The 576716-nt window shown below is 38.5% G+C and overlaps 6 protein-coding genes and 1 long non-coding RNA gene across 12 annotated transcripts in view; 3 read left to right on the forward strand and 4 right to left on the reverse strand.

Annotated features, from left to right (window-relative positions):
- Window positions 1-92354: 92354 nt before the first annotated feature.
- Window positions 92355-318806, reverse strand: sorl1 (sortilin-related receptor, L(DLR class) A repeats containing). 2 transcript variants are annotated; one of them, XM_051932187.1, is made up of 48 exons: window positions 318315-318806; window positions 279298-279414; window positions 261008-261130; window positions 260327-260488; window positions 259447-259514; window positions 249605-249785; window positions 246449-246547; window positions 245758-245927; window positions 241806-241998; window positions 240368-240485; window positions 232941-233014; window positions 225223-225311; window positions 223513-223691; window positions 220153-220339; window positions 218900-219028; window positions 217488-217573; window positions 214997-215169; window positions 214349-214480; window positions 202314-202405; window positions 199354-199600; window positions 187739-187877; window positions 184923-185096; window positions 184409-184522; window positions 177427-177546; window positions 177198-177317; window positions 176230-176355; window positions 175512-175622; window positions 174643-174774; window positions 162818-162946; window positions 156128-156262; window positions 143771-143923; window positions 143499-143660; window positions 137505-137633; window positions 129996-130116; window positions 129617-129786; window positions 126152-126264; window positions 121504-121611; window positions 121322-121394; window positions 116697-116773; window positions 116520-116610; window positions 115420-115604; window positions 112203-112322; window positions 109882-110046; window positions 109160-109334; window positions 100332-100438; window positions 99933-100125; window positions 98675-98890; window positions 92355-96724 (listed from the first exon to the last, which is right to left on the reverse strand). In XM_051932187.1, the coding sequence occupies exons 1-48, from the start codon at window positions 318606-318608 to the stop codon at window positions 96657-96659; spliced, it is 6639 nt and encodes a 2212-aa protein (XP_051788147.1). In that variant the 5' UTR covers window positions 318609-318806; the 3' UTR covers window positions 92355-96656. The 2 variants fall into 2 exon arrangements, with proteins under 2 accessions (XP_051788147.1, XP_051788146.1); XM_051932186.1 differs by having other exon boundaries at window positions 246449-246550.
- Window positions 318807-355848: 37042 nt separating this feature from the next.
- ufc1 (ubiquitin-fold modifier conjugating enzyme 1) lies at window positions 355849-370222 on the reverse strand. The gene is made up of 6 exons (XM_028810247.2): window positions 370065-370222; window positions 368644-368711; window positions 365784-365847; window positions 363771-363847; window positions 357917-358007; window positions 355849-356405 (listed from the first exon to the last, which is right to left on the reverse strand). Exons 1-6 carry the CDS (start codon window positions 370185-370187, stop codon window positions 356325-356327), a joined length of 504 nt encoding a protein of 167 aa, XP_028666080.1. The 5' UTR covers window positions 370188-370222; the 3' UTR covers window positions 355849-356324.
- Window positions 370223-370549: 327 nt separating this feature from the next.
- si:dkey-71l1.1 (uncharacterized protein LOC569883 homolog) lies at window positions 370550-414210 on the forward strand. Of its 3 annotated transcripts, none has more exons than XM_028810248.2 (10): window positions 370550-370600; window positions 380629-380814; window positions 381590-381657; window positions 392618-392707; window positions 392827-392928; window positions 394855-394960; window positions 395117-395239; window positions 397941-398017; window positions 400247-400349; window positions 410271-414210. In XM_028810248.2, exons 2-10 carry the CDS (start codon window positions 380670-380672, stop codon window positions 410408-410410), a joined length of 954 nt encoding a protein of 317 aa, XP_028666081.1. In that variant the 5' UTR covers window positions 370550-370600; window positions 380629-380669; the 3' UTR covers window positions 410411-414210. The 3 variants fall into 3 exon arrangements, with proteins under 3 accessions (XP_028666081.1, XP_028666083.1, XP_051788149.1); XM_028810250.2 differs by lacking the exon at window positions 370550-370600 and adding an exon at window positions 370631-370783; XM_051932189.1 differs by lacking the exons at window positions 370550-370600; window positions 392618-392707 and adding an exon at window positions 370631-370783.
- A 55684-nt stretch (window positions 414211-469894) lies between these two features.
- Window positions 469895-522879, forward strand: LOC114658168 (uncharacterized). The gene is made up of 7 exons (XM_028810252.2): window positions 469895-470305; window positions 489339-489462; window positions 497427-497599; window positions 498291-498439; window positions 503107-503263; window positions 513088-513224; window positions 521944-522879. Exons 1-7 carry the CDS (start codon window positions 470176-470178, stop codon window positions 522754-522756), a joined length of 1683 nt encoding a protein of 560 aa, XP_028666085.1. The 5' UTR covers window positions 469895-470175; the 3' UTR covers window positions 522757-522879.
- A 4908-nt stretch (window positions 522880-527787) lies between these two features.
- On the reverse strand, window positions 527788-559756 carry bicdl2 (BICD family like cargo adaptor 2). Of its 3 annotated transcripts, none has more exons than XM_028810253.2 (10): window positions 559648-559756; window positions 555306-555862; window positions 551571-551807; window positions 549641-549757; window positions 547816-547962; window positions 543680-543826; window positions 541112-541186; window positions 537440-537522; window positions 534515-534629; window positions 527788-530576 (listed from the first exon to the last, which is right to left on the reverse strand). In XM_028810253.2, the coding sequence occupies exons 2-10, from the start codon at window positions 555585-555587 to the stop codon at window positions 530406-530408; spliced, it is 1374 nt and encodes a 457-aa protein (XP_028666086.1). In that variant the 5' UTR covers window positions 555588-555862; window positions 559648-559756; the 3' UTR covers window positions 527788-530405. The 3 variants fall into 3 exon arrangements, with proteins under 3 accessions (XP_028666086.1, XP_028666087.1, XP_028666088.1); XM_028810254.2 differs by having other exon boundaries at window positions 559575-559750; XM_028810255.2 differs by lacking the exon at window positions 559648-559756 and adding an exon at window positions 559360-559548.
- On the forward strand, window positions 549670-551808 carry LOC127529203 (uncharacterized). Its single transcript, XR_007935892.1, has 2 exons — window positions 549670-550214; window positions 550467-551808. It is a non-coding gene; the product is annotated as an uncharacterized LOC127529203 (long non-coding RNA).
- Window positions 559757-567683: 7927 nt separating the features above from the next.
- Window positions 567684-576716, reverse strand: part of LOC114658172 (apolipoprotein A-IV-like) — a 15645-nt gene continuing 6612 nt past the window's right edge. Inside the window, exons 3-4 of the mRNA XM_028810257.2 lie at window positions 574930-575059; window positions 567684-568844 (exon numbers count right to left, since the gene is read on the reverse strand). Of these exons, the coding sequence (XP_028666090.1) occupies window positions 567950-568844; window positions 574930-575059 (1025 nt within the window). The 3' untranslated portion in view covers window positions 567684-567949. The remainder of the gene's footprint in view (window positions 568845-574929; window positions 575060-576716) is intronic.

Below are 576716 nucleotides of genomic sequence, written 5' to 3' on the forward strand. Positions count from 1 at the left end.
GTAGTTTTTGCATGTTTTGGGAGAGCCCCCCAATCTCAGCTTTTCGGATTTATATTGTTAATTTTCTCTATACAGTCTTTTGCACATCACTTTCCTTTGTAAGTTTTTTTTCCACTGGACTTCTTGTTTATCTCCTTGTCTTATATCCAGTGTAGATTGTTTTGTTTTTGGTCTAGCACAATACCTGGAAAATCATCTATTGCCTCTTACTGGAAAATGTGATGTTTGTGTCTCTTTTACATCCTTTAGGCTTAATTTTTCAACCTTACAATTGTGAAACTCTCAGCAATTGGGATCAATGGAACATCTACTTTATATATTGCAGAATGGTGGGCTGTGGTGGAACTTCTGTGGTACTGGGTGGGCATCACTTTTTCTTTGTCTCTACCTTAATTTTATTCCCATGGGTTCCTGTGCCTAGGTTGTGTGTCCCCTTCAAGATCTTTGCCTTTGTGTTTTTTGTTCTTTCCTCTTTTTTCAGCAGGGGAAAATTTTATAGATGGGACACGATATCATGGGCAGGATGGTTATTGATATTGTTAATTGTTAAAATTGTCAGTCAGGCAGTCATTCATTCTCCAACCCACTGTATCCTAACACAGGGTCACAGGGGGTCTGCTGGACCCAATCCCAGCTAACTCAGGGCGCAAGGCAGGAACAAATCCTTGGGCAAATCACTAGGGACAATTTAGGATCGCAAGTGCACCTATCCTGCATGTCTTTGGACTGTGGGAGGAAACCCACGCAGACACGGGGAGAACATGCAAACTCCACACAGGGAGGACCCGGGAAGCAAACCCAGGTCTCCTTACTGCGAGGCAGCAGCGCTACCACTGCGCCACCGTGCCACTTGTTAAAATTGTTTTGACTGTTTTTTTAATTTTATGACAAACTTGCTGAATGTTAGTTTTACTCATTGGTATTTAAAACTACAGTCACATTGCAGCCATAGTAAGTAAAATAGTGGCAGATATGATGTGAAACAAAAGACATGGTGCTCAAAACCCTTGTAAACAATATTAATTCACAAAACAACAGTAGAAGTCGAACTAACATTTACAACATGGAGAAGGCTGAGCAGTAATTAGCTGAAGACTTTGCTCTTCCTAGAAATGGTGGGGCTGCCAGAGCTTTATTTCTCATAAAACTGTGTACACCTAAGTTGGTGTTTCTTTCCTTCCTCTGTTACTTGCAAAATGTAAGACTTCACCTACTGTACTTTACTTTGCAGTCCAGCATCCATAAGAACAATTATAGAACATTGTATCACAGTACATAATAAACAAAACAGTCAATTTTGCCTTCAAATTAGTGTTGATCAGTAAAATTGTCCTTAGCATCTTTTGCATTGAATATCATGGGTGTGCTGGTGAGCTTGTTTGCAGAATATTTTCCAGGAAATTTGTATTATGACAGGCTTAGGTTAACTTTTTTTCCTAGTGTCCCAAGATACTTTGCAAGGTCAGCGTGACATCACAGAGCTACAGCAGCCAGAACTGGATGAGACATCTCCTCCCAAGTATATAATGCTAATCGTAGTAGTTGGCTAAAAAATTTGTAGAAATACTTTTAAAACAAACACAAATGCAGAGGGAAACTGGAAATGATCGATGTATTTGTGTCGTCCTGTTGTATGGACTTGTAGGAGAAACTGTGGTGTATTACATGAGCCTACTACTTTAATAGTATTACCCAGAGTGCAGTGCAGATGATGCAAACAGGAAACAGTGAAGAATCCACATGTGCGTTATTTATTTAGTAGCAGCAGAAGCATTCTTTTCAATTTGAGAGAGGTGAGAACAAAATAAATTGTAATTCATTTCTGAGTGAGAATGTAATTGGTGTGAACTTTCAACAAGACAAAGTTAGTTTATACTGAGTAAATAAAATTTACTCTTACCAAAAAAAAAGAAAAAGAAAACTGCTATTGAATCTGTGATGGCAAGTCTTAGTGAATGTATGCTTCCAGTCTGTAATAAATTTTACTGTTCTGATATTTAATTCTACTAATTTTATTTCACTGAGGCACAATGGTGCATTGGTTAGCAGAGCTAGTGCACAGCTTAGGTCACATTTTTGGTTGTAAGAATAGTCCAACACAATGGGCAAATGTTCCTCTAGCCATCAGAGACACTTCAAAGACCATCATAATCCACTGGAAACTGGTCTTTTCTCCTTCCCCATTGACATCAATGCATTTTGCTGAGTTTGGTGCGGTATGCAAACATTTCTGAAATTTTACTGGAGTTGAGGTGAAGCAAATTCATCAGGATTCCCTCATCACTACTTAAGATGCAGAAAAATGTGTAAAATGTGTATTTTTTTTCCAAGCCTTAATATAAGTTTTCACACTCCAGGGTTATTGCCTGGCAAATGATCCACTATAAGACCAATGTCTGGGAGTAATTGGTAAGATATTTTTATCTAATAATGGTGGGTTTGATTATGTGGGGCTATGTAAAAAACATTGGTTACACTAAAACTTCTCTTATTGGGAGAGTGAATAGTTACTGGCAAGACTTGGGGGAAAAAATAGAGCAATCCATCTCTTTAATCTCCTGCTAATTAACATTATTGGAAGGATAAAGAAAAAATAAAGGACAAGTAATCTTTCTCATTTATTTTCATGCAAAAACTATAGAGCTTTCTGGGCTTTTAACATTTTCAAATAGTATAATTTTTATGAACACGTAATAATATTAATATCATTACAAGCCTTGCAAATTTAATAAAAAACTAATTATGTCATTAAAGAAATATACTGTATGTGTATGTTAGAAAGTACATTTTATATGGTGGTTTGGTGCTTTATAGCAAGGTGATTAATGTTTTATTTATTTTATGGTGTTTTATTTTAACCATATTATATATTTTTAACTTGCACTATGTAATAATACTGTCAATGTCAACTTTATTTATATAGCACATTTAAAACAACATTGGAATGCTGTGGCCAAAGTGCTTTACAATAACAGAATTAAAGAAAAAACATAGACTTAAAGAAAAGCATACAATTAACATGAATAACATAAATAGAAATAAAATAAATGAACATAAATAAAATAAATAATAAATAGAAGTAATGTTACATAATCACAATGAGGAAACCATCAGTATTACTGAAGGTCACGGAATGCAAGTGAATAGAAATGAGCCTTCAATCTTGTTTTAAACAGTTCAATTGTAGACAACTCCTTTTATATGATGAGGTAAAGAGTTCCACAGGTGAGGGGCAGCAGCTGCAAAAGCCCTTTCCCCCTTGGTTTTACACTTGGTACAAGGGACAACCAGAGACAACTGACCAGGGGCCTCATGTATAACGCCGTGCGTAGAACTCACACTATAACATGGCGTAAGCACAAAAGCGGGATTGTGCGTACGCACAGAAAAATCCAGATGCAGGAATCTGTGCGCACGCATACTTTCACGTTCTTCTACTACATAAATCCCGATTTGCGTGAAAAAGTAACGCACGTGCACGCGCCTTCTGTCCCGCCCCAACTCCTCCCAGAATTTACGCCTCTTTGAATATGCAAATCAATATAAATAGCCTTCTGTGAAAAAGACAATGGGAAAAGCACGGGAGAAAATATAAGAATTTCAGCGAATACCAAGGGGAGGCAAATGAAAAACGTACTATTTTGTTGGTTTAAACAGTGGTATAATCAACAAAAGGAAGCTGATCGAGTGACAGTGTGTCAGAGAAACCTCGAAGGCTCAACTTCACAAAGTCGCACAGTGCCCGAAAATAAAAAAAGAAATCACATATCAAAGTCGCCGTGAAAAAGCGAGTCGTAGCCCACCGTCTGAGTGTCATATGAAAGCTTATTAGGGTACAAACAAAAAAAAGGCACACAGTGGGGAAAAAAGCATGAAATGTCAACTTTAATCTCGAAATTTCCACTTTAATCACGTAGTTTATTTTGCCATTAAAGTAGAACATCTTAAACTTCATCTTAAAATCGTTTAATTTACTAGTTTCTCAAATCCTATTGTAACTAAAGTGGCATGTTAAATGCTTTGTTCTGTATTTGATCTTCTATGTGCTCTATGTGTATGAATCACTACCTGCTTTTTAAACGGGCTTTCGCTTTCTCCGACGGGACACATACTCCATTACATTCTTGATATTACAGCTCTCTGAATAATTAAAATACTGAGATGTATACGTGATATCTTTTTCATGATGATAGGAATGAAAGCATGTTATTAAACATGGGAACACGGTGGCGCAGTGCTTGTTCATGTCTCACGCAAGAGGCCTTGCTGCGCCATGCGCAACCTTCAGTTAAATAATTATCACAGCAGTACTGTCTCTTTCAAACGTACTAACCTCCAATTCCTGTCCTTACTTTTCTTTCTCCAAAAACTCAATCGCCACACAATAAGCTATGTAATAGACGTGAAGCCATCTGTAAGCTTAGAACTTCGATTCTTCAAAACTTTTAAGGAACATTGAAATATCTTAGTAGTACGTGTTTAATTATTATATCCGTCTATCTTTCCAGTGTCGCGTCAGCACCAGCAATAATACAGTGCAAGGCAGGAACAATTACTGAACTAGCTAGCGCTGCGGCACCGTGTCCTCACATGTTTAATTATTAACAATACAGATTATTTAAATGAAGTTAAAGTTTTATCTGTATAATATAATCAACATGTTTTGCTGCATTTCGTCTAAGAAATGAATACCGTCATCACATGTAAATACGCGCTTTATAAAGTGGCGCAGGTTGTGCAATATTATAACTGTAGTGCAAGTTTACAGTGGGGTAATTGTACTTATAAGTCCAAATATTTCTACAAGGAGCACTTGATGGACTGATTTAGTGTGTTTAGAGTTCTTGGGATGAAACTGTTTCTAAACCACGAAGTCCGTACAGGGACTAAAGCGTTTGCTGTGGCTCGGGCAGCATCTGCTTCATGCTGTGTACCGATAATTCTCTTTCCAATCAGCTGCTGCTGTGATTTCCCACTCAGATACAGTAATATAAATACTCTGAGTGGTGCAGTGAGAGTAATGTGGAAAAAGATGATCTGCTGTGGCAGCCCTTAACGGGATCAGCTGAAAGAACATACAGTGAGAGTTACAACGCTAAAGCAGTTATGGTATTTGGAATACTATGGCTATTCCCTGGACCATTATATTGCTACAGGTTAATTACAATCAGATGCATTACACTAATAAACAATATGCAGTTAATTTCAGTGTATTTATAAAGCCCGCGCCAGGAATGTGGATTTAAGAAAGAAAGAGTGATCACACAGGAACAGTTAGCACTGCTTTGACACTGGGTGCCGCCAGTCTGCAAAACCGGGCGGATAAATTGCGTACGCCAAGGAATGAGTTACCGTGGAAATGTGCGTGGCTTTACGCCAAGTTTAGGTTTTATACATCGCGATTTGAGCGTGGAAAGGTTCGTACGCAACATTTCTGTGCGTACGCACCGTTTATACATGAGGCCCCAGAAGATCTAAGCTAGGGTGACCATATTTTGATTTCCAAAAAAGAGGACGATCGGCACGGCCTCCAGACGAATTCAGACAAGCTTCTTGGTGGTTGATGAACATTATTTATTATACTTCAATGGTGCAGAATTAACCTCTGTAATAAAATAAAATGAAATCTGTAAAAACTTATAACAAAATAATAGCTCTCTTAGACTCTTCAAATAAATAATTAAATATTGTTCTAAATATGAACTATTCTGTTCCAGCTTCAACAATATATCTCTTAAATGTAATAAAATAAATAACAGAAGAGTCTCACAAAGACAAAAAAACTTAAACAAAAAGAATCTAGACTTTTCATCTTTAGTTTTCTTCTTCATCCTGCTTCTCTTCTTCATCCTCCTTGTCAAGTCCATCTTTGCGCTTCTGTGCCAGTAGTCCCTTAACTTTAAGGGACATGAAGGTGTTGCTCTTGAGTTGAAGAAGAATTGTATGTATATTGTTTAATATCTTCTTCACTTCCATAATGGACATGTTCTCCTGTTCCATTTCTTGAATGTGGGTGTGGAACACAGACATGAGTGTGTGCATGTGCCAAAGGTAGATTTCAGCAAAATCATTTTCAAAAAAACTCTTGAGTGCTATGGGTGGCTTTTGCTGAGACAGAAAATATGCCTTTAAAGCTGGAAACATCTGTAACATCCTCTCAATGCTTGGGAACAATGACAGCCACCTTGTCTTGCTGTGAGAGAGCATCGTTCTGTAATCAATCTCAACAAAATCACAATACTCCTTCAGGCTCTCAGTGCGCACAGTGTAAATGTGAAAGTACTGGTAGATTTTGAATATGATATTCTCAATGTCAATTTCTATTGTGCCTGCCCCATGGTGTGCACAATTATTCAATATGTGTGCTGGGCAACCCCACACCGATCAGAGTCTTGTTTTGCAGCAAACTCTTCAAATTTGCAAACACATTCTTTCCAGCTTCATCACGTCGGATTCCTCCAAAATTTGTGTTGCAATTGTCTCCAGTAAATACAATGCATTTTTCCGACAGATTGTTTTTTGCCAGGGTTTTTGTGAGATATTTTGCAATGGTTTCTGCTGTCTCATTGGGTGTGTCTTTAACTTCAATCAATTTTGTTTGCACGCCACCCTTCTTCCAGTCAAAATACTGGATTATGACTGGGAATATTTTCACTGCTCCGTGGTTACTCCCGTCTGTGGAAACACCACAGTACTGGATTTCTTTGAGTGCTTCATGAGTGATTTCAACAGAGTGGGGGGGCTATACCACCATTGACGATGGCTTCGGTCTTGGTGCGAGCACTACTAAACTTTTTTGCAATGTCAGAGTCAGGAAATGCCTTTTTAAGCAAAGTACTGGTGCAATCCATGGACCTGTAACTGTTGTGATGTTTCACTGTATGAAAAGCCATTGCACCTTCTGCTGCATTTACATCATCCTCTGTTTTTCCTGGTCTGACAAAAAACTCTCAACTTTGCAGATGAACTAGTCTCACCTCGCACAGCTTTTTTATGTTTCTCGGTGTCCATGTGGGCTTTCAGATCCCCAGCACCTTTATTGGATACCGAGACATATGTACCGGCTTTGCACACGGTGCACTCCGCCTCCCACTTGTCCCGACTGGGACGGTATGTGGGAAATTTTCTTTGTAGTTCATCGGTGAAGCTGCACTTACGCTTCGGCATTTTCCCTGCTATACTGCTCCGCTCTCTGCTCTGATCCCTGTCTGTGTCTGTGTGTTTGCGCGCGCGGCGCAGACCTGCCCACAAGACAGCCTCCCGGTAATTACGTTCGCGCAAAAAAGTAGTACCCTAGTATTGTGTGCAAAACGCCAGTCAATTTACGTACACGCGTAATGGTCCTATGAAAAACTGGACATTTTCGTGAATTTATAAAACCCGCCAGGACGCCCCGGACAGGACGTAAAAAGTGGACATGTCCGGGCAAAAGAGGACGCTTGGTCACCCTAATCTAAGCACTCTGGATGGCTGGTGTAAAACACACAATTCAGACAAATAGGCAGGAGCAAGCCCATGTAAAGATTTAAAAACTAGCAGCAAGATTTTAAAATCAATTCGAAAACTGACAGGCGGCCAGTGTAAAGAAGCTAATATTGGAGAAACAGAGTCTGTGGCTGGAGGCCAGGTCACATGCCCGGGCCGGGATGCCCCTTCTACATATCATGGCAGGCGGCCGGGTCCCATGCCCAGCCGGGATGCCCCTTCTACATATGTTCCGGGGGAGCAGCCATGGACATCTCACTACCTCCCCCGAGACGCTTGGTGGCAGCCTCCCTGACTGACGATGGTGCCTCAGTTTCCCACAGGGTTTCATGGGAGATGGAGTTCTCCACAACGCTGTGGGGATCTGGGTTGGCCGCCAGGGGCTGCTGCACGGATCCCGGAGCCCACAGCCCCGCCCGGAAGTGCAATTAGCCACAGGTGATCAAGCACCTGGAGCACTTCCGGGTGGGCTATAAAAAGGGCCAGCATCCACCACTAATTAGCCAGAATTGGGAGGAAGAGGATGAGGTTGCCTGGGAGGAGTGGTGGTGCCAAGGTGGAGAGAAAAAGTGTTGTTTGTGCTATTTAAGTGCTTGTGGGACTGTGTTGGGCCTGTGGGACACGGGGAAGGCGTGCCCCACGGCTGAAGAGAAATAAAAAGACTTGTGATTTTACACGTGCCTCTGCGTCAGTCTGTGCCGGGTCGGGTGCTATATAGCGCCTTTTACAAGTCATACTTTCTTGCCCCAACCAGAAAGCGAGCGGCAGCATTCTGGACCAACTGTAACCTGTGTATCAGAGATTTGCTAATCCCAGAATACAGCAGTAATCAAGACAAGAAAAGATAAAAGCATGAGTAGCTTTCTCAAGATCCCTAGAAGATAAAAAAAGGCTTGATCTTACCTAATAGACGAAGCTGGAAAAAGCAACTGTTGACTACAGAATTAACTTGTTTCTCAAAAGAGAGGTTACTGTCAAAGATAACACCAAGATTGTGGACTTGAGGTTTGCAAAAGACAGAGAAAGAGCCGAGAAGTCCAAGACCAATTTGGGCTTTAGCTGATGGACCCACTATAAGCACCTCCGTTTTACTTTGATTCAGATCAAGAAAATTATTAGCCATCCAGGATCTTAGTTCAGAAAGACAGTTGTGCAGTTGATTTATTGCAGAGTTGCAGATGGGAATATAAACCTGTGTATCATCAGCATAGCAGTGAAAAGAAATGTTAAATTTCCTAAAAATCGCTCCAATAGGGTGAAGGTATATAGAGAATAAAATAGGACCCAAAATGGATCCCTGAGGAACACCAAATTTAAGAGGAGCAGTAGACGAAAAAGAGGAATTTAAAGTCACTGAAAATTGTCTACCAGTTAGATATGGCCTGAACCAGTTAAGAGCAGCCCTTTTAAGCCCAACGAGATGTTCAAGCCGCAACAGCAATATCTCATGGTCAATAATGTCAAAGGCAGCAGTCAGGCCCAGGAGGACAATGACCGCAGCTCCACCTGAGTCAGTAATAATAGAGATGTCATTGAATACTTTAAGGAGGGCTGTCTCAACACCATGATAACGCCTAAAGCCAGATTGGTAGATCTCAAATAAATACTGTAATAAGCATCATAATTAAGAAGGCAGCAAACTGGATTTTTGCAGGTAAGCCTGCAGACCCAGACAAGATTATTATTAATTGGTGATACCTTTATCTAAGGCGACTTTAAGATACAATTGGAGCACAGGGTGGAGACTGAACTTGCTTATGGTCACACAGAATCAGTACTGGGAGGTCTAAAAGTTTGAGGTTTGAGGTCTAAAGCCACTGCAACACACTGCCAGCAGCATGCTACCAACAGCTATCTCTCTTTTTGCCTAATTTAAAATTAAAAGGATTGAGAAAAATATTATAATGTAATACTGGATTGATGAATATAATAGAATATAATATTTCAATTCGCTGATTGCAAATCAGAATGCACGCACCAAACCCTTTTTTGCTTGGCTGTGTGACTGAGCCCTGCAAAGGGCCCTCTATGTTTGCTTTCTTGCCTTACACCCAGTGCTGCTGGAATAATAATAACGTAGGTATTTTTACTTCAATATGATAAGTATTGTGTTAGGTTACTCATCCATCCATTATCTAACCCGCTATATCCTAACTACAGGGTCACAGGGGTCTGCAGGAGCCAATCCCAGCCAACACAGGGCGCAAGGCAGGAAACAAACCCTGGGCAGGGCGCCAGCCCACCGCAGGGCACACACACCCACACACCAATTTAGAATTGCTAATGCACCTAACCTGCATGTGTCTGGACTGTGGGAAGAAAGCCACGCAGACACGGGGAAAACATGCAAACTCCATGCAGGGAGGACCCGGTAAGCAAACCCGGGTCTCCTTACTGCGAGGCAGCAGCACAACCCACTGCGCCACCGTGCCGCCCTAGGTTACTCATTACTTTAAAAAAGTAATCAGACTGTAACACGTTACTTTTAACATTACCCTACTTGTCTTGATATTGTGTTGCTGAGTTTAGCACTGTACGTTAAGCTCATTAACATAAATTTAGTGATTTCTGAAATATTGAGACAGATTATTTCAGACAGGAGAAGAAATAAAGCAATCGCCCAGAATGTATTTTGTGAATGCTTCTACTCACACCTCCTGAACACAAAACAAATCCATGCACAGGCTGACAGAGGGCAATGGACATGTGCAGTGTGGCACGCGGCTGGGGGTGGTACCCAGCCAGGACGCCCAGGAGGACAGGAGGAGGGCTCATGCCTCCTCCAGACCACGAGGGGGCAACCACCCTGGTTATATTGGGGGCCACGGGTACAGGGCTTGGAAGCTCAACCCTGTAGGGGCCTGTGGTCACCGCCAGGGGGCGTCCCCATGCCTGGAGGACTTGGGACCCCAGCACTTCCGCCACAACAGGAAGTGCTGGGGGGGAAGAAGAAAAGAGACACCCGGAGTGCTTCCGGAGAGACAGCCGGCACTTACGCCACACAGGGATGTGTCAGCGGAAGATTGCCGGGAACCACCTGGAGCACATCCGGGTAACTATAAAAGGGGCCGCCTCCCTTCATTCAGTACTGGAGTCGGGTAGAAGAGGACGAGGTCTGAGAGTGACAGAGAGAGAAGAGAGAAGGAGGCGGCCTGAAGGCATTGTGGACAGAGGCCTGGACTGTTGGGGTGATTGGTGCTGTGGCACTGGGTTGTGCAATCAATTGACTTTGTAAATAGTGTACAGAATAAACGTGTGGTGGACTTTAACATGGTGTCCGTCTGTCTGTGTCCGGGCTATTTCCCACAGCAGGCTAAAAAATCCTTAATGGCAATCCACATAATCAGGTTATTTGGAGAGAAATCTACCTCTGTTCACCCGATTTCTCTAAATGGCACTTTAGAAATCAGTTTCTGTGAATAATCGGGTTATTGAAGCACTGGCTGATGGCGCTTAAATACAACACCAATCTCCTTTTTCCTTTTTTTCCCCATAAACAAATCAACATAACAGTATTTAATGCTGTTGACAAAGGCTTGGAGTCCCCCTGCAACCTCCGAAAATGATTTCCGTGGGCTCAGTTGATTGATTGATTGATGATTAGATCAGTGAGTGACATCAAAACACACTTAAAATGTACTGCATATTCTCTATTATGTCTACTCTTCAAAGTTTGTTTCCTTGTAATTTATTATATATCAAATAATATAAAATGTTGTGACATGCTTGAATATATAATGTGTGAACTCTTGGTTATTTTAAAAAGATCCTGATGAAAGTCTGTTTTCTGAAGAGCACAATGTATAATAAATATAAGAAAAATGTATTACATTTTACAAAGCACAGACTATACAGTCCATCAGGCTAATTGTAATAGCACATCTAATCAGATGATTTTGGAAAAGCTTTTGAAGTTTCATTTGTACTTCAACTACATGAATCAGTAGTTTGTTTCAGATTTCCACAGCCATTTTTATGAAGTAGTGCATCCTGATGCCAAGTGGATCCAAGCCAGAAAATAAGTTGGTATTGAAGACCTGTGTGGTGGCAGCTCTACCTTCAAGTTCAATGTGCAGTGTCATAATATAACAACAGCAAATTGTATTTTTATAGCACATTTTCATACAAACTATGTAACTTAAAGTGCTTTACAAGACGAAATAAAAAGGAAGTTAATATAAAACATAAACAGACAAGATTAAGAATAATATTATACAGTATGTAACAAAGCAAAAGGTAAAGTCAAATGACCAGGAAGACAGGAAAAAAAAACTCCAATTAGGCTGGAGAAAAAAACAAAATCTGCAGGGGTTCCAAGGCCCAAAGATTTCCCAGCCCCCACAGGGTATTTTACCTAACATAGATATTCTAAATCGGTCCTCATGGTTTACAGGCTTCACATGGAAGAATTTGATGATGATGGTCATGTGGACATCAGGGACACCCGCCATTCAATCTGTAAATGCAGGGGGCAGCATGGTGCCATCATCTGGTGGTGGAAGTGGCACAGATCACCACCACAGAAGAACCTGTAAAAAAAGACAGCAGAGAATAGTACATATTGGCAGGGAATTGCAGAACCCAGAGGAAAATAATAATGCAGTGCCCATAAAGACTAATAAGGATACAACTAAAATGTAGCTAAATTAATCTACAGTATTATCCTGGCAAATTTATATTGGTAAAGTATTCCACATTTTAGGTGCATAACAGCAAAAAGGCTGCTTTACTAGTTCTTTTCTGGTTGGATCTGAGGTTATAACTTGGAATATAAGAATACAGACATTCCAAAATATAGGACGGGGCGAGATTATTTAAGGTTCTGTAAACCATTATTTGTATTTTAAAGTCAATTATGAGTGACACAGGTAACCAATGTAACAACTCTAAAACTGGTCAAATGTGCTCTGATTTTCTTTTTCTAGTTAAAATTCTTGCTGCTGCATTCTGCACAAACTGTAACTGATTGGTGTCTTTCTTAGGTCATCCTGTTAGAAGTACATTACAGTAATCTATTCTACTGAAAACAAAAGCGTGAACAAATTTTTCTTCTTGGATCGAGGCCTTGCTGTAGCAGAAAGGCTTGCGCGGTCTAGTGATCCTCAGAGCTATGTTGTCAGGAGCTATATGCTCCTGGTAAGGCTTCCCAAGGCAAACAGGTCTGAGGTGAAGATCCAGACTAACTCGATCCTGAGACCCCATATGGAGTTAAATCAAGGATTGGCGTTTCCCTTGCCCGGGAAAGGGTACCCGGGGCCCCACCCTGGAGCCAGGCCCGGGGGAGGGGCTCGCTGGCGAGCGCCTGGTGGCTGGACCTTCGACCACGGGGCCCAGCCGGGCTCAGCCTGAAGGAGCAACGTGGTTCTGCTCTCTTGTGGGCCCACCACCTGCAAAAGAGGCCATAGGGGTCGGGTGCAATGTGATATGGGTGGTAGCCAAAGGCGGGAACTCTGGCGTTCCAACCCTCGGTTACCGAAACTGTCTTTTGGGACATGGAATGTTACCTCTCTGGCGGGGAAGGAGCCTGAACTGGTGCGAGAGGTTGAGAGGTACCGGTTAGATATAGTCGGACACACCTCTACGCATGGTCTGGGCTCTGGAACCATTCCTCTTGAGAGAGGCTGGACTTTGTTCCACTCTGGAGTTGCTGTGGGTGAGAGGTGTCGGGCAGGGGTGGGCTTGCTTATGGCCCCTGGCTCGAGGCCTGTACGTTGGAGTTCTCCCCGTTGGACGAGGGTGTTGTTTCCCTACGCCTTCGAGTTGGGGGAAGGACTCTGATTGTTGTTTGCTCTTATGCGCCGAACAGCAGTTCAGAGTACCCAGCCTTCTTGGAGTCCCTGGAAGAGGCGCTGCGAGGCGCTGCTGGGAGACTTAAACGCTCATGTTGGCAACGACAGTGAAACCTGGAGAGGTGTGATTGGGAGGAACGGCCTCCCTGATCTAAACTCGAGTGGTGTTCAGTTGTTGGACTTCTGTGCTGGCCATGGATTATCCATAACGAACACCATGTTCGAGCATAAGGGTGTCCATAAGTGCACTTGGCGCCAGGATGCCCAAGGTCGCAGCTCAATGATCGACTTTGTAATCGTGTCATCAGATCTACGACCTTATGTCTTGGGTGAAGAGAGGGGCTGAGCTGTCAACTGATCACCACCTGGTGGTAAGTTGCATCAGATGGCGGGAGAGGCTGCCGGTCAGACCAGGCAGACCCAAACGAATAATGAGGGTCTGCTGGGAACGTCTGGCAGAGGAACCGGTCAGAAAGATCTTTAACTGCCACCTCCGGCAGAACTTCAACCTCATTCCGAGGGAGGCGGAGGACATTGAGTCTGAATGGGCCATGTTCTGAGCCTCCATTGTCGAAGCAGCAAAACGGAGCTGTGGCCGCAAGGTTGTCGGTGCCTCTCGTGACGGCAATCCACGAACCCGGTGGTGGACACCTAAGGTTCGAGAGGCCATAAAGCTGAAGAAAGAGTCCTATTGGGTCTGGTTGACCAGTGGGACTCCAGAGGCAGCTGAGGGGTACCGGCGGGCCAAGCATGTGGTGGCATCGGCTGTTGCAGAGGCAAAAACTCGGGCATGGGAGGAGTTTGGGGAAGCCATGGAGAACGAGTTTCGGTTGGCACCAAGAAGGTTCTGGCAAACCGTCAGGTGCCTCAGGAGGGGAAAGCGGTGCTCCACCAACACTGTGTACAGTGGAGATGGGGCCCTGCTGACTTCAACTGCAGACGTTATTGACCGGTGGAAGGAATACTTCGAGGATCTTCTCAATCCCATCAGTATGTCTTCCTTAGAGGAAGCAGAGCTGGAGGACTCCAAGGGCAGCCTGTCCATAACAGGGGCTGAGGTCGCCGAGGTAGTTAAAAACCTCTGAGGTGGCAGGGCCCCTGGTGTGGACGAGGTTCACCCTGGGTTCCTCAAGGCTCTGGATGTTGTGGGGCTGTCCTGGTTGACACGTCTCTGCAACATCGCATGGACATCGGGGGCAGTGACTCTGGCTTGGCAAACCGGCGTGGTGGTTCCCCTTTTTAAGAAGGGTGACCGGAGGATGTGCTCCAACTATAGGGGGATCACACTCCTCAGCCTCCCCGGTAAGGTCTATTCAGGGGTGCTGGAGAAGAGAGTTCAGACAATTGTCGAATCTCGGATTCAAGAGGAACAATGCGGATTCTGTCCCGGCCGTGGAGCACTGGACCAGCTCTACACCCTGGCCAGGATCCTGGAGGGGACATGGGAGTTTGCCCAACTAGTCCACATGTGTTTTGTGGATTTGGAGTAGGCATTCGACTGTGTCCCTTGAAGCATCCTGTGGCGTGTGCTCCAAGAGTACGGGGTACAAGGCTCGTTGTTACAAGCCATTCAGTCCCTGTACAGGAGGAGCAGGAGCTTGGTCCGCATTTCTGGTAATGAGTTGGACTCGTTTCCTGTTGAGGTTGGACTCCGCCAGGGCTGCCCTTTGTCACCGATTCTGTTCATAAGTTATATGGACAGAATTTCTAGGCACAGCCAAGGAGGAGAGGGGGTCTTGTTTGGTGACCTCAGAATCTCGTCTCTGCTATTTGCGGATGACATGGTTCTGTTGGCTTCATCTGACAGTTACCTCCAGCTCTCACTGGAGCGGTTCGCAGCTGAGTGCGAAGCAGTGGGGATGAGAGTCAGCACCTCCAAATCCAAGGCCATGGTTCTCAGCCGGAAAAGGGTGGAATGCTCTCTCTGGGTTGGGAACACAGTACTGCCTCAAGTGGAGGAGTTCAAGTATCTCGGGGTCTTGTTCACGAGTGAGGGAAGAATGGAGCGGGAGGTTGACAGACGGATCGGTGCGGCATCCACAGTAATGTGGGCTCTGCAACGGTCCGTCGTGGTGAAGAGAGAGCTGAGCCAAAAGGCGAAGCTGTCGATTTACCAGTCGATCTACGTTCCTACCCTCACCTATGGCCACGAGCTTTGGGTAGTGACCAAAAGAGCAAGATCGTGGATACAAGCGGCTGGACTTTCCCCTAGAGATAGGGTGAGGAGTTCAGTTATCCGGGAGAGACTCGGAGTAGAGTCGCTGCTCCTCTGCATTGAGAGGAGTCAGTTGAGGTGGTTCGGGCATCTGGTTAGGATGCCCCCTGGATGCCTCCCTGGGGGGGTGTTCCGGGCATGCTCCACTGGGAGAAGGCCACGGGGCAGACCCAGGACACGCTGGAGGGTTATATCTCTCGGCTGGCCCTGGAACGCCTCGGGGTCCTCCCAGAAGAGCTGGAGGATGTGGCCGAGGAGAGGGAGGTCTGGGCTTCCCAGCTTAGGCTGCTGCCTCCGCGACCCGACCTCGGATAAGCGGTGGATAATGGATGGATGGATGGAACTAATTTTTCAGTGTCTTGTAAAGTTATAAGGGGTCTAACTTTAGCTATATTCCTTAAGTAATAAAATGCAGTCATAGTAATCGGATTAATATGTCATTTAAAGTTTAGGTTAACAATGACATTACTGGTTAATAATAGTAATATTTAACAGACAAGTGAAATTAACTCAAACTTCTGATAGAAGAATTTTCCAGTCTTTCCCTCCGTGAGTTGTCTTAACTTTATGGCTACCTTTGTGAAAAAAAATTATCATTATTATTGAATTGAGCTTGTCAGTGTAAGATTATTTTCAGAATTTCTGTAATAAAGCCTTGCTCTTTTCAAGGCGACTCATATAACTGAACAGAGTTGTGTACTAATCCAGAATGTTCCTACAATGATTGCTCCTAACTGGAAGCTGTGTCCCAATCGCTCCCATACCATTCAAATATCTGTATGTGTTTTTACCATGTTTGGCATATTTTACTTGTTATTATAAAAATTATTCGTTTAATTTCAAAAACACCATAAACAACACTGATATAGTGTGTGCCGATTTAATTGCTATAGTTAAGTATTTTGTTTTATCCACCCCTCTAAATGCACACCCCCGGGGTTATGCATGTCCGTTGACACATTACATGCCAATTTCAACTAGGTTAGATTGTTATAAAATTGATGGGTGTGTAGAAGCACAACTGTAACCATTTTCATTTCAATCAGAACATTAATGTGAAGCCTTCATTCATTTATTAGAGCTATATGTGGTGCTATATTAAAACACCATACCTTTCAAGTCCCTCATTCAAATGTACCATGTACAGACTACTGGTCACAAAGTAAGCACCAATCAGCTATTTTTGCATTACTGAAACAATTCAATAAAAAAAGGTTATAATAATGTGAAAAAGGTGGCAGGATTTTATGCTTTTTGAAGTGTAACTACAGATGGGTCTCTGTTTTTTCTCTCTGCCATTACTTACACTTGAAGCTCCTGATTTTTTGTGTGTGTTCCCTACATGTCAACCCATAACTACTCAAGTACCACTGAAGATTGAGAGCCACTGGTTTAGAGACAGGCTTTAGGTTAAAGCAATAAGTGAACATTGAACATCTAAAATGAAATCACAAGGCAAAAATGAAGGTTGAGAAAACAAAGCTAAAGTACTTTATTATCTAAAGTTCCATTCCCTATTTGATTAAACACTAACCAAAGTTTTTACCCATAAACTTGGATATGTCACACTGATCAGATGATGATGTCATGTCTTGCAACACCGATGATAGCAAAGCTGATTGTGGCAATAAGGATCAAGTGCAAAAAGTCAGCACCCATAACAAAAATCCATACTAAAATGTTGACATGGTCACCATCATAAATAACAGGTGAGAAAGCAACCATAAAAAAATATTAATGTACAACAATGCTTAAAAAATAAACTACAAGAGGAAAGAATTATAACAAAATTTTCGATAATACCTGATTTGATAGAAACTGGATGATGTCTTCAAGTGGTTGCCATTTTGTTTCACAAGTATGTTTAGCAGAATAGAATTTAATTGAATACTGCAGGGGATGATTCTTTTTAAACAAAAGGCTTTATGCAGTATGTCATTAGAATTTTGTAGATTTGGTTTGATTGGGAATATTTAATTGACCCTGCATGTGTGTGCTCAGTGAAGGATCCCACCTCTTCTGTGGCTATGGCTCACCAATCTTCACTACATAGGTAAAATTGTTACCTCACCCACTGGTGTCCAGCCAGGAGAAGGTTTGTGATCACGAGCATAAGGACCATACTCAGAGTCAGATTGTCCTAACAGGGGGGGGTCTGTTAGTGTGTACTGTATTTGTAAATCCTCTTTTAATTACTGCACAAAGAAGTGTGATTTTCAAGTCAAACAGGCTCTGACAGCTACATATTGCCTTATATAGAAAACAATGTTTGTCCAGTTGCTATGTCTCTGTTATTCCAAAAGATGCGGCATCACAAACATTTTCAGTAATAAAATGCAGTGCATTTGTCATCCCCACAGATAGATAGATACTTTATTAATCCCAAGGGGAAATTCACATACTCCAGCAGCAGCATACTAATAAAGAAAATATTAAATTAAAGAGTGATAACAATGCAGGTATACAGACAGACAATAAGTTTGAATAATGTTAACGTTTATCCCCCCGGGTGGAATTGAAAAGTCTCATAGTGTGGGGGAGGAATGATCTCCCCAGTCTGTCAGTGGAGCAAGAAAGTGACAGCAGTCTGTCGCTGAAGCTGCTCCTCTGTCTGGAGATGACACTATTTAGTGGATGCAGTGGATTCTCCATTATTGACAGGAGCCTGCTGAGCGCCCGTCGCTCCGCCACAGATGTCAAACTGTCCAGCTCCATGCCTACAATAGAGCCTGCTTTCCTCACCAGTTTGGTCCAGCGCGTGAGGCGTCCTTCTTAATGCTGCTTCCCCAGCACACCACCACGTAGAAGAGGGCGCTCACCACAACCGTCTGATAGAACATCTGCAGCATCTTATTGCAGATGTTGAAGGACGCCAGTCTTCTAAGGAAGTATAGCTGGCTCTCTCCTTTCTTACACAGAGCATCAGTATTGGAAGTCCAGTCCAATTTATCATCCAGCTGCACTCCCAGGTATTTATAGGTCTGCACCCTCTGCACACAGTCACCTCTGATGATCACGGGGTCCATGAGGGGTCTGGGCCTCCTAAAATCCACCACCAGCTCCTTGGTTTTGCTGGTGTTCAGGTGTAGGTGGTTTGAGTCGCACCATTTAACAAAGTCATTGATTAGGTTCCTATACTCCTCCTCCAGCCCATTCCTGATGCAGCCCACAATAGCAGTGTCGTCAGCGAACTTTTGTACGTGGCAGGACTCCGAGTTGTATTGGAAGTCCGATGTATATAGGCTGAACAGGACCGGAGAAAGTACAGTCCCCTGTGGCACTCCTGTGTTGCTGACCACAATGTCAGATGGCGCATCACAAACATTAACACTGCTTTTACAAGTCCCATACAAAATTAATTGTAAAAGAGACATATCCATTGCATAGTGCACTACAAACATTAAGATGTACATTGATTATTTAGATTTCAACCTGTCATAGATGGGTAGCACAGCTAATTACATTATATAACAACAGCAACATTTATTCCTACGGCACACTTCATACAAAGAGTGAAGCTCAAGTTACAATTACAAAAGTAAATAAATAGTAAAAACAGAAAAGTTTGAAAAGATAAACTAAATTATAGCTTAGTTTAATAATTTTTGAGTCTCTAATGGTAACAATGGCAAAGGTAAGTGTTTTGTGTGACAGATAGATGATACGGTCAAATAGCTTGTATGCCATATGACTGTCTGGACCACCAGGGCACTCTCCAGTCGTATATCTACATACAATGAAATCTGCTGGAAGATTCAGTTCTGCAGGTCTGTTTACAGCAGGAGCTCCCTCATCTTTACTAAATAAAAGTACTTTCAGGGGAGGTGGAGGTAGTACAGCAAACCACCACAGGATACCAGTTAAAGAAAATGCTGGTTAGAAAATGATTAGTGCCTGGAAAATTTTAAATATGAATAATAAGCAGTAACTGTGGTGGGCTGGCGCCCTGCCCGGGGATTTGTTCCTGCCTTACGCCCTTTGTTGGCTGGGATTGGCTCCAGCAGGCCCCCGTGACCCTGTGTTAGGATATAGCGGACTGGACAATGACTGACTGTCTGACTAATAAGCAATAATATTTCTGCATGAAAGGCCAGTGGATGTTGTACAAAATAAGTAATACACTTCCCTGAGTAATTTAATGTATTATTAAAATTTGTATAACAACTCTAAATTTTGTCTTTTTAGGCAGTGCATTTGTGCATTTAGTGCATTTCCCACTGTTCCATCATTTAATTTAATACTTATATAACTCTTTTGCAGTGAATTAGCTTCTTACCAGGTGCTGCTGTTTTTGTTTCTTTTTGGCCTTGCATTGTTCCAGGTTTACCCTTAGGTCTTGTGCAACTTTTACTTTGTTGTTTTAATGATAGGACTTGAAAGGTACCACCCCTTATTCTGTGTTTGCACTTCTGGCTCAAGATTTTCCCAGTCAAGGCTATGCAGCACAAGCCAACAAAGAGGTACAAAAAGTTCAATACCATTTACAGTCACGGTAATTAAAAAAAAAAGAAAAGAAAGAAAGCAGATCAGTATCAGGAATGCATTGAGCAAATGACATTACATTGATAGAAACTGACCTGTATCTTGTCTTCACCCACCACTCAAAAGAACCGCTCGATGATGCTGTAATTTGAAAAAGTCACCAAGTAAAAACTTATGTTAGCTCCTTCCACTTTGTGGAAAAGAAACGAGCAGTATAATCCTCCTATCAGAAAGGACCATAGGTTTTGCATTCATTTCCAAGCCTTGTGCTGTCCAACAGACACTTGGACACACAGTAAATAGTGCTGTTACTGGACGTGCAGTTTGCAGTTCGACAAATGCAGTGTGTGAGTCTGCATATGCCTTCTGTGTTAATGTGGCTTGTCCTTTTTCACTCTAAAGCCGTCCAATTCTAAACTTGAGGTGTTGCTTTCTTGCTTTAGGCAGGTCATAGTCAATACACTTTCCTGGGCAGCAAGAGCTTGTGAGGCTCATCATTTTACTTAATGTTTACTAATGTTTACTAATGCTCACTTTGCTCACCATCCCCCAGTCCTGCACTACGCGCCAGCTACTTCACGTCTCTGCCGCTCACATATGTGGGTTTCACTTTCACCAAACAACAAATCTTTTAATTCTCGCGGATACGCCTCTTTGTTGGGAAGAAACACTACTTTTCTCTGATGGAAACACAAATTAGACGATCTACAAGTCACCAACTAAAGTTTAAATCCGAACAATATATTTGATCTCTTTTCGCTGTTCTGTTATTTCACCGAGTAATAATTGCCATTTGTTTGCACTAATATGATCTTTACTATCATTTTTTTTAAGACTTTTGAATTTTAGTACTTTCATTATCTCTAACCTACTCTGCATGTGTTTCACACCAATGTTTTTGAATTCTTTACTACGTTCTACTTTGTCATCTACTCTGTCTTTTATTTCCGGCCCCAGGCGTGGTTAAATCTCTTGGCACAAAGTCTCATCTCGCGGGACATGAAAGTATCTCTCTGAAAAAGTCACGTCTCGTCCCAAGATTTTTTTATATAATAGAGAGAAATCTATATTGTTGTGTTCTGTTCGATTGTGATGATGTCAGAAGGCATCCTAGTGATCTAATTCCAATCAAGACAGACCAGGCACTAGCATCCCATTGTTTAAATTAATTTTGTGATGCAAACTGTGCGTTTACTTGAATGTCTCATCAGTCATTAACAAAAGAGAGATGGATATTATTATTAGGTAAGTACATGTAAGTGTTAGTGAAGTCTGAACCTATAAAGGAAAACTCCGGTATGGTTCCACCAAAATGATAATGACTGTCAACAGATGCATTTTATGAATATAGCGAAATGTAAAGCTTAAAATATGTGATTTAACAACAAAACACCCATTTAATAAATAGAGAAGAAATCATCTTTAAAAAATCAATACACAATATAAAACAATTTAACAAAATGGAGTTTCTGCTGCCCTCTACTGGCCTTATAAAAGCAAGCGAGATAAGCATATCTGTCTTATGAAATTTCAGTTTGTACAAATGGAGTCCTCAATATAATTAAGACTTTTTATATCGATTTTTTTGGTAAAAATCTGTAGTAGAATTATTTTTTGTATTTATTAATTTGTATTGATTATTCTACCAAAAATGGACAAAAATATAAATGGCTTTACTGGTCACTAGTTTGGAAATCGCAATAAGCAAGGGGTTATTGAATTTAATTACTGAAATTAAAAATAAAATACCAAAAACAAAAAAAACGTATTTGGAATACACTGCACCAAATGAGCCCCTGTATCAAGATCAAGACATGACTGGCCAAACGACCAGGATTGTTTAAATATAAATTTCCATTTACTTCTATTTTGTGCAGCTTTTTTGTGTTTTCATCTATTTGTTGATGATCAATAACAAAAATTCTGAATTAATTACATTAAAATTTTACATTGTAAAAAAATTCTTTATGTACATTTCAAAATAAGCTGAAAGCACTTATATAAATTTACAAATACAAAGCATTAACATAAATGTATATAACTGTTCGACAATAATAAAAAAGCACACTCATCTCCTTAAATAAATGGTAGGGATTTATAAATTGAAGCTAAAATGAAATTAAACATCAGGCTAACACAAGATCAGCTATTCTTCATGGGTGATTTATAACGTGTCTTGAACCTCTCTCCCTCTCATCAAAATGACTGTCTCCCACAAACTGGACAGTCAGACATCTCCTTGTTTTATAAAACCCAACTGAAATAAAAGCTTCCAGATCCCGTGGCTGTAAAGCTCAGGACTGAGACACACTGCAGTAACTGAGGACACATTGTGTATGTGTTTGATTTTTTGTTCCAAACTTTCTTACCCATTCTCTTAGTCGTAAAACATGCACGTTACACTGAACACTAATATGAAGCTACTAACGTCAATAACAGACTGCTGGTTTCTACATGAATAACTTGTAGGCAACTGCCATGAATTGAACATCCATTTGGTAGGATGCTACCGGGAGAAATTCCATCAGTTCATTCAGTCAATGTCTGGTTCACAAAGCTAGATAAGTATTTCAGCCATCATTCTAGGTTTTTCCTAAATATTGAGTTGGGATTAGAACTTATGACTAAAGAGATATAAGGTGTGAGCGTCTGGGTGGGTATCCACCATTACCTGGCACATATTGTGACATGTTTAATGCTACAATGAATAGTACAGGCCATATGAAAAACCAAGGGTTCCTCCATCTCAGCAAGTCGGCCACCACGTACAGCACCATCACATTTATCAAAGCTACTTCACCTCAATATTAATGAATCATGGGTTGACCCAGGCCACAAAGCCCCAACATCTGTCAGTCTCATCTTAGCACCACAAATGATTTCTGAGTTAATTGATTGTCAGTGCTTAAGGTTGATAAAAGGAGCTTCATTCTCGCTAGGTGGCCTCATTGCAATACGAGTATAATTAACTACAACAATTATATTAAGAAAACTGGACAGTGCTGCAGATTGCCTTTTTATTTTGGCAAAAACATGTTATGTGTTATGTATGTACACCTACACCATATGGGAACTGAATTTAGCACCTTGTCAGTCAGTTTATGGTTTCCAGAACAGCAGGCATAATGTAGCTGAAGTTTGGCTGAAATATTCCAAACCTGCCAGCTTCCCTGAGAAATGGTTGATAAAACCAAATGAAAAACCAAAAACATTCTTCACACGGCATTAAAGGTAAATTAAAATAGAGTTTGCACATCATATTCATCACTTTTGAAGTTTTAATATGTTTATCACATCAACATACAATGTAAAAGTGGCAATATGAATAACTGTGCATGTCAATCATCACATGCCAGTTTGGCTTCATTTCCCTACTTTATGAAGGGTGTCATTTACCAGATTCTACAAATGTTGTGTATGGATGGGCTATATACGAGTTCTCCCATAAAGATTTTTTTTTATAAATCATGACTTTTGAGTGGAAAGTTGCACATGCACAAATTTTATCTTTTTCTGCATATTCAAGTTTTATAAACCAAACCCCAGGGCTTCACACGGTTTGAACTACAGAAGCAGGCCTCACAACAGGCAACCAGGCCCAAAACTTTAATGAGGCACAGGCTTTTACAGTTAAGCAATTTTAAAATGCTCAAATTTAAATAAATTCCATTTATATCTCAGTACTTTATTAAATAAGAAAACAGACAAGGCATGAAAAAGGAAGAACAAAATAATAAAGTGTTTGCTCAAATAGGCAACACGAAATAATCAAATCCAGTTGGTAATATAATTGCAAAATCTGAAAACAAAGCAAATATAACCTGAAAAATCCAAAACACTTACAAAATGATCTGCACTCCACAACACTCTGAAGGACCTTAGCTGTCAGCCAGAATAACCAGGCTGAGGGTGGTCCTTCAGAACGATGTCATGGTGGACTCATCTCTTGGGGTTCCACTCACAGAACACAGGGATATAACAATGAAACATACAGTACACTGTATATACAACATATAAACACAAAATAAATAAATAATACAATATTAACAATCATATATGTATTGTATTCAAGCAAGACTAAAACAGTTCAAAAACAGAGTTAACATACAATGACAAACGATAAACAAAAACTTAAAAATAAAAGAAAACATACTTGAGCCTAGGGTCAGACAATGGCTGAAACATAACAAGAACAGACTGTTGAAATCTATGAAAATGTAATAAATTCAATAGCCCCAATGTGACCCACTTCAAAATGACAGAAAAATATGAGCAATTGATAACTCTGCCCTGCTCAGGATGGTCAACTCCTTCCTTCTCCTTCTCTGTATTTTTTTATTTCACTGTCTCCTGTTCTCTGCACTTTTGGTCAAATCATATTCTGTATCTTCCTCTGCCCTACCAACCCTACTGTTCAGAAGGCAAACATTTTCCCATCTCCACTTTGATCATACACATGAATGATTTCTTTCAGTTTAAACAAAACTTAAAATAAATGTATAGCAGAAAGACATGTTGGCGGCATGTGTTCCCCCAACACACTGTATGGCAACATCCCTCTGCTATGGCTCGTTTGGTTAGCCATGCGTTGACGCCCATTAGTGCCACTAGAGGGAGCTGCTGAGGACAGGCTCCAATGTCAGGGTGAAGTTCTGTCTGACCAGATATTGCTTCCTGGTTACAATGCTGATGTACTGGAAGTACTGTGCTGGTCTGGATTAAAAAAAACAATGTTTCATCTTCCCCATGTGAGTCGGGAGTGGAGACAGGCAAAACTAAACTGGGACAAGTGGAAGTTAAAAAGAAATACAAATAAGTAATGAAATAGGAAGAAAGAGAATTGTAAAAAGGCTGTAAGAAAGTATTTTGACTAATAACATTCCCTTTTAACCTGGGACTGTGTATTAATAGTCTGGGGCTTTTAGAATGCCCTGTACAGGTCACTGGGGGTAATTGGAGTGAGCATTTATTGTTAGTGGATTGTATGTTTATTAACAGAGTATATATATAAACCTACCAAACCATTCCACTTTCTGAGCCAGCTTAATCCTCATTGAGGGCTGAAACCTATCCCATCAAGCATAGAGTGCAAGGCAGGAATAATCCCCTGGACAGGGCACTAGCCCATTGCAGTTTGACTGTGTGTTACTTTCATGTTATTTTTGTCACTAGAACTGCCAATAACAATACTTTCTCACTCTTATTTAACAGTATCTCCTTGAACAGTACTTATTAGGGTTAAGTGGGAAGGAGCTGAGTACCTGTATAGTTTGATGTTGGGTGATTTTCTGAACATTATCCATCTCCCTAGTGAGATGTGAAATGTGGCCATTATGCCTGTTAAATTAGCTATTAATTATAGGTATGCATTTCTTTAGGTACTTTTGCAGTTTTAAATAAAGAAGTGTTTAAATAAAGAGATGCAGTATAGCCTGTTTAGCATCCAATGGTTGACTGCATTTCAGCTAGCGCTAGCATTCTGTGGAATCTTGGTTCTGCTTAACCTTATCTCTTTTACATTATTTTTAATGTTATAACAATGACTTCAGCACTCTTGAGGTGTTCTTGCTTTGGTACTGCCATTTTGTACTGCAAATACTTGAGCACCACTATAATGGTTATAGAAGCAACATCTTTGCTCGTCACATGATTTGTAAATTTTATTGTAACCACCCAGCCCTTTAAAAGGTGTCAGCGAACATAACGTTGCTGTTGTTTTGGTGTTGAACTTCGTGCTTTATTTTATTGCACTTGAGTTTTGACAAATGAATTTCCAAATGTTGATGAACAATTTTCTGACATTCTTCTGGTGTTCTGATCATAGCCTGTTCCCTGACTTCTTCCTTGGTAGCTCCCCAATTATTACAGACTTATTATTAATGTTGTCTGTGTCAGAAAGGGTGAGTCCTCATTTTGGATAAGGAATCCCATGTACTGCTCTCAAGAGATCTGCAGTTACCTGAAAGGACCACATAAGCCACTCACTTGCCTGTGGCATTAGTAAACTTTCTACTGTGTTTTTGGCCGCTTTCTGGTTTGGATTCCACAAGAAGTATTGTTTAAGTATTTTCTCAGAACAGTTATTTAGAAATACAGCATTATGATATTCCTGTGATGGTGTTTTACAGTGTCAACATTTAAGTTTTTGAATTATTAATTGTTGTTTTTCTCTGGTAATTTTCTTACAATTCATATAGTTTGTGTGTATATATGTATATATATATATATATATATATATATATATATATATATATATATATATATATATTGTGGTGGATTGCCGGCTTCTTTCTCCGGCCCTCACCCCCAGGCCACCAGGAGGAGCTCTCCCAGCAGCGTGGACATGCCCCGAGTTCCAGCAGGGCCTCATGGACTATGTAGTTTTTATACACAGCCCTGCTGGATACCTTGGGGGCCACCAGGCGTCGCTGTAGGGGGGCTCGTAGGCTCACATGTGCCCTATAACCCGGGAGTACGTCACGGTCATGTGACAGGAAGAAACGACGTGCTCCCGGGTTAAAGAAAAGGACTGTTTACCCTGACCCGGAAGAGAAAAGGAACTGTGGACTGTTGAACGGGAACACCTCCGGGTCAGGGTGTATAAAAGGATGATGGGAAATCCCAGACGTTGAGCTGAGCTGGGAGGTAGGGTGGCAAAGTGTCTGGGCGAGGAGGAGACAGTATTGTTTTTTGAAGAGTTTATTGTATATGAGTGTGGAGTGGAGGGTGCTTGGTGCACGGTATAATAATAAAATAAATATTAGTTATACTTTTACCTGGTGTCTAGAGTGGTAGCTGAGGGTTCAAGAGGTGGACAAAAGCCTTAACTGCTACAATATATATATATATATATATATATATATATATATATATATTATATATATAAAAAAATCCTGGGAAGAGACAAGACGTTTTTCAAGTCCCGCAAGGCGAGACTTTGTCCATGAGATTTTTTAAAGTCACGGCCTCCTCTCAACCATATTCAAACATGCAGACGGTACTCTCCCCTCTCATTTGTATGAATGCTTTTGACAGACACAGTTCCTGCCCCCTCAGCTCTTATCAATTTTAACATTTTCCTCACTTTAGGTTCACAATTAAAGAAGCTGTATTATGTCCAAATCTTATTGAAGAATTTCATTACGTAGGGTTATCAATAGAAAAAATGAGTGCACGGGCAATCCTAGCACCGAGAAACGATGAAGTCAAACAAATTTATGCACAAAATGTCAGTCGGTTACACGGCAAATTGGTTAAATGCGTATCAATAGACTGCTGAAACAGTTGGTGGTGATCGTGCGGAAGATGAAAACATCAACTTACAATATTCCGAAAAATATCTACAACCGTTAACACTATCTGGTCTACATCCGCACAAATTACTGTAGAAAGTAGGATGAATCCAAGAAAGGTAATGTAATACATCTTCAGGGGATAACATTAGACAACAAATGAGATATTGATATGCCATTTGTATTAAAACATTAACACTTTCCTGTTAGAATAGCAGGCAGCATGGTGGTGCAGTGGGTAGCGCTGCTGCCTCGCAGTTGGGTGACCTGGGGACCTGGGTTCGCTTCCCGGGTCCTCCCTGCGTGGAGTTTGCATGTTCTCCCCGTGTCTGCGTGGGTTTCCTCCGGGCGCTCCGGTTTTCCTCCCACAGTCCAAAGACATGCAGGTTAGGTGGATTGACGATTCTAAATTGGCCCTAGTGTGTGCTTGGTGTGTGGGTGTGTTTGTGTGTGTCCTGCGGTGGGTTGGCACCCTGCCCGGGATTGGTTCCTGCCTTGTGCCCTGTGTTGGCTGGGATTGGCTCCAGCAGACTCCCGTGACCCTGTGTTCGGATTCAGCGGGTTGGAAAATGGATGGATGGATGTTAGAATAGCTTTTGCAAAGACAATTAACAAAGCTCAAAGCCAAACATTCAAAAAAGTTGTTTTATTTAATAGAGAGAAAGAAACAAAATTCAATCATGTGCAGTAATACGTTGCGTTGTCACGATGAAAGTCCAAACACAATCAAAATTCAATGCGATATTGACAAAAATTTAATTCAAAAAATTGCTTTTACTGAAGTATTACAGTAAAAGTGTAAGTTTAAAATATGTTAATTTCAAAGCCAAACAGAACGAAGTCGTATTATGCAACAAATAACTCTAACGCAACATGAAACATTATTTACTTTCAAATTATTACGTTTTACTATTTTGCAATATGGTTAATTACTTGCTGTAATGTAAAATAGTTTGTTATTTTCATGGGAATTGTTACATATGCATAATAGAACAATCTGTTTAAATTGTACATCTGCATCCTCATACGTGAGTGGCGGAACCGCAAAGAGGCTAGCGTGTAGCGCAGGCCCGGGGGTTGGAGAGCGAAGCAAGCAGGGGGCAAAGCCTGAGCTGGAGACGCAAACATAATGAATCAGGAGTGTAAGACCTCCAAAAGGCTTTACTGGCCTGCCTGGAAAAGCCTTAGCTCAGTAGGGCTTAAGGACACTGAAACCTTCAAAAGAATCCTAAAAATATATCAAAAATTTCCACAAGTAGGAGGGTCACCATAAACCTCAGCTTGGAAAAGGCCTTGAAATGATCTTTAAAAAAAAGAATTTATTTACAAAAAAAAAAATTATATATATTATATAAGGCTCTGTGGAGCAAAGGAGGCAAAAAGGAGTTGCTACAAAGACAATCCTAAATAAAGTCCCAATATGTAATCCTGAAACAGAATTGTTAGACAAAGTAAGAGAATCATAAACCAGAAAATCCACAAACAAAGCACAATATTCACAATCCCACAGAACAAAAAGATTAACCCTGTCTCTGGTTTGAATATAAAGCCAGAAGGAGAACCCATCAGGTATGTCATCAGGGTGATCCCGCCTCCTGGGGAACCACCCACAAAGAACAAAGAACACATGCAAACTTAAAGAAACTACATCATTAAGCAATAATAAATATAATCAACAGAAATAGTATAAAAATAAGAAAAATTAACAAAATCAATGAAAAAACACAAAAATATACATAAATACACAACAATATTGTCTTCTTAATTTAGGATTTAAGTAATCTATCTTTTTGCTTAGTAGTTAATTCTTCTTTGAGAATACTGAAGTTTTGTTTGTATTAATTATTCATCATTATTTATCTAGCTTACTTCCTTAACTATTGTTAGATTTTTTTAATTAAATATTAATAAACTGATTTTAGCCAGGTTAATTATAACACTGTTAAAATCACATAGCACAGCCCCTGCTCCAAAGTGTTTTCTTTACTATTGTATTGTCACCTCATCCTGTGCAGAAACATAGAAGTGGCATAAAAAGATTGCATTTACTGCTATTTTACAGTATGTCTAAATAGTAAAAACTGCATATCATACTGTACATATGTTATCAAACCTGCTTTTTCAGTTCAGCACTACTGGAGGCTGGAGAGTGTCTGACTGCTCAGGGCTCAAGGCAGGAATCATTTCTCAGTGGGGCACCAGCTCATCTTAGAGCCCACACATGAGTACACCTACATTTGCAAGAGGCAAATTTAAATTAGCCAATTAATCTAACATATTTGTCCTTGACATGTGGGGAGTAAATCCCAGGCAAGACACTAGGAGAATAGGCAAGCACATAGACAATGACCAGAGCAAATAAGCAATTACTAGATATTTCAAATATTACTGATTATTTAACTTCATAGACACAAAAGAAACATCTCCAATGGAACAGCCCGACCGCATATTGTGCAAACTGTGATTTATGTGCACATGAGATGGAAATGTGTCTTTCCCAGTTTATCCTTTTATTTACCAGCCCAAGCAAGGAACCAGCTGCTTTCCTGGCAACCAGCTAGAATTACTGCAACATCAGCATCAGTCACTGCATATTCAGGATGTAAAGAAAAAAGTTGACAGTTAAAAATAAATAATATTATTTGGATTAAAAATCCCAGAACACACTTCCACCTCCATTTCCTTCCTGCTGATGTGTCAGTCAGACTTCTGATGTGTGCCTGACAGCCCAGCTCAGGGGACAATATGTCAAAATAAAGAGCGTAGAAATCACCTGCAAAATTTAAATGAGAGGCTGTAAGGATGTATAAAATGAAAATGAACTGTGAATAAAGTTTCCATAGTTAAGTCAAAACCTATTTATATATAAATAAACTGTTTAAATATTCATTCTTTGCTAATTTTTGATTTAGTGTTTTCTGATCAAAGTTTTATTAATAAAATCAAAATTAAATCAATATACCAGAACAAGAAGTAATCAATATACTGTATGATATAAACCCAGACTGTGCCCCCTTTACTCACCTCTCCCACCTCTGTCCCTTACCTTGCACCACCATGAGGCACAGCAGCAGCACCAACTGATGACACCTGGCAAAGAGAGCCTCTGCTCATAAAGGATTTAACTTTGGAAGCTTCAGAATCCCACCTGCAAATGCAGCCACTGGATACTCCATTAACTCACAATGCAGACAATGGCAGACGAATCTGATTTAAAAGGTAGAAAAGTGAGATGAGGTGCACACAGAGAGTGGGGGCTTGGAAGGTCCAGAAGTACGAGAATATATGGAAAGAGGAATAGGAACTGGTAGCATGAAAGAAGGTGAATAAGACAGTAGAAAACTAAAAACAGGAGGACAAAACCAATACATACGCTTAAGTGATCCCGGGACATCATGGGACAAATGTGACAGAAGGGAGCCAGTATAGGGGGGGGGCGGGGGGGGCTGGGTTTGGGTGACACGATATAAGATATGCATACATTGAGTGATGGATGGAATTACTTGATGGAAATTTCAGCAGAGAAGAGAGGATAAGGTGTGGTCAAGAGACCACTGAGAGATGAGTAACAGGGGTTTATGGGATTCCTTACACAAAGGCAAGTAAAGAATCAAGACATGTATTTTTCCAGAAAGGAGAAAAGAGAGATAAGGTAGGATAAGGGGTGTAAACATGATGCATATAATGTTAGAGTTCATCTGAGCTGAAGGTAGCAGAAAAAAGTGGAAGGAGGAATGTCAAAGCAAGACCCCAATTTTGGAGTGATTGGAGGTCAGAATCACCAAACAGATCTGACACCACACTGCACCCAGGGCAACATAACATGACAATTTATGATCATTAAAGATGGAATGAAATGTTTTGATAATAAACCATTAATCTTTTCAGATGTTGCAATTATTTCATTTTTAAGAATGTAAAAACATTTTAGGTTTAAATTATCATGTAATTTTGCTGTACTTGAATGACAAAAGTGGTGCACAGACTTCCCCATGCTGGGTTGGTTCCTGGCTTAACTTTAAATGGCCCTGGTATGCCTGTTTATACAAGTGTGCCTGTGTTATGACAGGGCTTCAATTGAACTCATTTTTGGTTTTCCGGTAGCAATTTTGTAAGATTACTATGCTCATATTGAGTTTTGAATTATGTAGAATTCAGTGTTTTTATCTAATTTGTTTCTTGTAGTTAAATTATTTTTCCACCTTTTCTCTCATTCATTTTGCGAGTGGTTGCCTCTGCATTGCTATGAAAATGATCTGGTAATTAAGTCATCAACTAAACGGTATAGAATTCACGGTGAACACTTCTCAGCCAAGTTTACAGATGGAAGACAAAAACTTTAGTGAATTATTCTTTTAATAGTGCACCCTGTAAACAAATTTTGACTACAATTTAGGATTGTGATTTTTGGTTTGGTGGCGGAGTGTTTCATTTTCTGGTTAAAATTGTTGCCTGTTTCTTGGTTCATTCTTCTGGTCCTTAATGAAACAATTTCCTGTCTCTGTCATTCAGGCAGAACACTCTAATGTACAGTATGTGCTCCATAAATCATACTGGTTTTAGGGCAGGGATAGGCTCCTTCTTTCTTTGACTTGGACCTGGAACAAGGGGCTGGAGACAGATACATTAAACCTGAGGTTGACCATATAATTAAATTAGATTAGATAAACCTTTATTAATCCCAATAATGCTGAGTAAGAATAAAAATTAAGGTGGACTTCTGTTTAATATTTATGTGAAATGATCCCATGTAGATGAAATGATTTACTGTACAGTCACGGGCTCCCTTATGTTATGTTAAAGGAGATATTATGAAGATGTGATTTTACTTATTGAACTTCTGTGAAAAGTCAAACATTCCAATAAAATAAAAATAAAAGGTAATTCTGTTTGACTTCTCACTACACTGGAGACATATAAATATCTATCTATCTATCTATCTATCTATCTATCTATCTATCTATCTATCTATCTATCTATCTATCTATCTATCTATCTATCTTTGTTTGAGGGAAGACCCAAAAATTCCTGGAATCGGTCAATAGCAGAGGAGCAGGGTGAACTTTGTGAATATGCTGCTAGGTGTTGTATGCCTGCAAGTCTGGTTAAACAGTTCACTAATTGACATTGTACTGGGCTGACCGAATGCGTTTTTCTGCCGTTTATTCTACAATTACTTGGGTGAGTTGTTTTTTTTGTCTCCACCGGGGCATATTTTCAAGAGACAACGATGACTGGATTTTTCGACATTAATGAATTTGTTCATAACGAGTTTGTTACCTGTGAATAGAATGTCAATCAGCAAAATTACAATGAAGTGCTGATCTCTGGGAAAGCATCAAGAAATAAAAATGTCCAGCACCGTTGCATATGCAAAACTGCATTTTGCACCATGACAGCTCACGGGCACTCACCGTGTTATCAGTCTTGATCAAAAATAAATATGGTTGATGTTTTGGACCCCTTGTATTCACCAGCTCTCACTCCCTGTGACATCTTTTTGTTTCTAAAATTACAATCAAGACTAAAGGGGAGAAGATTTGCTACCGTGGAAGAAATATAGGAAAAAACGCCAGAAGCTTTAGACATGGTAAAAAAAGATGACTACAGGCAGAGGTGGGTAGTAATGAGTTACATTTACTCCGTTACATTTACTTGAATAACTTTTTTTAAAAATTGTACTTCTAAGAATAGTTTTACTGCACCATACTTTTTACTTTTACTTGAGTACATTTGTGAAGAAGAAGAAACGCTACTCTTACTCTGCTACATTGGGCAACACTCGAATCGTTACTTTTTTTCCATTATATACGCTAACTTTTTGCCAGAGAGAAGCCGCCAGTGGATCTACTGCATGACTGTTTCACCAATCAGACGTGGCAACAATAATCACAAGACTCCGTTTCACCAATCAGACGTGGCAGCAATAATCACATGGCTCCGTTTCACAAATCAGACGTAGCCATGCAGTCACATGACCACACACATACTGTGGCGGCATAGCAGCACAAGCTCCTCACGGACAGCAGACAGGGAAAGAAAGAATACAAGAAAAATGACAGCCAACTCCTGCTGAAGCTTAACCATCACTTCACTGAGTGAAGAACAAGCACGTTTTAACCAAACATGCACAGACACAGTCAAGGTAAAGTTGTACGTGCACAAGCTGCCTTGTTCTAATGTTATATTCTAGCAGCTGTGCTATTTGGAGGGCAAGTGAATATGCAGTATTATACTGTCAGTGTACAGTATATCTTGTCACTGTAAGTAGTTTGCACTGTTCAAACATACATCTTACCTACTGTAGGTATTGGCTTCAAAAGCTTTGTTGTGAAAAACTGAGATTTGGAACTTTGTGTTATTTGTGCATCTTTATTTTGTAAAGATGTTATTTATTTTTACTCATTTTTTATTTAATTATTTGGAAATAGCAGAATTTGCACATTTATTTTATATTTTTGTCTGTCTTATTACAACATTTCTAAAAAATAAATCATTTATTATGATCAAACAGTTACTCAGTACTTGAGTAGTCTTTTCACCAAATACTTTTTTACTGTTACTTGAGTAATTTTTTGGATGACTACTTTTCATTTCTACTTGAGTAATATTATTTTGAAGTAACGCTAGTCTTACTTGAGTACAATTTTTGGCTACTCTGCCCACCTCTGATTACAGAAAATGTTAACAGGAATGGGACAAGTGTATTTCATTTCAAGGAGAGCATTTTGAAGGTGACTAAAATGGAATTTCCTAACATTTTATAATAAAGTTTTTTTGTTTTAATTCTGGGAATTTTTGGGTTCCCCCCTCATATCTCTTACTCTTCCCATCTACCTAAAACTATCATTTTGCTGTTCATATATCATCAGATGATTGTATTAACCTAAAGGTTTTGTATCTAATCATTAATGACATTGAGATGTTTGAAAATTGTATTTTATACAATGCAGGGTGCTCCAGATGTGGCCTAGAGGTGGCCATACTGCATGCAGTTTCATTATTCAGTTAAAAAGCAGAAACACAGAATGCAGCTCTCCCACAGAATAAAATAAATAGTCTATCAGTTTCTCCTTTCTTTTAAAACTCAAAAACCCTCTAGTGAGCACAGCCATCTAACAAGTAAGGATTCAATACTCAGGGTGAAAAGGAAGGTCATCGAATTCACTGAGGAGCAAATATTGAACCCAGATGGGTCCTTTTTAGTTTTCTTAGACTGAGACTGTCTGAAACACCACATTTATTGGACATGGAGTGATTTTTATCAATAGATGATTGGACAGATCTACCTCCAGCACAGTGCTTACATACAGAGACAACAAGGAAAAAAAGACACAATAATGCGTGGAAGCCGCTAGTGCTCATGTATAACTGCTGCAATGTAATTCTGAGCAGCGCCGGGCACGGCTCTTCATTTCTATTAAAAGTAGCTGGAAGAATCAGTTGAAAACCTGCGTCTAAGGAACAGACTGGAATGTAATTCTAAAATGAAAAACCCTTGAAAGTATCGCCTCTTAAATGCCAGCTTATGAATAGCAAAGAAAGTAAAAAATTCCATCTATTGTTTTCTTTATTTTGCTTCCTGGAGCTTCAACAAGTACCTACGCACATAAGAGCCAGCGGGCTTGTATGGAAAGCTTTTATTAAGGGAAACCAGGAAACTAAATCAGTAAAGTAGTAAAAATGACAGTATCTTCCATTGCTAGGTGGTTGTTAGGGAGGGTGATTGACTCAGTTACTAAAGCATTCTTCAGCTTGTCTGTTCAGAAATTGTATAAGTGATGGTGAGGAGAGGATATCATAAAGACAGTGGTGTGTTTAGTCACTTAATGATGAAAATGGCAGCGCATGTTCAGAGGATCATGCCTTGCTACAGCGCCGCCTATTGTACACATCGCACTTTGACAGTACAGTGTGCTTTATGTTGGCATTCTCACTGCTAATGTCTGTCAGATGACACTCCAGTATCTATTCAGTATCTGCCTCAAGCCATGAAGAGTATCCCAGCTTTATTGAGAAGAAAACAGCCTTAGATAGAAACCCAGAAAATTGGAGGTGGAAACAAGAGCAGTCAGTAAAAAAACACTGTGAGCATGAAGATGACATGGCAGTTGCACTCAGAAATTAGCCAGAGTTGGATTCAAACCTATTCCTATTTTATTGAAATGTAAATATATTTCATTTGTCTAGTAAAATAATCTGCGGTGGGTTGGCACCCTGCCCAGGATTGGTTCCTGCCTTGTGCCCTGTGTTGGCTGGGATTGGCTCCAGCAGACCCCCGTGACCCTGTGTTCGGATTCAGCGGGTTGGAAAATGGATGGATGGATGGATGGATAGTAAAATAATTAGTAATTTGCTGCTTGAGAATCGGAGAAGGAGGTGCGTTACTGCCTCAAGTGGAGGAGTTTAAGTACCTCGGGGTCTTGTTCACAAGTGATGGGAAAAGGGATGGTGAGATTGACAGGCGGATGAGAGGAGGCGAGTGCAGTTACTTGTCACTATACCAACCTGTAGTAATGAAGAAGGAGCTTTTGATTTACCAGTCGAGCTATGTCCCTACCCTCACCTATAGTCGTGAGCTTTGGGTAATGTCCGAAAGAATGAGATTATGGGTACAAGAGGCCAAAATTTGTTTTTTCCACAGGGTGGCTGGGCTCTCCCTTAGAAAGAGAGAAGCAGCAGACATCTGGGAGAGGCTGGGAGTAGAGCCACTGACTCTCTGCATTGAAAGGAGCCAACTGAGGTGGGTCCCCTGGATGTCTCCCTGTGGAGGGGGACCCCCAGGAAGACCCAGAGCTTGCTGGGAGGATTATATTTTCCAGATGGCCTGGGAATGCCTTGGGATCCCACAGTATGAGTTGGCAATTGTGGCTGGGGAAAGGGATGTGTGGGCCTCGCTGCTAAGACTGTTGCACCTGCGACCTGGTTTTGGATAAGCAGTGAATAAATGAATGCTTGAGAATGGCAAATTCATTTCTTTAGATCTGAGGTAAACTTTAGCTTTTCTTCCAAGCCCGATACTAATTAGAGTTGGCGTTTCATTTCACATTACATTTTATGAAAGTGAGCTGACTTCGTTTACTGAAGAAATGAGAATTTATTGTGCAGTTGCTAATAGATGCATAAATTAAGATACAGTGGAACCTCGAGATACGATCACCTCTGTATACGAGAAATTCAAAATACGAGGAAAGTATGAGCGAAAAATTCAGATCTAAATGCGAGCATTGGCTCGCGTAACGAGCCACGAGCCAGGCTGTGGGTATAGCTCGCAGCTTAGTGAGGGGGCGTGGTAGCAGTTGCGAGCCGCGATCTGCGGTGTCTGCGTTTCTCACTTAAGTGCACAGGTGGGAAACTGCCCACATCTATGATTGTTCCTGTGGCTGATGGGCTGCAGCTGCCATGTCCTCCCCGCATATATAGAGAAGCGCGAGGCGGTTAAGGGGGAAAAGAAGTAAAAGAAAAGAGAGGAGAGAGAGCGCGCGCAGAGGCAGGCAGGCAGGCATCAGGAAGTTGGTGCGGGAGAGCGAGCGAGCGCAGGCTCGCGTGTAGCTGAACAGTGAGCTGAACAGGCGAGCCAAACAGCTGAAGCAGGACGGTGTAGAGAAGGTCAGCTGCATTAAGAGTGTCTCGCCTGTTGCAGAGCCCGCAGGTGAGACGCTAACAGAGAAGAAGCACCGGGGATTGTCATCTGTTTTTTAAAGACTGCATCCTTTTGACGTTTTTAACCTCGTGTTAAAGGATTGTTATTCTTGTGTATTTTAAACCTCCACTTCACAACTGTTTTAAGGATTATTTATTTAAAGATTTATTGAATGCTCTACTGCACTTTGGACACCTGTTTTGATTCTTTTAATAATCAGTTATATTATTTACCAGTGTTATTTATTAAAGGTAGACTACAGTATATATAATTTATCAGTGTTATTTGTTAGGAAAATTGATTTTTATGTTAATATATTTGGGGTGCGGAATGGATTAACTGGATTTCCATTATTTTCAATGGGGAAGTTTGTTCTAGATACGAGAAATTCGCTATACAAGCTCAGTGCTGGAACGAATTAAACTCGTATCTAGAGGTTCCACTGTATTAGATTAAGGTTTTTTTATTGTTAATTTTACAGACAATTACAGCTTTAATTTGATATATTTAATAAATATAAAATTTAATTTATTATGCATGCACAACATACTGTTCTGAGATTCTTCAGGTGAGGAAGACAGGAGTTTCGAGGGAGGTTATGTGTGCTCACTGATCAATGGCACTGGTGGGTGGCAACTTGTTACATGTTGATTAGCACATGCAAGTAAGTCCCTGTGAAGCAATGAAACGAGACAGAATGTATACAGGGTACACATCTTAAGTAATCAACCATTGATGTTTAAAGAGAACGCTCAGCCATTTATGTTAATAGATATTCCAAAGGGTGTCATGCTGCTGTTTGAACAATCTGAAGCAAAGCCACATGGTATCCACATACCTCTTTGAATATTTACATTAATTTGCTTAGCAGACACTTTTATCCAAAGCAACTTACAAAAGAGGTCGACCTAATCAAGTTAACATCAGTCTGGGGGACTGTTTGGGAACAAGAGTCACAGGACAAGTTTTATAAAATGGAACTTCACAAGTGAAGAACACAGAACAAATTACAAGTGAGTTACAATTCCTAGGTTACAAAAAACTGACCACTAATACCAGTTAGACAGAAATTCAAGAGAGTCTTCAAAAGCTTCTTAAACACTTTGAGGCAGTCAGCTGTTCAGATTAAGGTTGGCAGCTTGTTCCACAAGCTATGAGCTACACATGAAAAGAGTCTAGATTAAAATTTATTTCAGCACAGAGGTAGCCGCACCAGACACTGAACCTTACAAGTGTCACCATATTGTCACACAAGTGCGTTTGGGAAACAGTTTCTGGGCTCAAATAGATACAGTTACCCGCCAAACCAAGGGTTGACACTGCCATCTAACTCTTTCTCCTCTCTCCCTGCAGAACAACTGAAGAATCCACACAATAATGCCATCACTTCCTGTTCCAACCCTCAAGACCCCACCTCTTCATGACATCACTTCTGATTCCAGAATGCCTTTTACCCATTACATCACTTCCTGCAACCTGCTGTATATATATATATATATATACAACCATACCTCCTCCATTTATCTTTTTGGCAGTTCCATTTTGAGCTCTGTCTGTGAAGACGTCATTTCCTTTTTTCTTTGTGTTATAGTATACAGAGGATTCCCCCAAACCTTTGACGGTGTATATGGCCTTATTTTACAATATATAGAGATGCTGACCATTTCAGTACTCTGTAGGGAAGCATCAAGGATTTGAACTTAATAAGTGAAGTTACAGGGAGCCAATGTGGTGATCTGAAAAGAGGAGAGACATGTATCCCTCACAGCTGGTTTAACACCAGATGTGTACTGCATTTTGAACCATCTGCGGCAGCTTGGTGACACATTCTAGTATATCTTGTCAGCAGTGACAAGACCAAAGCCTGGACCAGGAGTTGTGCTATATACTCTATCAGACATTGTCTGGTCTTGCAGATACTGTATAAAATGAATTTGCAAGACCTAGAGACCAGTGCAACATGATCAGAGGACATCTGGTTATCTACCACCGCCTCAGGTTTGCATACAAACTTATGTAGTAGATGTTAACGATAACGAGGCAAGCTGAATGGAAATGAAGGTTGATCTTGTAATGAATTATTATTATTATTATTATCTTTGCCAGGCTGAGCTTGAGATGGTGCTCCTTCATCCAGGTTGCAATATCAGTGAGACAGTTAGAGCTTCTAGCTGAGACCGTGTGGTCCTCAGGAGGGAACCACAAGTATAACTGCACATCATTGGCATAGCACTGATAATATAAACCATGGAACAGGAAGATAAAGCTTAGTGAGGGGATGTATAGACAGAATAGGAGAGAGCCCATTTAACATTAATATATTAAATGATTTTCTTTGAACATTGCAAGTTGATGAAGACAATACCTTGGAGCAATCTGATTGGTCAGTTTGGCTTTGGTCTGATTGGTTACTTTCACTGTGGTTGCTGTGTCAAAAGTAATGAACAATAGGAAGTGCCAGGCAAGGAAAAATGTAGAAGGACTGCTGAGAGTTGCCTTCAAACAGGGGTAATGATGTTTCTGCAGTTGGTGATGGAGGCCTGTCTACCATTCCTGGTAGTCAAAAAGCAAACCGGAGGCGAGCAACATGCCTTGATATGACAGATTCTGACAAGTAGGCTATACAGAAACATGATCTAGACTAGAAACGCTGGGCAAGACAGGTTCAGAGACATGAGGATACTGAGGAAAGGTATAGGAAGAACACTGGTGATACACGTAAGGTAAGACGTGTCAAATATTAAATATTTTTAAATGTATTCTATTACATCGCTTCAATATATAGTCTGCTATAAAACTGTAAAAACAAAGTGCATGATAATTAATAAGTACAACACCATTATACCCTATGCACACAACAAAGTTGTAATGATACAATAATATAAAGCACAATTTTCCAAGTGCAATTGTGTCTGTTATTACCAGTTATGAGGCCCAGTGGTGCGCCGTGAGAGCTATCCAGGTGTGCTGTGGAAATAACAGTGTAGAGCACTTCGTTCAGAACCTGAGAGTGACCACCTCCTCGGGTGGTCAAGACCTGTCTGAGGAGGACAGGACTACCTGGAGAAGCTGGCAAAAAAGCAGCTTTGTGATCACTTTGTTGCAGACACAACACTAAAAGCACTTCAGACGCGGCTCCAGGCTGCTAAAGTCTGCCCTGGGTGTGTGGTCACCAGTGTACCTCACAGCACTGGTGGATAGTGGCCTCTGAGGCAGAGAAGGGTGGGCAAAAGGGATGAAGCAGCTGGGAGATGCCACGAAAGTGTTGTATCTGCAAATGCTGCTTTTTTACCAACTTCTGAAGTCCTGCCCCTTTGGACAGTTGAACACGTGTATGAGATATAATGAGTTTGTGGTTAGTAAAATAGTGGTGTGCCTTGGGATGTTTTTAGTTACAGTAAGAGTGCCACCACAGAGAAAAGGTTGGGAAACACTGGTTTAGAGTCAAGACCGGCATAATGGCAGGTGGCATTACACACTCCAAAGGCTGCAGGCAAATTAGAGCCCCAGAGATGGACTGAGTCAGTGGCTAAAGATGCTCTAGGTCAACAAGTTGAGGACAGAATGGATGTCTCTAGTCACAATGGCATGGGATGTGCACTAGTGGTCCTCATCACAAATTGAAAGCCATCTGTCCATCTATTTTTTTTTACCTGGTTATCCAAGTCAGGATTAAAGGTGCCACAGCCCATCACAGCAGTAGGGGACACACAGTAGGAAACAACTGTAGACATGTCTGCCAGTCCAGCACAAGCCACATTCAAGCACACATCAACACCAGCTCTGTCTACGTCAGTTCAAGGTCTCACCCCTGTCAGTTATGGGATCAAACTGTATACTGAATATGACAATGTGAAATCTCACTGGGAAGATCCGTGGTTATTAATAATTCTTTTTTCCTTACAGTGATGACATTATTTGCATCTCTTTTGTTTCATCGATTCTTGAACCTTCTTTTTGTTTTACTTACTTACTGGAATCAGGAGTCTCTCCTAGCAGCCTTTAGTGCAAGGCAGCTGCTAATCCTAAATATGATGCTAGCCCACTGCAGTCAACACTCACTTATTCATGGGCTCAATTATGAATACTTAAGAATAACCTTGATGGGGACAAAGGGAGAATATGGAAAATTCCAGACAAACAGTACCCAGTCTGAGACTGAGCCCAAATCCCTGGAGCGGTAAGGCAGCCACATTTCTAACCATTATCCCACCATTCCACCCAGTAAGAATCCTATTGTGAATTTCCCCTTGGAATTAATAAAGTATCTATCTATCTATTAAAATATTTATTTTTGCTAGCAGAAATTCAAACTGGGGGGAACAAGCAGAGCTGCCAATTTTAGCCTGCAGGAGCATCATGTCCTTATTATAGCCTACATTTTACAGCAAAGCTTAAAAGATTCATGCGGCATCTAACATGCGGGTCCTGAGTTGAATTTCAGTGCCTAGTCCACAAAGCCGAACGGTATGTGAGGATTTCAAGGGACGTAAAGACTTCTTACACTGTCACTTTAAGCACTTAAAGCAAAACACCTTAAATGCTCTTTGCAACAGACGGTGGGAAAACGTCCCCCTTGGCTCCCTGCTCCCTCATCAGAGCCTTAGGTTACCATTTTTCATTATGTCATTTTTCAGGTGTCAGCTTGCTGGAAATAGTGCGCAACCAGGAGCCTTGTTGCTAGGAGAGCAACAGCTTGAACCGGTCTGATTGGCTTGGCGCACAAACTCCAGAACCAATGGGGTGTGGGAAGCCAATCGTATCAGTAGAGCAGCTTTCTCTGACATAATTAATGTTTGCCATGTTAAGGAGAAAGTGGGTGGAAGAAGTAAATTTATTGTAAATGTGGAGAGGAGGGATTGCTATTGTCACTCTCAGAATTATGGCCTCTTCAACATGAAGAGCAGATTCAGCAGGTTTCTAAGCGGCAGACTTAAAGGCACCACAGAGTCTTGTTTTATTCAATTTAACGTGCAATGTCAGAATGCCTAGATGTGAGAGAAAATTAAAATATACTTCGCTGATATGGGGAGGGAATTTACAATATTCATTTTACATACCTGTCAGATGTAAAAGAAAATAGTGCGAACAAAAAGGTAGTGCTTCCTGAGCATACAAGTAGATGATTTAAATTGAAATGTGGCAGCAGGGACTGTACCAGAGAGGGGTTAATAAACCCATTGTCCTTGAGGAATATACATTTGAAAAATTAGTTCTGCAAGACACTGAAAAAGATTGTGCCTTTTGGAATTAATATTTTAGGACTGCTGAGATGTCTGCATTAGATGTGAGAAAGAAAAATGCTGTCCGAAATGGGCTGAGCGACCAGCTGTGGGCAGCACTATGAAGCAGATTGTGGAATTTATGTTATCATGTTGGTAGTGTAGAGCCAGGGGGATTTCTGCTAAACTTATGGCCTCCTGGGGTGCAACAAGTTCTGAGGGGATATGAAAGATTTGTATCTGGGGCCCATTCTGCATGCCTTTTAAGAAAGAAAATATTCATATGAGTCATAACCGGAGATGGATGTTGACTCATCATAAGCATGGGGGGGGTTGAGAGAGGGGCAAACAAACTATATGCTCCAACAAAGACAATATGCCAGTCAGGAACAACATTAAAACATCTGCCTAATATTGTGTAGGTCACAAAACAGCTCTGACCCATCACAGCGTGGACTCCATAAGATCTCTGAAGGTGCTTGTGGTATTCGACATCAAGAGGTTAGCAGCAGATCCTTTATGTCCTGTAAGTTGCAAGGTGGGGCCTCCACGAATAAGACATGATTTTCTAGCACATCCCACAGATGCTCGATCAGATTAAGATCTGGGAAATTTGAAGGCCAAATCAACACCTTGACCTGTTTGACATGTTTCTTAAACCATTCCTGAACAGTTTTTTTCAGTATGGTAGGGTGCATTATTCTGCTGAAAGGGGCCACTGCCATCAGGAATTACTGTTGCCGTGAAGACATCTACATGAATGTCAAAACCTGAGGTCTTCCAGCAGAACATTACCCAGAGCATCACACTGCCTCTGCTGTCTTGCTTTCTTCCCATAGTGCACCCTGCTACCATCCATATGATCTAAATCAGGGGTGGGCAAAGTCATTCCTGGAGTGGCTGCAGGTTTTTGTTCCAACCCAATTGCTTAATAAGAAGCACTTATTGGTCAAGTAACACTTTTGCTTCATTTTAATTGTCTCAATTGCTAAGATTTTGAATCCTTATTGCTTATTTTAGTCTTAAACAGTTGTATTTTGGTTTTTAATTGCTCCTTATTAGCAATAAGATACAAATAACAAAAGAAACCAGCATTTCTCCATTTAGTTTGTTTCCATTTACCCCTGTGTGTATTTATCATGCACTGTTGGGTTTAATTAAATACTTGGAATGAAAGTGAAGAGAAAAAAAGTGAAGGACTGAGAATTAGTCATCTGCTTTAGCCTTCAAATCATTTAAGTGATATCCTTAGAAAGGAAAAAAAAATGTAGGATATGAGAATGACCTGACATGGCAGAGTTATAGCACTAGCAAGCCATGAAATTAAATTATTGGCATGGATTGTTTTCTAATTAAGCAACTGGGTTGGAACAAAAACCTGCACCCACTGCGGCCCTCCAGGACTGACTTTGCCCTCCCCCTGATCTAAATAAACACTTAATTTATCAGACTGGGCCACATTTTTCCATTTTCCATGGTCCAGTTCTGATGCTCAGGGGCAGCAGACAGGGGTCAGTATAGGCACTCTGACTGGTCTGCGGATATATAGCCCTAAAAGCAGCAAGCTGCGATGCACTGTGTATTCTGACACATTTCTCTCATGGCCAGCATTACATTTTTCATCAATTTGTGCTGCATTAACTCTTCTGTGGGATCAGACCTGATGGGCTATCCTTCTGTCCCCACGCACATTAATGGGACTTGGGTGCCCATGATCCTGTTGCTGGTTCATCAGTTGTCCCTTCCTTGGACCACTGTATACTAGAATGCCTTTCACTGATTTCAGTTCTTCCTTTCAATACCATCATTCCAGAGATGCACATAAGGAAGTTGGGTCTGCTAAGCTACATCACTTCCCTGTCTCTCTTGTCTTCAGGTTTCTGTGTACAGACCAGATAAGCACTTGCAAACTTCCAACAACATGACCAATTTGAAGTCATCATGTCAACAATTGGCATGTGGCTGGTGTTCCTGGTTGTCTATTATGTTGTTTCTGCCAGATGAATTAATTTTTATTAATTGGAGAATTGGAATGGATATTGATACACATTCATATCAGATCTGAATAGCTTGCAAAATGAATTTGAACAGTCATACAAAAAAATTGGAACCAAAAATTGGAATTAAGACACCTTTAACTGCAGTCTGAACATAGCCTATATAGGCTATAGCAACACATAGACATGGCTTTTTATTTTTATTGGTCTAGGACTGAGGGTTTAGAGTTGTCTTCCCATTACAGTGCACCTATATATATACTAGGGGGCTTTGTCCCCTGCTCACTTCACTCGCCCACCCCAGGGGCCTGCGCTACGTGCCAACCACTTTGCATCTCTGCTGCTCAGGTTGTGAAGGGGGGGCTGAACGCACCCCAAGGAGATGCGATCACTCCTCCGACATCCCCTCTTAAACGGTGAAACAATGGGAAACACATAGTTTTTTATTTACCTCCTCTAGATCGATCAGCTGCTGGCTTGCTGCTGCTGCCCGTGCCGCGTGATCTTCATTTGGCGCAGCGCACTTCTATTATATCACCTATGTCCATATATTCGATCTCTTTCACTTTTACCTTTTCAACAATATCGCATTGAATTTTGATTCCGTGTTTGGAATTACATCGTGACAACGCAACGTATATAACTGTCCATGAGTGAATATCATTTCTTTCTCTCTACAAGAAATGTGTCTGACATAACCATGCAGCACTTTTCCAAATCTCTTTGCTAAGCTCTTATCTCACTGGGCTTCTGGCCCCAGGCGTGGTTACATCGCTTGGCACGAAGACACGCCTCATGGGACGTGAAAGTGTCTCTGAGACGACAATTACATCTCATCTCCTTCCAAGATTTTTTTCTATAATAGATACTAGCGGGCTCCGCTAACCCCTGTGTTTGGTTTACCGGATATACGATACAATTTATTTTCATATAGCCCAAAATCACACAAGAAGTGCCGCAATGGGCTTTAACAGGCCCTGCCTCTTGACAGCCTCCCAGCCTTGACCCTCTAAGAAGACCAGAAAAAACTCCAAAAAAACCCTTGTAGGGAAAAAATGGAAGAAACCTAGGGAAAGGCAGTTCAAAGAGAGACCCCCTTCCAGGTAGGTTGGGCGTGCAGTGGGTGTCAAAAAGAAGGGGTCAATACAATACAGTACAATACATAGAACAGAATAAATCCTCAATACAGTAGAAAAATAAAAATTCTAGAAGTACGGAGTAGAATTTCACATTAGATGATATCACATAATATGATTTGGATTTGTTTTAAGTCCTGGAGACCTCATTCATCAAGCTGCCTCCCCCATTTTGCCATTCCACATCTGAAATAGCGTTAATCCGATGAAAGGACCCCTCATTCCCACGTCCCCATTCATCAGGGATGACTTTACCTTAGGCAGGCAATCTACAATTTAAAGAGATTGTTATTTTCTTGAATTGCTTACATATGCATTATTTTCACTTTTATTTGTAAAAACTTTTGTAAAAACAATACTTCTTTCTTTATTTCCTGCCCCGTGCATGGTTATGTGTTGTGGCTGAACATACGCTAAGGATATGCCTTTGGATCATTTGCTGTCTTTTTGCTGCTTGCTAGCTGCCTCTTCTGCCTGTCGCATGTCGTTGTTTTAAGAGTTCGAAGCACATGATGCTTACCTGCCAAAAGCAATCCAACAACTGCTAGCTTAGAGGTCTGTTGACTTGTTTTAAATGATGGCTGACTGCCTGGTCTCGCGTGACATTGTAAAAGCAATACCTGTCTTTTATTTCTAGCCGCGGGCGTGGTTGAATTCTTTCTTACAGGATGTATAACACTGCTCGCGTTCGGTTGGGGTAGCTGCTGTCACGCTGCCCTTCGATCTTTTTAAAGCCTGTACAGCTGCTGTCCTTTTTGCTACGGCCCTGGGATAATCTCTTGGCACCAAGTCTCATGTTAACGGTCCCCGTGAGACGCACCGTGGCAAGTCTCCTTGGTCTCATGGGTCTTTAAAATGTCTTTCGAGATTATCACGTATCGTAGCCTTGCATTTGCTTTCCATTCCAGGATTTTCTTTTATATACAGGGTACAGAGAGATATGTATATATATAATATATATGTGAACATTCTTGGAGCCCCCTAGTGGATTCATACTCTGCAATACACCTATTTGTGCGCCAGTCTGGAATATGTTTGGTTTTGGTGTAGGCTGGACTTACTAGAAGGTTTCCTACTCAGGCATTAGTTTTTCAGATCGGCCCAGACCCCTGTTACTTGATGTAAACTTTTCCAGGACATTTGAACTCTTAGTGTAACATTGTAGCTTTCCAGTGAATTTGCAGTTGGGAAGTAAATGTTGTGTGCATGGAACAACTAACCAAATGACTACTTCTACTAAACAGAGACAAACCCACATTGGACATCAATAGAATTGGGCTCTGTAGGAGAGCGAAGACTGTATACTGTTCATTGTGTAAGTGCTTTTGTTATTGCATTTTGTTCTTCCACTCTCAGTGCATATGACAAACAGTCTTAACTCATACCATAATATTTGAACACTCATTTAAACCAACTCAAAGGTTGAATAAGAGGAGGCAGGAATCAGTCCTGGATGGCTCAACAGTCACTCACACTCATGCATATCCAAAGTCACACTGGGCCGAGTTACACCTGCCAAATACTGTAACACTCATGACTTTGGATGTGGGAAGAAAATGGAAGTGAAGAAAATGGAAGCACCTGGAGGAAAAGCCATGCAGACATGGGGAGAACATTCAGGCATGACCTTAACTTCTCCCTCTCTCTGATCTCCTTGATTAATTAGCTGCTTTTTGATTTTCCTTCTCTTATTCTGCATACAGAAAACACAAGATTTAAATTTACAGTGCCTATGAAAATGTATTCACCCCCTTGGAAGTTTTCACATTGTGTTTTTATAAGTCTTTTTATATTGATCAATGACAAAAAAAAGCCAGACTAATCCATTGTAATTCCATGTTGAAATAGCAAGAAAATATCAAACTTCAAAAGGGGTGAATACTTTTTATAGGCAACTATATAATAAATTAAGAAATATTTGCATTTTTGGCATAGCTCCTAATTCTCTTTGCCATTTTCCTCTTAATTCACCTTTTCTGCTCCCTTAATTGGGTCCTAATAATGACAATTAACAGCACACAGAGCAGACATGAGAGCTCACAACGCTGAATGCTAAAAGGCCGCAGCTCCCTCAGCGTGCTCATTAGTAAATGACAGTTAAATAACTGGAACACCTGGAAATGTTGAATGAAAATTATGACAGTCATGAAAATCTTATAAACTAAGATAACAAAAAAAAAATGAGATTATCTCCATATAGCATACAGAAAAGCTTTCTACATTCTAACCAAAGTTTAGAAAATGCAGGTTTCTAACATAGAAACTGGGAAAGAACAGCCTGCTTAATAAAGGTAGAGGAGTCCAATTAAAAACAGAAGCTGTTTGGAATGAAAACCTGAAGCCAACATGGGGTCACCCAGGCCTGAACTTGGGAACCACTGCTCTTGATCATAGTGACAAGAACGGAGGAGACATTGGAGGTGGTCTCCAACACAGAGCTTTAAGAGCTAATGTGAGATTTGTTTAGAGGTCATGTTAAAAATGTCAAAACGTGTAGGAATAAATGTGATTGCTTAATAAATGCTTTATCTGTTAATAAATTAGTTGACACTCCTATGTGGCTTCTTAACAGGAAGGGATCTGATCTGTGGTATATTTTCAAGTTCCATTAAGTTGTGGTGTCGTTGTGCTTAAGATATACTGAAATGGCATCAGGCCTATAAAGAAAACAGAGTCCTAAAATATCTCAAAAATAGAGGAGGGAAAACCTTTAAACCCTGGCTAGTTATGAAAGGGCAAATGCTGGATCTTTATGAATAAAATGTTTATTGTCACAAAATGATCTGTGCTACAAAAAAACTCAGAGGAGAACAAAAAGCATAGAAGGAGTCACTTTCATAAATTAGGCAATTCAGAGTCCAACAAGTCCCACTACACACACCCCAGCAATGATCAAAAAACAGAATGGAGGTCAAAACCCACCAAATTAACAATCAAAAAGAAGTAAAAAATCACCAGAGAACTCACCAATGCCAACACATTCAATGAACTACAAAAGACTGCAGATTTCCTCAGTCTTTGTAGGCTTGAGAATATTTCCTTGACAGTGACGGACAGGTGGTGCTACCTGTTGAGGAACTGTCCTTAAAAGACAAGGAACATAATATAAGATATACTGTATAGACACCTAAAAATGATCAACAATACTGATGAAGAATACATGTACATTATACAAATCATAAACATGAACAACAATATTAACATAAAAGAATCATAAATGAACAAAAAAACACATAAAAAATTAATTTACCTAAAGCTAGGGGACACTCCATGACTTGAGTCTCCATGTGTGTTATTAAGTGTTTTTATGTATTTTCTGTAATGTTTATAATTGTGTACTGTCTTTTTAAATGTTCTTTTGTGGGTGGAGACCCAAGAGGCGGTGCCACCATGACATCATCACTCCTGGGCCCTCCCTCTGGCGTATAACTGAGCTGAGAAGGCCTGGGATTGGAGGCCATTTTGTCTTTGACTGGAGTTTCTTTGGTGACTTTTGCTGTTCTTGGTGGATTATCTCGCTTTTGTGACTTCATGTTAGGATTCTGCTTCCTGGACTGTATATTGAAACTGGTTTATTTAAGATTGGCTTTTTGGTTACTCCATTTTGTGCATGTTTTTGCTGTGTGGAGTTTTGCCTTTTGTTTTTCTGTTTTTGTTCAGAAAACTCTTATGACACATACATAGATGTGTTACTCTCTGCAATGGGATTTCCTAATACCTGCTTACAGAGTGACACATTAGTTAGTTTTCAAATGCGTTTGTCAATTTGAAACATAAATCTGTATTGTTAATTAATTAACTGCCATGATTGTATGTAAGTTTACATTACTAAACTGGTCCATTTTCTCTACCTGCACACCAAACAAAACTGTACTCCCATACAGGTCAGGACAAAAAAGTATAGGCCTTTTCCCCCCAAATCAGGCCCGACCCCAAACTCAAGATGCATGTTATGGGCTACATGGGCCCAACACTAGAATATTGAGAAAAATACCCAGAAACGGACAGAGGAAAATAATCAAAAATTTCTAACCCAAAAAAGTAAGAACGGTAATCTTTTAAATAAGTAAAGATTTTTTAACAAAAACAGAGAAACTTTAAAACCAAAACTAAAGTGGTAGATATAAAATAGCAGATTAAAAGAGCTGAGCCTTTTCAGTTTAAGAACAAGGAGATTAAGAGGTGACACAATTGAAATGTTTAAAATTATGAAGGAAATTAGTACAGTGGATCGAGACTGTTATTTTAAAATGAGTTCATCAAGAACACGGGGACACTTGGAATAAGCTACCAAGTAGAGTGGTAAGTAAGGATTTTAGGGCCTTTCAAAAGTAGAACTGACCTTTTTTTTTTAAAAGAATTAAGTGGAGAGGACTAGCAAGCTTTGTTGGGCCAAATAGCCTGTTCTTGTCTAGAATACTCTAATGTACTAATAATGAAAAAAGCTTTTGTCTACAAGAGGCAAACCAAAAGCAAGTCCAGAATCATAAAATGTTTATAAATCAAAGAATGCATTCAATGACACATAAATCCAAATAAAGGCAAGCAGAATCAAAGAATGAACACCACAGGCTGCTGGCCCTTAAGTAGTGTGTGGGGGAGAGGGGTTTGGAGGCGGAGCAGTTCTCCTGCTGCAGTGTCAGGTGGCCCCGCCCCTTGAGTCCATATACTGTATTAAAGGCAAGACATAAGACAAAGGAGACATACTGTATTATAACTTGGAATAATAAGTAAATACATGTAGACAAGAAAGCAAAACTATAATTAATAACAATATTTACAAAACATTTTGAAAACAAACAATATTAAGCATCCAGACATTGATGGTGGTGTATGAAGATGGATGTGTTAATATCTATCTGAAATCTGTTAAAATCGTGACCGTAAGCTGATGGGATTGAATTGCTCAGACATACAACAACAACAACAACATTTATTTATATAGCACATTTTCATACAAAAAGTAGCTCAAAGTGCTTTACATAATGAAGAAAAGAAGAATAAAAGACAAATAAGAAATTAAAATAAGACAACCTTAGTTAACATAAGAAGGAGTAAGGTCCGATGGCCAGAGTGGACAGAAAAAACAAAAAAAACTCCAGAAGGCTGGAGAAAAAAATAAAATCTGTAGGGGTTCCAGGCCACGAGACCGCCCAGTCCCCTTTGGGCATTCTACCTAACATAAATGAAATAGTCCTCTTTGTAGTTAGGGTTCTCACGGAGTCACTTGATGCTGATGGTTATACAGACTTCTGGCTTTTAATCCATCCATCATTGTTGGAACATCATGGTGCTTTGGGTAGATGGTGGTGGCACAAGCCACCACCAATAGGACACCGGAAAAGGAAACAGAAGAGAGAGTAGGGGTTAGTACAGATTTTGAATGGTTATTATAATGAATTGGATATACAGAGTGTCAGGATTAAATTACAGTGAAGTTATGAGAAGGCCATGTTAAAGTAATGTGTTTTCAGTAGTTTTTTAAAGTGCTCCACTGTATTAGCCTGGCGAATTCCTACTGGCAGGCTATTCCAGATTTTAGGTGCATAACAGCAGAAGGCCGCCCCCCCCCCCCCCCCCCCCCCCCCCCCCCCCCCCCCCCCCCCCCCCCCCCCCCCCCCCCCCCCCCCACTTCTTTTAAGTTTTGCTCTTGGAATTCTAAGGAGACACTCAGTTGAGGATCTGAGGTTGCGATTTGGAATATAAGGTGTCAGACATTCCGATATATAAGACGGGGCGAGATTATTTAAAGCTTTAAAACCATAAGCAGAATTTTAAAGTCAATTCTGAATGACACAGGTAACCAGTGTAGTGACATCAAAACTGGAGAAATGTGTTCGGATTTTCTTTTCCTGGTAAGGATTCTAGCAGCTGCATTCTGCACTAACTGCAAACGATTGATGTCTTTTTTGGGTAGTCCTGAGAGGAGTGCATTACAGTAATCTAGTCGACTAAAGACAAACGCATGAACTAATTTCTCTGCATCTTTCGATGATATAAGAGGTCTAACTTTTGCTATGTTCCTTAGGTGAAAAAATGCTGTCCTAGTGATTTTATTAATATGCGATTTAAAATTCAGATTACAATCAACGGTTACCCCTAAGCTTTTTACCTCCGATTTGACTTTTAATCCTAATGCATCCAGTTTATTTCTAATAGCCTCACTGTATCCATTATTGCCAATCACTAAGATTTCGGTTTTTTCTTTATTTAATTTGAGAAAGTTACTATTCATCCATTCTGAGATACAGGTTAGACATTGTGTTAGCGAATCAAGAGATTTTCATCAGGTGCTATTGATACATACAGCTGTGTGTCATCAGCATAGCTGTGGTAGCTCACGTTATGTCCCGAGATAATCTGACCTAATGGAAGCATGTAGATTGAGAAGAGCAGCGGACCCAGGATAGAGCCTTGTGGAACACCATATAGAATATCATGTGTCTTTGAGTTATAATTACCACAACTAACAAAGAATTTTCTCCCTGCCAGGTAGGATTCAAACCAGTTTAAGACACTGCCAGAGAGGCCCACCCATTGACTAAGGCGATTCTTAAGAATATTATGATCAATAGTGTCAAATGCGGCACTCAAATCTAAGAGGATGAGAACAGATAAATGGCCTCTGTCTGCATTTACCCGCAAGTCATTTACTACTTTAACGAGTGCAGTTTCTGTGCTGTGATTTGTTCTAAAACCTGACTGAAATTTATCAAGAATAGCATGTTTATTGAGGTGCTCATTTAACTGCATAATGGCTGCCTTCTCTAGAATTTTACTTAAGAAAGGCAGGTTAGAGATGGGTCTATAATTTTCAAGAGAAGAGGGGTCGAGATTATTTTTCTTAAGTAGGGGTTTAACTACCGCAGTCTTAAGACAGTCTGGGAAGACCCCCGTATCTAATGACGAATTTACTATGTCAAGAACATTATCAATAAGCACACCCGATACTTCTTTGAAAAAATTTGTTGGTATTGGGTCAAGGGCACAGGTGGATGGTTTCATTTGAGAAATTATTTTATGCAAATCAGGTAAATCTATCCTAGTGAAAGACTCTAATTTATTTATTATGGAGTACTGGGGTTTCGGGGGATCCTTAGTGTTGGGGAGATATACTATGTTATTTCTAATATCATTAATTTTTTGATTGAAAAATACAGCGATAGCCTCACAGGTTTTACTGGAAGTACTTAGGAGGCATTCCTTTGAGTTACCTGGGTTTAACAGATGATCAATTGTCGAAAATAAGACTCTGGGATTACTAGCATTGTTATTTATAAGCTTAGAGAAATAGCAGCGCCTCTCAAGACGGACTGTGTTATTGTATTCTGTTATTTTAACTTTTAATATCTCATAGTCAATAGTTAGTTTAGTCTTCCTCCATTTACGCTCAGCTCTACGGCATGTTCTCTTTAAATCAGACACTCTTTGGGTCTTCCAAGGTATAACAATGCTAGAAGATTTTTTAACTGTCTTTTCAGGTGCAACTATGTCAACAGCAGCCCTCACTTTAGTATTAAATCTTTCCACCTTACTATTTACATTCTCCTCGCTATTATAGTTGGCACTATAAACGGACTGATTGGTTAGAATGTTTGTAAGTTTTAAAGTTGCTGATGAGTCAAAGAAGCGTTTTTTAACATAGGGCCTTTTATAAAATTCTGAGAACGGTTTGACAAAGCAGAAAACCGAATATGCGTCACATCCATAAAAATCTTCTGATATGAGCAATTTTATGTATTTTTGAATTTCAGAAGAGTCATTGTTTTAATTGAAATTAAAGGCAAAATACAGCACAAACTGCAGGTCAGCATGAAAGCTGTCATAAGTGATCTGTATTTTAGGCAGCTTGTGAAACTGTAAAGATGTGTGGCTGTGTCGCCATTCCTTTCTAGCTTTTTCTTTGCAAGGTGCTCCATGGATGCCATGCCTGCACTTTAAATCCGTGGTCTCAACACAGCACCTCTCCACACTGCAGACTCCACAGGCAGAACTGGATATTCCAAGTATACTTAATACTGCTTTCTAAAACTACTACACCAACGTCGCTTATACTGTATGTTCAAGCAGAAATAATGCTTGGTGGACTCTATCCCCTTATTTGGCTGGGAGGCCATTATAATGGATGCTCAGGAAGGGAGGTGTGACAGTCCCCCTCCAGCCAGGAGGTGGACATTGAGGGGCATAGTGGCAGCTTTTGCAGCAGGACTTTCATCCCAGCAGCAATGAGTGTGAGTCCATTACCTGGCTGGGAGGCCACCATAATGGATGGATGACCTGGGAGGAGAAGCATCTCGACTGGAATAGGTAGCAGTGCCTTTCCTGGTCAGGAGGCTGGAAGAATTGTGGGGCAGTGGAAGACTGTCTTCCATGAACAGGTCATTCTCCCATACACTATATGGCAGCATCCTTTGTGATGAGGCCCTATATGGACACCCACAGGGCAGCAATGGAGTTGTGGTGGCACAGGACTGCCCTGTTGGGTTCTGTGGGGGCTGCTGTGGAACTACTGTGAAATGATTGCAATGATGCAATGTGGTCCACCTGCCTGGTGAAGTGCTTTCTGGAGACAATGGTTTGGACACCAGATGTACTCCTGGCTTTGGTTTAGAAGATGGCCCTCAACTTTGCCTGGGGAGTCAGGAGAGGAGCTGGACAGCACTTGCCTGGGAAAAGTGGAGGAAAAGAAAAGATAAGAAAAGGAGTGGAATGGAATGCATTGTGCACTACTAAGGGAAAGAAGCCTGTCAGAGGTACTGTGTGAAAATAAAAAGAGCCTTTGTAGTTGTGTCTGGGGTTTGGGCATCAGTGATGCCCACAATGTATATACTGTATATTTTATATATATCTATACACACACAGAGTATATAATATATATTAATACTTGATGGAGCATTGTGTGAAAAATGCTACACAAAAATAAACGGAATTGAATACTTACAAAACAATAAAAGAGGCTTAGGCCTCTTTTGAAAAAAAATTCTGAAAACTGTGAATGCCTTCAAAAATAATGTCATAAGTTGGCTTTATTAATGAATAAATTTCCTTCTTAGAATATGAAGTAAACAGGAAAAAAAAAACAAACAAAACATGAAATCAGTATTTGGTGTGACCGCAGCAGTGCTCTTCAGTCCGCTCTCCTCACGTGATCAGTTGTTCCAAGACTCGTCACAGTTCCACTGCAGGCTTTGGCCGTCTTACTTGCTCCTTTCTCTGTACAGTAAGTAATCCCAGACTGGCTCGATGATATTGACCTCTGAACTCTGTGGTAGCCATACCATTTGCCTCAGAATGAAGTTGGGACTGATCAGTTACCTCTCTGATGGTATTGCATGATGGACGACGATCTTTCCTGCATTTGTCAGCAGTGAGGAGGCCATCAGTTTTAATCAAATCATCAACTCCATTTTAGTGGGAATGCAGCCCCAAACCTGCTGAGAGCCCGCACTGTGCTTTACTGTTGCTTATAAACATTTAACCTGTTAGCCAAAAATTTCAAATTTTGACTCATCAGTCCAGAGAACCTTCAGCCATTTTTCTGCTACCCACTTCTTGTGTTAATGTGCATAGATGTGCTTTTTGGTTTAATTTCCACCTGGCTTTTTGGTTTCAAGTCTTCTGTTATGACTTTTGTGTGACTGCAGAGGGGTGTACCAGGGTGCCAGTGATTCCTGCCAGTTCCGGAGCTGATACGTTTAAGGGGCTTAATGTTGTTCTTGTTTGCTGAACTCCGTTTCCGTGGCCGACCACTGAGTTTCTGGCCCTCAACTTTGCCCATTTGTTTGTGCTTCTGCAGAAGAGCTTGGACAGCACATCTGGAGACTCCTGTTTCTGACTGAGCGAGACCTTGATGATACAAGACAACCACTTTGTGCCTTGTTGCTATGCCCGCTTTTGCTATGGTGTAAGATTTGCAGATTAAACCTCCACATATCCTGCACGCTCACCTTTTTAAATATGGCTGTCTCTTTCCCAGTCTGATTCCTCCTATACAGCTGTTTCTGTTTCAGTTAAACACTTTAGTTCATTTTACACATTAGATTAAATTAAAGTAGATAAACTTTACTAATCCCAAGGGCAATTTTTGATGCATACAGCAGAAGAAATATAAAACCCAAAAGATACAGACTCACCGAACAAATAATACAAATAAATACATAATAAATGTATATTGTGCAGAAATTGCAAAATGAAAAGACAGACTGTCAGCATTTAGTCTGGAATATTGGGAGGAACACTGAATTGCCTGATAGTAGTGGGCAGAAAAGACCCCACGAGGCACTTAGCACACTGTGGTGGAATGAGCCTGCTTGCTCTAAGACAGCACCCCCTGGGAGGGGACGGAGGGGATTTTTCATGATGGCATCCAATTTTGCCACCATCCTCTTTTCCACAACAGCTTCCAGTGTGTCCCAGGTACTCTCTGTGATGGAGCAGGCTTTCTTGATAAGTTTATTCAAGCACTGTGCTTCTTTTGAGCTCAAGCTGCTTCCACAGGAGAAAACCACACTGAACTGATAGAACATTTCCAGCAGCTTGCTGCATACATCAAAAGACTTGAGTCTCCATAGCATGTACACTCTTCTCTGGCCCTTCTTGTCCAGCACCACTGCGTTGTCAGACCAGTCCAAATGACTTTTCTTTTTTATTTTGAAGGCAATCTATTACTGAGTTAGTTTTTTCTCTTTAAGGACATTCAGATATAGTGTTGTATTGCTTTACCTTTTGCGAAATGAATGTTTGGAACTCTATAACACACTCTTTTATATTGACACGATAAAATATCCATCTAAGACAAATATTTTTTGTAAACTCTTTAAAGTGCCTGGAATGCTCTATATACTGTATGCATCCTCTCATTCTGACCTTGTGTTACTGCATGCTTTGCTATTTGAATTGATCCCTGCAGTAACTCAATGCAGTTCCATTTCCCCTGGTTTTTTTTTTTTTTTTTTTTATATTTTGTTTATTAATTTTTATTATAATCATTCCATACAAATAGATCAATTTATAACCAAACAGAATTGAAGACAAATCAAACCCCACCCCTGAGAAGGAGAGCTAAGCCAAAGGAGAATTGCTTAGGGCTTTTTAATAAGGCAACAATAAATAGAAGAAAGGGAGAAATAAATGAATAGGTAAATAAGAGATGGAGAAGGGAATTAAATGCGGTAATAGTTATTTCTCTTAATCTAAAATAATATTGATTAGATCCTGCCAGGTTTTGAAAAAAAATTTGTACAGATCCTCTAACTGAGAGTTTGATTTTTTCCAATTTCAAATAATATAAAACATCGGTTTCCCACTAAGTTATCAGAGGAGAATTAGGATTCTTCCAATTTAACAAAATAAGTCTGCGTGCAACAAGTGTAGTGAATGCAATCACCATTTGCTTGTCCTTCTCCACTTCAAGTCAGTCTGGAAGAACACCGAACAGAGCTGTTAATGGGTTAGGGAGGGATTGTGGCCCCAAGGCCTGTCTGAAAGGTACTTAAAAATTTTGGTCCAAAATGATGTTAGTTTGGTGCAGGCCCAAAACTTGTGACCCAGTGAGGCAGCAGCTTGGTTAAAGCGTTCGCAGGATGGATCTTGTCCTGGAAACATTTTAGACAGTTTTAAGCGAGACAGATGGGCTCGATATATAATTTTTAGTTGAATAATTCTATGCTTTGCGCATATAGAACTCGAGTGAATTCTCTGCTTTGCTACCCTTCCACTCCTTTTCTGATATATTGATTAAGAGATCTTCTTCCCAAAGTCCTCTTGGATCTTTGAAAGGTAGGGACTCTAATAGGATTTCATATAATGCGGAAATGGTGTTTAATATCCTCGAAATTGAGCAGTATTTTTTCCAGCATTGTGGATGAGGTGTGCGAGGGTGGGGGAAAATCGTGCAATTTCTGTTTAACAAAATTTCTAATTGAAGATAGTGAAAGAAATGTAGTAGCTGGAAGGTTGAATTTTGAATGTAATTGTTCATAAAGATCCCCTGTTTTTTAAATCATAAGCAACACTACGTGGTGCATTAAAACATATCATACAGCATGTAGCTTCTAAACTGAGCAACATTTAGCAATACTGTGGAGGAAAGGATGAACGACAAATGAACAGCAAGTCTTTACACCAAAGGCAAAACACAACCTGCTTTTACTCCAAGCCCTGATTCCCAAAGGCACTGCCATATGACAACAAGAACAAACTGTGACATCTAGCTGAATCTGCATGAGATAGCACGCTGCCACATGACAGTGATATTGGAAGCATCAACCTCCAGTGGAAAAGGTGCTGAAGAGTGTCTTGTCATATGACAAAACTGCTGGTCCCTCAAAAAGGAATGATCTCCAAGCTGAGCACAACTATGAAGTTCACACAAAAAACACCTGCATGTACGCCTTTGGGTTACTCACCTGTGAAACCCAAGAATGTTCCTCAGCATCACGTTCTCACAATTAGAGCCAAGTATGATCTCTTAGATACAGTGCCCTCAGAAAATATTCAGGCCCCTTCAGTTTTCTCATATTTTGTTACATTGCAGCCTTATGCTAAAATTGTTTTCATTCATTTTTCTACTCAAACACCACTTAACTCCCCAGAATGACAAAGTGAAAACAGAGTTTTAGAAATTTTTGCAAGGTTATTCCAAATAAAAAACAGAAAAATCACATCGATGAAAGTATTTAGGCCCTTTGCAGTGACTCTTAAAATGTGGCTCAGGTCCACTTCATTTTATTGATCATCATTAGGACATTTCTACACTTTGTTTGGAATCCACCTGTGGTCAATTCAATTGATTGGACAAAATTTGAAAAGGCACACCTGTCTATAGACAGTCCTAGACTGAAGCAAAACCCAAGCCATGATGTTGAAGGAATTTCCTGCAGAGATTAGAGGCAGGATTGTGTCAATGCACAGATCTGGGGTAGGCTACAAAAAATTCCCTCCACATTTTAGGGCTACCAAAGTACAGTGGCCTCTTTAATTCTAAAAGGGAATATGTTTTACAACAACTACAACTCTTCCTAGAGTCAGCTGCATGCGAACAAACTGAGCAATCATGGGAAAGGAGCAATGGGATGAGAGGTGACCAAGAATCTGATTGTCTCTCAGGCTGAGTTCTGTGAGGCAGTGGAAGGAACCTCCAGAAGGACAACCACCATTGCAAAATTCCACTAATCTGTACTTCCGGGCAGAGAATGACACATGAAAGCCCACTTGGAGTTTGCAAAAAGGCGTCTAAAGGACTCTCAGACTATGAGAAACAAGATTCCCTGGTCTGATTAAAACCAAGATTGGGCTGTTTGACCTCAGTTCTAAGCGTCACATCTGGAAGAACACAAGCATTGATCATCCATCCATCATTATCCAACCCGTTATACTCCTAACTACAGGGTCACAGGGGTCCTGCTGGAGCCAATCCCAGCCAACACAGGGTGCAAGGCAGGAAACAAACCCTGGGCAGTGCACCAGCCCCACCGCAGGGCAAGCATCGATCATCATCTGTGTAATACCATCCCAAAAATGAAATATGGTGCTGGCAGTATCATACGATGAGAATGTTTTCAGCATGAGGGACTGGAAGACTAGTTACTATCTGACAGAAAGCACAACAAAGCACAATTAAAGAGAAATCCTTGAATGAAAAACATGCGTTCAGAGAGTGCTCTAGACCTCCAATTGGGCCAAAGGTTCACCTTCCAAGAGGTCAGTGACCCTAACCACAAAGCCAACACACGATTGACTTAGGGGACAACTTTGTGAATGTTCTTGAGTGGCACAGCCACAACCCAGACTTGAACCCAATAGAACATCACTGGAAAGTCATGAAAATTGCTGTCCACTCACAGTCTCCATCCAACCTGACAGAGCTTGAGAGGATCTACAGAGAAGAACGGCAAGAAATCCCCAAATCCAGGCATGTGAAGCGTGTTGTATCCTAACCAAGAAGAGTCCAGGCTTGAATTGCTGCCAGAGCTGCTTCAACAAAGAACTAAGTAAATGGTCTGGATACATGAGTCAATGTGATATTTCAGTTTTTACATTCTTGTATACGAAGTATAGGGAAAGTATTGTAATTGTCCAAAAAGTCAATGTCGAGATTTTGATGAATCTCGACGTTTTAGACTTCCCTGAGTCCATAAATACCATTTTTGGAATTATGACTGTATGTCTGTGTGTGTATGTAAACACGATAAACTTGAGTATGCTTTCACTTAGGTCAACCAAATTTTACATACAAGTATTTGGTACAAAATTTTCGCTAACCAGGAGTGGTACTTTACCTGAACACATACTCGATTTATTATTTATTTATTGCAGCTGCAGAGTTTGATTTATTCAACTTTACTTTTTAAATAATTGTTCAATATTATTAATTTGATTTGATTTTTTTGTTGATGGTTCTTTAACATACATAATATAAAAATATAATCATTGTTTTGCGGTTTACTCTTCAAATATTCATCCGCATATATACAAGAAAGTCTTTGCTTTGTCATTCTGAGATATTCAGTGTTGCTTGATGTGGAGGACAACATGAAGTTAGAGGATTTAGCACAATGTTGCCACAAAACAGAATGTGAAAATATTGAAGAAGTCTGAATACTTTGTGAGCAGACATGACAATTACTGAAAACTCTTTGGACCGAAAATAACATTTTCAACAAATATCAGTCTAAAACTAATCTTTTTGTGCTCCAAACTAATGTTGTGAATACATTTATAATAATAAAAGGAAAAGCCCTCACTGACTGACTGACTGACTCACTGACTCACTCATCACTAATTCTCCAACTTCCCGTGTAGGTGGAAGGCTGAAATTTGGCAGGCTCATTCCTTACAGCTTACTTACAAAAGTTAGGCAGGTTTCATTTCGAAATTCAAAGCGTAATGGTCATAACTGGAACATATTTTTTGTCCATACACTGTAATGGAGGAGGCGGAGTCACGTATCGCGTCATCACGCCTCCTACGTAATCACGTGAACTAAAAACAAGGAAGAGATTTACAGCACGAGTCACACGCGGGAACGAAGGTAAATGACGTTAATTTTTGACTGTCTTTTAATACTGTGTAAGCATACATATTAACACATGTGCAATTAAACGTGTGCATTTACGGGGTGATTTCTCAGGCTTAAAAGCTCACCTTTTATCAAACGCGGGAACAAAGGTAACTGACGTTGTTCACTGTCTTTTAATACTGTGTAACCATACATATTAACACATGTGCATTTAAACGTGTGCATTTACGGGGCTGATTTCTCAGGCTTAAAAGCTCGCCTTTTACTAAAAAGGTAAATGCAAAACTATTTTTCAATCAGTTTATTGAAACACTCCCGTTAAGGATTGCAATAACATATTCGCGAGATAAAACAAGGAAGTAGGGGGAAATGGAGGAACAGCCGCAAACAGCGAAGAGCAAAAAATTAATTAAACAATTGAGAACGGAGCAAGTTAAGCATACAAGCATGTTCATAAGGGAAACAAAGCACGGTGTAAAACGTAAGTTTCAATTAAGTTTATAGAAACGCTCCCGCTGCGGATTGCAATAACATATTCGCGAGATAAAAGTTTAATGAGAAGACACGAGGTATAAACGAACCACACGCCGTGGCGCAACGTTAGGGGCAACAGTTTCAACCATTCTATGATCTGCTTCTCGCAACTGAAAGACGGCACATGGTGGATGTTAGCCGACTTGCTGACCGCAACGTTAGGGGCTTCAACTATGGCGCTGACGCCACATCTCAATGCCAACACTTTGCAGACTGTACTTAAAAGACACGCCCTCCTCACTAGACAGTTAAAAACACCAATCAAACTAACGATGACATCAAGTATTACCCAATCCAAAGTAGGAAAGGAGGCATCTTCATAAAATGCGTGTGGGATGATTTGCATGAGACGCTGCTTTAAAAAAAAAATGATAAAAAAAATACGGGATAAATCCCGTCCAGTATTGATTCAAAACGGGACGCGCAATTTCATTCTCAAACGCGGCACGATTCCGTATTTTAAAGGACGGGTGGCAACCCTACAGTGCCAGGTAACCACCCATACAATCAGATTGTGATTCAGACTAGGAATGCAATGAATGTAATTACCCCGATCTACATACAAGGCGAAAGTCTTGCAACATTCAAAGATGATGGTTTCGGATAAGTACACCATACAACGTAAAAGAGCTTATGAAGCCTTGAACCGAAAAAAGCAAGATCTCAGAGATCGTAAAAAAAAAAATAGGAGGTAATGTCGTTTTACTCGCTGTAGATTTTAGTCAAACATTACCAGTTATTCCACGAGGGAGACCAGCAGATGAACTCAACGCGTGTTTAAAATCCATGCTTCTCCCACGCTCGGTTATATGTCGCGTGTTCTCGGGTAGGTGCACCAAAAAATTTATACATTTAAGCATGTAATGGGCAAACAAAAAATGAGGTATACCCGAAGGCACTGCAGTAGTACTTCATGTAACTTTACTTCTTAAATGTTAATGTTTTACTGTTTAATAATTTATACGCTTCTTATATGTTGTTCAAATTCTTTTATCAAAATACCACTGACAGCGCAATGCACGATAACATGGAGTGAATACACCATACGCATCCGCCCACGGCTGCCCTGCTGTGCGCAGATAGGAGTTGATTCTACAATAAAATAAAATAAACATTAAAACAGTAAAACAATCATCACCCATAAAGCGTGTGTGTGTATATATGTGTATATATATATGTTGATATGTGGATGTGTATATGTATATATCTATATAATAAAAGGCAAAGCCCTCACTGACTGACTGACTGACTGACTGACTGACTCACTCATCACTAATTGTCCAACTTCCCGTGTAGGTGGAAGGCTGAAATTTGGCAGGCTCATTCCTTACAGCTTACTTACAAAAGTTAGGCAGGTTTCATTTCAAATTATACGCGTAATGGTCATAACTGGAACCTCTTTTTTGTCCATATACTGTAATGGAAGGCAGCAAGATGGCCGTAGGAGACTGAGTTGCGTGTCGCGTCATCACGCCTCCCACGTAATCACGTGAACTGACTGTGAACTCAGTACGTAGAAAAGAAGGAGGAGCCCCAAAGAGCGCTGAAGAAAACACTCATTACACAATTGACAAGGCAGCGAAACAATAAGAAGCGAGTGAGTGACGCATACAAGCATCTTCATAAGACACGAGGTATAAAAAAGCACGGTGTAAACCGTAAGTCTAAATTTACTTTATAGAAACGCTCCCGCTGCCGTTTGCAATACCATATTCGCGAGATACAAGTTTAATGAGAAGACACGAGGTATAAAAAAGCACGGTATAAACCTAACCTTAAATTAACTTTAGAAACGCTCCCGCTGCCGTTTGCAATGCCATATTCGCGAGATACAAGTTTAATGAGAAGACACGAGGTATAAACGAGAGTTTGCATCACTTTGTAACAGAGTTAAAATTGCTGTAGCGAGAAACTTTTAACTGCCGGGTCTTAGCTAACATTAAATAAACCCGTGGACATCGCAACATCACACAAGAGAGCGGCTCACGTGAAGTGACTGAACGCAGCAGGAGTGATCACTTCCATGAATCAAACCTGTTCAAAAAACACATTACACAATTGATAAAGTAGGAAAAGAATATGAAACAAAGCACGGTATAAACCGTAACTTCAAATTAAGTTTATAGAAACGCTGCCGTTTGCAATACCATATTCGCCCCTGCGAAGCGCGGTGATTTTGCTATATATATTAAACTATTTCAACCATTGTATGATCTGCTTCTCGCAACTGAAAGAGGGCACCGTGGCAGAAGTTAGCCGACTTGCTCACCAACCACAAGCGTTACCTGGTAGGTAACCACCCATACAATCAGATTGTGAATCAGACTACGAATGCCTGCAATGTAATTACCCCGATCTACATGCTGTCAAATGAACGAACCACACGCCGTAGCACAACGTTAGGGGCTTCGCCTCTACGTCCGAGGATCGATTCCAGTAAGGGAGTGCAGTGACTGTGTACTCCTGATGAGCCCACAATTACGGCGAAACACGTGTCGCATACTATGCATCTTCAAAGCACGGTGTAAACAGTAAGTTTAAATTGAGTTTATAGAAACGCTCCCGCTGCCGTTTGCAATACCATATTAGATGACTTTGTAACAGAGTTAAAATTGCTGGAGCGATAAATTTTTAACTGCCGGGTCATGTCGCGTGTTCTTGGGTAGGTACACCAAAAAATGTATACATTTATGAATGTAATGGGCAAACAAAAAATGTACTATACTCGAAAGCACTACAGTAGTACTCAATGTATCTTTACTTCTTAAATGTTAATGTTTTACTGTTTAATAATTTATACGCTTCTTATATGTTATTCAGATTCTTTTATCAAAATACCAGTAACAGCGCACTGCACGATAACGTGGAGTGAATACACTTGACATGAGCATTCATGTTATTTATCCTCTTTCTCTGTACGTTTACCATTCGTTTGCTCAGAGGTTGATGCGCTTGCTGCTTAATGAGCAGCTCTTCACCCTAGCGTCCCGCTGCTTCTCTTCTTTCGTCGGCATCTTTTCCCGTTAAAACTGATTTTTTTAAAACTTAGTATGTTTTCTTTAATTTTTCAGTTAAGCTGGCACTTAAGTCTTCAATCTGCCTCAAGAATGATTAGCGGAGGTGGTAGACAATGAAAACGTCAGCCGTACGCATCTGCCACGCACGCACTGGTGCGCGCAGCTGTGAGTTCATTCTACAATAAAATAAAATAAAGATAAAAAGAGTAATAACTTGCAGCACCGCTATTCAATTACACTTGCCTAACGCCTCTCCTAAGGGGAAATACTGTGGGATCTGGGCATCCGTCAAAGCAGCAATCACAAGCCCGATTAGAAAGCGGGAAGCTGTGATTTGTCCTCTCCCTCCCATGTAACAATCACAGCCCGTGTTGCAACGCACTATGTATGTATATGTATATATGTGTATGTGTGTATATGTATGTGTATATATATATATATATATATATATATATATATATATATATATGTTCATATGTGTGGGAAAGTGAATAGTTGACGTGACGTAGTATATGTGTACCAAATTTCAAGTCAATAGGTGAAACGGTTTGCGAGCTACAGCTGATTTAAAATCCTGGACAGAACAAACGAATAGCCACGGTAGCGTATTATAGAAGAACATTTTACTGTTTAATAATTTATATTTATATGCAATGTGCTTCTTATATATTACTTCATATTCTCATATGATAATGATGTTAATGTTGTTTATATTGATTTCTATGTTATTGTAAGTGCTCTTTATTTGTGGAAAAATAAATTTGGCAATTAAACTTATTTATACATACATTTCATTTTTTTCTCTTGCACTCAGTGAGCGAATCCACTGGGTAATCAGCTATATATATATATATATATATATGATATATAGATATATATAGATATATAGATAGATATATGTGTATGTATGTAGATATACAAATATATGTATATATATGTATATGTATATATATGTAGATATACAAATATGTATATGTTATATATGTATATATGTGTATATATATGTAGATATACAAATATGTATATGTATATATATGTATATATACAAATATGTATATGTATATATATGTATATATGTGTATATATATGTAGATATACAAATATGTAATGTGTATATATGTGTATGTATGTGTGTATATGTATGTGTGTATATATATGTTGATATATGTATATATATATGTGGATGTGTATATGTATATATATATGTATATATGTTTATGTATATATATGTTTACATAACCTCTTTAACACACTACTTCTCCGCTGCGAAGCGCGGGTATTTTGCTAGTTTATAATAATTGCTGAAACATCATTTGATAATTAAACTTAAAAGAAGCTTTCTGGCTGTTTTTATTTCACCCAAAGTCATGGACTGGGCACTGATGCTTTTCAGTCTTTCAGACGGACTAAATGTGTTCAATAAGTGGATGGATGGATAGATGGTGCTTTTCAAAAGGCTATTTAGATGTGGTCACTATTTGTTGATGACACCACACTATTTAGTCGTGTTATTTAACTATGTTCTGAGTTATTTTGTGTAAGAAAGACAGAAGGTTTGAGGTGTTCCTATTATACTCATAAATCATGGCACCAGAAAGAAGGTGATCAGTGTTGTACTAAAGTATTGGACTTTTCCGTCACACGCCAGACACCTCAACACCACCCAAGTGCCTACTTAAGTGTGTTCATTATGAAGTTCCATCTGTTAGGTTTAGAAGGGCCTCAGGACATGTTGCACTTGAGCAGCTTCCCCTTGCCACTGCATGCTATTGTATCTCCATTTATCAGATAATTAACAGTTTGTTAATGGCCAGCTTGTTTCCTCTGTGGAAAGCACAAATTGTTTGATTATTTGCAGCACTGAATTTAAATTTAATTCTTGAGCCTCCATAAGGTCACAAACATTGAGAATTTCATAAGTTCCAGTTCATTCTGACTTGATCTTATACTGTGGAATTCACAGATAATGCATAGGAATAGTTCTGAGGAAATATGTTATCATTTGTCTTTTTCTGGTATTCAAAAATGAAAAACTTTAAGGAGTGTGATGGATGGCAGGGGTGTGTTTGACATCCTGGCCCTATATAAAAATTTATATGCATACATGGCAGGAGGAGACCAGTGTAGTGGGTGGAAGGGTGGAGATGGCATCCCAACAGTGCATGCTCCTATGACACGGTGGGTAGCAGCATTCCTGGGCCAGGTATGCCCATTCAGTCATATGTCTGCAGGGCATGCTGGGAATTTTCAGTCCCATGGGGCAGCCCTGCTGGGCTCTGTGGGTGGGTAACAGGGGCAGCTGCAGGGGATGCTGTCCCGATTTTCTGGGGGCACCCACCAGACCCTGGGTCCTGGCATAAAGGGGGGGCCTGTCCTCTCCAGGCGTTAGAGTCGGTAGAGGAGCTGGACTAGCCTGGGAGAAGTGGAGAGAACAAGACTTGTATTATAGTTGCGAATGAAGAAAAGAAGAGACTGGTGTAAGGTAGCAGTCAAATAAAAGCCATTTACAGGCCACAGGTGAAGGTAAAGACTGGATGTATGAATTGAGATTACACTCACACAAAGCAAAACAAGCTTTTAAAATGCTCTTTTACTACTAAAATGCTGAAAACAATTTCGATTTGTAAAGAACACTATTTTTTGTTTTAGACATCTGAAACTTTCAACAGTCCTGGATTAAATATTCGTTATTAATCATCCCTCTCATAATTGGTTTTTAACATTAGGCATATGTTGTATGTTAATATAGTTATTAATGTTTGATTAGTAAATTTGAAAACATTAAGGAAGAAAGAGTGAGGCCACCATTTAAAGAAATGAAAGTATTTAACTGCCCAGTTTGTTCCAACTTAGATTTCAGGACTACAAGGCAACGTCTAACCCATTATCATCTACTTTTTCACTTTCCGATGAACTTAATGCCTTCAATACCCTCTTTGATCTTGATAAAAAGCAACCTGCGATTCCAGCACCTTCAGCACCCCATGATTCGTTCTTTTTTGTTTCTATACATGACATGAGATGGACTGTTAATCGAGAAAATGTCCATAAGGCATCTGGTCTAAACAGAATGTCAGGGCATATTTTAAATGCCTGTAGTGGCCAATTAGCTGATGTCTTCATTGGTTTTTTAAATATTTTTCTGAGAGAATCTGTGGTCCCCACCTGCTTCAAAATAACAACAACTATGCCTGTGCCTATGAAAAATAATGTGGACTACCAGGATGACTACAGGCCAATGGCGTTTACTCCAGTTGTGGTGAAATTTGAAAGACCTCCTCCAGTTTGTATATCATCACAACCTGACCATAGAGGATGCCTTATCCCTTGCACTTCAAACTATCATGGCACATCTGGATAATAAAGCTACTGTTTATAGATTACAGCTCAGCACTTAACATTATTGCAACAGTAAAGCGATGACCAAACCCTTCAATTTAAGACTTTGTACCATCCTCTTCAATGGGATTTTGGAGTTCCTAACCAAAAAGATCTCCAGCAGGTGTGGACTGGCAGGATCACCTCCTCCATGTTGACCATCAACACAGGCATGCCACAGCGTGGTTTGCTGAGGACCCTTCTGGAATTCTTTTTCACCTCTGGACAGTGTGGTCAGACAGAGTGCTGACTCCATCTTTAAATCTGCTGATGATGCCACAATCATAAAAATGATCACCAACTATGAAGAGGTGACTTGCAGAGAAGAGGTTAACCTGCTGACAAAGTGGCGGGCCCCAGGACAATAATCTCACCCTTAACACAAAGAGATGGCAGCACACACATCCATCTACATTGGAAGGTATGCAGTTTAGAGGTGTGAACCAGCTTTAGCTTTCTTGAAGTGACCGTTGTTGATGAACTGAAGTGGGTGCAACACATTTTGTCTCTTCTTAAAAAGGCTCATCCAGTGACTTAACTTTCTCAGATCATCTTGAGAACTGCTGACATTTCACTCGTGTACAATAACAACCCTTTACAGGTGCAGAGCAGAGTCCCGATCCTCCTCTGGCTACATAACACCCTGGTACAACATCTGCTTGGCTCTCAGATTATAAAGCCCTGCTGAAGGTGCAAATTTAGCACAGAATATTATCAACACGCAGCTGCCATCTGTTCAGGACATACAAACACTTGCTGCTTTAAAAAAAAAACAGGATAATTAAAGATCATAGCCATCCTGCAAAGTCGCTGTGCTCTCTTCTTCCGTTGTGGCAAAGGCTCAGGACCCACTGGGCTCCGACAACAGGAGAGTCAGAGACAGTTTCTATTGCAGTGGTGTAGGTACTGAAACAGCCAGTTATATTAACAACTATTGTAACATTGAAAAACACATATATTTTATATTTATATACATATGTACATTAACACTGAGTGCATTCCGAAAGTATTCAGACCCCCTTCCATTTTGTTCGTTTGCTTTTTTACATATTGCAATGTTGAAATCATTTAAAATATTTTTTTTCTTTCATCAAGCAACATTCAATATTTGAAAAAATGGCAAAGCAATTGCAGGATTTTAGAATTTTTTGCAAATTTGATTAAATAGACCAAAAAAAAAAAAAACTGTACTTGACACAGATATTCAGATCCTTTACACAGTACTTCATATAAAGCACCTTTTAGCAGTGATTACCCCAGCAGAAGTCTTATCTTGGGTGTGATCCAACAAGCTTCACATACCAGGATTTTGGGATTTCTTGCCATTGTTCTCTGCAGATCCTCACAAGCTCTGTCCAGTTGTATGGAGGCAGTCAGTAAGACAGCTATTATCAAGTCTCTCCAGAAATGTTTGGTTGGATTGAACACTGAAGTCTGGCTGGACAACTCAGGGAAATATCCCAGAATTATACCTAAGTTTTTGCATTTAGGGTCAATTGTCATATTAGAAGGAATACCTTTGGCTCAGGCAGCCCGAGGTCCAGAGAGCTCTGGAGCAAGTTTTCATTAAGGTTATCTCTGTACTTTGATCTGTTCAGCTTTTCCTTCAAGTTCAAATGAACTTCAGATCAAGCTGTTGTGCCAGAAAGAGTAATACTTTTCCCTATGATGTTGCAGAGGACACAACAAAGGTCCTAAATGAGGAAAGCATGGCACAACACAAATACACAAATTCAAGCAGCAAGGAGAAGGAGTGCACTCCATGCAAGAAGATACCCTCTACTTGAACCTGGGGCAACAGCAAAGCAACAACTCCACACAACATGGGACATCATCTTTAAAGACTTGATATGATAAAACTATTTATTTGTGCCAAGATAATTTATAATTCTAAGTAGCAGGTAAACAGCCAGCCTTCTATGTTATATGTTTGTCTGTTAAGTCAGCCTGTGTCCCGTCTTCAATGTCAACATATATATGCAGTTATCATATTTCTATAACCCTTGTGTTTATCAACAAATTGTATTATCCATCCATCCATCCATTTTCCAACCCGCTGAATCCGAACACAGGGTCACGGGGGTCTGCTGGAGCCAATCCCAGCCATCACAGGGCACAAGGCAGGAACCAATCCCGGGCAGGGTGCCAACCCCAACGCAGGACACACACAAACACACCCACACACCCAAGCACACACTAGGGCCAATTTAGAATCGCCAATCCCACCTAACCTGCATGTCTTTGGGAGGAACCGGAGCCGCCCGGAGGAAACCCACGCAGACACAGGTGAGAACATGCAAATGCCACGCAGGGAGGACCCGGGAAGCGAACCCAGGTCTCCTAACTGTGAGGCAGCAGCGCTACCACTGCGCCACCGTGCCGCCCAAATTGTATTATTCATTATTATACTTTGACATAAGAGTAAAGGCCAGAGAGAGACCTCCTCCTACAACAGAGAATGGAAAGGTAAATAAAGTAGGAGCCTTACCGAAATATTTAATCAATTACCATCATGGCTGAAAGCAAAACAGAGAATTAATTAACTAAGTTAAATCTCTCCTCCTATGACTGTCCCTGGGTGGGCAATTAAAAATTAGTCTTTCCTTTCCTACAATGCCAACAGAGTCGAGCACAAGCATTTGAAATGACTGAAAGTTGCAGGCATTTCATTGAACTTGTATTACACATTAGTGTTTGGGAAGATTTTTAGCATAGATATTACCTCTGTTTTGGGTATGTCTTTTAAAATGTTTAAGAAATATTACTAAAATTAGCAGTAGACTATACACAACTGCCAGTAGTACATTGATCGATACATGTTTTACTTCACTTAAATCACAATGTAAGAAAGCTATTCAGTCACAACAAACCTGTTTGCCTTGATTTTAACTACAGTATATGGTAATTTAAAAAATTAAATACTTTACTAATACATGTACCTACATTCTATGGTCAGTTTTTTTAACTTATTGCTACAAATATATTTCACAAGCAAAAGCAATATGTCTCCATCTTTAATGAAGTAGAGAAAGAGAGTGGTTGGGAGCATACACTGAGAAAGCACGTTGCTGCATCCACCATACAACGAAATACCTCAGGACCTGAGCACAGCCGTGCGATGGGAGACACCTCAGCACCACACTGAGGTGTGGAACAGTGTGAGGTTTTTATTTACAGTGGCTGGAGTGCCAATCCTGCCACCAATCCCCATGTTTTCCCTGCAGGTTCGAGGACCTGCTTGCAGGGCTGGATACAGGTCAACGTCGTACCCAGGGTGGAACAATTGCAGGTTAAAGGCCTTGGGCCGAATGGAGTAGAGTCACTTCTGAGATTTACGGGATTCGAACCGGCAACCTTCCAATTACCAAATATAGTTGATGCTGTGCCATGCATATGTTTTCTAACTTGCTTTTTTATTTTATGTAATTCTTTATTTATTTATTCAAACCAAACATGTATAACTAACGTGAAAATGCCTTGTGGCATAATCCGTTTTCCATAGTGATTGCCCAAGCACGTCAGTTCTTGACGCCTCAGCATAACAGGCCTATATATTCACAGATGTAGCCATTTATTTGATAAGGGGAGTACAGAAAAAGGTCATGGTTAGATTTACAAACAAAATTATTAAGTAAATATTTTTTACAGTTAGTGATTTATGTATGACTGGTGATTTTTTAAATTTTCATTGATGGTTGGTTGAATGTGAGACAAGTTAAATCACATTTCTTTATCAAGCTTTTTTAAACTTTAACGTTTTAATATTTTTATGTTCATCATTATTTCTTCTCCTCACATCAAACTTATTCATAACTGTATTTTTTTATTATCACTTTCAAACAATGCAAATCTTTTAGTAAATAAACCTCCAACAGACATCTGTACAGAGAAACCCACAACTTATACTTTGTGGGCATGACATTAATAAAGATACAAGCTAACCATTCAACATTAATAAAACAGACAGGATTCTGCTTCTTAAACACATATTTTGAGACCCATTTGTCTATCCCACTATTAGCTTCATTCTACTAAGAACACTTCTCCTGCACCCTCCAAGTATCATTCTAGTTCAGCGGTTCTCAACCTTTTTGGCTTTGGGACCCATTTTTGTCTATTTTTGTTCAGTGATGACCCTTTATTAGTAAAAATTGTAATGTAAACTAGTCAACATTTTCCCCTGAATGGCAAATATCAACAAATAACAGTAAATACATTTTCAACATTTAAATACCCTGCACATAACAGATGAAATATGCACAAGTACTCATCGAAAAATAACTCAACACACGGGTGGCTTAATGCTGACCTGGGCTTGCCTGATTTGCACAAGTTTGTCAAAATGCAAGTAAAGAGAGTGCAGAGAGGAATATGTTTTAATCTGTTGGTGGCTGATTCATCCAGAATTTCAGAACACCCATCATTTCCACGAGACAAGACTCCATGTGTGTGTGTTTGATGTGCAATGAGACGATGTCAGGAGTGCCAGATGGCTCTTGTACAAACACGCTAGAACGTTTTTTGTGAAGCCTCAAGATTTTCATTTTAAAAAGTCAAACAATTTACTTCTGTAAGTAGCATGCTTCGTTTCCAAATATCTTTGTAGTCTTCTTTCATTTGGTAGCACTACATTGCAGGTAATGAACAACGACCATTGCTCTCCACACTTCACAATAAAAGTAAATCTATACATGAGAAAATCTGGGTTGTACGTTCTTTTAACATTCCTGTTTGGTTCAGGTTTTTGGGATGAACCTTGTAAGGCTGGTACAGAATTGGAAGAGTTTGTGGTAGGTGATACCATTGGGCATTTTGAGGAACTTGTCCATGTTTGTTGGATTTCTTAATGAAGCATGTGGTGCAATGTATACGAGTTGTTATCTGCTCCTAACTGGACACTTGCAGTATGTCAGTCGTTTCAATATGGAGGAGCAAAACACCCCATTTAACTAAGTGCAGAGCTGAAATCTGCAATCAGTAGCCCCCCTAAATCATTAAATCAATGACTGTTTTCTTTTTTTGCTTTTGCTTATTTTTTTTTTTTGTTTGTAAACTTAAGCTGACGATCCGTCTAAGGTGTGCAGCAACCCACAGGTTGAGAAGAATACTCTGTCATTCTTAAATCCTTGACTTACTGCTGCTTTATTCTAGGACTGTTAAACATGCATTGCAGCAAGCAAAAGCTCAATTTCTTTTGCATTAAGGACACTGTACAGATAACTGCCATAATTCTCATTTTTGGTAGTATAATGGCTTTAAAATCTTAATATTTAAGCGCTTTGTTCAATGACTGCAATGTTCATTATAGCTAATTCTGCTGATTCATAATTTTACATACAGTCTTCGTCTTGATTGACCATTAGCGTGAAATGCCTGAAACAATAAGACGGAATAAAAGTTAAACATTGCAGCAATCCAGTAACCTAATTTGAAGATGGTGGTCTAGGACCAGAAAGTGGTTACAAAGAACAGTCAATTTAAATAACAGAGTTTCTGAATGAAGCAAAACAGAACAGAGTAGTAGTCTCGTTCAGTTCTGCTAACGCCAGTATGCTGTGAGCTACGGTATATACAACCCCATCTATTGAACACTTTTGCTGTTCCGGCTGTGAGGGACGGCCTTAGACTTGTACCGCGCCATTCCCCCTTCTCTTTGAAGATTGTCATGGTTTCTGCCACCACCACTACACAAAGCACTGACAATCATGCTGCTTCTTTTCTAGTTCTCTTCAGATGGCATGGCAAGCTAATATACTACTGACATGCTTACCACTGTACCTGCCAAACCCTTAAGTCGAGACCCTGTGCTGCCACCCACAGCACAGTTTTCTGCTCCATGTTTTGCTTCCTTTCCTTCATTTTACTCAGTAATATCATGGCACCCATCTTGAACAGATTGCCTTTTATTGGCTACCTGAAACCTAATTAACTCTGCCCAATGCGTCTTCTGGCTGTTCTTATTTATACATTTCCAGCAGGTCTCTATGGTGCTCTGTCTCTCTCCCATGAGGCCCAACATCTGCTGTGTGGCAGCCAGGCTGAGACACTGCAATATTAAGGTCACCTCTATTAAATTTTTGTTGTACAGTAATGGCAAATGAGACTTAGTTTTTGTATCATATTCCTTGACTGCCGGCTTCTGCCCGCTGCACTCTTGGTGTCCCACAAAGCAAAGTGTCAAATCAGATTATGTGCCACCTGGGGCTTGTGGGGTCTCATGCCAACCCTAGAAATGCCAAAGCAATATCATAACCTAATGTTGTTGATACAACCCAGTGTCATGGTCACAGGAGCAAGGCATAAGGCGTCATTCTGTCACAGGGTCCGCTCACTCACAAAGACACACACACACACACACCTACCCAACACTCACTCACTCGCTCGCTCACAGAGGGCCAACTTTGAATCAGCAGTTAACCCAACACATTGAAGCTGGAGCCATGGGAGCACCTGAGAAGATTCCACAAAGACTTTGGATTTGAACCAAGCATGCAGGATCTGCATGGAAGCAGTTTCAGATAAATGAACAACATGTCTATGAGCAGAAAAAAGGAAACAATTTGGAGTGTCAAAAAAATAAATAAATTAAATAAAAACCTTGGTAAAGCAGAGTAGAGGGAGGCGGAGGGTTCTACAACAATGTAGTATTTGGACAGTGGTGAAGCAACAGCCCAGACAGCATGCTTGTATAAGAATTTCAGCAGATGCCGTTTCCTTGCGCAGGACATGCCACAACTGGAATATTCTGAACTGGCATCACAAGGGTTAGCTGCTTTTCAACTGAGGCCATTCAAGGTGCCTCCACAGCAGAGCTGCTTCATTCCGGCTGACTGATCTTTTGCCAGCTTAATAGAAAAATGAAATGCTTTTGTTAGGAAATAAAATAGAAGCAATTGGTTGCTGTAGATTTTTTTAATTGTCATAAAGAAAGCACACAAAAAAAAAAAAAAATAAAATAAAAAAGACTAAAAAGCAGATGCCAGTCTTTTGTGACATCTGATGGATCTAAGGAGAAAATGCAAAAGCCATTGTCAACGAGAAGAAAGGGTCTGGCAGGTTTTTCAGCCACCCGTGCCTATCAGGGGAACGCTCAATAATTGCTTCTTTAATCTTCTCTTACTGCATGCTTTTGCAGAGAACAACGTTGCTTAATTCACTCTTCAGAGACCGGTTCCCAACTTCCGATTACCCAGACCTGTAATTGAATTTGATATTGAATGAACGGCTCATCAGAAGGAAGCCCCCACACCCCCCCCTCCACCTCCCACCACTATGATTAAGGTGGGCAGTGATTGTCTCATTCAGAAGTGATTTAAGGATTCATTCGACCCTCACTGTGCTGCACTCTGTCTACACAAAACTGAATAAGCATGAGCATTCTTTGCTCTTTAGAGGGTTTTATTTTCATATTCAAATTGTATTTCCTTGCTGAAAGAAGCATCATTTTATTATGCCTCTCCCCACCTAGCACCAGGTGTAGCACTTCAGCATTTTTATCATGTTTTTCTCTCCATGAAGTGGAGAAGAGGTAATGGCCTATCATGAGTTAAATTGCATGTCGGCTGAATTCTTTATTTGATTAAAAAATTCATCTGGAACTAATAACTGTGAGGCCGGCAGAGACTGCACTTTTCCGGAGCGTAAACTCCACGAATTTACTGCAGCTTGCTATACCTGAGGTCTGTGCTGCATGTGCAGGACTCTGAGCGCCATCTTGTGGCCAAGAACAGCACAACTGCCTTGTTCTCTTGAAAAGAGTATTGGAGCGAGTGGCCCTCCACAGCCTTTTTATACATTTAGAGCACAATGGCCCAAAACGTACAAGGTGAACTGGCTGATTTCTCTCTAAAGTCAACATCTACCTTCTGAAATTCAAACATTATATTTATGCATGTTTGCAAATATATCTATACATATACACACACTCACCCCTATACATATTATATAAACAAACACATTATATACAGTATAGCTACCTGCCTAATAGTGTCTAGGTCCACCAAAGCAGCTCTGACCTTTCAAGGCATGGACTCCAGAAGACCTCTGATGTTGTCCTGTGATATCTGGCACCAAGATATTAGTAGCAGATCCTGTAAGTTGTGAGGTGAGGCCTCCATGGATTAGGCCTGTTTTTACAGCACATCCCACATATGCTTTTTCAGTCTGAGGTCAGGGAAATTAGGTGGTCAAGTCAACATTCTGAACTCTTTATGTTCCTCAAACCATTTCTGATATTTTTTGCAGTTTGGCAGGGCACATTATCCTGCTGAAAGAGGCCACGGCCATCAGAGTATACCATTGTCATGGAGCAGTGAACATGGACTGCAATAATCTTTCGGTGGTTGCTATGAGTCAAAGTAACATCCACATGAATGCCGGGACCCCAACAGAACACTGTCTCCACCAGGTCCTCTTCTTCCCCTAGTTCATCATATTGTCATATTCTTCCATTGCTCAAGTGCCCATTGTAAGAGCTTTTCGTGATGGACAGGGGTTAGCACAAACACTTTAACTAGTGTGAGGCAGTGTAGTTCCATACACAGCATACTGCAATGCACTACGCGTTCTGACCTCTTTCTCTCATGGTCAGCATTGTTTTTCAGCAATTTATGCTACAGTAGATCTCCTGTGGGATTGGAGCACACAGGCTAGCCTTTGTTTCCCCACATGCATCAATGAGCCTTAGGTGTCCATGACCCTGTCACTGGTCCACCGGTTGTTCTTCCTTGGATGTAGGTACAAACCACTGACTACATACCAGGAACACCACACAAGACCTGACATATCAGAGATGCTCTGACCCGGTTCTCTAGTCATCACAATTTGGCCCTTGTCAAATCCAGTTAGACTTGCCCAGTTTCCCTTTTTCCAACACATCACCTTCAAGACTGCAACTGTAATGAGATAATCACTTCACCTCTTAGTCACTTTGCCTATTAGCATATATATATGTAGTTTAACACATGATAGGCATAATACATAAAAGTATGAGATTGTAAACAAAGGAGAACGTGGAGGTATTTTGGCTAGACTTCAGCAAACCCCCCACTATCTAACTCTGCTGAGCATTTTTCTCACCAATGTTCAGTCTCTGGTGAACAAACTAGGCAATGACTCCGGATCACTTCACACACACACGTATTACAGACTGCAACATCATGATCTTCACAGAAACGAGGCTGAATCACTGTATCCTGGATAATGCTATTGAGCTGGAGGGGCGCACCATCTTCAGGGCCGACAGAACGTTAGAGAACACTGGCAAGACCAAAGGTGAAGGTCTGTGCATTTATGTGATCAATGCTTTGTGTGCGGAAACTGTTGTAATAGAAAGTCATTGCTCTGCTGATTGGGAATATCTGATGATTAAATGTACACCTTTTTACTTGCCCCAGGAATTCATGTCTATTATCATCACTGCCATGTAGGTACCACCGGATGCCAACGCTAAGCTTGCAATGAAAGAATAGCATGTTGCTGTTAGCAAACAACAAAAAATACATCCAGATGGGGCTTTCATTACTGTGGGAGATTTCAATCATTGCAACTTTAGAACTGTATTCCCCAGGTTTCATCAAAACATGTCCTGTCCCACCCAAGGAGATACAGGGGGTATTTTTCGTACGTGGATTAGTCATTTAGTCGGATGTAATTGTTGACGATTTGGCCTGATCCTGGATCTGTCGGTTTTTCGAAACTCTTGCTGGAAGTGTTGTCATAGCAACACATCCTAATCCTCAAACCTGCTCGGAGCAGGTTTGTTCTACATAAACAAGGATTAGTTTACACACGTGATCAGTGACGGTGCGTGGAAGTCATCCAGTCATGGCTTCACCGTTCATGAATGAGCGACCAATTGATATCGGTGCGCAAATTATAAGAAGAGAATTTCATATAGAGAGGGTTTTGCGCGATCGGCAAAATCCTTTATTGCTCCCGGAGGAAATTCTTTTCGAAAGATACCGCTTTAGCCAGGGGGGAATATTGTACCTCAAAGATTTATTAGCTCCTTATATTCGAAGTCAAACTCAGCGAAGTCGGGCTCTCACAACCACACAGATAGTATGCATTGCTTTGAGGTTTCTTACAAGCGGCACTTTTTTTATATACTGTAGGCGATGTGGAAAATCTAACTAAAAGTGCAGTTTGCCAGGCAATTCGTAAAGTCTGTTTGGCTCTGAAATATTTCCTTTGGGTTTTCATTGTGTTTCCTGGACACCTGCGTGTGCAGACAATAAAAGAGGCGTTTCAGGCCATTGCAGGTAGGTAATACACAGGCTAAAACAACCACAGTTCCATAAAGAATCTCAATCAGCCTAACATTCTCATTACCAGGATTTCCAAATGTGATTGGGGCACATGGGACTGATCAGAGTGGAGTTTGATCAAACATTATTTGGAAAATGTACCTCTCCTCCTGATGAATAATCAGAGACAGTGTCTTCATCAAATATTTGACCTTTGTCAATATCTCGTTGGTCAGACACAGGTTCAAGGGATATGATATTCCCTGCAACTGACCCAACAAAAAAGAGGGCTATCTGGAACCTACCTATGGCACACATGGAGGACAAATATATGCAATGACCATCCTTTACCTGAAATGAAGTGACCACTGCATCCTGCCACTGGTTCTGAGGAGGAGCTTCCCCCTGGAATGCCCTCAGAAACAAGGCGATGGGCATTTTGCTGGAGAGCCAACTCTTCTGCAGGGGTTAGGTCTGGAACGCGTGGACCTCCACCTGTTTTTTGCTTGTCTGCCTTCTTATTAGCTTTAAAATTAATGTTTTTTATATTATATATGATTATTAATGTCAACAATTCTTTAAATAATTATATACCAATATTTACCAGTTTGAAGTATATTCTTGTACTTCACTTTAACCTGTTCCCATGTTCTCCTTGTGCTCACGTTTGATCTGGAATTATGACATATTAAATAATAATTAATCTGACACATAGGAAATGAAACTCTGCATTCAGTAAGTACAATGCACACTACTTAGCGTTTAATTTGTCGGCCACTTTTTGCCAGCCGTCTTTTCTGGTCTGGGCTGCTTTTGCAGTGTTACCCCTTGTGCATATTAAATCTTGACATTCTTCATGTCCTTCGAATAAAAGGTCTTGCGCCGCGTGTGTGAAAAAAAAAATGCGCCCGTTCTTTCGTCATTTTGTTACAGCCTATCAAAGACTTGCTGATCATGTTTTCTAGGCTCAATATATATGGGCTTTTCACTCAGTGCGGGCGCACGCATTCATCTCGTATGATTAGATCCAGCTAGACCAGGGGTGGGCAAATTCATTCCTGGAGGGCCGCAGTGGCTGCGGGTTTTTGTTCCAACCCTGTTGCTTAATTAGAAAATAGTCCTTGCCAATAATTACATTTCATGGCTTGTCAGTGCTTTAACTCTGCTACGTCAATTCATTCTCATATCCTAGATTTTTTTTTTCCATTCTAAGGATATCATCCAAATACTTTGAAGTGTAAACGGATGGGAAATTCTCAGTCCGTCACTTTTTTTCTCTTCTCTTTCCTTCCAAGTATTTAATTAAACCAAATAGTGCACGATAAATACACACAGGTGTAAAGGGTAACAAGCAAAATGGATAACTGCTGGTTTCTTTTGTCATTTGCATCTTATTGCTAATAAGGAGCAATTAAAAACCAAGAATGCAGCTGTTTAAGACTTAAATAAGCAATAAGGGTTCATAATCTTAATGAGGGAGATAACTAAAATGAAGCAGAAGTGTTTCTAGAGCAATAAGTGCTTCTTATTAAGCAATTGGGTTGGAACAAAAACCTGCAGCCACTGCGGCCCTCCAGGAATGAATTTGCCCACCCCTGAGCTAGACTAATCTAATACATAGCTTCGTTTGAAAAACCGACCTATCCCGGATGAGTGTCACCAGCATTAACTTATCCAAGATGAGGCACCTGATCTTGGATGATTTAAGCGACGTACGAAAAATACCCCCAGAATCTTAGATCACTGTATACAAACACTGCTGAAGCCTACTAGGCCTTTCCACTCCCCCACCTTGGGCTATCAGATCACCTCTCCCTGCTCCTCCTCCCCCAAATACACATCTCTTATTAGATGCATGAGACCTTCAGTGAGGACGGTGAAAGTCTGGCCTGAAGAGGCAGACTCTGCTTTAAAACAGAAATTTCAGTACACAGACTTGAGCTTCCTCTCCACCAGTGTCACGCTGGACTTGGAAGTGAACACTGAAAGGTACACCTCTTCAGTCCTAGATTACATCAATACAAGCATTAATGAAATCACAACACACAGACAGATTAAGACCTTCCTTAACCAGAAGCCTTGGATGAATACAGGGGTTAGATTCCTGCTGAAAGCACACAACACTGTTTTCAGATATGGCGACACTAAGAGCAACAGCACTTCCGGGCCAACCTGAAAAGGGGCATCAGGAGAGCCAAACAGAAATACAAGCAAAACTGAGGATAACTTCAAAAACTCTGACCCCAGACATATGTGCCAAGGCATCCAGACCATCATAGAATACAGGAAGGTCCATACAACCTCAACAAGAAGTTATGTCTCCCTTGATCAAACAACTATAAAAGTTTAGCTTGTCTGCAAGACAATAAAACACTTGCAACCAAAACTACCCCTCCCTAGATGACCAGCCCTTTAGACTTACCACCTCCATGGTACAATCTGCACTGAGCAAAATGAATGCACACAGGGCTGCTGGTCCCCGAGGGTATACCTGCATGTGTGCTTAAGGCCTGGCTCTGGGCAACTGTCTGAGGACTTCAGTAACATCTTCAATCTATCTTTGCCCCAGGCTGTCATCCCTGCATGCCTCAAGTCCACAACAATTGTCCCATTGCCTCAACTATCCTCTCCAGTGAGACTGAATGAATACCACCCTGTTGCACTCACCCCTATCACCAACAAGTGCTTTGAGGGACTGGTTCTGGCCCACCTCAAATCCAGCCTACCTCCTACACTAGATCCCTAACAGTTTGCCTATCGTGTCAATAGGTCAATGGAGGATGTCATATCCTAGGCTCTTCACTCTGTCCTGACACATCAGGACAACAACTCCTAAGTCAGGATGTTATTTGTTTGATTTTAGCTCTGCATTTAACACAGTCATCTTCTCCAATCTGGTAAATAACTCAGCAACCTTGGCATCAGCACCTCTCTTTGTAATTTGACAATGGACTTTCTAGTCAAAAGACCCCAGTCTGTAAGGTTAAACAACCAAACCTCCTCTACTCTGATCCTGATTCCTGATTCCACAGGGCTGTGAACTCAGCCAACTCCACTACTCCCTCTTCACCCATGACTGCATCCCTTTATATGGTTTCAACTCCATCATAAAGCTCACAGATGACACTATGGTAAAAGGACTAATTGGGGATAACGACAAGTCATCCTTTTGTTAGCACACCAATAATATATGTATTATATATTTATTGTGAGATACTCCCGGACACCATGTCTTTATAAAAGCACACACGTTTATTGTTCACTAAACACAGTCCCACACAGCACACACTCCTCCTAGCACCAATCACCCCAAATATGGGCCTTTCCTCTCTCCATGGGAGCTTTGTCCTGCTCCCACTCCCGACTCTAGCTCCCTGATTGTAGGGAGGCGGCCCCTTTTATTTCCACCCGGATGTGCTCCAGGTGCCGGATGATGTCCTTCCAGCAGCCCTTCCTGGTGTGGCGGAAGTGCTGCTCTTGCACCCGGAAGCACTCCGGGCGTCCCTGGAAGGATCTTCCTCCATCTTCCTGGGTGTGGCGGAAGTGAATGTTTCCCGGGCTCTCTGAGGCTTGGGGCGCCCCCTGGAGGTGACCACTGACCCCAATGGGCTCCGCCTCCTTGCTCCTCTCCCATGGTCCCCTCAAGATCCAGGGAGGTTGCCCCCTTGTGGCCCGGGGGACGTATAAGCCACCTCCTGGTCCTTCCAGGCTGGGTCTGTCCCCCAGCCTCCTGTGACAATATATATATATATATATATATATATATATATATATACACATACATACATACACATACATACATACACACACACACACACACACACACAGTACCAATAATAAGTATTCATTATCCTGGAAGTTTTCAAATTGTGTAGTTATACAACAATGAGTCACAATGAATTTTATTTAGTATTTTTGATATTGATGATCAGAAAATTTTGTTTAATATCAAAAGTAAAGACAGATCTTAGCAAAGTAGTCTAAATATATTACAAATGTAAAACACAAAAATAAATTATTGCATAAGTAACCCACCCCTCAAGTCAGTAGAAGATTGGGGTGTCCAGTTCCGATCCTGGAGGGCCGCAGTGGCTGCAGGTTTTCATTCTAATCCTTTTCTTAAATAGCAACTAGTTTTTGCTGCTAATTGACTCTTTTGCCTTAATTTAAATTGACTTAGTATTTTAAACTCAGACCACTTAATTATTTCTTCAATTCTTAATTAGCAGCCAAAAAATACTGAGCTACAAACCGAGCTAACACATGACCAGCAACCTGTGTTTATCATACAATACCGGAAAATAAAGAAAGGTGAAGGTCACAGTAAAGTGGATCTGCTCAGCTCCACAAAACATTTTGATAATGTTCTCAGAAAGAGAAAATCAACAGTTTTGGAACTGTCTGCCGGGTCAGGATAAGAGCATCGACAAGTTATGGAAAAAAAAATATTGCGTTTAATTAAACAGAATCGGCTTCTAATTTAGGAACCGGTTAAAGTGAAATCAGATGAAGTTTGTAGGTCTGACTTAGCTGGTCATATGTTGTCTGACTTCACACTTCATTTCTGTTTGGGTACCATTTAATGAGAAAAAAAAGCCTTTCAGATGATTGAAACTTAAAAACACACAGCAATTAAAATAAAGGGAAAAAGAAGTCAGTTAACAATAAAAACTGGTTACTCATGAAGAAAGTGTCAGGAAGGAAAACCTGCAGCCACAGCAGCAATCCAGGATTGGAGTTGGAAATCCCTGTGATATATGCTTTTTTGGCAGCCATGACAGTCTCGAGTCTATCTGCATAGGTCTCTATCTGCTTTGCACATCTGCACACTGATATTTATTCCCATTTTTCTTTGCAAAACTGCTCCAACTCTATACAGTTGCATGGTGATTGTGACGGAACGGCCATTTTCAAGTCTAACTACATTCTCAATTGGACGGAGACATTAACTTTGGTGTATTAAGTCATTTCTGTATAGCTTTGGCTTTATGCTTAGTTTCATCTTGCCAAAAAAAAAAAAAAAATTCCCAAGGTGCAGGTTTCTTGTAGACTGCATCAGATTTTCCTCCAGGTTTTGGGTGTGTTTTCTTTTTCTTCCATTCATTTTACCCTCACACACAGTCCAAGGCCAGCTACAGGGAATTATCCAACAAAATGATGCTGTGCCACAATCATGCTTCATGAGGGGGCTGATTTGTTTTGATAATCTGCAGTGTTCACACAAGGCATTTTAGTCTGATGAAAAAAAATCTTAATTTTTGTTTCACATGACCATAGAACCTTCTTCCATGTGCTTTTTTTGTGTCTTTCTCTTTGCCACCCTCCCATAAGACTCTGATTGGTGAAGCACCCAGAAAACAGTTGTTGTTTCCAATCTCAGCCACTGTTGCTTTTAGTGCCTTTAGAGTTATCAGGGGTCTCTTGGTGGCCTCCCCTCACTAGTTTACTTGGATGACTTGGCCTGCTCTAGATGGATTTACAGCTTGGCCATACTCTTTCCATTTCTTAATGATTGATTTAACTGGACATCAAGGGATATTCAGTAACTTGGATATTTTCTTGTCACAAACCAATGACTTGTGCTTTTCAATGACCTCTTCACAGAGTTGCTTGGAGTATTCTTTTTGTCTTCATTGTGTTAGTCAGTCCATGATACTGACTCACCAGAAGTGGGACCTTCCAAATCAGGCAAATTTATACTATAATCAACTGAAACCACCTGACTGCAGACAGGTGATGTCTATTGAACTAATAACGAGGCGTCTAAAATCACTGGGCCGCACCAGTGATGATTTAGGTGTATCATAATGTCACTGGGCCGCACCAGTGATGATTTAGGTGTATCATAATGTAAATTCTTAATACATCAGCTATTTTATGTTTTATATTTGTAATTAATTTAGATCACTTGGAAGAGCTCTATTTTCATTTTGACATTAAAGATTCTCTTTTGATGATCACTAAATTCCAAAACAATCTACCGCGATTCAATGTTCTGACAGTCAGGTTAACACTAGAATCCCTGAAGCCTACAAAAAAAAAAAAACTCCTAATCCCTGGCCATCTTAAATTCCTTTGCACCTCTCCATTATCGTGTTTTGTTTTCCAAATGTGTCAATTAGCACAAGCAGCCTTCTATCCCATCCCCCCACCGCCGCAGCACAACTTGGACAAAAAGTTTTCCCAGCTCAAGTCTGTTTATCTGTGTGTGAGGTGCCTGGAGTTGTACGGGGTAAATAATAAATTATTTGGAATACATGCATTTCATGTGTGTTCCTTGTCTACAACATATAAAATGTACAGTAGGATGACAGGAAATATGAGGCAAGAAATGTTGAACACATTACTAAAACAAACTTTTTTTCATGCTATAGTATTAATGACAAAATTTTGGCATGAAGTGTATAATGTGTTAAGACTGAAGTCCAAATATCAAATAAACACTTTCACAAAAGGTACACGTAAAACAAAACAAGTTTGCTTTTATTCAAGAATATAACCGAAGAAAAAGAAATCGGATTAGGGTACGATGCTGACACGACTGCTTGGATGATGCAGCGGTAAGAACTGCTGACTCATAATCAAGAGGCTGCCAGTTCGATTCTGTGTGCTTCCTACAATTACCATTTTGAGAAGTGAGGGGCTCTTATTGTTACTATTATAGAATAAAAGCATACATTTGATTTGGCCCTGTAACAAGATGGTGTAAATTTATGGTACTTGTGAAGATTAGCTTTTTTTTTTAATTCAGTTTTATTCTCTCAGTCATGCTCATGCTCCCCTCGATCCGACACTGCTGTTTTCAAATAAAGACATGCTATAACAGAGGTGAACTCAGATGAGGATGAGGGTCCCTACAAGAAATGTCCAGTCGCACATAAGAACAACGCAGCTGCACCAGGTGCAAAGGCAAAAGATGGCACCGTTTGGATGCAGCAACAGGTTGCGCTTCATCCTGCCAGTCAATCTGCCATATGCATGTCATTCAACGAAACAGCAGAGCTTACAGAGCTTGCCAAGGTATTGTGCAAAGTTCTGTTTGTGATGGTCTTTATATAAAAAACATTTATTTTACATATACTGTATAAAAGCCAGATCGAATGTTATTCACCTGTTTACCTTGATTTATTTACTTATCTTCCTAAAGCTTAAAGTCACAAGTAGACTGCAGAGCTTTATAACCTTAGTCTCAGAAAGACTTTCTCCCATAGGACGAACGGAATCGTTTTCCTGAATTTAAGACATTACCAGAGAGGGCCATCCACTGACTAAGGCAATTTATAAGAATATTGTAATCAATGGCATCAAAGCTTGGCTGCACTCAGATCTAGGATGATAACAGATAAACAGCCTCTGCCTGCATTTACCCGCAAGTCATTTACTACTTTAAGTAGCGCAGTTTCTGTTCTGTGGTTTGTTCTAAAACTTGTCAAGAACACAATGTTTATTGAAGTGATCATTTAGCTGTGTAATGACTGCCTTTTCTAGGATTTTACTTAAGAAAGGCAGGTTAGAAATAGGTCTAAAATTTTCAAAAACTGAGGAGTGGAGATTATTTTTTTTGAGCAGGGGTTTAAAATAACAGCAGTCTTAAGACAGTCTGAGAAGACCCCCATATCTAATGATGAATTTACTATGTCAAGAACACTATCAATTAGACACTATAGAGGAACCTCATTTGTGTCCTTGAAACCTAAAATCTCATTCTCTTACTACCCAGAGCTTGTGACCACTTATGAGGGTAGGAATGTAGACAGACCGGTAAATCAACAGTTTGGCTCCTCAACTTACCTTATTATTCATTACCAGGTTCTGGTACAGTATCTGCAAAATATATCCTGCTGAACTGATTGATTGGTCAGACTCACCTCTGCACTTATGTCATTAAAACCTTAAGGTGCTAGAACTCCTTTGCTCATTCTGAACTGTTCCACTACACACCAAAGATTACAACTTGATGAAACCAAGACAGCCTCCAGCTCTGGAGAATATCTGTAGCACAAGCTGCCTCAGGAAAGCCACCAGCACCTGCATGGATTCCACTCACCCATGCCATACTCTGTTTAAACTTCCTCCGTCTGGCAAAAGCTACAGAGCCTTTCAAGCATGGACCTCGAGGCACAGAGACAGTTTCATCCCATGAGCTATAAATGCACTCAATCAGTCCATTCAGTGCTTCCGGTAGAGTATTTTACACTATATGTATATGTTTTCATATTGTATATTTGTATTGTTTTATTGTTCTAATTTTGTCATTTTATGGGATGATTACTGTTTTGTGGAGGAGTTGCACACTGAATCTCATTGTATTATGTACAATGACAATAAAGCAATTCAATTCAATTCAGTCATCATCTGCAAATATCAGAGGTGCAAACCATAGCTTCCTAAGCTGGATATAGTAGATGGCCTGGTCATGAAAATCATAAACAAGATAGGAGACAACAAGATGCATTTATGGCAGGGTCCAGGACCCACTTTGAGCAGACATGACTTAATGCTTAACAGTCAGTAGGCAAACTCAACTCTTGCTATACAAATACAAAAAACATCTGCCAAAACATTCTTTTGGGTTCATAGTCATACATTTTTATAAGTCTACTAAACATGTGTAAACAGAATTGGTTTCCCTGCACAAGAACAGAGTTTTCACACATTTTCATTGCCAGAACAAAAATCACATTGCTCCTCCTGGATCTACGGCATGACTATCAGGCAGAGATTTCATTCCTGTAACCTAATTTAGGCCTTCACTGGGATGATGAGGAATGTGATCCCTTTGTCACTGGAACACATTTTAAAAACAAGGACCATAATACTAGCCTTCCAGTCAAGAGGTTACCATCAAAACACAACATCCTGTACTTTCTACTTAGCATTCAACCCTTTTGGCCTTTCTACCGTGGAGACATTAAATACCTTGGTCAATCTTAGGGCCTTTTCTGCAACCTTGCTTAGTTGTTAGTTTGTTTACACGACATATGGACAATAAACTTTCATGAAAACTAGCATGAGTACAATGAAAAACCAGCAACTTGTGTACAAAATCATCAAATATAGACGTACTAACTATGGTACCTGTCAAAGACAGGTTAATAGAATAATTTAAAAATATTTGCACATTTCCTCTGTATTTGGATGTGTCTGAACATTTCGTCACTGGTGCTCCCTTTCTTGAGCGCATTTCCATTAACCCTACTTTTCAGACTTGTCATTATTTTTGAGTCGCCTTTCTCCTTTCCTGTCTGGCTTTATATTTTCCATTTTTGAAGGCAACTCTCTCAATGTGTGTCTTTATTCCTCCTAATGCATTTCACATCCGTATTTCCCCTTTCATTGCGTCACCAAAGCCACACAGGCCAATCAGATTGCTCTGAGGGACTGGAAACACAGACTGTAGTGTTTTATTATATAGTAAATATACTGTATATACAATACAAATAACACTGCAATAAAAATAACAATAAAACAATCCTCAAACTGCCATAGGTGATACAAATGAGGCAAAAAATTAAATGAACAACACGGAGATGATTTTGTTCAAAGTATAAGCATCTCATAAATGGGCTTACATTAAGACTTTCATTAAAACTCCACAGATACTGACCTCTATTGATTACATACTTCATATTTGCTCCTTGCGCCTTTAAAAAAACTCTCCATAGCTGGTCTAACTGGAAAAACCTCTCTGCAATTGTCATCTGATTGCATTATTTTCCTATGAGGACTGAGTAAAGAGGAATTATTGATAAATGTTTAAAGATAATTATTATCTGTGACTTTATTGAATGTTCTGATTATGTTAGGTAAGGTAACTTATTTCAGTCATTCAAGTAAAAGTGTTTTGTCAATAGAGCTGCATCATCACTGTAAGATGCCTATTAGGATGGCAGATTAGGTGCAGAGCTACCTTTTGAAACTTTTTGTACAGAACGGTGTCGCTCAATGGTGTTATTTAAAAAATCTTTTTTGGAGAAATGTGAAATGCAAATCGAAAAAAAAATTTTGCCAATACAGTTCAGTTGCAAAATGTTTTCTTCTGGAAGCTATTAACTGACTGACAAAGCACTACTACTTGTTTCATATCACATGGGTGAACATACATACTGTAAAACCCAACATGTTTTTGTCAACATTTAAAAGCAATTTGCAGCAGTGTCTAACATAATGAGATCACTTTACTCATATTGCAATAAGAGCACCTAGAAAGAATGAGGCTGCTTTTGCTAACCATGAGCGGTGACATTCCATTATGTGCAAGTCAGCTATGATGACAAGATGTGGCTGATGAACGTCACAGCTTGGTGGCCTGAGTCAACTCGTGATTCATTTATTTTGAGGCAAAGTAGTTTTGACAGACATGATAGTGCTGTACAGAGTGGCTGGCTTGTTGGTATTATGGTAACTGGCTGAAGGGTCCATTTTTCACATGGCCTGTAGTATTCATTGTTAACAGCAATCGTATCATTACGTGTCAGACAGTAGTGGCTACCAGATAAGACATAGGTGTCTTACACCTTTCCCTGAACCCCAGAACACAGACAAGTGGCGCTACAATGCCGTGCATGATCTTGTGCTCTCTTTTGCGGAGAATCCTTGCCTGGCATATTCTTGAACATGTACTGCTTAAAATACCTGTTAACAGATACATTTTTATGGATGTAATTTATTCTTCTTGATTTTTAAATTACCTTGCAAATTACACTGGCTATTTAAAGGTGTTTTATAAAGTACTACTAAAATCAAGAATCCCCAATTGGGTTAACAGAAGAAAGCAAATATATCTGTTTCTTAAACATTGACCCTTTTGTCAAAGCTGGCTAAAATAAAAGTGTCCCATCCGTCATCTACACTATCTGTCTGATAAAAATCAATTTCTCTGTTCTCATGAGTCAATAATATTTTGTGTGTATGATTGGATTCCATAATTGCTGTAACTCCTTGATGGTTTGGAATCTTTGAACTCTACTTCATTGTATTTGCTGGTTTAGTGTGGCTTCACAAACATGTGTAATCCCACAGTAACAAATGGGATGGCTTGTTGAATAACTGAATCCATGGATCACATAAAGCATTTAGAGTTTTGGGGTTCACAGACATCTTTGCAGGTCTCCATACTATTATAGAAAAGACCACGAGTGGCAGTATCTGATAATGTTAGAAAGTTGATTCAAAGTTAATTCATTCAACACTGTAAAACTGCTAAAGATTGCAGTATTGTATTGGCATCAAAGCCTAAAATTATATCTGCCCCATAAAATGGACTTGAATAAACATCTACAATCAAGAAACAGTAAATGTTACTAACACCATCCTCAGTTGTTCTCTTTTTACCATATTTTTGGTATATTTTACCATATACTCGGCCTGTACTAAAAAAAAAAAAAAAAAAATCACATTTCATTTTGGCTTATCACACGACGTGATGGTGTATTTGCTTTTTCAAAAATGTAAGACTTTGCTTTGATAAAAAAAATGTAATGCCATCAGTTCATTTAAGAGTTATTGTCATTTGCACACAGTGCAATGAAATATCAGTCTGCATGCTTCACCAACACAGAGCAGGCTGCCACTGACCTTGTCTGGTTATGCATAATATAACATCACAAAATAGACAGTGGTGAGTAAAACAGTTGAATATTCTTTTAACACACAATTTTGAGAAATTAATACTAAACTTAATTTTGCAACCAATTAAAACACTACAAAGGGTGAAAGGTACATTGCTCTTTAAGATTTTGGCAACACTATCTGTTCTTGTTTTCATAGACTTGAGTGCAGCATTTGACATCATTGATCACAGTATTCTTATAAATCATCTTAGTCAATCGGTGGGTCTCTTCTGGCAACTTCTTAAATTTGTTTCAGTCTTACTTAACAGGTAGAAAATTCTTTTGTTAGTTGTGGTGATTATACTTTGGAGACCAGTCACTATTTTAAATGATGTACCACAAGGATCTATTCTGGGTCCACTATGCTTCTGGATCCACTATGCTTTTCGATTTATATGCTTCCATTAGGACAGGTTTTCTCAAAGCACAAGGTGAGTTGCCACAGCTATGCAGATGACACACAGCTGTATTTATAGATAGAGCCAGATGACATTGATGCTTGTGGCTCTCTGACCCTGTGTCTTACTTGCATTTCTGAATGGATGAGCAGTAACCTTCTGAAGCTAAATAAGGAGAAAACAGAAATCTTAGTTATTGGCATAAATAGATATAGTGAGAGTATTAGGATTAAAGTTGCTGTTAAAGAATTTAGGGGTAACTATTGACTCTGACCTAAATTTTTAATCATACATTAATCAGATTACTTTTTTGACTTAAGGAATACAGCTAAAGTGAGATCTCTTATAAATTTACAAGATGCTGAAAAATGAGTTCATGTTTTTGTTTTCAGTAGAATAGATTACTGTAATGTACAGTGGAACCTCGGTTCACGACCATAATTTGCTCCAAAACTCTGGTCGTAAATCGATTTGGTCGTGAACCGAAGCAATTTCCCCCCATAGGATTGTATGTAAATACAATTAATCCGTTCCAGACCATACGAACTGTATGTAAATATATATTTTAAGTTTTTAAGCACAAATATAGTTAATCAAACCATAGAATGCACAGCGTAATAGTAAACTAAATGCAAAAACATTGAATAACACTGAGAAAACCTTCAACAACAGAGAAAACTAACACTGCAATAATTTGCGCTATAGCGCTACCAACCGCTGGCTAAAAACACTTTTTCTTTTAATGAGTTTTAAGCACAGGGAAAAAAATGAACATTTGAAAAAATCCGTAATTTAATAAACCACCACGAAAAGTAACATTGCAACAATGCGCGCTACGAACTGATCACTGTAAACAGAAGTGAAAACAAAATCAAGCCCAGTGGATTCTTTAACTGCCTTCCTACCTGCGTACTGCGTCCAGCTCTCTCTCTCGTGCTGCCTGTGTGTGCGCACAGCTCTCTCTCTCGCTCTGCCTGTGTGTGTGCGCGGCTCTCTCTCTCGCTGCCTGTGTGTGTGTCGCGCTCTCTCTCTCTTGCTTGCTGCACAGGAAATGTACAGGGAGAGACTAAACATGTACTAAACCGAAAGGGAAACTGGCTTGTTTGTATACCGAGTGTGTGGTCGTGAACCGAGGCAAAAGTTTGGTGAACTTTTTGGTCGTAAACCGATTTGTACGTGTACCGAGACTTCGTGAACCGAGGTTCCACTGTACTCCTAACAGGACTGTGCAGAATGCAGCAGCAAGAATCTTAACTAGAAAAAGAACATCGGAGCACATTGCAACAATTTTAGTGTCGTTACATTGGTTACCCGTGCCACTCAGAATTGACTTTAAAATTATACTAATGGTTTACAGAACCTTAAATAAACTCGCCCCATCCTATATTTTGGAATGTCTGTATTCTTACACTCCAGGTCATAACCTCAGATCTTCAGATGAAGGTCTGCTTATAATTCCAAGAGCTAACCTGAAAAGAACTAGTGAGGCAGCCTTTTGCTGTTATGCACCTAAAATTTGGAATACTTTACCAATAGAAATTCACCAGGCTAATACTGTAGAACAATTTAGAAAATTGCAAAAAAATATATATATATATATTTTAAAATGGATTTTCATGGCTACATTTTAGTTGTATCCCTATTAGTCTATATGGATATTGAATTTTCATTTTCTCCTGGGTTCTGCAATTCAATACTACTCTGTACTATTCTCTGCTGTCTTTTCCGGTTCTTTTGTGGTGGTGACCTACACCACCACCACCTGATCTAGGTACCATGCTGCGTTTATGGATTGAATGGCGGGTGTCTCAGTTAATCTACATCACCATCATCTTCAAATTCTTCCATGTGAAGCCTGTAAACTATGAACTGATTTAGAATATCTATGTTAGGTAAAATACCCAGTGGGGGATGGGCAGTCATTTGGCCTTGAACCCGTGCAGATTTAGTTTTATCTCCAGCCTAACTGAAATTTTTTGTTTTTTTCTATCCTCCTGGCCACCCCACCTTACCTTTTTCTTTGTTACATACTGTATATTATTATTGCCTACTCTTGTTTGTTAACTTCCTTTTTAATTTAATCTTGTAAAGCACTTTGAGCTACATTATTTGCATGAAAGTGTGCTATAAAAATAAAAGTTGTTGTTGAATATACCACTTTTAGATCAATTTATTTTTCGGAAAAGGGTTAAGATGAAAATTAACATGCAGAAAAATTATTTTTTGGAAATTCAATGTTGCCAAACACAACCCACGGTAAAAGTCACATACTCTTGTAGAAAAGCTGTAATCCAATTTTTTATCAAAATTAATCAAGAAGAAAATGTACCAGCAGTCTTAGATGAGATTCCACATTAGCCAGTACAAAATTTTCTGTGTGTGGATGATAGTGTCCTCCACCATCAGTCCCAGCAATCTCCTGCTGCCTGAGGAACTATAGTTCTTACACTAGAGCTGTGTTTTGGGTTCCACCCTCCATTATACAACACCTGTCCTTGATACACCATATAGCCTATATTTTAAGTTGAACAAATGTGAATGCATAAACAATATTTTGTGAAAACTGGGTCAGCTGTTTTTTTGCGTGACTTGTGAACAAAGAGACAAACATTATGATTTTACTTATATATAGTAGATTATTGTAGGATAAGGGTATGTTGCTCATTTTTTCATTTTAATCCGTATGCTGCGTATAAAATACATCCACTGATCGCTATTCTTTTAACTGTTCAAAATTTTACCTCCTATTCATTCTTTGGTCTTTGAAATTCTTTCCAAATATTCATGGTGATACTTGTCTTTCAGGATCTGCAGATCTTCTAGTGCTTGCCAGAAAAGCACACAAATACAGGACTACAAAAGAATGAAACATACTCAAAGAGACAAAACCCAGACCAAGTGAAATTTATTCAGTGAAAAAAAGAAAATAATTACATTCAGTAGCAGGAGAAATCCTTCAATGTTCTGTGCAGCAAGGTGATTATAAGAAATAATTACAATTCTATTTCTCCACACCTGGTTCATTCTAGTAGTGCAAATTTCATTAAACATAAAAAATTTGAAATTGAATATCAAAAGCAAGAAAAAAAAAAACATATTTACATATTTTAAAACAAGTCCTCAGTTAAAACTCCATGTGACCTTTTTAAAACCATAACTGTAGCAAACAGCAAAATGTGTGATATCTTAGGAGATGCAGCATCCTGTTCAAATACCCACTGACATATTTGCACATTTGTAACTGGCTCAAGCACTCTTGGCATAAAAAGTTTGAAAATACAGATATTAATTTAACAAAATAAAGATCAAAGATAACTGACAAATAACTGTTATGCATTATATATTCGAACATTATGTATGCATAACGAATAAATAAGTAAATGGCTACTATCTAAATTTTGTATGGCAATAATGCTGCATTTCTAAAATGACTGATCCTTACAGCATCTTGTTAAAATCCAGCAGAAATGTCGGACTACAGCAAAAGCCACTATCAAGTACTTCAGCATCACTAGTTAAAACATAAAATGTGCTGCCCCCACTTATACATATTTACTTTGGTGATGCTGTCAAGTTTCATCTACAGTTCATGGTAGTAAGAAGTTCAGTGTACCCATTTAGTGGAAAATTCAAACACATTTTTATTTTACATACTTTAAACCCGTATAAAGAAATAAACACACATGCAACTGTTATTCACATTACTTCCTGAAAGAGCAGTAAAATATACCCATTGACAGAATTCACGAATAAGCACAGCTTTACACTTCATTAAATATAAAACACCCAACTAAATGTTATCATACCATTTTCTAACTGAATCATTGTGATACCTATGCACATATTTTGAAGACAACAATTTCTATCTATGGAAAGAAACAGCAACACTCCTAAGTGCAAATGTGAAGCTGTGATATACCTATTGCATCAAGATTAGTAAAATCATAGGTTTTGCCTTCAGAGCAGTCTATTGACCTTTAAAAATATCTTGATGATAAAATCATTTCTCAACCACACCCACAACCCTTGAAAAGGAAGAACAAATTAATGACAGTGAAAATATAGTGAGTATGGAAATCAAAAGCAGCATATTTTACAAAGGAATGAAATGAAATGCTAAAATGTTAGAACTGACCGAGTATCATTTCAGGCAGCAACCCATTAAATGAAGGTCAATCAACATATAGATTTAAGACACAAATTACACTTACACTTCAAAATACCACACTTGCAAACAGCATGAAGAGGCTTCAGAGACTAGTAACAACTAGCATGCATCAGCCTTATGACCAAGAAAGGACCTTAATGCACAACTTAAGCCTCTACCCAACCTGCCAGAGTGTAAAAGAAACACTACTGTAATGCAGTTTCTTTATTTGAGATTTAAAATTGGTGAGAAAATGATAACTGCTTAAATGGCACTCTGCAGAGTAAGATTTTTCCATGATGCAGTATGAAGCTTTTAAAAAGAACTGCTTGTTTGTGTTTGCATTCTATTCAATATACAATATTTAGAAATAAATTTTAACATTAAATAAAACTGATACAGCAGGATATGGAATTAGAACTATAGAATTGATGTATTTGTTGTGTATTTCAAATACATAGCCTTTCAGAAGTGTTATGCAGCTGTTGTTGACTGTTGCCCTCTGTATTAGAATAATCACATTCCGATAGCAGAAGTTTAAAACATGTCACGGTCAGATTCAATCAGCATGTTTCAGACTGGGCAGTACAAATTAGATCATGTTCATATCATTCTGCTTACATTATTGCAGAGCCTGTCCAGTGCATGGTTTCTATGTCAGAAAAGTTTGGCTTTAAAAAAAAAAAAAAAAGGCTAGCTGTCTGTATGTAAACAGCAGACTATTTAAAAAAAAATCCTGCAAAAACAGATGTGTGATAGAGATGTGGTTCATCTTATAATTAAACAGTCCAGTACAGAGTAAACACAGTCACCAGCTTTTTATCTTTGTAAAACTCATAAATTTCTGTTCTACTCACCTAAATATTACTACAGTGCACCAAGACTTATAACAAGCTTAATTTAGATAATGCAGCTTATAATTTTTATTCTGTGATGCTTAGAAATCAAGTCAACAGATGACACTGTACTCATCCACTATTTTGATAACATTTCCCAAAATTCTTTGCTCAAATTATAGCAAAGCTCTGTTCCTGTTCAAATGCACTATGTAAAAAAGTACACTGGAATATGCACAGCAGATTAACATCAGAAACCCAAGGCAGTAGGGGAAAATTGCTATTACCATTACTATTTGAAACTAACATGCCATATATTTAATTAAAAATAAGCCGCTTCATTGTCATTGGCACACATTAAAAAGCAGCTGTTTATCAACTGGTCCCATAGTACATATTTGTTAAAACAGAATTATTCCATCAGTGGTACCTCCCTAAACTATCAAGCTTTTTTTTTCTTTTTTTAAACTTTCACCACTTCATAATTTTAACAAACCATTTAAAAAGATTTAAGTGCATTCTTGTAAGGCAAATATGGCAGACCTAAAACAAGCAGGTTTAAAGCACACAGGAATTGTTTAAGGCCTAAAATTTGATAATCTCCTACAAATAACAAAAAGGATACTCTTTAAAGTGAATGAAGAGACAAAAACTGAACTTTGCTAATGGGCCAAAATGTGAAAAATACAAGCCATACGACAAAAGCTTTACCTGAAAATTGCACATTAAAAAAAAAAAAACAAACAAATCTGGGGGAGGGCAAGAATATACAGCTAGTCAGTTTATTGAATTTCCCAAACTCAATGGCTTCATATGCTATTTAAAAGAGGCAAACAGTAGATATGTAAATACACATTCTACTTAAATTGTACTGAAAAGCCTATTGCTCCTAATATTTTTCTCAGACTGGTAATCTCAGTTACACAAAAGATAAAGTTACATACACAAATGTAAAGACCAAACAAAGGGAAAAACTCCTCATTCACAAAGTGGACGCCAATAAAACTACATAATAAATGAAGATGGAGTCCTGCAAGTGTCTTATACCAAAACACCCAACAATTCTGATTTTACATTTATGTTAAATATGTAACATCTGAATACTCATACAGCAAACAGACACAAGGGATGACAACAAGTGCTCCTCAATCTATCAGTGAGATGCATGAATTAAAGTGGGTTATACTATGCAATTGTAACATTGCTTCCCTTATTAAAAATGGACTTTGTATATTTGAAAACTGTAAAAACAGATGTAAACATTGAATAGTGTGAAAATGCTTTGCTTAATGTGTACTGCTAAGAAGTTCTAAACCAAAGAACAAAACGGCAATACATTTTAAGAGAAATGGGTAAAAGATACAAAAATACAGTGTACAGCAATAATAAAACATGACTAATGATGATATAAATTATGTTGTAAATAACAAAATAAGGATCAGTATATATAAAATTCATTTTAATAACCTGGTTTTAAAACATCAAGCATTTGCAACTGTTCATTCTGCCACTGTATATATGGTAATTTTAAACTTGCACTTAAAATACCGATAACGTGGCAAAAAAAAAAAAGGGCAGACTGTTTCAAACATTCCTTACATCAATTTGTTCATGTCACACTAATGATAAAATGTACAGTGGTAGGTTCCATTAGTATGGAACTTAATAGGTCTATACATTGTCAAGATGGTATTTTTCCTGAAAAATTTTGGATTTTTTTTTTTTTTTTTTTTTGAGTTCTTGCCAAACGAAACTAAACTACGAAAACCAAGAAAAGAATGTTTGTCTGTCTGCAGCCTGTATGCTGTCATGCTCAAGTATCATGTAAATGGCTTTAAATATCTAGACTAACAATAAACCTCTAATTATATTCACACCCCATTTACTTCACAGTATTATTTAATAAAGATCTTTAATTCCACCAATATAAAAAATAAGTTATTGCACATTGGAAAAGTGCATCATATTTTAAAAATATTATTTTTCTTTGTATTTTTTCTGCCCCTCTTTTTTATGTCACACTTCTGGACCCAGAAACAGCCTGTTATGCATTCCTGCATCACAAAGAGGCACCTTTAGGATTTTAAAACATTTTGTTTTTTGAGGGGTTTGGTTTACAGTGCTACACAAAATTACATTATTAACATTGGCACAGTCACAGAAAAGTAATCAGTCCTAAAAATCTGTGATAAAAATAGCAAGAGCATTCAAGCAATCACCATAGGAACATCATCTGAAAAACCACTGATCAATGGAGCATCTTCTTCATCGTCAACTGAAAAAAAAAAAAACAAGTCCAGGTAAATGTTTGACAGACAACAGATTAGTATTTCTTAGACTATGTTATCATTAAATGAAAACTTTAAATGTATAAATTAGAAAGGTACAAATACTGGATGGGCAAAACACTGTGAAATCATTTCAGATGAAAATCAAATAATTTGAATTAATGTCTACACAGTAATACATCATTTAATGAGTTCTCCGAGAAATTGAGCATAAAATGTGATATGACACATGCTCAAATTCACGAATCAGTCAGCAAGAGTGCTGTGGTGGTCATTGTCTGTTGACATATTGTGCATGCCTTAGAATTATTACACCCAAGTACTTAGTTATTTAACATGAACTTTAGTTATATTAATGTTAGCTAGAAAGTAACAAATATAATTTGTCCAGGATGTCATGAAAAAGTAAAGCAGTACCTTCAGAAACTAAAATGAAGACTATAGGGGGTAGAAGTGGGAGGAGAGAAATGGCATGTAGCAGAATCTTTGGTGCTAGTACACAAACATGAAAGATGCCAGTTCAGAGCATGGAAGAGGGAGTGCGTATAGAGAGCAGTTATCTGCAAGTACTTCAGGAATGCTTCTCTGCTGCTAAAGTTCAATAGTCTGGAGGTATGGCTACCAGCAAGTCTCTAAGGATACTGGCTTGGATAGCCTCACAGAGTTGGAGAATGTGAGGCAGATGGTGCTCCTGCTGAACAAGTCAGGTGCAAGGTGGAAGTGGTGGTGTGAACGTTTAAGCAGTAAGAGCATGTGGAGCTGCATGGAAGTAGTGGTCTGTGGCCATCCACAGGGGTGGCAATGTGGAGTAGCCAAGTAAAAAGCCCTGCTAAAACTCCCCCAACTGCATCATTATAATGCATATCTATAACCCACCTATGTTAAAGCTACCTCAGATAATGACTTTTCTTATAATGAAGTAAAATCACAGAATGCACCTGTTTCATTAACTGAGGTATTACTGTATGTATATGTCAAGATAAAAACAAACAGTAAAGCAAATTCAGAAAGTGTATCATTTTCTTTTTTGTACAAGGCATACAACAAAAAAATGCTCAGCAAACCAAATGCATTTTACAATATGTTTTGTTCCTCAAATCTTTGCCTTTCAAATGTTTTTTTTTCTAAAATCAATGGATACATTGTTAAATTAACAACAGAATTCAAATTTTAAACAGATCCTTGTAAATTTATAAAGACACCTAACAGGTTTATTTCAAGTAAATTTATAGATCAAACTTATAGCTGAATCTGCCTGTGTGCAATAAGGGTACTTCACTAGTTTTTCAGGCAACATACACACATTAGTAGGATGCCAACAAGAAAACATAATGACAAAAAAAGGTCAAATAACTTCAGGAATATGGTTACTGAAAAACAACATGGCACAAAAGTAAGTATTAATGTATTATAATGGTATAATTCATAAACTTACCGTGAACTTACTAATACTCATGAACAATGTAAAAATGCTTAGCAGACTTCTCAAGGGCAAAACTAGAAACCAAAATATAACCCAACTAACAGTGAACAACTATAGTCCAATGGGTTGCTCTCTTGTTATATCCATCTCCAATAACCAAGATACAAGAAGATGTGTCAGGAAAGTGACAACTAAAATATTTTAGTCCAAAGCCTAAAAGATAAAGTTCATCAATACTCCCCTCCCCCAGTGTTTCACTATCTCTTAGGCCACATTAAAAATCAAAGGTAATTCTATAAATCCCACTAGCTGTGACAGAAAAACTATGGCCATGTAGCATAACGGGATGAAGCAAAACCTGGGCCAAAGAATAAGGCAAATATAAAAGGAACAGATTTAATACTGTTAACCAATTAGAAAAAAAATCACAGATGCCTAAAACAAATTGCAAAGGTTTAAAAGTTTAAGGAATGAGAGAAGCTGGACTTCTATAAAAATGCCACACATCTCTTACCCAGTTCATCACCTGAAGAGAAAATGGCAGAACCAAGCCTGGAATTATAGTGACTATTGGCAAATGCAGTAAAGCTGTTTTGGAGACGTCTATGACGAACATAGAGAACAACAAATCCAATTCCAACTGCTACAAGAAGCAGAAACAGAACTGGCACCACTATTGCTGCCACATCAGTGGATTTAGCAGTATTTTGGGATGGAAAGGGTGAAGATCCTAGAAGAAATAAAGGAAAATATTTTAAAAAATAATCACTAAACACAGCAGTGATTTCAATTAAAAACTGTGAATCCTTGAAGATGAACTTGCATCTATCTAGTGAAGAAAGAAGGTCACTTTTAAGACACAATATGTCCTTCATATGTAATGGATGCCCTTGAAAAGCTACAGAAAAGCACATTTAGGAAGAAGGATATAGGGTAACCTAGGAGAAAGCTGGCATGCTCCCTCTCATGGCACTAAAGTACAGTTAATTCAGTCAAGCCTGACCCACCATACAGACAGTCATGAAAAGCTAGAAGAAGGGTAAAAGACCTGTTAGCTAACAAAGGGTAGTGCATTGTTCTTAACATAACATATGCAGAGATCACACAGCTTTTGTAGTCATTTTAAGAAAAATGGTGTTTGAGGACACTAGAAGGAGTTTCATGCCCGCTCTGAAAAAGAAGGACTGCTTCTAACCTCTGATGCGACTCTTCGGCTTGGCTGGAAGTGACCATGCAATGAGACTTAAGGTCACCTAAGAGTCAAATGCTTTCAAGTCTAGACTCAAAAGGAGAGTCGGGGAATGGGCTCAACTCGTGTCAGATAGAGTAAATAAAAGGGAAAGAAAGACAGAGATGGAAATGCAGAAGGAAGTAAATCATGAAAATTTCACACAAAGTAGGTCAAGTCGTTTTAGCTAGAAGACCCGGGAGGGGGGTGAACAGCATGTATAGTTAGGCCCAGAGAAAGTACATGCTTTACTCTTTATTTTTTCGCTACTGAGATTTCACCCTTGGATCTTCACTGCTTTATGCATTATTAAATAATAAAGGTAAACTTTTTTTGCTGTTCCCAGACTTAATCTCTTCATGAAGACTGTAATATTAGTCTTCTTTTTATGACAACATATATACACACACAAACACGTATACTAATATATACTATTAAATTATACACAATGTAGATTACTAAATATTACATATTAAAAATGTAGTCTTCTTGTATGAACAAAAACTAGGCGTTTCAAGACAGCTAGTTTCTAAAAGGATCATACCTCTTCCTAAAACATCATAGAGGATGACTGCTGACTCCCCGCAGAGCTGATTATTGTACAGGCAACTTGCTCGTACTGAAAATGTGTAGTTATGGCCCACAGCCAAATTTTTAATCCGAAACATATTTTCAGTAGTGTTTCCAAGAAAGACTGTTAGATTTGTAGCACTGTCATACATGTGTATTTCATAGCCCTACAGGAAAAAATGTAATACATATAATTAAAATAATAATCAGCCTGTTAAAACAGGTATGTACCTAATTATTCAGGTATCTCATGACATGTAATAGTTCAAGCAATATATTTATGATCACATATCAAAATGCTGCCTACTATTTCCAGCTGCCCTTCCTAGCCGACAGTGACAAACAAATTCACATTAACAAGTTATTCACTTACCCTGCTTTCATTAAAATATTGTTCCTTGATGGCTAAACTTTTCCAAACGAGAAAGATATGATCACTCTCAGTTATAATCTTTAGGGCTTCTGGGGCTGCCAGAGGTGCTGAAATTAAGGAAAAGAGGACAAACACTATTTAGTTGTAACAGTATTTTAGGGTTTCATGGTATACTGGTGCTGGAAAAGTACTGAAAAACCCAAAGTTTAAAATAGTATGGTACTAAAATTTCAAGATTTTTGCCACTGAAACTTCAGCTTTCTTCCGACTTACTAGTGTGGATGTGGAAAAACATCCTTTTTGTAAACTACAGGAAATAAAAAACACAAACTTTGACACAACCTAAACTTACAATGATTCTCCAAACTCCCAACATCTACCTCCAGTGCGATTGTTAAGTGCACCAGGGAGGCTGAAGTAAGACAGGGTTTGTCCAAAAACTGGTATTGATACTGAAATAATTTTTGTACTGATCCAACACTACACTATGAAATATCAAGATGAGGCTGTGACTGCTAAAAGTGACATAAACTAGGCCTGGGAAAGTTAATACGTTAATTTTTGTGATTAATGTGGTCTGTTTAATACGTTAAAAAATATTGTCACATCTCGGGCTGGCAACGAAGCAAGCGCCTCTGGCAAATAAGTGTGTACCTAAAGAATTATATATACATCTGGTTCCGTATTTATGTACTACCTTTAAAAATGTTATGAAATATAATTTTCATTTAAAGGTTTAACATTTCATATTATGCGGTTCACAACAATACGCCACATGTCAATACATAGCACTAGTGTTCATCTTCTTGGTTTATACATACTGACATAGGTGCAGGGAGTGTTAGGAAAGAGGGTGGATTTTTAGCAGTCCTGGTGCTAAGCTAGAGAGAAGATGCAAAGGTAAAAATTACACTCTCTTTTTTCATGTTTCTGTAAGGAGACTAAATCAATGTCATATCCCTTAAGTGCTAAATAAGTTATCTTTGAGTGGCACTAAAAACAAAATAAGTCTCAAGTACCTCTGTATTTAACTCACCAGTCTGACAGCCAGCTTGCAGTGCTGACTGCTCAAATATAATGACAAAATTCTATGAAATACGGTAGAAGTGTAATGATTATACCTAACTATGTTTCAAGTTTACAGTATTTTTGGCAATTTATGCAAAGAATGCAACATAGCCATCTAAGTAATACGCTGTGTCAGTTTTTAAACAAGATGAAAGCTACAGAGATCTTTTTTTAACGTGCCAGAAGCAAAGGTGTAGGTAGAGCAGCGTTTTACAACCGTTTTTCTGTAGTGGCGTATCTTTTTTAATTTGACACGTCTTTGGTCTCATATGCTAAGCAAATTTGATAATTAATACATTGACTTTGTTTTCTTATTACCTTCTTTTCAACTTGCCTTTTAGGAAGGCATTCAAATTCAGGTTGTACTTGCTTAAGCAATATTTTGGTAAAAATTCAGACTTAAGATCATTGTTTAAGTTTAAACTATACCATTCATTTTTTAAAATTCCTTTGTGTTTATTTTACATTAAATTTAGGATACAGTGTATTTACTTCATGATTTATGTATTAATTTTATAACTACATGTTTTCGTGCTACACATACCTTTTATCTCATCTCATTAATTTAGCTGTTGGAGAAGTCACTAGCCTAGAGTTTCACACACTTTTTGAAAGCTGAACTATGAGTGATGTATTCATGGTTGACAAGAACAAATAAAATTGATTATGTGTTACTAGTTTAAGTTGTGTGTTCATTACTCTAAACTAGCTGAAGATCACACCACATTTTATAAATAGTCAAGTTTAAAAAATAACCCATCCAACATTGGGCACAATCACACACACACACACTCCCATGTCAATTTTACAAAAAACAAAGATGAGCTCAGTTTCTGTGGGTCATAAAAACATCATGTGAACTGCAGCCTAACCAAGGAAGAAACCATGGCAAATGTATATACCTGCTACATCAGGTACAATTTGTATTAAATCATCTATCCAACCATTTGTTTCACATGCTTGTGCATAATTTAGGAATTTGAGTGGAAACAGACATGTTCTAACAACCAATACTAACTGAGATGCCACATGATGCTGATAAGTTGAAACATAAAATTAAAACACTGAGATGATCATCAGATCACAAAAAATGCAAATTAACAATCTCAAGTTTAGGAGGATAAATCTAAAAATGATAATGGAACAATGCTTTTCAGTTAAAGTCTAGACACAGAAACTAAAGATGATAACACCGCCTGTATATGATTAACACTAGAATTACCAGAGCCAACAAAAAAACTCGTAAATCTGGCCCACCTTAAATCCCTTCGCACATCTCCGTCAGCCTCTTTTGTCTTCTAAATGTGTCGATAAGCCCAAGGAGCAAGCAGCCTGCTATACCATCCCCCCCACCACCTCAGAATGGGCAAGAAGTTCTCCCAGTTCTTGCCTTGATTGATTATAAGGGAGTGAGCTACCCAGAATTGTAAGGAGAAATAATTTGATGTGTGTTTTGTGTTTTTGAGGGAAAGTGTGAACATAACTAAGAGAATAACACTGAAATAAAGCTAACTTTTACAAATGCCATACATTTACAGCTGATCTGACGCTGTTCGTTTTCAAATAATATTGCATTAGTGTGACAATGCTTTCTGATTGGTACTATTCAGGTCATAAAATGATTTCTTCAAAACATCACATATATTTGTCTCTTTCTTTTTTTTCCAGTGCTGCGCTGACATCGGGCACCAGAAGGCGTGAGCTTATTCAGTGCAGCAGGAGCATACAGGTAGCTGGTTGCTTGTGCTATAACAAGCTTGACCTGGCCATGATCAACGCACCCTTACTGTGCAAGGCATGCACGGGGTCCACTGAGAAAAGAAGAATGTTCATGACTCACCTTGCAGAGGAGCTTCATCGCCACTTCTTACAAGAAAAGGTGATGGATAAAGCAAAAGGGGGTGCAACATCGACAAGCTTCTGTTTCAAGACCGCCGCTATCCCTAGCCCCTTCAGTGTAACAGTAACCACAGCACAGAGAGAAGTGTGTACATTGCAACAGGTACACATGTTGTAAATGTAGAAAGGACGGCCCTTGGGTATGTGGGAACTGTTAACATTTGAATCTGATGATTGCCTATAGCGCAGAACTGACCTCTCTTTACTATTCTTTCCTCTGCATGTCCTGGAATACAAAAGAAACAGTACCGTGCACCCAAAAGTGGACACTGGCAAGATCGAAAAAAAAAAAAAGAACGCGGTCACTGATTACAAGAGCAAGAAGGTGTGTGTATGAATATGAATAATATGAATAATGTTACATCAGTGCCACAATGTTTTCCGAAATGTACTATACAGGTCATAAAATGAGTTATTCCAAATATCATATATACATATGTTTCTGTTTTTTGTCAGTGCGGCTTTGACATCATGAACCATAAGGTGCATACTAATTTAGTGTGAGCAGGAACTCTCAATAAAACTGAATAAAAAAAAAATTCAAGTAACAGTGAGATACGAAGAAGGCAGATTCACTAGCGTTTGTGTGTCAGCTTTTATCCCTCCAGATCAGAGAATTTCCAGTTCAATTATCTCAAAACACCACTCGCATCTACAGTTATTCCCAGTTTCAGATCTGGGGTGGGGTGGTGGATGTTGTGTCATGATCACGACTGAGAGAGTAACAGTGAAGAAAAAAAAACGCTAACTTTTACAAGTACTATAAATTTACACCAGCTTTTACAGACACAAATCAAATGTATATTTTTATTGCATAATATTAACAATAAGAGCAGCTCACTACTCAAAACGGTAAATTTTCCAGGGAGCTGGTTTCGAACTCATGACCTCCTGATTAAAAGTCGGCAGTTCTAACCACTACACCACGGAAGCTGTTGTATTGTTGATATTTGGCCATCAGCCTTTACACATTATACAGTTCATGTCTACATTTTGTTATTTATTACTAAAACATGAAAAACGTTTCTGTTTAAACAATGTGTTTACATAGATTATTGTAGACACAAAACACACATCAAATTATTTCTTCTTACAATTCTGGGTAGCTCACTCCTAGATAATCAATCAAGACAGGAACTGGGAGAACTTCTTGCCCGTTCTGAGGCGGTGGGGGGGATGGTATAGCAGGCTGCTTGTTGCTTGGGCTTATTGACACATTTAGAAGACAAAAGAGGCTGACGGAGAGGTGCGAAGGGATTTAAGGTGGACCGGATTTACGACTTTTTCCGTTGGCTCTGGTAATTCTAGTGTTAATAGTCAAAGCCAGTTGTAATATATAATATAGGTAAAGAAAACATAGGGATACCATTTTGAAATTTTCTGGAAAATAGTATAATAAGTAAAATGCAACTTGATTTCAAGAAAAGTTGTGCAATGAGAATAACAAACTGTAATTAACAGAAAGCTTAGAAAAAGACAAGAAGATATTGATTTGCTTCACCAATTTTGACACAGCTTTTAATTGATAGAACCTTCCTAAAATCATGAAAAAGTGTGGACTACTGCAAGAAAAGATGGTTTCTTGTGAAGCTGCATTTGTAATTACTAGTGGTACTTTGAAACTACAGAGAATAATGATGCAATAAATATTAATGAACAAGTGAGATTAACATCCTTCGCGTTAGACCCAAATGTTACTTGCGCTGTGAAAACTGTGCTAAAAGCGTTAGTCCGGAGTGTCATTTAGGCAACTGTACAGATGCGTCTTGCATTAAGTGTTAGAACTGAGAATCACTTGGGCTGTAAAAGTGTTGTCAGTGCTACCATTCTTTTCAGCAGGTTGGAAAATGGATGGATGGATGTTGGAGTGCAGATTTTCACTTATTATGAAATATCTGCACTTTACCAAAAATGAAGACTTTGATGAGAATACCCATCTCGCACCCAAACTGAAGAAAATTTTTGAGATTTACCAGGCCATTGTAACAAAATTTCGGAGCGTTTACACTACGGACTGTGATGTATCGATGAAAGTCTCATGGCTTATAAGGGCAGACTGTCATGGACACAGTACATCACATCAAAAAAAGTAAGATTTGGCATAAAGTTTTACGAACTTTGTGAATCTAAAACAATACATTTGGAATTTGGTTCTGTACATAGGGAAAGGGACAATGTTTGATCCGAAATACAATAAATATGGCATTGCTTTGTCATTGGTGCTGACTTTAATAGATGCTCTGCTCGTTCAAGGATACTGTGTAACCATGGACAATTTTTATACTTCGCCAGAGCTATTTGACATCTGGTTGCAAAGAAAGATTGACTCATATGGAACAGTGCATCCCAACCATCGTGGCATGCCTGAAGACTTTGGCAGAGCTAAAGTACAACAAGGTGCGTTAGTAGCTTGTCAAAAGGGTAAATTGCTTGCACTGAAATTGAAAAACAAGAAAGATGTTTGTCTTCTTAGCACCGTACATAATGCAGCTCCAGTCAATGTACAGACAAAAGGCAACAAGCAGGTTACGAAGCCTTGTGCTGTGGCCATCTACAGTAGCATGATGGGTGGCATAGGTTGTGCGGATCAAGAATTGACTTTCTATCCTGTTATGTGGAGGCAACAAAAGAACTAATACAAAAAGATACTTCATCATCTGGTGGAACAGTGCATTTAGAATGCATCTGTCTTATAGAAACAAAGCTAGCGAAACTGTATCTCATACAAACTTTACATTCCAGCTTGTAGAACAAATAATCGCTGAAGAGAAGCGGTTGACCCAGTACATCGCGGATCAATCCAGAGAGTCTTATTGGTAGACATTTTATTGATTATATAACTCCAACAGAAATAAAACAGAATCCAACTCATACCTATTCAGAGTGCTGTGGAAAAACTGATAAATCTGGAAAGAAAATCCAAAAAGAAACATGCTATTATTGTCCCACTGTGACTTTGGATTGTGTCTTTCACCGTGCTTTAAGATTTACCACACAAAGGACTCATTTTGAGATTATATACGGTTTTGGCATCATTAGTTCTATTATTACTGATTATTTCATATTATTTTTATCATTACTATTATTATTTGCATCATTATTATACGTTTGAGATTTAATAAACGTAGTGCTCCCCTCTACGTTCTCATATACTGAGATAGAGGAAAAGGTCATCAGAACCACTGCCAGTTACGCAATATTTCTCAAATATCATACGTCTTTGTTTCTTATCATAACTAATTGATAATATCGATACACAATAATTTATTTCTATTTATAATCAAACTTTATATTAAAATATTTTCCACTTAGGGATGTCAAAAAAGGTGGTGGAATTTATTCATGATTACATATGCATTACCTAGATTATGTGCAAGTAAAAACAGTTATAGTCACCTAAAAACATAGAAAGTGTTAATATTATATAATATTTGTTTCAATAAATTGCTGTAGGTAAAAGTGCATTTAGCTACATTTAATTATGATAATGAGGGCGGAAATAAAAAAAAAAATATATAAAATTAAATTTATTACCAGAAACACGACGGGAACAAGCAGCTTATTGTTCCCATTATATCTTTATATTTACATGGCATGTTCAATGTTTATACAGTACATTATTGTTAAAAAAGATGATGTATAAATTAAAATAAAATTAACAGTTATTGAAAGAACATGCATTATATCAAATACAGTTTTTAAAATCATGTACACATTTATATTTCCATGATACAAAAAATTTGGATGGTTATTTAAATAAAATACTACTTCTGGTGGACTAATTTTTCTCAAATTTCACATCTCTTTGGTTTTTATCATTATAAATATCTAAACAATATTTGAATAATCTATCTGTAATTATAACTATATTTTACTTGAAAATTTGCAAAAGCGTTCAGTTGGTTGTTGGAAGTGGCCCAAAAATGATTCCTTATTTTTGATATAAAGCAGGTGTACACAATTTCATTGACCCAGGTCAAAGTGCTTTCAAGTTATTGTGTTTACACACAGTCACACAATAATTGAAAAAATGATATTTTCGGGCTCAGGAAGGTCTAAAACGTCAAGATTCATCAATATCTCGAGGTTGATTTTTTTTTCATGATTCCTATACAGTAATCCCTCGCTATATCGCGCTTCGCCTTTCGCGGCTTCACTCCATCGCAGATTTTATATGTAAGCATATTTAAATATATATCGCAGATTTTTTGCTGGTTCGCGGATTTCTGCGGACAATGGGTCTTTGAATTTCTGGTACATGCTTCCTCAGTTGGTTTGCCCAGTTGATTTCATACAAGGGACGCTATTGGCAGATGGCTGAGAAGCTACCCAACTTACTTTTCTCTCTCTCTCTCTCTCTTGTGCTGACTTTCTCTGATCCTGACGTAGGGGATTGAGCAGGGGGGGCTGTTCGCACACCTAGACGATACGGACGCTCGTCTAAAAATACTGAAAGATTATCTTCACGTTGCTACCTTCTGTGCAGCTGCTTCCTGAAGCGACATGCTGCACGGTGCTTCGCATACTTAAAAGCTCGAAGGGCAAGTATTGATTTTTGATTGCTTGTTTTTCTCTGTCTCTCTCTATCTCTCTTTCTCTGCTCCTGACGGAGGGGGTGTGAGCTGCCGCCTTCAACAGCTTTGTGCCGGTGCTTCGCATACTTAAAAGCCGAACAGCCCTATTGATTTGTTTGCTTTTCTCTATCTCTCTGACATTCTCTGCTCCTGACGCACACTCCTTTGAAGAGGAAGATATGTTTGTATTCTTTTAATTGTGAGACGGAACTGTCATCTCTGTCTTGTCATGGAGCACAGTTTAAACTTTTGAAAAAGAGACAAATGTTTGTTTGCAGTGTTTGAATAACATTCCTGTCTCTCTACAACCTCCTGTGTTTCTGCGCAAATCTGTGACCGCAAGCATGACAATATAAAAATAAACCATATAAACATATGGTTTCTACTTCGCGGATTTTCTTATTTCGCGGGTGGCTCTGGAACGCAACCCCCGCGATGGAGGAGGGATTACTGTACTTTCTCTATACTATGTATATGAGAAAGTAAAAACGTGCAATGCTTTTTACATGTTTTTTTTGGAATACAATGCAATAATAAAGAGGTTAACAAAACTTTCACATCTTTAAGCAAATAATGTTTCATTAGTGGATAATGTTATTTGTCAGGGATAAGGACATTTTTAATGTCAAATTTTAATTGAATAATGAAACTGTAATGCATTATTGCATTGACAGACCTGGACCTGTAAGGCAGAAGGGCTAAATCATAATGGCCCATCACTTACATTATAAACGGGATTATTCAATGTGATACATGACTATCGCTGCATATGTTCCTTGTGATTGCTGTTTTACATTAATCACAATTTCCCATATGCATATTAATGCAGTCACAGAAATGCTGTATGAATTGCAAGAACAACAAGATAAAATACAGTAAATGTCAAAACAAAAATCTTTGGAGGTTGAAGAAAGTGTAACAAATGGCAAGTAAAAATGAGTTAAAAATCATATTAGAATTATGGAAAGTAAATCAGCTGTATACTGTATTGCATTACTGAGAATCAGTATTGATGATTTAAGATGTGATTAAAATTAGAGTTACTGTAGCCAATTTTGTTAAAAAAACAAACAAAAACAGCAGAAAGCTCAATGAGTTTTTTTCTCATTTGCAAAATTTCGTATTTCCTTAGGCTTACCAATATATTAATTATTAGTAATTTAGAAGTTCAAACAAAATATTTACAAACTACCCATTAATTTTCCCCTACTAACATTAATGTACACATGCTTCACAGAGTTTGACACTTGCCATTTTGTTCCCCAAACACTGTCTTTGTGACTGTACCTGTGTTTATGATGAGGCTTGCTTCTTTACTCATGTTTGCTAAACGTACTATGATGCTGTAGCGGCCACCAGGTTCAAGTGATTTCAGGAGGTATTCCACTGTGTTACTCTTTGAAGTAACTTTGTAGTTGGCACTTGTCTTTCTGATAGTGTCCTTCACTTGGATTAAATATTTCTGCATATAAAAAAACACAAGCAAGTGAATGCAAACATTTACATCTCATAGCAATTTTTCAGTTACAGAATGAACAACAAGAGCCAGGAGAGTTTAAAAATAGAAGCACAAGGTAGTTCTTTATAATACAATTCAAAATGATCTTTACTAAAAAAAATACAAGCCTGAGTAAAATGAAATGTTAACACCAAAGGCATTGCAGTAAAATAATTAATTTTAAATTTTAAAATTATTTAAAATTTAACCTAAAAATGTACTAAATTAGAAACATTTAAAGTTGGTAAATATAACAAAAGACAATGTACTATAATGCTTGCATTTAACAATGGACTATTTTGAAAATGAAGGCATCGAGTATGGCTGTTAAAGGCAAATATTATGTGAAATGTTGTTTAACACAATAAAATAATGCAACTTTATTGGGTATGTCCAAACAGTTTACTAATGTGGAAAAGATAAAATACACATTAGTACTGGAAATATTTAATGACTTAAAAAATGTCAAACAATTAAAAAAATTACAGTAAATATCTGTTAAACAACTTACCAGATTTTCATTTGGATAATCATATGGAGGCTGCCATTTGAGCATGGCCTGTGTTTTGTAAACCTGCACCTTGTGAAGGTTTCGTGGGGGCAGTCTATTGTCAGGAATCATTTTCACTGCCATATAATCAGAAGGAGGACCCAGGTATGGAGATACTGCACGCACCTGAGAAGTAAATTCAAAATTGAAAACGTATATCAAACCAAAAAAAAAAAAAATTAAGATATGGAAGAAGATGATCCGTTGTGGGAACCCCTAATGGGAGCAGCCAAAAGAAGAAGACGACGACATCATTTCAAGCATATGTACATACAGAAAACACTGTGTATAAAAAAAAAAAAAAAATTGAGAAACTGACATTGATACGCTAACACTATCTTTTTTTAAAGCATCTGACTAGTTAATGGTCAGTGTAAAGTCATAGAAAGCGAAAACTAACTATTGTTACAGTTATATCTGTCTACAGTGATCCCTCGCTATATCGCGCTTCGCCTTTCGCGGCTTCACTCCATTGCGGATTTTATATGTAAGCATATTTAAATATATATCGCGGATTTTTTGCTGGTTCGCGGACGTAGGGGGATTGAGCAGGGGGGCTGTTCGCACACCTAGACGATACGGACGCTCGTCTAAAAATGCTGAAAGATTATCTTCACGTTGCTATCTTTTGTGCAGCTGCTTCCTGAAACGACATGCTGCACGGTGCTTCGCATACTTAAAAGCTCGAAGGGCACGTATTGATTTTTGACTGAAAAACAAACTCTGTCTCTCTCTATCTCTCTCTCTCTCCCTGCTTCTGACGGAGGGGGTGTGAGCTGCCGCCTTCAACAGCTTTGTGCCGCGGTGCTTCGCATACTTAAAAGCCAAACAGCCCTATTGATTTGTTTGCTAGAGATTGTTTTCTCTATCTATGTGACATTCTGTGCTCCTGACACGCACTCCTTTGAAGAGGAAGATATGTTTTGCATTCTTTTAATTGTGAGATGGAACTGTCATCTCTGTCTTGTCATGGAGCACAGTTTAAACTTTTGAAAAAGAGACAAATGTTTGTTTGCAGTGTTTGAATATCGTTCCTGTCTCTCTACAACCTCCTGTGTTTCTGCGCAAATCTGTGACCCAAGCATGACAATATAAAAATAACCATATAAACATATGGTTTCTACTTCGCGGATTTTCTTATTTCGCGGGTGGCTCTGGAACACAACCCCCGCGATGGAGGAGGGATTACTGTATTTGCTTGTCCCCCATGGGAAAACTCTGCTGCCAGTGGACTGATTTCATTGAAAAGTGTTAGTTATTTTTCAAAATTATACGACGAGAAAGTTACCTTTAAGGTGACATTCATCAAAATGAACACACTGTGCAAAGTTTTGAAATAAAAAAAAATCTCCCAACAAAAGCAATAATGAGTTGTCAGAATCGTATATATTAAAACAAGGGGGCTCCGTCCCCTGCTCGCTTCGCTCGCCTACCCCCGGGCGTTGGGTATCCTGAAATACATTAGTCGAGCTTGTTCATTTTGGAGCCGTGCCCGCTTTGCCCGCGGCATTTCAGAGGCGCGTTATAGCCACCTGCGTTCATTGATTTTATCCAGGCGGGCTCGTGTTTGTATATCCGTCAGTCGAGCTTGTTCGTTTTGAACCCGTGCCTGCTTTGCTTCTGCAGTTTCAGACGCACGTTGTAGGCGCCTGCGTTCATTGATCTTATCCAGGTGGGCTCGTGTTTGTATCATTGAGCTGTATTGTGTTTGAATTTGGTGTAAAGCATTCAGCGGTTTGTACAATCCCAAGCAGCACATTATTCCTAACTTCACTCCGCAGTAGTGCCACTCACAATATGGCGGTGACGCCTGCGCCTTTCATACTTTATGGACCCGTGGGGCCTCCGTAGCCTCTTCCGTTTGAATCTGGGCTGCAGCGCAGAGTCCTCATCTTTGTGTGGCTGTGTCGGTAGTCGTTAGCCATGGGCGCGTTGTTGCTTCATTTCTCATTCACGTCAGTTGAGCTCTTTCGTTTTTTGGGCCGTGACTCCTTCGTGCGCGGTGGGATACAACTTCGCGTGCGGTTTATGAGACGCACGCTGTACGCGCCTGTGCAGTACGTGTCATGGTCCCATCGCCGTGTACCTGCGTCCATGCCATCCGGTTTACCATTCTCGGTTAGTAATATGGATGGTAACATTCTGTGTGACCCCAATTACTGATTTACTGTTTCGGATTTACATTGAGAGACAGTAATTAAATCAGTGATTGCAAAGAGGAATGCTTCTCATACAATTGTTAAAAAATGCAAAAAAAATAACTGAAGTTTTAAGATACTTACAAGAAACAGAAACTGTTCATCACTTTCCACGATCACTGTGATGTTGTTGCCTGTTGTTGAGACATTTTGTGGATTTCTATGCAACTCAAAGAAAGATGTTGCAAAAAAAACACCATAGACCTACAAAATAAAATTAACTCTTCACCAAGGGAAAATATGAAAGCCTATGATTTTTCACTATACGGTATAAAACTTTTTAACCTGTACTAGTTACACCACTCCCACAAAGAACTTAAGAAATTACATTAATGAATTAGCTGACAATTAAGTACAAGGAGATACTAAAATGAATAAGAGCTATTTTATAAAAGTAATACAAGAAAACTGGTACCAGAAAGCATTGTTACAGAATGAAAAATACTTTCATATTCTCAGCAATAAGCAACACTTAATTTAATAAGGAAATATTTGCAACACTGTACACATTTTAGGTACTAACACATTACATTAACTTTAGTGAGTAAGCTGCTGTAGCTTTCTCTATTTGGACCAACCAAACAAGGCAAGTATTAAAAACTATAGCAAAATAATTTGATTCGCGTGATTTACAGTACTTCCTATCTGTCAAGATCATACAAATTTTACTAACTAAGGTTCTCTTGGCTATGCTGTCACATGGAAATGACAGGACAGAGTTTTCTTACATTTAGGAAACATTTAAACCAAACACTATCGATATACAAAAAATTTTGTAGCTTGTTATTTTCTCACTTCCTCATAAAGGTGGGAAGCATCTTGGAGAGTTATTGTGAAGTAATATGTTTGCAGTGGAAAATTAATTTTTAATGCTGTTAATGGAGAATGCACAACAGAAAACCTAGAGACTGGCTGTGAGAACATCCAGTAATGATCCAGGGCAATAACCAGTTACTTACAATAAAAGTGAGTTCTATGGCCATCCTGAGGGCATAGTGAATGAACTTTGACTTCATATACATAAAATTAGCATGTACATGGAGTGCTGTAGTCCTTTATGCCATTTAAAACCATCAAGGCTCTGTAATGCCACATGATATCAAGATTAAATCTACCCCCACTAAGGCAACAATTGGATGTCAGAAGCAGGAAATGACGTTCGTTTATAATTACTGTATATACTGCTTTTAAGTTCTCCCACGGATAAGTCGGGGCTTGATTTTACTGTACAATTTCCAGTGTTTTATAATGTCGGTTATATAAGTCAAATGCGGAAAGCTCACGCTATTGGTCCAAGAGATTATGATATGCTAACGACCACCTGAGACCACGGAACACACTGCCTTTTTTTCTATGTATTCTGCCTACGTGACCACACGGTAATACCCGAACTATTCCGAAGCGACATTTGCACTGTTTAGTGTTTTTTGTATCTCACAACCTCATACACCTTTATTGTAAGAGCATCACTTATCTACTACCAAGCGTTCGATCAGAAGAAAATGTGAAGCTGGATTTAAATTAAAAGTCATTAAAGTGGCAAAAGAAATTGGTAACTGCACTGCTGCAACAAAATTCGATGTGTCTGAGAAACTGGTGCGAAATTGGAAGCAAGAAGATGTAAAAAACAAAAAACAATGAAGTATCGCATTTTTGAATGGGCGTATACGTTGGGGTCTGATTTTATAATCGATTTTTCAGGTTTCAAGACCCGACTTATACGCAAGCATATATGGTACTTAGCATTTGGCTGACACCTTTCTCCAAGGTGATATAGCATCAGAGAGATACAACTGGTTACATTTCTTTGTGTTTCTTCCACAAGAAAGTAAAGTGACTTGCTCATGGTCACACAGTATCAGCAGAGGTACTTGAACCCACAACCTCATGATCTGAAGTCCAAAGACTTAACCACTAAACCACAATGTGCACACCTGATTGCATTTCATGCACATGGTGTGCCGTAGTCCTTTATGCCATTTAACACCACCAAAGCTCTGTAATGCCACTGGATATCAAGATTAAATCTTCTCGCACTGAGGCAACAATTTTAATTGCAATTACCAATTATAGATAAGATGCCACAAGTTACCTGTCAGGGTCAGTTTCAAAATGACCATTACTAAGGCAAAGGTGCCATAGTAGTTTTCCATTTTTTCTAACACCAGCTTTATGTGACATGTTTGTAGGCATGCAGCAACAGTGATCTTTTTTTTTTTTGTGCTAAAAAATACTTAATGTAATTTACCAGGATTCAGCGCTCTACAATTGTATGAATGAGTAGTTCAGCATTCTTTTATGTAATTTAGCCAGTCTTCACTGCTAATGTCTAGCTTGTGTAGGACCTTCCCACCTATGCTGCTCACTATATTAGAACTGCACCTCACCCTTCATCTTGATTGTGACCCCAAAAGAAGGCTCTCACTGGAGCTGCTATGCTGCAGCAGACCCAGGACTTTCTGGAGGGACTATATTTCTCTGCTGACGTGGGGACACCTGGGACAGGGAAGTCACCAGGAAAAGTAGTTTGAGAAGATGAGATGCGATTGTGTATTTTAATTTTGCTTCATTGCTTAAGCTTTTTTTTAAATAATAAACTTAACAAATAGTGAAAAGTCTTATGATGGTAGTCTTATGATTAAACTACCATCTTGATTACTCTATCAACATATCATACGCTCTGCAGCAGAACCCCATGATCTATACCTACCTACAACATCTATCACATATATTTGTCCAAAAAAAAGTGTGTGTGTAGAATTCAGTGTTAGGAATAAAAACAGAGAACCAACAAGTGTATTTTCACAAACTTACTATGACTAAGTAAATCAGTTAAATATGTATGATTCATTCAATATTGCCTTTTAATTATTGTTGTATTGAAATATGGATCCTTAAATTTATGATCAAAGACAACTGCATTTTCAATTCACATAAGTTTAGGTATCTCATAGCAATAATTTTGATCATATACTTTAGATGGACAATGAAGCAGTCAAAGGCATTAAAATATTTTCAAATAATGCAAGTAATCAAAGAATCTGGTTTTACTGTTAGATTCACTTAAGAGAAATGTTCTTGTTGCCAGTAGCAGCTTAATCCAGCAATGACTACCACAAGGAAACTACAATGCTCTGAAATCAATTTTATCCAATTTAGTGTTTAGTGCTCCAGACATTACACTAGCAGAATTTGGCACAAAGCAGGAAGCAGCCCTGGATGGGGTATCCGTCCATTTTAGGGCTTACTCTCAAAGGGCCAAATTTTAACCACTGTAATAATTTTCCTATGGAAAACTCACCACTCCTTGCTCTCCATTCCAGGTGCAGTCAACTGCGGTTTGGTTGACAGCTTTAGCTTTGAGCTGTGGAATGCTAGGGAGTCTTCCAGTTGTTACTGCCTGGGAGAACGTGATGGGTGTGTCTCCTCTGTTGGTGTGTGCCCACACAGCAATCTCATAGGACATTCCAGGAGTAAGGTTTGGCACTGTACCAGGGAAATTACAGAGGATGTAGCATGTTACATTTCAATGATCTTTAGGTTATTACATACTGTATAAATTCATGTTCTAATTTTTCCAGGATAGCTTTCTGTTCTGGAAAGATGCAAGTCAATTAAAATATGAACATATTTAAAGAATTGTTAAATTCTTAAACAAAAAAAAAAACGATACAACTATGTACTGAGACTTTGGGTGCTTTAGGATATTAAGACCCTTTTCTTCATTCATTTTAATAACATCAAATTATATTACTTTTTTTAGGCTTTACCCAAATTAAATTTTCAGAATAGTTATTCCATCTATCCATCCATTATCCAACCCGCTATATCCTAACTACAGGGTCACGGGGATAGTTATTCCTTCATCTATCTATCTATCTATCTATATATATATATATATATATATATATATATATATATATATATATATCTATATATCTATATATATATATATATATATATATATATATATATATATATATATATATATATATATATATAAAGTCAATGTATGTGTGTGTATGTATGTATGTTCCAGCATCACTTCCGAATGTGGAGCGATTTTCATGAAACTTGGTATACATGTTTCTCATTGGTCGACCAAAAATAGTGTAGGGTGACATTCTTTAGCAATTTGTATCCTATTTCATTTGTATGTACTACAATGGTGACTGAATACTAAATTGTTTAAGAGCTGGTTACAAGTCTCACATTAAAATTAATTAGCAGATACATATAATAATTAAGGATAGCTACAAAAAAGCTATATTCTCAATTGAGATCAAGGAAAGATCAATACTCTGTGAGAATAAACTATAAAACAAAATAATTTGTGCCATGTTTGACAAGATATGGTTGGTTGGCTTTCAGAGTTTCAAATTATATTCCTTTTTTTCAAACCTCTGTAGGATGCAGTCGCCACACTCTCTGTCCTGTTTTCTCTAACCCATTTGTTGAAGATCCAAGAGACATCAACCACATAGTATGTTACCTGAAACAAAAAAACATATTGATAAGTCAAGGTTAGCCAGATTTAGATAAGCTCAAGCGTAAGAGAAGTCAAACAGTATTTACAACCTGATCTTTGCAATCCAGTCTTAAGCTTAAAGAGGTGTTGGTGACATTTGTGATCAATACTGTGGGTGCATGAAGAGCTAGAACAGAAAAATAAAAGAAAAAAAACAAGCAAGGCTTTACATATGTTATTATGTATCTCAGCATATGATTCTTTACAGCAGTCAATATCAGATCCTGTGGGGCTACAGTGCCTACAGGTTTTCATTCCAGAAGCTTCCTTTAATTAGTAAACAATTATTTCTAATAAAACATGCTTCTTTTTCCATATCTTTAAATGAATTGCTTTTTATGAACCTTCATCTTCACTTTTTTCCTAAACCAGCAGCCAAACAAATAATGAGCAAGTTTACAAATGAACAGCTAACTCAAGGGTCTCAGATTCAGGTCTTGGAGGACCACCATATTCACTCTAGCTGAATTCAAAATTTGAAGCCAAATCTTATTGTTAATTAAAAGCATTATTTAATTATATGGCTTGCTAGTGCTCTCATTCTCCCACATCATACATTTCTAAAACTTTTGATTTTCTTTTATTCCTGAGAGCACCATTTTGTGGGCCATATCAGATGAATACTTCTGAGACTTCCACTTTTTTCTTTTCAAACTTTTTATTGAAACAGATTTTGCATGATTGAGACATAGGTGCAAGTAGGATCAAGTCAGATGGTCATTTTTAAACTTGCATTGTATCTCATAATTGTTTGGCTGATGGTTAAGGAATTTAAAAAGTATTAGAGTTCTGAATCTTTAAAAACCTGGATCCAATATGTCCCACTGTGATACCCCCGCTCTAGAATAAAAGTGACAATTTAACCTATATGTACTCTAAGTTAAGGAAAACCCTAGCATTTTTCAGATTACCTAACATAGAAATATGCTGAATATACTGTAAAACTCAACTCATAACAACTAACATCATTAAATTTTATACACTGTGATTTGGTGTTTTTTCCGTATTAGAGACAAAGTTCAAATATTAAAACCAAGGAAAATATATTCAGAAGACTGTGTTTATAACCCAAAATAAAGTTACTTGTTATCTGTACAAAGAATAAAATTTTAAACGGCTGAAGGCAAAATAAAAAAACTACGCAGCTACTATACCTGCACATCTCGTGTGAATTACTGCTTGTTGACAACATATATTCGCAATTGCCATTTAAATAATGTTGGCTGGTGCCAATGGATTGTGTACATGTAATTTAAAATTCTGTCACACCCAAAAACACATCTCACCAATTACAATGCTGAGGCTCTAAATGGCTGTTAATGATAATAATAATAATACATTTTATTTATTTGTAGGCACCTTTTTAAACACTCAAGGACACAGAACAATACATAAAACACAGATTATAAACAAAGCTAAAATACAAAACTTAAAATCAGTCAGAGCAATTGTAATCAAAGAGAAAAAGCAGTCTTAAACAAATGAGCTTTAAGTTTATATTTGAAAAGTGAAAATGACTCAATATTTCTAAGCTCAGATGGTAGTGAGTTCCAGAGCTGGGAAGCACAGACGAAGGGGACTCAAGTGGATGGAGGAAGAGGTTCTAAGGGTATGGGAGGGAATGGCAACATGGAGGAGGTCAGACAGGTTAGGAGGGGCAAGGTTGTGGATAGCCTTAAAAGTTAACAGAAGAATTTTGAATTGAATACGGAACTTAACTGGAAGCCAATGAAGCTGCTGCAAAACGGGAGTGATATGGTGAATAGAGGGGATTCTAGTAATGATGCGGGCAGTTGAATTCTGGACCAGTTGAAGCTTATAAAAGAGATTTGCAAGAAAAACCAAAGAAAAGGGAATTGCAATAATCCAGACGAGAAGTGACAAGGCTATGAACAAGGATAGCAATGGTGTGGGGAGAGAGGGAGGGGCGAATACGATTAATGTTACACAAGTGGAAATATGCAGACCGTTAGATGTTATTGATGTGGGACTGAAAGGATAAAGTACTGTCAAGGATGACACCCAGACTCTTAACCTGTGGGGAAGGGGAGACAGAGGAATTATCAATAACAAATGAAAAATTATCAGTTTTGGATAATGTTGATTTTGTACCAATGAGGAGAACCTCAGTTTTGTCACTATTTAATTTAAGAAAATTTGAAGAAAAACAGGATTTGAATTCTGCTATGCAATCAGTAAGTGAGGAGGGTGGAAAGAAAACAGTAGGTTTGCTCGTGAGATAGAGCTGGGTGTCATCAGCATAACAGTGGACGTTAATGTTATATTTACAAAAGATATTTCCAAGGGGAAGGAGGTAAATAATGAAAAGGAGGGGCCCCAGGACAAAGCCCTGGGGCACACCTGAAGTAACAGCGGTGGGTTGGGATGTGAAAGTTTTAAGCTGAACAAACGTAGTGTGGCCTGAGAGGAAGGATCTGAACCAATCTAGTGGAGTGTGGGTAATGCCAATCGAAGTTAATCTATTGAGAAGAGTAGTGTGACAAATAGTGTCAAAGGCTGCACTCAGATCAAGGAGGATGAGAATAATAATTAAACCAGAATCAGCTGCCATAAGGAGGTCATTAGTAATTTTTATAAGTGCCGTTTCTGTACTGCGGAGGGGACGAAAACCAGACTGGAATTGTTCATACAGATTATTGAGATAAATAAGAATTAAGTTGAATAGTGTCACAAGAGGCTGGGGGACAGACCCAGCCGGGACACCTGGAAGGACAGGGAGGTGGTTTATATGTACCCCGGGACAAGAGGGGCAACCGCCCTGGATCGGGAGAGGACCAAGGAGGTTCAAGCACGTTGGGGCCCGTGGCCACTGCCAGGGGGCGCCCCGAGCCTCAGAGAGCCCGGAAAACATGCACTTCCGCCATACCTGGGAAGGTGAAGGAAGATCCTTCCAGTGACACCTGGAGTGCTTCCGGGTGCAAGGGCAGCACTTCCGTCACACCAGGAAGTGCTGCCGGAAAAGTGTCATCAGGCACCTGGAGCACATCCGGGTGGGAATAAAAGGGGCCGCCTCCCTACAATCAGGGAGCTAGAGTCGGGAGCGGGAGCAGGACAAATCTTCCGTGAGGAGAGGAAAGGTGGCTCACGGACATTTGGAAGAGAGACCTGTGGAGAGGGTGATTGGTGCTGGGGGTACTGTGTGGGACTGTTGAATATAATAAACGCATGTTTTGTGGAAAGTGCTGGTGTTAGCCTGATGGTGTTCGGACCCGATCTCACAATAGCCACTATCTTTTCAAGAATTTTGGAAATGAAGGATAGATTAGAAATGCGACGAAAATTACTGAAATTAGTCGGATCGGCACCAGGTTTTTTCAGTATTGGTGTTATTGCAGCAGTTTTAAAAGATGAAGGAACAGTACCAGTAGTGAGAAAAGAGTAGATTATAGCAGACATAAGAGGGACAGGAGAGGGGAGACAGGCTTTGACCAGAACTGTAGGGAGGGGGTCCAGTTGACAAGTGGATGGCTTAGACTTACAAACAAGATCTGAGATTTCTGAGAATGTAGGAAGCTGAAAAGAGGAAAATGAGTGAGTTGGTGGGTGAAATTCAAATGAAGTACTGGAGGAATCTGTACCGACAGACTGATGAATCTTCTGGATTTTTTCATTAAAAAAAGGACATAAGGGAATTACAAAAATCAGTTGAGTAAAGGTGAGAAGGTAAAGAATCCGGGGGGTTGTGTAATATTATTAAGCAGTGAAAACAATGACTTGGTGTTGCCTTCATTTGAAGAAATAACCTGAGTATAATAGTTAGATTTAGTTTGGGCAATACAGTCCTTGTAATAAAGTAAATGATTTTAGTACTGTTTCTGTAATGAAGGATGCTGGCACAGATTGACAAAAATAGAGTAGCATAACATATGGTTCGACAACACTGGTACCAAGAAAATGCACAGTTTACTACACATTGACACAGCTACCAAAACTGGTTCTTTTCCTGAAAGCAAAAAATTTGATACTGGTTTACTAGGCTAATGAACACATACATACAGTTCACATTGGCAGACTACAAGAATGCAAAAAGCAGCACCCTGTTTGATAAATCCCTACTTCTGCTGCTTCATGACTCTGCTATAGATCAACACCGTAGTCTGGTGATAGAAGTATGTAAATACATAAATATACTTTTGGTGGTGTAAACTGAGCACCTGATATACTTGCAAATAACTTGTAATGCCAAAAAGAAAATTAACATTTTTGTTTATCAGGTGCATCCTTTCATGGAGAAATAATGTTTTTAAGTAATTTCTTTAGCAGCATAATGTTCCCTGTCATAAGGCCATAAAAGAAATGAAAGGATTACAGGAATATTACAGTTAATTTAATTTATGGGTGTGGGCTTAAGTTAAATTAACAGGGAGGGAACTAATGAACCTACTCAGAGCAGAAACTAGTTAACATACAAAAACTATGGGAACATGCTGAAATCACCATTTACAAGCATCTTTGCTGAGTCTGGGCTGACAAGAGACCAGTGCACCTACTGTAAGGATTAACTCCTGAAGAGGCCATGAAGTTCGCTCTTGACCATTTTTGTTAGTCAACTCTATAATTATAGATATGGACTGGAAAGTGTCCATTCATGAATGTGGAAAAAAGATAAAAGGTACTGATAACAGGGGGACACTGAATTATTTACTATACTCACCAGCATCCTTTTTCATAATGATTGATTTTACTTCACTCCAGTTTCCAACACCACGACTGGTAACAGCTGCCACCTTTAACATACAGCAACAAAGGTTGTTTCACATAGACAGCTATTGGCCACTGGTTGATCTCATATATAGAAGAGCACGCTGCAGTGTGATAACTTCTCCGAATACTTACTCTAACATTATACAATAAGCCAACTTGTAAATTATTTATTTCAGTATGATTAGGAGCTGTACTTCTTTTGGCTGTCCACCCTTTACTTCCATCCTCAGTGTATTCAATCTGAAATAAATATATCAGTGATAGATAATTTTTCTGCAAAATACTCTGACTTCAGTGAACCCACTTGGAAACAAAATGTAAACAATCATTATTTAGTATTTGTGAGCACTCATTTAATATTGCAGATGGGAACAGACGGAAAATGAATAAAATACAAGACTAAACTAATTACAAACTTTAAAAAATTTCAGTTGAAACACAGATTTTAGAAAAATAATTTTTTTAACATGCAGTTTTAGGCAGTGCATGTCAATGCAGTAGCTGATGAGCACACAGACAAGGAAACGCATTCTAGTCTCACAGGAATCTATAGCTACATCAGTGTGTAACAGTGAGTTGGCTGGTGTGGCTAAAATAGCAATACTATTAAAAAAAACTGTAAAATGTCAATTTTATAAATAATAATAAAAAAAAAATCAGATATATGGTAATTATTTTCCTTTGTCATTAATAACAAGGGAAACTTGTGGTCACTTAATTGCTTTGGTAAATGCTTAAAAACTTTTAAAAAAAGTTTTAGTACAGTGGTACCTCGGTATATGTCTGCTTTGGAATAAGTCCAACTTGGTATACGTCCTGTTTGGACGCAAAAAATTTTGCTTGGTATACGACCTTTGTTTGGAATACGACTCGTGTGCTAGAATACCGCGTGTGGTATAGTGGGTCCGCGGCTTCAAAAAAAGGGCCAGGTTTTAACCCATATAGCCATGTTGTTCTCCGTGGGCGCGATTGCACTACCGCGGGGAAGTTAATGAGGTAGTTGGAGTGAGTCGCACCTGCACAGGTGGGCTGTGATCGGGAAGAGTGAGACTGCATTTTTAACCTCGGATTTTATCTGATTTATTTATTGTTGTTTTTATCCCCACAGAACACTTGTTTTTATGGATATTTATTAAATAATTATTTATTGAAACCAGATGCACTGCACTTTTTGTTTGGACACTGATTTTTGTTTTAAATAAAAGCACTTGCCATTCTTGCACTATCCCCTGGCTTCATTTGAGAATTGTCCTAATTTGTCAGCTCATCTTGTTGACATTACCGACGCTGTTGGGTTCAGGGCTCCCCGTAAGGATGTATGGGAGCGTGGAGCGGACCTGCATTGTCACACCGCACGCTACCCTACGCTGCCCACGAGCGTCAGTATGCCAGTTGCTAGCATTCAGTGAACAACCCGCGCTATAACTCTATGTGAATTTTCATGTGATTTTGTGTTTTTTCGCGTAAATTTGAATTGATTGTTGAAAAGTATGAAGGTGGCATGCGTATCCAGGACATGGGTGCTGCATACCGTATGCCGAGAACGACGGTATCTACGATTGTGAAAAACAAAGACGTTATTAAAAAGTAAAGTGAGGTTACATTTTAATTTATTTCATCTAATTGCTTTTGTATTTATGTATTTTAGTATTAAGCAGTGTTTAAATTATTTTATACAACCCCATCAATATATAATATGCCAATAACTATAGGATTTTTTTTCATGGGAACGAATTAATCATTTTCCCTTTATTTCTTACGGGAAAAATTTGTTTGGTATACGTCCTGTTTGGTATTAGTCAAAGGATCTGGAACAGATTAAGGATGTATACCGAGGTGCCACTGTATACAATATTCATAGGTGAACAAGTGTCAAAAAACAAACTAAGCAGACATTCAACACATAAGCAAAAGCTGTAATAAAAACACATATTTTGTGGATTGTCAGGACAGTGAACCATTATTATTTACACTAGCAAAGACTTTTAAGATTTTATTGAGTTTGCGCAGTACTTGATTGACACTTAAAAATTTGTATTCCAAAGCAAGAGTTACTTAAAAGTTGTTGGACCTAACTAGTAACTTTGGGCTTATCCTTACACTCAACATTAAATCTGGAAGCAGACCTCTCAATTAAGTTTGGTCTTACACTCTCTCTCTTTCCCTGGTGATACCCAATGCTAAAGGATCCACATGGGTGTTGGGATATTCCCATTCTCCCAGCTAGGTGATGTACAGTTGGGACTTTGTTCTGGTGGATGGGGGGAATATCTTAATACAACTTCAATTTGCAGAGAGAACACACTGAACAACTATTAGGAGAAATTTTTTTTAGAGACACTTGATTTGGTTCTGAAAGAGTTTCATCTACCGACTGTGAGGTTCTACTGGGAGACTGGATTGTGATTGGGAGGAACAGCCTGCTCGAGCAGAATACAAACAGTTGTTAGTGGATTTCTGTTCATAACAAACATCATGTTCAAATACAAAGATATTCAAAAGTGTACTTGGCACAAAAGTATATTGGGCCAAATACCTTACCTTTGTGGTTATGTCACATGATATTATGCTCTAAAACTCTCAGGTAAAGAAGTACTGAACTATAAACTGATCATTACATGGTGGTCAGCCTACTCAGACAGATTAAGAATAAGATGAACAGATCTGGAAGATCCTAAAGGGTAGTAGGAATGAATAATGGATACCTCTGTTCAACTCTCACCATGAGAACACCTTCACCTACGTCTCAAGAGTGGTTAGCGATGTATAGTTTGAATATATTGCATTGAATACCTTAGTAGTGAAAGGAGTAGGAAGTATTTGTGGCCATTATTCCTCAGCTTTAAAAAGTTGTTTGGTGCCAATCATGCAAGCAATCCTAGTTCTGTTGGAGTAGACCAGTGGTAATAGAAGCTCTCAATTTGAAGAAGGATGTGTTCTGTGTTAGCAGGAGAATCTAGAGATTTGACCAATTTTTACTGACAGGCCAAAACGCTGGAAGCTTGGGCAAAGTTCCTTGTCTGGGTACAGTCTACAATGCCACGAAAAATAACTTTTAGATGGCATTAAAGAGGTTCTGGAACATAATTCGAGCATTCCATGAAGGAGGTGGGACATTACCCAGACTGTTACCAGCAAGGGTATGAAAGCATTGACCTCAGCTGGTTAACTCATCGAGATGTGGAAGAAACACTTTAGGGAGTTCCTAAATTAAGTGCCCTCACTAGAACAGGCATTTTAAGAGACATTGAATAGGGTTTGGGTTCATGTCTGTGGCTAAAGTTGCTATGGCGATTAAAAAGTTCCATTCTGGCAAGGCTGAAGAAGTTAAAAATGCTGAAACTACTTTATTATTGTGAGGGTGTTTTAGCTAAAGCTGTTCATTGTTGTGTGGAAGGCAGGGACAGTAAAAACAATGAGGGTAAAGGGGATGTTCCAGTTACTGAGGAATCACTCTTCTAAGTCTTCCTAGGGAAACCTATACTAGAGTACTAGAATAGACACATCATATAACAACTGAACTTTATATTCAAGAGGAACATTGTGGATTCCATTTCAGCGAAGGAACAGGTGATGAGCTGTTTACCCTAGCAAAGATAAAGGGGTAACATTGTTAGTGGCAAGAAGTTGCTCAGGCCCTGCAAATCTCCACTTCATATCTTTACACACAGAGACCAGGGTCTTACAGTCAGAAAGATAAGCGTATTCAGTTGTGCTAAAGGAGAACTCCTTCAAAGTTTATTTAATGATTACTAAGCAGATCTCTGAGGGTCTCCCTCTCAGCTTCACTTCCCCTTACCCATCTCACAAGTAATTTGCCAGTTCTGTCTATATGTGCTTTGCGGATCTTGGAAAAAACCTATGACCCTACAGCATGCTATGGAATTTACTGCAAAAATAGTGGGTCTGCTACTGTATGCCACTTGGTCACTGCACTTGTGGAGTCAAGAGTTGTGTTTACAGATTTGGCATTAATTCAGAACTATTCAGTGTGGGCAATGGGTTCCAGCAAAGGGAACATCTTGTCTCCTGTTCTGTCATTATCATCCATAAAACAAAGGTTTGTTTCTTACAGTTCAGGGGTTGGCAGCTCCCTCTAGTAGAGCAGTTAAAGCAGCTTGGGGTTTTATTCACAAGTGACAGCATAGGTGACCATGAGATTGATAAATGAATCAGTGCAAAAGCAGCAGGTTCATAAACATTGTACAGGTCTCTGGTGGTGAAGCGGGAACCAACTTCACATAGAATACTGTTAATTTACCGTTTGGTTTACATACCATATTCCCACCTATGATCATGAGAGCTGGTTATTAAAGAGAGATCATGGATACTAATAACCAAATCAAGGTTTTTGTGTGGTGTTGCTAGCTTCACTCTCCAAGACAGGCTGAGGAGCTCAGCAATACACAATGACATTCGAGCAGACACACTTCTTGTGATTGAGAGGAGCCAGTTAATGTGATCTGGGTATGCAGTGAAGATATCCCCAGACACTTCCCACATTAGGTAAGCAAGGCACAGCTAACTTGGGAAGACCAAGTACCAGACCCAAGACAAGCAGGAGATTTTACATCTCTTAATTATCCTGGAAGCATCTACATATTCCCCATGAGAGCCTTAGATATGGAGGTCTGGTCTGACCAGATCAATATGTTGCTACAGCGACCCTCACCAAGAAAAGCATAGTGAAAATGATGATAATTATACTAAAGAGTTTATGAAAAGATGTTAGAGAACCATAGCGCTGTTTGCATGAACAAACCATAATGCCATTACTTACAATATACTCACGGATCAGCCCATGGGGATTTGCAGGGGGCAGCCAGCTACATACAAGGGTGCTGTCCTCATTCTCATGTGTTTTTACCTGGAGATTATATGGTGGGCTTGGCACTGCAAAGTACAATTAGAATTGATTAATCATTTACTGTGTTAATTATTTGTACAATTTAATAAACCACAAAGTCAAAGCAAAATAGTGATAAAGTTATGGAGACATAAGCAAAATAACAACAGCACCAGACAATCTTGCTTTACTTTGGATTTCATTTGGTCTTTTACTTCAAAATAAAGCACATAAGGTTTGTATTTTGAGTTCCTTAATTCATAGACTGCACATATATACAACCTTTACGTATTTCAAATTTAACGGTATGTAACGGTTCTTACAGGCTTGTGTACTCTGCCACTTCATTAACATTGGTAAATTTAAATCATATTTAAATAAATGAGAAAGTTCATGCCGGGATCCAATCACAGAGCTGGCTGTATATCTATAACTTATTATAAAAAATATTGTAGGAGGACCACAGGCATCCAGGTCAGGGAGAAGTATGGGTTATTACCTAGATGGGAGGCCCAAGAGGAACAATGGAAAGATTGGCCGACGGGGGGTAAAGATAACTCTGTGCCCAGCCAGTATAAAATAATAGATGGACCAGCGGAACCTGGAACTTGCTAGTGGTTCCATTCCCCATGTGCTAGGTGGCAGTGGTTCTTGTATGAGAACCCAGTCACGACACCTGCAGGGGTCCTAGGGAAATTGAGTCTGGAAATTCAACCCTGTAGGGGTCCCTTGAGATTGGAATAGGGCGATGTCGGGGGAGGACCACGCTACTTTGTCTATGGCCCAGAAGTGCTTCCTAGAAAGACAGAATAGCAGCAGAAACATTCCTGGGTCCAGCATAAAAGGAAGCCCATTGCCACACATGGATGAGGCAGTCAGAAGGCAACGAGTACAAATCAGTGGAGGTGGAGAAGTTTATTTTATAGTGTAATGTAGACTAGTCGATCAAACACAGGAATCTCTGCAGTCTACTTGTAACTTCACGCTGTAGGAAGATAATAAATCAAGGTAAATAGGTAAATAACATTCAATCTCGCTTTTATATACAAAGTACACTGACGTGCATTCTTTCTCTGCTGTAGAACCCTCATCATCATCATCTGAGTTAACCTCTGTTATAGCACGTCTTTATGTGAAAACAGCATTGTCAGATTGGGGGGAGCATGAATGTGACTGGGAGAATAAAACTAAATTAAAAATGTACCATAAATTTACTTTAAAAAAGTACCATAAATTTACACTGGCTGTTACAGACTCAAATCAAATGTATGTTTTTATTCTATTATAGTAAGAATAAGAGCAGCTCACTTCTCAAAAGGGAGGCATCCATGGTCGAACCGGCAACCTTTTGATTACCAGTCTGCAGTTCTTACTGCTGTGCCACCAATGTGGTCGTATTAAGGGCGTGTCAATGTTGCGCCCTAAAGCAGGTTTTATTTTCTGCAGTTATATTCTTGAATAAAAGCGCACTTGTTTTGTTATACTTGTACCTTTTGTGAAAGTGTCCTTGTCAACAGAATATTTTCATTTAATGTCTTGTTCTGAAATTTGAGTGTTTTAAAGTCAGACTTTTGGACACAGTCTACAACTTGTTTTCAATTTCTTTAATTATTTCTAAACTATGCTTTACCACTGTATACAGTGATCCCTCGCTATATCGCACTTCGTCTTTTGCGGCTTCACTCTATCGCGGATTTTATATGTAAGCATATTTAAATATATATTGCGGATTTTTTGCTGGTTCGCGGATTTCTGCGGACAATGGGTCTTTTAATTTCTGGTACATGCTTCCTCAGTTGGTTTGCCCAGTTGATTTCATACAAGGAACACTATTGGCAGATGGCTGAGAAGCTACCCAACTTACTTTTCTCTCTCTCTCTCTTGCGCTGACTTTCTCTGATCCTGACGTAGGGGGATTGAGCAGGGGGGCTGTTCGCACACCTAGATGATACGGACGCTCGTCTAAAAATGCTGAAAGATTATCTTCATGTTGCTACCTTGGGTGCAGCTGCTTCATGAAGAGACATGCTGCACGGTGCTTCGCATACTTAAAAGCTCGAAGGGCACGTATTGATTTTTGACTGTTTGTTTTTCTCTGTCTCTCTCTCCCTGCTCCTGACGGAGGGGGTGTGAGCTGCCGCCTTCAACAGCTTTGTGCCGCGGTGCTTCGCATACTAAAAAGCCAAACAGCCCTATTGATTTGTTTGCTTTCCTCTGTCTTTATGACAGTCTCTGCTCCTGACACGCACTCCTTTGAAGAGGAAGATATGTTTGCATTCTTTTAATTGTGAGACAGAACTGTCATCTCTGTCTTGTCATGGAGCACAGTTTAAACTTTTGAAAAAGAGACAAATGTTTGTTTGCAGTGTTTGAATAACGTTCCTGTCTCTCTACAACCTCCTGTGTTTCTGCGCAAATCTGTGACCCAAGCATGACAATATAAAAATAACCATATAAACATATGGTTTCTACTTCCCGGATTTTCTTATTTCGCGGGTGGCTCTGGAACGCAACCCCCGCGATGGAGGAGGGATTACTGTACTCTAGACTCTTTAACCCTTAACTAATCTTGCTGGTGTATTTTGTATACCAACCTCAATTATTTTTGTCCAACGTCCTTTTACTTAAACCTACTGTCAGCATCCACCATCTATCCTCAGGTTGACTTACTACAAGTACAATGTTGCAATGGTTTCCATCTAGTGTGCCCCCAGCTGGTTTTATGAGTGGATGCACAGTCGCAAATTCCATATGGTGCATTTGGTACACTGAGTGCGTACTTATGCATGTATGACAATGATGAGATGTTCTTCTTGCAATGACTTAGTCTACAAAGAACATTCAACAACTGAAGTGAAATGTGATACATGTGCAAATCCTGCAGTGGATGAGCACTGGAGAAGTGGATCAGGTTTATTTTCAGGTAGTTCTGGACTGTGTCATACTATTCAGTAACATAGCATTAAATTACATTAAAAACATGTACAATTTAAAACTACTGCAATATTTTATATTAGAACCTCACAGCATGAATAAAAATAGCAGTTTTAACATCGGTGCAAAAAGTACACCACATGAGTACTTGTGAGATGAGAAATGGTGCGAGAAGTTAAGGGGTAAACAAGTAGTATGAAGTGTCACTGGTGTAGGGAGCATTAAACTTCATCCACAGTGTGGTTTTACCTTGACTGAACATAAACTATTAACAGGTATAGAATAATTTCAAATCTGAATAAGAAAGGAAGAGAAGTAGTATTTAAATGAGTGATTGTATTATTAGTTTATAAAATGGTTTACTACAAGAACTAGTTATTAAGAAAGTTCATATTTAAAACGTAAAACGTGAAAAAAAGCACCGGCTTTTCATTTCTGAATTATGGTCTTTCAACACATACTTACATCCTTCAGGTGTGCGAAGAGTTATTATATCATTGGAGGTGTACTGTTTTTGTGGACACTGAACCTGTACCTTGACTTGATAAGTGGTATCAGGCTTCAGTACATTCAGTCTGATACTGGTCTTACTGATATATGTGTCAATACTCTTCCAGACATTTTCTCCTACTTGCCTGGGAAATAACAAAATATTGTAAAAATTAGTCACATATATACACAAATGTATGCTATATACACTTACACACTAATATTATATATATATATATATATATATATATATATATATATATATATATATATATATATATATATATATACACACATATACACACACACACTGGATTAAGGTATTTAAAGTTTTAATAGTATTTGGTTTTCTTACCGATAATAAACCACATAGGTACAAGCAGACATATTTTTGGGTTTTGTCCACATCAGAGTAACATTTCCAGAGAAATCTGCTGTCCACCGCAGGTTCTGTACTTTTAAAACTATAGAGTTACCTGAAGATGAAATGAGATCACCATGTTTACCAGCAACAGATTAAATTAATAAGTGAAAAATTTGTTTGCTTTCACTTCAGTTTCCATGAAACATATTTAAACTTTCAGCTTCATGTTTACTGTCTTCCTGCTAATCTACAGTATGTTTCCTCCAATGTATCCACATTATTATTAGTTTCAGGATGAAGCCCCATTTTATTTACAAGACACACATAAAATGCCAATCAAAACTAAGTAATTCCACCTTTCAACGCAGCAATAATAGGTTTAATTTTTTAATTGTAACTTATATTTTAAACGGAGGCCACTGTATGATGCACAACATTTCTAGGAGACTAATAAAATATTACTATATATTGGGCAAAACACTTAAAAGCAACTCACACAAATGCCCTCTGATAATACAGACTGACTTCAGACCATATGGTTAAATCATTACAAGCTATTATTATTTCTAGCTCAGTATTGCTCACCGCCAAGCTAGTGTACAGTACATTGATCAGTTTAGATTATACCATGCATGTGTTCAAACACAATAATGCAATTTATTTACAAACACAGGGACAAAAAAACTGTACCATGTGTGCTTTATAAAACAGTCCAACAGCAATGACATTCAAAACTCAATAAAGAAAATTTATTCGTATTTGCCTTTCTAAATACTCAAGGACACCGAACAATAGATAAAACACACATTATAAACAAAACTGAAAAATACAAAAATTAAAATCAGTCAGAGCTATTATAATCAAAGAGACAAAGCAATCTTAAACAGATGAGTTTTAAGTTTAGATTTGAAAAGTGAGAATGAATCAATATTTCTAAGCTCGGATGGTTCCAAAGCTGGGGAGCAGAGCAACTGCCACCTATAGTGGTAAGACAGGTAAAGGGGACAGTCAAATGGATGGAGGAAGAGGATCTAAGGGTGTGGGAGGCAATGGCAACATGGGGAAGGTCGGACAGATTAGAAGGGGCAAGGTTGTGGATAGCCTTAAATATTAACAGGAGAAATCTGAAGTCAATACAGAACTTAACCAGAATCCAGTGAAGCTGCTGCAAGACAGGAGTGATACGGTAAATAGAGGGGGTTCTAGTAATGATGCAGGCAGTTGAATTCTGGACCAGTTGAAGCTTATAAAGCGATTTGCGAGAAAGACCAAAGAAAACGGAATTGCAATAATCCAAACGTGAGGTGACAAGGCTATGAACAAGGATAGCAGTTGTATGGGGAGTGAGGGAGGGGAGAATACGATTAATGTTACGCAGGTGGAAATATGCAGACCGGGAGATGTTATTGATGTGGGACTGAAAAGATACAGAGCAATATCAAGGCTGATACCCAGACTTTTAACCTGTGGGACAGGGGAAACAGATGAATTATCAATAACAAATGAAAAATGATCAGTTTTGGATAATGTTGATTTTGTACTAATGAGGAGAACCTCAGTTTTGTCACTATTTAATTTAAGAAAATTTGAGGAAAACCAGGATTTAATTTCTGTTATGCAGTCAATAAGCGAGGAGGGTGGAAAGGAAAAAGAAGGTATGCTAGTGACATAAAGCTGGGCATCATCAGCGTAACAGTGGAAGTTAATGTTATATTTACGAAAGATATTGCCGAGGGGAAGGAAGTAAATAATGAAGAGGAGGGGCTCCAGGACAGAGGTAACAGAGGTAGGTTGGGATGTGAAAGTGACCTGAGTGCGGCCTAAGAGATAAGATCTGAATCAATCTAGTGGAGTGTGAGTAATGCCAATTGAAGATAATCTATTGAGAAGAGTAGCATGACAAATAGTGTCAAATGCCACACTCAGATCAATAAGGATGAGAATAGTGATTAAACCAGAATCAGCTGCCATAAGGAAGTGCCATTTCTGTACTATGGAGGGAGCGAAAATCAGATTGGAACTGTTCATACAGATTATTTTGAGATAAATGAGAATAAAGTTGAATAGCCGGTATTTTTTCAAGAATTTTGGAAATAAAGGGTAGATTAGAAATAGGACGAAAATTACTGAGATTGGTTGGATTGGCACCAGGTTTTTTTCAGTATTGGTGTTATTGCAGCAGTTTTAAAAGATGAAGGAACAGTTCCAGTGGTGAGAGAGGAGTGAATTATAGCAGAAATATAAGGAACCAAAGAAGGGAGGTAGGACTTTAATCAGAAATGGGGGGAGGGGATCCAGTTGACAAGGTGGAAGGCTTAGACTTACAGACGAGATCTGACATTTATGAGAAAGTAGAAAGCTGAAAAGGCAAAAATGTGTGATATTATTGAGCAGTGAAAACAATGACTTGGTGTTACCTTTATTGGAAGAAATTGTGTGAGTATAATAGATTTGGTTTGAGCAATATAGTCCTTGTAATATAATATATGATTTTTATACATCACTTTGTGAACAAAGTTTTTTTTTATATAACCATTCAAGTTGCTGGCCATTAGCTTTCAAAAGCCAAAAGTTCAGGTGTGAACCAGGGAGCAGAAAAAAAACCAAGTTTTTAATGGAGCAATGGAGTTAAGAATACCATAGAGTCCAGTGCTATAGTGCGAGATCAGTTATTCAGGAGTGGATAAATTATGAATGTCCATAAGGGAATCAATGCTAGAGTTAATTAAGTTAATATTCTTAACATTATGGAAAGACATGAGATGGGGAAGCTTAGATAGTTTAACATTGAAAGAAGAAAATGATCAATTATGGGGAGTTCATCTGTAGTACAATCAAGGGGGGGTAACTCCAGAACAACAAATCAAATCCAAGTTATGTCCTTTAGAATGAGTGGGAACATCAGTATGCTGCTGGAATCCAGAACTCTCAATGCAGGATGTAAATCTAGTAAGAGGGACACTGGTATTACTCATATGTATATTAAAATCCCCCAGAAGTATTATGTTTGATGAAACAGTTGTGAGGTGTGTAAGAAAAACAGCAAAGTCATTCAAAAAGTCATTATTTGATTTAGGGGGGGCGGTAAACAGTTGCAATAATAGTAGGAATAGGTCCAGTCAATTGACATACAATAGATGCAAAAGAGCTAAAGGCAGGAACAGACAACGGCAGGACTTTCCACTTCTCGCGATAAATTAACACAAGACCTCCTCCCCTGCGGGAGCCAACAGGTTGACAGATGTAAACAAACCTCGGAGGAGTGGATTTATTAAGTTGGGAAAAGTCATGAGGTTGTTGCCATGTCTCGGTTAGACAGAAAAAGTCAAACTTACGATTAGTGAGGAGATCCTGGATGAGATGCTCCTTGCTCGTAAGTGAGCAGATATTCAAAAAACTGAAGTTGACAATGGCATTATCACATTTGGTAACGGTGTTAACTGATCGAGCTAGGCTGGCTAACACACTGTGGTCAGCCACCCTGCTTATGTTACATGGAGGACATCGAGAGTTGGACCAGATGGAGTTTATTATTTTCGAGGTGTCAGCATGGAGACTCCGGTGGGACACACAGTGGATGTATCTTTTTTGGGGGGGTGTTGGGGGGGAATATGATGTCTAGGTAGAGATACATTGCAATAAGTGGAGGCTTGGACAGGTGGAAGCGCAGTCGGAGGAGCTCAGCAGCAGAGTACTGAAGCAGGCCCATCACAGGTTGGATAGCGAGCAGCAGGAGGGACCAAACAAACAAGAACCAAATAAATATCCTACCAGTCCACATTGTAGTCGAGAACGCAGACAACTCAGACGCCCAGACAACAGAACCAGGTAAGTCTGAAAACAGGGTTAGGCTGAAAATACAGTGATCCCTCGCTATATCGCGCTTCGCCTTTCGCGGCTTCACTCTATCGCGGATTTTATATGTAAGCATATTTAAATATATATCACGGATTTTTTGCTGGTTCGCGGATTTCTGAGGACAATGGGTCTTTTAATTTCTGGTACATGCTTCCTCAGTTGGTTTGCCCAGTTGATTTCATACAAGGGACGCTATTGGCAGATGGCTGAGAAGAAACCCAACTTACTTTCTCTCTCTCTCTCTCTTGCGCTGCCTTTCTCTGATCCTGACGTAGGGAGTGTGAGCAGGGGGGCTGTTCGCACACCTAGACGATACGGACGCTCGTCTAAAAATGCTGAAAGATTATCTTCACGTTGCTACCTTGTGTGCAGCTGCTTAGTGAAGCGACATGCTGCACAGTGCTTCGCATACTTAAAAGCTCGAAGGGCACGTATTGATTTTTGACGTTGTTTTTCTCTGTCTCTCTCTCTCTCTCTCTCCCTGCTCCTGACGGAGGGGGTGTGAGCTGCTGCCTTCAACAGCTTTGTGCCGCGGTGCTTCGCATACTAAAAAGCCAAACAGCCCTATTGATTCGTTTGCTTTCCTCTCTGTTTCCTTTGAAGAGGAAGATATGTTTGCATTCTTTTAATTGTGAGACAGAACTGTCATCTCTGTCTTGTCATGGAGCACAGTTTAAACTTTTGAAAAAGAGACAAATGTTTGTTTGCAGTGTTTGAACAACGTTCCTGTCTCTCTACAACCTCCTGTGTTTCTGCGCAAATCTGTGACCCAAGCATGACAATATAAAAATAACCATATAAACATATGGTTTCTACTTCGCGGATTTTCTTATTTCGCGGGTGGCTCTGGAACGCAACCCCCGCGGCGATGGAGGAGGGATTACTGTAGTCCATACACAGCCACACTGAAGTGTCAACAAAATAACCAGTCAAGCCAGAAATCATCAGTCTAGCTAAAAATTATTGAAAAAAAAATACTTGAAGAATAAGTCTGCCAAAATGAAAACAGTTGCTCAGGCCGTTAGAATGTAAACTAATAGTTAAAATTAAAAAAAAAAAGTTAAAGGCAAGCAGCAGCGACCAGTCCCGCCAGAGTTCATTCAACCAGATGTTTCATAGTCGATGATTAATCAAAAAGACGATTATTTTCAATAATTACAGCAAAATGCCAATGTTCCAAAAATAAAAATGTAAATATGCTACAGAATTAAGGCAATCTTCCTCCATTAAACATGGTTCAGGGATGATGATCCTTGTAACAAAAACAATTTACAGTCCTAAAAATATTTACAAGAAGAAAAAAATAAATGTATATACCAGCAGTTCTCAAACTGGCGTCCGCGGTCCCCTAGAAGTGGTTTCGGTGGGACCATGAGAAATGATTGCATATTTATACTATTTATATTTTTATAATTATTAACCTTTACCATCCGAGGGGAAGTAAGTGACTGAGCTCTGTCGTTACCCCCACCACCTAGACCTGACCACTAATCCGCTGTTCCGTTATTCACTGCCACCTCATTGTTTTCCCACCGTTATCGCTCAGCACAAACCAGCCCTTATTATTTTTATCATAATCAAAAATTATCGATTTTTTTGTAGAATCAAAACACTCACTAACAGTTTTCGTATATTTTAGAAGCAAATAAGAGCGCTAAAGGTGGATACAGATAATCAACAAACAACATATTTTACATTTTTTGTGTTTTTAAGTGGTGAAATTGCCTGCTCAACCCAAATGGTTAAGGCAAAGCAGATGCATCCATCCCATTAAAATTTTAACTTAAATTTAATAACTAAGATGTACGTAATATTTTCTGAATAAATAATTGTTTGTCAAAAAATGTTTTATTCACAGCAGCCTGTACCTATGCAGTGCCGCGCAGTGGGTATGTGGCACCCTTGTGCGAAGTATTTGGTGCCCCCAATTTTCTTGAAATAATATTGACTTTTAAATTTTTAATAAAAGGGTCCGCGAGCCATCAAACAATTTTTAAAGGGACCGCCACGCAAGAAATTCTAAAGAAGTTTGGGAACCACTGGTATATACAGAAAGTAAAAAAAAAAGTATATCAAAAGCCCAAATATATAAATACAGTACCTCCACCAAACAATAACTATGATTTGGGGATATTTTTTATCAAAACAAGAAAGAAAATATATACAGAAAATTAGGTACAAGCCCCAATTAGTTATTGAACTTCAACCTAAGATTCCTTGCCAAAGAACATAACGCAGAAATTACTTAAACTCTCTGTACCTATCTATCCAAAGTAGCAGAAAGCAACAGAGACAGCAGTGCTTAGTCCGTACGACACATACTACGGAAACATAAGATAATAAGCACAACATGTAGTATATATAAAAGCAGGCAACAGAAACATCATAAATGAGTCTTTTTGTGGATTGTGCTATTTTTTCTTCACTTTTATAACATTTTTATTTGAAATGTTACTGTAAGTCTGAAAAACAACTTACATGGACTGTGGACTCAATTGTGTTTTCCATAAGAGTAGTTGTTCATTTCTGGAAACATCAAAGAAAGGCACCTACAGAGTCTATATATAATAACTAGCATGGGCAATGACATTTTTATATTCTGCAGTTCACTGCCAGAGTTGAAGAGAACAAATCAAGTAGTCCTAAGATAGCACATAACTCTGGAAGGACAGTGAAACACAAAAAAAATGTATTGGAAATCTTTCTGGTCTTTTTTACAAACATTCAGGAAACTCCATCTTGCAGGATAAAGTGATGGTAAGATGATAGCATTATTTTGTATGTGTTTATACAAATCCTTATTAAAGTGCAAGTCATTTTTCAAAGTTAAATTGCAGATTAAAATATTTTTATTGTTGTTTGTGAACATTTTAAAATGTTCATGAAAGGCATAAAATAGGTCTGTTGTGCCAGAGATTGCAGGCTATAAGATGTTTGGATATATTGAAACCAGAGTCTGCTCCCTGTCTGAGGCACATCTCCATGCTACTTTGTGATCAGATGCCAAAGTGTAAACATCTATGTGTTGTGTTTTTATTTCTCAAACAAATCATATTTCTGCCTGAACCAGGTTGCTTACCTTAGCCTAAATTTGTGTGGGCATGCAAACACACTCTATGAGGAACAGCCCATGGCAAAGTTTCCAGGAACACCAGCTATACGTGAAGATGGACATCATAAAGACGCATGGTGATAATGACAAGAAACTTGACCTTACCTTTGAAGCTTTCCATTCATTTTCTGAAACCTGTTTTGTTTCCTTACAGAATATCTGTGGTGTCATGGTGTCTGAGGCTGAGCCAATCATATTCATATGGTAAAGAATTAACATCTCTTTTCTATTTAAGAAGGTCTTAATAAGATTGTATGTACAGTTATCCAATTTACCTCCAAAAAGCTGATCAGAAATATGTCTTAGTCATTAACTATTGAACAAAATACCTAGTTTCAGTAAAGCCATTAATTTCAATGAAATTATCCATGGTAATCTTTTTGCCCTGCATCAACAAACACTAAAATTTTGTAAAATCATATAGATCATTATCTTTAATCCTCTACATTGGTTATCCATGCAATGTTAATCCAAGGCTTGCTATATTTACCATTTAAACTTCATAGCAGTAAAGAGCACAGATTTCTTACTTGTGCAGTTCTTCTCATCACTTCCATCTGAGCAGTCAAGAAAACCATCACACTGCTCATCAGGTAATATGCACATTTCTCCATCAGCACACATAGTTTCATTAGCACAAACTAGTGTATTGTGTGTTGCTAGAAAAGAAAAGAAATATATAAAAGTTAAAAGAACATACATTAACAAAAACCCAAAGTATTGAAACAGAAGTCCAATAAAACATACTTATTACCGTTAATGGTTTCTGAATAATTTTACTGTTACTTTTTTTATTTCTTTTGTATTACAGTTTTGTCATTTAAATGTAGTATACATGACCATGTATTTTCCCGATTTGGAAACAAAATTTACTTTACTAAATTGAACATACATTTTTAAAGCATATAACTATTTTATGGGGTCAATCATTAGTGGCTGAAGAATTGGATTTCTGTCACATGACAAAAGGATTCTTGGTTAAATTTTGGAGTTATAATATTTCTAAATCAGCTTTTTAAAAAAGAGTTCCATAAAATAAGTCTATCTTAAGAATAAGCCACAAAATGCAGCCACTGAAGATAGCCAAGCATCATTGGAAATGCAAATGGAATGATGTGTTGTGGTCAGATGAGACCTTATAATTTTGGTTACCCTTTCTTCATGTTTGGCACAAAAAGTGGACTGCACACAAGATGTGTACCTAATACCCACAGCGAAATATGGTGGAATATCATTGATGCTTTGGAGCCATTTTGCCTCAAGTGTTTGAGGAACTCTTGTAGAAGACCAGAATTCTGCTGAAAATCTGTGGACTCATTTAAAGAGCAGTTTTGCATTGAAGGTCCAATTGCAAACTACTGAAATTAAAATAAAGGGTACCCCCACAATGTATTAAAAGGTATGTGCACATACAATAGTTTAAAAAAAAAAGTTCCTTTGCCTATCTTTATAAAAAAAGGACAAAAAGAGGTCTGGCACAATTTGTCTTGACTGTAGCCTTAACATCGGTAAATGGTGCAACAGATATTTTCGCACATTTCAATTAGAATCACTAACTTTAAATTCAATTAGATCTGATAAACTTTATCAATCCCATGGGAAAATTCAAATGCATACAGCACACAAACAAAAAACAAGAATATGGACTCACAGGATAGATAATACATCCAATCAATGAATTAATAAATAATTAAATAAATAAAAATAAATCTTAATGAGTACATCAGATGAAAGCATTGAATTGCCTGATAGCAGTGGGCAGAAAAGACCCCCAGAGGTGCTTTTTAGAATACTGTGGTGGAATAAGCCTGTGGATAAAAAATCCTGGAGGAATTTTTCATGAAGGTATCCAATTCTGCTATCATCCTTTATTCCACAACAGCTTCCCAGGGTGCCCAAAATTTGACCTGAGACGGAGCCAGCTTTCTTGATAACTTTGTTCAGGCATTATGCTTCTTTTGTGCTCAGGTTGCTTCCCCAGGAGACTGCAGCACAAAACACCACACTGGCAACTACGGACTTGGTAGAACATTTCCAGCAGTTTGTTGTACACATCAAAATACTAGGGCTGCAATCATTAGTCGACGTCGACTCCAGTCACAAAGAACCACATTGGTTTTTGTAACTGCAATGCACTACATGAATGTCTGGGGGTCAGTATCAAGACTGTTTGTCAAGACTGCATTCAGTCCTACCAACGAAGAAAGAACGTCTGAGGAGAAGAAGAATGTAGAGGAAAATAAATGTGGTTGCAATGGCAAGTCGGATAGAGGAGGGGGAAGGAGATGGAAAAAAGTGTGGGAGCACTTCGCTGAAAAAGAAAAAAAAAAGTTGAATGCAGATTATGCAAAGCAGAGCTTTCTTTTCACAGTAGCACCACCGCGATGCATAAGCATCTGAAACTCAAGCATCCTGGAGCTATGATGCCGCCGTCTCTTGAGAATTTATGCTGGTGCTGTTAGTTAGATAAGTTCAGGTCAGGAGGGGAGAGAGAGCGTGCACAAGACTGACAAAATAAAAGTGAAAAAAGCTAACTTTTACAAATAACAAATTTACACCCGATCTGTTTGTTTTCAAATAATATTGCATTAGTGCGATGATGTTTTCTGATTGGTACTATTCAGGTCATACAATGATTTCTTCAAAATGTCACATATATTTGTCTCTTTCCTTTTTTTTCACCCAGTGCTGCGCGCTGACACCAGAAGGCGTGAGCTTATTCAGTGCTAGCAGGAGCACGCAGGTGGCCGATTGCTTGTGCTATAACAAGCTTGACCTGGCGGCGATCAAAGCACATGTACTGTGCAAGGCATGTACAGGGTCCACTGAGAAAAGAAGAGCGTTCATGGCTCACCTTGCAGAGGAACATTTTTACCTCTGCATGTGCTGGAGTCCTGTGCAGACAGGGCAAGGTCGGGGGAAAAAAAAACGCGGTCACTGATTATAACTGCAAGAAGGTATGTGAATGAATATGAATAATATGAATAAATGTTGCATCTGTGCCACAATGTTTTCCAAAATGTATTATAAGGTCATAAAATGAATAATTCTAAATATAATATATACCTATGTCTCTGTTTTGTTATCAATGTGGCTTTGACATCATGGGCCATAAGGTGGGTAGGCAGCATAAAGAAGAAGGACGCCTCACACCTGGACAAACTGGTGAGGAAGGCAGGCTCTATTGTAGGCATGGAGCTGGACAGTTTGACATCTGTGGCAGAGTGACGGGCACTGAGCAGGCTCCTGTCAATCATGGAGAATCCACTGCATCCACTAAACAGTGTCATCTCCAGACAGAGGAGCAGCTTCAGCGACAGACTGCTGAAACTGTCCTGCTCCACTGACAGACTGAGGAGATCGTTCCTCCCCCACACTATGCAACTCTTCAATTCCACCCGGGGGGGGTAAACATTAACATTATACAAAAATATTGCCTGTCTGTTATACCTGCATTTTTTTATCACTCTTTAATATTGTTTCTTTATCAGTATGCTGCTGCTGGAGTATATGAATTTCCCCTTGGGATTAATAAAGTATCTATCTATCTATCTATCTATCTATCTATCTATCTATCTATCTATCTATCTATCTATCTATCTATCTATCTATCTAATCTATCTATCTACTAATTCAGCGTAAGCAGGAACACTCAATAAAATTGAATAAAAAAAAAATCAAGTGACAATGAGATACAAATAAGGCAGATTTGCCAGCGTTTGTGTGTCAGCTTTTATCCATCCAGATCAAAGAATTTCCAGTTTGATTGTCTCAAAACACCACTCACATCTACGTTACTCCTAGTTTCAGATAAAAAGTAACAGCATCAGATCCCTGGGGGGGGGGCGGTAGTATGTATCGTGACTGACAGAATAAAAGTGAAGAAAAAAGAAAAAGGTATCTTTTACAAGTACTATACATTTACAGTGGCTGTTACAGACGCAAATCAAATGTATGTGTTTATTGTATAATATTAACAATAAGAGCAACTCACTACTCAAAACGGTAAATATACGAGGCAGTCAGGATCGAACAGGGGGACTCTTGATTATAAGTCAGCAATTCCTACCGCTGCGCCACAGAAGCTACTGTATCATCCTTGAACCTTTTGTGAAAGTGTTTATTTGATCTTTGCACTTCAGGCTTTACAAATTATATAGTTTATGTCTACATTTTGTCATTTATTACTACAATATGAAAAACATTTGTTTTAACAATGTATCTTTTGGTTAAATGCACTTTTTTTGTTTAAAGACTACGTGCACTTTAGTTTGTATTGTTTAATGTATTTCTTTTTTATTGTGATGGTCACACAAATATAAAAACATTTGATTATTTTCAAATTCATATGTTTCACTGGTTGTTACTTTAGTCTGATTATTATTAATTTTAATCGTGTTAATGCAGAGACATCAGGGTGACATTCACAGGTGGACAGACGTAAACAGATGAGGTAAGACATGCACTGGTGCCCAGAATAGGATGTGCAACCACAGGTCGCAGGCTTCAAAATAGTCAGGCATGAAATAATCGTGACTAATCGAAAAAAAAAAAAAATTGAACGATTAGTCAACTACCAAAATAATCATTAGTTGCAGCCCTACAAAATACCCAAGTCTCCTTAACAAGTACAGTCTGTTCTACCCAGTCTTATATAGTACAGTGCCACTTTATTGTCAGATCAGTCCAATTTGTTGTTTATGTAAACCCCCAGGTACTTGTAGCTCTGCACCACTTCCACATCCTCCCCCTGAACTCACTTTGGCTCCTGATATGCGTTCAGATTTATTCACCAGCGACCTTAAATTTCCCATGATAATTGAAGGCAGAAAAGGTCTGTACCTTCTTCTCTTATTGTAAAGTTGGGCATTTGTTGTTCCACCCCCAACATTTACTCTGCTGACAGCCTGGTGATTAGATCCATTGCTCCTACAGAGAAAGGGCGCAGGTCCAGCAAGAAGGACTTGCACTCACTTACACGCAACAGTGTTATTCAATGTTTTTACATTAGTTTACTATTACACTGTGCATTCTATGGTATAATTAACTATTTTTGTGCTTAAAAATCTTTAAAGAAAATATATTTACATACAGTTTGTATGGTCTGGAACGGATTAATTGTATTTACATACAATCCTATGGGGGGAAATTACTTCGGGTCACGACCAAATCGGGTTACGACCAGAGTTTTGGAACGAATTATGGTCGTGAACCGAGGTTCCACTGTAATAGCAAACGGTGACAAAAACAAACACAAGCTGAGTTGTTGATGTTGAAAGTAGTATAATATATTTACTATAAAATAGTATAAAAAATATACAATCTTATATATAAATGTCTACTGCTGTCACTGTCCTGCTCCACTGCCTGACTGAGGAGATCGTTCCTCCCCCAAACTATGCGACTCTTTAATTCCACCCCTCAAACGTTAACATTATTTAAAGTTATTGTCTGTTTTTACCTGCATTTTTATTACTCTTTAATTTAATATTGTTTGTTTTTTTTTTTTTTTTGTATCAGTATGCTGCTGCTGGAGTATGTGAATTTCCCCTTGGGATTATTGAAGTATCTATCTATCTATCTACTCGTGGAAGTGCATGTGTCTGTCTTTCCAGCCCGAAAGTGAGAGGTGGAGTCGAGGTAAAGGCTCCACCTCCGAGTAAACAGAAATAATACACAAGCGAGGCCAGCACATCGGCAAAACGAAACCTCAGAAGAAAAAGTCACTTGCTTCACCACTAATACAGTAATACAGAAGCGAGGCTAGCTCATCAACAAAACAGTATCCCTTTTACTTTTCCTCCCACTGCTAATACACAAGCCAGATGAGCATGTTGGCAAAACAAAACCCCCTAGGAGAGATACCCAGAGTAGTTCCTTTCAATTACCTGACATCTCCTCTACATTTCAATTTTTTTCTGTCGATTTTAATAGTTTCTAGGATCCCAGGCTCTTTACAGCATCGACTTACACAGCTAGTGTTTAAATAAACACCAATTTGTAATACAATGTCAGCCACTTGTGTACTCTTCCTTTGGTTACACTATAATGATCAAATAGTAATCCATATATACATCAGAAAAGCACCTACAAGTCTGCTGGAATTTGTCCAGTATGCTCTTAATTCTGAAATTATGAAGTTAGTCTGTATTCATATAATATAATGTGCCTGTTGGTTACAACTTGGCAAGGAATATGTCATCAAAGGAATTATATGCAGTGCAGCAGCTTGTAAACATTTTAAATTTCTTTTAATATGTTTAAAAATAACATTAAGAAACATGCTCATGGACATTCAGTGTTTCTTGCCCAGTAAATACATAATTTCTACATCTTTTACAAGCTAAAAATTCAATGTACCAACAATGCCTCTAAACGTGTTGTGCAGAGATCAGCTGTAAATGGAATCTATCAATTCACTGTCAGTTACAGACACAGTTTACACTGCACTACTGCAAATTGGCGAAACAAACCCTACCATATATGTAATTTCTTACCACCATGTCTAGGACAAGGATACTTACGGCAGTGAGTTTCATCAGATTTGTCCTGGCAATCAGCATGCCCATCACAGTGTTTCCAATAGGAAATGCATTTATGGTCACGTTCACACTGAAATTGTGATTTTCCACAACTCCCAGCAGGTTTGGTAGTGCTAAACAGAGGGTTTACAGTAGTATTCACACCTAATTGGAGAAATGGAAACATAATTATCAATTTTGGATTTTTTAAAACAATACAACTAATGTATAGCTTGTAAAGCAAACCTAAGCAGAAATCATTATTGCATACCCACCTGTAGGACAGCCTTCTTCATCAGATCCATCAGCACAGTCATTATAACGGTCACATACCCAAGAGTTGATAATGCAAGTGCCTGAATTACACTTAAAGTGGTTTGGAGGGCAAGTTGCGGTGGTGGCTGTGGTTTGAGGGACTTCTTTTGAATCTGTAGAAATAAGAAGCAGATGAAATTATAGTATATTATATTATTATATGCATTTAGTAGTGTATAATGGAGTTCAAAATAACCAACAGAAAAAACTAAATTGGCAGCTTTAGATGAATGTGTTTCAGCATAACATAAATGTGAAAACATTTTCCACTGAAAAGCATACTTACTTTCAGCTTACAGCCAAAATTATGTCAACAGTGGGAAACTGAAAAATATTTCACTCTAATTTAGTACTTTGTCAATGTACAGATGATAATATAATGTGAACTATCACTTTCCTCGCTGAAAGGTTAATTAACTATTAATCTATGAATACTTTGCCTACTGCAGTTTCAAAAATTATACTATGCATCTCATCAGAGCTGTCAGAATGAACATGTTTTAGGACAATTTGTAATTCACCTCTACAGCAAGATACAACTAAATGAAAGAGATTCCTGTGCTTACTAACAAATCAGCTCTTTATTTGAATTTGATCTGAACTGATATGTTTCTTGTATTCTCTTATATTTTACTAACATTCAATGAACTGCTTGATAATTAGATGGCAGTGTTTTTAAGAATCAGTATATTAGGATACAGTATTTTTTATATATACATGGAGGCTTTTTGCCAAGAAGAACGGGCAGCTGTACCACCTGCGAAAATCAAGGGCCTTATTCACAACTATCACAAAAGATTGCATGCCATCATTGATGCTAAAGGGGACAATACACAGTATTAAGACTAAGAGTATGCAAACTTTTGAACAGGGACCATGTCATTATTTTCCTTATTACTGTGTTTTGTTTAATGGTTGTGCTATTCTGTGATGCCTTATAGCTTAAGGCATCGTATAGTTGGATTCCATTAAAAGTAAATGATGGTGATAATAATAATAAGAATACATTTTATTTAATAGGCGCATTTTTAACACTCAAGGTCACTTTACAATGAAATTAAACAACATTAACAAAATAAAAAACAAAGAATAATAAAATCAAAAAGCAATAAGGTACAAAGGTAGTAGCAAACATACAAAGATAACAGGCAGTAACTGTTAATTCATAGTTGGTATGCCAGTTTGAAAAGATAAGTTTTGAGGGCAGTTTTAAAATGTGTTATTGAGTTTAGTTGACAAATATAAGAGGGAAGAGAATTCCAGAGTTGAGGAGTACTGAGAGAATGCACGAGCTCCCATAGAACAGAGCTTGATGTGTGGTACAGAAAGTAGAGCTGCAGATGAGGACCTGAGGGAGCGAGTCTGTAGGAGATCGGTAAGATAAGGAACAGCAAGGTTGTGGAGAGCTTTAAATGTTAAGAGCAGTATTTTGTATTGCGTTTGGTAGTTAAGGTAGTTAAGTTGGGAGGGAATAGGTGTAATATGTTCAGTGGATTTAAAACAGGTTATTATCCTAGCAGCAGAATTTTGAGTAAGTTGTAAGTGATGGATAAGTTTTTGTGCGATGCCAGATAGAATATCGTTACAGTAATCTATATGTGAGGTGACTAGGGCATTAACCAATACTTCAGTACTATGTTGCGTAAGAACAGGACGAAATCTAGAAATGTTTTGGAGATGGAAGAAGGCAGTCTGAGAAACATTACTTATATGGGAAGAAAAATAGAGGGTACTGTCTAGAATGACACCCAGGCTCTTAACCTGGGAAGATATGTTTGTGTTAATATTGTTAATTAAAATAGAAGAATGGTTAACCTTAGCAAGTGTGGATTTAGAACCAATAAGGAGCAAATAAGTTTATCGTGTTGACCTTAAAATTTTGAAGCTAAATACAACCAACCCTAATCAGTTTTCAAGACTTATGAGTAAACATTATTCACAAATCATAATGCATTTATTTCCGAGTTAGTGTCTACAATTTCTTTTCTCCAAAGACACACAATATTCCCAGGATACTGAAAACATTTTCTGATGTCTATTTATGAAAACAATACTTTGCCCAGATACAAAATATGGAGAAAAAAAGCAGTTGAAAATCTTGGTGATCATTTTTCTGTGGAAATAAGCTGTAACAGGTTTACTCTTCTGCTGGAAGACTGCAATACTGATTTTATCCACAAGATGGAGAAGGCAGATAAGAGAAAAAGAAGAATATGGCTTCTGTCCAGGTAATTTTTAAATACTTGTCATTTTGAGGCCACTACAATGTAACATACACATCAAATAAATCATCAAGCAGGAATACAGTGAACATAATTAATTTGAACAGCAGAAATGTCCTGCTGTCTGCTTTGTTAAGATAGGGAAAGACCACCACAAGTAAAAGAGAAATAGATATTTTGCATTTTATTGAACACTGAGAATACAGGTAGTCCCCCAAGTTACAGACATCCGACATACGACTTACGAACGGGGCTGCAGTTGCTCCTTCATCTGTCTGGGGGACGTGACGCAGGCTCCTCAGTAACTGCCGCTCTGTCATCTTTGGCCTGGGGACGCGACAAGCGGTGGCTGGAGGGGTGTGGTTTCACTGTGTAGTGTCCCTCAGGTGGCTCCAGTTGATGAATGGGGCAGTGGGGGCCGCACCCCATTCATTCTCAGTGGGTGGTGACCCGGGGTCCATAGTCACCGGGGCTGCAGTTACCACTTGTGTGCAGGATGGAGGCTTGATGAGGTGGTTCGCTGCCTGCCCGCCACGCCGCTGCAGGTACTGCTCCTGACTAGACGGCAGCTGGATGGGGCTGAGAGGGGCATTTCACTGCCTGCCCACCACACAGCCTTGCAGTGTCCCTCAAATGGCTACCCCGTTCATTCTCAGTGGGCGGCTGGTGATGCTGCAAGCGGTGACCTGGTTGTGGCTGAATGGAGGCCATTGAGGGTGAATGGGACGGCGGGGGGCAGCATTGTAGTGTGCCTCGGGTGGCTGCCTGTTGAATGGGGGCGGTGGTGGGCGATTCATTACCCGCCTTTGGCCGCACCCTGTTCGTTCTCGGTGGGTGGACGCTGCAGGCAGCATACTGTATGCAAGTGGAGGTGACTGTGTGGTGGGAGGATAGTGAACCGCCTCTCGCCGCCCCCATTTATTCTCAATAGCAAGACTGCTTGTACTGTTATGTACATAGCAGGAAGTTGTCTCTCGTCAGTACACCAGACGTGCTGACAAGGGGCGCCTTCCTGTTGTGATAGCGTGTACAGTGCTGTGCAGAAGAGCTCATCTTAACCTTTTGTCTTCACCCTTCAACAATGTCTCTGAAACACAAATCTGATGCAAATGCCGGTGATACAGTAAAGAAGAGAAAAACCATCACCATAGAAAATAGAGGTCAAACTCCATCATTGATTGGCATAGCACTTCGTTACAGTCGGTCAACAATAGCATTTATTAAAATAATGTACCTGTTCCAACTTACGTACAAATTCAACTTAAGAACAAACCTACAGTTAGGTCCATAAATATTTGAACAGAGACAACTTTTTTCTAATCTTGGTTCTGTACATTAGCACAATGAATTTTAAATGAAACAACTCAGATGCAGTTGAAGTGCAGACTTTCAGCTTTAATTCAGTGGGGTGAAGAAAACAATTGCATAAAAATGTGAGGCAACTAAAGCATTTTTTTAACACAATCCCTTCATTTCAGGGGCTCAAAAGTAATTGGACAAATTAAATAACTGGAAATAAAATGTTCATTTCTAATACTTGGTTGAAAACCCTTTGCTGATAATGACAGCTTGAAGTCTTGAACTCATGGACATCACCAGATACTGGGTTTCCTCCTTTTTAATGCTCTGCAAGGCCTTTACTGCAGCAGCTTTCAGTTGCTGTTTGTTTGTGGGCCTTTCTGTTTGAAGTTTAGTCTTCAATTAGTGAAATGCATGCTCAATTGGGTTAAGATCAGGTGACTGACTTGGCCATTCAAGAAGTTTCCACTTCTTTGCTTTAATAAACTCCTGGGTTGCTTTGGCTGTAATTTTTGGGTCATTGTCCATCTGTATCATGAAACGCCGCCCAATCAATTTGACTGCATTTAGCTGGATTTGAGCAGACAGTATGTCTCTGAACACCTCAGAATTCATTCGGCTGCTTCTGTCCTGTGTCACATCATCAATAAACACTAGTGTCCCAGTGCCACTGGCAGCCATACACGCCCAAGCCATCACACCGCCTCCACAGTGTTTTACAGATGATGTGGTATGCTTTGGATAATGAGCTGTTCCACACCTTCTCCATACTTTTTTCTTGCCATCATTCTGGTAGAGGATGATCTTGGTTTCATCTGTCCAAAGAATGTTTTTCCAGAACTGTGCTGGCTTTTTTAGATGTTCTTTAGCAAAGTCCAATCTAGCCTTTCTATTCTTGAGGCTTATGAGTGGCTTGCACCTTGCAGTGCACCCTCTGTATTTACTTTCATGCAGTCTTCTCTTTATGGTAGACTTGGATATCGATACGCCTACCCCCTGGAGAGTGTTGTTCACTTGGTTGGCTGTTGTGAAGGGGTTTCTCTTCACCATGGAAATGATTCTGCGATCATCCACCACTGTTGTCTTCCATGGACGTCCAGGGGCCTCATGTATAACGCCGTGCGTAGAACTCACACTATAAGATGGCGTAAGCACAAAATGCGTTAATGTGCGTACGCACAGAAAAATCCAGATTCAGGAATCTGTGCGTATGCAACCTTTCACGTTCTTCCACTACATAAATCCCGATCAGCGTGAAAAGTAACGCACGTGCACGCGCCTTCTGTCCCGCCCCAACTCCTCCCAGAATTATACCTCTTTGAATATGCAAATCGATATAAATAGCCTTCTGTGAAAAGACAATGGGAAAAGCACGGGGGAAAATATAAGAATTTCAGCGAATACCAAGTGGAGGCAAAGGAAAAACATACTATTTGTTGGTTTAAATAGTGGTATAATCAACAAAAGAAAGTTGATCGAGTGACATAGTGTCGGAGAAACTCGAAAGCTCAAGTTCACAAAGTCGCACAGTGCCCGAAATAAAAAAGAAGTTGTCACATATCAAAGTTGACGTGAAAAGGTGACTCGTAGCGGACCGTCTGAGTGTCGTATGAAAGCTTATTAGGGTACAGAGAAAAAAAATAGGCACACAGTGGGGAAAAAAGCACGAAATGTCAACTTTAATCTCAAAATTTCCACTTTAATCACATAGTTTATTTTGTCATTAAAGTAGAACATCATAAACTTCACCTTAAAATCGTTTATTTTACTAGTTTCTCAAGTAGCACGTTAAATGCTTTGTTCTGTGTTTGATCTTCTATGTGCTCTGTGTGTGTGAATCACTACGTGCTTCCGTTCTTTCTCGTTCTCCGACAGGACACAGAATCCATTACATTCGTGATATTACAGCTCTCTGAATAATTAAAATACTGAGATGTATACGTGATATCTTTTTCATGATGATAGGAATGAAAGCATGTTATTACACATGGGAACACGGTGGCGCAGTGATTGTTCATATCTCATGCAAGAGGCTTGCTGCGCCATGTGCGACCTTCGATGAAATAATTTATTACAGAAGTACTGTCTCTTTCAAACGTACTAACCTCCAATTCCTGTCCTTACTTTTCTTTCTCCAAATACCCAATCGCCACACAATCAGCTCTGTAATAGACGTTAAGCCATCTGTAAGCTTACAACGCCGATTCTTCAAAACTTTTACGGAACATTGAAATATCTTCGTAGTACATATTTAATTATTCTATCCGTCTATCCTTCCAGTGTTGCGTCAGCACCAGCAATAATACAGCGCAAGGCAGGAGCTATCCGTGAACTAGCTAGCGCTGCGGCACCGTGTCCTCACATGTTTAATTATTAACAAATTATTTAAATGAAGTTAATGTTTTATCTGTATACCATAAGCAACATATTTTGCTGCATTTCATCTTAAAAATGATATCGTCATCATACACGCTTTATAAAGTGGCGCAGATTGTGCAATATTATAACTGTAGTGCAAGTTTACAGTGAGGTAATTGTACTTATAAGTACAAACAGTTCTACAAGAAGCACTTGATGGACTGATTGAGGGCGTTTATAGTTCTTGGGATGAAACTGTTTCTGAAACGCGATGTTCGTACAGGAAAGGCTTTGACGCGTTTTGCCGTGGCTGAGGTATTGTGTGCTTGAAACTGTATACTGATAATTCTCTTTCCGATCAGCTGCTGCTGTGATTCCCCACTCAGATACAGTGATATAAATACTCCGAGCGGTGCAGTAAGAGTAATATGGAAAAAGATGATGTGGCAACCCTTAACGGGAGCAGCTGAAAGAAGAAGATGCAGTGAGCGTAACAACGCTAAAGCAGTTATGGTATTTGGAATACTATGGCTATTCCCTGGACCATTATATTGCTACAGGTTAATTATAATCAGATGCATTACACTAATGAACAATATGCAGTTAATTTCAGTGTATTTATAAAGCCGCATCAGGAATGTGGGTCTAAGAAAGAAAGGGTAACCACACAGGAAAAGTAGCACTGCTTTGACGCTGGGTGCCGCCAGTCTGCAAAACCGAGTGGAGAAATTGCGTATGCCAGGGTATGAGGTACTGTGGAAATGTGCGTGGCTTTACACCAAGTTTAGGTTTTATACATAGCGATTTGAACTGTAGATTTTGCCACTCGTAATATTGTTGCAATTTCTCAGATGGGTTTTTTTCTGTTTTCGCAGATTAAGGATGGCTTCTTTCACCTGCATGGACAGCTTCTTTGACCACATGCTGTCTGTTCACAGCAAAATCTTCCACATGCAAGCACCACACCTCAAATCAACTCCAGGCCTTTTATCTGCTTAATTGATAATGACATAACGACGGACTTGCCCACACCTGCCCATGAAATAGCCTTTGAGTCAATTGTCCAATTACCTTTGAGCCCCTGAAATGAAGGGATTGTGTTAAAAAATGCTTTAGTTGCCTCACATTTTTATGCAATCGTTTTGTTCACCCCACTGAATTAAAGCTGAAAGTCTGCACTTCAACTGCATCTGAGTTGTTTCATTTAAAATTCATTGTGGTAATGTAAAGAACCAGATTAGAAAAAACTTGTCTCTGTCCAAATATTTATGGACCTAACTGTATGTCATGAAAAAGCAAAATTACAAAAAATGGCTGTTTTCCTCTTTTTCTAGGTTTGAATTTTTTTTTGCTTTGCACCCTCTCCCAGCATAACCTATTGTCTATGAATGAGGAGTGAATGCTTCAGATTCACCAAAAATTTCAATCTCCGGTTTTCGAGGGATCTCGACATTTTAGGGTCTCCAATACCAAAAACATTGATATCTCAAAGATGGTTGTGTGTCTGTGTATCAGTTTCTTGAGGACGGTCTAGAGCTAAAATGGCTGGATGGAAAAACTCCAAACCTGAAACTTAAGCCTGTTATGAGACAATATGCTGATTAGTTTTTGAGCTAAATTATGCAAGAGAAAGAGGCACTCTAGAGGAACTGTCAAATACTATAATTCTGCAATTAATTATGAATTCTTCTTGTCAATTGCTATCATAATTACCTATTTTATTATCAGAAAGATCAGCATCAGAGCGGTAAATAATTATCAAAATGTTATAGAATAGTTCAGTAACTTGTTTCCTAGGATGCAAAGCCTGCTGATGTTCATGTGTTAATTTTTTCATTTTCATTTAATTATGTTAATATTTTTCTGTTAATTGAAAGTTTGTTTACTTTTTTTAAACAAGAAAAACAATGTGTACAACCTGTAGGGATAACGTAATTCCATTCATTACTTCTTCCCTAATATATATTTACTGTCAACTCTTTTGAGAAAAAGAAAAAAAAGCCACATATGAATTTCATTTTTGTTAGGAAACACCTAAACTAATTACTAGGTATCTGTGTTTGTATTACAGATCAAGACAGATATATGATTTATTTTTTCAGCAGCATTCAGCAGGGACTTTATCACTTTGCTGTAAGGGTGACACATTGCAATTCTGTAATACCTTACATTGACATATATTTACAAAATTAATCTAGGTTATAAAAAAAAAAAAAAAAAAATTGCAGATGTGTTCAGAATCCCTACACCTGCATGAAACCAACGTAATCCATTTAACTATTTATACTGTTATACCAAGGTGAAGCCTGCATAAACAGATGGAAGAAAATATGATAGGTGTTTTTTTTTTTTATAGTTTTTCCTTCAGAGAATCTTTTTCCATATATTCTCAGAGCTCTTTAAACTGTCATATGCCTTTCACTCAAGAATGGCTTCTGCTTAGCCACTGTACAATAAAGGCATCATTGATGGTGTGCTGATAATAATACATTTTATTTATATAGCATTTTTCCCAGACTCAAGGCACTCAAAACAAAATTATACAAATAGTTCATTTGCTGGTAAACACAGGATAAACAAAATATTAAATAGAACAGAATAAAAGAAAGAAAAAACTAGAGTAAAATACTAAAAGAAATGCCTGAACAAATCACATAAATATCACATTTATGATATAACACACATACAAATTATCCTGAGCATCTGGACAGAGGGGTAAACTGAAAGAAGGGGCAGAATGCTAGGTTTAGGGTAAAAGCCTTCTTGAACAGATTTAGTTTTAAGTTGTATTTTAAAATAAAAAATGGAGACAGCTGATCTAATTTATTTTGTGAGGTCATTCCAAAGTCTGGGTGCTGTATATCTTAAGGCCCTGTCACCCACAGAGTGGAGATTAGTGTGGAGCAGAACAAGATTGCCAGAATCAGAGGACTTTAGTGGGTGAACAAGTTGCAAGATCATTTAAAGCTTAGTAGGTTATTAATAGAATTTTATACTCGATCCTGTAAGACACATTGGGCCAGTGAAGGCAAAGAAGGATGGGTATGATGTGCTCTCCGTTGCTGGTTTGTGTAAGGACTCTTGCAGTGGAGTTTTGAATTGACTGGAAATATAATATAATATTTGAAGGGGCACCTGCCAGTAGGGAGTTACAATAATCAATACAGGATGTAATAAAAGCATGGACAAGCTTCTCAGCATTAGAAAAGGAGAGGAAAGAGCAAACACAGTATATGTTATGAAGGTGGAAGTAATAAAGTTTCTTAATGTGGTTTATGTGGGTGGAGTAAGTAAGGTAGAAATCAAAACTGACACCAAGATTCTTTGCATTAGAAGAAGGTCTAATGAGACCATCAGGAGTGACTGAAAAGGAGCTCATTTTCTTAAATTGAGCTTTAGTACCAATTTGCAGGAGTTCAGTTCTGTTGCAGTTTAATTTTAAAGAGTTATGCTCCATCCAGGATATAATCACTGAGGCAAGTTGTGAATCCAGAAAGCTCTAATGAAGTTTCACTTTTAATATTGAAATATTGAGTCGAGTATCATCTGCATAAAAATCATTCCCCAGTCCAAAGCTATGAATAATATGGGCAAGTGGGAGCATGCAGATACAGACAAGCAGTGGGAAGAGGACCGATCCCTGAGGAACTCCTTGTGTGACCAGCACTGAGCTGGACCTGCTGTTGCGAAGACTGATAAACTCTTGCCTATCAGTCAGATGGGACTTAAACCACTGGATGGCAGTGTCAGAGATAGCCAGACAGTAGAATGTCATGTCTGACAGTGTCAAAAGTTGCATTGTGGACAAACAGAATTAATATGCTGCTGATGAGATAGTCATTCTTCCAATAGGTTCTCCAATTTCAGCAGAGGACTACTAAAACACTTCTAGAGTGACCATTGGGTTCTTAGTCATCTAGTTTGGCCAAATGACCAATTCTTGGGAGAGTTCTGGCAGTTCCAAATGTTTGTTATTTTATGATTATTCCTGTCCTTGCCCTGATCTATGCCTGTCATGTGTATTAAAAAGTGGGAGTTTTTTATTTTATTGGTAGTACTAGGGCTAGGGTGTTGTACCATGTTAGCATATTGTAATCTTTTTAGTTAGCCAATAAAAGGTGTCATTTTGCTTGACTTTTCTCTTATTTTATTGGATAAGATTCGTAATATTTCATTTGAGTATTTTATTTAGATAAGAAGTAGCTTTTAAGTGATAATCTATGTGACCAACACTATAGAGCTCATACGGAAAAACTAGCTTTACTTTTAATTTTATGTATTTTAAAAAGAGTTTAGCAAAAAATGCACTTTGGAGTAAGCAAATGCAGGCACATAGCAGTTTAACCACAGACAGGCAGGAAATTACTAATGAATAACTTGTTTTTCAATAAATTTGAAAATGTTTCTGAAAACATGTTCGCACTTCGTTATTATAGGTTATTGAGTGTAGATTGATGGGCAAAAATGGAAAATTCACCCAGTTAAAATGAAATCTACAACACAATAAAGTGTACAGAAAAAGGTCTGAATATTTTCTGAACACACTGTAAACATGAAATCCCTGATTCATTGTTTTTACATAAAGGTTGAAGCATTCTAACATCTCAAACCAATAATCTTTAATAATTCATAAAACAGTGTATCATGAACATATTGGCAGTGATACAGCTAGGCTCAAAGAGCTAATTGTTAAATTTATAACCCTTCTAAAAAGAACAGCACTCTGAGTACCTTTTAAATAAGAGCACAGCATTTGTAATTTTTTTTTTTTAACTTCCTCAAATACAGCAAACCTTTTACTAAACCTACAGAAGGAACAAATAACTATTAATAGATCACACCAAGCCGGACTTGTTCAAAGTATACTTAAAAAAGACGTGTAAGTGTAAGGAATGTTTTGAGTTGGGAGTGTGAAACACAGGTGCATATAATAAGCCATTTGCCCAAGTTACCTCACATCCTAGGCCTGAACCCTGGCTTTGTGTTTACCATGAAATACAAGAAGAAAAAAAAATCTAACCCAGTTGAACTCTTAAATAATTTTACTTGTCAACCACTTTTTCTTCTTTACTAACACTGCAGCATAATGCCCTTGACCGAACTACATTTAAAGATGGTGAGTAAAAAATATGGTCAAAAAAAAAAAAATTAAATCCACTAGGGAACCATTTATAATTTAGGTTTATATGTAAAGTGGCTTGCAAAAGTATTCAATCCACTTAAAAGTCATAATTTTCTGCATGACAAAAGATTTGTATACATATTTATACATTCAGTATTATTAATGTGAAATCTTATGCTATAACAATTTATTTCCAAAGTCAACATAAACAATTTTCTGTAGATATTTAAGTGAATAAGAAAAAATCAGAGTTAGTGTTTGCATAAGTATTAAAGCCCTATACATTAATACGTTGTTAATAACACTTTTGCTGCAATAACAGCCTTAATTCTTTTGAGGCAAGTATGTACTAGTTTTGCACAATGTTCAGGAGTGATTCTTCTAAAGTGTTCTTGGCAGAATTGATAAAGATCCTCTAAGCTGGTGGGATGGCACCTCTGGACAGCAGCTTTCAAATCAGGGCTTTGATTTGGCCATTACAGAACAATCACTTGTCTGTTTCTGAGCCACTCCAGTGTTGCTTTGCCCTTATCCTTAAGGTCATTGTCATGTTGAAGGATGAATCTTCTCCCAAGCCGAAGATTCATAGCAGAATGGAACAAGTTTTCTTGCAATATTGTGCGGTATGTGTGCCCATCTAATGTCCCTTCAACTCTGATAAGATTCACAGTCCCAGAGCATGAAAACCATCCCTATAGCACAATGCTACCATCACCATATTTCATAGGTATGGTATATTTCTTGAGGCATGGGCAGTGTTATTTTTATACCACACATACTTCTTTTTAAGTCTGGCCAAAAAATTCAATCTTGGTTTCATTTGATCGTAAAACCTTCTCCCACTTCTTAACTGGGTCTTTCTCAAGCTTTGTAGCAAATGCCATATGTACTTTTATGTTGACCTTCTTAAGGAATGGCTTCTGTCTTGCTATCTTCCCGCAGAAGCTTGTTTTATGAAGAGGTTTTGAAATTGTGTGCCCATGAACCTGCATTCCAGTTTCAGCCAAATAGCAGTTCAGACTTCTGAGGGTGATGGTTGGATTTTTAGTAGCGTCTCTCACCATTCAACGTCTTGCTCTGATGTTTAGATTTGAGAAAACTACAGAAAATGGTTTATTTTGATTTTGTAAATGTATTGTTACATTATAAAAGTTTAAAAATTAAAAATACTAAATAGATAATTATGTGTATTAATATTTTGTCATGCAGAAAATTATATGACTTTTAAGGGGAATTAATACTTTTGCAAGCCGCTGCATGTTATGTTTACATTTTTTAAATCTTGAATCATGTAATTAACAAGGCAGATAAAATACCTCCACAACTGACTTCATCAGACAAGTCTCCACAATCATTCTCCCCATCACACTTCCACCAGGCTGGGATGCAACGCTTGTTTTGGCATTCAAACTGAAAGTACAATGAGCATGTTGGTGCCTCTGTTGGTGACTCTGCAACAAAACAAAAAAAGAATCAATACTGGTACATAGTGATAAACTATAGTGTCATTTTTCTCTTTAATTAAAATCAGTTAACATATTACAAATAAAAACATACTAAGGACAAAAAATAAAATGTATAAATTAAATGGTCTTTTTAATAAAATGTTACTCTTCCATCTGAAAATTAACTAAGAAGCCTAGAATATATAGTTTGACAAAAACCAGCTTACAGCTTCAACTAATCTGCCAAAATGCATTGACAAAAAGTAGGTGCATCAGAGTTGACTATATTTAAATTCTGAACACTACACCAAATGTAATCTCTGTACTTTCATTTTGTACCCATATAAACAAGTGAACTTGGAGCATGAGCAGTATATTCTAGTTCCATACAAATAAAGATGCATTTTTATGAAAGTGTTTGGAAAATAAAAACTTTCATTTATACAGTGGATTCAAAAGGCATTCAGTACCCTTCACTTTCTCCACACTTTATTATATGCCTGAGGAATATATCAAGTGCCACAATATGAACAATATTTTTAATGTGTTTGAAAATAAAGCTATCGTGATGTATTAATTTAATCCAGCAACATGAACTTGTGACATCAGCAGGGGGGGTTGGAGTTAGCGAGGCAACTTCAGACAAGAGAAATGGAAAGCACCACTTTACTTAATTCTAACGTGTCATTTTATATAGCACTTTAAACAAGTATTGTCACAAAGCAGCTTTAAAAATTTAAAATTAGGTAAAAAAGAACAAATGCTATATATAGCATATAGCATGCCACAGTCAGAAGCACCAGCGTGAGCTGCAGCTGGTTAAACAGCACACACTTTATAACCAGATATAATAGCTTTATAACTAGCTGCCTATCTTATTGATTTTTTTAAAGTGCAGAATACGTTGGTTTTCTATACTGAGATATATTCTAACTAAAGCCTGTCTCTTGCTTAGCAACAATGACTGAAACGGAGGCAGAAATGGGTAGTACTGTCTGCAATGATTTAGTGCCAAGGAAAAAAAAAAAAAAGGTACAAATGTTATGTCCATTGTTTTTGGAAATGGTTTGCCTTCAAGAAGAATAATATAAAACAAAAGACTGTTATATGCAAACTTTGCAAGAGAGGATTAGGAATGAAGGCAGGAAACACATCAAGTCTACTCAAGCATTTGAAAACAAAACACGTTACAAAGTATGAAGAATGTATTATTCTTCGCAAGGTCTCTGCTCAAAACGCAAAAAAGCACGCTTCTGTAAAACATGCCATCATAGACACTCATAAATTTTGAAACAGCTACAGAATGTAAGAAACTTTTTCCACTATACAGGTGCTGGACATAAAATTAGAATATCATGACAATGTTGATTTATTTCAGTAATTCCATTCAAAAAGTGAAACTTGTATATTAGATTCATTCATTACACACAGACTGCGTGGCATGGAGTCGATCAGTCTGTGGCACTGCTCAGGTGTTATGAGAGCCCATGTTGCTCTGATAGTGGCCTTCAGCTCTTCTGAATTGTTGGGTCTGGCGTATTGCATCTTCCTCTTCACAATACCCCATAGATTTTCTATGGGGTTAAGGTCAGGCGAGTTTGCTGGCCAATCAAGAACAGGGATACCATGGTCCTTAAACCAGGTACTGGTAGCTTTGGCACTGTGTGCAGGTGCCAGATCCTGTTGGAAAATGAAATCTGCATCTCCATAAAGTTCGTCAGCAGCAGGAAGCATGAAGTGCTCTAAAACTTCCTGGTAGACGGCTGTGTTGACCTTGGACCTCAGAAAACACAATGGACCAACACCAGAAGATGACATGGCACCCCAAACCATCACTGACTGTGGAAACTTTACACTGGACCTCATGCAACATGGATTCTGTGCCTCTCCTCTCTTCCTCCAGACTCTGGGACCTTGATTTCCAAAGGAAATGCAAAATTTACTTTCATCAGAGAACATAACTTTGGACCACTCAGCAGCAGTCCAAAGGCGAGACGCTTCTGACGCTGTCTCTTGTTCAAGAGTGGCTTGACACAAGGAATGCGACAGCTGAAACCCATGTCTTGCATACGTCTGTGCGTGGTGGTTCTTGAGCATACGTCTGTGCGTGGTGGTTCTTGAAGCACTGACTCCAGCTGCAGTCCACTCTTTGTGAATCTCACCCACATTTTTGAATGGGTTTTGTTTCACAATCCTCTCCAGGGTGCGGTTATCCCTATTGCTTGTACAGTTTTTTCTACCACATCTTGTCCTTCCCTTCGCCTCTCTATTAATGTGCTTGGACACAGAGCTCTGTGAACAGCCAGCCTCTTTAACAATGACATTTTGTGTCTTGCCCTCCTTGTGCAAGGTGTCAATGGTCGTCTTTTGGACAACTGTCAAGTCAGCAGTCTTCCCCATGATTGTGTAGCCTACAGAACTAGACTGAGAGACCAATTAAAGGCTTTTGCAGGTGTTTTGAGTTAATTAGCTGATTAGAGTGTGGCACCAGGTGTCTTCAATATTGAACCTTTTCACAATATTCTAATTTTCCGAGATACTGAATTTGGGACTTTCATTAATTGTCAGTTATAATCATCAAAATTAAAAGAAATAAACATTTGATTAAACATCAGTCTGTGTGTAATGAATGAATCTAATATACAAGTTTCACTTTCTGAATGGAATTACTGAAATAAATCAACTTTGTCATGATATTCTAATTTTATGACCAGCACCTGTATATGATCTGTGGACTAGTCGTACCATGCAACTGTACATGAGCCTATTTTATTGCGAACTGGAAGATGAACAGTGTCTGTCTTGAGACAAGCTATGTGTCAGATGATCATACCAGAGAAAAGATTGCACTGGGGCTCAGAGATATGGTTAAAATGTGGAAATTACACAATGCACAACAAATTTGCATTACCACAGACAATACTCCTAATGTGATTAAAGCCGTTGATTTTTAACAAATGGAACAGACTACAGTGCTTTGGTCACTGGTTCCACCTAGCAATCAGTAAGGGGTTTGTGTGGGTGTGTGTATGTGTGTACATGCGTGCCTGAATGCGTAAAGTCACATGAATGCTTGTTCTTGCCATGGTTTATTTGTTAAGAAAACATAGCTTAAAAATAAAAACTACCGAAGTAGTTTAAGCACCTACTCCTACACTAGCCAAGTACGGTCAGAAAATTGGATTTCTTATGTTAATTTTTATATGCGTTTCTGGTGATAATGTGTATATTTTGCTTATGCCTTTGCTATTATAAAGTAAACCATATAAAATTATTACTGTGCAATTAGATCCAAATAATGAAATATAAGAACTATATAACTGCATGACTTCTTTTTTAAGCAAAACTGGATAGGAGAAACTATTGATGTATATCATTTAACGACATTTGTTCCAAAAATATTGTGATTTGAATTTTGAGCCATATCGCCCAGTCCTACTTTATTATATTATAGATTTAATTTTAAATGGATAAATTCTGTATTTTTGCACATCAATGTAAACTCAATAATCCATAATGATAAAATGCAAACATGTTTTCAGAAAGGTTTACAAATTTAATAAAAATCAAAAACTGAAATCATTCTTATATTATATAAGTATTCATGCCCTCGATCTGTCACTCCAAATTGTGTTCAGGTGTATCCAAGTTTACTTTAATAATCCTTGAAATGTATAGTAAAACCTTGATTACCCATTCTCGATTAACCTTCAGGACAGAAAAAAAAAACATTGCGCACGTCAAGAGTCTACCTATTACTACTGCTGCATAATTTTGGTAGCACGTAGTGTTTTTCCCCCAGCACCGCGTGTCATGCTGCATTTTGAAATCATAGTGTCAGCTTTAATAGTGTTTCTGATCTTTCTCTTTTGTTATAATTAAACTACTATACATTGTTATGGCTGATGAACATATGCATGTGGTGTTGAAATTATATTAAACTTTAATGAAATGGCAAAAGCGCTTCAAAATTTGCTTCAATTTATGGAGCAGGAAGAACAACAGTGAACGATGTAAAACATGATGCCGATTAAAACTGAAAAACGTCAAAAATGGAAACCACTGATGGTAATGTTATTGTATATTAATGTTAATGTTCTTCAGCATGATAATTTTCTTTTTTAAATTCTGTTATGTTTTGTTAATATGTTGTGACGTGCAGGCAGCTTGTGACGCGCTATGTGGGAGCAGAAAGGGAGGAATGCTGTGTGAGTGATAGGATTGGGTGAATGACTTCTGTTCTGTGAAGGGCGGACACACCTCTTAGGAGATGAGCGGCAGGAGAAATTAGGAGAAAAAGGAAGGTGTGGCAAACTGTATTTTGAGTAGGAAGCAGGAGACAATACGCGGAGTGTTAGCGGAATTGAAAAAGACAGAACATGAGTGGCAGGAGACAATTATTGATAGGAAAAGTTTTCTTTTATTGTTCTGGAGATGGGCTCTGTAACCCTGACAATGGAGTATAGGAAAGGGCACCGTTTGTTATGGAATGAAGACCAAGTAAAGCATAGAAAACTCCACTACCTCCAAGTTGTATTTGCTTATTACATTGGTCATTACAATATTATATATATTAATTAATTTTGTTAATAATGTATATGTTGTCAATATAGTTTTTATGTGAATAAATACAACTCTTTGCTAAACTAATCTACTGTATATAATTTTTAAAGTAACTGTTCTATTAGCCGTCTTTTCTCTTATCTGTCATGGCCTAAGTCCCGATCCCCGACAGATAATCAGGGTTTTACTGTACAGTATCTAGATCAACCTGCAGCAAACTGAATTCATTAGACATAGTTTAGAAGGGCACACTCTTGTGCATATGATATCCCACAATTCACAAAGCATGTCAGAACAAAAAACAAGCTATGTAATCTAAGGAAATCAGATTATTCCTACAAGTTAATGCATAATGAACTAGTTGTAGAATATTTGAAAAAAATACACATGGTCAGTGTATTTTTGCTTGATAAGTATTATTTTCTTTATTAAATTTGTGTCAATTTTTTCAAAGTGATACTAATTTCCAATTGGTAAGACATTTTCATTGATTTCAATATCATGTTTTATACGATACCTCACTGCATTTCAGTAAGTAAACATTACATATACAGTATATTTCCTTGCAAAGAGAAAGTGGGAAGTATTTTTTATTGCTAAATCATTATCTGTATAAGCAAGATTTTTTTGCTTTGAAAACTAGCAACATGAGAGAAAAAAAGTGCTCAAAATCCAAATAGTAGGATTCAAAGCAAAGCAGTTCAACTGGGTGTGAAAGTCCATTAGCATGCTGAGGGAGGAGGCACTTTGTAGCCTTGTCAGCAGTCTACCAATGAAAAGGCAAGCCTCCAACAAGAGCAAGAGATGAATTCAGGAAATCTAACCTTGAATCAAATTAAGTAGGTTCAAAAAAACAAGTATCATTAAGCACAGAATTCAGATTACTTCTATAAAATAAACAATGCATTCCAGACCAGTATGATCAAGTGTTTTGCAAAGGTCCCCGACTTGCAAGAGATGTTGCCAGAATCAGCTTTTAAAAGTGTCAGTTTTTTTGTTTAATTACAGACACAATTCTGTGTATTTATATGAGTCTATGAAGATATTTTGATGGCTTTAATCACTACTTTCTGTATTTTACATTGTTAGTTAATTCTACAGTTCTCATAACTGGATTTATTTAGATATATAACTCAGATATTTTTATCACTTTGTTTTTTGAAAATCTTTTTGTTTCTTGCAAACATGATTGTTACTACAGCTTTAACATTTTTCAATGACAGAGCCAGTCTCTCCTTTCTCCTTCTCTGCCTCTGGAAACAGTCATCAGAGTAAGATAGCCTGCATTTCCAAACTCATAAACAACTTTTTCTTTCCTCCCTCAAGTGCTAGACTTTTGAATGACAGAATACCCTTCTCTATATTGCTGTGCATTGACAAACTAATTACTGGCAAAAACATATATATGGTTCAGACAAACAGCCACCTTTGATAATGCATTAATTCTAATGAATATGTTCAAACCTTGAATGTGTTCCCGTATCATTTCTCTTTATTTAAGACTGGAAAATGAAAATCTTTTTCACATCCAGACTTTGTTGTTTTACCTTAAATCCTTATAAAAATTTAATGGTCAAAATATTCTAGCATCTCAGAAACTGCCACACTCCGGGATTTTTCATGCACTACCATCTCCACAGTATACAAAAAAAGAGACAATAAAATATCTAGTGTGCAGCTGTTCTGTAGGCAAAACACACTGCTAATGAGTGAGGCCAAGTTAACAGTTTTCAAGTTAACAGACCAAAATCCATAAGGACTATACAACAAGGAGTGCATCTAATAAATGGCCATTGAGCATATTTGTGCACTTTTATTGATTTAAATTACGATGTGTGTATTTCACATATAAAGTTGCACTCAGGATAGATGGCCCATTACTGGATTAAGTGAATTCATAAACTAGAGATGAAAAAAACATACACTGTATAAAATGGCTAGAGATGTATTATTTTTCCTTAAAGAACACTGTAAAACACTTGTAAACTCATGACTCACCGCAATTTGCTTCATCTGAGTAATCTCCACAGTCATCCATGCCATCACATTTCCATTCCATGCTGATGCACAACCCACTTAAGCACTGAAAACTCTGAGAATCGCATGTCCTAAACTCGGGGGTTGTGGCTGTAGAAAAAGTGTAGAGTGAAAATTTATAAAAAACCAATAGCAATCAGCATTTAAATCTGAAAAAAAAGCCACACATGTCATAAGAAATATAAATATATTTAACAAGTCAAATATAAGTGAATGGAAGAGCATGCTTAACATTTAACAATACCTTCCAATAAACACAATTTCAATGTTAACAGCTTTATATACTGTAATTCCTTATTTTCTTGCATCAGCCATCAAGTGGCAGCATAACCTATGTACTGTTAGAAATCATTTTTAAATGGCATTTTCACCTATTCCCACACAAAGTAGCAACTGTTAGACTTCATATTATTTCATATTAGTACACATTAGAGACCAAATTCCAAATTACCCTTTCTATATATATATATATATATATATATATATATATATATATATATATATACTAATAAAAGGCAAAGCCCTCACTGACTGACTGACTGACTGACTGACTCATCACTAATTCTCCAACTTCCCGTGTAGGTGGAAGGCTGAAATTTGGCAGGCTCATTCCTTACAGCTTACTTACAAAAGTTAGGCAAATTTCATTTCAAAATTCAAAGCGTAACAGTCATAACTGGAACCTCTTTTTTGTCCATATACAGTAATGGACGGCAGCTCGCTGGCCGTGGGAGGCGGGGTTGCGGGGGTTGCGTATCGCGTCATCACGCCTCACACGTAAATCACGTGAACTGACTGAAGGAGAAAGGACGGCCTTATATGGCGTTCGTTTATAAAACAGCAGACAGGCTGTGTAAAGGCAGCTTCACAAAAAAACAGATCCTTAACAAATTGTTATTGGTATATTTTCCCTCAGTTTAAAAAAGGTTTTCTTTTCTTCTTAATAAAAATTTAAAAGCAGAACTTCGCCGCTGCAAAGCGCGCCTGACTTTACTGAAAAGAAACTAAACTTGCAGCTCCACCACTATTCAATGACACTTACCTAACGCCTGACTTTATTGAAAAGAAACTAAACTTGCAGCGCCGCCGCTATTCAATAACACTTGCCTAACGCCTGACTTTATTGAAAAGAAACTAAACTTGCAGTGCTGCTCTTCAATGACGCGCCGCTATTCAATGACACTTGCCTAACATCTGACTTTATCGAAAAGAAACTAAACTTGCAGTGCCGCTATTCAATGATGCGCCGCTATTCAATTACACTTGTCCTCACAGGTGGCGCAGTGGTAGTGCTGCTGCTTTGCAGTAAGGAGACTGTGGAAGATTGTGGGTTCGCTTCCCGGTTCCTCCCTGTGTGGACAGCGCTTTAAGTACTGAGAAAAGCGCTATATAAATGTAATGAATTATTATTATTATTACACTTGCCTTACGCCTGATGAGCCAAGAATTAGGGTGAAACACGTGTCGCGTACTCTTTGCATTATTTGACAGTAAACTATTTTGAACCATTCTATGATCTGCTTCTCACAACTGAAGGCACCATGGCTGATGTTAGCCGACTTGCTGGCCAACCATAAGCGTTACCTGGTAGGTAACCACCCATACAATCAGATTGTGATTCAGACTGCGAATGCCGTGAATGTAATTACCCCGATCTACATACTAGAGAAAACTTCAATGAAGAAGAAACAGTGTGTAAGCATACATATTAACACATGTGCAATTAAACGTGTGCATTTACGGGGTGATTTCTCAGGCTTAAAAGCTCGCCTTTTATTATAAAGGTAAATGCAAACTGTTTTCATTCTGAAGGGCACAAACCACGTTGGATTTCAGCCGTTAAATGCGCAAAAATGTCGGTACACCAGATAAATAAGCGCAACATATTATCAGTTGTATTGTATGCTTACAATACATATAGAAATGTGTTAATCGTTAACTAATAGTATGGGATGGTGTTTTTCGACTCGCGCCTTGATTTAAACAATTCCATGTCTTGGTGGGTTTGCGTAGCTTATTGTCAATATCTTTACACCTGTTTTTAAGACTTATTGACTGAAACGGGCTTTCATGAAAAAAGTTAGGGCTTTGCTACAGGATACACCCTCCACAAGTTAAAGAAGTAAAAATAAAGGTATATATTTCTGTTTTATTTAAACCTTTTAAGCTCGTATGCATAGCCCCATTTGGCTGTTTTAGTTTTTTTTCTTTCTTTCAGTAATATTTAATCTCCTTAAAGAAAAACAACATATGCATTTTACTTTTCTGTATCTCTTTAGTAATATTTTAGTGTAAAAGGATAACCAGTATTTAAACTTTTTATGTTACTTTATAAAGTTATTTTACACAATGTTGAAAAATTAATAAGAAAGCTACATATTTTGGCAGCTGCTGCTTTAATTTTCAATGAAATGAAAAAAGCTCTCCAAGAGAAAACCTCAATGAAGAAGAAACAGTTTGCACTATCTAAAAAGGAGAAACCCTCATTTATAAAGGTTTGCTGCAGATGACTTAACTGAAAATAAATTAATAGTTCCTATGTGTATAATACATATTTATCTATTTGACTTATGCCTTTATTCCAGCAACTTGCAACATCTGAGGTACAATTTGTTACATTACTTTTGTTTTTTGTAGCACAAGCAGGTGAAGTGACTTCCTCAGGGTCACACAGTGGTGTCAGTACCAGGATTTGAACTGACAAGCTCCGGGTTTGCTGAAATATTACTGAAGAAAGAAAAAAAACGAAAACGGGAAAATGGGGCTATGCATACAAATGTCCATCCATCCATTATCCAACCCGCTATATCCTAAATACAGGAGCCAATCCCTGCCAACACAGGGCACAAGGCAGGAAACAAACCCTGGGCAAGGTGCCAGCCCACCGCAGGGTGCACACACCCACACACCAGGGACAATTTAGAATCGCCAATGCACCTAACCTGCATGTCTTTGGACTGTGGGAGGAAACCGGAGTACCCGGAGGAAACCCAGACAGACACGGGGAGAACATTCAAACTCCACGCAGGGAAGCGAACCCGGGTCTCCTAACTGGCACCCTCTAACTGCACCACCATACCACCCACATACAAACTTAAAAGGTTTAAATAAAACAGAAATATATACCTTTATTTTTACTTCCTTAACTTGTGGAGGGTGTATCCTGTAGCAAAGCCCTAACTTTTTTCATGAAAGCCCCTTTCAGTCAATAAGCCTTAAAAACAGGTGTAAAGCTAAACTTGCACCACCGCTATTCAATTACACTTGCCTAACGCCTCTCCTAAGGGGAGATACTGTGAGATCTGGGCATCAGTCAAAGCACCAATCACAGGCCCGATTAGAAAGCGGGAAGCTGTGATTTGTCGTCTCCCTCCCATGTAACAATCACAGTCCGTGTTACAATGCACTATGTATATGTAGATATGTGTATATGTAGATATGTATATGTATAAATATGTTTACATAACCTCTTTAACACACTACTTCTCCGCTGCGAAGCGTGGGTATTTTGCTAGTATATATGATATATATATATATATATATATATATATATATATATATATAGCATATATACTGCATATATAAAATAAAAAGTTAATTCACTCACTCATCAACAAAAACACTATTTCCTGTTTACTTAAAAAGTAAAAAATTTGTCAGTAAGCTTCCACCAACAAACGAAATTTTCATATACAGTGATACCTTGACTTACGAGTGTCCCAACTAACGAGTTTTTTGAGATACGAGCAGTCTTTTGGCCGATTTTTTGCTTTGAGTTGAGAGCTAAAATTTGGGTTAAGAGCCAGCTTCAGATACCCCACCCCACCGCTAGTTCGTGCAGCTCACCACAGTGAACGGCGCAACATCCCGTGTCTCACTCATTCACTTTAAGCAGTTAGCTCGCAGTGGAAGCCTCAGTGTTGTGCTCGCAGTTATTTTGTAAAACTTTTGTTTTTCCAACTATGGGTCCGAAGAAAGTGAGTGCGAAGGACAGTGCAGAGAAGAAGAAGTGGATGATGTGCATTGAATTAAAGGAAGAAGTTATAGAAAAACATGAGCAAGGTGTGCGTGTAGTTGATTTGGCGAAGCAGTACAAGCGTAGCACTTCTACAATCTGCACCATATTGAAGCAGAAGAAGTCAATAAAGGCTAACACACCAGCCAAGGGCGTTAAAATCATTTTTAAACAGCGGACATCTATCCATGAAAATATGGAGAAGCTGCTGATTGTGTGGTTGACGGAAAAGCAGCTCGCAGGAAATACCGTGACGGAGGCTATAATCTGCGAGAAGGCACGAGCGATTTATGCTGATTTGCAGCAGCAGACCCCAGGCACTTCGACAGACTTGGCATCGGGCGAGCCGTTTAAAGCCAGTCGGGGCTGGTTCGAGAATTTTAAAAAGAGGACCGGCATTCACTCCGTTGTCAGGCATGGTTAGGCGGCGAGCGAGGATATGAAGGCAGCTGAGGATTACCTCAAAACTTTTGCAGGAGTAATAGCGGCCGAAGGATACATCCCCCAGCAAGCCTGGACATGGATGAAGGTGACATCAATGAGCTCATCGAGGAGCACTCTGAGGAACTGACAACGGAGGAGCTAAAGAAGCTACAGACACAGCGGCACATGGAGGTTTAGCAGGAAATAACTTCCTCCGCCTCCTCCGCGTCACTTATCTCTACAAGTGAGATAATGGGAATGTGGGAAAAACTTTCAGACTTTATTCAAATGAAACACCCAGAAAAAGTTTAAACTGGGCGTGTGACTGCGCTATTTAATGACACTTGCATGAAGCATTTTAGAAACATTCTGAAAGGGAGGATGAAATGGACATCATTGGACAGGTTTTTTTTCAAAAACCCCTGCAGATGAAAGTGAGGAAGGTGCGGCGAAAAGAGCAAAAATCAGTGAACAGCATTCAGTTCAGCCTTTCTCCACCACCTCCGTAAGCATCTTCAACTCGTCTGATCTCCAAGGTAAATGCTGTACATTATACTGTACTGTACTTAATAAAACCAGTTTATTGCAGTACATTCTATTGTATTGTGTTTTTATACAATATTCATTATTTATAAGTACATTTTTCTTATTTAAAAACATGTAACAAAAAAATTGCAGTGTTTTTTGGGGGTCCGGAACGGATTAATGGCATTTCAATTCATTCAATGGGGAAAATTGATTTGAGATAAGAGCATTTTGATTTACGAGCTCGGTCACAGAACGAATTAAACTTGTATCTCAAGGTATCACTGTATCCATATTTAGGCAGCTGAGAATTAATCAACACAACAGAAAAAATAAATACTGCAAAAACGCCTTGATGGATTTAATTGAAATTTGGTGCCATTAATAGAAAAAAATTAATTTGCTGAAATTTATTGGTCGATATGGATTAATATGATGCTAATACTGTATATAAGCTATTTGCTGCTCTAAACATTAGGCTTTATGCAAGTGAAGAATGCAGCACAGGTGATTGATGGTCCAAGTGAATAGCACCAGTAACTAATAGGGGAGACAGATGAATAAAGATGGCGCAATGTTCTGCATGGAAATAAACATACTTGATCACACTATAAAATGGAAAGGGAAGTTTGGTATACTTCAAGGAAGAAGCAAAGCTGAATGTTTAGCAAGCACCGTGTTTTGCAGTAAGCTATTGGCAATCTTAGATGAGTATTGACTCAAATCTTGGTTATCAGTTCCGCTCTATCAACCTCCTGTTCCAAATTGTGTCACTGAAAACCGATCCCCTACTGAACTCCCACATTCTCATTCTTTCACAGTGGTCTCATACTAGCCATACACTGCAATTTTTACAAATCACGGCCAAATGCCTACTCTCGCTAGACAATATAATCAACAGTCGTAAATGTGCTCACACCATATGAACACATTCAGTCCAATTGTCATGCCACGATGTGCGTGCTCAGAATATAGGTGTACATGGCCCCAACAGAGAGATTTATGGATTCAAAAGAGCATGATAGCCACAGGCTTTTCATAATGTCAACAAAGAAGAAGGGCTGCATTTGTGACTCCATTGTACTTTGTATGTACAATGAAAAGAACCATTGGACATGCGGATGATTGTGGCATAGACAATATGATCTGTGTATTTTACAGAGAGAATTAGAGGCACATAGTCTATGTAATTTACATGTGTGTTTTTTTCAGTTCTACCAGTAAGGGCTTGCTAAGATGCTTTTGTCAGAGATGCACGATATATCAGGAACTGTATTGTTATCGGCCAATGTTCATTAAAAATGACGACAGATGTGTACATTTTAACCAATACAGCCAACTGATATAATTTGGGCTTGTCAACATTGTCAGTTCATTAAAGAATTAAATGTTACTGTCATTGTTCGGTGAGGGAGACATTAAGCTGCAGAAAAACATGCATGTAAGCACAGCCCCTTGTGCTCACAAAAACACGGGGTTTCCTAGTTTTGCTGACAGGAGCACTATGCACATTGTTTAGTCATTGGGCAGATATCGTTAGTAAAGCAGCATGTCAGACATGTGGTCATATTTTTACTGCGAAAAAGGAAGACAACAGAGTTGCTATCTGCTTTACCTGAAAAAATGAGATAATACGAGGAGGCTGCAGAATTAAATCTTTCAATACCACAAATTTAATTACCCATCTGAAGAACCATCATAACGAATTATACACAGAATTTTTAGCAACTAATGCTATCAAAACGAAAGTTAAATCAGATGCTACTGGGCTCACTAGAGGTAGCCTCATACAGCAAAACCTTCAAAATGTTAAGACATTTCCTCAAGACAGCACTGGAGCTAAAAGTATAACTACTAAAATAATGGAAAAGATTGCACTCAATGACAAACCTTTTTCCCTCGCTGAGGACAAGAGACTTGGTCGGCTGCTGCATCATTTAGAACATTGATATATTCTTCCAAGCCAACGATACTTTGCAGATGTCTCACTGCCTGCATTATATGATGTGATTGCGACACATATCCACAAACTTTTAAGAAACAACGTCACCAGCATTAGCTTCACTACAGATGTGTGGAGCTTAGAAGTCAGCCCCATGAGCATGTTGAGTCTAATGGCACACGGGATTGACGAAAGTTTTGAGGCAAAAAGAGTGCTGTTGCATGCTAATGAGTTCTCCGGTTCTCATTCTGGAATTTTCATTGCACAAGCTTTCGATTCCATGTTAACAAAGAGGAACATTTCAAAAAGTAATGTGCAAGTTGTGCTTCATGACAATGCTCACAATATGGCAAAAGCTATACAATAAAGTGGCATTAAAAGTTTGTGAGCCATGCAGCTTAGTTTTCAGCTTGCTGTAAATGAAGGTTTACTGAGCCAGAGAAGCATCTCCGACTATTTTGCCATTGGGAGGCAAATAGTTACTCATTTTAAGCACTCACGGCTCCCTATTTCAAGGCTAAGAGACATACAAACAGACCTTGGTACCCCAACAAGAATGCTTTAGCAGGACGTGCCGACTCGTTGGAACAGCATGCATTATATGCTGAAAAATCTGGTTGATCAGAAGAGCACTCTTGCTGGCACTTGTGGAAAACATGATTACTTGAACCATTCGAGTAACTTACGAAAAACATAAACATGAATTCATCTACAATTGTGAATGTGATTCCATCTGTTGAAGCGCTTAAACATTATGGAGTTCAGATGGTGAAAACCACACTTTTGGAGGCTGTCACAAAACATTTCAGTGGTGCATTCTCCGAGTCACTATACTATCTACTATCCTTGATCCATGATACAAAGATCGATTTTGTGACCAAGATACCAAAAAACAAACACAAGAAGCAATTGAGAAACAACTGGTTCGAGATGTCAGCTGGTGAAGGAGATGCTGAGAACAGCAGCAAACCACAAGAGAAAAAGTTTTTCTCTCAGAGAGATGTTGCTGCTTCATTGTTGGAGACTGAAGAAATTCTTGGAAGAAAATTCATATGCATCTGCAAAATCATATTCAATTGCCGCTGAGTTAAAGTATCATAAAATTATTAACAATAATGATACAAATTAGGATGACCAGACATAAAAAAAAAAAAAAAAAAAGAATTGGATTTCATTTTTTAAAAAAAACCACAAGCCATACACTACAGCTTCCTAATATCCAATCAGTATCATCGTGCATTTGCCAGAAACTCACAGTCTGCACTGTGAGACAGCTTGCTGGGACCATGCATAACTTAAGAGTATGGGGCAAATTGTTCCGCAAACACTAGCTGAGAATAAAAGGAACACGTTAGTGGCATCACCATGCCTTTTTCATCAGGTTTTTGCAATTTATGCTTGTCAGATTGCCTACAAAACTGTTATTGCAGTGGCACAGATTGTGGGTTTTTCTATTTTAGACAGTCAAGTCACTATGGAAAAATATTGGAGGAATTTAATTTAGTGGGTACTTAACAAAAAGGAGGAACATGTTCACATGAGAGGGACAGTGCAGTACGATGGAAGTAACTATGAATCCTTTGAGAGCCCAAGTGCGGTGAAGCAAGGGTGTGTCCTTGCTCTGACACTATTCTGCAATTTTTTCACTGTGCTTCTGCATCACGACTTTGGCTCCATGAGGAAAGGGATCTAACCACACACCAGATGAGATGGCAATGGTTTACTTTGTAAGAGTTAAATTTGAACCCTGCTCTATGTGTGCACCTGGCATGTGTCTGAGTCTCATATCCTTCTAAGCTTATGCTTAAAAGCTGACGCTGTTATTTTTATTCACTATGATAAAATGTGTTAACCTGTTTTGTACCAAGCTGGATTAAATATATTTATATAGGCCATTGCTCTTTTTTCCTTTTTCTTGAGGTTCACACAGCTCCTAAAAATAAAAATGTAAAATATACATTTTTATAAAGTCACATACATCCTAAACAAACAGGACTATCAATCAAGTAGTGCATGTCCTGTTAGCAACTAGGTGTAACCAATCATGTTAAAAGTTTTCTGAATTTGTAATGAACTCCTTTTAAAGAACAGTGACCTAATCAATGAATTGTATAAATATAGCGCAGAGTACATTTTTTCCCTTGTAGCAATGTGACTAGCATGTGGCTAACATGTAATACACTTGTTAACTCTTTAAAGATTCAGATGAAGAATAACGATTGACGCTCTCTCCTGCCTGTGTTTTTTTGCTTAAATCGGGGCATTCCAGTTTTGGGGGGGGGGGGTTTGGGGGTGTGTGCCTGTATGTATTAAATTTTCTTCCACAACTTCACCTTTACAAGACAGGAAAATAACTTGGGTCTCCTTGAAATACTAGGGTTCTGTACCGTGTCAGCGGTTATGGATGTAATGAGAAGTCAAGCAAAATGACTCTTAAAAAGATTACAATATGTAAGCTATCGAGGCAACTCGGGCCCCCTTCTTAAGGCAATACCTCCATAGGAACTTTGGTTATGCCAGAACACGATGAAGCTGGGGATCAAGACATCTGAATCTGGTACACGTGTAGTCAAAAAGGTCTCTGAGTTTGATAATGTCACAGCAAACGCAAAATATTTGATCAGACACTGTAGATGTTTGCTGACAGCAGATATAGACAAGACTGGTAAATGTGGAGGAGTAAGTGGCCATGATCGGCAGTCAAGAGGCAGCCAAAATCAAACTGTAACAACCCATAACTTTAGTGAAAAGCATAGGATCTACTGATACCAGTCCTGTTGTTTAAGTTATTTTTTACTGTTTTTTATAGCTACAGCCCAACTGAATTAAGAGGTGTCTGTCTAGTCCCTGAAGCCCAGTGGCTAATGCTGAAGTAGACACCAATGGAAGTGTCTCATATATTGCCGTCAAGAGACCTACTAGACAGAGAAACTCAGTTAACTTACTACACTACTGTTAATTGCAAGGATCATAACAAGGACTATCTAACAACTGTTCTTAAATCACTTCAATAGCTTCCAATTAAGTTTAAATTCTCCAATTTCACAAAACTTTGTAAATGTATTAGCTCCCCCTTACCATACAGCAGCTGTGCGCAACCTGCGGCCGTACGGCCGCATGCGGCCGTGGGCAAGGACTTTGGCGGCCGTGGACGTGTATATTAAAGTGTACGTAATGGCGGCCGTGCAGGTGTAGGGTCTCTGGACTCCAGCGAGTAAGGGGTCTCAACGCCGCGGAATCTTTGTCGGCCGGGTCGGTATGGTGACGCCGAAAGCCGATTTGCTTACTTGAATATTTAGTTCGGTTGAAATGGGCTGACACCCAGGAGTACATTTGAAGTCACGTGACTAGCGGCTAGCCAATATGGAACTGAGAAGGAAATGGGAGTGTACGCCTGTACGGCCTTGTGGCTAAGTCCATACACTGCCTATCGCCATTAGCAAACGGTCATCATATGTGCGAAGCAGCGTTTTCCAGAATGAAATATCTGAAAAACAAGTACCGAACCCGATTGGTAGACAGCAATCTAGAGTCTGGAATACGGCTAATGGTCTCCAGCGAGTCCCCTGACTTTGCAAGTCTGTCTGCAAACATGCAAGAGCAAGGAAGCCATTAATGGCGATGTTTTCCAAACTTCCTGAAACAATTGCTGTAAAGGTTTTTTGTCCTATATGACGTTTCGTAGACATTTTTTTACATATGTAGACCAGTAAATTGAATATTGTCAGATATATCATACTCTGTTTTAATGTGTAATCTGTAAATTTTTACATAAATCATAAAACATTATTAAGTTTACTTGGACTTACTGGCGGCCGTTATTAAAGTAAAAAGTCTGTAGTGCGGCCGTTATTAAAGTAAAAAGTCTGTAGTGCGGCCGTCAATAGCGGAAAGGTTGCGCATGCCTGCCATACAGCAATCATTAGTGCCTATATTCTACTGAGTACATTACAATCTCAAGACACAGGCCTCTTAATAATGAGAGGATAAACAAAACACTACTGTAGGAGGAAGAGCCTTTATTAATGGGCATCAAAAATCTTCTACAGTCTGGTTACCAGTATTACAGAATGCTATAGTAATATCAGCATTTAAACAAAGGCAGAAAAATCATTATTTTAGCATAGCATACCCTTGTTAGATGTGAGATGGAGGTAATTTCATATTACTCTAAACTGTTATTTAATTAATTATAGTAAAGGGTTCAGTTTGATTTACCATTATTATTTCTCATGTCCATTGAGGCATTCGGTTTAACTTGAAGTGAGTACATTTTCAGGTGTCTTTTATCTCAATGACATTGTCATTGTGTATAAATGAAACTATCCTTTCCCTGAGTGTGGCAGACATAAACATATTGCATTAAGTTTCTCAGTTTGTTACATCACAATGTGTTGCATTTATTGCGCATTTTTCATATTACATTTAAAAAAATTGGACACCATTCTTTGCTTAAATGTGCATTATGTAAGTAAAATGAATTGAACTGAATGTTAGGAATATCTAAAAATCAAGTCAAATAAAAAATTGTTCATTATATAACCATACAGAAGTTAAAAAATTAGAAAACATTTTTATTCCTCCACAGAACATTTTCATTACAATTGTTGCCATTTTAATCAGAGTTTACCTTTAATTTAAACTGTCCAATACAAAAAGAATTTTTTTTTGTCAATATACAGAAAAAAGTTGCTATTAGTTCCACCTAATTTTGCACCCCATTAACAATATTAACAGTATTTAATACTGTATCAGTTATAATATTCATATGTAAGCTGTGTAAAGTTGAGGAAACCAGGCTTAGAAAATATTTAACTTCCCAATTCAATATCACTTCAGTGGCCCAAATGACTAGCAAAAGAGTTGTACAAGGAAACTTACGACAGCCTGCAAAGTTTGGATCCTCATCTGAGCCATCCTCACAATGTTTAACCCCATCGCATACCATTGACTGGAACAAACACCGTCGTCGATTTTTACACACAAAGTCCATATACCTGGTGCATAAGGGATCTAAGAAGAAATGGTAATGATTAGCTTAACGGCAAAATGTACCCAAATTTATGCATAGAGATACAGTATACTGTATTGCAGCATTTGTTCTTACAATGTACTATTGAAGTTTTTTAAATTATTTATGTATGGTTAAATATTTCTGCAACAGTGCTAACATTTGCAGTGTGCCATATGCTGGAATATACACACAATGCATTTTATAGGTACTACAGTTATGTAAAATGATATACATTAGCTATTGCAGTGTAGGCTTGTTAGACCTATGTTATAGCTATTGCACACACATTGCTTATAATCTATCTTTGATAGTCATTCATTCTAATTTATATATTAAGCATATAAAAACAATCTATGTTGAAAATGCACATTTAAATACTTTCTGGTTGCCTTAGATAGGAATAGTTAATTTTACTTCCAGACTTAGAATATGTGGTGTGCTCCATGTACTATAGCATGTCTGAGATAAATGTTCTTCTGTCTAAAAGAACGTGAAATTTATATTCATAGATTAATTTAAGTTTTGCTATAATATCTAAAATGTCAGAGCACTTTACTGTTTTAGCGGAGTCTGGTTACAAAAACAAACTCTAAACAATTTTCTTTTTGTAACTGTTACCTTACTTTAAAGAACTGCTGGAAAGTTGGGAGTTTAGAAGGAAGGTGTGGCAGGTAAACAGGTTCATAAATGAACACAACAAATTAATATGGTACACAATTTCTACATGTATACATACCACAATTAAGCTCATCTTCACCCCCATGACAGTCTTCAATGCCATTACAGTGTTTGTTGGCTGGAATGCATGCCCCACTGTTACACCAGAAACCATTGCATTGCTTACTATCTGTAAAAGTTTAAGCCATTATTATTATTTCAGTACAGTAACATTTAATAAATGCAGAGAATGTGTACTCATGAAGGAAAAGTGGCTCTAAAGAAAACATGATGTAATGGTCTAAAATACTGTAAAATGATGCAACACTCCAAGCAGACTAGTTTTGCAGTGGGTGATGTTTTAGCCAAGAATGGCACCCAATAAGCATAATCCTGTTAAATAAGGGATTGGAAAATGTCTTGCATTAAAGGATGGCTATTCCAAAAGTCTCTATTAAAGTTAGTGAAGCATTGAGCAAACTATGAAATTAGCAAAGATGAGTGTGACCACGTACTGAGGGTACTTTATTCTAAAACTGTGAATTATGTTCTAATAATAATTTTACATTAAAGCAACCTGGTCTTAAATTAACATAAATCAAAACTTTGCTCAGATTTTCCGATTCTAATTGTCTTTGGTATTTTTGTACCTATTACAAGACTTGTATTTTTCTTCTGACACAAAAGCAAACTAACAACATTATCACTATAAAAGGAACCTTTTGCTTGAGCCTCTCTTATCCACAAAACTGGCAATGATATTCTCACTATATATCATTCAAGTAGTAGGTCCTCACCACACTGCTTGGCATCTTCATCCGATCCATCTTGACAGTCATCATCTCCGTCACACACCCAGCGACTGGGGATGCAGTGGCCTGTTTGGCACTGAAAGCTTCTTGAAAGACAAGTGTGATTGCTCACTACAAATATGGGAGAAGAGAATCAGTAAAACACAAAAAAAACCAACAGTGATGACAATTAGAGGTGAAAAGAGGAAAACAAAAAAGTAATAAAACATGCAGAGAGAAGGCCGTTGAAAAGAAAAAATAAAGAAATAAAAAAGCAGGGCAACAGGATTTTGTAAGACTGGTAGAAGAAATATTAAAATACGGGATGTTGGAAGGATAAGGCAAATGAGAGAGGAGAAACAAATGACAGAGAGACAGCAGAACAATGTGAGCTCCTTGAAATGAAAAGAGAAGAATATGATAGAAAATAGTGAAAAGAAAACTGGAGAAAGTACGGAGAAAGAAATGGGGCAAAATAGAGAAAAAAATAAATAAGAATCTATAAAACTGAAAAGAAAAAAATTACTGAGTGGAAAGCAAGACAAACAGCAGCAAGTATTTTCATTTTACCTCAATAAGGATGAGATAAACTATACTAAACTGGCTCATGCAATCTGCAACATTTTTAATTTTTGTAAAGTTGTACCACACCCTGTGTAAACTACTCATGTAGGTGTAACATTAATACACACAACAAGTGAACCATGGTCACATTCCTAGTCAGTTTTTTGATTACTTCAAATTGAAAAGAAAAGTCAGAAATTAAATCCAAAAATGATTTTTGGACATTACATGAATCTGCATGGCATACTAAATCAGGATTAAGTGTGCCTTCAAATACAAAAACAAATATGATAACATTTAAACATAAATGAATCTAGACACTGACACTTCATTAAAGTGTCAATCGGTTTAAACGTTTTCAGATTATAGTAGTACAAAGCAGAAGGACAAAAAAAGATCTTAAATTCAACCTGTGCAGTTGGCTTCATCTGACCAGTCCCTGCAGTCATTGTCTCCATCACAGCGCCAGGTTTTACGAATGCAGATTCCACTGTCACACATGAATTCATCTGCAGCACACGTGTGGCTTGCTGTTTAAAAAATAAAAAAAAAAGATTTTTAAAGATTCTATTTGTGCGTTTGTCTATTTTTTTTGTGAATGGCTGAAGTCAATCAGTACATGGATTTTGGGTTGCTTACCACAGTGTTCTTCATCACTGTTGTCACCACAATCATCTTCATGGTCACACTTAAAAGATAGGGGAATGCAAGATCCAGAAGCCATACAGCGAAACTGCACAGTATCACAACTCGTAGTGGCTGAGAGGGAGTAAGGGGAGCTAAATTATGATTTAGTCAATAAATATTTACATGAGATAGTATATACACTCACTAAAATGATAGCCTCTCTGAAAAAGTCCAAATAATTTACTGAAGAAAACACTAGTAAAAAGACCACAAGTCTAACTTGAAAAATGGAGTTTTACAAGAATTGTGATATTAACCAAGACCGAAAAAAAAATGTGGATGCTAGGAGATGGGTAAAGCTCTCAATTGTTTTACCCGGTAGAATTTTTTGATCACCAGGGTAAGCTATTGCAAAGGGGAATGAAGTTATGGCCATCTTTGTTCACACAATGAAATCCGATACAATATAAGAGCCGATTGAAGGGATTGAACCATTAACAACAACAAAAGGCTAAATGGTTTAAAAACACCCATAAAGAATTTAACCATTTCAACCACCAAACTATAAGATTAATTACTGTAAATTAATTGTTCGCTTGTCTAGTGATGGACTGCTAGCCCTTATAGGAGTGGTTCATAAACTAAGGTTACATTGGTTAGACTCAAAAAACCAGGAACAATGAACACCATGAATGCATTCACCAAATGGATATATGAATGACACAGCATGCTTTATATTCTCGTTTTCCAAATTATCTTAAATTTAACTAGGGTAAAATTGGTGCTTTGTTTGTAATTTAAAGCTACAAAATTACATATAGTAATAATGATATGAAGTCTATAATGTGGTCCTATTAAAAGGAGTGACGTGTCATAGGAGTGACATAAATAGGAGTGAAACCTCAGATATAAATTTCAAAAGAGTGATAACCAGAAAGAATAAATCCAGAGGGAAGAGAGGCTTGCAACTGTTGTCAGGAGACATGGAACCGTCCCTCTCGATGAATACCTTCGTGGAATTGCGCACAATTTGCACTTCAGTTCAAGAAATGTAAACAACTATGAGGTGGAAGATAATTTCAGTGATGGAGAACAAGAATTGTAAACAAGTTTAAAATATATTAACAATTCAGTGGTTCTAGTTTTTTTTAATAAAATCTTAATTTTTATAATTATTGTTTTTTTTTTTAAATAAAATTTTAATCAAAATTTGTCACTCCATCGTTATGTCACTCCAATAAAATGTCACTTCTTTGTTATGTCACTCCTATGAAGTGTCACTCCTTCGATACAGGCCCGTATAATGTGTGAAGACTTTAGTCCAAATATCAAATAAATACTTTCACAAAAGGTACAGTATAACAAAACAAGTGCACTTTAATTTAAGAATATAACCAAAGAAAAAGAAATCATTCAATTTACATATTGCCATCAATGAGTAAAAACCCAAGCATAAATATCAATCGACAGAAAGTCGACGTGTCTGCTTGGCTGGTGCAGAGGTAAGAGGTAATCAAGAGTAGGGCTGGGCAATTTGGCCTAAAATCAAAATCTCGATTAATTGAACATTTTAACTCGATTACGATTAATGAACGATTATTTTATTTATTTATTTATTTTTTGCCCTCATAGTTCACTGACAAGTTTTGTACAGTTAATATGCTCACATATTACAAGTGAGAGATTTTTGAATGAAGGGTGCATTACTTGATTTTAAAATAATTGAAGGAAACACACTAACTTCTATCTGTGATTATTTATTGAACATCAATGTTGAACAACTGAAATTAAAGCACACATTGCCTAAAACGAACAGTCACTTTGTTCTTATAAAAAAAGTAAAAATAAATAACTTGCACTTTTGGAAACAAAATAAATTATTTTCAATGTTTTTCTTATTAAAAGTAGAAAATAAACAGTATCTCTTCTAAATAAAATAACTCTTATATATCCTGTAAATAATATTTTAAACAGTGCATTTCTTGCATCTTCTGTAAACAAATATTTTAATGTTGTAATGAAAATAGAACTCTCTAAACACTGTTGCATGAGGTGATCTTAGCGATCTTGTCATGTCACTATATTAACATGAATTTACTCTAAGTTCTTACTAAGAAACACGAGCATGTTAACCTTTTCAGGTTTCAGGCAGGACCTGAGGCATGTAACAATGTTTCCGCCCGAACTGAAAACCCGCTCTGATGGGGAGCTAGTAGCTGGTATGCAGAGATACTTTTTTGCCACCTTACTTAGAGTGGGAAAGTGTACATGATGCTTCCTCCACCGGTCCAGTGGATTTGCCTCACTATCCAGCATGGGGGACACCAAATAGCTGCTTATCTCTACTTCTAGCGATTGCTGAAGTGACAGAGTGGGTGTAGCTGAACTTGCTGAAGGTGTTGCCTCACTCCCTTTAAAAAAGCTTCCTAATGACCTCTTTTACTTTTATGCCATTATATTTAATTAAGCTGACGTGTACTTACCAATTGCAAGGTGTAGGCGGTGTCCAAAACACTGCTGCCGTAACCATCCATTAAGCGCAGCAGCTTTGACAACATTAGCACCGTTGTCTGTTGTAATGGCTGAAAGTTTTTCTTCCGTGAGGTCAACATTCAGAAAGCATATCTTTCAGACCTTGCGCAATCATATCTGCCATGTGATTGGCTGGAAAATATGCCGTCTCAAGGCATCTCTGGTGCAGCTGCCAATCATCGTCAATGTAGTGCAAAGTAAGGCTCAAGAATGGGTCCATCGTCCTACTTGACCAGAGATCAGATGTGGCTGCAAAGCGTTGAACATTTTTCAGTTCAGCAGCTACATTTTTACAACATGTCTTGTACATGTCTGGCAGCGCAGTTTTAGAAAAATGTGATCGCGATGGCACAGTGTATCTTCTGTCGAGAGTTTTAACGAGGTGTTTAAACCCGCTTCGCTCCACTATAGCCAAGGGAGTCATATCCTTTGCGATGTAATAACAAATAGCGTCAGTTATTTCTTTCCATCTTCTTGAACTCTTCTCATACTGTGTGGCATTTGTGAACGCTTGGTTTATCGACATCTGCTTTGCGGAGGCACTTGTTGCTGGGCGCTTGTCAGTCTCTTTTTGTTTTTTTTTAAGCCATGCACTGTTCATATTCAGTAATGTGATTGTGCTTCAAGTGTTGAAACAAATTGGTGGTGTTGCCTTTGGGCGTCGAAACTGTTTTTCTACAGTGTCTACATCTGACTTCATTTTGTTCGATGTCATCCTTTCTGAAGCCAAAATGTGTCCAAATGAGGGAGACTGCGTTTTTCTTTGGTACAAGCTGCTCTTGTTGCTCAGGTGTGTCAGTGTTTAAGCTCTCCATGCTCGACATGTCGGCGGAATAACGTAACATAACGGAGCGGGGTCACGTGACTCCACACGCGGTAGTGTTTTTAAAGGGAAAGTAATCGAAATAATCGACCTGGAAAAATTTGATCGATTATAGGTTCTGAATGTCGATTTCGATTACTTTTCGATTAATTGCCCAGCCCTAATCAAGAGGTTGCGGGTTTGAGTCCAAGCTCTCTCTATTTTGAGAACTGAGCTGCTGTTATTACTATAAAATAATAAAAGCATACATTTGATTTGAGTCTGCAACACCTGATTTAAATAAGTTAGCTTTTTTTTTTTTTTTTGAATTAAGTTTTATTCTGTCAGTGACATTCACGTGGTTCAATGAACTTGCCTCTCCCTCTCTGAGTTGATGGTGTTTATCTCCATTCTTTTTACAAGAACAGCAATGACCACAGCTGGTGCTGTGGTTGAAGCCTGCTCAAAACTATCTGTTGTACCTGCGATCAAAGATATGATGCCCCATGACTGCTATCAGACTATCATGCAGCATTTGCGCTTTGACAACAAAGACACCCGTGCAAAACTACAGATTTGCTGTGATCTCGGACATATGGCAACGTTTTGTTGAGAACTGTGTTTTAAGTTACAACCCAGGGCAACATATTACTGTTGATGAGAAACTGTTTCCAACCAAGGTCCGTTTTCTTCTCTTGCAATACATCTCAACCAAGCCTGACAAATTTGGCATAAAGTTTTGGTTTGTGGCAGATTTAGAGGGAAAGTACATGTGCAATGCCAAAGCTTATTTAGAAAAAGATCCCAGTCGTCCCACAGGAGAAAGACTTTCTGAGACTGTGGTCATAAAGCTCATGGAGCCGTTTCTGGACAAAGGCAGAACCGTAAGAACAGACAATCACATTGCTTTTGCTGGCTAAGAGACAGCTACACGACAACACAACTCTGCTTGGCCCAATAAATAACTTCTACCTGCAGTTAAAGTCACTTTAATATGCAAGCAATTCTCCATGCTAGTGTTTAGATCTGGCAGTGCCATGCTGAAGATGTATGCACCCAAAAAGAAGACGCCTGTCTACATTCTCAGTGCCATGCACCATAATGTGGAGAACAGCTAAGATCGACAAAAAAAAAACAAAAACATGTTCATATGACAACCCATGTTCAAAGAGCATTTTCAAATAGTGATGTTTTCATGCATGGATGTGTGTGTGCATGTGCGAGACAGACAAAGACAAATTTGATCTCATTCAAGTGGTTACTGGAATATAAAATAAACACTTTGCAAAGCTGTAATGAAACAAGTATGCTTTTATTCAAGAATAAAACTGAATAACAAAAAATTCAGATTTTGAGACTTGAGCTGGGAGAACTTCAGCTGCATCTATGGGTGATGGGATAACAGGCTGCTTGTTGCTTGTGTTGATTGACATACAGTACAGTGGAACCTTGGTTTGCGAGTAACTTGGTTTACGAGTGTTTTGCAAGACAAGCAAAAATTTTTAATACATTTTGACTTGATAAACGAGCGAGGTCTTGCAGTACGAGTAGTATGTATACACTTTGTCTGCTGAGCGTCATGTGATCACAACTGAGCTGATGGTTCTTCTTTCTCTCGCTGCGGGATTGTGGGCAATCGTCTCCTATTTCCCGTCGGAGTCGGCGTGCCTCACTCATATAGTCAACATCCGTACGAGCGTATACGGTTTAATACAGCATTACAATTGTGACTGTGTGTGCGTGCGCGTGTGTGTATGCACGCGCGCACTCGTGTGTGTGTGTGCTCGTGCGCGCGTGTGTGCTGTGACGTGCGAGTCCCCGTCTTGCACCCTAAAACACGAAGCTGAGTCTCAGTACTTTAGCAACACCAGCTTTATTCAGCTTGAAACAGCAACAACGCAGTTATTTATACACAGACACAGCAGTCAGGCAGGGCCCTGCACATTTATAATGTTCCTTGTTCCTTTTATCACCCATCGACAGCAGGCGCTTATAGCATGTCCGCGATCTTTTCGGATTCGCTTTTACGGCGAACTTCTACAGCGCTGGGAGACTGCGATTGCTTTGGGACGCTCTTCCGCGTGTTGTCCCATTGGGTGCAATCCCACAAGAGTTTAGAAACTCACTCACACCAGCCATGATTCTTTTCAAAGGTAAAGCGCAGGTTAATTTGTTTTATGTATTTTTACTTTATATTTTGTATTAATCATTTTTATATGAATAGTTTTGGGTTGTGGAACAAATCATCTGAGTTTCCATTATTTCTTATGGGGAAATTCACTTTGATATACGAGTGCTTTGGACTACGAGCACGTTTCCGGAACGAATTATGCTCGCAAACCGAGGTTCCACTGTATTTGCAAAACAACGATGCTGATGAAGAGGTACAAAGGAATTTAAGGTGGCCTGACATTATGACTTTTTTCGTAGGCTTCAGGGATTCTATTGTTAACTGTGATTCTTTCCTACAGATGCACACTAATAAGATTTATTAATATGTGAGTTTATCAGTAGATGAAATTTAATTGTAAATTTTTCAAAAACCTAAAAATCTTAAAATGACCAGTTCAAACATACAAAAACACATGAATATTTGTACTACTGTGGTACTGTCTGTGAACATAATTGCTCTGCTGGATAGTTCTTAATCTGTGTGGTATGAAGAAGTAAGCAGCTTTGACAGCAAGACATTTTAAATTTTAAAATTTAAAACACTTCAACACCTATGTGAATAAAACCTAGGTTATCTGTTTGTACTATAAAAATGCAGATTTGTTATTTTTACAGTGTAGTATATCTTTGAAATGATGCCTGCTTGCTTTACACACATGAAATATAGTTTTCATAACTAAGTTGGTTTACAATCTAACAAAGCATGACAACAGGACGTTTTGATAACAAAACAAATAATCAAATTTTGGATATTGAGTCATAATTAACACTCAACAATGCTAGTTTAAGTGGACCTTATTATCCCAGAGGGAAATCTGTTTGCAGCTGAAAGGCACAAAAACATTAGGCATTGTTACACAGATTCAATAAAATAAACAACAACGGACAATCAGTATTGGCATATACAGTATACACACACTCAAGATTAGAACAAAGAAGATTCATTACTTTTAACAGTACACAAAGTAATAATGTGGAATTCAGCATTTGGCAGCATCCCTACAAGTAAAATAATTTAAAATGCTTATAGCTCTAGGAATAAAAGATTTTAAATCTGTTGCTCTTTACCCTCGGAAACCTAAATCTGCAGCCTGATGGCAACTGCTGAAATTTAGGAAAAAAGAACAGGGCTACAGTCTGACTGAACTGAGTCGGCTTTCTTTTTAACCTGTTTGTAACATAGTTCAGTGACAAGAGATCTGCTGTTAACCAATAATTTTACTGTTAATTTTCACAATGTTTTTAAGATGGTTTATATTATTAATACTGAGGTTCCAAAACCATCATATAAAATTAAATGTAACAATAGATTTAATAATTACTTATAAAACAAAGTAATTATGATTTCTGTCCACTTTAAAACAATTGAGGTTCATAAGAAAGAAAAGTTGTGCTGCCCCTTCCTACAAATTTACTTACAAGTACTACTGTCAATGAAAACAACTATGAGGCATGAAACGAAACAAAAAAAAAAAAAAAGTTACGTACGACATTCTTGCTCATCGCTCCTGTCTCCACAGTCATCATCACTGTCACACTTCCAGATTGCACTAATGCAGTTCCCATTAGAACAACGGTACTGGTTTGGCTGACAAGTGGTAGCTATGAAGAATTATATAAACATTGTGTTAGTTCACAGGACTATTTAAAATTAGTTTTAACCAGATCATTTGCAAGTTACCACAGTTTAGCATTAACAAACAAGTCTGTATCATTCAATCGAGGCCATGATTTTTTAACATAACTTTAACCAAGGTTTTAATTAAAATTTGATCAGTTACCAACTAGAAACTAATGTATGTACTCTTAATACATACTTATTATAGAAATGTAAGGAAACTGATAATATACATATTTTGAAATATTGCTGTTTTTATAGGACTGGATATGAATTCTGAACTGTTATTACTTCTAAATTTATTCTTGGATTCCTACAATTTTTGTGTATGCTTCAGCCTTGTTTCATTCCAGGAGTCAAACTCTTTTGTCAGTTTGTTCTCACCTTCTCTTATACAGGTGCTGTTTATGAGCTGATATCCCTGGGGACAGTCACACTGCAGCTCTCCTGAAGGCAGGACAGAAGTATGATCATCCGTAGGACAGACACAGCTGTGACCATTATCAGGTTTGGGCAGACAAAGGAGTCGACAGGGTTTGCCTGTGCACCCATTATTGCCTTGAAAACAAGGAAATGAACAAAAGTTTGAAAATGAAAGTTACTCATTTTAAAATTAACAGTCTTGATCCACTGTAATAATTCCCTTCAGAAGTTTAAACACTTCAATCATGGCGCCTCTTAATCTACTTTTGCTTAAACTGAAAAGTATCAACTCTTTAAATCTTTCGTTGATAATTTACCTCATTTAGCCCTGGAATCAACCTAGTCATTCTTCTCTGAACCTTTTCTAGCACTTCTATGTCATTTTTGTAGCCTGGAGATTAAACCTGCACACAGTACTTCAGAAAAGGGCTCCCCAGTTCATTATAAAGCTTGAGCATAACCTCCTTGGACTTGTACTCCACAAATCGTCCTATATAACCTAGCATTCTATTTGCCTTCTTAATGGCTTCTGAACACTGTCGGGAAGTTGATAGCGTTGAGTCCACTATGACTCCTAAATCCTTCTCATTAGGTGTACTCTCGATTTTCATACCTCTCACTGTGTATTCAAACATAACATTTTTGATTCCTATATGTAATAATTCACATTTATTGATAATAAATTTCATCTGCGTCAAATCTACCCAAGCCTGGATGCTGTCCAAGTCCTTCTGTAATGATTTAGGGGATTCAAAATTACCTGCCAATCCAGCTATCTTGGTAACATCTGGAAACCTAACGAGCTTGTTACTTATATTCCTATCTAAATCATTTATATATATTAAAAATAGCAGCAGCCCTAGCACTGACCCCTGCAGAACACCACTTTTAACATCAGCCAATTCTGATAAGGTTCCTTGCACCATCATCCTGTGCTTCCCTGAACTCCAACTTCTTTTAGTTTGATGCCCAACCTCTCATGTGGCACCTTATCAAATGGTTTCTGAAAGTCAAGATAAACAATATCATATGCTCCACTTTGATCATATCCTTTTGTTGCTTCCTCATAGAATTCCAGCATGTTAGTAAAACACGACCTCTCTTCTGAACCCATGCTGACTGTTCAGCAAAACTCCTGTACTTGCCATGTGCTGTTCAATCTTATCCTTAATAATTCCTTACACTAATTTTCATGTGATGCATGTTATGCTTACTGGCCTATAGTTGCTTGGATCTGCCCGGCCACCCTTTTTATATAACGGGATAATATTTGCCTTTTTCCAGTCCTTCGGAATCTCCCCAGTGTGCAGTGACTTCCTAAAAATATGTGTCAAAGGTTTATATACAGTATGTACTCACTAGGCTCCTAAAGAACTTGAGGGCAAATATTATCCGTTCCTGGTTATTTGTTTGATTTCAACCTATTTAATCTGAGCAGTACTTCTCCCTCTGCAATTTCTCTCAGTAGCTCCTTAGTAGTCCCATTTACCGCTGGAAGGTTATCCACTTCATCACTTGTGAAGACCTTACTACTACTTACTGAAAGAACCTCTTAGGGTCGTCTTTCACCTTATCTGCTATATTCCTCTCCAACTGTCTTTTACCCTCCTAATATCCTTTTTAATTGTTGCCCCCTTGTTCTCATGTGCCCTATGATTCACTTTGGAGTCATTACTCTTGTATGCCTTATAAAGCTGTGTTTTTCTTTTGCAGCTTCTTTTTTTAACTCTTTATTAACCCACTGTGGAGTTGTTTTTTTTTTTTTTTTTTAATTTCCTATTAATTCCACATTTAGGTATTTAACTGTCCTACATTATAAGTAAAACATTTTCAAACCTGTCCCACTGCACCTCTGCTGTCCCCACACTTAAAAGCTTATCCCAGCCTATCCTCATTAGACTTGCCACATCTGCTCAAAATTTGCCCTACCAAAGTTACACTTGACAATTTTAGTCGTTACATCTGCACTCTTACAGAACATTGAGAATGGTATTTTATTATGGTCACTTGACCCTAGTGGTTCAATCACCTCTACACCCTCAATTTTATCTTAATTATTACAAAATACTAAATCCAGAAAAGCTGTACCCTGCATTGGTGCTTTAACATACTGTGTTAAAAAACAGTCACTGATTATTTCTAAAAACTCCTGCTCTTGTGCTCCTCAGTTTGCAGCATTACCCAAAATAACGTTCAAATAATTAAAGTCCCCCATGACTATAATATCCCCTCGTAAACTAGCCTTTTTAATAATACTAAAAAGTACATAGTAGTAGTACATATTAGAACAATGTTATTTAAGCCCTCCAATAAAAAGGTAAGTTTGGTATTTTTCAAGTCAAAAATTATTTCTTCACTATAATAGTATATTATTAACATGAAGTTGTCTTCTAAAGTGAGGATTTTTTTTTTTTTTTTTTTTTAAATACCCAGCTTGTACTTATATTTTAGAAGGAGCGATGGAGTCAGGGTCCAAACTTAGAATAAATATTATATATACACACTTTACCATTGCATAAAAAGATTGTCTAGGCAGGTTTTTGAATCCGTTATGTTAATAAAAAAAAAAAAAAAAAAAAACTGTTAACCTTCTTAATCCAGCTCACTGCATCAGTCTATCACAACAGCACTGAGCACAACAAAGTAAGAACCATCCAAGGACTGTTTGTATATCAAAGATCGTATTTACTCATACAGGATCTAACATAAACCAATCATTAAGTACCGTACTGAGACATGGGAGATCATAATTGCCTTTCTGGACTAATTTGTTTTACCTGAAATTTTTCCTTTATAAAATACTTTTAGGTCCATAACCCCCGTTAATCTTCCAACAAGTAGTTCAGTTTCCACAGAACCAGTCTTGGGTGCCTTGAAAATTCCCATCCTTGACCAATCATCCCAATAGATATCATTCTGCAGTGCAACAAACACAAAAGTAATTAAACCTTTTAGAGGAAGAAGTTATTTTTGTTTTGTTTTTAAGGTTGTTACATTGTTTAAGTGCCTTACATAAAAACACAACCAAAATGCATGTATCAAATTCTTTTACAACAAATACTGTTCAGTGCAATCAGTGTCCTCTCTACACTCTGTCTAATGGCATAAATAATAAGGAGCATGCATGGTACTGTGCAGTTGTGGCAGAGAACATGCAGAAAACCAGACAAGGAGTGCAAAAACAAACATGGCATAGGGGAAGTAACATGTAGGAGTTGGGAAAGAAGTGTGGAAACTATACAGAATGGGAGTGAGGCCTTCAAATTAAAAAAAAAAAAAAACACATTCATAAAATATTTCAAGAGACAGAATCTTGCATTAGGATGGGTATCCATTGGTCATCTGCAAAAACATTTGGATATTGGGAGATTTTTAGGATTTCTTATTTTTTCTGGCAAGGGTGGAGTATTTTCCAGGGTTTAGGCAAACACAATATAATAATACAACAACAACAAATTGTTTTTGATAATGTATTTTTGATAATGTATTATATTTCTTTCTCTTCTCTGATACCATCTGACATTTCACTGAATACTCTACTCTGAGGCTAAGGATCTGCGCTGGTATCCCGAAGGTTGCTGGTTCGAATCCCTGTCACTGCCAAAAGAGATCCTACTCTGCTGGGCCCTTGAGCAAGACCCTTAACCTGTAATTGCTCCAGGGGCGCTGTACAATGGCTGACCCTGCGCTCTGACCCCAAGGGGTATGCGAAAACTAACAAATTCCTAATGCAAGAAATTGTATAAGGCGAAATAAAGAACAAAAAAAAACAGAAAGACACATGCATATTTGGCCAAGAACTCATTATTATAGAAAAGTATTACTAGTATTATGAAGGCACTGGGACATCTAAAATAATGTATTATCAAATTTGAGTTAACTCGGATGTATGATGAAAATTTGGCATTATTACTGATTCAAAAAATAAAACGCCACTAAAAGTGCTTGTTTATGAAAGCTATAAAAGAACTACAGAGCTAAGTATGGCTCAGCATCTGAAAACATTGTTTTATTTTGACTGTAATTAACTTTCACGTATTTCTTTTACCATACAATCATCTCTGACCTCAATACAATCCACCCTTTAACATGGATGTTTGATGACCACTGAAAAGTCAAAATCACATCACCCATCTAAAGCAACTTAGAAACTCGCACACAAACCATTAATTGGCATCTTCAAAATGATAGAGAAAAATAATGAGTTCCACAGAAAATACATGTGTCATGCTATGTTCAACAATTCTGCATAAAAGTTCAATTTTAAATAAGAAATGTTTATTGGTGTAATGTATACATTATATTGGGAAGTAACAGCAGAATAAACTGAACTTTATAAATGTTTTTAATATGAATAAAGAGAGAAAGAAATAAAGAAATAAACTGGAAGGTCAGATGGTCATAGTCCTCTTGCTAAACATACAGTAAAAGGTTACTAAATGCTGCCTGTTATGATGTGAAATTTTGCATACAAGTTGATAAACATTTTGAATGTCTTTATTTGTAATTTAGGCAAAGCAGTGAAATATTTGTGTTACATTAGTGAGAAGCATTCATGTTTACCCCTGCCTTTTAGGAATGGGTCTCTTTGAATTTTATGACAGAGTTGGGGATGGGGGGTGGAAGTGCCTTAAACAAGTTTGGCTAATGTTTCTCTGAAGTCTCTCAGTCAACACCCATAGGAAAGTCAGGTTGCCTGTCAAACTTTAGCTTAACAAATGGTTTTGGGGGTGGCAGGTGTGAAGATGTTGTATCCCTGCCATTGGTCTGAAGTATGGCTGTTTGGAACTGGCTTGTATTAGAAGCCTTTAAGTACCATGACATCCCATTGGCTCTAGGGGTTGGGCAGAAAACCTATAAATTTGCTCACTCCCTCACTCTCTCACCAAACTGATGCATGAACTGAAAAGGACAACACAATGAAGAGCACAGCTCGGCAGCCATATTGAGACAGGCATGCAGCCTGTTCTGAAGAAAGCTGACCACCAATGATGCCTTAACTAGAGACATTTTAAGTAACTAACAAGTCTGTATGCCGCCTGAACTACACATCACCATGTATCAGGTTGTATGGTTGCCAATATTCAAATACACTTTGCATATTGTTATTATTTATAAACATTACCAATAATACATTGTTTAAATTGTAACTTAACTCCTGCTCGTCTTTTACTACACCTAATTGCCTGAGGTTATAGATGTAGGATGGAAGGTTATATACTATAAAACCTTATAAACAGTGGTAAGTCTGTGAGATTTGAGGCATTCTGACAGAGGCTACATATTAATAATACCATAGGGGAAAGTTGAGTAATATAATACTCTACCAAAACAATACCACTGCCTTGTAAAGCACTTTGAGCTACTTTTTGTATGAAAATGTGCTATATAAATAAATGTTGTTGTTAAGGTGATGGCTAAGACATGTTCTTTGTTGCAGGATAAAATGCTGTTATTGTAGTATTCATATGAGAAAAAAAAATTAAGTACTATGCCAATGGGATTACAACTACAGAAAAGCTGACTCCAGTTCAAAAATCCACATATACAAAAATTTACATATAAAGGTAAGCTAGAATTTTTTTCACAAATTGTATGCAATGTTACTTGCACCTAATGAATTTTACTTTTTAGGCCACATAGCAATTTTTATTTAGTTCATTTTGATTATTGTACTTTAATCATGTAAAACACAATTTAAAATGTATATAAACATATAAAAATATGTTTAAGAATCTGTGCTTGGGGAAAAACATGTCTAAAGGGCCCTCTGTGGCATCAGCCTTGACAACTCCATGATGAACTTCCACAAGTAGCTAACAGTCACAAGTTAAATAAATAGTACATTATTTTCTAAGACAAATATCCAAATTTTCCTTAATACTTAATTTACAAAGCAGTAGATAAATAAGATAAAAAATTGCTGTGTTAACAACAAAATCAGATCTTTCTATACTATAGCAAAAATACTTGTAAATGGTATCATTATTTATAGGACAACCTAGCACGCAATTCATTTTCTCAGAGTATCTTTGATTTTAAAAGTATAATGGGTGCTGCGGCCACAACCTGCGACTGTTAACACTAGAATTATCAAAGCCTATGAAAAAATTTGTAAACCTGGCCCACGTTATACACATTATACAATTTATGTCTACATTTTGTCATTTATTACTAAAAGATGAAACATGTTTCTGTTTTAACGATGTGTTTACATAGATTGTTGTAGACATGGAACACACATGAAATGCATGTGTTCCAAATGATGATGTATTTTTTACCCTCTAAAACTCCAGCAGTTCACTTCAAGATAATCAAGGCTTGAGTTGGGAGAACTTTGTGCCCTTTCTGCGTTGGTGGGGGGGGGGGGGGGGGGGGCATAGCAGGCTACTTGCTGCTTGTGTTGATCGACACATTTACAAGACAAAAGACACTGACGGAGAGGTGGGAAGGGATTTAAGGTCTGCGATTATGAGTTTTTTCGTAGGCTTTGTTAATTCTAGTGTTAAGAGGTACAAACTGTTTGCCAGAAACTGCAAAGGCAATGCTTTTCAAAAAAAATTCCTCAAGCCTACTACTGGGGTCAGACTTCTCTACAATGGCAAAGCCTTTTTCTCAAATGGCAGTCAATTTGGAAAGAAACTGACTGAGGTTCTTCAATTTAAGTTAAATGTTTTATGTTGAGTTCATTTGTACATATATGGAGGCCATTGCAAGACACTGATGTTAATTTCAGTGAATCATTTCTTAGTTTCAAGCAAACTAGTGATCATTACCATTTTGGAACGTGCAACAAAGACCAAATCACAGCTTTCCAGCAATAGACACCCAGTTAGAAAATCAATTAATGTAATGCTACATAATCAGCATTACTCTGAACAATGTTGTTAGATCACTATGAGTCATTTGTATGTCTGACAGTATAAGACAGATAAGTGAATACCTTACTGCAAACTGGTGAACAACTTTTGTATAGACTGATGAAGAGTGTGTATTATACAGGTGCTGGTCATAAAATTAGAATATCATGACAAAGTTGATTTATTTCAGTAATTCCATTCAAAAAGTGAAACTTGTACAGTAATCCCTCGCTATATCGCGCTTCGACTTTCGCGGCTTCACTCTATCGCGGATTTTATATGTAAGCATATTTAAATATATATTGTGGATTTTTTGCTGGTTCGCGGATTTCTGCGGACAATGGGTCTTTTAATTTCTGGTACACGCTTCCTCAGTTGGTTTGCCCAGTTGATTTCATACAAGGGACGCTATTGGCAGATGGCTGAGAAGCTACCCAACCACAGCGCGTATTATGTATTAAATAAAACTCCTCAAATATATTGTGAGCACGGGGGCTGTTTGCACCCCTAGAGGACACGGCCGCTCCTCAGAAAACGCTGAAAGATTACCTTCACAGTGCTCCCTTCTTTGCTGGGCTTACACGTGGCTGCTTTGCAAGCGACGTGCTTCCCGCATGGTGCTTCGTGTACTTAAAAGATCAAACAGCACGTATTGATTTTTGATTGCTTGCTTTCCTCTCTCTCTCGCTCTGACATTCTCTGATCCTGACGGAGGGGGTGTGAGCAGAGTCGCATACTGGCCTAGAGGATACGGACGCTCCTCTAAAAAATGCTGAAAAATGCTTGCTCCCTTCCTCGCAGCTACTTTGTCCGGCGGTGCTTCGCATACTTAAAAGCCAAACAGCCCTATTGATTTTTGACTGTTTGCTTTTTTTTCTCTCTCTCTCTCTGACGCGCACTCCTTTGAAGAGGAAGATATGTTTGCATTCTTTTAATTGTGAGACGGAACAGTCATCTCTGTCTTGTCATGGAGCACAGTTTAAACTTTTGAAAAAGAGACAAATGTTTGTTTGCAGTGTTTGAATAACGTTCCTGTCTCTCTACAACCTCCTGTGTTTCTGTGCAAATCTGTGACCCAAGCATAACAATATAAAAATAACCATATAAACATATGGTTTCTACTTCGCGGATTTTCACCTTTCGCGGGGGGGTCTGGAACGCAACCCCCGCGATGGAGGAGGGATTACTGTAATTAGATTCATTCATTACACACAGACTGATGTATTTCAAATGTTTATTTCTTTTAATGTTGATGACTATAACTGACAACTAATGAAAGTCCCAAATTCAGTATCTCTGAAAATTAGAATATCAATTAAGACCAATGCAAAAAAAGGATTTTTAGAAATGTTGGCCAACTGAAAGGTATGAACATGAAAAGTATAAGCATGTACAGTACTCAATATTTAGTTGGGGCTCCTTTGGCCTGGATTACTGCAGCAATGCGGCGTGGCATGGAGTCGATCAGTCTGTGGCACTGCTCAGGTGTTATGAGAGCCCATGTTGCTCTGATAGTGGCCTTCAGCTCTTCTGAATTGTTGGGTCTGGCATACTGCATCTTCCTCTTCACAATACCCCATAGATTTTCTACGGGGTTAAGGTCAGGCGAGTTTTCTGGCCAATCAAGAACAGGGATACCATAGTCCTTAAACCAGGTACTGGTAGCTTTGACACTGTGTGCAGGTGTCAGGTCCTGTTGGAAAATGAAATCTGCATCTCCATAAAGTTCGTCAGCAGCAAGAAGCATGAAGTGCTCTAAAACATCCTGGTAGACGGCTGCGTTGACCTTGGACCTCAGAAAACACAATGGACCAACACCAGCAGATGACATGGCACCCCAAACCATCACTGACTGTGGAAACTTTACACTGGACCTCAAGCAATGTGGATTCTGTGCCTCTCCTCTCTTCCTCCAGACTCTGGGACCTTGATTTCCAAAGGAAATGCAAAATTTACTTTCATCAGAGAACATAACTTTGGACCACTCAGCAGCAGTCCAAAGGCGAGACGCTTCTGATGCTGTCTCTTGTTCAAGAGTGGCTTGACACAAGAAATGTGACAGCTGAAACCCATGTCTTGCATACGTCTGTGTGTGGTGGTTCTTGAAGCACTGACTCCAGCTGCAGTCCACTCTTTGTGAATCTCCCCCACATTTTTGAATGGGTTTTGTTTCACAATCCTCTCCAGGGTGCGGTTATCCCTATTGCTTGTACACTTTTTTCTACCACATCTTGTCTTTCCCTTCGCCTCTCTATTAATGTGCTTGGACACAGAGCTCTGTGAACAGCCAGCCTCTTTAGCAAAGACATTTTGTGTCTTGCCCTCCTTGTGCAAGGTGTCAATGGTCGTCTTTTGGACAACTGTCAAGTCAGCAGTCTTCCCCATGATTGTGTAGCCTACAGAACTAGACTGAGAGACCATTTAAAGGCTTTTGCAGGTGTCTTGAGTTAATTAGCTGATTAGAGTGTGGCACCAGGTGTCTTCAATATTGAACCTTTTCACCATATTCTAATTTTCCGAGATACTGAATTTGGGACTTTCATTAGTTGTCAGTTATAATCATCAAAATTAAAAGAAATAAACATTTGATTAAACATCAGTCTGTGTGTAATGAATGGATCTAATATACAAGTTTCACTTTTTGAATGGAATTACTGAAATAAATCAACTTTGTCATGATATTCTAATTTTATGACCAGCACCTGTACATTACTGAATTAGATTCCTCCTATAATATACTAATAGTAAAGTTCCTTTCCTAACAATGCAGAAGATCATCTAGAGGAAAACACATTAATTAATAAACTCTTGAAATACTGTTCATAGTCTCCTCATCACAAGCTAAAGTATTTTTTAGTGTTGATTGGAGATTTCTTAAATTAGGCAGTTTCTTGCTAAAGTCACTGACATGTAAACAGTACAAAAAAGTGAATTGATGGAATTACATATTTAAAGACATAGCTGTATCAAGGGGTGTGAACACTCTGTCAACACTTCTGAAGGTTAAGAAACACTCTGTCAACACTTCTGAAGGTTAAGATATCTAGTAACTTCTATGAATTACAAATTATGAAATTAAAGAAGGATGAAATAAAAATAATCATGCACTAAAGCTTCAAAGAACAGCATTTCTTCATTTTAAATATTTTTTTTATATATATTTAGCAATGAACCCCAGCTGAATTGTTAGCTAATAATTGATGACTAGAGAACAAAACATGGCATTTAGAGATGGAAATGTGTGAGATCTCCTTCTGCCATTGTGTCAAATTATGAATATTAATAACCCAGTAGAAAAACTGAAATTTAGATATTCCACGCCACCCTATACTTTAATTCTTTTCAGTGTCACCTTTTTAAAATGTGCCCTTTTTGCCTTGAAAATAAATAAACTTATTGTTGATTTTAGCTATTTGAAAAAATATTTATTAATACTGTATATATGGGAATACTCTGAAAGGTTTAGAAAGGTATTCATGTTAACAATATTAATTCTTCCAGCTAAACAGAGCTGGAAAGTTGGATCATGTGTTAATATCTTATTTCTTGCTTACCATCATGCAGCAAAATTTGAACTTAAAAAGATCAAATAAGCTTGTGATTGTGGCTCTCAAATATCTAAGTTGTACTGAGACAATCAGTAAAAAGTGCTCTATTGTGATTTGGTGAGCAAATAAGTTGACCGGGAAGGGTATACTTTAACTCCTACTAATTATAAATCCAAAATGTAGCAGAATTAGTATAAGCAACAATCATGAGTAGGGAGCGAGGAATACTTTTTGTTCCATTCCTTCCTTATAATTTTCCTTTATTGCTGGCTGATGCCAGAGAAGGATAACAGAAACTAAATTACTGGCAAGAATATCTTGATAGTTATTGGAGGCCATAATTCAATTTGGGTCTCATTGCCAGTTGCAGAGCAAAGCAGCCCTATATCATTAACACTAGAATTACCAGAGCCAATGAAAAAACTTGTAAATCTGGCCCACCTTAAATCCCGTCGCAACTCTCCGGCAGCATCTTTTGCCTTCTAAATGTGTCAATAAGCCCAAGCAACATGCTATACCATCCCCCTCACCGCCTCAGAACAGGCAAGAAGTTCTCCCAGTTCCTACCTTGATTGATTATCTAGGAGTGAGCTACGCAGAAATGTAAAAGGAAATAATTTGATGTGTGTTTTGTGTCTAAAACAATCTGTGTAAACACATTATTAAAACAGAAGTATTTTTCATGTTTTAGTAATAAATAAAATGTACACATGAACTGTACAATGTGTGAAGGCTGATGGCCGAATATCAAATAAACACTTTCACAAAAGGTGCAAGTACAATACGACAGCTTCCGTGGTGTAGCGGTAAGATCCGCAGACTTATAATCCAGAAGTCATGAGTTCAAATCCAGCTCCCCGGCAAATTTACCGTTTTCAGTAGTGAGCTGCTTTTATTGTTAATGTGTTAGGAGGGGGCGGTTGTATGTATCGTGATAGTGACTGAGAGAATAAAAGTAAAAAAAAAAAAAAAACGCTAACTTTTACAAGTAATATAAATGTACACCGGCTGTTACAGATGCAAACCAAATGTATGTGTTTACTGTATAATATTAACAATGAGAGCAGCTCACTACTGAAAATGGTAAATATAGGAAGCAGTCAGGATCGAACTGGAGACTCTTGAGTGCAAGTCAACAAATGTCATTTATTACTAAAATATGAAAAAAGTTTCTGTTTTAACAATGTGTTTACACAGATTACTGTAGAAATGGAACACACATGAAATGCATGTGTTCCAAATTACAATCTATTATTTCCACTCTAAAACTCCAGCACTTCACTCCCAGATAATCAAGGCATGAGCTGAGAATACTTGCGATGGAATAGCAGGCTGCTTGTCTTTAATCGGCACATTTACAGGACAAAAGACGCTGACGGAGAGGTGTGAAGGGATTTAAGGTGGGCTGGATTTACGAGTTTTTCCGTAGGCTCTGGTAATTCTAGTGTTAATGACCCATAACCAAATTTCAGGGAAGATATCATGTTCTGTTGTTTGTAAAACATTTGTGTTACACATAACATAGTGCAAGTTGCCATTTTACGTTCCAATTTTTGTCCGCATTACCCAATAAATTACTATCGTATGGACTAATTCCACCTATTTCACTTTGTTTATTGCTTTGTTCATCCTTTCAAATAAACCGTGGGTGAGATGCAGCCTAATTTTACTGTGGAGACTTGGTACACCTATTTACCTCAGCTTTCCTAATGTTTCCCCTGGATTGTTTTTTGTCTTTCTCACAATCTTTTCTACACTAGGACAAGGCAAGTAGTTATTATATTATCTTCTTTAACAAAATCATTCTGTTTTAGCAGATACCTATTTATAATCAAAACCTTAACAGTGATAAGTGCAAGACAGGCAGTCTACCATTTTAAAATCGGTTACCTAATTTGAGAAAATTAATCACTATTTGTCCTCTTTGATGGCAGTTTTGTCTTTTCTCATTGAGTAGAATAACTGGTTTTACCTTGAGTGCTACTATGACACAGAAAGTTAACAAATTAACAAACCACCAAAAACCAAATACACAAATAAAGTGTTTCAACATGGCCAGGATAGACACCATACCATCCCCATCACCCTGACCTTTGTAGGCTATAAAATATAGATGAATAGAAAAAATCCTCTTTAGCACTAAAATGTATTTAAATGTTTACCGTATTTTTCGTACCATAAGACGCACTTTTTTTTCCCCAAAAGAAGGTTGGAAATGTCTGTGCGTCTTATGGAGCGAATATTGCGTCACAGACCATGATGTGTATTACCTGACAAAAGTCAACATCCGGGGTAGAGGGCGACAAAACTCACTGATACGTTACAAGCATTCCCTCTGTGCTTGGAGGAATGTTAGACTCATTGACTCGGCATCTAATCTTTGCGTGTGCGTGAGTTGCGAAATTTAAACAAATGTAAACAATGGCAAGATGGCATCGACATCTCACGAGGGAGCGAAGCGAGTGCAGAAAACAAATGTTTTGTGCATTATCACTGAGTCGGACTTTTGTTGAGAGTGATCAGGAGATCGAACAAGAGAGTGAGGAACTGGCATCAGCTGATCGGGACACCAGCCGATGCCGCCCCAGCTGAGCGCATTCGTGCACCTATGGCAAGGTTCGTGTGGGAGCCAAACTAGCTACCAGACTTCACAAGACAGTATGGCTTGCTGTTGGACTCGACAGATTACCAGCCGCTGGACTACTTCAGGCTGTTGTTTCCTGAAGCTGCCTTGCAGCTACTGTCAGATGAGACAAACAGGTATGCAGAGCAATTTTTTGAATTGAGGGCTGTGCTCGCACCGCATTCTCGTTTTTCAAACTGGAAACCCACAACAAAACACGAGATTAAGGGCTTTGTGGCATTACAAATATAGATGGGACTAGGCTGGCGATATAACTTCAGGGAGCATTGGTCCAAACATGCGTGATGATAGGTACGTGCTCCTGCAAAGTGATTGTGAGCAACTGAGCTTCATAAATTCTGACACTAGCGATGAGGAGTTCTTGTAAGTCTCTTACAAGTAAATAAGTCTCTCCTTATTTGTTAATGATAGTGATGATGTTTCTTAATACCGCTGTTGAATTTACATGGTTGAAATATTATTCTGCTATATTTTATTTAACTTATTAGTACACCATTTGGTTCAGAATATTTTTTTTCTTGTTTTCCTCCTCTAAACCTAGGTGCGTCTAATGGTCAGGTGCGTTTTATGGAGCAAAAAATACAGTAATTTTTTTTTTTTTTTTTAAATAATCCAATAATCCAACAAAGATTATAAAAAATCACTAATATAAAAGTATTTATTTTGAAATGCTTATGTAGGTCTATGGAAAAGAGAGTTCAATTTTTTTTTTTTTATTGTGCAACCAGTTGTCCAAAAACATGTTTCACCCCATTAAGAATTCAACTTCTCCTGCAATAAATTTTGAGTGAATTAATTTCTTGATTCTTGTCAAATGTCTGCTTTGAAAGTATCCATGTCCAAATGTAGAAATCTAAAATGATTGCTACAATCCTAGCAAATTTTAATTGGGTCTTTTATTTTCTAGTAACTATGGAGCATATAAAATGAACAAACAAATTTAGGCACAGTCATAATATGCAAACATATTGTATACATCTCACAACACTTCTAAAAATTAGTTACAGTTTTATGTTAATATGATAAAAGACTAAAGAAAGGAAAAAAAATGTTTAAATGATTTATAGCTTGAAATAAACTGGAGGTAGATATTCTGTATGAAGAGATACTGAATGTGACTGAGGATGATGAATGAGTGGATAGTTGTGCACGAAAAACAAAAGTCTGATCAGAAGCCACACATGAAACATTCACGTAAGATGAAAATTGCAATATGAAAAAAAACTCTTGAAAAAACAAGATTCATTAATGCAAAATTAGTATTTTATCAGTTTATACAAAAAAGATATGTTCAAAATATTAACCAATTTTTTTTTTTTTTTTAATTTAGAGCTTTGTACCTTGAATACTGCAATAGCATATGGATGGGGAAGGCCCTCTAACAGCACTATCCTTTGATGGCCGTTAAAGTCAGCACGCTCAATCCGGTCACCAAAAGCCTCAGTCCAATAAATCCAGCTTTCATCAACTGCAATACCATTTGGCCACCTCACTCCTTCACACACAATGCAGGAAATATTTGATCCGTCCATTGTGCTGCGGTAAATTCCTGCAGCTCGATCACCCCAGTCTGTCCAAAACATCATGCTGTTAACAGAAAGTGAGATATTTTATATTAAGGACATAATATTACATGTCAAAGCTAGTGTCATTGACGTGTAACTGTTACCATGATGAAAATATAACACACAAAATTATAGATCTAATGATGAAAATAATGAAAAGAATACTTAACTTTTGACATGAAAACTGAAAACTTGTAAGTTTTACTGTTTTGCAATATTACCTTATCTGCCAAAGCAAACTTTGTTGCTAGTGTATAAAGAAGCTTTTTTGGTACATTGTAATTGTTTAAAGACAAAAGACGTACACAAAGAGTAAATGGAAAAGAATCACAAATGCAGCTAATAATCACTGATGATAAAGAAAATTGCAAAACCTCAGCACTTCCAAAAAATAACACCAAAATTTCACTGTGCTCCTCTCTTTTCTTTTTGGTCACATGTATGTCACTTATCTTCTTTTCTTTACTTAAATAATCTGCTATTATCTCAAAACATTCCTTCACTTACACCTTCCTATGCTACCACTTAATCCCCATCAAGGTAAATAATTGTGTCTTCATACTTTAGGAGCCAAACTAATTCCTGTTTCTTGTTGAAAAGCTGCTGAGCTGGTTACCGTGGACAATTGGCAATCCATCTTCTATAATTTAATTCACTTTAAACTGTCTGTGCCACAGACTAATGGTGCTTCCAGCAATTCAAATGAAACTTGAACTACATTATTTCAGCTGTTTAAATCCTAGTTTGCCACTGTCCCCTCATATAGCTTTCTGTTCAGGGCCGGATTTATATGAAAAGAGGCCCTAGGCTATTCCACTTATGAGGCCCGTTCACCTTCCATTTTTAAGTTTGTAAATTACATGAGAGATAATAAAATTTTGCTAACAATTTGAATGTAGGCCCCTCTTGATCTTGAGGCCCTAGGCTGAAGCCTAGTTAGCCTATAGGAAAATCCAGCCCTGTTTCTGTTACTGACGTACTTTTTCACTTTGCTGGTGCAGTTTGATTGTGGTCCATTTTATGCCTTTTTCTATGGAGGGTGGATAGGATGAGTTGTTATATGTTAATGGCTGTTTTTCTTAAATTTCCTATTGATCTATAACATAAAATCTGAGTTTTATTTAGTAAATTCCAAAAATGGGTAAAGCATTAGTAAATGAGGAGTGTATAAGAAATCTTGGAATAAATAACTAACTGTATATAGCATTGTGGTACAAGTTATTAATTGATTCACTTCATAGTTATAAATTGAAGAGTTTGAAATATCAGAGGCAGTACACCTTTATCTTACATGATTATCCACAACGTGTACAGTGATCCCTCGCTATATCGCGCTTCGCCTTTCGCGGCTTCACTCTATCGCGGATTTTATATGTAAGCATATTTAAATATATATCGCGGATTTTTTGCTGGTTCGCGGATTTCTGAGGACAATGGGTCTTTTAATTTCTGGTACATGCTTCCTCAGTTGGTTTGCCCAGTTGATTTCATACAAGGGACGCTTATTGGCAGATGGCTGAGAAGAAACCCAACTTACTTTCTCTCTCTCTCTCTTGCGCTGCCTTTCTCTGATCCTGACGTAGGGGGTGTGAGCAGGGGGGCTGTTCGCACACCTAGACGATACGGACGCTCGTCTAAAAATGCTGAAAGATTATCTTCACGTTGCTACCTTCTGTGTGCAGCTGCTTCGTGAAGCGACATGCTGCACGGTGCTTCGCATACTTAAAAGCTCAAAGGGCACGTATTGATTTTTGACTTTGTTTTTCTCTGTCTCTCTCTCTCCCTGCTCCTGACGGAGGGGGTGTGAGCTGCTGCCTTCAACAGCTTTGGCTTTTAAGTATGCGAAGCACCACGGCACAAACACCCCTATTGATTTGTTTGCTTTCCTCTCTGTTTCCTTTGAAGAGGAAGATATGTTTGCATTCTTTTAATTGTGAGACAGAACTGTCATCTCTGTCTTGTCATGGAGCACAGTTTAAACTTTTGAAAATGAGACAAATGTTTGTTTGCAGTGTTTGAATAACGTTCCTGTCTCTCTACAACCTCCTGTGTTTCTGCGCAAATCTGTGACCCAAGCATGACAATATAAAAATAACCACATAAACATATGGTTTCTACTTTGCGGATTTCCTTATTTCGCAGGTGGCTCTGGAACGCAACCCCCGCGATGGAGGAGGGATTACTGTATATCTTCTCACATGTCTGTTTCTTGATTGCTAATAATGTGTTTTCTCTTACCGAGATGCTCTAAACGTTTTATATATTTTTCATCAGTTGATAGGCTCAGATCAGCAAGAGATGACTTTGAGACAAAACATTCTTAAAGTCACGTTAAAAAAATCCAATATGAAGAGAACCTATGATGTAACTGTCATGATATCAATCTCCAGTCATTATAAAGACTGAACAATGCTGTGGTCATTGGGGATGTTCTTATGTATTACTGCCATCTCATAGACATAATACCTAAAATGTTTCCAGTTAACAATCCTTAATTTTAATTGATGTTTATTATTAATAATGCTGTTAAGAATATCTTACAATAGTGATAATGACAACTCTAATCTCTCCGATATGTAAGAGGTCACACGATATTAATGCATCATACAAAGACGGTAAAGAGGTTTCAGTACTCTTACAAGAGCACTAGAATAAAAAACAAATACATTTTGGTGTTTTCTTGACTCGCTGTATCAAAGAAAATAAATCACTTTAAGAATATAGCTAACTGGTACCTTTCGATAGGCATTAGAACAAGAGCCCTGGGGTGGTCCAGTACTGAAGAATTTACCACTGTGTGGCGAAAGTCACCATCAGGCGTAGACACCTTTACAAAAAAAACAAAAATAAAAAAAATTATTGCATTGATTAAACCCTATATTTTTTCTTATTTTGTAAGGAATCCATGAATCCATTTAAGGATGGAGAAGATGATATACAATTCCTTAAAGACTCGTTTTCCCTTTCAAATTCTCCTGCTTAAAAACACGACTAAAAATGCATCAAAATACAAGTTTGTTTTAATAACATACACAAATTACTGTATAATTTAAATATACAGTAACAAAGCAATTACAAACAAAAAAAAAATCTGAAAAGTTTACATGCTACAAATTGCCTTGCAACATTACATGAATTAAATACTCTAGTTTGAAGAATTGGGCTTTTTTAACGAAGTAATATTTATGATGCAAAAGCCCAAACTTGAAAAACAAGCAGCTACTGAAATTCACTCCATTTCTACAATCCACTGATTCTACTACAGTGTTGCCAGGTGTCAAAAACAAGGCCTATTCTAGAAGTACTGGGAAATCATAAAAACGTGCGAAAACAGAATAATCAGGAAAGAATTTAAACCGCATACAAATAATGAACATCTGTCCTTAAAACTGTGAGTAAGTACCACTATCCACTGCACCATCTTGCCCAGTATGCAAAGGTAGGCACACCTAAGTGAATTATGTTACAAATCATATAAATGAATAATTAATTTACAAGCACATTACATAATATGAAGGATTCTTCAGAAAATAAACATTAATTTTTAAGACCTGCAATTTTAAGTCAAGCATATATACATTCTTTGACAATTAAAGCATACTTTTTTATGAGGTAAATTTAACAAAACAAAAAAAAAAAAAAAAAAAAAATCAAAAGTATGGTCCACTTGACTTTCTTGTATACTGAAAAAAAGTCATCAGAACCACTTCTAGATGAGTAATATTTCTTAAATATCGTTAAGTCTTTGTTCCTCATCATAACTAATTGATAATATAAATACATAATCATTTAACTGTATTTATAATTAAACTTTATATTAAAATGATATTTTCGCACTTAGGAAGGTCAAAAATGGTGGTGGAATTTTTTCATGATTACATATGCATTACCAAAGTGAAAAGAATTATAGTCACCTAAAAACATAGAAGAAGTATTAGTATTACATTTGTTGCAATAAATTGCTATAGGTAAAACTGCATTTAGCTACATTTAATTATGATAATGATTGCAAAAAAAAAAAATTAATTAATTAAATGTATTTTATTACCAGAAACACAACAGGGACATAGCAGCTTATTGTTTTCATTACATCTTTATATTTACATGGCATGGTCAATGTTTACACGTTATTGTTAAACTGATGATGTATAAATTAAAATAAAATGGTAATAGTTATTGAAAGAATATGTGTTATATTTAATACAGTTTTTAATATTGTGTACACATTTATATTTCCAAGATACAAAAAATTTGGATAGTTGTTTAAAAACAACACTACTTCCGGTTGACTAATTTTTCTCAAATTTCATATCTGTTTGCTTTTTATCATTATAAATATCTATACAAAATTGAAACATCTGTAATTATAACCATAGTTTACTTGAAAATTTGCGAAAGTATTCAGTTAAAGTACCACTTACGGTTTCTGGAAATGGCCCAAAACTTGATAGGATTCCTTATTTTTGAATTAAAACAGGTGTACAAAATCTCATTGCCCTAGGTCAAAGCATTTGCGTTACTGTTTTTACACACTGACAGACAGAATTTAAAAAATGGTATTTCTGGACTGAGGAAGGTCTAAAATGTCAAGATTCATCAAAATCCAGAGGTCGAAGTTTTTCACAATTCCTATACTTTCTGTATACTATGTATACAAGTAATCATATGGACTGTTAGCAATTTACCATGTAAGTTTTTGAAAAGTTTAAATTATAAGTAGAAGATAAACAGGGAATTACTAACAGTTAAGTAATGGAAATGGAGCAAAAAGGAAAGATAGACAGTGACAAGGATCAAGCAGTAGCCACAGCAGTCATGCATGACAAAATGGAAAATCTTCAATTAAAGATTTCCTTATGAAGTTATATTAGCATTAAAACGTATGTGACATTCACATGTTCTCACTATTGATAATTTTCTCCATACATTCTGCTTTTTCTACCAAATCCCAGGTTAGGTTAATGTTAATCTTAAATTAGCCCTGTCAAACTTTAATATGGGTATGAATGTTACTGTGCTCTGTGATGTCTTGCTGCTCTGCACAGGGTTATTTCCTGATTAATGCCTGATATTGCCATAACAATTTTAGGCATTTCACAATGCATTTTTAATTATCTGTCTTGAGCCCCTGAAATGAAGGGATTGTGTTAAAAAAATGCTTTAGTTGCCTCACATTTTTATGTAATCGTTTTGTTCACCCCACGGAATTAAAGCTGAAAGTCTGCACTTCAACTGCATCTGAGTCATTTAAAATTCATTGTGGTAATGTACAGAACCAAAATTAGAAAAAAGTTGTCTGCCCAAATATTTATGGATCTAACTGTAGTTTACTGTCAAATAATGCAAAGAGTACACGACACGTGTTTCGCCCTTATTTGGGTGTACACACTCACTGCACCCCCTTGGGGATCGAACCTTGGACATCAGTGTCCGAAGCAAAGACTCTTTACACTGCGCCATGGCGTGTAGTTCATTTATTTGACAGCCTTGAGATCGGAGTAATTATATTCATAGCATTTGTAGTCTGAATCTCGATCTGACTGTATGGATGGTTACCTACCAGGTAATGGAGCCCAAATAAGGGCGAAACACGTGTCGCATACTCCTTGCATTATTTGACAGTAAACTATGTAACATTCTATGATTTGCTTCTCACAACTGAGAGGGCCCCGTGGCGGATGTTTGCAGACTGGCAGACCAACCACATACTGAACGCTACCTATATATATATATATATATATATATATATATATATATATATATATATATATTACTGTATATATGCTCCTCCTCCTTACAGCTATCTCTAACCTGCTCTGAATGTGCATCACGGGACTTGCCGCCAAAGGTTGTAAGTATGATGTGACTTGTCCATCTCGAGGGAAGTGAAAGTGTCTCTATATTATATATATACACACACACACACACACGCACAGGTGGGATCCTGTTCAAACGAAATTCATTGGACCATGAAACTATTTCGTTATAAAATTCAGGGAAAATATGTATACTATTGTGACTGGGTCGTCAGCAATTTGCCATCACTAATGGCAGTGGCACAAGAACAGCTCTGTAGCTGCTCTGCTGTATCTAGTAAACAGTAAACCAAGGACAAAGCAATTGATTGTCCTCTGCAGGATCAGGATTACCACGTAACATGCTTGCCACACATTGTTAGGAACACTGAACGCTGGGTTTTCACCTGCTTTCCTTGCAGTCTGCTGGTCTGCCATAGCTGTGATTCCGAGCCACTGGTGTTCTTCTAATCTAAATATGGGAGATGAAGCAGGAAGACTGCCCATGCTGCGGCTTCTAACAGCTCTTATTTTGAATGAAGTCTGGAGACTTTACCTGCCCTCTCTAACAAAATACCTGTATTTTCCTTGGAAACTTGGACTCACCTTCCTGTCTCTCATGCAACTCTGTGACCCAAGCTTCACAATGCTTGTATAAAAAAATTGCACTTCTTAAACTGCAAAAAATATTTTATTTGAAAATGAGACTTTAGTTACCGTATTTTTTGCACCATAAGACGCACCTGACCATTAGACGCACCTAGGTTTAGAGGATGAAAACAAGAAAAAAAATATTCTGAACCAAATGGTGCACTAATATGTTTAATAAAATATAGCAGAATAATATTTCAACCATGTAAATTCAACAGCGGTATTAAGAAACATCATCACTGTCATTAACAAATAAGGAGAGACTTTAAGGTTCAAGCACTCTTCTAGTTTTATGGAAACCCCAAGAACTCCTCATCGCTAATGTCAGAATTTATTAAGCTCAGTTGCTCACAATCACTTTGCAGCATCACGTACCTATCATCACGCGACATAACCTGTCCAAAGCCACCAGGGGACAAAGCACGTTTGGACCAATGCTTCCTGAACTTATATTGCCAGTCTAGTCCCATCTATATTTGTAATGCCACAAAGCCCTTCATCTCATGTTTTGTTGTGGGTTTCCAGTTTGAAAAATGAGAATGCGGTGCAAGCACAGCCCTCGATTCAAAAAATTGCTCTGCATACCTGTTTGTCTCGTTTGACAGTAGCTGAAAGGCAGCTTCAGGAAAAAACAGCCTGAAGTAGTCCAGCGGCTGGTAATCTGTGGAGTCCAGAGTCCGACTCAGTGATAATGCGCAAAACAACCTCTGCTTTTTTTTTTTCTGCACTCCCTTCGCTCCCTCATGAGATGTAGATGCCATCTTGCTTTTGTTTACATTTCGCAACTCACGCACACGCAAGGATTAGATGCCGAGTCAATGAGTCTAACATTCCTCCAAGCACAGAGGGAATGCCTGTAACGTAACAGTGAGTTTTGTCGCCCTCTACCCCTGGATGTCTACTTTTGTCAGGTAATACACATCATGGTCTGTGACGCAATATTCGCTCCATAAGACGCACAGACATTTCCAACCTTCTTTTGGGGAAAAAAAAGTGCGTCTTATGGTGCGAAAAATACGGTATAACTTTTTTTTTTACAGAAATACAGGTATGAATATAAAATGAAAATAAGACGTTAGATTTTTTGTATAAATTCATGCAGCTTTTCTGTTTTTTGTTCATCGCAAAGAAAACTTTGAGAAGAGCTATGAAACTCAAACAGTACAGTATCAGCACATGACAACTACCAATGAGGATGATCAGTGGAGCACTGACTCAGAATTTGCCTATACCTGAATAATGTCATACCTAACTTGCTAAGACTGCTTGAGACTACAAATTTTGCAACGGAATATCATTTCTTTAAGTCCAATAAGAAAAAATGTTTGTTATACTGACATTTACATTTTGTTAAAACACAATGCATTAAACATTACGTTGTATGAACATTTGTCTGGGTCAACAAAAAACTATTTCTTATTCTGAAAATGTCATTACTTCGGTATTCGCTATAATGGGATTTTGTCCTGTATATCTTTGGGCTGGGAATCATTTAAAAAAAATTGACTTAAAACGCATAAATGTATGTAATTAATCTTGATTAATCATAACTAACATTAAAACCTGTAATTATAAAATTAATACATAAATCATGAAGTAAATACACACTGAATCACAAATCTGAGGTAGAATCAACACAAAAGAATAAAAAAAAAATTAATGGCATACTATAAACTTAAAAAATGACCATAAATGTGAACTTTTAACGAAATACTACTTGAACAAGTAAAACCTGAATTTGAATGCCTTCCTAAAAGGCAAGTTGAAAAGAATGCAATAAGAAAACTAGGCCAAAGTATTAATTATCAAATTGACACTGGCCACATTAATCACAAAAAGTAACGTGTTAACTTTCCCAGGCCTAATACATACATACATCTATCTATCTATCTATCTATCTATCATACAGTCAAATCAAAAAGTTTGGGAACCCCTCTCAGCCTGCACAATAATTCAGTCTACTTTCAATAAAAAAAGATAACAGTGGCATGTCTTTCATTTCCTAGGAACATCTGAGTACTGGGGTGTTTTTCGAACAAAGATTTTTAGTGAAGCAGAATTTAGTTGTATGAAATTAAATCAAATGTGAAAAACTGGTGTGCAAAAATTTGGACACCCTTGTAATTTTACTAATTTGAATGCATGTAACTGCTCAATACTGATTACTTGCAACACCAAATTGGATGGATTAGCTCGTTAAGCCTTGAACGTCATAGACAGGCGTGTCCAATCATGAGAAAAGGAATTTAAGGTGGTCAACTGCAAGTTGTGCTTCCCTTTGACTCTCTTCTGAAGAGTGACGGCATGGGATCTTCAAAGCAACTCTCAAAAGATCTGAAAACAAAGATTGTTCAGTATCATGGTTTAGGGCAGGGGGTCCCCAACTCCAGTCCTGGAGGGCCCCAGTGGCTGCAGGTTTTCATTCTAACCTTTTTCTTAATTAGTGACCCGTTTTTGCTGCTAATTAACTTCTTTTGAATTATTTTAATTGACTTGTTTTTTAAGATTTGTTTCCCTGAATTTTTTCATCACGCCTCTGAATTGCTTCATTTCTTTACTTAAATGGCACCCAAACAGAAATGAAATGTGAAGTGAGTGAGCCAACAGAAGACCAACTAAGTTGGGCCTAAAACTCCAACCAATTTCACTCCAACCAGTTGCTTAATTAGGCGCCGATTCTTGTTGTTAATTAAACCCATTCTTTAATTCCATGGCTTGTTGCTGCTCTCACTGTGCAATAGCAGACATTTCTGAAATTGCCGATTTTCTGTTTCCTAAGACCACTGGTAAAATGTTTCGTGGACCTGAGCAGATTAGCATTCTTGACCTACACCCTTTTTTTTTTTTTTTCTTCTTCTTCAGATATTGTATGACGGACACAGTTTGCTGGTCATGTTTTGGTTTATTTTGTATCTCATTATTGTTTGGCTGCTAATTAAGGAAAAGAAACATTTAAGGGGGCTTAGTCTTCAAGAGCAAATCGATTAAAAATTAATTCAAATTAAGTTAATTAGCACCAAAAACAGGTCACTAATTAAGAAGAGGGTTAGAATGAAAACATGCAGCCACCGGGGCCCTCCAAGACTGGAGTTGGGGACCCCTGGTTTAGGGGAAGGCTACTAAAAGCTATCTCAGAGGTGTAAACTGTCAGTTTCAACTGTAAGAAATGTAATCAGGAAATGGAAGGCCACAGGCACAGTTGCTGTTAAACCCAGGTCTGGCAGGCCAAGAAAAATACAGGAGCGGCATATGCGTGGGATTGTGAGAATGGTTACAAACAACCCACAGATCACCTCCAAAGACCTGTAAGAACATCTTGCTGCAGATGGTGTATCTGTACATCGTTCTACAATTTGGCGCAATTTGCACCAAGAAAATCTGTATGGCAGGGTAAGGAGAAAGAAGCCCTTTCTGCACTCACGCCACAAACAGAGTCGCTTGTGGTATGCAAATGCTCATTTAGACATGCCAGATTTATTTTGGAACAAAGTGCTTTGGACTGATGGGAGAAAAATTGAGTTATTTGGTCATAACAAAAAGCGCTTTGCATGGCGGAATAATACCGCATTCCAAGAAAAACACCTGCTACCTACTGTCAAATTTGGTGGAGGTTCCACTGCTGTGCAGCTGTGTGGCTAGTTCAGGGACTGGGGCCCTTGTTAAAGTCGAGGGTCAGATGAATTCAACCCAATATCAACAAATTCTTCAGGATAATGTTCAAGCATCAGTCACAAAGTTGAAGTTACGCAGTGGTTAGATATTCCAACAAGACAATGACCCAAAACACAGTTCGAAATCTACAAAGGCATTCATGCAGAGGGAGAAGTACAGTGGGACCTCGGTTCACGTACGTCTCGGAACACGTACAAATCGGTTTACGACCAAAAAGTTCGGCAAACTTTTGCATCTGTTCACGACCACACACTCGGTATACAAACAAGCCAGTTTCCCTTTTGGTTTATGCGCGCCGATGATTTCCGCACGTGTTCGAGAGAGACACACACAGACACACGCGAGAGAGACACACACACGTGCATGCTCGAGAGAGACATTCACGAGAGAGAGGGGGGGGGAGGGAGGGGGGGTGTTGGGCTGGCCGCATAAGGGTTTGTGTTTAAAGAGACAGATTCCAGCATTGTTTTAACCTCGTTGTATTTAATGGAAGACTTTTTTCTATTGGATTTTAACCTCCACTTCACTTCTGTTTACAGCGATCGGTTCATAGCATGCATTGTTGCAATGTTACTATTCTTGGTGGTTTATTAAATTACGGATTTTTCAAATGTTCGTTTTTTTTCCCTGTGTTTAAAACTTATTAAAAAAAAGTGTTTTTAGTGAGCGGTTCGTAGCGCTATAGCGCGAACTCTTGCAGTGTTAGTTTTCTCTGTTGTTCAAGGTTTTCTCAGTGTTATTCAATATTTTTACATTTCGTTTACTATTACGCTGTACATTCCATGGTATGATTAACTATATTTGTGCTTAAAAATCTTTAAAAAAATATATTTACATACAGTTTGTACGTTCTGGAACGGATTAATTGTATTTACAAACAATCCTATGGGGGGAAAATTATTTCGGTTCACGACCAAATTGGGTTACAACCAGAGTTTTGGAACGAATTATGATCGTGAACCGAGGTTCCACTGTATAATGTTCTAGAATGGCCGTAACAGTCCCCTGACTTAAATATTATCGAAAATCTATGGGATGATTTGAAGCAGGCTGTCCATGCTCGGCAGCCATCAAATTTAACTGAACTGGAGAGATTTTGTATGGAAGAATGGTCAAAAATACCTTCATTCAGAATCCAGACACTCATCAAAGGCTATAGGATGCGTCTAGAGGTTGTTATATTTGCAAAAGGATGCTCAACTAAGTATTGATGTAATATCTCTGTCAGGGTGCCCAAATTTATGCACCTGTCTAATTTTGTTATGATGCATATTTTCTGTTAATCCAATAAACTTAATGTCACTGCTGAAATACTACTGTTTCCATAAGGCATGTCATATATTAAAAGGAAGTTGCTACTTTGAAAGCTCAGCCAATGACAAACAAAAATCCAAAGAATTAAGAGGGATTCCCAAACCTTTTCATATGACTGTATATTATTTTTATATTTTATATATATATCATTATATATATATATCACACACACACACACACACACACTGCTCAAAAAAATTAAAGGAACACTTTAATCATATTATAGCATCAAGTCAATGAAACTTCTGGGATATTGATCTGGTCAGTTAAGTATCAGAGGAGAGTTGTTAATCAGTTTCAGTTGCTTTGGTGTTGATGAAATTAATAACAGGTGCACTAGAGGGGCAACAATAAGACGACCCCCAAAACAGGAATGGTTTAACAGGTGGAGGCCACTGACATTTTTCCCTCCACATCTTTTTTGTTTTTTCACTAGTTTTGCATTTGGCTATGGTCAGTGTCACTACTGGCAGCATGAGGCAATACCTGGACTCTACAGAGATTGCACAGGTAGTCCAACTTCTTTAGGATGGCACATCAATATGTGCCATTGCCAGAAGGTTTGCTGTGTCTCCCAGCACAGTCTCAAGGGCATGGAGGAGATTCCAGGAGACAGGCAATTATTCTAGGACAGCTGGACAGGGCCGTAGAAGGTCCTTAACCCATCAGCAGGACCGTTATCTGCTCCTTTGGGCAAGGAGGAACAGGATCAGCACTTCCAGAGTCCTACACAATGACCTCCAGCAGGCCGGCCACTGGTGTGAATGTCTCTGACCAAACAATCTGAAACAGACTTAATGATGTCCTCTAGTGGGCCCTGTGCTCAATGCCCGGCACCGTGGAGCTCAACTGGCATTTACTATAGAATACCAGAATTGGCAGGTCCACCACAGGCGCCCTGTATTTTTCACAGATGAGAGCAGGTTCACCCTGAGCACATGTGACAGACGTGAAAGGGTATGGAGAAACCGTGGAGAACGTTATGCAGCCTGTAACATCGTTCACCGTGACTGGTCTGTGACCGGTCAGTGATGTTCTGGGGAGGCATATCCATGGAGGGACGCACAGACCTCTACAGGCTAGACAATGGCACCTTGACTGCCATTAGGTATCAGGATGAAATCCTTGGACCCATTGTCAGACCGTATATGCTGGTGCAGTGGGTCCTGGGTTCCTCCTGGTGCACAACAATGCCTGGTATCATGTGGCAAGAGTATGCAGGCAGTTCCTGGAGGATGAAGAAAATTGATACTATTGACTGGTCCCACGCTCACCTGACCTAAATCCAATAGAACACCTCAGGGACATTATGTTTCAGTCCATCAGACACCGCCAGGTTGCACCTCAGACTGTCCAGGAGCTCGGTGATGCCCTGGTCCAGATCTGGGAGGAGATCCCCCAGGACACCATCAGTCATATCATTAGGAGGCATGCATACAAGCACATGGGGGCCATACAAACTACTTAGTACAATTATGAGTTGCTGCAATGAAATTTCAGCAAAATGGTCTAGCCTAAAGAATCATTTTTTTAATTTGATTTTCAAGGTGTTTTTGAATTCAACCCTCTGTAGGTTGAAAATGTTCATTTCCATCAAATGATGTGGCATCCTTTCGTTCCTAACACATTACCCAGTCCATATAAACATAGATATCCAGCATGATTTTCTCCATTGAGATCTGATGTGTTTTCAAAGTGTTCGTTTAATTTTTTGAGCAGGTTATATATACAGTATATTATACAAAAATAAGTTTGCGTGCTCTGAATACTTTGTGTGTACGAGTTGTTGGTATTGGCACTTCTGAAAAGACAAGCAAGTAAGAATTTGATTATAGTATATAAATATAATAGTAAACTTGAACTTCAAATGACACATGCATATGGGGACAGTTTTTTTTTTTTGGTATTCCATATAGAAATATTTTTAGTAAAATGTTCTATTTTGTAGGACACAAAACGCCTGCTAAACCTGTCTATCATGACCACAGATGGATTCTGCAAAAATGAATTCAGAATTGACACACCTCAATCAGCTCAAGTTCCGCTGCCTATGTGTTTCACACTGCATCATTATCCTCATCATAAACTGAGAGTCGTTTCTCATTCTTATTCTGTAACGAGCTGGGAATATAATACACCTCTTAAAAATTATATGAAAAGTAAGAACATAAGCTCAAATTGAACAATTAGATAATATCTTGTTCCCAGACCAATTAAATACCTGAGTAATTACATGGAGAGTGTGTTTGTGTAATATTGTGTCTAAAATGAATGCCACTGAGCATATAATAAATAGTGTAAAATGAACATGATTATTGCAAAACTAGAAAATGTCCAAAAGAAAAAAACTGGTTGACACCCTGCACTGGAAAAATTGGAGCAGATGGCAATGGGACAAACTAGAAAGATGTTGCTTTAAAAATTACTAGAATGATTATCTGAGAAAATGATCTGTGATTATTCATTAAAACTTAACATCTTCAATGTCAGGGTTTTAATAACAAACTGAAAAAGAAAAAAATATGCTACAAGAACCATGTTCACTAATGTCAGATATAGTCTCTCTTACATGACATTAATTTAAAATATTAAAGGTCAGATAAGGATAGACTGAACTAAGAATGGGTTGAATAGGTATTTCATTCACTTTCTGGGGCTACTATAGTATGAATATTGTATCATTCAAAAACACAGAATAAAATCGGTAATATTTCCAAAAATTGACTGTCTACTCCTGATCAATACGAAATGTGTGACTTTGCCATTCTTACAGTTGTTAATGTTAATTGACATGGAAATGAACCAGCCACTTAATTTTAGCAAATGGTGCCATTTTCAGCACTCAAGGCAAGACAGAATTTCAAGTGAGACAATGACTATTTGGCCAAAACCAGTCTTCCCACGATTTTGACAACAGTAAGAAAAGCATTACATTTTTAAATCCTTACTGCTTCATATGTGGCTTCTCACTTTTATAGTTTCTTTTTCATGGCTTTCTCTCATCAGTATCTACATGATTTAAGCAGACCTAAAAAATTCTGCGCACCAATGATTTTTCTATTAGACAAAACTAACTGCGATTCAAGGGTTAATGAATTTTTATGCAGCTTCAAAATATCTGACACCATTATACGTGCATTTTATTAATCTTGGAAACTGCTATGTCATTCTAATAAGTATGAATAAGTGAATTTATCTGATATGTGCATCAAAATCCAAAAGAGAAACAGATCTATATTTCTCCCACAGGATGTGAAATCCTGTGAGGTTGTAAAACTACAACACTTCTTTTTCTGTCTGTTATGAAAATATATATATATTTTAAATATTGCTCTTACCTCTATCTTCTGAGCTCCAGCATCAACCCAATACAAGAGATGGCTGATGGGGTCAAAAGCTAGAGCCTCAACATTCTGAAGGTTAGTCTTTATGATGATCTCTTGTCCTAAGCTTCCATTGAAGCACAAGCGCTGTGTACAAAACAGAAAATGTAATATTTGCTTTGGCCACTGTCATCCTATAACAACTAAGTTATAATAATGACAAAAGAAACAAAAAAAAAAAACATTCCCAGTGGTGTTCCAGTGCCACACAATTCCTCCAAAGTCAAAACTTGCTTGTATTTAGGACTTACTAACTCAGGTTACATTTAAAAGTAAGAAAAAAAGGAACAAAATGCTGGTTATACTCTTGAAATGCATGTGACAACCCACTCCTGACTAAAATGGAAGACTTGGTCAGACTGCAAATATTACAAAAGTGATGGTGCTCAAATAAAACTAAAATTTGCCATCATGTTTAATTAATCGTTACTGAGCTAACCTAAACAATTTAATTTCAAAACCACAATGCAATATTTTTCAAGTCTAATTAAAATTATAATGAAATAATACAATCCCTGCCAATGGTTTTAATAGATTTGTTTCCAATTTTGATATCCAAGAACATTCTTAAAATTGACCTAAATTCTAGAGGCTGGTGCTCACCTGTATGACGTCCAGTGCAATATCCGCCCAATATAAACAGTTACGCTCTACATCAAAATCTAATGCAACTGTGCTTCGGAGGCCAGACAAAGGCAATTTTTCGTCAGTACCAGATGAAAGGTCATAGCGATGGATTGTACTCCGCAATGCATACAGGATAAACTCATTGGCTTCTATCAAAATAAAGCACACAGGATTATATATTGTGGAGTTCTCTGAAAAAAAAAATGTTACAATGTACAGTAACAAAAAATAAAACTGACATAAAAAATAGTTGAGACTAACTGAAGTAACAGATAGTTTTTCAGTAGTTATATAAGAAAAAGTCTTGAGCATGTATTATGAAATTACTTCATTCAGTTGGCAAGATACATGTAACACTTAACATAATTTTCTGTGTAAGAAGTATGCAGCTTATGTCCAAAAAAAGTGCTGCTGTTAAGTATTCTCTGAGCACCAAAGAATAAGGGCAAAATAGCCTCCACTTCATTGTTATTAGCTAAGTTCTAGAATTGCTTGCTAAAATAACAAACATCTTCTAATGCAAAACTGGTACATACTGTAGCTTCAAAATCCAATTGTGCAAAGCTATTGGAAAGAAAAAAAAAAAAAAACAAAAAAAAAAAACAACCAAGCAAATCAACAGAATGCCATTATTAAAGTGACCTGTAGATAATACTACCATCTTCTTTAACTAAAATAAGCAAGAGTCACAGCAAATTGTTGTGAGCTTCTTCACAGATGTTATTTTCTGAAAAAGTGTTGCTTAAAATGGGTCTTTTTCAAAGACTTCTGTTAGAGCTAAATATTCCATGTCATCAACAGAATCCCAGATTGCATCAAACAAAAATCTCTTCAGACTACATTAACATAACCTACAAATAAAATAATGTTGCACTATACTTCAAAAATAAATCCAAAAGACACTCCCTAATAGTTCTTGAGACCTAAGAAAAGAAATATTACTAAAACACAGTTCAGCTCATCAGGTCCATATTTTTTGATAATCTCCTAATGTAAAATAAAATACTAGGGGACTGTGCCCCCTGCTTACTTCGCTCGCCAACCCCCGTACGGGCACTACGCGCTAGTCATTTCCCGTATCTGCCGCTTGCGACGAATCGTGCTGTGCTTTTGGATAAACACAAATATCAACTCTGTCTTTGATATCTCCGTCTTTCGAAACTATTATCGCAGACAATTTGTAAAATGTTGGTTTATTATTTGCCAGTAACGGTGCACTGCAATACACTTGACTTGAGCATTCATAGTTTTCATACTCTCTCTACGTTTAGCATTCGTTTGCTCATAGGTTTATACGCTTCCTGAACAGCTCTTCTTTTCTCCACCCTAGCGGCCCACTTTTTCTCTTTTTTCATTGGCATCTTTTTGCGTTAAAACTGATTAAGTCAGTGTTTGTGTTGCAATTACTTAGTACGTTTTTCTGCTGCCAAGAGTTGATTCTACACTAAAATAAAATAAAAATAAAAAGAGGAATAACCTTGGAAGTCAATCATCATCCCAAAAGTGGATAGTAGATGTCACGTAGTATATGTGTACCAAATTTCAGGTCAATAGTTTAAACGGTTGGCGAGCTACAGGTGATTTAAAATCTTGGACAGACAAACAGACAGCCACTGTAGCATATTACATATAAAGATACGAGCGTGATCTTTCGGATTCATATAGAAATCCGAGAAAAGTTCTTTGTCCATGTTTTTCAGATAAATTTAGTGTAAAGAATGATACTTTTGGACGTATGGATTTGTATCTATTATTGGCTGTAGAATTTGATCGTTTAACTCTTTCGATTCTATGTTGCATCGCTTCTCCGTGATCATAAATATAAACCTGACTGAACTGTGGTTTCTTTGAAATTAAACTTGTATTAGCTCTGTCACATCGCATATGTCCACATATTCGATCTCTTTTTGCTGTTCCGTTACTTCACTGAGTAATAATTTCCGTTTGTTAGCGCTGATTTGATCTTTACTATCAGTTTTTTTTAAGACTTTCGAATTTTAATACTTTCATAATCTCTAACTTGCTCTGCATGTGTATCACGTCAACATTTTTGAACCTCTTTACAATGTTCTACTTTGTCTTCTACTCTTTGTCTTTTATTTCCACCCCTGCTTAGACCTGTTAGGTTTTCAATTCATCTCTTGGCACAAAGTCTTGTCTTGCGGGATGTGAAATTATCTCTCTGAAAATGTTTCATCTCGCCCCAAGATTTTTTATATAATAGAGAGATAATGCACAGAAGACAATTAGATTAATGGCTTTATAAAGCATTGCAATAACATCACAGTGACCAATGTATAAGCCTGGACAACACCAGACATGGAAAGCAATAAAAAGACTAAATTTAATGCATATGAGAAGAAACAATGAAAACAATACAACTAACTGAAATCACTTAAATAAACAGTCTCTCTCTCTCTCTCCCCTGCTATTTCAGAAACAAAAGGAGACAAAATGTTTTTTTCACCTCCAACAGGACAAGGCATCACCTCTCCATCAAGACGTGCCTCCACATCTCCACCACTACAGGTGTCACCTGGTATACGTCGGTAGCTGCCAAAAACCAAAAGCTCATTACTATTCACAGTTTGTTTTGCTTTTTTATATAAACTAATACACAACAGGGTAAACATAACTCTCCAAATTACTCCTTTTCCCCCATACAAACCTGCAAAATGTCACTATAATATTTTCTGAGTTCAAAAATGTCAACATCCCAACGATTTATCAAATTTTAAATTAAAAAAAAAAAAAAAAAAGTTTCACTTTGTGTATGCATCAACAATTTATTTGCTACTTTGATTATATTAAAATTAAGTCCACAGTTTGTTCTCCAGGAGCTCCAATTATTCTCTCATATTCCAAAGATGTGTGTTAACTGGTAAATATAAACTGGCTCAAGTGTGAGTGTGTCCAAGTGACACCTGTGATGGAGCAGAGCTCAATCCAGGGTTAGATCCTACCTTGTGGGCAGAGCTGCAAAAATTATCTTGGATGCCCAAAACTGGATTAAGAAAATGAAGGCACTTTGTGTGTTAAATTAACATTTATATCACCTAAATTTAAAGCTTTATTATTCAAATCTCTAAAACAAGAAACATTTTGATCATGTGTCTTTTTCAGAGAAGTGTTCAGACCCCTTCACGTTCTACATATTTATGTTATACTTTTAATTTTAAATGGATAAATGTATTACTGAGCTTTAAAATAATTGCACCTATGATGCGCTGCATCCTAAGAACCCTAACCCTAAATAAATTACCAAACAGTACTTTTTAAAGCCAGTACATATAAATTTTATGACTCAGTACTGAACTTCGGCTTAAATATGCAAATGGACACTTGGTGGGTATAAAAATTGAAAAAATATAAATCTGTACAGTAGTGCATGTTTGTATTGGCAACATTTCATTTCTAAAAGGTTATTGGGAGATAGAGTTCTTTATTTATGGGCCAGAAACATTTTGATCATGTGTCTTTTTCAGAGAAGTGTTCAGACCCCTTCACGTTCTACATATTTATGTTATACTTTTAATTTTAAATGGATAAATGTATTACTGAGCTTTAAAATAATTGCACCTATGATGCGCTGCATCCTAAGAACCCTAACCCTAAATAAATTACCAAACAGTACTTTTTAAAGCCAGTACATATAAATTTTATGACTCAGTACTGAACTTCAGCTTAAATATGCAAATGGACACTTGGTGGGTATAAAAATTGAAAAAATATAAATCTGTACAGTAGTGCATGTTTGTATTGGCAACATTTCATTTCTAAAAGGTTATTGGGAGATAGAGTTCTTTATTTATGGGCCTGTATTTCACACAATTTTTAGTTTTGGTATTAATCAAATTGATAAAGAATACAATACTTTACCCTCTAGTTCTACGGTATGTGGTGCCAGCAGGACAGGTCAAAGGTGGAGAATCAATCTTTCCACTAAACTCTGGATCTGGTATGCATACTTCCAGCGATAAATTGTCACTCAGTTTGAAACCATAATCACTGTAAATAAAACAAAGATAAATCATTGTCCTACTCATAAATTCAATATTGACTGTTTGATTTCACTAGTCTATTATAAACTAATACTTTCTTTTTTCAGCCATTACGCAAAACTAAATTTGTTGGTGTATTCAATCTTGCTATGTGATTTACCTATAATGCAGCTTCTGTTCGTGAACAAATGCAGTCAAGGAACAGCTGAAATGTGCATGTCCAAACTATAGACCATCCCTTTATGTATGAAAGAACAACTGTCTGCTTTGTAATTCTGCATACATTACGTCTGCTGAAGAACTGGGGAGCCTGATATTTAAGTGGCTGTGCACCTGACTGGCTTTCAAGCTTATCAAAATGCTACTCCTAAAAAATGTACAAAATAATTCCATTGTAAAGAGACACAGTGGATACAGAAAGTATTCAGACCCCTTCACGTTCTACATATTTATGTTATACTTTTAATTTTAAATGGATAAATGTATTACTGAGCTTTAAAATAGCAATAAGTTACTATTAGTAAATTATGTATATTAATTGTAGTTATTATCCAATCGGCCTTAGTAATTTTATATAAAACTACTAATTTTAAAACTACCAAGACCAAGGAATTTCATTATTTCACTGAAAACAACAAATTATGATGATTAAAAAAAGACAGCATGTCAATGTGAAACCTTGCACCTTTATAAAAACGCTAGCCCTCCAAGGTGCCATATAAATCCAGTTGTAAAGCATTCCTTGTACACTATGTGCAAAACTGTCTCCACTGAATGAATTAGACAATATATTTGTACTCTCAGTACTGGACTGCATTAAGTACTTAGATGTACTGTACATGATAATAAATTAACAAAAAATGAATGTGTCATAAATACAATTATTTGTAAAGAAAAAGCATAATTTAAAAATTAACAGTGAATCTTTGAGCACTGTCATATCAAGTTTAACATCACATTCTTGCAGTTCTAAAAGATCAATTGTTTTGAATGACACAAGGCAATAAAGTCAGAACAAAAGATTTTCAAATAAAATGGGTGAGACCAAAGAACTGCTGTTTATCTAAACGCAACATACAATTTACAGACAGCTGTTCTATAAATACATTTTTCTAAAATAATAAAAACTACCATTCGTAGTCCTCACGAGTGCAGGAGCAGTTGCTAATGCTGACAGGTCGATCAAAATCTTCTCCATTAAAACAGGTGGCATGTGATATCCTTCGCTTGAAAGTTTCCTTGCGTCCCAGCAAGCACTCATTTCCTCTTTCATCAGAGGGAGACCATAACTTATAATCATTCTCAGAACATGGAACACCTAATAAAGGGAACACCAGTATCAACTACTGTATGTCATTTAAAAAAAAGCAAATGGAAAAAAAAAAATCAATAGTTTCGTAATCTCAAACTACTTATATACTTTTACTGAATTTGTTACTCCTATTGTTATACGAAACCTAAGAAAAGTGACTTGCAGGAAACAAAATCATTTTAATCTTTGTAGTGCCTACTATGGTGTATACTCAAACAAAGTACTGAGTGGAAATATTTACAACATTAAGCTAAAAGTAATTCTATACTCACAGATAAGTCTCCATGCAAACTCCTGAATAAATCCATTATATGGAACTGGCTACTCTCAGACAGTTCTCGGGATGCAATCTATGATTGTCCTTGGATATATCCTTATAACTATCTGTTGTCCTCTTTTTTAACATATTTCTTGTCTATATTTTTAATTTCCTTCATTTTTCATGTTTTCTTTAGGGTGAATTAGCTATTTTGTATTACTTGTATTGTATTACATTAACTTGAACTGAACCCAAATACATAGTAGAAATAAGTTTTGGTATTAAGTAGACCAGGCAGTACCTATGTTTATGCGATTTATTTACAATATATAATACCTAAAACTTCTTTATCCATCTATTTTGAACAATCTTTCCAACTATCAGGGAATCTATAGAGGAAGCAACAGGTACCAACCAGAGATAACCCTTGCCAAACCATCAAAGGGTCACTGGCAATGATGCAGTTAATATAGTTTGTTTGGTAACAGTTTATTCATGTAGTCATTTTTCTGTTTATTTTTACTTTGTGTTTTCTCTACTGTGCAGCACTTCCTTTGAGAACTTTATTTAATAAAAGTGCCTCTACTATTTACTTTTTGTTTCCAGATGTTCTAGGTGCAGAGGGCTACCAAAAGGCCCTCACAAAACAAACTCACATCCAACACTTTCAAGAGCATTTTTGTTGGAGGATAAGGTGAATAATATGACACAAGATGAGTAGCAGTGATGAAAGAATAGCTAAGGGAACATTTTTGTCCTCAAATAAAAAAAAAACCACATGTGCTAACATTACTTGGATTGCTGCCTTATAGATTTTGAAAAAATTCTTCTCTACATGGATGAAGGTTGGCACAGAAGGAATGCTGCTGCCTTGTAACAAGACGACCAGGGTTTACATCCTAGGTACACCCAGGGAGGAGTTGGCATGTTCTGTTTTCCATTTCCTTCTAAAGGTCATCAACATGCAGGTTAGGTTGATTGGTGGTACTGAATAGGTCCTGGTATATGTGTATCTTTGTGTTCAACTTTTGATGGACTGGCACCCTGTCCAGAGATTGTTCCTGCCTTGCTTGTTGGAGTTGACTCTAGCTTCCTCGTGACCCTGCTCAGGATGAAGCAGATTTAGGAAACTGCAAAAACGCTATTACTAAAAACACTGAATAATGATTACCACTAAAATAACAGTATCTCAACTGTTAAGCATGCTAATTATCAGGCTAAGGACATGGATGATTTGTAGTCTTCGAGGGAAAAAAGAATTCCTAATCATACAAAAAAAACAAGAGAAGACGGCCATGTCTTTAGTGTCTATAAGTGGAATACAGAGGTGGAAAAAGTAAAAGAAAAAAAAGAAAATATAATAATAATAATAATAAATATCTTCAAGTAGAAGTATTTAATATTGTTCTTTATCAGTATGCTGCTGCTGGAGTATGTGAATTTCCCCTTGGGATTAATAAAGTATCTATCTATCTATCTATTACAAAAACTTCTACAACCTGGACGGTTTTAAATGTATTATTTTGATTTTTTTATTTATTGAATACCAAAAGACACCATTTGTTTTATGGAATTATTTGAATGCACTGTTTGCACATTTTGGAGCACTTTGATTCTCATTGTTATAATAAACTGCCTTTCTTCTGAACAAAAAGTTATGTTTGTCTGTTCATTCACCCTGGTCCATCCTCAGTCATGACTATTGATGTCTCAGAATTAAGGGTTGTGCACAAGGCTCTGGGTTCCAGGGCATCACACTTTTTTGAATATGACCAATGATATATAATAATCTCTTTTTTTTTTATAAACAGTTTCATTGCTATCACAAAAGAAATAATTTTCCACTGTATATTCTATTGCACAGTACATGCAGCAGAAACAAAGTCACCACAGACAAGATTTAAGGCAGGAACTTCTACAGCGCACACTCAGTTCTCGGCCAATACACAGGACCAATACACATGATGTGATGACATGCACCCATTCATTGAACCAGAGAAAACTGCATGTCATTTAGTAAATGACATGCACATCTAGATCATGGCCTATGACCCCAAAAATATTTGCAGTTTTAGTAGTAGTTTTATTTTAATTGACCACTGTGAACACCAGATTTTTAACATAGCTAATCAAGAGTACTTTGTAGCACCTTGCCTTGAAAAGGTAACAAGGTGAGGTGGGTCATTGGGATCACTGCTAAATAACTGCTTTTACTCTTTATAAAGAGTAAACTATTTGCATTTTAAAATATTTTAAGTACAATTCCCTACATAATTTGCTCAAATACAACTAAGGTAAATGTAATTTGTTACTCTCCACCACTTTTGGAAAACAAGTCAAAAATAAACCCTTCAACATTAAAATGATGCTTCCGCCATAGCTCAGATTAAATGTCTAAACACTCAATTTTTTTTTTTTTTTTTGATTTTGAGATGAACGTATTTTCCCATGACATTAAGTATTTACCACTGTAAACAATGCAATGCATCCTGTTTAGTCAATCAGAACAGTCAGTCATGATCCAACTCGCTATATCCTAACACAGGGTCATGGGGGTCTGCTGGAGACAATCCCAGCCAACACAGGGCACAAGGCAGGAACAAACTCGGACAGGGTGCCAACCCACTGCAGGGCACACACACACACACACACACACACACACACACACACACACACACTAGGGACAATTTAGGATCGCCAATGCACCTAGCCTGCATGTCTTTGGACTGTGGGAGGAAACCAGAGCACCTGGAGGAAACCCACGCAGACACAGGGAGAACATGCAAACTCCACGCAGGGAGGACCCAAGAAGCGCTACCACTGCGCCAACCGTGCTGCCCCATCCTGTTTATTGTTCATTAATATTAAGCTGCAATAAGAGACATAAAACTCTTGTCTATGAAAAGGAAAGCCAACTCACCAAGAACTTCAGAAGTATTGACTTGTAAAATAAGCCAACTATGGCTGCTGTTAGCGTAGGAGCCAAAAATGGTGAACACGGTACTCTTCTCTCCTGGTTCCGTCAGTAAGCCATAGACATAAACTTCTGAATCGATGAACTGAAATGTCTTCCACACTTCACCTTCATTTGTACTATATCTGTTCCATAATTTGAAGAGAGATTTGATGAGTAAACAATACCTTAAAAGGACTGTTGAAAATAAGGGGATGGCTTGCTAATTAGAATTTTAAATGATCCTGTTAAGAGATCACAATGCTCCCCCTTTATTCAACCATGTTCCCTAAGCTGTTTCTTTCCTGCTCCAGTGTCACTGGAAGTTGAAGCTGTTCCTGTCACAAAGGAATAAAACAGGAACCACCTACAAAAGGGATGCCAATGCATCAAAGGGAAAATTACCTTGCACCAGCCCAATTTAGAAATTATAATTAACACCAGAAATGATTCTACTCTGTTGGCCCCTTGAGAAAGGCCCTTAACTTGCAATTGCTTCATTTTGGGTATGACAATAACCTGCATCCAACCCTGCAAGATGGTCCTCCAACTTGCAGAGAAAAAACTTGGAAGATTGGTGACAGGATTGGCACTCCAGTCACCATAAAAGAAACCTCACACTGTGCCAGTGTGGTGTTGAGGTGTCACCCATTGCATGGCTGCACTCTGGTCCCAGTTTGGGTGGTTCATCATGTGGTGGGTGCAGCAACGCGCTGTATCAGTGCATGCTCCCATCTACATCATTAACCCAATGTTAACATCATTTGGCTGTAGAAGGAAAATGGAACATTCACAAAATTCATACAGACAATATTAATAATGACATTTATTACTTTGGAGAAGTATGTAGCTTTATTAAGAATATTTTTATATCCTTCTTAAGAATATTTTTTAATATCTTGATTCATGCACATACATAAGCCTGCAACTATGTTTTCTCCTTGTATACTTTAATGACATTCCTAGTTTAGGTCTTCTAATAATTTTTGTTAAGGACTTAATTTAGAAAGGGGCTGCTTAAATAAAAGAATGTTTCACAAACAAATTTTAATTAATTGCAATCTGATCTATATTAGTGCTAGTGCCACAGCTTAAATGTGAACTCACAGAATAGTATGTATTATTTACCATCTACATTGTTTTAGTAACAAACTTGACAACGAGGACAAAAGGAATTCAAAAGTAACTATTCAGTGATCTATTACAGAGCTATAATCATTATAGTATGTATTTAATTTACTGTTTTGATTATTGTTGATCCTTACAGAATATCAAGATAAGGATGAATGCAAAGTAAAGAAGTGTGTGCTCTTGCTGGCATTGTGGTATAATGAACAATGTAAATGCATTTTAATGTATACTTAAGATAACCCACATAAAGTGTTTAGGAAAATGCACACTTATGTTAAATGTGCAAACCTTAATCAAGCAGACTAGAGCTCAATTTTTACTATGTCATATTGAAATGTTTTGCAATGATCAATTTTGGGAATATTTTGATTTTATTGACCAAACCTGTATTTCTATGCAAAACCTTCCAAATCAGTGATTTTATTAGTCCCTTGTTTATTTGGGAGCTGGGAAAAAAGCATACTACTATTTATTCTCATTTTACTTGCAAAGATCTAAAAGTAGTATTTACGCAGGTTCCATTCCAATGCAAGATGCAAAACTTACTTGAGTTGGTTTGTGGGACCTCCTTGGGCAATGGCCATTAGAATGCCACCATGGTCTGCCCAACTATAGTAGTGTGGTCCAGCCAGTGCCTGTTTATATACAATAAAAATGTCATGCAAGTGTGTAAAAGAAAAAAAGGTCAAAATACTTGCCACATACTAAAAACTGTATATATTATTTCTTAACTCTGTACTCAGTCAATCTGCAACAGTTGCCATCTGAATTTAAGAACTATAACCAGCTCAATAAAAGTCAAAATATACATTTCACAGACTAAGTGAACTCTAAAAAATAAAAAGTAGCACATAAAGTAGCATTCCAAAGACTGCTTAATCTAATTTGAGGTTTGCAGGCAGCTGGAATTTATCTAGACATTTCTCACATAGTAGCTACTGGTCCTTAACAGGGCTGTGAGGGGTACACTTCCATTATACACTGAACAAGTCATAGAACATAAAACAGGAAAAAATGAATTAAAAATTTTTTTAACATAAGACTGTAAACCTAAAGAACATTAAGGAATATCTTCTTCTTCTTCTTTCGGCTGCTCCTGTTAGGGGTTTCCACAGCAGATCATCTTCTTCCATATCTTTCTGTCCTCTGCATCTTGTTCTGTTACATCCATCATCTGCATGTCCCCTCTCACCACATCCATAAGCTTTCTCTTAGGCCTTCCTCTTTTCCTCTTCCCTGGCAGCTCTATCCTTAGCACTCTTCTCCCAATATACTCAGTATCTCTCCTCTGCACATGTCCAAACCAACGCAATCTCGCCTCTCTGATTTGAGCTGACCCTCTAATGTACTCATTTCTAATCCTATCCATCCTCGTCACACCCAGTGCAAATCTTAGCATCCTTAACTCTGCTACCTCCAGTACTCCATCTCCTGCTTTCTCATCAGTGCCACCGTCTCCAACCCATATAACATAGCTGGTCTCACTTCCATCCTGTAGACCTTCCCTTTCACTCTTGCTGATACCTGTCTGTTACAAATTACTCCTGACACTCTTCTCCACCCATTCCACCCTGCCTGCACTCTTTTTCACCTCTCTTCCACAATCCCCTTTACTCTGTACTGCTGATCCCAAGTATTTAATCTCACCCACCTTCACCAACTCTACTCCTCGCATCCTCACCATTTCATTGACCTCTCTCTCATTTACACACATGTACTCTGTCTTGTTCCTACTGACCTTCATTCCTCTCCTCTCTAGACCACATCTCCATCTCTCCAGGGTCTCCTCAACCTGCTCCCTACTATCGCTACAGATCACAATGTCATTAGCATACATCACTAGTCCACTGGGACTCCTGTCTAATCTCATCTGTCAACCTGTCCATCATCATTGCAAATAAAAGGGCTTAGAGCCGATTCCTGATGTAATCCCACCTCCACCTTGAATGCATCCGTCACTCCTACCGCAGACCTTACCACTGTCACACTTCTCTCGTACATATCCTGTACAACTCTTATGGTGAAATAATGTGAACGGCTTCAAGCGGACATATAAATAATCAGATATTTATCTTAAACTGCCAATTCAATGAAAATTACAGATTTTAATGTACTGTAAGCAAATAAATTTAGCTCTAGATAGATAGATAGATAGATAGATAGATAGATAGATACTTTGTGAAATTCCCCTTGGGATTAATAATCTATTATGTTAAGTGACTGGAATGATAACTTCAGATGTTGAAAATTGTACCATTTAGATTTTTCAATTTGCATTTTTAATGTACTCCTGATTTTGATATGAACCATTTTTCTGTCTTAATTATACTTGCAGAAGAAAAAGAACATTAGCGTGGAAGAAAACTATTTTCTTCAAAAGCTTTTGTAATTGAACACAAACAATTCACTATCAAAGTTTGTCAGAGTTCAACTAACAATACAGGTAAAGCACATCACATGACCAGGAAATGATATAATACCTGAAGCATAAAAAAAAATAAACAAGTTCGTTCTGCCTTTTATTTTTTATTGCAGAGTAGTTTCTTTGTCATAAAATGTGCATATATGTAACTCTATTTAAAAGCAGACAGTCCTTTATAACCAAAGAAAAAATTATATAAACATAAATTAAATTCTTATGTACAGCTTGCCAATACATTTTGACTAAAAGCAAAAATGAAAAAAGGGTTTTGCAAAAATATGCCCAGCAACAAATGGGACATTTCATCTGGCAGCTCAAAACTGTTGTGCACCAACCAAATGATATGCAGACCTCCCACTGTGGATGTTAGGGATTACAGTCATTGAACACAAAGCTGTACACAGCAGTCTACAGCATTCCAACGTAAAATATATTTTAGACATTCCATTAAGGGTACAGTAGTACCACTGGTTGGGGCAAAAAACTGGCTTATAAAGTTCTCTGTAGAAACGCGACTACAGAAATGATGAAGCAAGCTAATGAAAATGAGTGATATTGTACATGTGTGTTAAACATTACATATATTTATTTGGCATTTCACCAGGTAATTCCAATGATCAGACTGTCAAGTCAGAGAGTGCACTAAGTCCACAGACAGTGCCATTTATAAATAGCAGACAGGAACAACAGACTGTGTGCAAGTGCAGTTCTGAAGCAGTTCTGAAGCAGTTGTGGCTGGTGAAAAAAAATTTGGGCAGGGGCACAGCTTTTGGGAGGACAAACTGAAGCAGCACTTATCTGTTATATAGTGCCTTTCAAATGTATCCATATAACTATTATACAGCGCCTTTTCTTTCTATCTATCTATCTATCTATCTATCTATCTGGTCATTAGAGAAGCTCTCGTGGTCCTCATCATAGTTTCAATGCACATCTTAGCCTGTCCTGTACCAGACCCATAGGACAAATCCAGGTTAAAATGTATTATACCTTTTCCACTATGCTGCACAACCTGATACCAGTTTTTCCATTTCTACTGTGCTCCAAAACACTGGTCTCTAAATTGCCAAACCCTCTGCCAACATGCCTAGTTCCCCATTCTACCAAAACGCAGCACCCCCTGTCCACACCCCCACCTCCGAAATCTTCCAATAATGTGGACTTTTGTCTATCCTACAACACATCCATAGCACAAGTCCAATCCAAATCTCATTCTGCCTCTGCAAATGGATTCCCCAGTCTTTGGTCATTTCCACTGTATTCCATAAATCCATATCATACAATAACTAGTTCCCTAGTTTTCTTAAGGTTTGCATCCCAGTTTATCAATTACCACACCCACAGAGTCATTCCTATCTTAATGTTATTCTACACTTGCTGCCAGTCTGCACAGTCCTATGCAAGTTTGCCAGGCTTACCCTCACCTGGACACAAATTCACACTATAAGAGCCAAAGACCCCATCTTAAAACATAACTCGGGCCCCCAACCTGCAGTGTACTAAACCCACAGGACAAGTCCAACCTAAATCTTATTCTGCCTTTATGATCAGGATACTTATGTTTCCTTGACCATAAATTTTACCCTCCTTTCCATCAAGCCTGAAAATGTCTCAATTGCTTTCAGATTAAACGGAGTCATTACAGTAAGCCTTCCAAATCAAAAAAAAACATGCAATCAACGGCATGTGTGGAACGATTTTCAATGGTACTCTGATTGAATTGAAATATAGTAAAAAAAAAAAAAAAAAAAAAAAAAGTATTTTAATTACAGCGCACGCATTCACACCCTCACTTACGTTTTGCGTATGCCACTCACATGTAAATGGATACATGTGAAACATGTGGAACATTAAAACTAAACCTCATTATTATATTTTAAATACAGCACATACGTTCACGCACCATGTCCCCCACCTACATTTTGGGCATGCGACTCACATATAAAGGGAAATCATGTGTTCAGTGCAGGCCACGGTATGTTAAAACAAACCTCGTTATTATTAAGTAATATACTGCCCTAAAATGACCCATAAAAGACAAAAACTTGATGTTCGCTCTTTTCAAGACTCTTGGACGAATGAATATGGATTTGTACAACAAAAGGATCATGCTGTGTGTGCATTATGCTGTGAAAGTGTCATGTGTCGTACATCAAGTGTACAAAGACATCATCAAACTAAACATTAGTCCACGTTCAAAAACTCTGATGAGAAAAGTGAAACTATAAAAAGGGTTGTTTCTAGCTTTAAAAAACAAACTACTTATTTTAGTCAAATAATTGGAACCAAAAATAAAGCCACCAAATGTAGTTATAAAAGAAATTGACAAAACATTCTTTTCACATATGATCCTATGTATTTTAAAATATTGAATGAGCAATAATGTAAGATGCAGTTATAATGGGCTTCAAAAGTATATACATTTTTAACCGGAAGTGGTACTTTACCTTATATTCATGCAGCTGCAGAGTTGGATTTATGCAACTTTACTTTTATAACAATTGTTCAATATATTATTAATTTGATTTGATGTTGATGGTTCTTTAATGTACATAATATGAAAATATAATCATTGTCTTGCAGTTTACTCCTAAAATACCCATATCAGAGTATACAAGAAAGTCTAGGGGAGACCACTCCCGATTTTTCTTCAAGGGAACAATTTATGAAAGGGTGTTTCATCAAAGAACTAACCAAATTTTCTTTGATTTCTGAAGTTCCAGTTGAAGTTACCATCTCTTAAGTCACTCGCTCATCTATAGTTATGCAATGTTAAAGGTTGGTGTGAATTGTGAAACATGAATGTCAACATCACATACTGCGTCGACAGCTTTCCAATCACATTCGATTAAAAAATCCTAAAACAATATTAACTTGATGCTGCATCCCTGAAAAACTCTGAAAGCAACCAATTAAACAGCAGCCTCAGGGCACCTACTTGCCAAAAGATTAAGAACATACATAGACTCATTTGTCTGGCAACGTTCTCTCTGGAAATATAGGTATTCACACAGAATTTTTTTTTTTTTTTAAACTTACACAGAAATTAAACAAATACAAGTTGGAACCAACTTTTAATGGATGTTGACATGCACTGACACCAGGCACAGTGTGCAAATAAACACTTATTTCATGATAATTTCAAATTATCTAATTAATTTAAGTGAAGTTTTTTAAATAGTTGGGGGGCAGCGCCACACATTATAAACCACCATTGTTCAGAAGTACAGTGGTACCTTGCGATACGAGTTTAATTCGTTCCGTGACCGAGCTCGTAAGTCAAAATGCTTGTATCTCAAATTAATTTTCCCCATTGAAATTAATTGAAATGAGATTAATTTGTGCCAGCCCCCAAAAAACCACCCCAATTTTTTGTTAAATGTTTTCAACATAAGAAAAATATATTTATAATGAACAAATATTGTATACAAACAAAATAAAACCTAATACATAAAAGAGAATCTCAAGAAATAAACAGATGTTGGCGAAGCCGATTAGCGTATTGTAATGTTTTTTTCTTTCACTTTTGCTTAATTTTCTTCTTCACTAGTTTTAATTTCTTTTTTGCCACGCTTTCCTCACTTTCATTCTCAAGGCATTTCAATAGAAACCTATCCAAGCAGCTTTGTTTAGTCCTCCCCTTTACAATGTTTCTGAAATGAGTTAGGCAAGTGTCATTAAATAGCACCGCTGCACGATCAGTTGCAATTTTTTCAGGGTTTCTTTTCAATAAAGTCAAGCATTAGGCAAGTGTCATTAAATAGAGCCGCTGCGTGATCAGTTGCAATTTTTTCAGGGTTTCTTTTCAATAAAGTCAAGCATTAGGCAAGTGTCATTAAATAGAGCCGCTGCGCGATCAGTTGCAATTTTTTCAGGGTTTCTTTTCAATAAAGTCAAGCATTAGGCAAGTGTCATTAAATAGCGCCGCTGCATGATCAGTTGCAACTTTTTCAGGGTGTTTCTTTTCTTTAAAGTTCGAAACTTCTTCCCACATTGCAAACACTTCCTTTATCTCACTTTATGAGGTAACCTCCTCCGTGATACCAATCTTCTACAGAACCGCATCTGTTGCCGCATCTGTAGTTCCGTCAACTCCTCTGTCGTCAGTTCCTCAGAATGTGCGGCGACAAGCTCTTTGATGGCTTGTATTTCGAATTTTGGCTCGTAACTCAAGGCAAAAAAATCGGCCTAGTGACGGCTCGTATCTCAAAAAACTCGTACGTTGGGGCACTCGTATCTCAAGGTACCACTTCATAATGGATAAGGATACAATCCACCAGGAGTTTTCATAAGTATATGAAAGGGTCTTGCCTGTATTGCCAAAGGGTAACTGCCTAAACAATATTCAACAAAACAGTCAATACATCAGATGATCTACACCTTTGTACAACAATGCTAGGAATGGAAACCTTCTCAGACATCACTTGTTAGGAATTTGCATATTTATTTGATGTCTATATGAGATTTTTCTCTGGGTTTTAAAAGTCTTCACTCTTCTTAGTTATACTTTTAAAAAGTGGAACAATTATTGAGGATCTGAATCCAAGCCTGTTAAGCAGGGATGCAATTTCATCATTTATCTACAGCAATCAGGAACACCTGAATAAACAGAGTAATGAAATGGGGACAAAGATGAGGAATTTAAGTGTGGACAAAAACCACCATGGCAACCAGCCTCCTCTGTCCATTATTTTCCTTGATAACAGACTACATGACATTAGAGAAGCACTGCCTTCACAGAAGGACTTTAAAGACTGCTTGGTTTCTGTCTCTCAGAAACATGACAGACCCCAAAAAGCAATGGTTAACTACAAAGCTACCACCAGAACTGTTCTGAATAAACTGTGCATTAATATTATGACGAATGAACACTAACATCCAGAGGGTTAATTTACTGTTGCTTTTTGTTTAAATAAAGCAATTTTAAAAAATAACTACCACAACATTTAAGCACAGTGTAATTCGCCCCACAAGCCGGTAGCATTCACTACTTTTATGAGGAAATATTCAAGAGACTTGTGCCAGGACACACTGAATGTAATGTTCCAGAGAGTTTGGACCACATCCAGTTTGCATATTATCTGATTCAGTCTGTGGAAGTTGCCATATTCTGTGAACTTCACACTATCATGGCAATGCTCTTCTACACATGGATTCTGGGAAACTTCCGAATGTACCGACTTTCTCCACATTGTTCAAGAACCAATCAATAATGAACTGAAGAGGGAACACATTGTCTTGACTGTCATAACAACTGCTCTCCAGGCATTAGTAAAGCTGTTGGAAGTCTCCATCTACTGTTTATTTACCAACTTCGTTGGGTGCTCAGCAGAGTATGAGACCTGTACATCTCAGAACCATGAATTACCAAGGGACATACAGTATGAAATCCTGCACAATCACTTTTCTCCTCACCTGTTGCAGCAAACAAGACCATTAGCATTCAGATCACATGAATCAGAGATACTTGTTATCCACAGGTCAAAAGGATAAATATACAGTGATGTATTCATTGTCTGTGTTAGGAACTCAAGTTGTATTTAAACTTGAATTTTATCCATAAAATGTCCTTTATTTACACTTTATTTAAAGGACGGAGTTCCATGTGACATGTGTAGAATGGCTGAAATAATGTAATATCTACTTTGACAATCAAAAGAAAAAATGAATCTGGTTGCGTTCCATGACCTCAAAGAAAGTTATTAACAATAGTTACAATTGGAACTTAAACCATACTTCTATAAACTACCACAGAATTGTTTGTTACCAATAAGAGTAGTGTTTCCCATAGAGTGCATGTTCACACAGATAATAATACATCCTTCATTCATTGTCAACACACCTCTCTCCAGCGAGCACCACCATTGCTTGAAATGTACACATTTGGCTTGCTTCCCAGATTTCTTCCAACAGAGCCTATAAAAACCAAGGAAAAGATGTAGAACTACAGTTAACAAACCACCATAAGTGATCTGCAGTGAGTAAGTGATCTGCAATTATACTGTACACTGAAGATAAAATATTAGCAACAGCAGATACATTTTAGGAAAAAAAGAAACAAAAAAAAAAACCCAGCCTAAAACTTATTTTTTGGGGAGCTTTTTACATGTACACTATCACAGCTTATGTTTACAGTAGATGCAGCCCTTAAAATTGGACTATAATTCATGTTGCTGATATCTAGGTCAAAACTGTTTAGCTATTATTTGGCTCTAGAACATGTAAACTGGAATGGCTTTTTAATGATACCAAAAACGCATGGTAGAAATTACCAACAATTAATTTAGACACAGTTTGACTTATCTTTCCAAATCACCAGAATAGTCAGGGGTTGATAATAATGATACATATTTTAAACATTTGAACATTATAAACAATGCAAGATAAAATTCCTTCTTCTAATTGAATACAAAAATAAGAGCTGATGCTTTTTCGGTGTTTCTCAACCACTGGTTGAGTGGGTCATGAGTTACTATGATCACGCTCGATTCTTTTCCAGCTCTGACAATCGCATTTGATTCACCAACTGGTGGGTCACAGAGATACTTACATGGGGAAAAAGTGTATTGTGACATTAGAAAAGTTGAGAAACACTATTTTAGCTTACAATTTAAAACAGTAAAAGGCAAGACTATATGGTTAATACAGAATCTATTTATACTAGGGTGCTCCGCCCCCTGCTCGCTTCGCTCGCCAACCCCTGGTGTTGGGAAATTACAAAGAGCGTGATGTATGAATGAGATATAGCATAGTGTGAAGGTGTAGATGACGCATATAGGAAGCAAACAATAAAGTGTTTGGCACAGTGTAAAGGTTTATTGGAAAATGTCTTTGTACACAACATTAGTAGTAAAGATGGTGTCTTGTCCTTGAATGAGTTTTCCTTGGCATGGAGCATTTATGACCTTAACTTTAACGTCAGATGAACGTCGAACTCGTGAGAAGGCCACATAAAGTTGTCCATGTCCAAAAACGGGCTCAGATAGGTAGATTAACGACGGGAAGATTGTATTGTGTTGGATCTTGTTCTTTGTCCTTTACCAAGACTAAAGCAATTGTAGTCGCTGCTACACCTTCTGCTGTTGCTTTTGTATTGGCCTCTTTTTCAACCTCATGTAGCATCTTTATAGATTTAGCTAATGGGTGATTGTTAATAATATGAGTGACGTTTCTTATTATAAGCTCCGTGCATTGTTTGTTTTCAGGAAGGTTCATGTGTTGATAGATTGCGTCATCTGGATCTAAGATGTAGATTTGTGCATATTTGCGTTCTTGATTTGTTTCAGGGTGCACTGTTCCAATGCGATGTAATATTTGTCCACATACGCGAAAGCAGGTCAGGGCCATTGCCTTTTGGTGGCCTGATATTTACTCCGGTAGATGCAAAAGCAAATGAACTATTGTAGGATGTAATGCAGTTCATAAAGTTTTTACTTTCAGGTACTTCGTTAGTTAGAAGCTTCTGTAGATATGCAGGATATGAATGTAAAGGAGGCAGTGTAATTTGACCCTTTTGACAACAACGTGTAAATTCATTACTTGTATTGCCAGTTGTTTCTTCAGGGAAGTTAAGTGAATGACAATGATTGCAAATGACATTCATTAATCCCAATGAATTTTCATGAATAGTGGACTCATTATTGAACGCGCTGTCAGCTAACTGGCGCAATCGTTTAGCAGGTGTCCGTCGTTGATGTCCTTGACGTGTATCTTTTGTCTGTGCCGTTTGAGAGGCGCGTCGTTGTATGTGCAGGATTTGGGACGTGCTATTCTGGAGCTGTAATCGATTTGCCTGTGCTGTGTGAGAAGCCCGTTGCAGTTTATGGCGTTCATTGTTTGTATTGAGCCTTGCCCGTTTTTGTATGTCGGTTAGTCGAGCTTTCTCTTTTTGGAGCCTTGCCTGCTTGTTTTCCAGCACTTCAGATGCGCGTTGTAGACATCTGCGTTTATTTATTTTGTCCCTTCGCTGCCGTTTTTGTATCTCTGAGACTCGAGGTGTTTCGTTTTGAACCTCTGCCTGTTTCGATGCAGCACTTTGAGACGCGAGCTGCATGCGTCTACGTTCATTGTGTCTGTCCATCTGCGTTCGTTTCTGTAACTGTGTTAGTTGAGCTTTGCGTTTTTGGAGTCGAGACATTTGTTCTTCCGGGGTTTCAGAAGCGCGTTGTAGGCGCCGACGTGTATTGTTTTTTTTCATGCGGGTTCGTGTGTTTGGTCCCGTCACTCGAGCCATATCGTTTTGTACCCGTGATCGTGAATTCATGACTTGTTTGTTCTTCAGCGTTAGAAAAATGGATAAGTAATAAGGAGGATCGCACTCACTGTTAATATGGAGCCTTTTCTGTGGTTGAACGGTTAATAGTGCATCAGTGTAATGAGATCGACCTATGCTGCATAATTTGAACGTGTTCAGATGACGTATGTTTAATATGGACGGTTCGTTCAGTAATGGGGCTTTGTGTCTCATTTCTTATTTATGTTAGTGTGGTCGTGAGTCTGAATCCTCCTTTTTGTGTATGTTTCGTGTGCTATGTCCGTAGTCTGTCCCGTTTCGTGTCTAATAGGTTTGTGCGGCGCTCGCGTCTGACTTCTTTTTTTTTTTTTGTGTGCTAGGGGCGCGTTGACTCACTTTTTTTTATCTCTGTTAGTGGAGGGGGTGTTTGTGTGTCGTGGGTCTGAATCCTCTTTTTTGTGTGCGTACCATTTCGTGTGCTATGTGGCGCTTGCGTCTGACTCCCTTCTCTTTGGTGTTCTAGGGGCGTGTCGCCTCATTTCTTATTTCAGTTACTGGAGGGTGGCTTTGTGTGTCGTGGGTCTCAATCCTCTTTGTGTGTGTTCCGTTTCGTGTGCCATGGGCTTCGTGCGGCGCCGGCGTCTGACTCCTTTTTTCTGTGTGCCATGGGCACGGCGCCTCATTTCTTATTTTACGTTGCCTTCCATCCGGTTTCCGTTGCTTGGAGGGGGGGTTTTCTGGGGGCACCTGCGCAGTACGTCTTTTGCGTCCACGGCCCATGTCCCTGCGTCCATCCGGTTTACCATTCTCGTTTAGTAATATGGATCCTTATGAGCTCAGACCAGATAACACCCCTTTTCAGAAAGCGGTTTTAATGGTCAATGAATATTCTATGAAGGAAAAATCAGCAACTGGTACACTGCCCTAGAACAAGCAACCAAAAGCAAATGAAGTGAATATTGCATTATAATACTTCTTTACTGCATTTAAATTGACCAGGAAAGGGTGTAGGTGATATCCTGAAATAATATGTTAAAGAACATCATTGCATGCAGTAGACTCAATAATATTCTGCTATATCTGGTGACAAATAGATAGAAAATGAGATTAATTCAAACATTATTTCATGGCTGTATAATTTCTTGTGAACCACACAGTGATATTTAGTTGTATTCTATCATCCTTAAAGATATTAATTAATACATGAGTTAATTGTGATCTCTAATCCAACACTGCACATTTTACGTAACATATTTTCCACAATCTTCTGATGAAATTTTAAAAATCTGACACTTTATTAAACAAATGTTTTAACAGCGAGACAAACACTACTAAATGGTACTCTGATTACTGTATCAGTAAAAATGTAAAGACACTGAAAGGGATGGTCATAGACTTCAGAAGAAATAATAGTTCCACCTATAGAGAATTGCTTGAGTGATTTACAACCTTGACATATTCAGGAAACCAGGTTAATGATAAATTTAGATTTTCTGGTTTTCGGCCTTGCCCTAAAAAAAAGTTTATCAAAGACTTAATTATCATGCTTAATCTCTTCTATGCCAATTCTATTTTAGTAGTTTGGAAAGAAAATGAAAAAAGAAGAATAAAAAATAAGATATAATCTAAAAGGTCACTTGTAATTTCAAAAACGTGTCTCTTTAAAATTTGAGATTTTCAAATAAGAAATAGAAAATATATTTAAATTTATTAGGAAAAAATGTAAAAAGTGCTGAAAAGGAAAGAAGGTTAAAGAGACAGCATTTTGGCTGTATAAATATGTAAACATGAAAATATTGTCGCACTAACGCAATATTATTTGAAAATGAACAGCGTGAGACAGGGTGTAAATTTATACTGCCGCTGTTAGTTACAGTCAAAGCAGGAGGGGGGTGAGGGTGAGCATGAACGTGACTGAGAATAAAACTGAAAAAATTGCTAACTTTTAGAAATACCATACATTTACAGCTGATCTGACACTGTTCATTTTCAAATAATATTGCATTAGTGCGACGATGTTTTCTGATTGGTACTATTCAGGTCATAAAATGATTTCTTCAAAATGTCACATATATTTGTTTCTTTTTTGCCCAGTGCTGCGTTGACATTGTGCACCAGAAGGCGTGAGCTTATTCAGTGCGAGCAGAAGCACGCAGGTGGCCAGTTGCTTGCATTATAACACACTTGACTTTAGAGCCATCAACGCACATGTACTGTGCAAGGCATGCATGGGGACCACTGAGAAAGGAAGAGTGTTCTTTGCTCACCTAGCAGACAAGCTTTGTCATCGCTTCTTACAAGAAAAGGCGATGGATAAAGCAAAAGAGGATGCAACATCAACAAGCTTCTGTTCCAAGACAGCCACTTCCCCCAGGAAAGCAAACTCAGTCAGTCAGTGTCAGATGCCCCTTCAGTGTAATAGTAATCACAGCACAGAGAGAAGTGTGTACATTGCAACAGGTACACGTCGTAAACGTAGAAAGGATGGCCCTTGATTGTGTTTGAACTGTTAGCATTTGAATCTGATGATTACCTATAGTGCGGAACTGACCTCTCTGTACTATTCTTTTCTCTGCATGTCCTGGAGTACAAAAGAAACAGCATCATGCACCCAAAAGTGGACACTGGCAAAATTGAAAAGAAAAAAAAACGTGGTCACTGATTACAAGCGCAAGAAAGCTTACGAATGAATATGAATAATATGAATAATGTTGCATCAGTGCACAATGTTTTCCGAAATGTACTATACAGGTCATAAAATGAGTTATTCCAAATATCATATATACCTATGCCTTTATCATCATGGACCATAAGGTGCATACTAATTCAGAGTGAGCAGGAAAACTCAATAAAACTGAATAAAAACAAATTCAAGTGATGGTGAGATACGAAGCAGGCAGATTCACCAGTGTTTGCATGACAGCTTTTATCCCTCCAGATCAGAGAATTTCTAGTTCCACTGTCTCAAAACACCACTCACATCTACAATTATTCCCAGTTTCAGGTAAAAAGTAACCGTGTCAGATCTGGAGCGGGGGGGTGGGGTGGTGTTTTTGTTGTATCATGACACAAAGTAAAAGTGGAAAAAAAAAACGCAAATTTTTACAAGTACTATAAATTTACACTGGCTGTTACAGTCACAAATCAAATGTATGTTTTTATTGTATAATATTAACAATAACAGCAGCTCACTACTCTAAATGGTAAATTTGCCGGAGAGCTGGTTTCGAACTCACGACCTCTGGATTATAAGTCGGCAGTTCCAACCACAGCACCACGGAAGCTGTTGTATTGTACTTACACCTTTTGTGAAAGTGTTTATTTGATATTTGGCCATTAGCCTTCACACATTATACAGTCCATGTCTACATTTTGTTATTTATTACAAAAACATGAAAAAAGATTTCAGTTTTAACAATGTGTTTACATAGATTGTTGTAGACACAAAACACACATCAAATTATTTCTCCTTACAATTCTGGGTAGCTCACTCCCAGATAATCAATCAAGGCTGGAAATGGGAGAACTTCTTGTCCGTTCTAAGGCGGTGGGGAGATGGTATAGCAGGCTGCTTGCTGCTTATCGACACATTAAGACGACAAAAGACACTGACGGAGAGGTGCAAAAGGATTTAAGGTGGGCCGGATTTACAAGTTTTTTCGTTAGCTCTGGTAATTCTAGTGTTAAGGATGCAGAGGGTCTAACTGGAAGCAAGCACACTATATTTTACATCAGGGGTCCTCAATCATGGTCCTGGAGGGCCGCAGTGGCTGCAGGTTTTTGCTCCAACCCAATTGCTTAATAAGAAACACTTATTGCTCAAGTAACACTTCTGCTTCACTTTAGTGGTCTCGCTCATTAAGATTTTGAACCCTTAGCGCCTATTTTAGTCTTAAAAAGCTGTATTATTGGTTTTTAATTGCTTCTAATTATCAATAACATGCAAATGACAAAAGAGAGCAGCATTTCTCCATTTAGCTTGTTTCCATTTACACCTGTGTGTATTTATCATGCACTATTGGGTTTAATTAAGTACTTGGAAGGAAAGTGAAGAGAAAAAAGTGAAGGACTGAGAAATACTCATCCATTTTAGCCTTCAGCACTGCAAAAAATCAGTGTGAAAAAATAAATAAAAAACAAGAAAAAGGTATTAGAATCGAGCAAAATTATCTGCCAATATAGTGAGAAAGTTTAACTTGTTAAATTTTCTAAAAATGAGATTATATATCTTACACATACAAATCTACTCAAGTCAGTTATTCTTAAAATAAAAAAAACAAAATCTATTATTTCTTTTCAAGATTGTCTGGCTTGTTAAGATTTCATTTTTTGCAGTGAGGTTATTTGATATCCTTAGAAAGGGGTAGAAAATCTAGGATATGAGAATGACCTGACATAGCAGAGTTAAGGCACTAACAAGCCATGAAATTAAATTGTTGGCAAGAATTGCTTTCTAATTAAGCAACTGGGTTAGAACAAAAACCTGCAGCCCTCCAGGCCTGTGATTGAGGACCCCTGTTTTACAGGTATGCTAGAAAACATCTCTGCATGCAGCTTGTCATAAATACACACTGTAGGACCAGTCAATTAAACTTTTTTACTCACATTCTTAAGTAGTTAATTTCAAGAAGAATGGTTGTGTAGAAACACAAAGTGATTTAACATATTTAGCATGTTTTTCATTTATTTTACCATACTACATAACTACATAACAGATCATCTGTTAGCCCTGCAAACATATTTTTTCTTTGATCTTACAGTAAAAGGTCAGTAAAAAGTTTGACCAACAATAAAAGAAAGTCTAAATTTTACTAAATCACTAATATAGCAAAGGCAGCCACTCTGAAGCTACGTATTTACCACTTGCTCTCTGTAAAGTTCTGGCTAGGATTCTCAACATTTTCAACTCACTGTTCAAAGGCTATACAATTTTAAGAGGAACTTTTGCCATTTTTTGCACCTTTAAGTGCCTCACCAGCTTACACAATGTAATGGAGAATTCTAAATATTTAATTTACATTGTAAACATATTGTACCTGTAGCTAGGATGAGACCAGGTGCAGATTCCTTTGATAGTATAGGTACCCTTCTAAGTTGGATGTTCAGCAGCTGACTCCAGTGCTGGGCCAAGTGCAGTGAGCATCCTTTCGAGAGCTATTGAAAACAGAAACATATATAATGATATGTCTAATGTAAAAAGAAAAGTATAATAAGGCACATACTACACATTATTTATTAAATTATACAGCATCTGTAAAAAGCCAAATTTTCCCCTGGGCACAAATACAGTTCATTTGTTCTGCCTATCTAAACAATTAAACATACCATACATTTTCAAAGAATTAAAATGTGTGTTTTACTGTATATAGTCGTCTAAAGACTGAGAGCTGAGTGGGTGGGTATTATTTCTTTAAATACCTGATGTTATGGAAAACACATACTGTTCCGAGATAAATGTGGAACTTCACAATTATTTACTACTACTATACTTACAAAGACAAGCTATTTTAGATTTAAAAAAAAACTTGGAAGAGATTGCTTGAATTGTGCTTGCAGTTGGCTTCAAAGTGAATCATTTGGACTTTTTAAACAGATTAAAAATTATGTTTCCTACTATTCTCTAGACATTCTATGACCTTACATTAACTTTTGATTTCTGAAGAATAATAAAAATATTAATATAATAGACCCTGACCCTATCTAAGCAGCATGTGCACAAGACAGAAATCAAAAGTAGATAGAAAATTAGTGTGTGACAGTCAGTACACTCTCAAATGGTGATGATTTAGAACTCCCCCAAGTAGAACATCACTGTGATCTTGTAACAAAATCGGATTATGCAGAAAAACTTTCACAGCAGACAATGAGAAAACTGTGTCAACTCCACATGGACAGTGACTGCGCGCAAGACTCAAACCCAGGAATATAACATTCATGAAGCAAAAACTCTAACCACTGTGTCAACTTTGTGAACAAAATACAGACACTGAGAAATTTTATATATTTGATATAATGTTTGAAACAACTAAATTCCTGATTGATCTCCTCTGCCACCTCATTCCTAAATTCTCTTCTCACATCCATTCTACATAATTTATCAATATGTAGAGAAAAAGTGAAAGCAATTTGCACAAACTTGGTTACAAGTGCACCAACTCAAATCTTAAAGTGACTGAAGTTAATACAGAAAATCTCCCAATTCTACAAAACTGATAGATGAAAACATCTTTAAATGACTTGCCATTAACAGCTATAAATTGACAATACTGTGGGCATCTCACAAGAACAGATGCCACAACAGCTATAAACAACACTGTGAAAACAAACTGTAGTTGAACATAAACTGAAAGAAAAATAATTTGCCATGTTTTCACACTGTGTAAGGTCCTTTAAATGTACAAATGAATACTGTTTCCCTTTAATACAAATGAATACTATTTTCCCTTTAATCATAATGAGTTGGCTAAAATATACCTCACAGCTAATAGTTCCTCCAAGACTGTCATAGGCTGGTGGCTGAAGGAGCTCCCAGGTGCCTCCCTTGTCAAAAGTGACTACTGAACGCATGTTCTCCTCTGTAAAAGAGCCATTGACGAGTGTTGCAATGAACACACCCCTAAGCCCATCAACACGGTGAATGTCAGCAAAGGGCTCATTAGCAAAATACCTGTAAACAGGAAAACACAGAAAATAAATAGTTCACATATATATATCATAGGAAGGAGATTTGTAAATGGATGTAAGATATACAATGAGACAGCAATGTCAGTGATATCAATTGTAATGTAACAGAATTTCTATGTCTATGTCCCCAACTTCACCCAAAGCTCTGAGTTCTGGGTTCTGAATGTTAAGAATTTCTCATTATTTTTATTTATTACATATGTTATTTTACATATATAATGTACAATAAAATTGCATACATGTTTTTCTAAGTATAATGTAACTCTGCAGAGAAAAAAAATATAAGATAGCAACATTTCAAGACAATTTGGATAGAAGCCATTCATTTCAAGGTCAAAATTAAGCACAAATAAATACACAGGATGATCTTTCAAATCAGGGTTTCTTAACCTGAGGTCCTTGGACCCCTACATGGATGGGTTTCAGGGGGTCCGTGAGGGTCAGAAAAAAATTAACATTTACATTCACTATACAGCCCGGTACTGATGATTTTTCTCGCATGAACTTTCTCACATATTTTTCTCACAAATATAGGCCTACTTATCTCACCTAAGCCTAATGCATGAGTTACAAACTCAAGAGAAAAATAATCCGCAAGAAAAATAACAGCGACAAAAATGCTGCACGAGAAACATTACAAGAAAAATAGCGCTTAGCATACAGCCCCTCCCCTCGTCCCAATCAATGTTTTTTCATCAGCACTTGCTTCTATCAAAACGAAAAGTCAAAATAGATTGGAGGTCAAAGATGATATGTGTGTCACCTTGTTAAAGACCACTCCACAGCTTCATATTTTTATTCAAGGCAAACAAGAACAACCTTCTCACTGAAATAAAGTAGATAACGAGAATGTAGATGTAGAAGTAGTAGGAATATTAGTAATGGTAGTAGAAAATGTAGTGCAGAAGCACAAGAAGAATATGTTTCATAATTATAATGAGTGGCCATTACTTTTTGCATAAAAAGCGTTTACTTCAAAGTTTAACAATACTCTGTGTATGTCATATATGTATGAGACAGTCAAATCTCAATAAATAAAATACATTATGTTCATTACAGTCAAACCTGTGTTTATGTGAATATTTCTGGGGAAGAGGGTCCATAGCTTTCATCAGATTCTTAAAGGGGTCTGTGACTCAAAAAAGAATCACTGTTTTAAATAAACATGTTCATATTTGTGCAATGTAACAAATGAAGGAAAACAATATTTTCAAAAAGTCTGCATTTAAGATGTAGCTTAATTCACCAAATACTCTTAATTACTAAACTGTATAGTGTAAAAATTGGTAAAGGTTAATGTCATTTCATTTCAGATATATGGAGGAAGCAGGCAGGAAAAGAGGCAGAAAAAAGCCGGGGAAATGAAAAGGTGAAAATCCAAAATGTATGTGAAAGGAAGCCATTACAGATAAATAAAGATTTTAAAAAGGTTTTTCTGCCATTCAGTGCTGGAGAATATGTAATTGAAGTTTGGATTCTTTTATTCTTTCTTGAAAGGTGCCTTTGAAACTTTGTGGAAAGAAATAAAAATTAAAATGAGTGTGGCTGATTAGGTAAATCGGATTTAGCCTTGAATTCCACAGCTCAGCTCTTCATACCTTGACCATAGCTTCCAACTATATAGTAAAGGCAAAAGACTGCAACTGCAACTTCAAGGTTTAATATTCTTCCATTTTATGTTAATGTTTATATGCACACTAGGCTTAGGAAAATTAACGCATTAATTTTTGCAAGTAATGTGCCCTGTTTAATGGTTAAAAAAAATATTGTCTCTTTCGGTTGCTGGCAATGAGGCAAACGCCTCAGGCACTGCCTTGGTCAAGGTGGCACTTTCATGTTATTTTTAAAAAAATTTTTTAACATTACAAAACAATAACACAAAAGGTTTTAAGTGTGTACCAAAAGAATTACATACACATCCAGTAGGCTACTACCTTTATTTACTACCTTTAAAAATATTATGAAATAAAATTTTCATTTAAAGGTTTAACATTCTGTATTATGCAGTTCACAACGATACACCGCATGTCAGTCAATCTGTAGCATTTTTTTTTTCATTTATACAAACTGACATAGGTGCAGTTGGAGGAAAGGGGGTGAGGATGGGGGTTTATGGCAGTCCTGTTGCAAAGGTAGAGAAAAGTTGCAAAGGTAAAATCTAAACTCTCTCTCTTTTTTAAAATTGTTTTTTCATTTTATGTCTCTCTAAGATGCCAAAATCAATGTCATGTCACACAAGTGCCAAATAAGTTATGTTTCAGTGGCACTAAAAACAGAATACACCTCTAGTACCTCTGTATTTAACTTGTCAGTCTGCTAGGTAGCTTACAGTGCTGACTGCCCTAATATAATGATAAAATTCTACAAAACAGAAGTGTAATAATTACCCCAACCTATAATTCCAGTTTGCAGTATCTTCACTAATTTATGCAAAGAACGCAACATAACCATCCAAGTAATGCACAGTGTCAGGTTTTAAGCAAGTTAGAAGCTACAGAGATCTTTTAAGTGTGTCAGGAACAAAGGTGTAGGTACAGCAGTGTTTTCCAACCTTTTTCTGAGGTGGCAAACTTTTTGTAACCCAAAAAAATCCCAAGTCACACCACGATTCCACCAACCAAAAAAGTATTAAATCCGTCCAAAGTCGGCAAAAAAAAAAAGCAGCTGGGAGATTGTCGTACGCAGACACAGCACTTAGTGAGCACTTTGGACACATTTTCCAGGTGCTTCGTCCCTTTGCCCACTCATACAGGTGGTCCTCTCTCTGCCTCACTCAACTGAGCCAGGCTCAGAGGTAACTCGCATGCACACTGGCCCTCGGCTCTGCAAGTGTCGCTGGCGAACATGCACCCAGGCAGATCCCTGACATGTCTCTTGGCTGCTAAAGTGCTCTCTAGGTGTTGTGTCGGCAAAACTGCCACTTTTAGACTGGCTTCCCCAGGTAGTCCCATCCTCTTCAGACAGGTCTCAACCACCTGTGGAGTGTGTCTCTCTCTCTCAGGTCTGGACTCAGAGGCACTACACTGTTATTTCCATATTGCACCAGTTGTAAAACACTTGTGTAGCATATAATTATCAATTCATTGATGGGGATGAACAATTGAGGATAATATTTAGAGTTTTAACACAAGTTTTAATGTATGCCTATTAAGAGATGCATATTCTTTCAAATAAATCACTCTTTAGCAGTGCATTCAAAGTCAACAGTTGTTTCGATCATTTAATTTTTACTTTGACACATCTGTGTCTTATGTGCTATGCCAATCTCAGAAGTAATACATTGGCCTCATTTTCCTTTTGCCCTCTTTCCAACTTTTCTTTTAATAAGGCATTCAAATTGAATTTGTACTTGATCAAGTAGTATTTTGTTAAAATTTCAGGTTTAAGTTTACTGTTTAAGTTTAAACTGCCATTAATTTTTTTTTTTTAATTCCTTTGTGTCGACTCTACATTAATTTACTGTTTTAGTATGTCTTTATTTCATGATTTATGTATTAATTTTGTAATTATGTTTTAATGTTAGATGCAATTAATTGTGACTAATCACATATTTATTCAATTAGTGAATTTTTTAAACTTTTCCCAGCTGTCATATATTATACATACATACATATACACACACTTATATAATCTTATCAGCCCATTATTATAATAATTCTTACAAGTTAGCATGTATTTTAAGTCTACATATTAACTGACATTGTAAAAGAAGGGTTTAATACTGAACTATTTATCTTCTTACCTGACCAGAGTTTCACTGCCAGTCCCTTTTGGGCTATAGTACAACACATTCTCCAATGACAAAGAGAAGCTTAAACCTTCTATATCCGAGATGTAGAGATTTGTCACATTATTGTTATGATTGACACACACAAAAACTTGGTCTTCAGAGGCATCTGCTACATAATATTCCTAAAGACATTTAAAAATTAATGGTTAAGAAAAGAAATCAACTTTTCTAGTTTCAACTTCCAGAAGCTTTGGCTACTTTTTTATGTAATTTAAAGAAACAATAAACGATCATAAGAGATCTCTAAAATCATAGAAAAAACTTGACAGTGGTATAAAACATATATAAATTCTGACACTAAAAACACTGTCTTATGTAACATACCTACAGTTAATTTCCTATTTTTAAGCATAGCAAGAACCTAAACATTAGGCTAATCAAAAAAGACATTACATCCAATTAATGTATCATAAATCCAATAAAAAATGGAACTGCAAGCTTGGTTTAAATGCAGTGTCTATAAAGTAATAAATATGACTGCAAATCAATAAAGAGAAATCTGACTTTTGGGATTGGATATCTATTATTGTGTCTACAAACAGGGAATGCAGAAATAATAAAGTATGCAACATCTTCAGCCCAATCTGCTGTTCTAAGACCATACCCCCTTAACTCATTCAACTATCTGGTCTATGGCACTCACTGAAATAGGATGCTTTGTCATAAACTGAGCTGTTTTCATTGCCTTACGGTTGTAGGAAACCCAGAGTTGTATAGTTGATGGATGCTGACCTCCAATCAGCTGCTGAAAAAAACAAAGAAATGAAGGCAAGTTTAGCTTAGGGTGTATGGCTCTCATACAATGTTCTCCTAAAACATGATAAATGGTGATATGTCTATATTTAGAAAAATGTGACAATTTTACATCATGGAAAAGGTAACTGCCATGACATTGGACTTTACTGTTCAACATACTGAGACAGTGATCTGAAAATGGCAAAAAAACTAGCCAATTAAGATAAGAAGGAGGAAATATTTTCACAAAACTATTTAATTGGTATAAAAGAGATAAACACTTTTGATACATACCATATATTCCTCATATAACCACTGCTTGTTTTATTCAATGTCTCATAATACACTAATAAATTCATTCAAAACATAAACAACCTCTGATCTGAACAAGTGTAGTCCTGTAAAGCAGGCATGTCAAACTCACTACCATTGGTGGACCGCTTCGACTGCCATATGTGCGTTTGCGGGCCACACTGTAACATACTGAAAACTTTAAAAAATGTAACACTTAAAGTTTAAAGAAAAGCAATTTATTTCCATACAATCTCCGTACAACTGCGTACAATTAGAGTCTTAGCCTCTTAGCTAGGTCCTTATATTATTATAATTTATTCATTATATTATATTCATTACTTATATACTGTAGGAGTTTTACAGTGTAAGATCTATTTCTTTTGTCCCGACACTTTGCATCTCTTGTTAGTAACCAGTTCGTCAATATCAGGCTTGAAATCTTGTGCAGCTGCAACTTTTATGTGGGATGAAAGGTGCTCGACGGTAAGTCTTGAGTGATGTGGGGTTTTGGTAGTGTTCATTAACGAAAACAAATGCTCATAAAGGTAAGTGCTTCAGAACATACAGTACTCTCGATGCCAACTTACGGATCTACACATACGAGGGTGGCAGGTAAGCATACAAGCCTGGCACACTAACTTCGTTGTATTTTGCCTTCAGAATAGAATCTGACAGCAGTTCAATCAATTCCATTTGGATAGTCTCAGGCGCATTCTCAACATTGTAAGAGTATGGTGACGTAAACAGCGCAAAGTCCTGTTCGTGTGAACTGAAATTACGAAAACGCTCACTGAATTCATTGCTCAGTAATTCAAGTTGGAAAACAAATCCTCCAAAAATCAAATTTTACTTTACTAAGTTTACTTCAAAGTTTATATTGTAAAATAAGCAGATATGCAAAAAGTCCCCTCACCTACACTAATTTTACAAACTCAAAATCACAAACATTTGTTAATAAACAACTCACCAACTTCTCGCGTCCACTTCAGATTTTCAGCTGTAGTCTGCACTAACTGTTCGTTACAATACTAGCACACAATTACATAAAACTAGACCAAAAAAACATGAAAATATGCGAGCTATTACTACTCGTGATGGTCAGTTCTGCCCAGTGGCCAGTCTCAGCAGCCCAGCCAATAGTGTAGCCTGCCAGGGGCGGCTCTAGGCTCGTGGTGGCCCTGGGCAGAGAAAGAATCGATGGCCCTTTTGCCCGCCAATGCTAATATGGTATCTTGTGCACGGCGGATGGCCACGTCCGTTGCGGACACTGCATAGCCGCCTCGTGCTCATGTCACGCATCTATATGCGCGTGTCCGTAACTTGAAAACCAAGTGGCAGCCCATGATATTCTCATCACGGCAGAACGTTACAATACTACATATAGCTTACTGCTCCGACTTGAGCAACATTAGTAAATACAGTGTACTAATTAACAAGAAACACAATATTTTTTGGCCACATTGCCATCAGCTGTGTCGTTATTTTCTCTTTCTGTTTTATATTCAATAATATATTGGCGTGGCGGCCCTGTGCATGTGCACAGTTTGCACATGCCTAAGGCCGCCCCGGTTGCCAGGCTGCTTGCAGCCTAGCACTTCAGTTGCGACGTTGCGGCTGATTAACTTTGGACAAGGCTCGTGGCTATACTAGCGGATGAAGTTTCCAGTACTGTAATGCCATGGGAAACACGCTTTTGTCAGAAGGCAGAAGTAAGAAAAGTCAATAAGTAACGCCGAAGATGCAGAATGATTCAATCACAAACGATAGTAATCATTTTGTGCAAGTTAAGTGCTAACTAGGATCTGTCATGCGGGCTGCACATATATCTGTTGCAGGCCGCATGCGGCCCAGGGGCCGTGTGTTTGACATGCCTGCTGTAAAGGCTCACTGATCTGTAATATTTGCATTTTAATGAAACTATATGGTCAGCAAAATAATAAAAAAATAAATAATCTACTGTCACACACGTGCACATGGGAGGCAGCTTGGGATGGATTATCTCTGTTTATAATTAGACCCAAATTTGACTAAGGAGTGGAAGGTGCAAAACCGCATTTATCTTTTTTTTTTTTTTAAAGTGATCCTTTGTAATTGAGGACACAGGTGGCGGACCTGTACCAGAGGGTCACTTCTGGTCCTAGCCTCTATGACACCACTTTAGGTTCCGGCCCCAATGATGATGTCACTTCCACAACGCTCCTTTAAAGCTGCCATCTTTGTGCCAAAGAATTATTTCTGTCTAGGAATCAAACCTGTATGCACTGTACATCCTTTAAAACTAATTTTACAGGCAGGAAATAACATATGGGTGTCTGCCCCAAACCTTTTTCATGTCTCCAGTCTATTCTTGTGACAACATGCTGTCTTATCTTAATGCAAGAAATTAAGGAGTAACAAAATAGCCCATCACGGCAGAAAACAAATTAATAAAAGGAGGCCTTGCCAAATGATGGAGTAAATACTCAGGTCAAAACAGAACAAAGAAGATAATTTATATATTGTCCTGAAGTAATCAAGTTAGTTAAAACTACACAGTAAATAACTCCCTTAAAAAAGCAAAAGATATTTTCACAAGGTCATAACATAAATAAGTACTTTTAAAATAATACTCTGAAAACTGCAGTAAATTCCTGTCTCACAGCTCATGAAAACTGTAGTTGAATATCACTCCATTATTGTTTAAGCATATTCAGAAATGCCCAAGTATCCAAAAATGTTTTCCATACACTATGCAACAATAAATCCATTAGAGCCTGAAGCATTTTCTTACCACAGTTTTGGTTGCAAACATATACTTGCCACGTAGCTGGAAGTCATTTGCCTTCTCAATAATTAGATGTCGATTTTCCTCTGTTTGAAAGAAATCTGTGCTGCTTAAAACAATTGATGAGCCAGTGGGTTCATGTCTCTCTACAAACACTGTGGTTGGCTTATCATATGGTTCTACTCCCCTGGTAAAAACACAAAAACGTACACATTACTGGACATTTTACAATATTACAAACCAATTCAACTTATGAGATCCCTGCATGATTACTATGATATAAAAATATCAAGACTGCGTATCCTAAGAACATTATACTATTAAGTTTACTAAGCTAACATCCATATTACTAACTGAGAATAGACCGGATATGGATGCAGGTACACGGCGATGGGACCATGAGACGTACTGCGCAGGCGCCTACAGCGCGTCTCATAAACTGCAAGCGAAGTCTTGTCCACCGCGAACGAAGGAGTCACGGCCCAAAAACGAAAGAGCTCAACTAACGTGAATGAGAAATGAAGCAACAACGCGCCCATAGCTAACGACTAACGACACAGCCACACAAAAAAGAGGATTCTGTGCTGCACCCCAGAGTCAAACGGAAGAGGCTATGGAGGCCCCACAGGTCCACAAAGATAGTACGGAAGGCGCGGGAAATGACGAAAGGCGCAGGCGTCCAAAACGCGCTTCTGAATAGGACATGAAGCAACAACACACCCATAGCTAACGACTAACGACACAGCCACACAGAAAAGAGGATTCTGCACTGCACCCCCAGAGTCACACGTAAGACACTACGGCGTCCACAAAAATAGTACGGAAGGCGCGAGAAAGTACGAAAGGCCCAGGCGCCTACAATGCGCTTCTGAACTAAACGTCCACACTACACAGCATGGTCCGGGTAATGAGAATAAACGAACTCTCTGTATTAAACGTACGGCATCCTCACACGTCCAAACCATATAGCATATGTGAATCACATTACAGTGATGCATTATTAACAGCACAACCACAGAAAACGCTCTGTATTAACAGTAAGTGCAATTATCCATATTACTAACGGTAGACAACGGATAACTAATGGAGTCACGGTCACGGCTCCAAAACGATCCAGCTCAACTAACGGAGCTACAAAAGCGAGCCCGCATGGATAACAACAATAGACGTAGGCGCCTACAACGCGTGTCTGAAACCGCAGAAGCAAAACTGTCTCGGCTCCAAAACCAAACAGCTTCGCATGAACAAATACAATGTACATAGACGCCTACAACGCGTGTCAGAAACTGCGGAAGCAAAGCAGGCACGGGTTCAAAACGAAAGACCACAACTGACGGAGACACAAACACGAGCCCGCCTGGATATAATCGATGAACGCAGGCGCCTCTGAAATGCCGCAAGCAATGCAGGCACATATCGCATACATTCATCAATGTATTTCGGGTTACGCCGACAATAATCTCTTTCAAATCTATTTCGGGTTACCCAAGACCAGGGGTTGGCCAAAGATACTAGCATAACTACATCATGATCTTTGAGATGGAGAAGTTATAAAAAGTGTTGATTAGCTAATTTCACCAAAGCATTATTACAACGAATATGCAGTGTTTGCTGGTGACCTTGATCATCAAATATTTTCCAGAAACTCTCCATGTGGCCAGCTTAGAGGAAACCCCCATATGTTCCATGATATTCTGCAAGGCCAGCGTGACATCACAAAGTTGTAGCAGCCTATGATGGAAGGGACAACCCCCCCATAGTACATAAAACTAATCCCAGTAATGATCTAAAAATTGACAGAAAACTTTCAAATGCATTTACACACAAAACACAAGCAGAAAGGAACTGGAAATATGTTGGTGCATTTGTGTCTTAAAGGTAATGTCTTTTTATTAAGGATTTGCATGTGACCTGTATGTAACAGGTGAGCCTACCCTTTTAATAATATTACCCACAGTTAATGTAAACGGGAAGGAGTGAAGAATCCATGTGGTTTATTAGTGCTGCACATATTTGGTAGGGGAAAAGCATTATGTAACATTTTTAGTCTATTAAGATTTTCAGCTATATTGCCTTTTGTTTGACTACTCTAAGTAGGATGAAATCATTCTAGTATTCAAATCCTTAAGCTAGTCCAAGACCTTAAGAAGGAAAAATCAGATATCTCTCTATGTAATCTAAGACAGGATGGTCTATATGGACCTATTCATATTACAATAGATTAACATGTTATCAGCTATATGCTATGTATCGTTTTTGAAATTCATACACTGTAAAGGCTTTGTCCAACAAAGGATTGTGATCACACCTGTGATTATATTTACATTTGCTTATTTGGCTTATAATCCACTCAAAATTAGTTCAATGTCTCCTTCCCCATTGACTTCAATGCATTTGGCCAAGTTCAGCAAAGTTCCCAAATATTTCTGCAATCTCCCTGAACAAGGAAAAGCAAATTTAGTGGGGTTTGCTCATCATTAGTTATAAAGTAAGGTGTTGCAACGCACCTTTATCTGGGCCTTTTGTTATCTCTGATTTGTGTAACCTTGCCAATAAAACACCAAAATAATACAACCTGCTACACCGCTGTTCAGAGGGTTTAAGAGAAAAAGCAAGAAGTTAACAATTCATGCTCAAAAATACAGCTCTAGCTTGATGGGAATCCAATGACCAAAGTGTTTAATTTTTTTATCAAATTCACAACTTAGAAAAATGAAAATTATCATGCAACCATTGATTGCAAATTTTTAAAAAACAATTAGCCAGTTCTGTACTTCTATTATATTGTGACACAGACAAATACAGTTCCAGTGTCCAACTCAGTTCAGCACTACTTTTTATACTGAGTATTGCTATGTACAAGCCCAAAAGCAAGATAAACTTTTTACATACGCTGTATATCTTACAACTTAATATGCAAATTAGAGTTTAGAGTGCAGAGGTAAGCTAAGGCATGGGCTCATCTAGAAGGAGGAAGAGAGAAGAGGAAGAGTTCAGAAAGAAAGACAGAGAAGCAGAGGCTGAGGTGATGTTTATTAGCATTGGCAAGTAGGTGAGCCATCCTGTCTACTAGAAAGATCCCCAAAAACAGAACCTTGAGTCCCAGACAGAGAACAAGTTTGGAAGGTATTCCCAGTTTTATTTTGAGCTTCTTTAATTATTTAATAAATGTGCCATTTTTGTATATTTTAGTTACAATAATATTTATAAGTGAGAGAGTCTCTGTAATAGCACCTCTTCTTTTTGACAATAAAAATGTTGTATTTACAGTATATATCATTTTCATTTGTAAATTTCTCAAGAAACAACATTCATTTTATAACAATTGCACTGAATTATCTACTTCTAAAATTTCCTCTCATTACATTGTGTGGATTTTCAAATGGACGGAGATCGACTGAATAATGATGCCACAATATTAAGGTTGTCAAATTTCTGTAACTATTCCAGAATTTTCCTAACATATTGGCATTTTGCATTTTCTGGTTTAAAAGCATATTCACAGAAAGTTAGATGAAGGTGGAATTAATAAAATTTCAAACAATGTTTTACTCATATAAAACGATTGTGGAAGTGTGCCATAAACATATACAGTACTCCAAAACCAGTACGCTACATCAGTTCTACATGGGCTGGACAGCTCTATGGACTCGTGTGCTATTTCCTCCATATCTTAGTTCTCCTATTAATCTCAACTGATAGCAAGTCCGTTAGTCTCCATTGTTTATTTTACTTAGGGCACTATAGCTAAACCTGGCTTTCACCATAAACAACAGAACTCTGTCAAGTTGTCATTTGGCATTCCTCATCCATGTCAAAGCAACACAAGCTGCATTCTGATAGCCTTTTTTTAACATAACTAATGCAATCCTTTAACTCAGGTATTGATTAGTTAAATGTAGTTATTCTGTTACTTTTCACAAGTTATGCCAACCTCCTTAATCTTATTCAGCAAAAATCTAACAAGTCTGCTGTTAAATGGGTGATTTTAAGATTGGGTGATCTCTTTGGAGTTTGCTTAAGACATGCATGTTCTAAAGACCATCATGCTGATGAATCTAAAGCAAACAACTAAAATTAAATGCAAAGGGAATTTTTTGTCTTGTCCACTATCCATTACAACTGCACACATAATCCACTGCCACCTGTTTATGTAATTTAAACAATTCTGTCCTCATACATGATTCTGTCACTGTTCAAGTAAGCAATTACACTAAACATCAATACATACTGCTTTGCATTTCTTGAAAACATATTATTAAGGGTCGTATAAACAGTAGGGACCATCACCATACACATTCTCATTTTAAAAATAATATAGCGAACTCCAAAAAGACAAACAATAAATGTGCAGGGAATGGGATTAGTAAAAGAAGCAGCAAACACTGAAACAGAAAACAGATCAATTTACCTTAAGGCCACAAAGTTAAATTTTTCTCTGCAAGAATTTCTCCTTGTTTAAATCTTCATATGAGTAACACTTAAACACATTTCTTGTGCTATAGAAAAGGATACACTAATACCAATTGCTAGTACTGGTTTTGGGCCAATGCCACCTCATAAGCACTGATACACAGTATCAGCTTAAACATAGTGTTTTCCAAGTATGAGATGAGTTCTATAGTCCAAATTGCAAACAGAAGAAAATAAAATAGGGTCTGTGGGGTAAAATACAATGAATGGCAGCATTAATATGTAACATGAAGTCAGTGGGTTGATATAAAACCAAACTTAAACAATAGTGCTGACAGGAAAATAAAAAGTTTATCATATAGATTACTATAATTTTTTTTTTCATTGTCAACACAGAGGGCAGGACACAAGCTTGTAACCCAGATACATTCAGTCACAAAAAATATCACTGCTACACATATTGCTTGTAGTTTAATTTCTCCTCTGTGTTTAACCAGTATGTTTGGTCAGTTAAGCAATTCTTGTTTTCTCCAGCTAGGGCTGCCAGCTGCCCAATGAATTTAGAATATATTTCAAAAGGCTTTACATTTTGAATACTTCAAATATGTAACACTGAAATGAAAGTTTTACATTTTTCCACTCAACCTCCCATTACTCTAGATGCCACGGACACTTGGTGTGGTATAGGCATGCTGTATTCACAGTTTGAATCTCCTGTCTGTTTAACTAATTTTATATTTTGATGTTTTTACACTTTTTGAATATTGAAAATTAAAAACTTAAATATTGTCACTCAGCTTCCTATTATGCAAGATGCCACTATGTGACTTGAGCAAGTAGACTGGTCTTTAGAGCGAGAAGTACAATCACATTACTCCTGGAGAGTAAGAAAGCTATGACCACTTGTTATATAGAGACACCGGGAGAAATACTCACAGCTCATGTGCTTTCAGTTATAGTAGGTAAATGAAAGGTACTGTCTGACATAAGCATTACTAGGAGAGTGATGGAGTTTGAGATCTTGTACACAATTATTACAGTGCAATTATTCAGTTAGTTCAACTGTTCATATAAATGAGGAGAGAAGCTGGAGGCTACACAAAAAATTAAAAGACTTTTAGAACTTTTTTGACTAATCACAAACAATTTCTTTGGAGTCCACTCTTACACTAACAAATCAAAAATGATGATACCAAATAAACTCAAGAAACAAGCTTGTGAACCATTGATATGTGCAACAGTGCAGTTTTGTCTTTTTTGTTAACAAACACACATTACAAAGAAAACATACTGAAAAAATTTAAATCATTAGTGTAATCACGATGTTCCTCTACCAGGGTTAGCACGCAAAAGATGATCTCTTTATGAAATTACAATGAAGTTGTGCGATTGAAAGTAAAAAGGTTATTTAAAAAAATCCACACATCTGTTCTCTTATTAAGTAATCAGTGCTCATATTATTCAATGATGGGTTTATAATAAGTTTAATGCACAAAACTCCACAGGATTCAGTTTTGTGCTGAACAGATCTTATGATAAAAATTAGATGTTCTGACACAAAGTCTAACAATCGGTTCATGCTGTCACATTGTTTCTGACAAGTTTATATTTTAGTTGAGATAGCTTTTTATTAAAATAAATGTTATATCCACTGTTGGCTAACTGTTAATAGTTTTAAACAGCTTGAACTTAGGACTGTGATCATCAGGAAGATGACTTTATTCAATTATGGTGCAAGTTAAGAAATAAAAATTCATTATTGACCTGCTAGCTTTGAAACTATGATAATGTAACCTATCATCTGTGAGTGCTAACCATTTCAACTTTTAGTATATCAGCGATCAAATAATAAAAAATTATGATGAATGAGTAAATAAGAAATAATAACTAGAGGGATCTAAGGCTAATAAAAGAACACCACATAATGTGAATAAAGTTTGTGTAAATTAAAAATTGAACCATATTTCCAACCAACTCACTCTCTGTACTCTTAACTGTTCTGTAGTTGCAATGAAACTGGGGGCTCTACATACCACATTAATTTCATAGTGAAATTTAGGAGCCTGCATTTCACAACTTCCATACTAAAAGACACTCATGTAAGCCATGTGAATTTGAGTTCAAAGGCAAATAGTTTTAAGGCGGCAAAATCCAAGACACAGATAGTATTGTTATCCATATTACTAACCGAGAATGCTAAACCGGATGATGGACGCAGGCACATCCGGCAATGGGCCGTAGCTGCAAAAAGACGTATTGCGCAGGCGCAAAAAGAGTCCGCGAGAGTCGGCTGAGGAGCCGAGAAAGGCGGACAAAAGAGGGCGAGAGAGGCGGATGAGGGGCCGCGAGAGGCGGACAAGACCACAGAAAAAAGGAGTGAGCACAGGAAAAATGGAGAAATGAGGCGCAACGAGCACCGAAAAAAGGAAAAGGCACATAAAAAAGTAGTCAAACGCAGGCAAAGCACGAAACACATTGCACACGAAACTAGACCCAAAAAAAAAAAAAAAAAAAAAAAGAGGCTCGCGCACAACAGCAAGGCACCCCCCCCCCCTACAGGCACCGGACAGGACACACACCAAGAGGGGGATTCAACAAGCCCATGGAACACAAAAAAAAGAACACAAAACCACCCCACAGACCCTACAAGCAAGGGACGGGACACACACAAAGAGGGGGATTCAACAAGACACAGGAACACAAAAAGAAAGAAGATGCTCGCGCGACAACAATCCTCAACCCCCCCCCCCCCACACACACACATCCATAAGAAGTGACACCCAAAGCCACATATTCTAAAGTGAACATCAACACCTTCACACTAGACAGCATAGGTGTCAGCATAGGTGGATCTCCTTACAATAAAGCACTATTAACCGTTCAACTGCAGAAAAGGAAACATATTAACAGTGACTGCGATCCTCCTTATTACTTATCCATATTTCGCATGCTGAGAAAGAAACAAGTCATGAATACACGGTCACGGGTACAAAACGAAAAGGAAAGGATAACAGGAACAAACACACGAACACGAAAGAAACAACAAAATAGACGGCTATGCAGCATAGGTGGATCTCATTACAATAAGGCACTATTAACCGTTCAACCGCAGAAAAGGCTCCATATTAACATTGAGTGCAATACTCCTTATTACTTATCCATATTTCTAAAAGAAAAAATGTCTCGACTCCAAAAACGCAAAGCTCAACTAAAGCTTCTAACTAACGATGTACCTAAAAGTAAAAACTTTATGAACTGCATTAGATCCTACAATAGTTCATTTGCTTTTGCATCTACCGGAGTAAATATCAGGCCACCAAAAGGCAATGGCCCATACTGCTTTCGCATATGTGCACAAATACTGCATCGCATTGGAACAGTGCACCCTGAAACAAATCAACAACGCAAATATGCACAAATCTACATCCTAGATCCACATGACGCAAACTATCAATCAAAGTGCTGCATCGCAACAGGCACGGATTCAAAACAAAACACCTCCCGTCTCAGACATACGTTAATGGCAGCGAAGGCTACAACGGGCTTCTCACACAGCACAGGCAAATCGATTACAGCTCCAAAACAACATGTCCCAAATACTACACATGCAACAACGCGCCTCTCAAACGGCACAAGCAAAACATACACCAGGAAAATTCATTCGGATTAATGAATGTCATTTGCAATCATTGTCATTCAGTTCACTTCCCTGAAGAAACAACTGGCAATACAAGTTATACATTTACACGTTGTTGTCAAAAGGGTCAAATTAGACTGCCTTCTTTACATTCATATACTGAATATCTACAGAAGCTTATAACTGACGATGTACCTGAAAGTGAAATCTTTATCAACTACATTAGATCCTACAAATCGGTATCCACTATGAACATTAACGGTGGCACTGCACGTGACATCCGTCTTGAAAAAATGTTGTTTATTGATGAATGTTCAATGGCATGAAGTCACTTACTCAACACCATTCATAAACTTCTACAAACGTTTATGAATAATAATATTCGATTTGGAGGAAAGATACTTTTATGAGGAGGAGATTTTAGACAGTGATTAGCTATTCTTCCAGATGCCATGCACTCAGCTATTGTTCAGTGCACCTTAAAATACGCAGACAATTGGCATTGCTTTCAAAAGATACAGTTAGTAAAAAAGATACGATGTCCAGAACCAGATCATAACAATTGCTTATTACAACTGAGAGATGGTACACTCACCAATACAGATGGACTTCAGCCACATATTATTACAATTCCTCAAGCCTTTATCTGCGACGACTTAGTTACAGGGAGATTTGGAACAGCAATCTCATTAGACCAAATGCCCCTTTTAACACAACGCACTATATTATGTCCAAAAAATATTAATGTGGAAAACATAAATACCCAAGTCATTCCATTACTTCCTGGAGAGACACAACTCTTTCTAAGCTCTGACAAACTTGACTCTGATCACAACAATAACCATCTTAAATGACCTTACAAGTTCTGAGCTGGAATTACCTTTTACACTTAAACGGCGTGTACAAAGAAATTTTCAAATAAACCTTTACACTGTGCCACACACTTTATTGTTTGCTTTCTATTTGCATCATCTACACCGTCACACTATTCTATATCTCATTCATACATCACGCTCTTTGTCATTCCCAACACCAGGGGTTGGCGAGCGAAGCGAGCAGGGGGCGGAGCCCCCTAGTCTCACAGAAACAGGCAGTTACAAGGTTTATTAAAAACAGCATAATTCACTGCTAAAATTATATAGCAAATTCTAAAGATCACATTTAAGCACTTCTCCTTGTTGACTCTAAAAATAATTAAATGTTCATCAGTACAATTAAAATGTGATGAAAGTGGGAAAAGTAGGATCTGCAAATACAAGTATATTGACTGTTAATTACTGGTGTCTTTTTCTCTTTTTTTGCTTATATCATTATTGGATGATCAAAGTTACCCAACCTCAACCAACACTGTGTTAAAAAGTAATTTCACTCTTACAATTATCAACTGAATGCACTACCTTTAGCTGTAGTGACTGCAACCAAATGCTTCCTATAATTCAATACTAGTCTTTCACATCACTGTACAGGAAAGAAAAGTGTTATTTATTCATTCAGGTTCCCTTTATCAAATTTTAGATTTTGGTTGTAGGCCTGAAAACATTCAGTGCCAAAACTTTTATATAATCAGGAAGGATCAAACTATTTTTCATAATGCTTTTTTTTTTTTTTTTTACTTTATTATGATATTTTGTAAAATTTCATTAGACTATATGTTGTTAACAGGGCAATACTGTCGAAAACTTAAATGTAGATGAATGAAGCATCCAGTTACAGGTTTCTAACACATTTTAACACACTTTTTGTAAAGACAAAAGTTATTGGCTTAAAAGAAACACAAAAACAAAAAGAAGATTCTTACCAAAAATAAGATTTAACATGCTCATGAATCATCACCCAGGTTCTACCAAAATCATCAGACTTCCACAGCTAAAACAAGTAAGAGAATACAAATTTTATTATTCATTTTGTGAATAACACATTTATTCATTAATTCTTATGTCTATGCCAGCATCCCTTGTTAACGTGAGACTGCATAATTGGTTATTAAAATATACTATAATATATGAGAATTCTAAAATATTCCCCTTTGTTTAACCAGCTACTAACATTTTGTGGAAGAAATCTCATTTTAACTAACTAATAATGAAGCTGCACAAACTGTTGTCTTTGTCTTTAACTTAAGCATCCATCACCTTTTCTCATTTTGTACAGGCCCTGAATATAATGTCTCTTTTCCTTTTCAATTCTAATATTACTGAAGTTCTGTGTGTGTTCAGGTGAAAGAAGCAAAGAAAACAATTTATATCTGTAAAGTTTGTTTCAAGTAAATGCTAAAAATGAAGATCTTTGACTTCTAAAACATAGATGATTTCTTTTTAGGAGGCTTCCAATTACTAGCTAACTACAAATTAATATTAAACAATGAAGAACTCTACTTTTTACAATACTATATTGGTTAGGTAACTGCATTATCATTACTATATACAATATATTCACAGTTCAGATAACTTCTAACAGTATGTTTTGTTAGTGATTCAGATTTCCTTACATACCAGCATCTGTGATATCTCAATTATAATTAAATTACAAATTCCTCTAAATGTACCAGGCTATGTTCTTGTTTTCATTTTCCATTACAAAATAATCTTTTAAGTTATTTTTTCCTTCCATTTACCAGACTTTAGCCTAAACATATATTCAAATACAACCTCACACTGCGGCAAGTTGTAAAATCTTACCTGCTTGTTAACGTGGGATCCATCATAACCAAGAATCAAATTGGGATCATGGCTGTGCAGAAGTAGATCAGTAGGTTTAAATGGAGCAGCAAAGCAAATGACTGTCTTACAAAAGTCAACGGACACCCACAGCAACGAGTTGATGGTATCAGTAAAGATATACTAAAAATACAAATGACAAAAGAACTCTTAAGGCACAAACTTAGGAAGCAGATCATTTTCAAAACGGTTACATTTTCATGCAACTGCCGTTTGAGACCGACAATATTTTATTTTTTCCACTAACGAAATTGCCTATAATGGCTTTAGCCTTGTAGCAAACAAAAAAGACCAAGTCTCTGAAGGCCATTGGATGCTTCCATTTATACTTTTTTAATTTCACATGTATGTGTCTGCGTGGGTTTCCTCCGGGCGCTCCGGTTTCCTCCCACAGTCCAAAAACATGCAGGTTAGGTGGATTGGCGATTCTAAATTGGCCTTAGTGTGTGCTTGGTGTGTGGGTGTGTTTGTGTGTGTCCTGTGGTGGGTTGGCACCCTGCCCAGGATTGTTTCCTGCCCTGTGCCCTGTGTTGGCTGGGATTGGCTCCAGCAGACCCCCGTGACCCTGTGTTCGGATTCAGCGGGTTAGAAAATGGATGGATGGATGGATAACATGATACTGTAAATATAATTTATACTTACTCGTTTGTTGTCAGCAGGTGTGTGGTAGACCTGGGCTATCATCTGTGCCTTGGCAGTAATATTCTGAGTAAACTTGTGTGTTATTTTTTCAAAAGTTGCTCCATAGTCATACGATATGTAAACCTTTAATCAATGAACATATGCACAGGTTATCAAAATAAAGCCCTAACAAAATTAACATATTTTAATTACAGAGTTTCCATAGATATGTATAATAGAAAAAATGAAAACACCATAAACACCATTTAGATGCTTCTTCTATATGAAAATAAGTTAAAATTCATAATCACATCATAAAACACATTCAAAATTTGCTATTTTTTGCAACATTTCCAGTGAAACATAATTATTGTCACAAAGAAAAGTAAACAGTAATTTGTTTTATAGAGCTGTTAAGATTGATTTACAATTAGAATATTGAAAAACCATATTCAGCAGCTGCAAAGAGCAGAAAAACCAAATATTTTCACACTGTAAAGCACGAAACAATTATTGTTATAGAACTCTTAGATTTTCATTAAAAATTACATACATACATACATACCGTACCTATAAACAATATCTTCAAAACTTGATGAACCTCACCTTATGCCAACACCACATTACACAACTTCTAGACATGGCGTAGGTCAGATTTACCAACCAGAGTTACCAGACCATGTTTATTTAAACAATGGAAAAAAAAAAAAAAAAATCACTGGGTATGTCTACTTTACCAACCGAGTGCCGATTTCACCCCTGATGGAGCCAGTTCTATATGAACGGTTATCAGATATGTCAATTTCAGCCACCATCTGTTTTTATTTTTTTCCATTGTTTTGTGGTATGTAAAACATGAAACATCTGACACACAAGCTTCTCTTCATCTTGTGAGGACCAAAGCTTATTCTTTGTCACTGTATTAGACTTATTTAATTTTGTAAGACAATTGGGCTCAGTTAAAGTGTTGTTGCTTAATCTGATGTTTCAGATGTGCTATGTAACAAAGTACTTTCCTGTGAATGATATTTGTATATTATATATTTATTTTTTATTTTATTTTTTTTAAACCAAGGGTTAATATTATTGGCAGGCAGAAGGGTGTAGCAGTTAAGGCTTTCGACCTAAGACTTCAAAAACCTAAGGTTGTGGGTTCAAATCCTACTATTGACAATGTGTGACCAAGAGTAAGTAAGTTACTTCACCTGCCTGTTCTCCAACTGGAAAAAGAAATGCAGCCAACTGTATCTCAAATACTGTTAGTCACCTTGGATTCAAATATCAGCCAAATAATAAGTAATACTATTAGGTCACTGTAGCTGCTTACTCTTGAATATGCTATATACTTTACACTTGGCCATAAATAAAACATCATTGCATTTGGTCAATCCTGCTTTTCCTAATCACTTGATTTTGTTGATTCATTGAAAAAAAACATTTTCACAGGGAAGTGTACTCTTTTCAATTGAAATGGGTAATTAGAAGAAATAATGAGAAACCTGAGTATATATTATTATTAAATGTTTTCCATTTTCATTTGTTTACGTTGTTCATTCAAGTGTATCTTTTCATGTTTTTCAGCAGTTGTATGGTGTCCCCCTTTGTAGCCATGGAGGGTAATGTATATTGTGGAAACCCAGGGCGCATACAGCCGTCCCAATGCCAACACAGGCAGAGACACGTGTGCAACACGCAACACACTTTACTTTGAGCTGGGAAGCACTTTTCCTCGCTCCCCAGAGCACAGCATAATACAGCACCAAAATAGACTACAACAGTCCTTTTCTTTCTTTCCTTTCGTCAATCGCTCAGCCTCCACTCTGGCTCACCGAATGGAGTGAGGCAGCTCCTTTCAAGCGGACTCTGGGAGTGTTCCAGGTGGCTCATTAATCAGACCTGGAATCACCCCCAAGTGTGGTGAAAGCATGCTGTAGGGCTTTGAAGCTCCCCCTGGTGTCCCCCACAAAACCCAACAGGGCTGCATCAAATTCCAACTCCCAGTCTGCCCTGCAGGAATCCATGGTGCCACAGCCACCCAAGAGAGCTGCCCTCTAGCATCCTGAGGAAGAATGTGTCTAGCCAATACTCTCTCCCTTGGTCTTTCCATCCAGCTGGCATCCTGGCCAGGTAATAGCTGTGGCCACCCATCACAATATAGAAACAATTTTGGACAAAAAGGGGGTTGGGGCAACCCTGTTCAAAATAAGCAGGCATGCAAGTAAATGTAAGTAATTTTGGACAGAAAGGCGACGGTCCCCTTCCAAGATTCGGAGATGTGAATGTATATTACAACAGAGTAATTCATGAGGAACCCATTAAGTTACTCTTACACCATCACTCATTTCTGGCTTGTGCTGGATCAGAGGACACTACTTTTGCCTCTACTTCTCCCTCACTCCCTTTTTGTTTCAACTGAAGTAACACACTCACAGCCACAATGCCTGGCGCCGCCATTTGACGTTTGTTCCGTGCTAACCACTGAGCTTTGCATCTTACTTGAGTTATTCTTAACTTTTTTTTTTTTTTTTCCATTTCACACCTCACTATACATGCTAAAAGTGATCACATTGTGTTTCCTGTCCAGGACACTGCCCCTTCTAAAGTTGTATGTCCACCCTATAGGCTAATGGTGTTGTTCATGAGGCCTGTTATTAGCTTCTACTCTGTCCTTTGTTTGCATAAAGCCTGATCTTAGTGAAGCGCATACATGCTAGCATAATATTAATAAAAATTATCAAATAAACAGGTCAGAATTTTCTTTAATGTTGCCAGATTTTAATCAAATTACTCAAATTGGGAGGATGCGCTGCTAGCACATTGCTGCACCCACCACAACAACGATTAGTCAAAGTATTTTTGAAATTTGGGGTGCTTCTATTGTTGGGTGGGAGATTTTACCCCTAAATAATGATATATAGAAATATCCTTTCTTAGCAGATACATACTGCCCCAGATGTACCATCCTGCCAAATTTCAGCTTTATAACTAAACAGGAAATAATATTTTTAGTCAATCAACTTTGCTATATATATATATATATATATATATATATATATATATATATATATATATATATATATATATATATATGTACACACACACACACACACACACACACAATCTTCTGGATGAGCATTCATTGGTTGTCTGCTCTCATCCACACAGAGCACACCCCTACAACTAAATACTAAATCAAACTTGTTTGATTTTATCAGAGAGTGAGCCTGCAGACTAGTTGAAGTGATTTGCTGGGGATGTCACATGACACAACTGGCTTCGTGGGAATATGCTCTGACCCACTAAGATTATATAAATGAATCCTATGATTGAAAATTGCTGTAAAGGTTGCATAACGTGACATAACTAGTCAAATCAGTTAGAATTCTTGCATCACAGACAACTGACAAGTTAAGAAATATTAATATGCCCCCTTAATATTTCATGTGTGGCATATTCTTTTTCAAAACCTAGTACCATACTATAAACTCTTTACTCTATCCTTGGATGTCTCCCAATTCTAGTTAAAGTTGGGCAGGAGGTTTAGAAAAATAATGCAACTTGCACTCAAACTGGAAGAAACATCTAAGTAAAGATGCTTTAAAAGCTTGGGCTGATCCATGCGTCAATTGCACAGTATATTGAAGTATTAGCAAGGATTGGGATCCATTCTTTTTGCTGGGAGCACAACTGCCTCTTCAGAGGAAGACTCGATCTTTAAGGAGCTAGCGGTGGGTGCTACATTTGCCAATACTGTAGATCAGGGGGGTGGCTCACGGACAGCATCACCTCATTGGCTACTCTTAGAAGTCTATAAGACCATTGAGGTCTTCTTAAAAAGACAATACTACAGTTGGCTGGTGCAATAAGCATGATAAGTTGCTATGCTCTGCAACTGAAGAATGTAATTAAATTAACCATGCATTTACCACACAAATGGGAACAGCTGCAGTGCTGCCACTAGTGCTGGGCGGTATACCGGTTCATACCAAAAAACGTTTTTTATTTTTTTTTATGATAAGGATTTTTCTTATACCGCAACACCGGTTTAAATTGCCTAAACAATATTCGGAACGTGGCGCAGCGGGAAACTGTTCAAGTGGGGACCTTTTTCACTGCTACACCGCTAAACACAGATTTGTTGCACAGGGGCTCTTTTTCACTGCTACTCCACTAAATAGGTAGTGGTAGTGTAGGTATTGCGTGGTGAAAATGGACAGAGAACATTCCGAAACTGAAGCTGACGATAAAGTTGAACATAATGACACAAAAGAACTTTTGCCGAAAAAAAGGAATCACGTCCATTTCCTGGAGATACTTTGGTTTTAAAAGGTCGGATGTGGACCATTATGTTCAAATGTGTAAATACTGTTTCTATACTATTAGATAATACTGCAAGCCAAGTTGTACTTGTTTTATTTGTTTTCAATACAGTGTAATTTACCTGGGCACTGTATAATAGTGTGATGACATGTTGACTTTATTCTCGACATTTCCACTTTAATCTCAACGCTTATGACGAGAATAAAGTCGACATGTTGACTTTATTCTCGAAATTTGTCATTAAAGTAGAACATCGTAAACTAAACTTCATCATAAAATTAATATTTAATTTACTAGATTTTCTCAAACCCCGTCATAAGTTATATAGCACATTAAATGCTTTGTGTTAAGTGTTCCCCGAGCTTCTTAAACTGACTTCCTCTTGCACTAAGAGGAGGCGCCGGCAGCAATCGCCACACAGAATACATTCACTTCATGCTATTCCTGCTCTCTGAACATTTAGAATGCTAAGATAAATACTTGATATAATTTTCATGGTGAAATGCATTAAAACATGCATTAATCATGTGGGGGCACAGCGGCGTGGAGGTTGCACTGATGCCTCACAGCAAGGGTGTCTCGGATGTACCCTGCCTTGCATTTGCATGTTTTTCTGGTGGGTTTACTCGGCGTGCTTCAGTTTCCTTTCAAAGTCATGTAGGATGTGGGGTTTTGTTATGCTATATTGACCCTGCTAGTGTATGTTTTGCTCATATTCACCCTGCGATGTACTGGCGAATCGTTCAGGGATGGGCGCAACCCTGAATGGATGGCATAATTAAACATGTATAACGAAGATATTTTTAAAGTTCTGAACACTGTGGTCTAAGTTTATAACTAGTTTTAATTTCACAAAGACGTTTATCGTGTGGTGATTGGTTATGTGGAGAAGGAAAAAGGAAGGATAGGAACTGGGGTTTTGGTATGTCAGATAGAGACAGCACACGTGCAATAAAGAAAGCCCGCTCAGAAGAACTCCGACCACCAGATCACAAACCCAACATTTACACAATATTTAAGTTAAACCTGTGCGATACCCATTCATACATCCAGTTTTTTGGAGCCTCATCACACCTGCCATAAAGTTCTCTACACTGAACATACACCTGGGGACCCCTTACTGCGAGGGAGCAGCACTACCACCTCACTACTGTGCATGTTTAATACCTGCTTTAATGCATTTCATCATGAAAATGATATCAAGTATTTATCTTAGCATTCTAAATTTTCAGAAAGCAAGAATATAATGAAGTGAATGTATTCTGTGCGGTGATCGCTGTCTCATCTTAGTACGGAGGAAGTCAGTTTAAGAAGCGTAGATGATTAACAACTGGGTTGGGGAACACTTAACACAAAGCATTTAATGTGCTGCATTAAATTATGACGGGGTTTGACAAAATCTAGTAAATTAAACATTGATTTTAGGAAGAAGTTTAGTTTACGACATTCTACTTTAATTATGAAGTAAACTATGAGAATAAAGTGGAAATGTCGACTTTAATCTCGACATATAAGGCGAGAATAAAGTGGAAATGTCAACTTTATTCTCGACATATAGTTTGTTTTTTTCTTCCCTATGTCCGTATTTTTTTTTCTTCACCATGGCCCTAATATGATTCCGTAGGGCTATACCACAAATAGCATTATAAATGCAAGTTGCAGTCCGTATTAATGCACTTTGCCTAAATGATGGTTTAGTTGGTAAAGATGTCATCACCAAGTTGCACTTGTTTTATTTTATTTTAATTTGGTGAATAATGTGTAATGCACCTGGGCTTGAAGCCTTGAAGTAATAGTGCAACTAGAAGTAATAGTGCAACTATCAGTAATAATACTATTATTTATTTTATTGCTATTATTTATTAGTTTAAATATTATGCAGTTTAATCATGGTGAAGTTGTTTAAAAAGTCATTTTAACGTGTCAGTGGACAGAGATTGTTAACATTAACAGAAAGTATAGTTGGTTTACAAAAAATATTTACTATTTATTCCTTTTCTAAGACGTGGGGGGTATTTTTCGTATGTGGATTACTCGCTTAGCCGGATGTAATTGTTGACGATTTGGCCTGATCCTGGATCTGTCGGTTTTTTGAAACTCTTGCTGGAAGTGTTGTCATAGCAACACATCCAAATCTGCAAACCTGCTCGGAGCAGGTTTGTTCTGCGTAAACAAGGATTAGTTTACACACGTGATCAGTGACGGTGTGGAAGTCATCCAGTCAGGGCTTCGCCGTTCACGAATGAGCGACCAATTGATATTGGTGCGCAAATAATACGAAGAGAATTTCACATAAAGAGGGTTTTGCGCGATCGGCAAGATCCTTTATTGCCCCCGGAGGAAATTCTGTACGAAAGATACCGCTTTAGCCGAGGGGGAATATTGTACCTCAAAGATTTATTAGCTCCGTATATTCGAAGTCAAACTCGGCGAAGTCGGGCTCTCACAACCACACAGACAGTAGGCATTGCTTTGAGGTTTCTTACAAGCGGCACTTTTTTATATACTGTAGGCGATGCGGAACATCTATCGAAAAGTGCAGTTTGCCAGGCAATTCGTAAAGTCTGTTTGGCTCTGAAATATTTCCTTCAGGTTTTCATTGTGTTTCCTGGACACCTGCGTGTGCAGACAATAAAAGAGGCGTTTCATGCCATTGCAGGTAGGTAATACACAGGCAAAAACACCCACAGTTCCATAAAGAATCCCACAATCAGCCTAACATTCTCATTACCAGGATTTCCAAATGTGATAGGGGCACATGGAACTGATCAGAGTGGAGTTTGATCAAACATTATTTGGAAAATGTACCTCTCCTCCTGATGAATAATCAGACACAGTGTCTTCAGCAAATATTTGACCTTTGTCAATATCTCGTTGGTCAGACACAGGTTCAAGGGATATGACATTCCCTGCAACTGACCCAACAAAAAAAGAGGGTTATATGGAACATACCTATAGCACACATGGAGGACAAATATGCAATGACCATCCTTTACCTGAAATGAAGTGACCACTGCATCCTGCCACTGGTTCTGAGGAGGAGCTTCCCCCTGGAATGCCCTGAGAAACAGGGCGATGGGCATTTTGCTGGAGAGCCAACTCTTCTGCAGGGGTTAGGTCTGGACCGCGTGGACCTCCACCTGTTTTTTGCTTGTCTGCCTCCTTATTAGCTTTAAAATTAATGTTTTTTATATTATATATGATTCTTTATGTCAACAATTCTTTAAATAGTTATATACCAATATTTACCAGTTTGAAGTATATTCTTGTACTTCACTTTAACCTGTTCCCATGTTCTCCTTGTGCTCACGTTTGATCTGGAATTATGACATATTAAATAATAATTAATCTGACACATAGGAAATGAAACGCTGCATTCACTAAGTACAATGTACACTACTTAGCGTTTAATTTTTTCGGCCACTTTTTGCCAGCCGTCTTTTCTGGTCTGGGCTGCTTTTGCAGTATTACCGCTTGTGTATATTAAATCTTGAAATTCTTCGTGTCCTTCGAATAAAAGGTCTTGCGCCGCGTGTGTGAAAAAAAATGCGCCCGTTCTTTCGTCATTTTGTTACAGCCTATCAAAGACTTGCTGATCATGTTTTCTAGACTCGATATATATGGGCTTTTCACTCAGCGCGGGCGCGCGCATTCATCTCGTATGATTAGATCCAGCTACACTAATCTAACACACAGCTGCGTTTGAAAAACCGACTTATCTGGATGAGTTTCACTGGCATTAACTCATTCAAGATGAGGCACTTGATCTCGGATGGTTTAAGCGACATACGAAAAATACCCCCATGTTCAGTGCAATACAACTTTTGACAAGCACTTCTGGATATTTTACTAAGTCTAAATGCCTCTTTGGATGGTTGAAAATATGTTGTCAAAATTATAGTTTAAGTTTTTGCAAAATTTGTTCAATAAAAAGGTTCTATATTTTGACTGCATCTGTCATGCAACGTGATTCCTTCTCTTCATTAGTGCCACCCCCTTGAAAACTATCACTTTATGGGGCCATGCAAACCTATATTAATACTTGTGTGCACATTAAAAAAATTTTTTGTACAATGTATAGTGCTCTTGACCGTGGAATAGGTTATTCTTAGCCAGTAATTGCAGTGGAAAATGTGGTTAACATCCACTCATGCATGGGGGAAAAAAATACCGTCAAATACCGTGAAACCGGGATAATTTTGAAAAATACCCTGATATAGAATTTTGGTCATACCGCCCACCCCTAGCTGCCACATAGATGTGTTTAAGCTTTCTAAAGCTTGCTTTAGAAATACAAAGAGGACTATTTTATTTATGTTAGGTAGAAAGCCCAGGGGGGACTGGGCGGTCTTGTGGCCTGGAACCCCTGCAGATTTTATTTTATTTCTCCAGCCGTCTGGAGTTTTTTTTTTGTTTTTTCTGTTCCCACCTGGCCATCGGGCCTTACTCTTTTTCTATGTTAACTAATGTCTTATTTTAATTTATTTTGTCTTTTATTTTTCTTTTCTTCATTATGTAAAGCACTTTGAGCTACTTTTTTGTATGAAAATGTACTATATAAATAAATGTTGTTGTTGCTTGCCTTTGTGTTATAGTGGCAACAACACACCTGAAGGCACAACTATTGTTGTGACTCTTGGTCTTTGAAGAATTCAATACAGTGATCCCTCCTCCATCGCGGGAATTGCATTCCAGAGCCCCCCGCGAAAGGTGAAAATCCGCGAAATAAAAACCATATGTTTATATGGTTATTTTTATATTGTCACGCTTGGGTCACAGATTTGCACAGAAACACAGGAGGTTGTAGAGAGACAGGAACTTTATTCAAACACTGCAAACAAACATTTGTCTCTTTTTCAAAAGTTTAAACTGTGCTCCACGACAAGACAGAGATGACAGTTCCATCTCACAATTAAAAGAATGCAAATATATCGCAGAGAATGTTAGAGAGAGAGAGAGAGAGAGAGAGAAGCAAACAATCAAAAATCAATAGGTGCTATTTGGGCTTTTAAGTATGAATGTCAGAGAGAGAGAGAGAGAGAGAGAGAAAAGAAAACAATCAAAAACCGATAAAAGCTCGAACAGCACCTAAGTATGCGAAGCACCGTGCGGGAAGCATATCGCTTGAGAAAGCAGCTGCACGTTAGCCCAGCAAGGAAGGGAGCAATGTGAAGATAGTCTTTCATCATTTTTTTAGACGAGTGTCCGTATCCTCTAGGGGTGTGAACAGCCCCCCTGTTCACACCCCCTCCGTCAGGAGCAGAGAATGTCAGAGCAAGACAGAGAGAGGGAGAGGGAGAGAGAGAGAGAGAGAGAGAAAAGCAAACAATCAAAAATCAATAGGTGCTGTTTGGGATTTTAAGTATGCAAAGCACCAGATCGCACAAAAAAGCAGCCACAAGTAAGCCCAGCAAGGATGGGAGCAATGTGAAGGTAGTCTTTCAGTGTTTTTTGAGCAGTGTCCGTATCCTATAGGGGTGCAAACAGCATATTTGAGGAGTTTTATTTAATACGTAATACGTGCTCTGATTGGGTAGCTTCTCAGCCATCTGCCAATAGCATCCTTTGTATGAAATCAACTGGGCAAACCAACTGAGGAAGCATGTACCAGAAATTAAAAGACCCACTGTCCACTGAAACCCACGAACCAGCAAAAAATCTGCGATATATATTTAAATATGCTTACATATAAAATCCACGATAGAGTGAAGCCGCGAAAGTCGAAGAGCGATATAGCAAGGGATTACTGTACAAATGTGAAAGGAGTAGGCTAGGTGGAAAAAGGTTTTTTAGTTGCGGATCAACTTAAACAAATTATTCCTGTATTTCAGCCTGTGTGCTTAGCAACATGAGGAATAAAATCCATTTAACAGCAGTGGCATCTCAACCATGCCTTCAGATATTGTGTGTGTTTTTCAAATGCTTTATTGCAGAGTCATAGATACAACCTATTTTACTGGTACATAGCTGTTAAGTTGTTTAATTTTACTCCAATATAATCTGACTCAGCTGCAACAGGCAAAACGTGTTCATTTTTCCAATTTTAAGGAATAGTGATGAGACAGAAATATGGACTTTGCCAGATACACACCTTTGATTGCCATCCATTATAATGAATTAAAATCTCCGTTTCAGGACACTGAGATAGACCAACTTTTTTCATCTTCTTTTGCTATTAATGTGGACGATGTTCCAGAGGTTTTATAATGGGAAGCAATTGATCTCCAGTGCAATAGTGAAAACAAAACATATCTCTTGTTGGTGTTTAGACGTTGCTCACAATAACTTTTGATAAAATGTTTTATAATTAAACTATTTTTTGAAACAAATAGTTATCATTAACATGAAACATGCTAGATCGCCTGGGTTCATAGGCACACCCAAATTTTATAGGCCCACTATATGAGTCATTCACAACCTGGCCCACCACCAAAAAAGTTTGCCCAACCCTGCCGCAGAGATTGCAAAGAGCTTATTATAAATGTACTTCATTGCTGTGCTTTATATAGTTCAGAGTTCCAAGTTAGAAGCAACTATACTGTAGTATATGATCAATGTTGACAACTGTAAATTTGGGCACATGACCTTCCTGAAGCCATTTGTTCACATCATTTAGTCAATGAAGTGTACAAGTCCCCTTGTCAAATCTGGCAGCAAATCAGCAATTATTGGTTTACTTAGGTCCTTAATTATTGTTTATATTTTGCAACTTACTTCAGCATTTTGATGATATTATTGTTGTGTACCATATGCACAAATATGTTCCACAGGTGATGTTATCACAAATATTTTCTGCAGTAGAACTGACATACAAGGTACATAAAAACATACAGCATTCTCTTACGTGGCCTGATAATAAAAAGTTCTATTATACTATGGTGCTATTCACTGAAATCCAAAACATGGGTCACTTCATTCTACATCAAACAAGTACATTAGGTATGACAAAACCTACGCAGATTTTCATTGTGGCAGATGATTGGATAAAAATCTGCTTTGGAATCTCTTTCATTACAGGTTGAAACAATGGACAAGGGCTGCTCAAATGGCAATCCTGCCGATTGGGCATGTTTCATCTGTCCCCAAACCATACTCCAAAACATTTTTTTCCAATTATATTAAAAGTCATGCAGAACATATAAACATCAAGCATCTCTAAAATAAAGCATGTGCCCAGGGCCAATCTGGCATTACCATGTTCTTGTTGTTCTGATATCATAAAGGAGTAATTAATGATCAAAGGCACATGACTTCACATGTTTAACAACTGTTTAAAAAACTGGCTTCCTCAATAATTTCAAATATAGGATTTTTTGTTTGTCTGTTTCCATGTGTTTTTGTGAATGATAATATATTTCTACAAATGAAATTGTGCTCTTTTTCTGTGTAAGTCCTGGCTTCTGATATCAGAGGATTTGTTTAAAGCTAATTGGCTGAAGGCAAATGAGTGTCTTGCAAAATCAGAAACCAACAATATCAAATTCAGTCATGCTGTCAAACTCAAAGTGGGAAGTGCTGAATTCATGTTATCAAGATACGCAAGGCACAGGAGAGACTTCATAATGAAATTAAATAATTCACTCCACAGTGAAATGTATGTATTCCAAATCCTCTTTAATAAAATCCCTGTGTGCGTCCAGGTGTCCGTGTGTGGGTGTCTTCTGGTGAAGTGCGCATGCCCGGGGCACGGTGTGATGCGTGATATTACCGTCACAGAAAGTTAGAGGCGTTTTACGGAAATACAAACCAGTATTACTGCAAGAGGAAATTAAAGGTACACAATACAGTGACGCATATTACAGCCACATACAAGCCAGTATTACTGTCAGAGGAGATTAAAGGCATATTAACGATGCGCACGCCTGTATTACTGCCAGAGAAAATTGAAGGTATATTACGGAGGTACAAGCCAGCAGACATACAAGATGGGATCCTTCAATAAGGGCGCGCACAGGCATCCTTCAATAAGGGCGCGCACAAAAAGGCGAGCCTCAAAAGGGCGACCTCAATTGGGCGCAGCAAATAAAGGCGCGCGTAAATAAAGATCTGCACCTTTGTTGCTCTTCACATATTCCAGAGCCATTTGAACTAAATTATCTACGAACGCCTTTATTCGCCGCGCTCAATTGAGGTCACCCTTTTGAAGCTCGCCCTTATTGAATAGAGCCGTACAAGACAGTATTACTGTCACAAAAAATTAAAGACACACAATACACGGCGGCAGCCCACGAAGAACGGTCAGCTCAGCAAGTAAACATCAACAAAAGAAAGGCTGAAAGAAAGAAAAATACGACCAACAAAAAGAATGAGGTCAAAGTCCCTTGCCATTTAATACAGACTATTCCTACTAATGTTTATGCACTACTGTTCTAGCACCCGTTATTGTAACGGGCTAAATGACTAGTAATTATATATTATTGATCCTATACAATTTCAGACACCTAACTCCCAGAAAGAGTCTTCAGCTCTTCGGCTGCCTTGGTGGGGAGGATAGAATAGCAGGCTGCTTGCTGCTTGTGCTGATTGACATATTTGCAAAACAAAGACACTGATAAGGAGATGCCAGGGAATTTAAGGTGGCCCAGGGATTCTAGTGTTAAACAAAAAGTCAAACAGACATTCAAAACCCCAGGGGTGCAAAAATCAGGGCAGTGCTATTCATAATAAATAATTCATAAAATCAGGTGATGTGAAGAGGTTAAAAGTCAATAAACAACAATCAATAGATTCATAAAAATATGATTAAAAATCAATGGCAGGAATCTATCCATCTATTAAAAACAAACAGGAGCCATAATATCATTTTCTTACAGCCAATTCCTCCTCTTCTTACCCAACATGGGTCTTGCAGGTAGAGGAGATGTCCTCCCGACAGACACAGTCAACCCTCATATTATGCTCAGGTCCAAATCGCCAGTCTTTGTCCATTCACGAGGTACTACAAACCTTGCTCCCTCATCTCCCGCTGCCACTCCTCAGCCTTACAAGAGAGCACTACTGGAGGATTTGGTCACTCCTGCTCCTACATCGCTCAACAGAAGGAACCCTCAGCCCCCTTTTCTGCACACCCAATTCTGATATTTCCTTTGACTTTAACCTCTGATTTTTCATTTTTTTCCACCCCGATTCAAAGAGTAGGCTCCATTTTATATTGTATCTGGGTGCAGGTGCTGCAATAACTGACTCTGAGTTTTGAACGAAGCCCCCGAGTGACTCGCCTGCGCCTGCATGTGAATGTGCGATCAGCCAAGCACCTAAACCAACCTCAGAGTGGTGCATTCCCATTTTCAAAGGGATCTGTGCCCACCTGGAGCCTATGCTCCCCAAATTAATAATTTCATTTAAAAACAAACAACGGCACAAATCTCTTTCATCACAGGGTTTTACAGTGGAGCGTGGCCAAAAAAGTGTTTGTTAATTAAATGTTAACTGGTTGTTAGAGAAACCTTTTTAATTGCGCAATCACCAATGAAGCAAGTAATTTATTATTTCTTGGGTTACAAGGTACTGGCATTCCTAAAGTTGAGTCCTTGGTTTAAAAATGGTCATAATTAAACAACTTTCTTGAGAAACATGTTAGTCTATTGTTTTATTTATTTATTTATTTATTTGCAGAATGGAGGTTATCCTATGTGACAGATTGACATGAATCTCAAAATTTTATGCAAAGGTCTTTACCACTGCCTTGAGTGAAGAAGGCAATCTGTATCTAACCAGAATAGAAAAAAGAGGAAGGCCCAGATGCACGACTGCAGTAGAGGAGAAGTACATCAGAGTCTTAAATTCTCTAAATACCTATGTCATCTGCAACAAAGAAAAGATTGCTCTAGGATGCTGCCCATAATATGCTTTTCCAGTCATCTTCTGTCCAATGTCTGTGTTCTTTTGTCCATTTTAGCCTTTTCTTTTTATTTGACAATGTCAGGTATGGGCAGAGAACCTCTGTGTTTTTCCAAGCTGATTCTGGGGATCGTCAGAGTTGTGTTCTTGCTCCTACTCTGTTCAATGCTTGTATGGACTGGGTGTTGGGAAAGGTCGTGGGGTCCAGCGACTGTGGGGCATCTATGCCATTTGAACATGAGTTGTCATTTGAACATTTTTTTTCAATCTACAGGCAAGATCAAAAAAAAAAAAAAAAAGTTCAAATGACAACTCATGTTCAAATGGCATAGCATGCCTGTACTCCACTGTCTGCATTTTCCGTATTATGCACCATAAAGCGCAGGACAGGCAAGATCAAAAGAAAAATTTTCAGATGACAAGTCATGTTCAAATGGCATAGAGTGCCTGTACTCTGCTCTGCCTGCATTTTCAGTATCATGCACCAAATTGTGGAGTATAGGCACGATCAAAAAAAAAAATGTTCAAATGACAACTCATGTTCAAGTGGCATAGTGTATAGGCAAGATCGAAAAATCAAAGGCTGCTTCTTCTTTTTGGGGGCATAGACCGTCAGCATGGCGTTGTCAGACCTAAACACTAGCGTGGCGAATTGCTCACATACTGAAGTGACTTCAGCTGCAAGTGGAAGTCCCATTTAACTTATGGTGCCAAGTACAGTTGTGTTGTGTTACTGCAGTCTATTAGCTGGAGAAAGCTGTGTCCATTATGTTGTTGGACTTAAGTGCAGCATTTGACACCATCGACCATTCTATTTTACTACACTGGCTAGAAAATGATGTTGGGCTTACAGGCACCATGCTTGCTTGGTTTAGGTCTTATTTATCAAATCGATTCCAATATGTACAGAAATGTGCTGACAGTACTCCATCATTATACACAGAAGTTCAATATGGTGTCCCGCAGGGCTCAGTACTAGGACCTTTACTGTTTTCACTTTACATGCATCCATCTATCTTTAGGAAACAATGTTAATTTTCACTTGTATGCAGATGACACCCAGTTATACTTTTCATTTAAATCAGATGAACTTTCTCCGATGTTGTCTTTAATTAGTTGTGTTAGCGAATTAAAGGAGTGGATGAATGAGAACAACTTGTCTTTAAATACAGGTAAAACAGAGATGTTAATTGTTGGGAGGGAATGACGCTGATCATAACAATATTTTGTCATCATTTAACTCAGTTGGAATCCCAATTAATTTTACTGAATCAGCCCACAATCTAGGAGTTATCTTTGACTCTAGCATGTCATTTAAAGCGCATATTACAAAGTTGTCCAAAACATGTTTCTTCCATCTTAAAAATGTTAGGAAATTAAGGCGCTTTCTAAATAAACAGGATTCTGAGAAATTAATTCATGCATTTATCTCTAGTAGGATTGACTATTGCAATGCGGTGTTCACTGGATGTTCAAACTGTTCTTTATACAGCCTCCAGTTAATATAAAATGTGGCTGCAAGAATTATTACAAGAACAAGAAAATACGAACACATAACTCCAGTTCTTAAATCCTTACACTGGCTCCCGGTTAAGTTTAGGGAAGATTTCAAAATCCTTCTTTTAACATATAAAGCATTAAATTGCCGAGGTCCGGCTTACTTGTCTGAACTTATCATGACTTACAAACCAGAGCGCACATTAAAATCTCAAGATGCTGGTCTGCTTATGGCTCCAAGGATTAATAAAATAACAATGGGAGGTTGAGCTTTTAGTTACAGGGCCCCTAAACTGTGGAATGGTCTGCCTGTTACTATAAGAGATGCCCCTTCGGTCTCAGCTTTTAAATCCCGGCTGAAGACTCACTACTTCAGTTTAGCAAATCCTGACTAGAGCTGCTGATTAACTGTGCAGACTGCATCTCTGTTGTTAGTCATTAGCACTAAAACATAAGTAACATGATAGTTAGAATTGGATACTAACCCTCACCTATTCTGTTTCTCTTCTCGGTACTCAAATGTGGCACTTGGTGCCACAGCCCACCTCCCAAGTTGTTTTGCCTGCCTAAGGTAAAGTCATCCCTGATGGAGGACCGCAGGAATCATGAGAAAGAGGGGTCCTTTCATCGGATAGGCTGGCCCAACATTGTTTCAGCCGTGGAATGGCCAAATGGGGGAGACAGCTTGATGGATGAGGTCTCCAGGAGTCTAAAGTTATCCAAATCTTATTATGTGGTATCATCTACTGTTAAATTCTGCTCTGTAAATCTAAAAAAATTTTTATTTTTTATTGAGGATTTGTTCTGTTTTGTGTATTTTATTGTATTGACCCCCTTCTTTTGACACCCACTGCACGCCCAACCTACCTGGAAAGGGGTCTCTCTTTGAACTGCCTTTCCCAAGGTTTCTTCCATTTTCCCTACTAGGTTTTTTTTTTGGGAGTTTTTCCTTGTCTTCTTAGAGAGTCAAGGCTGGGGGGCTATCAAGAGGCAGGGCCTGTTAAAGCCCATTGCGGCACTTCCTGTGTGATTTTGGGCTATACAAAAATAAGCTGTACTGTATTGTATTGTAAGAAGCTGTCTGTTGCTACAGTCCTGCCTTTGTCCAGTCTGATAGCGGCTACGGGATATTGTATCTTTCATTGCTGGTACAACAAGCATTTCTGAGCAGGCATCAGCCACAGCACTGTTCTTGTGAAAAAAATGGAGATAAACACCATCAACTCAGAGAGGCAACTTCATTGTACCACGTGAACGTCACTGAGAGAATAAAACCGAATAATAAAAAAAAAAAAAAAAAAGTGCTTTTACAAGTAGCCAAAATATACATAAGGTGTTACAGACTCAAATCAAATGTATGTTTTTGTTATATTGTAGAAATAATAATAATAATAATAATTTAATAATAGCAGCTCACTACTCAAAACACAGAGTGCCCGGTCTCGAACCCGGGACCTTCGGGTTATAAGGCAGCAGTTCTTACCTCTGCACCATTCAAGAATACATGTAAAATCCCTGTCGACTGGTATTTGAGCTTGAGTTTTTTAACTCATTGACAGCCAAATATACATTGAATGCTTTTTTTTTTTCTTTGGTTATATTCTTGAATAAAGCACACGTGTTTATTTGATATTTGGACTAAAGTCTTCACACATTATACACTTCTCGCCATTATTAGTATAACACGGAAAAAGTTTCTGCTTCAGGTATGTATGTGTTCAGCATTTCTTGCATTTCCTTTCATCCTACACTTACCCCGATCTTTGTAGACACGGAACACACACAAAATGCATGTATTCCAAATAACGACATATTGTATTATTTACCCTATACAACTCCAGGCACATCACATGCAAATAAGGAGACTTGGCTTGAGCTGGGAGAATTTTTTGCCCGCAAGCTGAGCTACATCAATGTGGAGGATGGGACAGCAGGGTTTGCTGGTTGTGCTGATCGACCCATTTACAAAACAAAACATGCTGATTGTAGAGGTGTGAAGTGATTTAAGGTGGGCTGGGATAACGAGTTTTTTCGTAGGCTTCAGGAATTCTAGTGTTAAACCAGGTGAAGCTAGGAAAGACAAATTGTACTGTATAAGCTTTAGGTACTGCATTAATAATGCAAGAAAACTTGAATATGACCTACTTGAACAGAATTAGCACTCTTTTTCTAATCTAGAATAGTACATTCCGGAAGTGTCAGATGGTCCATTACAAATGCATCCGCATGAGACCTATGAACTTAAAATTCCTGGTCTTTTTAAGAGGAGTATTGTAGGTCTTTATATAATGCGAAATGATGAACAAAGACTATTGAAACCACCTGTAATGAATTTCCTGAAACACATCAGAAAAGAAAGTGCTTAAAGTGGTGACTAGACTGTTAAAAGGAAAAAGCAAAGAAAAAGAGAATAGATTAAAACCTAAGAATACTTTTGCTCAAGCTTCTCTTCTTCCAGAACCTGTTTGAGATAAAAGGAGTAATTGATGCAAAGTTCAGCATAAGCAAAGGAGAAAAGGAAAAACATTAAATCCTAAGAGAAATGGCAATTTTATGGAATCACACACACACTGGTGGCAAGAGGTGTGTGCATTATAGTATGAGATTTGTAAACATACTTAGCCTATACTTTTATCAAAATGCACAGTACTTACCTCACTTGCTTCAGTTCCTTGGGTATCTGTGCTGTCTCTGGCTAGAGCCACTATCACATTACTCTTCTCTCCAGCCCAGTGCACAACCATTTGGTTGTGGGAATCGTTCAGACTAACCTGCCACAGAAACAAACATTAAATTTCTCTGAGCATGTTCTGAATTAAGTAAAAACAATTAGCAGTACCTTGAGAAGTCTTAGGTATCATATTTCTTTTATTAAAGTGTAAAAATTTTGTTTTTTATTTGTTTTCTGCATTAGTGTGTTGTTAGAAGACAGCAAACATCAGATTTCAAAACACTCATTTTTAAAATTGTAAATGTTACAGAAAAAATTGTATTGCATTAAAGAAAGAGGTTTTAGGTAATAGATCACTTTTCTTTGTAGGTGTACAGTCCAGTATTAAACAAAAGTTAACAAACAAGTGCTAATAACTAGTGATATAATGAGCTGAATGAAGCAAACTGATAACATGGCAACAAGACAAGAGGTGGTCATCTTATATAGGCAAGGTCTTTCTCAAGCAGACTTTTCATGGCAGACTGGGTTCAAGATGTGCTGTCCAAGCTCTTCTGTAGAAGCACAAGAAAATGGGCAAAGTCAAGGACCAGAAATATGGTGGTTGACTTTAGACACAAAATGCAGAAGAAGAAACATCAATACATGTCTTTGAAACTGGATTAAGTCTACAGCTGCAATCAGATCTGAACTCACAGAACCAAGTACATCCCTCTACAGTCGACAGAGGCATTGTCAGAAATGGTCTTTATGAAATAGTTTCTGCCAAAAAGCCATTCCTGTGAAGCGGAAACAAAGCCAAAAGACTCAACTATACGCAAAAACAAAGACTGAGTGCACAACAATGGCACCAAGCACTCTGGACTGACAATTCAACATTTGAAATTCTTGGCTTAAACAGAAGGCATGTAGACCAATAGAGTACTACATGGATGAATGTCTGCAGCCAACAGTGAAGCAGAGCAGAGGTTTCCTGCAGATTTAAGATTGCATTTCTGCTGATGATACATAGAAAGGGCAAAAACTACTTAGGATTCAATCTTTTCCATTACAATATCAGTGCTATGTTTACAAGCCTTAAGTTTTACCCAGTTGGCCATTCTCTCTCTTTCTCAGGGGTCGGGGTCGACTTGTTTTTCAATCCTATTTTTTGTAAAAATTGATCGATTTGTATGAATGATTACAATAAAATTAATAAAAAAAAAGATTGCATTTCTGCAAAATGATATGGTGATCTGGTAAGAATTAATGTAATCCTCAGTACTGAGCACTAAAGCAGATTCTTATCCATCACACAATACGATCAGAGAGGCATCTGATCAGATCCAACTTTATTTTGCTGCAGGTAAGAATTAATGTAATCCTCAATGCTGAGCACTCGAGCAAATTCTCATCCATCACACAATACCATCAGAGAGGCTCTGATCGGATCCATCTTTATTTTGCTGCAGGTTAATAATGCCAAACACACAGTTAAAGTCATTAAAAAATATCTTTAGCAAAAAAAGGAGTTCTGTGACAGGAGGGATGGTCTCCACAGAGACCTGAATTCAACATCAACAATGTTGTCTGGGATTACCTGGAGAGAGGAAGGACATAGGACTGTCAAAATAGACAGCATGCAGTAGAACAGTGTCAAGTTCTCCAAGTTACCAGCTTATTATAAAACTGTACAAGAGTGTAACTAAGAGAATGAATGCAGTTTTAAAGACAAAGGGTGGTCACACCAAACATTTATTTCATTTAAGTTTTAACTGTGCACTGCTCTGAAAGTAACATTTTTATACTTAGAAATCAGTATTATTTGTAATATTTTTTACAGGTTTTTTTTTTTTTTTTTTTTTTTTTTTTTAACCACACAGTTAAAAGTTTTGCACAGTATTCTACTCAAGTAAATGTATAAAACCCACTTGGGATGCAACTCACAAATTAATTTTCACACTTAGTAATATGCCTGTTTAATCATTTTCAGACTATTAACAATCATGGCAATATATAACTAATATTTAATAGAAATGTCAAGATATCACTCTTCAACATGATCAGACATTATTCATTTTTGTTGTGTCCCACATAATGCATTTACCATCAACTGTCTCAGCTGCACAGTAAAATAGAGAGAGCAGTCCCCTTCTACATTCAGTTTTGAAGACTGATTCAGTTGTATCAGAATTATATTCAATAAAATCAAAAAAAACATTTATATGAATCTTTTAGCTAGTTAGAAAATAATCCTTTACTGATTACAGCAGGTGTATAACTATCATTTAGGACACCATTAAATTGTTAAATCTATACTGTATATGCCTGAGTTCCAAGTCTAACAGCCTCTTCCTCATACAGGACCCTGGAAATTTATAGGTCAAAAACTCTTATCATTAACTGGATTTACTAGTTCACACACTTAAAAAGGACCTGGCAATATATATAGCAATTACATGGGAATGTGGCTCTGAAGTTTTTTTTTTTTTTTAAATTGTCAGGTACTACCAATATCACAGATGTTTTTGAGTAAAGGAAAACAGGCTGGGGAGCAACACCGATTAAGTTTTGTGCTTGTTCTATTATTTCAGTTTTCCAGATAAATATTTATTTTTTGCACAATGCACCCCAATCACAAATACATGTTTAAGGTGTAAACAAAAGTACAGCTAGGAAACTGAAAAGTAGTGCAGTCAGATAAGAAGCAGTAAGGATGCAAGGACATATGCTTGCTGCATTTTCATATTTTTGGAAAGCTGCAAGAGTTTTTTTTCCAAGGGACAAGTGCCAAGCACCTTGCATTTCACTCTGCTTTTCACTCATCTGCTGGTGCAATAATTCCAGATTATTGACATGAAAGGGGCTGTAAAGTAAATGGCCATATTCAGCCGAAAGTGAAGTTAACAATTCTTGGCTCAAAAAGCATGGTGCATGTCCCTTTTCCTACATTTTACCCAATTTCCAGAAGTTGCTTACTGTTCTAGAAAATTGCACAAACCTCAGTTTCTTTAGTTCCCTTAAGAGGCAATGAAGGTATTCAGGCTTTACCTGGAAATGCTGTGATTGTGTTCACATATTTGTCAGCTGCAAAAATTCTCAAGAACTATACTATGTCTTGAAAATGACTGTGAATCTTCAATGGGATTCTTGACATATGCTTTATTTACAGATGGGCCAAACACAGCAACTGAATAGTGATAGCCTGAATGGTTGAAAATCTTGTCTCAGCAGAGTTTGTCCATGGCCCACTCTACTGGTTCCCGTGTGGGGTTTCCTCCTAAATCTTGCATTTTAAATTAAATAGTGATTCAAAATTGGTCCAGTGGGTATGGATGTGTGGATAATGTGATTCTCCCAGTATTGGTTCAAGCTCTCACAATTGAAATATGTTTAGAAAAAGGATGAATGGATGGATGGATGGATGAAGATAGCTAGGGGAAATCCATGAATATACCTGTAATCACAGAATATTTGCTCTTACCAAGTATGTTGATAGCATGACAGTCTCCTCTAACTGTGTTCAGATCGAGAGTGAAGAAAGAATTACAAGTTAAAAACAGAAAATGATTAGGTCTTCACCCTGAGAACTAGTGCATACTGAAATCTTAAGTGATCACTTATCTTATGATCTTATTGTAAAGAGAAAATTCTCATAACTCTGCTTTTAACAAAGGCCTATTCAAAAGGATTGTGGGATATCAATACTTACGCAAGTAAAAAAATGCTATTTCTGATATTTCACTCTTCATTTCCTAAAACAACTGCTTCATTGAACAAAAAATAAAGCCATAAGTGTAATTGTCTACTGTAAATACACTGCTAGCTGTAGTAACTGGTGTTGCCCTGTTTGGCAAAACTAACTTCTTACAGGCAACTGTATACTCTTCTACATCAATCTGGATAAAGTCTGCCTACTTTTTCCATAAGAAGAACTTTTTCAGCAGTGTGATGTTTGAGGGCTTCCTTGTGTGTACTACATGTTCCAACTTCTCCTACAACATTATTATGGAGTACAGTACACCCCCAAAATTAGCAGAGGTTACGTTCCTACAGCACCCACGAATTGTGAAAAACCATGAATTTTGGATGTGGTTAAAGAAAAATGGCTACTTTTATCATTTAAATCCTAAATATGCCCCCAAAACACTTTCATTTAATTTCAAACTCAGCTTATTACCTAAAAAAAGAATGTAAAGGTAAACCTGTATACTGTACTGCTATGTCTTCCACAGTGCTAGAATGTAAACTACCGATGTTACCTCTATATGTACTGTAATTCACGCAAGCACGTTTTCATTGTCAGAAGCCTTAGGAGGTGCAGGCCGTTTCGGCAGCATCTTGGGACTTTAACCCTTAAACTGCCACATATTTGGGGGTTAATGCATCCCTGGACGCCAAATACTTTTTGCTGCACTTTAAGTAAATGTCACAATTCACAAAGAAAAACTGAAATTTTAATGGAACACATTTTTCATGCAAAGAGCATCACAATTAATGCAACACTGATCATTTTACACACTGCTAATGAACTGTAAAAACTATTTAAAAAACTACTGGAACAATATGTACAAGATGCAACTGACGCCATGGATGGAATTAAGTAAATCACAGAGCCATCTGCGCTTGAACTGGCAGCACGCAAGCACACAGAGGTAAACGCTGACGCTGTCTCAATCCCAGAGACAGTGAGGCTGCAGTGTGTCACGCTTGGGTCACAGAATTGCACAGAAACACAGGAGACTATAGAGACAGGAACTTTATTCAAACACTTCAAACAAACGTGTCTCTTTCAGAAGTAAAATGAGCTCAGTATGCAGTTAGTTCTTGTTTAAAAGAATAGGCAAACATCATAGGGGAGCACAATGGGAGCAGGACCCCCAACAAGAGCAGAGGATGTCTGGGAGTGGAGAGAGAAACAAAGCAATCAGCCAAAAAGGACAGGTGCTGTTCAGGCTTTTAAGTATGCGTAGCATTGCGCGAGAAGCATGTCACGCAACAGAGCAGCAAGTAAAGGAGCAATGTGAAAGTAGTCTATCAGCATTTTTTAAGAGGGTTTTTTTGAGGAGTGTCTGTGCCTTCTTGGGGTGCGGTCAGCCCCCCTGCTCACAAGGGACTGGCCGCAACAGAGCAGCAAGTAAAGGAGCAATGTGAAAGTAGTCTATCAGCGTTTTTTAAGAGGGTTTTTTTGAGGAGTGTCTGTGTCTTCTTGGGGTGCGGTCAGCCCCCCTGCTCATAAGGGACTGGCAGTGGTCATGAGCTGGCTGCTCAACGAATGTATGGCACTGACTGATCAGCTCCTGCATGCTCGCAAATGGCACTGGGAAATGAATATAGCTGGTTGTGGCGGTTTAAGGGTTAAGAGTAACAAAACGAAAAACACAAGAACACTCAGCTGGAGATGCATCACAGTCAATCAGCAGCAAGGAGAAATGAATAATGCTGTAGCGGTCCAGTGCCGCTAAGATTCACACCGTCGAGAAGATGCCGATTTATTTATTCTTATGGTGGAGATTGCAGGGATGCACCCAGCCTTGACCCAACCCGCAAAAAACCAAGCAATCCAGTAATTAAACAGCAAATAAAGAATGTAATGAAAACAAATGAAATAAATCAAAAACAATGATACCACCCCTGTTCCCCTTACAGCGATTACACATTAAACACAACAAAGCACCAACAAAACACACACAGTAAATCATGAAAAACGTTCACGAAAAATGGCAACGGATGAAATGTAATGATGAAAATAGATAGGCCAGAGATCCGCACGTTGAATGGGAATGTAAAGATAGTCCTGCTGCTAGTTCCTGAAATGCTGAAGATGGGTTCAGGAGCGCTTCTTTCTTTGCAGGATGGCCACGAATCCACTTACAGTCCTCATGTACACAGGCAGACGGCAGACAATGCAGACACCAAACACGAAACGATCCAGGACAAAACTAATAAGTACAGGTAACCCAACAGAAGGCAGGCAGAGAGACAGGAACTTGTAACACAAATTACAAAACCTTTTTTTTTTTTTGCTTTTTGTCACTGGCCCCCTTTCAAAAGCTGCACTGACATACTTTGACCCCAATAGCCCCAGCAGCCTCAGCAGAAGACCAATCACAAACACTTCAGGGACTGCTGGGAATAACAGTTTCAAATTCTATTGGCTACTTTCACCATCCCAAGCCGCGTTTCCTCTACAGTTGCTTCCTGTTCTCTCTACAGTACAGCATTGCCACGAAAAAAGCCATAAAAATTGCGAAGGATATTTGCGGTTTCCGCTAACAATTATTAGATAGGTTCTAAGGAAAAATCCACAAACTCTGAACCGTGACTTCGCGACTACTGTAATAATCTGGTCTTTGACTGGATCACTCCATAACTCTCCACTGTTAATGTATTTTTGGATCTTATTGAATGGTTCACCTACTGTTTAAATTATAAAGTTTTTGACAACAATGTCAAGCCGTTCAAGCCCTAAGGCAGAAAAGACAAGGCAAACTACAGTGTTTCTACCAACATACTTTACAGTTGGTATAAGGTTCTTTATGTCAAAGGAAAGTTTTTGGTTTTTGCCAGACAACACATCTGGCATTGTAGCCAAACATCTCTTATATGTCAAGAGTCACTGCTCCAAAAGTCCTGCTCTACAACTAGGTGTTGTCTGGCAAACAGATGTTGTGCATCTAAATTCTTTTTGAAGATAAGAAACTTCTTCCTTCCCAACCTCATATGTAAGGCAAAATGGAGTTTAATTTACTCTCATATGTTATTCCATGTCCACCTACTCTTATTCTCAGCATTCAACCAGTGTTCCATGTTGCAAAATATTAAGTTGGGTCATGCACACTTAATCTTTGGTCGACCAGCTGCTTTTTTCCTCAACTCATGGCATTAACTATAGTACATTTGGTTGTTATATTTGTAAAATATTTAAAGGCTTACCATGCCACAACTAACATACCATATAAGACAGATGCTCAGGGCCATTATTTCATAAGTCCTTTGTGTTTTGCAGATGCACAATTAGTTTAACAAAATATTAAAAAGAGACAACAAATGCAAAACTGTTAAATATATTTGAAAAATAATTATAAAAATCAATTGAATATGTACAGTACATTTCTAATATTAATATTTTAATCTATATTGTGCCTAATTTTATAAACCTAAACAACTTCACACATGTTTGATGTTTATAAAATAAAGTTCAAATATCAACTTTATGGAATTTCATAAAAAGGATGTATCGTTTCTGCAATAAAGAAACTGATTTATATTGCATAAATTAATGAAAAAATGTGACTTCTTCAATGTTATTTTATAACATTTATCCATGCTTATTAGTGGAATGACAATCAAATATATGTACTTTAGTCCAAATAACCAAAACAGAGAAGGCTTTCCAATGGAAGTAACTTATTTTTCACACCTCTGCTTATCTCAAAGATGTACATGTTAGACTAACTGGTAAGTTTGCATTAGTTTTGTATTATTGATTGTCTATGAGCCATAAAACTGACAAGGTCCTTGACTAGGGCTGGTTATAGCCATGATGCCAATGCTGTTGGCACAGATGCAGTCCCCCTTTAAAATTTATAACTGGAAAAAGGTAAAGTCAAGAGATTAAGTCAATTATTTGTCCAATTGAGAGCAGGATTCTTCACTGTTGGTCATTCTTGGTTTTCTTTCCACAAAAAATGTATTAATAAGTGGGTAATTCTTGTCATTTACTAAAATCCTTGTTTAATTAGATAAACCACAGTTGCTCTGTGTTATACTTATTAACAAAAGTGCAAAGATGTGGATGGGTTGTGTACTTTAAAGGTGTTAAACCTAAACTACCAAGTGTATTTAATGTTTCATAAAAGCAGTGAATAGACAAAAGTGAAACTAATAATGCCACCAACAGATGAGTTAATAACTCTACATAATTTTTAATGTGTGTGCTGAGCAAAATGCAAGTGTTTATTATTAAAGGAATTCAAATCTTAATGATTTTGGGATGCATATATCTATACTTTATACTTTTAAATATTAAATTACAAACTAAAATAAGCTACCTAATAAAAAAAGGAAGTTCAGCTATAAGTAGGAACTGTATTTGTTTAACAGACTGGCTGTCAGCAAAACCTATATCCACAGAGGAACCTAAGTAAACAATTCATTATAATCTACATTTTAAACACAAGTATAATAAAATATACGAGCCATTACATTTTATACTATATAAAGCATTACTACAACAGCCACAAGGGGCAAAAGACACTTCCACAACATGAAAACACAAAATAAAAAAAAAGAAGAAAGTGCAAAATAAGTCACAATCAAAAATTACAAAAACAAAAATGCATTTTATTAAAGAGAGAGAGAGAACTATTAGCCAAATGAGCTGATAAGTAGCAAGGAACCAGACAGAAGTTCAGTAAAATTCACCCCATAGGATTTTTCAGTTTCCTGCTACTCATCCACTCACTTGCCTGAGGTCATTTCTCTGTTTTGCTTGTGAATACATCATTTTACTTTACATTTTGCCCTTCTTGGGCACCATACATTATAAACAAAGTAATAGTATTGCTGTGAATGGGAGCTCGAACATGGAAAAGGGTAGGAGGCCTCCTAATACTTAAATGCCCTTACTGGCCAGGCCAAGCCTCCAATGCCTGTTTAGAAAGCACCTCAGCCCAACAAGGCTTAATCCTATCTTCAGTGGCCTGCCTCAGGCTTTGCAGGCCCCAAAAGGGATTTTAGCCTTAACAATAAACCTAAATGTCTCATAATCTGGCCAAAAGCACCACAAGGAGTAGGATGACAGTTAAACTTCCATTTCTACACAAAAATTTAATTTTTAACAGAATTTAAATACACACATACAAAAATGCGCCCAGATTGCCTGTTGCTTTTGCCTGATGGCCAGCCCTGGATGCAACAATGTTTTTAAAGCATTAAACAGGCCACATAAATCACAAAATTATTATATAAAACAATTAAAATATAGAGCAGGACAAGACAAAGCTCCGCAGAGCAAAACAGGGACAGAGAGTGTTACCTAAAAGGCAATCCTAAGCAAACAAGCCCCAATACAGAAGCCAAAAGAGAAATCCATTAACAGAGCAAAAAGCTAAATAAAAAAAAAAAAAAAATACTACAATACTCAACTACTGGCTCTCACTTCTAACTTGAATAAATAGCCAAGAGGAGGAGCCAGCAGCTGTGATATTATGGTGGCATTCACCTCCTGTGGCTTCTCCCACAAAACACAGGGAAAGGACACACATTTAATGAGAGAGAACAGATTACAAACAACAAATAAGTGAAAAATCAAATAAAAAAAAATAACAACCAAAAAACAACAAAACATAAATACAGATACATTCAAACTAATATAACAATTACGATTTAAAATTGTAATATAAAAATTACTCATACACAAGTGCCATATTTTAAAACAAAATGCTTTTAAAAGAAGAAACAGCATTATGGCAGTGACATCTGTTAATTTTACTGAAAAGATAAACGTACAACAAAAACTGAATTTTAGGTATGATGAAAGAAAATTACAGAAGCAACAACTGATTAAACACAGTATACAAACTACAGCTGCAACTAATAACTACTTCGGTAATCAATTAGTTGGTTGATTTTTTTGATCATGCAGGGTTTTTTTTTTTTTTAATGTTTATCAAAAAGTACACTTTTGCTATTTATTTTTAAAAAATAAATAAATGAGTTTTATTCCAAAACACTCTCCTTCATAACATTAAAAGTGTACAGCAACAAGTCTTGGTACTAACTTTAAGATGAAGCTTAACACATTCAAGGCACTTGCTAATATCAAAGGGTAGGGGGCTGAAATCATTGTTAAGCGTTCACAAAAGTTGGTAAGAGTGTATTGTTTCACTTTTTCCACTAGATGGCAGTAAACGCCATAAGATGAACTGCATGCTGCATGTTTATTTTTCTTCAATTTATAACATTACATACAGCCAGTCAGTCACTCACTATCTTCAAAACACTTTGCAAAACAGTTTTATATGTTGTTCATGACTCCGATTTTGCACTGTTAGATAAGAATTTTTATTTTCCAGAATAAACGGAGGTTACATTGAGTTTGCAGCAATATTATGCCCTAATGTGAGTGACAGGGAGATCATCATTACTTCAATTACTTTTAAAAGAGGACATATTAAAAGAAATGAAACTGAGCTGAAAAAAATATAATTGTATAACCTCTTTGACTCATTTTAAATCCTGTACCTACAATACTTGACCTATGCAATTTCTTATTCTACATACTCCTCATGCTTATTTTGGCCTGTGAAACACTACTTATAGATTTTTGGAATGTACTTTGGGAGGAGTTTGAAACAAGACGTACTTTTTATACTAGAATATTATCAGCAATTAATTATGAATCTGGTTGCATTAGTGTGTTTAGTTAATGTTTTTTATATTTTACTTGATGTATCGTGTAGTATACCACGATTTTATGTCTATCAGTCTCCACACCGTTTTGTAAATCAGCACCACAGTAAATTTGGGTCAATGTGTGTTTTCCAAGATTTAAATAAGGGTTAAAACATTTCTCTAAGTATTTTGCGGTCAATATCTCCATTGTCCAAAAGAAGATGATTTAAAACATCTGGCAATGTATCCAACCCAGGTTCTATCACCAAATTCCATTAAAAACCTGACTAAAAGATGCCGCAGGAATTCCCCAAGAACCAGCAGATAACATCAAGGAATTTTACGCACAAGTCCTGCCTCTGTCAAAGTGCAGGAGTCACCCTTCCAAACGGACTGCACTGCATTGTCTATAGCATACTTTTCTCTAACATGGCAGAACTATTACTCCTATTTTACTAAACCATTTGCATTTCCAAGTTCAGGCAACAAGACAACAAAAAACAGCTTATTATGTTCTCTTGGCACAGAGGACTACTTACAAGAATAATGGGGACTTACTCATATGTAATGGTACTGCAAACTGCTTATGGTGAAATTACATTAGATCTCTAAACAAATGTGAAGCACGAATGCTTGATATACAGTATGTAATAAAACGTGTTAGGTTGTGTTATTTTTCAAAAAATTTCAGGCAGCAATGTAATTCTAATCTAGCAATAATGTACGGTAAATGAAGAACTATAAGAAAGAAAAAAGGTGATAAAACAGCAAAAGAAAAGGAAAATGACACTTTAAATGCAAAGCTCCATAATGAGGACACTCATACAGTTACATCAGAGGGTAAGTGGAAAAGTAAACACATGAATAACCGGCTAAACTACTCACATGATCTTCACTTAGTTTTTGAAGCCAAGAATGCTTAAGGATATAACTACTTTAGTTAACTAGCACCTTGATTTAACTTTCTTTTGCAGGTTTTTACACGGAATACTGTCTTAAAACAAAGTCTTACACTTTTTTTTGTTTTTTTGCTGTTTGCACTTTATCAAAATTAGGCTTATTTCAATTTTAAACTTTCTATTAAACAGATGTCCAACATATCCCCATGGAGCATAGCAACAGGAGAGGACAATCAGCCTGTGTACCCTTGCATCTACGACTATACATCCTTTCCTTAAAACCTGAGAAACCCAGAACAAGTAATCTCCTCTATACATACAAATAAGAAAAAGTAGTAACATGCAGTCACACAGAACAAGAGAATAACAAGACAGCTAAAATGTCAATGTTCTGTAAGCTACACAAAAAGCAAAACTGGGACAGAAAATGGAATTTGAACTTAGACACAAATGTATTTTAACACTGGAAAATCTAAACACAAAAGTATGGTTACAGAGCATATAAAATAGGAATGAGTTTTACCTTGAGAGACATCAAAACCCATATCCCACAATACCACTGTGGCAGGCTGAAACAATTTGCAGCAGTGCATGATGTTACCATTTGTAAGATCAGAAGCCTTGATGGCAGCTAGCTAAGAGAGTTCCCTCCTCAACTCAGCCTTTTAAAAGAGGTGCTGTCTAAACCAGTGATTGTTGCTTGAATGCAACTGATAATACATTTCAGACAGGGTATGTAGCAGCAGCTGGGAGAGAAGTGGGTTCAATACAACTCTACCATTTTCTTTTACTTGAATCATATTAATTGCTCTAATTATTAAAGAGAAAACATCATGGTAATTTATAAAAAAAAAAACAAAAAAACTATTTTATACTCTTAAGGAATACAACATTATTTCAGTTAACGAAATGTACCATATTATTCGCACCATAAGACGCACTTTTTTTCCCCCAAAAGAAGGTTGGAAATGTCTGTGCGTCTTATGGAGCGAATATTGCGTCACAAACCATGATGTGTATTACCTGACAAAAGTCGACATCCAGGGGTAGAGGGCGACAAAACTCACTGTTACGTTACAGGCATTCCCTCTGTGCTTGGAGGAATGTTGACTCTGCATCTAATCCTTGCGTGTGCGTGAGTTTCGAAATGTAAACAAATGTAAACAAAGGCAAGATGGCATCGACATCTCACGAGGGAGTGAAGCGAGTGCAGAAAACAAATGTTTTGTGCATTATCACTGAGTCGGCCTTTTGTTGAGAGTGATCAGGAGATCGAACAAGAGAGTGAGGAACTGGCATCAGCTGATCGAGACACCAGCCGATGCCGCCCCAGCTGAGTGCATTCGTGCAGCCGATGCACCTATGGCAAGGTTCATGTGGGAGGAATACCTAGACATTGATCCGTGGGAGCCAAACTGGCTACCGGACTTCATAAGACAGTATGGCTTGCTGTTGGCTCGACAGATTACCAGCCGCTGGACTACTTCAGGCTGTTCTTTCCTGAAGCTGCCTTTCAGCTACTGTCAGACGAGACAGGTATGCAGAGCAATTTTTTGAATCGAGGGCTGTGTTTGCACTGCATTCTCGTTTTTCAAACTGGAAACCCACAACAAAACACGAGATGAAGGGCTTTGTGGCATTACAAATATAGATGGGACTAGACTGGCGATATAACTTCAGGGAGCATTGGTCCAAACGTGCATGATGATAGGTATGTGCTCCTGCAAAGTGATTGTGAGCAACTGAGCTTCATAAATTCTGACACTAGCGATGAGGAGTTCTTGGGGTTTCCATAAAACTATAAAAGTGCTTGAACCTTAAAGTCTCTCCTTATTTGTCAATGACAGTGATGATGTTTCTTAATACCGCTGTTGAATTTACATGGTTGAAATATTATTCTGCTATATTTTATTAAACATATTAGTACACCATTTGGTTCAGAATATTTTTTTTCTTGTTTTCCTCCTCTAAACCTAGGTGCGTCTAATGGTCAGGTGCGTCTTATGGAGCAAAAAATACGGTAATTTTGTGCCAAATACCACTTCCATCAGAGCATATGCAAATTATGAAGTCAGATCACTAACCAGTATTTCTATTGGCTTTTAGTTTTGTTATAAAGAAGCAAAAACAGGAATAGAGTGAAATCAAAACAAAGAAATGGTTTTTAGTTCAACAATCACCTCAGACTCAATGTGTGATCCTAAACAAATTCTTACTTCAAATGTGCTCCCATTGCAGAAAAATGTGTAAACTGTGTACTATGCATCTGTATATGCAACATGACATGGAATGGTGTTCACAACAGAACCTGGATTCCCAGTTCACTATAGCCTAATGCACACTGCAGTTTATTTATTTATTCCTACACATAGGACATCAAGCAAAGACATCTACATTGGTTCTAGGCCATTTTCTTAACTTATCCTCATGTCTTCATCATGACAGTGTTGGCCTGCCCCTCTCTGTTTCTACCAAACAGTTTCCAGTTGTGTGACGCCTCCTTGTTATGAAGTTTCCCTTTCTCAGAGTATGCCCAATTCATTTACATTTGTGGCATCTGTTTTAACAGGCAATCATCATTTCCCCTGTTCCTGACCACATTTAGTTAGACCATAATGTGAATTTCCCCTTGGGATTAATAAAGTATCTATCTATCTAGTTATCCATTTATAAAGGTTTTCTGACAGTAGATGGTAAGTATGAAAAGGACAAAACAACTATTGAAGGCTTGGAGCTTGCTGGCGATGTTCTCAGTGATTTTCCAGATCTCAAATCCATCAGTTTCACCCAGTACCAGTTTCACACTGCTGCGGAAAATAGAGAGTTTGGTTCTCATCAATATTCAGTTGCTATTCCACACAAGAGAGAGCTATACAAAGGCATCATTAGCTTCCTTAATACCTGGAGAGACATCTTCTGCAGCTCCTCGATCCTTCGCAACAATGAATGAGTCCACATCTTCAGTAGGTTTGTTACAAAGTTTGAAAGGGTCTGTGTGGTTATTATTAGTAAGACATAATATCTCAGTCTTCTTAAGTTTATGGAGAGCCCTACATTTCCTAAATCCATCATCAGTTGTTTAATTTGGCGATAATTATAGTATATCATACTGTGACATCTAAGACTGATGTTCTATCAGACATTTTCAGATTTTTCTGTCCAGCAATATTCCAGTGCCATCTGGGTTCACATCCACTTTTGGTCTACTTGGTACAGGAATGTAGCTCTGTCATGGGTAACCATCTTACCTCACTCATACACAGAATTCCATATTTATTAATGCAAGCTTTTGCTTGTTGTATGCAACCATTTTCCCTATTCCCTACCATTTTTCTATACTTTACAAAAACCAATACTCAGCCCATAATATAACTCTCATGGTGCTTAACAATATTACCCACCCCCCTGGGCCAAGGACCCACTTACCAGTACTTGCCATGGAACAACCAGTTACAACTGAAGCTCATTATGACACCATGCCCAAGGGCCTTGAATCATATCCCTTTGTATATGTTTTAATTTTATCATTCTATAAACAAGTGTGGCTTTCATGTTAACTTGTAACTATCTATTTTGCTAATCTTTTCACTGCAAGCATAAAATGAATAGCGTGTTATTCTGAATTGTGAAGTATTAAGTATGTGTATAAACAGCATATATGCACAATGACAAAGTAAAATTCTGAGTCAAACTGAAAAATGAAACTGGGAGCTTTGAACAAAAAATCCCAAACACTGTCTTTTAATGTTTCTAAAACAGATCTTTGCTGGGTGATGACAAGCACATTGCCAAAATCTTGCTTAGTAAATACTCTTAAATGCCCATAGAAAGCTAATCAATTAGTTGCAGCCAAATGTTTTAAAGATATTTCAACCTTAAAACCACTGCCACTTGATTTCAAAGTGTTGCACCTTAACTGTATCTGTTACTTAGGTGTAAAATGCTAGTTTACATCAATAGACACCAACGTGCAACCTTTACCAATATGGTAAAATGTATGCAGCTATGTACAGATAAATCTAATTACCAAAAACATCTACAACGTCTTTATTTCTTGATTCTGCCTATATTAGCTTAATTAAGAAATTTACAGAAGTCTGTATCATATTTTTCTTATACATTTTCTGAAATTGTTGATGCTAAAACATGGTAAAATATGAAAAAGCACAATGCAGGAATCATCTCAAAAGCGGAGGCCAGGCCACCTATTGTCACCATTAAAACCCAAAAGCATATGTTTATAGATGTTGGCGCAAAAAAAAAACCAAAAAAAAAAACCTTAAAAAGTAGTTAACTGTTAGACAAAAATACCTTCAGCATGAATGCAAGCAAATGTACTCTCTGGCAATAAATATCTGAAAGATTATCGAAGGGCTACATAAGAGATTAAGTTAACAGAAACTACGTTTTAGAGACAATAGACATAAACAAATAAAGCTAAGTCATTAAAATGCTCTTTACATAAATATAAGACTGTGCAATAATTCACCAAAGATACTACATGCAATAATTAAGGGCCATGCAAATATAGTGGTTATGCATATTGTTTTCAGTGTTTTGTCAGCATTTTACCTTCACATTTTTTTAGTATAACCCTGTCAAAACAAAACAACACATCTAATAAGTGAAAAAATTACAATATTCATTAGATCAATTGCATTTGCTATTTTCTTATATGTAGCTCTAAGTGCTTTACAAAAAGTAAGGGAAAATATACAATTACAGAAAAATTTCTATTCTTGTTGTGTGCTGGACTGGTAAAATCACTTCAAGAGAGGCCCACTGCATCAACCAAAGCAAGTTCAGTCATGGGACACACTCTTGACCCTGTAGACGAGGTAGTAGCGTAGGAGAGAATGAAGGCAAAATTGACGGCCATTATGAACAATTATGCACATCTGTTCTTGTTGATTGTTATATTATTTTTACGTTTCTTCAGCTCCTGTGAAACCTAAATTTCCCTTTGAGACAAATAGAGTACTATCTACCTACAGTACAGTGCTTGTAAAAAGCTCACCTCCTTGGAAGTTAACACTGATCAACAGAAAAATACTTTTGAAAGTCTAAGGAAAAAGAGATCTTTGTAAAGTGGCCTAAATTATTTACAGATATGAAACACAAAGTACCCTAGGTTCTTGTCTATAAGCCGGACTCGTGTATAAGCCGGAGACCAAAAATCATACGAATTTTTAAAATAAAATCTTATCATAGATAAGCCGGACTCATGGATAAGCCGAACGTACTATAACCTATAACTAATAGAAGGGAGGGAGGTCAGTGGTCTCACTCGCACCCATTTAATTTCTTTAAGGGGGGAGAGAGTGTGAGATATTGGCGTCTCTCTCACTCCCCGCATGGCGTGGTGGGAGCGGCCGGAGCGCGTTCTTTCTGCTCTGGGCGTCGCCGAGTCAACACGCGCGCGTAGCGGTCATTTAAATTGTGATTTTATATGTAAGCATATTTAAATATATATCGCAGATTTTTTGCTGGTTCGCGGATTTCTGCGGACAATGGGTCTTTAAATTTCTGGTACATGCTTCCTCAGTTGGTTTGCCCAGTTGATTTCATACAAGGGACGCTATTGGCAGATGGCTGAGAAGCTAGATTGCTTACTTTTCTCTCTCTCTTGCGCTGACTATCTGTGATCCTGACATATGGGGATTGAGCAGGGGGGCTGTTCGCACACCTAGACGATACGGACACTCGTCTAAAAATGCTGAAAGATTATCTTCACGTTGCTATTCTTTTGTGCAGCTGCTTCCTGAAACGACATGCTGCACAGTGCTTCGCATACTTAAAAGCTCGAAGGGCACGTATTGATTTTTGACTGAAAAACAATCTCTCTCTCTCTCTCTCACAGAGGGGGTGTGAGCTGCTGCCTTCAACAGCTTTGTGCCACGGTGCTTCGCATACTTAAAAGCCAAACAGCACCATTGATTTGTTTGCTACAGATTGTTTTCTCTATCTATGTGACATTCTGTGCTCCTAACACGCACTCCTTTGAAGAGGAAAATATGTTTGCATTCTTTTAATTGTGAGACAGAACTGTCATCTCTGTCTTGTCATGGAGCACAGTTTAAACTTTTGAAAAAGAGACAAATGTTTGTTTGCAGTGTTTGAATAACGTTCCTGTCTCTCTACAACCTCCTGTGTTTCTGCGCAAATCTGTGACCCAAGCATGACAATATAAAAATAACCATATAAACATATGGTTTCTACTTCGCGGATTTTCTTATTTCGCGGGTGGCTCTGGAACGCAACCCCCGCGATGGAGGAGGGATTACTGTATAAGCCGGATTTATGTATAAGCCGATATTCTATTTTTTCATTTTCACAACTTTTTTCCTTAGATAAGCCGCGGCTTATAGACAAGAACTTAGGGTAATTGATTTTTATAGCATGGTATTTAATAAAATAAAATGCTCATAAGTTGTTAATCAAGAAAATACAAGGGTAACATGCTTAATAAGTTTACAAGTAAAACAGTCGAATATGGTTCCTAAGCCACTGAGACTTTTACTTATTAAGTAGAATGTGAAGATAATTTACTAATATAAGTATCACCATATTTTTTATTAAGTGTATACGGCCATATAGGGCATGTGCTAATCAACAGGCAATATGTTTACATTCTTTGATGCTATATAGGAAACAGACAGACAGACAGATAGGATACCACACAGTACATAATATACTATATATATTTATTAACGGTGATCATTGTCTACAATGATGCTGAACAGACTATGGCTTCCTACAATGCTAGACTGGAATCAGCCAGTTTACCCATATAAAGTAATTTTTTTTAAACAGTTATTTAGTTGTCCTGTGACCCTAAACCAGTGGAAGAAAATGACCCAGTTTATAAATCTTGAATTTGAGTCTATATATCCAGATAAAAATACATGTGTTAAGTTCAATATGTTTAGCACAGATGTTTTAACACATACGCAGAGTGATGGCGCATGTTCTGCCTGTTTTAACACTGGATATAAGAAATGTGTCAGTAATGCTTCTCAATTAAGAAAATACATTTAATCCATCATGTGCTGTGACATAGATTATACCCATTCCTTTTGTCCATTTCCAACCTGAGCCACCAGGCATAAACACTGACAGCTATTGTTTCAAAATATCTGTATCAAATAACAAAGTACAAAATTAAAACTGAACAGATACTTCACTTTTAGGTCTCTGTTACTGGACTGCAAAAAGCACACTCTTTTCAGGTCGGCTGTGTGATAGTAGCCTGCAAAGTCCACATTCTGCCAAATACTCCGGCTTTTGTCAATTAAGGTATACAGAAGTGAAATAATCAGTTACATTATTTTGCTTTTGAAAAAAAAAAAAACATTAAATAATGTTACTTTCATTATAAAGACCTTGATAAATGTAAAAATGTATTCTCAAACAAAATGCCACCATTACTCTGCAATATTTGAAGATAATTTAATTTCAGTTAAACAGGTTTCAGTTTTTTTACCCCAAAAAACTGCTAGAGCCAATGCAAATATCAGACTTAAATGGTTCAAATGTATGTTTTAAAACTTTATCACATTTGCCCATGAAACTACCAATACTATAGACTTTCAGAGTTTACCAAAAAAACATTGTTATCTTGTCTGTAATTTTCAGTCATTTTTGATAAAAACCAATAATCTATCAGATTCAGTGCTCTGGCAAAACAAATGTTGCCATACTGTACATCTTGTAGCAATAACATATCCATGCAAATAATTTACACAAACATACAAGAAAAAACCTTTCACAAAAGGTATTTTGCAATTTACAGTGATTTGTTTCAACAAAGTTAACCAATACCTCCAAATGAAATACTAACTTATTTTGCATAGAACATGCAAAATGCAAAAGGTTAACAAGCACTTCCTCTTCAAAAAATATAATGAGAGACTTTTCACAAAGCAGTTTAAAATAATGTGAATTTTTATGGTCCACGTTTGAGGCGCTACATTTTCTTTTCAAATTTAATCACACTATATTGATAAAAACACCCTTTCGTCTTTCCATTTATTTGGATAAATCATGACATTGCTTTAAATAGTTAATTACTATTAAAAAAAAAAAAAAAATTAAACTAGGCCAACAAACTTAGATACACATGTATGATTAACAGTCTCTCTAAATGTACTGCAGTATATTTAAGTGGGTCAACAGAATATACAAAATGTATTTACATTAATTCTTGAAAATACCAAATTGGCAAATCCTACTTTTAAAAATTTCTATTGCTAAACTACAAGAATAGAATACCTAGCTCTATAGTAAATACAACAGTAATCCCATAGTGCATAGAAATAATATAAAATATCAGAGAAGTATTACACTGCCTAAACGTCACTCAGAACTCATGAGGTACTGTAACGTAAAGTACCAGCCTTAAGAATATTTGTTCAAAGGTGAGGTCAGTTGAGGATGGATGAAGTTACTAAACCACTCCAAACAAAAAATACCTTGCAAACTAAAGTGACAAATGAAGTCATGAGGCAAACCCAGTCCCTACCCTAAAACTGACAACATGTTAAAAGTGATATACCAATCATTTACATTAAACAAGTTATGTGCATTATATTTTTGATCACAGACTTTACATAAGTCAGCATAAGATGGGAGGCCTTCCAGTAGTTCACCTGAAAATGTACCTAATTTTTATCATTTTTTTCTCTTCGGTAATTTTCAGGATGAAATATATTGGACACCACTTTGCGGTCCCAATAACATCAAATATAGCAACAAATTATTTTGGTTCGGTCAGTGTTGGTAAAATATTGATGACCGTTTCTGTATATTTTAGGCAAATTGTTTACTCACTTGACTACATCAAGTAACATACTTATTTTCACATACATTGAAGATTTTTAACTTTCAGATTTTAAAATTTAACATAAAGAACTAAAGATATCTGCATGCCAATCAAAAAGCAGTGTATGCAGGCCAGTAATGTAAAATTGGAAGCCCATCCATGGCTCACTTATGAGCAGTTACATGACATACTGCTTTGGATTATTGCTTCAAATTGTTTATTTTAAATGTTTTACAATTACTCAAATCAATATTTTTACTGTTTGAAGATCTGCAGACTATATACTCTGAATACAGTTAATTATGCCATTGGTTAAACTCACCATTAATGCACTGCATAGAACTGCTTCTTGGAGGAATGCCTGGAAGTTATGTGGGATGGGTATCTATTTTAGTTTTAAACTGTTTCACCAGATTGTCTATTTTTATTTACTGGAAAAAATATATTTTTATAAATAATATAAATGAAAGAATGAAAATGTGGCAAAATAAAACATATAAATTGAGAAGAAACACTAAATAGAGAGAAAACACAAAACTACACAAATAAAAGGGTAACTGTAATGTTCAGTTTATAGCTCATAAAAAAAGCAGTAGGCACATAATCACAAGGCAGAAAACCTTCAGGTAATAACATTTTAAAACATGCAGTATATTGAGTTTTTACAGTCCACAGAAAGTGTGTCAAATTGTGCAACCATGTAGTGTGCTGCATAATGTGGCACATAATCGTGCTTGCCCGTATCCAATCCAGTATGATGAACCTGACCCACCAAATGATCAGCCAAATCGAACAGTATTTCAACTTTGAATGTAATTAGTAGAATGTATAAACAGGTAATCAGATGCAGTATTTATTTTTTAAACAATTCATTTACAGTAATCCCTCCTCCATCGCGGGGGTTGCGTTCCAGAACCCCCCGCGAAAGGTGAAAATCCGCGAAGTAGAAACCATGTGTTCATATGGTTCTTTTTATATATTTTAAGCCCTTATAAGCTCTCCCACACTATTATAAACATTTCCCACACAATTATACAGCATAAACCCTTTGTATTCTCTTAGATATTAGGTAAGATTCGTTGAAATTATGTATGTAAACACAATTTATATACAGTAAAACCTAAATATTATTTTAAAGATATCGAGCGTCTCCGATATCACATATGTTACAGCCATTAAGACAGACAGGCCATCAGCAATAAATACGTACAATGCAAGAAAAATTGTATACAGTAAAATGTGTGTACAGTGACACTAAACTATGTACATGTAATAAGTACTGTACATAGATAATTAATTATGGTTACTCACCAACAATGACACGACGACTTGTCCGATAATGATGAGTTTAATTTTACTGCACAACAAAGGACAGCGTTACAGCTCTTCTAAAGGAGCCTCTTCAGGCGGTTGTGTAGCATCGCCGTTGTTCTTCTTCTGGCAGTCTTCAATCCAAATCCCTAAAGCAGATTCCATCCAGACTACTGCCTTATCACGTCCACTTGCAACTCGTTTTGCACCCTGGTTAAAGTACAATGCGGCTGTAGATCTTATATGCTTTTCCTCCTTTTTAAATAAAAAGAATCGTGGACTCATGCCGTAATGGTGTCCTGCAGCGGTGTAGCTGTTCCCTTCCTTCAACATATCCAAAACTTTACCTTTTCTGCAATCATTTGCATCTTCTGTTGGCGCTTGGACACGGCCCCTGAAGCAGTAGCAGGAGCACGTTAATGCTGAATGTGTGAGATGAGACTTCCTGGTTAATGCAGCACTCCGTCGCTGAGCCAATCAGCACACAAGAACTTTAACTGTGTGCTCTGATTAGGTAGCTTCTCAGTCATCCGCCAATAGCGTCCCTTGTATGAAATCAACTGGGCAGACCAACTGAGGAAGCATGTACCAGAAGTAAAAAGACCCATTGTCCGCAGAAACCCGCGAAGCAGCGAAAAATCCGCGTTATATATTTAGATATGCTTACATATAAAATCCGCGATAGAGTGAAGCCGCGAAAGTCAAAGCGTGATGTAGCGAGGGATTACTGTAATTTGTGGTCAGTATCACATAGTATAGCCTTTATACTCTTTAGTTCATTGACCACATCTCCTACAAGTCTATGCACAGCATCATACAAGAGGCCACTTGTGTTTACCCTTACTACTAGATGGGATTTGACAGTTATGGGACTTTGCGCTTGGGAACTTGAGAAACATAACAGCGTGCACCGATTTGATTGTCCAGAAGTAGTTATTTAACAATACTTTAGCACAAAATGCACACTTTTTGCATGATGTGTGTATACAACTGGATGAGAAGACATGTGGATTACAGGACACAAGTAACATTAATTATTTTACTTTTTTTTTCCCTCAGCCATCACTAATAAGCACAGAGGTAACAAAAAAAAAAAAACTTTGGGTTGACTATACCTGTAAGTAGTTTGTGCTTAAAATATAAAAATGTGGCAAGCTTTAGAATACAGTGGCCTACTGAAAAGTGGCCTACTGAAATGTGCCCATATGTTATATATTTTTTATGCATTAAAACACCAGTGTTCCATACCCTTAAAACAATGGTGACAGAGTTTTCGACTAAGCAACAACTGGCAAAATGAGCAATTATTTTTCAGATGCCAAAGTACAACCTAAAGAATCAGTAGTGTTTAAAGACATTTCAGAATTTGGTTATACAAAGAACTATTCTGTCCAACTTTTAAAAGGGTCTTAAGCAAATTAATAATTAATGTGCAAATAGTTGCAGGTCTTCTGATTCTGAAATACTGCAACATATCGGTATACAAAAACACAGAAGTAAAAAAAGACTTCAAACAAACTCATGATTGAATACGACAGCACATGTGCATTAATTAAGAAGAGTACTCACTTTGCTTTTAATCAAGAAGAAAAATGATCCACATTTCTTACAGTCTGCATGTTTGTCATGGTGAAAAAAACATGTCTGTAAAATTTTATTTGAACATGGCTTATTTGCTTAAATGGATGTATTTTAAATGGGTACATAGTACTAGGGTGTTGTACCGTGTTAGCCATTATGAATGTAGAGAAAAGCCAAGCAAAATGACACCTTTTATTGGCCAACTAGAAAGATTACAATATGCAAGCTTTCGAGGCAACTCAGGCCCCTTCTTCAGGCAAGACATCTTGCCTGAAGAAGGGAAATGGGTACATATAAATTCAAAATTTATTGTCCACCAATAAATTAGACAAAATATCAACACTGTCCACCATCCAAGACTTCGTCCCCTTTCCAGGCATCCAATTTGGTTGTCGTTAGGGATGTTATTGTTGCCAATGCATGGGAAAAGCTATGGGAGGTAGACCCTCCTGCATACTCTTTTCTAATCAGTAATCTGACAAAACGTGCGCCAGGTTTTGACCTTACCAGGCAGGACTGGGTCATTCTGAATGGCTACCAAACAGGTGTTGGCAGATATGCTGCAAACCTAGATAGATGGGGACATCACAACAACCTGCTCTGTTCTTGTGGATAACAGCAAACTATGGCCCACAATGTCAATGACTGTCCCATCCTAAACTTCAGTGGTGGTCGTGCTAGGCTGCAATCAGCCTCGGCATGTGCTATTGACTAGCTGAGATAACTGCATTTGCTAAACAACAACAAACAATTCAAAATGGTTAGAATACACGGGTTCTCAAATGTAAAGTCATTAATACAAATAAGAAAAGCTTGCTGTTTAATCATTTTTGTCATTTTTACCACAACATACACTAAAATGATTCCCACATCACCAAGTATCTCTTTCAATTACTTGGTTCCATGGGAAGAAGTGCTTAACATTTATGCCCTAAGTATTCTTTTAAGGTAAACATTATAATGTCACTTTGTTTGGAGTGGATTATTTTTCCCATTACAAAAATACCTTTAACTTGAAACCTAGTATTGTTTAGTGTAGTTTTTGTATGCATACAGGCCTAAAATAAAATGTACAAAGTCTTACAAAACTTTTCAATCCCTTTTTTAACATAAAATGGCTAATAAAAAAAAATTCAGTTTCAGTGTAGTTCTTTACACAGAAAAATCTGAGAGTTGGTCAGGGGACTAAATATTTTGCAAGGCACTGTATATAACAGATACATACATTATAAATGTAAAAGCTTTTTTAGGGGAATGATGAATAGGTAGATTTGTGCCACTGGGGAAATTTTGAGCTTCTATAAAAAGCTAAAACTATTCAAAGAAATAACATTCTACCAATACACACCAACATTACTGAAAAGAAAGAAGACTCCCAACTTAGCTAAAGACATAAGATCAGTCACACATTATAAAAGCAAATTGTCATAGATATGAAGGAGCTCCAGTAGCATTTCTTGACACACTTCTGCTGAAGAATTTGTTGGCTGAAAGTACTTTATTTAATGCATCAAAGTGAGGATCTGTACAGCATTGATCGTAATGGCCATAATTTTTTCTTCATTCCCTCCTCCATTACTATCACTAGCTGGTGGGATGGCATGCCATAACTATGCCTGCCCTGTTGAGTTCCCTGCTGATTGGATAGGGCCCTTTTGATGTGATGTTTCTGGCACTGCATACCGCAGGATGAAAAAAAAAGATAAATATCCATAAAATGCAAAATACTGAATGCCACAAAATCTTACATTTAAATCTTACATTTGGTTCCATTCTCTAGTTTACATGACTTTGAAATATACAGTGTAATGGCCATGGCAGGGAACAGAAATTGTAACTGCTTTGGGAAAACTGAACACAAGCTTTGGAACTAAGGTGTAAAGTAATACCAGTAACCAACTCATACAGTATATGCAGGCTACACCAGGAATTTTCTAGAAAATTCCAAAGTTGAAAACGTGTATAAAAAAAAAAAAAAAAAAAAAAAAGGGGATGAAAATTTTCAATCAAATGAACTTGGCAATTCCCCACGTGTTTTTGCATTAATGCAAATATGAATAAAACCACAGAGTAATCACATAAAACTTTCAAAGACCCAGAGAGTCTTTATTCAGGAACTGTTATGGTTCATGTCAGTAAAGCAATCATAAGACACTTGGGTAATGATAAACTAATGTCTTACTCGACAAATTACCGGAACATTGTTTTCATAATTTATCTTTTTGAAAAGTGTCTGAAAATTACACTGATTTTGAAATAGAGCTCACCATTTCTGCCCTAGCCATGCAGTAAATTATTAAGTCTAGATACTAGTGGACAGAGAAGTAGGCCTCCTTCCCTTGCAAAGGGAAGTGAGGGTGAAAGCTTGGGAGTGTAAAGCCTGTGGTGTTCAGCCTTCTACTATACAAGGTTATATATTTGCTATTTCATTTTTATATTTTTTAAGGTTTCTGATCAATAGTGTTTTTCATGTTTCACATGCATCTGCATTCAAAGACCATTGTACAACATAATATGTACAATTAACACAGTACTCAACAAACACCTCTTTGCCAATTTATTTTTTACCCTTAAAAAAAGACATCAAAGTCCTTTAGTGCACCTTTAAGTGCTGATTTAGCTAAATGGACAACACAACTCCTCCTGTGTTAACATATTTAAATATTCATTGCTAATTAACACATTAGGACATAGACGTTATCTAAACATCAGATATTTAAAAAGCAAGAAACAATAAAAAATTCAAAATTAACTTATTTATGGATCAAGCAGTGTAATAAGGATTTGCAAAGAGGAGGGAGTTTTAAAACGATTTCTTAAGTAGATTTCAAATCCCTGTATTTTACATCATAGCAACTGTATGACACAGTAGAAATGAATAACACTTTTATAACATAGGTCTTGACCACCCAGCCAACAATAAAACAGAAATATAACACAGTGCCATGTAAACATCTTAAAATCTAGCTCATAATCTTTCACCAAAATTACTACAAAGCAACAGGATTACAGATAATCTAACCACAAGTGCCCCTAAAGCTTCACTCAGTATCCTCAGAAAACATGTTTTATCTCAACATCTTAAACTGGAAAGAAATCTTAACAAAAAATCCAATATTTAAAATAAACTCAAAATGCCCAAAGCAAGCAGATGGTAATAAAAGAGGAGTGGACACCTCAGAAAGGATTATATAGGAGAATGTATAAGCAAAGGCCAAATCCTTTTTATCCAATAAAGGAGAGTAAGAATGACAAAAAAACTGTACACTCTAAAAGATGCATAAAAAATTGAACCTGAAAGCTTCATTTTACCATAAAAGTGTCTGTCTTCTGAATAACCACCCTAGTTACACACCTCTCAGAACTTGTGCCAATTCCCTGAACTAATCACCTCCAAAGAGTACATACAGATCATAAAAAAAGCAGCACGTTGTCATATGTGATTGTTGAATCTCAGATGACAGAATTAACACAATCTGGAAAGCATTTGTTTTTTTATTTCCCCACTTTGGTGTGTGAGGCAGTGAAGGGCAGGGTTTGGTGATGGTGATAAGATTGGTGTGAAACACGTTATTACATAATGAAATCTGAACAAATTAGTAAATCACTGATACAGGTCTTTTCACCGATATACAGAAAATGTCATTAATCACTTTTGTGAACCAGTATGCTCATCTCAAGTAGTGGCAACAAATTAGTTGGAATATGAAGAACAAATGAAGGGCAAAAAAAAAAAATATTTAGGCATAAACATATTGCCAGTCCATAATAATTTGCTGTGCAAGACACAATTTTTTAAAGTGAAGTTAAATTGTTCATTTAAGAGTGCTCAGGGCGAGCTCAATCCTTTGTAAAATGGGAGGTCACTATCATAAGTTAATTAAGCAAAAGGACTTCTCTTTACTGGTACCTGTCCCTAGGCTTGGTTCCCTCCTCCACTAACCCTGAACTGAACAAGCCATTTTAAAAATGCACGGACGTCTCTTTTAATACAGCTGGCTACTATTTTGTCTCTGTGTAGAGGATGGGACACATGCTTATGTCCTATCCTAGACTGAAAGCAACTTTCAACTGAGACAATTCCTGATATACTCAATCATAAACTACACTTGGGTAGTGCTTTGGAGTTTGCACGGATGTGACATTCACGTTTAATTCCTTGGACCTTGGATTTCCCAGTTTGCATAATGTCTTTAAAATTACCCTACTTTTAAAATGTTCTAAGCAGATTACATTGTTTGTCTACTAGTCAAAAGATAGCAAAAAAGAAACAATGAAAGTAACACTTTTGACAATACTCTATATTATTGTATATATTTTACATATATTATCAATTTCTCCACTTAATGTATATTTTGAAAGATAAATTATTTGGTTTTAATTAATTAAAGTCAAAAATACATTTTGAATTTGAAGCAGTAATTAAATGGTCTAAATTGGGATGAAGTGGTCTGCCTCCCACATTCCAAAAATATGAGTTAATTTAACTGGCGACCCTAAATTGGCCTAGTACAAGTATGAGTGAGGGTGGGAGTAAGCCCAGTGATGGACTGACTACCCAATGGTTCTTTCCTGCATTACATCAGAAACATTTTAAACACGAATCCTGCTTATTTCAGGACCTGGCCCAAAACTTCAACAGGGTTCCGATACAAATATTTTACTATATATCAGGAGTGTGCATTCATTTTACTACTCATGATGAATAATTGATAAAGATGAACATGAATAATAAAGATGAATAATTTTTAAGTGCTTTATAGTACTATAAATTAAAATATTTTAGCACAGAACACATTTTCTAAGTATCTTGATTAAAATCACTAAAAATGTATACTTAGGATTACCAGTGCTTTAACCTTTATTGATACAGACCAGGAAGATAAACTGCAGATATATACAATTTTAATAAGAACCAAGAACCCATGATGAATAGTCCACTTAAGTAACTATATTTACAAAGGCATTAACAGGTCATATGGCAAGACATTACAAAGACTACAGTGTGGCTCTGTATATTAGCAATAAACATAGAGAAGCAAAGAGTTTGTCACTATGAATGCAATATTGAATGTAAATAAAACAAATTTACAATTTTTACATTACACGTTTATTGTCTTAGCTGTGCTACAAACTGCACTTTGCACTCTTCCTTTCAGAAAGATTTCACAAATAGAGCATTAAATTTTGACATAATCATATTTACCCAAATGAAGCAAAATGTTGAATAAAAAGATCTTTCTAAATTGTTTATATTGAACATAGAAACATGACTATGTGAAACACTAATAATATTATTCTGTGCTGCCAACTCATATTACAAATCATCCCAATGCAGCATCCATAGTGTATAGTAACCATTTTTGGTCAACTCTCTTTTGTGATGACAGATCGTTAACTGGTTAAATATAAGCTGTTTCTTCTAAAAAGTCACACCTTTATTTGTGTGAGGTTGACAAGCTTCTTGCAAAACCTGACTCAAGCAAAAATAACTTTTCTTGAAAAAAATAATTTTCTCATCTTATCAAATGCTGCCTTGGTTACATACTTTACTTTAGCACCAAGTTCAAAGAGCACTTGAAACCTGGCTTCCTCAAAACTAATGGACCTCTCAAAAGTAACAAAATGTAGCGTTTATGTGATCCCAAGTTGAATTGACTTCAACATACAATTAAAAAAAAAATCATCACCTGCACTAATTTAGGCATGCACAACATTTACAAGAGTTGACTTAGAATATTCTGCTTGTAAATTTTACCTTGAGGAAAATTCCCAAGTTTATTGGTTTTCCACTTGCCTTCAAGTCACTGTGTTTATGTCTAAAGTACCACATTTTTCATTTAAAAACAGAGCTTTTAAACAAAATAGATCTCTACCCACATTTAAGTTTTTGCATCAATTACAAAAGTACCACTGAAATGTCTGGAAATGCACATGATGTAGACCTTCGACCTACCAATGGGCATGTATGGATCAGGTGGAAAATCCTTGAAGGGACTGTGTAGTGAAAATTCAGAGCCCCATGACAATCAGATTCCCTCTGCTTTATGTGCTTTCCTGGCAATCAGGACACATAAGTCTCTGATAGTGTGTTGAGAGCATACAGAAAAAGACAGAAATTATTAAAGGAGCCACAGTGAATTGCCCGGTCTCACGTCAATGCTCTGATTACAATTGAAAGTAACATCAGAACTGGCGACAGTTCTGTTGCCATTAAATAAAAACACTGCAAACATTAAAGCAACACAAGAGAATCAGCTCTATGGTCATTTGCGAGAGGTTTGATTATGGGCAGTAGACAGATATTGGAGAACATTTTGTACCAAACGATATTAGTAAAAATAACTCAACAGATAAAATTAATAAATGTTTGCATATCCACGTTGTCTATGTCTTCACTTTACTGCTTTATGCTTTTGTGTCTCTCTTTTCCCTGTATATTGTGAGCCTTACTGCATTCTACATCCACTTTTTTTAAGTAACTTGTTATTAATTTTGCTGCAGAACGTGCTCCTCTTTACTGAACAGATTAAGTTTAAGAAATAAAGATTGATAAAAGGCTGACTACTGATTTATTTACTATCTTACTTCAACTGCGCTCTTGAATTTTTCACTACAATTGTAACACTGCCAGCCAGAGGATCGACTGCAAAATTTATTTATATAAATTGTATGCATATATGTAGCAATCAAACTGTACAAAACACAATTTAGATGTATACAAGGAAGCAGCGCAATATGCACCAAGGAATAAATAAAAAGGACAGAGGTATAAAAAATACTCTATATGAATTATTTTTTTCTTCCATGAAGAGTGACCAGTCAGAGAATGAGACATAGTAATGAACAGAATCAACTTGGGGAAGTGCTAAGAAATAAGCACAAACCAATCAGGACATGATCAGAGCACCATTTTTCCGAAAACTCTGTTTTCGCCCATCCACTTCCAATGGTGAAGCTTTGTTTATGAAAGCCTCTGGCTCTATAGAGCATTTTAAAAAAATCTTCTTTTTGGGGGGTTAAAAACACTGGGTTAGTGGGGATGAAAGGCAAAAATGGAGACAAATCTCTACGTTTTCCAATAAAAATGTGGTAATGTGGATGTGGCCTGTTTTACCCCAAGCAAATGACTTAACTTACCAGTATTCGAAATGTAAAAAATACATTCAAATAAATTGGTTCTGCATCCACACTTGTAAGGTGCTTTGGCATGATGTTTGCCCTAGAAAGTGCTATTTTAAAGAAAAGCCTAATTCTATTCTACAACTATGAAGTATTAAGTTTGATTATACATCTTTGGAGCTTCACAACACTAAACAAGACTCTTCTTGTATAAAAAACATTAGGATAAGAACACAGCTGACATTTTTAATGACTGAACAATTTCATCATGTATTCTGTATTACTCTTGCATGAATCACTTAAATCAACTTTCATTAGCACCGATTTATTTTTCGAAATGCATTCATATTTAATTCAAGGACTAAGCCTTAACCCTATCCATGACACAAACATGCAAAGTCAAAAACTTATGAAATGCAGAATTATTATTAAAAACACTAAAGGGCTTTGCCACCTGCTTGCTTCGCTCGCCAAACCCCCCCCAGGCCTGTGCTGTGTGCCAGCCACTTCACATCTCTGCCACTTGCGTATGTGGATTTCACTTTCACCAAACAACAAATCTTTTCATTCTCGCGGATACGCCTCTTCATTGGGAAGAAACACTACTTTTCCCTGATGGCAACACGAATTAGACGATCTACAAGTCCCCAACTTAAAGTTTAAATCCAAACAATATATCTGATCACTTTTCGCCTGTCCGTTATTTCACCGAGTAATAATTTCAATTTGTTTGTGCTAATGAAATCTTTACTATTATTTTTTTGAGACTTTCAAATTTTAGTACTTTTATTATCTTTAACCTGCTCTATATGTGTATCGTGCCAACGTTTTTGAATTCTTTACGATGCTCTACTTTTTCATCTACTCTTTGTCTTTTAACCACGCCAAGGGCCGGAAATAAATCTCTTGGCACAAGGTCTCATCTTGCAGGACTTGAAAGTATCTCTCTGAAAAAGTAACGTCTCGTCCCAGGATTTTTTTATTATAATAGAGATTTCTATTTCTATTCATTTCTGAGTCTTCAACAACCCGGGACTGTTCTGGTAGCGGCAATCATAAAAGGCTATCTCCCAGTCCTTCTTATATACTTGTTTAAAGCTCAGTTATTTTTTTCATCGAATTTATAATTAAATCTGTATAAACATATGCTCTTAGTAAGACATTCAAAACATTTTTTCTTAATTTACCATCAAAAGTATATTGAAAAAATAAACTGCTCAAGTTAACCAAATGATTGAGACTGACCTTGTTGCAATTCTGTTAATTGCCTCAGTATCAAAAAAAATTCAGTTAAAATTTATTTTCCATTGTCAAAACACTTTGGAAAGTGGAAAACACAAGGCTGAAGCAGTTACGAGAACCCTTGAATTACAAAAAAAATAAAAACCAATAAAAACAAAAAAAGTTTTAAACAGTGCTCTAAAATCTGCATTGTTTTGATTGTAGGCTCAAGTAGTACAGATGCACTTTCCCAAATTATTACATGGAGTGTCGCATGCAAAATAACGTGAGGCTGAAAATACAAATGCCTTTATTATTTTGAATTTTGCATCCTGAAATCTTGTGAGCAATGCTGATAATTATGCTTTCTCAAGATGTGTGGCCTCACTGAAATTTGTATTAGGAATTCTAGATTTATATTTAGTCTTTGTCTCAAATCATTATTACCTGTATTAAATGCATTGCTATTCAAAAGCATTAATAAACCCAAGATTATTTTACTCTAAAATATTAGTGTGTAAATATAAAAATAAAAACTTAACTTTTTTTTTTACTTTTTCATATATTTTATAAACAATTATGATTATTATCAACATCTTACAGATCAAGGCCCAGCAAACTTGCTTGTAGACCTGTACCATGAAAATGTATGATTTGTACTTCTACATACTAAATGTTTCATAATGGACACGCGGTTTATGGTTGAATTTTACAAAAAGACCAGGGGCCTCATGTATAATGGCATGCGTAGAACTCACACTATAACATGGCGTAAGCACAAAAGCGGGAATGTGCGTACGCACAGAAAAATCCAGATGCAGCAATCTGCACGTACGCAAACTTCCACGTTCTTCTTGCACATCTTACAATAATGATATACTGATATTCTTGTTTTTTTTTATACTTTGTGCATTAATTGTATTCATGCCTCATTTACTTACTATTTAAAGAAATGAAAGGTTTTGCCATATGTATCAAAGAATGGGTGTCTCAGTTATACAACTTTGTGTAGAATCGAACATTATGTGTATGTCAAAAAACAGGAAAATGTGTAAGCCAAAAAAAAATCTAATTTATAAAATCTGGCATATGTGCAATTGTTTGGAATTTACCCGTTATAAATAACAGTCATTTTGTAAATGTATGTGCATGAACCCCATCCTGGTGCCTCCTTGAAAAAAAAACTAATATGGACAATGATAATCAACCTGATACATATAAAATGAACAAATTTACCTGTAAGGTGAGACAATGATGACAACAGGGAAGACTGTCAAAAAGCAAACAATTGAACAGTGCAAGATACAAATTATTGGGCATCAAACTAAAAGAAGTAGGAGTTCAGGGTGAAGTTTTTAGATGGGTGCAGAACTGGCTCAGACATGGAAGGCAGTGGGTGATGGTGCTAGTACCTTATCAGAACTGGCTGATGTTAAGAGTAGTTTTCAACAGAGGTCAGTGCTAGGGGCACTGCTATATATATATATATATATATATATATATATATATATATATGATTTAGATAGGAAAGCAAGTAACAGGCTGGTTAAGTTTGCAGATGATACCAAGACAGTTGGATGGGCAGATAATTTGGAATCCGTTAATTCGTTACAGAAGAACTTGGACAGCAAACACCCTCGGGCAGATTTGTTGGCAGATGAAATTTAATGCCAGTAAATGTAAAGTATTACACACAGGAAGTAAAAATGTTAGGTTTGAATACACAATGAGAGGTCTGAAAATCGAGAGTACACATTGAGAAGGATTTAGGAATCGTAGTGGACACTACGCTATCAACTTCCCAACACTGTTCAAAAGACATTAAGAAAGCGAATAGAATGTTGGATTATATAGTAACAATGTGTGGAGTTCAAGTCCAAGGAGGTTATGCTAAAGATTTATAATGCACTGGTGAGGCCTCATCTGGAGTACTGTGTGCAGTTTTGGTCTCCAGGCTACAAAAAGAACATAGCAGTGCTAGAAAAGGTCCAGAGAAGAGTGACTAGGCTCATTCCTGGGCCACAGGGGATGAATTATTAAGAAAGATAAAAAGACCTGAGCCTTTTCAGTTTAAGCAAAAGAAGATTAAGGGGTGACAGAATTGAAGTGTTTCAAATACTGCAGAGAATTAGTACAGTGGATCGAGACTATTATTTTAAAATGAGTTAATCAATGACACTGGGACACAGTTGGAAATTTGTTAAGGGTAAATTTCGCACAAACATTAGGAAGTTTTCTTTAAATAGAGAACCACAGACACATGGAATAAGCTACCAAGTAGTGTGGTAGACAGTAAGACTTTAGAGACTTTCAAACCTAGACGATGTTTTTTTTAAAGAAATAATTGGGCAGGACTGGCAAGCTTTGTTAGGCTGAATGGCCTATGCTCATCTAGATTGTTCTAATGTTCTTTCCTCCAAAGTGCAAAGAACCCTTATTTAGTGGCCTGAACATGTGTTTCACTGACAAGTGCAAATATATTGAATGGCAACATGTTACTGCCGCTGTGAATTTGGGGACCTCTACCAATCATATAATGCCCAAAATAAAAATTACAAAAAAAAAAAAAAAATCCAATCTCAAGCAAAGAAGCTAATCATCACACATCACATGCAAAGGGTGAATGCAACAAGAGGAGAAAAAAGCAAATCTGTGCTCTCTGATTTTGAAGTGCAAAGGTTAGGTGGATTGGTAATTCTAAATTAGCCCTAGTGTGTGCTTGGTGTGTGGGTGTGTTTGTGTGTGTCCTGCGGTGGGTTGGCACCCTGCCCGGGATTGGTTCCTGCCTTGTGCCCTGTGTTGGCTGGGATTGGCTCCAGCAGACCCCTGTGACCCTGTGTTCGGATTCAGCAGGTTGGAAAATGGATGGATGGATGGCAATTGTAATTGGAGACGCTTTATTATGTGGCACTAAGCCAGAGAATTCAGACATTTGTCAGTCTCAACTTTGCATCACCGGGGACTTGTATATTAATGGGATACAACTGGTTATGGTTAAAAAAAAAAAAAAAAAAACACAACAGCTTCATTCTTGCTAGGCACCCTTATTGCAATATGAGTGCAGTGAATTGCACCAATTGCATTAGGAAAAATGAGCACTGCTGCAAATTGCCTTTATAAGTTGCCCTGTACATTCACACCATACAGAAACTGAATGTACCGCCTCATCAGTTACTTTATGGCATCCAGCACAATGGTCATGATGGAGCTGAAGTTAGTTAAGATACCCTTGGCCTACTGGCAAGTTACATTTAGTACTTGCCTATTGCAGAACGTCAACCATTTTTATAATCTAGATATGAACAAATGAAGCCTGATTTCGAGCAGTCTGTTTTTCTAACACTAGGCCAAAACTCAGCACAGATTGCCAAGAGGATTACTCTTGGAAGACTAATTTGGCTCAAAAACCCAGTCATCATAATGAGCCACAAAAATCCTGCCAGTCCATAAAAGCTCATTCCTTCATATATGATAATCTGCATACTCTTCAAGTAGAAGTAAAGTGGAATTCAAATAAATTAAATAATAATAAAAAAAAAATCAAACACGCCATGTTGTATCAAACCATTAGGCTATGAATAGGCTATAAGTCATAACAGTATTTACAGCAATGCATTTTTTCCTTCTTACAAATTTTCTGTTGTTTCCATTTAAGCATTACTACTTTGTAACATTTCCTGATGAAAAGCACACCATTTAATATACCTATCTATGCAATCAAATGAGTAAAGTTTAAGAGGAGGATTCCCATTCCATTTCTCTTCAAAATATCCAGATGTGACGCTTGTTGTCACTATTACATTGTCAACCTGCTACTCCTGTCCATGGGAAGAGACAACAAAAATACTGTGAATTTCTGAATCCAAGGCTGAAAGGAAGTAATCTTCATATTACACTGCCCACAACAAACTTACTATATAAAAATACTACAGAATTCCTATGCAGATAAGTACCCAGCTGGCCTAGGTTACCCGAACTATGACATTAATTAATAAACCCCTGGGGGGGCACAGTCAGTTTTATTGCCAGCAATGCTTTTGATTTTATTTTACAACTTTTATTGTCATGATTTGTTTGTTAATGAAATTGAAATTACCATTCTTTTCTGTGTGCACAGTCTAATCTATATGCTCATATATGTAAATGATGCATGACTTAATTACTTCTGTAACTACAGTTAACTATACAAACCTCTGCAAGTGCTAGGAGTACGTACTCAATAAAAATGCTACACAAAAACAAATGGAACTAAAAAAAGATTCACAAGGAATGAACGCCTGGACTTCATTTTACCAAACTTTACACTTTTAGGATCAAGAAAGCAAAAAGAACATTACAGTTTGTAAGAAAATATATATTCCATTCTGTAAATTACCAAATATAGGAAAGCAATAGTTACTTTCCAAAATTACTATGTGGGATGGCATTTTATAAATTTAACAGGTTTTATTATACATATTAAATACATATTTTGTAAAGACATTCTGTTAATTTCTTCATTGAAGTAAAATATTTTAAAAACTGATGATCTATACTAAGCAATGTGAAATATATGGCTGAGTTTGGGCAGATGTGCCCTTCAATGGGCTGGCACCCCACCAGATTTGATTTTCATCTTATTCCCAGTACTATCAGAATAGGCTCTGGCCCATATGACCCCAAATTCAATTAAGCAGATTTAAGAATGTATGTATGAATGGTGATAAGATTGTATACAATATTAATGGACTGTTTAAAAACTCTGTCATTTCACATCAATTAAACAGAGATACAAAGATCTTGCAAATCTTGTGTGCAATCTAGGTTTTATTAACAGTAAGCAAAATTCACACAGTGCTGCCATTGCCACAAAAATTTTACAATGGAAGATACCATATTTTACATAGGATCATTATTTACAAAAAGCAAATAAAAACTGACCTATAATCCATAACACTTCATATAACATTTTCTGTGTGTGTGTTTTTTTTTCCAGCTCTGAAATGCTACATTTTTGTATTTAGACTCGAGCATCACTCAGGCTATAAAAAGTGTTAAAAGCGTTAGTTCCGAGCATCACTCAGGCAACAGTATAGACACGTCTCACGTAAGCGCAAGACCCAAGGGTTACTCGGACTATAAAAGTGCTGAGTGTTGCTCGGGAAACGATATAGGCATGTTTTGCGTAAGCGACAGGCCCAAGTGTTACCCAGACAACAATGCAGACAAATCTTGCCCAGGTGTTGCACGCTCTTTACAGTGATATGAGCAGTGATGACCAAGTGAATCTGTCTTCAGGCAGTGAAATCGAAAGTGATTCTGATGAACCCAAAAGTGAAGTTCTTGTCAATCTCACATGTGTAGTATGCTGTGTAAAAGCAGGTCAGTCTGGAAAAAAAATCTGAAAGGAATCATGCTACTATTGTCCTGACTGTGATGTTGGGTTGTATATTTCATTGTGCTTCAAGGCATACCACACAAATGATACATTTTGACAGTATGCACGGTATTAGAACAATAATACAGTACAAATAATAATATTATGCTACTTTCTACACTTCAGACTTTGTACTTTGTGTTTTGCTTATTTCACAGTAGAGAGATTAGTATAATATTTATTATTATTTGTATCATTATACTTTCTACACTTCTGACTTTGTACTTTTAGTGTTTTGCTGGTTTTACAGTAGAAAGATGAGGCTTAATAAATGTTTTATTTTTAAGCCAAAAATTGCAACGCTTTGTACATGTTTTTTTAAGAAAAAAATGTAAAGCTAAGGATGTTAAAGAAGCCAGAGCCTACTTTGGCAGGAAGGTGAAGAGAAAAACAATCAAAAAAAAAAAAAAAAACACTGCTGGAAGATTAAATGTATAAAATAATGCAAGTCTTTATTATTTGTGGTTTTCAGTTGTCTTACGGGTACATATCTCAGACATTACTGTATAACCTTCCAGAACTGCATGTATTTTGTGTCTCTAGCTAGTCACACCCTTAAGAGCATGATCCACTGAGCCACCTTTCCCACTTCAAAATAAAAGATTTAGAACAACTTTAAGTGAAGTGTTTCCGAGAAATTATTGCTAAAGTGTTAGCAGTTAAAGTCAAGAAACTCTCGTATCTCAGGAGCTCTCAGAGCCTTTGGACATTTTGTGACCAGACATTTACCCTGAATTAGTATGTGTCAGGCCGAGATGGTGAGATGCACTTTGGGCCACTACGTATCAATTCAGGGTATGAACGTAACAAGTGAAGATGCTCAGGAGAACTAAAACCTGTGTTTTGTTTCTGTTACTGCAATATAAGCATAACCTTAAACTAGAAAAGCTTGCTTATTTGAAAATAAAAAGCCTTACATTTCTATTATATCAACTTTATAGACCATCTCCAATCCAAGACTGATCTTAACCACTTCAAAGAATAAGATACTGACAATCAGAAATTCTGTACTGTAGCTGATTCAGAGTATCATATGTTGAGATTTAAGGGGATTAAGTACATGTCTATGTTAACCTGAATGACTCCAATCTAAAACAAGAATGCAGATTTCTGATACAGATTCTCATTTAACCACCTGTCTCTATCTCTATCCTCAACTACAGACATGCATTGTAAAAAGTGAGCAAATGAAGGACACTTCTGTAATGTTAGTTAGACTTAAGTAGCTCTATTTTGCTTAAGTGTAAAGAAATCAATAACATGAGTGGACTAGAATGTAGAACTACTGCTTCCCCAAATTAATATGGGCTAGTTAAGGTGGTTTGGTAACACAATTGTTTCCAACTAGTCCCAAAGGCAGACACTGGAGAAGCTGAATGGATCTCTCAACCACAATTGTCAGAATGTTGCTATGAGGAGGGTAGCATGGAATGTCCAGCTCAGCATCACCCAGTGGGGGTGACTCAAAAATGTCCTTGTCCGAATTCACGGGAGAATCTGAGAAGAGCGGATTGCCAGGGTACCCTTAAAATAAATCTAATGAACTGTAGAACGCATACTTCCACAGTGGCTACAACAGTCATTATGAATCTTACATACAAGACAAGACTTGTACAAAAAAATATAAGGAGCAGCCCGCAACCAAACAAAACATGTCAACATGTGATAATTGCTGCTCCGGTAGGTGAATTTTAATCAACTTGTCTCCTCTGCTAACTGTTTACGGTTTCTGGACACACGATATTTTGATTTTATTTTTATGAACCCACTTCCTGGTTATATGAGCTTATCTATCAACTTCAAATGTATCCGAGACAACACGTCCCTCCGGTCACTGCCAAACACTGACAATCGGCATATCAGCCTCGCTCTCTGGGACTACCGTCTTGGCATGTCTTGCAGGTGGGCAAATGCCCACACCCGAATTATGTCGAACCCTAAAACATAAAGCCGTCTCCCTAACTATTCTCGCGCGGAAGCGGAAGGCAAAGAAAAACTTTAAAAAGAAGAAAGAGTCCTCATTGCAACACTTTACTCGCTCATCTGAAATGTTTCGTGCAAGGCAGTACCTACAAAGACAACCTGGTTAGGATGTCACCCAAGACGCCTGACTGATGTTGTCCTGCTAAAGCCGACCGACTGGTTTGGACTGTTTCACAAACCTGCGTCCCGACTATATGCTCTACGGACAGCCATTCCGTTCGATAAAAAAGACAGAAGAAAGCATTGACCGTCACGCAAGCATCAGTTACCTTGCCGTACGCCTTGAGTGGCGGCGGTTCGGCTGCGTTCCGTTTGCTCCGCAGGGGCAGCTCCCGGGACGCCGCGTTACGTTGCCCGATTTCCCATAGCGCTCGCCTCCAAGAGCCTCTTTCACCTGTCGTGGGATCCTCCGCCACATTTACCCAAGCAAAGCCCTGCTCCTGCGGCCGGGTCCATCGTGGTTCTCGGTTGACGTACAGGGTCGCAGAGAATGAGAAGGGAAACAGGTGAAACAGCAGGGTCGTCGCGAGCACGAGCATCCCGCAGCTCTGCCTCGTCGCCATGTTTAGGTTTGCTAATAAAGCGATACTAAAGCCGCCTTGCGGAGAACTACTGAATTACCAACAAAGAATGGGTGGAGGGAGGTGGTAGAAGTGCTGGCGACGGTGCTTCTTCAGGTTGGTGCTGGGGAGGGGCTGATGACCACGTGTCTTCTTTGGGCAGGTGATGCCAAGGTGTGCCGCAGGGCCGCAGCGCGGGACGCCTCTTGGTTGTTCTGGTGTTTAATGGTGCCTTTCGTAAAACATCTGTGTCACTGGGCACAAGTATGCATTATGGGACGGAAAAGAGAACAGCAGCTTTATGTTGTATAAGGGCATGTATAAACAGTTTCGCGATTAATATATATATATATATATATATATATATATATATATATATATATATATATATATATATATATATATATATGAACACTTTAAATTGCATCATTTTACTGCTTTCGCCAGTGCAGTCCAGCACAAGATCTATCTGAAAATCAGAAACAGCAATCTTTAAAGAAAGCGGTAACAAAAATTTACATTCAGTTTCATTTGATTACTTTCTCGTATACGAATTATAGGGAAAGTATTGCAATCGTCCAAAGATTCGATGTCGAGATTTTAATGATTCTCGACGTTTTAGACCTCCCTGACTTTCTCGTATACGAAGTATAGGGAAAGTATAGTATTGGAATCCTCCAAAAATTCCATTTCGAGATTTTGATTAATCTCAACGATTTAGACCTCCTTGAGTCCGAAAATACAATTTTTGGAATCATGTCTGTGTGTGTGTGTGTAAATGTAAACACGATAACTTTAGTACGCTTTCACTTAGGTCAACCAAATTTTGTATACAAATATTAGGTACAATAAGTAGAATTCTATCAACTTTAACCGTTAACCGGAAGTAGTTTACTTTTTATTCATGCAGCTGCAGAGTCCGATTTATTCAACTTTTACTTTTATAATAATTGTTCTATATATTATTAATTGATTTGATTTGTTGTTGATGGTTCTTTAATGTACATGATATAAAAATATAATCATTGTTTTGTTGTATACTCCTGAAATACGAGAAAGTATCCATCCATCCATCCTGCTATATCCTAACTACAGGGTCACGGGGGTCTGCTGGAGCCAATCCCAGCGCGCAAGGCGGGAAACAAACCCTGGCAGGGCGCGCACACCAGGGACAATTAGAATCGCCAATGCACCTAACCTGCATGTCTTTGGACTGTGGGAGGAAACCAGAGCACCCGCAGGAAACCCACACAGACACAGGGAGAACATGCAAACTCCACGCAGGGAGGACGCGGAAAGCGAACCCGGGTCTCCTAACTGCGAGGCAGCAGTGCTACCCACTGCGCCACCCACAACAAAGTATAGGGGAGATCATTCCTGATTTTGTGTTACATATAATCAGAATGAGACCTGGCAGCACACCCTGGGGCCCAGCTTGAAGAAAGGTCCCAAGCATATTCAATAAACAAGTGGCAGATAGCAGAAAAAGTACAAGCTTTCACCTACAGTGCAACAGCAATCTACTATCTGCTAAACACCCCAACCACACTTCGACCCACACAATTACATACTAATCCAATCAGACTTAAATAAAAAGATTTTAAAATTTCTGGTTGGTTATTATGTGTGGGGCACAATGACAGCAAGTGTCTTAAAGTCACTTTTATGATAAAATATATATATATATATGACATTTTACAATGCTGCAAAAGAGAAAATGTTCAAACGCATGGTCTTTCAAAACAAGGAGTCCAGTGGTGCAGCTTAAAGAAGAAAAAGAAAACCCTGAATGGTGTCTTCTGGCTTCACCTAAGGAATTACCAATTGAAATTCTTGTGGGTTGGGTGGTACCAGTCTAAAAATAAGCAGAATTTCAGATTAGATTAGATTTTGATGAGATTGAATAAGCAGCAAAACAAAAAAAAAAACATTAAATCATAAAATACACAAATATTGACTCAAAGTAGAATATAACACAAAAAACATAGTACAATAAATATTATGCTAAAATACAATAGTGGACTGAAGTTTGTAATATTTTCCAATAGCTTCTGACTGGAGTGAAAGAAGAGACATCGGGAAAAAGCAATGAAGTGCCTAATGGCAGCAGACAAAAAAGATCCCCAGAGGCACTTCTTACTGCACTGTGAAGATATGAGCCAGTGGTTAAAAGTACTCCAAGAAAGTGCCCCCTGGATGGAAGGAGTAGAATTGTTTATGATGGCATCCAACTTTACTACCATCCTCTGTTCCACAACAACCTCCAGAATGCCCAGAGTCAGTCTTGTGATGAAGATGGCTTTGGTGATAAGATTGTCGAGGCATTTTGCATCACCTACTGCCCCAAGAGACCACCGCTTAGAACAATGGACTGGCAAAACATTTCCAGCAGATTGCTGCACACATCACAAGACCTGAGTCTCCCCAAGAAGTACATTCTATTCTGGCCCTTTTTATACAGAGCCATTGTGTTATCAGACCAGTCACGTTTGCTGTTAATATGGACCCCAAAGTACCTGTAGCTCTACACCACCTCCACTTCCTCCCCCTTGATGGTGACTAGTCTTAGGGGCTTTTTACCATACCAGATGTCCACTCTCCAACTCTTCTGTCTTTTTGAGTGTATAAAAGGATATCTTCCCTAACTGTATTGTCTTTAATTACCACTTTTACAATCCATTTCCTGAGACTCTTAGTCCAATTTAGGATACCAGGACTGGAGTGAATTGCAGCATTAAGGTTGGACACCAGTCCAGACCACAGCACAATTACACATATACGTACAGGGCCAGTTTCAAAATGGCAATCATCCTAGATCACTATGACATGGAAGGAAAACCAGAGTATTCAGAGAAAAGCTCATATGGACGAAAAGGAAACATGCAAACTTCACACACCAGTGACTGGCTTCAGTCTAAGCCCAATCTTCGGGAGCCATTAGGCAGCAAAGGCACCATCCTGTTTTTTATACCAATTCTTGCATGTAAATGAGTTGACAGTGAATTATGACCTGGTTGAAAGTCTCAGTGAAGATTTATTTCATTTTTGTGGTACAAAGAATAGATATAATTCAATTTAGTTTTTGAATTCCTACTAATTTGCTTAAAGTCTGGTCACTTCTAATAAGCAGACAATAGTGTCTGCAACAATAGGTAACAATACTACCGTATTTTCCTATTCACACTGGGATTTGCTTATTGTCCTAATTTCTGTTTAGGACATCCATTCATACAGTTCAGGATTACAAGAGCCAGTGCCTAGTCTAGCAACATTGAGCATAAGGAAGGAACCATCTCTGCATGGGGCATCAGACTATTGCAGAGTACATGTACTAAGATAAATCTACACTGGGCAAAATTTAGAGTCAACTCTTTATAATTTAAAATTAATTTATCCACCACTCACATATACACCCACTCTAACTCTCAAATGAGGCCAAACTAACAATCACCAATCAACCCAATATGTGTGTTTAATCTGACATTCCCAATAAAAGCAGGCAGCAAAAGCTTCAATGTAAAGCTTGGAAAGGGCACTTTATTTTTCAAAACATTATGAAGAATTCATTGCAATCATGTATATCCACAAAGATCCTTAATGTAGGAATTAGTTAAAACCTCAAATAAGGAAACCTGAGGGACAAGGCCAACCAAATTCTTTTTTGTTAAAGCTGATAGTGGAGATGTGGTTTAAGTAAAAGACTGACACTCAGGTTTTCTGGTCAATAAACATTACTACCCTGAATATGGTCAGCTGTGGTCTACAAGCATTTTGTTTATGGTTACAAGTAAGTAGATTAAAATAAGAGAGGCAGCACTTAGTGGTTAGCCTTTCACGGAGATTTAAGCTGAAATCTCATGTTTCAGTGGGGGTATGTAACATTGTGGTATATTTGACTGGTAAGCCCTCATTTATTGGTTTGTTTAGAAATGTTGGGAATCCTAGAGTCTTTGTAATTTCTATTTTTTCAATACAGTAAATCACTCAAAATGAACAGCTTAGAGAAAAAGTATTGATTTGTTCAAACATGTTAAGCTAACCCAGGTGTCAAGGTAGCTCAGTGGTTGACTGCTTCCTCGGAACATGGGTTAAAATCCTGCCCTAGTAACTGTCTATCTGGAGTTCATTTGTTCTGCTTATTCTTTACCTAAAGCTGTTTAAGATGTGCATGCTTTTGTTTGGGATGAGCTCAAGTGTTATCTCTGAAAGAGCTTGTCCTTCATCTCTGTTGGTCAGGTACACGGAGCCTGAATGGACCCTGTTCAGGATCTGAATGCTGTGAAGGCAACTTCAAGAATTGTGGCTATACAGTGCTCTATCCCTGTTAATGTGTGTAGTACTAGGGTGTTGTACCGTGTTAGCCATTATGAATGTAGAGAAAAGCCAAGCAAAATGACACCTTTTATTGGCTAACTAAAAAGATTACAATATGCAATGTGTAACATCTTGCCTGAAGAAGGGGCCTGAGTTGCCTCGAATGCCTGTTAATGTGGAAATCCCATGACCTATTGGTGGACACAAATGGCAACCATTATTTTCATAATTGCAATATGGTTAATGTTTGGATAGATTGGAAGATGGAAGAAGCATAATATGTTCTCAAGTGTTAAATCACCACATACTTCATCTTCTTATTCATCCATGGCCAAATTGCATTAAGTGGGAAGCCTTGGGTGAGACTATAATTAAATTACTAAAGGGTGGACATAACAATGTGGAATACAACACTTTGTGTCATGGTTGAATGAGTAGAAGGTCAGTAAATCAACCAAAGGAACATAAAGAAAAGAGACAGGCAAGGATATAGTCAAATGTATAGTTAAGAAGGCAGGCAAGGTAAAAATTTAGCCAAAACAAAAGGCAAGATATTACTGTATACAGTGTATGCAAAACAAGAGTAAGGAACCAAAAAAAAACTTAAAACAAGAAACCAGACAAACTAAACAGTAACAAAATAAATGTCTTTGGACCTTGGGAGAAAACCAGAGGACCCAGAGGAAACCCATAAAGACAAAGGGAGAATACAGTATGTGAACTCCATTCGAAAACCACCCAGGACACAAACCCTAGTCTCCTTATTGTGAGGCAACAGCACTACAACTGCATCACCATTCCACCCATTGATTGTACCATTGCTTACCGTATTCCAGGATATATCTCATCATTTCACTGAGGACTAATATAGTCTTGGCAGTCTCTTAATGATTCAGATGGTCCATGGTCAGTTTTGGCTTTGGGTCCCTGCTAGATCCTCTGATATCATTCTGACATCCAGCTGACTTTTATCAGGGAAGTTTATGTAGATACACGAATAATGGAAATGGCAACAGTCTTGGGAAGAAATTAAACCAGTGACTTTAAATTAAAAGTCTAATTCCTTAGCCATTCTAGCTTTCTGTCTGATGCATTCATAGTCATATATACTACTCTGTTACTCTGTTACTAATTTGCAAGCTTTAGTCACAAGCACTTCAAAATACACAATTTGTCTATGCGGCTTACTCGTTGTAGATCAGTATAATAGCTCCTACTCTTCTTTTTCTCTTTGTTCTTGAAGTTCACTCAAGTGTAATATTTACATTAAAAATCATCTCTCCACTCTTGTTTTTAAAATCTTTCTTCCTGGCTTTGACTTTAAAATGCACCACACTGTGGTAAACCTTCTTTGTCAATTGATTTCTCTGTACCACAGTGGACACCTCTGTATTCTTGATATTTGGTCCTACATACCCTCCCTCATATGTCTATTAAAACTGTGCTTGTTTCCACGTTGTATTTCAGTTTTATGATTTATTACTTCTGTTTCTGAGATTGTTGGTTTCATACTGCATTGTCATCATTTTTTCTCTGTAAAGCCCTTCCTGTTGACACGTCATTTATGCCAGTTAAATAAATATTGATTGATTGATTGCTCTGCCCTTTTTGGAGCAGTCTGAAGGAAAACTCTTAGCATTTCTGAATTTGAGAACAGCACAAGTCTACATTTTGTGACTGGTGGGGGATCATTGGCCAAGCCAAGATCAATGCCACTGAATAAATGAGACTGTAAATCCACACAAGTAGAATGTAATTATGTTGTTGTTTTCAGATTGTTGGAATTGGTTATCTTTAACCAATTTGGAGAGTGTAGGTTTTTTCTGAAAAGCAAATACCTGACTGGTACTCTAGGTAAGCGTCCATCTCCTGATATTAGAGTTGGGTCCTGCTTTTACGCCTTGCAATGTCCTCTTCTTTCCTTGCTTCCATTTATACTTCTCTGGGGACATGTGACTAAAAGGGGAAATCCACTTTGTTCCCTATTAAATTCCCTGGGATGGGCAGGCTCTCTGTGATTTCCAGTGACCCTTTTGGTGCGTGTCCTGCATGATGGACTTCTGTGCTCTTCTTAAACAGAGAGCAGAACAGGCTCTGAGGCATCTCATATCTATCATTAGCCAGTTCCTCTTTCCCTTCCAACATGTTTTGCAGATAGAGGCAAAGGAAACAGTGGCAATTTACAGTATATAGCAGAAAAGCAGCCTTGATTTTTTTTCTTTATCATTTACTATTTCCAGAAAGTATTAAAATTGTGTTGGGCATGATGACTTATCATATTTAATCATATTGTTTTTTAAAGTGGTTATATCTGTAGTACTAGGGTGTTGTACCGTGTTAGCCATTATGAATGTAGAGAAAAGCCAAGCAAAATGACACCTTTTATTGGCTAACTAAAATGATTACAATATGCAAGCTTTTGAGGCAACTCAGGCCCCTTCTTCATGCAAGAGTTAAAGTGGTTATAAGAATTTTAAAGTTTGAACCAGACAATTTGCAAGTGTTCATTTTATTTGACAAGGCTACTCCTTTTAGTCAAGAACTGGATGCTTACACAAAGGGAGATTTTTAGGTTATTCGCCTTATTATGCAACTGCAAGGTTAGCACCAGTTCTTTGTAAAAGCTGGCATTGTGCAAATCTCCAGTGGGAGTAACAGTCAGACAGGAACAGTTTTGTTGGGTAGAAAACAAAGACGTATGTTGTTCCATTAAAGAAAATAACAACAATGTTAACTTCACTTTAAAGCAGGGTGGTACTCTATGTCATGAAAGAAAAAGTAAATTAAGAGCGGACCTATTAAATCTGTAATTACACTTTTATGTACTTCTTCTGTTTTTTATTTTGACAATAAATGCAACTAAAGTATTCTAGTGTACAGGGAAAATCTTGTAGCATCTATCCATTTAAATGGCATCCTTGGTGCTCAAGGTGTCATCATGTATGGTATGGCTTGAGTTAATGATGGCTATCTTTTTGGGTTTTCTAAATTAATATCTACATCTCATTTTTCTGAGCAAAGCCTTTTAAGCAGGGCATCTCATAATTATATAATTTTGCTAAGTGAATGTTATGATGACAATTAAGAAAATATGGCATCAATCACAATGACCACTGTACTAAAAAGTCTCCTATATATTACTATATACTATATTACAGTCTCCAAGTATGGGGAAACAGATCTCAAAATTCATGTTTTTGGCCTTGATGTTTTTCCAATCTCACGAGGTGAATTAGATGTGGTAGGCAAGATAGTAATCATGAGACTTGCAAGTTATGGAAAAAGATCAGGGGTGTCTTTAAAATGTTTCTTTCAAACTACTTTTAGTCACAATAAGAGAAGTTAAGACGTCATCCCGACAGTATTTAACAAGGATCCAGTAAAACTGACACCTGTAGAGAAGGAGAAGTAGTTTGAGGAGCCTCTTGACCTGTTTTAAACTGACACATTTCAGATGCAATGCCAGAATACCTTCTTGTGGGTTGACTTAACCTTTGTGACTGTGGCCTAAAATATTGACAGCACTAGAAAAGCATGGGAGAATTGTTTTTCTTTTATCCTGTGTGTACAGAGAGGGAAAAATGGTGATTAATTGATTAGTAATTGCAGCCTCAAAACTCCAGTGGACTGGACTGAATATTGGCCCTGTCTGTCTCTGAGTTAGCAGTTTCTCCTTGTGTCTGCATCGATTTTCCTCTAACATTCTTAAGGCATGGCTTAATGGCTAATTCATGTTTCCAAACTGGCCCTGTATGAGTGAGAATAAATGTGTACATGATAGTGTTGCATTGGTACTATTTGGTACTATTACACTACTTGTACCAGGTGGGTTGGGTTCCCTGTGAAGACTAAATCGCATCAAGACAAATTTCTCCCATAAAGTTCTGAATATCGCATTGAAGCGTGTAGTTTTGATTCTTGATATCTATTAAGCAGATGTTTTTCTGCAATAGTGGGTGTTGAGCGAAGGGAGGGCAGGGGTTTTAAAGGAAAGCTGATGTTTACTTCTGTTACTGTAAATCCCAAAATGCCATACCATTTTCAAATGTACTTTTTTTCGTACTTCTCTAGTACCAGCTGTAACAAATAGCCCGGCCACAGACAGACATGACACCACAATGTCCACCACACACACGTTTATTTACACTATTTACAACAATATCTACAAATTACTCAGTCCTTGGTCTTTCGGCTGCCTCCACTCCTCTCTTGCAAGCTCTGTCCACTTCCACCCAACTCCGGCACCCCTTTTATCTTGCTCCAGATGTGCTACAGGTGCATGATGACGACCTTCCGGCAGCACTCCCCAGTGTGGCGGAAGTGCTGCCCTTGCTCCCGGAAGCACTCCGGGCATACACCATCCCTGGTCTGTCAGCACTTCCTGGTGTACCAGAGCGCTGTCCTCTGGGGTTCATGGACCGTCCAGGTGTCCAGGGAACAATAGTGCCGCTGTTCTGGTATGTCCTTGCTCCAGGTGTCCCGGCGGGGCAGGGTTCCTGGCCATCTATCACACAGCATAATGTGCAACCCTAGTGCATTAACAAGTGTGTCTTGAAAAGGACTTACACCTTGTTCAGGCTTGGATCCTGCTCATTGCTGCTTAGATAGACTCTGGCTTCTTACAGTCGTGGAATTTGATTAACCAGGTTTATTAAAGCAGCAAATTAGTATCAGGGTGCAGGCAAGTTTGAAATGGTGTTAAATGTAAGGGCCAAAACATACTATAATCTTATTGTGGTTTCTACTGCACCCTTGAACAACTCTCTGGTGTGTGTGAAACAGCTGGGATGATATTTGGCACCTGAAAATTCAGAAGTCAAGGTTCTATCCTGGAAAAGGGTTTCAAGCCAGGTGCTTTAATGAAGGACCCCATGTGTCTATTAGTGAATATATTTATTGATATAAAGTATTCAAATAAGAATAGTGATGTGATTGGTGGCAGTAAGTGGCCACGGTTGTAAAAAAGACTTGATAGGGGGAAGGTGGGCAAGCTAGCCTACATGACAGGGGTGTTTAGGATCCAGTTTAGGTAGGCTCAGGGAGGTAGTGGAGACTTACAGTATTTTACAGTTTTTGTTATTTCTTGGTTTAGCCGTCCCCTATGCATTTTACAAATTAAACCCAGCGTTTCTGGTACATTTGGCCATCTTGACACCATTTTGAGCTTTGATAGATGCGATAAGGATTCATTCTCCTGTTAATGGTCTGTGATGATAGTGCCATTGATATATCTCATTAGCAATAATGACAAACCTCAAACTGGGAAGAATCCTTGTGTCTGTGTGTCCATCGTTTTTTTTTGCTGTCTCTATTATTCCAAAAGATGGCTTGTCATAAACATTTGTAGCAATAAAATGCAATACATTTGTCATTCCAAGAGATGTGGTCTTACAAACAATAACACTGCTTTTACGAATCTCAAACCAAATGGCATATAACAAAGACATCTGCACTGCATTTGTTATTCCAACAGAATGCATTACAAAATGTATTCCAATAGGTTGTACACTACAAATTTTAACGTCTACATTTATTACTTAGATTTCAACCTGTCTTAGTCAAGTAGCACAGCTAGTATAATAATAAAAATATAGAAAATGTATACAAGTCACAAGATGTCCTTTACAAGTTCTACAGATGTGCAGTAGAAACATTCTATTCAACGTTGACTCAGATTTCTGACAGCAAAGGTGGTAAATACAGCCCAAGCCTTTATTAGAAAAGATCCCATGACAATCCAGAGCACTTTCACAGTATAGTAATAAGGAAGGTAAGGCACCTAATCAATGACTATGTAATCCACAATTACTCTAAACTACATAGTGTTTTTTTTCAAGATTTCAAGCTTTCTTCCAATTTGTAATAAATCATATTCTTCAATCAATTTCATGCATAAATTTTAATTAATTTTTTAGTTTTGCTTTGTTTATAATTATTGCCTGTTATAATGGTGATCCCATTTTAAATCCATGTTGTTGTTCAAAATGTTGTTTTTTGCATGGGGGCGGCCATGCTGATTACTTGTTGCTAGATTGGATGCCATCATAGGTGTGATATGTGATATTATCATCAGTCGACTATTAAAGATGGCAACACAGTATGCTCACAATACTATTTCTGGGATAACTTGAAAAAAGAAAGCTTTATTGCATTACATTGTGTCAACTTTGATTCTGGCTTCAGAAACTTTGTTAGATTCTTTTGATTTTGATCCTCTCGTGCTCTCAAAAACTTGTTTTGTTAATCCAGTTTTTGTTGTCACTGAGATTGCCAAGCCCCTTTGTTTATTGTAGAAAGATTTTGTGGTGACCCATTCCAAAAACGGTAAATACTTTTCTTCCCCCACCCAGATTCTTTGTTACTTGGATCCATATGCTCTTCATCCCAACTCTTGCTATCTTATCCTTGCACTCACCTGGCCTAGAAGGAGAGACAGCCCAGCATAGCAGGCACAATGCACTTGCAGCTGGGTGTATGGTTCTGATCTGCACCCAGAACTTACTGCTACTGTACTTCACTTCCTCTATTAAAGGATGCCTCCTTATTTATTTATATATGTGGTGACATTACAGAGTAAATACTGTAAGCAAGGAGAGCAGGCAGTACACTTTTTTCTTCAGTCATTGTAGAATTAACATTCTCAAATATTCTTAATGTGCCAAAAAGAGAGTGAAAGGAAATTAAAGGGTGTTGCAAATCAGTTATTCAACCTGGCTATTTGAGGAGCTGTAATAGACGAGGCAAGCCAACACACTTTGGTCACATTTTTGTGTGGTTGTGTTATTTCTGTTTCTCCTCCTTCCTATTCCTTCTCTTCAGTTTTTTACACAATAGAAAGAATGAGCATTTCCACTTTAGGATGATGACTTTTTAAAGCTTGTCATGGACAAGGTGAACACCCCTAGCCCTTCTCCGTCTAGTGTCACTTTAACAGATCATATCAGTACATGTCCATGAGGTGAGTATGCATAAATATAATTAATGGTTTAAGGGCTCCACTTTTATGCATATGAAGTACAGAAAAGTGACCAGTCTGCTTTTTAAAGTTAACCTTGCCAGACTGCCCCTTTATACTTGTGAGTTTTATTATTGCTAGGTTAGCCATCTGTCTGCATGAACTTCCTCTTTCTATGTTTACACAAGATGCTTTGAAGTTAAGGAAAAGTGTGGTACAACTTAAAGCATACAGCCATAGTAACGTAAAAAAACTCTATAATGTTTTTAACAATTTAAAGAAAATGAAATAAAACATAAAAAAATCACTTTCACCTACACCCTTAAAAACTCTCTTCTTCTGGTCATTTAATTCTAACTATAGTAAAGAAACAGTAACACCATTGACCTTCTACAAGCACTATATATAAAATAATATTACAAAAAAAATAATTAAATAAATAATAGCAGTTTCTGAAAAAAGTAGAAGTTAATGTAAATGTATACTGTTTATTGTGGTCGTCTGATGGAATAACCAGCTCAACCAAAAATAAATTTTGAGGTGTCAACCCAGTCGTCCCTGCTTACTTAACAGTCTGAACAAAAACAGTGCTTGATGGTGTGAAAAGGAAACAAAAACTGTGACCACCAGAATAACGTGGCTAGTATAATTATGGCTTTTTCATCTGCCATCTAAAGGTTATGGAGCTTCTTTGCTCTGGTCACTTTGGACAGAAGTGATGCATCCTTCCAGGCAGTTGTGTTTTTATAGCCCAGGGAACAGAAGGAGTGGAGTCAGTTTCTCTGTACCGTAGAGGAAGAAAAAGACAAGACAGTTAGCGGCAGTGCCCCCTTTTGGTGTGGGGTGGTATCAAATACCAGGGTAGAACTTGGAGGTTTCACCCTCTGATGCGCATGTGTGACAATATAAACATTATTCATATTCTTCTCGGTCCTAATAATAATAAGCAAATTGAAATGCATAAAAATTGCATAGCATATTATTTTCTAAGTCCATTTTATCCAGAACAGGGTCTCAGGGGAGATGGAGTCTATCCCAGTAAGCAGAAGGAGCAAGGCAGGAACCATCCCTGGGCAGGGCGCCAGTCCACATACACACACACACCAGGGCCAATTTAGCATTGCATTCACCTAACCTGCATGTCTTTGGACTGTGGGAAAAAATCTACACAGGCAGAACCCTGGGCGTGAACCCTGGTCTCATTACTGCAAGGTAGCAGTACTACCACTAAGCCACCTAAAAAAAAAAACATAGCAATACTAGAATATTTTTTTTCAAACCATATGGCTTTTGACATCGCCTTTTGATATGTCTTCTTGGGTTATGACTACTTTGCATTTATGAATACTATAATTATTTTCACATATCTGCTAACAATAACTGTTACTGTAATTTTACTTAATTGCCAAAATGTTCTTACAATAAGTCAGAAGTAAGCTGAATGCGAATCTTCACTTCATGCTTAGCTAGAGAAGCAGTGCTATTAAATGAACATTATTTAATTGAATGTAATTTTATTTTTATGCATCATATGTTCATGTATTAACCCCAAATGTAGGATTGGTTTTTGCATGGGGCTCCAAATTGGAAACAATTTATTGGATGAAAACACACTACATTTACAAGTCAAAGAGTGCGATACACAATCACTACTATAATGGTTAAAAGGTAATATAATGTGTTGGAACAAGGGTGCAGCGTGTAGCTTTGCTGCCACACAAACCCAAGAGAATGGGTTTAAATGCTGGGTCCTGGTCACTGTATGTGTGGTGTTTCCACATTTACGCATGAGGTTTTTCTCCAGGTACATTTCTGTCCACATTCTAAATATACTGCATGTAGGGTTTAGATGACTAAACCTGTGTGGGTAGTAAACGGGTAAGCATGCCCGGCAGTGGCATGGTCTCCAGTCCATGAACGGTTCTTGTCTCACACCTGAAGAATGGGCAAAACAGCATGAGTTTAAACTCAAAAATATCCTTCCTGAAATTAAAATATCCTTTAATGAATGCATCATTTTTTTATATATAGAACTAGGGGTCTTTGCCCCATGCTCGCTTCGCTCGACAACCCCCTTGGCCAGCGCTATGTGCCAGCCACTTCGCATCGCTGCTGCTTGTGTATGTGGATTTCACTTTCACCAAACAACAAATCTTTTAATTCTCGTGGATATGCCTCTTCATTGGGAAAAAATACTACTTTTCCCTGATGGCAACACAAATTAGACGATCTATAAGTCTCCGATTTAAAGTTTAAATCCAAACAATATATCTGATCTCTTTTCACTGTTCTGTTATTTCACTGAGTAATAATTTCTGTTTGTTGCGCTAATGCGATCTTTACTATCATTTTTTTTGAGACTTTCACATTTTCGTACTTCCATTATCTCTAACCTGCTCTGCATGTGTATCGCGCCAATGTTTTTGAATTCTTTACGACGTTCTACTTTGTCATCTACTCTTTGTCTTTTATTTCCAGCGTGGTTAAATCTCTTGGCACAAAGTCTCATCTTGCGGGGCGTGAAAGTATCTCTCTGAAAAAGTCACGTCTCGTCCCAGGATTTTTTTATTATAATAGAGAGATATACTGTACATTAACTGCAAAATTCACGAATAACTGGATAATTAAATATTGTTAAATAAAGAGAGAAACACAGAAAAAGGTTTGGGGTAGCCACCCCATATACTTATAATAATAATAATGCATTTTATTTATAGGGTGAAAAATGAGAGCAAAAAGTCATCAATATCTCTTTACAAAGTTGAGTCCAAAACAGAACTGATAAATGGCTAACAAAATAGCGTTTTTAAAGCCAGGTGGTGGAAGTGACGCTATTGGGCCCGGAAACAGTAGTGATGTCATCACGCCCAGGTGGAATTTCCCTTGGGTGGTCTGAAGAAGAAAGAGAGAAAGGGTTAGTGCATACTGCAACCCCCTGGTCCAGCATGGTATTTCTTTCTTTTGAGCCCATTAGCTGCCTCCCATGTGCATGTGTGTGACAATGGAAATATCAATCATGCTTCTATTTTATGAACCTAGAACATCACACATATTTCTGGACTACTGGTAAGGGTGGAGAAAAAAAAAACAAAATTCTAGTGTACAACATATGTTCACCTGGGTTCTTCTAAGGCAATATGAAAAAGTAAACCTACCATTGCTCTTAATTCTGTGGTGCAATTTCTTTCCTCTTCACCATGGTTTAGTTACCTTAGAATGGTAAGGCTGCAACTGTTAATGTTAATAAAAATATTAGGCAAAATTAATATGACACTGCACGATGAACAAATCTTTATGCAGTGTATACATCAGCCATTTCCCACAAAAGTTATTCTTATAAAACAATAATTCATTTGCTTAATAAAACTTTATAGTCATCTATTTACATCTGCTGATTTTTAAACTAGCTGAACACACAGACATCTGAGCCTGAAGTTAAAGGAAATTGAAAGTATTCAACTCCACCAATCTAATGGCCTACTTGATCATGAATTCTGAGGACATAGGCACATAGGCACCACGTACTGGTGGAATTATCAATAGAAGCTTTCATGGATAGAAAAGACAAGGAACTGTTCATATTGCGCATGTCCTCCTCTGGTTCACAAATAAAAAGGATTGGAAAACATAGGTAGAGGTGGCATAATGTGGAAATCCAAATAAAAAAAAATATTTTATTAAAAAATCATGGTCAACACAACAGATGAACCAATGTATGAATGTGATGAAACATATAAAGCAATAGCTGGGGGTTTTGGGGTTGTAGGCTTTGTGATACACTAAAAGTCATTTCTCATGGATACAAAACATATGGAGCTGTTGATACTGCGCATGTGTTGTAAATCATTTATCCTCATACTTCTTGTGTAAGTTCAGGCTTATCTTTCTATTTGGTATGTGCACCAGTGTCTTGCTGTCTCATTGTGGCCAAATGTGACCTGAGGTTGTGGATCATGTTGTTTCTCATGGTTAAACAGTGTGCATGAGTGAAGACTCGTTACTTTAGTCTTGCATTTCCTGACTAGAGCTGCTGATCAACTGTGCATACTGCATTTGTTTGTTAGTCTTTTCTACAGAAACACAAGTATCACAATATTTGTAAACTGTTACTAACTCTCCTCAATTCTGTTTCTCTTCTCTGTATGTAGATGTTATACTTGGTGCCACTGCTCTTCTGCCAGGCTACTCTCCTGCATATGGAAAAGTCATCTTGGATAAAGAAAAGTAGGATTCATCAGATGGTAAGATTCTCTCATCAGGTTGGACAGCCAGCATAGGTTTCACTATAGGAAAACCAAGAGGGGGTAGGTGGCCAGTTCGCCGACATCCCCAGAACTTTGACTTTGTTTTTGACTTTGTATTTTACAATTTTAATCTCCGCCATTATCATCCAGCCATAGTTCATCAATTAATTAATGGACAGATATTGTTGATTCATTATGTTTAATTAGTTTTTCCCTCATTGTTTGTGTGTTTTAACAAATCTGCATTTATATGTGGACAAGTTCTATATTTAGTAATCATTGAGGAGTGCTATACAAAAAATAAGTTGTATTGTATTATATTGTTTTGTGAGCTTAGAGTTTATACAGGAGTTTGTCATGCCTGCATTCTGCATCCTGCAGTCAACCACTGTCAGTAGTAGTTGTGGATGCAGTTCCTCTTCTCAGCCCAGCGATGTGTACAAGTATTAGTGTGTTTCACAGTGAAGTTTATATGTTAAACTTGAGTCGAGTCATACCCACATTTCCATTCTATTTTTGTCTCAGACATGTGGCATCCTTGCGTTGCCATAGTTTAGTGTCAGCACCCATGTATTTTCTGTCACACGATGCACACTGCCTTGTCTTATCTGGCCATTAGTTGGACTTAAAACCAAATTTTTGGACCCCTGTGGACTGGACATCCAAATCATGAGTTGAGTGTGCCTTTGGCATAAGCTGTTGATTGAGACCAAGATCAAACTTCAAAGGCAAAGGGTTCACAAGTATCTACATGACAGATAGTCAACATTTTCTAAACACAAATACAGTAATCCCTCGCTATATCGCGCTTCGCCTTTCGCGGCTTCACTCCATCGCGGATTTTATATGTAAGCATATTTAAATATATATCGCGGATTTTTTGCTGGTTCGCGGATTTCTGCGGACAATGGGTCTTTTAATTTCTGGTACATGCTTCCTCAGTTGGTTTGCCCAGTTGATTTCACACAAGGGACGCTATTGGCAGATGGCTGAGAAGCTACCCGGCTTACTTTTCTGTCTCTCTTGCGCTGACTTTCTCTGATCCTGACGTAGGGGGATTGAGCAGGGGGGCTGTTCGCACACCTAGACGATAAGGACGCTTGTCTAAAAATGCTGAACGATTATCTTCACGTTGCTATCTTTTGTGCAGCTGCTTCCTGAAAGGACATGCTACACGGTGCTTCGCATACTTAAAAGCTCAAAGGGCACGTATTGATTTTTGATTGAAAAACAAACTCTGTCTCTCTCTCTCTCTCCCTGCTCCTGACGGAGGGGGTGTGAGCTGCCGCCTTCAACAGCTTTGTGCCGCGGTGCTTCGCATACTTAAAAGCAAACAGCCCTATTGATTTGTTTGCTTTCCTCTGTCTTTCTGACAGACTCTGCTCCTGACGCGCACTCCTTTGAAGAGGAAAATATGTTTGCATTCTTTTAATTGTGAGACGGAACTGTCATCTCTGTCTTGTCATGGAGCACAGTTTAAACTTTTGAAAAAGAGACAAATGTTTGTTTGCAGTGTTTGAATAACGTTCCTGTCTCTCTACAACCTCCTGTGTTTCTGCGCAAATCTGTGACCCAAGCATGACAATATAAAAATAACCATATAAACATATGGTTTCTACTTCGCAGATTTTCTTATTTCGCTGGTGGCTCTGGAACGCAAACCCCGCGATGGAGGAGGGATTACTGTATGTTGTTTTTCTAATACTGTCACATTTAACATCTGCAGTTTCTGGATCTAATGCACTGAAGATGTCAAATTACATTACTAGTAGTCATAGGGGAAGACAGATTACATGACGTCCTTATGACTTTTCAATACAGTTTGAAATTTTCTATTGCACTGTGAACGTATTAAGTTTGATTTTAGAAGCCAATTAACATACTGTCTAACAGTACCAGATTTCTTATGAATATTTTCCAGGTATGGTGATTTCAGCCACAATCCTGGCCTATGTTTATTCTTTTTCTATTCTATTGTGACTAGTAAGCCCGTGATTTGCTAGCGAATCGGAAATCCAAGAATGGCAATCAGTTTCTGTTCCGTCCAATATCTGGATGGATGACATATCATGGAGGGTGGGTGCGTCTGGGGAAATGTCATTTAACTACATAAGCATATCTGTAGTAAAGTGGTCTCGTTTTGTGGAGACGTGATTCCGTTGCCTGTGTTGACACCGACTTCTGGCAGAGTTTTGCACAGCAAGTTCAGTTTACAGGTTGTGGTGTTCGTGTGCCAGCCACTGAGTGTGGGAAGCCGCTGGTTAGAGTCTGTGACCGTTATGTGATCTATATTACTGGCACAGTGGATTAGAGCAAGTGTAGCTCACAGGTTGTGTTGTTTGGGCGCCATGTACTGACTCTGGGAAGCCGCTGTGTTTTGGGAAGCCGCTGCGTTTGGCGCCACCTACTGACTCCGGGAAGCCGCCTTGGTTTGGGAAGTCACTGCGTTTGACTCTGGGATAGGCGGCACAGCGTTGTGGGATGCCACTGTGTTTGACTGTGGTCTCTGGGGCGGGCGCCAAAGTGAATGACCGTTATGTGATCTACATTACTGGCACAGTGGATTAGGCAGTGCACGTGAGTCTGTTGCCTTCACTGACACCAACTGCTTGAACAGGTTGTGTCGTTTGGGGGCCACCCACTGACTCTGGGAAGCCGCTGCGTCTGACTGTGGGGCGAGCGCCACAGCGCAATATGTGCCTTGGTGGGAAGCCGTGCATGTAGACATATCATGGAAGGTATATGCGGTGGTGTGGGCGGTCACGTCCGGGCAGCTGTACAACCCGGCGTGCACGCTTTACCCCAGGTGTAGTTCACAGGTCGTAGTCTCGTTTCTGTGTTTTGTTTGGTTTGAGCCGTGACTCCTTTCGCAAGCGCGTTGTAGGCACGCGCGTTGTCACAGCATGGACCTGTGGGGATTCCGTCCATACTGTAATACAACCTTCGAATCCTCTCGTTTCTTTTTTTGCTCTGTGGCGGGCGGCAGTGCGCGTGCGCCTTGATGTGCCCTGTGCCCTGCGTCCATATCCGGTTTACAACATTCGGTTAGTAAGATGGATATGCCACAAGAGCCCATCCCATCAACTAGCAACAAGTTGTGGCAAATGACACAATACTTTGATGAATCCTTGGGAATGTCACAGTACATGACTGGTGGTTACAGGCACATGCTGAAACTGTCCATAACTCACTAAGATTTTGCAAATAAATGCTACAACTGAAAACCATTGGAAAGTCTGGTAGTGTAACAGAGATCTCAGATGTTTGTAGTGGTGATGCTCCAAAGCATTGTCTTTGAGTACTCTACACATTCTCCTGGTATTTCCAGGATGACTAACATATCTTTACTAAAAGCTATGACAATCTTGAACAGTATCTGACAATAGGAATGGAGAACTTTTTGATAGAGGGATAGCTAATTTCCAGCTAGATGACCTGGACTATGAGTGAACACAAAACTGAAGAGTATATCCTGTTGTGGAGACTTGCTGTCTTTATATTAGTTTAATTGTCATGTTCTTAATGAATACTTCACTCAAACAACTACATTCGCAGAATAAAGATCGGTAGATCAGGTAGAAAGTGTACCTACGTTAGTATACTAGACTAGCAGAATACAGACTGAGCTGAGACTCTATGTTTAATTTAATCTTACTGAAAAACAAAACTTACCCAGTCCAGTAAGTTCAGTTTCAGGAAAAAAAAATGCTTTGAATTTGTTTTCAGAATTTTTCACAAAATGTTAACATATGAATTGGCATCCTATCCAGGGACTGTTCCTGCCTATTGCTTCCTGGGATAGGCTGATGCTTCCCCGCCCCCTGCCCTGGATAGGTAGGTTTGGAAGATTGATTGATAAATGGATGGACGAATGATTTCTTGATATACAAGAGAGAATGGGAAACTATAAATTTTAAACAGGCTGGATCTACATTTTAATAATTTATTGATCAGAAATAATACGGAGTAATACACCAATTATTACAAAATACAATTAAGAAGAACAGGCCAAATAACTCATTCTTGTATTCTTGTAATACACAAGAAAATAAGGCAAAATCATTAAAAAACTGAAACAACCCAAAAGAGGCATAAAAATGCAAAAAGCCAAAAATACTGAACACCTAAACCACACAAGAGCAAAATACACAACAGAAAAATCATCCTCTCAAATAAAGGAGCAAATGACATAGACAGCCTTTCTCAATGTCTCAGCAGTTTGCCTGGGCCCAGCTAAGCCTTTAAATTGGGCCTCAGGTAGAGTTCCATTAGCTGCTCACCTGAGGTCAGAGTATAAAAATGTGAGTTCTCAACTGTCCATGCAAAAGTCAGGATTTAAAAAAGAAAAGCTGATGTAAGAACTTGTGTATATTTACAGCAACATTTCAGAGGAAGTGGGAAACAGCAATACCCTTAATCAAGTAGGGAAATTCAGCGAAAACAGCTAAATGATGATTCATGTGTATAATCATTCACATCACCAAGCCATTATTATAATGTTTATTAACATGGCAAACATATTAATCCTCAAATGTTATGAATATAATGTATGCACTCTATTTTAAAAGCCATATAAGAGGGTCAATGCTATGTATTTGCAATGATTGTTTACCTGGGTTTTCCTCAGTTTATATCAGCTACCTGTTGTCACTTCTCAGGATTAAAAACCAATTAAATCTCTTTTTGTCAATTATTGCATTAAGTGAAAACACAGGTATGATTTAAACCCCAGGTATTGTTTACTTGCTGTCATATTTTAGTCAGGGTTCTTCCTCTCACATTCATGTTTGTCTCTTTTGTTCATTTTCAATTTGCTAATTTATGTGCTTAATGTTTGTTCCTTATATTTGGTTCTGTCTTTGTTTCTATGTAGCCTGTGTTATGTACCATGTGTTTTAGGAATGATTCCACAGAAGGCAGGGCCACCTGCCATTTACCATCGGGAACTGCCCTCTACCCTATAAAACGGAGAGCCTTCCATAGTTCCTGGCAGCTCATTTTGAATGAGTTAGAGAGTAGAACTTTTGCTTGTGTTTTGTGCTTACTGTGATTTACTGGAATGTGTTCTGTTATTGACTTCTCCTTGAGATTCTGTATTGGGACTGTGTTTTTCAGACAATTCTTTTTGTGCTCTAAGGAAATTCTGGTGCTACAAGCATTTATGGTAAAGATATATCTTTCATTTTATAAAGCTTCTTCAAGGCCTGTTTTGTTGTAAATGGTCATACCCCCTACAGTAGCAATTTTTGGAAGTATTTAGGGGACTTATGGGCTTTTGGGACTCTTGAGTCTCGACACTTATCTTCTGCTATTATACCTTATGGAGTTGGGATATTGAGTCCCTGATTACATTTTTTTCTGTCTTTTGCCAGAATCTCATCTATATTTTTCTGGCTCATCTTTGATATTTTCTTCCCATGCCCTTCTCACTGTAGATCTTCCCTTGTATGTAGAAGGTTTTACATTTTGTGCCCTACACCCTATTTATAGATTAATGGTTTGACATAACATGGCTTGTTTGGCACTACTTGAAGAATATATAAATGGTCATATATGAACGGGACAAGCTTTTAGGGATTAGCTTATGAGCTAATTTAGATTTCTCTTATTTTTACTAGCTTAATGTTTTACTCTGCTGGCCTAGCTCTCTTTCTCATGGGTAAGGGTTGATTTGTTTGAAACCTAGTTTTGTTAAACTTGACTTGCTTGTATGGAATGTTATTTGATTTTAATAAAATCAATAAAATGCTAAAAAAAAAAGTTAAGAAAAACTACAAAGGCATTTTACCTCCTAAACTCAAGACAACTGTTTCCCTCTGTTCAAACCCCTGGAGGTGATACAGGTGATGCAGATTGTCTCAAAGCTTTAAGAAGATCTGACTTCAACAATGGAAACCTAACCAAAGGATACAAAAGAGCGGCACTGGCACTCAGATGCCATGGAAAACACAGTGAAAAGCATTATCTATGTCTCCAGAATACCAGCTACTGATCAAATATAAGTACAATGAAAAAGCTGGTTCAGGGCGGAATTCATATGTTCTCTGTGTGAATAATGGGAAAAAATGGGCTCTAATATCACAGTCTACTAATCTGTATGTCCTATCAGTCTACTAATCTGTATGTGCCTGTGACGATGCAGGTTCTGCTCCATGCTCACATCTTACCTCTGTGAGCTCTTGAACCCGACACCGTCGGTAATGTCACCGATGAGCTGGACAGTGAGACACTACAAAGCAAGGGGATGGTGCAAAAAGTGCAAAGTGCTTTTATTAAAAACAGCAAAATCAAAACAGTGTTCAAATAAATAGTGCAGTGTCTCTCAAATCCTCAAATAAATAATCCAATAAAAATAAGTGAACAGTGGAGGTTAAAAACACACTAGAAAAAAAATCCTTTAAAACAACGAGGTTAAAAGCAATGGCTGGAAGCAGTCTTTCCTTAAAACTAAAGCCAGGTGCATTCTTCTACTGGCGGCTCCCCTGCTTCTCCCATTCAGGCCCCGCAACAGGGGAGTCGGCCTACCAGGAAATGCAGCTCCTTCATTTCTGGTCCGGTAGCCCTCCGATCCCCGGCTACGTCGGGCTCCAGCCAGACTGAGACTTGAGTTCCTTCCCCAGCGGCCAGGGTGCTCATGCTGGGGCTCAACACACCCAAAGCCTCCTCGTCTCCGCTTCCTTCAGCGGCCAGTCGACTCCACTATCGGTCACTCCAGCTCCTCCAATCTGCCCCCTCCGAGAGTCGGCCAAACACTCCTCCAGGGCTCTCCTACCAGCTGCATTACCGTCCAACCTGCTCTCGCTCTCACGTACCGGCTTTCTCCTTCCTGCCGCCTTCTTCCCCATTAACCTCTGTTCCTTCTCTTCTCTCTCTTTTTTCCTTCCCTTTCATCCGCCTCGTGCTTCTATTAAATATTACGGGGACTTGGATCAGGTGTGGCAATTAGCAGCTCCCGGCAACAATTACGGATGCGGATGACTCCTCATCTGTGCACTTAAGCGAGGACCATCCACATCACGAATCACCTGGGAACCGCTCCAGCCACACTACCACGCCCTCTCTCTAAGCTGTGAGGGTGGCGATTATTTATTTAAAAAGTGGCCTTTGATCTGAGCTGTGGACCCGTTATACGACAGTGCCATTCCTGTCTTTAACACAGTACTGATTGTACTTAATTACTAAAGACTGGATCTCATTCAACCCTGCAACCTAGCCACTCAAGAGTTTCTCAGGTACCTCAGTGACCTCAGTCACAGGCAATTCATCATGAACAGGGAAGCACGATGAAACATTCTGAGCTCAAGTATTGCTTCAGTTTACAACTCAGCACTTCCCTTTCCCCTATATATTTAAAACATACAGCCTCAGATGAGATGACAAAGTTGATCTTTGACTTTTGGTGATCTAGTACCAAATACAAATATGAGTAACGTTGTGTTCAGACATAATGTATGTTATGGACAATCCATTACTAGCACAGAAATCCAGCCAAAATTCACCAGTCACACTCTGAGCATACAGGCAACTGCTTCCAGTCACACCTGTGCAGATATGTCCATTATTCCCATCATAAATGTTGAAATCTCCTACAGAGATGGTGGACAGAATCATATCAGAAACCACATCAACTACCCTTAAAACGGTGGAATAGCTACATACAAACAATTTACTCAAGATCTGCTTTCTTCTGTTTCCACTGAAATGACATTCTGCCTGTCAAAAACCATATTTGATAATCTAGCAAAGTCTAGTCTATTTCAATCTGTCACACTCATGTTTTGATAGGCACTGCAACTGAGCCCCTTTTTCCAGATTTTGACTGGTTATGCATGAATTGTCTGGGCTTAAATCAACTTGAATAACTGGATTGCTCATTCACCAGGCACTCACTGATGAACAGCATACAAAGACATGGCCCATGAGTAAGTCCCAGTAGCAAGTTTTCCATTCTAGTTCTATTTTGTTTGTTGGCTTTTTGAATTGCTTTTTCCCTGGCCTTTCTCTTTTGATCAATTTAGAATATATAGCTCTATGCGGCAGACATGTCTTCCTGAAATGACAAGAAGGAGGAAGTGTTACACAATGTTTACAAAAAGAAGTACTGGATTAGCAAAGCAGGAAACCGTACCAGTCGGGATGCAAGTCAATGAGAGGGGTCACATGCACACTCCTACTTTGACCTGTGCCTTGCTAACTTATAGTCAACAATGAACATTCATTTTTTTAGGAAACAGGAAGAAAATGCAAAAAAAATCAAAAAAAAAAACAAGCAAATAAGGTTTAGGGGTAGATGCACAATTCAGATAGAAGAAGACTAGACCTGCAATCACACCCTGGTATTTGGAGTGGTGTGCCACTGTGCAAAGTCCATAATTAATGCCATTGTTCTAAATTGTAGAGCAGCACCTACAATTGTGAAATAATTTGTGTGTATATTAGATGTTAGGCTTATTAATGATCTGTATTACCTTAACTAAATATAATGAACTAATACATTAAAGCTGTTCCTTACTTTAAGAAGCTAGTTAATTTGTGAGAACTTTGTTGTTTTTATATCATAACTGTAAAACCTCTAAAGAAAACACTCTGAAATTGAGTCTGGATAAATCCCTGTGGCTGATGGATTTCTCACAAGCTTCACAAACTGAAAGAAATTTCTGCCTTTAATAGAAGTTTATTTTTAATTTGACCGCTTGCTTCTGTTTCAAAACTCTAGTTAAAAGAAAGCACATAAGCTGATTGTAGTTCACTTGTATTTTTTTAAAATTTTGCTCCTTATTAATAATATCCAATTAACAATGACTGGAGACATTAACAAATGACGTCTCATACCTCAAGCAGAAGAAACAAATGCAGTACCACTTACCATTATAAAGCAGCTGCCTAAAATGTTTCTTTACATTAGGCTATATTTTGCGTACAACTTTGCAAAATCTAAATCTGTTATCACTAAAGGTCAACCACAAACACGATAAACAGCACATGCTAAGTGGTAAAGTCAGGAGAAAATCCCGGCTGGTTGTTAATGGAAAATCCTATATATTAACATTGCCTTGTTTACTTCAGTCCAAGCAAGGAATTAAAATCGATCTCTTGGCAGACTGTCAGCCTAGAGGTGTAATTTTCTGAACTCATCTCCAACAAACCTAAAATCATGATGAGCAATACGTCATCTGAAGCATGATTCTGCAGTTAACCAAACAGGGGTCAAGAATATCAAAAGTGAAATCCCCAGCATTCAGGTCACCAATTTAGGCACAGAATAAATGTTCAACTATTAGTTGCACCTTTCTTGATAACTAAAAATCAACCACTCACTAATGGCAATTTAGTAATTTGGAACATCACAATTTCTATGAAAGGTTTCCATTCTAGTGGATGATTTAACTTTTACACTAAATTAGGCAATCTTGCCAGCCAAACATTTTAACCTTGATTATGAAGGTCTACACTACAGACATTTGTTTTCAGCATTCAGTGACAATGGACAAAAAAGAAAAACCCAGGAAGAGATCAGAAAACATTCAATTCTGACAGGGCAGGGTAATCTCTAAAGGGCTGCTTTCCTTCAGCTGCTGGTCAGACACCTGAACTGCATCTAAAAAGCAATGTGTGCACATCTTTATATTTATACCTCCTGGTGTTTCATTCAAGGTTACTGTTTTAAATATGGCATATACACAGTGTAGGAGGCATACAGGATGGATAGGCATCCTGGCAGGAAGTCGGGAAGATCCCTTATCTGGACAGAAGGCCCTGAGAATACAGAAAAGCATCCCGTCCAAGAAAGGGAAGGTGGACACACCCAGACAAGGCTGCCCTAAGGGACGGATCAACATCCGAACTGGAGAAGATTCCCTACCCAGGGAGGCCCCAGGTGGATAGACAAGTGTCCCCACTGGACATGATTTTAGTACCTTGCCTGGCCAGAATGAAAGAAGAGGACAGGGAAAGACTGTTACAGAGGGATATTTATTTCAACCCCAGTCGATAGATGGCAGTAACCATCCATATCGCTGCCCATTCGGGAACCAACAGGGAATGCCGGGAGTTGTAGTTCAGCAGCACAGCCTTGCTAAGCTCCGGGGGTGCCGCAAGAGGATGATGCTGGAAGAGTTGCTTCCTGCTATATTGGACTTCTGTATGACCCGAAAGAACTTCCAACGGACAGTAGCCCTGGTATTGGAAGTACTTCCAGGTTCCTCAATAAAAGGAACCACACTCCCTTGTCCAGGAAAGTCAAAGCTGGGAGGACAAAGAGCAACACTCAATAGGAGGAGGCTAGTGCAGTGGGGAGAGGAATTCAGAGGCGATTGGAGGAGGGAGAGAACCTGTGTTACTTTGTGGAGGTATTCTGGTGAAATAAAAAACATCCTTTATTTGAACCCAGGATTCTGTGTGTGTTTGTGTTGGGATTTGGGGCTCACTGATGCCCCGTTTCTATCACATTTGGCATAGTCGGCAGGATTTTCTGGCCATCTGGGTGGCAGAAAATCTGTTTTAATAACTTTATTGTGAATAGAAACCCCAACATGAACTTAATGATTATGACTTCCTGAAGCAACATTTCCTCCTCTGTAAGGTGTGATGTGTGAATCACTATCTTGCACCCCAAATCATGAGGCTGAGTGTCAGTTCTTTAGCAAAACCAGCTTTATTCACATTGAAACAGGAACAGTAGGGTTATTTATTGCAGCGGGAGCTACCACTCTTCTATACACAGACACAACAAACGGGCACAGTCGGGGCCAGATCAGTGGCCAAGTTATACTGTTACCTGCATTTATAATATTCCTTGCATCACCCATTGGCAACAGGCACGTATAGCAAGATGTCGATCAGCTCGTAGTTGTTTCTGCGGCGCTATGCTGCTACACTGCAATCATGTGGTTGCCTCGGCAACGGACAAGCAGTCTTTCACAGAGGGGCGATAAGGCCCTTGGCCAAGGGCCATCAGCTTTGGCTGTGGCAGACTGATCTGGATCGACCCATCTGGGGGCCAGACAGAACTTAGTGGATCAGATCTAAAGCTGGTTTTGAGGAAACACCTTCAAGCGCATTGAGGAAAAGCTTGCTATTGACAGTCTTGTCAGGGATAAACAAAGACCTTTGTGATGAGATACTCCGGAATGATGTCCACTCCCTGCTACATCTGACTGGCAGACTGGAGGGCAACCAAGCCACCTGGAAATAGAGGAGCTATCCTAATTTGGCACCAACTTAGACCCAGCCATCTCATCTCCGCCCAATGTCCAGCCACTGCAGCTATGGGTCGCAGCCTACACCTCCAACTCATCCTTGCCTTTCCTCAAAGCAATATCTGCTGCCATTTCCTACCTTGGTTTCTCCTGTTCAGATCCAGGCACCTATAGTCATGGACGCCACTGCTGGGGTCCCAGGAAACGACGCCACAGGCAGAAGGCACTATAGGAACTACACAGCTGAGATCGAATGCAGGCGCTTTTGCTGTGATCAACTGGGACCTCAGGCTCGGCAGTGCCACCTCCTGCCTGCAGAGTTAATGGACTTCAGTCTGCCCAGGTATGTGGGTCACATGTTTTCTCTGGGGGGTTGAAAAATGAAAATGTATGGTCTCTATAAAGCTGGCCAGATGCAAATCACGGATCTAATGGACTCTGGTAATGGCCTCTGTGTAGTCCGCCGTGACTTTCTCCAGCCGACTCCCTACACAAAGATGAACTGGGTGAACATTCGCTGTGTTCAAGAAGATGTTAAAGAATATGACACTATTTTATTCCCTCTGAAATTTAAATTGAGGAACTTTAAAGATTGGACTGCCATATAAGATACTTCACCCTTGCCTTATGGGGAAGAGGAATGCCCTCTTCCCACATGTCCTAACCACCTGCAGAGCACCTCTGTCTGTAGTAGATAGGGAGGGGCTCACTGCTGACAAGAAGCTGGCGTAGAGATTGAAAATGAATTGTCCACTGAGGTAGGGGGCAATCTCTTACCTGAGAGTCCAGGACAACTGGAGGGCTGTTTGCATCAGGCACTCACACCTTCAACCTCCACAAGCCAGCCAGCAGCTATGGACCCAGGAGAAACAATGGCCGGAGAACAGCAGAGTGCTGCCTTGGGCCCTGGGAAAGCAGGGACTAACATTCTGACAGAGTCTGCACGCCTGCAATGGGCCGACAGCAGCCTAGACTTTGCATTTAAACTAACACATGTTGCAAATGATGCTTACTTTAGGGAGTGTAAGGTTAAGGATGGTTTTTAGGTGAAAAGAGGATTGAGCAGTTGGTGGTCCCAAGTGGGGATATTGAGACAGTTTTAAAAACCGCTTACTCCCATGTCTTGGGGGTACATCTCGGCATGGAGAAGACAAGGGATCACATTTCACAAAATGCTTTTATTGGCTGAACAAAGGTCATAAGATAAGATGTGGAGCAGTTTTGCAAAGCCTGTCCTGACTGTCAAGTTGTTTCCTCTCATAGAATTGCTAGGACTCCCCTCTCACCAGTGCCTATTTTGGATGTTCCCTTTCAGAAGGTTGGGTTAGATATTGTTCGCCCACTTCCCAAGAGTAAGAATGGCTAACAATACCTGCTCATATTGGTTGATTAAGCAACAAGGTACCATGAGATGGCCACTCTGTGGAAGGCCAATGTCCAAGCTGTTGCTAAGGCTTTATCAGAAATATTAACACATATTGATATCCCTTGCAATATTTTAACCTACCAGGGTACGGTCTCCGTTGTCCAGCGTCATGAAGCAGCTGTGTGAAAACTTTGCAATTAAATAATTGAACACCACTGTTTATCACAAACCATTCAGTCAGGCCATTTATCTGTTGAAGTGCTGCTGCTTTGCAGTAAGGAGACTGTGGAAGATTGTGGGTTCGCTTCCCGGTTCCTCCCTGTGTGGATAGCGCTTTGAGTACTGAGAAAAGCGCTATATAAATGTAATGAATTATTATTATTTATTATTAACAAGACTTTAAAACTGATGATTTGGTGGGTAACCCATGACAACCTAACCTCCTGGGACGCCATGTTACCGTTTCTCCTGTTTGCTGTTTGGGAGTCGCCCTTGGCATCCACCAGCTCAAGTCCATTTTGTTATTTGGTCATTGACCATGAGGGATGTTGGATATTTTTCGGGAGGAATGGACAGGAGTTCGCAATGCAACTCACTAAATGAGATTTGTCATTCGGGTTGTTTTGCTCCTACAACAGATTTCATAACTGTCTTCAGTCGTGATAGAACATCAGCAGCACAAACAGGAAGCACAAAAACGTAATTATGATAAGAAAAGAATATTTTGCAAATTCAAAAAGGACAGTCGGGTACTGGATTTGGTTCCCATGTGATTCACATACATTTCATGCAAAGTGGGTGGCTCCAGCAGTGGTGGAGGAATGTATGCCTCCCGTAAATTGCAAGGTGAGGATTCCCAGCAGATGAAAGCCTGTACAAATCTTACACGTGAATCTTCTGAAAGAGTGGCACGAGCCCCAGTAGGTGTTGGCCACGTCAGCAGCAGTCTCTTAGACTAGGGGTAGGCAACGTCGGTCCTGGTGAGCCGCAGTATGTGCAGGTTTTTGTTCCAACCCAGTTCCTTAACGAGAACTCAATTATTGCTGATGAAGCACATATTGCTTAAGTGACATTTTGATGCTTCATTTTAGTGGTCTCGCTTGTTAAGGTTCTCCAACCTGAATTGCTTATTTCAATCTTAAACTGCTGCATTCAGTGTTTTAATTGCTCCTTATTAGCAATAAGATGTAAAAGACAAAGCAGCCAGCAGTTCTCCAGCTAGCTTTTTTCCAATTACATCTGTGTGTGTTCATCATGCACTGTTTGATTTAATAAAACACTTAATAGAAAAATGTGACAGACTAAAAATGATCTGTTTTAGGCTTCATATCATTTGGATGATATCCTTGGAAAGGAAAAAAATGTACGATATAAGAGCCTTACATTGCACAGACTAACAAGCCATAAAATTAAATAAGGTCTGAGATTGGCAATGATTGGTTTCTAATTAAGCAATTGGGTTGGAATGAAAACCTGTAGCCACTGCAGCTCACCAGGACCGACGTTGCCTACCCCTGTCTTAGACAGAAGTTACTATTGATGACAATTTGACAGACACCCAGAAGGCTAAGTTGCTGTCACTGATCAGATGGAAATTGTGGAACACAAGATAGTAACAGAACCCGGCGTTAAAGTACAGCTACGCCTGTATTATCTTCAGGAAGTGACGAGGAAGGCGATACGTGAGGAGGTGAAGTACTCAAACTGGGTGTAATTCGCAAAAGTAAAAGTGAATGATGTAGCCCAACTGTTCTCGTTCCAATTCTGGACGGCTCGGTTGAGTTCTGTATAGATTTCAGCCACATGAATAAGATCTCCAAGTTTGACGCCTATCTGATGCTGTGTATTGATGACTTGTTTGAGAAACTTGGACAAGCCTTGTACATTTCCAGCCAGGATCACATGAAGGGGTACTGGTAGGTGCCCCTAGAGGAATCCAATTGCGAGAAGACCACATTCGCCACTCTGAATGGGTTGTTTGAATTCACCAGGCTTCCTTTTAGTCTGAATGGTGTTCTGTTAACTTTTCAGTGGATGATGGATCAGATTCTGCAACCCCATTCTGCATATACTGAAGTGTATCTCGAAGATGTGGTCATTTTTAGTAATAATTGGAGGTTGTATCACAACTGCCTGCAAGCAGTGCTTGGCAACTTGAGGCTGCCAGGGTTGACAGCAAACCCTAAGAAGGGTAAATTGGGGAAGTCGGAAATGTATTATTTGGGGGTACTCTATAGGGTTTAATTAAACCTCAGTTGAACAAGTTGGGTGAGCGGCAACTCTTACGGAGCTGACAAAGGGTAGAAAAAACTACGCTATTGTCTGGATTGATGATTGTGAGAGGGCCATCTCTGACTTAAAAGCTGCTTTGTCATTGTTCCCGGGACTGTGGAATCCCGACTTTTCTAAAGAATTCATTCTGCAGATGGATGTGAGTGCTTTCGGTTTGGGGGCGGTGCTGTCTCGGTATTTTGATGGGTAGGATCATCTCATCAGATTTCTGAGCAGGCAATTGCTTCCCAGGGAGCATAATTACTCTGCCACTGAGAAAGAATGTTTAGCTATTAAGTGGGTGGTGGAGACCCTCTGCTACTACTTATGGGGTTGGCTTTTTACCCTGGTGACTGACCATGCTGCACTCCAGTGGCTCTACAGACATAAGGATATAAATGCCTAGTTCACTCTGTGGTTTATTAGCTTGCAGCCATTTGCTTTTGATTTCCACCACCATGCAGGTGTTATGCACATCAACATCGAGCCCAGCTTAGGCAGTTGCTTTGTCCTCACTGGTGTGAACAAAGCTAGGGGGGTGAGATGTTTAAGCTCTTTTGAAACTCTCCCCAACTGTCCTGCACATTGAAACGCAATTGACACGTCTGTCAAGGGTGGCTTGTCCGTTGCCAAGGCAACCACAGGTTGGCAGCACCACCAAGGCGACTTCAAGTTCACAGCCTCCCCACGTAACACATCTGTCGCCTGATGGGTGATGTGGGAAACATTACAACGTGGCCATTGACCTGACCCTGCCCTTGCAAGTTTGCTGTGTCTGTGTGTATTGGAGTGGTAGCTCTTGAATAAATACTGACTGTTCCAGTTTTGATTAGAATAAAGCTGGTTTTCTTGAAGCCTTTGGACTTAGTGTCTTATATATATATATATCGTGGCGAGCCTTGCCGGGACACCTAAAAAGGACCGGGAGAGGGACGACGCCTCCTCCGGACCACGAGAGGGCAGCCGCCCTGGTTTGTCTGGGGATCACAGAAACAGAGCATGGAAGCTCAACCCTATGTGGGCCATGGTCACTGCCAGGGTGTGCCCAAACGCCAGAGAAGCCCTGGACGTCAGTACTTTCGCCACACACGGTGGTGCTGGCGGAAGGAAAACTAGGGACACCCGGAGTGCTTCCGGATGTTCGTGCAGCACTTCCGCTACACCAGGAACTGCCGCAAGAATCTTGTCAGGAGGCACCTGGAGCACATCTGGGTGGACTTAAAAGGGGCTGCCTCCCTCCATTCGTCAGCTGGAGTCAGGTGGAAGGGACAGAGCTCGGAAAGCAGTGGAGGCGGTGAAGGAAGGCATGGACATTGAGAGGCTCGGACTGAGGGTGTGTGGTGCAGGGGCATCGGGTTGTGTGCACAATTTGTAAATATGTATAATAAACGTGTTTTGGTGTCTGAACCATCGGTGTCTGCCCGTCTGTGCCCGGGGCGGGCTTCCACAAGGCAGGGACCCATCACAAAAATAATTTTGTGGACCGCCTGGCACAGCAGGAGAAGCCATACACGCACCACAGTAGCGGTACACGCACAACCCTGCAGGAGCGACTCACCCTGAAGACCACCAACGGTTCACAGATGCCCCATCTCCACCTGATGCGGGAAGACAAGATCCAGCATAGCAGGATATACAGTTAAGTCCATAAATATTTGGACAGAGACAACTTTTTTCTAATTTTGGTTCTGTACATTACCACAATGAATTTTAAATGAAACAACTCAGATGCAGTTGAAGCGCAGACTTTCAGTTTTAATTCAGTGGGGTGAACAAAACGATTGCATAAAAATGTGAGGCAACTAAAGCATTTTTTTTAACACAATCCCTTCATTTCAGGGGCTCAAAAGTAATTGGACAATTGACTCAAAGGCTATTTCATGGGCAGGTGTGGGCAAGTCCGTCGTTATATCATTATCAATTAAGCAGATAAAAGGCCTGGAGTTGATTTGAGGTGTGGTGCTTGCATGTGGAAGATTTTGCTGTGAACAGACAACATGCGGTCAAAGGAGCTCTCCATGCAGGTGAAAGAAGCCATCCTTAAGCTGCGAAAACAGAAAAAACCCATCCAAGAAATTGCTACAATATTACGAGTGGCAAAATCTACAGTTTGGTACATCGTGAGAAAGAAAGCAAGCACTGGTGAACTCAGCAACGCAAAAAGACCTGGACGTCCACGGAAGACAACAGTGGTGCATGATCGCAGAATCATTTCCATGGTGAAGAGAAACCCCTTCACAACAGCCAACCAAGTGAACAACACTCTCTAGGGGGTTGACGTATTGATATCCAAGTCTACCATAAAGAGAAGACTGCATGAAAGTAAATACAGAGGGTACACTGCAAGGTGCAAGCCACTCATAAGCCTCAAGAATACAAAGGCTAGATTAGACTTTGCTAAAGAACATCTAAAAAAGCCAGCACAGTTTTGGAAAAACATTCTTTTGTCACATGAAACCAAGATCAATCTCTACCAGAATGATGGCAAGAAAAAAGTATGGAGAAGGCGTGGAACACCTCATTATCCAAAGCATACCACATCATCTGTAAAATACGGTGGAGGCAGTGTGATGGCTTGGGTGTGCATGGCTGCCAGTGGCACTGGGACACTAGTGTTTATTGATGATGTGACACAGGACAGAAGCAGCCGAATGAATTCTGTGGTGTTCAGAGACATACTGTCTGCTCAAATCCAGCTAAATGCAGTCAAATGGATTGGACGGCGTTTCATGATACAGACAGACAATGACCCAAAACATACAGCCAAAGCAACCCAGGAGTTTATTAAAGCAAAGAAGTGGAAAATTCTTGAATGGCCAAGTCAGTCACCTGATCTTAACCCAATTGAGCATGCATTTCACTTGTTGAAGACTAAACTTCGAACAGAAAGGCCCACAAACAAACAGCAACTGAAAGCTGCTGCAGTAAAAGCCTGGCAGAGCATTAAAAAGGAGGAAACCCAGCATCTGGTGATGTCCATGAGTTCAAGACTTCAGGCTGTCATTGCCAGCAAAGGGTTTTCAACCAAGTATTAGAAATGAACATTTTATTTCCAGTTATTTAATTTGTCCAATTACTTTTGAGCCCCTGAAATGAAGGGATTGTGTTAAAAAATGCTTTAGTTGCCTCACATTTTTATGCAATCGTTTTGTTCACCCCACTGAATTAAAGCTGAAAGTCTGCACTTCAACTGCATCTGAGTTGTTTCATTTAAAATTCATTGTGGTAATGTACAGAACCAAAATTAGAAAAAAGTTGTCTCTGTCCAAATATTTATGGACCTAACTGTATATACACAGACACACATACATGCATACATTCATATATAAATACACAATACATATAGTATGTGTGTGTTTGTATATACATATATATATATACACATATATATATATATATACTAGTCATTTAGCCCATTACAATAACGGGCGCTAGAACAGTAGTGCATAAACATTAGTAGGAACAGTCTATATTAAATGGCAAGGGACTTTGACCTCATTCTTTTTGTTGGTCGTATTTTTCTTTCTTTCAGCCTTTCTTTTGTTGATGTTTACTTGCTGAGCTGACCATTCTTCGTGGGCTGCCGCCGTGTATTGTGTGTCTTTAATTTTCTGTGACAGTAATACTGTCTTGTACGGCTCTATTCAATAAGGGCGCGCACAAAAAGGCGAGCTTCAAAAGGGCGATCTCAATTGAGCACGGCGAATAAAGGCGTTCGTAGATAATTTAGTTCAAATGGCTCTGGAATATGTGAAGAGCAACAAAGGTGCAGATCTTTATTTACGTGCGCCTTTATTCGCTGCGCCCAATTGAGGTCGCCCTTATTGAAGGATATTGGCTTGTACGTCCGTAATATACCTTTAATTTTCTCTGGTGGTAATACAGGTGTGCGCGTCGGTAATATGCCTTTAATCTCCTCTTGACAGTAATACTGGCTTGTATGTGGCTGTAATATGCGTCACTGTATTGTGTACCTTTAATTTCCTCTCGCAGTAATACTGGTTTGTATTTCCATAAAACGCCTCTAACTTTCTCTGACAGTAATATCACGCATCGCACCGTGCCCCGCGCATGCGCACTTCACCAGAAGACACCCACACACGGGCACCTGGACGCACATAGGGATTTTATTTATATATATATATATATATATATACACATACATATATATACGGGCGGCACAGTGGCGCAGTGGGTAGCGCTTCTGCCTCGCAGTTAGGAGGAGCTTCCCGAGTCCTCCCTGCGTGGAGTTTGCATGTTCTCCCCGTGTTTGCGTGGGTTTCCTCCGGGTTCTCCGGTTTCCTCCCACCGTCCAAAGACATGCAGGTTAGGTGCATTGGCGATCCTAAATTGTCCCTAGTGTGTGCTTGGTGTGTGTATGTGTGTGTGCGCCCTGCGGTAGGCTGACGCCCTGCCTGGGGTTTGTTTCCTGCCTTGCGCCCTGTACTGGCTGGGATTGGCTCTAGCAGACCCCCGTGACCCTGTAGTTAGGATATAGCGGGTTGGATAATGGATGGATGGATGGAGATTATTTTATATATATATATATATATATATATATACACACACATACATACATACATACACACACAGTCAAACATAAATACAGTATATGTATATATGAACCCTGTATACATTCTTGTGATTAATAAAACTCCTGACCAAAGAACACACAGCAAATTTCTTTTTCATTTTCATTTCTAATATTGAAAGATTGTAATGAATAGGTGCCTTTTATTACCCAGAATCCTGGAAAAGGTCTATATCTAACTAACCTAGATTAACTTCATTTAAGACCTGTGCCTATATTTATCAAACGTCTCAAAGGAGGAAAATGGTTCTAAGTAGCTCAGAAATTTCACAGTGACACAAATTTGGTCCTGCTCTTAGGAGTACAAGTAAAAGCATTTTATTAATTTTCCTAATCTAGGAAAACAGTTCCAACTTCACCAGGATTTAGGAGAGCTTGTGTGATGTCCAAACTTGCTAGGACCTGACAGAAGATGGCATTTAGGCAGAGGCTGGCACACATATCACACATTCCGGGAAAGCCAGAATGTTTCAGAAAAACCAGACAACAATGAACTTGTAAAAAGATATCAATCTGATGGAGATGGAATAATGCTTGTAAGAAATCTTGTAAGTTACATACTTGCTCCCACGTGCTGTCAGCTGAAATGAGACTTTAACATTACTTGTAAATGCAACTTTGCAATTGTGATGATTAGGGTGTATCATAACCAACTATTCCTCACATTTTGCACCAAACTCATACAATATGTGAGGTAATACACAGATTCATACACCTCCCTGCCACTCCATGTAAGGTAATGTGGAAGAAATAATTGACACGTACATAAAAGATCACTGCCTCAAATGTGCATAATCATGCTGTACTGTAGTGGCCACCATGTTGGCCTAAAGATGAGCAAGAGTGGAAGGGTGATTGACAGTGAAATGCCACAGGCATGCTGAGCTCTGCGTTCCACAAACCGCTGGAAAATTCAGTTACATTTTACAAGGTTCAAGAATGCTGGCACAGCCTACCTGAAAGTACAGCTGTGGATCACCCAGTCAACCACCCATGTTCTAAACCCACTTTATCCTAATCAGGGTCACAGTGAAGCTGAAATCTATCCCAGCAAGCATAGGGTGCAAGGTAGAAACAATCCCTGGAACATTAATTCTTACATAAACATGTCAGATTTCTGGCTTTGTTCTCATTCAGTGTGTGCATCTCAGTCTTTCTGTTTCATTGCTTGTATAGTATTATTCTTGATGTTGTAACAGACTGGCAACAATTATGTGCAACTTTGCGCAGTAGCCTACCTTATAATATTTTCCTTCTGTTATTATATATTAATGGTATTATATATTAATAATAATCATAAAATTAATCTTTGTGAAAATTGCAAATTATCATCATGAGTACTAATTTGAATCATGAAGTCGAGACATCAGTAATTCTCAAAATGAACTCTCAATCCTATCTGGGAGTGGGTGCAGGACACTTTGAAAATACTTCTAATGTCCTAATAATAATAATTCTTTGCATTTATATAGTGCTTTTCTCACTGCTCAAAGCGATCAGCAATTGCAGGTTAAGGGCCTTGCTCAAGGGCCCAACAGAGCAGAGTCCCTATTGGCATTTATGGGATTCGAACCGGCAACCTTCCAATTGCCAGGGCAGATCTCTAGCCTCAGAGCCACTGAGCCTTTCTTGTGACTCAGTGTGACTGACTTATCCTAGTCAGAGTTTTAGTGCAATTCCGAGGAGTAATTCTGAGACAGTTGATAAATACAGGCCATAACAGACTTCATAGTGTACCTAATTGAATTAACTTTTTTCTAGGCATGATTCAAATTTAAACAAGAGGTTAAAAAATGCTTAGAGAAGATGGAGTGAAAACAATTATACAGTTAGAATATTTACCTCCAGGATTTGTAAAAGTGTGTAAAACTACATTTAAATGATCATTATACAAATTTTAACCTTATGTAATGCACCCAGTCTAAATAAAATGAAAGTCCTGCTTAAATTGATTTTACCTTTGACAAATACTGATTGTTTATATCAAACTGTAAAAGACACTTTCCAGCACCCCAATGATGACCTCTTAAAAGTTACTTTGATAGAAAGATTTTACATTAGCATATTCAATCATTACACAATTTACACAACTGACATGGAATCTTTAAGGCACTTCCATTTCTACTTTCAACATATACTATTGTGGTAGATGTTATATTTATTCTCACAAGCTTTTTTAAAACAACAACTAATTTTCTGAAACTAAGATCAATTCCTGTTTCTAATACATTTTGCCAAAGAATAGCAAAAAAACTGTTTCTTTAAATATTTATATTTTTCATAGAATGTGATTTATTTTTTCCCTCTCTTGTTTAACTTTCAGATTGATGATGTTTTACTTCTTTGTTCATTGTTTTCATCACAAAAATAATGTACATGAAGATACAAACTATAAGATTCATACCAATATAAAATAAATATATATTTTTAACAGTTCTTAAAACCAAAGTGAATGAATAGAGAAATGTCACAGATCTTCATATTTGGGCAAATCATCTTTAGACAACCTTCCTGATGTATATAATAAGCAGTATACCAACTAATACAGTTAATATTTCCTGAACACGGTGTTTTAAAAAGATGAACACAATAATGAGTTAATTGCCATATAAGAAAAGGGACAAATTGCCAAAGGTCACATGATGAAATGCTTAGTAAATCGAGTCATTCTGAACTGGACAAGTACACTGGATGAATTACTCTAAGAGGACATAAGACTGGCATGGACCTGAAAGCAATTGGACATATCAGTTTCATCAGACTAGAACAGCCATAGACATTCAACTTGATGACTTGCTTTTATGTTCAATCTGTCCTTTGGTAATGAGGTCAGGAATCTCAACGGCAAGCCATGGTCCAAGCTAGAGAGAATGAAACATTCAGATTAGTATAGATATATAAAAAAATCATATTAAATAATAATATACCTAAAAAGGCAATATGTTGTTCAGTTAGACAAAGTACATACCCACCTTTCAGCACTCCATGTGGTCAGCCTGCATATATTCTCTTATTGAAAAGTACTGTTAGGCTAAGAACATGATGGTGTTTGGTGAAATCTGTGTAAGATGTAGTTGGAAAATAATAATAAGAAGAAGTCCCTAAACCCATTATAAAATTAGACTGCAGACATTTTGAAGTTACTATGTAAATGAGATGCATCCAGAAATTCCAAAAGCAAAGGACATATTAAGAGTGTTTTGGTTAAAATGCTCCTTTAACATTTGTTTCATGTAAGGGTATTAGTATTGGCAGAATGGGGTGGTGATCTTCATTAAAGGGAGAAAAAGAAAATATCTTCCAGTTATTAAGAGACAGATTTTCATATGCCAAATGTGTTGGCTAACAGCTGAACTTTAGATCAAGGAAAACCAAAGTGGATTCCAATCCGGTATCCAATCTTTGTTCTTGGATAATAGAGTGTTCACTGGTGTTCTCAAAATCTGTAGATGGATTATGTGGATATGCAGAGGACTTATCACCATGGTATCATGTGAAAGGTTCCACAAGAGTTAAGTCAGGAGTCACTGCTAAATTCCATTCAAAACCTATTCACATACTTGACGTTAATTGTTAGTCCATTAAAAGTGGCAACAAAGACATGCCTCCTCTTCTGTGGATGATGGTTTTCTCGTACTGGATATCACGGCTTGGAAAATAAGTATCTGTTTTGGAAACCTGATGGTTGCATCTATGATGCTTAGGGGTGATAATGTCCACTTGTCCATTTCAAAGCCTGATCTGCTCATGTACTGAAGCGGGTTAAAGGTTAGTGTGAGGTCTAGGGTCTCTTCTGGAATACCAAACCTTAAACAGTACAACAGAAGTGTATTTATGTGCCCTAACTGGAATGTTTTAGGTCATTTTTTGTATTGCTTGAAAGTTGTTGTTATGGAGACTGACAAATGCAACTCATGATGCTGGCTTAAGTAGAAGGTCAGTGTTCACACAAAATGATTGACTGACTACTTAATCTACATTCCTATCTTGACCAGCTGTGGCTGCACAAGGAATATCTATCTGTTTGCAATGACAACTAGGTTAAGATTTTGGACATAACAGAGGAAATTTGCCCTTTAGTTGTCTGACTGTGCCTGGAAATATCCTATGAGAAGTAGAAAACTTTTCCTAGAAAAAATCTAATCTTGACTGGCTGACTTGGTGTGATACCAATGTGACCGTCATCTGGACAATCCAACACAGAAAGTGAAAGAAAAGAAACATGATGAAACATACAGAAAACACCAATATAATTTATACCATTAAATAACATGTAAGGATAAAGAAACTGATTTAATTTGCATTTATTATTTGTACACATTACCACTTTCATAAATGTAATTCCTAGTACAATATGATTCAGTATACCTACCCCAAGGGCCATCAAATGAGCTAATCCAAATTTTGGAACATTTCTTGCCCAGAGTGGTTTAAAATGATCAGTTAGACAAATTTTTCCTCCTCTGTAACAAAACAAATATTAAATTATGTAAGAACTACATTAATTAGTATCCTGATGACTTTGAAATAGTTTGAAAATTGGATTTATACATTGCCTATTAATTTCTGACCATAAAAATGTATCCCATATACAAACCAACATATTTTGGAAGGGACATCTAGTTTGCTTATCAGAAGACAGAAACTTTCATGTTGGACTAGTAACTTTGGTTGTATTACCAGTCTTAAAAGTGATTAAAATGTTTAATTATGACAACTTTCATAAGGAAAGTTTCAGAAGGAACTCCAGGTCCAGCTCAGGGTGGCAAAAGAGCAGTACAGGAGAAAGCTGGAGCAGAAGTTGCAGAATAACAGCATGAAAGAAGTGTTGGATGGGATGAAGATCATCACTGGCTGCAGTTCAAAGTGGGGTGCCACCATCGAGAGAGACATGGAGAGAGCAAACCAGATGAACAACTTCTTTAACAGGTTTGACCACCCTAACCTATTCTCACCTCGGAGTACTGCACCCTCCACCCATCCTTCTGCTGATACCAGCATATGAGAGAGTTTCCCCCAACCCCTAATTACAGCAGCCCAGGTAAGCAGAGAGCTGAGGAGACTTCGTGCCAGCAAAGCAGTGGGTCCAGATGGAGTATCGCCATGACTGTTGAAGGCCTGTGCGTTGGAGCTGGGGAGTCATCTACAGCACATCTTCAACCTGAGCCTGGAACAGGGGAGAGTCCCGAGGCTTTGGAAAACATCTTGTATCACGTCCTAGTGAGCTGAATGACTTCCAGCCTGTCGCTCTGATGTCACATGTGATGAAGACTATGGAGCAGCTGCTGCTTCACCACCTGCGGCCACAGGTCCGCCACGTCCTCGACCCTCTGCAGTTCACATACCAGGAGAAGTTGGGAGCGGAGGATGCCATTATCTATATGCTACACCGATCCCTCTCCCACTTGGACAGAGGCAGTGGTGCTGTAAGAATTGTGTTTCTGGACTTCTCTAGCGCCTTCAACACCATCCAACCTCTGCTCCTTAGGGACAAGCTGACCGAGATGGGAATAGATTCATACCTGGTGGCATGGATCGTGGACTGTTTTACAGACAGACCTCAGTATGTGCGTCTCGGGAACTGCAGGTCTGACATTGTGGTCAGCAACACAGGAGCGCTGCAGGGGACTGTACTTTCTCCGGTCCTGTTCAGCCTATATACATCGGACTTCCAATGCAACTCGGAGTCCTGCCACATGCAAAAAGTTCACTGATGACACTACTATCGTGGGCTTCATCAGGAGTGGGCAGGAGGAGGAGCATAGGAACCTATTCAAGGACTTTGTTAAATGGTGCGACTCAAACCACCTACAACTGAACACCAGCAAAACCAAGGAGATAGTGGTGGATTTTAGGAGGACCAGGCCCCTCATGGACCCCGTGATCATCAGAGGTGACTGTGTGCAGAGGGTGCAGACCTATAAATACCTGGGAGTGCAGATGGATGATAAATTGGACTGGACTGCCAATACTGATGCTCTGTGTAAGAGAGGACAGAGCTGACTATACTTCCTTATAAGGCTGGTGTCTTTCAACATCTGCAATAAGATACTGCAGATGTTCTGTCAGACGGTTGTGGCGAGCACCCTCCTCTATGCAGTGGTGTGCTGGGGAGGCAGCATAAGGAAGAGGGACGCCTCACGCCTGTACAAACTGGTGAGGAAGGCAGGCTCTATTGTAGGCACGGAGCTGGACAGTTTGACATCTGTGGCAGAGCAATGGGTGCTGAACAAGCTCCTGTCAATCATGGAGAATCCACTGAACAGTATCATCTCCAGACAGAGAAGCAGCTTCAGCGACAGACTGCTGTCACTGTCCTGCTCCACTGACAGACTGGAGATCGTTCCTCCCCCACACTATGTGACTCTTCAATTCTACTCTGGGGGGAAAACGTTAACATTATACAAAGTTACTGTCTGTTATACCTGCATTTTTATCACTCTTTAATTTAATACTGTTTTTTTATCGATATGCTGCTGCTGGAGTATGTGAATTTCCCCTTGGGATTAATAAAGTATCTATCAATTAACATTCTGTGAAAATTCCTGCACTATTTCAAGTATTAGTTTAGGATGTTTAAAGAATTCTACTTAGAACACTACTTCAGTCTGAAAGGTGACATAATCACTGTGTGCATGACTGAGGATAAAATGATTTACATTACCTAAGTAGGTGCAATGAGTCATGTGAGAGTAAAGCTTATGGTCTGGAATGTAGTTGTGCTTGATTTTCTTATTTTTAATTTGACATTGTATTTCTGAATATTCTTCTTCAACAGCTGTTTTTAACATCTCAACTTCTGAAACCAGCAACTTTTTCTTTTGTTGTTGTGGCTGCGGGTTTGCTTATAAGCCCTTAAGTGTTTCTCTTTTATGGATTTTTGCATTGTAACCATTTATTCTTAATCTTTGAGAATTGGAGGTTTGCAGACACATGTAGCCGAGTCACTGGTCTACTGTGAGAGATTCTGGAAGACTCGGTTTTTGTCTTCAAAGAGTAATAAGGATAAGGCATGTTAGAAGTAATTAGGCAAAAATAGGTTAGGAATGTTTAAAGATACTGTAGCTTTTACTCATGTGCGTAATTTTTAAGTCAGGATTTTGGAGCTTTTTTTTTTTAATACAATATCAATAATTCAGTTCATCCATTGCAGCAAACAATTAATGCTTCCATTACCTGCACATTCACTTCTAGCATTTCAACTGCATAGACCAAATCAAGGTTGCAGGGGGCAAAAGTCTATCAGGGTCCATGACAAGCAAATTGCTGGGGTGCATGGGAGGAAAACCGATGTGGACACAGAGAGAATGTGTTAACTTCACATGGACAATGGCAATATTATATTCACCCTAATTGTTTCTTTTTTATGATAATTCAGCTTTAACTATCTTTAGCTTTCAATTGAGAATATGAGGCACAGTCTTCATGTAGATGCATGTAGCTTTTACAATAAATGCTGACCGAAAGAGTCCAGTTTAAGACTAATAATGATAAACGTACAGGAAGCTGAGCAGTAAATAAACTTTTTGTTCAATTAGTTAGTTACATCAAAGGTCATGGGGGCAAACAACTAGTTGGTTCAAATGAGGAACAACCTTGTATGGTGCACCAGTCCATCGCTGGACATAATTATGCACACGCCCACATTGACTCTTCCTACTGCAATTTTAAGACCATTTACCTTAACATGGATGATTTCTGGGTTATAATGAAGACTGAGCTACAACCACAAACCTCATCTTCTGTGCTATTAGCCTTTACATCTATTCTGTTCTATTGTTTAATACTGATTACACTGTAGCTGTATCTCCTAGTATGACTGAAGTAGCAGCGTCATGAACAGATGACTATAAAAACCTTCTTATCCTTAGGGACAGCCATTTTGAAAATCGCAGCCTATACTTAACTTAAATACAGCATTTCACATTTATACAAATTAATGTATAAGATAAACTGTGCAAACTGAACAACACAACAATAATTCCAGTATTTAAAATGAAGACTTAGAGCTCATCAATCAGTTGCTTTTTATTATATAGTTGATCAAGAAATGGAAGAATACAAGTTACTACACTAAAAATTTACAAAATAACTTTCACTTTTACCCTTTTTCTTTGGATTTTTAATGTAAATTATATGTATTCTCATTGGAAAATTACAATAAACATTGGCCAAATATTATAAACAAAAATTGTTCAAAGTATTTTTCAAGATGACAGTTTTATTTAAATATTTTATATTTTTTTAGTATTGCCATAGGGCAACCAAAACAACAAAATATAGTGCCGTAAAAACAAATATTTGACCCTTCCTGATTTCCTTTAATTTTGCTTATTCGTAATACTTAATTGCTTCTGATCTCCAAACAAATTTAGTATAATACAAAAGACAACTTGAGTATATATAATACACAATTTTTAAATGATCATTTGATTTAGGGAAAGAAAAAAAAAATTAACCAACATCTATATAACCCATATAACAAAGTAACTATCTCCTTAGTCACTCAATCAACCAATGAACCAAATTTAAACAACAGGTTAAATTAGACTAAACACACCGATTCTTGATTGCTGCCAACTGTACTAAAATACTTAAATAGAATATTTCCAGCAGAAGTTCGTTAAAAGGTCTAAATGAGCAACGCTAGATGCCTTAATCAAAAGAAATTCCACAAGATCTCAGTAATAAATCAATCAGGTGGGAAAGGACTGCAAAACAATCTATAAAACCCTGAGACTACAGCGAACCACCGTGAGAACCATTGTTTACAAATGGAGAAAACTTGGAACAGTGATAAATCTGCCCAGGAGCAGCCAGCCTTGCAAAATTACTCCAAGAGCGCATTGAAAACTCATCCAGGAAGTCACAAAAAAACCCAGATGAACATCTATGGAACTGCGCTCCTCTCTCAACTGAATTAATGTCATCGTTCATAATTCCATCATTAGAAACATACTGGGCAAAAATGGTATCCATGGTAGAGCTGCAAGATGAAAATCACTGTTAAACAAGAGGAACATAAAGACTTGTCTAATATTTGCCAAAAAACATTTTAATTTCCCCCCAAAACATTTAGGATGAGGTTTTGTAGACAGAAGAAATTGGATCTTTTTGGAAGACATGGGTCCTATTACATCTGGTGTAATGCTTACACAGCTTTCCACAAAAAGAACAGCATATACACAATCAAACATGGTGGTAGTAAAATGGTATGGGGATGTTTTTTCTGGTTCTGGGTCTGGGTGAGTTGCCATACTTGTGGGAAGCATGAATTCAGCTCTCCACCAGAAAGTACTGAAAGAAAAAGTCTGGTCATCAGTCTGTGATCTGTAGCCCAAGCACAATTGGTATATGCAGCAGGACAATGATCTGAAGCACAAGAGTAAGTCTACTTCCTGAAATTGCAGGAATATATATATATATATATATAATGTATATGCAGCTGAATTAAAAGAATTCTGTGGAGAAGAGTGGGCGAGAATTTCTCCACAGGGATTGCCAAGGACTGATCCCCTGTTATTGGAAGCATGCAATTGAAGTTGTTGCTGCTATAGAAGGCACAAACAAGTATTAAATTTCAGGGGACAAATACTTTTTCACATGGGTGGAATATGTGTTGGTGAACTTTTTTCCTTCAATAAATCAAACAATTATTTAAAAAATTATGTATTGTGTTGGGCGGCACGGTGGCGCAGTGGGTAGCGCTGCTGCCTCGCAGTTGGGAGATCTGGGGACCTGGGTTTGATTCCCAGGTCCTCCCTGCGTGGAGTTTGCATGTTCTCCCCGTGTCTGCGTGGGTTTCCTCCGGGCGCTCTGGTTTCCTCCCACAGTCCAAAGACATGCAGGTTAGGTGGATTGGTGATTCTAAATTGGCCCTAGTGTGTGCTTGGTGTGTGGGTGTGTTTGTGTGTGTCCTGCGGTGGGTTGGCACCCTGCCCAGGATTGTTTCCTGCCTTGTGCCCTGTGTTGGCTGGGATTGGCTCCAGCACACCCCCGTGACCCTGTGTTTGGATTCAGCGGGTTGGAAAATGGATGGATGGATGCATTGTGTTGACTAGGGTTGTCTTTTGTACTATACTAAATTTTTTGGAGATCAGAAACAATTAAGTGTTATGAGTAAGCAATATGATGGAGGAAATTAGGTAGGGAGCAAATACTTTTTCACAGCACTATGCATATATGCAACCCAGGATCTTTATGGTAAATCAGATTTATAAACTAACCTGTACATTTTGGCAGTCTTACCATCCAATTCAGGGATTGCAATTTCTGGTGCCGTGGCAGGATATGTAACTGGTATCTTTAAAATGAAAGAAAAGTTATTTATATAAGAAACTTTGATTACCATGGATGTTTTGGCCCTGTCAGTCACTATCTATGCACTTGCTAATTTCATCAATTCAGTTCAAATGGTAATTTTATGTTTTTTACATATTAATTGCTTTGATTTAAGATCTATCACGGGAAGCACCTACAAACCTGAAGTAAATATTTAGCACAAAGTGAAAACAATATCGCAAAATACATTCAGATAAAACAAAGTAAATTAAAATAATCTGAATGAACCTAGTTCACTACTGTGTACATACCGGTACTATTTAGTGTATATTAGTAAAATGAAATTCTTCTGTAATATCAATACAGTATCAGGTAAAATCCACTAACCAGTAAAATGGTATTTTGAAGTTTAAGTAACAGGAAGCACTTAACAAGTTTTAACTATTTCAAGACAAGGCAATTTATGTTAGTACAGTATATGAAAAAAATATGCAAGTCATTAAGGTAGGGATTTAATCTATTATAATATGGTAACCACTAGCAGAATTATATTAACTTAAGTAAAACTAATCTTTAAACAAAGACTTTTAAGTTCAATCATTGCTTCTGACCAGTTGTGTGACCTTGAACCAGACTTTTCACAAAAATAGGTTGAAAGTTACTGTTTGGGACAAATAAAGTACCATCTATCTAAAAAAAAAAATCATATAGCTGTGATTCTATAAAGTACCTTGGGGTGGTAATTGTTAAATGGAACCTCATTAAATATAGGTTTTTGGGGGGGGGGGGGTAGTGAATTTGATTTGTATACTTTTTCTTTCTGTGTGATAAACAAAACATGTGATGTGATAAACAAAACATGAAAAGTTACTGTTAAATTTGGCATGTTACTTTAACAGCTAGGTTTTTGCAGGATTATCCAATTTCTTTCAGAAATCAAATGTATACAACCTTAATGCACATTAAACATGCACGTCTAATCCTGATATATAATTTGATAGTATCCGTATGTATGGTGTTCGCATCAATACCCCATATGTATGACGATGTATGCTGTTCGCGTCAATATCCCGTATGTATGACTATGTATGGTGTTCGCGTCAATACCTCGACTCAATACAAGTTAGAAGCATGAGTAATGACAGCTGGGTGTTAACAATGGTCATTGTTTAAATTTTAGCCGATTTCAGATCTAAAATGAGTGACGATTGCAATGCAGCCACAACAGCAACGGCCGCAGAAAGAATGCATAGGAAATGAAGTCACATAACTAACAAGGAACATAGACTTGCTAATGTGATCAGACGTACACAACGTGCACAACAAACGGAAAAGCAGCACGAGGCTACAAATGCTACTAACGCTGAAAGAAATCATGCAAATCGGACACAAAGGATTTTACCCACAAATCAGTGCCATGATAACAAAATCATTTCAGGGACTTAAAAAAACAAATAATTCTTTGCAGAGAAGGTATTGCTTTCACAAACGCAGAATTTGTAGCCCGATTCAATCGGGCTCCCAGTCGCTTGTTACTTCATAAGATGATACATTATGCAAGTTCATTATTTTACAGTGTACAGTATATTGACCTAATTTATGAGAATCACCCAGCAAAATTTATAATATAATTTATAAACCCGCAATAATACTATATGAATAGCAAACATTTGGTAACTGCAACTAAGAAATTAAGACAAATCAAACACAAACCTCAATTTTTTAATCAATTATTTTGAAACATTTTAAGCAATATTTTATACTTATACTTTTATACATTATATTTATAATTTTGCCATTCTGCAGTATTTTAAGTATTATGGCTACTTTTCTGTGCTATGTAAGGTTACCAGCATCAGTTTCTTTGCATTTTTATATATAATTGATACAACTGATTTACATTTTGAAATAAAAAAACCTCATAGGGTAAATAAACGGGATCTGCTACATATACTCACATCAAATTCAACATCAAATTCGTATTTCAGCAATTCATGAATATGCCAACACTTCCCAAACCATCTGCAACCAAAGGATGGAAAGAAGTCAATAAAAAATGCAGACTGGAAACCACCTTGTCATCATCCTTTTATGATATAAACAAGTGACATTGCAAAATTAACAAAAATATAAAGCAATGTCCCTTCAGTCAATATGTACATAGAAAAATCACCAAATCTGCTTGGCAGTCCCACTCATCATTATCTTTAAAAAGATTAACTATTGAAAGCTACAGTAGCAGCCCCCTGCAAAGACGGCATAGTTTTTGTGGTAATTAGTATATATAAAAGCTTAACACTAGAATTACCAGAGCCTACGAAAAAACTCGTAGATCCGGCCCACCTTAAATCCGTTCACACCTCTCCCTCAGCGTCTTTTGTCCTATAAATGTGCCGATTAAGACAAACAGCATGCAGCCTGCTATTCCATCCCCCACTGCCGCAGAATGTGCACAAAGTTCTCCCAGCTCATGCCTTGATTGATTATCTGGGAGTGAAGTGCTGAAGTTTTAGAGTAGAAATAATAGATTGTTATTTGGAACACATGCATTTCATCTGTGTTCCGTTTCTGCAATAATCTGTGTAAACACATTGTTAAAACAGAAACGTTTTTCATATTTTAGTAGTAAATGACAAAATGTTGGCATAAACTATATAATGTGTGAAGCCTGAAGTCCAAAGATTAAATAAACACTTTCACAAAAGGTTCAAGGATGATACAACAGCTTCTGTGGTGTAGCGGTAAGATTTGCTGACTTGTAATCAAGAGTCTCCGGTTCGATCCCAACTGCCTCCTATATTTGCCGTTTTCAGTAGTGAGCTGCTGTTATTGTTAATATTATACAGTACACACATACATTTGGTTTGCGTCTGTAACAGACGGTGTACATTTATAGGACTTGTAAAAGTTACCGTTTTTTTTTCACTTTTATTCTCTCCGTCACGATCACGATACATACTACCGCCCTAGGGATCTGACGCTGTTAGATTTTATTTGAAACTGGGAGTAACTGTAGATGCGAGTGGTGTTTTGAGGCAATGGAACTGGACATTCTCTAATCTGGAGGGATAAAAGCTGACACACAAACGCTGGTGAATCTGCCTTCTTCATACCTCACCGTCACTTGATTTTTTTTTTTATTCAGTTTTATTGAGTGTTCCTGCTCACGCTGAATTAGTTATGTGCCTTATGGTCTATGATGTCAAAACAAAAAAAAAAAAAAACAGAGACATAGTTATAAATGATATTTGGAATTATTTATTTTATGACCTCTATAGTACATTTCAGAAAACATTGTGGCACGGATGCAACATTATTCATATTATTTCGCATAACACTGCATGTTTTTTTCCCCCGATCTTGCCAGTCCCCGCATGTTGCTGTTTCTTTTGTACTTCATGACATGCAGAGGCAACAATAGTATAGAGAGGTCAGTTCAGCGCTATGTGCAATCATCACATTCAAATGTTAACAGTTCACACACACACACAAGGACCGTCCTTCCTACATTTACGACATGTGTACCTGTTGCAATAAATAATTTCTACAGGGTAGTAAATGAATTTACTTTCAGATGCATGTAGAGACATTTTTTGATACATTTACATAAAATGCAAAAAGCTACAATCATCATAATGTCTGTCTGTCCACATGAAAATAACAGGTCTCTCCTTTGACCGAATTTTTTTGAAATTTGGTACACTTTTTTTTTTTTTTTTTAAAGAAATTTGTCAGGAAAGTTAATTTATATGGGAGTATCTATAATACAGCACACACCTGTGGAATGTATCGTCAGTGTCACTTCCAAGATATCAGAGCCCAGAGATGTAATATTATGAATGAAAAATGTAAAGATGTAATAATGATTCGATACAATTACAGTGAAAAGAAAGAGCATCAATCTATTCTTAAGTTATTCATTATTGTGTTTTAAGGTTTATGGTATCAAGCATTACAGTATATTAATATAACAGCAAGGCAACACACTGTTCCTGTGCTTTATGCTGTACTGTAGCTTACATTTATAGTAGTAAAACTATCCTCCTCCACTGTTTATGCAATTCTTTACCAGTAGAAAGACTATTGTCAAATTAAAATATCTACCGGTTACCATTACAACACTCACTCTTTGTTGAACCGAACTTCAAATTCTCAAAAAAGGATCACACAGAATTTCACTTAATTAAATTCAACTTCCTCAAATATCAATTCCATTCAACCTCTGATTTCTGTAGGATTTTTTTAAAATTCCAGTTCCTCAACTGAATTGGAAATGATGAATTTCATTCATGAACCAACCCAACTCTGCTTCTAAAATATTTCAAATTCACCAGTCTAACATTATTCTACAACATTAAGATGAAAAAACATTTATGATTAAGCAGCTATCCATGGTGAAGTGGGAATAATGTTTAATTTGTCAGGGTCAAAACAACCTTAAAATGATGTGAATGAGACACACACTGGATAGATTTCCAAATGTCAATGAGGGGCATTTATCTAAACAAAAATGTCAAACAAAATACTAGCTAGAATTCTGAATTAATACTCTGAAGTAAAATGACCATAAAGCCTTGGCCAATTTTCTTACCAGAATGAGAAAGCTTGATTCTTAAAAAAATTTTTTTGATTAAACTATCCTGAAAAACAAGGTAACTACACCTGTGGCAGGAAGACCAAAAATAATACAAACCAAAAGGTCTCAACAGAGAAATCTTCACTCTGCATGTGGTTAAAACAGAAAACAGCAGCTTGAATCAGTTTAATATATGTATTATATGTACCCCATTATTATATTCTTACAATTAGAATACTTACTTTGTTCCTTCCTTATTGGATTCTAGTCTGAACCAATCATTATCAGCCTTCTTGTTATTCTCCACATACTTCAAAAAACAAACAAAAAAAGAAAAAAGTCAATTATCAGGATGGAATTCGGATTCATGCAAGCATTGAACAGAAATGTTCAACAGGGAAACTTTGATCTTGTTATGTACAAGAGAATATAAAAAATGGATTAAAGAGTTTCCTGCACAGTGTAAAAAAATTAAGATTAATATATAATGGTAATACAACGACTTTAAAAAAAAAACAGCCAAAAAAACCAATTCTTGGGCTGAATGGCTCAGTAAGTGCTGATTTGGATCACAGTAATTTCAACCAGAATTGTACAATTTTGTTTGTACACCAGCATCTATTATTAAAAGAAAATTCTTAATAACAGCAGACAATTAAAACATACAGTGTATGATCAAATATCATGCAATGGCTCTAGGTCAGGGGTTTTTCAATCTTTTTTCTTCTCATAGCACCTGCACCTTTCGATGCATTTCATCAAATGTTTTTCAATTAATTATTTTAATGTTAGAATAGTACAGTGATTTGATAAAAATACATTACCCTAATATTTGTTTTAATGTACAATAAACATAGTTACATATGAATGAAAAAGATATACTGTATTACGGATTCATTTACCATTACAGTTTTCATCGGTTTACTTACTAATTCAGTCAGCACTTCATAAAACAGTTTATGACAGTGATGGTATAGACATCCAGTAATCCTCTGGTTTAAATAAAATTACGTTTATGCAGTTTTGCAACAGATGTTTCAGCGGAACGTTTTATTAGCTGTAGGACAATATGATTTAAACAATGTTTTAAATGACTCAGTACATTCAGTTCACTAAAGTTATCCTTTCAAAGAAATATTGAGCTCAGTAACTTTACCTACAGTAAACCAACTGAGCCACAAACCTCCTGTGAAAAGGTGGTGTATACGTAAAACAAAGTATGATGATCAAAGTTTTACTCTTGACTTAAGTCCTTACTTAATCAAAACTAATGAGAAATTTCACAAAAGGATGAGTTTAAAGCACATGCTATACCTGGTAGTTAGAGAAACAAATGCATGCAATATTAAAATGGAATCATGACTCGAAAGAAATATTCGTGATATCACAGGGCAATATATGTGACGTGTCTTTAGCTCCTCGAGATAATTACTAGTTGAATTTTTTACAGCAATTGAAAAAGAAGGTACGGAATCATCTCCTGTTCATCAACGATAACACAATACATACTATTACATTACAAACGTGATAATAATACAAGTTTTTAATTAACAGAACCCGTTTCCTTTCACTGTTCGACTCACTTTTAGTCAGCACTGCACGCGAAAACGATACATCGTTCACTAATACAGTTCCGAATAAAAGTGACAACAGGATGCTTAACCTTTATAAGAGCCAGGTATTCTTCCTTTAGGCGCTGAACCCATAACTCCCGGTCTCTTGGGCCAGCATTTGTTTTGAGAACTGGAATGTCTGAAACTGTCTTTCTCGTCGCTTCGTCTGCCATCTTTAGTAAGGAAAAATAAACCGGAAGTGCTTCAACAGGCGATATTTTCCAACCTAATAAGAGCACAGCTGCAGATCACTGCTGCTCAGTTTAAATCTTTTGAGCTAAGGTTGAGTCTCTTCTGTGTTTTCTCTCGCCTTTTTTATTTTACGGTAAATTATTAAAACGGCCTAGTTCCTTCGAAACAAGTTAATATCTAATTTAGACATGGCAAAACAAAATTTCTCCAGATCCATACCGCACATATAAGTTATAATTATAATAATTAAATCACTCTGAAAAATGTGTATACATTGGTTTACACGTTTATTACGAGATTTTCGGTTTCCGGAACTGTATACCAAAAGCCCATTGATCACACAGAAAGATTTAACCGTTGCGCACTCAGGGGAGTGAAGTCTGGATACACTCAGGTTAGTACAGTTCCGGCTACTAGCACCCTCAAATAATAATAATAATAATAATAATAATAATACTGCTTCCTGCGTTTTTCTGCGTTTCACATCATACAAATATAAAAAGAGGTTCTGCATGTTTGACATTAGTCCTCCGAAGTTTGAGACGGACAAAGATAAAAAAACATGGATGTTTAACACGTAAGTACCGTATAGTACTTACTATATGACGTTACCGTTAGTTAACGTAAATGACTTAAGAGCGTTATTCCGCTAATAAAACATCAATTGGAAGTGACGGGTCCGTTGCGAATAAATACTTTTACCTAATGCAAAATAAGGCTCTTCAAATTGTAATAACTGTATTTATAATTTTCAGTGAGATCTAACCATTTGCTTTTTGTTTGGTATTTCTGCACATAAAAGTTAATGTTTACAGTATTTTTTTCATGCTGTGGCATAGTACTACTGAAAAAGTAATATGACACACTTAGTGTAAATCATGTAGGGATATTACAAAAAAAACCAAGACATCAATTAAGATACATTTGAAATGTTTTACCCCATCCGTTTAAATCCACTGACAGGCTCAATCTCCTTACCAAACTAAATTGGAATAAGCACTTCGGAAAATGGATAGTTTACGTGAATGGATGAATAAATCAGCAGATTTTGGTGTCCTTCTTAGTGGAATACGGCTGCTCAAAATAGAATGTGTGCGTTCCATGTTTGTGTATTGCTTTTCATCTCATTTATTGTTCAGGTACTGCAGCCGAAAGACCAAACAGCTGGAATGTTCAAAGACCAGTTAACTGATTAAGAAGAATGCTATTAGAAGTGCATTTTAATACACACGGTATGTGTGTTTATTAAGTGAAACATAATAAATACCTGCGTACTCAAACCCTCTGCAGTTCAGGCTCACAGTGGGGCTGCAACCTTGCAGGACAATCACTCGCCCTGGACAGATTCTTAGTCATCACAGTTATATACATAACAACATAGGACCATCAAATTCAGTTCAGTTCATTTTGGCGTAATGTTCTTCATTGAGTGCAAGCACACATCACTGTGACAAATTCTTAGGTAAAATGCAAGTATAGATTTTATAATTTACTAAGAACAGAATTAGTAGGCCTACACACAGGAAGGTGCAGATTTATTAAAACACACAGAAAATAAAGTAGAAACCGATTAACATTAATGGAAACTAAATACAGTTGTGCTCATAAGTTTACATACCCTAGCATAATTTGTGAAATATTGGCCATTGTTGGGAAAATATAAGTAATCGTGCAGAAAGCTTTCCTTTTAATTTGGGAGTGTGCTCAGGCGAGGCAGTTTATTATCATATATAGTTGTGTGTGCCCTTTTAAATCATAGTGATAACTGAAATCACCCAAATGGCTTGATCAAAAGTTTGCATACCCTTTAATGTTGGTACTGATAATATACATATAAGTTGACACGCACAGGTTCAAACTTAGGGTAATTAAGGGTGCGTGTTCACACCTGTAACTTCTTTGATTGTGAGCATTGTCTGTGTATAAACAGTAAATTTATAGAGCTGTACTGGTTTTGCTGGATACTGAACCATGAGGAAAGCAAAGGAACTGTGAAAGAACCTGCGAGAAAAGTTGTTGAATTGTATAAATCAGGAAAAGGAAATAAAAAGGTATCCAGAGATCTGAAAATGCCTGTCCGCAGTATTCAAACTCTGCTGAAAAATTGAAAGGATTTCAGCCACAAGTACCAGGGTCATTTTGCTGAGATGACAAGAAAAACCCAAAACCCCTTCACCAGAGGTACAGGCTTCTCGGCAAACAAGTGGTGTTGCTGTTCCAAGATACACAATAAGAAGGTACTTAAACTAAAATGAGCTGTACAGTCGAGTTGCAAGAAAAGCGCCTTTACTGTGCCGAAGCCACAAAACAGCCTACTTACAAAATGCCAAACAGCATCTAGATAATCCTCAAAACATCTGGAACAAAGTCCTTTGGAATGATGAGACCAAAATTGAACTTTATAGTCTCAGCCATTAATTCAAGGTCCATGACAAAAAGTACACCATCCCTACTGTGAAGCATGGAGGTGAATCTCTGATGTTCTGGGGGTGTGTGAGCCACAGCTGCATAGGTAACTTAGTGAAAATTGATGGCAAGGTGAATGCACCATGTTATAGGAAAATATTGAAGGACAACTTGCATTCATCAATACGGAAGCTGCACATGGGTTGCACTTGGATCTTCCAACATGGCAATGAACTAAAACACAAGGCTAAGTTGACCCTTCCGTGGCTAAAGCAGAAAAAATGAAGGTGCTGGAGTGGCCATCACAGTCTCCTGACCTCAATATCATTGAGCCACTTTGGGGAGATCTCAAACGTGCAGTTCATTCAACATAACCCCAAGAATTTATGGGACCTGGAGACTTTTGGTCAAGAAGAATAGGCAGCTGTACCACCTGTGAAAATCAAAGGCCTCATCCACAACTATCACCAAAGACTATGCCATGATTGATGCTAAAGGGGGCAATACACAGTATTAAAAACTAAGTATATGCAAACTTTTGAACAGGGGCCATCTCATTATTTTCCTTATTACTATGTTCTGTTTAATGGTTGTGTTATTCTGTGATGCATTATAGTTTAACTTGGGTTCGATTAAAAGTAAATGAAATGTGTTTTGCCTGATCAGTCATCTTTTCTTTAAAGTATGGTACACATCTTACACAATCTGCCAGGGTATGTAAACTTACGTGCACAACTAAATATCTATTCATTAATTAATTGTTGAACTATGGCCAGTTGACAACGAAGGAGAAGAAAAAACCTCCAGTCAGTAGCATGCCTGGAGAAAACAAACCTCTTGGGGGATCCATTGTCAGTTGTAAGAGAGACAATCAGAAACAAAGTCAGATGTAGTCCTGGAGATATAGGTCAACAAGCTACCACCACCTCCTGGGCATTCGATAGTAGTGTCTGTGCTGGGCCATCCATTCTGATGACAGAGCCTTTCCATTCAGTGATTCTAATGCTCCCAGTATCAGAAATGACTTTTAAATGGGCAGTAGAACATCTTGGCTGTAGAGCAGTGGCACCATGTGTCACATAAAGACTTGAAGAACAGAAAACAGAATAGAGGAGGGTTAGTAATGCTTTATAAATATTGTATTACTCATATTTTGGTACAAATGACTAACAAACAGATGCAGTATACACAGCTAATCAGTAGCTGTAAATAGGATATGCTGCACTACAGTAGTGAGTCTTCAGCCTGGATTTAAAAGATGAGACAGAACTTAAAGTACACCTCTTTGGGGTTGAGGGAAAAAAAACCATGCAGATATGGAGAGGACATGCAACCTCCACACAGACAATGACCAGTTCTAGGATTTAAACATAGGCCATAATTTTATGAAGCAACAGTTCTGACCACTATGCTACTGTACTGCTCTATGTATGAATTATGTGGATTTTATGTGCATTCTTTTACTGAGTTTAAGCAGATATAGTAAAAGATGTCTATTTAGTTACTGTGTTTTTATGTAAATTATTTGTTATTGTACTACATTTACAGTGGCCATTTTATTTGGTACACCTCTCTTACAAGAACTTGTTTCTGTTTCTTTTCGTATAGCCTGAATTCAACAGCACATGGATCCAATGGAAACTGTATTACAGTAATCCTGTCCTTTGTTAACTCAAATATGTCTCATACTTGTTATAAGTTAGCAGGGAGTAGATTTCTACATGTAAAAATATAAGGATTTTGACAAACAAGAAGAGACCATTCACTATATCAAGCTTGTCTGATAGTCTAATAATAAAATTGTACAAATATTTTTATTAGATCCTTATAACTTGTCAACATTTCCATTTTAAACATATGACCAAATAGTTCACTTTACAATTCCAATCCCATTACCCTTTATAAGAAGAAGTACTTTCTAGCTTCCGTCTTGAATGCACTGTATTTTCCACCGTTTTCCATGAGTATGTGTTTTTTTTTAACCTGAAAGAGTTCTGAAGGATTACATGTTTGTACAATAAGCTAAGCATCTTTTTCCACCTTATCCAGTTTTGTTGGATTGAGATCTCTATAATTAGAATTACTCTGCATGTAGCTGAATTTACTCTTGTGTGAAATGATCCTTTAGAGGATTTTCCTCTGGTGGTGTTGAACTTTATTTTGATCAGAAAGACAATGGCATAAACATCTAAAATGACATGATTAATATTTTTTTCCATTTAGATATTGGCACTACTCTTTTCAGAGAACCACATGTATGCAGTGAAACACATCATTTCACTGCCAGCCTGCTTTGACATCTACCAGGATAGTTGCACAGACTTAGGCAATTTTTTGCTATATCCTGGTCTTGTCATCGGGGTAAATATACATGATGTGGGATTTATTAGAGCTGGCTTTGTTTGTTTAGTCCTCTAATGTCTAGTGTTTGTGGTGCTTTGAATGCTGCAATCGCACATTATTCTTTTCCACTGTAAGGAGAGGAACTTTGTTGGATTGTCAGCTTCCATGCTTTACTTGTGACAAGATAAAATGAGTTGTCCCTTTTGGTGCCCCTCTTTTCTTCCAGATGTTAGCTGATTGACTGTGGCCCCACATTTGCACTAGTGCTGCCTATTCCTGTCACCTTTAATCAGAACCCTGTTTCTAACTATAACATATCCACCACGTGTATGTTACTTGGTTTGCGACCAGTTCTTGTTAAATATGGGATAGTGTTCTGCATGAAAACCCAGCAAGTCACCTGGTGTAGATGCACTTGTGGCAGCATACCTGATATCCACTATGGTGTTAATTAAAAAGCCATTAACATTTTTAGTTTTATTCTACCTTTGAATCACGAATATACACATAGACAGCGTCTACGTATTGGTACCTACTTGTTTGATTTTGCTGGCATTGTTATCCAGTTAAATATTGTCTTGTTATTTTCTGACCTGCGTAATCCAGACCAGTGGTGCTGTTTGTGGGTGGGTGCTGTTTGGAGCCTATCCCAACTAGCATAGGGCACAAGGCAAGAGCAAACCCCGGGCAGTGTTCCAGTCCATTATAGTGAAAACAACATAAACACCCACCTATACCGAACACACACTAGGGCCAATTTAGCGTCATTAATTCACCTAACTTGCATGTCCTTAGACAGTGGTAGGAAACCAGTGAAGACATGAGGAGAACATGCAAATTCCATGCAGGGAGGACCAGGGATGTGGACTCAGTCCTCCTTACTGTGAGGCAGCATCACTACCACTGCACCACTGTGCTAGTCTTTTAATTATGTGGAGGGTTTATACAGTGACTGCACACTCTGTATTTCTGTTTTTTGGAAGCAAATCAGAATATTTAGGGATCATTCATTTTTAATTAAGTAAATTGCCTTTGCATTGCCATCTTTGTCTTTAATCAATCCTGCCATGTGAATTATATCTACTGTGTCTTCTAGTGCTCAAAAATTTATTGTATATTAAAAAATCTCCTTGAGTTATAGGCACTTTTCTTCACCATAAATGGCACAAAAGTATAAACTGAATTGTTGTCTTACGAGCTATAACTTTTTTCTTATGAAAGCTACATGGGTCAGTTATAGTTCATTGGAGAGCTCAACGAACTATACTGCTTTTTAACTACTTTTCCTCATCATAAAAAACAATGAATGGCTTGGAGTAATAGTTTCATTTTTTTATACAGAAATAATAATAATAATTCATTACATTTATATAGCGCTTTTCTCAGTACTCAAAGTGCTATCCACACATACATATGGGTACTACCTGTATATAAAAACAACGTAAAACTTGGTCCTTTTAATTAAATAACAACCCCAATATTTTTTAAGTGCAATTTTTGTGCCTAAAAAAGGCATGTAGTGAAAGAGACATTTTTTTTACTTGATTGGTAAGAAGGTACATTTTACCTGCTTTTAAACAAGAATGAAATTGTGTTCTTATTCAGAGAGGTTTAGTAGCTACCAGGCTCTGAACTTATGGAATAATTCCCGTGAAAGAACACACCACTCTCATCCAATACCTGATGGATAGCCTTTCAGTAAAACAGAGGAAACCTATTTTAGCTGCATGGAGCTGCAGTCTTACTGTCATTTTCTACCCATAGCTCATAACCAAAATTGAGGAACTGAATATAGAGTGATAAATCCAACTTAATACTTAGATCACATATCTCTACTTCTACGTGGTACCCTGCATACACTTCTGCTGCCACTCTACCAGACAGTTGGTCAACTTTATAATCTTATCTAGCTTCACAGGAGAACAGGACTCTGAGGATTTTAAAGTCTTCCAGGTAGGTCTGGTAGTCTGTATCCATAATCTGTGATTTGAAGGTTCTTATTCTCATCCCTGCTATTACAGAAACACTCCAGTGCACATTGGAAATCTCAGTCAAATGAAGTCATGTAGATGTTATCATTTACAAGAAGCAGATATGTAACTCTCAGGTACCAAAACTGGAAGCTGTTCAGGTCTTAATCACAACTTTCATACACTGTCCATGAAAATACTGAGCTGAAGATAAAACAGAGGCACACTTAAGAACATCCTACAGCCCCCTTAGTCCTGTACAATTTAAGATTATTTTACAATTTGGAATAATTGTGTACTCATGCAAATTTTCTTTTTCTTGGGAACCGGTAAAGGCTGCTGTAGTCCTGCATGTGGAATAATATTAAGGTACAAGTAAATAATTCTCTTGTATAGAAAGCCCAATTGTGTTTCTGAAGAATTAAGTAAAGATGGTGGTAATAAGTCTGACAGTGAAATTAGGATACAGACAGACTTACTGGTAAGTCTTGTCTAGTAATTCTGACCCCTATACTTTTTAATTGGGTAGTTTAACAAAGCTTTCTTACTCCTTGTATAGACAGTTGATTGGTGAGAATAGAAATCCCCATTTAATAATGTTTCTATTGTGTTACATACATGAGAGTAGAAAAGAACAGTAGAGATTTCAAAAATGTGTATGATATAAAAATTATATGGATATTGCTGAAATTGTTGCAATTTTATGTTTGCATGAAATTAATGCGTTGACAATTAATGATTAATAAGTTGTTTCAGGAGTTTATTTCTCTCTGTCAGGGGTTCAACACATGTTAGCAACAAGAGGCTTTTCTGCTTTCAAAAATGTGTTTTGTGTGTTATTTTGTTTCTAACACCTTGTTCAAATAGTAATAGTCAGGATGACATTATCTTATATCCATCCATTTTCTGTACTCAGCTCAGATTCTATTGTTGTAGCATTTGTCACAAGGCAGGTGCCAGCATTTTATGGTATCTAAGTCCATTAAAGGGTATGGTCATCCACACTCACACAATTGAAATGTGGAGGAAACTGCACTAGGTAGAGAAGACATATGAAAATATGAGGTTAACATATCAGTTCTATATTAATGGAACCATCATGGCAGGTAGTTATGTCATGGACTTTGTAGGTTATCCACAAATCATTGGGAATTTATGACAGATATGAAATACACAATAGTAAAACACCAGAAAACACAATGTGACTTTATTATTCTTCAAGATTTAAGATCGCTGTAACACATCATTTATTTGGAAGAACAGAACACTGATTTATTTTAAATTTGCATGTAACATAGCTAAATACTGTATTTAATATGAGCTATGAACGCATACAAAGTATATAGACTTCATGAAGGTCAGTGATCTTGATATTTTGTCATCTTATGACTTTTGCATGGAATTAACTATCTGCTCTTTACCTTTGACCACATATGTTGCATTCACATGGTCTGGAATAAACAGGCAAATAGGAGCTTCTAAGTGGGAAATTTACATAAAAATTCCTCAAAACAGTAGCTCCCAGTGAAATACTTTTGGAGAAAGCAATGTAATCTGAACTAGCTAAATTTTGATATAACACTGCCCCCCCCCCCCCCCCCCCCCCCCCCCCATCCATATTCAGTAATAATAAAAAAGAATATATAAAAAATATTTTCCAGAAATGGAATTGTGTGGTCTCCTTGCATTTGGAGCTATGTGATACATGCTCAATATAATTTGTTTGCCTTTTATTTTCACCATTTTGAGGACCCTGTGTTCTTAAGTTTTAATATTAAGATGTTTTTTTATTCTGGATTTGTATTGTGCTTTTTTCAAGCTTTTGCCTAAGCTGTAGTTTGAAGTTGTCTCTTGCTTATCTTGATCTCCACACTCTATCAGCTGCTCTTTACAGGGCAGTGCACCATGCTGCTATCCCACAACCCATAGTTGCTTTCAGAGAAGTTGGTATCTAGTGCCTCCGCTGTGCATTTGGCTGCATCTTTACTTTTTAGATATGCATCTGAAAAGTTTCAGTGCTAAGGAAGATGAGTTATTACAATGAACAAAACAGTGAACTACGTTTATTTTTAGTCATTGATTGACTAATTAACATAATTCAATTAACAGAGAAAGTAATACAAACTTGTTACTGCGTCTAGGATAACTATAGTTGTATTAAAATGTACTCCAGGAATTCTGCATTGGAGCCTTTTGCAGAGTCATATTCAGTATGCAAAGGTTACCACAATAATTTTCTATTCAGAGCATAATTTACTGTTTATTGTGAAGACCAAACTAATTTATTATTGTCTTTAAATCTAATTAATTATGGAGTTTAAAGGCAGTACGTCCAAACATCTACTCAGAATTTATATTTAAAACATGATAAAAAAAACGAGCAACATTAACCAGTGTCTGATAAAACCATGAATGACTAACATGTATAAATGTAAATTTCATGTGTAAAAATAATTCTTACAGAAGAAGTTCAATTAAAACAATATTGATTTCAAATAGTTACTTAGTTGTACATGATAGCTTTTAAATGATGCATTGGTTAATAAAAATAAAGTTCCCTCTTCTGGGAAGAAGTAAATGACACAATTCATGGGGCTGCTTTAACATCTTAAGGGCTACATGAAGTTTGATTAACTTCTCATCTCTATAATGGGGTTGATTGTGTAGACAAAAGATGCATATTATTATTTTTCATTGAGGTTGCCTAAAAATAAAGTGAAGCAGTTGTGGTAGAAATATGTAGCAGTCATTTGCGGCACTCTTTGCTTATCAGATTATCAGTTTAACTAGTTTAGCTCATCATTTTACACAACTTTTTTCTTTTTTTACTTGCTGCTTCATTTCATATTAGATCTTCTCCTTGTTAATATTCTGTTGTCAGATTTCCATGCATTTTGCCCAGCGCTGATGCATCATTTAAAATAAAAATAATAAAGGAAAAGCAAAAGAAAAATTTAATGCAATGTTAATACACTTCAATGTTGTATGCATAAACCTAATCAACATGTTAGGTTTAAGCCACCCTATTTGACCTGTGCTGCAAATATTGAACATAACTTCTACATCCATTCATCCATTATCCAACCCGCTATATCCTAACACAGGGTTACGGAGGGTCTGCTGGAGCCAGTCCCGGCCAACACAGGGCACAAGGCAGGAACAAACCCCAGGCCAGGGCGCCAGCCCACCGCAGGGCGCACACACACACATACACACCCACACACCAAGCACACACTAAGGACAATTTAGGATCACCAAAGCACCTAACCTGCATGTCTTTGGACTGTGGGAGGAAACTGGGGCTCCCGGAGACAACCCACGCAGACACAGGGAGAACATGCAAACTCCATTTCAATTAAATTAAATTCACTCAAAACTATAGGCATTCAAACTACTGTATATACATATTTCAAGAAGACAAATTAATGCAAAGGTGAAAGATTAAGAGCCACAGTCTACTCTAGGTACACTTTATGTCCTTCAGGGAAAGGCAAAGTCAAAGCAATAAAAAATGCAGAATCTTATTATAGAGGTGAATCATTTCTGTATCTTAGAAATTAATATTTATCTCACATTTCTGTCTTGAGAATAAGAAAAAAGTGCAGTAACTCTGGAGTAATAAATGTTATTTTCTGTTTTCACAACAATACTACTAAACTCTCATATGCTGCCTAACTATTGATTGCATTTCCTTTTGTTTCAGGACCCATGTAAGAACGGCTGTGGCCACTGCTGGCCCCATCCATGGGCAGTGTTTTAGCTCTGTCTTCTCATCCTTTCCAAATCCACTCTCCATTTCCTCACAGCACCATCCCACAGCGATGGGAAAGAAAAGATGGACGCTTGCCCAATCCAGGGGGCTTCGATGAGCTACACAGGAAGTGCAAAGGTATTAAAAGATAAAATATTGCAGACAAATTGCCCATTTCAAAATCCTTAGCACATCATTCTTGGATTTTTGTGAAAGACGATCATCTAATAGATTTTATGTGACAATACTATGTGAGATACGTCCGAACACCACCAGACAGACACCACTTCTTTAAAAAAGTACACATTTATTAAATAAGTTCCGCACAGCACACGGTGCCCCCAGCACCAATCACCCTCCACAGGCCTTTCTCTAAATGTCCGAGGGCTGCCTTTCCTCTCCTCACGGGAGCTTCATCCTGCTCCCAGTCCTGACTCTAGCTCCCAGACTGTAGGATGGCAGCCCCTTTTATGTTCACATGCTCCAGGTGCTCGTTGATGACCCTCCTGGTGTGGCGGAAGTGCCTCACGAGCGCCCGGAAGCACTCTGGGTGTCCCCGGAAGGTTCTTCCTCCACCTGCCCAGGTGTGGCAGAAGTGCAGGTTTCCCGGGCTCCATGACGCTTGGGGCGCCCCCTGGTGGCAGCCACGGGCCCCAATGGGTTTGAGCTTCATGGCTCCCCGTGTTCCCTTCTTTATCTAGGGTGGTTGCCCCCTCGTGGGCCAGGGAATGAATACTCCGCCTCCCGGACCTTCCAGGCTTCCCGGCTTGGTCTGCCCCCCAGCCTCCTGTGACAACTACTACCATTTTGCCGGCATATGAGATTTTAGTTTTTTTAATTATGTTTTTCAACACTAAATATGATACTGAAGACTGCATGCCATGTTTATTAATCTGGTTTTTTTCCAATACAGATGTTTTCCCTCAGCAGGTTGAAGGAGTGAAGCTTACCATCAATAAGACTCTCAGTAGCTGCTTTAAGGTATTAATTTTTATTAACTTTGGTGCCGCTTATTGCTTATAAATGCAATGTTAAATTAAAGGTTAGGGTTATTGTTACAGAATATCTTTTTATATAAGATACTTTTATATAGGATGCACACTATTTTATTACACATTCCTATATCAATTATCAGTGATAAAACATTTTGTAATATTATGATATATTGCACTATGAAATTGTAACAACAATAACTCTAATGAAAATAATGATAATTTTTAGAATGTTTACACTGAAAACACATAATTTGGATCTCCTAAAAATAAAGCAATATCTTTAACAAGAAAAAAACAGCTGTAACTACAGTACCTATCAAAGTATTTACACCCTTAAAAGTTTTCTCACTTTCTTGTTATACAAAGTTGAATCACAATGGATATAATTTGTCCTTTTTGACACTGATCAACAGAAAAAGAGTCTTCAGTATCAAAGTGAATACAGATCTCTGAAAAGTCTAAATTAATTACAAATATACAATACAAAATAATTGATCGCATAAGTCTTCTCCCCCTTCAAGTCACCGTTTAGTAGATGCACCTTTGGCTGCAATTCCAGGCTTGAAACTATGTGCACAGGTTCCTATTAGCTTTGCACAGCTGGGCATTACAAGCTCTTTCCATTCTTCTGAGTGGATAGCCATTTTGAAGTCCAGCCAGAAATTTTCAGTGGGATTGAGATCTGTACCTATTATCAAGCATCTCAGAGTAGGAAAATGGTCCAAACTGGGACAAAAATCTCAGAGTGACATAAATTTGACCCTACTTTTAGGAGTAGGAGTAAAAACATTTTATCAGTTGGCCTTATTTGGAAACTACTCCTAAATCCACCAGGATTTGGAATGCTTGTTAGCTCTCCCACCTTGCGAGTAACTGCCAGAAGATTGCATTCAGGCAGTGATTGGCATGCATATCCCAGGAAAGGTAGAATGTTTTGGATAACAATAAACTCATAAAAACATATAGATTTGACAGAGATTGAATAATATTTATAATAAATGATTTACATTACGTGATTGCTCCATGCAGTGTCAGCTGAAATGGACGTGTTGGCAGTGTTATGTGTAAAATATACTGTAATTTTGCAGTGGTGATGATTTGTGTGTGTCACAACCATCCCTTTCTCAAATTTTGCACCAAACTTTGAAAAACTTTACAACATATGAGATAATATGGGGATTTATACATTTCCACATGACTACAGGTGAAATAATGTTAAAGCAAGCAGCGTTCATGCAAATCAGCATGCATGTAAAGATCACTGCCCCAAGTGTGGATGTTGGCGCATGGCGGTCATGGATGCAAACCATATTGTAGTAGCCATCATATTACCCTGAAGATAAGCAGGGTTTGATGGGTGATTGTCAGCTAAATGTGTCACAGGTATGCTAAGCTCTGTATTCCATGAACCCCTGCAACAATTCGCATTACACTTTACAAGCCCAGGAAGGTTTAAGACCATAGGCGGAAACTCCTGGTGCACTGGATAAGTAAAGCCTCACAGGAGATAATGTGGGGATCACAGAGAGAGACAGGCATGGCTTGTCTCTGTCTCACTTCCAGCAAGATGGTGGTGCAAGCAGATCCAAAAAATACAGTCCAAATGTTTTAAATGTCTCTTGTGCGGATTGTGCTGCATTTATTATGAAGAAAAATCTACTGTTGCTATACACTGCTTTACATCAATAATCACTGCATAGTATACAGCATTACCCCAGTATTAAGGGAACAGATGAGCAACCATGGCATTCTACAAAGGTAAGGCAGTGAGAACACAGCATCACACAAATCAGCTATCGAAAGAAGGATCTGTGGCCACTATAAACAATGTGAACAGAAACAGAAGTGAGGCAAACAAGCTGTAGTCCACATCAGGATAGAAAAGAATCTAGTCAGGCCAGTACTTCTATCCTGCTTCCAAATGTTTGCTCACTTTACAATAAGCTGGGTGACCTCAAACTTCAATCTATAATCTCCATTTTTATCTTTACTGAAACGTGGCGGCATACAATATTCCTGATGCTGCCATGCTGTTACATGGACTGACCACTTTCCAAACAGACAGTAAGGTGTGTGGAGGTGGTCTGTCTGCTTTTAGGAACAGCAAATAGCGCAGAAACGCTACTTTAGAGTGAAACCACTGTACTCCACTGCTGGAATGTCTGTCTATAAAGTGCTGTTGTTTATCATTAATGTTTGGTGGATTGGTGCAAGTGCAACAATCTGTCTCTTAATTTGGACAAGACCAAAGTGATGAATGTTGACTTCAGGAAGGCCAATGCTGTCTACACCCTGCTGCACATTGAGGGTTCTGCATTAGAATTGGTCAGGAGTACCAAATTCCTTGGTTTGCACCTGGTAGCCAAACTTAATTTGCCGATTTAAGACCCCCTCCATAGCCAAAAAAATGCAGCAGCATCTCCACCTCCTTTTAGTGGCTGAAGAGGGAAAGCCTACCTCCCTCATTCTCACCACATTGTACAGGGGGTATGATTAAGAGAGTTCTGAAAAGCTGCATCTCTGTCTGGTTTGGGGACTGCAGTGTCTCTGACCATAAGGTCCTACAATGCATAGTGTACGCAGCAGGAAAGATCTTTGAGACCTCTCTGCCCTTCATTAAAAACATGTTTATAAGGCTTTGCATCAGTAAAGCCTATAGCATTGTGAAGGACCGCTCCCCATCCCTCCCATGGTCTTGTTGTTCCACTACCATTTGACAGATGCTACTATAGCATCTAAACCATTTTTACCAGGTTCTGCAACAGCTTCTACATCTTGGCTGTCGGAACTCTTAACCCTGTGCTGATCACTGCCCTCAGATCTGCTCCTAGTAGCTTATTTATATGCAGAACATTTGCTACATGTGTTACTAATAATGTATTTTTTTAATATTAGTTGTTACTATTTATCTATTACTTACTGTCAGTTTCACATTATTACTGTCTATTCATTTACATATTGTTTATTTATTTAAAGTGTAGTATAGAGGTAGCAGAGTTAAAGATGCTAAAATTTGCACTGGGTGTGACGAGGATGGATAGGATTAGGAACAAGTAAATTAGAGGGTCAGCTCAAGTTGGACAGTTGGAAGACAAAGTCAGAGAGGCAAGATTGCATTGGTTTGGACATGTACAGAGGAGAGATGCGGAGTATATTGGGAGAAGGATGTTAAGGGTAGAGCTGCCAGGCAAACAGAAAAGAAGACGGCCTAAGAGGAGGTTTATGGATGTGGTGAGAGAGGACATGCAGGTGCCGGGTGTCACAGAGCAAGATGTAGAGGACAGGAAGGTATGGAACAAGATGATCCACTCTGGCAACCCCTAACAGGAGCAGCCGGAAGAAGAAGAAGAAGATAGTATGTTTCTTTACCTGCATTGCCCTTATCATGTGTTTATGTACAGCAGCATGCAAAGGTTTAAGCACCCTTGCTTAAAATGTTCATTACTGTGAATAGTTAACAGAAGATGAACTGATCACCAAAAGGCATAGAGTTAAAGATGACACATTTCTTTAATATTTTAAGCAAGGTTACATTTTTATTTCCATCTTTCACTGGTACAAAATACCAAAAAAAAATGAAAAGGGCAGGAAGCCAAAGTTTGACACCCAACATGGTCAGTACTTAGTAACACCCCCTTTGGCAAATATCACAGCTTGCAAATGCTTTTTGTAGCGAGCTAAGAGTCAATCAGTTCTTAGTTGGGGTATTTTCTCCCATTTATCCTTGCGTAAGGTTTCTAATTCTGCAAGATTCTTGGGACATTTTGCATGCACTGCTCTTTTGAGATCTATCCACAGATTTTCAGTGATGTTTAGGTCAGGGGAATGTGAGGGCCATGGCAAAACCATCGGTTTGCGCCTCTTGAGGTATTCTATTGTAGATTTTGAGGTGTGTTTCGGATCATTATCTTATTGTAGGACCTCTTTTTAATTTCAACTTTTTTACAAATGGTGTAGTTGCTTCCATAATTTGCTGGTATTTATTTGAATCCATTCTTCCATCTACCAATGACATGTTCCCTGTATCACTGGCTACAATACAAGCTGATCGATTCCACCCACATGTTTAATAGTTGGAGCGGGGTGTTGTTTTCCTGGAATTCAACACCCTTTTATCTCGAAACATACCTTTGCATATTGTTATCAGTCCACAGGACTTGTTTCCAAAATACATCAGGCTTGAACAGATGTTCTTTTGCAAACTACAGGTAATGAATTTTGTGGCTAGGACACAGGAAAGGTGTTTTTTGCTGATTCTACTGTGAAGGTTGTATTTGTGTAGGTATCACTACACTGCAGAATAGTGCACTGTCACTCCAGTGTTTGCTAAATTTTCTTGGAAGCCTTTTGCAGAGAAACAGTTGTTTTTATTTGCTTTTCTAGCAATCCAACGAGCAGTTTTTTTCAGAAAGTGTTTTGGTCTAGCAGACCTCAACTTGACCTCCACTGTTCCTGTTAATTGCCATTTCTTAATAACATTACAAACTGAAGAAACAGCTATCTGAAAACACTTTGATATCTTCTTGTACCCTTCTCCTGCTTTGTGAGCATCATTTTTTTTTATTTTTCAGAGTGCTAGGCAGCTAAATAGAGGAGCCCATGGCTGCTGATTGTTGCGACATGGTTTGAGGTGTTAAGAGGATTTATACAGCTTTGCAATTTGCATCACCTGGAGCTTCCTAGCAATGAGTGTAAACAGGCCATAGCCCTAATGAGCCAATTAAGGTCTGAGACCTTGGTACAAGTCATCTAAGGCCACAAATATATTGGGGTGTCCACACTTTTGCATGGGAATTCCTTTTGTCACTGTATAATTGTACAAAGCAAAAACAATACACTAATCTTGCATAAAATGCTGAAAAGAAATGTGTCATTTATAACTATGTCTTTTGGTAATCAATTCATCTTTTGCTCACTTAACTATTCACAGTACAAACATTTTACGCAGCTCAAACTTTAGCATGTCATCATAAATGTTGCACTGCAGTTCTGGGGAACGTTATTTCATGTCATGTAGGTGCCAGGAAGAAAGAACAGACATCCTGGCTGGGATAAAGGAAGGGTTCCAAGAGGCCATAACAAAAGCATTGGACAAACAAGCTCACCGGGAGTAGTTCAATCCCCCATACGGCAGGTGGCAGTGTTCCTCAGAGCTAAACACGATCAGGACACCCACAGGGTAGCATGGGAGTTGAGGTCCGGAAACATAGCCCTTTTGGGGTCTTTGGGGACCGCCAGAGGGTGCTGCCAGGGGAGGACTGCCCTGGTTTTCATACGACCTGGAATTGCTTCAGAGGACTTGGACAGGAGACTGGAAGCAGTTCCTGGGTCTAGCTTTAACGCTGCCTCACTTAAACTGAGTCATAATCGAGAAGCAATGGGCAACGTTCTTGGAAGTGAAATTAGAGAATTCTGTATTGGTGCATTTTGGCTGGGTTCTTGTAAAAAATGTTGAAAACTTCAAATCCTTTATTTGAACACATTGTTGTACTTAGACATTACTATGTCTGTGGTTTGGGGCTCTGTGGCACCCCCTTGTGGTTACAGTTGCAATAGTATGTATGTATGGTATAACAATAAAGCCACTTGACTTGATGGCATTTGACTTTGGAATATGCTTAGGAACACTAGAAAAGTGAACATAACTTCAGAACCAGTGCAAGAATAGCCATTGCTAGTTTCAGTAATTTTTATTTTACAGGGCTTTTCTCCTAGCCATAACAGCAGGAAGGTGATGGTTCTGTAAGTACAGCTGTGGATTGTTTATTATTAAATAAATAAGCCTGTTACTGGACTTAACTGTCATTCATTATCTGTGTCTTGGTCTTTCTGTCTTGGTGCCCATTATAGTGGTGTTATTGATGTTGTTGCAAATGATGTTGTTGTAGTGGCAAAAATCACATACAACTTAGCACAGTTCCTTATTCTTATTCTGTTTTCCTCCTACCCCTCCTTCTCCTACTACTGGGAATATTATTATCATCATTGTAGTGAAGCCTTAGCATTAGTATCAGAAAAGTACAAAACGTCAACATGAGGGTCAATTTGCAGCACGGGGTGGCAAAAATCATGACGTCATTCAGCCTAAAGCATAGCCTCCTACTCCTTTCTGGGTGTAGGGTACTTCATAACTACTTCTCATATCCTTTTCTGAGCTACAACAAATTCTTGTACTAGTTGGAATTTAGTACAATTCCTAGGAACAATTCTGAGACGCTCGATAAACATTGGGATTAAACTGTGACTTGGCTTCTCCAGGATATCAATGTTGTTTTTAAACCATTCCTATGTAACTTTGGCTTTTGTGCTTGTGGTTATTGTCTTGCTAAAAAACAAGTCTTTTGCCAAGGGTCAGATTCCTTGTAGACTGCAACAAGTTTTCTTCAGGATTTCCTTTTATTTTATTGCATTAATTGTACCCTCTGTACCTGTTATTAATTTAGAGCAGTTTGCAGATATCTATTTTCACTTTGACATTTAAAGACTTGTTCATAACCAGGTCAAAAAAGCTAAATAATGTTTGTTGTGGTGCACTGTTTAGCATCTGTTGTAACCATTGGCAAAAAATACTGTCTGTGAATGTTGCAGGGGTGAGTGGGATTGTGCTACACACATAGTAACACTTAAATCACTGCACATTCAGTCACTGTTTTAACTAATTATCAATTTCAGATGAAAAAAATATAGCAGTACATTGTTATTGTCAGTCTATTTTTTCCTTGTTAGTAAAGTTATAGAGGCTTGAAGATATTTTCTGGCTTCAGGAGAGACTCTGCTAAATATTTGCTTTTATAGTATATTGTTGCTCGAGAGACTGAGCGAGGAGTCTGAGTGTCTGGGCTTGCGAGTGTCCTGGATGAAAACCAAGATCCAGGTCTTTAATGACCTCTTGGGCACAGCCATCAGCAGTGTGTCTGTTTGCGGAGAGAGTGTTGACCTTGTTGAGATGTTTACTTACCTTGGCAGTGACATTCATGTCTCTGGTGACTCTTCCTATGAAGTCAGTAGACGGAATGGGAGAGCATGGGGGGGTCATGAGGTCGCTGGAAAGGGGTGTGTGGCGCTCCCGATATCTATGCAAAAGGACGAAGGTTCAAGTCTTTAGAGTCCTGATGCTTCCTGTCTTGCTATATGGTTGTGAGACATGGACGTTAACCAGTGACTTGAGACGAAGACTGGACTCCTTTGGTACCTTATCTCTCCGGAAAATCCTTGGGTACCGTTGGTTCGACTTTGTATCGAATGAGCGGTTGCTCATGGAGTCTCGAATAAAGCACATTACCTACATTGTGAGGGAGCGTCAGTTACGGCACTATGGCCATGTGGCGCGTTTCCCAGAGGGTGATCCAGCTCGTAAGATCCTCATTGTTGGGGACCCGAGTGGCTGGACCAGACCAAGGAGTTGCCCACACAACACCTGGCTGCGGCAGATAGAGGGTCATTTCTGGAGGGTGGGACTGGACCGCATGTCTGCCTGGGGGGTTGCAAACCGGAATCCCAAGTTGTTTCATTGTGTAGTGGGTGCGGCAACGCACTGTACCAGTGCATGCTCCCCAACTTGACTTGATTTGACTTGAGTATATTGTGGAACATATGCAGAATTGTTTTTATGAACGTCTTGGTTTCTCATTATTTCTCTACCATAGAGCATCATCCCTTACAGTGGAGGAAATAAGTGTTGAATGCATCAATACTTCTTTCAGTAAATATATTCCCAATGAGGCTATTCATATGAAATTCTCACCAGACATTGATACTAACTCAGAAATTTACAAATAAAAATAATCCATCCATTTTCCAACCCGCTGAATCCGAACACAGGGTCACGGGGGTCTGCTGGAGCCAATCCCAGCCAACACAGGGCACAAGGCAGGAACCAATCCCGGGCAGGGTGCCAACCCACCGCAGGACACACACAAACACACCCACACACCAAGCACACACTAGGGCCAATTTAGAATCGCCAATCCACCTAACCAGCATGTCTTTGGACTGTGGGAGGAAACCAGAGCACCCGGAGGAAACCCACGCAGACACGGGGAGAACATGCAGACTCCACGCAGGGAGGACCCAGGAAGCGAACCCAGGTCCCCAGGTCTCCCAACTGCGAGGCAGCAGCGCTACCCACAGCGCCACCGTGCCGCCCAATAAAAATAATTCACAACATTAAAGGCCATAAAGAAAGGTATGTGTAATAAAGTGGAATGGCATAGGGAAAAAGTACTGAATACACTAAGACAAAGCAGTACACCAAGGCAAGGAAATGCAAAGATCCAGCAGAAATCCATTAAGTAGTTAGAAAGTAATTCTACCTCCTATCTGTACAAATTGATATCAGCTGGGTTAGTACCTATTGATGGGCTATAAAAAGTTGATTTGCTACTAAGGTGTCACACAAGAAACACCTCATGATGTGTAAAAGCAAAGAGCCCTCCCAAGACCTTTGATATCTGATTGTTGCAAACCATATCAATGGAAATGGTTAGACGTATTTCTAAATTTCTGAATCTTCCAGTAGGCACCACTGGGGTCACTATCCGCAAATGGAAGGAATATCACTCCACTGTGAATCGGCCACGCACAGGAGCTCCTCGCAAGATTTCTGACCATGGAGTCAAAGATAATAAGAAGAGTAGCCCAAGAGCCAAGGACCACTCAGAAAGAGCAACGGATAGATTTGGAGGCAGCAGGCAGCAGAGAAAACAATAGGTAATGCACTATCGGCATGGCCTCTATGCTCGCTCACCCCACAAGGCTCCATTCCTGAAGTAAAGGCATGTTGAAACTCATTTGAAGTTTCCTACACAACATTTGGACCAAATTTGAACTTTTTGGTTGTCGTACCCCACACTATGCATGGAGAAGAAATTGCACTGCACAACACCCAAAAAACACTATACTAACAGTGACGTTTGGAGGTGGAAGCATCATGGTATGGAGCTGTTTCTCATCTCATGGTACTGGCAGACTTCATGTAATTGAAGGAATAATGAATGGGGCCATATACTGAGAGATTCTTGAAATGAATCTGCTGCCATCCACCAGGAAGATGAGGATAAGACGTGGGTAGATCTTCCAGCGGGACAATGATCCAAAAGGTACAGCCAAGGAAACTCTCACTAGGTTTCAGAGAAAGAAAATTAAGTTGTTAGAATGGCCCAGTCAATCACCTGAATTAAATCCAATTGAACATTTGTGGAAGGAACTAAAGATCAGGGTTCACAAGAGCCCCACCCCCTGGAATCTTCAAGATTTAAAGACAATCGCTGTAGAAGAATAGGTCAAAAATCACACCTGAGCACTGCAGGTGATTTGTTTCTTTATACAGTAAGCATCATGAAGCTGTCATTACAATGTCTTCTCCACTAAGTATTAAATTAGCATGTTCAATGCTTTTTCCCTATGTCATTCCACTTTATTACACATAAATTTGTTTATGATCTATAATTTTGTGAATTCTTTATATTTGTGGATTTCTTGAGTTAATACCAATTGTCTGGTGAGAATTTCATGCGAATCGCCTCATTTATATATTTACTGAAAAAAATGTTGACCATTCAATACTTATTTCCTCAAGTTGTATATAAGTTCTGACTTCATTTGTCTGCACTTAATAAGGAACACTTATTCACATACTAAACTCCACAGATGTATCACCTATAATTAAATTATATCAGGTGGTGCATGAATCACAGATAATTAACAATTCTTTTTGTGGTTCCTCATATATTTTTTTTAAATGGATGACTAGTTGAAACACTTAGCTTTTGCCAAATTGATGTTAAAAATAAAGCTGCTAGATTAGCATTGTGGGCTGAAAATGTGTTATCTGCAATAGCTATAACATTATGCATATACATGTACATATACAGTACATACTGTATGCATATTATGCTATATTTTGTTATATTCTACATTTAAACAAAAAAAAAATTTATTTCTGCAAAGAGAAGATCATACTACAGTATAAGAATGAAGGCAGCCTTTCACAGATTTGCAGCTAGATGGTGCCAAATACTGTTAGATGACCCAAAGGTACTAAATTGGCAACTAATTTCCAAGAGAACTATCCATTATCCAATCCGCTATATCCTAACACAGGGTCACGGGGATTTGCGGGAGCCAATCCCAGCCAGCACTGGGTGCAAGGCAGGAACAAATCCCAGGCAGGGCACCAGCCCACCACAGGGCACACCTACACGCCAAGCACACACTAGGGACAATTTAGGATCGCCATTGCACCTAACCTGCATGTCTTTGGACTGTGGAAGGAAACCGGAGCACCCAGAGGAAACCCACGCAGACATGGAGAGAACATGCAAACTCCATTCTGGGATGACCTGGGAAGCGAACCCGGGTCTCCTTACTGCAAGGCAGCAATGTACCACTGTGCCACCATGCTGCCTCCAAGAGAACTAACATATTAATTTTTCAGTTTCATCCAACTCTGTTTTTCCAATTGTCACTCGTTAATTGTATGGTGTGTGTGTAATATGGGTTATTAGAAGTGTTATTTCTAGTTGGACAGTGTATTATAAATTACAATTTACTGTATATTAGAATGTATTTATGAGTATTGTTTTTCTTTGTATGGAGCGTTAAAATAGTATTGGTTATTATTGTGGCTATTCATATACTTACTTTAATATTTGCAATAATAAATTGTTAGTGCATTGTTCTTTTTGTGCTATATAAAGGATTATTTTTTAAAGTAATTTGTGATCATTTTCATAAAGAAAAGCAATTTGCAAAGTAACTATAAATTTACTGTCTTCTATCAACCAATAGTAAATCAGAAAGCCAGAACCAAAAATTAAACAATAAACATGGATTAAAAAAATAATACTCTTATTGTAGATTGAAAGTCATTCTCTGTTAATGATGTTATTTATCATTATAGCTGAAAAATTAATATTTCTCACTCTTTCATTCTCAAAACCCACTAGGTGAGTCATATCCTTCACCTCAGTGCTGTTGGTCCTTCGAACTATCGCTTTAATGCTTCATATTTATCTGACTTAGAAGGAAAAGGAAAAGTAAGAGGCCTACTTCTGTTATGTATTTTGTATTTGAGTTTTGTTCTTCTTGTATTTGTATCCCCCATCAAAAGTAAAACGAAGAAAAAAAAAAAGTCTGGCTATTTTTGTCTCTGAAGGCCTTGCCAATGTTGACAGGAGAGATGGATTCTTCAGGAAGTCTTAATGCGCAGTGGCTGCAGCTTTTTAGCGATCGGATAAGAGCTAAGGCTGTCTTCCAGGTAAAATGATGACAATATCACTCATATTCTGTCTGTTAATAAAACTTGTTCTACATTCAATTGGTTGTGGTAATATTAAGATCCATGTCTATTGATAAACTACATCTCTGAAACCTTACTCAACTTACTGTAAATCACATAGTGGCTTAAACAGATTCTTTGCAAATAAATAAATGACTAAATTTCACTTCAGTCTAACCAAAAACTGACTTTTGCAAAGACACAGTTCAATCCAAAATAAAATGTTTCACAGTTTTCACATTAAATATGTCAACAGTGAATTACTAAGGAAAGTACCGTGGACAGGGCACATACCCAGTGGGTCTGAGGATGTACAGCATACATGAACTAGTTAAGAAATTTTTAATATACAATCAGATATTTATTTTTGGATTACTGTTCTTTTTTAATTTGGCATATTATTTTCTATTGTTAACATACAGTTGAAGCCCTAAGTACATACACTTAGGGTGAATTCTATAATCTGTAATTCTATAATCCCAAGATTTTATACTAACAACCTATAAAGTTGGCATATCGTGTAAGAGATCTTCTTTGTTCAGGGCAAAAGTTATTTTTTCCAACTATTTTTACAGAGTATTTCATTTTTTACTGACTACATTACAATTCCAGTGGGTCAGAAGTTTACATACACTTTGTTAATATTTGGTAGCATTGTTTTTAAATTGTTTAACTTGAGCCAAACATTTGGAGTAGCCTTTCTGAAGCTTCTTACAATACATGACTGAAATTTTGGCCCATTCCTCCAGACAAAACTAGTGTACCTGGTACAGGTTTTTAGGCTTCCTTGCTTAGACACGCTGTTTCAATTCTACCCACAAATTTTCTATTAGAATGAGGTCAGAACTTTGTGATGGCCACTCTAGTACCTTTACCTTGTTGTCCTTGCCGAGCTCTTAAGATGTTGTTGTAGTATATCTACGTAATTTTCCTTCCTCATGGTGCCATCTATGGCCAAACATTTTGATCTTCAGACAGTTTGATTCATCAGAGCAGAGGTCATTTATCCAGAAAGTAAGATCTTTGTCCCCATGTGCCATTGCAAACTGCACTCTTGCATTTTTATGCCAGCTTTTATCCGTCTCCTTTCTGAGCTGTATGACAGCTGTGTGGTCCCGCGGTATTTATATTTATATATTTTTGTTTGTACGTCCATTTAGAAATTATTCCCAAGGATGAACCAGATTTGTGGAGGTCCAGAATTTTTTTCTGAGATCTTGGCTGATTTCTTTTCTTTCCATTTTCTAACTAGCCTGAACAGTTCTAGGTCTCAAGAATCTGGCATCTGTTCAGATAACACTGGGCTCAGGGCAGGAATCAACCCTGAACAGTGCTTCAGTCCATCTTAGAGCACAACCATACTCTGTACATGCCCACACTCACCTGAAGTCTATTAATCAAAAAATTATTGAGAGCTATAACTATTATATAAAATGGAAGACAATGCATGCAGTGGACCAGAGCTTATCCACCTGTAAGAGGCATTTATGAAGATATGTGTATAATTCACTGAAATTATTCTGGGAATTTGCAGTACTCATTTCCTTCTGTAGGAATAGCAGATCTTCATTATTGTTTATACAGGCAATATTTATTAAGTGAAACAAGTCATCACTGTATATTCCCTTTATTCATTTTTCACCTTCTAGAAGCACATATTTGCTAAATTTTGTTTGGAGATGAATTAGCTGTTTATTGATTAATTTTTAAACTTGTTTTTATTTTTTTTTATGTATACATATGTTATAATCCACTAAAACAGTACTGTTGATGTTATTCTCAGTTATTTCAGTCTTTAGGTTTGAAAAATATACTTGTGGATAGTTTATTAAACCAGTATAGTCAGTACCATACTTTTTACCTAAATCTAAAAATATTTATAATACGTGTTTAATTATCTTCTAGACTCAAAAATCCCAGTTTCTAACATGGCAGTTTGAGACGGAATATCGAGGCGATGATTTCACTGCTGCTGTTACTATGGCAAATCCAGACATTTTCACACAATCTGGTAAAGGCAAGAATATTTGATATATTTTATACTGTAATTAATTTTTGCACTGTATTATTTCTTATTATATAGTAATGTTTTCCTAAATATTTCAGAACCAAAATGTAATATCTCTTATACACTTTTCTTTCTTTTCCTTTGTCACACTGTGCACAGTAATTATGGTAGCACACTTCCTGCAAAGTATGTCTCCGCAGTTAGTTCTAGGTGGAGAGCTGGTCTACCACCGTGGCAGAGTGGAGGAGGGAGGTATTTTCACGCTGGCTGGACGTTACACTGGTAAGTATGATGGTACATATAATTGCATATTTTTTGCTTGTTATTTCCAACCCGCTATATCCTCACGGGGGGTTCTGCTGGAGCCAATCCCAGCCAACACAGGGCACCAGCCCACCGCAGGGCACACACACTAGGGACAATTTAGAATCGCCAATAGGAACCTAACCTGCATGTCTTTGGACTGTGGGAGGAATCCGGAGGAAACCCACGCAGACAAGGGGAGAACATGCAAACTCCATGCAGGGAGGACCCAGAAGCAAACCCGGGTCTCCTTACTGCGAGGCAGCAGCACTACCACTGTGCCACCGTGCTGCCCCTGCTTGTTATTGCTTGGACAAAAATGTAAAATGTCATTAATTGTTTAAAATCTTTTGTTTATAAATGCTGTCTTTAAGAAGGACAAATTAAAGAAGTGTCACTGATAACTTGCAGGTAACGGTCTACAGCTATTTAGTGGTCAGTCTGGATATGTGCATGCACTATAGGGTAGCGGTAATTAGGCATTTTCAACATTTTAATCTTCTGCATTTGTGGAAAGCTTGTTGTTTTTAGGATATGCAGAACTAATTTAATATGTTTTTAAAGAAATTATTTTAAACTAAAGTAGAATAAATAAAATATGTTAAACATATGTTAACCCCTAACGTGATCAGCCGAAAGAAGGAGAAAAAACATATGTTAAACACATATTTAGCGCTACTGTAATAATAATAATAAGAAGAAGAAGAATACATTTTATTTATATAGTACCTTTCATATGTAAATTGTAAAGCAAAAAATTATTAAACAAGACAAAGAGTTGCTGGTGCAATTGTTAGGCTTTGAGTTAAAATACCCTTTGCTTAATAAACTTTTATTTATATGTAACTTAATACAGTATATTACTGAATAATATTTTTAATACAGCATATAAATCGTTAATCTATACATAGTATTTGCTGGGGAAATATTTTAATTGTGACACACTTAGTGATTAGGAGATAAGCTCTGCTTGCTGTTCCTTCATTCAGGAAAAAAAATACTGTCAAAGTTGCTTGTAATTATTTAATAAAGCACCAAAAGAGAAATGCAATAGAGAAATTCATTAATCCAGGTCATACTGAAAATCAATTATTTTGCAATATTGCAGTTTAGGGCTGTTGCATTTATTTCTGAATTTTTAATACATTTGAATGTTCATTCCATACAAAAGTGAACTGAACCTTTAAAAAATCTCCAATGTATCACTATGAACATTGCATGATTTTTTTTTTCTTTAAGATTTTTACATCACTTCCAGGGGCAGTCTATTTGTACTTTAGGTTGGATAGCTATTGCTTTCATCAATGAAATTTGCACCCTTGTCTGTCCTTTTATTTTTCCAAAGCAGAGTGCTCCACAGAGCCTTTATTTTCTTTGTAGGAAATAGCCAATGTGTGCTAGCAGTATCTAAGCTGTCACAGATGAGTGCACTTGAGAACTGATCTATATTTCTTGTGAAAGTAGATTCTCTTCAAGCAGAAGCTAATATGATCAGAGAAAAAGCAACAGAGATTAAAGAAGTGAAAGACGAGAGTAGATATGTAAAGCAGCCATTAGAAAAGATTGAGTAGGAATTAGTCAAGCATTTAATCCTTGCAAACATAAATTACCTTTTTCAGCAGGAATAACCTTTCCATTTTTCCCTAATCACTGAGTGGTTCGAAATTATCATTTAATATATACATTTATCCAAAGAAACTTACAAAGAAAAACAATCTACATAAAATACATGCAAGTAATTATAGAAAAGGTACAAAATTAAAAAAAAAACAATGAACAACAAAATTTTGAAGGAGATCACAAGAAGATAGTACTACAGTTGCAGCTAAGGCTACATAATTTAGCAGTATAACTAAGCAACAGCTGCCAGCCAGCTGTAAATATCCTAATTGTTTTATATGATACTTTTATAGAGTGCTTGATACTTTTCCACTTATGTAATTATCTGCACTGGAAGTTTAAAACCAGCAAAAGTATCAACAGACTTCCAAGTGCAAATGAAAAAAGGTAAAATTAAATAAACTCCTTAAAACTTTATTAGTCAGTAATTCTTCAGGGGAAGCCTAAGTTATGTTGTATTCTCTGTTGATGGAAAACAAGAAAACTTGTATCCTAAGTGCTTCCTTCCAATAATCAGTTTTATCACTTCACTCTGCAGAACTGTGAAAAAGTAAAGAGTTTTCATCTTGTTCTGCATGAGGAGAGCCGTAGTTGTGATAACTGTGATATATTCACATTTAACCCAACAAATAGGTGGAAACTTAAGTGAGAAATATGTGGTACTAATGCAGTCTTTGCCATAAATCATCTTTACTTGAAAAAAAAAATAAAAATGTTGGCATGTATACTTGGTCCTATTCTGGTATCTGACATGATGAGAACAAAAAAAACTCACTGAGAGTAAGAACCAGTTCTCCTAATCTGATGAGATTGTGTTTAGGAGAGCCCTGCTGTTATTGTCTGATCTGTCTGAATTGTTTTCCGTTTTCATCATTAGAAATGACAGTGTAAAGAGAAATGAATTCAATAGTGGTGTTAGTGAAGTTGAAGCAAGTGCTGGCTAGCTGTTATATATGAATATGGCTAATGATATCATTTTTACTTATGTATTTTAGCAGTAATGTTTTTTATTTATTAATTTTTTAATATTTACTGCAGATATTTTTTTTTCCTCTCCCAGGTCCAAACTGGGTAGCCACTTTAAATGCTGGAAAAGGAGGTGCACATGCCAGCTACTATCATCAAGCAAATAAACAGGTAATATTTAATGGAGTGTTTTTTTCCTTCAGCCTTGTCTTGTTATTTCTCAGAGTGATTTGATTTAAGCAGAGAAAGTTGTGCAGCTTAGTTTAGACTGGTGATGTATTTTGTTTCTTTTTATTGCAAGTTCTACAATATGCAATCTATAATATTTTTATCTAGTCTATTCTTGTATACAAAAGAACTACTGTATGCATTGTTTGTCTTCATTTTTCAGTCTTTAGTGCAAATATTCATTTGTTTATATTTGAAGGAAAGCAATAATTACAAGGTAGCATAATTGGAGTTCTGAAATTCCAGTTTGAATCCATATTTGATTTCTCCTTACAGAGAATGTACACTGTTCAAAAAAATTAAAGGTACACTTTGAAAATACATCAGATCTCAATGAGAAAAAAAATCATGCTGTACATCTATACCGATATGGACTAGGTAATGTGTTAGGAACAAAGGATGCCACATCGTTTGATGGAAATGAAAATTATCAACCTACACAGGGCTGAATTCAGACACCCCAAAAATCAAAGTGAAAAAATAGTGCGTCAGGCTAGTCTATTTTGCCGAAATTTAATTGCAGCAACTCAAAATCATACCCAGTAGTTTATATGGCCCTCATGTGCTTGTTTGCATGCCTGACAATGTAGGGTTTTTGGGGGGTGTTGGGTTACGGCATGCTCCTAATAAGATGACGGATGGTGTCCTGGGGGATCTCCTCCCAGATCTGGACCAGGGCATCACGGAGCTTCTGGACAGTCTGAGGTGCAACCTGACAGTGTTGGATGGACCAAAACATAATGTCCCAGAGGTGTTCTATTGGATTTAGGTCAGGCGAGCGTGGGGGCCTGTCAATGGTATCAATTCCTTCATCTTCTAGGAAATGCCTGCATACTCTCGCCACATGAGGCCAGGCATTGTTGTGCACCAGGAGGAACCCAGGACCCACTGCACCAGCATTGGGTTTGAGAATGGGTCCAAGAATTTCATCCCGATAGCTAATGGCAGTCAAGGTGCCGTTGTCTAGCCTGTAGAGGTCTGTGCTTCCTTCCATGGATATGCCTCTCCAGACTATCACTGACCCAAAACCAAATCGGTCATGCTGAACAATGTTACAGGCAGCATAACGTTCTCCACGGCCCACTAGAGGATGCCAGGCCCTCAGGCCACCCTCATGAAGTCTGTTTATGATTGTTTGGTCAGATACATTCACACCAGTGGCTTGCTGGAGGTCATTTTGTAGGGCTCTGGCAGTGCTCTTCCTGTTCCTTCTTGCCCAAAGGAGCAGATACCGGTCCTGTTAATGGGTTAAGGACCTTCTACGGCCCTGTCCAGCTCTCCTAGAGTAACTGCCTGTCTCCTGGAATCTCCTCCATGCCCCTGAGACTGTGCTGGGAGACACAGAAAACCTTCTGGCAATGGCACGTATTGATGTGCCATCCTGGAGAATTTGGACTACCTGTGCAAGCGCTGTAGGGTCCAGGTATCGCCTCATGCTGCCAGTAGTGACACAGACAGTAGCTAAATGCAAAACTAGTGAAAAAACAGTCGGAAAAGATGAGGAGGGAAAAATGTCAGTGGCCTCCACCTGTTAAACCATTCCTGTTTAGGGGGTTGTCTCATTGTTGCCCTTCTAGTGCAGCTGTTAATTTCATTAACACCAAAGCAGCTGAAACTGATTTACAACCCCCTCTGGTACTTAACTGACCAGATCGATAGCCCAGAAGTTCCATTGACGTGATGCTATACTTTAATTAAAAATTGTTCCTTTTCTTTTTTTGAGCAGTGTATATAAAGTCAAAGAATAAGTGATCATTTATGTATGTTTACCATGCAGTTGCAACAAATTTCTGTTACCATACTCTCATTATAAAAGAATGCATTTGTAAAACTCTAAAATGTAGCATAATAATAAGTAGCATCTGAAATGTAGCATACGAATAAGTAGGTTCTTGCAGGTTTTGTGCATAAAAATGTATAAATACAAATATCTAAAAGTACACAAAAGCTGTATTAGAATGGTATGCAAAATAAATACTGTACATTAGTTCTGTAAGTAGAAAATAAATTTCTAAGTTATAAAAAAGACAGAGATGACGGGTGAATGGCCAAATAGCAACTTTCTTTAATGTTTTAAAGAAAGAGATCAATTATTTAAAAAGTATATACTCATCTGTGCTTTTTAAAATTTTGCTTATTAATGTGGTCTGTAGTAAAACTGCCATTTTTTAGATCCAAGTAGGTGTGGAATTTGAAGCCAGCACAAGAACACAAGAAACTATGTTTTCATTTGGCTACCAATTTGACATTCCAGAAGCCAATATGGTCTTCAGAGGTACAGTTTCTTTTTTAAATATCAGCTGTTACCCTCTTTTCATTTAGTGTATGTAGGAGATTTTTGTGTTATTTCTGTTACCATAATCAAAGTATACTGTACCTGAATATTAAAAATGAAATCTGTTGGTGAAGCATTTTTGGGTACAAAAAATTGTGGGTGATGTATAATAAATGCTATTGTCATTTTATGTGTCACTCACAAGTCTGACAGCAACAATTTCTGCTAATTAGAGTGTAATAAAAAGCTTTTAATACTTCTGAAGCTTTTCAAATTTGTATTGTTATGGATAGATGGATGTTGCTGTGTAAACATTTTTTGTGTATGTGTATGTTCTAAGGAGATATGCAAATATTTATGTTATGTACTATATTCGCATGACAGTAAGCTTGAAGGTGAACTTGAAAAATTTTAATTTTATTTAGTATTGCATTAATACACATATAGGTAGACATACAATTTATTTTTGACTAGCAAAATACCCGCGCTTCGCAGCGGCGAAGTACTGCTTTAAAATTTTAAATAATAAACTGAGGGAAATTATACCAATAATTATTTGTTAAGGATCTCTTTGTATACCATGTTGTCAGTTCGCCCCTCCGGTTGTAATATGACCAAGTTGTGCGCTGAGCTTACTCTTGAGCATGCAACGTATAGTTGGCCATGTGAAAAGCAAATCAAGAACAGCAAGACCACGCCAGCTCGGAGCGAAATGAAGTGAATGAAATGAGGTGAATGGGAGGGGAGATGATCACGTGACTCCAACACCCGCCTTAACTCTCCATCCCTCCACAAACACAGTCTCTCGGATCACAACTCTCCTTTATATATATAGATAAATAGCAAAATACCCGTGCTTCGCAGCAGAGAAGTAGTGTGTTAAAGAGGTTATGAAAAAGAAAAGGAAACATTTTAAAAATAACGTAACATGATTGTCAATGTAATTGTGTTGTTATTGTTATGAGTGTTGCTGTCATATATATATATATATATATATATATATATATATATATATATATATATATATATATATATATATATATATATACACATATAATATATATGTATACATACAGATATGTTATATATATAATATCTGTATGTGTATATATATATATATATGTATATATATATATATATATATATATATATATATATATATATATATATATATATATATATATATATATATATTGCAGTTGGAGATCCACAAAGGGAGAAAAAATGAATCACGTATCATAAAATAGTTTTATTCCTGAGCTTTCAACCCCTATCAGGGGTCTTCATCAGAGGATAATGCTTAGACTTACAAGAATCTAAGGCAAGATATAGCAACACATTCAGTATGGGGGGGGGGGGTGGAGGTGACTAAGTCAGTATGATCATATATATATTATATTATATATATATATATCTGTATGTGTGCATATATATATATATATATATATATATATATCTGTATGTGTATATATATATGTGTGTATATATATATATATATATACATATACACACACACATATATATATATACTAGCAAAATACCCGCGCTTCGCAGCGGAGAAGTAGTGTGTTAAAGAGGTTATGTAAACATATATATACATATATACACATATCTACATATACATATATATATACATATATATATATATATATATATATATATATACATATACACATCCACATATATATACATATATATATACTAGCAAAATACCCGTGCTTCACAGCGGAGAAGTAGTGTGTTAAAGAGGTTATGAAAAAGAAAAGGAAACATTTTAAAAATAATGTAACATGATTGTCAATGTAATTGTGTTGTCATTGTTATAAGTGTTGCTATACACACACACACACACATAAACATATATATACATATATACATATATACATATCTACATATACACATATCTACATATATATACATATACACATCCACATATATATATATATATATATATATATATATCAACATATATATATATATATATACACACATACATACACACATATGTACATATACACATACATAGATACATATACATATATACATATACACATACATAGATACAGATACACACACATACATATATATACACACATACATACATAGGTACACACACACATATATATATATATATATATATATATATATATATATATATATATATATATATATACACACAGACACATATATACACATATATATTTACATATCTACATATATACACATATCTACATATATATATATATATACACATCTACATATATATACACATATATATACATATCTACATATATATCTAGACATACATACAAAAATACATTGACAGATATATATATATATACATATATATATATATATATATATATATATATGTAATTGTGTTGTCACTGTTATGAGTGTTGCTGTCATATATATATATATATATATATATATATATATATATATATATATATATATATATATATATATATATATATATATATATAATATACACACATAAACATATATATACATATATGTACATATACACATATATACATATATATATATATATATACATATACACATCTACATATATATACAAATGTATGTATATATATATATATATACACACATATCACACATATATATACACATACATATACACACATATACATATATACATACATACACATACATATATATATACACACATACATACGTACATACACACACACACATATATATATATATTTACATATCTACATATATATACACATATATATATACATATCTACATATATATACAAATATATATATATATACATATCTACACATATATACACATATATCTACATATATCTAGACATACATATATACATACATACATTGACATATATATGTATATATATAATATATATCAAATGAATGTGAACCTTTTGTAGGGTCTGTCCCTGAGACTTATTAATTGTCATTGCGAAGCAGAGCCTTAGTGGAAATTGGAGGCGTTTGAATTGAAATGGGAGATCAGAGGGTATAACGGGGATGCGAGGAATAAAAACTCTCCACTGAGCCACCGCCAGTAAAAATAGTTGCCTGAATGAGGTTCTTTTGCAGACACGTGACCTGAAGTCTCGTGCCGTCACAAAGTTTCAGTGGCTGTACGCAAATCCACAATCGGTTTCATATTGTTTTCTTACGTTAGCAATTAGGTAATGTGTTTTTTGAACAGGTTTGATTATTGAAGTGATCACTCCTGCTGCGTTCAGTCAGTTCACGTGAGCCGCTCTCTTGTGTGATGTTGCGATGTCCACGGGTTTATTTAATGTTAGCTAAGACCCGGCAGTTAAAAGTTTCTCGCTACAGCAATTTTAACTCAGTCACAAAGTGATCCAAACTGTCGTTTAAACCTCGTGTCTTCTCATTAAACTTGTATCTCGCGAATATGGCATTGCAAAGGGCAGCGGGTCAGTTCACGTGCTTACATGGGAGGCGTGATGACGCGATATATTTTGATATATATCAAAATACCCGCGCTTCGCAGTGGCAAAGTACTGCTTTAAAATTTTTATTAAGAAGAAAAGTAAACCTTTTTAAACTGAGGGAAAATGAATCAATAATTATTTGTTATGGATCTATTTGTATAGTACGTTGTCAGTTCTCCCCTCTGGTTGTAATATGACGAAGCTGTGTGCTGAGCTTACTGTTGAGCATGCAACGTACAGTTGGCCATGTGAAAAGCAGTCCTGCCTTAAATCAATGCCAACCTTTTGTAGGGTCTGTCCCTGAGACTTATTAATTGTCATTGCTAAGCAGAGCCTTAGTGGAAATTGGAGGCGTTTGAATTGAAATGGGAGATCAGAGGGTATAACGGGGATGCAAGGAATAAAAACTGTCTCCCCTGAGCCACCGCCAGTAAAAATAGTTGCCTGAATGAGGTTCTTTTGGAGACACGTGACCTGAAGTCTCGTGCCGTCACAAAGTTTCAGTGGCTGTACGGAAATCCACAATCGGTTTCATATTGTTTTCGTACCTTATCAATTGTGTAATGTGTTTTTTGAACAGGTTTGATTCATCGAAGTAATCACTCCTGCTGCATTGAGTCACTTCACGTGAGCCGATCTCTTGTGTGATGTTGCGATATCCAGGGGTTTATTTAATGTTAGCTAAGACCCGGCAGTTAAAAGTTTCTCGCTACAGCAATTTTAACTCTGTCACAAAGTGATCCAAACTGTCGTTTATACCTGGTGTCTTCTCATTAAACTTGTATCTCGCGAATATGGCATTGCAAACGGCAGCGGGTCAGTTCACGTGCGTACATGGGAGGCGTGATGACGCGATATATTTTGATATATATCAAAATACCCGCGCTTGGCAGCGGCGAAGTACTGCTTTAAAATTTTTATTAAGAAGAAAAGTAAACCTTTTTAAACTGAGGGAAAATGAATCAATAATTATTTCTTAAGGATCTCTTTGTATATCATATTGTCAGTTCACCCTTCCGGCTGTAATATGACCAAGCTGTGTGCTGAGCTTACTCTTCAGCATGAAATCTTAACGTGGTTTGTGCCCTTCAGAATGAAAACAGCATTTACCTTTTTAATAAAAGGCGAGCTTTTAAGCCTGAGAAATCACCCCGTAAATGCACACGTTTAATTGCACATCTGTTAATATGTATGCTTACACAGTATTAAAAGACACTCAACAATTAACGTCATTTACCTTCGTTCCCGCGTTTGACTCGTGCTGTAAATCTCTTCCTTGTTTTCACTTCACGTGATTACGTAGGAGGCGTAATGCGTGATGACGTGATACGTGACTCCGCCTCCTCCATTAGACTATATGGACAAAAAACAGGTTCCAGTTATGACCATTACGCGTAGAATTTCGAAATGAAACCTGCCTAACTTTTGTAAGTAAGCTGTAAGGAATGAGCCTGCCAAATTTCAGCCTTCTACCTACACGGGAAGTTGGAGAATTAGTGATGAGTGAATCAGTCAGTCAGTCAGTCAGTGAGTCAGTGAGGGCTTTGCCTTTTATTAGTATAGATTATAGTGTGAGTTATTTTGCAGAGGTCAGATGTAGTGCTTATTTCTCCATAACCCTTCTTTAAATGGAATCATATTTGCAACTCATTAGGTACTTTTTCTGGGATGTAGTTAGTAAAATTTTACAAATCCTGAAATTTTAAGGTAAGGTTCATGTGTGACTAGTAATAGTTACTAATATTGGTGCCATAGAGTGACAGTCAGTGTGTTTGTTTTCATTTACATTTCTGAGCAACTTTTACTGGATACTGTGTATTGTTGTGTTATATATTTTTATTTGTGGTATAAAGTATTTATTTAACCCTTAGTGACATGGGGAAGAAATGGTATTGATGTAATATATAAACATTTGCTGTTAAGAAGAGATTAATAACTTAGACTGCAATAAGTATTATAAACCAGTCTTATAATGTTTAAAATTTAACAATGCTCCATCTGTTATTTGTGTCATTGGCCTGTTCAGTACACTGAAAAAAAATGTAATTTGGCCCTCCCTTTTAATCTGTACCATGGAAATGTTGGTGGTTTTAATTGAAAAGCGAAAAAGAGTGTAATTTGTATTCACTTACTCAAATTACTGGCCAGTACATTGCAAGGTACTCGCTTAGTAAATTTGAAACATTAGATATTAAAAACGTAATGGTTTAATTAATTATAGATTTTTCCACAATCATCAGTTCTAAATAAAGAGGTCTTTCCTTTTTAATATGTTAAAGAACACCAAAGCTACCAGTGGCAGCTTTATGCATTTCTGAAGTGTGGTACATTGTAATAAATGTCTTCAACAATAATGATGACATTAACATTGAAAGAATTTATAGCTTGAATAATGAGAATTTTTTTAATTATTAACCGAGTTTTCAAATTAATCAGTTAGAAAATTAGATGACTCTAAAACTGTTGTCAGCTCAGTACTGGATAGATAAAGCGTCATTGGTAATTTAAAAGGAATTAATTCCAAAAGCATTAAAATAACACTTGAGCAATTGTGTTCTTGGTAATAGTGGTAATTTAAAACTTGTCAGTCAGTCATTTTCTAACCCGCTTCATCCTGAACGGGGTCATGGGGGTCTGCTGGAGCCTACCCCAGCTAGAAAAGAGCACAAGGCAAGAATAAACTGGACGTGGCGCCAACCAATTGAAGGGCAAACAAACACACAAACATATCCACACACACCAAGCACACGCTAGGGCCAATTTAGGTACAGTGATCCCTCGCTATATCGCGCTTCGCCTTTCGCGGCTTCACTCTATCGCGGATTTTATATGTAAGCATATTTAAATATATATCGCGGATTTTTTGCTGGTTCGCGGATTTCTGCGGACAATGGGTCTTTTAATTTCTGGTACATGCTTCCTCAGTTGGTTTGCCCAGTTGATTTCATACAAGGGACGCTATTGGCAGATGGCTGAGAAGCTACCCAGCTTACTTTTCTCTCTCTCTCTCTCTCTCTTGCGCTGACTTTTTCTGATCCTGACGTAGGGGGATTGAGCAGGGCGGCTGTTCGCACACCTAGACGATACGGACGCTCGTCTAAAAATGCTGAAAGATTATCTTCACGTTGGCTACCTTCTGTGCAGCTGCTTCGTGAAGTGACATGCTGCACGGTGCTTCGCATACTTAAAAGCACGAAGGGCACGTATTGATTTTTTTATCTGTCTCTCTCTCTCTCTCTCTCTCCCTCTCTGCTCCTGACGGAGGGGGTGTGAGCTGCCGCCTTCAACAGCTTTGTGCCGCGGTGCTTCGCATACTTAAAAGACAAACAGCCCTATTGATTTGTTTGCTCCTTTGAAGAGGAAGATATGTTTGCATTCTTTTAATTGTGAGACTGAACGGTCATCTCTGTCTTGTCATGGAGCACAGTTTAAACTTTTGAAAAAGAGACAAATGTTTGTTTGCAGTGTTTGAATAACGTTCCTGTCTCTCTACAACCTCCTGTGTTTCTGCGCAAATCTGTGACCCAAGCATGACAATATAAAAATAACCATATAAACATATGGTTTCTACTTCGCGGATTTTCTTGTTTCGCGGGTGGCTCTGGAACGCAACGCCCACGATGGAGGAGGGATTACTGTACACCAATTCACCTAAACTGTATGTCTTTGGAATGTGGGAGAAAACCGGAGCTTCCAGAGAAAAAACACCCGGACAGGGGGAGAGCATGCAAACTCCGGGAGGGCCCATAACGCAAAACCTGGTCTCCTTAATGCAGGGGTGACCAAACTTTTTTCACTGGGGGCCACATACAGAGAAATATATACGAAGGGCTGGGCAACCCACTAGTGGTGAGGTACTGTATATTGCCTCACCTCCTGTGTATTAAGCTAGGAAAACCAATCAAATGTCTGTAAATTATGCTTCATAATTGAATATATTTAAAGACAAAAACAGCATCACAGCTCTCCATTAATGGGTTTTCATTTCTTGTATTACAAAGTGCTCTCATCACATGCAATCGAGTAAAAATCAAAAGCAGAAGCTTTATCTGACACTTGATATTTTAAGTTAGCTGACAAATCTTCAGTTTGCCGCACATCTACGTTTCCGGACAAGCGAACATTGTTGAATTTCCTGCATTTTCTCTGGGCACATTATTCCTGCGACTTTAGTGAGGCACTGTTTTATGAAGGCACCATCTGAGAAAGGTTTCCCGTGACGGGCAGTGAGTTGCACGACTAAGTAACTGGCTAATGTGGCATTTTCTTGTGTTTTGTTAGCACGGAGCTAGCAGACTAGCTGCCATTTGCTTAACTTTCTGTTCTCGCTCGGCACCAGTGTAGGACATGCAGGTCCGATGTTTGGTTTCGTCTGAAATCTTCTGCACTCACTTGCTATTGTGCGTTTCTTTGGTTCTGCCATTTTTGGTCACCCGTAGCAAAATTGTTCTTTGGTTGTGCTTGTTTGTGAAGACACGCGGGCCATAGTTTGGACACCCCTGCCTTAATACAAGGCAGCAGTGCTACAACTGCATCTCTGTGCTGCCCTTTATATCAGAGATTTCTAATAGTTAAAATACAACCTATTACAATTAGTAATCATGCTTATTTTTTCAATTTAGATTTTAAATACTAAGACAAACAATGGTAGAGAGACTCAGTAGTGAGCACTGCTATCTTAAAGATATTGTGTATTAGACTGCAATCCTAGCTTAAACATTGTCATTGTGGAGTTTTTATATTCTGCTTATGTCTTTGTGGATTTTTGTCTGGGTATGCTGGATATACTCCCAAATATTCTAAGGAAAATTTAAGGTTTAAATTCAATATTAAAAAGTAATTCTATCAATTAGTAATACTTATAGCAGAAGGTCTGCATTACCAAATGAATACTGTGCAACATATTGAAGCAGAGAAAGTGTACAACATGGACAAAATCCATGGATGGTAGATTGATCGAACTGAGTCAGCAAAACTGGTAATGAGTAATTACTCACTATGATAAAATCAAACAAATTTGTTTTTTGTTTTGGTGAGTTTTGGAGTGCTATGACTGACTTTTAGGGAATGTTACACTGCATAAATGACAGTAACGGGTGTAGGCTCTGAGCATCTACAGTTGGCTGTGATTTTCTTAGATCATGTAAGTGAAGGCTAGAACTGAAAATTATTAGAAACTTGTGTAATGTGTTACCAACTTAACTTAATTTTAAATATTAACATTTCAATTGTGTACTATTTATATTTATGATTAAACAGTCTTTTACTTATTGTATTGTGAATAGTAACTTATTAAAGCTTACATGTTTTCAGATATTATTGAACAAATGTCACTAATGACGCTACTCCAATAAATGACCAAGAAAGGGAGGTCTTAAGTGTTATTATCTTATTACATTGCTGAAAGGTCATCCACTGTTTTTTGGAAGCTGTTTTTTCCTATTACATCTACTACATATTACATTTGTCTTTGGCATGAAATTGAAATACCTACAGAAACACTTGTTGGCAGAGGAAATTCAGTTATATTCAGTTCACTCTGTAGGAGCTGCATTGTTTTGATACTCCTTTTTCTATGTCGGTATGTGATTGGAAAATATTTGACTGCCCCTCGGTCTCCCCTTAATGACAACTAATCCAGGCTACCAGACCTGCTGCTCACTGAGCTGTAAAGTCTGTAATATAATGTAAAACATACTTGAAAAGAGTTTGTACAATTCCGACATTTTTTAATAACTATTAAATATAGACTTGATGACATGCAGTGAACATTCTCACTACCTTTGAGAATTTGAGCCTCTATGAGAAACCATGTATGGCAAGCAGGAACTAACCCTGGATCTGATTCTAGGTTTTTAAAACAAACAGCAACATTGCCATTGCACAGTTTAACACTCAAAGGTTAATATAGGCGTTGGGTTATATGGGGAAACATTAAGGTTAATATTTTTTATTGTGATGTAATTACACCAGAAGTGCTGTGTATTTTTTACTCCTGAGAACAGAAAAAGAATTTCACTTGTTGCTACAGGCCGGTGACAATGTGTGTGTGTGTGTGTATGTATGTTTGTGTGTATGTGGTGAAAATTCTCTAGCACCCTGTCAAATTCCACTAAGAAAAAGTTGATTAAGAAAACAACTTGGTGAAAAAGTACTGTCTATTTAATATTCCAAAGCATCAAAGACCAGGTAAATATGATATGGTACACAGACATGGATTTTAAAAAGTTGAAATCGCATTCATAGGTGTGTTTCAAAGAAAACAAATCAAAATATTGTTTGATATAGTAGTAATAATAATATTTTTTATTTATGTAGCACTTTTCCAGTGTTCAGAGCACTTGGTCATTCTCCATTGCAATGCTTTTTATAAATTCTCATTCTCAAATAATTGTGTGAAATGAATTTGTTTCTGCAGGCTGAAGACAAAACAATGACAGTGTTTTGCTTTTTACAGGGACTTTAAACAGCCGTTGGATTGTTGGAGCTGTGTTAGAGAAACGGTTGTCTCCCCTTCCTGCTGTTCTGACTTTGGGAGCATTTGTCAACCACAGAGGAAACAAAGTCCAGTGTGGTCTAGGAGTGACGGTTGCATAATATGTGTCGACACTTTATAAATGTTTTGTTTTCCTTTATATGTTTTTTGTAGGGTTGCTGAGGGCTTCCTTTTTAGGTTCATCATGATTTTGCACAGTCCAATTTATTTCACAATTTAAACTCAAATGTCCTGATTATGTAACAATGAAATTATTTTTTAGGGCAACAATGTAAAAAGAAAGACTACCAAAATGTAATATTAATAGTATTTTTTAAAGTTTTTAAATTATTTATTTATTCATTTATTTATTTAAACCATGCATGATAAAACATGTTTACATGTTAGTTAATTTTATGGAGGATTTAGAAATGTTGTGAATGTTGAGTTATGCATTTTGAGGTTTAGTATATCCTTACAGTGTAGTACAAATGTACTCATGTATGCTGTATTTCATGAGGTTGTTTCTTCAACAAACTTTACATAAATTACTTTCATACTTTTTAATTATGCTACCTCAAAAAGGAAAGTCTTCTTTTCAAAACATGCTTTCTAGGTGCCCCGAAAACCTTACTCATACTCCTTTCCCTTAATTGTTAGTGTGGAGAAATCGGGATGGTCTGGCATCTGGCCCTTATAAACCAACAATTTGCACCAGATAAAGGGACCATTTACAGAGGATTCAGATGGTATTCAGTCCACTCACTTTTTTCCCATATTACTATGTTGTAGCCTTATGCTAAAATTGTTTAAATAAAAATTTCCCCCATCAGGCAACACCGTCAGTACTCCAGAATGACAAAGCATAAACAGTTTTTTTTTTTTTAAATTTGTTGATAATTTATTAAAAATAAAAAGTGAAATATCCCATTATACAAGGCAAATTTGAAAAAAGTGAAGGGAACTGAATATGTTTGGAATCCACTGTATCTCTGTACCTAATTTAAAGACTGGCAATGCGAACTAATGACCATGAACATTCAAACTTGCAGTGGTCATGAAGGCCCCATCGCATGTATACTATATTAGCATAAATTCTCTTTTTACTTTTTGAGTATTACAATGTGTTCACTTTTGTGTGGAGAGCAGAAAGCACTAGCAAAATTGAATTTACTGGAAAAAAACCAACAATTTATTAGTTTCTGAATTGTACATCATATGAAATTACATACACAGCTCTGTTATAATAAAAAAAAAATCTTGGGTCGAGACGTGATCATCTTGGAAAGACACTTTGACGTCCCACAAGACTAGACTTTACAACCTTTAGAAGCAAGACCCGTGAGATGGTGACTTTTGAATGTCACGCCCTACTTACAAACAATTTGAAACAAGATCACGGACATCTGACCTCTTAGCTGTTGGAATGCTTTTGGCAGACACAGTTCATGTGCTCCCAGCTCTTAAAAATTTTATACGTTCTAGATGGCACGTCAACGACTAAGCGAAGAAGAAAGAGCAGCGTGTCGAAAAGAGACACAAAAGCTTGGGAGAGAAAAGAAGGCAAAAAAGAATGCACAAAATAACAATAATAATCTATGTGCAAATTCATAAAATAAGGAAAGTAATAATCAGCCCGGACCAAGTGGAATTGAAAAGCTCGTAGGTGCAATCGGGGTCAGAAATAAAAGACTTCATAAAGAAGTTCAAAAACGTTGGCGCGATACACATTCAGAGCAGGTTAGAGGTTATGAAAGTAGGAAAATTCGAAAGTATCAAAAAAAACCTTTGCGCAATACACATGCAGAGCAAGTTAAAGAATATGAAAGTGGGAAAGTTCGAAAATATAAAAAAAAAAGAGAATAAAGATCGGATTAGCACAAACAAATGGAAATTATTACTCGGTGAAATAACGTAACAGCAAAAAGAGATTGAATATATGGACATAGGTGATATGTCAGAAGTATGTAGATATTGTAAGACTTTAAAGTTGAAGTCGGAGACTTGTAGATCAGCTAATTTGTGTTGCCATCAGGGAAAAGGGCATATCTGTGAGAATTAATAGATTTGTTGTTTGGTGAAAGTGAAATCCACAAACACTACAGGCAAAATATCTAAGTCTACAATAATCTTTTCGCGTTCGCATCATACAATGCTCAAAACGTAGATTTAAACAATAATGGACCATACGCTATGACTATCTGTGGTCCCACAACAATTAAAGCTACGACAAATTTAATTTCGAAGAAACCACAATTCGGTCAGGTGTATATTTATAATCACGGAGAAGCGATGCAACATAGAATCGAAAGAGTATGTAACAATTCCTATGAATATAACAATCACTTTAAATTGTATATCCAGTTAACCAAACCCATAGTTGGGCGAGCAAAGCGCCCTAGTTGTACATAAAATTAAACAGCAGACTTTTTTGATAACAAATGGTATTGAATGTAATGTTGTTTGGGATTGCATACATGAAAACAGCAGGAATTGTCAAGAAGTCAGAATTCAGTAAGACTACTTTGTACTTCTCGAAAACATGCATGCAAAGTCTTTAAACTTACTGCATATAAAAGACATTTTCATTTGGATTCTTTGGCAGTGGCTACAGGAAAATGAAAAGCTGCTTGACTTCTAGAACTTCAGACCTTATCAGGATCAGGACTTTAAAATAACTTAGTTACATGATGACATTTACAAATAACTCAGGATCTGCTTAAGCACCAGAGCATAAAATAAATCCTGTCTTCTGCAGGTAATTAAATTATTGTATAATATGTTACATTTTATACCATTGCATTTCAACTCTGATAATTCCCAAAGAGGAAACATAGGCTACAGTGTTTATAGCAGTGAAAGGATTTCTTTGATAGTTCAGAAATATTTGTTTAAAGCACAGATACTTGCTTTTATACCATCAGGAGAGGAGAAGAAACAAATATGGAACTATAAAGAAGGTGCTACTTCCTGAATGGCTTCTTATATCTCAGTACTGTTCTTTATGCCTAGAACACAAAAGTGTTGAAATAAAATATATTCAGAAGCATATCTTATCATTTTTATCTTCATATAACTGTAAATTAATAAGTTCTATTATGGTGTAGACTATCCTTTTGGAAGTGTGACTAAACATTACAACATGGTATGTTGAGCTTTGTCTCATTGCATCTATATTTGAAATCTGTGTTCATTTATTATCACACATTTTCATTTAGGTCATTTATTACCATTATTTTCCTTTTTAGGCCACATTCATTAAAATTAATAACTAACAAAATTACTGGATGTTTCTTTTCTATTCATGCTGACCTTATTTTTTGTTTACTGTATAAAGTGTGCAGTTTTAATCACTGAGACGTAAATGAGAGTTGGTAAGTAAGAGCTGAAAAAGTTGGCAATGTGGTAGTAATGACTTGTACTTTTCTGTGTCAACCCAATATTTGTTGTTTCTCTTTTTCTATGCGTTAAGTTTCTAATTTAAATCTTCCAAATCCAAACAACCCAATAGGATTAATAATGCGAGTCTTTGTTTAATGCAAAAATGCCACTGGCATTATGTTACATGGTACATTTCTGTAAGAAATTATGATCTTGAATGTGAAAGTATAAGGCTTAGTAAAATAAAAAATATCTTAAAATGAAAATAAAGACTGCAGATTTACTTTTGAGTACAAATTTGTTAGACGCTTATGCCTCTTTCATATAAATAAGAAACATCCGCATTACTGGCATCTTTGAAAGTTCCTAGATACAAGTAGACATTGTGGCAAGCACTCTGTCCGGAAAAGGAAGTACAGGTAGAAATAGGTGTCCCTGGACAGGGTCAGGACTATGCATGGCCTTAGGAAGGTGTTCTCTGATAGTGGCAGCCCAACTTGCAAGGCCAGATAATATATGGTCACCACCAATGCTGTTGTAATGAGTTTAGGGTTAGTACCCTAACGTTTTGTACTTTATTTTATAAAATGTTATCTTTTTACAATGTTATGATGCTATATTTCGTTTTGTTTCTTTATTTGTCTTTTATAAGTTACAAAGTTGTGAAAAATTGATCTAAACATAAGACTTCCCAGCATTTCAGTTGATGAGCCCTGCATTTCATAAGGTTTTGATGTTTCATTCAGGTTGGGCAACTTTGACCACAATGGCACATCATTACATTGGTGAAAGGGTCTCTGGCATCGAGATGTTTGGATTCATAAATATACAAGATGTTTGTAGTGTAGTTTGTGGTTCTCACAAAAGATTTAGGGTAATGCCTCTTCTACAAACATTATTCAGCTCTGATATTTGGTTAACGTCTGGGCTTTGTCACAGTGGTTTTAACTTGCTGGTTTTTACCTTACTCCGGTTTTGGCTTGATTTTGTTAATTTAGGATTGATTTCTTAATCACATTCTTCAAACTGTCATCTCTCTTTTTAACACAAAAGATAGTGTGATTTATGAGTACTGGGAGTCCCATGGCAGGCCTACAGACAGCTGTATGACTATATGAGGTGAGCACATCCAGAGTAATGTGAGTCGCTAGGATGCTAGGCATCAGATAACCCAGATGTTGAATGAACCTTTAAGAGAGAGAGAGTAGGGTGATGTACCATGTTAACCAATATGGATGCAATGAGAAGTGAAGCAAAATGAAACCTTTTATTGGTTAGCTGAACAGATTACAATGTGCAAGCTTTCAAGGCAGCTCAGGACCCTTCTTCAGATGAGAGAGAGAGAGAGAGTGTCCAAGTAGGTTACACCAGAGATGGTGACATGTGAGCCACCAGAAGGCGTGGAAGACAACCAGAAGACATTGTAAGCTGTTTGGAGCATTTGCTAACTCCCCATTTAATCATCAACTAAATTTGACCCCATAAAAAGATGGGAACAATGGTCCATTAGAGACTTCTTCAGTAAATTGTTTGCTTCTCGAAGGCAGCATCCTCTTCAATAGCAGGGTCAGTATTGCTAATTAACTTCCAGTCATGTCTCTTCATATATTGGAAGGGGTGGGACAGGGCCGAAAGTAGCATCGTTGTTGGTCTTGAAACCTGTCCTTCGGTCTGTGAGAACCAAAAGGCATTTATTTAAGAATGGTGTAACAGTGCTTTTATATTATATAGGTAATTTAGAAAATAAAGAAAATGCCTAAATCAATGTACACTTCTGAACAGGTATAATTTGTTGAGATAATTAAGTAATTAACAACCCATCATATTTACACATGAAGTTGCTTATTAAAAATGCTTGGCAAATCTCTTATGCTTTCAAAAGAAATCTTAGTTGTAGCATATTTGAGCAGTCTGGCTGTCTAGGGCTGGTTCTGCAATCTGATCAATACTGCTGTGATAGACTCCAACCCTCTGTGACCCTAAATTTAATTTAATAGGTTTAGGAATTCAATATTTTCAACCTTGAAATTTGCTGTAATGTGCTGTGACTTTTGGCCACTTTGCCTACCACCTTTTTATAAGCATGAAGTTGACCCTTGCATATGTTATGCTGCTGGTACCTGCAGTTGCATTTTTGACACAAAAATTCTGTTGGGGGCCATACTATAATTTTCCTTTATGTATGTGGGCTTTTATAACATTACTTTTCCTGTCTATTAATATCTGTCCTTTTTCTAAAGACTGGCGAGACATGCAAGTTCACACACACTAGTTGCATCACAAAAAATCAAACAGTGTGATCGCTTAAATCTACACTGAGAGGCTCACAACCACACACTGCCATTAAAATACATTAGCTGTGATCTGCATATTATGACTCCTGCAGGTTCACAAATTGTGAGGCTGAGCCTCCAAAAGTAGCCTTTTCCTAAAATGCAATTCTAAAAAAAGCAAACTGACTATATATAGGAGGCACAAAGACAATTGTTCAGTGCTATGCATTATTACAAACTACAGGAAGACCCAACAGATCTCTACAAGAAGGAACTTAAAAAGATAGTAAGTAGCTTTCCTCTTGACTTCAGGGATCATGTAAGCAGTTTAATGCCTGAGAAATGGGTTACTTCTACATGCTTCCTAAGATCCACAAAGAAGGGAACCAAGGAAGGTTTATGATCTCAGGAATTGGTTCCCTTACAGAAAATGTTTCAGGATGGGTGGAGCACATCCTTAAACTCCTTGCCCGCAATATAACCAGCTACATCCAAGACACCAATGATTTCCTAAAAAAAAAACGGCCTGCTTGTGTTATCATGATATTTCCCTCTATTTACCCTTTACCTATTTTCTTCAGCGATAAGTGTGCCCATCAGGTTCGTTAATGGGTTGGTCTACTGTTGCACCTTAAGATTAACACATAATTAGATATACACATACACACAAACCCTCAACAGTGCCCTATGAATGATACACACACAGCTGGTTAATTTCTAGCACTTTAAACCACACAAGTGCCTTATGAATAACACAACTTGTCACTCTCTTAGCACTTCAAAAGACTCACACAGACCCTAACCACAACAGTACCCTATGAATGACACACACACAGCCAGTTAATCTCTAGCACTTTAACCACACAAGTGCCCTAAGAATAACACAATTTGTCACTCACTTAGCATTTCAAGAGACTTGCTTATTATTGGCACGAACAACATATGATGTTTAAAATATATATCAGACCTAAATATTACTTTGGTCTCTATGAATACATTTAAACATACAAAGGCTCAACATCCTTGGGCTGTAGGCCATTTATCAACCAAGAATGCCTTACTTTTCTTACTGTTCCCTACTATTAGGTGGAGCTCACACCCTCAGGCCTAACCTTGCAGCACAGAGCATATGACAAACTTCTGGCTGCTACAGGTGCTCAAAAAAATTCACCTTATTACTTCAATCACTTTAGACATGAAGACAAAGCACAGGAAGTTAAAAGCAGCATGGTATTTATTACATGAATAATAATACTAAATAGAGCAAAGAATAATAGAAAACAAGATTGATAGTAAAGTCTGGATATATATACTGTATATATAGTCTTTAGAAAAAGCTTACGAAAAGTAAAGATGTCAAGGATGAATGTCCTAGGCAGCTTGTGAACTAGCACTCGTAGTTGTTCATGAAATGCTTTGCTGACGATCAGATGAAAAACAGCCACACGTTGCTGGCACCCTCTCCTGACGTTACTCTCGCCCTCTTCTGACGTCGCTAGTGTCCTCTTAGTTTAGTCCATCATATTTGTTTTAGAATGCAACGGGAGTTGCACAAGATGTGATTGTTACATGCACCTGATTGGTTGGCTGTCAATATGATAAATAAATTTACTTAAACTCTTTCATCAGTTTGAGTATGTCCATTTTCCCAGGCAATACATGTTTTTGATGTTTTAACAATCTCCTGTCTCAAGCTGGAAACCAATTTAGTCCTGGGGCTTGTTCCTTCACAGGTGATAAAATCATCAATACAGCTTGAGGCATCTCCTGAATTCCTGCTCAGATCAAACAAAACGTACTGTGATTCAGAAAAACAGATTGCTTTTGATGTTAACTGTCCATGCAAGTGATGTGTATTTAAGTTCATCTGTTGCTTTGCCTTGAGTTAAATATAATGAAAATATAGACCAAAATTTACAGATTTTGCACACTACAACACTGCTATAGTCCCCTTACCAGAGGGAACCTTACTGGCCACAATGGATGTTGAGGCACTTTACTCAAACTTGCCCCATGATGATGGCATATTGGCATGTGAAACGTACCTTAAACAACGTAATTTACCCACACAGTCAGTTATACAAATGATAAAATTCACTCTTTGACACAATTTATTCTCATTTGGACAAGACTTCTTGCAACAAATGGGGACTGCAATGGGCTGTTGGTTTGCACCTCACTATGCAAACCTATTTATGGCAAAATTGGAGGAAGATTTTATGTCAACATGCGTCTTAAAACCAACGTTGTATCTCTATTACATAGATGACATCTTCATAATCTGGACTGCCAGTGAGAAGGACCTCCGTTTTATATGAGTATAATTCTTTCCACCCCAACATAAAGCTGAAGCTTAATTACTCAAAAACAGGAGTCAGCTTCCTTGACACCACCGTTCAACTGAAAGATAACACCCTTGTAACTTCTGTTTTTTCACAAACAGATGGACCTACCTGAGAAGTGATAGCTTCCACCCCAAGCATATAAGGCGCTCCATTATTTTCATCCAAGCAATACGTTGCAACTGTATTTGCTCAGATCCGACAAGACTGGGATAAACAACTGCAGGAGCTTAGACAAGATATCATCAGACAAGGTTATACCCCCAAAACAACAGACACTCAAATAAGTGCTACTGTCATACCCAGAGACAACCTTCTGGAATATCAAAAAGACAACAAGAACCACATTCCCCTTGTTGTCACCTTAAACCTACATCTTGAAACAGTTTGAAAAATTATAAAAGAAATTAATAATGATAATAATTCATTACATTTATTCAGCCAATACCAAACAATGACGAAACGCTGAAAAATGTATTTCCAGAACCACCCCTCCTGGCATACAGTCAACCACCAAACCTGCAGCAACTAATTGTCCGAAGTTCCCTAAGTGAACCAAGAGAAAATGGCACATCTCCCTTTCTACAGAAAAGATGTAAAATGTGTGCTTACATTTATGTAGTTGTGTAGTTATACCAACCCAGCCACAGGGGATGCACAAACCAGTGTGTTTCTTTGTGCCGGTCCCAAGCCCGGATAAATGGGGAGGGTTACGTCAGGAAGGGCATCTGGTGTAACATTTTGCGAAATCAATATGCGGACAACAATACAAATTTCCATACTGGATCAGTCGAGTCCCGGGTTAACAACGACTGCCACCAGTACTGTTAGCCAACAGAGTGCTGGCGGAAATTGGGCTACTGTTGGCCAAAGAAGGATTGTGTAGTTATAAAACACTGCTGACTACAACATTCCATAAAGGGATCATTTTCCTGCAGATCATGTAATGTGGTCTACCTAATTCTGTGTATAAAATGTCCCGACACTGCACTCTATGTGGGAGAAATTGGACAAACACTCCGACAAAGAATGAACTTACACAGGTTCCACATTAATCATGGCAACAGAGATATTCCTGTCGCAGCTCACTTCAACAGCCATGGACACTGTGAGAGGGACTTTAAAGTCACAGTGCTTATGGACAACTTCAGAACACACAAAGAGAGAAAAGAATGGGAAGTTAAACTCATGCTAAAATTTAACACATTAGAACATGGTTTAAATAGAGACAATAGTTTTATGGCCAGATATGATGATTGTTAGCATCTCTTGGACTGACCCAGACAACCTGACTACAGATCCACATTGTGTGGAAAAATCCATCAAAAACTTCATAAGACTCTGTTGGACAGTTATCTTATCAAAAGATCTTGACTATACATTGTTCTCCTTTCTTGTTAAATGAATCTTAGCCTGGAGAGGTCTGTTAATTTTTTACATCTAAGATGTCTCATTTAAAGGTTTTCCAATGTTGTATCTGTCCTAGTCCATATTACTAACCGAGAATGGTAAACCGGATGGCATGGACGCAGGTACATGGCGATGGGACCATGAAACGTACTGCGCAGGCGCGTACAGCACACGTCTCATAAACCGCAAGCAAAGTCGTATCCACCGCGCACGAAAGAGTCACGGCCCAAAAACGAAAGAGCTCAACTGACGTGAATGAGAAATGAAGCAACAACGCGCCCATAGCTAATGACTAACGACACGGCCACACAAAAAAGAGGATTCTGCGCTGCAGCCCAGATTCAAACGGAAGAGGCTACGGAGGCCCCACAAGTCCACAAAGATAGTACGGAAGGCGCGGGAAAGTACGAAAGGCAAAGGCGCCTACACAGCATAGTGAAACCCGACATAGTACGGAAGGCGCAGGCGTCACCGCCATATTGTGAGTGGCACTACTGCGGAGTGAAGGCGCAGGTGTCACCGCCATATTGTGAGTGGCACTACTGCGGAGTGAAGTTAGGAATAATGTGCTGCTTGGGATTGTACAAACCACTGAACACTTTACACCAAATTCAAACACAATACAGCTCAACGATACAAACACGAGCCCACCTGGATAAGATCAATGAGCGCAGGCGCCTACAACGCACGTCTGAAACTACGGAAGCAAAGCAGGCACGGGTTCACAATGAACGAGCTCGACTGACGGATATACAACCACGAGCCCGGCTGGATAAAATCAATGAATGCAGGCGCCTACAACACGCGTCTGAAATGCCGCGGGCAAAGCAGGCACGGCTCCAAAACGAACGAGCTCGACTAATGTATTTCAGGATACCCAACGCCGGGGGTAGGCAAGCGAAGCGAGCAGGGGGTGGAGCCCCGTTGTGTTTATATAAGCACCAGGAATTCCAGTCTCTGTATTACATCTTGCCTGAAGAAGGGGCCTGAGTTGCATTGAAAGCTTGCATGTTGTAATCTTTTTAGTTAGCCAATAAAAGGTGTCATTTTGCTTAACATTTCACTAAATAAAACAAACAAAGCCAGTCTACAATCCCAGAATATTATCCTTTGAACAATGCCAAAAAATGAAAAAAAAAAGAAAAATCAGAAAAGTGCACTTACAAATTAGAGTCTAATTGAATATCCAAACGTGAGTGATCCCAGTACATCAAATGGACACTAACCCTTGGTCTTGAATACATAAGCAACATAAACACACTGCAACAATTTGGGGCTGATAGCTGAGTTGTCACACTGCATAATGCCAGCAAACGATTTTCTACATACGGTATTTGCTGTAATGTTACAGGCAGGGTTTCATTCCCGGCTTAAGTAAGTTTTATTTTTGTTCACTGTGTTTTAATAGTTTCTGTTAATTATTTTGTAACTTTGATTGTTTCTGTTTTCCTTTGTAGGTTGAATTATGAATGATGAATGATTCTGAATGATTCTGGTTCTTAATTTTCTTTCTATTGTATATAATGTTAGTTTAGTTGTGTCTTGTCCTTTAGGTTATGGTTCTTGTGTCCTCAAGTATGTTGAGCCTAGGGGGACAGGGCCACCTGATACTGCAGATGGGGAAGAGCCCCAGTTCTATTTAGGAATCAGCAGCCCATGTAAGGGCTACTTCAGCACTGTTGTTCTGGGTGATTAGTGATTTATGTAAGTACTTTTTTTTAAATTTTCAGATTTTTCAAACTTTGGGTTGTATTTTTTGAATTGTCAGATTATGAAGTAGTTTATTTCCTTTTGGGTTGCCTTGTAAGGTTTTTTTTATACAGTTTTTCTTAATGTATTCTTTCACTCTAAACAATCACCGTTTTTGTTACCTGAGCCAAGGGTTTAAACCGTTTCTCTTCCCCTTTTCATTTGATTTTTTCTTAGAAGATTATTTAAGATTATTTTTGCATCTTTTTTTTTTTTTTGCATCTTCCCCTCCTCGAACCGCCACCTTACCGTGGTGGAGGGGTTTGCGTGTCCCAATGATCCTAGGAGCTCTGTTGTCCGGGGCTTTATGCCCCTGGTAGGGCCACCCAAGGCAAACTGGTCCTAGGTGAGGGATGAGACAAAGAGCGGTTATACAAACCTCCTATGACGAATAAAAAATTTGGACGGCATTTTCCCTCGCCCGGACGAGGGTCACTGGGGCCCCCCTCTGGAGCCAGGCCTTGAGGTGGGTCTTGATGGCGAGCGCCTGGTGGCCGGGCTTGCACCCATGGGGCTCGGCCGGGCACTGCCCGAAGAGGCAACGTGGGTCCCCCTTCCCATGGGCTCTCCACCTATGGGAAGGGGCCAAGGAGGTCGGGTGCAGTGTGAGTTGGGTGGTGGCCGAAGGCGGGGACCTTGGCGGTCCGATCCTCGGCTACAGAAGCTGGCTCTTGGGACGTGGAATGTCACCCCTCTGAAGGGGAAGGAGCCTGAGCTTGTGCGTGAGGTTGAGAGGTTCCGGCTAGATATAGTCGGGCTCACCTCGACGCACAGCTTGGACTCTGGAACCAATCTCCTTGAGAGGGGCTGGACTCTCTACCACTCTGGAGTTGCCCCCGGTGAGAGGCGCCGAGCGGGTGTGGGTATACTTATTGCCCCTCGACTTGGAGCCTGTACATTGGGGTTTACCCCAGTAGATGAGAGGGTAGCCTCCCTCCGCCTTCGGGTGGGGGGACAGGTCCTAACTGTTGTTTGTGCATATGCACCGAACAGCAGTTCGGAGTACCCACCCTTTTTGGAGTCCCTGGAGGGTGTGCTAGAGGGCATACCATCTGGGAACTCCCTCGTACTGCTGGGAGACTTCAATGCTCACGTGGGCAATGACAGTGAGACCTGGAAGGGCGTGATTGGGAGGAATGGCCCCCCCCGGTCTGAACCCGAGCGGTGTTTTGTTACTGGACTTCTGTGCTCATCACGGATTGTCCATAACGAACGCCATGTTCAAGCATAGGGGTGTTCATATGTGCACTTGGCACCAGGACACCCTAGGCCTCAGTTCAATGATCGACTTTGTGGTCGTGTCGTTGGACTTGCGGCCACATGTCTTGGACACTCGGGTGAAGAGAGGGGCGGAGCTATCAACTGATCACCACCTGGTGGTGAGTTGGCTTCAATGGTGGGGGAGGATGCCGGTCTGGCCTGGTAGGCCCAAACGTGTTGCAAGGGTCTGCTGGGAATGTCTGGCAGAGCCCCCTGTCAGAAGTAGCTTCAACTCCCACCTCTGGCAGAACTTTGACCATGTCCCGAGGGAGGTGGGGGACATTGAGTCCGAATGGGCCATGTTCCGTGCCTCTATTGTTGAGGCGGCTGAGCGGAGCTGTGGCCGTAAGGTGGTCAGTGCCTGTCGTGGCGGCAATCCTCGAACCCGTTGGTGGACACCGGCGGTGAGGGATGCCGTCAAGCTGAAGAAGGAATCCTACCGGTCCCTTTTGTCCTGTGGGACTCTGGAGGCAGCTAATAGGTACCGGCAGGCCAAGCGGAATGCAGCTTCAGTGGTTGTTGAGACAAAAACTCGGGCATGGGAGGAGTTTGGGGAGGCCATGGAGAACGACTTTCGGACGGCTTCGAGGAGATTCTGGTCCACCGTCCAGCGTCTCAGGAGGGGGAAGCAGTGCAGTGTCAACACTGTATATGGTGGGGATGGTGCGCTGCTGACCTCGACTCGGGGCGTTGTGGATCGGTGGGGGGAGTACTTCGAAGACCTCCTCAATCCCAATAACATGCCTTCCAATGAGGAAGCAGAGCCTGGGGACTCGGAGGTGGGCTCCCCCATCTCTGGGACTGAGGTCACCGAGGTGGTCAAAAAACTCCTTGGTGGCAGGGCCCCGGGGGTGGATGAGATACGCCCGGAGTTCCTAAAGGCTCTGGATGTTGTAGAGCTGTCTTGGTTGACACGTCTCTACAACATCGCATGGACATCAGGGACAGTGCCTCTGGATTGGCAGACCGGGGTGGTGGTCCCCCTCTTTAAGAAGGGGGACCGGAGGGTGTGTTCCAACTACAGAGGGATCACACTCCTCAGCCTCCCTGGAAAAGTCTATTCGGGGGTTCTGGAGAGGAGAGTCCGTCGGATAGTCGAACCTCGGATTCAGGAGGAACAGTGTGGTTTTCGTCCTGGTCGCGGAACAGTGGACCAGCTCTACACCCTTAGCAGGGTCCTGGAGGGTGCATGGGAGTTCGCCCAACCAGTCTACATGTGTTTTGTGGACTTGGAAAAGGCATTCGACCGTGTCCCTCGGGGAATCCTGTGGGGGGTGCTCCGGGAGTATGGAGTACCGGACCCCCTGATAAGGGCGGTTCGGTCCCTATACAACCGGTGTCAGAGCTTGGTCCGCATTGCCGGCAGTAAGTCGAACCCGTTTCCAGTGAGAGTTGGACTCCGCCAGGGCTGCCCATTGTCACCGATTCTGTTCATAACTTTTATGGACAGAATTTCTAGGCGCAGCCAGGGTGTTGAGGGGGTCCGGTTTGGTGGACTCAGGATTGGGTCACTGCTTTTTGCAGATGATGTTGTCCTGTTTGGTTCATCAGGCCGTGATCTTCAGCTCTCTCTGGATCGGTTCGCAGCCGAGTGTGAAGCGGCTGGGATGGGAATCAGCACTTCCAAATCCGAGACTATGGTCCTCAGCCGGAAAAGGGTGGAATGCCCTCTCAGGGTTGGGAGCGAGATCCTGCTTCAAGTGGAGGAGTTCAAGTATCTCGGGGTCTTGTTCACGAGTGAGGGAAGAATGGAGCGTGAGATCGACAGGCGGATCAGTGCGGCGTCCGCAGTGATGCGGGCTCTGCATCGGTCTGTCGTGGTGAAAAAGGAGCTGAGCCATAAGGCAAAGCTCTCAATTTACCGGTCGATCTATGTTCCTACCCTCACCTATGGTCATGAGCTATGGGTAGTGACCGAAAGAACGAGATCGCGAATACAAGCAGCTGAAATGAGTTTCCTCCGCAGGGTGTCTGGGCTCTCCCTTAAAGATAGGGTGAGAAGCTCAGTCATCCGGGAGGGGCTCAGAGTAGAGCCGCTGCTCCTCCGCATCGAGAGGAGTCAGATGAGGTGGCTCGGGCATCTGATCAGGACCTCCCTGGTGAGGTGTTCCGGGCACGTCCAACCGGGAGGAGGCCCCGGGGAAGACCCAGGACACGCTGGAGGGACTATGTCTCCCGGCTGGCCTGGGAACACCTCGGGATTCTCCCGGAAGAGCTAGAAGAAGTGGCCAGGGACAGGGAAGTCTGGGCATCTCTGCTCAAGCTGCTGCCCCCGCGACCCGACCTCGGATAAGCGGAAGAGGATGGATGGATGGATGGATGGATTTTGCATCTTTTCCCTTTTAGTGTCTGTGTAGTACAAAGTCTGCATATTATTTTGTGGAAGGGCCTATATTGGTTCATAGGCCTGAAATGAGCCTAACACTAGATTTTGAGGGTATGCCTCATTTTGAGCTTTGTCAGCTAGCAATTCAAAACATCTGTTATTCCTCACCATGACACATTACTTCTTTAAAAATGGGTTTCATACTGCTGACATCTTTCCCACATAGTGGAAAGAGCACACATAAGTCTTCCTTGGTAGCCGTTTCAAATTTTGTACTGTTTGCGATTCTTCTCAACAGTAGCTGAAAGTTAGATGCAAGTCAGCCCCATTAGTTAAATATACAATACAATACAATACAATTTATTTTTATATAGCCCAAAATCACACAAGAAGTGCCGCAATGGGCTTTAACAGGCCCTGCCTTTTGACAGCCTCTCCAGCCTTGACTTTCTAAGAAGACAAAGAAAAACTCCCAAAAAAACCCTTGTAGGGAAAAAAATGGAAGAAACCTTGGGAAAGGCAGTTCAAAGAGAGACCCCTTTCCACGTAGGTTGGGCATGCAGTGGGTGTCAAAAAAAGGGGGTAAATATAATACACAGAACAGAACAAGTAATTCTCAATACAATATAAATATTACAAGTACAAAGCAGAATTCAACAGTAGATGAAATTACATAATACGATTTGGATTTGTTCAGAGTCCTGGAGACCTTGGCCATCAAGCTACCTCCACCTATTGGCCATTCCACAGCTGAGTCAGTGCTGGGCCAGCCAATCTGATGAAAGGTCCCCTCTATGTGATGATTCCTGCAATCCTACATCAGAGATGACTTTACCTTAAGCAGGCAACAACTTGGCAGGTGGACAGTGGCACCATGTGCCACATTTGAGTACCGAGAAGAGAAACAGAATAGGTGAGGAGTAGTAACAAATTATAACTGTCATATTACTTATGTTTTAGTGCTAATGACTAAGAACAGAGATGCAATCTGTAAAGTTAATCAGCAGCTCTAGACAGGATATGCTAAACTGAAGTAGTGAGTCTTCAGCTGGAATTTGAAAGCTGAGACCGAAGGGGCATCTCTTATAGTAGCAGACAGAACATTCCACAGTTTAGAGGACCTGCAAGTAAAAGCCTGACCTCCCACTTTTATTTTATTAATCCTTGAAATCATAAGCAAACTGACATCTTGAGATCTCAGTGTACATTCTGGTTTGTAAGTTATGATAAGTTCAGACACGTAAGCTGGATGTTGGCCATTTAATGCTTCATATGTTAAAATGAGGATTTTGAAAACTGCCCTAAACTTACCCGGCAGCCAGTGTAAGGATTTAAGAACTGGAGTTATGTGTTCGTATTTTCTTGTTCTTATAATAATTCTTACAGCAGCATTTTGGATTAACTGGAAGCTGTATAAAGAACGGTTTGAACATCCAGTGAACACCACATTGCAGTAGTCAATCCTACTAGAAATAAATGTTGAAGTATTCCTAATATTAATCACCAGATGACTACAGGCCATTGGCACTTACGTCTCACATCATTAAGACCTTTGAGAGAGACTGCTCCTGGACTATATGAGTACTTTTGTGGTAGACCATGTGGATCCACTGCAGTTTGACTATCAAACATCGATTGGATTGAAGGATGCAATTATCAATCTGCTCCACAAGTCTAAGGACTGGTTTATATTGCATGCTCAGAACAAGTACGCATCATGAATGCCAAGTGTTCCAGCGTTCATTTGAAGCATCTTCTGAGCATGTCCTCAAAATTAATGCGATATTAATGTGTCAGAGTCTTTGTTTACTATCAACATGTGACAGCAAGCCTCTTTGGAGATCCTACAGGATCAATGTGCATGCTTCAAAGTTTGATGAAAGATTTGATGTGGTGAAGCAAATCATCAAAATTACATGCTGACATACAGATGTATTTGTGGTGCTTTTCTTCATCTATTTCTTGCTTAGGCATTACAAGTGTCACATATTCCCCATCATAATGACGCAATACATTTTAAAGGTCTCACATACCATCTGCTGCACTGTTTTTTTTTTTTGCACCTTTGCAACAGTGTCAGAATGTACGGAAGCATATTTAAGCCACAGAGAAAAAAAATTAGGGACACAGTGATGAAAAAAAGGTCTATTTCATGATTAAAGTGAAAATTTCGACTTTAATGTCGTAGTTTATTTTGTCAATAAAGTAGAACATCGTAAAAATGTCATCTTAAAACAGGAGTACTTCTGGGGCTTCCTCCTGCACTGACAGCATCAGCAGGCAGTGATCGCCACACAGAACACATTAAATTTATGATTTTCCATCTCTCTGCATATTTAGAATCCTTAGATTCATTTCACATGAAGAAATGTGTTAATGCATGTTAGTTACATTTTATAGATAAATCGTTAACTTCATTTAAAGAATTAATTGTGTTAATAATTTCCCATGTAGATGCGTCACAGTGGCAGAACGGTAGCACAGTAGGGAGTCACATCCGTGGTGTTCCCAGCCTGGAGTTAGCATGTTATCCAGGTGGATTGCCACAGTGTGCTCCGGTTTCCTTCCAAGGACATGCAGGTTTGGAGATATGGTGATACTAAAAGTGTATGTGTGTGCTTGTATTCACTTTGTAATGAGCTGATGCCCCGTCTATGGATTGTTTCTGCCTCTTGTCCAAGGCTTGCTGGAATGGGCTCGTCCCTGGATTGATGGATGTATCTCCTTTTCAGAGATATTGTGGTGAGGTGTCCTGGAAATGTAATGGGTATTTCGGACATTTCACAACACAGCGAAGCTGAATGTTGTTTTCTCACCATGATGACATCTCGCACTGCCACCTGGTGGAATTCTCCAGATTTACATAAAATAGATGCACAAGTATAAACAGTACACTTCTTGTGTAGCAGCAGCGTCCGCAGAACGCATCGCATCGTATGAAGTATAACCCTGGCCTTATTCTCACCTGCTTTCTGAGTTCTCCAGTGCATTCAATACCATCCAGCCATCCATGTTAAGGGGTAAATTCAGAGATATGTAGGTGGATGAGCCTATGGTGTCCTGGATAATGGACTATGTTTTGGACAGACAGCTGTGTGTGAGACTCAAGGACTTTGTTTCTGATATAAATGTGAACAACACTGGAGCACCACAAGAAACAGTCCTGTCTCCTTTGCTCTTCATAGATAGATAGATAGATACTTTATTAATCCCAAGGGGAAATTCACATACTCCAGCAGCAGCATACTGATAAAGAAAATATTAAATTAAAGAGTGATAACAATGCAGGTATAACAGACAGACAATAACTTTGTATAATGTTAACGTTTACCCCCCCGGGTGGAAGTGAAGAGTCGCATAGTGTGGGGGAGGAACGATCTCCTCAGTCTGTCAGTGGAGCAGTACAGTGACAGCAGTCTGTCGCTGAAGCTGCTCCTCTGTATAGAGATGATACTGTTTAGTGGATGCAGTGGATTCTCCATTATTGACAGGAGCCTGCTGAGTGCCCGTCGCACTGACACAGATGTCAAACTGTCCAGCTCCGTGCCTACAATAGAGCCTGCCTTCCTCACCAGTTTGTCCAGGCGTGAGGCGTCCCTCTTTATGCTGCCTCCCCAGCACACCACCACGTAGAGGAGGGCGCTCGCCACAACCGTCTGATAGAACATCTTCATTCTGTACACCTCCAATTATAAATACAACACCAGGTCATATCACTTGCAGAAATTCCCAGATGATTCTGCACTTATGGGGTGTATTGATAAAGGGGATGAGTCGCATTATAGGAGCAAGGTGGAGAACTTTTTTTTTTGGAGCAAAATGAGTTATCTGCATCTTAACATAGCCAAACTAAGGAACTGGTTGTTGACGTTCTCCGCACCCCAATCCCAAGACATAACCTCACAGACACAAGTGTTGCTATAAATAAAAGGTTTAACAATAATACCTTGCACAAAGGCACCACAAATGGCATAAACCTAACACAGTTTTTCTCTCATTCTTTCTTTTTTTCTCTTCTCCTCCACACCTCCCATTCCTGGATGAGGTCAAGCAGCCTCTTGTTATCTTGGACCCGGGAGTACTTCTGGTTCTAGGGCATAGCCTGATGGAAGTACTTCTGGGTCAATCGGAAGTCCCATAAAGTAGGAATTGTGAATCCCAGCAGCTACACCTAGCATCCCCCACAGAACCCAGTAGGGCTGCCCCATGGAATTACAGGTTCCAGCATGCCTTACACGTATCTGTGTGGGATTCCTAACCCAGGAAGGCTGCTACCTAGTGTATTGGGGGAGAAAATATTCAGCAGAGCTCATCTCCCCAAGTCCTTCTATTGCACTAGCCTGCCGCCCAGGTAAGGATCCTTGTTCAGTCCTGGCCAGGACGCCAGGCCATGTGTGCGACCTATTATAACATCTTCTTTCTGAAACAATAACACTGAGGCCAACAAATTATTCAGCAGAAGTATGTCAAGAAACGCTACTGGGGCTCCTTTATGCCAACAGCAACATGTTTGCATAATATGAGAGGTATTTTCTGCAAAAATGAAAATGATAATTATAAAATGAAAATGCAATCTGTCTTTTGCAATTCCATTTTCAAAGTCTGCATGCAATAATGCTACACAAATGAAAATGAAAATGAAATTCCCCCATTTGTAAATTCATTTTCAAAGTCTGCATGCAAGAATGCTGCAAAAATTAAAAATAAAATGAAATAACCCCATTTGCAATTTCATTTTCAGCCTGAACAGCAATGAAGCTGCAAAAATGAAAAGTAAAACGCAAATAAGCACTGGTGCCACCTGCCGCTCAATTAATTTTCTATTTGCACTTTGCATTTTCATTTTCAAGTTCTCAAAATGCAAATAATAAGGGTCAATGGATGGGGCTTGGCAATTTTCCATAATTTTTTTGTCCTTCTTTGCTGTAGAGCCACTTCGATCGATAGAATAATTCTCACTTTGACTGTGTTTAATTCACATGATTTTGATCTTTTCTCCCCATACTGCGAGCTATATAGCAAAACTGTCTTACAAAATCCGAAGACTATGCATAATTGTAGTTCTGAAGAAATTAATGTGCCATTTAATCACAACATTTAACATGACAGAAATTAGCCATTATTACAGTATTTGTTTACACTGAAGTGGAAATGGGATGCTTTGTATTTTTGTAGTATTATATTGTACCTTGCCCGGGATTGGTTCCTGTCTTGTGCCCTGTGTTGGCTGGGATTGGCTCCAGCAGACCCCCGTGACCCTGTGTTCGGATTCAGCGGGTTGGAAAATGGATGGAAGGATTATATTGTACCGTCGGCACAGTGCACCATAATGGCTGTTCGGCGGAGGTGCTGCAGAGTCTCAAGGCTCAGATCTGTAACCTGGAATGCCATTTGCAACAGCAGCACAGGGATGGAGACAGCTGAGAGACTGACATATCTGAAGCTCTACCACTGCTCCTCCATCTGCTGAGATGGCAGCAAGGGGACAAAATAAATAAACGCAGACGTCTACACCGCGCATCTCAAATGCCGGAAAACAAGCAGGCAAGGCTCCAAAAAGAGAAAGCTCAACTGACCGACATACAAAAACGGGCAAGGCTCAATACAAACAATGCACGCCGTAAACTACAATGGGCTTCTCACACAGCACAGGCAAATCGAATACAGCTCCAAAACAACACGTCCCAAATACTGGACATACAACGACGCGACTCTCAAACGGCACAAGCAAAACATACACGTCACGGACATCAATGACAGATGGCTGCTAAACGCTTGTGTTAGCTGACAACGCGTTCAATAATGAGTCCACTATTCAGGAAAATTCATTGGGATTAATGAATGTCATTTGCAATCATTGTCATTCGCTTAACTTCCCTGAAGAAACAACTAGCAATACAAATAATGAATTTACACGTTGTTGTCAAATGGGTCAAATTAGACTGCCTCCTTTACATTCATATCCTAAATATCCACAGAACCTTCTAACTAAGGATGTACCTGAAAGTAAAAACTTTATAAACTACATTAGATCCTACAAATCGCTATCCACTATGAACATAAACAGTAGCACTGCACGTGACATCCGTCTTGCAAAACTGTTAATTATTGATGAATGTACAATGTCATCCAGTCACTTACTCAACACCATTCATAAACTTCTACAAACGTTGATGAATCATAATATTCCCTTTGGAGGAAAGGTACTTTTATTAGGAGGAGATTTTAGACAGTGCTTAGCTATTGTTCCACATGCCATGCGCTCAGCTATTGTTCAGTGCACCTTAAAATACGCAGACAATTGGCATTGCTTTCAAAAGATACAGTTAGTACAAATCATGCGATGTCCAGATCCAGATCATAACAATTGATTATTACAACTGGGAGATGGTACACTCACCAATACAGATAGACTTCACCCAGATATTATTACAATTCCTCAAGCCTTTATCTGCGACAACTTAGTTACAGAGAAGCAATCTCATTAGACCAAATGCCCCTTTTAACACAACGCACTATATTATGTCCAAAAAATATTAATGTGGAAAACATAAATACCCAAGTCATTGCATTACTTCCTGGAAAGACACAACTCTTTCTAAGCTCTGACAAAGTTGACTCTGATCACGACAATGACCATCTTCATTGACCTTACAAGTTCTGACCTGGAATTACCTTTCACACTTAAACAGCGTGTACAAAGAAATTTTCCAATAAACCTTTACACTCTGCCACACACTTTATTGTTTGCTTTCTATTTGCGTCATCTACACCTTCACACTATTCTATATCTCATTCATACATCACGCTCTTTGTCATTCACAACACCAGGGGTTGGCGAGCGAAGCGAGCAGTGGGCAGAGCCCCCTAGTAACATAATAAAGGCTAATTTTTGTCATGTTAAATATTGTAATTAAATAGCAAATTAATTATTTCAGAATTACAATTATGTGTGGCCATCAGATTTTGTGATACGGTTTCGCTGTGAAGCTCACAGTAAGGGGTGAAAAGATCAAAATCACACAAATTAAACACAGAATTATTCTATCGGTCGAAGTGGCTCAACAGCTATGAAGGACAAAGAATTGTGGGAAATCGAGGTACAAAGCCCCGCCTATACACCCGCGTTATTTGCATGTTGAGAACTTGAAAATGAAAATGCAAAGTGGAAATGCATTTTACTTTACATTTTTGCAGCTTCAATGCGATTCAGGATGAAAATGAAATTGTAAATGGGGGTATTTCATTTTAATTTTAATTTTTGCAGCATTTTTGCATGCAGACTTTGAAAATTAAATTGTAAAACAGACATTGCATTTTCATTTTATAATTTTCATTTTCATTTCTGCAGAAAATTCCTCCCATATGTATAATGCCTAACTGTGACTGCCAAGATAGAACTTTTCTTTCTTTTAAAATTTTTCTTGCTTTTTAGTAATTCTGGTGCATATTCAGACCATAGTATGTGTATGTATGTGTGTGTGTGTGTATATAGTGGACACCATGGCCCTCTCCAGCTCCCCAAACACCCAACATAAACTGGCACGGACACAAGATTAAAAAGCACATGGAGTGTTTTATTGTGGGAAACTCTGTCAAGCAAGCGTTTGCCACCACCACAGTGACAAGTACATTTAAGCACACTCTTTGTCTTCCTTTCTCTCTCTGTCTTTCACTGGTCACTGTCTCCTCCACTCCTCCATCAAGCTTTGTCCACCATTCACCTGAATCTGGCTCGTTCGTATGAGACTGACAGCTCCTTTTATCTAATCGCCGGGAGTGCTTCTGGTGACATGACGCTACTGCTCCGAAGCTCCCCCTGGCATCCCCCAGAGGACCCAACAAGGCACAAGGTTGTCCTCAAGAACTACAATACCCAGCAAGCCTTGTGGGCGCCTATGTGGTAATCCAAGCCTGGGCTCACTGCCAATTAGTGTCCTGGGGGAGACAAAGCCCTGTGTATTTATTTACTGTATTTAGCTGTCTATTTATATATTTATTTAAAGAGGTTCTGCAGAGTGCCATCTATCTATCTATCTATCTATCTATCTATCTATCTATCTATCTATCTATCTATCTATCTATCTATCTATCTATCTATCTATCTATCTATCTATCTATCTATCTATCTATCTATCTATCTATCTATCTATCTATCTATCTAAAGTATATACTGAAATATGACATTGACACAAGTATTCAGACCCTTTACTATGACACCTAAAATGTTTGGCTCTGGAGCATCCCATTCCATTGATCATTGTTAAGTTTTTTCCACACCTTGATTGTAGTCCACCTGTGGTAAATTCAGTTGATTGGACATGGTCAGGAAAGGCACATACCTGTCTATAGAAAGTCCCACAGCTGACAATGTGCATCAGAGCAAAACCCAAGATACGAGTTCAAAGCAATTGCCTGCTGAGCTTAGAGACAGGACTGTGTCAAGGCACAGATCTGGAGAAGGCTACATAAAATTCTAAAGCATTTAAGGTTCCAAAGGGCACAGTAGCAATCATAATTCTTAAATGTAACAATCTTGGAACAAGCACTACTCTTTCTAGAGCTGGCCACTTGGCTAAACTGAGCAGTTTTGGTAGAAGGGCCTTGGTAGGTACAGTGACCATGAAGGTGATGGTCGCTCTGGCTGAACTCCAGTGAATCTGTGTGAATCTAGAAGAAATGTCCTGAAGGACAACCACCACTCCACTAATCTGGGCTTTATGGCAGACTAGTAAGGCAACACTTGAAAGCTGCCTTGGAGTTTGCAAAAAGGCACCTAAAGAACTCTCAGACTATATGAAACAAGATTGCTTTGACTGGGAAATGTTTAAAAAAGAAGTGCAAACATGCAATTGAAATAAAATGGTCTTAATGCTGATAATAAGGAGCTGGGGCTGAAGCTTTTAATCCCCATAGTTAAACTGGAAAGTTTAGACTGCACATGCATACACACGCACAGGAATAAATCTGGTATACTGCAAGGTCAACTGGACCAGCACCATCAGCTGGAAAGAGGCTTGCAGCTTCTTACAATACAAAGTCTACTTTTCCATATTATGAAAAGCAATAGTTTTCTAAACATAACTTACATTAAGTATATGAGAGAAAATTGAAAAAAGAAACATGCTTAATAAGACATACCTGTAGGTGAGGGTGCTATGAATGTTTTATCAATAAACTAAAATTACTGAGGGAAGCTTGTTCCTTATTTTGCACAATATCTGGTAGGGCTGAATCCCACTGGCCCTTAATGCAGAAATGCCATTGGTTACCTGGTATTTTAAAGAACTTTGTCCATTTATCGTACCACTTTGAGGATATTGCTAAAATGTGGGACAAATGATTCAGTCAGAAGACATCCTTGACTTACTGAATGCTTGGTGAATGTTCCAGAAACCTCTGGATCATCACACAGTGCAACCTTTTACTTTTATCAACTTTCTTATTCCAATCCCAGGTTGCTTGAAACTATTCTGACAGCACTGCTTGCAAGACATGAAATGGCACTGGGTGGGACACCAGTTTATCACAGGACAAATTCACACAGACACTAACACAGCAGAGTGTCTACTTATAACTGCCAGTCAGCGTAAACGCGGGAGCAGAATGGAATTGGCACAGTGGCAAACATCTCATAGATAGCAGCTAGACCGAGATTTGACCCCATGTTTTTGGAGCTGCGAGTCAGTAGCGCTAATAATTGTGCAAATGTGGGCCTTTCGAAATATCATATGCTATTATCCTTTCAAAGATAAAGATGAAATAAGCTTTGCTCTGTTGCAGCGTATCATAAAATTAAGAAAACTGAAGAATTTAAATATGAATTTTAATAATGGACGACTATTGTCACGTCTTTTTTTTTGCCTAGCTAACAAATAACTTTTTCAGCTTAACTATTTTCCGACAGTGTTATCTTTTAATATTTGCTTAGTACAGTAAATGTCAGCTTCATTATGCAAATATCTTTCTCTGTCCTTTGTTATTAGTTTCATCTCCCAGAACATGTTACATTCAGTGAGTTTACATGCACACACATAATCAGGTTAAGGTGAATAACCCGATTTAGGCAGAAACCTGGTTTCTTAATAATCCGCATTTACATGCACAAGTAATCTTCTGTACGAAAAGACCTAAAACAACATAAACGGCCACCATGAATGTAAAAATAAGCATGACACCTGTGATCATTTTCTGGTGTTTTATAAATTTGTTTAGTCAAATTGATACATTTATTTATAGGCTTCTCTTACCAAACTGCATGCAGCAAACTCTTTTCTCCTTGGCTGTTTAATGAGCCCTGCAAAAAAATCTGATATGTGTGCTTCTTGCTTTAAACTCTGTGCTGCTGGAATAATAATAACTCAGGTAATTTTTACTTCAGTAAGATGAGTATTGAGTTAGGTTACTCATTAACTTAAAAAGTAATCTGTCTACATAAAGCATGTTATTTTTAAGGTGTTATCCTACTGCTCTGGAGATTATGTTGGTGTGTTAAGCACTGTAGTAGCAGCAGCTCATACATTTATCCATCCATCCATCCATTTTCCAACCCACTGAATCCAAACACAGGGTCACGGGGGTCTGCTTGAGCCAATCCCAGCCAACACAGGGCACAAGGCAGGAACCAGTCCCGGGCAGGGTGCCAACCCACCGCAGGACACACACAAACACACCCACACACTAGGGCCAATTTAGAATCGCCAATCCACCTAACCTGCATGTCTTTGGACTGTGGGAGGAAACCGGAGCCCCCGGAGGAAACCCACGCAGACACGGGGAGAACATGCAAACTCCACGCAGGGAGGACCCGGGAAGCGAACCCGGGTCTCCTAACTGCGAGGCAGCAGCGCTACCACTGTGCCACCGTGCCGCCCGCTCATACATTTATCGATTTCTGAAATATTGAAACAGGTTATTTAATCCAGGAGAAGAAATAATTGCCTCTGGAAATGTATTTTGTGGACGCCTGCACCTAAGCGTGTACAAAGCAAACAGATGTGCAGGCTGACAGAGTGCAACAGATATGCACAGACTACAAAATGTGTAAGCGTAACTCGTTTAAGGGTTTACATAGCCACATAATGTGGTTATTTGCAGAAAAATCTAATTCTGTTAATCAGGCTTCTTAGAGGACAATAACCCGATTTCTATAAATGGAATACGGGTTTACATGGCATTTTAGAAATCAGGTTTCTGTGAATGATCAGGTTATTGAAGTGCATATAAACACACTGTTCTTCGTCAGACATTCGTATTGCAACATGGCAATACTAATATCAGAGGGACACTGCTTAGCAAGGCTAGGCCACGGCCTTAGTATGTTTGAAGACCAGCGAGGTGTCTCTGTAAGGTTTGCATATCTTTCCTGTTGTACTGTGGAGTTTTGTCCCAATTTCTTGTACTTTGCGCAGTTGGGAAAAACTCTGGCTCCTTGGGGTCCTTAAACTGATCTAAGAAAACGTACCTGATGAATGAATGGAGAAGCTGAAAATATATTTTTGATTAGACAAGTTATGTTAATGTGACATGGTGATTAATAATGCTGCTTCACAGCTCCAGATGACAGGGTTGAAATCCTGGCCTATTAACCCTTTGTGTGGAGTTTGCACATTCTCCCATTGTCAGTGGGGATTTTTCTCTGGGTATTCAGATTTTCTTCCTACATCCTTAACATATGTATGTTAGGATGCTTAATAATTCTGTATTGGCCCTGTATGGGTAAGCATGCGAGTGGGCCCTGTGTCCAACTGGTGCCTTTTTCAGGGCTGATTTCTGATTTTCTCTAGCATCCTGTCACCCTGAACTGGAAGATGAAAGAACAGTAAATGTTTCGGTCTTTCTACAAAAATTAATGTCTTCTTGTTTTTTTTTTAATTTTCTGTGAGCAGCATAGATTCCTTTTAAGAGGACATGAAGAGTAAAGAAGTGTATTGGAGCACGATTCATTACACAGAACACATAACCATGAGCATCTTCATTTGAAAGGGTGAAACCAGAACTCAAAGTTACTTTAACAGGTAGATCAACAAAACCTGAAATTCTCTAAAAATTGAAGTGAATTGAAGTGTTATCAGAATTATTTCCTTTTGTAAATGACTAGAAAAATTAAAATTACTGTATATTGCAAAGATTACTTGAATAAGATGGCCACACATACACCTAGATACAACACAGCTTTTTAGAAATGGTTGCACTGAGCAGAGGTGTTAGTAGCTTAGGCTATGTGCACACTGCTGCTCCATCTACACTAGCATCTTCACATCATTTGCAAAAGTATCTGCACCCCCACTAAAATGACCAAAAATGCATATGTCATTGATGTTGACCTACACTGGGCATGCATGCATCAGTAAAAACAAGGAGAGGAAGTGTCCTATACAATAGTCATTCATTCCAGAAAACAGGAATGGCGAGTACAAAAAACAAACAAGTCAGACAATTCGGGAGCGCTCTGTGTTAACTGATTTGAAAGTTGGGGCATTTCATATTTTTTTTTACTTCATTCATTTTTCTTTATTACATAGTTTTGTGACAATGAGCCATATTCAAAGGAAACAGCAATTATAGAATACAATTTCATGCGTTAGTAGACTATATTAAATATGTGCTTTTTAACAGCACTTTACAATGGAGTTAAAAACGGAGCACAAATAGGCTAAATAACACAAGAGAGAGAGATCTGAAAATGGCATCACTTGATGTGTTAGTCTTGGAGGGTCTGTGACTAATTGTTGTTCAATTTTCAAACCATGACATTTTTGAACATACAGTATACCCAATAGAGTAGTATCCAATAATTAGCAATTGGAAAATATCTGCTAATACAAAATGACAGATAATAGCATACAATCTATATCAATATTACCTTATGAAAGGAGAAAAGGAACCAAAATGAGCTCCCCATCTAGCTATTAATGTTAGTTAAAACACAGTAATTCCATCCATCCATCCATTTTCTAACCCGCTGAATCCGAACACAGGGTCACGGGGGTCTGCTGGAGCCAATCCCAGCCAACACAGGGCACAAGGCAGGAAACAATCCCGGGCAGGGTGCCAACCCACCGCAGGACACACACAAACACACCCACACACCAAGCACACACTAGGGCCAATTTAGAATCGCCAATCCACCTAACCTGCATGTCTTTGGACTGTGGGAGGAAACCGGAGCGCCCGGAGGAAACCCACGCAGACACGGGGAGAACATGCAAACTCCACGCAGGGAGGACCCAGGAAGCGAACCCAGGGCCCCAGATCACCCAACTGCGAGGCAGCAGCGCTACCCACTGCACCACCGTGCCGCCCACACAGTAATTCCTTAAAATTATATAAAAAAGTAAGAATTTGGAAAGGATCTGATTTATTGTATAACAGGAATACAATAGGTACATGATGGACAAGAAGATCAGGGGCTTGCCATGATTATTCATGTATATTTGGGACAAAAAGATCTGGACCTGGGCACCAGAGATTAAACCTCCCACCTCGAGACACCATTGAACCCATCCATTGTTTATATCAGTTAGGGTAGCTGCTTCTTTCCCAAGTTATTAATTAGTTCAAACACCATTTAGCTGCAGGTTGATAATCTGCAGATAATATTGTTCAATAAATTCAGTCTTATATATGCTAACGTAATTGCTTTACCCTTCCATATATTTCCAGAAAAGTGACTTTTTTTGTACTCTATTATTTAACTTACCTAAAGCAACAGGAGAAGGCACATACTCTGCCCGATGTTTGACTCACTCGCATTGGGCATCAGAGCAGCTGTCAGATTAGTAAAAGAAGAAAATATACAAGTTCAAGTTGCCGCTCTCAAGGTAAAACTGAAACAGTAAACTAATTCCTAATTGAAGTTGTACAGAACTTTTCACTGTTTTAAGATGGACAAATTTGCAAATTCGCCAAAGTGATTCAATGGGAAATTTTTTAATTTTAAAACTTTGTACAGCACAATCTGTTTGAGATATCTGAATAAAAATTGAATTGTCTTGACAAATTTCTTTAAAGTGTAAGTGTGCTACATCAAGCATGTCAAACACGCGGCCCCCGTGGCCCGAAGAGAGATGCTGAGTATATTGGGAGAAGGATGCTAAGGATAGAGCTGCCATGGAAGAGGAAAAGAGGAAGGCCTAAGAGAAGGTTTATGGATGTGGTGAGAGAAGACATGCAGGTGATGGGTGTAACAGAACAAAATGTAGAGGACAGGAAGATATGGAACAAGATGATCTGCTGTGGTGACCTCTAACTGGAGCGGCCGAAAGACGAAGAAGAAGATAAAGAGAAAAAGCTGGGCATTTGAAAATGGAATATTACCTGAACAGAAAGAACAACAGATGGATGTGAAACATGACATTTATTGAGCAAAGCTTATGCTACATTCCATTTACCTCTGAAGTCGGATGTTGGACCTGGGAATGACGTCACACCTGACTTGACTGCATTCCAGTAAAACATTAAGGAAACCAATATGGATGTCTCCAGGAAATTCGTTGTTGTGCTTGCTTTCTCAGAATAAATAGTAGTTGATACCAATGCATTATGCTGTAATTTGTGCATCTAAACACAGCAGCAACATGTCCACTGATAGACGTTGGACAGTACTGTGTGTACGACTGATTTAATGAGACACAAATAGACAGAAGTACTAATAAACAGTATAATGCTGATACTTTCACTAAAGGTTATAGTGTACATTGACATTTTGGATTGACATCATAATCTAAAGTTGGACAAGCTCAGACTTGACAGACCAGACCCAGGTTTCTGAGTAGGAAATCTGACTTGTGGGGGCATTTCAGTTGAGAATTTCAACTAGGAACTCAGAAATTCTGACATCCCAGTTCAATTACAGTAGAACATATAATTAATAATAATCCCAGGATGGACCTGGGATCATTGTGATCATGAAGATAATGGCTGGCCTTTCAAACTAAATGCAGAAATCAAGACGAATTGGCAGGAGTTAAAACTGGATATCAGTTGGCTCAAAACTTCAATGAATTCTATTCAAAATATGTGACACAGGAGTTTGCTTTGGAAATTATTCAGTACTAAGTGTTGGAGCTAGGAGTCAGCCCCTCTTTGACCATAATTATGTAAGAAAAGTCCTTCAACAAACTAAAATAAAAAAAAAACCTGCCATGACAGTTTAAGTGGACATCTGCTTCACTCTTGTGCAGAGCAATTCTCTCCAATATTACACATTTGAGATGTTTCTGAATTAACAGCAGGTGCCCAGACTCTGGAAACAGGCAAATGTTATTCCAATACTAAAAACTACACACCCAAGAGCATTAAGTGACGTCACACCAGAGGCTTTTACCTCTCAAATCCTGAAGTATTTAAATAAAGTTAATTAGAAGACAACTGCTTACCAAAGCCCAGGCCTGTCTGGGCTAGACCCTTACCAATCTGCATTTAGAGCTAAGTGGAAGGAGGGCAAAGCAGCAATACTTCTGAATTTACTGTATGAAAACATGGACGGATCACAAAACATGCAAGATTGCTGTTAATAAATTTCTTGTTTGCTTTACTGCAATCCATTCTATACTTTTAGTTGACAATTCTTGACCTGAACTTGGCAGGGTGGATTCTGGACTTTTTCACTAATAGAACACAAAGAGTGAGTGTTAAAGGCTGTTTTCCTGATAAATCTTATCTCATCCATGGGATCACCTCAAGGCTGCTGCTGTCTGTAATTTCTTTTATTTATCTTGTACATAAATGACTTCAGGAGTTCACACAAGAACAGACATCATTCTATTTGCATACAACTCTGTCATTTTGAATCTTATCCAAAACAAGGAGGACAGCCATGGATGTATTGTTGATGAGTTTCCTCAATGGTGTGATTGTTCCTTTGTACAGCTACTATGAATTTCTCAAAAGACAAAAGATATGGTTGTAGATCTTTGGCCTGCCTCAACCATATTTAACACAAGTCAACTCTGAACTCAACTCAACTTTTATTATCATTCATCCACATACATAGTATATGGTTGAACGAGATTTTATTTCTTGCAGTCCCTAGTGCATAAGCAAAACAACATACATTTAACAACACAATATCATTACCAAAAACAGTGCAACAATATAGTGCAACAAAATAGAAGGGGAGACGTTGGAGATGGTAGATCATTACAAATATCTGGGGACAACTGTTGATAGCAGGCTAAACTTTGATCTAAACACAGAGTGAATTTGTAAGATGGGGCACACAGCTATTTTTTCTTAGGAAAATTAATTGTTTAAAAGTGGACAAAACCATAATTACACTTTTTAAAAGTATTTTGTGAAATCTGTGGTTACATTTGTTTTTATATATTAGTTTGACAACCCCAGCATTAAGAATATAAACTATCCATCCATCCATTACCCAACCCGCTATATCCTAACTACAGGGTCACGGGGGTCTGCTGGAGCCAATCCCAGCCAACACAGGGCGCAAGGCAGGAAACAAACCCCAGGCAGGGCGCCAGCCCACCACAGGGCACACACCCACACACCAAGCACACACTAGGGACAATTTAGGATCGCCAATGCCAGTGGGAGGAAAACAGAGCACCCGGAGGAAACCCACGCAGACACGGGGAGAACATGCAAACTCCACACAGGGAGGACCCAGGAAGCAAACCTGGGTATCGTAACTGCGAGGCAGCAGCGCTACCACAGTGACACCGTGCTGCCCGAATATAAACTATCCTAACAATATTATAAAATTAGCAGTTAAAGTATTGGTTTGCACCAGATCTCTGTCACTGAGCTTTATCACAAACAGGTGAACTAAAGGTCATCTCAATTTGGTCAGACAGTAACCATCTTCTTTTTGCTAAATTCCAGTTGTTGCCATCAGGCTGCAGATTTAGGTCCCAGAGGGCAAAGAGCAACAGATTTAAAAAATCTTTTATTCCCAGGGCTACGGACATTTATAAAATATCTATCTATCTATCTATCTATCTATCTATCTATCTATCTATCTATCTATCTATCTATCTATCTATCTATCTATCTATCTATCTATCTATCTATCTATCTATCTATCTATCTGTTTTGCGATCTGTTATTTGTAGGGATGCTGCTGAATTCTAAATGATTATTTTGTGTACTGTCACTTTTAATTATTCTTCTTTGTACAAATCTTTGCGGAATGACCCAGAAGTTAATGGCTGTAATGGCCTGCCTGAACACTGGTACTGGGAGTGCTGTGCAGGATGGAGTCAGAACCTCTGCATTTTTCCTAGTTGATTCTGGAGTTCGTCAGGGGTGTGTTCTTGCTCCTACTCTGTTCAGTGCTTGTATGGACTGTGTGTTGGGCAGGGTCATGGGGTCCAGCGGCTCTGGGGCATCTGTTGGTGAAGAAAGATTCACTGATCTTGACTTTGCCGAAGATTCTGTGATCTTCGCAGAATCAATGGAGGCTCTGATCAGGGCTTTTGAGAGACTGAGCAAGAAATCTAAATGTCTGGGCTTGTGAGTGCCCTGGATAAAAAACAAGTTCCAGGCCTTTAATGACTTCTTGGACACAGCCATCGGCAGTGTGTAAGTCTGCGGAGGAAATGTTGACTTCATCGAGAGGTTTACTTGCCTCGGTAATGACACTCATGTCTCTGGCAACTCTTACCATGAAGTCAGTAGACGGATTGGGAGAGCGTGGTGGGTTATGAGGTCGCTGGAAAGGGGTGTTTGACGCTCCCAATATCTTTGCAAAAGGAGGAAGGTCCAAGTCTTTAGAGTCCTAGTGCTTCCTGTTTTGCTATGTGGTTGCAAGACATGGACGCTATCCAGTGACCTGAGATGAAGACTGAATTCCTTTGGTAGTGTGTCTCTTTGGAGAATCCTTGGGTACCGCTGGTTTGACTTTGGGTTGAACAAGCTGTTTCTCACTGAGTCCCGAATGAGGCACATTACCTGCATTGTGAGGGAGCGTCAGTTACAGCACTATGGCCATGTGGGGTGATTCCCCAAAGGTGATCTGGCTCACAGAATCCTCATTGTTGAGGACCCGAGTGGCCGGACCAGATCAAGGCAACGCCCACGTAACACCTGGCTGTGGCAGATAGAGGGTCATTTCTGGGCAGTGGGACTGGGCCACGTGTCTACCTTGGGGGGTTGCTAATTAGGATCCCGAGCTGTTTCATCGTGTGTTGGGAATGGCAATGCGCTGTACCAGTGCATGCTTCCCAACTTGACTGGTACAAATCTTGAGTGTGTATACTTATGAGGACATTGGTTGTCAGTTGTTGTGTCTTGGCTTATTTTCATGTATCTGTGTAATAATATCTGTGTTTTTTACTTTCCTTCTTCCTACCCTAACCCTAACCCCTAATTTCCCACTGTGAAAATAAAATTTACTTACATAGGCGTATTATTATGCATCATCATTCTAACCTGCAGTTGCAGCTGAAGTCTGTGGAGGATGTTACATTGTGTTGTTCTGTGTGAACCAAGAGGGCAGTTGATGTGGAAGGTTGTTAGAAGTGGTGGCAAAAGTGAACATGACAGCACCTTATTTATATACAGTGGTGTGAAAAACTATTTGCCCCCTTCCTGATTTCTTATTCTTTTGCATGTTTGTCACACAAAATGTTTCTGATCATCAAACACATTTAACCATTAGTCTAATATAACACAAGTAAACACAAAATGCAGTTTGTAAATGGTGTTTTTTATTATTTAGGGAGAAAAAAAAATCCAAACCTACATGGCCCTGTGTGAAAAAGTAATTGCCCCCTGAACCTAATAACTGGTTGGGCCACCCTTAGCAGCAATAACTGCAATCAAGCGTTTGCGATAACTTGCAATGAGTCTGTTACAGCGCTCTGGAGGAATTTTGGCCCACTCATCTTTGCAAAATTGTTGTAATTCAGCTTTATTTGAGGGTTTTCTAGCATGAACCGCCTTTTTAAGGTCATGCCATAGCATCTCAATTGGATTCAGGTCAGGACTTTGACTAGGCCACTCCAAAGTCTTCATTTTGTTTTTCTTCAGCCATTCAGAGGTGGATTTGCTGGTGTGTTTTGGGTCATTGTCCTGTTGCAGCACCCAAGATCGCTTCAGCTTGAGTTGACGAACAGATGGCCGGACATTCTCCTTCAGGATTTTTTGGTAGACAGTAGAATTCATGGTTCCATCTATCACAGCAAGCCTTCCAGGTCCTAAAGCAGCAAAACAACCCCAGACCATCACACTACCACCACCATATTTTACTGTTGGTATGATGTTCTTTTTCTGAAATGCTGTGTTCCTTTTACGTCAGATGTAACGGGACATTTGCCTTCCAAAAAGTTCAACTTTTGACTCATCAGTCCACAAGGTATTTTCCCAAAAGTCTTGGCAATCATTGAGATGTTTCTTAGCAAAATTGAGACGAGCCCTAATGTTCTTTTTGCTTAACAGTGGTTTGCGTCTTGGAAATCTGCCATGCAGGCCGTTTTTGCCCAGTCTCTTTCTTATGGTGGAGTCGTGAACACTGACCTTAATTGAGGCAAGTGAGGCCTGCAGTTCTTTAGACGTTGTCCTGGGGTCTTTTGTGACCTCTCGGATGAGTCGTCTCTGCGCTCTTGGGGTAATTTTGGTCGGCCGGCCACTCCTGGGAAGGTTCACCACTGTTCCATGTTTTTGCCATTTGTGGATAATGGCTCTCACTGTGGTTCGCTGGAGTCCCAAAGCTTTAGAAATGGCTTTATAACCTTTACCAGACTGATAGATCTCAATTACTTCTGTTCTCATTTGTTCCTGAATTTCTTTGGATCTTGGCATGATGTCTAGCTTTTGAGGTGCTTTTGGTCTACTTCTCTGTGTCAGGCAGCTCCTATTTAAGTGATTTCTTGATTGAAACAGGTGTGGCAGTAATCAGGCCTGGGGGTGGCTACGGAAATTGAACTCAGGTGTGATACACCACAGTTAGGTTATTTTTTAACAAGGGGGCAATTACTTTTTCACACAGGGCCATGTAGGTTTGGATTTTTTTTCTCCCTAAATAATAAACACCATCATTTAAAAACTGCATTTTGTGTTTACTTGTGTTATATTTGACTAATGGTTAAATGTGTTTGATGATCAGAAACATTTTGTGTGACAAACATGCAAAAGAATAAGAAATCAGGAAGGGGGCAAATAGTTTTTCACACCACTGTACTTATTTAAAGAACTTGCAACAGAAATGATGGTGTGCTGTTGCTATCTACTCAACAAGATATTAACACTGATCTTGCTAGGTCTTATTTTAATTAAAGAAAATTAAAGGAGTTGACAATAAAATGGAGTAGGGAGTGGCAGATTTTTCTACGAATCAGATACAGTTGATAATTATATCATGCTAATTGTGTTATGTTGATTTATGTATCTTTTGTTTTATGTATATTTTGCCTTAACCTCTAAGCAATGTTACAGTAATTTAAAGGAGTTAAGTTTTTATGAGAAGGAAGGCAGGAAAAACAGTGTAATTGCATCAAGCTGAAGAACCTTAACGTAGGGATTTTTTTGTCATGCATAAAGGAGCTCTTCCTGGGGTACTCCTTCATTCCTTGGATGTCCGGCATAGATTAGATTAATTTGACCCTATATTTGCCTGATATGTAAGAATTTGTGTACAAGAGTATGTTCTAAAGTAGGTTACTTGCTAATTTGTGTCTGATGCTGTTATTGGGTTAAGGGGGTCCAGAAAATGAAAGAACTGCAGTGTGTGGCTGCAAGGAGTGACTTTAACTTATGTTTATAGTGAAAAATATCATTAGATATATGGCCAACACCATTAGTCTTCATTTCTGAAAGTAATAGTGAAGAAAATGTAGAGAAATGGCAATTACATGGAAACAAAAATGTAAAAACAGAATTCTTGGAATCTGGGCATGTAATAGAAAGAGGAATTAAAGGGTGTTGTCAGTCTCTCATGTTAATCTATCAGCATGCAAACAATCCTTACCATTTTTTTAGTTATACTGTAATCTCATTTGTAAACTTTCTGAATAACTGACAGTCTAGACAGAATATCCCATGTATAACACATAGCAGAATTTATCCCTCAGTAATCTTCAAAAACCTCTGTTAGCAAAACCAACATATTCTTAACATGACATCAATCCTGTTGAAATCACAAAAGCCAGGCGGTGCAGCCTTCCCAAAAATGCTGGTAAATGCAACTTTTCCTTACTGTAGTGCATAGGTTGGTCTATCTTGTTACATGCACAAGCATTTCAAAAGACTTTCAGGGGTCAATTTAAATGGTACACATAGGATGGATATTGAGGTGGCACCCACCATTTATTGCCTGCTCTTCTCCCCTACAGCCAGGATCAATGGAGTATAGCTCGAGCCACGGAGACATCCCTCATTTGCAGCTCCACTGCTATAGCTGAGTGTGCATGTGCCTGACAGGTCCCTTCAGGTCCATCCAATGGTAACATTTTTATGACATTCCACCATACTGTTGTTCATGATATCTACAGTAATATTTTTTTCACAAAATACAAACATATTATTTTAATTTGATTTTTTTTTTATTTTAAAGAAAACAAGGTGCAAAAAACAAGATATTCCTATCTTGTTTATGCAGGGTTGGGTCTCAGGAGAACTAGAACCTATCAAAGCAATCATGAGGCGTATGGCAGGAATGACACCTGGACAGGGTGCCAGTATATCACAGGGCGAGCACACACACATTGCGTGAAAATTGTATTCTTAACTACTAGGGGGCTCCGCCCCCTGCTCGCTTCGCTCGCCAACCCCTGGCGTTGGGGCATGACAAAGAGTGAGATGTATGAATTAGATATAGAATAGTGTGCAGGTTTGGATGATGCCTATATAAATAAAAAATAGAGTGTTTGGCATAGAGTAATGTTTTATTGGAATATTTCTTTGTATACAACATTAGTAGTAAAGATGGTGTCTTGTCTTTGAATGAGTCTTCCTTGGCATGGATCATTTATAACTTTAACTTTAACGTCAGATGAACGTCGAACACGTGAGAAGGCAACATAAAGTTGTCCATGTCCAAAAACGGGTTCAGAGAGGTAGATGCCAACCTTGTCCATGGTTTGTCCTTGTGATTTGTTGATGGTCATGGCAAATGCAGGTTTAATGGGGAACTGTTGGTGTTTCAATGTAAAAGGTAATTCTAGGTCAGAACTCGTAAGGTCAATTCTAGGAATGAGAACAGTATTGTTAGCATGTGAATCTGAAAGAACTGTTGCTTGAATGACATTGTGTGTCATGGTGTTGACGACTAACCGTGTGCCATTGCATAAACCCTGTTTAGTGTTAAGGTTTCTTAATAGCATGATTATTGTTCCGTTTTTAAGGGTAAGGTTGTGTTGTGGTCATCCGTCCGGGTTAATAGTGTTCAAATATTCTAAGGGGAAATTCAGATGTTCATTGTCCTCATCAGAGTCAACTTTGTCAGAGCTTAGAAAGAGCCGTGTCTCTCCAGGAAGTAATGAAATGACCTGGTTATTAATGTGATTAACATTAATATTTTTTGGACATAATATAGTGCGTTGTGTTAACCACATATGCGAAAGCAGTATGGGCCATTGCCTTTTGGTGGCCTGATATGTACTCCGGTAGATGTAAAAGCAAATGAACTATTGTAGGATCTAATGCAGTTCATAAAGTTTTTACTTTCAGGCACATCGTTAGTTAGAAGCTTCTGTAGATATTCAGGATATGAATGTAAAGGAGGCAGTCTAATCTGCCCCTTTTGACAACGTGTAAATTCATTATTTGTATTGCCAGTTGTTTCTTTTGGGAGGTTAAGTGAATGACAATGATTGCAAATGACATTCATTAATCCCAATGAATTTTCCTCAATAGTGGACTCATTATTGAAGGCGTTGTCAGCCAATTGGCGTAAGCGTTTAGCAGGCGTCTGGCGTTGATGTCCGCGACGGGCATGTTTTGCTTGTGGTGTTTGAGTGCCGCGTTGTTGCATGTCCATTATTTGTGACGCGCTATTTTTGATTTTTAATTGATTCGCCTCCGCTTTGCGCAAAGTCCGTTTCACTCTACGTCGTGCATTGTTTGTATCGAGCCTTGTCCGTTTTTGTATGTCGGTCAGTTGAGCTTTCTGCTTTTGGAGTCTTGCTTGCTTGTTTTCTGGCAGGTCATATGCGCATTGTACTCGTCTGCGTTCATTTATTCTGTCTCTTCGCTCCCTTTTTTGTATGTCTTAGACGCGAGCTCTTTCTTTTGAAATCGTGCTTGCTTCGATGCAGCACTTTGAGACGCGCGCTGTATGCGTCTACGTTCAATGTGTCTGTCCATTTGGGCACGTCTCTGTAACGGGGTTACTTGAGCTTTGCGTTTTTTGATCCGAGACATTTTTTCTCACGGAGTTTCCGAAGCGCGTTGTATGCGCCGCCGTGTATTTTTTTGTTTCATTCGTGTTCGTGTGTTTGGTCCCCTTATCCGATCCGAATCGTTTTGTACCCGTGACCGTGTATTCATGACTTGTTTGTTCCTCAGCGTGCGAAATATGGATAAGTAATAAGGAGGATCGCACTCACTGTTAATATGGAGCCTTTTCTGCAGTTGAACGGTTAATAGTGCTTTATTGTAAGGAGATCCACCTATGCTGCCTAGTGTGAATGTGTTGAGATGACGTATGTTTAATATGGACGTTTCCTTTAGAAATGGGGCTTTGGGTGTCACTTCTTATTGATGTGGGGGGGGGGGTGGGTGAGGATTGTTGTTGTGCGAGCGTCTTCTTTCTTTTTGTGTTCCAGGGGCTTGTTGAATCCCCCTCTTTGTGTGTGTCCCGTCCGTTGCTTGTAGGGTGTGTGGGGTGGTTTTGTGTTCTTTTTTTTTGTGTTCCAGGGGCTTGTTAAATCCCCCTCTTGGTGTGTGTCCCGTCCGGTGCCTGTGGGGGGGGGGGGGGGCCTTGCTGTTGTGCGCGAGCGGTTTAGCATTCTCGGTTAGTAATATGGATACAACAATAAAATGTATTCTTCAGAAAAACGTGCTTTGTTCTAAATTCTGAATATGACTCTTAGCATTCAGTTGTGTGTGGGCACATCTATGTGACCTGTGTGACGCACCTGCAGACAGTCTGCTAAGAGGGGTCTACAAGGAGGGAGGACTCTGGGGCTTGACATGTACAGTACCTTTCTTGCCAGAATGACTCCTGTAGCAAAGACTTCCTCTGTTTCTGTCTTCAACCCACCAGTAACTCCAGGCCTTGAGGTCTCCAGGATACCAAGATAGTATGTCAAGTCCAGTGATTGATGGAGACACACCGGTTTTAACAGAACACTGACTTTCCTAGACACTTATCTGATATCATCTGTCATACCGCAGTTAAAGTGGGTGTTCAGCAGTGAAGCCTGACCCTTTTTATTATTTTCTCCCCATATTACTCTGTTTATTAAACAACCAATTAGTCAAGCAAGATTCTAACAACACCAAAGCAGCTGAAACTCTGCCCCTCAGTTGCCTTCAGGTTTCACTCCAGCATCATCCTCAGTTTTCTGTTACATTGTTTGAAAGGGCATAATTACCTTTTGTCTGTTAATGACCTTGTCATTAACTAAATGGGAGTATGATCCCATTTCATCATACATTTAGAATCTTTCACTCAAGAATGTTTTTTCATTAATGATCTAAATCTTGGGTATCATCCATCCATTTTCTTAACCTACTTATCAAGGACAGACGTGTGAAGAAGCTGGGGCCTACCCCAGAAAGCATGGCACAGAAACAGTCACTGGACAGGATGTGGGATGGCTTCTGTTCATGGGTTGTTTAGATATATCATAGACAGAAACATAGTTATGAAAGATACTATATAAGATACATAGGGAGATATAAAAGGTGCTTTAAATAATAGAGATATATAGATATTAAAAGCACTATGTAGAAATGATATATACAGTAAAATACTATATAAGATAGATATGTATGAAAGGCACTATATATGATACATAGATAGATATTAAAGGCACCATAAACAACAGAGAAAGATATACAGATACTAAAAGCAGTGTATAGAAAAGATACATAAAGCACTATATCAGATAGATAGTTATGAAAAGTAATATAATGTATATACAGTATATATAGTGTATATATGTATTAAAGCCAATATATAGGATATATATTAAAGTCACAATATAAGATAGACAGATAGTTATAAAAGACACTTGATAGATAGATAGATAGATAGATAGATAGATAGATAGATAGATAGATAGATAGATAGATAGATAGATAGATAGATAGATAGATAGACATGAAATGCACATCTTCTTTTTTAAAATATTAACCAATTGTTCCACCTTGTTCAGTTTTCTGATTCTTGGTTAGCTGGATGTCTGTAAAAGTTTCACAAAAGTTTGTTAATGTATGTAATTGCGCATTTCAACAGATATTTGTGGCTGTTTAAACACTTCTTGTTTTGTTAATCCTTGTAATCTCTCTGATTCTGTCTTCAGTAAATACTAAGAAAAATAAACTATTGATAGTTTGTGATTCTTTAGTTAATGTCTGCCCTATGTGACTCATGTACTGAATATATGGATTGTAGAAGATTCATTACAAGTTTTTGTTTGCATCACAACATCATGGAAAGCCAGACTTCAGCTTAGGAGTATCATGCACAAGGCATGAACCAGCAGTTTGGGACACTAACCTATCATAAGTCACACTCACACTGGGGCCGATTTTTAGTCAACACTGCACCTAACTTTCAGAACTATGCGATGTGAAAGAGATAGGCAGTATAGACACAAGGAGAATATTTAAATTCCGCACATAAGTAATCAGGCCAGGGTTGAGAATAAGGCAACTGGAGCTGAACAGAAGCAGCACTAACCACTGTCATTCAGATCTCAAAGTAACCTCACCTACATAACATGCATACGTAAACTGAATTTACAGTCACCAGTTAACTAACACGTATGTCTTGAGGGATGAAGGAGGAAAAGCAAAGTGTCAAATTCCACACAAACACTATGCGAACATGCATACTGCACTTAATTGGAACAGTTCCAGGTTTAAACCCAGGCTGATGGAGCTCAGTGGCAGCAGCACTAACCATTTTGTCACCCAGGTTTAAGAGTAAGCTCAAAAGAATGTTTTAATTTTTTGTCTATTGACCTTGGGTTTTTTCTTGTGTCCAAAACTTTCTTTAAGTGGCATCAGTTATTGCAAAAAATAAATTATCATTATTTTCTATAATCCCTTTCATGCTGAACAAATCTGAAAATGTGTTCAATGCAAACACAGTTTTTTATATTAACAAATCTACTTTCATTCTTAACAAGGAAGCAAAAGGAGATGGCATTGTTATTTTGTTTGCAATAAACTTGATTTGTTGACTTAAGAAAGACCTATTCAAAAACTCAAGAAAAACAAGCTTGACGAGCTGACATTGTAGTCAGGTGCTCACCTGGCAGTTCCCTGTTGTTGCAATGCTTTCTCTGTTACATTCTGTGTAACTTGGAACAGGACTTTCTAGTTTTGCTGGAAAATATGTCACTTCTGTGCCTATGCATACAAACACAATTAAAATGTTGCTTGTGGAGTGGCTTATTTATGAAGCTCAGCTCAGGCTCTAACCCTTGGATGGAGACCTTGACGCTAAATGCCTCCACCACCTCCTTTAAGATGCTGAACGTTGTTTGCTTTAACTCTGACTTTCATTGCCACCTTTCACATTGTTCTTTATTTATAGTCAGCTAACTGAGTGTTAGTGATTCTAATCTGGCCAGCTAGAATTGAGTAAATGTTTATTATGTGTTGGCCCCCCCCTCCTATGTTGCTTTCTATTGAATGCTCAGAACTGGTAAGATATTCTCCATTTCCTTGTGACCCTAAACATAGAGTAAGAGTTTGAATATTTAAAGATATGGTAGCCATTTGGTATTATTCCCCCAGCACGCTAGATGGCAGCAGCCCTGGTTATCAGCACCCATTGGGAAGTCAGCAGGGCATGCCAGGAAATGTAGTCTGGCAGGGCAGCCCTGCTGGGGCCACGGGGTGTCGCAAGAGGGTGCTGCAGGGAGACAAGCTCCCTACTGTGATGGACTTCCATGTGACCTGGAAGTACTTTGCCCTGGCACCAGCAGTACTCCCAAGTCTGTAATAAAAGGGACCACACTCCCTTATCTAGGCGAGTTGGAGCTGGGAGGTAGAGAGGCAACACTTGACTGGAGGAGGGCAGTGCGGTGGTGAGAGAAATTATAGTAGTCTGAATTGAGGAGAAAGAAAACCTGTTTGGTGCTTTTGTTACTGCTTAGAATGTGAATAAACCAACCTTTATTTGAATCTGGGATTCACTGTGTGTTCATGTTTGGGGGTTTGGGCTTGCTGACGTCCGGGTTTCCAGCACACAGCCTTGTGCTAAAATCATTTTAATTCATATTTCCCTCATCAAGCAGCACTTAATACCCAGAATGACAAAGGAACAGCACAATACTGTATTAGAAATTTAGCCATTATTTAAAATAAGTAACTGAAATGCCACCTTGACACCCTTTACACATTACTTACTTCAAGCATCTTTAGTAACAATTAGAGCCTGGAGTCTTCTTGGGTCTGACAGGACAATCTTTGCACACCTGGATCTGGAGATCTTCTGCCATTCTTCTCTGCAGATCCTCTCAAGCTCTGACAGGTTGGGAGGAGAACATCAATAGCCAGTTATTTTCAAGTGTCTCCAGAGATATTAAGTACGGTGCAAGTCTGGGCTGGCCACCCAAAGAAATTCTCAGAGCTGTCCCTCAACTACTCCTGTGTTGTTTTTAGTTTATGCTTAGGGTCTTTGTCCTGTTGGATGGTGATCCCTTGGCTAATACTAAGGCCCAGAGCACTCTGGAGCAGGTTTTCATTAAGGATATTTCTGTACTTTGATTAGATCAGGTTTCCTCAACCATGACTAATCTTCCAATCCCTGCTGCTGAAAAGAACACCACAGCATGATGCTGCCACCACCATTCTTCACTATTGGAATGGCAAAGTATAGGTGATAAGCAATGTGTGTCTTCTTCTAGATGTGAAGCTTAGAACTGAGGAAAAAAGAGCAATATTGGTTTCATCAGACCAGAGAATCTTGTTTCATATAGTCTGAGAGTTCTTTAGGTGCCTTTTTGCAAACTCCAAGGCAGCTTTCAAGTGTTGCCTTACTAGTCTGCCATAAAGCCCAGATTAGTGGAGTGGTGGTTGTCCTTCAGGACATTTCTCCTAGATTCACACAGATTCAGTGGAGTTCAGCCAGAGCGACCATCACCTTCATGGTCACTGCACCTACCAAGGCCCTTCTACCAAAACTGCTCAGTTTGGCCAAGTGGCCAGCATTAGGAAGAGTAGTGCTTGTTCCAAGCATTGTTACATTTAAGAATTATGATTGCTACTGTGCCCTTTGGAACCTTAAATGCTTTAGAATTTTATGTAGCCTTCTCCAGATCTGTGCCTTGTCTCTAAGCTCAGCAGGCAATTGCTTTGAACTCGTATCTTGGGTTTTGCTCTGATGCACATTGTCAGCTGTGGGACTTTCTATAGACAGGTATGTGCCTTTCCTGACCATGTCCAATCAACTGAATTTACCACAGGTGGACTACAATCAAGGTGGGGAAAAAACTTAACAATGATCAATGGAATGGGATGCTCCAGAGCCAAACATTTTAGGTGTCATAGTAAAGGGTCTGAATACTTGTGTCAATGTCATATTTCAGTATATACTTTAGACAGATAGATAGATAGATAGATAGATAGATAGATAGATAGATAGATAGATAGATAGATAGATAGATAGATAGATAGATAGATAGATAGATAGATAGATAGATAGATAGATACTTTATTAATCCCAAGGGGAAATTCACATACTCCAGCAGCAGCATACTGCTAAAGAACAATATTAAATTATTAAATTAAAGAGTGATAACAATGCAGGTATACAGACAGACAATAACTTTGTATAATTTTAACATTTACCCCCCCGGGTGGAATTGAAGAGTCACATAGTGTGGGGGAGGAACGATCTCCTCAGTCTGTCAGTGGAGCAGGAAAGTGACAGCAGTCTGTCACTGAAGCTGCTCCTCTGTCTGGAGATGATACTGTTTAGTGGATGCAGTGGATTCTCCATTATTGACAGGAGCCTGCTCAGTGCCCGTCACTCTGCCACGGATGTCAAACTGTCCAGCTCTGTGCCTACAATAGAGCCTGCCTTCCTCACCAGTTTGTCCAGGCATGAGGCGTCCCTCTTCTTTATGCTGCTTCCCCAGCACACCACTGCGTAGAAGAGGGCGCTTGCCATAACCGTGTGATAGAACATCTGCAGCATCTTATTGCAGATCTAAACCTAGCACAGGAGCTGGTTTATACTTCATGCTCAGAACATGTACGCACATGCATCATGGCTGCCACACGTTCCCAGTGTTCTTTTGAAGCATTCTCTGAGCACATCCACAGAAATTAATGTGATGCATGCGCAAGTTGCACTACCAGAAAAAATATGGGTGGCGTGTGTGTGTTTAAGTTTTTGTATGTGACATCAGCATCATTGTTTACTAGCAACATGTGATGGCGGCTTGCAGCTCCAACAGGATCAATCTCTGTGCTTCAATGTTTAATGAATGGTTTGATGCAGTGAAGCAATGACATGATACATTTAAAAGTATCACATACTGTCTTGACATTCCATGTTGCTTTTTTTTTTTGCACATTCACAATAGCAGAATGCAAATGATTTTTAACATCTTTCTTCCCTCAACTCACAACAGAGAAACCTGATGGTATTTTCTCCCCGTGATGATTTGTTGCACTGACACCTTGTGGATTTACTTAAAGTACATGTGCAAATATAGACAGTACCCTGCTTACATAGCAGCAGCATCTTCAAGCTCATGCATCACATACATTAAGAATATCCCTGGTCTAAGGCTGCAACATAACAAAATATGAAAAAAGTATAAGAGTCTGAGTACTTTCCGAAGGAACATGACTTAGTCATTCATAGTGAACTCTAAGCTGGTGTGTGGGCGAGGATCAAATCTGTTATGGGCATCTGACTCCACCCCTCCAAAAAAGCCTGGGCTTCCCAAAAGGAGGCTTAATTTCTGGCAAGAGCTACCCGCTGGACAGAGTGCGTCAAAAACTGACGTAACCTGTGGCTAACCAGCCGATTGCTTTGATTTGTTTTTCAGCCTTGATATTTGTTTGACAAATACATCAGAGTATTTATTTCTGGATTATTATTGGACATTAAATGGGACGACCTGGTTGCCGCCTGAAATTTTTCCTTTTGTTTAACTGTCATTCCTAAACCCGGTCTCAAGAAGCAAGACAAAGGGAGGAAAGAGCCTATGTGTGAATTTGTAAATGTCCATTTCAGGATAAAATAAGGCAGGCATTTACTCCAAATATGGCTATTAGTTGGGGTAACACAGCTGAGTGAATCACCACTGTGAGGAGAGATTTCAATCATCACATTTACATGTAGGTAGCTAGACGGTTAAGTAGGTAGACTTTTTTATAATAGAAGAAAGTATGAAAACATGAGACACTGTTACTTAAATACTAAATAACAGACAAAGTACGACATCTGACAACTGTTTTCATATGTAAACAAAGATAAGATTAGTACAAAGATGAAAAATCAATAATTCAGAATTCAGAATTTAGCATTTAGCAGATTCCCTGCAAGTAACAGAATTCAAAATGCCTATACTGTAGCTCTGGAAATAAAAGAGTTCTTAAATCTGTTGCTTTTTACCCCCAGAAACCTAAATTTGCAGCCTGATGGCAACAGCAGAAACATACAGAAGATGGCTACTGTCTGAAAGATTTGAATCAGCCTTCTTTCTAACCTGTTTGTAATACAGTTCTGTGATAGAGTCTGTTGCAAAACAATAATTTAATGCCAGTTTTTACAATGTTGCTAAGATGGTTCATATTATTAATGCTGATGTTGCCAAACCAACATATAAAATGAAATGATTCAAAAAAGTAAATTCAGTAAAGTAAAAGAAGTGTCATTATGGTTTTGTCCACTTCAGCACTATTTAGTGTCCTAATAAAGAAAGGCTGTGTCTGCCCCTTCTTACAAATTTGTTCTGTATTGGGATCAAAGTTTAGTTTGTTATCAATGATTGTCCCCAGGTGATTGTATTGTTCCACCATCTCAAATGTCTCCCCTTCAGTTAAAGTGCAGTCAGTGGAAGGAAGGGAGCATCAAAATCTATGGCCATGCCCTTTCTCCTAAAAATATTTGTCTGTGAAAAGGAATAATCGCATCATTGTTTTGTAAAAGACTCACAATGACAGCATAGTCTCTAAATTCTAAATAAGGTAAACAGAAGACAGATAAGATACCTAAAAATGATCCCATGGATATGTTAAGACTTAACAGAGAAACAGCCATTAACACTCACTCTTTGTATTCTGTTAGTTTAAAAAGCCCAGAATCCACTCCACCAAATTATGGTCCAAACAGAATCAATCAATTATTTTGTGTACTAAAATGTGGGGCTGGAATTTATTAAAAGCTGATGAGAAATCTATAAACAGTAATCTTATGAACCTTATGTGTGCTTTTTTATCCTTCCAAGTGCTCATACAGTAAATTCAGAAGTATTGCTGTGGCGTCCGCCACCACTTCTTTGCTCATTATGTAAATTGATAAGACTCCAGAAGGACTAGGGTTTTATTAAGTAGTTGTTTCCTAATTAACTTTTTAAAGGATTTCATGATATGAGAAATAGAGGTCACTGGTCTGAAGTCACTTAATGCTTTGGGGTGTGAGGTTTTTGCTAATAGAGTAACATTTCCTTGTTTTCAATAGCTGGGCACCTGCTGTAAATCCAGAGACATCTCAGATATGGAATGGAATACTGGGGAGAGCCATTCTGCACAGTAGTCAAGCATCCATCCATCCATCCATTGTCTCCCGCTTATCCGAGGTCGGGTCGCGGGGGCAGCAGCTTGAGCAGAGATGCCCAGACTTCCCTCTCCCCGGCCACTTCTTCTAGCTCTTCTGGGAGAATCCCAAGGCGTTCCCAGGCCAGTCGAGAGACATAGTCCCTCCAGCGTGTCCTGGGTCTTCCCCGGGGCCTCCTCCCGGTTAGACGTGCCCGGGACACCTCACCAGGGAGGCGTCCAGGAGGCATCCTGATCAGATGCCCGAGCCACCTCATCTGACTCCTCTCGATGCGGAGGAGCAGCGGCTCTACTCTGAGCCCCTCCCGGATGACTGAGCTTCTCACCCTATCTTTAAGGGAAAGCCCAGACACCCTGCGGAGGAAACTCATTTCAGCTGCTTGTATTCGCGATCTCGTTCTTTCGGTCACTACCCATAGTTCATGACCATAGGTGAGGGTAGGAACATAGATCGACTGGTAAATTGAGAGCTGAGCCTTGCGGCTCAGCTCCTTTTTCACCACAACAGACCGATGCAGAGCCCGCATTACTGCGGATGCCGCACCGATCCGCCTGTCAATCTCACGCTCCATTCTTCCCTCACTCGTGAACAAGACCCCGAGATACTTGAACTCCTCCACTTGAGGCAGGATCTCGCTACCAACCCTGAGAGGGCACTCCACCCTTTTCCGGCTGAGGACCATGGTCTCGGATTTGGAGGTGCTGATTCTCATCCCAGCCGCTTCACACTCGGCTGCGAACTGATCCAGAGAGAGCTGAAGATCACGGCCTGATGAAGCAAATAGGACAACATCATCTGCAAAAAGCAGTGACCCAATCCTGAGCCCACCAAACCGGACCCCCTCAACGCCCTGGCTGCGCCTATAAATTCTGTCCATAAAAGTTATGAACAGAATCGGTGACAAAGGGCAGCCCTGGTGGAGTCCAACTCTCACTGGAAACGGGTTCGACTTACTGCCGGCAATGCGGACCAAGCTCTGGCACCGATCGTACAGGGACCGAACAGCCCTTATCAGGGGGTCCGGTACCCCATACTCTCGGAGTACCCCCCACAGGATTCCCCGAGGGACACGGTCGAATGCCTTTTCCAAGTCCACAAAACACATGTAGACTGGTTGGGCAAACTCCCATGCACCCTCCAGGACCCTGCTAAGGGTATAGAGCTGGTCCACTGTTCCGCGACCAGGACGAAAACCACACTGTTCCTCCTGAATCCGAGGCTCGACTATCCGACGGACCCTCCTCTCCAGGACCCCTGAATAGACTTTTCCAGGGAGGCTGAGGAGTGTGATCCATCTGTAGTTGGAACACACCCTCCGATCCCCCTTCTTAAAGAGGGGGACCACCACCCCGGTCTGCCAATCCAGAGGCACTGTCCCTGATGTCCATGCGATGTTGCAGAGGCGTGTCAACCAAGACAGTCCTACAATACCCAGAGCCTTGAGGAACTCCGGGCGTATCTCATCCACCCCCGGGGCCCTGCCACCAAGGAGTTTTTTGACCACCTCGGTGACCTCAGTCCCAGAGATGGGGGAGCCCACCTCTGAGTCCCCAGGCTCTGCTTCCTCATTGGAAGGCATGTTAATGGGATTGAGGAGGTCTTCGAAGTACTCCCCCCACCGACCCACAACGTCCCGAGTCGAGGTCAGCAGCGCACCATCCCCACCATATACAGTGTTGACACTGCACTGCTTCCCCTTCCAGAGACGCCGGATGGTGGACCAGAATCTCCTTGAAGCCGTCCGAAAGTCGTTCTCCATGGCCTCCCCAAACTCCTCCCACGCCCGAGTTTTTGCCTCAGCAACCACCAAAGCCGCATTCCGCTTGGCCTGCCGGTACCTATCAGCTGCCTCCAGGGTCCCACAGGACAAAAGGGTCCTGTAGGACTCCTTCTTCAGCTTGACGGCATCCTTCACCGCCGGTGTCCACCAACGGGTTCGGGGATTGCCGCCATGACAGGCACCGACCACCTTACGGCCACAGCTCTGGTCAGCTGCCTCAACAATAGAGGCACGGAACATGGCCCATTCGGACTCAATGTCCCCCACCTCCCTCAGGATGTGGTCGAAGTTCTGCCGGAGGTGGGAGTTGAAGCTACTTCTGACAGGGGGCTATGCCAGACGTTCCCAGCAGACCCTCACAACACGTTTGGGCCTACCACGCCTGACCGGCATCCTCCCCCACCATCGAAGCCAACTCACCACCAGGTGGTGGTCAGTTGACAGCTCCGCCCCTCTCTTCACCCGAGTGTCCAAGACATGTGGCCGCAAGTCCGACGACACGACCACAAAGTCGATCATCGAACTGAGGCCTAGGGTGTCCTGGTGCCAAGTGCACATATGAACACCCCTATGCTTGAACATGGTGTTTGTTATGGACAATCCGTGACGAGCACAGAAGTCCAATAACAAAACACCGCTCAGGTTCAGATCGGGGGGGCCATTCTTCCCAATCACACCCTTCCAGATCTCACTGTCATTGCCCATGTGAGCATTGAAGTCTCCCAGCAGAACGAGGGAGTCCCCAGAAGGTATGCCCTCTAGCACCCCCTCCAGGGACTCCAAAAAGGGTGGGTACTCCGAACTGCTGTTCGGTGCATACGCACAAACAACAGTTAGGACCCGTCCCCCCACCCGAAGGCGAAGGGAGGCTACCCTCTCGTCCACCGGGGTAAACCCCAATGTACAGGCTCCAAGTCGGGGGGCAATAAGTATACCCACACCCGCTCGGCGCCTCTCACCGGGGGCAACTCCAGAGTGGTACAGAGTCCAGCCCCTCTCAAGGAGATTGGTTCCAGAGTCCAAGCTGTGCGTCGAGATGAGTCCGACTATATCTAGCCAGAACCTCTCAACTTCGCGCACTAGCTCAGGCTCCTTCCCCTTCAGAGAGGTGACATTCCACGTCCCAAGAGCCAGCTTCTGTAGCCGAGGATCGGACCGCCAAGGTCCCCGCCTTCGGCCACCACCCAACTCACACTGCACCCGACCTCCTTGGCCCCTCCCATAGGTGGTGAGCCCATGAAAAGGGGGACCCACGTTGCCTCTTCGGGCTGTGCCCAGCTGAGCCCCACCAGGCACTCGCCATCGAGCCCCACCTCCAGGCCCGGCTCCAGAGTGGGGCCCCGGTGACCCGCGTCCGGGCAAGGGAAAACGCCGTCCAAAATTGTTTTTCATCATAGGAGGTTTGTTTAACTGCTCTTTGTCTCATCCCTCACCTAGGACCAGTTTGCCTTGGGTGGCCCTACCAGGGGCATAAAGCCCCGGACAACAGAGCTCCTAGGATCATTGGGACATGCAAACCCCTCCACCACGATAAGGTGGCGGTTAAAGGAGGGGAGTAGTGAAGCAAACACACACTTATTCGATCTGGACCTCAGCATTTTTATTTTAGTTTAATTAAGGACCATCATTCTGGTCAAAAAAGAGCCGACTACTGGCTCCAGTCCCAAGTCTCTTTTTTTGCTGACTAATTTCCAAAGCAAAATGTGTGTCTCAAATCTTGAATGGAACTCACTGAAGTTTTGAGCCAAATGGTTAGGATTGCTACAAATTCAACCCAGTTATCGCATTTAGTGTGAATGCTAGCCATCATCTTCATGCCATTCCACAATGAACCCAGGTTATCATTCCGTAGTTCATTCCCAGTTCTGTCCTCATACTTCAGCTTTACCTGTTTGATTTCACATTTTACCTCCTTCTGTAATTCATTCTGTTCAGTTAATATTCCATGTTGAAATGCCCTGCATTATCTGGTTATCACATCTTCTAAATCTCTGGTAATCCATGGATTGCTGTTAGTGTATATTTAACTCCTCTTATAGCTTATTATGACATCCTTGCAGAATTTTATATACTGTAAGTGCTTATAGTGTTCATTAGTTCATCAATGTCAGCATAGGATTCCTGAAACACAGTCCAGTTAGTGGATTCAAAACATCCACGAATGTACTGAACAGAATCCTCATCTCAGACTTATATGTCCATAATTTCTGTTTTTTCTCTTTTAAAGACAGGTTTATAGACTGGAATAAGTTGGACATAGTCATTATTTGATGATCCCAGAGAGGTTTTTGCTCTAGATTCATAAGTGCCTTTAAAATTCCTAATGCATCAATCAAGCACACTGTTGTGATGAGTTGGGCAAGTGACATATTGGTAAAAATTACAGTGTTTTTGTTCAGTGAACACTGGTTAAAATCGCCCAAAATAAAATTTGGAGAGTCAGGAAACAGTAAACCAAACCACTGTATCATTCTGGCTTAGCTCACCACTACTCTCAGGTGAATATTCACAATATATACACAAACGTGATGAAGACTTGTGGGAAATCCCTGGGCAAATACAACCCCAAATCAGAAAAAATTGGGATGGTATGGAAATGCAAATACGTAAAAAAAAATGCAGTGATTCTTAAATTTACTTTGACATTTATTTCATTGCAGACAGTATGAACCCAAGATATTTCATGTTTTATCTGGTCAACTTCATTTTATTTGTTAACTAGGGGGCTTTGCCCCCTGCTTGCTTCACTCGCCACCCCCTGTTCCTGCGCTACGTGCTAGCCTCTGTGCAGTTCTGTAGCTCGCATTTGGGGATGCAGTTGTACAATTTAAACAGATTTTTATTTTCATGGCAATTGTTACATATGCATAATAGAATTATTTTACATTACAGCAAGTAATTAACCATATTAAAAAAGAGTAAAACATAATAATTTGAAAGTAAATTATGTTTCATGTTGCATTAGAGTTATTCGTTGCGTAATACAATTTGTTTCTGTTTGGCTATGAAATTAACACGCAAATACTTTTTAAACTTTTACAGTAAAACTTCAGTAAAAACAATTTTTTGAATTAAATTTTCATCAATATCGCATTTTGCATATCACATGAATTTTTATTCTGTTTTTGGACTTTCATCGTGACAACACAAAATATAACTGCCCGTGACTGAATTTCGTTTCTTTCTCTCTATCAAATAAAACAACTTTTTCGAATGTTTGGCTCTGAGATTTAATTGTCTTTGCAAAAGCTATTCTAACGGGAAACTGTTAACGTTTTAATATGAATGGCATATCAAGATCTCATTGGTTGTGTAATGTTATCCGTGGATGATGTACTACATTAACTTTCTTGGATACATTTCTACAGTAATTCATGTGGTGGAAGACCAGACAGTGTTAATGGTTGTAGATATTCTTCGGGATATTGTAAGCTGATGTTTTCATCTTCCGCACAATCACCACCAACTGTTTCAACATAGTCTACTGATATGCATTTAACCAATTAGCCATGTGACTGATTTACTTTTTTGGCGTTAATTCTTTTGAGTTTATTGTTTCTCGGTGCTAGGATTGCCTGTGTATTAATTTTTTCTGTTGATAAACCTTTGTGATGAAATTCTTCAATAAGATTTGGACATAATACATCTTTAATTGGGAACTTAAAGTGAGGAAAACGTTCAAATTTATAAGAGCTGAGAGAGCAGAAACTGTGTCTGCCAAAAGCATTCACACAAATGAGAGGAGAGAATACTGTGTGCGTGGTTGAATATGGTTGAGAGAAGGGCGTCACTTGAAAAAATCTCATGGCCAAGGTCTCATCTTGTGGGACTTGAAAAAAATCTTCCAAAAAGTCTGGTCTCATAGCAGGATTTTTTTAATATAATAGAGAGATATACATCCATTCCTGCATTTCAGGCCTGGAACACATTCCAGAAAAATTGGGATGGGGGCAAATTAGGGCCATAAATGTGGTAAAATAATTAAGATTTTAAACACATTTAGGAATATAGATGGGATGCAGAAAGGCAGACAGAAGTTCTGTATTCTTCGTGCACACTTTTTTCTATCCACTACCATTTCACACCATTGTTTATTTATATAAAGGCAGATGCCTCCGCTGTGTGGCTTACCTTTGATGGTTAAGTCAGTCCAAATGAACTAGATTTTCTGGCAGGGCCTTTAATATCTTGCTTATTGGTCTTTGGTGAATAGGACTCTGTTTAATGTGCAAGAACATGCTGCCCTGTAGTGGTTTGGCATCTTGTCCTGGTATGGTTCTTCTCTTGTGCTAACTTTTGAAAAAACATGCATAGTTCCCTGTGACCCTGTAATAGAGAAACATACTTGGAACGTGAAAAGCTGGAGGAATGAATGACTAGACAGTTATCTGTTTTTCGTAAGTTTCATGCAAGTTAGAATCTTTTTTAAAAGATACCCACCTTGGTTTTTTAAAGTTGTATTAACTACGTGATCATGGTACACGCCTGAGTCTAAAAAAAAGGCAGGCTCCCAGGATCGGTTTGAAACAAATGATTCCAGAAAGCAGTTGTTGAAGAACAGTTAAAAAAAAATCAGAAAGTAATTGACCAAAAAACAAAGAACATGTCAAAAACTGAGGCTAAAATATTTTTGCATACATTTTTGCAATCCCAAAATACAAAACTCAATTAAAAGATTTTTTATTTCTTTAAAAAGTTTTAGTGTAGAAAACAAGGAATATTGCAGCCTAGAGTCTTGTTCACATGTCTTAGTTTATCCATGTTTTTTCCACAGCTACATAATGTGAGAAATCCACAGCACACCAGCAAAATCAGTTCTATTTAATGGCTCTTGCTCACGTCACCATGAAGGAGAGCAATGAATTTTTTTCAAGTGTCACTTCTACCTCCAACATTTTGTCTGGATTGGGATCTGCACAACGGTCACCATAATTGGCAAATTGGACTTTAAACTACCAGAACAATCACAACATACATCTCACAATTAAATTAAATATCTACTCGTGACAGGCAATCAGTCTGGTGAGAGTTTTTTTCACTAGAGATATTTATTTAAACACTAAACAATAAGCAGACACATGGACAGTTTATGCAGGAAAACACCTCAAGTAGAATCTAAACGCCTTCCCTTTTGTATCAATAACACAACTTTCGCATGAGTGAGAAACACCATTTGTTTATCAATTTTTTTAAAGTGAAACTCTTCAGTTTCTATTGTGAAGTCAGTTTTAAATAAATCATTTTGATGATCATTATTAATGGGCGACTCAATTAGGGAAGAAACGAACACCAAAGCAAGAGGCAAATATTATAGTCAGGAATCAAAACAGAGGACTCAACACCAAAAGGCCAAAGTTAAAAAAAATAGCAAGTTCTTTAGTGTTTTATCCCATGTACATCTGTGCATCTATGCTCAGATGCTAGTAATGCCACTGTGTCTTATGTCTATAACTTATTCCCATACAGAAGTGACATTAAGCGTTAGTTATGTGACCTATAGTTGCTGCTCTAACTGATAATCATAATGGTGGCCAAAAATCCAACACAGTTTGAAAAAGGCAATCAACTTTTATACTATGAACCATAAATCCTACAATAGTGAAGATATAAGTAGAATTTCTATATTGTGTTCCTCTCTTTCAAGAGGTTTCCCCTTAGTCTAGAAGTTAGCTTGGATGCTAACTTCTATGCATTGCCATGTTTTATAATGGAGAGTGGTAATGTAGTGGATTACACCCTCTTGATGTCAAACTTCACGCCTGCATGACTAGTAAGGGGCATCATAAACATAAACAACATGACCACTGCTATAAAAACAGCCTCAACATGACAGTGAAATGAGTTCAAAGACATAACAAGATAAATAAATAGCATTCTGTCCGTCTGTCACACAATCGCTCGAAATCCACTGGGACTAGAATCTTGATCTTGATCGAAAGCTAATGGCCTAATATGTACTGTTACTACAAAAAATGTGAGGTAGCAGCAACCTTGCTAAACTGACCTGTGCTTGTGGGTTTGTTATGCAAGGTGCAAGGTGATAGGTGAACAAAATGAGATGGCAGAAATGAAAGGAAGATAAGCAGCAATCTGATGACCATCAAGCAATTGGCAGAGGCCGATGGTGTGACGAGGAAGACCATAATAATAAGAAGATAAAGAACGCCATCAGTTAAATATCAAGTGCAGGATACAGAATGTAAGAAGAAAAAATGCATGTGCCATGGGGCCTGTAATAAAGACTGGACTGCCAATACTGATGCTCTGTGTAAGAAAGGACAGAGCCGGTTATACTTCCTTAGAAGGCTGGCGTCCTTCAACATCTGTAATAAGATGCTGCAGATTTTCTATCAGACGGTTGTGGCTAGCGCCCTCTTCTACGCGGTGGTGTGCTGGTGAGGCAGCATTAAGAAGAAAGACGCCTCACGCCTGGACAAACTGGTGAGGAAGGCAGGCTCTATTGTTGGCATGGAGCCGGACAGTTTAACATCTGTGGCAGAGTGACGGGAGCTAAGCAGGCTCCTATCAATTATGGAAAATCCACTGCATCCACTAAACAATGTCATCTCTAGACAGAGGAGCAGCTTCAGTGACAGACTGCTGTCACTGTCCTGCTCCACTGACAGACTGAGAAGATCGTTCCTCCCCCAAACTATACGACTGTTCAATTCCACCCGGGGTTTGGGGGGGGGGGGGGGGGGATAGGTTGTAAACGTTAACATTATACAAAGTTATTGTCTGTTTTTGCCTGCATTATTATCAATCTTTAATTTAATATTGTTTTTTGTATCAGTATGCTGCTGCTGGAGAATGTGAATTTCCCCTTGAGATTAATAAAGTATCTATCTATCTATCTATCTATCTATCTATCTATCTATCTATCTATCTATCTATCTATCTATCTATCTATCTATCTATCTATCTATCTATCTATCTATCTATCTATCTATCTATCTATCTATCTATCTATCTATCTAAAAGCACTATCCCTGCAAGACCATCAATTGATAATCCCCCCAGGAGACAGTACCTACGTGTTTAGTGTAAATATTGTGTTTATTGACTATCAAATTGACAAAGGAATCATAGTAGGAAAACTACAAAGAAGACATTTGATGAGACCTGATATGTGCTGGTGAATCAACAAATCCGAGTTAACAGCAACCTCAGCAAAGTGAGCTGGGTTTATGTATTTTTTATGGAAAACTGATGGAAAAAGTGTCATGGCAGAAAGAAAAAGAAGAGTAACAATATCTACTGAGAATGAAGCAAATTCAGCTTACTCTATATGAACACCTTTATTTGAGGACCGCACATCCATGTGTTTCCTTGTAATAGATAAATACACAAAACATCACTGACATTATATTTTTTAATGGCTAGAATAACATTCATGACAACTGCACTCACTACTTAGGTAATGTAAAATAGGCAAAGATCCTAATTGTGAGTGAAGTTGTCAGACACCTACATTTCTTGGCCATGTGTGTTAACACTGTCTAACACACAGGCTATACCTGTCAGACAGTATTTGAACCGTTATCACTCCTAATCACATAATAGCAGTGCTTGGAGTATTACAGGTTAGCATAATATTGGCTGGTGAAAATTCTGAGTGATATCTAACACTACATTACTACCTCAGTATCTTATCTTATTCAAATGAAACATTTTCATTCCACCTATTACACCACATTAGGAAAATATATTCTCATTCTGTTTACAATTAGAAAAACACACACGTTAACATTCAAGGAACTGTGAAAAGCATAGAAAACTGGTACAGATTTATTAATGTTGTCCTTAAATTAGCATGGCGGCCCTCTGTAAACAGCCCAGATACGTCAGTGTCTTTGAGTGACAAGTAAATAATAGACTAGTCAATTTCAAATCGCTCCAAGCAGGTTTAGGATGGGGTTGAATGTGAATTTGATATGGATAGCGATTAGATTAGAGATTAGAAATCTTTGTCACATACACTGTGAGAGCGTAGTGAACTTCTTGTGCGGTGATGTATAAATAAATACAGTAAATAAATAAGGATAGCATAATATAAAGATAGATAAATAAATAAAATAAATAAATAAGAGTGAACAAAAAGTAACATATAGTACAATTACAAAATATCTAGCAGGTGGATGCATTACACAATGCGGGGTAGGTAAAATCAGATTACTGGGAGTTCAGTGACCTTATGGATTGGGGTAAGAAGCTGTCCCTGAAGCGAATGGAGTGAGTGGCGAGGCTCTGATTGCCCTTTCAAGAAGGCAGAAGTAAAAAAAATTGGTGCTCTCCTCAGACATCTGGTTGAGTAGATAGTATGAAGCTGTGGAAGGTCAGCTCCAATTATTTAAAAGCTGTATGGAGAATCTTTTGAAGAAGTTTGAGATACTGGAAAGTGAGATTACCAAATCACACTGTGATGCAGCCTCCTCAGATAAAAGAGCCTTAGCTAAACCTTATTCAGTATACAGGTTGTGGTGAAAGACCACAAAGAACAGTCGGTGATGTGGACATTCAGGAACCTGAAGTTACTAATTGTCTGGACAGGGGAGGAGTCGATGTGGAGTGGGGTATAATTGGGTGTAACTGATGTCACTGTTCCGACAGTCTCTCTTCCTCCATTCTGAAGGTAAACAGCAGAAAGCAGTCACTGATGATACTCCCTTATTACCTTTTCTTGGTCTTGCTTACTTTGTTTAGCAGCAGGGTGTGTGACACCATATCATTCTGATTATGCTGTTCTTTTGCTATATAACAGTTATCTGTTTGTCCAATTGATACATACACCTTAGCAAATTCATTTGGTCTTACACATTAACGTAACTTTGGCTGTGATAAATTACCAGCAGAAAGGACTTTACAAGGGGAACCTTTACATGGAGAACAATCTGACAACTCAATGTTTCAAACATTTGAAAGGTTTAAGTCAACCTTTTTTTCTTACTTTTTGTTGTTGTTGTTTTGTTGTGAGTTTTTACTGTTATGGTCCCTCCTTCTCATTTTTAGATTGCAGTCCTTTAGCACTGTACATCCTAAACAGTGCAATGCATTTTAGGAATTTTAAAATGTTTGTCATGGTTTAACCTTCATTCTTTTGTATATATAGGGTGGTCCAGATCTAACTATGCAATTATTGCATTGCATTGCATAGTACTAGGGTGTTGTACCGTGTTAGCCATTATGAATGTAGAGAAAAGCCAAGCAAAATGACACCTTTTATTGGTTAACTAGAAAGATTACAATATGCAAGCTTTCGAGGCAACTCAGGCCCCTTCTTCAGGCAAGATGTAATACAGAAACTGAAGTTTCCTATGTTTATATACACACTCTAGGACAAGAAACAACATTGGTGAAAATTTAAATGAGAGATTTTGAATGTAAAAAATTAATAGATTCATTCAGGCTAGGGTTAATTTAGCAAGAGAGAAAAGAACAATGTATTGTCAAGATCTCTGGATAAGATAACTGTCCAACAAAGTCTTTTGAAGTTTGTAATGAGTTTTTTCAAAACAATGTGGGTCTGTAGACAGGTTGTCTGTTATTCTGAGAGATGTAAACAATCCTCATATCTGGCCATAAAACTCTTGTCTTTATTCAATCCATGTTGTAAAGTATTAAATTTTAGCATGAGTTTAACTTCCCATTCTTTTCTCTCTTGCTGTGTTTTGAAGTTGCCCATAAGCACTGTGACCTTAAAGTCCTTCTCACAGTGTCCATGGCTGTTGAAGTGGGCCGCCACAGGAACATCTGTGTTGCCATGTTTAATGTGGAACCTGTGTAAGTTCATTCTCTGGTGGAGTGTTTGTCCAGTTTCTCCCAGTGGGAAGAATGAATCTATTAATTTTTTACATTCAAAATCTCTCATTTAAATTTTTACCAATGTTGTTTCTTGTCCTAGAGTGTGTATATAAACATAGGAAACTTCAGTTTCTGTATTACATCTTGCCTGAAGAAGGGGCCTGAGTTGCCTCGAAAGCTTGCATATTGTAATCTTTCTAGTTAGCCAATAAAAGGTGTCATTTTGCTTGGCTTTTCTCTACATTGCATTGCATTAAAAGTTACATACATTGTACATTGGGGTATGTGGTCAGGTGCAGGAAAGACAGGTCTCCAGACAACTAAAGAAAGTCTGGGGCGCCAATCAGATGTCCCTTTTATTGTCCATGGACAAGCGTAAGTAAAGAAATGAATGCTCTTTGGCTTAAGTCCCAAGTGTGGGAATTCAACATAGAGTTGTAGGGTTGCAGTCTCTTCTAGCAGAGCTCTGTCTGACGGGTCACTAGAGCTAGTAATGATGCCTCCTTTCAGGAGTCCCGGGGTTTTATGGCACTTGCCCTTGGTGATAAGCGCTGTTCAAGAACAAAGTATGTGTACTGCTGTAATGTATTTATGAGGTGGCAATGATAGATTGGCCATGTAGCTCTGCAAAGACAATTACTTTTGTTCTGTTTTGTGTATTGTACCCCATTCTTTCACACCCATTGCATGCCCAACCTACCTCGAAGGGGATCTCTTTCTAAATTGCTTTTTCAAAGATTTTTTCCATTTCTTTTTCTTACATAGATTTTTTTTGGGTTTTTTTTTTTTCTTGCCTTCTTAGGTGAGTCAAGGCCCGGGAGCCTGTCAAAAAAAACAGGGCTTGTTAAAGCTCATTGAGGCATTCCTTGTGTGAATTTTGGGCAATACAAGAAATGAATTTTTGTTAAGTTTTATGAGCTATCGAAGATTAGCCTTTGAAGAGTAAAATTCTATGGTTGGTTGATGATTAGTGCTTGAGGAATCTTTAACAAATCTGAAAATTGATTCATTTTAAATTGTGTAAAAGGTACATCACAGTAAACATTGTGTCTAATCGCTGAGTCAAAGTTTCATCAAAGAGCATTAGAGTTTTTGGTCAAAGAGCTCAAGGAGTTTCTTGGAGGGTGTAAATATGCCACTAAACTGGCAGATACTTAAATTACTCATGAGCCACTGCACCTTTTTTTAACTCAGGAGTTAATGTTAATGGGGCCTGTTTTGTTGGGTTTGGCAGCAGCGCATTTCCACCTGAGGGTGTCCTGTTCTTGACTGCCAGCTAGGCTCCCCAGTGAGTGCCTGTGAGTTTACAGCAGAATGCCTGATAAATCAGAGGCGTGCCTGTCATGTGTTTTTTTTTTTTGCATGTCTCTGTCATTCCTTTCTTTGTATGCATACATAGTTTGCGGCCTGTGCATTGCCCTTCCTACTCCCTCCCTCTCTTTGTTGCACTCTTGTTTCTCATTCTGTAGAAAAACTCTTGCTCAGACACATTCTATCTCTCCAGCTTTATGATCAGAACATTAAGTTCTTATGTGTACTCTTTCCTCTTCTTTTTCATGTTATCCTAAACAGCCTCAAGGCAGTTTTTACTTCACCCATGGCTACAATTTGGGAGCCTTTAGTCGCTTCTCCTTTCTTTGACATGACAGTACAGCGACCTGGCTGTCTGCTCTTTATTCCCAGAGAAGCATGACAGCCTCGAATATTACACCAGGAGCTCCTGACACAAACTGGAATGGCTGTGGACTCACCAAGCTTCGTGCAGGCGTGCTTCCCTTTGTGGTTTTGCTCCTTGGATGGAGTCTCCCACAGTCCTCAGGTGAGTAGCCGCAGCTGAGGGTGGGCAGGTTGTGGCTCATAAGGGAGAGACGTGCAGCTGGTGCTGGATGTTCTTTCCCAACACGCATTTCTTTATTTTCTTTGGTTTCATGTTACCTGGAGTGAATAATTTGGACAGAGTGTGACCTGCTGTGCTCATTTATTTCAAATTGTGAATCTTCTACGTGTGAAATTGAATTTTATATTAGTGTAATGATAGTTTGTTTTAGTAACAACATAAATTAATAGTATATAGCTGGTCTATTCAAACGACCCAGGTAAAAATAAAATATACTTAATTGTACTAAAAATATACTTTAATATCAGAAAGTACATTTCTAACACATTGTTTTTGTGTTCTAAAAATAAGTGCAAAGAAAATATAATACAGATGTACTAACTAAAAATACATTGGCTACTTCAGTGTATGTAATCTAAATATGCTAATTTGCAGTAACATTTAAATTGATATTAAGTGTACTCACACAAAGTGTACTACCCCTAAAATATATAAAAATATGTTATCAGTGCATTATTTAATACTGTGCTATGCATGCTTTAAATATAAGTTCAATTTTAGTGTACTTTCATACACTATTATTAAGTTCATTTTAAGTGTATTTTACTGCACTTTTGGGATATAATATACAAAAAGTATGCTATATTTGAGTTGTAAATACATTTGAAATACTGTACTGTACATCACAAATATGTTTTCAATGTATTATGCTATATAAGTGTATTAACAAGTCTCTAAAATGTGGATTCAAATATACTTCAAGTAGAAACAAAATTCATTTATGAAAGTAAAGAAATGCACATTCATGTACACTTAGTTGTATTTAAGTGTATATTTAGTTACACTAATGATATTACATTAGCACACTTAGTACAAAATTAGTGCTTGAAAATAGCACACTTTTAGCACAATAAGTACACTTAAATTAAGTGTATTTTAGAGCACTTTTTTTTTTACCTGGGGACGGCTAACAGGTCAGACGTGGCCCAGATGTAACCTCCAAGTGCCCAGCCCATTGTCCCACCAGAAACACCAACAGGGTCCAGTTGCAGTCAGGACAGTTTTAGGCCTCGGACAGATTCAGCGACCTGAGACATTCTGAGGCCCGTAAGATGATGCCCCTGTCAGTTGCATCTCTTTTGACTGCACGCACTTTCCACCCCCACCCCCCTCTGTTTGCGGTACACTTTTGTGCTAAATGTACTATTGTAGTAATGGTGGCAAACTGAACGTGTGTGCAAAAAATATTTATTATAAATAAAAAAAATGGGCGGCACGGTGGCTCAGTGGTAGCACTGCTGCCTCGCAGTTAGGAGACCCAGGTTCACTTCCTGGGTCCTCCCTGCGTGGAGTTTGCATGTTCTCCCTGTGTCTGCATGGGTTTCCTCCAGGTGCTCCAGTTTCCTCCCACAGTCCAAAGACATGCAGGTTAGGTGCATTGGCGATCCTAAATTGTCCCTAGTGTGTGCTTGGTGTGTGCCCTGCAGTGGGCTGGTACCCTACCCGGGGTTTTTTTCCTGCCTTGTGCCCTGTGTTGGTTGGGACTGGCTCCAGCAGACCCCCGTAACCCTGGAGTTAGGATATAGTGGGTTGGATAATGGATGGATGGATGGATAAAAAAGCTTCACCAGGATTAACTGTCCTGCTAATGTAATAAACGTCTCTTCCTACTTGCTGCGAGGTCGCGAATCATCCCCAATGGGTACGCACAGTCGCTCAGCTAACAGAGAAGGTCTTAGCTGGGCGACTCAAACTACTACTTTACACCTCTTCTTGCTTTTGATGGCGAGTGTGTCATTCCTCTGGAGCATTAACTCCGCCACAATTGATGCATCGTTAATATAAGTATTCAAATTTTGTACACCAGTAGTAATACAGTAGTAATGATATGACACAGAAAGAACCACAAAGAAAGTACTCAAGAGCTCCTATACGTCCGGCTCGTAGTATTGCATATTTTGACTGTTTACACAAATTATATGTCCTAGAAATTTGATTCTGTTCATCTGGACAAAGTTTTTAAGTGGGAGAAATATTTCGAGACTTATCCAAGTCTCTTCCTCAGTCTCAATTGATTGCAGGTTTCCCCAACCTTATAAACAGTACCTTTGGCAAAGGTACTGTTTATAAGGTTGGGGAAACCTGCAGTCAATTGAGACTGAGGAAGAGACTTGGAAATGTCTCGAAATATTTCTCCCACTTAAAAACTTTGTCCAGACAGAATCAAATTTCTAGGATTTCCTTAACCTGGATTATTGAGCATGCATCGAGACAAATTATATGATTCATTCGATTTAGAGTCTATAAGAATATGTAGTGTTAATCGCAGCTGACTGCAGCATATAATGTATTTTCTTCACCTTCTTCCTTAGCATTTCCTATTTTATATGGGGTCAACCTTCTGATTACCAGTGTAGATCCTTAGCCACCGAGCCACTACTCCGTTGAGTGCAGCGTATAACGTATTAAAAAATGCATTCTAATGAATGAGTCGTGGCAAACGCAGATATAAAACGTATACTATAAAATATAAAGTGTTAAGATTTTTTGTTCAATTTGATTCTAATATATGACACCAAAACAACTGATTCGGATGCAGAACTGAAAGACCTCGATAGTTTAGAAGTTTCATAAATGCCGAAAACACGTTTGAGTGCAGGAAATCGTTATTGAAATCGTCATGAGGGGCGTGTAACATAGACGTCAGTTCACCTGCGAAACAGGGGCGTGGCTCCAGAAGGGGGCATCAATTTATGGACCTCATCGTGTGTGAAGTGCTCGGATTTGTCCGAGGCCTAAAACTGTCCTGACTGCAGCACTCCTCTTCACAGAAACGCTGAGAAAAAAGTGTAAAACATATTTCGTGAGCCTTCAGAAATTCCGACATAATTTCCTACAGGGGTACAGGCCATGAATGCAAATTCCGCGTAGCCTACCAACATTCAACCCACAATGCAGCGCGCTGCCGTGAATGTAGAGGTGAGGTTGTAGGTGTTAGTGATGGGAACTCCGGCTCTTTTCAAAGCTTCGGCTCTTTTGGATCGGCTCCCTTTAAAGAGCCGGCTCTTACGGCTCCCGAATGGCTCTTCGTTTAGTATCACTTGGATGCTTATATTTTAGCCTAATTAAGCAATTATGAATGGTTTGTGTATAGCCTAAGCAATTTCTTATTCATTGTTTTCAGACATTACGTATTTTATGCATATTTTCATTACAATAAATACACAGTTACTATTGTTTAACATTTTAATAAAAGCTTTAAATGAACAGCTTAACACAAAACCACAGCAAACAACTTAAATAAAGGCCAAACTCAACAACAACAACACAACACTATGACTCTTTGAATAAAAGTTTTTAGGCCAGGTTGGCATTCAGAAATGCCAGATGCCTCAGCTTAGATGGGCTGATGCGATTTCTCCTCTCCGTGATTATTTGTCCTGTTTTTGAGAAGACTCTTTCTGAGGGGACCGATGTAGCGACAATGCAAAGTCTTCCTACCATTACCTTAACTAGGCGTGGGTAGACTGCAGACTTGGCCTCCCACCAGCTCAGTGGGTCTTCAGCTCTTTGGATGAGGTGCTCCTCAAGATAGGACCTCAGCATCTCCTGTTGCTCTTTCATCAAAGAGCCTCCACACAGCAGAAGCTTGTGGTTCCTGTGAACACGCACCTGCTCCAATTTCTTCCTCTTAGCCCTCTGATGGAGGAGCAGACAGGCTGCTGGGGTTGCATCTTGCTGCTGCTGCACTTATTCTTTGAAATGCCTCATCCACAGCTCTTTTGTTATTAAATGCTACTTTCTTTAAAGAGCAGTGGTTTCTGAAAGCACAGTGTTGTACCCCATCCTTAGATATATAGTTATGGAATAATTGTTTGGGACAAAGTTTTTCTGCTAGGGAGAACATACATGGGGTTTAAGGCCTGTACAAAAGTTGTAAATCCGCTCTCCTCCACAATGGAAAATGGTTAAAAGTCGCTAGCTATCATTTTAGCCAGCTCCTCATCGACACTTATTTGTTTGTTTGGCGTCATTTGTTTTGGAATAAATGTGCTTATTTTGGTTTGAACTGAAGACCGTGTTATACCTGCAGTTTTCGGTAAGACAGTGGATGTTGCAGCAGAAGTACTTGGCTCTTTTCCAGGGTCAGTGGATGGCAGGAGAGAGGGCACGCTCTCCTCCTGTTGCACGGATGGGTGGGTGGTTCTTATATGTCTGTTTAGGTTTGTTGTTGACCCTGCTCTAACGGATATTTTCATATTACAAATTCTGCACTTAGCTTTGCAGTCTGCAGTATCACTGAAATGCAGCCAGATGCTGCTTCTTTTTCGGCTTTCACTCAATTCTTCACTTTTTTTTTTTTTTTCACGATGCGCTTGCATTTAAATCTGGCTCCTAGTCTGTCGCAGCGACAGGTACACAGAGCGTACCTGGCCTGTATCAACACTAGCTGTCTTCGGAGCGTCTGCCCCCCTTTCTTCTTTCACATAATGGTACGATCCTAGTCCGATGTGTCGTTCGTGAACGAGCCGGCATTATGAGCCAATGTTCTGTGTGCCCATATAAGTAAAGTCCTGCCCCTGCCGAATGGATTTTCAACAGAGCTGAGCAGGAGCCGCTGAAGCTTCGGCTCTGCTCGACGGGCATCGGCTCCTCTCGTTCGCTTCAAAGCATCGGCTCTTAGAGCCGGCTCGTTCGCGAACGACACATCACTAGTAGGTGTCTATGATGTGTTTGGGATGGTACGCTCCGTTCGGCTGCGACAGCTGGTTGTAGCAAACGACTACGTATGAAATGATTCATTAATTAATTGCGTGCTGAGTCATAGTTGTGTACCAGTTTCATCAAGTCAGTGCGAACTTGGGTTTTCGCAAATGAATCTAATTGTTACTCCAATGATGGCCTGGTTACTGACCAGCACTGTCTCCGCACTTTTCTTCATACAATTGGTTGGCCATCCTCACACGCTTCGATCCTGTAGATTCATGACTGTTACGAGGACAACGATCAGCCATAAACAAGAAAAGGATAAATTAGAAAGACTGTATTCGACGAAAACATGCAAAAAGTTTGGATTTTTCTTTAAAACTCAATAAGCACTGATTGATTTGCAGGACTACAGAAGAAAACTTTTCTGTAGATTGCAGAGCTTGTTATTAACCTGCTGTCAATATTCTTCGATTTCGGAACGTCTCAATTTTTCTAATTTTAAACTATCAAGCACAATATTAGGCAGCACAGCGCAGGTGGCATAGTGGAAATGCAGCTGCCTCACAATAAGGAGAGCGATCTTGGGTTCGCGTCCTCCCTGCGTGGAGTTTGCAAAGCACTTTAAGTAGCGAATGAAGTATTATATGACGTAAAGGATTCTTGTTATACTTGACGATTTGTCAGGTACAAATTGTAAACGTTGTTTTTCACCAAATAAACAAAACACGTAGCGTTAAGACCATCGGTCTCAATAAACATTCACAGTACCTCGAATTTGATTCAGACGCAACGTATTCGTACCGGCAGCTTTTGTTTACAAAAAAGCACTGCCAATCACACATGAAACGAACCTATGGTTCCTCGGTGTGCAGACGTTGTATTCATGTTGTGTTAGTTACTGTTATCACTTATTATGGGTTTGTGCACTGATAGTTCTTTTTTATTCTGTTAAATTCACTTTATGATGTTCCTGGGTCAGATGTGAGAAAAATGTTTCTTTTATTTCAAAAGAGCAACAAATGTTATTGCTAATACTGCGCACTATTTTGTTTTTATGCACTTTGTGATGTGTCTAGGACAGATATGACAAATGTTTTTTTTATTTCAAAGTGGGAAACAAACTATTACTGCTACCTCAGATTCTATTCAGTTATAGGTTTTCATTGTTTTTTATGCACATTTTGATGTGCCTGTGTCAGATGTGACCAAATTTAAAAAGGAAATAATGAATAGACATTATTTGTTTTTCAATACATTCATGTTGGTTTAAAATTTGTTATTGCCTGCTGCTTACAGGCTCCTGAAAATGTCTGTCTCAGATAAATATCTTGGTTTGAAAATCTGGCCCAACTGAATCTGAAAATGAATAGTCCTGGTGTGTGTATAATAAAATATATATATATATATATATATATATATATATATATATATATATATATATATATATATATATATATATATATATATATTATTTTACAGTTTGATCCCTTTAACCATGCAGTGGGGTGCTTGAACTGTTAATATGAAAGCTGTTGATTGCACATCTGACTTGTGGTTTGGGTATTAGTAAGTCCCTGAGCTGCCTGTTCTCTTAAGTGTTAAACAATAACTTAGATGTCAGTAATAGTGTTTGGTATATTTGTTAACTGATGGTAGCGTAATGTCTGACTGTGATACTGTGTGTGAGCAAGTCCTCCAGTGACTGGTGTGCTGCTTAGCATTGTTTTCTCAAGCAAATCCTATTGAGATAGGTTCAAGCCTCCCGTGGTCTTGAATTGGGTCTGAAGATGTCATGGTATAAGTTAGGTATTACATTTTAAGATAAAGGTGACAACTGAATACAGAATAATACTTTAGATTTATATTTTATTTGTCACATATATAGACATCTCGTATACAATAGAATGCAGCTCAGTGAGCAGCCAGCATTGTGCAATAAAATTAAAAAGTACCCATTAAAAAGGAGCAGATTAAAAATACTCAGATAATTGTGTAACACATATAAGCAATAGAGCTATAATAATTATTAAATAGTAATAAGAGTTAAATATACATAATTGACGATTTTTATGATTTTGCAGAATGCCTGACAAAATGACCATTATATATTTTTATTACCTGGGAAATTAAGCTCTTTCCCAATCTTTCTATTCTTGTTCTGAAGCAATGCAGTCGTTCGCCAGATCTTAATCATTTAAACTGGCTGTAGAAAGGATGAGAGGAGTCCTTTGTGATCCTGACTTCCTTGGTAATGCACCATTTTGTATATAGTGTGATGTGTGATTCCCTTTCTTGCACCCCAAAACACGAGGCTGAATCTCAGTACTTTAGCAAAAGCAACTTTATTCAGCTTGAAACCGGTTATTTATTGTAGTGGGATCTACCACTCTCCTATACACAGAAACAGCAATCAGGCAGGGTCATGGTCAGGTTAGTGGCCAAGTAAACCTGTTCCCTGCATTTATAATGTTACTTGCATCACCCATCAATGGCAAGCACTTATTGTGCAACCGCGATTGACTTGGGTCTGCTTTAGCTGCGAGCTGCTACATTGTTGGGAGCCCACGGTTGCCCTGGCAACTGATAAACTGTCTTTGACAGACGAAGCGATTACGCTTCGGGATGCTTTTCGGCGTGTTGCCCTGGTCGGGGGAGTCCCAAAAGAGTTCAGAAACTTTGCATTTCCCCCGTCAGCTTTGTCCACACCAGTGTGAGCAAGCAACTGTCGATGCTCAAAACTGGGAATGAACTGCCTGTAATACCCCACAAGCCCGAGGAAGGCACGAATCTGCCTCTGTTTCGGGATGGGGATATGCAAGCACCTCCCCCACTTTGTCCATTTGAGGCTTGAGCATACCCTTCCCCATGGAATATCCCATATATTGGGTTTCTGACATACCCAGCTTGCACTTGTTAGGGTTGGCTGTCAAACCTGCCAGCCTTAAACTGGCAGGCACCGCCTGAAGGCAGACAAGATGAGTTTCCCAGTCATTGCTAAAAATGACCACATTGTCAAGATAAGCACCTGTGTACGTGGAATGGGACGCAGGATCTGGTCCATCATTCGCTGAAAGGTCAGCGGTGCGCCATGGAGAACAAAAGGGAGTGCTGTAAATTCAAACAACCTGTCTGGAGTGGCGAACGCCATTTTCTCACAACTAGACACCTCCAAGGGGACCTGCGAATAATCCTTTGTGAGATCAAGGGTGGAGATATATGAAGCCTGCCCAAGCTTTTCCAACAACTTGTCCACACGGGGCATCAGGTATGTATCAAATTTGGAAATTCTATTCAAACACCTAAAATCAATACAGAACTGAACCGAACCATCAGACTTTGAGACAGAACAATTGGGCTCTGCCATGCGCTTTTGCTTGGCCGAATAATGCCTAATTGGAGCATCTGTTGGATTTCCTCATGTATCACTTTCCTTGTTGCCTCTGGTAGGTGATACAGGGACCTCTGTATAGTAACACCAAGTGGAGTGACAATTCTGTGTTCTGCAATCATCGTCCGGCCAGGCATGGCTGAGAAGACATCTTTGTTTTCCTTGATCAGCGATAGCAGTTCTGCTTTCTGGGTGTCAGTTAAATCAATCCCAATAGTGACCTCAGTCTGGGGAGTCTCTGTCCAACACCTTGCGTGGTCGACGGCCAAATAATAGTTTGAAGGGACTCGTCGCGAATGATGCTTGCAAGACCTCTCGGACAGCAAACAAGGAAAGATACAACTGTATCCCAAGAAGTTAGATCATCATGGGCTACCTGTGGAATCATCTGTTTTAGGGTTTTATTAAATCGTTCAGTCAGGCCATTCGTCTGCGGATGATAGACCGTGGAGTGTAACTCCAGTTGGGGGAGTCCCAAAAGAGTTTAGAAACCTTACATAGGTCTTATAGGGCTTGTACTGATATCTCCTTGATGTGCTCAGCAGAGAACACAACTCCTTTCAGTGGTGTAGGGAATGCGATTTCCGTAATAGGCATTGATGCATACTGACAGAATGCTTTAACACTAGAATTACCAGATGATAGACCGTGGAGTGTAACTCCAGTTGGGGGAGTCCCAAAAGAGTTTAGAAACCTTACATAGGTCTTATAGGGTTTGTACTGATATCTCCTTGATGTACTCAGCAGAGAACACAACTCCTTTCAGTGGTGTAGGGAATGCGATTTCCGTAATAGGCATTGATGCATACTGACAGAATGCTTTAACTCTAGAATTACCAGAGCCATAAGAAAAAACTTGTAGATCCGGCCCACCTTAAATCCGTTCGCACCTCTCCCTCAGCATCTTTTGTCCTGTAAATGTGCCGATTAAGACAAGCAGCAAGCAGCCTGCTATTCCATCCCCCCACTGACTTAGAACGTGCACAAACTTCTCCCAGCTCATGCCTTGATTGATTATCTGGGAGTGAAGTGCTGGACTTTTAGAGTGGAATAGATCGTTATTTGTAACACTTGCATTTCATGTGTGTTCCATTTGTACAATAATCTGTGTAAACACATTGTTAAAACAGAAACGTTTTTCATATGTTAGTAGTAAATGACAAAATGTTGGCATAAACTATATAATGTGTGAAGCCTGAAGTCCAAAGATCAAATAAACACTTTCACAAAAGGTACGCATTTGCTACGACCGCTTCGGTGGCGCAACGGTATGAACTGTTGACTGATAATCAAAACTTCACGGGTTCGAGACCGTACAAGTCCGTTTTGAGAAGTGAGCTGCTCATATTCTTACTATCTTAGAATAAAAAAATACATTTGATTTCAGTGTGTAACAGCCAGTGTAAATTTATGAAACTTGTAAAGTTTAGTTTTTTTTTTTTTATTCAGTTTTATTCTCTCAGTCGCATTCATGATTCCAACCCCCAAGCCACCCATCCCCCCGATCTGGCTCTCATATACAAAGTACAGCGATGGCAGCTTCCACCTGCAAATATAGACTCTTCAGTACGCAAGCGACTCTACACACTAGTGTTTAGATCTGGACGGTGTATGTGCCCAAAAAAGAAATCTGACTACATTCTCGCACCATTGCTCACGTACTGAAGTGTCTGCGTGCACTTTTCGTAGCATTACACATGTACTTTATGAGCATGCCCGTGTTGATCAAACACAGGAAGCTACTGACCTGTAGTCAGTTCTTCATTTCTCATTTCCCCTGCTGAAATCCACTATAACCTCTTTTGTTTTGGTGACGCTGATGAAGTGACATGTTTCCCTGACACTACGGTGACAAACAAGCCACCTTGTCTAGGTAGGGCTTCTCATTGTTGTTACTGATGATGCCTACCACAGCTATGTCGTCAGCAGATTTTACAGTGGTAATTGAGCTACACCTTGTTTCACAATCGTGTACATTGTAAATACTGTACAGCAGGGGACTAAGAACACAACTCTGGTTGGGGGGTGCCGATGTTCAGGTGAATGGAGCTGGAGTTATGTTTTCCCACCTTGACTTTTTGGGGTTGCAGGCAAAAAGCATGTGCATAGGGTAGAGCTGAGACCCGGATTCTTAAAGTTTTTAAATTTTATAGAAATAAACTTTAAAGGATTATTACGGACATAGTGCTTGAGGCTTTAAAGGTCTTTTCGTGAATGACTTGATACACACAAGTCTTTTTGAGTTTTAACAAAATAAAACGAAACTCTAAGTTGAAAACAGAAACAAATCTAAAACTTAAGAGAAAATTTGTTTGGTTTGGGCTAAACCTCTCCTGAAGGTTTCCTCTTTGTAGCCTTTGGATGCTTTGCTATATGAGCAGCCACCTTTTATAGAAGGGGTATGATGCTGTGATTCAGTGTGCTTTCCCACATCACATTGCCTAGCACTGCGCCAAGGCCAGATTAAGACCAAAGGCCCCTGAGTGACTTAGCTCCTTAACAGAGAGATGACCATACTTTTAAGAATGCAGGTTGTTTAATACAGTGCAGTATATCTCACTCTTGATTACAGTGCAAGTAGAAATTTCTTTAGCAAGCTGGGGGGTTCCATCCTGGTCAATTTAGCAGTACATGGATATTTCATCATTTCATCCATTTCCCCCTTAATTGTTTCGACCTGCAGATATTTCATCATTTCATCAAGCTTTGTGGGGAGGATTTAGAAAACAAAAGGCTCTTTACCATTATTATATATGCTTGTAAATTCACAAAGAATTAAAAATGCAATTTATCTTTAATTGGAAGATGCCTAAGCAACCACAATTATTTTTTTGTCCAAAGTGGTTATTCCACACTGGCAGTGCCTCAGCATTAATTTAGATGTGAGTTTGTGTGTATGAGCAGACTTATTAACGTAGACAATGTGGAACTTTCGACTTCAAACTCTGAGGCTGTGGGTTCAGATTTCGCTACTGACACTGTGTGACTGTGAGTAAGTCACTTCACCTACCTGTACTCCAATTTAAAAAACAAAAGAAATGTAGCCTGTTGTATCTCAGATGTCATAAGCAAACAAAACAATGCCAGCTCAGTGGAGGTTTTTGTTCCGACCCAGTTTCTTAATGAACGGTCAATTATTGGTAATAAAGCACTTATTGCTCAAGTGACACTTTTCTGCTTCATTTTAGTGGTCTCACTTGTTAAGGTTCCCCACCCTTAATTGCTTGTAAACTTTGGCTTTGTAAACAGCTGCATTCACTCTTTTTAATGGCTCCTTATTAACAATAAATTACAAATGACAAAGGAGACAGCAGTTCTCCATCTAACTTGTTTCAGTTTACACCTGTGTGATATCATCATGTACTATTTGGTTTAATAAAACACTTAAGAGAAAAAACTACAGTATGCACATTAGAAAGTGCATAAATGTACTCCTGCAGCTTTTATTGTGTACAAGATTGTAAAGGACTCTGGCCTGTCAATTTGATATCACAGCAAAGGACAACACATTGAAAACAACCATACACAGCGAACACGTGGTAGGGACAGGGATTGTGCTAGTAATAAGCTCAAGAAAGAAGAACACAATGCTGTCTGTATTTCACATTTCTGCTTCAACTAGCAGCCACAGAAAGTCAGTCCAGTAATGGTGATGTGGCAGGGCCAGGAGGTTATAACAAAATGACAGCAACAGGTATGTGCAACATTGTGGTATTTTACCATGATGATTGGATAGAGTTTTGTAGGTATTTTTCAATATTACAAATATTATATGACCAGTGTGGAAATATTATTATGGCTGCAAGATATGAAGAAATTACCTGTGAAAGGATATGCAATAATATACTGCTCAAAAAAAGTCAATGAAACTTCTGGGATATTGATCTGGTCAGTTAAGGGGGTTATTAATCAGTTTCAGTTGCTTTGGTGTTAATAAAATTAACAACAGGTGCACTAGAGGGGCGACAATGAGATGACCCCCAAAACAGGAATGGTTTAACAGGTGGAGGCCACTGACATTTTTCCCTCCTCATCTTTTTTGACTGTTTTTTCACTAGTTTTGCATTTGGCTATGGTCAGCGTCACTACTGGTAACATGAGGTGATACCTGGACCCTACAGAGGTTGCACAGGTAGTCCAACTTCTCCAGTATGGCACATCCCAACATCCTCTAGTTGACCCTGTGCTCACTGCCCAGCGCCATGGAGCTTGATTGGCATTTGCCATAGAATACCAGAATTGGCAGGTCCACCAATGGCGCCTCTACAGGCTAGACAACAGCACCTTGACTGCCATTACTTAGCAGGATGAAATCCTTGGACTCACTGCCAGACCATATGCTGGTGTAGTGGGTTCCTCCTTGTGCACGACAATGCCCGGCCTTATGTGGCGAGAGTATGCAGGCAGTTCCTGGAGGATGAAGAAACTGATACCATTGACAGGCCCCCACACTTGCCTGACCTAAATCCAATAGAACACCTCAGGGACATTCTGTTTTGGTCCATCTGACGCTGCCAGGTTGCACCTCAGACTGTCCAGCAGCTCAGTGATTCCCTGGTCCAGATCTGGAAGGAGATCCTCCAAGACACCATCTGTCGTCTCATTAGGAGCATGCCCCAACTTTGTCAGTCATGCATACAAGGACATGGGGGCCATTCAAACTACTAGGTAAGGTTTTGAGTTGCTGCAATGAAATTTCAGCAAAATAAACTAGCCTGCCGCATCATTTTTTCACTTTGATTTTCGGGTTATCTTTGAATTCAGCCCTCTGTAGGTTGATAATTTTCATTTCCATCAAATGATGTGGCATCCTTTCATTCCCAACACATTACCTAGTCCATATCAGTATAGATATCCAGCATGTTTTTTTTACAATTGAGATATGACGTGTTTCAAAGTGTTGCTTTAATTGTTTCGAGCAGTTTATATTATGAATATACAGGCATCATGTATTATGTATTGCAAAGTTATAATTAGCTATGGTAAATAATAGTGCACATTACATAATAGTAGTCCTTTTATTTCATTTCTTTGTTATTAAATACATGGCTGGCCCTGTGGTAAGGAAGTTAGTTAAACTTTTGGATCTATACCAGAGACGAGAGAGGATTGTATTTCTGGCAACAACAGCTGAGGAGAATAAAGAGATACTCTAGATACTGTATACTCTACAAGACAACACTCTTGACCATGGCAATTTGTTGCTCCAACATCTCCTTAAGTGCATTGAAAGAGGAGTCAGTAGATTTAGGAGTTCGGTGTCTTTTTTATTTTGTTTGCAGTTACCATGGTGGCCTAGTATTGATACCCACCTTCAATCCCCACCCGAGTAGGGGTGAACTGGTCTGCATCATGTCACTCCAGGACTGAATGGCAGTCCCACTCTGTCGCTGTGTGCTGTTAATCTAAACTGCTTGAAACCTGATGCCAAAAGCATATAGTGTTTGTGTATTTATTTATTGAGCTTCTGTAAAAAGTAAAATATTCTCCTGGGGACAAATAAAGATTCTATCTATCTATCTATCTATCTATCTATCTATCTATCTATCTATCTATCTATCTATCTATCTATCTATCTATCTATCTATCTATCTATCTATCTATCTATCTATCTGATTAGATTGATTAGATAGATAGATAGATAATCTAATCAATATAGTTGTTTTGTATTACCCCTAGAGTTAGGCTTTACCATATTTACATGGAGTAGGCTGGTGCAAATATCTATACCACTTTTAAAAACGATCTTTGCCTGCTTTTAAAGATTAAGTTTTAAAGTATTGTGTTAGTATAGAGAAATGCAATTTCATTAAGACGGTTAAGCAAGTAACATCTAAACAGCTAATTTTCATAATTTATTGAAACTTTCAAAATTGTGTCAGTAAACACTTTATTGCAATAACATCAAAACAAACATAAAACACGAGTGCAACAGCAATCATCATTAAACAACAGTCAATAGACAAACATTCACAAAAAACACATAGAGTTAATACTGCATTTCTGATGCAATCTTCATTTACATAGCCACTTAGCTGGAACATGAACATTATGTGCTTTCATTATTTGTTATATTATTATAGCATCTATGACTACTGGAGCGTGTTCAAGCAAGCAACCACAACACAAGTACATTAAATAGATTTTCCATCCCAGATTTAAGTGGTGCTTTTATTTCAAGTCAAAGAATCAACTATCAATAAAAAGATTATGAGATTATGTCAAAATGTCCTGTCTTCTTCAGTATAATAGCTGGGTCCTGTACAACTATACACAAGTATATACATTTTAAATTAGGAATTTTTCACAGGTTTATAATCAGTCTACACCCTGGTTAGCAGAGTAGGATTCATCTTTAGTATAAATATTATGCCTTGAACTCATCCTACACTCTTAACACTAGAATTACCAAAGCCTACGAAAAAACTTGTAGATCCGTCTCACCTTAAATCCCTTCGCACCTCTCTGCCAGCGTCTTTTGTCCTGTAAATGTGTCGATAAGCTGCAAGCAGCCTACTATCACATCCCCCCACCGCCGCACAGTTTTCTCAGCTCAAGTCTGTTTACCTGCGTGTCAGTTGTATAGAGTGAGAAGTCAAGCAAAATGACACCTTTTATAAATACTATATCGTTATTTGGAACACATGCATTTCATGTTTATGTAAACATATTGTTAAAACAGAAACGTTTTTCATGATTTAGTAATAATTGACAAAAAGTAGGCATGAAGTGTATGTGTGAAGCCTGAAGTCCATATATCAAATAAACACTTTCACAAAAGGTACAAATATAACAGAACAAGTGCGCTTCTATTCAAGACTATAACTGCAGAAAAAGAACCCGCGTTAGGGTGTGACATTGACATGCATTTGCTACAACCGCTTTGGTGGCGCAATGGTATCAGCTGTTGACCGGTAAACAAAACTTCATGGGTTCAACCCCAGACGAGTCCGTTTTGAGAAGTGAGCTGCTCTTATTCTTACTATCTTAGAATAAAAACATACATTTGATTTCAGTCTGTAACAGCCGGTGTAAATTTATGATACTTGTAAAGGTTAGCTTTGATTTTTTTTATTCAGTTTTATTCTCTTTGTCACGTTCACAGTCCAATCCCCCTCTCCCTCCTCCCCATCTGACACTGCTGTTTTCACATAAAGACGTACTATAACAGAGGTGAACTCAGATCATGACGAAGTTTCTACATCAAAGTAAGAATGCAGGTCGCACTTTTGCCATCGCTGTGCTTTGTATATGTAAGTCTTTGTATATAAAGTGCAGCGACGGCAGCTTCCATCTGCAGCTATAGACTCTTCAGTACGCGAGCGACTCTCCACGCTACTGTTTAGGGCTGGACGGTGTATGTGCTCAAAAAAAATGTCTAACTGCATTCTCGTACCATTGCTCGCGTACTGAGGTGTCAGCAGGCACTTTTTGTGGCATTACACATGTATTTTTTGAGCATGCCCGTGTTGATCAAACACAGGAAGCTCTGCAGTCTACTTGTGACTTTATGCTATAGGAAGTAAGAAAATAAATTAAGGTAAATAACATTCGATCTGGCTTTTATGTAAGTAACATATAAATGTTAATGTTTTGGGCACATGCACCATCCAGATCTAAACACTAGAGTGGAGAGTCTATAGCTGAAGGTGGAAGCTGCCATCGCTCTACTTTGTATATTAAAGCCAGATCGAATGTTATTTACTTATTTACCTTTATTTATTTACTTACTTCCTACAGCGTAAAATTACAATTAGACTGTAGAGCTTCCCGTGTACATATACAAAGCACAGCGATGGCAAAAGTGTGATGTGCGTTCTTGCTCTGATGTAGAACCATCGTCATGATCTGAGTTCACCTCTGTTATAGCACGTCTTTATGTGAAAACAGCAGTGTCAGATATGGGGGGGGGATGATTGGGGTGGGAATCAAATGTATGTTTTTATACTAAGATATTAAGAATAAAAGCAGCTCACTTCTCAAAACAGACTCATCCGGAGTCGAACCCATGAAGTTTTGTTTACCAGTCAACAGCTGATACCGTTGTGCCACCGAAGCGGTCATAGCAAATGCATGTCAATGTCGCACCCTAACGCGGGTTCTTTTTTTGCAGTTATAGTCTTGAATAGAAGCGCACTTGTTCTGTTATTTTTGTACCTTTTGTGAAAGTGTTTATTTGATATTTGGACATGAGCTTCACACATTATACACTTCATGTCTACATTTTGTCAATTATTACTAAAATATGAAAAACATTTCTGTTTTAACAATATGTTTACATAAACATGAAATGCATGTGTTCCAAATAACGATATAGTATTTATAAAAGGTGTCATTTTGCTTGACTTCTCACTCTATACAACTCTAAGCAACTAACGCGCAGGTAAACAGACTTGAGCTGAGAAAACTGTGCGGCGGTGGGGGGATGTGATAGTAGGCTGCTTGCAGCTTATCGACACATTTACAGGACAAAAGACGCTGATGGAGAGGTGCGAAGTGATTTAAGGTGGGACGGATCTACGAGTTTTTTCATAGGCTCTGGTAATTCTAGTGTTAAAAATACTGAAAAAAACTAAGTTTACTAAAAAACTTTACTAGTTCTTTAGTGGCATTTTATGGTTCTTTACTGGGTTGTGTGGTTCCTTCTAGAACTATTGCTTGACAAAGAACCATTTTATTCTGGGAAAGTTTCTCTGCATATGAAGTTGGTTCTTTGTGCTTTAAAAAACTTCCTAATATGTATAAAAAATCAGAAATCTTTAATGTATGATAGGCTACCTATAAAGGACACCTGCAGATTAAGAAAAACTGGACCAGGCCTGTGCTTCATAAGTATCCAGCAACAGTCTTTTAAAATCGTGAGAAATTGTTATCTTACAAATCTGTCAATATCTATTCTTGGTTATTTACTGTATGAAGCCTGTTACATATCCAAATAAATAAAAGTTCTTTCTGGAACCTTCTTGAGGATGGATCTTTGGGGAACCAAAAATGGTTCTCCCATTAGCAGAGTGTAGATGGGCTCAACACTACTCTTACTCTTAAGACATAAATAGATCTTCAGGGATCCTGTCCCTGTTTTAATATCTGGTAATGGCCACATGATTGGAAAAGGAAAAATGTTTAGAAGTAACTTCACTTGGATGGGCATTCATCTATCTATCATAAAAAGAAATCCTGTCCTGGAAAGCAAAAAGCAAGTCTACGATACGTGATCTTCTCGGAAGACATTTTAAAGACCCACGAGACCAAAGACACGCCCTACTTACAATCTATCAAATAGGAAAATAGGCAGCAAAACATTCAGTCTTGCGAAGGATTTGAGCACACACAGATCCAGGGCTCTCAGCGCATATAAAGCGTATAAGGACAGTACGTTATAAATTAAATGTCGACATCTAAGCGAAGAAGAAAGCAGCGCGGAGAAAAGAGACTCAAATGCGTTGGACAGAGAAAAAGAGCAAAAAAGAATAATCGAAGTGCAAATTCAGAAAATAAGGAAAGTATTATCAGCCCGGAACAAGTGGAATTGAAAAAAAAGCACGTCCAATCCAGCTCAGAATTAAAAGACAATGAGTAAAAGACAAAGTAGAACTTCATAAAGACATTTACAAATGTTGGCGCTAAACACATGCAGAGCAGGTTAGAGACTATGAAACCAGGGAAATTAGAACGGCTCAAAAAGAAAAAAAAGTTAAAGGATATGAAAGTAGGAAAATTAGAAAATATAAAAAAAGAAAGTAAAGATCGCAGTAGTGCAAACAAACAAACTGCCTCATTTAACTATGCACCAGTCTAACTTTGGTTTTGCACAATAATTACTACACTATTGCACCTTAACACTTAATTCTACTTTATTCACATAATTTTACTTATTTATTATGTTCTACTATACTGTTATCTTTCGATCTATGACTTTTTGTTAATCTAACTGATATTCTTCTAACTTTGCACAGTTTTTGATAAGCAGATCAGGATGCATTTCACTGCGTGTTGTCCTGTATAACTATCCATCCATCCAACCTTTTTCCAACCCGCTTAATCTGAACACAGGGTCACGGGGGTCTGCTGGAGCCAATCCCAGCCAACACAGGGCACAAGGCAGAAACCAATCCTGGGCAGGGTGCCAACCTGTATAACTATGCATGTGACAAATAAAGAATCTTGAGAATTTCAAAAACTGAGTTTATCGCACATGCATTTATTGGTTACTTTGTTAATGTATATATATTTATCTGTCTGCTTATTTAAAAAGCTAAATTTACCCCAGAAGTCAAAAACGTTCTGTCTAGCCCTTGTACAAAAACCTAGAGAAAATCTGGGGTATCACCTTGGTAACCCCATGAACTTTTGGAACTGTGAGAGGAAAATAGCACGACTTTACAGACAGGAGTCCAATGCAGAACTCTACTTACTTTTTTACTTTGTAAAAAAAATTATTAACTGCTGATGATGTAGATCGTTTTGTCTGTGCTGAAATTCCAAACAGAGAAACCTATCCTGACCTCATTTAAAAGATTCAGCATATTGGGACTCGCAAGATTACAAAAATTGTTTTTACAGAAGTTCTGAAATAAAAGTAAAACTAATGAAATAGCAACAATTCAAAGAAAAAAAATCTTAAAAGTGTGTATCCGGAAAACCAAACATGGGGGTTGGCGAGCGAAGCGAGCAGGGGTGAAGCCCCCTAGTTTCTTAAAAAATTGAGAAGAGACAACTCTTATTTATAAAGTGAGAAGTTCCAAACAACCATCACAACAAAGAATCAACCTTAACTATTTAACCACACTGGGATATAGCAAATGACTGACTGGAGTAACCTGGGCAGCATTAAACACTGTCTTAGTGTTAGTTTGCATTTTTGTTAGTTTTAGTTTAATAGTTAATGAGTACACCATGTGTTTTTTTTCACCCCAGGCTGGCTACTGTACCCACAGAATGTGTGGATGCTTTCAGAAGACTTCAGCAGCACCATTTACTGGCAACCAGCACCAGAAAACCCAAATGACACCAACTACACAGTCGAAATCTGTAGCAGAAGGTAAGATAGTAATGTTGTCCATTCTTATGTATGAAAAACTCTCTAAAAGTGGATTTGTATCAACTGAGTGCATCCACAGCACTAGAATAAATTGCCTCTGGCAGTCCCAAAATCAGGTCCATTCATTAATATATTGGAAGTGGCAATAAGCACTTCTGACATTATTCTTTATAGATGTCATGACTGGCACAAAAATACAAAAAGAAATTTCTGTTTGCATTAATCATGCCTTTGAATCACTTGAATTTAAACTGCAAAAAGGAGACCAAAACAAATTAAACTGCTCATGATGCCAGAAAATCTAAGGAACTCTAATATAAACCAGGAAAAGTGCTGCAAACCAGAGGGATCATACTCAAGGCTGCAAGGGTTTACTTCACTCACTTGGCTGAACTGAGCTAGAAATGAGTGCCTGCTTACAGCAATCTATCTCCTTTCAGTACACAAAAACACCACAACTCTGAAAAAGGGAAACAAATATAAAGCACAAAAAAGGAATTCTCAAAAGAGCTGATACGGTTTCTGGCGGGGATACAAATTTTTTGGTCATTTGTATCATTTTTAACTACGTATGAAAAATTAATTTTTGTTACTTTCTTTAACTGATTGTTTTCATAATATGCCTTTAGGTAGTCATGCCAGTATCATATTTCTATAGAAATATGCTCTTGTTGGTCAAAGTTTGTAGGAGGAACAAACAAAGAGGTTACTACATGTAAAAAGTGAAACAAAGTTAAAGTAAATGCTTTTTAAAAGATTAGGAATAGTGCCCTACACAGAGGTGGAAGTGACAGGCCACAAACATGGAGAAAAACTGGTCAGAAGATGAAACGTAAGTTAACAAAATGCCAAGTCAAAGCCAACAAAATTAAACTGATCTTTGTCAAAACCAAAATGTAAACCAAAGACATAGTCAATAATTGCCAGAAAAATGACACTACGCTTTGCACAAGACTTCCAGCTTATATAAAAATATATATAAAATAGTTGTATCATATATTTGAATATTAACATGTGTGCTTCAGTTGAAATTGAAACATTCTTGAAAGTAATGGAAAAGTAATGGAAATTTGTCATTGTTCACCCTCTGGTAAGTGCCCATAGAGGGCACTTAGTAAAGGATTGAAAATCAGAATCACATCATATTCGTAATCACTGACCTTGAAATATTCTACATCGATAACCCACATGCTTATGCTTTTTGAAATTTGTCATTTTAACCTTCTGCGAGTGTCTCTTAGAGGGCTAGGACTGCTGGTAAAGAATTAAGCATCAAGAATCTTATCATGTTTGTCATCAGAAACCTTAAAATAGCGTAAAATGATACTCCACATGCCTGTATTACCAAATGTTTTGAAAACCAGTAACTCTGACCCCTTCAATCCCATTAGTGGTTGGACCTGCAGGACTGGTTGATGCGGCATGTACAACTTCACGTCCCTCTAATTTTTTTTGCTGAAGACACCTATTGGTTTCTTCTTTATCATAAGGTTGTAACTTCCTGCACAAAATATGGTCCAAAATAGCCTAAGAGTGAGGGTTTCTGTGGGTCTATAGGGAAAAAAATAGGGGGAACCCCAAAAAAGCTTGATGTCTTTTCAAAGTCATAGATAGATAGATAGATAGATAGATAGATAGATAGATAGATAGATAGATAGATAGATAGATAGATAGATAGATAGATACTTTATTAATCCCAATGGGAAATTCACATACTTGACATAATTTCAAAATGTTCATAAGTAATTCTTATGAGCACAATAGTAAAACAGAGACCTATAGGGATTCTCTGTGATTCAGAACCACTGAAAACATATTAGAACTTTAGATGAAAATTAGAAAAATTTTGAAAAGGACAGGCCATTCAGCCAGGCAGAGCTTGCCAGTACCATCCACCTAATACCTTCAAAATAACATAAAGCTGAGTTGTCCCTAAAGTCCTACCACATTATCTGGTAACTTATTCTATGTGTCTATAGTTCTTAGTGTGAATAACTTTCTAATGTTTATGCCAAATTTACCCTTAACAAGTTCCTGTGTTCTTGTTGAATTCATTATAAAGTAACAGTCTGGCCTCACGAAACTAATTCCTTTCGTCATCAATCATTTTACTTCTTATTTGTTTAAATTAAAAAGGTTCAACTTCTTTAATCTTTCCTCATAACTTATAACATACAGTCCTGGAATCAACCTAGTTGTAGTTCTCAGGACTTTTTCTGGTGCTGCTATGTCTTTTTTTAGCCTGGAGATCAAAACTGTGGCAGTACTCCGGGTGATGCTTCACTGGTGTGTTATAAAATGAATGTGAGCTCAGAAAAAATTTACAAAGCTAAAAAAGTGTATAAACTCCATACTCATAATGATGAGATTATGAGTTTATCATTTTTCCAGTCAAAATGGCAAAGATCCAGTCATATAACAGATACTTGGAAAGTAAAACCTTCAAAGGCATCAAAGCAACAGAAAATAAAGACACCTAAATGAAAGTGTGCACATTTTCCATAGGATTCTAGATAGCAAGCAAGAGAGAATCACACATTATGAAAGACTGGTTGGAGACTAGGCAGGCAGCACATGGTTCCTTGATGAGTAGATGGAACCATTTTGCCTTTTTAAGAAAACAAGTTGTTTACAAGCAGGCTAGGAGACACAGAACTAGAGGTGTCTGGACACCAGGAGCTGCTAAATGTGGCTATAGCCTGCTGGCCCTGTAGTGGTGTAGTAGCTAATGCATTGGATTGTAAACCACAGTGTCTGCTGTTTCCATCACCATTACTGACTTTTTGTGAGTCAGTGAAACTGGTATGACTTCAACTGTTCAAATTTGGAAACAACTGTACTGTGATATGTGCAATACTATGGTTTGTAATTATATTCTCTTCGCATATCTAATTATTCCACTAAGTGCACCTCTGAGTCTCTTGGACGCCTTTTTCAACCTTTTGTCAGATGTTTGTTAGTATCAGAACACACAAGGGATGTCTGCTGCAGCAAGAAGAAGGGAGCATACTGGAGCAGCTTCCATATTCACCTTTTGTCTCTGTTGCATAGTTGTGATTAATTTGTTCAGAGTAACCCTCTCATATGCAGTCTCATATGAAGTTGTGTTGTTCATATTACAAGTGTTTTTATTAGTATAATGCTTGAGACATAACATCTCTAGCAGAGGTAGCTGTGGGAAGTTTAGAAATGTATACTTTGTTCTCATTGGCGGTTATGTTAAAAAAAGAATCTCGCATTTAGCAGTGTGGGGTGAGGCTTGTTACAGAAAGCAGAAGTGAAACACAATGCAAAGGAAAATAAAAGCATTGTTGTTTAACTTCTGCATTGGTGGATTTCTTCCTAATTCAAACTCCATGAATTGACCACGGAAGTAAGAGGATGACTCTGACACTACAGTTTTGGCGACAAAGACAGGATATTTAAATTAAACGAAACCGAGTTAGTATATGAAACAACTCCACTGAGAAGGAGCAAAATATTGATGCTACGGATATCCATCCAATGAGAGAAAAAACAGAGGCTATTCAAAGGCCTACTGTTCCTGTGAATGTAACAGAGCTAATATCTGTTCTGGATGTGGTAAATTACTACAGGAAATTCATTAAAAATCTTTCCATGCTAACACAGCCAAAGACAGTGTTGTTGCACAAAAATGACAAATGCTTTTGGTCTGAAAAATGTCAGTGTGCTTTTGAAGATGCTAAGAAACGGATACAATCCAGTCAGATGTTAGTTCATTATAACCCATAGCTGCCACTCATCCTGGGTTGTGACTCATCTCCAGTTGTGGTGAGTGCTGTACAATCTCGCCAGGTGGAAAATGGAGCTGAGAGACTTATTCTTCATGCTTCCTTTATGTTGACAGAAACAGAACAGAAATACTCAGAAGGAGCACTTGGATCAGTATCAGGTGTTAAGAATACTTGTATGGCAGGATGTTTATCTTACTGATAGGTCATATGCCTTTACCTAAGATACTTGCTCCTAAGATAAGTATTCCGGCCTATAGCTGCTGCGATAACGCAAAGATGGGCTCTAAATCTAGCAGCATATACTGTACATATGAAAACCAGTACAAATGATCAGAGCAGCATGGACATGCTGATGCACCATCTAGGTTTTCTGTAAAAAGTATTAGCGATGTGGTGTTCCTTGTACAGAGTATCTTACCTGGATGACTTACATGGCACTGCCAGATATATTGCAAACAAGATTTTAAAAATCCTGCTTTAAAGATGGTTAAATAGATGGTAATGTTAGGCTAGCTAAACATGTGTTGGATGAAGTGCTGAAGCCATATTTTGAAATAAGGTTTAAGATAACAATTAAAAACGATTGTATACTGTGCAATCTAATTGTAGTAGTGCATGAGAAATTACAAGGCAAATTACTATCCATGCTGCACCAAAGTCATTGGGGAATAGTTAAAATGAAATTTTAGCTGGAAGTCTGTTTTGGTAGTCCACACCAAGTGAGTGTATACCATTTGTCAGCAGCAGCACAGCATGCCTTCTACTGCTCCAGTTCTTCCTTGGAGATGGAAAAATGCTCCTTGGAAAAGAATACATGTAGGCTTTACTGAAGATCAAATACAGGTGTTTACGGTAGATGCAGTCTACTACAGCTACTAAAATTGTGGAAGTGCTGAGGAACTTTTTTTGTTTCTTATGGCACCTTAAGGATCTGGCATCTGATAATGGACCTCAATTACCTCCCAAGAGATTGAGATTTTCATGAAACAAAATGGGATAAAACATGTGAAATCATCTGCATACCGCCTTTCTAGTAATGGCCTGGTTGAGAGATGAGTCCAGAATAGATCAGTAGGGTAGTATGACAGTTGAACATTGTGTTGATAGATAGATAGATAGATAGATAGATAGATAGATAGATAGATAGATAGATAGATATGCCAGTTCTCTATATGGTTACCTAACATACCTCACACTAAAATAGAAAAGACAACAGCCAAACTTTTTCTTCAGATACAAGTTCATACCAGGATGTCACTGATTAGATCTCAGTTCTCCCAGAGAATGCAAGCTGATAGCACTCACAGAAACAGATCCTTCACTGCAGGCCAAGAGGTAATGGTAAAGAGTTACAGGGGAGGGGAGAAATGGTTAAATGGGGTTATTGAAAAAGTGCTAAGTCCAGTAACACACATGGTTAAAGTTTATGGAGATAGCATTAGCAGACATGTTAATAAAATGTTGAGCACTACTATGAACTGTGCAAAATCAGGAGACGAGTCTCCCCTGCAGGAGCATTTTGGGATTGTGACACTGTTCTGGAAAGTGAAACTGAAAAGCATACTAATGCGCAATAGAATACTGTACCAAACAGCGTGCATGTGTAAGCCAGTGCTGCAGTATTTAAGGCCTGTGCTGACCAGCTTTGTGGTATTCTCTGTCTCATGTTCAGTCTGTTGTTAACGTTTTGCTGTGCTGTGGAAAACACCCTGTATTGTTCCAGTTTCAAAGAAGGCAAACATCTGTTCACCTAATAATTAAGACCAGTGGCCCTTATGTTCCACATCATGAAGACCTTCGCTGGTCCTGGACTATTTGAGTTATCTTGTGAAAGACCACTTGGTCTCAAAGCAATCATGCAAAGATTGGGGTGGAGGATGCAATTATCTATCTATTTAACAAGGCATATTCCCATCTGGACAGAGCTGGCACCACTGTAAGTATTTTGCTTTTGGTGTCATCAGGGCCTTCAATATCATCCAGCCATTCCTGTTAAGGAGTAAGTGCAGAAATCTGTAGGTGGATGAACTTATAGTGTCCTGGATATTGGGCATTTTTTTATGTGGATGTGAGCAGCACTGTAGCACCACAAAATATTGTTCTGTCACCTTCTCTCTTTGCTCTGTATACCTTGGACCCTCTGGTGGTAGTAACAGAGGGGGGAATGAAGATAAACTTGATAGCCATTATGAACAATACTCCACACCCTAGAGAACTGAGTACTTTCAGCTAACAAATTATTCAGTAGACATGTGTGAAGAAATGTTACTGGGGCACCTTCATACTTTTGCAGCCGGGCTTTTCCTGACGATTTTCGTGCCTCAGGCGAGAAAATTTGTCCCCCACCCCCTTCACACCACCATACACAGACACACACACACACACAATACTCTACTAACACAGGTTAATTACTTTTATAATTATACTCATTGTTGCAATGCTGGCTGGATGCGCATAACGTGGGAAGATCAGAGGGTGAGTCCTGATTCCTGGCCCTGGCAGCAGGTAACTGCCAAAGCTCTACTTCACTGTCAGGCATGCATGCGTGTGGCACACAGATAGTGCGGAGACCGCACATTGCATGAGATGCCTGGCATCCTGCCTGCACTAGTGTATGAAACAGCACACAGATTGTGCTGTGTGTAGTGCAGACAGTGCAGGTGCTGCTGAGGCACACAACATGAACATTTGTTTGTACTCCAGTCCAGTCCGGACTAATTTTTCTAAACGAAATAAAGATAGGAATCCCTACAGAGGACCGCAGTAATGCACCCTGACCACTAGGTGGTGACCTAGGTCCTTGCCTGGGCAGCCGAGTACCATCCACTTGCAGAGCCACAGCACCATATGTCACCGCAGTTTTAGACCCGCAGTTACAGACCCGGAAGTGACGCCTCCGTTGTTTCAGGACTGACTTCGTAAAATTAATTTTGGAAGGTCTTGGCAAAGCCCGGAAAGTAACGTCGGGTCAAAGACCCGTTTAGAAACCAAATAATACGAATCATTGTGAAGTTCAGAGGGTTTCTGCCATCACATCGTGTCATACATCAAACTAAACAATACGGATCGTTTCTGTGAAATACACTATTAACATTTACATTGTGTTCGGGTCTGTGGGAACCATTTAACATGTCGACAAAATTAAAATCATCAAGATCTGTGTTAATTGAAAATAGTTTTTCGTTTACATTCATGAAACGAAGTATACAATATAATTATAATGTTTACACCACGTTAGAGTTTAGTAAAACGTTAATAATAAAAGTGATTAAGTTTTTTAAAATGTACTATGCATGTGTGCAATATTGTTCTAAACCAATTTAGAATAAACATTTAAGACAATCTAATATTTTTAAACATGTATGTGAAGAAAACGGCAATACATATTCTACACTGAATTATGCAATATATTAATTGCCTTATATAGAACTGCATTGCCACTTATTATAAACAATGAGCCATCAAAAGAATGCTTTGCATATACTGTACTTATATAGCATCTCATTGCGACTGCTTATTTACCATTAGCCAAACCAGAAGTATTTTTTTTTGTATTTGAGATTGGTGGTTGTTGTATTATAAAATATTTCTTGAGCTTTTGTAAATGTCTATCTATCTATCTATCTATCTATCTATCTATCTATCTATCTATCTATCTATCTATCTATCTATCTATCTATCTATCCTGCAATGTAAATTATACTGAAATACAAACTGTGTTCAGAATGTCACTGAAACACTGCAAAAAAACTTTAAATGGGAGCTGCCAATGGGGTAAACATAATTTACTTGACAATATTTCTTAAAATAAGCTAAATAATCAAAGTACAAATTGTTTGATAAGTCAATAATTTTTACAATAAAGAAAGCAAGATTTAAGGTCATGATATATGTGAATATTTTTCACTTGCTTAGTTTTCATTTTTTTTATAGTGAGACACAGCACACTTTTGATCTGAAGTGTACAACTGAAAGTTTTTAAAACACAATACATATAAATATATTTCACAAGATTAATTGCTAAAAAGTACATCAAAAATATATCAAATTACCTTAATTGTAGAATTATTTTACTTAATAAAACATAATAATAGCTTAAGATTTCTGGGTTAATGATACTTCTCAGATAGAGAATAAAACCTACAGTGTGTATTCCTGTTGTATCCTCACTCTTTAACACTTGCCTCCCTGTTTATTTTCTTATTTCAGCCCTTCTTATCACTGGATTGGTGTGGATGGTTGTGTCAATATCTCTTCCAACAGCTGCAACCTCTCCAAACACTTTGAAGATCTCTATTTAATTTATTTTGTAAGGGTGAAAGCAGTTTGGCACAATAATGCTTCAGACTGGGCCTTTGTGTCCTTTCAGCCTTATAAAGATTGTGAGTTTCTTTTGTTTGACAACTGTAAAAAATATTTCTTTCTTCAAACATAGAAATATGTCATCCTTCTCTGTTAGGTCAAACTCCAAGTATGGATAACAAGGGATTTAACTTAAAGCCAGGGAGCATGCAGCACAGTGTGTAGAGTTTTGACCTCTAGGGCCAACACTTCATTACAATTACATCTGTGGTGCCTTCAGTTTGAAGTTAGCAAGATCTCCATGTTTTCTTTTGGTATGCATTGGACCATTGTCTGATGAGACATTATTGACTTGAAACTGCCCCAGTGAGACTGAGTGTCACTGTACAGGTGAATGTGTTTGATGTTGGACTTTGGTCTGTTCAAAATTGACTCTTGTATTGTCCTTATTGGTGTAGGAAAACACCATTTGTCTGCACTAAGATTAAACCTACAGAAAATAAAAAATAATAAAAAAATAAAACCTACAAAAAAGACTGCATGATAAGTCAGCATACTCCTTTTACATGTTAAAATCATACACAAAGATGTGATTTTTACTTACAGAACTTGCATAGCGCATGAAGTGATCTAATGATATTGGCAAATGAGTTAGTGAGGACATACAGTATAGATGACTTTATTGGGGTTCCCATTGAAATTCATGTACCATTTACTTGAAGTGGGGAAATAACAGAAGTTGGCTTAACCACCCTTTATTCTTTTCTTTAGCCAACCTGAGCATGCCACAAATCATCATATCCTTAATAAACCAAACCATCAAGGTGGATGTCTTCCATGCACTAGCACCATTTTGGATGAGTATGAAAGCCACGGTCTCTCTATTTAAGGACGAAGACTTGAACAAGACTATGGTGAATGTATGTATTTTCTGATGTTTTTTTGTCATTTGATACCATTGGGAGGGACATAGTTGTGGATCATTGTAAGAAAAAGACAGCTGAGCCCCTCCGACCCACCCATGTCTGCAAAATATAGAAGCACTGTTAAAAAATTAAGCTCTTTCTGTGAAATTCCCGATGTCAGAGGAGCACATCCAGCCAAGAAACTGGAAATTTCTATGCTGGTGATATTCTTAGTAATCTTTCTGCTTTCATTAATGATGTAACAGTTCATTTTGAGTCTTCAATGGAATGCTGAATTTCGTTACTCCTCTTTCATAAAACACTTTTATGAGATGCTTGGTTTTTATTTTCCTGTGATTGTGACTGCACTCAGATCTCAGGCTGTTATTGTAAGTTGGGTTACCATCAATGTGATCTTTTCTTTGTTACTGATTATATTTAGTCATTATGTGATAAAGCTTACAGTTTATTATAGACTATGGATACAATACTAAAGTAGGTCCCTGTTTATTAATTTGTTGTTTTAGCTCTTTTCTCCATCAGCTCTTAACCGTTTTTTGTCACTTGTACCAACAGAGTTCTACTTTGCCTAGATTGGCAAAGAAAGTTCTATGATCCACACAGGGTACAGTTTGTGTCCTAAGAGCCTAATAGGAATATGCCCAATGAGGGAAGAGAGCCTGGTTACAGTAACACTTTGTGAAAGTGAGAAATATGTAAGACATACTGTATCTCGATGAAGTCACCTGTAGTATTAGTTGTGAGTCATTGACGTGCAACACAATATGAAAGATAAGCTTCAAAATAAAGGCTGATAGATTTTGATAGCGTCTGCTACACACTACATTGCACAAATTCAGCACTGACAAGAATGAGGCAGTTGTTCCAGTTTATGAACTCAACAGTATGGGACAGCTACGGCATGCCTTGCATAGATTGTAGAAATGAAAGTTATTAAAGAAGTAGAGATTTCTTTAATTTTGGATAAAAAGCTTGTGCACTTGCAGATTAACAAAAATAAACTAGAATATTTAAGTTTACTGTTAGGGGCGGCTTGGTGGCGCAGTGGGTAGCGCTTCTGTCTCGCAGTTAGGAAACCCGGGATCGCTTCCTGGGTCCTCCCTGCGTGGAGTTTGCTTGTTCTCCCCGTGTCTGTGTGGGTTTCCTCCTGGTGCTCTGGTTTCCTCCCACAGTCCAAAGACATGCAGGTTAGGTGCATTGGTGATTCTAAATTGTCCCTAGTGTGTGCTTGGTGTGTGTGTGTGTGTGTGTGTGTGCGCCCTGAGGTGGGCTGGTGTCCTGCCCGGGGTTTGTTTCCTGCCTTGTGCCCTGTGTTAGCTGGGATTGGCTAGAGCAGACCCCCGTGACCCTGTAGTTAGGAAATAGCGGGTTGGATAATGGATGGATGGAAGTTTACTGATAGGTGTACACAACTCAATCACTAATTCTTACTTGCGTTTTGTCCTAGAACTAGTGACAGTATTACAATAACAAAAAAAGCAATAAACAATACACAATGAATGCTGTATCTATATATACTGTATATAATAAAAAGTTGACTGACTGTTTTACTCACTCACTCAGTTATCAACAAAAGCATTATTTTCTGCTTAGCTAAAAAGCTGAAATTTGGCAGGATGGTACATCTAGGCCAGTAGGCATCTGCTAAGGAAGGAAATTTTGCTCTTATTACTATTTAGGTATTAACCCCCCAAACAGAAAATTTAAATACCCCAAAATCTCAGTTACAGAGCATAGGCATGAGACACAGGATTCCCAAGTTAAGCAATGCACATATGTACGTTCTGCGGATGATTCACCAATCAAAAAACAACACTCGCTTGAGCCCGCCCTCTCAGCTTTGAAGAGTGCAAGTGACAGTTGTAAATTCAAGCCGTATTTCATGTTGCAGTTAGAAAAAATCACAAGCAAAGTTAAATACATAAATAAGCAGCAAAAAACATATTCTTCGACAAACTGTTTTTATTTATGCTCACATTTCATAATCTTTTTCTTTTCTCACAATTCACAGTTTTAATTTTTTTCTTACTGTTTATAAGTTCAAGTAAAACACGATTCAGCCAGAAAGCCATATTAATAAAATTAAATATTAATAATACCAATAATAATAATAATAATAAATACTAAAATACTGTGTTCCCCTTCCCACTTGAACATATGGCTGGTGGTAAACCTTAAAACAAATTCTTAAGTAAACAAAGTAAAAGCCCACATGTGCAGCTGAGTTTTGTTTACTTTGCATGTGATTAATGGATGGCACTGTAACTGAAGCCCATTGTTTTTGAAAGTTTCCTAGGTAAAGCAAGGAAGTAGAGTATATACTGTATTTATACAGTATACTGCATTAGTAAAGTAAACCTTTCTTTTTTTTTTACATTTTGTTATTTTGCAGTCTTTTGCCAAATTTGATTAATTTTTTCCCCACATCAAGCAGCACTCAAATGCCTAGCATGACAAAGTAAAAACATGATTTTTAAAATTTTTGCATAGTAGATGGATAGTACTTTATTATCTCAAGGAAAATGTATCTTTTACAGATGCTCAAGAAAAAGTGATATAAAAATGTAATAAACAGCATATAGGCTGAACAGGTTGAACAAGACCAGAGAAATTACAGTCGCCTGTAGTGCTCCTGTGTTGCTGACCACAATGTCAGACGTGCAGTTTCCGAGACGCACATACTGAGGTCTGTCTTTAAGATAGTCCACGATCCATGCCACCTTATAAATATGTGCAAGAATTAGAAAAAAAGTCTGACTTACCTAAAAAAAGAGAGAAGTTACAATGATACATTTTGATTATATATTGCCATAGGTATGAAAGAGCCTCAGTAGCTTTTCTTGACACACTTTTGCTGAAAAATTCATTGACTTAAAGGACTGTGTTCATGCGAGGTGTTATAGTGGATCCAGGTAAATGATGGGACATCCACTGGGATACCCTGTTTAATCAACCAAACAATCACAAACTCAAACAGTGCATATAAATCAAATAAAGGTTTGTTTAGCAGTCATGGAATGCTTTTTGGATCTAGATTGGAGCTTCGTCTCTGTCAAGTATTAGTCCACAATGAGATGCCACTTTCTGTGAGTGCCTCGAATATATAGTCCACTGACAGGGAAGGGGAGGAGTCAATTGCCTTCACTGGCTGTGCTGTGGGAACAGAAATAAACAATAACATTATCGACAGTGCCTCCTCTCGTCCCAGGGTAATATTGCTTACCAAAGATGAGCCAGAAAGGTGATCCTTGGACACACTTGTGTGACAGGACCTCATGCTAAGTTGTCAGAGAGAGTGTGCGCATCGTTCTTCTTAATGGCCATCAGTTTTGTCTTTGTTCTCTCTTCCACTGCTGCCTTCGGGGAGGGGGTTCAAGGATACATCCCATAATTGAGCCTGCCTTCTTAATCAGCTTGTTATTTTAGTGAGCCTTGCTTGAAGTGATGTTACCAGCTCACCACACTACAGCAGAGAAAATCACACGGGAAGTTGTAGAGCACATCAAGGTTGTCATTACCCACATTAATACAATTATACAAACAAGAAACAAGTGTACATTTGTCAGTGCAGCTGAATAACTTATGGCCTGTGTATAATAAAAGAGAGAACTTACTGGTACTAGAGGTTATGGTTCTGAATATATATAGGATAAAAGGGACTGTGCAGAATGATTTATTCCACTGATTGGATACCTTGATTACTGTACCAAAAAAGACAATTTTTTATTTGTAATAAAGGGGCTTAAGAAAAACACATTGATCAGTACATCCCTCAGTATAAAGTTCTTCATGAAATATCTCACTGTCTACTTGCACAGACCATTTGAAGTCAACCGATACGTACTGTACATTATTTTCTTCTTTATTATTCTGTGCCTCTTGAATCATTGCTTGAGCATCATGGTTAAGGAATTTGCTATTTCTTTTGCACAGATGTCCTACCTGGTGTTGCTATTTCTTTTGACTTCCCTGTAACTTCCTAAGGCACTGTTCTTCATGAAATATCAGCATGTTAGACTGAAAGTCTTCACAGAAATCATCTCTATCTCAAAGGCACTGAGATCTGTTTTTTAAGTAATAGCAGGCAGCATAATGAGTGACTGGGTCATCTCAAATTTACACCCATGACTTTATTAATCTATCTATTGCTCCTAACAGTGATAATTCAAGTCAGTAACAAGGCAAAGATTGCTGTGCTAAGGTGGGTTGACATGTTGCACTAAAACTGAATGTCAGCGTTGATCTCTATAGTGCTGTGTCTGCTCACATTAAGCTGCAGATTTGTGATCTTAAATCCAGTAAGCGAGTTCATAAAATGGCTAGATAGTTTAACAGTGTCAAAATATACTGGAAGAGCTGTGCAAGTCCTGTTCTTAGGTCAAGCATTCATACATCTCTACATTGATGGTCCAGGCCACCCTGATAAGAAAAGTGCCACATTTTACCTTTGAACACATTTTTGTTTAATGTAAAGGTTGTATATTCATTACTCTGACAATGAATCTTTAATCCTTCAGCAGGTATTTGAGCAGCTTCTGTGTGAGCATACTGAGAAGAATAATGTGTTAATGGTAGCAGCATGATTCCTCTAGAATTAATTTGCATTGTTATTTTGAATTTTTATTTATTCTAAATGGCTCTCTAATAATTTGCATCCTTAGACGCGGAGTAAACATTTTGAAAAAGGATATGGAAACCTGACCATTACCTTCGAAAATGTTCCACCAGGCAAATATTGTATCAGTGGATTTGTTGAAGCTCGTCACAAAAGTGAACAAACTGAAAAACAATGTATTAGTCTGGGAGCCTTGCACAGTGGTGAGTACATTATTGAACAGTAAACCAAAGACAAAATGTTGCAGTCTTCAACTGACTGAACTCCTATAATCCAATAATCGTCAGTTCATTACAGAAGCTGTCCACGTAAAGAAATTACTGTCATAAATAAAACTAATCATGTGGACAGGAAATAAAGTATACTGGGCAAACAATTCAGCCACCTCTTGATATTTATTTGTTTAAACTACCTTAATCTTTCCTAGTAATTCACAGTCTGCATTCCTCTAATCAGTCTACTGTAATACTTCCCCAGAGATTCTGTAGTTCTTTTATGGCACTTTTTAATATAGAGACCAAAGCTGCACACAGTATTTGAAGGGAGGCCTCACAAGTGTATTGTAGATAGATAGATAGATAGATACTTTATTAATCCCAAGGGGAAATTCACATACTCCAGCAGCAGCATACTGATACAAAAAACAATATTAAATTAAAGAGTAATAAAAATGCAGGTAAAAACAGACAATAACTTTGAATAATGTTAACGTTACCCCCCCCCCCCCCCCCCCCCAACCGGGTGGAATTGAAGAGTCGCATAGTTTGGGGGAGGAACGATCTTCTCAGTCTGTCAGTGGAGCAGGAGAGTGACAGCAGTCTGTCGCTGAAGCTGCTCTTCTGTCTGGAGATGACACTGTTTAGTGGATGCAGTGGATTCTCCATAATTGATAGGAGCTTGCTGAGCGCCCGTCGCTCTGCCACAGATGTCAAACTGTCCAGCTCCATGCCAACAATAGAGCCTGCCTTCCTCACCAGTTTGTCCATGCGTGAGGCGTCCTTCTTCTTAATGCTGCCTCCCCAGCACACCACCGCGTAGAAGAGGGCGCTCGCCACAACCGTCTGATAGAACATCTGCAGCATCTTATTGCAGATGTTGAAGGACACCAGCCTTCTAAGGAAGTATAACTGGCTCTGTCCTTTCTTACACAGAGCATCAGTATTGGCAGTCCAGTCTAATTTATCATCCAGCTGCACTCCCAGGTATTTATAGGTCTGCACCATATGCACACAGTCACCTCTGATGATCACGGGGTCCATGAGGGGTCTGGGCCTCCTAAAATCCACCACCAGCTCCTTGGTTTTGTTGGTGTTCAGGTGTAGGTGGTTTGAGTCGCACCATTTAACAAAGTCCTTGAATAGGTCCCTATACTCCTCCTCCTGCCCACTCCTGATGCAGCCCACGATAGCAGTGTCGTCAGCGAACTTTTGCACGTGGCACAACTACGAGTTGTATTGGAAATCCGATGTATATAGGCTGAACAGGACCGGAGAAAGTACAGTCCCCTGTGGTGCTCCTGTGTTGCTGACCACAATGTCAGACGTGCAGTTCCCGAGACGCACATACTGAGGTCTGTCTTTAAGATAGTCCACGATCCATGCCACCAGGTATGAATCTACTCCCATCTCTGTCAGCTTGTCCCTAAGGAGCAGAGGTTGGATTGTGTTGAAGGCACTAGAGAAGTCTAGAAACATAATTCTTACAGCACCACTGCCTCTGTCCAAGTGGGAGAGGGATCGGTGTAGCATATAGATAATGGCATCCTCCGCTCCCACCTTCTCCTGATATGCGAACTGCAGAGGGTCGAGGGCGTGTTGAACCTGTGGCCTCAGGTGGTGAAGCAGCAGCCTCTCCATGGTCTTCATCACATGTGATGTCAGAGCAACAGGCCGGAAGTCATTCAGCTCACTAGGACATGATACCTTTGGGACTGGGGTGATGCAAGATGTTTTCCAAAGCCTCGGACTCTCCCTTGTTCCAGGCTCAGGTTGAAGATGTGCTGTAGAGGACTCCCCAGCTCCGTTGCACAGATCTTCAGCAATCGTGGCGATACTCCATCTGGACCCACTGCTTTGCTGGCACGAGGTCTCCTCAGCTCTCTGCTCACATGCGCTGTTGTAATTGTGGGTGGGGGGAAACTCTCTCCTATGCTGGTATCAGCAGAAGGATGGGTGGAGGATGTAGTACTCCAAGGTGAGAGTGGGATAGGGTGGTCAAACCTGTTAAAAAAAGTTGTTAATTTGGTTTGCTCTCGTCACGTCTCTCTCGATGGTGGCACCCCGCTTCGAGCTGTAGCCAGTGATGATCTTCATCCCATCCCACACTTCCTTCATGCTGTTATTCTGCAACTTCTGCTCCAGCTTTCTCCTGTACTGCTCCTTCACCGCCCTGAGCTAGACTCGGAGTTCCTTCTGCACGCACTTGAGCTCATGCTGATCACCGCCTTTAAAAGCCCTTTTCTTCTGGTTCAAAAGGCCCTTGATGTCACTTGTAATCCATGGCTTGTTGTTAGCATAGCAGCGTACAGTTCTTACTGGAACTACAATGTCCATACAGAAGTTGTTGTAGTCAGTAGTGCAGTCAACAACTTCCTCAATGTTCTCACTATGTGATCCCTGCAGGATATCCCAGTCTGTAGTTCCAAAGCATTCTCTCAGAGCCTTCTCTGCCTCAGGGGACCACTTCCTGAATGAGCGTGTGGTTGTAGGTAGGACCCTCACTCTTGGTTTGTAGTGAGGCTGAAGCAGAACCAGGTTATGATTTGCTTTCCCAAGCGCAGGCAGCAGGGTGGCGCTGTATGCGTCTTTAACGTTTGCATACAGTAAGTCAATAGTCTTATTTCCCCAGGTGTTACAGTCCACATACTGAGAGAAAGCAGGCAATGTTTTGTTCAGCGTCACATGGTTAAAATCTCCATCGATTAGCACAAGCGCCTCAGGGTGCTGCGTTTGTAACTTAGCAACAGCAGAATGGATGATGTCACTCGCTGTCTCCACGTCCGCCCGAGGAGGGATGTAAACAATAACAACAATGACGTGTCCAAACTGTCTGGGCAAGTAATAGGAACGCAAGCTTACGGCCAACAGTTCGATGTCCCTGCAGCAAGTGGAGACTTTGACGTTAACATGTCCAGAGTTACACCACCGTGTATTAACATAGAGAGCGAGTCCTCCTCCTTTGTGCTTCCCACAGGTACTTGCATCTCTCTGCTCTAACTGTGCTAAACCCGGGTAGCTCCATGTTAGCAACTGGGATGGTGGTAGTTAGTTGTATGATCTGAGATTGATCTCCCTTGCCTTGAACTTAACACAATGCTTTACATAATTCAATATCCTATTAGTGTAGCTTCCTTTTGCACTCTTGGGTAAAAACTCTTTGATTTGTTCCAAGCTAATTTTAGCCTCTTTAATGCAGGAAGTATATCTGTCCTTGTAATTTCCCTGTAATTTAATTAATATTCCCTATAGTTTCCAGAAAAAATGTTAATTTTCAATGTTGCTAAAATAGCTTTTAGGATTGACACTTGTATTTTCAACAATAGTCTGCTTTAACTGTATTTTTGGCATTTCAATTACCGTTTTTTGATAGATGCTCTTGTTTTCACTGTTGTTACCATTGAAGTTATAAGTCCTCTAGGCCTCCTATTCCTACTCTTTCTCTCTCTCTAAACTTTGCTCCACTGAGCTGTTTTAGATTTGATATTTATTCTAAATTTTTAGATTTATTTGTCCAGTAGTTCAATTAAATTTAATTCAGTTTATTTTTGTAAAGTTTTCTTCACTAAGTGCAGGCACAAAGTGCTACAACGGGTTTTCTGGTAAAATGCAAAAACACTTTCAAAATTGCTAATTGTATAATGAGTACACATAAATAAACACAATTGTTTAAACTGTTTACAAAACAGGTTGAAATTGATTAATATAAATATAGCCCAGACGTATCTGTCCATTAATTAATTGGACAGTTGATAAGAAAAGGTTTTAAACAAAGTCACAATCATGGAGAACTCGGTCAACTGGCCACCCACCCACTCCTGGCTACTCCATGTTGAATCTGTGCAAGGCTATCCGATCTGATGTGAATTTCCCCTTGGGATTAATAAAGTATCTATCTATCTATCTATCTATCTATCTATCTATCTATCTATCTATCTATCTATCTATCTATCTATCTATCTATCTATCTATCTCTCTCTCTCTCTCTCCCCCCCCCCCCTCTCTCTCTCTCTCTCTCTCTCTCTCTCTCTCTATCTATCTATCTATCTATATCTTTCCATCTGATGATTCCATGATTCCAAGGCTCCCAGGATCAGGGATAATTTTTCCATTGGCAGGAAAACAACTTGGCGGTAAAGCAGTGGCAAGTGCCACAACAAGTATGCTATATAATATACTACTACCATTACTTTACTATACTGTATTATTTGTAATGTACTGTAAGAGGGGCATGGAGTTCATGGTGACCAATCTAGGTGGATTGCTATTACTTTTCCTGGTATTTTTCCAAATAATGGAATCATAGAGGAGATACGTTGATAATAGCAATGTGATGGTAGCGCCTCTGTCTGGCTGCCCTAATCTGGAAACATGCTCCCTAGGAATTAGTTCAGACAGGCAGCCCTGCTGGAGATCTCCAAGGCTGCTGTGAGGTAGTCATTATGTCACAGACTAACCCAGAAGTGTTTACAGATTATGCTCCTGGTGCGTTGGGATCAAAGCCAAGGCAGACACTAAAGGAGGCTTGTGTGCCCCAACCAGGTGAGTTTGGAGTTTGGAGAGTAGTGGTGACAAGATGTTACCTGGAGAATGATGTGATAAAGGCAGTTTATAAGTGACAAAAGAGTCTATAGTGGACAGGATTGGTCCTATTAAAGACACTTTTTGGAAGATATTTGTCATTATAATCTGGACCTTGTTTTTTATTTTAATTTTATTTTTACAGCCTTTTTCTTGGCCTCCAAAAATAAAAAAGTAGCGTTTGGGTTGTTTAGAGGTCAAGGATTTTTTTGGTACAATCTGTTTTTGTTTTGGAATGTTTTTTGTGTCATCCATCTTAAGGCTCTCTCACAAATTGTTTTCTCTTCGATTTTTATTTACATCTTCTGTTTTGGCTTAGGCTTTGTGAAATATTCTGATTTTTGACTCTCTTTGCAATGTCTCTCGATTTACGATATTGTCTCATATCGTGGCCTTTGTTTAATGTTTTGTCCTTTGCACATTATTACTACTATGCTCTGTCCCCTTATTCTGTCCTACTTTAAAAAAAGCTGTCTGCCACCTGTGCAGTCAATACAAAATCTGCTTTTGAGTAGCTGTGTTCTGGAGTCCAAGGTGTGCATGACCAGCCAACTGTTCACAATTGCTCCTTAACCACATCCACACTTAAACGTTCTTTAGAGTTTATTTTTTTGTAAAACTTTGCCATAACTGGGAAAATGTGTTATATACTATTTGAAACTGGAAAAAATCAAATTCGCACTTAGAAGATCTGTACAAAATATTTTTCAAAACCTGGCAGGATCTAAACAATAACATTTTAGAATAAACATTTAAATTGAGGAAGCAGGTTCTCTCCCCTCTTTTACTCCATTTATCTTTATTCATTTATTAACTTATCTATTTACTTATTTTTACTAGCTTAAAGTTTTACACTGCCTAGCTCTCTTTCTCAGGGGTGGGGGTCGATTTGTTTTGAACTTTTTTTTTGTAAAACTTGAGTTATTTGTTTGGAATATTATTTGATTTTAATAAAATCAATAAATATTAAAAAATGTGCCTTAATTAAAATTTAATTTGGTTTGTGTATTTTATCATCATGAAATCCTAATAGTTTAATTGCAGCTATACTCCATATTTGGTAATACTCCTAACTAAGTAAGAATTCTGAGTAGGTTTCTCTTGTTTGTGTTTTTAAAATTGGTTTATAAAAACATTTATTGTTTACAGCTATGAACAACTGCTTCTGTGATTCTCTGTTTGTTGGGTTTTACATTTTAAATTTGGCAATGAAAATACCCATTTACTATTAAATCCCATCTACACTTGCTTTATAATAGTGTCATACTAGGAGGCTCTACCCCATGCTCGCTTCGCCCACCATTGCCCCAGGTTTGGTTAACTGGATATACAATTTAAAGAGATTGTTTCATTTCATTCATTTTTTATTTCTTGATATTTGCCAGTAATAAAGCTGTAGTGAATGAGTTATGTCCTTTAAGCCAGCTGCTGCTTGTGCCATGCTGTGTGATCTGCATGTTGCACTGCGCGTCATCATTTAAAAGCCTGTACAGCAGCTGTCCTTTTGTCTCACTTCCTTGTCTTGTGGGACGTTAAAGTGTCTCTGAGAAATTGTTTGTAAGTAGGGCGTGATATGCAAGTAGTCTTGCGGGACTTCAAAGTTTTTTTTTTATTATAATAGAGAGAAATATTTACATTGGCAGATCTATGGCACTCATGGAGGCTGTATCTGTATCCTTTGTACTGCTTGTACAAGGCAACAGTAGTTTTGAAGGAGACTGGAATTAGAAAGTGACATAGAAATATCAGAATTCAAGCAGGGATCATATTCATAAAGACTTCCCATCCAAGTGCTGGCCTGACCCAAATATGCTTAGCTTCAGGTGGACGACCTGTTCTGAAGTGAATGTGTCTGGCTGCTTTTTTATTTGTACTTTTTTGTTACTATGTTAATGTCCACAGCTGCAGCCACAGCAAGAACAAACTTCCAACAGCAAAAAAAAAAAAAATCCTAGTACTACAATAAAAGAGAAGCTGTCTTGTTTTCAATCTAGTACTGGCAATCAGGCGCACAAGTCTTAAACTGTTGGGCATGGAAGCACTATCCCTCACCCCTGTCACTTAGCCCTTTCTACAAAGAGGTTCTGTGCCTATGTGAGATGTGGGAGGAAAGTGCATCACTAGCAGTGCTAATAATGGTAGTAGCAAATAAATATTGAAACAAGTTTCAAATGAAGTGGCTGTTTGAACTGGATATACTAGCAATGGAATGAGCTACTTTATTTGTTAATACTAAAATAAAATGTAAACGTTTTAAATAAAATAAATTTAACATTTAAATTTAAATAAATTAAAATTTTTAAGCACATATCTGTAATAATACAACATATACTGCATCACAGAGACAAGCAGTTACAGCAATGTGGGAAAAACAGGAACTAAATTTGTGTCAGCTGTTTGGTTTAGTAAGGAAACTTGAACTTGTAATAAAAGAGAATAGTTAAATGCTACATTTTCCTGGTTGTATACAATGGCAGTGAAACTTGGACTTTGGACAGAGGAGCAGCACTTTGAGCAATGGTGCCAGTGACAAATACTGAAAATATCTAATGAAGAAGTCTTAAGGAGAGTGGATTGAGTGAAACATCTCTTAAAGGACTTAGCAATAGGCAAGATGACACAGAACATATAACGAGTGGGTTAGTAGAAAAACTGCTGGTGATGATTCTAGAGGTAATCATGGATGAAAGTAGTGGAAAAGGAAGACCAAAAGGAACCTGGATGGAAGAATTCATGAAGCGATCATAATTAAGGAATTACGGCCAAATCAAGGGGCTGGTGAAGAATCTGAGATTTTATGAAACCTCTGATAGAGAACAACACTAAATAATTTTTCTTTAAAGAAAACTGATGTTTATGAACATAACACCTAACGAGGCAAACATACTGAACAGTATATCTGATCATAGATTTGGATGATACCTCAATGTATGTACATTTTTTTTATTTGATATACTTTATTAATCCTTGAGAAGAAACTATGATTTTTACATGACATTTTTGGATTCAGAGCACAGGGTCCGCTGTTGTATAGCACCTCTGTAGTAATTTTCAGGTTAAGGGTCTTGCTCAAGGGAGTGGGATCCCTTCTGTCAATAAAATGATTTGAACTGGCAACTTTCCAGATACCAGCACAGATTCTTAGCCTATGGATCACCACTCTCTCAGTTGCACTTAACTGACTACAAGTAATATCAGTCCATTATTTTCGTAATTCTGGATTTGTACTCATGCTAGACAATAACAAAGTCTGATCACTCATGTAAGATACTATGAAAACAACATGACAGAGGCTGTTTTTACAAGAATTCTTAAATAATGATTAATATATACTGTAACTCATAAGTCTGGTTTCACCTCGGAATCCTTGAGGTTGGGATAAACGTAAAAAAGGGATAGATTTGGACAATTGAAGCACCAGTGGTTTATAACATTTCAAATTTGAATCAATTTGACTCATCTGTTATATTATTCTTTACTAAGTTTTTTTATTATCTAATGATTCAATTATAAATCTTACAATAGCAAATATTACTAAACTAAAAAAGGGATGCTCTGCCAAACAAGACTTTTAAAGCACTTTGTTACAAAAACAGCTTTAAAGATTTTGTTTAAAAGAAAATATCCTGAATTATTAGTAATTTTTAAATTTTAATTGTTAGTATTGAATTTAAGCAGCATCTTTCAGTTGCAGGAAAGAAAATGTCAGAGAATAAAATGTATGTGGTAAGATAAATCATACAGACCTTGACGATATCTTCCCTTATAAATCCTATGTTGAAAATCCCCCAAAATTATATCCTTTATTTTGCTGTTACATTGGAGGAATCCCCATGTCTATCACAAATGAAATTCAAGTCTTGCAATGTACTTATGTAATTTTATCTTTATGAACTTAAATTCCAGTTTACCTAAACAGTAGTTGGGAATTTACTTGATTGATCTACCACTATTTTAAAGTTGCTGTTACTATTAGTATGTATATATTATATATTCTACTTTGAGAAAGGCACAATACTGGTCATTTGAGTTATAAAGGTGAGGTAATTTTAAAAAGCCATGGGATCAGATTGCTGTTTTACAGTAGCTGTGGCAATGAATTGGTATCAAATATTGTGAAATTGCACTGGTATTAAATCCAAAATTCTAGTGCAGTTCCATCCCAAGTGTAGGCAAAATTTGCGTTTTGGAGAGGGATTTAAATATAACTTGTAAGGGTAGTAAGGGATGGTGGAGAGCAAGCATTCAAACTCCTGCCGAGAAAAATAGGCATGTCTTTACACTGTTTATTTTATACAGATTTATGTTCTTTTCATGCAAATTGAAAATTATGACAAGAAAGAATTAGCCTCTGGAGGTTACAACACATATCCTATTAGCTTCATTCTTCAAAAGTTATTTCAAAGGTTGTTTGAATCCATGAAACCACCTCACCAGCTACAACCTGGCATACTGTAAATCTGAATTGGTGCCCCTTCTGATGTAGGTCTTTTGAATATATAGTGGAACCTCGGTTCACGAACGCCTCGGTACACGTACAACTCGGTTTATGACCAAAAAGTTCGCCAAACTTTTGCCTCGGTTCACAACCACACACTCGGTATACGAACAAGCCAGTTTCCCTTTCGGTTTGCGCGCGCTGATGATCTCCGCACGTGTTGCATTGTTCTCGGTCAGACGTGAACTGCTGAACTGCTGCAATGTAAGAGATAGAAAGAGAGAGTAGGCAGGCTCGTGTGCTGATGAGAGAGAGAGAGAGAGAGAGAGAGACAGAGCAGGCAGGCTCGCGTGCTAGAGAGAGAAAGAGAGAGCGCGTGCAGCTGAGAGCGAGCCTGTACGTGCAGCTGAGCAGGGAGAATGGGTGTTTGTCAGTGTTATTCAATGTTTTTACATTAGTTTACTATTGCACTGTGCATTCTATGGTGTCATTAACTCTATTTGTGCTTAAAAATATTTTAAAAAATATATTTACATACAGTTTGTACGGTCTGGAACGGATTAATTGTATTTATATACAATCCTATGGGGGAAAATTGCTTCGGTTCACAACCAATTCGGTTTACGACCAGAGGTTTGGAACGAATTATGGTCATGAACCGAGGTTCCACTGTACAATGATTTCTTTAATTATTACTCAATACTATGACAAGCTCACAAGACACTTTTCAGTCTTTATGCTTTTCACATATATCTATAAACTTCTGAACATTTGCTTGAATTCTCTGTTCCAGGTCCAGGTCCACTGAAGATTGTGTTCTCGATAGTGGCTGCACTTCTACTACTACTGCTGCTAGCACTGCCTCTGCTATTGAGGTTCTTCTGTTATGTGAAACCCAGAATTTCTGATCTTCACTTTCCTAAAACTTTGGTATGTAGACAATGTCACCCTCTTAAGCACACAAATGAAATAATCAAACTCTCTTTGACACTATGAGAGCATTAGAATATTACAACAACTTTGACAAGAATGAGCTTTTCAGCCTAACAAGGCCTGTCAAGCCCTATTCACCTAATTTCTTAAGAATTAGATTTATCTGCACCTCCTGCACCTTACTAAGATTGTGACCTTGTTGTTTGGAGATATGTATTCCTGTTAGAGTTGCTCTAAGGAGTGGAGTCAAACAAAGAGAGCAATCTATAATTGACCTTCATAAATGTTCTAACTAAATTGAACAGATAGATTCTTGCACAAAACAGAGATACTTAGCCCACCTGGATGAAGGTCTGGCAGTTGCTTTTGCTGGAGAATACCCTTTGGGCTTAACTTAAAGAAGGTTCACAGAGCTACCAAGTGGGCTCACCACCCACAAGATGAACAGTGAAGCTCAGGTCTCTCATCAGTTAGGTCATTGGTAAGAGTGAGATGGGCCTAGTTCTACAAGACCTTAGCATTGGAAAGTAGCCCTTGGGATGTGAAACACAATTTTTCTGGCAGAGAAAGAGTTGGAATTCATTTAGTAGAATGAAAAATTCCTGTTAGATATGGTCCAGATGGACTTTAAGTTCTTACTAGTGTAAGCTGCTGCAAAAAGCTGTGGCCGCACCCCTAGACCACTTGGTGGACACCAGTATGTTAACATAAGCTATCAAGCTGAAGGAAGTCCTTCATAACTGGAAGGGCCCCAGATTTGACAGAAATCTAACGGCAGGATATGCATGTATGAGTAGAGCTCAGTGAGACTCTTGTAAATGACTTTCAGGTGATCTCAAAGAGATTCTGGCAAACCAGTTGATGACTTAGAAAAGGTAGGTGGGATACTGTCCTGGATGTTCTTGGCCATACTGAGAAAACAGTGACTTCAACATGGGGATACAATTTTGTGTTGGAAAGAAAACTGTGAGAATTCCTATGCCTGATGAATATGCCTCAGAGGAGGCAGTGCAAGATGTTTAGGCTTATATTTGGTGTGGTGTTCATCTCTTTGAGGACCTGAAAAAGACTTATGATCCTCAGAGAGGTTTGTTTGGAGGTACTTCAAAAATATGGACTTCCAGACCTACTACTGTATGCTCTACATTTTCTTTTATTGTGAGCACAGCACTACAAAATAGATGGTTTTGTTTCCACTATAATGTTCATGGGCAGAACATGAAGGTCAACAAAGACATTTATTTCTATAGCATATTTTCATACAAAACAATGTACAGTGGAACCTTGGATTGCAAGCATAATTTGTTCCGGAAACATGGTTGTAATCCAAAACACTCATATATCAAAGAGAATTTCCCCATAAGAAATAATGGAAACTCAGATGATTCATTCCATCCATCCATCCATCCATCCATCCATTTTCCAACCTGCTGAATCCGAACACAGGGTCACGGGGGTCTGCTGGAGCCAATCCCAGCCAACACAGGGCACAAGGCAGGGAACCAATCCCGGGCAGGGTGCCAACCCACCGCAGGACACACACAAACACACCCACACACCAAGCACACACTAGGGCCAATTTAGAATCGCCAATCCACCTAACCTGCCCAAAACTATTAATATAAAAATGATTAACACAAAATATAAAGTAAAAATACATAAAACAAATTAACCTGCAATTTACCTTTGAAAAGAATCATGGCTAGTGTGAGGGAGAAGAGAGAGAGGAGGGTTATTGTGTAGGATGACTCTAACAGAATCCCTGCTATCTGTTGGAATCTTCTTCTTTTTTTGTAACTTTAACATGGAACTTATCCAATGACAGTTGCTTTTGCCTGAAGAGTCCCTACACTTGGACACAAAATATAAAAATGCTTTATGCACTGTAAGGTTTCTAAACTCTTTTGGGATTCCACCCAATGGGACAACACACAGAAGAGCATCCCGAAGCAACTGCAGGCTCCCAGCACTGTAGCAGTTCTCCGTAAAAGCGAATCCGAAAAGATTGCGGACATGCTATAAGTGCTTGCCATTGATGGGTGATACAAGAAACATTATAAATGCGCAAGGCACAGTATTATTTGGCCACTAACCTGGCCATGACCTTGCCTGACTGCTGTGTCTGTATATAGGAGAGTGGTAGATCCCACTACAATAAATAACTGTGCTGTTCCTGTTTCAAGCTGAATAAAGCTGGTTTTGCTAAAGTACTGAGACTCAGCTTCGTGTTTTGGGGTGCAAGACAGGGACTCACACGTTACAACACACACACGTGGTCACAATGCTATAGTAAACAGTATACACTCGTACGGATGTTGACTATATGAGTGAGGCACGCCGACTGAGACCGAGAATTACCCACAATCCCGCAGCGAGAGAGAGAGAGAGAAGAACAAGCAGCTCAGTAACACTCAGCAGACAAAGCGTATACATACTACTTGTATTGCAAGACCTCGCTCGTTTATCAAGTTAAAATTTATTAAACATTTTTGCTTGTCTTGCAAAACACTCACAGACCAAGCAATCCAAGGTTTTACTGTAGTAGCGTAAAGTGCTTTACAAGACTTCAAAGAGAAAGTTACATGAAATAAACAATTAAGATTAGGAAATAATATTAAAGAATAAGTAATAGAAAAAGGTAAGGTCAGAAGGCCGGGAGGACAGAAAAAACAAAAAACTCCAGTTAGGCTGAAGAAAAAAACAACATCTGCAGGGGTTCTTAGGCCAAAGGACCACACGGCCCCCACTGGGCATTCTAAGATAAGTGTTCTTAAATCAATCCTTTTTGATTTTAGATTTTACATGATAAGATTTGATGAAGATGGTCTCATGGACAGCTGAGACACCCACCTTCATTCCATCACCACAGGTGGCTGCATATTGCCTTGATCTGGTGGTAGTGGCACAGATCGCCACCACAGAAGAACTGGAATAGACTTCAGAGAATAGTAGAGATTAATGCAGATTGTGGATCATTGAAGATCATGATAATTCTATACCCATGCAATCTATTAGGAATACAATTAAAATGTAGCTATGAAAAAGGCAAATTAAAATAATGGACTTTTACCATTTTTTTAAATGTTCCACAGTATTAACCTGGCAAATTTCCATTGGTGAATCATTCCAGATTTTAGGTGCATAAAAGCAAAGGGCCGCCTCACCACTTACAGTATTTTAAGCCTTGCTTTTGGAATTATAAGCAGACCTCCATTTAAAGATCTAAGGTTATGACTTGGAGTGTAGGGGGACAGGCATTCCAAAATATAGGGCAGAACAAGATTATTTAAGGCTTTATAAACCATTAATATTATTTTTAAATCAATTCTGCAAGACACAGGTAACCAATGTGACGTTGCTGAAACTGGTGAGATGTGCTCAAATTTTCTTGTTCTAGTTACTGTAAGATTCCAGCTGCTACGTTCTGCACTAATTCTAACTGATTGATGTCTGCCTTAGGTAGTCCTGTTAGTGCGTTATAGTAATCTAGTCAACTAAAAATAAAAGCGTAAACTAATTTTTCAGCGTTGTAAGAGGTCTAACTTTTGCTATATTCCTTAAGTGAAAATGCAGTTGTAGTAATCTGGTTAATATGCAATTCAAAGTTTAGGTCAGTGATAACCCCTAAATTCTTTACCTCTGCCTTGACTTTTAAACGTAAGGAATCAAATTTAATTCTTAATACCCTTGCTATTTCCATGTTTGCCAACCACTAAGATTTCTGTTTTTTCCTTATTTAGTTTGAGAAAGTTTCTACTCATCCAGTCAGAAATACAGCTAATACTGTACATTGGATTAGAGAGCTAAGTGAATAAGGGTCATCAGGGGCTATAGATAAATAAAACTGCATGTCATCTGTATAGCTGTGGTAGCTCACCTTGTGCTTTGAGATAATCTGATGTAAAGGAAGCATGTAGATTGAAAAAAGCAGTAGACCCAGAACAGATCCTTTTGTGGTACAGCATATACCATATCATGGATCTAAGAAGCATAGTTACCATCACTAACAAAGAATTTTCTACCTGTTAAATATGACTGAAACCAATTTAAGATGCTGCTGGGGAGGCCCACCCATTGTCTAAGGCGATTTATAAGAATACTGTGGTCTATGGGTCAAAACCTGCACTTGAGTCTAAGAAAACAAGAACAGATATGTTGGATTCTGTGGGTGCCACCAGGGGGTGTTGTGTGGACTGGTGAGCCCTTCTTTGTCGGGCTCCCACCTCACATGGAAGTGCTTCCGAACCACAGCTTTGGGACACAGGAAGTGCTTCCAGGTGTAATATAAAAGGAGCTGCCTTAGTTGGGAGGAGGAGAACAATGCCTCCTCTGAGGACTGGGAGGAGACAGAGATAAAGATAGAAGACAATGCAGCTTTGTGCTGCTTTGTAAGTGTGATTATGGACTGGGAAACTCTTACTCAAAGGGTTTCCCACAATAAAACTCTTATGTGTGGCAACTTGTGTCCAGAGCCTGTTTGTGTTGGGTGTTTGGGGAGCTGGAACACCCCCTGGTGGCCACACATTTTTAAGGCAAGTACTACAATCCAACTGATTTTTTAAAATATTAACAAACTTTGAAGCTGCAGATGTATGAAAATTTAATTTTTTAACAAAATGTTTCTCATTAGTTGTAGTTATCAGTATTTTTACATTCAATAATATGCACAAATGGGCTGATATGCACATATCCACAACCTGCCTCACGTAAACTTTTAATCCCTTTGAAATCACTAAATCTGGCAAGTGTCTTCCTTTATGTATGGGCTGGCTGATATGCTAACTAAGATCAAAACTGTACTGTAAGTTCATGAATTCTCTTGCTTTTGGGTCACTTTGGTTATCCACATGAAAATTGAAATAGCCTACAATTAGGAATCTGGCATAGTTATTTTTATAGATACCGAGTCTGAGAATTCCTCAAAGGAAGCTACATTATATTTTGGAGGTCTATAAAAGGTCAATGTGAGAGACTATGGCACTCCTTGAACAACCCGGCAAGATTCTCAAAAGATGCAAAACCGGAATCTTTACAGTTCAATTGGCTTGAATAAATACATACTAAACCACCACTGCCTTGGTAAACCGAATAAATAAAGCTGTAAATCAGAGGTGCTGCATCAAGTAACACTGCCGCGCCACCAGAGCTGAGCCACATTTCACTTAATGTAAGAAAGTCAATTTTCCTATGTGGACGAAAAAGGCACACTGAAAGCAGGCAGATAATATTTCTCAATTCTCTTTTTTATTCATTCAGAGTCACAGTAAGTAGAGATTCAAAAGAGCATAACTTATTGCCGCAAAGCTCAATTGAACACCGAGAAAAAATTAGGAGGGGTTTTTATAATTCAGCATTTCATGATTAATAAGACAGAAAGAACATCCTTATCAAAACAGTAAAGTTAAACAATATGTCTGTTGAGCTAAGCATTATCTGTGTTATTATTATTATCTGTGTTCTCAAAGCTAAGCACAGGAGAGATGCCTTTGCATAAACTACATGTACTTTCTGCTGCCTTGTGACCTTGTCCCTGAAACATTCACTCTGAGAAAGGGAAAACAAGAAACAGCTTACATTTTATTCATGTGGACACTATTTCTCCTGTACCCTGGAATAACATATTTTTGTTAGTTCATAAGCCAAGCTTCTCTCACTGGCAAGTCACAAAATAGTTATTATAAAAATTCTAATTTACTAAACACACAAAATACATGGTGCTGAGGAGAACATTCTTCTTCTACACCTATCACTGATAAAATTGTTAATATAAAAAGTCTAGCTGGTGTGACGAATGGTCGGGTCCCATGCCCGGCCGGGACGCCCCTGCTGCTTATGTTCTGGGGGAGCAACCATGGGCAGCCCAATACCTCCCCTGGGACGCTTGGTGGCAGCCTTCGTGGCCAACGGTGATTCACCAACCTCCCGCAGGGCTCCATGGGAGATGGAGTCCTCCACAGCCTGGTTGGGGCCTGGGGTGGCCGCTAGGGGGGGCTGTCTGGTTTCAACAGCCCGGCTGGACGAATCTTCAGCCCCACCCGGAAGTACAGTTAGGACCAGGTGGTCAAGCACCTGGAACGGTTCCGGGTGGGCTATAAAAAGGGCCAGCCACCATCACTCAGGGGCCAGAGTCGGGAGGAGGAGGAGGACTAAGCTTCAGGAGGAGTGGCGTTAGAGGAGAAAGGATTGTTGGTGTGTTGTAGAAGTGCTTTATGTGTATTGCCTGTGGGTCACGGGGAAAAGTCTTGTTGATTTTGTATGTGCCTCTCTGTCCATCTGTGTCAGGTCAGGCGCCTATACAGCGCTTCTGTTACACTGGTTAATTCTGTAATATTTAGTAAAGCTAAATTTTAAGGTCTTGGAAGAACAGAGCTAAATCTGAGTTTTAAGACAGCTTGAAATGGTAATTAAGTGATTCATGTTTAGGCTGCTTTATGTGGATTTTTTAATCTGTTGTTATAGTTCTAATACAGAGAACATCTATAGGTGAAAAAGTAAGTAAATTGTTCACATTTATACCGTTTTGTCCAGGTTTTTTATTTAGACTGTGGTTCTTAATTATAGTGCTAATACAGTGCACATCTAAAGGTGAACTCACACAGAATTATCACATGCTAACACAGCATTTTAGAAAACATTAGGACTAATATTACATAATCAAGAAAGATACATTACCTTCAAGATATTGTCAGAGAGAACCTGGGTGCCGAATCTGTTTGGGTGCAGACCATATTGTCTTCTAGCTGTCCATAAAACTGATATTTTGTTTCTTGCAGAAGCCTCTCAACCAGTTGTTCAAGGCCAGCAGTCAACTATAGGATTCATCTGACCTTCTTGCCAAAGGCAGAGGAACTTAAATTTCTGTCCTTCATGGCTTGAATTAGTGCTGAGATGTCTGTCTCTAGAACCCCTGACTATTGTTTACACCTCCATGGAGTACGATGGTGCCAACAGCCCTGTCCTTGTGCTTCTTGATGACTATCTGGGCTTTTTTCATAATATCCCATACTCTTGCACCGGACAAACAAGAAACAAAAGTTTTATGTTTAGGGCATGAAATATTGAGTTGACCTACAGCTGAATCCCCAATAACAAGTACATCACCAAAGTTTGCCAGCATGGTGGAAGAGCGAAGAGAGTCAACATGATTTTGGATGGTGCCATTTGCCTGAGACAATGGAGTTGACCTAACCTTGAGTCCTCACCTGCATTGCTGAAAGAACCAGGAGGATAGTGAAACTGAGGAAGAGGGTTATAGCAGTGATGGCAGTACTGTTGATGTTGTAGTAGTGATGAATAGGGATGAAGTTTTGAATTTAGTGTTTAGTCTATATTCACATTCTCCACCCATGCCACAAGTATTGGTAGTGACCCAAAGAATTTTCATTTTATTGTGATCAAAAGATGAATAATGTATATAAAATAGAAAAAAAGTAAGTTACATCTCAGCTTACCAGTGAGAGTGGATGGAAATTTCTCAGGAGGAGCAGTATATGGAACTCAGGTCTTCCCTGCTCAGGTTATTGGTGCTGTGACCGTCACCAAGAAAAAAAATAACCTACCTGGTAGTCATCACTTTATTTTTTAAGTAAGCGATGCTTATATCAGTGGTGACACCACTAGATAGATAGATAGATACTTTATTAATCCCAAGGGGAAATTCACATACTCCAGCAGCAGCATGCTGATAAAGAAAATATTAAATTAAAGAGTGATAACAATGCAGGTATACAGACAGACAATAACTTTGAATAATGTTAACGTTTACCTACCCGGGTGGAATTGAAGAGTCGCATAGTGTGGCTCATATAGGCCTATGCCAACCCACTTTGCTCATTAGCATACTCTATTTTGTACCTTAGCTTTTTCGATTTAAATGAAAAATAGCATATGCAGCATACATACATTGTAATATACATGGCTTGGCAAAAGTAGGCTTACAGTTGTTCGTATGGAAAAAGATGTGTAGGTTATGATTATTATAATAGCTTTATTCACTCAATAGCTTTAAGAAGAAGAAGACAAATAATACAATAATTAATAAGTAAATAATAAGACAAGAATAAACTTTGTTTTTTGTGTACCCACAACTGTAAATCTACTTTGGTCCAACCCTGTACATCTCCCTTGATTGAAATATTAATTAAATGTAAATCTAAACACCAAACATGCCAGTGTTACAAGCATATACATTAGAACAAAGTGCATGGGATTGAAAAAATAATTCATTACAACTGTTATAATGGAATTGGACCACAGCGCGTCCTTTAAACACATGCAGCTGAACAAGATGACTGTGGAATACCGAACTCGATGGCTGAATCTTTTTTCTTGTTGTAAGCATCAATGGCAGTGAGAAGTTCCGTTTTTTTTGTAAAGTAAATTGCTGCCATCAGTGCTAAAGGCAATATGGATAAGAGCACACGCCTCTTGAGTTAGCAAAATGACGCCCCCCGGTTTCCATAAAACCAAAATTTTTTTTCCAAAAAAATTAAATGTGGTCAACGACTTACCAAAATAAATTTGAACATACCCAGATGTTTATCTGTCATAATTTGGTGTTTGAAATCGTGATTTTAGTCTTTTTTTGTAGGATCCTGAAGTTATGGAGGGTTTTGAAGCTCTCCTACTTTTCCTGATATATGGTGTTTATTTTCAACATCAATAAATGAAAGGTTTGCCTTACATAACAATAAAATATGTTTTTTTTCCTTCAAAGGATTTTCTCAAAAAAGAAGCCACTCTGAAAAGCAACAACAGACATCTGAATGTCACCTCAGAGAGGAGTAACATCCTGCCTCACTACACACCAATCCTAATTATCTCCTCTCAGAGTCCTGCTAGACAGAGGGCCGAAGGCGAGCAACCGGAGCAACTTCTGCAAGATGGTTATGGTGGCAACAATGAAGAATATAACAGTTACCCGACTGATAGTCTGTTTGATGAGCCTCTTGACCAGAAGGGCTCTTATCAAACAGATGGATTTTCACACTTGTGTGAGGAGTATTGTGACAAAGACGACTCTGAAGGATTAGCACAGCGTAGGGGATATGACAGTAAACAATCTCGTTTTGGGAGTGATCTAGAACTGAAAAGGGAGGGTGATCTGGAAAGTTACTTTCAAGGTTCACAGCCTCAGTCCAAGGATCCAGAAGACACTAAAAATACAGACCTGCAGAAAGATGTTCCACTTTCTTCTGTGAATGTTTTCACTGATGAAGGGGAAAAGCTTTACTTGTGTGACAGAAATTCTTTAAGCAACGATTTATCCAAGGTACTACTCACTGAACCTTACAGCACATACAAGGAAGAATGTCATAATCTGATGGTATGTAGAGATTTATTACCCAGAATGTTCTCAGAGGAGGATATTGACTATCAAAAGTCATACCAAGATCTCTCTTCAGGATACAGGGATTGCTCTGATTTGCTAAATCTGGATGCTTTTGCTGCGTTGGAGTTGTACACAAGGACTAAAAGTGAGCCTTCTTATGGTGGGTATGAGAGTCGTCCTAGCCCCTTTATGTCCTGACAAACATTAGGAATAATGTCAAGAGAATTATGGCTTCCAATTTCCTCTCCTTTAGGAGAAAATCAAGAAACAACAAACTGCTTTAACAAGAGCTTAAGTAAAAGATTATTTTTACATTTGGAAGAGCGACTGTTTATTTCTAAAGCTCAAGGCTTAGATTATCGTAATTTAAATTCTTCAAGAACATACATACTCTGGTCATAATGTTTTTACCTTAGTGCTGATGAGGTCAATGACAACTCTGAAACAGCAGAGGTCACACAGGTTACATGATTTTAACAATAATATTCTGGAAAACGTCAAACTGCTTCTTTTTCAAATTGTCAGAAAGTATAGGGTGGTCCAGATCTAACTATGCAGCTTTTAATGCAATTCAATAATTGCATAATTAGATCTGGACCATCCTGTATATCTTAAAAGAATTAGCAAGTATCCACAACAGTGCCTTCAGGTATTTGTTCCATCCAGCTTCATATCCTGTTAATGATATTATTGTTTAGTTGGTGTTTTGTTTCTTCTCTTCTTCTTCGTCTTCTTCTTCTTCATCGTCTTTTCTCACTTCTGTGTGTCCACCTTCTTGAAACAGCTTGCCTCTGCACCTCCTTGCCACTCAGGCCCTTTTCCTTCTGATCTTCTTCAACTTTACCAATCCACCTCCACTTTGGCCTCCCTCGCTTTCTCTTCCCCTATACTTCCATTCCCATCACTCTTTTGCCCACATATTCATTGTCTCTCCTCATTACATGTCCATACCTCTTCAGTCTACCTTCCTGTACTTTCTTAGATATCTCTCCCACTTTTGTTGTATCTCTGATTGTCTCATTTCTTATTGTGTCCTTTTTTGTAACTCCACACATCCATCTCAAGCTGTAGTGTGAGGTTTACATTAATTAGAAATTTAGAAATTGTTGCATTTTTGCTTCCTTAATAGTATACTAATAATGACAATTAACAATTGAGCAAAGTATGCACAGGACTGGAGTCTCACAGGACTGGAATTGAAAATCATTACCCTAGAATTTAGCATTCATTGCTAGAAGATGAAGAACATCTAATTTTCAGGACACACCATTTCCTTTTTAAATTCAGCTAGGCAGCCAATGTTTATGGTGTAAAATGGTGCAAACCTTAAAACTCTTTCTGCATAGTTTGAAAATGTACAAACCATCTCCAATTTGGGAGATAAAATGTCTCATTTCAAAATTACTGACATTTGTGGGCCAAATCCCAAAATAATGTGGGTACTGGACAACAGCAGCAGCCCCTGCCCATGTTTGAAGACAACAGGGAAAAACCTCTGCAGCTTTCCATTAACTTAAAAAAACAATGCAATACCTCGGCTTATCTTAATTATTTATTTCTCATTTGGGACTGCTCTTTGACTTTTTAGAAAGAATACACTGTATATTTTTATAGTAAATGAGAACAAACTCACCTCATTTGTGTGTCTTTCTTCTGAAAATGCTATGATGGCTCATTTCAACTGAACTAAATCAACACTTAGAATAAGAGCAGACAATTTGGTCATCATGAGTTTTACCTTATGGAGAGCGGATCTTCTTACCAAAGCCCAAAAACTAGTGTTCCCATGTGGGAAATTGATTAGATACTGTTTTTAGTTTTCTTTTTCTCTCTATTAAGCAGGGCCTTCGTGAATCTTTTCGGTCAGGCTGGCACATGCACTCTTTTCTGTCTTCTTTATAGAAATTTGTACGTTTACTAGTGTGCGTCAGGCAGTGGGATCTACGACCCTGAGACGTGAGTATAAAATGTCACAAATAGGAGAGTGAAATTACATGACAGTGCATTATAATGCAGGGATAACTTGTTATGTTGCAGCCACGGTTTATTCCCTCACTTTACTGTATGTTTATTTCTGTTCTATGGTTATTTCTGTTGTTTTTGAGATAACATTTCTCATGTTTTTGTTAATATATAAATTATGTTAATATTATTTTTATTTATTGTTTAGTATTTATGTATTATGTGTTTAGTGTGTTTCCCCAGGAGGTGGAGCTGCCCTGACCTCACCTCTATTGGGACCACACTCAGTGGTAATATTCAGGTAGAAGCTCCTGCATCGGTTCAGTGGTTATGCAGGAAAAAATGGATTGCAGTTTTTGAAAGTACATTTCTTGATTTTCTGGTTATACTGGATTTAGTTGCTTTGTCTTTGGATTATGAGTGTTGAATAATGGATTGGAGTTGTTAGCCTTGGGTTGCCTTTTTTAGGAATTTTTTTTTCACGTCTGCCTTATTTATGTGCTTCTTTTTTGTTTATATAAATAAAGTCTTTACTTGTAAAGATGAATAATTTGCCTTATCTCTCAAGCCAAAAGTTTTTTTTTGTTTGCAATATCCCTCGAAGGGCATTTTTGTGCATTTTGAATATTTAAAGAATTTTTTTTGAATTTTGAAAACCCTGTGCCCCATTTTGGGCCTGTGAAGCAGAAGCCTACCTGTTAGGTTTAGGTGTAGGCTGCCCAGGGTGAGGCCTACAGTAGCTGTAGCCAGGTGAGTGAAGGTCTTGTGCCCATATTTATCAAGCATCTGGCTCAAGATGGTGATGCAAATTTGGCCCTGTTATTAGGAGTTGGAGTAAAGCTTTTTATCAATTTTTGTAATTTAGGAAATTATTCCTAACTTCACCAGGATTTAGAAGATCTGTCCTTACTCACTAAGAGCAACCAGAAGATGGCATTCAGCATGCATATTCTGGGAAAGGTGGAATGTTTTGGAAATGGTGAACAACAATGAACTCATAAAATGATATTTCTTTGACGGAGGTGGAATAATATTCATCTTCTACATCAAATGATCACTCCCATCTATGCAATGAAGCCATGCTTTTTAGGCTGAAATTAAAGTGTTGGTAACCTTGCAATTTTTTGCCGTAGGGAAAATGCAGCTTTGCATTATCAATCATTTACGCATGTCACACCCAAACATTTCTCAAATTCTGCACCAAACATTGAATGTTATAGAATATGTGAGGTAATACGTAGGTGTATACATTTTCCTACCATTCCTCATGAGGTAATGTTAAAGCAAGCTGTAGTCTTGCAAATCCCTGATTTTCCTGGAGTTGTTGATGTGATTGACAGCATGTACATAAGGATGAAGTGTGGATGAACATATATATGTGAATTGCAAGTGATATTACAGTATCAACATGCAGGTGGACATGGATGCAAACTTTATTATATTACCCTGAACATATTTAGGCTGGATGGGTGATTGACAGAAAAATGTCACACACGTATGCTGGGTTTTTCATTCCATGAAGCTCTGGAAGATTCATATTACACTTTAGACACTTGGGAAGGTTCACGAAGGCAGACACAGACTGCCAGGGCATTGAATAAATAAAGCCTCATGGAAAATAATGGGGGATCACGGAGATAGCCAGACGCATCATGCGACTATGGAAGATGATTGGGAACACCAGAAGAGCAAATGCGGCTTCAGTAACTGTTAACTTTATAAGGCACTTTCAATGGCCATAACGGCGGGAAGGTGATTCTTCTAAAAGTATTGCTGTGGATGATTCATTGCTCAATAACTGAGGATATTCCCATTATTGGTGTTTCATCTCATTTGCCGTGTGTCTCGGCCTTTCCATCTCAATGCTCATTATTGTATTATTCTTGATGTTGTTGCAAGTGGCCTTGTTCAACGCATGACTCTAGAGTACCTCATGAGAGTGCCATTAACCTTTCATTTGAATATAATCAGGTTGCTTTTAGTATTATTATTTATTATTATCTTTGTGTTAAAGCCTTAGTGATAGTATCAGAAATCTATAAAGCATCATCATGATTTCAAAGGAAACTGTAAAACATCATAATGAGTGCCATTTTGTAGTTGGAGTGCCATAAAATCATGATGCCATTCATTTTCAAATGTGAACTTCTCCTCCTAGCTGTGAGCAAGTGTAGGACACTCCATAAATACTTATCGTGTCTTACACTGGAGTAGGACTTTTAGTGCAGCTCCTAGGAGCAATTCTGATACATATGGGCACTGGTCTGGTTTTGCTCCCTTTTTGAGGCCTACCACCCTTTTTCGCCATCTTATCTGTGGTGCTTATCACTACATAACTGTGCCATGTCAAAGATAAATAGCTGTGTTAGTCTGTGGGCTTTAAAACTTGCCCACAGAGACCAATGTGTGTTTTCTTCAAATATTCTGGTTTCATCTCACATGCCAAAGATGAGAATGTTATGTTAAAGTGTAAATTAAAATTCTTCCATTTTGAAAGTCGCTTAATCTGTGCTGCTTTTACTAGATGCAGTGGTGATAAGCTCTGGCTCCCCAAAACTGGAAGGATGTTTGATTTAATATTCTTTGCTGTTGACTATAAAATGATTTAAAAATATATTGCTCGAGTGCTAGACAGGATCGTCAGAGTCCTAAACAGACCAGTTAACATGGATTAGCCTCTCAACGATTACCTGCTCAATTTCAGAAATTGTTATTTTTCTTAATCAATAATCTTATGTGGAGCTGCTTTATTAGAAATGCTGGTATGGAGACCACCAAGTCCTCATTTTGGAAGTGATCTCAAACAATATATCACAGAGTCTGGGATGCAGTTGGCTTTAACCCAGCTGACCTAGCCATACCCTGTAAATATAAATTTAACAACGAGGTTGAAGCAGCTGACACATTAAATTCTTCTGGTGTACACTGTGGGGAACATTTGCCAGCTCTGTAAAAGAAAATTGTACAGAAATCTTAAATAGTTTCTCATATAAAATGTGGAACTAGCTGCTTTGCCTTGCAGGTGATAACAGAATCCAGGACTTTTTCTTTTTTAATTTCCTGTTCCTGTCAAACGTTTCCTTACTGTTATAAATTTCTTGATAGCCACTGCTGTTCCTATGGGACCTTGTAGATGACATCAGACCTTATAAGTGAAGTTACTGAAGACTTAAATATGGAATTGAAATAGTGGAGCTACTGTATCTTCTTTTGTAACAAATATTATATTCAAGTATATTATTACTTGACAAAAAAAGAGAAGCTGGATAGAAAAAATATTAATTTAATGCATAATATTAACAATTGTATGACTCTTTCCAGATACAACATATTCTTCTTTTGTTTTACAAAACATGGTCTTATATCACAAATTCAAATGCACATAGACAATCCAACAGACAAGTCAGCCCCTGGTCCTGCTCAAGAGTCTGAAGACTGCAGTATGCGCAATGTGCAGACTTCACATCACAGTCCTCTGCTGCTTTGTGTTGTTGGTCAGCACATTTTAAGTAAGACCAGCGTACGGTAGCCCCTTTAATTTAAGTACAGTATACATATGTAGATAGTGTTCATAGCAGAGCACAAATGGCATACCAGCACTTTGGGGTGGCAAAAGAAGTCAATGTGAAGTGTGTGCCATGGCTTCTAAAACAACGTCTTCCCACACCTTTACAAGTTCCTGCCTGTTTTGACTGGAGATCTTTGTGAGGCCCCTGTGACCCCACCAACCTTCTAGTTAATCACAGGTGTATGTAGCCCCCAGACCCGCTATTAAGTGTTCTCAATAAACCCTTACAGTACTTGCACATATAATCATTGTGACATATACTAAATGAAAGCTGTCTGAGTTTCTAGAAACGTTCTGAGCTGTGGCACAGAAGATTCTCTGAAGTTTATGTGCTTTTGTGTGTCGATTCTGTCTGAACTCTGGCTTCTTTCCACTGACCAAAAACGTGCGTTTAAGTCGGCAGGTACCCCTCAAATGGCATTTGCCTACTTTCCAATGGATCGGATTTCTTAAGTTTATATGTCCTTAGACTATGGCAAAGTTATCCATATTACTAACCGAGAATGGTAAACCGGAAGGCATGGACCCAGGTACACGGCGATGGACGCAGGAGACATAGTGCGCAGGCGCCGACAGCACGCATCTCATAAACCGCCAGCGAAGTGTGATCCACCGCGCACGAAGGAGTCACCGCTCAAAAACAAAAGAGCTCTTGACGTGAATGAGAAATGAAGCAACAACGCGCCCATAGCTAACGACTACCGACACGGACACACAAAAAAGAGGACTCTGCGCTGCAGCCCAGATTCAAATGGAAGAGGCTACGGAGGCCCCACAGATATAGTACACAAAGATAGTATGGAAGGTGCGGGAAAGTACGAAAGGCAAAGGCGCCTACACAGCATAGTGAAACCCAACATAGTACGGAAGGCGCAGGCGTCACCGCCATATTGTGAGTGGCACTACTGCGGAGTGAAGGCGCAGGCGTCACCTCCATATTGTGAGTGGCACTACTGCGGAGTGAAGTTAAGAATAATGTGCTGCTTGGGATTGTACAAACCAGCTCGACTAATGGAAAAAACTAAAGAAAATAAACGTGGGGGCCTACTACGCACGTCTGAAACCGCGGAAGCAAAACTGTCTCGGCTCCAGAACCAAACAGCTCGACTAACAGAGCTACATAAACACGCCAGCATGGACAAATACAATGAACATAGGCGCCTACAACGCGCATCTGAAACTGCGGAAGCAAAGCAGGCACGGGGGGTTGGCAAGCGAAGCGAGCAGGGGGCAAAGCCCCCATGTCATTTCAGAACAGTCATTTTCATTCAAACAGTCAGCTTTAAAGTTAGTCTGCTGATATCACAGAGCAGGGACCGTACACACAAAGAAAATATCTCAAAACTTCAAATGATTACGTATTTATTTATTCCAAACTCTGGTGGTTTTGCAGTCATTTTCATGAGTGTTGAATGAGTAGTTTTTCATAATTTTTCATGACTTTTCATGTGGTTCCCACTTTAAGGTGGCAGATATTAATTTTACAGCAGATTAGTTGAATGTAGGGAACTATCCTGGAATGCCAGAAACAGAAACGAGGCACTCAGAGCCACTGTGTGTTTCAAAGTGTTAGATTGGTGTTTCCATTAGCTTTTAAAGGAAGGGGAGCAGCAGAAACAGTTTGATGAATTGAAGTAGACGTTGTGGTGCGTTGATTTTAAATCACAATTGCTGATTCAACCCCTACAGCTGACTTACTGACCATTCTTGGATCATGGCTAAGCCGAACCTTTAATCTGGCTGGTACTAACAATATGCATGAAAACATTTCTTAAGTGTATTTTACATAATTTACAATAAAAATAAGGACTATTATGTCAGTTATTTCTGAGGTAGTTTCACTAATAGACGCTTATTCCTTCTGCTTTTGGCTGCTACAACTTACAAATTACAGTACATAGTTTTGCCCTTAGGAGCCACAGAGGAAGCTCTAGAGAAAGCACATCACCAGTATATTTGATGTTCCTTGGTAAAATCAAGCCTAGCCTTTCATGTAAAATAATTCCAACAAGGAAACAAAAAGCTAAGCTTCAAAACTAAACATTATACTCCCTGTGGTCTGTTTGTTAAAGGTGATAAATGTGTAGGGCATTGCCACAAGGAGACAACCCGCAAGGTTCTTTGTTATGGCACTCTGCTGACCTTGTTGGATTGGAGGTGCCTTTCAATGGCTACAAGGCTGAGCCTCTCCTGTTGATGAGGCACAACATGGAACCTCAGGCAAAGTGGTAGAGCAATAGTGTATAAAGGAGGCAGATCATAATGCTGAAACTCTATAAATATAGCAGCCGTATGAGTTAAAGATGTTAGCTGCAGTCTATTTAAACCAGGATGAAAAGAAACTACCACCCTTTTCCCCTTTTGTTCCTTGGAATGATCTCCTGCTGTGTTTGGAGTTGCTTCTCCTTATCGATGCCTGACGCTCTTTTTCTCTTTCATCCTCTCGTTGGTTTTGGACCTGTTGGCTAATCACCAGCTGCATATCCTCCTGTAAGACAAAGGTGACAATGATCTGCACGCTGAGGACTGAGAACATCCTGGTGGCATGTGGTTTAATATATTTATCCATCCATTTTCCAACCCACTGAATCCGAACACAGGGTCACGGGGGTCCGCTGGAGCCAATCCTAGCCAACACAGGGCACAAGGCAGGAACCAATCCCGGGCAGGGTGCCAACCCACCGCAGGAAACACACAAACACACCCACACACCAAGCACACACTAGGGCCAATTTAGAATTGGCCAATCCACCTAACCAGCATGTCTTTGGACTGTGGGAGGAAACCGGAGCGCCCGGAGGAAACCCATGCAGACATGGGGAGAACGTGCAAACTCCACGCAGGGAGGACCCGGGAAGCGAACCCAGGTCCCCAGGTCTCCCAACTGCGAGGCAGCAGCACTACCCACTGCACCACCGTGCCGCCCTAATATATTTATATGCATTATTATTTTGGAAGCAGTCTTTTTCTCTGTTTGCATATTGTGGAACAGGTTCTAGTTGGGATTGGGGCTACAAACAGTTTAATGTTGTTTAGGATAAGAGCAGGCCCATCAAATGCCCTGACACAAACTCCACCAGCACTGGCAACTTTGCCACAGGATCCACTGGCATTGGAAACACTACCAAGGTGCTTAATCCCCCAAACCTTACTTCTGATACCACCTACACAGCGATAAGTTACCTCTAGATGCCAGGGGGCAGTAGACTCATTAACTAGCAGGGTTCTCTGACCCTACATCAATAGACAAATTGTCAAAAGGAGGTAGCAGCAATAACTCCATGAACTGGTATGTGATGGATGAACACTTAAAGAGTGTTAAAGAGTTCTCCTAGTGCGATAGATGGCAGCCAAGTGGCACGGTGTACTATGCATGGTCCTCTGCTACTTGCTTGAATGGACAGATGACCTGGGGCTCACCTAAGCCTTTATTAAAGCACTGGGGCTCACTATGAGGAGTTTTTCTTTATTTCATTGTGTCACTCTAATTGCATTATGTGTATAGTTTTCCACTTATTTAATATATTACACCTTTTTTGTTTTGCACAAGGGCTTCCTGCATTATGTTGCTGCTGGAGCAAAGGAAATTCCCTTTGGCAATTAATATCTGTCTATCTACAGTATTCAATCCCCTTGATATTATGATAGTCATCTGCAGGACAAAAGATTTGTAGACATACTGTAAATATGTGTACGAATCTTTTGTCCTGCAGAAAATTATGATGACTTTCAGGGGAATTGAATAATTTTGTACACTACTACCTTTTTAGCAGACTTGAAGCAGATTTGCTCCATTGACTGTAGGCTCTTGACAGCGTCTTTTCTTACTAGGTTTATGTTCTATTATTGAACACAAACTTCTTCTAAAATTTTCTTTCTGTCATTATTCCAGCCTTTGTAAGAAACAATGGGCTCAGCACTTTTGTCTAGATTTATGGGCTGTACCTTTTCAAGATTAATATGTATCTACATCTATATCTATATCTATATATATTTTGACAGGCGACCACAGCCATTACCTGGCCAGGACGCAAATGGAATGGAAGGACAACATTACTCAGGCAATGCCTTCCCTTTTGACACTCAAGGGCAGCCCTCCTGGGTGGCTGAGGCACCACGGATTCCTGCAGGGCACATTGGAAGTAGGAGTTTGGTGCAGCCCTGTTGGGTTCCCTGGGGGCCGGCAGGGGTAGCTTCAGGGCCTTATGGTGAACTTCTGCCACACCTGGGAGTGATTCCAGGTAATACTGAGAAGCCACCTGGAACACTCCCAGGACCTGTCTAAGAGGAACCGCCTTGCTCCATTCGTGGAAGCTAGAGTCAGGAGGAGGTGGACAAAGCTTTCCTGTCAGGGAGTAGATGTGGAAGGATTGAAGAGAAGAGAAGAATAAAAGAACTGAGACTTGTAATGTGGTGCATTGTGCTGTGCTCTGGGGAGCGAAAAAGCAGTCCCCTCTGTAAATAAACCATGTGGGCTGTGTGACAACTTGTGTCTGCCTGTCTTTGTCCGGTTAGGGTGGCTGTATGCCACCCTATACCAGTGGTTCAAAATATATATATATATATATATATATATATATATATATATATATATATATATAATAGAATGTCTGTATGTTCCTTCTGCACTTCTAGATCCTTTGACCCATCTAGACCGGGTTTTGTATAGTTACTCTCTAGGACAGGGGTGTTGAACTCCGGTCCTGGAGGGCCGCAGTGGCTGCAGGTTTTCATTCTAAGCATCTTCTTAATTAGTAACCCGTTTTTGATGCTAATTAACTTCTTTAGCCTTAGTTTTAATTAGCTTGACTCAGCCCTCTTAGTTGTTTTTTTCCCTAATTAGCAGCCGGACAGTAATGAGACACAAAACAAGCCTCCACATAACCAGCTCACCTGTACCCATCAAACAAAATGTGAAAATAAAGAAAGGTGAAGGTCTCAGTAAGGCTGATCTCTCAGGTCACCAAGAAAATAATAGAATAGCAACAGTTTTGGAAATGTCTGCTGTGACAGAATGACAGCAGCAACAAGCCATGGAATTGAATAACGGGTTTAAATTAACAGCAACAACCAGCTTCTCATTAAGGAACTGGTTGGAGTGAAATTAATTGGAGTTTGAAGCCCGAATTTAGCTGGTCATTTGTTGGCTTGTTTCACATCTCATTTCTGTTTAGCCGTCATTTAATGAAGAAAAGAACCAATTCAGAAGACTTAATCATTAAAAACAGGGCTATTAAAATAGAGGGAAAAGAAGTTAATTAGCAGTGAAAACTGGACACTGATTAGGAAAAGGGTTAGAAAGAAAACCTGCAGCCACTGCGGCCCTCCAGGCCTGGAGTTCGACACCTGTGCTCTAGGACCACATGGACAAGATAGGCTACCATGAAACCTGGACCAGGACATCGCACCCCCCCCCCCCTCGATTTCATCCTCTTGACTCATGAAAGATGTAGATACTGTTTCTTTATCAACTGATTTCAACCAAATTTAGTAGTTGGGGGCTTTCTGGGTTACAAATTACGAATCTGATTTTTTTTTTTTTTGAAAATAAAAGTGGCAAATCCAATATAGCGAGCCAAACATTTTCTACTTTAAAAAATGTAGATAGTGTATTGGGGGCCAATACCTTTTTTTTAGTTTGTTTTTTGAAATTTCACTGAAGTCGTTCTTTCATTAAATGTTTTGCCTCATGCACACATGTTTTGATTGTCCATCAGAGTCTCTTCCCTATACTGCCTGCTTCACACCGTTGTTTACAATGCATCCAAAGGTTTGCTTCAGTACTGACTTTTAACTTATGAATACAGGCAACATCCAGGTCATTGATGTTTCTGTTTTTAATGCTTCTGGCCACTCTTCCTTCCATTTTGTACCATGACTGCAATATCCTGTGCGACTTGCATTTGCTATGACTATAAATAAGGCTCAAGGACAGTCACTCAGGGTGCCCAACATTAACTTGGAAACTCTGTTTTTTTCACGGTCAGCTATATGTTGCCTGCTCCAGAGTGGACATATCAAAAAATGTATACATTTACACACCAAAGGAGAAAAATAAAAATATTGCGTATCACAAAGCAATTAATAAATTAGCAATATTGGAATAATACATGTATGTACATAGTATAGAAGAACAAAAAGATACACTATTTGAATTTGTAAATTAAATACCACTGAATTATTTTAAATATGTTATTGTTTCATTTTTACACTGATGCCCTAGATAGAAGAAGCCCAGGTAGTTTAAGCTAGTTAACAATACTGTACACATAAAAACATGATGTCAAACTGGGCTTACAGGTTTCATGTGATTATGTTCAAAGGTAGGTCAAAAAGCATCTTTAATTTGTTTATAGAAATGAATGCAGACTCTGTTGGCCTCCCCTTGTATATGAAAACATTACTGTATCAAATACGGTCACCTACCTGCCATGCCTCAAGTTCTTGTGAGAGTGCAACCTTGTGCTGGATGGTGTGCATCAGCTGCACATTAAGAGAGTCTCGCTCTATTCTGATCTGTTCAAGTTCAGACTCTATAGAGCTGGGGGAAGAAGAAAGACTTGTCGTTACTCATAATTAGAAACATAAGGTGGCACTAAAATGCTAGCCCTTAGTCAAGCTTGGTAAGCTAATAGATCTCTGACTTCCTAAGGCTTAGTGAGAAGACTATCAAACACAAAGTAGTGGCAAAATATAATAATAATACATTTTATACATTTATTCGTAGGCACCTTTCTAAACACTTAAGGACAGTGAACAATATATAAAACACACATTATAAACAAAACTAAAAATACAAAATTCAAAATCAGACAGAGCAATTGTAATCAAAGAGAAAAAGCAGTCTTAAACAATTGAGTTTTAAGTTTAGATTTGAAAAGTGAAAATTAATCAGTATTTCTAAGCTCAGATGGTAGTGAGTTCCTGAGCTGGGGAGCAGAGCATTCAGTTGGTGGTAAGATGGACGAAGGGGACAGTCAAGTGGATGGAAGAAAAGGATCTAAGGGTACAGGAGGGAATGGCAACATGGAGGAGGTCAGGCAGATATGGAAGGGCAAGGCTGTGGATAGCCTTAAATGTTAACAAGAGAATTTTGAAGTCAATGCGAAATTTAACTGGAAGCCAGTGAAGCTGTTACAAGACGGGAGTGATATGGTGAATAGAGGGACTTCTAGTAATGATGCGGGCAGCTGAATTCTGGACCAGTTGAAGCTTATAAAGAGTTTTGCAAGAAAGACCAAAGAAAAGGGAATTGCAATAATCCAGACGAGAAGTGACAAGGCTATGAACAAATATAGCAGTGGTGTGGGGAGTGAGGGAGGGGTGAATACAATTAATGTTACGTCGGTGGATATATGCAGACCAGGAGATGTTGATGATGGCAGAATGAAAGGCAACAGAAAGGCATCAGAAATCAATAGAGTGCACTAAACTAAAAAGCAGCAAGGTATTTACAATATTCCAATAAATACACACCCTTCGGCATGCAGTGTTGTTTCTTTAAAGATCTGTGTATAAGGAAAAATTAAAAAGTGATAACAAGAGGAGTTAAATCAGGGTGATACTGGGAATTTGTTCTACCATCACAGCTTTACATGAAAGCTGTCAGTTGTAAGAAAAGGAGCTGACCTGCTGGTCTTCATGAAGTAGGATGGTCAGTCTGGCCATTTCTAACATACTGTATGCCAACTGTTTGGAAGTGACTCTGAGACAGTGCCAGCACTTGTTGTTGCAGGAAGGCTCTCACACTCTTTGGGAAAGACCCAGAAGGGTCAGAGGAACAACACTACCGAAAAGGAATACGTTACTCAAAGTGACCATTTTTTATCTGTTATTTACCCAATACTGTTTGCAGTTATGGCTGAAGAAAAATGATATTCTCATGTTTTATGGAGAATGGAGATAGCAAAATTCCTGCTGCAATAGGTGAAATGGGTAACTTTTGGATGAAGTATTCATTTAAAGCCTATAAATTATATAATATATTGTGACAGCAAATGCACCAACTATTTTCAACATATACAAAAATGTGTGGTGGCATGGCAGTAGAGTGGTTGGAGTGCTGTCTGTGTATAATTTGTTTATTTTCTCTATGCCCATGTGAGTTTTATTCACATATCCAAAAGGCATGTATGTTAGGTTAACTGGGGATCCCAAAGTGAGTGAGCGACCTTGTATTGGACTGGCATGCCATCCTCTTGCCTAGTGTCTAGTGCTGCTGGGATAGGATCTGGCTATGCGTGATCTGAGCTGGATTAAGTTATGTTATGCTATTGTACAGAGATGCGTCAGCATTCATTAATAACCATGTAATGGCTCAGACCAAAGTCAAGTGATTTGCAGAGGTGGACTACGTTCACAGTATTCCTTACAGCAGCTTTCATAAGCCACTTACTGTTACTGACCGTTAAGCATGCACTGGTACAAGTGGTGTTATTGCATACTGACATGGTTCATCTTCAGGGCTGGGCTTCTTCTGGGTATCATTATGGAAGAACTAGTGTGACACATCAGCCCCAATAACAGCCGGTCATTTTGGATGCATGTTAGAGAAAGGCTGACTGTACAATGATATTTTGGAGAGATTGTGTCACAAATCTCATTACCTTTTGTGATAGACCAGAATGGTCTGATTGTCTGATAGAAAAATGTCAGATCACAAATGTCTGCTTTACAGCAACATCAATGTTCCCCCCTGCCTCTGATAGGATATATTTAGAATATATCAGGATGTCAACTTCAGCCATATTCAATGCCTGTGTGGACCATTATCTCTTGGGAATCACAGTTACAGTGCATGTTGTTTAGCTGTGCCACAGGATACCACTTGGTATTTGGCTTTATACTGGATTATACCCATGACATGGTGCATAGACACTTATATCATCAGCCATGGGGAGATACTAATGAGCCATCTGTGTTTTATTTTCTGTAACAGTCAATTCTTATCCCCATGTTCTGAAGGTTGTGTTTCCTAGAAATTGAAACTTTGTGCCTGAGCACAATTTCTTTAATCTTAGAGTTTATGTGACATATGAAGTGCTAAGTAATAAGACCCATCTGCTCTACTTCCCTCAAAGGGTATATGGCAGACCTCACATGTATATGAGGCATGGATGCCTAGCTAAAGAAAGGCCTAAGTCTACAGCTTTTTTGGTTCTTAGGAATATGCAATCATTGCAATGCACAAAGTTAAATACTGTGAAGTCCTTTAAAAGGACAACGGTGAAAGGTTAAAGTTAAATTCATAATAGTCTTGTGGGTTCCAGTAGGATGGTAACATACCTTCAAATATGTTAGAAGGGCCTGTGCACCATACCTTCGCACAAAAACCGTAAACAGTCTCCTCACCTTCTCTTTGAGAGCTCAGTTTCCCCATTGAGTATTTTCAGCTCTTCTTGAAAAGATGAAATTTCCAACATCCGAGTTTGCAGCTGCAGAGGAAGATATGAAGGCAACAAAGGAATGACTTGCGACTTTTCGTATTTTATTTATTTTGTTCTTTTTTCTGACTCACACATTACAACATAAAGTTGTTAGATGTGTAGATGCTATCCAGATAAAATAATGTAGGAGAGCCCCCTAAAGTCAGGGTGCCAGTCCATGTTACCAACACTCACCAGAAAATGTAGATTTGAAACTTAAACTGCAGAGTGTGAATTGTGAGTATAAAGCATTAAGGTTTTTAGGCTGTTCTGAAACTTCCAGATAAGTGCTGCTCTTCAGTAAGGCATTGCACAAAGCTGACAGCCTGTTGTCAGATAACAGGCTTACTGCTAAAGAAAAACACCCAGCATGCTAGAAGCTGTATTATGTGATGATGAATGTGCTGATAGTCACGTACACCGCTGAATTACTGAACCAATCACATTAAATGCCAATACTTTACTATGTAATGAGGAACCTCTATAAATTGTAAGGAAACAAAGGGGAGAGGAGAGTCTTTTGGTACAACCTGCTGTACAAGGGGCCCCTCTTCTTCATCTTTATGTGATGAAGCTTCCTCCTGCCTGGTTTCTGAGGTGTCCAAAAGAGGGCTTCTGGGTCTCAACTTCCATAAAACTTACCAGCATGTTTGTGGTGTGAGGGGAAATGGCAGTACCTACAACACATACACGGATCACATGCATACTTCATATAGGCAGGGATTTGAACCCAAGACTATGGAGCTACCTGATAGTGGTGCCAACTACTGCACTTTTACATTTTCCCCTAATACAAACATCCATCCGTCTATCAATCTGATTATTTTCTAGCCCAAATATCCAGAGCAGTGTCACTGAGATAATCAAACATCGCCTCTAGTATAGTCTACAATCATTTTAATGATGCAACGCTGTAGATTCAATACATGTAATGAAAATGTATTTAATTTAAAATCATTACTAAATGACACTATATATTTATAGTACTTGGTCAAGTTACACATCCATACAGTTTCTAAACTTACTTTCTCCTAGTCACCAGGAGTCTGAAGATATAACAAGAGAAACCAAAGTGTAAAGGGTTCAAAGTGCAGACTGAGGCATTGCCGGTCACCCTCACACACATTGTCGTACTGAGGACAGTATGGAGTCACAACAACAACAGCAACATTCATTTATATAGCAAGTTTTCAAGATGAAGAAATAAAAAAGATAAACATAAAAATAAGGATAGGCAATACTAAGTAACAAAAAACAAAGTAAGGTGCGATAGCCAGGAGGACAGAAAAAACAAAAAACAAAAAAAAAAACTCCAGAGGGCTGGAGAAAAAAAAAACAAAATCTGCAGGGGCTCTAAGGCCAGGAGACCACCCTGCCCCCACTGGGCATTCTACCTAACATAAATGATCAAAATCAGTCCTCGTGGTTTACAGGCTTCACGTGGAAGAATTGGATGAAGAGTCACCATTCAAAATTACACACGACGACAAATGTAGCTCTTGGCACTCCTATCTTGTAGTCAAGTTTAAAGAGACACACGGCAGAGACTGCAGTAACAGAAATTGAATTACCGCATATACTTACGTATAATTCAGGTCTTCAAATCCGAAAAATCGATCATAAAATCAGACCCCAATATATATACCCGTTCAAAAATACAGTTAATTTTTATTTTTTTATTTTTTACATGTTCTTGCTTCCTCCAATCTTGCACCAGTTTCTCAGACACATCGAATTTTGCTGCAGCACCACAGTTACCAATTTCTTTCGCCACTTCAACGACTTTTAGTTTAAAACCAGATTAATATTTTCTTCTGATTGAACACTCTTATGATAAAGGTGTATGAAGGGTGTGAGATACAAAAAACACAAAACAGTGCAAACGTTGCTTCGGAATAGTTCAGGTATTACCGTGTCGTCACGTAGGCACAATACATATAAAAAAAGCAGTCTGCTTCATGGTTACTCTCTCAGGTGAGTGTTAGCATATCATAATTTCTTGGATTAATAACGTAGTGAAAAGTCAAGAAAAATGACACCTTTTATTGGCTAACTAAAAAGATTACAATATGCAAGCTTTCGAGGCAACTCAGGCCCCTAATTCAGGCAAGATATAATACTTGGATTAATAATGTAAGTTTTCCATATTCGACTTATACGACCGAAATTGTAAAATACCGGAAATTATACTGGAAAATCAAGCCCTGACTTATCTGTGGGGGAACTTAAACGTAAGTATATATGGTATGTACGGTTGATTCTTGCCAAACTTTTCTTCACCTTAGTTAAAAAATATGCACATGCAAAAAGGGACTGAAGTAAATAAATATATCATGAAGATGCATTGCAAATTTCTTCATCTGTCATTCAAGTGCATTTTGTAAAAAATATAAGATGTCAAGCATGATCTGTTATTGTTGATTGGTCCATATATTTGGTCCACTTTTTGCTACTTGGTGGCATTTAGAACTGTAATGTGGCCCACACTCTAAACAACAAAATCATATTCATCAAACTGTTTTTCAAAACCTGCAGTGTAACATTTAAAGCCATGGAATCCACTGCTCATAGCACAAACTAGGTATGCAGTTTGTGCTAACATTGCCACAAAGGAAAAGTGAGGATATATGAAGTCATTAAAAGTTCAGGGCGGTTCAGTGACTTAGCATGTAGCTTGTCTGTCTTAATTTATATATAAATTCTGGTAAATTCTGGGTTGGTGAGCATTGCGTTCACACTTTTTCTTCTGTTTTTTTTTTCTGGAATCTTCTTTATGCATAAGTTAACCTGTCAGATCATCTTGGGTCTCTAGTTTGGTCTATTGTGAATTTATGAGTATAGCTGAGTTATTGCACTTATGCTGCAGGGTACTAGTTACTGTCTTTTCCTCCTTTCTGTCCTTGCTCCCTGTAAACCTAAATTAGATTCAGTGAATTGTGGAAATGGATCTTTAATGGACACGAGGTTCCACTGACAGACATACCATCATGCCAATGGGCCAGCCTAAATTTCATTTGTGGATGTACAGTATATGGAAGCCATAGACTGGCCTTCTGACTTCAGGTAAGGGCTTTTCTTGCCTCATCCATGTTGCTGTTCAGAAATAGTCTGACTTTCATTGACTAGGGAAAAAGACGAGGAATCGATAGATGGATAGATTCAAATAATGCAAACTTCTGTCTGATATGCTACATATACCTATTTGCTACCTGTGTAGAAACATTAGTGTTTTTTTTATGTGTAGAAGCTCTAAATACAGTATTAAGCTTCTCCCCATTTGGAATCCAGTAAGTAAAAATTAAACTTTGCTGATCAACCCATCTGCACATCACCATTTTAAACTATGAATATTGCCAAATGATAAAAAAAATCAGTGATGCACAGTAATTTTTCTTTTGTTATTGGATAACAAATAGATAGAGACATAAACTTACAGCACAGCAAAACTGCCAGTGTTAAATTAGGTACATATGCAAACAATATTTATTTTAGATTTACCCTAACAGTATCAACACTTTTGCTGTGATGACACTTGTTTGATGGGCCAAATGCTTTGTGAAATATTTTCTTGCATGCTCATTCAAAAACAGAAAGGTACCTCATTATTTAGACTCTCAATTTCCTTGTCTTTTTCTTTTACAACCTCTGAGAGAAGGAATGAGGCATCCGCTCTCTGCAAAATAAAAGCCATTCTGTTAAAATTTAAATCAAAGCATATGCTACAATAGAATGCAGTTACTCCTACTGTGTTAAAATGCTGTGAACATACAGTATGCCTAAAACCAGGCCCTAAATAGCAAGTGCTGGCAGGAGTACAGTGTACATAAACAAGCTATTACAGTATTAAAGGATAAAATAGGTATTTTTCAAGTCAGTTATTTCTTCACATTCATGGGATATATTAATTTGACATTTGCATTCTAAAGTGAAGTATATTTTTATAAATTTTAAAAAATAGCTAGCCTGCATTTACATTTCATAATGGACCTAATGGGTACCAGGATCCCAATTAAAACTTACTGAATAAGTCCATTTTGAAGTAGCAAAAGTTTTGATTTAAGAAAATGTGCCTTCCACATTTGTGAGCCATGCTTCTAATAACAAAAGTAAGCTAGAAATAATCACTTTGATCACATATACTAGGTACTATTTTCTTGAAGCAAGAATATATGTGTTTCTTGCTTGCTTGTCTGTTAGCAGCAGGCACCATGGCTGAAATTATGACAACCCCCATTCGCCAAGCTATATTTTATTTATTATTCTACTTTTACTTATCCAATTCTGTTTCTTCAGCATTGATTTTCTGCCATGGCTTGTAACAACAGACAGAAGTGTGCTATGAAAATTATTATTTTTTCTAAACAATGCCTACTTTTCACCTGTTACATTCTGTGTTGCTATTTTTCAAAGCCTGCGGAGGGAGTTTAATTGTACTTTGTACACATAACACATAACTTGAACTGAACTGATTACACTGTGTTGCATTTTATATAAAAGCCTTAGATTTTTGAAAGAGCCAAGCCACCAGCAGGTGACAATTTCCAAGGCATGTGATACACAAGCATGACAGAAAAATACCAAGAAAATTAAAAGGCTGAGTGTGCACTAGACACCAACCACAATGAAACGGATTGAATCGCTAAAAACCAATTTTCAGATTTTAAAGAGTATGCATAGTCATTCTTGACGAGCATATGGTAATTAAAGAACTGAGAATAACATTTTTGAGTGAGTAAACTCACATAACACTCACTGATACCCATCAGCCCATAAATACACACGGAGAATGTACAAACTCCATGCAGACCCTAGTGCTATGAGGCAGGAATGACAGCTCTGCGCCACCACTCCGCCTATGCTAAGGCATCTGCACTAAACTTTCTAAAGTTCACATTGATTAAAACTGAATGCATACCTATCCAGTACCTCCAAGTCTGAGGTCATGGTCCTCAGCTAGAAAAAGATGGAGTGCCTTCTTTGGGCTGGGGATAGGGTGCTGCCTCAAGTGGAGAAGTTTAAGTATCTTGGGATCTTGTTCATGAGTGAGGGACGAAGAGAGTGGGAGATTGACAGGCAGATTGGAACAGGATCCACAGGTATTCAGACATTGCACCAGTTGTGGTGAAGAGGGAGATGAGCCAAAAGGTGAAGCTCTCGATTTACTGGTCGATCTACATTCCTACCCTCACCTATGGTCACTAATTTTGCGTAGTGGCTGAAAGAAGTAGATTGTGAATACAAGCAGCAGAAATGAGTTTCCTTCACAGGACATCTGGGCTCAGCCTTAGAGACAGGGTAAGAAGTGTAGACATTTGTGAGGAGCTCTGCATTGAAAAGAGCCAGTTGAGGTGGTTAGATGTTTGATTAGGATGCTGCCTCCCTGGGTAGGTTTTTCTGGAATGCACAACTGGAACAAGACCTTGGGGCAGACCCAGGACACACTGGAGGCATTATATGTCTTGGCTGTCCTGGGAATGCCTCGGTATCCCCACGGAGGAGATGCAGGAGGAGCTGGGAAAAGGGAAGTCTGGACATCACCCTCACCTGGATAAGTGGCAGAAAATGGATGGATGGATGGGCATTAACCAAGCCTTATGACAGCTAGGTGTACCAAACCAGTCAGCTGGATGTGTACACTGGAGTGACATGCAGGCCTTTCTGCCATTGTTGGTGCTTCTTAACATCTTGCAAAGGAAACAAACAGGTCAGCCTTTAATGGTAGTGACTTAAAACACACTTATAATTTCAATGAGCAGTAAGACAAGAACATATCAGGTGAAATGATTGTGTTGGATGAACCTTTCTGAAGAATGTACAAAAATACAAGAACCACACAGGAAGTAATGGGTTGTCAATTTGCAGATTACATATACTTTTCAAGATGGTGGTGGATATTTTAATGCAGAATTTCCAGTGTGTTTATTACCAATTTATATTTAAGGGCATATACAGTATCTCTGTGGCTAAATGACAATGACAGAACCTGTTTTTCTGTCTCTTCTGCTGCTCAATAGCATTGATAATTAGTAAAGAACTGATGGCAACTGAATCATTCCTATCCCCTATAAGACATCCATCCTATGGTGGCTATTTTGAAAAGATTGGCATATAACTTGTCTGAATCTGCTTTCCACAATATGAAATCATAACCCAACTAAGTACAAACCTGTGCTTCTTCTATCTCCAATTGTATGGATGGTATAGGAGAGTCCATCTCCTTCAGGGTAATTTCTTCTCCAAGGTCCTGAATCCGGGTCTGGAGTGAACGATTCACAGATCGGAGTTCAAACAAGTCTGCCCGGTTCTGTAACAGCTGTTGACAATAAAGAGTTTACTGTATATAGAAGTTCAAAGAAAAGTCTATGGCTGTCAAAAAGTCCTGATAGATCTTGCAGGGAGACCTTAGATATAAGTTCATCTACAGATAATTCTGAATCCTTTGTATACACAACCCCCACCCTCCCCCACCCCCACTTCCACAGTACATTACATAAAAATGAGCATTATGGCAGGTGTCATGTCACAGACAACACAAATAGAATGGAAATTGTGTGAATACAATTAAAAAATGGACTTGGTAGTTTGCTGCCTCACACCTTTAGAGTCTTTATTTCAGATTCTAGAAAGGGAACTGTCTCCCTGGAGTGTAAAGGTTCTGTGTCTGTGTGGACTTTCATTCCCACATTCCAGTAGCAGGTATGTTAGAAGACAGTAAAATTACTTCAGCTAGTATTAAATAAATTAATGTAAAATGCTGCAGAAAATGCTTTTGTGAACAAAAATGGAATGCACTCAAATGAGCATTATAACTGAAGAGCTTCTTCTCTGCCTTACATTTTTTACATTCATAGCAGTAAGCCACAACTGGAGTATCACAAGATTATTTAGTGTCAGTCTGTAAAACTGTACAGTTGAATTGACTTTCTGCTTGTTAAGGCATACTCTCTTCCTGATAATGTTTTCACTTGCTTTTCTTTAAATTTGAATCTTTAGCTGTACTCATCTCTCCATGAAATTTGCACCGCAGACATCATATGATGCATGATGTTAGCCGATGAATCAACTGTTACTTTGCTGACTTCCTGACCAACAAAAGAAGTGGGGAGGCAGGTCACCATAGACACCCATTATATCAGAAACTTTATATCTGTACTGGCAATGTATGAAAAGCAGGCATTGTATAGAATGCCTAGGCAATATATAGAATTTCTGGCATTTTTGGGCAAAGTATGAAATATCCAAATTATTTTAATATTATATATATTTTCCCTATGTAATACCTAGGTATTATATAGAATGACAAATGCTATTTAGGCAAAATAATAAAAGAGAGTAATGAAAAGACGTATATGAAAAAGAAAGAATTACAAAATAAAGTATAGGACTTTCTTTTTGAGGAAAACAAGAGAAAATAAAATATGAACCTACTTGTAGCAGCAAGGAAGGAAAAAAAATTATTTTAAATTGCATTTAATTATCATGAAAATTAATGTTTTTGTATTTGGGTGAAAGTTCTTTTAACATTCTGTCACGTCCTCCATGGCCAATGGCCAAATGAGCATCATGAAGTATGTTAAATAACTCAGAGTTTGTGATGTAGAACTGGATAGCACTAATGCCTTCTTTAACTGGATAAATCAGTTTACTTTTGTTTTCCACTAACATGACATCATAGTGATTCAGCATCCAGTAGTCCCGTAGTTCCTTCTTAGTAGTCATCTTGGCCTTTTTCACATCGCTTACTAACTTCTGATGAGTAGTTTCGGTTAGGAAAACACTGTTTTTTGCAGCATTGGCTCACACTTTAGATTGTCGTTGCATGTCAATATGCCATGATTCCTTCTCGGACACTACACCTTGCTCTTCCATTTTCATACAGCACAGTATGGGCTAGAGTCTTTGCTGAACAAATTCAAAGTATTTTATACTTTTGGCATTGCATAGAATGACTAGGAAATGTGTGAAATATTAATCGTTTCATACTTTGACGTCCAATTTTCGGCATTCTCTATATTGCCTAGGCATTCTATACAATGCCTGCTTTTCATACATTGCCGGTAACATCTTGAAAATTATTCTCTGCCATCACTATAAACTGCATGGGGTAAGTAAGTCATAAAAAATATATAATTTGTGGGTGGAGTGTTCATTTAACAAAGTTCAGGCAATGTTCTGGTGCAAAGATTATTGTTAAATAAGATAGTCGCTATGAAATATTATGCAGATACAAACACACTTGTAAGTGGTTTAGCATCATAGATTCAGATGTGTGTGATCAAAGAACAATACCCAATAAGAAAAAGTAAAGAAAAAAAGATACAAATTAATTTACATACCAAACAGAAACTAATGAATGGAAACCAAACAGAAGCAACATTAGTTACAGTCAGTTCCTGACAGAAAAGATTTATACTAAATTAAAAAATATTGTTCATTTCTTGGTTTGGCTAGTGTGGGGATTAAAAATTGATATGCATTTATTCAGCAAAGTGCCACAGTAGTTGGTGTTGCTGCTTCATGGATCCAGACAGTAGCGGACCTACATTTATGGGGCCTTCACAACCAGCAATGAAGTCTCGGTAACCCCTGTTCATAAAAACAATAGGCTTAGGCTATTCTAACAGTATTTCTCCTTTATTACTAATCTTACTTCTCTAAATATATCATTTATTTTTATCCTTTTGAACGCTTTATTGAAAAAAATTCTTGTCTAGATCACTATCATGAGTGCTATCATGTTGAAAAGACACATGATTCATGTTAGCATCAATATTGCCTTTTCATTGGCTCTCCTTTTTTGTTACGACATGTCATTTAACCTTTTTTTTACCCTTTTACTGAATTGTGTTTGTACACAGGGAAAGTTGAACTTAGGCACTGTGGTGCAGTGATTAAGGGTTTGGACTTTAACTGAGGAGGTTGTGGGTTCAGTTCCCACCACTGACACTGTGTGACCCTGAGCAAATCACTTGATGTGTCTGTGCCCAAATTGGAAATGTAGCCAATCATATTATAAATTTTGTCAGTCGAATTGGATAAAAGTGTTAGCCAAATAAATGTAAAATTGTTATTATTTATCGTAATAGTTTATATTTTAGGATATTTTAAGATTTTATAAGATTGTAAATAAAAAGTTACCAAAATGTTGTTCTTTACAATGACTGCAAGCAATGGATTGCACTTTTATTTTTTCAATTACAACTAACATAAGATAAATAATTATAATAAACTGATAATTTTTGTCATAAATGTTAGCAGTGTTTTAAATAATTTATAAATATATTAAATATATTTAGAATGAAGCATCCTTGATTTGACTCTTTTTTCATTTACAGCTAGCCTACATGATACTTTAACAGCTTTTTAATTTTTATTTTAACTATTATTTTATATTCCATTACACTATATTATTAATATTATTAGCTTTTAAAAATACCCTCTCATACTGTAGGCACCCAAACGTTTTAAGCAATGGGGACTAAAGTCGCTTTTGTGGCCCCTCCAGGATTGATTAGTTTCATAGTAGTTCTGCTCTTGATCCAAACTCATGTGTTTGAATCCCAGACATTGCCTGGTCACTGTCTGTGTGGACTTTGCACATTCTCCCTATAACTCTGTGGGCTTCCCTCTTACAGTCTAAAGGTTTATGTGGATTGTTCATTGGTGATCTTAAACTGGCTATCCATCCAAGAATGGTTCATGCATTGCATCTAGTGAATTTCCCCCTGGGATTAATAAAGTATCTATCTATCTATCTATCTATCTATCTATCTATCTATCTATCTATCTATCTATCTATCTATCTATCTATCTATCTATCTATCTATCTATCTATCTATCTATCTATCTATCTATCTATCTATCTATCTATCTATCTATCTATCTATCTATCTATCTAATGATAACTGGGAGAGGCACCAGCCTCTCTATAACCCTAAACTGGGTTAAGCAGGATGAAGGCTTCATGTTATTGTCCCACCTCATGCTTACCCCCACACTCTGCACTAAGCTTTATGGTCATTATAATAAAACAGCTAATCATCATGAATAAAACGTTATTTATGAAACTAAAATAGTGTACTAAACTTAGCTCTTAATTTTAACATGAATGTTATTAAGAAAAAATTAGGCTAAAATCTTCAATAGCTAAAACCACACTCAAATTTAAAGAGCTGAGGACCAAGCCATTAATAAAAATCTTTGCATAGCACAGTTGAGAAAATTACAGTATGACAGATGTATTGAGGAACTCATTGATTCTAGACATTTCAACGATTCTGTTTCTTTCCCATCTCCCCTTACCTCCTTTTCTTTGTCCCTGCTTTTATCCAGCAGTTCATTCAGTCTGTCCTGTAGTGTGGTTACTTCATTTTTCAGTCTCCCATTTTCCGCCTGAAAGAATTTCATTTGCTTTTCTGAATCAATCTTCCTTTCTAACAACAAAGAATTCTGAAGGAGAAACATGGAGAGTCAAGGAATCACAAGACACAAACAGGAAATCAGCTGTCTGGGAAAATAGTAAAGCTATCTAAACTGGTACAGTTTCATCCTCCAAAGGTTATTTATTCAGAAAACATTGAAAGGAATAAGCTCAGACAAAGTCCAATATATTTCAAATGACATTAAATTGACAATTGCCAAATTATGATTGTGTTTTTTTGTTTCTTAAAAAAATTGGGAGTGGTCTCCCTTAGACTTTCTCGTATACTCAGATATGGGGTTGGATATTTGAGGAGTAAACTGCAAGACAATGATTATATTTTTATATTATGTACATTAAAGAACCATCAACAACAAATCAAATCAAATTAATAATATATCGAACAATTATTACAAAAATGAAGTCGAATAAATCAAGCTCTGCAGCTGCATAAATAAAAGGTAAAGTACCACTTCCGGTTAGTGGAAATAGCTCAAAAGTTGAAGGAAATCTATGTTTTGTACCTACTTGTATGCAAAATTTGGCTGACCTAAGTGAAAGTGTTCTCAAGTTATTGATTCACACGCACGCACACGCACACACACACACACGCACACACACAAATAATTCCAAAAAATGTATTTTCGGACTCGGGGGGGGGGGGTGTGGGGGGGGTTATGGTCTAAAACATTGAGATTCATCAAAATCTCAAAATGAAATTTTTTGAGGATTCCAATGCCTTCCCTATACTTCATATACAAGAAAGTCAGGAAGATTCATCAAAATCTCGACATTGAATCTTTGGATGATTACAATGCTTTCCCTATACTTCATATATGAGAAATGTAAAAAGACATGTGATCACTTTTAAAAGGTACTTGGCAAAACAGGAATTTTTGCTTTGCGCCCTTTCCCACCATAACCTACCTTCTATGGAGGAGAAGCGAAAGCTTTAGATTTGTCAACAATTTCAGTCTCCAGCTTTTGATGGATCTCTTGGTACTGAAAACATTGGTATCTCGATGACTGGTGCGTGTCTGTCTGTGTGTGTGTGTGTGTGTGTGTGTCACAGTTTCTTGAAGAAGATCTAGAGCTAAAATGGCTGGACGGAAAATACCAAACTCAAAACTTAAGCCTGTTATGTGATGACAAAGTGCTGATTAGTTTTTGAGTCCAATCATGCAAGAAAAAGAAACACTCTAGACTCGAGGAACCCTCAAATACCGTAATTTTGCAATTAATTATGAATTCTTCTCGTCAATTGCTATCGTAATGACCTATTTTATGATGAGAAAGATTAGCATCAGAGTGGCAAATAATTACTGAATTGTTATAGAATAGTTTCGGGTAACTTGTTCCTATAGCGCAAAGCCTAATGACACTCATGTCCGAATTTTTTAGATGCACAATTTTATTGAAGTTGTTAGTTTTACACATTTTCACAAGATTTAATGCTTTATTAATAACAAATAATGCCCACATAGGCTTTGGATTGATAAGCTGAGACATTGTGAAACATTGGGTGGGATGCTGACCAGAATTCTGTGCCCTGCTACAACACAATAGAATTAGTATGGTAAATACCAAGAACAAAAATTTTAATTCTTCTTCAGTTATGTATGTAACCAGTATGTGCCTAAGGTTGCAACCACAAAGGCAACAGAAACCATGCAATATTAATGCACATTTCAGTACTAAAGGTCTCACCTGTATCTGTAGTCCGTCCATCTTCGTTGCCCAAATCGAGTTTTTTAGATTTTTTTCTTCCAGTTCCTCTCTTAAACTCCGCAGCTCCTTCCTTAGCTCATGTTCAACTCCCACTGCCTGGAAAGTACATTAGGAGAAGAACATCAGAGAAGAATCCATAATGTTTAAGAGTTAATTTACACAAACTGTAAGGCAAAAATCCTAGGGTCAACTTTAGATGTTAGTCATGCAACACAAATAAAAATGAATTAAGGATTCAGTGGATTTCAATATGTCAATGGTAAGCATTTAATTTTGTCTTTCCGGTTTATATAAAAATGCCAAATTTGAAAACATCCATGCATGGGTGTGTGTGTGTGTGTGTGTGTGTGTGTGCCCTGTGGTGGGCTGGCACCCTCCCCAGGGTTTGTTTCCTGCCTTGCGCCCTGTGTTGGCTGGAATTGGCTCCGGCAGACCCCGTGACCCTGTAGTTAGGATATAGCGGGTTGGATAATGGATGGATGGACTCTTTGTTAACAAGATAATGAGAAGGGCTCTCTGTTCATATTGAGAACTGTTAATAAATGATTTTTGTGTGGTGGGATTAAGCTGGCATTTGTTTTAGTTTTCAAAGCACCCCCTAGCAGCCACAACAGTCAAAACACCTTGTCTTTTGTCAGACCATGTGATGTACTTATTGAAGTAAAGAAGTGCAAGGTACCACGGAAAAAAGCTGGGGTGCCAACCCGGTTGATTCTTTTTAATTCCAGTGCCAAACAAAAGGAAAAAAATAATGAAACTGAGCTGCTATGCTGCCAATACAAGAATATTGTTCAAAACAAGAAAGTTGTCAGGTTTAAAAGGCAATTCCGTCCTACGATGCGTTTGGTTCAAAAGTGACTGACACCTTCCAGCAGCTGCGGGATTTACAGATGGGGGACTGGAAAGGAGCAGAGCCAGCTGCCCTCACTGGGCATTTTCTTTGTGCTGTGAAGGGAACAAAAGAGGAGAAGGTTAACGCCAGCACCCTCTCTCATCCTGGGGTGGTAGTAAATACCTCAAATGAGACCGGAGAGCGGTCCACAGATGTGCATGTGTGACAATAGCAATAATCCATATGTCAAAAAGATTAACTGCACTTGACCCCCATGTAGGTCATAAGATATTAAAATTTCAGTTTATCGAAGGTTTCCTCTTTTTTTAATGTTTGCACTTTCTAGTTACAACTTCTTAGTAGGTAATTTGTCTGTCACCCTGAATCCTGCTAGGGGAAACAGTCCCAGACTCCTATCTGTTTGCTGTTACTTAGACGAATCCAGCAGGTTTATTTATGTCCTCCAGGTGTCAGGTGCACCTCCAGGGATTTTCATGATAAACATAAATGCCATTTCTTGCAAGACTGTGTTTAGTCTCAGAAGTTGGCACTTCCAAGTGGCGGGTGTGTCTTCTTGTGTAACCATAAGAGCAACATGTCCTTATTTTTTTAGAGTCTTGCTGGTCTGCATTCTTAGTAGTGGGTGGGTGAAACAGAGTGTCATATGACTGATCAACATTACCTTTCCATTTTTTGTAAAGATAAAGGTTATTGGAAATAAAGATTTGTAAGTTAAATTAAAAAGTGGTGAGGAAAGTGAGCATGTGCACTTCTTCACTGATCATTTTTTGTAAGTGAAGCAAGAACTGATTTAGAGCAAAATTCCTCCACACCTTAACGGGTTATTCTACATTTTCACATACCCCTAATGCATTTGCTTTGGGGGCTCTTTTAGCAAAGTATTAACTCTGGTATCCAAGAGCAGCTGAACCCTGTAAGATGCCATCATAGTCCTTGATGGTTCTGCTGGCTACTACCTGTTACTGCTTATAAGGAAAATAAAAGTGGCATTTGTTTAATAGTGCAACAATAACATGAATAAGGAGTAACCCCACATAAAAAAATCCTCAAATGTACCTCTGCAAGCTGCTCCACAAGCCTCTGGTTATGACTGGACAGATCCTTTAGGTCATCATTGTCCTCCTTCTTCTTGTCTCTGCTCTGATTCTGCCATCTTTGTAAGTCAGACCTTGCCTCTGTCAGCTCAAAGTCTAAATCAGCAACACGCTGGGCCAACTCAGTGTTCTCAGATTCCAGTTTCAACTTTATCTCATGATGCTGTTGTTGTAAAGTCTCAATGAAAGAATAGCATTTCTGGTTTAAAGGAAAAACAAAGCAATTACTAAAAACTCATCAGATTGTTTATCATGGAGGATTCTCTGTGTATGAATTGCATATCTTATTTATTGTTTTTGTTACAATGCTCATTATTATTAATAATCTGTCTGTTCAAATGAATGGCACTGTGACTCCAGCAGTTACCAAGAGGCCTGCCTCGGTGGAGTTTGCAAGTTCTCTCATGTCTGCAGGGCCTTTTTTTGATACTATTGTTTTTGTCCCACATCACAAATACATTCACACAAATACTAAACAGGTCTGGTGTGAGCCAAGTGTTCAATGTGGCCTGTGATTCACATTAGTTCTTGCACCTTGCTACATCCTTCATTGCTGCACAAGCTGAGTGACCCACCTCTAAGAGTGTCATTGCTCTATTTTAAAATGGGAAATCTTGATTTCTTCTGCTATGCATTCTGCCCCTCAAGCAAACTTGATACAAGCGCATACCTCCTCTCCCATTCTTTCATTCTTAACTCCAACCACCTGGCCCTGGAGACCCTCCAACCACCAGCAGCATGTGCCCTATAATGTGCCCTACAACAGACTGCTGCTCTATTCAGCGCTGCTTCCTGCCTTGTGTTTGATACTGTGGGGATATGTTCCAGGACCCCAGTGAACCTGAACAGGATAAGTCAAGTACAGAAAAGTGAATGAACTAATTAATATTTACTTGGCACTGGCCTCTGTCTTTCACAATACTGTCTTTGAGAAAGAATGTACAGAATACTAGATGGATATACACTGTACATGATGGCAAGCAGGATGGTTTAAGGACCCTTGCCCGGCCAGGAAGCCAAAACATTACTAGGACATGAACAAAAGCAGGATTTTCCTTGCCCCAACCTAAAGATGGGCAAAGGTCCCAATGAAGCAACGGAGATGCTGGCATCCCGGAAGGTCTCTGCGAAAGATTCTTTCCCAGCTGGGGAGGTCAGTATAATGGAGAGACATGGGAGGGACTATATGCATCTCCAGCACAATAGGTAGTAGCATCCTTTGCTATCCATTCAGACACCCACAGAGCATGCTGGGATTTGTAGCCCTGTGGGACAGTCATGTTTGGTTCCATAGGTGCCGTCAGGTGGTGCTGCGGGAATTTGGAACCCCTTCTTTGAGGGACCCTTAAATACTTCCAACAGACCATGTCCTAGCACTGGAAGTACTCCCAGATACTGGATAAAAGGAGTCACTCTGCTTTACCTCTGGGAGTCAGAGTCGGAAGGCAGAAGGCGAAACTCTCCTGGAGGAGTGGAAGGCGAGGAAGGTAGGGAAAGAAAAAGCAATTGTGCTTGTGTACCTGTAAGAGCTCAAAAATAACCTGTGTGCATAAAATTAAAATAAATTCTTATTTGAACCTGAGACTTTTTGTGTCCGTACAGCTGTGTCTTGATTGGTCATACCACATTATCAATGTATTGATAACCATGTTAAAATGTTTAGATGACAACAGGATATTACATTCACAAAATGAATTCATATTTTGAATTAAGACTTAAATATCTTGAATATCTGACTTTGTATGCTTTAGCTGTACAAAAGAATAGGACCATAAGAAGACTGACAAATGATAGGAATCCATTTAACCCATCTATCTGTTTTGATTTGTTTATGGGTAATTTGTTCCAAGATCTCTTCCAAGTACTTTTTAAAAATTGTCAAGGATTCCACTTCACATATAAGCAGTGCCGGTGCTAGGTTATTTTGCACCTTAGGCCAAGCTTATTAGTGCGCCAACCGACTGTTCAGTAACCCACTCGGCTGGGTTTTCCCCCAACTTATGATCTGCACCCTAGGCGAATGCCGAATTCGCTTTAATGGTGGCGCCGACCCTGCGTACAAGATTCTGGAATTTGTTCCATATTCCTACAAATCTTTGTCTGAAGAAATGCTTCTTAGCTTTTTTCACACATTCCCTTAATTTCAATTTAGAATGTTAGCAGATGTATTTAGCTTTCTTTAAGGCATGATTTCTGAAAATTCCATAAATCCAACCATGCTCTGAAAGACATCCCAAGAGCTTTGACATCATGGCAGGAAGCAATCCTGAACAGGATGCCAGTGCACCTCCAGGTTTATTTACGTATGTACCTGTTTACACTTGCTCCTCTACTTCAATTTGAACTTGAACATGGGTAGTTCAGAGCTGCTAAATATCCTAGCATATAATTCTGAGGTACAGGGAGGAATCCTAAGAACTTGAGGAAAACACACATGGACATGGTGAGAACATGCACATTCCATGCAGACAGACCAGGATGTGAACTTATGACACTTTAGCTGTGGCAAACCAGAATACCAATATTTGTGTTCTAATAAAAGTGCAGGAGCCATCTCTGAATGTGATGCCATTCTCACAGACAAACCTACTCATGTGAGATCATTTTAGATGTGCTCATCCACTTAACTTGCTTCCTTTAAACTGTGGGAGAAAAAATGAAACCCTGAAAAACAAGAGGTAAAAACATGAGAAAAATATACAAACTGCAGCTGGAGTCACTATTGACCAAGTGCAGTTTTCTATCTCCTATGTGTTTAATGTGCTCATGTAGTCTACATCCATGCAAATGTTTATTCTATATACTGGGAAGTTACAAGAAGCGTGATTTATTTTTTTAAAATGTCCTAAAGAGAGGAACTTAAGAGACCACAAAAAAAGCTGTTAAAGAGATAAGGGATCATGTGAAAGACCACCACAAATTAAAATGATAGGGGAGAAGACAACAAGAAACAGGCTGCTCTTTGAAAACACTCAAGAAGACATAACAAGATTAATTGGGCACTGACATGCTTCAGTCTAATCCATCAGAAATTATTCATTTCAACAGTGAATCACAAAGGCACTTTTTCCATTCATTCATCCACCCATTCATCCATTATCAAACCTGCATAATGCAATTTTGAGTTGGTGGGGCTGAAAGCTATCTGGCAACTTTAAGCAGAAAAAACCCTGGGCAGGCTGCTTTTGTTAGTTTAAGTTAATTATATTACATAGAATACTCTATCCCAAAACTCTTTATGCACAAATATAATTTAAAATATAAGTTATACAGACCATTAAGGAAATGTGTTTAAGGTCACATTAATTTCCATTGGTAGAATAAAAATCCATGGCTTTGTGAGTTTTAATCTTTCCATTCATCCACCTATTATCTAATCCTGGGTCATGTGAGCCAATGATGGCAGAAATGACTGCAAAGAAGGAACCAACCCTGAACAGGGCATCAGACAATAATGGAGTACATTTTTACACAGAGAATGACTTTGGAGGTACAAATTAACCTAACACACATCTTTAGGAAGAAAGTGAACTAGCCAGAGGACAACCTCTGTGCAGCCACAGAAAAAATGTGGAAACTCCACATGAGCAGAGTCTGGGCTGATATTCAAACAGAGGAATCTGATATAAGTTTAAATATAACAGCTAAATGAGAACACAGTCATAAAGATCAGCATTGCATCTTCCTCCATCCTCACCTCAATTTCCTTGTCCCGTTCAGCCAGAGTGGCCCTCAGCTCCTCGTTATTTTCCAGCAATGCTTTTCCAAGTTCAGCTGCGAGGGTCAGATCTCTGCTCAGTGACAGATCACTAGAATCGGACTGCAGGGAATCCTCAAGGCAAGATGGCTTAGTGAGTTCTGGAGTAACTAGTGAGTCCCTGCGCTGAGAGGGAAAGGGATAGAAGGGGTCTTCCAAAGAAGGGGAGGCAAGGCTATCTTTTCTTGACAGCGCCAGCCTCTGCAGTGACAGAGAAGCCATGCACGTTTGTAAAATGATTTTTAATCTCTGCCTTTTGCCTTGCAAATTTGACAATTTATTTAGGCTTATTTAAAGGGGCTGAATTTATGCAAACCTTTGAATGAATTGAGAAGGCTTTCGATAATGCCTCTGTGTCATCCTGATTTCTATTAAAGATACAGAAATTCAAGAATTTTGGCCAGCAGTAAGTGTGACTTGGCTCTTCTTGGCTCTTGTTCGGACTCAGTCCATGTTATTTTCTTTCTTCATGCCTCTTTCTGCCCTTTCAGTATAGCCTACAAAATGAAAGAAACAACATGCATCCATCACTCCGTTGTCTGATCAATTATAGGGCTGCAAGGAAGTCAGCTTAGAAATCAACCCTGGATGGGATGAAAATTGATTTAGGGGTAAAGGGGTAAATTTTGAATTACCAATCTATCCTATGTACATGATTTTGGGATAACAACAACAGCATTTATTTATATAGCACATTTTTCATACAAATAATGCAGCTCAAAGTGCTTTACATGATGAAGAAAGAGAAAAATGAAAATAAGTAAGAATTAAAATAAGGGAACACTAATTAACATAGAATAAAAGTAAGGTCCGATGGCCAGGGAGGACAGAAAAAACAAAAAAACTCCAGACTGCAGGGGTTCCAGGCCACGAGACCACCCAGCCCCCTCTAGGCATTATATCTAACATAAATGACCTCAATCAGTCCTCATTGTATTCAGGGTTCTCATGGAAGAACTTGATGATGACGGTCATGTGGACTTCTGGCCTTTAAACCATCAATGTAGGATGTAGAAGATAAATGGTATGGAAGATAAATGGTGTACACAAACAAAAGCAAGTGGAGGCAGGGGAAAAAAATTACCCAAATTAGCTAAGAAATAACCTCAGATCTACTGGACAGCAAATACAGTAGTGCTAAATACCGCTGCACTGTGCCACCCATGATTCAAATATGTTTGAATTTCTTCAAATTTAACAAAATTAATTATTTTATTTGCCTGCTTTATGCACTAATAACCAATGAGGCGATTTTTAGAATATACAGAACAAATTTAACAGTCAAGCGTACACGTACATTTTCACACATATTTTCTTGGGATGGCACAATGGCTTGCACTGCTTGCACACAGATCACGCCTTGTGTGTTTGAGTCTTGAGTTTGATTGCTGTCTGTGAGAGGTTTATACATTCTTTGCATGTCTGTGTGGGTTTTTCTCCGTTTTCGATTTTGAAGATGTGCATGTTATGTTAAATGGTGATTCAGAATTGGCTCCATGGGTGTGCGCTAGAATGTGCCTTGTGATGGACTGGCATGCTATGCTGGATTGCTTCCTGCACTGTGCCTGGTGCTACCGGAATAAACTCTGCCTTCTACCCCCTCACTATAATCCTTGAATTAAGTAGGATTGAGAATGTTATGTTACATCTTCACTCTTCCACAAACACCCCAGCATTGCAAGATATTTATAAATGAATAGAATGAAGTCATCTACTGTAAAGTTGAAACTATGTATGTATAAAATCTATAAAACCATTTACTGGCTTTAATTACTCAAAAAAGACAACTCAAACACTGCCTAACCTCACACCCATGAGCATATAAAAATGACGAATTACCACACAATAAACTGAAAAACTATTGTTCACAAAACAAATACACCTAGAAATGGCCAAACGCTAGTAGACATGCATGCTGTACATATGTATACTTCCACACCTGCACGCTTAAAGACCCTCGGGAGTGCTCAAGTAAGCTGAACAATCCCATCATCAAACAGATTGGGCTGCTTACAGCTAACTGTATCTCTGCTTTCGTCCTCAGATTCGACCCGTTGCCAGGAGATGATGCCTAGCATCGCCCCCTCTTGGTACCACAAGCCCCACCCCTTCCAGAACCGGAGGAATATAAATGGGGTACCTGACTATGGAGGTCATCTTTTGACCTGCCATGGAGATGGAGTCTTTGTGTTCAGTGCCATTTAGTTGTTTGAAGAGCACATTAAGTTTTATTAAGTTAGTAGCTTGTGTGTCCTGGGGGACTAATTTTTGTTTGAACTTTTTATTTTATTATTAAGTGGGTGTGGCCAGGTTGGCACCCCAAAGATTTCTGAAGCTGCAGCATTCTTCAGTTCACAACACATACCAAATTAACAGAAAGCACCCTGAGTACCTGGCCGTATACTGGTGGCACTTTTCTCATGCCATGCATTTGGGAAGGAAGCTTATTATTAGAGTGACAAGGCATTCACTACTTCTGTGAATAGTCACATATATGTATTAGTCCCACTTTAGGTGTCTAAATTAAAAACAAATCTTTATTTATTCAGTATTGTTCCAGTAAAGTATGCACACATTCCGCAGTGTACATATACTAGCTGCACACAGATCCTGGCCAGCTGCAAATGGCTTCTATGCACTTCAGCAGCAGTCACATCAGTTCTATTCAAAACTGTCACAAGATCCAATCAATCAAGTTCTGTGATTTTGAAGCTCACACCTTTGTCAATATGTACACTGCTTTGAGGCAATTCACCATTCTTAAAGAAATAGAACCAATATGTTTTTAGTCAATATAGCATATAATATTATTGGTGAAAGACACCAAGGAGCCATGACTTGTTGACAAGCATTTCTAATCAGTTCATCAAATACACTTTCTTTTGAAAGATGATGTAACTTAGACATGAAAATAATAAAAAAAATAAAAAAATACTGTAGCTGCAGAGATGACCTAAAGACTTAATCCTTTCTTAGCAGCCATTTGTGCAAGCACTTTTAAGATCCACATTTAATGTAACCCTTCTGAAATGACAAATGAAGTCTGGCCTTGCACTAATACAAAAAAGATTTTTTCTCCCACTGGCAAGCATACACCCTGCAAAAGATAATTTCATGAAAAAACTTCAACCTTCAAACAATAAGCTAGGCCAGTATCTCTAGTTATGAGTAAACAATTTATACTTCTTTTCTTGGAAATCATACAGTGTCTGCAACACTGACCACATGTTATAATATGAAAATGTAGTGCTTTGTGTCCTATGTGGTGATGTTGTTCCTTTTTTATGGTCATTGTGTATTGCATTTATTAATTTGAGTGAAACATACAGGTATGCAGTGTAGAAATGAACAATATAGAATTAGGAAATATGACAAAAAAATTAAACACGTGCATACATCACTAGAAAACAACCAACCAACAACCAACCAAGCCCCACCTCTAATGTCCTTATAAGTGCCATTCCCCTCCCTGGATCTAATCATTCTTCATAGTATGGTTATAGGACTCATAATATACATAATATATACAGGTCCTGTTGATGTGCTGACTCAACAGTACACGTTCAACTTTATGATTCTGTCTGCAGTAACTGTTACGATTATGTGAAGGTTTCCCTAGTAAGGAAACAATTAAATATGGTCACTACAACAGAGGAAACAGCATCTATGACCCCTGATAAACTCAAAGAATCTAGTAGTCTTGGACATAGTAAACATGCTGATCATGTTCACTCCCATTCCCTGCAAGATTATCCCTTAGATTTTCCTTAAGGGAGAGTGGAAACCTTAAAAATCTACTATAAGAGCAGGTTCTGCAAATTCCAGACTTGAAAAATGACACATAGATGCCAACATATTAAAAACAAAAACATTCCCACGCAATAGTGTTCTTTATACATGGCTGATGACTACAAAAACAATTTTGTCAAGACACACCCCACCAGCTTCAGTGCACATTCTTTCTTTGCTCGCCTATTAATATTTGGTCTGTTACCTTTTTGTGTAGCACTCTTTCCGCCTGTGGGCCTTTCTGTCCTGGTTTCTGTACATTCCTGATTCCTTTTTCTCTAACCCTTTATTTTATGCTACCAGGAATATCCACTAGACACTGGGCTTCGTTACCATGGCTGGCAAATGGGACAGCAAAAAACATACCCCACCTGATCTCTCTCTCTCTCTCTCAGCTCTCCCTCTCCCTCTCTCTCTCACCTTTAAATGCTGACTTCTTCCCCGACTCCCCAACTTCCATGTGTCCTCATTTCTCTTCCTGTAGCTTGCCTACCTGCTTTGTGCACCTGCCTTCCTCCATTTCTGTCTCCAGTGACCTCCAGGCAGACTTACAGTCTCTCCCAGCCGTGGTTCACTCTGAAGTTTCCTCTGTCACTCCCAAGGGCGAGTCCCATCTCTCAGTGGCAGGGCTATGAGGCAGGTGCTACTGTCAGCACAGGTGGGCGGTACATGCTGACATCACCAGTACCTGTAAACACAACAGCAAAGCTGTGGTAAAAGAAAGTGAGCTCTCATTAATGCACTTAGAACATGAGAAAAGAGGAGACATTTTATTAGTTTGTTTTTTTTTACATTCTTCGAAATGTTGCACACAAAGGTAAGAGCACATTGAGATCACACAAAGATGATACAGCTCTTTCAGTGAGTTTGGCTTCCCAAACTTATTTTACAGTAACCACTATTCTTTTTGCAACCTATATTTTCCTCCTCTGGACATTTTTCCTTCCCTTTATTTGTATTTCCACAGATTACCACCTGACTCATAGATTGAATTAAGTAGTTTTTTACTTCCTTAATAATAACAGTCTTTAAAGCAATATTTTCTCTGCATTTCACTGCATCCTTGTGATACAAACAGAACTGCAGCACCACTGCTACTTCAAATGCAATATTCAGACCATAATTCCACATTCATTGCTCTAGATGGAAACTAACAGTTTATGATAGATAAATACACATATCTATCATAAAAGAGACATACGCATTGAATGGTTCACTGCAAACATTGACACGGAGATCTATGTTGATTACTTACATAGATTTCAAACCGTTTTAGATGGGGAGAACAGCTAGAATAATATATATAATGTGGATATACAGCGTATATATACATATATATACTGCTCAAAAAATTAAAGGAACACTTTTTAATCAGAGTACATCATCAAGTCAATGAAACCTCTGGGCTATTGATCTGGTCAGTTAAGTAGCAGAGGGGGTTGTTAATCAGTTTCAGTCGCTTTTGTGTTAATGAAATTATCAACAGGTGCACTAGAGGGGCAACAATGAGATGACCCCCAAAACAGGAATGGTTTAACAGGTGGAGGCCACTGACATTTTTCCTTCCTCATCTTTTCTGACTGTTTTTTCACTAGTTTTGCATTTGGCTACGGTCAGTGTAACTACTGGTAGTATGAGGCGAGACCTGGACCCTACAGAGTTTGCATAGGTGGTCCAACTTCTCCAGGATGGCACATTAATACGTACCATTGCCAGAAAGTTTGCTGTGTCTCCCAGCACAGTCTCAAGGGCATGAAGTAGATTCCAGGAGACAGTCCACAGAGAACGTTATGCTGCCTGTAACATCGTTCAGCGTGACCGGTTTGGTGGTGAGTCAGTGATGGTCTGTGGAGGCATATTCATGGAGGGCGTACAAACCTCTACAGGTTAGGCAACGGCACCTTGACTGCCATTAGGAATCGGGATGAAATCCTTGGACCTATTGTCAGACCCTATGCTGGTGCAATGGGTCCTGGGTTCCTCCTGGTGCACGACAATGCCCAACCTCATGTGGCGAGAGTATACAGGCAGTTCCTGGAGGATGAAGGAATTGATACCGTTGACAGGCCCCCACACTCACCTGACCTAAATCCAATAGAACACCTCTGGGACATTATGTTTCGGTCCATCCAACGCCGCCAGGTTGCACCTCAGACTGTCCATGAGCTCAGTCATGCCCTGGTCCAGATCTGGGAGGAGATCCCCCAGGACACTATGTGTCGTCTCATTAGGAGCATGCCCTGACTTTATCAGGCATGCATACAAGTACATGGGAGCCATACAAACTACTGAGTACAATTTTTCAGTTGTTGCAATGAAATTTTGGCAAAATGGATTATCTTGCTGTATCATTTTTTCACTGTGATTATTGGGGTGTCTTTGAATTCAGCCCTCTGTAGTTTGATAATTTTCATTTCCATCAAACAATGTGGAATCCTTTCGTTCCTAACACATTAACCAGTCCATATCAGTATAGATATCTAGCATGATTTTTTTTCCCATTGAGATCTGATGGGTTTTCAAAGTGTTCCTTTAATTTTTTGAGCAGTTTATATATAATGATGATAATACATTTTATTTATATATTTCCTTTCCCATGCTCAAGGAACTTCACAGAGTTTAAGAAAGAACTGCAGGGTGCATATAACATTGGATATAAATAATATCCACATAGAACACTGAAAACAGATAAATACAGGATATACATATCATTAAATAGAGTAAACCAGAGTAAAATATTAAATTCAATACTAGAAAGAAGGCCTGAACAAATAACATATTTTGTGATATAATACACACACAAATTACCCTGAGCATCTGAGGTTAACTGAAAGAAGGAGCAGACTGTTTGAGGACAGTCTAAGGGCTTTGCTGATGGTGTTTCTTCACTGCTTCAGTAGTTGGCAGTGTGTGATAACGCCTTCTCTTTTTCTCCTACCTACACAAGAAGACTGATGGCTTTTCCAACCTCAACGTTGCTTCCAGTATCTGGCCATCTGGACCTTCCTCTTTAAAAATCAACATAACCAGAAACTCTGCCATCTTTGAGTCAGTTAAATCTCAGACTCCCATCAGAAAAGATGTTACTTTGTGCTTTGAATCGAATTTTGTTTATTTTTGAGAAATCAGTTGTACTGGGTTTGTGCATGGGTAAGGTAAGCAGTAAACTGCCAGAGATTTAAATTTAAAGTTTAGGTTACCACAAACTGAAAAAAAGGAAATTTCAGACTATTACAAATGGGCCTTCTTCAGGGAATAACTAATAGGTTACAACCTACAGATATGGTGCAGCAATTAAAGTGAATTAAGCATTACAAGTTGAAGTAAACAGTTTGCACATGTGTCCCAACTTCTGTTGATTACTTAAAACCCTCTGTCTGTCTTTAAGCAGTCTTGGAACATACTGTGTATCTACACCCTCTATATCCTAGAAAGCTGTAAATTCTAGTGTTAATGGCAAGAAAATGGCAATTAACAAATTAAATGAGACAGAGCATTACTACTCTTAAAAGTGTAGGCCTTTCATTTACAGAAACTGGAAAAGAATCAAAGTGTCAGTGAGTATGGTGTTATACACAATCCAAAGGCAATTGGAATCTGGAAGACACTTCGATAGGAAGAGATCTGACAGACCCAAAGTCACAACACAAAAGACAAGTTTCTGAAGGTCACCAGCTTGCGTGATAGGTACCTCACAACACAATACCTTCAAGCACAGCTTAGCTTGAAAGTGGTTAGCAGTGGTTGAAAAAAGCAAGTCTCATTTTCTACTATGGAGACTTTGTGCTGCAGGTTTGATAGGGAAAGTGGCAGTAAGAAATACATTTCTTAAAGGACAGAATAAGGCCTAGAAATACCGGCTGAGGCCTACTGCAGACTAGAAGAAAGTCTTATGGACTGGTGAATCAAAATTTTAACTCTTCATATACTTGGTTTGCATGTGAAAAAACAAATACACAAAGGTCTTTTCAGACATGAGTTCAATATGGAACTGGCTAAGATGGTGGAGCTTCTGATTTTCAGCCCTCTTGACAGGAAGAGGTGGGTCCAGGTAGGGAGACATCGAAAGTGATACCAGTGATGTCATTTGTCAATCATCCAGTCTGCAGAGATAGGAAGAGAGAAAGGCATTAAAACACAGTGCCAACCCCTGGTGTGGTGGTACAACTAAAGTTACTAGTACCCTTCAGTATATACAGGTACGGAATATAGTGTGTTTTGTGATCTCACATCTCTTACACTGATTTCACCTACACAGAGTTTTACGGACGGTGATAAGGTAAGTTGAAGAATTTCAAAAGAAAGGCTTTTCAAACAATCAGAACAACTTCAGAAAGCATAAATGGCTTTATGAATGAGCAATCATGGCACCTGAAAATAGGAATGTTAGTGATATCAGTCTTCAAATGCTGAATCAGCTCCCTAGAGATAACACAACATACAAATCCATTGACACTGCCATTGTTTACCAGCAGGCTGTATTTTATATCAAGTATTTAATATTTTTAAATGAAGAAGGATCATGTCGAGTTTTGAAGGTCTCTAAAGTCCTTCTGTCTACCATACTACTTGTTACCTTATTCCATGTTTCCATGGTTCTATGTGTGAAGAAAAACATTATCTGCCACTCCTTGTTGCTTGGTATCATCTGTGAATTTAAATATCGTGTTATTTATATTTAAATCATTTATATGTATTAAAAATAGTAGTGGCCCTAGAACTGACCCTGTGGGACACCACTCTTAACTTCACCCAATTCTTGATTCCTTGCACCATCACTTTCTGCTCCCTGTGCTTTAACCAATTCTGCACCCATCTATACATTGAACTCCAACCTATTTTAGTTAGGTGCCCAACCTTTCATTTGGTCACGATACAGTCATATGAAAAAGTTTGGGAACCCCTCTTAATTCTTTGGATTTTCGTTTATCATTGGCTGAGCTTTCAAAGTAGCAACTTCCTTTTAGTATAAGACATGCCTTATGGAAACAGTAGTATTTCAGCAGTGACATTACGTTTATTGATTTAAAAGAAAATATGCAATGTGCATCATAACAAAATTAGACAGGTGCATAAATTTGGGCAACCTAACAGAGATATTACATCAATACTTAGTTGAGCCTCCTTTTGCAAATATAACAGCCTCTAGACGCCTCCTATAGCCTTTGATGAGTGTCTGGATTCTGGATGGAGGAATTCTTCCATACAAAATCTCTCCAGTTCAGTTAAATTTGATGGCTCCCGAGCATGGACAGCCTGCTTCAAATCATCCCATAGATTTTCAATGATATTCAAGTCAGGAGACTGTGACGGCCATTCCGAACATTGTACTTCTCCCTCTGCATGAATGCCTTTGTAGATTGTGTTTTGGGTCATTGTCTTGTTGGAATATCCAACCCCTGCGTAACTTCAGCTTTGTGACTGATGCTTGAACATTATCCTGAAGAATTTGTTGATATTGGATTGAATTCATCCGACCCTCAACTTTAACAAGGGCCCCAGTCCCTGAACTAGCCACACAGCCTCACAGCATGATGGAACCTCCACCAAATTTGACAGTAGGTAGCAGGTGTTTTTCTCGGAATGCTGTGTTTTTCTTCCTCCATGCAAAGCGCTTTTTGTTATGACCAAATAACTCAATTTTTGTCTCATCAGTCCAAGGCACTTTGTTCCAAAATGAATCTGGCTTGTTTAAATGAGCATTTGCATACAACAAGCGACTCTGTTTGTGGCATGAGTGCAGAAAGGGCTTCTTTCTCATCACCCTGTTATACAGATGTTCTTTGTGCAAATTGCGCTGATTGTAGAACGATGTACAGATACACCATCTGCAGCATGATGTTCTTGCAGGTCTTTGGAGGTGATCTCTGGGTTGTCTGTAACCATTCTCACAATCCTGCGCATATGCCGCTCCTGTATTTTTCTTGGCTTGCCAGACCTGCTGGGTTTAACAGCAACTGTGTCTGTGGCCTTCCATTTCCTGATTACATTCCTTACAGTTGAAACTGACAGTTTAAACCTCTGAGATAGCTTTTTGTAGCCTTCCCCTAAACCATGATACTGAACAATCTTTGTTTTCAGATCTTTTGACAGTTGCTTTGAGGATCCCATGCTGTCACTCTTCAGAGGAGAGTCAAAGGGAAGCACAACTTGCAACTGACCACCTTAAATACCTTTACTCATGATTGGAAACACCTATGAAGTTCAAGGCTTAACAAGCTAATCCAACCAATTTGGTGTTGCAAGTAATCAGTACTGAGCAGTTACATGCATTCAAATCAGCAAAATTACAAGGCTACCCAAATTAGCCAGTTTTTCACATTTGAGTTAATTTCATACAACTAAATACTGCTTCACTAAAAATCTTTGTTCGGAAAACACCCCAGTACTCAGATGTTCCTGGGAAATGAAAGACATACCACTGTTACCCTTTTTGTTGAAAGTAAATTATTATGCAGGCTGAGAGGTGTTCCCAAACTTTTTCATACGACTGTATATAACACTGTATGCACCATTCTGATCATATCCTTTTGTTGATTCCTCATAGAATTCCAGCATGTTAGTAAAACATGATTCCCCTTGTCTGAACCCATGCTGACTGTTCAGTAAATTTCCTGTTTTTGCCAAGTGTTGCTCAATCTTATCTTTAATTATCCATTAATTTAACTGTGATGCATATTAGGCTTACTGCCAATAGTTACTTGGATCTGCCTGATCCCCCTTTTTATATAATGGGATAATATTTATTTTCCAGTCCTTTGAAATTTCCTGTGTGCAGAAAACAGTCTAGGTAGTACCTCTTATCTTGCAGAGTTGGAATGCACCAGTGGCCAGAGGTGCTCCAGAAGAATGCGTCATGACGCAATGGCTAGCAATACAACATCCATCCATCCATTTTCCAACCCGCTGAATCTGAACACAGGGTCACGGGGGTCTGCTGGAGCCAATCCCAGCCAACACAGGGCACAAGGCAGGGAACCAATCCTGGGCAGGGTGCCAACCCACCGCAGAGCAATACAACAACAACAATTAATTTCTTGTATAGCTCAAAATCACACAAGGAATGCCTAAGTGAACTTTAACAGGATCTGATTTTGACAGCTTCCCAGACTTGACTCCTAAAGGAGACAAGAAAAAACTCCCAAAAAAAAAACCTTGTAGGGAAAAGTTAGGTAGGTCGAGTGTGCAATGGGTATCAAAAAACAGAAGACAAGTAGTATTCTTCACAGGATCACTATTTCTCTCAAGCCCAAATTAAGGATTCCAATTCATAGTGTAGGCAGCCCAGCAGCTAGTGCTGCTGTATCACAGGTCCTGGATCTAATTTCTGCCCCGTTTACTAAAGTGTTTCTTTGGGTTGTTTTCTAGGTGCTCTGGTTTTCCTCCCTCATCCCAAAGACACGTACATTATATTAAGTTAACTGCCAACTGTGATATTGGCCCATTATGAATAAATATGGAGATATGCCATGCAAAGGCCTATGCACCCTATGCGAGGACAGTCACATGGCTTCTGCATCTCTGAACAGAATACGTAAAGTCAATTAGAAGATGGTGGACTGATGTCTGTTTTGAAATTTCTCAGCGTTATACTAAACTGGCCTTGTTCGAGTGTGCATTGGTGTGCTCTTCCATGAACTGGTACTCTATCCAAAAGTGCTTCCTATCTGGTTCCTGATGCTGCTGAGATAGGATATTGCCCTGTGTGACAATGAATTGGAATATACAAATCTGAGCATATGATGTTTACATGCTTTATTGGGGAGCTGTAAATTTATATACTTTGCAGCAAACGTTTATTACTGAAACTCAGGAAACTTGTGTAACTGTTAACAGTAAGATGGTGTGCAATGAAGACCCAGTGATTAAAATTTAGTATAATGTTTCTGTCCTTAATTTATACTGCCACACTTTTTAACTACTTCTAATGTTGCTACACATTGGCATCATCTCTTTATTTGACACAGTAGCCATCTTTCTGTTGCCACACTTCTTCGTTTGGGGCAATCGAAAATCTTTCAGTTGTTGGTTCATTTTTGATGGAAATGAAATGCTGTTATGTGTAGAAACCCCAGACAGACTGCTGTTCTTGATACAGTTATGTAGGCACATCTGTCACCCATTACTATTCTTGTTGAAAGTAGCTTTAGGGCTTACTCTTTCTCCCTATAAAATGCACACACACATCATGCAGTGGTCAGTTATGTTTGACATTTAAGTACTTCTTTTTAGTGTTTTCCCTCACTGTCATACAATTTTAAATCTGTAGAAAATGCTGGATATAATATTTTTAGAATATCATATATTTTTTACTTGTGTTTTAATAATTTTGAATGCAAATCAGTCATCCTTCTTTTGGTGGACATTTGTTTATTTTATTCTTATGCCCAGTTTTCTTTTTCACCACTATTGCCATGTCCAATGTACACTGCATTACAACCTGTACCTGTAATTAAATAAGGTAAGTCTTTATATTGTGTAAAGGAAAAACTGACACACTTTCAACAAACATGATGCAGCATCCTATCATTGTAATAAAAATCCCAATGTTTATTAACCCCAAAAATTCTCAAACGTCTTTCATGAATGCATAAAGCAAATATGGAATGTAATAAATATATTATGTACAACAATACAAAACATACAAAAGAAACTGAAGAAATGAAGTAATAAGGAAATCAAATGCAATTGACCTGCAACTTATTGGCGTTTACCAATTTACTTAAGTGCATCAAAAAGAAAATACAAACAATTGCTCATTGCGGAGATTTGTTTACATAGTCCTGAGATTGGTTTCAGTTTAGGTTTTGGTGGATGTCATCTAATAAGGAACTCAGCTTTGCAGAAAAATCTCCTTGTAAGGCATGTACATTTTCCTTTGCTTTAGTAAAATAAGGAGATCTTCCATATTTCAACTCAGTAAAGTTTTCCTCAATCCTCTGCCTGAACTGCTCAGTATATTTTGAGTAATTTTCACAGAACTCGGTTATTTTCTCCCTTTTCAGCCTTAGAACACCATCATTGTAAATGCTGTTAGGCTGACCAGAACTCTCTCTGTTTTTTATATTGACTTCCGAAGCAAACATATATGTAGTTGACATTCCTCTCTGAACATTCGTTTTTAGATCTTCCAAGTTTTCCACAAGCTGGTGAAACAATTCATCAGTATGTCTTTCTACTTCTTTATGATCATCCTCATTGCTGAAAATGACATGTTCTCTTGCTTCTGCAAAAGCCTGTTTGGCTTTCTCCTTAAACTCTTCAAAAACAGGATTTACTCTTAGATAGCTGTTCTCTATGATTTGAACAATCCCCTGGAGAACCTCATTGTTGCCAGGGAGTTTTGTGTGGTATTCTTCTTGCAATGTGCTCTCTAGTTCCTTGGTATAGAGGTTGAACTGCTTGCAAATGTCTTCACCATTCTGGTTTATAACAGTGTTCAGTTTACTAACATATGGTGTGAGATGATCCTGGATTTCAGCAACATTTTGTGATATTTTCTGGTGAACATTATCAACATATGGAAACAGTTTCTCCTGAAGTTCACGTAGTTCCTTGGATATCTGTGCACGCAGCTTGTCAGAGTCTAAAATCAACTTGTTGTGGAGCTCAATAGTGAAAGGTGTCAGCCTTTGATGGATATGTTCCTTGTACAGATTTAGGTTTTCAAGGCTTGATTTCCATACACCACTAGAAAGAGAAAAAAAATACGAACTATAAATTTAGAGATTTTGTTAGTCTAAAACGTATTTTAAAGCCTTGTATACTATGAACTGCAAGTTGCAAACAGATAAATGATATTAACTAAACTGGCCTTAAAAAGCATCAGAGAACTATATGAACGAACTTAATAAACATTGTTACAGGAGGCTGGGGGTCAGACCCAGTCGGGATGCCTGGAAGGACCGGGAGGTGGCTTATACGTTCCCGGGCCACAAGGGGGCAACCGTCCTGGATGTTATTGGGGTCATGGGGAAGGAGCAAGGAGGCTCAAGCCCACTGGAGCCTGTAGCCACTGCCAGGGTGCGCCCCGAGCATTGTGGAGCCCGGGAGATCGACACTTCCACCACACCTGGGAAGAGGAAGGGAGGATCTTCCAGGAACACCTGGAGTACTTCCAGGTGCAAGGGCAGCACTTCCACCACATCAGGAAGTGCTGCCGGAAGAACATCATCAAGCACCTGGAGCACATCCGGGTGGAAATAAAAGGGGCTGCCTCCCTACAATCAGGGAGATAGAGTCGGGAGTGGGAGCAGGACGAAGCTCCCGTGAAAAGAGGAAAGACAGGGTGATTGGTGCTGGGAGCACTGTGTACTGTGTGGGACTGTGTTTTATTAATTAACGTGTGTTTTGTATAAAAAAAGTGGTGTTTGACTGGTGGTGTTCACACCCATGTCTTACAACATATGTATATTTGCATTAACATTTCCTCAGAAGAGTTTCCAATCCATGTGGTATTTACAATGCCTTCAGAAAGTATTCAGACCCCTTCACTTTTTACACATTTCGTTATTTTACAGCCTCATGCTAAAATCATTTAAATTATTTTTTTCACCACACCAAAAATATTCAAAACCTCCAAATAGCAAAGTAAAAACAAGATTTCAGACTTTTTTGCAAATCTGTGAAAAATATACTGAAATATCACCTTGACACAAGTATTAAAACACTATCTCAGTACTTTGTTGAAGCAGCTGTGGCAGGGATTATGGCCTGGAGACTCCTTGGGTATGATGCAACAAGCTTTGCGCAACAGGATTTGGGGATTCTCTGCCATGTCTCTCCAAAAATCTGTGCTCTGGCTGGGCTCCCGAAGATCTGACCCAAAGCTACTCCTATGTTGTTTTTGCTTTGTGCTTAGGATCATTGTCCTGTTGGAAGGTGAACTTTCAGTCCAGTACAAGGTCCATAGTGCTCTGGAGCAGGTTTCTTTGCTCCATTCAGCTTTCCCTAAAACCTGACTAGCCTTGCCAGTCCCTGCTGCTGAACATCAACCCAACAGTATGATACTGCCACTGCTTCATTGTTGGAATTGTATTGCATAGGTAATGTGTGGTATCTGGTTTCCTCCACAGGTGGCACTTACAATTAAGGCCAAACAGCTCAATCTTGTTTCTTATAGTCTCAGGTTCTTTATAGTCTTAAATTCTTTAAGAGTTTGAAGGCATTTAGGTGCCTTTTTGCAAACTCCAAGAGGGCTTTCATGTGTTGTCCAGCCACTCTGCCATTAAACCTAGATTAGTGGAGTGTTATAGTGGTAGTTTGTCCTTCTGGAAGATTCTCATCTCTACACAGGTTCCCTGGGGCTTAGCTGGAGTGGCCATTAGGTTCTTCGTCACCTCACTTACCAAGGCTCTTCTTCCCTGATTGCTCTGTCTTGGAAGAGTCATGATTGTCTCAGACTTGTTCCAATTAAGAACATGGAGGCAACTGTGCTTTTGGGAACCTCAAATGTTGCTGACATTTTTAGTAGCTTTGTGCAGAGTGATGCCTCAACACCCATCCTGTCTCTAAACTCTGCATGCAATTCCTTCAACCTCTTGGCTTGGATTTTGTCCTGATACATATTCTCAACTGTGGGAACTTATATAGACAGTATGTGCCTTTCCAAATCATTCTAAATCAATTGAATTTACCACAGGTAAACTCAAAGCAGTCCTGCGGTGGGTTGGCACCCTGCCCAGGATTGTTTCCTGCCTTGTGCCCTGTGTTGGCTGGGACTGGCTCCAGCAGACCCCCGTGACCCTGTGTTCGGATTCAGCGGGTTGGAAAATGGATGGATGGATGGATAAACTCAAAGCAAGGAGCAGAAGCATCTTAATAAATGGTATGCAACTGAGCCAGATTTCAAGGGTCATAGCTAAAGGTCAATGCCTGTATCAATGTGATATTTCAGATTTTATTTTTAATAAATTTACAAAAATTCCTAAATGTTACTTTTGCTTTGTCATTCTAGAATATTGAGTGTTGCTTGATGAGGGGAAAAATTAAACAATTTTAGCATACGGCTGCAACATAAAAAAATCTGAAGAGATATGAATACTTTGTAAGAGCACTGCTGTATATAGACTGATCACATGTTAAATGTATAAATATACAATAAAATTTACCTAATAATAAACACTGTAAAGTACATGGGACATGCCAGCATTTTCTATCAACCTTTCACTGTTTATCTATCACGAGGTACAAGAATTGCAGTTTTCACACTTTCTTGATTACAGGCACAGCTGTTGAATTTGTTAGCAATGTTAATTCAATGCTTTGGAGACCTGGCCAGTTCACTGTTTGAAATGTGCACATACTCCAGCTTTCTTTCAAATCTCAATTATGTACATAGTAGGATAAATGGAAATTCTAAACTGATGCTGTATCATATATTGCTATGTGCATGCCTTGTAATGGTCAGGCCAGCCATCCAAGGCTATAATCTGGCTATGTTTCTAATGCTGTGAGGATAGGCTCTGGCTCTATTAAGAGTATGTGTCCTTAGAAAAAGGATGGACTTCAGGCTCAGCTGAATATGTTTTCATTCTTTATCGGCTGGATAGGTGCCAGTTCCCCAAAACTCTGTATCTTGATGAATTGATGCTTTTAATGAGTTCATTTTAAAATTCTTTAAGAGTTTGAAGGCATCTGTTTTATGTATAGACTGCTGCCGAACTAATCTACAAAGTATGCCTCTTAAGGACACAAGTTGTTGTATATTACTAAAATACAACTTTAATCAAAAAAACAATTATCTGATACTAATACAGCATAGTGAAAAATAAACTTCAATATAATTAAAGCTATAGTTTATTAAGAAATATAATTGTAAAGATAATAAAAAAACATAATAGTCTGAGTCTGTATATAAAAATATATATATACAAAGCAAATAACTCGCATATCCATCTTCTGTGCTTCCTACTTTAATTTTTCAATTGAGCAGTGAGATATGTGCTCTAAATATTTTGACTCAGACTCTAACACGCTGCAGCCTGCTTCTAATTCTATAGAACAAAGGTAGAAACAATGGATATAAAAAAATCAAAGTAATCAAAGGAAGGTGTTTATTTCTGGAATAGGACTTGTTGGAGCACAAGTCACAGTGGTACTACCAGACCAGGGGACTCATGCATTACGCTGTGCGTAGAATTCACACTAAAACATGGTGCACGCACAAAAGTGGAAATGTGCATATACACAAAAAAATCCAGAGGCATAAATCTGTGCGTACGCTAACTTCCTCGTTCTTCCGCTACATAAATCCTGGTCAGAATGAAATGTAAGGCTGGTGCACACACCTGCCCCCCCACCCAGACTCCTCCGAGAATTATGCTCTTTGAATATGCAAATCAATATAAATAGCCCTTAAGTTCAGCATTCTGCGAAAAGACAATGACAAAAGCACAGGGGAAAAAGAAGAATTTCAGCGAATACCAAGTAGTGGCAAGGAGAAACGTACTATTTGTTGGTTTAAGCAGTGACATAAACAACAAAAAGAAATTGATTGAGTAACAGAGTGGGGTGAAACTCGAAAATTCAAGTTCAGAAAATCACAAAGTGCCCAAAATAAATAGGAAGTGGTCAGATATTAGAGTCACAATGAAAATGCGAGTCATGGCCCATCGTCGGAGTGTCATATGGAAGCATATTTGGGTACAGAGAAAAGAAAAACAAAATATTGACACAGTGGAAAAAATATCCAAATGTCAACTTTAATCTTGAAATTTCCACTTTAATCACGTAGTTTATTTTATCATTAAAGTAAAACGTCATAAACGTCATCTTAAAATCGTTTAATTTACTAGTCTCTCAAATCCCATTGTAACTAAAGTAGCACGTTAAATGCTTCGTATTGTATATGTTCTTCTATGTAGTCTTTATGTGTGGATCACTACATGCTTCTTAAACAGGCTTTCTCTTCCGCCGACAGGACACAGAATACATTACATTCATGATATTACAGCTCTCTGAACCATTTAAATACTAAGATGTATACTTAATATTATTTTCATAATGATAGGAATTAAAGCATGTATTAAACATTGGGACACGAAGGCGCAGGGGTAGTGAACGCCGATTTTTCAAAACCTTTATGGAACATTGAAATATCTTCGTAGTACATGTTTAATTATTCCATCCATCTATTCATCCAGGGTCACGCCAATCTCAGCAAGCATACAGCGCGAGGCAGGAACAATCCCTGAACAGGGCACCAGCTCATTGTGACCGCTGTCCAGCCTGTCCTCACATGTTTAATTATTAACAAAATACATTATTTTAATGAAGTTTAAAACTTATCTCTATAATGTAATAAACATGCTTTACTGCATTTCATCTTAAAAATGATATCAAGAGCTCCAATAAGATAGCGGTTGGAAATCTAAATCGACTTAGAAGCCAGTCGTCATCATATGTAAATACACGCTTTATAAAGTTGTGCAATATTATAACTGTAGTGCATGTTTACAGTGAGGTGATTGTACTTATAAGTACAAACAGCTCTACTAGGAACACTTGATGAACTGATTGAGTGTGTTTAGAGGTCTTGGGATCAAACTGTTTCTGAAGCGTGAAGTCCTTACAGGAAAGACTCTGCCATACTGTATGGGAGAAGTTCAAACAGACTGTGCGCAAGGCTGAGACAGCATGTGCTAGATGCTGTATCCCGATAATCCGATCAGCTGCTGTACAGCTGTGATTCCACACTCAGATACAGTGGGTTAAATTCTCTGAGTGGTGCACTGACAGTGACAACGCTAAAGCAGCTATAGTATTTGGAATGCACCATTATATGGTTATGGGTTGATTACAATCAGATGCCTTAAACTAATAAACGATTTGCAGTTAATATCAGTGTATTTGATAAAGATCATGTCAGGGATGTGAATCTAAAAAATAAAGGGAAGCCACAAAGGAACAGTAGCACTACTTTGACGCTGGGTGCGCCAGTTTGCAAAACTGGGTGGAGAACTTGCGTATGCATGGGATTGACCTGACGTGAAAATGTGCGTGGCTTTTTGGTTTTTATACATTGCAATGTGAGCATGGAAACAGGCATGCGCAACATTTTTGTGCGTACGTACCATTTACGCCCCAGAATTGGAAGCAGCTGATTTAGATATGTATAAATTGGACCAAAAGATTTTTAGAATGCTTTAAGTAACTTTAAGTATTCAAAATGTCTTGTGACCCTTATGAATGGCAGTGTCTGGTTAATATATTCACCTTAATGAGCAAAATTAGTTGACAACTATAAATAAACAGCACCACAAAACAGAACATCTTATTTGATTGCTCCTTCATCATAGTCAATTGCTGCACGTCATTTATACACAATTTAGGGCAAACGTTTAGATAACTGGAGATTACAAAAAGTTGGTTAAAACTAGAAAAGGAAGATGGTTTACAAAAGTCTTACATATGTTGTAGTGATTGCAATTTTATCTGTAAACATTATGTGCAGAGTGGAGTTGAGTCCTTATAGAATAACAGTGATATACAGTAAGAAATAGTAAACAGCTCTCTATAAGTATATCTATATTCAATGACAGAGTTATGCCCAAATACTACAGATAATTACTACAGCTTAAGTCCTTGACAGAATTATGTTGATAAACATTGTAGGGACAGGGTTTTAAATTCTTACCAAAAATGAATCATATACTGTAGATCAGAATTCTTTCAGAATTATCCTGAAGACTAATTTTGCAATTTGAATCACAGATGTAATTTGGTATCCAGGATTACACTCAGTTTTAATAATTTTAATGTGATCAGTACTCACTATTCTGTCTTAAATGTTTCTGAAGATGGAGTCTTATCATTTTTCTCTTCAGCCTGGTTACTTATGTCACTAAAATAACCCCGTATTTCATCCCTGTCAACCATTTCAGGGCTGTAATAAGCTGGATATCCTAAAAAAAATGTAAACAAATTATATATTATAATATTGTAACAAAAGGCGCTATAAAGGCCGCCCCGACACAGATTGGACACGGAGCCACACATATAAAATAAACTTTGATTTTTCTCCAGCTGGAGGGCACGTCTTCCCTGTGTCCCCCAGCCACAACACAGTCCCAAAGCACCAACACACAAAAGTAACGTACTCTTCCTCTGCACCACCACTCCTTCCAGGCAACCTCGTCCTCCTCCACCATCCTGGCTGCTGAGTGGTGGTTACTGGCTCCTTTAATTGGGCACTTGGAAGTGCTCTAGGTGCTTGATTGCCGACATCTGGCTGCACTTCCGGGTGTGGCGAAACCAGTGCCCAGAAGGGTCCAGCAGCTCCTGCTGCAGTACCCCCTGGTGGCGCCTGATGAACCCAACAGGGCTGCACAACACTCCAACCCCCATGAAGCCCTGGGGGAGTCCGAGGCACCGCTGCAACCCAGGGAGGCTGCCATTTGGCATCCAGGGGGAGATATTATGTTTCCCATGCTTGCTCCCCTGGATCATATGCTGCAGGGGTGTCCCAGCCGGGCATGGGCCCTAGCCATCCATCACAATAACCATCCATCCATCCATTTTCCAACCCGCTGAATCCAAACACAGGGTCACGGGGGTCTGCTGCAGCCAATCCCAGCCAACACATTGCACAAGGCAGGAACCAATCCCGGGCAGGGTGCCAACCCACCGCAGACCATCACAATATATATCTATACTAATAAAAGGCAAAGCCCTCACTGACTCACTCACTCACTGACTGACTGACTCACTCATCACTAATTCTCCAACTTCCCGTGTAGGTGGAAGGCTGAAATTTGGCAGGCTCATTCCTTACAGCTTACTTACAAAAGTTAGGCAGGTTTCATTTCGAAATTGTACGCGTAACGGACATAACTGGAACCTCTTTTTTGTCCATATACTGTAATAGACTGCAGCTCGATGGCCGTGGGAGGCGGAGTTGCGTATCGCGTCATCACGCCTCCCACGTAATCACGTGAACTGACTGTGAATGCAGTACGTAGAAAACAAGGAAGAGCCCCAAAGAGCGCTGAAGAAAACATTCATTACACAATTGAGAAGGCAGCGAAACAAAAAAAGCGAGCGGGTGACGCATACAAGCATATTCATAAGTGCAGCTACTGCGGAAACAAAGTACGGTGTAAACCGTAAGTTTAAATTAAGTTTATAGAAATGCTCCCGCTGCCGTTTGCAATACCATATTCGCGACATACAAGTTTAATGAGAAGACACGAGGTATGAACGAGACTTTGGATCACTTTGTAACGGAGTTAAAATTGCTGTAGCGAGAAACTTTTAAGTGCCGGGTCTTAGCTAACATTAAATAAAGCCGTGGACATCGCAACATCACACAAGAGAGCGGCTCACGTGAACTGACTGAACGCAGCACGAGTAATCACTTCGATGAATCAAACCTGTTCAAAAAACACATTACACAATTGATAATGTAGGAAAAGAATATGAAGCGACTGACACATACAGACATTTTCATGAGTGCAGGTACTTCGGAAACAAAGCACCATGTACACCTAAAGTTTAAATTAAGTTCATAGACCTACAAAAGGTTGCCACTGATCTGAGGCAAGATTGCTTTTCTCCTGTACA

Source organism: Erpetoichthys calabaricus, chromosome 9, assembly GCF_900747795.2.
Source record: "Erpetoichthys calabaricus chromosome 9, fErpCal1.3, whole genome shotgun sequence".
Taxonomy (NCBI): domain Eukaryota; kingdom Metazoa; phylum Chordata; class Cladistia; order Polypteriformes; family Polypteridae; genus Erpetoichthys; species Erpetoichthys calabaricus.

What these genes read in the sequence shown, in the direction of transcription:
- sorl1 (XM_051932186.1), bottom strand. Translation starts at nt 318,608, where the DNA reads ATGGCGACGAGGCAGAGCTGCGGGATGCTCGTGCTCGCGACGACCCTG. An exon ending in CTCAGATGAAGCAAATTGCG is followed by an intron (nt 156,263 to 162,817) that starts GTGAGTCATGAG and finishes GTTTTGTTGCAG; the next exon opens with AGTCACCAACAGAGGCACCA. An exon ending in CTATGATGTTTTAGGAAGAG is followed by an intron (nt 98,891 to 99,932) that starts GTATGATCCTTT and finishes TATTTCTTCTAG; the next exon opens with GATCTTCACCCTTTCCATCC.
- si:dkey-71l1.1 (XM_028810248.2), top strand. Translation starts at nt 380,670, where the DNA reads ATGGGCAGTGTTTTAGCTCTGTCTTCTCATCCTTTCCAAATCCACTCT. An exon ending in GCTACACAGGAAGTGCAAAG is followed by an intron (nt 380,815 to 381,589) that starts GTATTAAAAGAT and finishes TTTCCAATACAG; the next exon opens with ATGTTTTCCCTCAGCAGGTT. An exon ending in AGCCAATATGGTCTTCAGAG is followed by an intron (nt 400,350 to 410,270) that starts GTACAGTTTCTT and finishes TGCTTTTTACAG; the next exon opens with GGACTTTAAACAGCCGTTGG.
- bicdl2 (XM_028810253.2), bottom strand. Translation starts at nt 555,587, where the DNA reads ATGGCTTCTCTGTCACTGCAGAGGCTGGCGCTGTCAAGAAAAGATAGC. An exon ending in AACGGGACAAGGAAATTGAG is followed by an intron (nt 551,808 to 555,305) that starts GTGAGGATGGAG and finishes CCTTTAAACCAG; the next exon opens with AAATGCTATTCTTTCATTGA. An exon ending in TTGTGGAGCAGCTTGCAGAG is followed by an intron (nt 549,758 to 551,570) that starts GTACATTTGAGG and finishes TGTACTTTCCAG; the next exon opens with GCAGTGGGAGTTGAACATGA.
- LOC114658168 (XM_028810252.2), top strand. Translation starts at nt 470,176, where the DNA reads ATGACAGCCTCGAATATTACACCAGGAGCTCCTGACACAAACTGGAAT. An exon ending in TGAACAAGACTATGGTGAAT is followed by an intron (nt 498,440 to 503,106) that starts GTATGTATTTTC and finishes TTGCATCCTTAG; the next exon opens with ACGCGGAGTAAACATTTTGA. An exon ending in TTCACTTTCCTAAAACTTTG is followed by an intron (nt 513,225 to 521,943) that starts GTATGTAGACAA and finishes TTTCCTTCAAAG; the next exon opens with GATTTTCTCAAAAAAGAAGC.
- ufc1 (XM_028810247.2), bottom strand. Translation starts at nt 370,187, where the DNA reads ATGGCAGACGAAGCGACGAGAAAGACAGTTTCAGACATTCCAGTTCTC. An exon ending in AATACCTGGCTCTTATAAAG is followed by an intron (nt 368,712 to 370,064) that starts GTTAAGCATCCT and finishes TGTTTTTTGAAG; the next exon opens with TATGTGGAGAATAACAAGAA. An exon ending in AAGACTGCCAAAATGTACAG is followed by an intron (nt 358,008 to 363,770) that starts GTTAGTTTATAA and finishes GTTTTGTTACAG; the next exon opens with AGGAGGAAAAATTTGTCTAA.